A 576716-nucleotide genomic window follows, 5' to 3' on the forward strand; every position below is an offset into this window, starting at 1 on the left:
CTCAAGCAGCTCCCAGAAGCAGAGGCATGTCCACTCTCTGTCTCCTATAAAGAGGCATGTCCAGGCGGCTTTGTGCACAGCCATATCTGCAGATGCTGACCCTGCAGTTCACGTTGGCTGCGGTCCCTGGCCAATGGGAGCTAAGGAGCTGGCAGGAGCAACACAGCCAGAAGGGGGACATGCTGCTGCTTCCAGGAGCCACGCAGAGTGAGGAAAGCCCCTGGCTCCACTCTGCTCTGTGGTGGGAATTTGAAGACTAAAAGTCTGATGGGTCAGACTTGACCCAAGGGCTGTAATTTACACATCTCTGGGCTACACTAAAATGTCACTCATGTTGATGTAATTCTCCTGCTATGCCAATTTAATAACTCCACCGCCCACAAGAGGTGTGAAAATTAGGTTGATGAAGTTAGGTTGTCAGTTTCACTTACATACATTGCTGTTCGTTTTCAGAAGCCATCCCACAAAGCTCCACACTGACAATTCAATTGGTGCCAGTGCTCTTGGTGAGCATACACACTGACAACACAGTAGTAAGGACATGCCAAAGTGATTTATTTACTGTAATGGCTGTACAACAATGTAACTTAGGCCATGTCTAGACCAGTGGCCTTACAGTGCCATAGCTGTACTGATGCAACAGCACCACTGTAAGATCTCCTGTGTAGCTGCTCTATGCTGAGGGGAGAGAGCTCTCCCAGTGAGCGGTGGTAGCAATGTTGATGGGAGAGCCCCTCTTCTTCAAGTAGATAATGTCTTCACTAAAGTGCTACAGCAGTGGTGCAGTAGTTTCTGCTATAGTGTTTTAGGTATAGACAAGCCCTTATAGTGATAAACTTATTCTCCTTCCTATACAGAAATTAGCCATACACATATAAGCACTTTTATTCTGGTGTTTAACTGAAGTCACTGAGGAGTTGCACCATTGTACTTATACTGGTAGAATTAAAGAGATACAATTTTTGTGTGTAAATAAGGCTTTGCCAAACTGAGATCATGACTACACTAGGTGCACTTTGAGTAGGAATGCCAGTATACTGTACTTGTAAAGCACTCCGAGGCTACGTCTACACTGCTCATTGTTGCTCAATAAGATATGCAAATGAGGCACGGGGATGAATATCACCTCATTTGCATACCTAATAAGCTGCCATTTTTGCGGCACGGGCTTTTGCGCAAGAAGAAACTGTTTACGCTGCTCCTTCTTGTGCAAAAAAACCCCTCTTGCGCAGAGCCGTTCTTCCTGAAAATAAGTTACGCCAATTATTTTCAGGAATAACGGCATTGCACAAAAGGGGTTTTCTTGTGCAAGAATGGTCAGTGTAGACAGCTCCCCTGGCGCAAAAGCCTCTTCTGCAAAAATGGCGGTTCATTAGGTATGCAGATGAGGCTCAATGATATTCCACACTTAGCCTCATTTGCATACTTGACACAAGAAGCCGCGAGTGTAGACATAGCTCTGGTGTGCAGGACACAGTTGAACCAGCAAAGCTGCACTCTACAGTACATTAAAATCACCCTCTCATATGTGAAACAAGTTGTACTAGTAAAAGTTCTGTTTTGATGTAACTGCGTCTATTCCCTACTTGTGTAGAACTTGTGTGGGCAAAGCTGTGGTCACTCGTGCTATGTCTACACTGTAGGGAAAAGTTGGAAAAAGATACCCTAGTTGCAAACTGCTATTTGCGTATCTTTTTCCATTTTTCTTCCAAAAGAGGTTTTTCCGGCATTTGGCCTGTCTACAGGGGCGGCCCGTGCATATAGGCCAAGTAGGCCGTTGCTTAGGGTGCTGCATTAAACAGGGTGCCCAATAATGATGTCATGCCATTGAGGGCTGTGGAGGTGGGGGCGCCAATTGCACATTCTGCCTGGGGCGCCAGCTGCCAGCAGCCCACTTCGGGCCACCCCTGCCTGTCTTCACGGGGCCAAATGTCGGAAAAACTCCTCTTTCGGAACATCCCTTCTTCCTCGTAGAATGAGGTTTACAGGGATGCTGAAAAAACGTGTCTGCTTTTCCGATTTTTTTGTTTTTTGGAAAAGTAGACCTGTTCCTTGGATGTAGCAGAGCTTTTCGTATCCCGGAAAAGCTCTGCAGTGTAGACATAGCCTCAGGGATCACCCACCCGGACATGACTATACCGGCAGAAGTCTGTAATGTAGAGGAGGCAGTGGAATCAGCTATAGAGGTAGAAAGTAGGAGACACAAAGCACCATGCAAACTCAGAGAGGAATGTCTCTGGTATCAATGTGACAGGAGCGATGATGTGTTTTCTGCTCTTAAATATAAGGCAAAGGGAGAAAGACTTTCGGGTAATTATTAAAGGATTAAAATACCCCCCTCCCCAAGAGAGAACCAACTCTTGGGATCCGATCATAAGTCATGTAACGATTGGTGTTTTTCCTACAGCCCCAGCTCTTGCAGACATGTGATGAAGTGAACAGCTCAGCTTTTCTCTCTCCCTTCCCCACATTTTCTTTCAAGTAAGTTTCTAGCCCTCAAGGCTGCGGTGGGAAGTCTAGAACCCGGAAGCCAGTGCACTCTTGGCAAATCAAAGCAATCCCAATTATGTATCTCTAGTACAACCTCCTGGATTTTAAACCAGTTTTCATAATCGCAGGCTTGGAGGTTTGCGATTGGCAATAGCGTATGGCGCAGGAAAGGGAAGAAAGAGCCAGCAGGCTGACACTATGGTCATGTTCTCGGCGCCCAGACCCGTTGCCCTACAGCCAGTCGTAGGCAGGCGCTGTTGTTGTAGCAGGGCCCCTGATCAGCGCCGAAAGCAGCAGGGGGCGGGAAGGGGTAGGGCGTTCGAACTCTGCGCGCAGCTGCCGGCTTCCCGCGGGCAGGCCGGGGCTTAGCTGAGGCTGGGCTGGAAAGGGTTAAAGGTGCGAGGCGTCTCCGGGCTGCCCCCAGGGGGTTGGCCGCTGCCGCTGACTCCTCCCGGGCCGAGGAACTGAAAGCAGCCGGGCAAGCGATTAGCCACATCGGCTGAGTCTCGGCGAGGGAGGGAGCTCAGTACCAGCTGCAGCAGGTGAGCGCGCGGCGCCCAGCGCAGGCCGAGCAGGGGGACGAGCTGGAGAAGGGGCTGCGCTCGGGGAGCTTACCGGGAATGGCGGCCTGGGGTGAGGGGTCTGCAGCGGTGTAAGGGAGGCGAGGGGGGCTGCCCCCTCCCGGAGCATGTAGCGCTTCCCAGCGCTCTGGATCCCGAAGGGCCGTGAGGTGGGGTGTCCATGCCCCGTAAGGTAACTGCCGGTGCATGGAGCTGCCGCCTTGGGTCTCCTCTCCCCCCCCCCCCCGGGGCGCTTAGCGACCCGCTCGGCTTGTGCTACTAACAATGCTGCGGGGGCCCCGCAGGCCCAGCTGGCGGAGAGGGCTGCTGATGCTCTCGGCTCTCCGGGGAAGTCTCTGCCCTAAGCACGTTTGCTCCCATCCTGTGAAAAGGGGGGGGGGGGGGCTGAGACCGGCTGTGCGCCCCCCCCCCCCCCCCCGTGGAGGCAGTGAGACGCAGCTGCGCTGGTTCGTCTTTCCTTGATCCAGGACGTTTCGGGGAAAAGACTGGGGGGGGGGGGCTGCCAACCAGCGCGGTAGGATTCCGCTTGGGAGACCCCCTGGCACAATCCCCACGTGTGTGTGCCGTTGCGCCTGCCACTCAGCGTGAGGGGGATTTTCCCAGTGGGCGAGAATATCCGACCGGGACTTTCCCGAGCGTGGCAGGAAACTCCGATATGAACTCCCCGCAGAGAGCTGGGCAGCAGAAACCCCCGTGTACAGTCCGCGGGGCCCTTGTGACTCAGGGGGCTGTAGCGCTTACATCTGGCAGCTGAGGGCAACGCCTCGGGCTAGAACCCAGCCCGTGGGCCAAAACGTGGCTCGCAGTGTCCCGTGGGAACGCAACAAGCGAGCCCAGCCTGGAGGGGTTTGAGCTGTCGGGGGCAACAAGCCAGCAGCGCGGATGGCGCTTTCCTCAGCTACCTGTTGTGGAGGAAAACTTTACAAGATCTGCCTTTACTGGGGTCGTGTTCTTTCGGCGCAAGCGGGTGTCTTTGCGGTGCTAGCTGTACATGGCCTTGGGCTAATGGTTAATAAATGGAGCTAATGTGACTTGCCACAGAGGTCCGTGTCCATTTATTTACTTTAGAAGACTTGTGTCTAACGCTGCGTCTGCGAAGAGCTGCCTGTACTCTGCCAGGTCGCCTTGATTAAAAGCTCTTGTGCGGGGGAGGGGAGAGGCTAGGGTTAAACTCAAGGTAGTAATGTAAAAGGGCTGCCCTGAAAGGAGGGGGCTTGTAGCTGCTCCAGGAGGGTTTCTCCTGCTGGAATGCAGCAGCTGCTGCCAACTTACTAGGACATAGCTGAGTGGAGGCAGGTGCTAGGATCTCATTCAGCCATGCCAGCTTAGCCTGGAAGCCAGAGCCTGCAATGGCCTATTTTACTATTTTACTGTGCCTTGTTCAGTCTGTTGTGGAGATACTAGCTGAGGCTCCTCCCATGAGCCTGTCGCCTTACAGACATAGGTTGGCTATTAAACACACCTAAATCTTCCTGCTTGTGGCACACGAGTCTAATATGTCTCCCTTCTTGGTGTCCCCCCTCCCCCGCTGACATGTGATTGTGGGGTTTCTTGGTTTTTTGCAAGCTATATGGCTATGTCTACACTGGCAGCTTGTTGCACAAGAACTCCTTTGTGGAAGAGTTCTTGTGCAAAAACTCTTCCAGAAGAGAGCATCTACACTGGCATGTGCTTTTGTGCAAGAGCATCCATGCCAGTGTAAACACTCTGGTGCAAGAAAGCTCTGATGGCCATTTAACCATAGAGCTTTCTTGCGCAAGAAATTCATATTGCCTGTCTACACTGGCCTCTTCTGGAAGAGCTCTTACACAAGAGGGCTTATTCCTGAGCAGGAGCGTCAGAGTTCTCACGCAAGAAGCCCTGATTTTATACATTAGAACATCAGTTTACTTGCACAAGAACATGCAGTCAGTGTAGACAGGCAGCAAGTTTTTTGCACAAGAGCGGCTGCTTTTACATGAGATCGTGCCAGTGTAGCCTGAGCTAAACACATAGGTGGTGTCTTAAGTCTACACTGGCACTTCACAGCATTAACTTTCTGGCTAAGGTGTGGGAAATCCCCCTTCCCTGTACTATAAGTTGCAGCATTGAAAAGCATCAGTTGTGAGCCAGGCTACCATGCTGGGAGCCATGCTGTTAGCTGCTCCCCTTATAGAGGTGGCTTAGGTAGAGTGCTGGGGGAGTGCCAGGGCCACACTTCAAGTTTAAAGTACAGCTGTGATAGCACTTCAAAGCCTCAATTGTTCCTCAGAGATCATTCCCTCCAGTCTCCTGACTGCTCTTCACTGACCTTTTCTAAACTCCAACTTGTCAATATCTTGTAACATGGTGCCAAGTATGGAATACTGTCTGCCAAGTGTGGTCTTGCTAGAGCTTATAAAGTGGCATTGTTGCCTTGCTGATCAGTGATTCTGTTGGATACTCTGTGAGGCAGCAGAGCACTATAAGTAGAACTTTAGGAATGGCAATTGTTCTAAGTTAACAACAAAACATTGTGATTCCTTCTAAAGCTTACAACTGAACATTGACTTAAAATAGCTTTGAAACTTTAGCAAGCAGAAGAAAAAGGTTGTTTCACTTTTTTTAGTAGTTCAGGTTTTATGCAGTATCTGAGGAAGTGGGTCTGGCTCACGAAAGCTCATCACCTATTAAACCATCTTGTTAGTCTTTAAAGTGCTACACTCTCCTGGTTTTTTTGTTTTTTTTGTTTTTTGTTTCAGCTGCATCAGACTAACACAGCTACATTTCTACCACTATGTATACTGTGTGTGTCTGATGCTGCCTGACCGTGTTATGGCAGTTCCAGTGAGGGGTGCAGTTGACTGAGTTACAAACACCAGAGTTAGGAACTCAGAGGTACACACCATAGTGGCTTCACTGTAAGTTGCAATGTGGTCCATCTACATGGTGTTTTTTTTTTTTTTCTTTCTCTTTCAAATGTCTTTTAATGCTTCAGAGGAAAGTAACTATAGGATACTAACTAGTCAGGACTTCTCTTGTATGTCCTCTCTAAAACAGCGTTCCAATCACAGCAGTTAAAATCTGCAGAATTGCTCTGCAGCTGTACAGGATGTTCTTTTGAGGAAGCCATCTTATTGAACTTTCTCTTTGATATACTATTTAAACTGCAAGCAGTAGGTTAAGGCAAGGAGGCAAAGGTCACCTGTTAGTTCAGGCTTTTAGTTATCACTAGAACGAGGATGTCTACACTACTACGCTTTTTTTTTTTTTTGCATAACCAATCTGTTTAGCTATTCAGATACCTAGCCATGAAAAGCATGTGAGGACTTTAATAATTGGTACAGTTTTTTTTCTTTAGTGATCAGCATATAGCCTAAGAAGTTGTATGCTATCCTGCTTAGTATTGCTGCATGTGCTGCCTTTAAGTGAATGTTTGATCCATCCTTTTTTGATAGGCAGTATGATGTACTTTTTAAATTTTGCATCTGTCCTGCAGCTGAGAGTTCCACAGGTGGTGGTATTTCTTACCCCAATCAAGCTATTCGTAACCCTTCAAAATATTTGCCTTGCCATCTTCCTGGGGCATGACAATGACACAACAATGGTATTTGGATGGCTTCATTGTTTTGATGTTGGGGCTCTAGATCTGTTAGCTATTATATCTGTCTTTAGAGACTAGTACTGAGCATGACAAATTCCAGATATGGTCCAGCCTGTTGGATATAAAAACGGATGTTGCTAACGGTAATGGCGGAGAGCATCCATTGTAGTTCAACATATATATTTTGGCTGTGATGATCCACTTTGTGGTAAGATTTAGTAACGAATACTCATGAGAGGTTATACTTAAATCCTGTTGCAAGGGCCCTGGCTGCTACAGGATTTTTGGAGATGGGTCAGGAATGTCACTTAAACAAAATGGTAGCTTGAAAATGAATAGTCCATACAGCAGTCCTTATGTATTTTGTTTCATGGTAGTCCGAGACAAGGTAGTGGGATAATCTCTCTCACTGGATCAGCTTCTGCTACTCAAACTTTTGGGATACATGTAGCTCTTCTACAGGCCTTTTTGAAATAAAGACAACTTCTTTAGTTATGTCTCGAAGTCAGGGACAGAATTTTAGTTTTTTGTGTGTTTGTTTGTTTTTGGTTTTTTTGGTAGCTGGGGTGCTCTCTCTTCCCTGCCCACAATACTGGAGGGACTAACAGAATAGAGACTTGGCTCGATTCCAGAAGCACCAGAGCCACTTCTTGCAACACCATGGATTCTCATGGGTATCTCCTATCCAAATACTTAACAGGTCTTACCCTGTCTAGCTTCTGAGAACACTGCCTGATTGGCTGCACATCTATATTCTGCATAAGTGAAAGTCTGGTACTGTAGAAAACTTCCCATTACAGGGTTAAGTGATTCTCCCATTTTTTTTTAACTGTCACTTTGGGATACCACAGTCTCGTCCCCAGACTGCCTCTGTGTGTCTGAGGGGAAATGCTGCTTTGCTTCAGTCTCTGATGCTGGAGTTTGGTGCAGTGAGGCTGAGTTGGCATGCAATACTCATGCTCACATGCCTCCTCTGAAGGTCAGAAATTTGTTGTTAGATTGCTACAGTTTGAACTGTGTAGGGTTTTTTTAAATGCCACAGTATCTGTGGCAGAAGTAGTATTGCAAAGTTCTGTGGAGAGGTGGCAGTGTTTGAGACACCTTTGCAGGCCCATTAATAGGCTGATATTGCACGTATTGGGGTGTGTCAGTTTCTGACAAGATGGCTGCAAAGGTGACAAATTCTTCCTGCTTTATAGGTTACTGAACAATCTCTGCATATGCAGACATTAACAGGACATGGGAAAACTAACAGGCTGTGGGGAAAAGATGCAAGTTGGTTTGGTTATGCTCAGACACTTCAAGGTGGCACTTCTATAAGTGTCTCAAGCACAGGATTCTGGTTTTGGTTGGAACAACTGACCGGTGTATCACTTCATTCCTGCTCTGGCACGATCTGATACCAAGTGTCTCAGTTGGAGCAAAAGTACCAGAGTTTCTGTAAATACATGAGACATTTGTATTCTTGAGGTGTCTTGATGCTTGGTTGCATGGGGATGTTCTGTTTATGGTGTTCTCTTCTTCTTCTCCTCCCCCCCCCCCCCCCCCGCCCCCACGCACTAGTTTGTCCTCCTGCAAGCAAAGATCCAGATTGAGGGACAGTCCTCCCTTTTAATGGAAGCGGATAGCTTTCTCTTGCTTCCTCTTCTGTTCTCAGTAGCACATCTTTTCTTCACTACTTCTCCCCTCCCGCCCAATCCCCTGTATATGAAGTCTTTTGGATTAGAAGAACAGCTCCACTTAACAATGTGGTTTGGTCCAGAACCCAACTTGACTTTGGCTGATCTGACCAGCAGCAGGCCCTGGGAAGTACAATGGAGAGAACCTGTGAATGAGGAGGTCTCTAAGCACTTAATGATTCTGTGTGTGAATGCATGGTGCTGTGAGTCTGAGTTATGAGTGTGAAACTGGGGTTGGAGTAGGGGTCTGGCTCCTTTTAGTGTAGGCAGATGCCCTGGGTGTGCATTCAGTTTCATATCAGCATGTGACAGAGACAAAAGCTTCTTGCTTGGAGAAAGCTTCCACAATTTAGGCTGGCGTTACCCAATTGCCTGCAGTCTCCTCCCTTGTGAAAATTTCACTGATTTAACAATGCAGTTAATCTAGACTGGCCTCATTCCAGTTAGCATGCCACTTAATTTGGTTTCTCTGCATAGGCAGTTGCAACAACCTGGAAATGGAGACTGGCAAAGGAGATATCCTCTTCAAAGCTCTGGGTTCAGTTGCTTGCATCTGCTCCTCTTTTCTCTGGGTGCTACCTAATCATTGTAGTGATACTTGGATTGGGGGCAGAGCTTGAGGCATGTGTCACAGAGCGGTGCTAAAGTTATGTCTTCCTTAGAGGTATTGCAGTGGTTCAGCTGTGTCCTTTATAGACATGGCCTTAGCTCTGGCCTGCTTCAGAATAGTGTCAGGCTTGGCAGGTATTTTCCACCCTGCTTCTTACCTGTGCTTCTATGGTATCCCTCAATGTGTGAAGCTTTTTTTAATAAACAAGGTGAATCTGTAAATAATGCTAAGATTAAAGTGAAGGGGAAGGTTTTCATTCTTTCTTGCCTGGTCTATTCAAATCCTAGCTCAAGCAAATGCAGCCCACAGAAGGCACATTGTTAGGTTTGTAAATGTCTTTGTGGGACAGGCAGAGTGATAGGCTTGTCTCAGTTGCATAGACCCTTCTCAGCTTTCACTCAGCTAACAAGTTCCTCTCTCCCTGTTAAATACTTAAAGATCTGGTTTTGATAGACCTTTGACCTATCTCAACCTTCTAAAGAGTTCTTTTGCCATCTCCTCAGACCCACAGGTTCATATCTAAATGGCATGAACCTCCCCCACCCTGGCAAGCCTCTGCAGCACTTGATCAGTCTTTGTAAGACATGCTGCCTTCATTAATGATGGAAATCTGGGGAATAAACCTGGCCCACTATCTTTATCTAATTCATTGTTTTAATGGGAAGTCTAGCTGGCAAAACTGAGACAGTTGGGATTCTTTCTAAACTGACACCTTTGGTTTAGGGCTTTCAGGAGTGGGAACTCCTTTAGCTAATTAAAGGTAGATGGTTATACAAAATTACTTCCCTTCAGGGACTCTTCTTTAACAGGTCCCATATGAACGTTACAAGCTGCTGGAAGAGCTGGAGGTTTAGAAATATCTCCCACGTGCACACTTGAGAAGAAGCAAAGGGTGGGAGTTGTTGAAGGCAGATCTCAGCAGGGTAGGATGTTAGGCTCCCAGGCACTTGTGCTAGGGATGATGGACAGTACACCAGGGAAGAGGAGCTGGGGCAGCATTGGCAGAACTTAGTAATAGTTGGCAAAGACTATGCAAGACTAGGTTGTCTTAAGACTGTGGCTAACTTAAAACTGGGCAGCATAACTGTAATGCAAGGTACTGGGAAACATGTTTTAAACTGGCTGTGTGCACCACCAGGTTCAGACTTCACTAAACTCCAAGCAGAAAGGTAAGGAATTATTGTGGGCAAGGGGATTTAGAATAACCTAGAAAATGCTATAAACCCAAGGTCAGCCTCACCTTGTGTCCAATCTCAGATCCAGAAGAAATAGAAAAGCCATTAAGGAGGGTAATTCAAGGCATTTCCACCACCACCACCAGAGGCAAACTTAGTGTTCAGTACCTTCTACTTCCAAGGGAAGATATACTCCTCAGGGAATCCTGCACCCAGAAAATCCTGTGCAGTCTTTGAAAATTCTGCGCAATTGTCAAAATATTGCAATGTAATCACACGTTTTATTTAAACTGTAATACAGTGGATGTGGGTGGGGAGGAAATGGGGGTGAGGTGTTTGGGGATTTCCTTCCCTATCTGCTTGCGTAATAGAAATGTTGCTAGGTTTGAGTCTCTATTTTTAGTTATCTGCTCTGTGCTACATCATGGGAAACAGAAGAGCATGTGAGGGCTGAGGAATTGAAGCTCACAATTTTACACTGTCTACTGATCATCACTAGAAAGGTCAATAGCAAACAGTTCTTGAAGCACTTTTTTAATCAAAATTTAGACCCATTCTAATCATTAAAGCGCCATATGCATTTACAAGGCCATACTGTTCTTTACACTGAAATGGAAAGGAGCCTTAAAACCCTTACACATGGCTTATACTTCTGGGGGAATTCATAAAGACAATGGGAACAACTTACTAGGCTGACTTCAGGCAGAGCAGTTATGCTGCTCAGTTTTAAGTGTCAGGTAGGCTCTATCCTCTACCTCAGAAGCACCCAGTGCCCTGCCCTTACACTCATAAGTGTGCAGCAATAGTGAGTGAGAAGAACAGTGTCTTTCTCACATACATGTGACTTCCAAAACCTCTCCCCTTCCAGTGGCCAGTTTGTCTTTACTGGCTACTCTAGGTGCCCAAACAGACCTGCCTGTGCTGCCAGGGAGCATTATGTGACCACTCTTACAGCTCATCTTTGTTTCCCTGTTGGAAATGGTTGGTGGATGATGGGTTTTTTTGGGGGGGAAAGGGGTTGGTAGGGAAGCAAATCTGGTGGGGGGGGCACAAATTCTGTGCACATGCAGTGATATAGAATTCCCTCAGAAGTAAGAAAGAGGAGGCACAGAAAATAACTGAGTATTCCAATTTGTAGAATACCCTGGGGAATTCAGGCAACCACATTAAAACTGAGCAAAAGGAAATACTTTCAATGACATGTGTTCTGAACAGATGAGACTTGCTGCTGCACATTAGCTATTTGCTTCAATCTGGTATCTATAAAGTCTAACAGCTGGAAAGTCAGTTCATTAAGGGTTACAGCACTTGTGATAAAATTTCCAAAGGCCACCTCATCCTCATGTCAGGGCACAGAGGTGACCAGCTGTGTTCAAGGAAAACACTTCCTAACTTCAAGATATCATTGCACAGCCATATGTTGCAGAGGTTTATCTCTGCAGATAAAGGCTGCAGCCACTATTAGGATATGTCTAGACAGTGGGGGTATTTCAGGATACTGGAAGTATCCCAAAATAGCAATTACACGTCTTTCAACGTGCCTGGTATTTTGAAATAACAGGTGCACTATTCTGGCGTCCCTGTAACCCTCGTTCTACAAGGATTAAGGGACTTGTCAGAATAGCGCTGTATTTCAAAATTTGGTGCTGTGTAGACCGTGCTAAATTTTGAAATAAGCTACAGAAATTGCTATAGCATCCCAGCCTCTGCATATAAAGGGATCCAGGCTACTTACAGAAGGAGGTTGTTGACGAGAGAGAGAGGCTTGCTGATTCAGGTGGACGCATGTGTGACTGCTGAATAGCTTGCAGTCTCTTCTGCAGTTGGAATGTACTGTGTGTAGGCAGTCTAGGTGTAGTTAGCTAAGTTCACAAGCTATCAAAGTGTGTGTGTGGGGGGGGGGGGGGCGGGGAGCAGAGGAGGTTAGTTTTATGTAAACCACATACCCAAGCAGTCTCATCTGTTGACTCCATTCCCTCTGTTCCATAGCAGAAGTATTTATACAGATACCCTCTTACCGGTGGGGAGCAACTGATTCCCTGAACTGCACCCTGTCCCTTAGTGCATTCAGCTAGGCACTAGGTATCATGCAGGCTAAAACTGGAGCTCCTGAGGGGGCATTTTAGATCGTAGCAATATGAGTCCCATTGCTGTGTTTCATGGGGATTGTGTATTAGTCAGCTTTTATCAGAAGCTAGTTTCCATTTGACCAAATGTTATGAAGTGAAAGATCCAAAAAACTTCCTTATGCTAGAGCAAGTTGGACACAAACCCTCAGATCCATGGGAATTGTATTAATCTGGGATCAAACGTGAGCTGCTTTTAAGTGACCATGGCTTTGCTGTTCAGGTGGAAATGACCCTATGTTCCTCCCTGTTATATGGGGTTGGGTATAGAAATAAGGCATCAAACATAAATGTGCAAACTTTGTCCAGACCGCTGTTGGCTGCTAACTTATATTAGGAGTTAGATGGTCCTTGGCCACAATACCTGCTTCATTCTCTGATGGAAGACTAGATCTATACTTGTCTGAGATGTCAAAAGTGACCTGCACAGTGTGCACTTGTCTCTACTAATCATGTACGGAAAGGGACTATGGGCTGGATTTGAGACCCTGCTGGCTGGTTGGGCCATGTGATGCAAGTGGAGAATCTTCTGCTTTAGCTCCTATTAGATTCTCGGATAGCTCTTCTCATTGAGACCAGCTCACTAAGTACAAGGTGTGCTAACCAGGAACCAAGAGGCTCTTGCATCAGTAGCGTTGCCATTATAAATTCACCAGCTTCAAAGGAGAAATGTGGCATCTAGTCTTTGTTTTCGGGTTCACTGCCGATTTCTCAGGCTAGCTGCGCCACCGCTCTAGCTGGAGAGGCATTTCAATTGCTTTGCTTATGAAACAACCTCCCTGTTGCTTAATAAATCAGATAAGTAAGGAATTTACTGGGTGTGAACCTGGTGATGGGCCCAGTCACTAGCCTCAGCATTGTAATTGTGAAATAAGGTTTACTTGCTGATGCTAGTGCTATGCCTTGCCCAGCAGCCAATACTGCTCCTTAACCACTGCAGAGCTGGCCATCTGGATGTGAATGTTATGCAAGTTGAGTGGTTTTTAGAGGGCTAAGTGGGCAGTTTAAGCTACTCAGTAGGCTAGGCTGCATTTTTTGGGGGGGGGGTGACCAGACATGATCCTCTTCTCCTACCTACCCAGTCACTAATCCATGTTTTCCCTGTGTCTGCTGCAATGAGGCAGCATGGCTTAGTGAGCTGAGTATTGGACTGGGACTAGGGTGGCTCCTGATCTGCAGGTCCTACCACACTTTTAAATAGAAGAAACAGGCTGTTAAGCTCTTCAGGGCAGAGATTGTCACAAGCACAATGAGAGCAGGATCTCAATGCTACCACAGTACAAAGCAACTTCATCGTTTTTGCTTTCAAAACTCTCTGCTGTGGCTCTGATTTGTCTGACTCCCCAGACAGACTTTCCCATGCTACTCACTTGGTGTATAATGTCCTCCCCATCCATCTATCACGCTGCCACCTTCTTCCTGCTTTCAAGATCATCCTGCTTTCAAGATCATTCTCTGAAAGGCCCACAAAGCCCTATGAATTCCCAGTTTTTCTGCCTTCTGGGCTGTGTGGTTGGTCTTTCTATCTGCCTCTTGTACTGTAAGCTCTTTGAGGCAAGAACTGGTTTCACTGAAGGTCTTGTGTAGCACAGAGCAAATACTAACAATTGTCCATGGACCATAGCTGTGGGGGGACTGATTAACTAACTGCATATAAAATAAGGTAAAGTGTACAGCCTTTTGTCAATTTTCTCTGTAGCAGCAGAGTAGGCCCTGGGTGGCAGAGCTGAATGGGAACAATGGCTGCTGGCTGAGCTATGACACTCATCATGGTGGGGGGGGGGGGGGGCGGGGAGGGGGTAGAAAAGTTGCTGGAGGCCCCTAAAAGTCAGATACAGGTTTCAGTAGGGAGACTGTCAACTCTTGTCTCCACAAAGCAAACTGTCATCCCACCCTCGTCAGGATTGTTAATGACATAGCGCTTAATGGGATGCAGAATCAGATACGGTGGCTGCCTGCTCATATGTGGAACTGGCAAAAGTTAAATGGCTCCAAATATCTCTGGAGATGGGGACAAGGGGATGGACAAGGAGAGTATGTGTTGTGGAAGAGCTTTCTGTAACAGGGCTGAATGAGCTCTGAATGCATTACAGTAAAAATGGAGTAACTGAACATCTTGTCTCTTCTATTTGGAAGACTTTTCAGGCCCCTGAAAAAGCAGGCTGGGATGTTACAGCCATCCTTCTGGATAGAAAAGCAGAAGGGATTGGCAGGTCCTAACCTTTCTTGGTAAGAATGAGGTGTAATGTGGTTCTCTCCCCTCCCCCCCCCCCCCCCCCCCCCCAACCTTCTGGCCCCCGCGGGCTCCCTCCCCCAATCTGTACAGAGACCAATCTCGGTCTGTACAGAGACACAGCCATGTCATAGTTGTGTTTACTAGCATTCCAAGTTCTTCCCGCTTATTCCCCATACTTCTTGCATTTGTATATAATAAATTCAACCTATTTATAAATGATCTGGAGAAAGGAGTAAACAGTGAGGTGGCAAAACTTGCAGATAATGCTAAACTGCTCAAGATAGCTAAGACCAAAGCAGACTGAAGAGTTCAAAAATGTCACACAACTAAGTGTGTGGGCAACAAAACGGCAAATGAAATTTCATGTTTATAAATGTAAAGTAATGAACACTGGAAAAAATGATGGGGATTAACTTTAGCTACAACTGCACGTGAGAGGTCTTGGAATCGTTGTGGATAGTTCTCTGAAAACAGCCACTCAATGTGCATGAGCAGTCAAAGGAAACAATTTTAGGAATCTTTTTAAAAGGGATGGTGAATAAGACTCTTATTGCCTCTATTTAAATCCTTGTTATGCCCACACCTTGAATACTGTGTACAGATGTGGTCGCCTAATCTCAAAGATCCATAGGCACTAGAAAAGGTTCTGAAAAGGGCAACAAAAATGATTAGGGGTCTGGAATGGGTGCCATATGAAGAAAGATTAAAAAGACTTGGACTCTTCATTTTCGAAAAGAAGAGACTAAGGGAGGATATGATAGAGGGCTACAAAATCATGACAGGTATGGAGAAAGTGAATAGGGTAACACTTATTTACTTGTTCCCATAACATAAGAACTAGGGGTCATCAAATGAAATTACTAGGCAGTAGGCTTAAAACAAACAAAAGGAAGTTGTGCACTGCAAGAAGAAAAATCAACCTGGAACTCCTTGCCAGAGGAAATTGTGAAGACCAGGATTTTAACAGGGTTCGACAAAGAACTAGATATATTCATGGAAGTTAGGTCCATCAATGGCCATTAGTCAGGGTGGTTAGGAATGGTGTCCCTAGCCTCTGATAGAGGCTAGAAATGGATGATAGGAGAGGGATCACTTGATTACCTGTTCACAGGGGCATCTGGTATTGGCCATTGTCAGAAGACTGGACACTGGGCTAGATGGACCTTTTGTATGGCTATTCTTATGTCTTTAGTGGAAGGTTGTTAGAGGGGTACAGCTTGCTTAGGGAGGAAGTGTTGCCTTGGCCTCCAGTTGTGATGGATGTAGACAGACTTCCTGGGCAAGGTTAAAAGAGACTTAAAAAAAAAAAACACCCAAGAGTGATGTCATGATAGGGGATCTATTACAAACCACTTAACTAGGAGGTGGATGAGGTTTCTTGTTTTTTTGTTTGTTTTTAAACAACAAAATCCTCCAAAGCACAGGACTTCAACTATCCAGACATCTGTTGGGGAAAATAACACAGCAAGGCACAAGTTCTTGGAATATATTGACAGCAATCTTATTTCAGAAGGTGGAGAAAGCTGCTGGAGGAGGAGAAGCTGTTTAGATTTGATTTGAACATCGAAAGGAACTGGTTGAGAATTTGTAAGCGGAAGGCAGCTTGGATGAAATGATCAAGTTCATCATCCTAAGGAATGATAGGGAGATCTAAAAATCTGATTTTTAAAATCCTGTCTTAATTTTTCTGTAAACTCAGGAGGCTTATAGGTAAGGTCCCATAGGATGCAAGGTAGGAAAAACAATTGAAGACAGCTGGCAGTTTTTCAAAAGGACATTAAGGGAGCAAGAGCACACTTTCTGCTGCATAGAAAAAAGCAGGTCAAGCGACCACCCTGCTGGCTTGACTAGAAGATCTTGGCTGATCTAAAAATCAAAGTCTGATCAAAGTACAAAGGATAAATATAAACAAACACACAAGTAAGTAGTGGTAAAATTAGAAAGGGGAAAGGCACAAAACCAGCTCAGTCTAGCTAGAGACACAAAGGGTAACAAAAAAAACATTCTACAGGTTCAGTTTGACTAGCCAGCATCCTTGGGATCTGGCCAGTTTTGAACCACAGAGGTCAATATTGTGTAACAGTATTGCTAACACTTCTACTGCTTACTGGGCTCTTTAGAAGACATTTAGTGGTAAATGAGCAAAATAACAGCACAGAACACTTAGAGCCAGGACTGGTGGCTGTAAAACTTTGAGATGATAGAAAATTTGGCCTCACCTATGCATGGACATCTGGCTAATTTAAAATTGTGCCAGGCCACAGATGTTGCGGGACTCTAGAGAGGGTTGCTGGACTAGAGAGGTACAATCTGCACAGATATATTAGAAAAGGAAGACAAAGGACAGGATAGGTCAATTTCTCAACGAAGCAGGTGTATGTGGTGGGGAGAATAATAACAATGTGGAAATGGCAGAAGTGCTTAACTTGTGTTGGCTTTCACCAAGTTGGTTGGTGATGAGATGCCTACAATAGTGAATACCAATGGAAATGGGGTTGGTTCAGAAATTAAAATAAGAAAAGAACAAGTTTAAAAAAATACTTAGACAAGTTAGATGTCTTCAAGTTACCAGGGCCTTATGAAATGCATCCTAGAATACTCAGGGAGCTGACTGAGGAGATATCTGAGCCTTTAGCTTTCATTTCTGAAAAGTCATGAAAGATTCCAGAAGGCTGCTTAAAAAGAAATAAGGACAACCCAGTAAACTATAGGCCAGTCATCTTGACTTCTGTGCCAGGAAAGATAATGGAACAAATAATTAAGGAATCCCATCTGTAAAGTGAGTCAGGATGGATTTGTCAAGAAGACATCATGTCAAACCAATCTGATAGTGTTCTTTGATAAGATGGCTAGCCTTATGACTGAGGGGAAGTGGTAGACTTGGTGTGACTAGACTCTGGTAAAGCATTTGATCCCACGTGACCACCTCATTAACAAACTAGGGAAATACAGTGTATTTGGGACTACTACAACGTGGGTGCATAACCACTGAGGCTATGTCTACACTTGCTCCTATCTCAAGATTGGGATGCAAATGTAGTGTACTGAAACTGCTAATGAAGTATGGGATTTAAATGAGGTTTAACAGCTATTTCGAGAGAAGGGTTTTCTCTCGAAATAATGCTGCTACACGGGGGCGTCTTTATTTTGCAATAATGTGATTTCAAAATAGTGGCTGGATGTGATTATGCTAATTAAGTGCAGAATATTAAAATCCTGCACTTCAGTAGCAATTTCAGTACACTACAGTTGCATCCCTATCTCGAGATAGGGAGCAAGTGTAGACATTCCCAGCATTATCAATGGTTCAGTCATGCTGGAATGGTGTGAGTGGGATTCCAAAGCAATCAGTTTTGGGACCAATTATGCCATTAGCTAAATATCTTCTCAATAGCTTCATCTGTGTACACTTATAAAGTTTTCAGATGACACCAAACTGAGGACAGTGGGGTGCAAGTACTTTGGCAGATAGGGTCATAATTAAAAATCATCTGGAGAAATGGTCAGAGATAAATAGGATGAAGTTAGAGAAGGACAAATGCAAAGTACTCCATTTAAGGAACAATCAGTTTCACACATACAAAATGGGAAGTGATTGTCTAGGAAGGAGTACTACAGAAAGGCATCTAAGGGTCATAGTGGTACCACAAGCTAAATGAGTCAACAGTGTGATGGTGTTGTGAAAAAGCAAACATGATTTCTAGGATGTATAAAACTCCTGTTAATAAGCAAGATATGAAGTAATTCTTTCCCTCTACTCTGCACTGATTAGGCCTTAGCTGGAGTATAGTGTCCAGTTCTGAGAATTAGACTTTGGGAAAGTTGTGAAATTGGAAAAGCTCCAGAGAGCAACAAAAATGAAGGTCTAGAAAACATGACCTGTGAGGGAAGACTGAAAACTGGGCTTTCTTAGCTTGGAAAAGAGAAGACTGGGGGGATATAACAGCTCTCAAGTACCAAAAGAGTATTATTTGTCTCCCTCCTCCTTGTGAAAACACAACATCTGATGACTGAACAAGAAGTGATGGGGTTAAATTGTAACAAGGGTCATTTAGGTTGGACACTAGGGAAAACTTCTTAACTGTCAAGATCAAGTACTGGAATAAATTGCCTATGGTGGCTGTGAAGCCTTCGTTGGAGATATTTAAGAGTAGGTTAGACAAACATCTGTCAGTCTAGATGGTGCTTGGTCCTGCCTGAGTGCAGGGGACTGGATTTGATGATCTCTCCAGGTCCCCTCTCCAGGTCCCTTCTAGATCTGTATTCTTAAATTCCCACCACTTCCTGTAGATCATAGCTTATGCTCTACGGTTTGCAATGTCTCCTGTGTCTGAATAGTCTAGGCAAAGATTTATGTGCTCCTTGGCAGTTGTTGTAAATGTATGTATCTCTGGGAGCAGTTTGCTTCCCATAGGTTCTCTTCTCTTCAAGCTGTATAAACTAGCTTCTGTCATATTTCTCTCATGGTATCAGTGGTGGTGTTTGGTACAATCACTTGCCAAAATTTCCCATTGGTCAAATTCCTTTATCTCCTATCTTCATAGGTGTGGGAACTGGCACTGTTGTGGCACCACATGCTGGCAAGCTTTTCTCAGGAGGGTAAAGGGGCTGGAGTTCAGCACCCTACCCCCATTTTTAAAAATGTTCCCTCATGCAAGTGAGTTGCAGTGGCATCTTTACTATTAAGCTTGGGTCATCGAGTTGTTCTTCCCTTTGCCAGCTCCCCATATAGCACATCCCTGGATATATGTCCACTTTCCAACCTTCTCAGATGCCCCAGCCAGAGCAGCCCTCTTTGCTTCGGCAGGGCTGTCACACTTGGTAAACTTGCCCTTTTAAAGAATCTCTTAGTTGGTGACTTTACGCTGCAAACAACACGAAATGGCAAGATAAACAATGTAGGTAGACCTTGTTTAGCCTTTGCTCTGGAGGAAAGAACACAAATTTTCCATGTGAAAGCAAAACAGCATTACACAGTGCATTAGGGAATTCTATCTGGGGTAAAGAAAAGTAGCTCCTTCCTAGCCCATCTGGTAACTTTTGGCCTTTTTAATAGCACTTTTTTTATAACAAGAATATCAGGTGCACAATCATCATCCACTTAAGTTTAGTGTGGCAATTGTTTTTTTACTATATCATTGGAACCGTATTTTGTGCAATAATTGCCCTCTGCTTTGATTGAAGATGGAATAACTTTCATTGAGGCTTTCAATTACAAGATGAAATTACAACACATAGGTGGAACTTGGAGCTGGAAGGATTCCTGGCCAACCAGTTGTCACAAATGACAACCTCAGGAGAGGTCACACATTCCTGCATGTTAGCTGCTCCTTCTGTGCTTGGGAAGGCTCAGTGCAGAGCTGTCTGGTGGGCAATGTATGCCATTTGTTGAGCAGTACACATGCATCTTTGGCACAGCTGACTGTGACCAGCTGAAGATGGTGAGGTGTGTCCCATAGAGGTCAGGAAGGGACTTGGGTATTCATTTTTGGGTTTTTTTTTTCATAGCGTTGCTCCAATGTGCTGTGAGAAGACAGTACAGAAGTGAAAGGTCTTTCATACTTTAGCCCCTTCACAGTCCGTCTGAATCAGCTACTCAACATTTTTGCATCCATTCCCACACCAAAGAGACTAAAAAACAACAATCAGTAAAAACAGGATAACACGCTTCTGTGGGTCCCCTCTGAAGTCCGAAAGTTATCAAGATCCATCTGATAAAGTTTAAAAATCGACCCCTGCCTCCATTCCATCTCCAGAGTCCAAATCTACTCCAAGGATTATCTTGCCTTGGCTAACTCCACTCTAAAATGCAGGTACAGTACTTGCCTAGGTGCTGAGGCATAGTTAATATATGTAAAGCATTTGGAGATCCCTGGCTGAACACGTTAGCCTTAGAGCCCAAACAGCACCCTTCTAGCAGGAGTAACTGCCAAATTCATGGAGAACTTATCCCATATGCCTGACACTAAGAGGAACAGTTCTTTTTACAACCATGGAGAGGTCTGTCGGTGTGATGGTCTGGCTTCCTCTGGGCAGAGTAGAAGTGATGCTAACTGAAGATGGCAGGGCTCAGTGTGGGGATTGGAGGGTCTGTAATTGACTGACTGTTCTAAATCACTCCAGTTCCAAGCAGGATTCTACCAGCTTTTACCACAGGCAGTCTCTGGGAGATCAGTGCCTGGGTGTGTCACACAAATCTTGTCAGCCTGGGACAGCCTCAGGTGTATTGTAACTGAAACGTTGTCTGACATGGCAAGGGCCATAAGATTTGTCTTTCAGGTGGCTTGTGTAGTAAAGGGACTGAATTGTTTGGTGTTGGCCTCATCTAATGAGGCTTCCTGTTGCAATACTTGATTTAAACACATGCTTTGGCTACAAATCAAGTAGATTCATTGCAGCTTCTGTAGCTCCCTTTGTAGTTTTCACTGAATTGCTTCCCTCCTATAGCACTGCTCATTGCTGTCTTTAAACAAACACTTGTGGCTGTAGTTGTGGGGCTGAGAGTGATTCTCCCTGGCTGCCCTGCTCCCCCCTCCCCCATCCAGTGGCAAAAGAAATCTTGCATGGGGTCCTGGTACTTTGAGCAACCTCCAACAGGGCTGGCTTTTTAAATTTAGCATTTTAAGCATGTGGGGCTTGGTACATGAAATTGAGGCACCTAGGAACACGCTGCACGTTGGGTGGGCTGGCTGTCTGGATTCCATTGTATCTTGTGCAGGAGAACTCTCAACAGATCTTTGCCACTCAGTTGTGGAATAGTCACTGGGTACGGAGGAGGTGGGGAACTTCTCCATGCTTGAGCAGGAACAAAGGGAGTGTCTCAGGGATGTAAAAATTGCTGACTACTGGAGAAGCCCAAGCTTATTGGGTAGTTGAGCCAACTACTTGCATTTTTCCACCCCATACTCCACTCCTGTTGCCTCTAGCAAGGGGTGGGAAGCAGGAGCTGCTGCTGGGGTGGGACAGCTTAAAACCTGCTATGTTCATCTCAACTGGAGGGTGGGTGTGGGTGTGTGTGTTATATATACACACACATACAAACACCTCCTTATGCCATCTCAACTGGCAGCTTACCCCTGCTGCTTCCTTTTGAGGGGCAGGGAGCCCTATGCTTCCCTGCTGGATCCACTGGGGAAGGAGGAGCAGAGCTAGAAGCAACTCCATGTGCTGCTGGTCTCTCCTCCTCCCCCCCCCAACCCCCATGATGAGCTGCATGGAAGCTTTCCCTCCTTCTCCCATTGGCTGGAATTTGGCCAATGGGAGCAGGAGGAGGCTGTCTTGGAGACATGATGCCTGGGAGTGGCATGAAAGCAAGTAAGTGTGTTCCCCCAGCCCATCCATGACCATACCCTGCACCCCCCCCCCCACCACCTGCTCCCTCCTTTCTGGCCCCACACTGTACCTTCTCTTGCTCTGGCCCTCTTCCTCCCCCAGCCCCTGGCCAGACACCCTATTCCTTAATCTCACCTCCCGGCCAGACCTCACCCCATCCCACTCACTGGTAGCCCTGTCCTGCACACTGACCCCCTCATTTTTGTTTCCACCCCAGAGCCTGGAGGGGTGGGGGGAGTCTACAAAATCCACAAACCCCAAAAAGTAAATCCAGCCTATGGGAAGTCCTGACACTCAGTCTTCCCTGTCCTTCCACTTGCCGCATGGCGCTGGAGTGCCGGAAGAGTGAGGTGTCTCAATTGCAGGGGCCACATCATTGAGGGTTTTTTGTGGGATTGTGTGTGTGGATTTTTAACACAGATTAATCACTTAAACTTAATTTCCTTTCTCAATGGTTAAATTAAACTGTTCTTTAGCTGCAGCACTAGCAAAATGGCTTTGGCGTAATTATGTAATGGTGAGTTTTCATTAGCAACTGATTTATGGAAAGGTTTCCATTGAGCCAGCTGCGGCATGGGCCAAAAAGTTTGAGAACCACTGATCTAGTACCATCGGGACAAGGACCACAATTTTCTGAAAGAGAGAGGTAGTATGAGCTCTGCCTACCAAGCACATACTTGCCTATCGGACACAATGTTCTAGAAATTCATATGGGTGCAGTGCAAAATGGCTTCTCTTTGCTAAACAATAGCAAGGGTGAGGGATAGAAATGCATTGGCAACAATGCACTTCAGTGGGAGGCCCTGCCCTCAGTCTAAAAGCTTTCACTGAATTATCTTGACAGGGTAGATTTTGTCTTTCACTTAACAAGAACAATGTTGCAACCCATGAGCCACCAGATGGCTGCCACCAAAACCAATCTGTCTGCCATCACTGCTCCCTTTCACCCATGAAACTTTAGTTTTCTGCTGTGATCTCATAATTATCCCATGCTATCCAGTGCAAATGAATTCCTTGCACCCAATGAGACATCACAACACTGTCACCAGCAAAGGAACCTGGCAGCAGTGAACAACAGTATAAGGGCAATGAGTCACAGCAGCAGTGACAAGTGCTGTAGCATGATGTAGTGTCTGGAACTCTTAGGTGCATAGTGTCTGGTGCAGCCAAACACCATGGATTGGAAGGATAAAGTCAGTCCAAGATCAAGTTTGAGGGGGAAGAAAGAGACCCTTCCTACTCTAAAGCACCTACCCTCTATATTTTCCTTCTTTAGAAAAACATGCTTTAGAGTAGATGTCTGAGACTAGGGATATTTGGGGGTGTTTTTTTTTTGATTAACCAAACGAGTAGTTATTCAGGGGGACAGGAAAGGTAGGACCTTACCAGCTGTGAGCTTACTAAAATCTGCCTTCTTGAAATCCTGACTTTTTTTCCATTCTCCCTCCTCATGGTTTTTATGTCCCAGCCATAAAACTGACCTGTTTGAAAACTCAGAGGTGGGACTGGGGTGGGGGAAGTGGTAGGGTGGATCTCCTTTTCCAAGCTATTCTCTTTAACCATACGTCTAGAATCTCAGGGGTGGAGGGCTAACATTTCAAACTCTGTAGCCATTGGCGGCTTAGTCCCCACTCAAATTGCCAAGGAAAAGTTCCTACACCCCTTTGGGGAGTAAAGTTTGCTTCCCCCCCCAGCCATTACAGATCACTGGAAAACGGAAGGCTGTAGCTTAATTTCCGAGAGAGGTACTAGTGCGTGGCTTTGCTTTCTGACATCTGTGAAACTACTTCCCTCTTCTGGGGTGCTAAGCAAACTTAATTGTATTTGTGCACAGGAACCCGACAACGGAAAGTTGTCTTTGACGCTTTCTCCTTCCTGCTGCTGCTCCTCTGTCTATCTCCACAGATAATAGAACACCACCTCCTTTCCACTTCCCCAAAAGAGAATTAAGTCTGTCCCCTCTTATCAGCAAAAGCTCCCTAGGCCTGCACAGACTTGCTTTCTTCTTGTCTTCTTTAAGTGTCAAGCTAAGCTGCAGCAGCTTCTGAATGATGCGGGGGGTGGTGGTTGGCTGGGGAAAGGGCAGAGATGCTTGCAGACTTCAGGACAGAACCCTACAACCCAAGTGGGCCTTAGTTTAAAACTAAGGCACATTTCCTTCATTAAGCAGGCTTGAGGATTGTGCTGGTGCAGTACTGGCCCAGTGGTGAGTCTATTCAGATGGATCAAATCACATATTATCTTGTCCAATACCAATTGGAAGGCAGAGATGACTTACCTGGGCCCAGTGAGTGAGTTATGCTCTGTCCCTGCTAGCTTTAAATCCTGAATTTAGCAACTTTCCTGATGTGGGCCTGCTATTAGGCTGGATTCAATTCTGCGTGTGGGCTCCTGGAGCTTGTCCCCACAGAGGGAAGTGGGGCTTCTTAGAGCATGTTCTATGTTAATTTGTACAGGAAAATGAAAGGATGCTGCCGCCAAAGCAGTGGATTGTACCAGCCTCTTTGCTGCTGCTACTAGAAGGGTGGGGATGGAATGGGAACAGGCACTTGGCTTAACCAATTAAAGCTAGTAACTGCATCCTCATTTTATTTATTTATTAAATAGTCCTTTTTCAAAGCCGTTAGACTGTGTGGTCAAGTGGCATCTCTCCCAAAGGTTGCCAGTAAGGATGTGAGTAGTTGACTACTTGACATACCTAGGCTTATTGGGTAGTTGGCAACTAATTTTCTTCCTGCTCTCTTCCCTCTTCTCCCTCCCCCCCCCCCCCCCCACGCTGCCTTTGTATCAGAGGCTGCAAGGGGTGGGAGAGCAGGAGTCAATGCTGGTGGGAGCCAGCTTAAAAGCCAGTTCCCAACCCCCCAGGCACTGTCCCACAGTGCCACCTTCTCCTCTTCCCCCCCCCCCCCATGCTGCTGCCTCTGTCAGCAGGGGGCAGGGGAGAATGCTGCAAAGCAGTCTCTGCCCATGATGGGCCCAGGTTGCAGTGGACAGAGGCTGCTCTAGCAGCAACCCCTGTCTGCTGGAGGTCCCGACTCCCTGCTGGGATGCCCTGTGGACAGGGACTGCTGGACCCAGTGTGTGCCAGGACTGAGCAAGCCCAGCTCACACCACATCTGGGACCTACCTCCACTGTACCTCTGCAGTTCAAATGTAGTGGGAGCCAGGCTGCCTGCACAGCCTTCCCTTATCCACTACATGGCTAGTGGATTACCCACCACAACATCCTTAGTTTGCTCCCCTCCCCCCCCCCCCAACATTTCTACTTATGTTGCTATTTAATGGACTTTCTCCATATTTGCACCTCTGCCTGAAGTGTTGGGAGCATCACCCTGTTGCATGGGGAACAAAAGCAGCTAGATGGAACATTCGTATACTCCTGTGAACTAGACTTGTGGCTAGTCTTGATTTTCTAGTTTTAGTCAATTTCCTCCTCTCCCTCCCCCCGCCTCTCCCAAAAAAGACTTGAACACCTAACTCAGTCCCCTGACCAATGCTGTATAGTGAGCTAGTTCCCCCTCACTTCTACAAGGGAAATAATGAAAATGACTAGAAAGTGTAGTCAGGGGCACAAACTTGTTATTTTGGGTAACTCTTTAATACTGTTATGCCATTGCTTGTAATCTAAATGACTTTCAGATAGAAGTGTGGTTTGTTGAGTGTGGGGTTGTTTCTTTAAGTTCATTTGCTGTTCTGGGTACTTGAAAGGTTGCAACCTGTTTTTCTCCCCCCCCCCCCCCCCCCCCCCCATGCTGAGCCTACTTCCTGGTTTGTAGCACAACCTTGTCAATAACACCTGATTTCTGTTTTTCACCATTACTTCCCTTTAATAATCTCTGAAAGGCACTTGGTGGGTTTCTCTAGCACTTATTTCTTATTTGAAAACAAACTGAAGTAATGCTGCACTCTTAATTGGATGCCTGTTATACCTAATGCCTGCCATCTCATTGGACTTTCTACTCTGTTCATCTTATTAAGAAGTTTAACATACTAATGACACCTCAGCTACAGGAACCAAACTAGAAAAGCTTTCACTGTTTACTAGAATTGTTCCTACTCCATGTGATGCTAAATTAGCCTGGTTGCCTTATTTGATGTCTGATCAGAAACCATGAGTAGTCCTGTGGCACCTCGGGGGGGGGGGGGGGGGGGTACGTGCGCACGCACACACTCCTGAGTAACACTGACTTGAAGTGGGTTTTACCCACAAGCTCATGATTCTACTTTTTTTTTTTTTTGTTAGTCTTCAAGGTGCCAGAGGCCTACTCATTGTTTCTGATAGACATCAAAGTCTGTAACTTTAAAAACAACATGGCTACTCCTCTCAGAAATGTAGCCTTACTAAAGACTCTGCCCTTCATGGTAAGTGTCTTTACCTTGGATCTTGTCTATAGGGGAGTTCATTGCCTCCTATTAAAGAGATAACAAGAAATGAGGCAATAAAGCAACCTATTTCCTTCCATGTTCCACCCTTACTTCTCCTTTTCAATAACAGTGATATCGCATAAGAGGCTTCATTTTAATATATCAATTGCTTTCTTAATGACTTCAGGCCTGGCCGTACCTGTACCAAATGATGGAGGTAACAGATGGCCATCTGCATTTACTTGATTATTGGTAGGTAACTGAGCCTAGAAGCTGAGTTAACTGTTGCATCTTTAAAAGAAACACTGCAAAGAGGGTTATGTCTCTTCTTCTTTTGGCCAGGGGTGGGGGGGGGGGAGGGTACTGTTGAATTTTAAAGGAGAGGTTAAATTAGTGGCTGTACATCTTCCTTGCCATCCCCAGTGTCCCTCTTGGGGGGGGAAAAAAACTGCTATCATAGTTGAGTTCAGGCCCAGGTGCTGTGAATAGTAAACTGTGTAGTGAAAGTACAGGCAGTCCCCGGGTGACGTACAAGATAGGGACTGTAGGTTTGTTAAGTTGAATCTGTATGTAAGTCGGAACTGGCATCCAGATTCAGCCGCTGAATCTGGACACCAGTTCTGACTTACATACAGATTCAACTTAAGAACCCCAGGCATCCCCAAGTCAGCTGCTGCTGAAACTGATCAGCAGCTGATTCCAGGAAGCCTGGGGCAGAGCAACTCTGCCTCGGGCTTCCTGTAGTCAGCTGCTGCTGAAACTGACCAGCAGCTAACTTGGGGATGCCTGGGGTAGATCAGCTCGGGTGCTGCTGGGTTGGTCCAGTAACGCAGCCGCTCCTCGGCGCTACTGGACCAATCCGGCAGCACCCCAGCTGCTCTGCCCCGGCGTCCTGATTCAGCCACTGCTGAAACTGATCAGCAGCGGCTGAATCAGGACTCCTGGGGCTGAGCAGCTGGGGTGCTGCCGGGTTGGTCCAGTAGCACCAAGGAGCAGTGCTGCGGGACCAACCGGCAGCGCCCCACCTGCTCTACCACAGGCCCCGGGCTTTGCTCCACATCTCCCTGGTCTGCTGGGGGGGGCACTAGATGCGTTCCCTCCCTCCCCCGCCCCCCCCCCTTCCCAGCAGACCAGGGAGACGCTGAGCAAAGCCACGCAGGACCCGGCCCGACCCGCGGCACTTCCAGCTGATCTGGAAGCGGCCGCGGGTCCGGCCCCGGGTCCTCCACCGCTTTGCTCAGCGTCTCCCTGGTCTCCTGGCTCCCGCAGCAGACCAGGGAGACAGGGAGCAGCTTTTCTCGCCCCGGAGGAGGTGGGCGGCGGGACCAGGCATCCCGCCGCTCGAGTCCTCCAGGGCGAGAAAATCCCCTTTCGTAACTGCAGATCCGACGTAAGTCGGATCCGCGTAACTCGGGGACTACCTGTAATGAAATGCCTCTGGTAGGGCGTGTTGCTCAGGCAACTGTACTTCTCACCTGCACTTTAAAGTCCAAGGCCTTTGTTAATGTCAACAGGACACAGCTTGTCACGTGTCTTCTGCTCACTTGTTTACCTGATTGTTCTGTAACTCTACTCCTCACAGGATGCTGGCCTTGGGGAGCGCTGTGCTGTGACTGTGTTTAGTAAAGAAAAGGCTCATTAGTTAGGGTGGGGGGGGGGGGAGGTCGCGTGCTCTCTTTCTCATATATTACAGGAACAAGGTTGAGGTAATGTTTTTCAGACCAACTTCTATTGGTGACAGACACTCTTTTGGAGTTACAAGAGCCCTTCTTTTGGTCTCCCTGATCAATAGTCATTCTGATTCTCCTTCAGAGTCAGCCTCTGGGGATGCTTCCTTGCCTATGCTCTCAATATACACTAAAGCTGAGCCATGACACTGAAGTGAAACTGTTCCAGCAATTAGTGCCCGTTGCTTATGCTTTTGAGGCCATTTTTAGTGTAGTTCTCCCCCCCCCCCCCCCCCCCCGGAAAGGTTTTTCACCCCATTGGAGTTGAAGGCAACTTCAGTTTTGAGTCTTTCACAACAAATGGTTAATGCAGAGTTGTCAACCTTGCAAAGGGAACTGGGCTGGTCTCCTAGGTGAGAACTCCAGATGGCCGCCGGTTCCTCAGATCTTGCTTTGTGTGCCAAGGCACAGCTCCACACTCTTCTCCCCCCCCTCCCCCTTTCAGTTTTAGGGCTTATAGTAAGGAAACAAAATGGAGAGCTGCTTTTTACAGCTTGGGATCACAAAGCAGGGTTCCCAGGGGAGGGCTGTGTCTTTTGGTTCTTAAAGATTGGCCTACCAACATAACTTTTGGGCACCTCAGTCTCACATCTAATCTATCAAGAATTATGCTAAAATGTGGTCAAGAACTGAGCCAGCAATTTACATGTTCCCTTCCTAAACTATCTGTACTACTTTGGCCCATCCACTAATAGACCATGTCCTGTGTCTTGGTAGCAAATCTAGTACCTACATGGCTCCTCTTCCTTCCTCCCTCCCTCCCAGTTTTTTTTAATACTTACTGCATGAGGACAACTGCCAACCTGGAGGCAATTAATGAATCTGATAACTGGGGAGCTCTGTATTGCAAAACAAACATCTTAGTCAAGTGGGTGGTGTGAGAGCCAGGGACAGAGTAGCTACTGCTGCAGGCTGCAAAAAAAGGACTAGTTTCTAGAGAAACCCCACACACATCAGGGCTACGTCTACACTGGCCCTTTTTTCGAAAGGGGCATGCTAATTTTCAACTTCAGAATAGGGAAATCCGCGGGGGATCTAAATATCCCCCACGGGATTTAAAGATGTCTGCCGCTTTTTTCCGGCTAGGGGAAAAGCCGGAAAAAAGCGTCCTGACTGGCCCGATCCTCCGGAATAAAGCCCTTTTCCGGAGGATCTCTTATTCCTCCTTCAAAGTAATAATAAGAGATCTTCCGGAATAGGGCTTTATTCCGGAGGATCGAGCCAATCAGGACGCTTTTTTCCGGCTTTTCCCCAAGCCGGAAAAAAGCGGCAGACATCTTTAAATCCTGTGGGGGATATTTAGATCCCCCGCGGATTTCCCTATTCTGAAGTTGAAAATTAGCATGCCCCTTTCGAAAAAAGGGCCAGTGTAGACGTAGCCCAGGAGAATAGGCAGATGGGTGCAGTAATGCCCAGGGAGTGTGGAAAAGAAATGAGGGGGAAGCTTCTGACTCTGGTACCACAGCTCTATTGGGTAGCCTGACAACAGCTAACTAAACGATGTACTCTGCTTTATGTTCTACATCCTGATCTTGAGCTCCTGCCTTAGTTCTGAAATCTTAGCTTTGGGGGTCCATTGCAGTGTCCATTTTCCCTCCTCGCGCCCTCTCCCCCCCCCCCCCCCGGGATTTTTTAAATTGATGTGCAGAATAAGTGTGCACCAACATATGTGGGTAAGCATGCACCATGAGCACAAACAAAACCTAGCTATGGGCTACTCTGCTACTCGGCTGAGCAACCTCTGAATCTCTTCCTGATTGGCCGCACAAGTGTCCAGCTTACAGTGAACACTGCTCAGTTGTTTGGACTATGACCCATAAACAGCTGGCAGCTCTTCTGGATGGGCGACCCTTGCCTCAAGGAGAGATGATAGCACCATGCAGCTCATACTGAGTCTTGATTTTAAATACATGTGTTTCTTGGTCCTGGGGTGATGCTTTCCCACAGTTCGGTTGGTTCTGTATGCCTTGCTATCTGTTGTCTCAAAGGTGTTATGCACTTTCCTGGTTAGCACCTGTTGCTTTTTGAGAGGGACTAGCTTTTTTAGCCATGAACTGTGGTTTCTTTGGGTTGTGTTAATACTGTTCCTTTGCCTGGAAGAGTCACTCTAGAGGAGTCTGACATAAATCAGCAGGTAAAGGGGTGTGTGTGTGTGCACGCGCGCGCAATAGCCAAGCATGCTGCAGGTCTAGACTGAGGTCTGGTGTCGGAGCTGCATAGCAAGAGCTTCATAGAGTGACTTGAGCCAAATATAATCAGCCTCGCTTCAGCGAGCACCACATGTATTGAGTTTCCATAAGCTGTTTGTGAAGTCAAAGAAAAACATTAGATTTATAGTCCTAGCTTGCAATTTAACCAAAACCAACAGCTCACCAATCTTAAGTAGCCCCCACTGGTCTGTCTCTTCTATATGCAATTCTCTTTGCACTGTAGTCTATGCTTTCATCTTTCCACTTCCTCAGGACTCCTGGTTCCCACTGGGTCACCTTACAGCTCACCTTTTCAGAAGGGACAGGAATCTCCCAAGTTTCCCAATGCCACCTGTGCCTACTTTTCCCGCCACCTTTGTAGATGGGGGAGGTGGCTGGGCTCCTATTACAGATCTGAAGTGCAGCATTGAGGGCGAGGCAACTGACATGACCAGCCCTGAACAAAGAGGGGCTCTGTTCTCTTCTCAGCTCCATGCTTTCTAGATTGTGTGCACCACCTATTAAAGTCACTGCTGACAACCCTGAGCTCTCCCTATGTGCACACTACCCCAAGGGAAGAATCATTTTCCCACTAGGGGAATAAGGGAGGGCAGCAGCCCTTAATCCATACAGGCTGCTGCACTAGTCTGTGCAGGGACAAGAGCCCATTGGCTCCTAAACCTACTTGTTCAGTACTGCTGAACCCTCTGGGATTCAGGTTTTTACAACCTCCCCATCCAGTCTGGTTTTAGGCTGAGCATGGGCCGAACTAGTCAAAGGGACCTGGGCGTCAATGTGGACAGACCAGTTACGCAGAACAGCAGGCTTAAAATATTTAAATACTGAGTCCAATATGGTGGTAGAACATCTCCTCTAAGTCAGTGGTGCAATCTTCTGTAGCTGCATCTTCAAAAGAATCGCTTCCCAAATCTGTTTAGACAAGTACTCTGTCCACCTTGTGGATATTTTATTTTGTTCTTGTGACTCACTGTTAAATGCTTCAATACTTAGAAAGCTATAGGGGATGCACCTCGGTGCCTTCCTTGGTGTTCAGGGACCCTCATGAGCCCCACTGGAGACCATTAAGTGATCATCTGATTGCTTAGTGTCCATGGTAAAACTCTCCTGAACCCTAAAGAATAAGGTGCTGTTTTCTGGAGAGGCTGACTCCTAATGCCAAAGCCCCGTGGTCTTGGGCAGCAGGTTACAGTATTTGGCTTTTATATTTCAGCTAGTAGAGCTGAATGGCAACACACACTCCTCTGTCTGAGGAGCTGGCTTCCCTGAGAGCTCCATTGAGACAGGCTGAGGAATTGGTACATGAGTACAGGATGCTTGCTTGCTTACTGGGTTTGCAGCAGTCACACCTCTAGCTCATTTAATCTCATGAATTAAAAGATCATGTGGAAACTACGAGTACAATCCCTCATGCAAACAGGAGTATTCTTAGTCTTGGCAGATCTCAAGAATAAGACAGTAAAGACTGCCTCACTACTTCGGCTGTAATGAAGTGGGACATTTCTGCAATATTTTTATGAAGCCTGGGTTTTCCTCTGTACACTGTATTGCTACCTACTGACTACAAAAGTGAACCCTGCTCTTGGAGCAGTGCAGGAGAGGGGATGTGAGGGTGGAGGTGGTGATTTTGCTGTCTGGTGGAATGAATACCATCTCTTTTAAAGGACTGCCTCATAGTAACCCAAATCAACAGGAGACCGAGCAAGCCAAAAAGATGCCACAGTGGCTGAACAACAATAGGTAACAGCAGGAAACTCCAGTAAGCAGGACTTGGGGATTGAACTGGAGAACAAGATGTCAGGTGACTGAAAGAAGGGGGCCTTATCAGAGCAACTCTGGGAGTCTGGAGACAAGGAGGGAACCAGGGAAGAGCAAGAAGCTGGGACTCCACTTGGCTGACGCATCAGGGCAGTGGCTTGACCCAGGATGCTGTATGGCTTAACTTCTGCCTCACTTTGCTAATCTAAGGACTTGTGAATTCTTCCTCACTTTGAAAATCTGATTGTGTTGCTTCAAGTACTTGCCCCTCAGTGCATAATACATCAGTAATGTACAAGCCTCCCATGGGAGTCAGGATTTGCTGCAGCACCAGTGATCCCAGCCTCTGTCCATGACTCCTTGAAGGACCAATAGCAACATCATAGAGGCTGCAGTCTGGCCTCTGGAACTGTGTGGGTCCTTGTGGCCTGGCACACTAAAGGGGCCACTCCCCAGGAGGCTTGGGCATTGATCACGCCCTCTAGCTTCATGACAGAGGTCTCTCCAGAGTCTGTGCAAATGCTGCTTGCTTAATGTGATGTCCTTGTCTTATGCATAACTGGAAAATTCTAATGTCTGGAGCTGTGGGTAAACTCTTGGAACAAGCAGCATCTTTGCTGCCCATGCAGAGGCAAACAAAAGCATGGTGTTCCAAACACTGAAAGACAAGCCTACACCAGATATACTGTCCTTTAAAGCATGTGCTACAGTCCACTGCTGGAGATGCAATACTAGATTAGGTTAACTTCATTAGTTAGCTCAAATGAACAGAAACAAGGCATGCATGTATGATTAGCAATGTACCCATGCAAGGCTGTAGTGCTGAATTAATTCATCACATTAGCCTCTGTCTGTGGAGTTTGGCAATTCCAATATTGGAAACCTTCACACTTAATATATTGGGGTGGCTAGCTGCTTCCTAGATTGCCCTGTGCTTTTTTTCCTCCCGCCCCCCCCCCCCCCCATCTCTCCCAAAGAGAAAGTGTGGATGACTTTTGTGGCTAAAGATGCTGTATTAGAACTAGTCTACTGTCATGCGTAACCTTTGGCAAGTCACTTAATCTATCTGTCCCCAGTCTGTAAAATCAGGATATTTGTCACCTTGGGTTATGAGAATAAGCCTAGCAGTGTCTGTGGTGCTTGCACTCTATGGTGAGTGAGGGGCCATTGAGCTACCTACATACAGTATGTTAACCTGCAGCAGGTCCATGGTATCTTGCTCAGGCTACAGAACTGTTCTAATGCTGTATAGACTTCTAGGCTTGGATTGCAGCCTGAGGCTTGAGACCATTCCATCTTGCAGAGTCATGGAGATCATGTTCCTTCCTGAGCCCAGAAGTCTATACTGCATTGGAATAGCCCTGGGACCCTGTCAGGTGACACAAGCCAGCTGTGAGCAACTAATAGTACTGACATGTATGGTGACTATTCCCAAACAGGAATGCACATGCTACATTACGTATGGCACTTGTCTCCTGTCCCAAGCTGTGTATTATGGTAGTGTGACGAGGGCTCGGTCACAAATTCACCACAACACTTTCCCATCAGTTATATGAAAATACCTAGCCATCACTTGCTTTCTAGCTACAGAGTTAGAACACCATCCAGTCTTGGTGTTTGCCTCAACAGTGCAGTAGTACCTGCTTGCATTATAGCTAGAGTTCAGTATGTGTACCCTTCATGCAGTCTGGAAGTGACTGCTGATTGGTGGGGGAACAAACCAATTAGAACGAGACTTACATTCCAGTTTAGCCCAGAATTAACCTAAATATTTAATAGGATTAACCAAAAGCTTTGGACTGAAACAAAATAACACACGGGCTTCCAGTGAACAAACCTGAAGCCAAGAAGCTGTTGAACACCCTGCCCTAAGTGGCTTTTTTGGGAGGGGGAAGGGGCTCGCTGTTTGTGGAGAAGCATCACTCCCACAAATCTCATGCTTCCTGTAGGGTTACTTACGTTCTTTTTAAAGAACCATCAGTTAGTCTTGAGAGACCAACTTAGAAGCTGCAAGCTTTTCATATAGTCATATTGGAAAGGAATCTGAACTCTGAGGCTTTGTCTACACTGCAGGGTTTTTGTGCAAGAAGCTTTTTGCAGAAGAGATCTTTCGCAAAAGCGCATCTACACCTCAAAAGCAATGCGCTTCTGCACAAGTGAGCATCCACACTGCATGGACGCTCTTGTGTAAAAGTTCTGATTGAGGGCCATTCTGTTAATGGGAGAGCACCTGTGCTTTTTCTGATAGGCTCTTTTTGGAAAAGAGACCCCTGCAGAGCGTCCACATGTGCCTTTTTGCTCAGAGCTGTAGCACGAGGAATAACTGTGTGGGGGGGGAGGAATAACTCTACCGGCAAAAGCCCTCTGTCCTATTGATTTAGTGTGTGTGTGTGTGTGTGTGTGTGTGTGTATCGAGTTGTGGATGCTCTGCCAGCTTTTGCACAAAAACCTTGTATAGGCAGTCCCCGAGTTACGCGGATCCGACTTATGTCGGATCCGCAGTTACGAACGGGGCCCTTCCTCTCCCTGGTCTCCAGCAGACCAGGGAGAGGAAGCAAAGTGGCGGAACACGTGGGCAGCGGGCAGGGCTGTCAGCTGACCGCGCGCTCCGTGGCTTGGCTCTGCTTTGCCCCCCCCGTCCCCCTGTTCTGCAGACCAGGGGGACCGGGGGGGGGGGGGTAAAGCAGAGCCAAGCTGCGGAGCCCAAGGGCAGCAGGACAGCCACGGTGCATCTGGGCTGTCCCGCTGCCCCCGTGCTCCGCGGCTTTGCTCCTGACACCTGTGGTACAGCAGCTGGGGCACTGCCAGTTGAACCTGTAGCGCTGCTCTGGGCGCTACTGGACCAGCTGGGCAGCACCCCAGCTGCTCTGCCCCAGGAGTCCTGATTCAGCCACTGCTGGTCAGTTTCAGCAGCGGCTGAATCGGGACGTCTGGGGCAGAGCAGCTTGGGTGCTGCTGGGTTGGTCCAGTAGCGCCGAGGAGCGGCGGCGCTACTGGACCAACCCAGCAGCACCCCAGCTGCTCTGCCCCAGGTGTCCCCAAGTCAGCCGCTGCTGAAACTGACCAGTGGCTGACTACAGGAAGCTCCTGCCCCGGGCTTCCTGGATTCAGCCGCTGATCAGTTTCAGCAGCGGCTGAATCTGGACGCCAGTTCCGACTTACATACAGATTCAACTTAGGGACTGTAGGTTTGTTCTTATCTTGTACGTAACCCGGGGACTGCCTGTAGTGTAGACTTAGTCTAAGTTGTTGATCTTTCTCCTTTAAGTATCTGTGTCTCAACACCATGGGTTTGTCTTTTTAGGATGACATAAAAGAGAATAACGTAATTTCTCCAGCTCCCCTTCGTTTCGTTTCATCTCAGTCTGCGTAGCTGTAATATTCAGTTCTGGGTACTTACTAGAGTCTCCCAAAAGCATTACTGGGATGAATTAGCCTCTCCTTGCAACAGTATGTGATACTCATGCAACCCCAAATTGCACTGGCCTCTTTCCTGTACCCTGCTCCATGTTCTCATTACCTAGATGGCTAGGTCTCCCAAAACTTGTTTTCAGGCATAGTAAATTTGTGGTGTTTTGTGCCAAAAAACTGGCTCTGTAATGCCCTGTGTATTGAGACAGGCAAATAGTGAAAATGTTGCACAGGATTCTCTTACTGGTTTGGGAGACACCAAACAATCTACTTTGGTTCTCTGAAACCCCTGGGCTAGACTGCACGTGGTATGGTCTTTCGGTCTCTCTTGCCCTTACTGTGTCTGTCCAACTCTGGCCTGCATCATCAAACTCCTTCCTGAAGTGTTGGAGTCTTCACTACGAACACCTACATCTAGAGCAGGGCTACTCAACAGCCTACTTGTGTAAGCTCAAACTGCATCGCAGGCCACAAGGCTCAACTCACGGCTCGCAGGTGGGATCCTTTGAATATGGCCTCCACTGAGAACATGCTCCACAACAGCGAGTCAACATAATGGTCTTCTGTGATATACGTTTTAGTAGTTAAATTCCTGGACTGTTTTTGCTCATTAAAAGTACTGTCATATGGGTGGAAATCGGGCAAATATTGCATTTTTATTAATATCAGCAGAACTGACTTAAATGGGGCCTGCGTGTGATGTCGTCTTGCCTTAATCTTTGAAAGAAGCTATTTGCACGTATATACAACCACACTTAAGTTGGGCCCTCGGGGCTTCCAAAATTGAGTAGCCCTGATCTAAGGTTTGTCCTCATGTTGTACTGAATGTAAAGATGCTTTTTGCAGGCACATTCTTGTGAAAGCACATCTTTTAAGGGTCCCTGAACCAAGTAATTTGTATGGTGCTGAATTATAGCTTATGATCTGTATAATCATGCATGGCTAAGGGTTCTCACAGTCATATGGGTGGTGGGCTACTGAGTTGAGTTTTACAAGGCAAGCAGGACCTAGATTCCAAGGCCAAAAGGAATTATTTTGATCCTTTAGTCTGTCTGTTATACAGAGCCAGAACTAAATTACTAGACACTTTCTATAATAAAGGGGGGGAAAAAATAAAACCTTGATCTTTTAAATTAGTCTCTTACCCATTTTTGATGGCCCACAAGGGGAAACAATGAGTTGTTCGGGGAAGCAGGTAAAGGAAATCTTTCTGGATTCCCCAAAGCTCATCTGTACCCTCGAATATGGAGTTGGGAGCCCACGTCTGATTATATCTAAGTGATGGAATTACCAGGCTCCTAGCTGGTTAAATCCCTTCTGTGCCTGACAATTGCATTGTGGGCCCCCTGTCACCATCCAGGAAACCTTCAGAAAGGTAGCATTTGTCACTGGTAGTCAGCCTGGTCCACCACCTTCTGGGAAAACCCTTCATCCAACTGGCTAAAGCATGGTCTCTACAGAACCAGCTCCCATGTAGCTATATCGCTCTGGCAAAATGGCACAGAGCTATCTCTAGTGATGACCAGTACTCCTTTAGCACTGTCTAGAAGCTATGTACTGATGTGGATTGTCTTTTTTTTCCCTTTAGATCCTGGAAGTGAAGGAAAATGGGGTCCGACTGTCTGAAAGTCACCAAGTATTTTCTCTTCCTTTTCAACCTCCTCTTTTTTGTAAGTATTTTTGTGCCCTGTGTGGGAGGGCTTGAGTAGGTGGGTGGCTCTGAATTAGATGATGAGCAGAAGGGACTATATATAGCCTTAGATGTGGAACATTAAGTGACCTTTAGACTTCAGAATAAACTAAAATGTATCAGACCATTCCAAAGCTATCGCTACCTCTCTGGTAGGAGAAATCCACATAGACTTTAAGGTCAGAAGGGACCATTATGATCATCTAGTCTGACCCCCTGCACAGTGCAGGCCACAGAATCTCACCCACCCCTCTTAGAATAATCCTCTCACCTATGTCTCAGATATTGAAGCCTTCCAATACTTTGAAGGCCCCAACATGCAGAGAGTCCTTCAGCTGTGATCTGTGCCCAATGCTACAGAGGAAGGCGAAAAACCTCCAGGGCCTCTGCCAATCTACCCTGGAGGAAAATTCCTTCCTGACCCCAAATATGGCGATCAGCTAAACCCTGAGCATGTGGGCAAGACTCACCAGCCAGACACCCAGAAAGTTCCCTATAGCAACTCCTATCATCCCTCCATTGACCTATTTCCAACTGGAAATGAATGGTCAATTAGTTACCAAGATCATGTTATTTCATCCAACCATCCCCTTATCATAGAATCAGAACTGGAAGAGACCTCAGAAGGTCGTCAAGTCCAGCCCTCTGCTCTAGGCAGGACCAATCCCATCTAAATCAACCCGGCCAGGGCTTTGTCAAGCCCTGACAATCCCTCTTCTGCCTAAAGTAGGATAGATGTATTGAGACAATCCACCTATCTGCTGTGTCTGGGAATGTTAAATTTCAATTAATCAACTAATCAAATAGTTAATGGAATTTCCATCAACTACTCAATTAGTCGATAAGGGAGGAGGGGTCAGGTCTTACTACATTTCAAAGGCAGAGACGATGCCGTTGGGGTTCCCTGCTGCGCCTCTGCCTCTTATCAGTCTCCCTACACCCACACCCTGGACCATGGAGATGGTGCTGGGGAGAACTGGCTTGCAAGTGGGCTCCTGCTCCCCCTTCCTCCCCTTGCTACCTCTGAAATAGAGGCAGCAAAGGGGAGGAGAGAGGAGAAATGAGAGTAGTTGACTTGACTACCTGATAAGCCTAGACTTATCAGGTAATTGACTATTCGACACACTTTTTTATATCCCTAGCTGTGTCTAGTGCCTGCACCCTCCTCTGTCAATGGAGGATTCCTTTGCTTCCCCAGAAATGTGCTGTTGTTGCATTTCTTTCTCTGCCACATCTGGAACAACTGGGTTGCTCCAGAGCAGTGAAGCCACAAAATCTGAAGAATCAACTGCAAACCTCCTCTTTTAAATAAGCCAGACAGGCTTCAAAGAACCATCATAATTTCACGTCAAGTCCCAGCGGCTGGTTTTGATTTTGAACAAGCTGAATCCATCCCAAGTTTTCCATCTGAAGTGGATTTTTTTTTTTTGAGGGCCTTGGTGCAGGCTTGCCTGGTGAGATTAGAAGGATTGGGTTTTGGGAGGATGACCCACTCTGAGCTGCTTCAGAATCCCTGATCAGTGCTGATTCGTTTGGTTTGGGTGACAATGAGAAGGTCTCTGTCTGGTGCATGTATCCAACTGAGTGTTTGGCCCAAACTTCTCCTTCAGTCTCTACTCTCTTCTCACCCCTCCCTCCCCCCCCCACCCCCAAATATCTTGTTTGGCTTAGTGGGTCAGACATTTCTCCACAGGCTGATCTAAATTGTACTAGTCTCGCTGGGATTGTTCTCTCTCTCTCTCTCTCTCTCTCTCTCTGCAGGTAGCCTGAGACAAAGCCTTTTATCAGAACTGACTACTGCTTTTTAGTTCAGGTCTCAGGCTCACTGTCCGCTACACCACTAGGGCAGGGAATACTGAAGTGGTCTTAGCTAGAAATGCTGTGGAGTGGTGCAGATGCTCACTTGATCCCCCTTCTTGAGTAGGGATGTAAAATAGTCATCTACCCGATAAGCCTAGGCTTATCGGGGTAGTTGAGTTGAATACTTGCATTTCTCCCCACCCCTGCTGCCTCTATCAGACTGTATATACAGAGGACTCTATAGCTGAGGCAGCAGGGTGGGGGGAGAGGGGGCAGGAGCCGGTGCTGGGGGGAGTCAGCTTGAAAGCTAGTTCCCTTCATCAGTCTCCACAGTGCGGTGGGGCTGATCAGAGGTGCAGCGGGGAATCCAGCGTGAGCAGGGACTGCTTCATTCCCTGCTCACGCCAGGTCCTAGCTGTTACGTCTCTACCTTTGAACTATAGCAAGAGGCAAGGGTGGCTCTTGCTACAGTTCAAAGCAGAGGGGCAGCGGGGATAGCGAGTGTCCCCTCCTTATTGGCTAATCTGAGTAGTCGATGGAATTTCCATCAACTACTCAAACTTCAATTAATCAGCTAATCAACATCCCTACTTGGGAGCAGGTAGCTAGGTTGATGCAAGGCTTCTTCAGGCTAGCGCTGTCCATGCTGGCATTTAGATTGGCTTAACTGTGATGTCAGGGGTGTAGATCGCACTCACTCCTGAGCAACATAACTGGGCTGATATAACTTTAGTGTAGACCTGGCCTCAGACGAAGGTCGCCAATTCCCAGAATAGCTTCAGTCAGGGATATGTTGAATGGTTTGGGGAGGGGGAGGGTTACACTGGGGAGGGGGTATCTGGCAGAGGAGCCTTGTAAAAGGAGAGCTTTACTTTCCAAGTTCGTCCTCGGTGGGGTGGAAGAGTAAAGCTATGCTCACTACTGTGCCTCAAGCTGTACTAGGCTGCAGCCTCCCAGAGAGCTGGCTTCGATGTTGCAACTGGGACACATCTGGCTCTGGTTTTCCTCAGTTTGCTATGCTAGCTAGCTCCCTGCCACAGGTTTCTGTTACTTCCCTCTGTAGTGGCCAGAATTCCAGTTAAAGACTGTCTGGGATCAAAGGTCATGGATGTTGTTGGCATACAAAGAGAGCCGTTTAAGGGCCACCAGAGCTTTTGAGGGGACTGGTTTTAGTTTAGATTAAATCTAGTATGTGGGAGTTATAGGGGGATTGTACTGGGCCCTTCTGCCAGTGCACGCTTGTTCCCAGGCTTATCTGTAACTTCCCATTAGTTTCAAGGGAAATTAGGATTTTGTTGCATCCTTACCAGCCCATAACAGAAGGTATAACACCATAAACAAAGTGATACTTTATGGTATCCTTTGACCCCTACTTCTCTGTGGGTGGCTGGGGTCCAGAGGGACCTTAAAGTTAAGAGGCTGTGGCTTTCCTTTACTTCAAGGCAGGTTCTGGTTTGCGTTGAGCAAGAATAGTGGGGGCTCTGTCCTGCCCCCTGGATCATGGGGTGAGGTGGGGAGAGGTACCCTGGGACAGTCATCCTGCTTACAGGCACTGGGGCATTTCCTGTCTTCAGTGTAAGAGTATGAAATAGAGGGGGAAGGTTTGGGGGGGGGGGTGAATAGGGATTGATGTGCCTTTCTTTTCTCTCCTCACTTATTGGTTTCAGGGCCTCTTTGCAGGGGATGAGGGAACTGTGGGGTAACCAAGTGGTGAGAGTCTTGTCCGTAAATAGCCTGCTCTCTAGGAATGGAGGTGGTTCTTTCTATGGCATTTAATCCAATAGGTGAGGCTGTGTGCATGTGTGGTTTTTTTTAAATAATAAACCAAATCCAGCAGTGTTGTTTTAAACAAGGTTATTCTAGGGCATCTTGCGGCTGCTGTGCTTTTGAGTGGGGATTGCAAAGCTGCTTTATTCCACACACTACCCATGTATGCTCTGCCTCCTCTTCTCAGCCAGCGTTCCTGGGGAGCCCTAACGGGACAGCTTTGAGTTGGCGAGGGGGAGGGAAGAAAGGGGCAGAGCTAAGCTGCTCCATCAAATTGATCCATGTCTGAACTGTCAAGTATTTTCCCACATTTTGCATGGGAAGAGGTTGAAAGAAGCTGAAGGGGGGAGAGTAGTAGCTAATGCTGGAACTCTGCAGCAGGATTCTCATGGATCTTGGGCCTCTGGCTGGTTGCAGGTGACAGGAAACAGCTGTTCTCTGGGCAGCTTCTGGATGTTTATTCTCATGTGATGTTTGCAGAAACAAACTGCTGTTTTGACTTAGCACCGGGGCCCTCCCCAGTGGAAAGCTGAGCTGCAGTGCTGAACTAGGGGCAACAAGTTACTGACCAATTGTGGTCCACTCATCCTTTCCCTGGCCAGACAACTGCCATTGTGGGCTCCCTGTAAATAATAAAAGGGTTGCCCTACCATCTAGCAGTGCAGTCACTCTGGGGTCTGTTCTGAAGCAGAAGAGCCAAACAGTACCCCTTGTAATTCATCCTGCTCTGCTGTGGATGTGGGGAGGTGGAAACCTATCCCAAAGCTGCTGTGGCATCTAGAAATGGCTTCCATTTGGGGTGGGTAAGTGACTTTCTCCTTAATGGAAGGATTCAGTCCCGGTTTCTGAGTTGCTGCCTTGTGAGAACAGGGGACTTGCATTAACACTCAGTTTCTTCCTGAGGACAGCATGTGGGAGCTGGAGTCTTTCCCCTTACAGTAACATAAGGATGACTGGGTTGAAAATTCCTTATACAAATCATGTATCCCAGCAAAATGGATTCACTCCACTCTAATCTTCATGTCCGAGCAGCCCTGCCCAGGGGTGCTGAGAGCTGCTTCTGAGAGCTGTAGGAGCTCATAGTTCCAGAGACTTTTTTTTCCTGTGTCCAGCTATGCTAGTGAATAACAACTAGTGACTGCCCTCACCTGAAGTGACAGACATGTGCTGGGCTGGGTTGGATTAAGGGTGTAAACCTCAAGTTGGCTGGAGCACTGGCAATAGGAAATGCCTGTCCTGGCAGAACTCGAGTGTTAATGACCTACTTTGTATGGTCCACAGTGACCCCCTCAGTTGCAGCCCTGTGATGGGCACCTTCCTCCTACTAACCTGGGCTGGAGGGAATCCATTCAATGAACATCTCAAAACTCCTCTCAAATCCAGGGCTCTGCAGTATGTTTGGATTTCCCTGTGAAATGTGAGCGTGTGCATGCAATTAAGGTTACAGGCCTGAACCACTGTAGGACTTCAGGTGACCAGGGTCTCCAGGTCCTCAGTCTGAGCTCCCGTTTGCTGTCAGCTGTCTAGGAAGGATGAAAGTGAGAAATATTTCTTAGTCCTGGTTTCGTAGTCAGGGTCTCTAACCTACAGTGTCCTTGCCATGCTGAAATGGGCTTTTCCATCCTATTGGAAGTTGATCACTAATGTTGGAGGGACACTGCCACTTGAGCTGGTGGTTTGGACAGCTGTCCGTAGTAGGTGATGGCTCCTGAGCCAATTGAAGTAACCAAATTGCAGCCCGCAGTGCTGTTTGGGTTTATGGGGCTCAACAAACACCCCGTGGGTGGGAGCCAAACCAAAAAATAGTCCATATAATCTTCTGTTATGTGCTTTAGTAGTCAAATTCTTGGACTGTCATTGCTCATAAAAAGTGCTGTCATGGGTGGAAATAGGTAAATATTGCATTTTATTAAGTCAGCAGAACTGACTTAAATGAGGCCTGCGTGTTGTGTGGTCTTGCCTTAATCTTTGTATTCATGCCTGTTAGTGTGAAACTATTTGCATGAATATGCAACCACACTTAAGTTGTGGCCCTTGGCATGTGCTGTAAATATCATTGTGGTCCACAGAGCTTCCAAAGTTGAGTATCCCTGCCCTAGGGGGACCAGGCAGGATATGTTTGGAGTGGAGACTTGATGATCCAAGGCACATCAGAGAGCTCCCCTGAATGTGGAGGAAATTCACCTATGCTACCTGCTTTCTCTAATTTTCCTTATGGCAGATGTGAGATGCAATCCTGAATGGCCAAGTGGAGAGGTCATTGTGGGGCTGACTAGGAGGAGGCTGAGTGTTTACAGTCAGTGATGTATTGTGCTCTGGGTATGGCTTTCTTTATGCAGTGAATAGTGACAAGCAAACTTGCATTCAAACAATTGCCTACTGCATCAGTAGCTGCTTCTCAATTTGTGTGCTGAACTGTCTAGGGATGTTTCAGGACCATAACGACCACCTTATTGGAAGCCTCTACCATGGGAAGACCTACACTAGATAGACCCTATGATGATCGGGATCTTTTTAGAATTGTCCAAGTAGCAGGACTGAGTGGAGGTTTTCACTGGACTGTGCAGGTCTCTGTGCATCACTCACATGGGCATTGAGAAGAGAATAACCGTCACCTTGAACAAATCCCCAAGGTTAAAAACAACCCTCAGGCTAGCTGGTCTGCTAGGCAGAATGTCATCCCAAGATAGCACGGTGCTGGGCCCTGTAATTATCCCTCCTGAGGGCAGTATGGTTTGAGGCCATAATTGCCACCTTGCAATAGGGTTGGCTTGGCACATCACTCAAGTGCATTTATTTTTGGTGCTGGATAGTGACACTGACACTTTCCCCAGGAAAAGCCCTGGTGGCTGGTATTAGAACAGATCAGAAGTCATGGTCTCAAATCTGCTGTAGGCATCTGTCTCTTCTCCCCTTCTTCCCCATCCCCTCCCCCTGCCCTTTTATTTCTAAGGGTCTGTGCCCTGAAAGCTGCTGGCCAGCCCCTGGTCCTGCACTGTGGGAGACCCAGTTTGCTGGCTTGGGGATTTCACTGATAGAAGTTTTACGCTCTGACAGGAGCCCTGGCTAGACCCCTGTCCCCTTCCTTAGGTATAGAAACACCTTTGCTTAATCTGCTCCTAGTGAATTACTGCATTTCCCACCATGCGCACTGGACACTTCCCACCTGCAGACAGGATGATAAAGATGTTGACCGCAAGGTAGTGGAAGAAGCAACCCTGCTAGCTGTGCTCAGTGACCTGGCAAAATCATGGTTGTGGATATGAGATTCTCTCTGCTAGGGGATAGCAGTGTAGCTACAGGACAGCCTGTATCTCTTCGCTTCCTCCTCCCCCAATCCCTTTTCTTTTTTGCACTCTTGTCTACAGCAGCTTCTGTCAAGCACAATTTACAGATTAGAGCAAAGGGCAGAGTGAACAGAGGCCCTGGATGGTCAGCCACATAATTGCCTCCCTGAAACACAACTCATCAGGTGTGGGTGAGGTGTTTTGGTTTGGGGTTGAGGGCTTTTCTGAAGAAACAAAAGCAGAAGATAGGCAACATTCCAGGGTCACTGCTCTATCAAGTCATGCAGCCAGGATCATGCATTTTTCTTGAATATTTTTGCAGGAAACTATTGGCATGTGCCATGTTAGCTGGGGTTCTCCTACCTCCCTCTATTTTGCCTTTTTCTAGCTGCCTCCCTGGCTTGCTCTGCTGTTCTAACCTTGCCAGGGACACTAGTGTGCTCAGACCCACTGGAAGAGGGCCAAATGGGCATTTTTTTTTCCAGTAATGGACTGTGTTTAGTCCAGTTTGAGATAGGGATGTTGCCGTGTAGCTGACGACACTGTTAACCAATAAGCCTGGGTTTATCAGTTCATCTTGTTGACTATGTGCATTCCCCCCTGCTCCCTCTCCCTGTAGCCTCTGTATCAGATTCAGCAAGTGGGGAAGGCGGAAGCTGCTGCTTCATCTGCTCCCCTCACCGTCTGTGCTGCTGCCCCTCAGGTGGGAACCAATATGTGCAGGGAGCCAGCTTTTAATCCATCTCTGTGCATGCCCCCTCACCTTGTTCCCCCCACCCCCCTGTAAGAGAAGATAAGAACTGGTCTGGGGGGGAGTGGTCTTAAAAGCCAGCTCCCCCCCAAAAAAAACACTGGCTCTGCAGAGTTGCCTGCCCCCGATTCCTTCAGAAGCAATAGTGCCAGGGCGGCGGGGGGGAGGGAGGGAAGGAGAGGCTGTTGCAAAATGGTCCCTGTCTGTTGGGGGGAGGGGGAGAGGCGGGTCTGAGCGCCTTGCGGAGAGGGGCTTCTCTGTGCTGGAGCAGCCTCTCTCCATGGAGAGCTTGGACATCCTTCTTCTCCCTCCCTCCAGACAGAGGCTGCTGCCACCCCACGCTGCTGCCTCTGTATCTGTCTTTCGAACAGTCATGTAATAACTTTTATGTGGTTATACAACTATTCAGTTGCACACAATCTAACATCCCTAGTTTAAGATCAGGATGGGAGCTATTGCACACTGCAGGATCCAGTCCTGTAGCCATTGCGAACTTTCATGCAGTTTCCTTCACTCACCCTCTACCACTTAACTCTGTTTTAATTTGGTCAGTGAGTTTCTTATCCTTTCCAGGAGGCTTCTTGATCACCAGTCCCCTGCCTAGCTACAGGCACCTCTCCCAGCCATGTACTGCTGTCCCCCTAAGCAAGGAAATGGAAAGCTGATTACACTCCTTCAGTTCAATGAACACTTCCTGGTATAAAGAGGTGCAAGTCTGTTTATGGCATTGGCAAGGACTGTCAAGTTAGAGCAGTCTTCAAAACGTGTGGGAACTGTCTGTCCATTTCCCCCACCCTCCCTTGCTGGCTCACTTCGGGAGCTAACTTATTATTTTCCACGTTTCCACAAAGCTCTGTGAACATGCTCCAGCTGGCCCACAATCTGAATCTTCCCATCTTGGCTTGTCTAACCTTCTCCGTCCCATCCTGCAGTCTTGTTACTGTTGGTGCAAGGGCCTTCTTGGCAGCTCCTGCTATCTGGAACAGCCTCTCTGTTTCTGCTGGGACTCCTTCCCTCTCTCATAAGGTCGCAGCAGAAACCTCTGTTCAAAGTGTGCTGGGTTTTGGGGTTTTTTTTTTTTTTCCATTAAAGGGATGAGAGACTGATTGGTGTGCCTTTGAAGACATAAGGGCACGAATCTCCTCTTGTGCAGTGGAGCTGTGATCTCAAATGGGGTATCTGGGCACCACACCATACTGGGTGTTAGCATTAACCCAACAGAAGATGTGGTACAAGGCAGGCCCCTAATAATGAGGGCTTTGCCTCTAGTAGGACCAGAGAAGCTGTGTATGTGTAGCAAAGTGTAACCCACGCTCAGTCCAGTGCCTCCTTCTCTCAACATCCAGCTCCACATGAGTACCCAGAGGAGCTGCTGCTGCTGCTGCTGCTTCACCCCTGGCATGTTGTGTGGTAGCTGGGGATGGGCTGTTGCTTCTCTGTGGAACGAGCAGCTCTTTCTGGTTTGTGCTATCCCCAGAGGTTGCTAGCTGGCTGATACCAGGGCAGTGTTATGGGTTTTGGTTGCGCTGTTGTCTTTTCAGTTTCCTGGTCGTAGCTTGGCCCCATGCCAGAGGCTCAGCTGCCATGCGCATGGCTTGTGGCTTTATTCCTATGCAGGGGGAGGGGTGAACTTTCTGTCTGTGCAAGTTGTTTGTAGGAGCCTGAGTTTCATGGTAGCACTAACGCTTTTTGCATTTGCTTTGCACTTACCGGCCGGAGTCACATATGACAGGCTGGCATGTCCCTTACACCTACCTGATGCATCCTTGGAGGGTCCCTATTGCAAGTCCTCCTCCCCAAAGGACTAGGATGCTGGTTTCCCAACCTGTGTGAAAGCACAGCCCAGGCACCCTGAATCAAGCAGGAAGGTTTTATCTGCCCAAAAGCTCCTACAATGCCTACTTGTGGGGGTGACATACCTGCCTCTTGCTGCTGTTTCTGGAGAGCAGTGCTCCTTACTTGCACAGCTTGTGCCTTGAGTCACTAAGCCTTTCAGAGCACAGAATCTAGACGGTCTGTCGCAGACCACCTCTGCAGCATCATGTATAACTAGAGCATTGCATGAAGAGGGCCTATGTGCTGATAGCTGAGACTACTGTTGGGAGTGATGGTTTAATCTTTCTCACTCTTTGGGGGGGTGGGGTGGGAGGGATGGGGAGAATGGTGGGATCTGACACAAGCTGTTTAGCTCTCAGCCACTATTTCGTGGTGGTGGTGTTCAGCTAGTGACTTTCACTCTTGTTCTTTCAGATCCTGGGTGCTGTGATCCTGGGCTTTGGATTGTGGATCTTACTCGACAAAATCAGTTTCATTTCATTTCTGCGTAAGACTATGAATCATTCTCTTCCTCTCCCCCCCCCCCCCCCCCCCCGATTTTTATGTCCTGTGGGAGATCTGTTCTGCTGTGCCTCGCTCTCACTCTTCAAATACAAAGGCATGAGCAGAGGAGGTGGGGAAGAGGGGCCTACATGCAGCGCTTCCAAGGAATATATAAGAAGCAAAGACTGGCTTTTAGAAGAACATTAGTAGTCAATGATCTTTCTTCATGGGACTGTTGGAGTAGTCGAGGGATGGTGACCTGAAAATGTGCCCCATTAAGAGAAAGTAATTCTAAATAAAAGATCTCTTGAAAAATCCTAGATGTCTTCCCCAGAAAAATACATTACTAGCCACATGGCTAGATCATTGCTACAGGTCCACAGTTCAAATGTGTTCCTAGAGAGGTGCATGGAGGCAGCGTCTGCCTTACTATTGAATCCCATGTCCTATGTGGTCTGCAGAGATGGCAAAAAGAGCAGCTGATTCACAAGCTGTTGTCTGAAAAGCAGTGGATTTACAAATACACTGATTTTGGTGAATAACTGAGGCAATGGATCTTTTCCTCTTGCTGTTAAATTCACTTTTAGCCCGAAGTCTGCACGTGTAGTAATAGGTTATTTCTGGGTAAGGAGACTGTTAGGAAAAATACCTTTGACTCTCCTCAGTGGGGTGAGTCACTACATAGTCAAAAAACTGAACTGACAAACTTAGAGCCTGGACCAGGTCGGGATTTAAAGGGATTTAGGTTAGCTGGGTTGCTAAAATTTGGCCTGTTGAAGGGTGACAGAATCCTGTGCTAAATGTTAGAACAGTCCCACTGATTCTTTACTGAGGCATCTGGGTTGCTACTTCAGCCTCTAAAAGGGGAAGAATCCAAAGGTGACCGACAATGAGATTGCAAAGGGATAGATCTCCCTTCACGTTTGCTGCCATAAGGGTTTGCTCCGGGCCTGACTGCTTGCTTGTGGCATTCCACGAAAAAACACTGGTATCCGTTTCACTGGAGGATGGCCTAGGTCTCTGATTTGAACTCTGACATTGCACCATTGGCTGTATTGGCTGCTCTTCCCTCCTCTAGGGACTGAGTCTTTCCATGTTGTAGCTCTGTCTTCCCTCCTTTGCCCCTCAGCCCCCATTTTACCCATAAGTTCTGCTGACTGCAGCATAGGGTTTATGCATCCTTCCTTAGTTTGGAAATCCAAAGTGCTTTCTCTGTCCCACTACTTTCCTTCCCCCTCTCCCCCCTTTCCTGTGCTGCTTTCCCAGTCTCTGGCAAGGTTACAAAAGCAAAGGGGAGGAGGAAAGAGTTCTGCACAGCAGGGCATTCCAGCATGCTGCCAAAGGGGCCTACGTGTCTGTTTTTCCTTTTGGCTGCCTGCCCAGAACAAGGGGAAGACATGGAGCAAGGGGGAATGGAAAGCAGGAATCTCCTGCCAGCAGAGTCTGGAGAGTCTTCCTTGGAAGAGCCAACATACTGCAAGCAAGGAGCCTGGGATCTTTTTGAAGACTTGGCTCTGGGGTTGGAAATATTTTTTTATTTTTTTTTTTTAAATGTGGAAATGTCCCATCAATTTTCTCCTAGGAATACAGCAATTCAACAAGTGTTCAAAAGCCCCAATCCATGTCTGCATTTCTGTGGGGAACTTGAGCATTGGGCTTGGCTTAGATCCAAACTTACATTTGTGAGGCTTAGAGTTTTAGGGCTGCTACATGCCACCCCTACCGTTAAAAACCATGCAAGACAAACCTGTTTTGTCTAGTCACAGGGTCAAGATGTGATGTCCTGACATTACATCAGTCTCAAAGTTGTCTACTTTCTTTTCTGGAGGGTGGGCGGATGGGTGGGTGTCCCTGTTCTAGATACCACATGGTGTGGGATTCTCTCTCAAACCACTGATCCATGAAGATCCCAGTCTGGACACATGCAAGGTTAAGAGCTGGCTCAGGTTATTCCAATTAATGACTAGCCTTGGTGGCTACCTACCTTCTTCACAGAACATTCTAGTGGAATGGGTTTCCAGTTGGATACATTTTATAGCTGTCACTTCCCTGCATTCTGACAATCCCATGTTACTAAATGTCTCTTTGGCACTGAGGTTCCTCATAAGCTGGCTAAACCGGCTTTTTGCCTTTCCGTTGTCTTCCTCCCTCCTACCTCTTTGTAGGGTGGCAGTCTGCAAGGAATAGTCTTCTCATAATTAGTAAGTCTCTCTCCTCTGTGGCTTCCACAATTGGTATTTAAGGATGATTGAGAAGCAAATAAAGACTGAAATGGCAGCCCTTCTCCTATAAAGTTACACCTTCCAAATTGGGTTTACTGTAATTGGATGCTGTCCCCTCTCCCCAAAGTGCAAGAATTGCCAGTAGGCTGTGCAAGAGGCACGACAATTGAAGCTCGATCTGTTTTAAACCTGAAATAACTTATACACAGCTGGCTGGCCACTGGCATCCGAGCTGACTACACTCAAATTGTCTAGTAACTTAAATACCTGCAACCTTGGCTAGTCAACACATGCAGTTGGTTGGGTGTCAAACTTGTACCATCTCTCTCTCAATGAAAGGAGAACGTAGTCATCTTTTTGTACTATTCCTTTCCTGCACATGGGTGAAAAGAAACTGGACAAAGTAAAGATGGCTTGTTAATGTGCAAAGGCAGATGAGAGGGAGTGCTTAGGTGGGGGAAAGAGTAGAACTTTGTTACTGAATAGTAAGAATTGGGGAAACCGTGATAAGGTAGAAAAGGGTGGAGGGGGCAACTCTCCTGCCCATCTCCAGGAGTACCAGTGTTTGCTCTCTGGTCAGTGCTCTATTGCCAGTTCACAGCCAGCTTCTTCTAATTCCTAAAGGAGTGAATAGTTCTTACTCGTTCAGCCTGCTTGTAAGTCTAACTGCAGGCTCAAGAGTTTGAGGCAACCTTTCTTCCCACAAACATTTCTGTTCAGGTTTCTGCCTAGTGCCTCTGTCAACCTTCCTGCAGCCATGGGTCTGGGCCTTTCATGATGGACTGCACAAGCATTAAAACCCTTAATGTGGCAGTAAGTGCTTGTCTGTTAATGGGCTGACTTCTGCACTCCCTGTCCCCCACAGAGACCTCATCTGAATCGTTAAAGGTTGGTGCATATATTCTCACCGGAGTCGGGGCCATCACAATGCTCATGGGATTCCTGGGCTGTCTTGGAGCAGTCAATGAGATCCGATGCCTGTTGGGTCTGGTGAGTGAATTGCTGCTGCCTTTGCCCCACCTTCCCTTCTGGTTATGCACTTGGCTTGGTGATTGCGTTGGTGAGTGATCCAGTCCTTTGGCTCTCTCCTACATCAGTCAAAGGGCCTGCCATGTACTGATTGGGGCTCTTGTTTGCAATCTTGACTACCATCTCCCTTCTTTGCAATGTACTCTTATCCCAATTGGATGTGGTCTCAGTCCCCTCTCCCTGCCTCCATCCTCCTTGCAGTCCTGAGAAAACAAGGTTATGTGCGAGCAGCAAGGGATCGGAGGGGGGAGGGGGATTGAGGAGAAAAAACTTTCTTCCTGCTGCAGTGCAGGTATTATAGGGTAGGGTTGTCTCTCACTTCTCTGGGTGCCTTATTATGCTTTGCTGCTATAGCTCCCAGCCAAGATGCTCGCAGCCAGCCTACCAACATGCAGGCCCACACCCTTAGTGCATCTGGAACTAGGCCTAGACTGCGGCGTTTTTGTGGAGAAAAAGCTACGTAAAATGTGCTCCACCTTTTGCGTAGCTTTTGCTGCTCTTTTGGGAAGAGGCTTTTCTGCCATTTGGCCTCATCTAGCTGGGGCTAAGTGGCGGAAAAGCCTCCTCTTTCGGCAGAGCCCTTATGCCTCATGAAACAAGGTATACAGGGCTCCCCGGAAGAGCGTATTTGCTCTTCCACAAAAACCCAAAGAGCAAATACGTTCCTTGAACACGGTGGGGGTTTTTGCAGGATACTGAAGGTATCTCGCAAAAACCCCGTAGTCTAGACATAGCCTGGGAGTTACGCAGCCAGCCCTGGGTGAGCGGCCTTGACCCACCAGTCTATCTGCAAACCCATGATGGATTCCACTGGCCTTAGTTACAATAAGAAAGGTGATCCCAATGCACTCCTGGATTCAGATTTTCCTAAACTTGTGCTTTGCACAGCCCAGCCCTCTCCCCTCTTACAAAGCTTCAGGAGGGTTAGCCACAGGCTCACCTAGAGGCAGCAGGTCCGAAACCTCTCTCTGGGAAGGAAATCTACCCTCATTATTTCTCTTAACATTTCCTCTACGTGGGGAAAAAAATCTGGTGTCTAGATGCAGTCTCCAGGACATACTGGAGGATAGTCCTACTTTCAGCTGGAGCTGGTACAAACGTTTCAATGACCCTAATGCTGAAACCATACATTATGTAACCTTTTAAACAAATCCTGTCTCAGGGGTGTGAAGTGTCAGGTCTGGTGAGACTTGCTGACACAGGGCAGTGAACCGAGCTGATGAAAGCTTAAGTGTTCTCACTAGGAATCTGCTTGCTGCCTTACTCTGGCTTTCTCAAATGGCTCACTGTAAAGTCTCCTTCATTCCATTGATTGGCAAAACTGACCCCATAGATCCCTGGGGCTCCTTCCTGTCCTTGCCTATGCCTTCTGAGGAGAACGAGGGGTGGCTGTGGCTCTTGGCACCAGATTGGCCAAGGCTGTGCCACTTCTGCCCTCGTGGCCCAGGGTTGGAATGGGGGGAGGCATGGCCCAAGCCCCAGCATATTCTGTCACGTGGACACTGTAACTGGGGCTCCCCTACCCACCAAACTGGTTCGTCTCCTTGCTGTGGTGTCTGTTCCTGGCAGCTAGCCTAGGGGTAGAGGTAGGGTTGCAGGCCATGGTTGATGTATATGAAGCAGCTGACTCTTGAGCTCCTTATTTTCATAATCCTTCAGGAATCTCCAGCTTGAATGCTGTTTACTCCTGTATGAAAGGCCTGTGCCAGGGTCCTGCAGGCAAAACCTCTGGAGGGAAATAGACCTTGGCCTTGGTAAACTTAGCTTGCGCTGGGAGCTTCTCCCTCATGACTGACTCCAGCAGATCACCATGAGGCCTACAGAGGCTGCTGCCTCCTGTTGTAGACTTGGTTTGGGAGCTAGCTCAGCTAACACCATCTTTTATGTTTGTTTCTAGTACATCACCTTTCTGCTGCTGATCCTCCTAGCTCAGGTGGCTGCTGGGTTGCTCATCTACTTCCAACGAGATACAGTAAGTCTCATTTGTCGTGTCAAGCTCTACAGGGATGGTATTGGCACAGACCTGCAATACCTTCCTATCTGGTTAGGGGCTAGGAGCCTTAACTTTCCCATCCTGGGTTAGTTTATGTGCAGGCAACAAAGTCAGGCTCCCTTCCCATCCAAGCTATCACCATGTGCCCCGATTATCCAGTCTGCCCTAACGTGCCTGCCAGGCCCAGCAGCACCAACGACTATGACCATCCCTATTTCTATTTAGTACTCTGTCTCCTGAGGGAGTCAGAGTACTGTAAAGCATGCTCAGAACTGCACAAGACTCAGTCCCTTAATTCCTAGGATACTTCCCAGAGTTACTTCACTCTCATCCCTGAAGGTTGGATAGAAATAACTAGGCAATGGACAGTCTGACTATTTTCCCATGGTTTGTTTTTTTTTTTCCTCCTTTCCTTTCCCTTCCTATCCCCTTTCTCTCTGCTATTTTATTTAGAACCTGAATCCCTTAAACTCCATTCATCTGAAGAAGTGTGCTGTGTCCACAAAAAGCTCATGATACTATCTGCATTTTTTGTTAGCCTGTAAGGTGCTGTAAGACTATTTGTTGTTTAAGTTTTTTTTTTTTTTTCTTTTCTATAAGGTACGTCTAGACAACAGGGCATTTTGGGATACCATTGGTATCCCAAAATAGCTACCCCATATCTTTTAAATGCATCTGTTTTGAATTTTTTCAAAATAATGGGTGCAAAACTTCAGCATCCCTGTAACCCTCGTTCCATGAGGGTTACAGGATGTCTCGAAGTAGCACTTTATTTCGAAATTTGGCACTGTGTAGATGTCCCAAACTTCAAAATATCAATACAATTGAAATAATATGCAATCTGCGTATATCTTATTTTGAGTTTAGGATGCTGTGTAGACACACCCTTACACACTAACACTGCTACCCCACTGAAACTGTTGAACATTGCAATAGGTTGAAATGATGGTGATAGTAGGACATCTTGGGTTCAAACCTCAGTTTAACCTGAGTGGAAAAGCAAAGCTGGCATCTTTGCACTGCTGTTTTAGCCTAAGTTAAGTATACACCTTTACTTTACAGTGTAGGCCCGATCCTAGATGTAAGGCTATCAGAACAGCCTCTTCTCCACTGCCTTTCGTTTAATGAAATAGGTGAAAGCTCTTCACAGCTGGAAAGAGAGGGAGACTGGAATCATCTACAATAGCAATGTGTGTCTGAAGAGTATGTTCTACTATTCAAGCTGCATGTTGCTGTTTAATTGTAGATCCCTGTTTCAATAACCCACTGTCCCTCCATAAATTGTGTGGTTACTGTAGAAAGCTATACAAACCAATGGAAAAGTTGATTGATCACTTTCCTTTGGTAGTTTGGGTGGCTAGCTGGTGACCTGGACTTCCATGCCACGTGCTGGGAGTTGTAGGGCTTGCATTTGTTCTATTGACTCCACGATACAGGCAGTCCCGGACTTATGAATGGGTTATGTTCCGAACATTTGGTTGTAAGTCGGAAATACCCTTAAACGTGCTGTTCAAAAAACTTGATGTACACGGTTCTCAACTCGAAAATGCATTTAATGGGCGGTTGGTTGTAAGTCGGTGTGTTCATAAGTTGGGGAGTGGCTGTATTTGGACTCCAGAAGTAACTCTGTCAAAGGAGGAACAAAAGACAGGACCACTGTTAAATTAGGAGGTGGGGACTGCAATGCCTCACTCAGCTAACTTTGAACCATGTCCTACAGTAGCTCTGTATAGCACAGGAATGCCTTTTTGGGGATGGGTATTGACAGTAACTGGCAGACAACTGCTCAATGCTTTTTCCAGCTAGTTGCTCTTTCAGCTAGTTGCCCTGGGACACGTGGGGCAAGGTGTTAAGTTTGGATGCCTGCATTCTTTCTTGGCTTGTTCTGCCAGTTAGACTTGAAAACAGGTTGTCCTAGGTTCACTTTCCAGACCTGTATTGTACGTGGTTTATAATTAACACACCTTTTCTCCCCCCTCCCCCCGAATCCTTTCTGAAACACCCAATAATCCTTGGTTATAACTTGCAGCTCCTTGTAATGATGGTACACCCCCCCCCCCCCCCCACCCCTAATCTTAGAGCTAGAGTTGCTTGAGTCTCCTCTCCCTTAACCCCCAAGCACCACATCCTCATGTGACTGGCACAGAACATGCCCAGTAAGAACACAAGCTAGAGCTGTGTATGAGCAGAGTTTTCCCTGAGCTCTGAGGACTCAGATCTGGGACTTGGGTTCAGGCCCATGTCATGTGTCAGCAGTCTTGGCATGTGAAATAATGGGGCTGATCACAATCTGGGACAGAAGCGTTTGAACTGGGCTTGGTCCTCTTGCTGAGCTGGCCTTGCTTTTACTGAATGTGCAGGTTGGCAGCTGACTTCTTGGGTGGGGTTCTGGGTGGAAAAGTAGGTCTCCTTGCCTACTTCCGCATTTAAAGAGCGGCATAAGGAAGGAGGTGTGATGGTTCAGTGACCTTTAGTGCTTATTGAAGCCTCAGAGGCCAACACCATTAGCAGGAATCTGGTCCAAGTGCTGTCATTTCCCCTTGACTTGGGGAAGAAGCTGGTTTCCCAAGGACTAAGAGGAAGAGCCTGAGTCAGCTGAGGGAAGAAGAAAGATCATGAAACTCCCATCTGTGTGGTGAACCCAGCTGTCCCCACAGAAAGCCACGCCTTGGAGTGGCTGGGCCCCTAGAACACTGTCTTGTTCTGGGAGTTATGACCAACTGTGGCTTTGATGAACTTTCCTGCTGCAGCTGCACAGGCTGTTCCGGCAAGAGTGTCTGCCCTGAGCTGGGTCACTTTCTGTACCAAAAACTGGATTGGTGATCTAGGCAGGTTACTGAGCATGGGTTGGCTTGGAAATGCTGATTCCAGCACCTCCTCAGTGGGGGTGACCAAATGGGCACCACTGAACTTGGTGGTGGGTAGAGGGGGTTCTTTCAAATGTTCACAATGGGTATCCACTCTGCTCCTGATTCTTAGTGAAATCTCTAGTTCCCAATGTTCCTTCTGATCCTTCCTCTCTTCCCTGGCAGTGGTGGTGGCTGCTGCTGTAGCCAAAATAGTGACTGAGGCGGACCTGAAACTTCTAGTCCGTGACTGGGGCAAGGAGGAAACGGAGCAAGGACTAACCATGAGGAAGGTGTTGCTGAGTGACTAGCTTGCTCTGCCTGTCAGGCTCGAAGTTGACATGAATGCCAATGCGCACATGAGCTATTGACTGATGGGAAGGGAGATTTGGGTCTGAGTGTTTTGCGATTTACCATTTGCATCCTGAGGCTTCTGGGCTCTCCAGTTAGTAGGATCTGTCAATAAAACTGCTGGCAAGGGGTCTTGGCTGCTGTCTACTCCCCTCGCCCAAGGCTGAGTCGGGAAACACTTGCCAGATCCTGCACAGTGGCGGTGTGAAATGGTGGGTGTGAGGCCAGTATTGTGACTCTTTGTGTGATTCCCACACTACTGGGTACAGATACTACATTCTGTGCAGGTTGGTCTTCAGGGTGGAACCAATTAGTGTCTTGGGAGTTTGGTCGGTTTTCTCCCCATCTCTACACCTTCTCAGGCCCCTTGAAAAGAGGCAAAGGGAGTCAGCAGACCTCCCTGTGTGCCATACTGCCCAGAATCTTCACTTGAACATCGTCAGTCACTGGGGATCTCAATGTACTTTGCAAATACCTTGGGCTGTGACTTCATTAGTAAGTCTGTGTGTTCAGCCCTGCCCTACAGTGAGGGTAAGCCACGTGCTTTAGGCTGCACAGTGAGTTGCATAGCCAGGCTGATAACCTCCCATCTTTAACCCCGAAGAAGCAAGTACAAATTCCTTGCATGGGCAGCAGCCTTCACTGACCTCTGTTTCACTGTCTTGTCCTTCTTTGCCAGGTGAAAAAAGAGATGTCCACCATGATTCATGAACTCATTCAGGATTATGACCCTGGGAGAGAAGACAAAAAGAACATCCAGGATGCATGGGATTATGTGCAGAGAAAGGTGAGTCATCGAGCAAGGGCCAGAAGAGAAGCTATTGCTGTATGCAGGGGAACTGACAGCCTGGCCAGGCCCCTGGGCAAGGTGTGTGTGTGGGGGGGGGGGGGGGGGGTCGGGGGTGGCTCTGGGCTTCTGAAGCAGCCAAACACCCATTGGCACTTCATATAGCCTATAGGGCCGGGGATGATGGAGAGTTGCCTTGTGTTGGTCTCCATTTGGATGCCAAAGAAGAACCTAGGCCACAACCTACTAGCACAGTTGTGCCTCTTTGCTGATGGCTCAATCAGTTCTCTGCTGAGGCTGAAGACACTGGAGTCATCCTCCTTAGAATTCATTTCAGCAGCAGGGAAGCCTGCTCATCTTCAGTGTGGATGAGCAGCATCACTAATCTTATGATGGAGTCCATGTGTGAGCCTGGGAGGGGGTGTGGCACAGAGGGTACTGACCAGAGCAGTCTGGATTAACAGCTCAATGCACAGCTCGCTCGCATTATGCAGACTCCAGATCTCTTTACAGTAGAATTAGCTTGTCCCTGGTGACACTTTTTAAGTGGAAGTAAATATTCTAACAGTCTTAAATATCAGATGCTGGCTCTAAATTGGATCCTTTTCATTATTCAAGCACCAGCTCTGGCGTTTTCAGGAGTGTCCATTTCATTACATTGTAGTCTCGTTTAATACATGCATCCAGTTTAAGCAGAAGGACTTGCTAGTGGGCCAAGCATCTGAATCCCAGGCTTCCACCTGGTGAGTTTCTGGCAACCTTGTGAGTCCGATATTAGGGTGGAAGCGCTTGGCTACTGTGTGGGTGTTGTGTATAAGACAGCCAGCTCAAGCATAAATTTGGATTGTGCTGGTGGGGGTGGGAATTTGTTTCCCACGGAAGCCATCCTGTGAGGATGGAGGAAGATTGTGTGGCCCTTAGAATCTCTTTGCAGATGGGAGAAGTTGTCTGTCCGGTCTTTTCTGTAACACCCTCCAACTCCACACATTCTGCTGACTTGGCTATAATTGACTAGAGGTGGGTCTGAAATTTTGGGTAGACTTGGTAGCAGGTGGGCTCCATCTTGTGGTGGCCAGCTGTTACTGTTGCACTTACAGTTCCAGAGCTGAAGATTTGGGCAGAAGAGGATGAACCTTGCCCTGAAGATTTGTCCGTTTAATTTTAAGGTTGCTACTTTGCATATTCTCCCAAATGTTCCAGTTGCTTTCATCCAAGGCATTGCTATTTCCATAATACTCACATGTAAGAAGATCAAGTAAATACTTGGAGTCTGTACAATCAAGTGAAAACATGTAAAAATACTGTTTATCCCCTATGTGGTCTTCAGATTTGATTCTGGGCAGGGATAATATAGCAGCCACACAGTCTCCCAACTCTCACCCATTATTAGCCAGAAATACCATCTTGCCCTGTCTCATTTAGTGGTAGCACTCTTGCTTTCAGTGTGATGGCCGCCTTATGAGTTAAGAAGGCTTCTTTTTAAAAACTATTCTGGGGAAACTAAGTACCGGAGTTAGACACACTCTGGTGTGAGTAACACCAGTGCTAGAGTTTTGTGGTGTGTGTTAAGGGCAGGATGGGTAACGCAGAATGCACTTCTGATGTCTCTCATACCAGAATGCCTCTGTCTTGTAGTAGCACAACTCTACAAGTCATGTGGCCTATGGAGCTCTAAGCGATGTCTGCCTAAGGCTTTTTCCTAGAGGTGAAGCCTATGAAAGCTAACATCCAGCACACTAGCTGCCCTGCATGCTAGGTCTTGTACTGTCTGCAGCTTACGCCTGTGGATTGAAGATGGAGGCTGCAGTTCCCTCTCTTAAAGCATATTAGATGTGGCCCTCTTAACTCATGGCTAGCTATCAAAATGGTCCTCAGGAAGGTAAAGTTTGAATGGGTGCCTCTGTTCTAAAGATTTACTCCACGCACCCACATCTGATATGACCTAGAATGCCAGAGGCATGTTAATGTTATGGAGGAAATCTCAAAATCCAGCCTTTAGACTTCTCATTAGGTTGCGTAGCTGCAGTAGGTATTGCATGGAGAAGGCCTTTCCCTTCCCACGGTCAGCTTCCTCCTCTGGTTTCCTAGCCCAGAGTCTGAAAGACTAAATGGGAATGCCTTGTTTTTGCTCTTAGCTCTTTTGCTGTGGCTGGACTAGTCCAGAGAACTGGACGGAAAATGTGATCATCAGGAATAAGAGCTTGACTTCCTATCCCTGCTCTTGCTCCAATGGCACGGCTGACAGTGGCTTCTGCGATATCCTAGCTAATGGGACTGTGTCAGTTGCCGACTGGCCTGTTCATTCAAAGGTAAGTGTTTGGGCCATGTGGGACCTGCATGGGAAGTATCCTTTGTGTGATCCCTAGTAGTAACTTATGGGAAGCTAGAGATGGAAAACTGCTAATAAGGTCATCTAGTCTTTAGACTCCTGGGTACATGTTCAAGAGCTTGGCCCGTTGCTTTGGATGTCTTGTATCTCCTCCCCTTCCCCCCCTGGTGAGGCTGCTATACAGCCTGATAAATCTCGCTATTGGTACAGTCTGTTATCCTGTGGTGCAGAAGGAGAAAAAGGGAGCCATTCCTTTTCTGGAAGGACACAAGAATGATCATACAGCATGAGACCTCTAGTCCAGTGTCCAGTCTCCAAAAATGGTCAGTAGCCGAGCTTCAGGGCAAGTGGAGGTTAGAGAACAGGACAATTAGAGGGAAAGACAGACTAGATCACGCCCACCTGTGGCCAAAAATTTATGGTTGTCCCAAGCATGGGCATTATATCCCCGACCATCTTAACTTATCGTCACTGAAAGACCTATTTTTTCCATGAAGGTGTATATAATGTTGGCTGTTTTCACTCTAACACTTTTGGCCTTTGCAGCATCCCATGGCAATGATTTCCAGAGGCTTTGTGCTTTCAGAGGGTGGGGGTGGGGCGGGGCGGCGGGGGGGGGGCGGGGGGACGACGACTACATCTTGTTGGTATTAAACCCTCTGCTTATTTTCATTAGATGATCCCTGTTTCTTGTGTCCTGTGAAGGAATAAATAACACTTCTTTCTAAACTGAACAGACCCACTCTGTCTCCTCAAATAGAAGCTGTCCCACATGGCTAATCACTTTCATTGCCATTGCATATACTTTTTTCCAATGGTGGTAGTCTTTTTTTCAAATGAGGCAACCAGAACTGGACACAGTATTCAAGGCATGGTGCACTTGTGTAATGACACTGATATTTTCTGTCTCCTCTTTCTCTTTCCTAATTCTGTCTAACATTGTTAGCCTATTTGACCACTGCTCTGCAGTGAACTGAAGTTTTCAGAGAACTATCCATGGTAGGGATGAGCAATGATTTTTTTTTTTTTTTTTTTTTTTTTTTTTTTTTTTTGGCACGGGGTGGGTATGCCAAGAATTTGATAAATGGGTGACCACACTCTTCCACTATGTTAATGGAGGAGATGCAGGGTCTGGGATGGAGGTTGGGTGCAGAAGGGAGTTTGGGATAAGGGTTTGGGGTGTGGGATCTAGGAGGGAGTTTAGGTGAAGGAAGGGATTGTGACTTGGGGCAGTGGACTGAGGTACAGGACGGGGTGCCGGGTCTGGGAGGGGTGTGTGACCTGAGGTAGAAGTACAGGGTGTTGGGTTGTGCTGTGGGACAGGGGATTGAGTGCAGAGTCTGAGAGTAGGGGGTGCAAGAGAGGCTTCTGTCCTGGGGCAGGAGTGCAGGATGCGGGGGTACAGGGATTTGGGTTGTGATCAGTGATAGCAGATCAGGGTGCAAAGTCTGGGTAGGGGTTGTGACCTGAGGGGTGTAGAAGAGGGTGCAGTGTCTGGGAAGGTGTATGGGGGCTGGAGCAGGAGTGCAGAAGGTTTGGGTTGCATGGGGTAGGCATGGAGGAGGGGGGCAGAGTAGGGCAGGAAGGGGTTTGGGTGCCAGAGACAGGCTCCAGAAGGCAGATGCTTACCTGGTCATCTCCCAGCCAGAAGCCCAGCAGGTTTCTTAGCCATGGTCTCTGCCTTCCATGCCCCTGTACGTGCTCAGAGAAGCTCTAGGGACCATGTTGACTGCTCTGAATTCAACACTATGAGCCTGGGGGATGAGGAGGGAGGGGCACTTGACATTCTGCCTGTTGTGCAAACAGGCAGCTGCTATTGTCCAGAAATGGGCCAGTGGGAGCTACTGGGGGGCAGGAGCAGTGTGAGAACCCTTCCCCCGGGCTCTCGCCATTCAGAGACTCATGCATGGTCCTGCAGCTAGCTTTTGAATGCTGAGCAGGAGTTGGGCAGGCAGGAAGCTGGCTACTTTCGCAGGCCTGATCCAACCCATGGACTCTATTTTTTCCCCAGCTCTCATCCATGGTGATCTTAAGGTCTTTGCATGGTAACAACTAATTTGTAACCCATAGCTCTGTGTAGCTGGGGTTTATCAGTGTTGAAATTCATCTGTCAGTTTGCTTCCCAGTGTCTCAATTTTGTGAAATTTCCCCCTTGAATTCTTCCCATTCTGCTATGTATTTAACTATCCTGTGCAAACTCACTTCATTGTTCACTCCCTTTTCCAGGCTATTGAATTAATGTTAAACAGCGCAGGTCCCAGTACAGATCTTTAGGGAAACCTGCTGCTTACCTCTCTCTCCATTGTGAAAACCGCCCATTTATTCCTACCACTTGTCTTCTATCTTTTAACCAGTTACTGATCCATGAGAGGACACTCGTTTGCCCCATAACTACATTAGTTTTCCTTTAGAACCTTTGAAAGGACTGCATTATCTAAAGCTTTCTGAAAATCCAAATACGCTGCATCAAGTGGATCACCCATGTACGCATTTGTTGATGCCCTTTAAAAATGCTAGTCGCTTGGTGTAGCTTGTAGTAATATCTGGTTTTCAAATGCGGCAATGAGACTCTTTGCTTTGGCTTCTCCCCAACAAATCCATGTTTATCTGTGACTGATTGAATTCAAACTAATCTTTCAGATGTTTGTAGACTCACTCTTTCCCCATGTAATTTCCTTCCCAGGGCTGCATGAATAATGTGGAGAGCTGGTTACAGGACAACCTTGGCATCATCCTTGGAGTGTGCACAGGTGTTGCTGTCATTGAGGTGAGTCTCTCCAATGCCCTGCACTTGCAAACCTAAATTGTGGGTCACTTCATGCACCAGAGCTCTGGCTGGGGTTGTCACAGCTCTGCTGCCCATTGGGGTTGAGTCACAGCTCCAGCAGCCAACAAGAGCACTCATTGAAATAGAGAATGTTCAGTAGCTGTAGGTTGGATTTGCCTTCCAATCAGTAACCAAGTACTCACTTCTGTTCTGAGTGAGTCTCTTGTCTGTGGTATTGCCAGCGTATCTGGCAGATGGGAATCCCTTCTGTCCATAATAAGAAGAAAGTGGGTAATCTCAGCTAGTGATACCTGTATAAGACTAAAGCAGACTGGTAAAGATTTTAAGATGTTGATTCTGCAGCACTGTGCTTTAGCCTCATGCTGGCTGTTCACAGCCCATTGTGGCAGCGGGAGCAGCTGTCTGCCTGCCTTGCACTTTGATCACCTGAGTTACTATAATATGCGTGTTTTTTTTTCCCTTTTGAGCCTACCTGTTTTCTGACACACTTACCTCTTCCCGTACCTGTTTTCAGCTGCTGGGGATGGTGCTGGCCATTTCGCTCTGCAAGAACATTCACAGAGAAGACTACACCAAAGTGCCCAAGTAACACGTCTTCTAGAGCAACTTCAACACAGAGGCGAAAACTGAACATTTCTGCCTCATCCCCCTCAGACTGTCCCATCACACTGACCATTACTTCAGTGAAATCCCATTTCTCTCAACCCTGAGGAACTGTAGGAACCACCAATATAACATCAATCTTCTGGTGACTGGGGTCCTGGGCAGCCCCTCTACTGTCTCTGGATAGTTCCTACTATGTGAAACGAGCCACTTTTTTTTTTTTTTAATCGGGTGATGCCCTGATCAACCTGACTGGGTGCAAAGTTTCCACTGCTAACTCCATGTTTTTTCATTCCCTTCCAGTCCATCAGGTCTAAGGTGGAATAACCCTCTTCCCTGAGCCACCCCTCTCTTCACTGCATGAGCTGGGAATCCAGTGAACCAGCGAGAAGACTGAGGGCTTGGCCTACTGGTGGTGGTGATGCGTCACCCTTGGGTGTGCATTGTGGGTGAAAGAATATTTCCATTCCAATTTCTCTCCCTTTGTCTTCTCCCTGCCCCTATCCAACTCTGCCTAAACCTTGTATGCCCAGATTCAATCTGGCTCCCCAAAAATCATTCCTCCTATTTTTGAAGTTAACCAAACACTGCCTTCCATGGAGCCCCATTCTCTTCTCATTAGATAGGCAATTAGCTCCTTCCAGGAGGTTTCTAAGCCCATCCATTCCATGAGTGGCCAATCCAGCACCTCAGATGTGGCTGCTGAGCTGCTCTTGGAACAGATGCAGGTGGGCTTTGGGCTTCACTAATTGCATAGCCCATTCTTCCCTCCCTAGTCCTCCCTTTCACTGGCTCTTGTTGGCTCAGTGGCACTTTAGAGACTGAATACTTCAGGTGTCTGTGGGCTGAGCCCAGACCGGCTCTGCTGGGCATGTTCTTGGGTTACCAGCTTTTAGAGAGGTGATGGACGAACTGTTTTTTTGTCTTGTTTTTGTGTTTTCCAGTATGTAATCGGCAATTGTTAATTCTTTGCTCTTTTTTTAATCATAAGACACCGGCATCCATGTCTTAATTGGTGGCCAGGGAAGCACCACTAGCCCTGGAGTCCTGGTCATAGGGCATAAGATGGATATGCTTGTCTGTATTTGGATTACTGACTAGGTGCCTGGAATCACTGTTTTTAGCTTTTGGATTATGGGTTTTGGTAAGGGGAGTCACTACAGTGGATATCCCAATAGGTGGATTTGCACAACAGCTGATGGCTGGATTGCTGGCTCCAGGCTCCATTCTGGCTGAGGAAATGGGATGGTTTGGTGCCTGGACTTCTGGTTGTCTGCAGTGACAAGGTTGCTGCTGACTGAGACCTAGGAAAGAAGGAGTTACTGCTTGCAGTACTTGGGAGTACGAGCTTCCATTCGCTCTCCTGTTTAGGCCTAACTCGAACTCCCTGAAACTGCCAGCTTGTGACTACAGCTCTGGTCTTGCATACTGCCCTCTTGGAAACTCAATTAAGGCTGGGGTGTTCATGCTCCTGATGCTTGTGCTGTCCAATTATGGGGGGTCATAAAGAGACAGGTGTGGCCTACCAAACTCCAACATGTTGGCATCTCTCTAACCCAGGAGAATGGTTGTGCTCCCTATGGCCAGCAACAGCTCCAAAGTACCTTGGGTGAAGAATTCCCGCCTCCCCCTCCTCCTGAAAGGAGCAGTCCTGGAGTCCAGTCTTTCACTGGCATAGGAGGCTTGGGAAAGGGTGGCCCCACAGTGGTGAATGAAAATCATTGCTCTTGTGGAAGATGGGTGCTGTTTTTACTTGCTATTCTAGCTGTGGAATGTGATTTTTAGATCCTTGGCACAGGTGCCTGGTGGGTGAGTTGGCCTTCAGTGTGAATGTGTGCCATGAGTCAGGGAAACAGGAAGTCCTCTGCACTGGCTCTTCAGGCATATATTCTGACTAAAGGGGTAGGTGGCTGACTAGCTGCTTTACTCTCTTCCAAGGGGGCAATAGTGCAAAAGCCTCCAGGGAATTGGTACACACCAGTGAGCAAAAGACTGAATGGTCCATGGAAACTGCACTTCCCTTTCACCCTAGATGTCTTTTCACAAAGAAAAAGACAAATCTATCAGCAGCCAGCACTGGAGAAAATTGCCATTGCATTCTTAGGGAGTCTCTCCTGAACCCCCTCTGCTGTACACACTCTTTCATTCTGAGTCTTATGGGGGAGGCACCATTTTATTCTGAGGTAAAACTATCATTTTCCCTTATCAGTTGTAATAACCGTTTTTTCCCTTGAGGTGTGTTGTTTGTGTGGCTCTCGTTCTCCAGTTCAGATGCCAGTGCTGGGTAGAAAGGAAATGGAGTCCCTGCTGCACTTTTCTATGTCCGTCTTTTTTTTTTAGGTACCTCTTCCTACTGGAAGAAACGCATGTACAGATCTAAAACATAGATGGTATTTCTGTAATAAAGAGATTTGCTTAAAAAAACCCACCGCCCAAGCCTTGTGCATTGTGATGTTTTGCTCTGTCCTCTGTCTTGTTTTAAAAAAAAAAAAAAATAGAACCTCCTTGTGATGGTCCCACCCTAAGGGGACTTGGTGATGTGGTAAGAAGCACCTAGTGCTGACCTCTAATAGGACAAGAGGCCTACCTGTGAGACCTGGTGTAGTATTGTGGAGACCTCTCCTCCCATTGTGTGGGAATTTTGGGTGAGAGGTGCTTTGTGTTCTCTAGAAATGTAGGTAATTTTTACTCCTGCTCCCTGCCTACACATATAGTAGTACATCTTATTTTCAAGGCAGTTACTGTATGGAGGGCTAAATTAAACTTTGGGGCTGGGTGTACTTGAATAAGATCCACTTAGTTTAGCCCAGGGTGCCATTTGTATTTTGATTACTTTTAAAACACATGTTATAATGCCTACCACGAATGTGTGCTTTTGGTTACTGCTCTTAGCCTTAGCACACTATGCCCACAACAAACATGGAGTACTGAATGTTTCCTTCTCACCCAGGCACCCTGTGTAACCCTAGATTTCCCAGGATGTCTTCCTGTGCCCCCTTCCTCATAGGAGCCAACTCTGTGCTCTGGTGCTGGAGCAGCCACCTACAACCTTGCAGATTAGTACCTTCCACCCACCTGCCAGCCAACTGTTTCCCACCTACCATAGATCAGCTGTTTGGTGTTGTGGGGGGTGGAATGGGATTAGGAAGAGGTGGCAGGTTTGAGAGTGGGGGAAGAAGCAAGTGGTGAGCCAGCCCTCAAAGAATTGAGGAAGTTGGCATCTATGCCCCTATTGCTACACTCCATGCTTTGAGTATGATCTTTAACTAATGGAGACCTCAAGAGGAGGGTGAGAAGTGGATGCAGCTATATTTGTTGTGGGCTGTTGAGAGCATTCTTGTGACTATAGAAAATCAGCAGAGCCATCAGTATGATTAACAGTATGAGGGGGGGAGGGGGGTTACCTGTCTGCAGACCACTCTGCCTTGGATAATCTGAGTTCTGGCAAGATGTAATTAAGTATGTGGTTATGAGCTGCAGGTGTGGAACCTGATGATTAGTCTACCAGACCCCACTGTGCTAACCTATCCCTTTCCCCACAGCATAAACTAACCCCAAGTGAAGTGACTCACCCACAATCATTGTGATTCCTGGCTCTGCCACCAGCTGGAAGCCAAGAGTCCTGATTCCCACTCTGCATCTTGTAACATACAGAGGCAATGTGGTTGGAAATCAAACTACTGAATAAGAAAGGTCTACTTTAGTTGGGCAAGGAGCGAGATATGCTGTGTTCCAGCCACTACTCTTGGGTGGGAGGAGACTGAGAAGGTAGCTGGCTGCCCCTGCTACTCTTGGGGTAATCTGCTATTATGCAATGCGCATACAGAAGACACTGCTGGAGGGAGGAAGAGGGGTTAGGGCAGAGGTGGGCAATCATTTTTGAAGAGGCTGCTCTGAGAATTTGGGAAACAATCAAGGGCTGCACTCCTCTGATCCTAATGGAGGAGAGGGTGTGTGTGTGTGGGGGTGGGCGGGGGGGATCTGGGATAGAGTTTGGGTGCTAAAAGGAACTTTGGGTAGCAGATTGGGTGTAGGTGCGGATGTAGGGTCTGGGAGGGAGTTTGGATGAAAGTGGGCTGTGATCTAGGGCAAGGAGTGCAGGGTTTGGGAGCAGTGTTCTTTTTTCTTCTATCCATGTGTGGAACAAATTTTATGATCACAAGGCCTGTGTGGCTGTGCACCACCAGTAGAAACCCATCTTGTGGCTGCTGCCAGCTGTGGGCACTCTGCTAATCAGCTGTGTGGCTGCCCAAGTGCTCATCTTAGAGGAAACAGTCTGGGAGGGGTTTTAAGTGCAGCAGCAGTGGTGCAGAGGGTTTGGGTTGTGACCTGGGGCAGGGGTGCAGGAGGGGTGTGGATAGTTGCGGGGCAGGGGGAGAGAGGAGGAAGGGAGATGCTGACCAGGATGTGCTTACCTTAAGTAGCTATTGGCCAGCACCTCAGCAGTACACCCAGCTCAAAGTGGCTGGCTGCAGGTAAGGTTGCCAGGTGTCCAGTTTTCACCCAGACAGACCAGTAATTACGTCTTCTGTTTAGTTTTTTAAAAAAAAAACTGGACATGTAAAATGTCCGGTATTTTCTGCTTTGCTTAGCTGGAAGGCCGGTGCAGACATTTTTCCCCTACCTCGTCAGGCGGGGGGGGAGGGAGCGGGGAGCATGGGAATTTAAAGGTGCAGCTTTTTTTTTTCTTCTGCCATGTTCGGGATTTTTTTGTGAAGGTATCTGGCAACTCTAGCTGCAGGGACTTCACCCGTCTTTGCATGCTCATTGGAGCATGGGGGCCTCTGCACTGCCTGCACCACAAGTATAGCCCAGGCAGCTCTCCTTGGCCAGTTTGCAAGGAACATTGTGCACAGGATTTCCCCAGGAGTACACTGCTTAGGGCCCATTTCCCCTGTTGGCTATATGCAGAATGAACTGAAAGCTGTTGATGTTACCCTCCATTTGACCACTAGAGGGTGGTGCTTCTCTATAGCAAGTTTAGGACTGCTAGTCCATAGTGCTGCTAATCAGAACAGGTTTGCTGATTGAGTTTCTGTAGCAGTGGAAAGTACCAGCAACCACTGAAGCAGACTAACATGCAAATTAGTACAATAGAAGCAGTCTATTTTGATGCTTCAAAAGCAAAGGCTTGAAGCTGTCAACTTCCTGGACTGGAGGTGTTCCTAGACTTCCCCAGTCTCTGAAGGCAGCACACAAGCCTGTCGCCTGGCTGCATGTATCATCCTCTACCATGTTTTGACCTCCCTTTCCTCTGCAGATAAAGCAATAGAGGGTCTCGTTACTGCTGTCTCTCCTTGAGAGGGCAAAGAATGAATCTCGGAGTCCTAGAACACTAGAACTGGAAGGGACCTCAAGGGGCCATCAAGTCCAGTCCTTGCCCTCTCGGCAGGACCAACTGCCATCTAGATCAGCCCTGACAGATGCCTGTCTAACCTGCTCTTAAATATCTCCAGTGATGGATGTTTCTCAGTGGCTTTCCAGAGCAAGGAGGCAATATTTTTCTCCCCTCCAGTCCTGTATGGTGCTGATACCATTGTAGGAAGAGTTGTGGATGGGTTGCTGCCAATAAATCTTGCTCTCAGCTGCAGCGGAAACTGCTGGTGCAAGTCGAAATTCCTCTGTTCCTGTGTGCCCCGTACTACTTTCTGCAGGTTGCAGGGAGCCTGCTGCTGTTCCAGGGTTCTGTGTACCTGGGCCAAACTCCCAGCTTCTCTCCAGGAGCAAAACTTGGCCATTTTCATCATGGCTGCTGTTGGAATTAGGGACACTTCACCTTCTTGAGAGCTTCTCCTCCTGTCCGCCTCAGTCCTTTCCATCTACAGGGCAAAGGCTTCCCTAGTGTCTGTCCATCCTTAGCAACTAGTAAGTAGCAGGGAGCTGAGGTGGAATGGACCCTGGCTTTCCACCCATGCTCTGAGGCCCAGCCAATGGGCTGCTCCGGCAGGCCTCTAGTTTAAAAAAAAAAAAAAAAAAGCCCTTAAGGCATCTCTGGGCTCGAGGCACATTCCTATATACTGGCTGCCTTGTCGTGGGCACAGTAGCTGGACTCTCGGAGCACCCTCAAGTGTCCCAAAAGTTGTAACTTAATAAAACTGCCAGTGCCCAAGAGTACTACCATGACTCAGGATGGCTCTAAGTAGAAAGGAAGGTCCTAGAGGGCTACGTCTACACTGGCCCCTCTTCCGGAAGGGGCATGTAAATTTCACGAGTCGTCGTAGGGAAATCCGCGGGGGATTTAAATATCCCCCGCGGCATTTAAATAAAAATGTCCGCCGCTTTTTTCCGGCTTTTAAAAAAGCCGGAAAAGAGCGTCTAGACTGGCCCCGATCCTCCGGAAAAAGTGCCCTTTTCCGGAGGCTCTTATTCTTACTTTGAAGTAAGAATAAGAGCCTCCGGAAAAGGGCACTTTTTCCGGAGGATCGGGGCCAGTCTAGACGCTCTTTTCCGGCTTTTTTAAAAGCCGGAAAAAAGCGGCGGACATTTTTATTTAAATGCCGCGGGGGATATTTAAATCCCCCGCGGATTTCCCTACGACGACTCGTGAAATTTACATGCCCCTTCCGGAAGAGGGGCCAGTGTAGACGTAGCCGAGGTGTCCACAACTGTATGAAATAGAAGTGCTGTTGCTGCAGGAGCTGGTAAACCTTAAGAACATACGAACGGCCGTACTGGGCCAGACCAAAGGTCCATCTAGCCCAGTATCCTGTCTGCCGTCAGTGGCCAATGCCAAATGTCCCGGAGGGAGTGAACAGAATAGGGAACCATCAAGTGACCTCTCTTCTGTCACCCATTTCCAGCCTCTGACAGAGCTAGGGACTCCATGCTGGCTAACAGCCATTGATGGACCTAGTCTTTCTTGAATCCCCTGTTAAAGTCTATATGTTACAGTCTGATGAAACCTTCATCTGTACAGGCAGCAGCCTGAAAGCTGATGTATTAGAACCACTGAGACACCTTTTTTTATCTTGCAGGTTAGGTAGAGCTGAGAAATATAAACCTGCAGTGGATTTGAGCAGAGAATTTCATGGGTGATTAACCCTTTCAGAACTGTTTAGGACACCCATCAATGTTACCAAATCCATAGCCAGACCAGTTACGAAGTTGAGTGGTGGTGCTTACAGTAATATTTGAACTCTGTCCCCACTGTTGTAAACTGCCCCATTCCAGTACAAGGTGAACCACGTGGCTTGGCTTGGGATATGGCTAAAGAAGGAACAGCAATTTGGGTCAAGCCTGGGAAATCGAGGGGAGCCAAGAGCTTCCCAAAGATGCATGTTTTTCACTGCCAGTAGCTGTCACTTTAAACCACTGACAGAAAACCCTCAGTTGCCTGTGGTCCGGATACCTGTTAACCCCCAGCAACCCTTGGCTCTGCTACCGGGGTTTTGTTGCAAGAAAAGAACCTCTCCTAGTCAGGATTGTTGATTGGAATCTTTGGTCAGATTAACCTAACCTTTTTACTGGTTGGAAGATGAAGGCAGTTGCCAGGATAGCTTATTTGTCTCAGGAACTGGTATTAGCTATACTCAAGGCTTCTTTAAGTTGGTTCAAGGAGGGCATCAACTAGGGTCACTTGCTGGTGTAGCTGTACCCCCTAAGTCCTTGTTAATGTAGACAAATCTTTGGGCCTTGACTACCCTCCTCCAGGTCTGCACAGAACAGCTGTAGACAGAGCTCCCCCTTCTGTTCCATAAAAGGGGAACTGGTACTTTCACACTCAGGCTTTGTCTACACTACAGGGTTTTTTTCACAAGAAGCTTTTTGTGGAAGAGATCTTGAGCAAAAGCATGTCCTCACCTCAAAAGTGATGTGCTTTTGCACAGGAGAGTGTCCATACTGCATGGACACTCTTGCACAAGAAAGTTCTGATGGCCATTCTGTGAATGGCCATCAGAGCCCCTGTGCTTTTTGTGATGGCTCTTTTTGCACAAGAAACCCCCTGTTGAGCATCCATACACACCTTTTTGCGCAAGAACTCTTCTGGAAAAAGGAGTTATGCCTCGTAGAAGGAGGTATACCTATACCACAAAAAGCCCTCTGTTCTGTTCATTGACTGTAGATTTTTCTTGCGCAAAAATGTTCTTGAGGTGTGGACACTCCGGGTTTTTGTGCAGAAACAGTGGTTTTTGTGTGAAAACCCTGTAGTGTAGACATAGCCTCCGCCTCTCTTATGAGCAAATGATAGTAACTGGCTTCCATATTCCAGGCATATGTACTGCTGGTTCCTTCTCCTACTACTCAGGATTGATGTGAAAGTCTTGGCCAGGATAGAGCTGGAGTGGGGGAGGGCAAGTAATGGCAAATATAAATTTATGCAAAAGTTCTCATGAGCTATAGTTTCTGGCTTGCACAACATAGGAGTAGCAAGTGCTGGCTGTTTAAAGTACCCTTCCTTCTTTTAACTGACTCCTGTAATATGGTAACACTAAAGAGGACATTCAACTTTAGCTACTGTGAGGTAAGTTCTCCACAAGCTTTAGCTTCCATGTAATGCTGGGTTAATGTGACACCTAGATCCTAAGGTAACTGGGCCATCCATAAAAAGACCATCAGCATGATAGGCAGAAGAGCCCCTCCTGAAACATGGGGCTAGGGAGGAAGCTACCTCTCTAGATGAAAACTGGGTGCACTCCACTTCACTTCCCTCTAGCAAATTCCAATAGGGTGGTGAAAGTAATGCTGTTTAAGATCATGCCATTTACCTTCTACGTGCTCTACAGCGATAACCTGCCCATCGCCCTTCTCCACAAGGGCAAGGAAGTGGTGCTCTTTGGCTATCCTAGGCACACCTGAAAGACCCCTAAAGCTATTTTTGCTGTCTTATGGCCTTGCTTTAAATCTCACTCCTTCTTGCCTTGGGCCCAAAACCATCAGACAGCATTATTGCTGCCTTCCTCTAACTGCCCTCTCCCCCTCCCTCCCGCAATGCTGCATATCCTGTCCTGCCCTATGCTGCCTTGCCTTACCCTTCCAGCTCTAGCCCAAGTCCAAGCAACCCTCTCACTGCAAACTCTTTTATTTCAACCTGAGTCAGGATGCCCTGACCTCATAGAATCATTTACCCTGAGTGACAGGCACAGCACTATTTAATTTAACCTCCTTGACACTTCACTACTAATTGTTTTCTTTCCCACGTCCCTCTCACTCGAGCTACAGGAAGCTCAGATGGGACACATGGCAGTTCATCAGTCAGGTTAGCAGGGGCTTGCTATTCTTGATTAACTGGGTGAATGGCTGAGTACTAGGTCAGTGATGCATCTAGAAGGTGATACTGCAGAGCAACTTCAGCCCTCTCAATCAAATTATTTCTATTGCCCTGCTAACAGCTGCTTCTTTCCTCCTCTCTTCAAAAAGCAACTGGGACCTAGGTCCCTTGAGTAAGTTCAAGGCTAAATCCTGAAGCCACATCTACGCTGCAGCACTATTTTGGGATGCTGGAGATGTCCCAAAATAGCTATTCCAAGTCTCTCGAGTGCACCCGTTATTTCAAAATATAACGGGTTTGCTAATCTGACATCTCTGGAAACCTCATTCCATAAGGAGTAAGGGACTTTTCACAATAGTGATTTTATTTAGAGGTGAGTGCTATATAGACAGTGCCAAACTTCAAAATAAGCTATTTTGAAACTGACTCCAAATAAGCCACACAATGTGCGTTGCTCAAATTGTGTAGCTTATTTCGAGTTATGGGTGCATGTAGATGCAACCTAAATGTGTTCCCTATAGGAGCTGGGTCAAGAGGACAGAGTCCAAATTGCATGTATACATGTATGTGCTTGTGGCCAGTACCTAAAGAAGGTGGAAAAACTTCATCTGATGAAACATAGTACTTCACCCATGGGTCTTTACCACTAGCACTCTCTGTAAAAACTACTTCCTGCCCTTCCCACGCGATCAATTTGTACACTGAAGTGTGTGCATTGAGCTATCTTTTCAGCTTTGAACAGACACCTGACAATGTTATCAGTGTGGAATTTCAAAGCATGAGTTCAGAAGCAGAGAGCAAGCACAGTTCTAAAAATAGAGGTGGTGTATTCCCAATGGTGGGGAATTCCCAAGAGATGGACAATACAGGCAACTATATACCTTTAGGAAATATCTAGGAAGAAGCCAGTAGCATGTTCACTAAAATGCCCTTGTGGAATTTGTGAGGTTCTGTCAGGGTTAGTTTAAGGCCTAGAGCAGGCCTGGGCAAAATACAGCCCATGGGCCAGATCTGGCCTGTCATGCTACTGAATCCACCTTGCGGAGGCTATGGGGGAACCCCAGGCAGGCTCCTCTGCTTGCCCCACATGCCACCCAAACACGGCTGTGGAGCACTTTCGCTGAGTCTGGAGGTGAGGGGGGAAGATTCAGATGCTGCTCCCAACCCCAGCACAATTCCATTGGCTGGTACTCAAGCACACAGGCAAACATTTTTAAGCTCTGCAAGCCTATAGCTCAGGCAGCAGGCTGGTCTGGCTGCTGGCTGGTAAGTCCTGGCCAGAACCTGCCTCTGGCACCCCAGCCCCTTCCTTTCCCCAACCCTCTGCCTCCCACTCCTGCCCCTGCTACTCTGCATGCACCCATACCCTCCCCGGATCTGGCACCCCAGTCTCCTGACTGAGATCACAATCCCCTTACACCCTAGGTCACATCCCAAAACCCTGCACCCTAGTTCCCCACCCTAGGTCATACTGCCTCCTTCACCCAAACTCCCTCCCAGACTCCATTCCTCCTGCACTCCAATCCCTTACCCCAAGCTCCCTTCTGAACCCAACCTCCATCCCAGGCCCCGCACCTCCTCCATTAATATCATGGAAGACTGCGGCCCTCTACCACTTCACAAAAGCTTAGAGTAGCCCCCCCATCAAAAATTGTTGCCCAGCCCTGGCCTCGAGGCCCTATTGCTGAATTAATAGCATGACCTCAATCTCTGCTTCCTCCCATCTCCTGGTGTGTTGAAAGGTATAAGGATGGCAGCAGGGCACCTGCAGTAGTAGCTTGAGTTGGGAATTGTCTGTTAACACCTCCATTCCTGTGAATGCTGAGCAGTCTCTTTTTGCGTGATGCTGGGCAACACCACCCTCTCAAGACCTCTGGACATGCCCTTGCTGCTGCCACTGCATCATGGATTTGCCAAAGTGGAGTTGCAAGAGTCCCTTTGAGTGTGTGTGTGTGGGGGGGGGGAGGTGAGGGGGAGGAAGGGAGCTGAATCCTTCTGTTCTGGGATGTACTCTTCCCCCACTGACAGGGCAGTGCTGACCTAGGGCATCAGAAGCCCTAGTAGTGGTCGCAGGCTTTCGCAGGGGTGGCCTGTATGAGTTCATTCCAAACCAGTTTGGTGCCCTGGTACAGGGGGGATCTTTGTCCCCGGATTGCTTAGTCAGCTGTGAGTTCTGTTGGCAAAACAGGAGCAGCACCCCTCATCCTGAATAGGCCTTCATGGGCCAACCCACCCATCAAAGCAGCAGTTCCAGTAATTACTGCCTTCATTGGTGGAAGGGACTATGAACTGGTGCTCCTGAGTGACTTCTGTCATCCTCAATGTCGCTAGCCTTTGTCCAAGTGTCCTTAGTGACCAGCCTCAGTGTTTCTCCTGAGGCAGGTGCAGTGCTTGTGTGGGGAGCAGACTATCATGCTTCTCCCCTTGACTCTTGTGAGCTGTTTGATGTGCCCTAACCATGGCAAATCTTTCATGTAATGTATCTTCAGGGCTGGATTATCCTCTTGCCCTGAACCTTGACCTCCTCCAAGGCAAGGACTCTGTCAATAAATCTCATGAAAACAGGGGCAGCCTCCTGCTCTGAGGAGAAGAGCAAGCTGCTCCTGAGAGCAGTGTAGAAGGACTTGTTAATGCCTTTCTTTTATCTGCGTTAAAAACATTTGCGTTCTAGGGCTTCAGCTTCTTCCCAGGACAAATGAGTCAGTGATTTAAAATTCCTGTAATCTGAGTTCTTCAGGCAGATCCTTTGTAAGGGTAATGTCTCAAGTAGCACCCATGAATGAATATGGTATCCATGCTCTGGCTTGGCAGAGTTCTAGATTTTTTTTTTTAAATACAATTTTGATGGATAATATCAGTGTGTTTATTCAAGCACTTTTTATTTTAATTGATTTACATTTTCATTGCTATGAAAATTGGAGCAGAGGGAGGTCAGACAATTTAATGACAATAGACGTGATTCAAAAAGTTAATGGCCCTACTTGAATTGTGGAATGTTTTTTTTAATTGTAGCTGAGTTGTAGAAAAATTGTGGAAAAATGACTTTATTTGTGGTAATATATTCCAATTATTACTTCTGCAATTTTCTGTTGCCGAAGACTGAACACGGGCTCCTACAATCCACGGGAACGCTGACTGAGGCAGCTTGCGCTCCTGCGCACTCAGCCCCATGTGTGGCAGGGCTCCTACTGTCAAAATTACAATGGAAGCCTAATATTGGGGAAATTTCAGATTCCACAATACTTATAACCACAAAAACCTATTGTAAATGTCCAACATCACAGTGTACAAAGTAAATAACCGTAAATCAATCTTAAATTCTCAGGCACAGTTAAATGTTGCTTATCTCTAAATTCTGATTATTGTTAGAGGTGGGGGGGGGTTACAACTGGCATTTACTGTTTAGACACACGCTGGATTATGAGGCTTTTCCCTTTCTTGTTCAAATATAAAGGTTGAAGATTGGGGGAGGGGGATGATGTGATGAAATCTGCTAACATGTCTTTCACCTCTGAAAAGTCTTATCTACTCTAGAAGCAGAATGAAGTTGGGGCTAAAAAGAACTTGGTCAGGAATGTAGCATGAAGGGTCACCTTTAACTGTAGCTATATGTATCTGTGTACACAGTACTGCTTTTAATACATGTTGGTGGCACACAAGCTTTTGCAGGGCTGAGTCTACATTGCACCCCTTCAAAAGACTGCCATGCTTTTCTCCAATGCTTATACCTATCTGTCAGTAAGTCACAGCAGCTTCTCCGTTTTCAGGGTGTTTACCTTTCTCGCTGCTGTGGCTCCTGGGGCCATGCTCTGTGGCAAGCTTATATATTCAAGTACTTCTAACTTTTCAAAGGCCTTTAAGGCTGAAACTTCTCTTGTTAGGATTCATCCCTGGGATGAATCCTATGGGAAAGGTTGGCTTGCTTATGAATTATGACTAGAACAATAGTATTTCTCCCTGGGTTTAAAATTCAGGTTTTTCCTAGAGGTTAAGTGCTCAGAGAAGACACGCTCAGTCTGGAAATAAAGGGATAATTTAAAAATTGCATATGCATGATACACGATGTTCTGTTCACTGTAAAAATGTACCGTGCTCTAGAGAGATGCTCATGAACATGCATATAGCTGGAAAATCCCCTGATGAAAGAAACCCAGCTGTGTTTGTTTGCATGGGTGACACACTTCATCTGAATGTCAAGTTTTACTTTCAAATGTGCCTACTGCTTGTATCTGTTTGAATGTTCAATCAGTGTTCGTTCTTTTCACTGAGAAATTAAGTGCAGAATCCATGCTAATGCAACATTTTAAATGCATAAAAGGCAGAAGAGTCAAAGTTATTGTTACTTCAGTTGGGTTAATTTTTGTCGTCCTTGCATGTAAAAAAGCTACTGCTATATATAGGACTATGAAGGGCTGCAATGTAGCTACAATGAAAGCCATTGCCATTACCACAGCGGTGCTTTTGGTTTAAACCTGCGCACACATTCCCATACACGCAGGGCTATGTATATTGTGTACAAATAGATGTAAATAGAAGTCTGGTTTCATCCTTTAAGCAGCAAGATCCTGACTCTATTTTTCAGTACACGAGTGCAAAAACAGATCTCCACCTCTGTGACAAGTAGTTCTTTAATGGCCTATGTCCTAAGGAAACATACAGTAATTTCAGATGCCCTGATTTATTTCAGAGCTGACCTGTGCTCATAATCACCTAAAATAAACCAATCCAGGTTGCTGTACCTTCTGTCCCGGTTGGAGACCTCATTGACTATTACAAAGCCTTTGCTGAGGCAGAGGGGTTGAGCAAGCCTAGAACCACTTGAAAACACAACTAGTTTCACAATATTCTGAGGAGTAAAGAGCTGTACACAGAAACAGTTCCCATCCCTCCTGCTGGAGCCCCCTGACCAAATGGAGCACGACCTTGCTCTTTAATACGGATTCTACCAAACGGAGTCTGTGTGGCCCAGCTGAATTTCTGCATAGGAGGTAAGTGCACAGAAAATCTCTTGGATGTTTCAAATGCACTCATCGAATGCCTATGATGATTGTACAAAGGTACTTTGCTTGGTGTCTGCAGTTGCTTTAGTATAAAGGTCAGGCAGACTCCATACAAACATTAATCCATAGCTTCTCAATGGCAAAATCTTCAGTAGCCCAGGGACATGTGCTGATGGGTCTGAGGTTAATTTTGAGCAGAAGAGTGCCAATATTGCACAGTCCACCACTGCAGATGGAGAGTGGGGTTGATTCTGAGGAGATTCTCAGAAGCCTCTCCATGGCTAGAATGACTGGCACTTCCACCACACTAACAATATGGCTTTTCTGTAGCCATTTTGGAAGGTTTTGTTCTAGGCCAGAACCAAAGCTTCCTTCTGCAGCCAGACTGAAGAGCAGCAGCCATTACTGTAAGGCAGTGGTCCCCAACGTGTGCGCCCGCTGACAACCTGGGCCAGCCTCTTCTCCCCCTCCCCTCCCCCGGCGCACAGTGCACTGGAGGCGCCGGCCCCAGGCGCGCGACACGCACTGGCGCCTGGTGCGCTGCGCTCGGGCAGCCCCAGCCCCAGGGCACATCTGGGCGCGCGGCTTGGGCGGCGGCCCCACGGCACGAGGCACTTGGGCGGCCCCGGCCCTGGGACACATGCCAATGCCGGAAGCAAGGGCTTCCCTGCCCCTGGCGTGCCCCAGGACGCATGGCCCCATCCCCCGGGCACCTGGTGCGTGAGTGGCCCCGCCCCCAGGCGCCCGGGAGCCTCTATAGGTTAGAGACCACTGCTGTAAGGACTGGAGTCACATAATCAGTGTCACACCAGGCTGTGTGGAGGGGACTTTGCCTTGATAGCTCTTCCACTGTCACCAGATAAGTTCTTTACCCATCTTGAGATGTTTAAGTAACACCATTCTGTCTGGCAAGAAACTGCTTATCAATAGAGAATGTTGTGGAATCCTGATTCTATGATGATTGTCAGTACAATTTCCTGTTTGTCTGTGTGATCTCTGGCTTGTAACTGTTTCTGTCTGTTGTATAATTAATTTTGCTAGGTGTAAATCAGTTAAGGCAGTGGGGTATGACTGGTTAGGTAATTTTGGTATGATTGGTTAGTAAAATTATACTAAAATAATTGGCTATGGTATAGCTAAGCAAGACTCCGGTTTCATTATATAAACTGGGTTCCTAGAAGGAGGTCAGGAAAAAGATCAGAAGCAGAAAGAAGGAAGCAAAAGGCTGAAAAGACCAAAGGGAGACAAGGAACCCCAAGAAGAACAACTCATCTACAAGACCCAGCCTAAGATAAGAGCTGCCAGGACTCTACTGCATGACCACAGCAGCTAAGATCCAGAGAGACTGATATTGCCTGGCCAATAGGGGAAGTCTGCCTGCCTTTATCAGGATTGGTGAGCATGACACTGTGTGCTTAGCATGTGTATTCCGCTTGTTTGGGAATTGTCAGTAAATAGAGGATAAGGATATTGCGGTGTGAGGCTCTTTAAGTGGCTAAAGATCCTGTAAAACCCACAGGAAGATGTCCTGAGCTCTAGGAATTGGGTAAGGGTGGGTGTGTAAATTAACAGGGTTGCACCTTGAGCCCTAGGAACTGGGTAAAGGTGTGTCCCTACAGTGTGGAAGGGTTAGAAATTTGTGTGGATAACAACACCAAGGAGCAAGTGGGATAGGGTAGCTTATACTGCCACTGCCATTAGAGCACTTGTTCCTGGGCAATAGGGGGCAGCTAGAATTCCAGCGTGCAAGCTCTTCAGGACAGGGACCTGGTCTGGCTGCTTTAGGAAGTTTTTAACCTCCCTTTGGACACTGTAGAAATAACATATCTGTGTGACCTGCCCCTATAAACCCTGCAGTCTGTCCAAACTTTCCTCTGACAATGGCATGCGCTGGTGGATGGACATTCTTCCTGAATGAAAGTGCACCCTTTGCAAAAATTTGATCACTCCATCTGGGTTAGCGATCTCCCTGAAAGAGTATGGGCTTGTCAACGTGCTTTGGCTACGTTTGTCTCTTCCAGAGACACACATGTGAGGTGAACTCTGCCTGGTGTTTTCAGGGGGCCTCCCAGCCTCACTGGCCTATTTGTCCAAACCAGAGATGAGCCACTCACCCCTGCTAACATGAGCACATTTCGGGTAGCATCTTCTCATGCCACCACCACCAGGATGACTGAGAGCAGCAAATGGAGCTGTCTGGTTTCACTGAGGCCATTCTGCTGTACCTTCCACACTCTTCCATGAGCTATTGATGAGGCAAGTCTGATCTTTGTCCCGTTGGGGACACCATGTTAGCGGGTCAGGTTCCCTCAGACAATGAGCTCGTGGTCATGGGTGAAAGGAATGTGCTCTGCTGAGTTGGGCCAGTCAATGTTTTCTATTTTTTTTCCAGGAGGCCTCGTGGGTGGGAAGTGGGATGTATGGGTTTCTTTGAGACACACCCGAGGGGAGACTATGTATTGTAAATAGTGAACTGGGACCAAGGGACAGGCCAAGTGAAGGGATCTAATAGGACATGACTCGTGCAGCTAGTCTGACAGAATTTGATCTCCTCTAGCCCTCTGCTGCAGCTAAAATTATCTCCCAAACTATCCACTATTTTCATCTTTAGTAGTGTGACTACTCCAGCATGTACAAGACACTTCTGCTGACTCTTTGCACATACAAAGAAACACTTCTGTGTTGCCCTTCTCCTCAAACAGATGGGAGTCAGTTGTTTTCAGGCTCCATTCAAGCCTGCACTCTTCTGATTATAAAATCTTCCACTGACTTCTCCAGTGGTCCTCTGACATCTTGTCTCTCTTCTCATCCTTCCCCAAATGTCAGCCTCCTTTCTATTCCTGCATGCAGCTTTACCACTGGTGGTGAGAGCCTTTTCCTCTATAGCTCCAGCCTTCTGCAAAACCCACTTTCTAAATCTCTCCACTTCATTGACTCCATCTCTTTCAAATTTCATCTGAATCTATCTGTTGTTGTTTTTTTTTTTTTTTTTTTTTCTTCTTTGGCTCTGAAAATAGACAAATGTTCAGGAAGTTTGGATCCAGAGTTGAAGTTGGCAGCTTGGGCCACTGTTCCTAATTTTTCAGCCAACGGCTGGCTTTGTCACTAGAAGGGCATTGGGCCATGCCCACCAGCATCATATCTGCAGAGTGGAATATGGATGAGATTTTGGTTTGTATTTGAGCTAGTTCTTACTTTAACTACTTTCCCTTGGCTCCCAGCCTGCCATTCTAACTAGGTCCAAGCATTTGATTTAATCTCAAAGAAGCAAGTTACAGCCTGGCTGGTTCTATGATAACATCTGATGAGTACTATTGCAAATTTGACAGTTTGTGCCACACCCTGCTGTTCTGATCCAGGCAATGCAGAAGCAGGGTAACAGGGTCCTCCCTTAGGCAAAAGCCTCCTCTAACATGACAGGAGATGTCTCTCTAGGTTTTGAGGAGAGGTAACTGCATGAAACAGTGGGGGTTTTTCCTGTTGCTTCTAGTCTACTCCCCTTTTGACAGAAGGCACAATGTGACTGAATTCTTTCTTTTGCCATCATCCGTTTGGCCAGAAGACTGTTTCCTTAGAAGGTTCCTCAGTGGGGACACCTAAATACAGCAGTGATGAGTGCATTAGAAAACCTAATAGCAAAAGGCCAGTTGGAATCCACCTCAGACTTTCCTGGGCCTGAACTCCCTGGTTTGTCAGACAATGCAGAAGCTCCCTGTTGACTCTGCCCATTGGTGTAATCCTCAGTAAGCCCTTTTGCTTGCCCTTGCCCCCCATGAGTCTTTTGGATATTCTGGACTGGAGTTTAGTTTCCATCAACACAATTTGAGGAACAGCTCTGCCACCTCATCATCGATTCTCTCCCACCCCAGTTTTGGGGGTGTCCAGATTTCTAGAGTGCTGGTTTTGAAGATGGGGAGGGGGGAGGATTTATTATCCGTAGTTAAGTTTATGGATGAAGAAGCATTGTGGACATTCTCTGTCCCAGACACCATGAAGTTTTCTTTGTTCTGCTTTCATCTGTCAGGCTTCTGCTATTATTAAAAGTAACACCATGCAATCCTCTAGCAATCTTTCCACAAAGGATCTTTTTTTAAAAAAAAAAAAAAGTGGCTATGGAACTAGCCCTGTGTCCATAAAGCAAGATGTCCCATTGGCTGTAGTAGCATTACCTGTATACAGGAAATGATTAGGGATCAGGACTTGTATACTTGCAGCAATGCAGGGAGAGAGGGCAGCAGTGAGTCAGGAAAACTTTGACAACAGATACTGGGGGAAACTTATTCTGCCACCCCTCCCCAAAAAATCCTTATGAGATACTAAGCCGCCTCTCTGCATGAACACTTACTTGGAAAGGTTTTGCTTAAAAATCCCTCTTGTACTAAATTATATGAATTCAACTCCAAAGCTCCAAAGAGTTAACCTGAACATCCTGAGATCTGTAGTTACTCAAGAGAACACCACATTTTACGTCTCTTTAAGCCATTAAAAAGGTCTGCTGCTATGTAGGTCCCATGAAATACACAGGAGGGAGCTGTCGTATGTAGAGAATTGTGCTGTTGCAATACAGGAGGCCTTTGCTCTGGCATATCTAAATAAGCATGACTGGATGCAGAGAAATGCAGCTGATGAGACTTTTACAAGGTACCCATTTTTCCAATCTCCTGTAAATTTTGCAGGGAATTCAGGGCAGTTCTGCATCTGTGCTACTCCTTCCTCATGTCATCAATATTTAATTATAGAGTGATCATCTTGAAATGCTGTTGAATGTGAGGCTAGAGCTCTTGTCACTGATCGCTAGTAAAAATCCTGGCAGTGGGATAATTTGGCAGCCTGCTCCTTTTCATGTTCCTTGGAAAAGGCCCCCTTATTTTTAATATGAAAGTAACATCCTGAAAAGGGCCTGACTCCTGGGGTGCATGGGATCGTTTTTTAATAATACCCAGTTCCTCAGCCTTGTGGGAGAACCTCTGTCCTGTCATTGTACTGATGTTCCTTTCCAAAGTGCTCCAGACGGGATATTTTGGTGAGAGGAAGAAAGGGAGGAGGTCAGTGCCAAGGAATCAAACCACCTCTAAAGTTCTTGCCAGCCCCCATTACCCTGGAGTGCTTCTTGTCATCACCTGCTATTACTGGCTGGTTTATGAGTTCTTTAATAGCTCTGCTCAAACTAAAACCATTCTCGCTCCCTCTAGAGCCTCTTGCTCAATGGCTCCTACCCAAACACACAAGCAGGTGAAAGATTTTCCACAGCTGCCAACCCTCCCTACTTATAAACATACCACACTAAATCAAATACTGCCACTGGCCATTTGGGCAGAGTATCCCTTGCAGGGAGGAGGAGATAAACATCAGTTTCTGGTGTGGGACACCTACCCTACCCTTCCTAGAACCTGGGAGATAAAGATGAGAGCCTAAGAAGACCATACAGTATGTCTTCCCTGAGTTCAGGGCAGGATTATTCCCTATGGTACATCAGTAGAGGATAAAAACCTAATTTTCTTCTATTAGCATGGATGTTAGGTGAGATGGACCTTTTCTGAATGCTTTCTACTGCTGTGCTGCTGCCACATAGTTTTTTCTCCTGAGACCACTTCTCCCTGTGGGTGCTATTTGCACCACATCCTCTACTAGTCACATTTTGGCACCCTGCGGTGGTTCTACGGGTACTGCACACCTGTCCTTGTGCCTCTTCATGTGCAGTGAGCCAGAGCTTTGCTTCAGTTGCATCACCAAAATGCTCTGTCCTTGCATAGCCTGAGCTGTGTTTCTTACCATCAGCATGCACACATGTTCATTTTCCTTGATCACCTTGATTATGGTGCTAGTGTGCCAACTTGAGACAAATTTAAATAGAAAGTTGTGACCAACAAAAGGTGGAAATGAAACTGTTCCCAGCTCTTCTCTTTACTTTTGAAGGCCTGGAAATCCCCTCAAGATTTTTTTCAGTTTTCCTTTCATTGTAAAACTGAATTTTTCAAAGGAAATTTAATTTTCTCTGCTTTAATTAGACTTTTTCTGTGAAGGCAGTTACGAGCACTGGTCAAAACTGTACTGTGGCTACTCTGGCTCTGCAGAGAATGGAAATTCCATTTCAGAGAGGCATTTTTTCATTCCACTTCGAAACACAATGCTCAAAATTCTCAGAGGCTACGTCCTGCGCTATGACTTTTGCTGCAAGAGCCTATGCAAATGAAGTGCAGATTAGCATTTTCTTGCACTTCATTTGAATACTCTTTCATTCTGTTTTTGCGCTAGGGGCTTTGGGGCAAAAACAGCCACTGTGATGGTTCCTTCTTGCACAAAATCCCCTTTTTGCGCAAGATCCTTATGCCTCAAAAAAGGATGTATACAGATCTTGTGCAAAACCCCTTTTTGTGCAAAAAGGAAACCATCACACTGCCTGTTTTTGCACGAAACCCCCTAGCGCAAAAACAGAACGAAAGTATACAAATGAAGCATGAGAAAATACTAATCTGCACTTCATTTGCATAGGCTCTTGTGGCAAAAGTCTTAATGTAGATGTAGCCTGAGAGAATTCATTTCAGAAAGTGAAAGTATTTCACCATGACTGACATGTCTTCCTTGATTTTTAACTTTTTTAAAATTATATTTTACACATTGAAAACAGAAATGTCATTTCAAAACAATCAGTTTAAGAGTGCCAGGGGTTTTATTTCAGGAAGGGGGATGAAGAAAAAGTTTAACAGCTTGGTTTTACATATTGTTTCACTTTCGAAGGAACTGCATTTTTGATGGAGAGCTGTAAAGTTTTTCTGATATAGCCACAATATTAGACCACTAAGGGGGGGGTCCTGTAATCCAGTATATATGGTCTGTGGCTGTCGGCAATAAGGCCTCTCATTACTTTCCTTCACCTTTCCATCCTGAGCCTTTGTGCAGGAATAATCCACTTTATTTTCCCTTCTGTGACATTAAGGCTCACAAGATAGAATTCCTTTCCTGGTTGCTTACCTCATCTCTTCTGGTGCAAGTTAATAACAGTAAATGTTTCAAACTAAATGGGTAGTTCAGCCTGGGTCCAAACTGATTTCCCCTCCCCTGCCCGAGTGAACAGGAACATAAACACAAAGGCTATGTCTACACTACAAGATTTTTGCCAATAATGGCCATTTTTGCACAAAAACCCACAGAGCATCCACACTTCAAGCGTGTTCTTGTGCAAGTAAATTAGCAGGAGAGAGGGCTTTTGCTGGTAGAGTTATTCCTCTCCCCAAGAGGAATAACTCCTTTTTGCATAAGAGTTCTTGAGCAAAAAAGGCAAGTGTGGATGCTCCACAGGGATTTCTTGCTCAAGAACCCCCTATCAGGAAAAGCACAGGTGCTCTGGTGGCCATTCTGTGGATGCTCTCTTGCACAAAAGCACATCACTTTTGCGATGCGCTTTGAGGTGTGGATGCATTTTTTGTGAGACGTTTTTGAGCAAAAACTTCTGTGCAAAAAGCTTCCTCCGCAAAAACCCTGCAGTGTAGACTAAGCCAAACACAGCCATGCAGAATTCAGCCCATTCCATGTACTATTTAAGTGACCGAGCACATTCTATTTGCAAATGGTTTTGCTAAGCCAAAACATTGGATGGCCAACTACTCTGACCACACAGGATTGAGCACAATGGGGTTCTTGTTCATGGCTAAGTTTCCTAGGCTCTATGATAAACACAAATAATAAGTTGGGGCATTATCTACCAAAGGCTGATCTACTACAGCAGCACGTGTGCTAGGGAAGCTCAGCTGCTTCTCTTCAGCTACTCCCAGTCCCAACTTTGGGGCTGAGAGTGGTAGAGCTACCCTTTAGTGACCTTCTTTATCCTTCCACTCCCTCTTTTTGGACACCAAACATATTCCTAGCCTGTCCTATCTAGACCAGCTATCCAGTAAACCTGGTTCTAAGCGCTTAAAATTTTATACCACTTTGTCTTTCTACAAATTATTCTATTCCCTTTAATGGTGACTTCCAAGTCAATTTGCACCAGTTGTGTAACGTACAGAACAGACATTTCTTTCCCAACCCCATTTTCCTTAATATTTCCATTTTGTTTAAAAAATGTTGGTATATCCTGTCTAAAAACCAAAAGGATCCAACTCCTATAAAATCAATTCTCTCACCCTTCAGCATACACGTTCACTTTGGCATTCATAGGAATTGCCACATCAGCTATACAATGAACAACAGACATGACTGTCATCAGACGTCTAGCTGAGATCGGTTTCTTTCATTAATCACTATTTAGCTCTCTAGGCTAAGATCTAACACATTTTTGTTCCTAGCAAACTTTTAACATTTTTATTTGATTCAACTTACGGAGGAATTTTCTGTTCTCTTTATGGATTCCCGATGGAAGTCAAACTAAAATGGTAGCTCTCCATGCATTGACATTCTCCAGTTTAGTTCCTCCTTAGGCCATTTCTTCTAAAGCTCAAAGACACCCCCCCTTCCCCCCCCCCCCCCCGGCCAGGACTCCTCTTTTAAACAGACCAACCTTTTCAAGGGTTAAACTCCTGCTCCCTGCCACCTTGTAGCTTGGCTGATTCAGAAGTGGATGGAGCAGACTTTCTAGTTTTAATGCCTTTTAACTCTTGCATGGGCTATGGTGCTTCCATTGCACCAGAACCCTGGTAAAAATACACTGGTGTTGGGTGCATGTGTAAGGGGTATGGGGCTCACTTCACCCCACCCTCTGTCGCTGGTCTGTCTCCATAGTTTAATGCTTGTGATTTAAAGAATCTGTTCCCCAGACCCTACTTTTGGCTCAGACTTTGTTTGCAGTTTGCAGCCCCTGCCAAAAGTAACTATTATTAGTCTAAGATGGGGGGAAAATCCCACTGCATTCAGTCAGTGTTCCAATTAAATCCCCATTACAGCCTGCTAAAGTGGTATGGCTCCTGAAGGGGAATTTTCCATGTCTCCTCACCCAGCAGCCACTGGCAGCTCTCACTAATGTTCCCCCTGTCCTTCCCGTGCAGTGAATGTGCTCCCAGGCAGGTATTAAAAACCTGCAGTTCTGTCCTTCAAACAGATTTTTGGGTGTTTCTTTTCCCTTGCACTTTGTTGCTAGCAATGTGATAGTTCCACTGCTTTGGTCCCAGCAGAGCCCAGATTAGCTGTTGGTTTTCTTTGTATTATAGGTTTGGATCTGGACAGCCAAGGTTAGGGCAATGTTGACTGAGCTAGCAGTGGTGCTATCATGATGCCCACCATGGCATGAGGGCACCTGTGAGCCATATACTGTACTAAACATGGAAAGGAACTTGATTGTAGATACAGTCCAGAATGCCTTGCTGAACCATCCCTCTGCCCACCTGTCCTCTGCTTTCTATGTTTATTTTGTAGAAAACTTTGGCTTTACACGTTCTTTCAAAACTAGCATGTGGCCAGGTACTGAGACTGTTCCTATGATACAAAAGCAAATGGGGTACAGTTGAGGTCATGTCTGCATTCTGTACATAAGTGTTTCATGAAATTTTGTATATAGGATTTCCTAACTGCTTTGTTTTATTTTTGTTATAAGCACTTGGGACACATTTGGTTTAGTACCACTGAAATGATCTACGGATCAAATGTGTCTGTCTCCCTAGCTGCTGTAAGTCGTCTGGGACAGGGAACGCCAAAGTTCTGCTTGAGCAAGGCAGGAGCCCAGCAGCCTTTACGTTTCTCAGCAGATGCATTTGTTTTGTCCACCTCAGGTCTTCTGCAGAGAAGCCAGGATTCTATGCTGAGCTACTAAGCAGAAATTCAGCTCCAGATCTTTGACGCTAGCCAGGGGAGTTTTGGGAGTGGAAACATCATCCTTTCAGAGTTCCCCAGGAGCCCAAGTAGGGGAGGCCTCATAGAACAAGAATAAAAAAGAGCATACACCAAACAGGGATAACAATCACCATACAGGCTGCTGGCAGCCATGTGTACAGGGAGCATCCTGGTGGTGCTCCCTAATAGTTTCTATTAGCAGCCCACATGCATCCTGGGGAAGGAAACAGCAGCAGAACAAAGCCCAGAGAACAGACAAAACAGGAAAATGACAAATGCTCAAGTCCCCTTGTAAATGAAGTTAGCTTATTGAAACAAATCCCACCCTCAGTCATCAGCTTCATTATCAAGTGCTCATATGACCCTGTGCTCCTCCACATTGGTGCCTTGACTTCCTGTTTGGGCTATGTACTTCCCAGCTGTGGCCACCAGGTGTCCTCAATAGTGGTATCCAGTTTATCACAGCAATTTGTTTATTGACCAGCAGTATTCTTTTGGGGATGGATTTGCTGTGGGCTCCATTGGGCATTTGTTCTCTTCATTGTGAGACACTACGCAGTCATCCCTGTGCAATGAATAAGCCAATAGCTGAGGGTGTTTGAGTTGCTTTTGCAGTTTGTCTAACTCTTCGTAGGCAGCTAGCATTAATTTTTAACAAAGGTTGTGTAAACTGAACCTGGAGCCGTAACATCTCAAGCTATGATCTCTGCAGAGTCTGTCCTGGTCAATATGCGGATGGTAGATCTCCAAGAAAATTCTGGCATTGACTTAGCAATACATAGAGACCCAGGAATTGCCACGCCACATCTGCCTAGTGGGCCCTCTAGGCTAATATCCTGCTCTGGCCATGGCCACTACCAGGTACCTCAGGAAAGTGTGAGAAGCCCTATAATGGTCATGTTGTTCTGTAGCAGTACATAATTGATAGTTTGATCTTAGATGGGCTTATGCCCTGACTCAAAGGATTTTACATTCCTTTATAAATAATTTGCCCTGAATAATGTGTGAATTTTATTACTCATTAAAATAGTTATATCTTTTTCTGAATACTGCTAAGTTTTTGTCCTTTGTAATATCCTGCTTCAGTGAGTTCCACAGACTAATTATGCTATCAGTAAGAAACCAAAAAGAAAAATGGAGGAAGAAGAGCTGGGCCTCTTTACAATTTTATGTACCTGCATTCTTTGCAAGCCATAATCCAGACAGAATACTAACCTGTATTCTTCCTTGGGTGTGTTATCATGCCAATGAAGCTGCTGCTCTGATGGGAAAGATTAACACCCCCCCCCCCCCCCCCGCCTACCATGTGACTTGCTTATTGAAATAAAAATGCTGCTAGTACTTGCTGGTTTGATGAAAGGCAGTGAGAGTGGCCTCGAAAAACAGGAAGGGTCACAGGTCAGTAACTCTTCAAATCTGTCTAGTGACCTTCCCACTTTAGAGGGATGCACCTGGCCCAGGAGACCTAACTTTCACAGTGTCTGGTGCTCATGAGTGATAACAAGTTATTTTGTTTTTTGTTTTTCTCTCCCCTGTTATTCAATAATATTTTCCCCTCTCCATTGTGTGATTAGCTCAGCAACACTAGTCAGTGAAGGGTTAAAATCCTAACCCTGTCTCCTACCGCTTCAGTCCCTTATCCTATTCATAACTAGTTTTACAATGAACCTGCTGCGTTTTTTTTTTTTTTTTTTTTTTTTTTAAAAGAGGCTGGTTAATGCAGCCCAGGGCCAGTTATTATCTGGACAAGCATCTCTCAAATGCAATTCTGCTGATACACCTCAGTCCTGAGCAGCAGCCCTCCTTCCCATATCCCCTCTGGGCATCCCTTGAGCTGAGTGTCCATCTTACTGAGTAGTGATGGGTTTTTTTTTGAGAGAGAGACACATCCACAAGGGTGACACCCTCACTCTCTCTGTGTCTGTGTCTCGTCTTCAAAACTCATTTTACTTTTGACCTATCCATGATCTGAATCCAGGTCTTCAAAACTCAGCCCAGTTAGGGACCAAATCAACCCCCATTGAAGTCAGCCAAATACCTACTAAATCAGTGGTCTTCAATATATCCTACTGGATGCCAGCCAGCCAGCTATCCTGCCACATGGCTTAGGGTATTCGCTCAGTGCAATGAGCATGGCAGGCAGATGACTGGAATTGGGTGCTGATGCTGATGCTGATGCATGATGCTGAGGTTGGGGCTGCCAGAGGATGATGTGCTTGATATTGGAAACTGAGTGATTGGCTTTCCTATCTGAGGGCTGCATTTAGTTTCCTCCTCAACCAGTGAGCTCCTTTAGTGCAGGCATTCCTTAGTAGGCAGTTGGGGGTGTGTGTTCAGTTTTTAATTTTAGCTGAGTTCTGGGTTCTATTCCTGCTCTCCCCCCCCCCCCCCCCCCCCACCTCAGGCAACATGGCTTTTTTCTTCGGAGACATTTTTATTATGAGTCCCTGTCTTAAAGTCCCATGGCAGCCTTCTCCCATTCCAAGTACATTATGGGATATTTCATGGGTGCTACTGTCAAGTTTAATGACACCATGGCAGTGGGCTGAAATGTAGACCTTGCTGGTGTTCAGCTCTGAAGGGGCTGATGGGGGAAACAGGTGCACATGAATGAGGAGCATAAGGGGTGAGGTAGGTGGAGACTGAGACCAGAGCAGATTGAATCTGGAAAACCCTCTCCAGGAAAAATGAGGGGTATTTACTTTTCCCCTCCTTTGCTGCATAAGCAAAATCCTCTGCCTCACCTCCAGTATACTTAATTGTATGTGTGTGGGTAGGTCCTGGTCAGAGTCTCTACTCATTATTAGTGGCTCCTTCTCCTGGCCATCCTGGGAATTAGGCCTGTCAGATACTGCCCTCCTCTGGCTGTGTCCTTCCCTGTTTGTCCTTTCTTACCCTCTTGCTCCAGAAACTGCAGCTGCCTCCTTGTGACCTGGCCAAATCAGTGTTATCCCCCTCGAAGGGGGACTCGCAAAGAGGTTCTGGAACAAATCATCCATAGTAGCCCACAGTCCTTTGCCTGGTCTGTGCTTGTCCTCAGTGGCTGCTGGGGGAACCCATGCCAGCACTCTTTACCACATTCCAACGTAGAGGCCTTCAGGTCCACAACCCAGGCTGCACTGTCCTACCTTGCTGCTTTCCCCCTGGGTCTTTTCTGCCTTTCCAGTTCTCACTCTGTCATGGGGTTTACTAGCCTAAACTGCCTCCCACCAAGGAGTAACTTCAGGATTTCTACAGGTATCTCTACCCCAGACACAGCTCCCTTCTCCCAGGGAGTGACTGCCAAGCACTTCTCCTGCAGCTCCCTTGTGTTCTCAGCTTCTGGACTTTAGCCAGGCCCTTCCTGTTTCACTCTAGCTCAGCCTAGTGTCTAATCAATTCCCTCTTTCCTGGCTCCTCCTCCATGTGCAGTTAATGGACCCATCTGCTCACCTTAACTCTTTCCAGTCTTGTGTAGGGTAACTTCCCATCACAATGCTCTTCAAGTGACTTATGACAGCTCTTAATTCTGCACGTTTTATTCAGTTTTTCTCCTGGTCCATACAGAAATGTCTGTACAGCACCTTTCTGAAACTCTGGGAAAAGGTCTCCTCCCAGAGCCACCAGATGGTGACCAGTGTAGGAAACTGTTGTAGGGGGAGAATCACTTGACTTGAGCATCAGAGACTCTTGGGGTTCCTCCCTCATTAATATAGAGGAAAGAAAGAGGGAATGCAATGCTAAATATGAACATGATGAAATAAACATAATGGCTGAGGAGGGTGTCAATGAAACATTTGCGTGAGACTGGGACAAACCCATGCTTCGCATATGGCAAAATTGTCAGTGAATGATGCGGGCCAGTCCAAATTCATACTAAGAGAGGCTTTATGCCACGCCATCCCATCACATATTTTCTAGATGTATTTGAATAAACATTTCCAGATCCTTTTGTCTTTAAAGCCAGGATCTCTCTGTACCATAAGCTCAACTGTTCAGACTTCAGAGGGAAAGGAAAATTCTAACTCATGCATTTTAGAAAGCATTGAACAACTGATTGCAGAGGATCAGCTTCTGCCATTCCAAACACTCCAGCAACTATCCAGCCCACTGGGTTAGCTGCATGGTGTTACCGACAGTATAAATATCTCTTGGGGGATATTTTTATCCCTAATGTACTGGGAGCACCAAAGATTCCAGAACCGTTGATGTGGAGAGGGATGCATTGATACATCTGACTAGCTGTAGCCTGTTAGGACTGACTGGTCCAAAAGAGCTTCTCTAATTTAAATTGTTCCAGGCCTGGCACGGGCAAGCAACTGTGTGTGTCTTTGAACCCTCGCTGATGCAGAAACACTCCAGTGCATGAACCTTGCCAGAACAGACTATGGCTGGAGAGATGGGTCTCCCAGGACCATCCTGCCTTTGAGATTGTCCCAGGATACAATCATTTGACTAGATATGGGCAGGATTAATATGATCATTGATACCTCCTTTAAAAATTACTGCCCAGAACTGTGTTGGGATATATCTGATATTTAAAATTCTCCAACTCACAGGCAGCTTGGTTCTCTTTTTCAGTGCTTGTAGCCAAACTACTCATTATTGCTTTGACAAAAGAGCAGATTGATTCCAGAGAGAGAAGCTTGGATCAGCAACTTTTCTCACCTACCGGCTGTAGAACAGGTAACATTTTGGAGCAGAAGAACCTTAGACAAATTTGAAGGTTTAGTTTAACTTTTCTGAAGTCTGATTTCTAGCAGATGGAAACAGAGGTGTTCTCTTTTCTTCCCCCTACCTTCATTCCTTTCCTCTCATTTGTTTACTTTATTTTTGTCTATTTTCCCTGTTCTCTTATTTTTTGGTGGGGAGGAAATTTCAACATTACATTAGTGCTCATGTTTTGAGAGTGACCCTGTATCAAGAATTTCTGGTGTGAGGAGAGTCAAAACACTGGTTAGATATTGAATGCTAAGTTGGAGCTCTCCCACTTAAATTTCATTCTTGGATCTAGTCCTGATACCTGATAATGAGGCAGCATTGTTGCAAAATGCAGCTTCAGTGGTTAAAAATTTGATCCTGCAAAAACAGAAAATTGGATCCCCACCAAATGTTAATGCCAGGCTCAGTGATATGGCTGACCTGTCAAATAACAAATGACTGGCACTCGGTAGAAGGAGAATGGCCCCCCCAAATACAAAGCAATTAAGGTTACTTTTTAGAGGGTTTTGATTAATGTGGATCCTCGAGACAGATATGTTTACTCTCCCCTCCCTTTATCCTAACCCTCAGTACGTACTTGGTGTATTATATAATGGAGCTGTGATTTTTTTTTTTGTATAGCTGTCTCATTTGGAAAAATTAATAAGCTATAAATATCCCCCAAAAAACAAAACTAAAGAGGAGCAGAAATTATTTTCTATATGTAACACCACATAGACAAGGAGGTCCACTGTCTTGCAAGGGCTAGTGGTACCTTAGCCCAGTGAAAATGGCGGGGGGAGCGGGAGGTGCAGATTTCTGGCCTTCTGACTTATAACTCTCCTTTTCTTTCCCTGATCTGTCTTGAAATATCAAACCTTAAAACTGTGAGCAAGATTGAATATTGTCCATTTTAGACTTTGTCCCAGTGTAAGATGTTCCATACTTATTGGCACTAATGAAAAGAAATGGCCACTTTTTAAAGTTGCTTCGGAGTCTGCTACTAACTAACCTTGCAGTCCCAGGAGAAATGGATTAGTAGGCAGAATGAGTGCATGGGGGTGAAAGTGTACAATGAGTCCAGTTTAACCCATGGCTCTGCAGCTTCTCACTTTATAAAGCAGTGCGACCGTGTATATCACATCTCCTGTTTCCATTGTAATAGATTATGATGGTTGAACTTCAAAAGACCCTGTGGTTTAACAGGACGAATCCTTCACCACACTTCGGTAGAGTTTACACTGGTCATTTTGTAGGTATTTTGGGTTGAGTCCTTGGAAAAGTGTTGTTCAGCTATTCCTATGTTCCAGGCTCTGTACTCAATCTCTCTGCCCAGCCAACAAAGAGCTCCTACAGGCCAGTGGAAGGCCTGGGAGAGGCTAGATTGGGAGGGGTTTTTGTGGCTGCAATTCTTCCATGTTCCAAAGCTCTTAGTACATGAAGCCTTTTTCCTTTTCCCTAACAATTCTAGCACCCTTCATGTGCTTTAGAGAGCCAAAAGAGCCCCTTCCTATCAGCACAGGGAGTTGGCTGGTTGCTGTAGATGACTGAGCTTAATGCATGACTGTTTGCCTAGAGGATATAACATTTTGCTGCAAACAGTTCCTCATGTATGAAATCCTATCTCCAGTTCTAAGAGTGAAGACAGTGTCAGCAAGTCAGGAGTGGTACCTCTGTCCAGCTCTCCCCAGACATCCAGCATGTGTGCAAGAATCCAAAGCCAAAGGAATGACCTTTCTGCACTTCCCTAAGACCCTCACAATCCCTTCTTTGTGGCCTCTTCCCAGGCAGGAACTAAATGAGACAGTAATCAGCCTGTATGTTTAATTAGTGCAATTTCCAGGCATTTTGCTTGTAGGCTGTGTATAATATGCATGTCATAGACATTAGAGAAGGACACACTCTATTACGATAGGTTATCTCGTTGATCCCCATCTGGCCAGTGGATGGTTGTCTCCTATAATCAAAACTAGACTGGGAAAAATTCTGACAATGAAAGCAGCCTAAATGGTAGGTCCCAGTGGTTCCACAGGCTAGTAGATCTTTCTGCTTAGAGTCTTTTTTTTTTTTTTTTTTTTTTTTTCCTCATCACTTCTCATTTCTCTCCTGTGGTACCACCCCAACAATTCAATAAAATAGAGAATCAGAGTGAGAGTGGATTACACACTTCCCTCATGTAGCCTTTCCTGCAAACGCCTGCTGAATTGTTACTCTCCTCCTGCAGCCACTCCAATGCACAAGTCCCATATCTCCAAATATTTCAGTAGTTACAGCTCACCAGCTTCTGAGATACAACCAGTAATGGCACTGCAGACTTGGGCTTTTAGCTATACAAGGGGAAAAGGTGCCCTCTGGATGCTATATACTGTATTCCTAAAGACCATCTGATAAAGTGGGGTTTGTGTATGATATGGTATAACTTTTGTTAGTCTCTGAGGCTGGGTCTACACTACAAAGAAAAGTCAGAAAAAGATATGCAAATTGCAGTTCACAATTTGCGTATCTTTTTCTGCTTTTCTTTTGAAAGAGGCTTTTCTGAAATTTGGTGCATCTGTACAGTGCCAAATTTTGGAAAAAACCTTTTTTCGAGCCATCCCTTCTTCCTTGTGAAACGAGGCTTACAGGGATGGCCAAAGAATGTCCACTTTTCCAAAAAAATTTCAAAAAAGCAGATACATTCCTTGGACATGGTATAGCTGTTCCGGGATACCTCTAGTATCCCAGAAAAGAGCTGCAGTCTAGACCTAGCCTAAGGTGCCACAGAACTACTCGTTATAGAAACAATGCAACTTCCAGGATGAGACAATAGAACAAGCTGCCATGGGAGGGAGGTTGAATCCATGTCACTGGAGAGGACTCTTTTTTTAAATCCTGGAAGTCCAGGCATTATATTTCTGCAAAGAGAGTTAGAGACTCATTCACCTAATTTCCCACTGCTACTCTTATGAAGGGGTTAAGAATCAGGGGCCCACCTTGCCCATAGCTGCAACTAACTCCATTTTTCTAGCTACACCATTTAATTTGAAACTATTTCTTTTTATACCAAAATAACCACTGCCTCGTCCCTCAGGTTGGCTGTAATCTGTGCTCTAGCCCTCAGAGGAGCTTCCCTGGGAGGTGATGTCAAACTCTGTGCCAACTGTCCCCGTGAGACTCTGCATCTGCTAAGCAGCACGATTCCATACTTTGCACTCAAACCAGGCTTTGTCCTGTTCTAGTCTGTTGACCAATGTTCACAGAAGCTTGAACATATCCATCTCCTGTCAGTCAGATTCAGATGCACCATAACACACAGTCAATGAAAGCATGTGCCCTGCAATCAATCATGAGCTCATCGGGGGCTGACTGTCCCAGCTGAACTGCACAGGAGGAAGCTGGTGGTGCATAATGGTTTTTGATTTAAAAAAAAAACCCCACTGGCAGGTTGGTGGCAGCCAGACCTGCAGTGCGACAAGCCAATGATAGCATTGCTCAAACTAGAAACTCTAGTATTAGCACAGTGCTCAGGATTTTATCCAGGCCATATTGCTGTCCCTTGGCAGCCAATGCTCATTCCCAGTGCAGGGTTCATCATCCTCTCTGGCACTTCTTTGGTCCACTTCCACCCTTCCTATCTCTGGCTCAGAGAGAACACAACCTCAGTCCTGCTGCTAGCTATCCATCCCAGCTGTTCTAGACTCATTCCACCAGGAAGGTTTTTCCCCGCACACTATACTGAAGTGTTTGGCAAGTCCATATTGGTAAGTGCTTGGTAACTCTCAGTTAAACAATCTAGTCTGCTCACCCATCCTCTTGTCTGAGCCTATGCATGGGCCAATCTCCCAGCCTCGCCTAGTCTCTCTGTCCTCACTCAAGGATCTTCTGATTTGTTGCCACTTACACCGACATGGTGCCCTCTATTTTCTAGACAAACCCCCTAGCCTTCTCAGGGAGCAGCCTGAGAAGTGCTTTTTATTGAGAGGTCAGGGAAGAGGTAAAGGGAGAGGTTGTGTTGGGAAAGGGATGGGGCAGCAAACCACAGGCCCCTTTTGGAGAGGCCCCAGGGAGACTTTCTGGGGTCCTTGAGAGAACCTCTCTCTCAGGGTCTCCCAGATGTGCACCCTGGCCTGATGGGCCTGGCAGATGGCAGCTGTCCGTGGCTGCTCGAAGGCTTGCCTCTCACTGCCAGCATCTGCCCCCCACTCCGGGAGGAAGGCTTCCCCCTTTCTCTCCACAATGTTGTGGAGGACACAACATGCTCCCACCAGGTGGGTCAGCTTCCACCTGAATCATGCCTTGAGGCAGCTGATGGCACACTTGACCTGGATACTGGCCTGGTTCGGGCAGGCATTAAATTGGTCCCTGCTGGGGTTCAGGTGTCATGGCATCAGGGTGTAAACCGCATTCCCCATCATGCACAATGGCATCAGCAGATCCCCAACTGCTAGTTCACGGCGGGTGAAGAATGTGTAGCTTTCGATACAGGCTAGAGTTCCGAAATATGCGGGCAGCGTGTGCCCTGCCTGACCACCCCACAAAAATGTCTGTAAAGTGTCCACAGTGGTCAACCAGGGCCTACAGCACCATGGAGAAGTAGCCCTTCCTATTAATATACTGGTCCACTCGATGCTCCAGTGCATGGATTGGTATGTGGGTCCCATCTATGGCTCCAGTGCAGTTTGGGAACCCCAGGGCAACCAATCCAGCCACAATTGGTTCCAGGTCTCCCAGGCGGATGACCCTCCACAGCAGGATCCAGTTGATGGCCTTCACAACTTGCAGAAGGAGACAAACAAACACACAAAACAGAGAATGAGAGAGGGAGTGCCTGAGCCATTGGGAGGTACCTGCCCCCCTCTCCTCTCCTCCCCTAAACACCCCTGGGGCCACCCCCTATGAGGCGACCTCCCCCCAGCAGCAGGCCTGTGTGAGGGTGGAACAGCACAACCCCAAAGGGGTTCTCCCCCCCACTACCAATCCACTCCTCAACCCCCCTTTCCTGAGGGACCCACTTTTCCAGGACCCCCCTCCCTCCCCACCAGGGACTGCAGCCCCAGAGTGCCTTTACTCCATGAGGAGGGCCCTGATGGTGGACTTCCCCACACAAAACAGGTTGCCCACCGACTGGTACCTGTCTGGGGTGGCGAGCTTCCAGATGGTGAACACGACCTGCTGCTCCAGGGGGATGGTGGGCCGCAAGTGGGTGTTGCGTCTCCAATGGGTGGGGTGAGCTAGGTGCACAGCTCCAAAAAGGTGGCCTTCCACATGCAGAAGTTTTGGAGCCACTGCTGGTCATCCCACCATTCCATGACCAGTTGGTCCCACCAGTCCAAACTGGTGTCCAGCCTCCAAAAATGCCTCTCCACTATACGGTACAGTTGCCAGAGTACAGCTCCCCTACCCAAGAAGAGGGTCCCAAGAATGAGCTTGGAGTTGAGCTCATGCAGGACCAGGATGGCAGCTGGCACAAAGTGCTGCAAAAACTGCAGCATGGCTGTGTAGGGCCATCACATGCCGAGGGCAGCTCTGGCTCCATGGCACCAAGAGAAAAGCTGTGGCATCCAAAAAGCAAGGCAACCACAGCAGGCACTGTGAGAGCTTTGCTGTCCCTCGAAGATGTAGGCAGGCACACAGCAGAAGCAGAGAAACGTCTGTCCGGGGTGTCCCTTTAAGTGCATGTCTTTGCAAGGCTCCGGCACCAGCACTCAGTAGCAACTGGTGACCTAAAGGTCTGGCTGAAGATCTCTTCCGAAAAAAGCTTCTTCTGAAAGAAGCCTGCAGTCTAGACGTAGCCTGAGAGGTGGATTACCTATGCCAATTAATACATTTCTTCCATTGATATAAGATGTGTCTACACCACAGTAGCGCAATAGATGTGCTGCTGTAGCCACTGTAGACATAACCTTACTGTTTCCTTGTTGCCCTGAACCTTTGTAGTGATTTACACAAGTGCAAAATGAGTGTTAAATGTTGGCCTTTTACACTCACTTTTCTCTGGTGTGTAAATGACTACAATGCAGTTCATGGCAACAAAGAGTCATGCCTGTAAATGTTAGCATCTGTACAATGCTTTTGTTTGCTTGTAAAGGTGTAACCTATAGGCAGAAGCTCTACCTAAAAAAAATAATTCTTAGGCAGAGATTTAGATAGACAGCTGATCGAGCCAGATGAAATGCTATTTTAATCCTGTATCTTCAGATAAACCGATCTTAAAACACATGGTAATAGTGCTGTTTTCTAATAAAGTTACACAACTGTTGTGCCTCTCTGTGATTTTAAACAGCTGCTGTCTTGTGCGGTTGCAACACATCACTATTGATTAATCTCTCCTTGTCCCACCTGTTCTGCAAGGTTGCTGAGCAGAGCTGGCTGAAGACTAGGGGAAGTTTTGTGAAAAAATATTTTTTTAAAGAATATTTTTCTATTTTCTTTCAAAACTGTCATGCCATTATTCGACAGCTCGGGTCACACATGTTCAAAACACTACACTTTTTTTGAATATTTCTGTTATTCCTTCCATTCTCTCACGTTAAAAAACTTCCCACTAGAAAAAGAAGGGCACCTAAAAAGTGTGCAAGAATTTTGCTTTGCTATTTTGAACCCAAAATAGAGTTTTTAACCATTCATTTGAAATTTCTTCCACAAAGCACCAACATTTCAATGACAATGAAATTTTCCACAAAAAATTGCCTTTGGAGCCCCCCCACCCTTTTTTCAGTGAAAAAGTTTTGATGAAAATAGTTTGACCCATTTCCATTGTTGAGCTCATAGTCTATGTAAGAGGCTTGAAAGAGGCTAAGGATTATTATTGTTATCATCATCTAGCCTTGCGGTTGCTTACTTTACTAGAAGCATCAGTCTTCTCCTTGTGACATGATTGTTTCCACAGCAACCAAATCATGCCATGGAGGGCAGAGCCGGAGCTAGGCATAAGTATTTGCCTAGTGCCCCAAACAGCTCAGGAGGGCCCCCTTATGTGCTTTTTATTGTAAGAACGTGCCTGTTTTAGTATGGGAGGTGGGCAAAAATACTCCTGATTAAGGCTCCCAATGGGCTAGCAGCACCTCTGTGGAGGTTTCTATGTTTATATGTTCTTAATTTGACTTCTATCAAAATCCATAGGGTTAACAGTTCCCTAGGGCCCCCAGGTCAAAAGGACTCTCATCTGCTTTTCCTGCTGGGGAAGAAACATTCTGGGAAACTGCTTTTTGGCAGCATCTAGGAAGGAGAAAGTGGGCCATGGAGGGGCAAGGCCACTATCCAGGAGCAATCAAGGAACAGCATGTGACTACATCTCACAGGCAACTCACAGATGAGAGGTGAGGGAAGAGACCCAAGTGAGCAGATGCTGCTATAAAAATGATAGTGAATAATTTGCATTGCAATTTTGGATTTTTTTCTCCCCTCTAAATTGTGGGAATGAGCTTGGAGGGGAAAGGATCTCTCAGGCGAGCAGAGCTCTCCAACCTTGGTTGGTCCCGCTCTGCGTTACATGGATTCCATTTCCATTTCGGCTGTGGGAACCTTCCCAGCATTGGAGGCATGTTCCCAGGCACCTTTCTCCAGTGCAATTTCTGCATGGCAGCCACGAACTGTTTGTCTGGCTTGCCCCATATTCTGTGCAGCTGTGATGCAGGTAGATCTTATGGAAAGAATCTTGCCCCTGGACTCATCTTTGAAAGCCCCAAGGGCCACAATGATACTCATAGCACATGCCGCGGGCCATAATTTAAGTGTGGATGCATGTACATGCAAATAGCTTCTTTCACACTGACGGGCATGAATACAAATCTTAAGGCAAGACTACACAACACACAGGCCCCATTTAAGTCAGTTCCACTGATATTAATAAAATGCAATATTTACCCAATTTCCACCTATATGACAGCACTTTTAATGAGGAACGACAGTCCAGGAATTTAACTACTAAAAGGCATATCAACAGACGACCATTATATTGGCTACTTTTTTGTTTTGGCTCCCACCCGTGGGCCACGTGTTGAGCCCTGCATAAACCAAAACCACACCGCGGGCTGCAAAGAAATGGCCCATGGACCGCATGCGGCCCATGGGCCACATATTGAGTAGCCCTGCCCTGGACTGTCCTACTATGAACATGAGCTAGCTATCAGTGTTGCTGCTCTGCATCCTTTTCTTCCTCTACCTTCACTTTGCCTTCTCTCTTCTTTCCCCTGACTCTTCTGGCCATTTTTCCTGTTGTCTTTGCTGTTGCTTTATATACTATGAATAATGCTGGGTAGTACTGAATTGTGACAGGCCAATCATTACCCTGCACCTGATCTTTCCTTCCCAGTGGGATGATGACATCAGTGGTAAATCAATCAATCCTTTCCCTCTCTGTGGATCCCACAGCTCTTGCGTGTACGTAGATGATGCCAGTGTGAGTGGATTTTCTGTTTGTCAGGTGGAGTCTCTTGGTTACTTCTCAGAGTCCTATTACACAGCCGTTCTACGCAGGCTGCATGCGCCTGATGTGCCTTCTCACAGAAGACATTGTCATGTGACTCTGTGGAGTGGATGCTGCAAGATCCTGTACAGTTGCAGAAGAAATGGCCTTAGTGGGAACACGGACTGAAGGGTTAGAACCATGTCTATCTAATTACTGCCCCTGACACCAAAAACTACAAAATCAGCTAAATAGGAAGTCTGTCAGGCTAGGTAACTGTTTTCTGCAAATGCTTTTTATCACAGCCACCCCTGCCTGCATCTCACCACCTTCCTAGTTCATATAGTCTCATAATTTAAATCCATGCTCCTGGGTGCCATTTCATGTTTACATTTTAAAGTAAGCTATGAAAAGAAAGCAGTCACGGGACAGCAGCCAGCACACAGGGAAGTAATGGTCTAGAGCGGGAAATAGACAATTAGAAGATCAAAGTCGGGGAAATTAAATAGTGAAAGGAAAGGGCAGGCTGGGGGTGGGGCTGAGAAAAATGGTAATAATAGTTCCCAGGGGAGACAGAGATTGAGAAACAGGGCTGGAATCAGAGTAGTACAAGGGCATAAAGCAATCACTATTCCTTGCAAATGCTCCCTGTGGGAAAAGAGAGGAAGTGGGGGAAGAAGATGGAGTACAGATATAAAACCATAGGCCGAGGTCCACAGAGCTATCTAGGTTCCTAACTTCTATAGATTTCAAAGGAGTTTAGGAGTCTAAATACCTTTGTGGAATTAGTTCGTATATTCTCATTCCCGTGGCTAATTAGGCCTTAGCTACACACAGTTTGAGCCCTGGCTTACCTGAGTCTGTTTCTTTGTTACTGTGGCATCATTATGTAAATAGTTGCCAGGTGTCTGGTTTTGAACCGGACAGTCCAATATCTGAGCTTTCTGTTCGGGAAACAAATTGAGAAAATATAAATGTCCGATATTTTCTAAATAAGATGTAATGTAGATTGTGATGTAATGTCAAGCATGTCTGGTATTTTTGTTGAAACCATCTGGCAACCCTAAATGTAAACACTCTTATTTTGGATTGAGTGATTTTATATTGATTTTGTTTAAGTCAATAAGGAATGTGACTTAAATAACATTGAAAAAGAGCACTCCTGATGCAAAATAAGAGTGCTCAGGTTAGGGAGTGCATCCATTTTAACTCATTCAGCTACTGAAAGGTTTCAGTTAACTGGGAACTCAAAGTGTGTGTAAACTAGTACTTGCCAAAAGATTTTTCGCCTAAAGACTTTTTAAAATGAAAGCTGAAGTTTTGACTAAAATGAAACTTTGGACTGAAATTTCATTTTTAAAATTAAAGCCAAAAGAAAGCTAAAGAAAATTGTTCTTTTTCTCTTTACAAATGTTTTTGGTTTGTTTTCCCACTTTCTTCAAAAACCGTTTTAAAAAACTTTCCCTCCTATTTCTGCCCCTGGAAAATTAGTTGACAAATAAAATAAGAGAAATGAACCCCCTACCCTGAACCATAAAGTCTGACATTTTTTAAGTAACGTGGCCTTTGAAATGTTCCCCTCTTTGAATCTAGTGGTGGAACCAGAACTGCTCTGATGTGTCTTAGAGGCCTTTTTTGACCAACAGAAATTCTATGTTAGTGCCAGTGTTAAGGGTCGTGTGCTTTTGAAGCAGAATGATTTGCAGCCTCTCCTAGATGCCAGCATAGTTCCAAATGGTTGCAGGGCACATTTAAATGGCAATTGGGAATTAGGACTTGCTGGTCAAAGTATTGTTAGAGCACTTACCTAACTCAGCACATGGGGGTAGTAATTATTTGAGAAGCACTTTGAAATCCTTCAATGCAAAGCACTATTGACGTTATAATTATTGTGTTTTATTTGTTGTACTAAGGAATATTCAGAGAAGCAGAAGGTGCTGTGCTAATGATCGAGGTGAGAAACTAGATTTCAAGTTGACTCCTTGCAAGTCATCTGTAGAGCAGAAGAGTACTTCACTGAGGTGCTGCATACTGTGCTCCTCTCCTGCTTTTTGCTGCTCATAGCACGCCAGGACTATGGGTGAACAAGCCAAACACATTGCCGAACAGATGCTCACTGTAGCTGCTGATACAGAAGGAGAAGAAGAAAAAAAAAAAAGTATTTTGATCAGCCCTGAGGTTATAGCTACCTTTACATCTTACATGTGCACTGGAATATGAGGTAAATTGTCTAAATGAGGCTACAAAGAGCTGCCTTAATGCATAGAGATTCTAAAGGCACTCATGGCTGTTCAACTTACAGAAGCCCATGGATATCTTTCATCGGGCCCTCAGCATTGGTAACCCTTCCCCTTCCCCCCAGCAAAATGGGATCAGACCAGTTATGCCCAAATGTGTCTTGCTTTGTGGTGATCAGCAACTCTATGATAAAACAGCTTGTAAGGTACAGATAATGCTCTTCTCTGGCATGCACAATGCAAAGCAATGAGGCCTTCTCAGGATTGCCCATACAGGAGGTATAACATTACCACCCTTCTATCATTTGACAGGCTAGGCAACCCTCTTAACAGACAACAACACTGCATGTCTTCTGGTTTTGTGTGCTGCCTTTTTTCACAGGATTGCCCTTAACCTCACATCCTGCCCTGTAAGGACAACTTGCAGTTACTAGCTCGCCTCTGGATAGCTCTGTACCTTGAGATGTCAGCCCAGAATGCTGGGCAGTTTTTTAGAAAACACCAACCTGTGTGGGCCCAATAATTCACATGTGCAGTAGCTTAAGTCCGCATAAACAATGGGGTGTAGAGTGGGCACGTTCTTTAGGTATAGTTATAGCAGAAAAACATATACTGAAAAAACTTTCCCACATATACAAAACTATGCTCATGATAGCATCAGAATGCACACTCATTGGCTAGCCATCTCCTGCCTCCTGGTGCTGGTGGAAGCAGTGACCTTGAATGCTGGTCACAAGAGATGAAAATGGGTCATAGAGAAACTTTACTAAACAGGAAAAGACCCACAGAACATCTCTAAGAGTACCATGGATGAAGCCCTGCCATTAAGAAGAACCTGGCCCTTTAGCCCTAGGTAGTTACAATACGTTACCAATGGAGACTGACCTGTTTTGACCCAGGGACTTCTAGGTACCGACTGGCAGAGGGCATGCATAGAGTGTTCCAGAAATCCCCTGGGTTTGATAGCTACATAATAGGTACCCAAAGGGTGTCAAATGAGGTCTCTACAAGAGCTAGTAGACCACTTGTCACACTGTCATTGCAAAGTGGTTGTACAGAAAATAGATTGCATTGCGTAAAATGGAAAAGATTAGAATCCCAAACAGTTAAAGTTAATTTTGTCAACTGAGTTGGGAGAGCCTGTGGGCTAACTCAATCAGCGTATAGAACACTGGACATCTGTAAACCCAGCCTATGTTTACCATTTGACCCAGATACAGGCTTGAGGATTTATCAAGACCCAAGGAACCCGAGGATCAGATTCCAAAAACTGGGGGGAGGAGATCAAATAGCCTCTAATGCCTTTAAAAAAAAAGGGGAGGGGGGAAAGATGGGCATGATTTTATCCTGCACTGAAGAGGCACCCACCACCATCGGCATCTCATGAAAAGGGGTCACAAGCACCTTTGCTGTGAAGTGCTGAAGAGCAATAGGCTACGTCTAGACTGGCATGATTTTCTGCAAATGCTTTTAACGGAAAAGTTTTCCGCTAAAAGCATTTTTGGAACAGAGCGTCTAGATTGGCACGGACGCTTTTCCGCAAAAGTACCAATCTATACATGCTTTTCCGCAAAAAAGCCCCCATTGCCATTTTCGCGATCGGGGCTTTTTTGCTGAAAACAAATCTCAGCTGTCTACACTGGCCCTTTTGTGCAAAAGTCTTGCACAAAAGGGACTTTTGCCCGAACGGGAGCAGCATAGTATTTCTCCAAAAAGCACTGATTCCTTACAGTAGGAAGACAGTGCTTTTGCGGAAATTCAAGCGGCCAGTGTAGACAGTTGGCAAGTTTTTCCGGAAAAGCTGCTGATTTTCCAGAAAAACTGGCCAGTCTAGACACAGCCATAGTGTATTAGACACAAGCATATCTTGTTAATTGAGTCTCAGCTCTAGAGTGTGTGACATGATTTTAGTTCATAGTAACCATTTGGTCCCACTGCTTTTGTTGTCTATTTACTTGACGCTTTAAACTTTGTTAAACAATGTTTAGTGAAGTGCCATGTGTTCAATGGAGCTGTGATTAGCTATGGAACAGGTAAGCTGGGGTGTTCTGTTTCTTAGGAAGCAAGTGTCTAGTGGAACGGGGTCCGGATATTTCAGGAAGAAGCTCAAAGGGCTTGGTGTGCCTATCGCTAACCTGTAGAGAGCCAATGGGGCCTGTGTAGGCTGAGAACAGAGTGTTTGTGGTGCCTGGGTTAGGGAGCTGACCCCTGGCAGCCAGGTACAAAGCTTCCTCACCCTAAGCAGATGTTAGCAAGGTGTTCCACAAGCCTGGGTAACCAAGGGAAGTGTCCCTCCTGCCTATATTGCCTCTCCAACAGAAATATTTTGGGGCTTAGGCTGCTAAAGCTGCAACAAAACCATGTACTGTATTTAGAAAAAATACATATAAGGCTATGATTTAGTCAGGTAATTTTAGTAGAAGTTAGGGACAGATCTCTGGCAATAAACAAAAAGCCATGCCTCTTGGCCTGTCCATGACTAGACTAGAAAGAGTCCTGACTAAATACTGGGAGGCTGCTGCTGAGGGGCACTTAGGGGCTGCAACTGGGGAAGGCACTGCTAAGGGGACCTGGGGCCAGTGGCACCAGCTGCAGGGGGTCACCAAGCAGCAGCTGTTCCAACCACCTTGGGGACAGGCGGTTCTCAGGTCCAGACTGGAGGGCTGCTGCAGAAGTCACAGAAAGTCACCGATTCTGTGACACAGAACACTAATTATACAGTTTAAAACCCATTGAAGAGACATTTCTAATGTTAATAGTCCTTATTAACAAAGCACTTTTTTCCCCTCTCATACTCCTCTAGTGACCAGTTTACCAAATGACTTACTCAGTCTTTTAAGCCAGAGGAAATCAGTTCTGCTCTCATTTCTACTCATGCAATCCTAGTGACATCAGGGGGCTGGAATGAAGTGCACAATTCTAGCCCTAAATTGTTTATTACAGGAAAGATAAATATTTCCATGCAAAGTGGGATCCCATCAGTTCAAGACTAGAGAACTTCATTTCAGTTTCACCCAGCTTCCTACTATGTTTCCATCCCCTTTCCACTAGCAACTAGCAGAAGATGTATGTGGCTGCAAGGCAGAGCAAAGATGGGGTATACCATCTTGGCGTCGCCCCTGGGGTGATGGGAAAGGAAGGAGAATGCCTGTGGCTCAGATACTGAGCTCCTTTTCACTCTTCTGCTACCAAAAAGAGCCATGTAAAATTTTAACTCAAATAAACAAGGCCCTGGTCTGACCACTGCTGACATCAGCTGTTTGTTATGCTAAAGTGTAATGTAATTCAGCCGCTCCTAGGACAGCAGCTCCAGTTAAACATCCATTTTGTGCTGCATTACCGTCCTGGGGGACATGCTGTTTGCACATGAGTGCTATCAAGAGTAGACCACAAGCCTGTGGTCAGGAGAAATGGCCTTGTTTGAAAACAGCGCCACAGAACCAATATAAAAGCCACAAAGAAAGCCTGTGTTGACTGAGAAGCCCAAATAAATATACCATAGGATTGTAGCTGCTGCTCCCCAGATTGGAAATAATGGGGTTGCAAACCCATAGCCTCCATGAGAAAAGGGACCAACGGATTGGGAGGAGGAAAGCAAATAGTACCCGCTGCACTGCTGCTTTGTGAGCAGAACACTTCCTGCATATTCTAGGCCAATGGTGTTCAGAGATGGTACAAAGACATGCCCTAAGTACAGTGACAGTAAACTGAAGCAGGGTTGCCTTTCTGAGCCTGTCAACAGCCTCCATTAAAGGCTCAGAGAGGCATGAACTCCTGGGTCCCATGGTCAATTCATTGGAGTGTCAACTAAAATGATACCAGGATGGCAACAGTCACTACTGCCTTGCTGATCATCACAGAGTGGGGGAGGGATAAGAAAGTAGCCCTGGAATGAGGAAGACTTGTGAATCAATACAGGAAAGGACATGCCGCCGGAAGGACAGAGGAGACACTAAACCAAAGAAGATGATGAGAAGGAAGGATGGGGAAGGAAGAGAAACAAAGGGCAGGAAGAGCGGTAGCATTTGAATAATATGGAATGTGATACTAAAGCAACTAATAAAGAACAGCAATTGGATGTTTAGATACTATAGGAAGGTCAGAGTCTAACCTCCATCTTCATGCCAACTGCCCACTGATCTCAGCAGGCAGTCTGCTGACGAGAGAAGGGGCTATACAGTCCTTAATGTACATGCTGATCCACAGACTATAACTAATCATGGAATGTGGCCCTCTCCACTGAACAAGTCTGACACCTTTGTTTTAGCTCACTTGGCATTCCCATTCCCTCTGTTTTCCTGGCACTTCCCCTGCTGCCACCATAATCTATATACTATGATTTTCCTTCCTTCTGAAGCCCACGGGGTGTGTTGAGTCAGTGTGAAGCAATGACAGCAGCTACAAGTACGTCTGAGAGTTCTTTTTATGCAGACTGGCAGTTGGCTGAAGTATCATGGGGTTTCATAGGCCGGTGCCATCCAGTTTTTAAGTTCTCAACTGTTCTGACCTTACAAATGACACTCATGCAGTGTACAGCTACAGTAAGGCACATGTCTGTGCCATGCCAAGAGTCCTAAATCAGCAAGAGACCAGCGGTAACTCAGTCAATCCTCACTCTCACTTTACAGATCATTTGCATGCAACATTTTAACTGGCTGTATGAGGGAGAGTGCACAGATGGTGGATTACTTGACCCAGCCACCACACCTGAATGCCTAACTACCACCTGCACAAATCAATACTAGTCCCCCCAGCACAACCTTCCTTAAACACAAATCAGCCCATCCTACACACATTGTAACCCCGAGCACACACAGCTTCTTTGCGATAGCAGACAGACTGCTTCAGTCACCATCTGCACAAATCCATGCAACTTCTGGTGTAAAAACAACCTTCCACGCACACAAATTAACACAACCAGATCACACAAGAGTTCCAAATGGCATTCTGATGCCTTGAATGTCTGTGGAATTTGAGAACAGCTAGAAGCATAGTTGAGAGAACTTTTTGTTTAGAATAGCATCACTTACCACAGGGATTTGTGGTCTGTTACCAGCCAAGTCTTAAATTTTCAGCCATTTTCAGCGTTAACCCCTCCCTCTCTCCACACACAACTTTACAATTTACACCTGTACTCCAGCACAGCTTCTGGTATGTGTGAAAATGTCAGCTATTCAGAAGATCAGATACAGTGAAAATAGCTTTGGTTCCCAGATTATTCAATTCCTTTGGAGATGCATCTGTGATGGGGTGAGATTCCAATAAAAGCCCTGCAAGAGCTGAATTAGGCCAAGTGGGCCCCATCAGCTCATTAAGCTGCAAACAACAAAGCTTTTGACCAGAGTAAATAAGTAAGAAGCAGTCCAGGAAATGAGCAGTTAGGGTAGAGAAAGGAAGACCAAAACTGTAGGGCTATGTCTACACTTGTGGCTTCTTGTGCCAGAAATATGCAAATGAGGCTAAGCATGGAATATTGCCAAGCCTCATTTGCATACCTAATGAGCTGACATTTTGACAGAAGAGGCTCTTGTGCCAGAAGGAGTGGTCTACACTGCCCCTTCTTGTGCAACAAAAACCCTCTTGTGCAATGCCATTCTTCCTGAAAAGTAATCAGCGTAATGGCATTGCGCAAGAGCCTCTTCTGCAAAAATGGCAGCTCATTAGGTATGCAAATGAGGCTTGGCAATATTCCACGCTTAGCCTCATTTGCATATTTCTGGCGCAAGAAGCCGTGAGTGTAGACATAGCCCTGATGTGAAGGACCCTGGATTGGAATCCAGTGAAGATGGTGAGCCCTGATTCCCCCTACCATCTGCTGAAGGTGTGATATAACAGTGAAGCAGGGACTGAGAAGGCTGCCTAGTGTTGTTCATGGACTGTATCCTGGAAAGGGGAGGAGAGGTGCTGAATGACCTTGCCAGAGGCCAGAAGTGGATGTTGTGTGCACTGGAGGGAGAGAAGAGGCAGACCAGAGTCAGTGATGTTGTGCGAACTGGATGGGGGGGCGGGCTGTTGGCTTGGGGCTAACTCACAGAGCAAGGGTGCTCACGCTTTATTGCACTATGCCTCCTTGTGACAACAAAAATTGCTACGTGGCCCCAGGAACGGGGAGTGAAGCCTGAGCCTGGCCACCCCAAACAGTGGGGGCCTATAACCCGAGACCCATTGCCTAGGCTTGAAGCATTTGGATTTCAGCTTTGGCTTGAGCTTGGCCCGGTGCCCCACCAAATCTAATGCTAGTGGAGGTGACTTCAATAAAATGGGGTTGTGAGCTGCAGCTTGAGTACTGCTGCCCTAGAGTGAGCAGGAAGTGAATGCAGCACCCCAAGGCGGCGCTGGCAGGAGAAAGGGGGTGGGATGGAGAAGGGAAGGGCAGCTGCTGCACAGTATTTGAAGATTGTTGCGTGTTCATTTTCTGAAGCTGGGACTTTTCAGAAGCTGTGGGGACGCTGGCTTGAAGGCCTGGGAGGGCAGCTCCAGAGCTTCTGCCATTCAAACAAAAGAAGCCCAAAGGACACCATGCAATGCTCTGCTACAGTGAGACAAATGCACCAGACCTCAGAGATCAGCCCCAAGCAATGCAAGGTGCCTGCTGGGATTTGCCAGCAGTATCCGAGCAGTAGGGTCGACAGCCACCATGGGCTCTGAGTTAAGGTGTGGGGGGGGGGGGGGTTGGGGGAGGGGGAGGCAGCTATGTGCCCTTGGGCAGAAGCGGCAGGGCCTTGGGCAGAAGGGGCGGGGCCTTGGGCAGTCAGCCCTTAACAATGCCCAGACCATGGCATGCCCTGTCGCAATCCCTCAGAGCTCAGCAGAGTGGTACACTGGTCAAACACCAATTGTAAGGGGCCCAGGGCTTCAGCCTCTGTTGCTGCAGTAGCTGGAAGCTCCAGGCCCTGGGGCAACTGCCCCTTTTGCCCCCTTTTCCCAGCAGGGGCCTGCATGCACACTGCTGCTTCAATGCTTGGGGTAACGCCAATACAGGGTTGGTAATGGGCAGGTTCTTGTTTCCTGCCTTCTGCTCTCCCTCAGTGGGATCTCCCAGATACCCAGTCAGTTCCATCCCAGACCTCACTTCCTTTAGAGCTAGGTGCTGCATGCTGGTTTCCTGTGCAGAAGGGCTCTGCTTCCGCAACCCTTCCTTCTCTTCTCAGAATTAAGGGGAAAAAAGCCAAATCGTTCAGAGACCGTTTCCTAAAGCAGGAACACGCATGAGAAGTCTCGCTCCGGCCCATGTCCTTGTAGCCTCACGTCTGGCTCAGTGTAGTTCCCTCTTCATGATCCTGAGGCTCAGAACTCCCTGCTCAGTGGGGAGCCTAAAACCTCTGAGCCTGGCTGCCAGTCAGTAGATATTCCTGTAGACATCTGAGGCATCATCTGTGTCTCTACATGCCAAAGGCCTGCTGGAATGTCTGCCTTTCAGTTCTAATGTATTCATCGCTGTAGTATTTAATCTGGTATTTGCTTTACTGTGCACCTGTAGACCCCCACAGAGACCGTAGCCCATTTGAGCTAGTAAATGTACAAATATACTGCCCCAAGAGGGGGAAATACAGGTACAGGGACTTGCCCACGGTTGCACAAGTCATGGCCAACCCAGGAGTAGAACATAGGTCTCTTGAAGCACACTCCATTGCCATTTCCACTGGACCTTTCAGAAAGTTTTGCTTTTCATACAATGCTGATTCCCTGCTCCTGCCAGGAGACTTTCATTACATGTCTCGTAAAAGATCATTAAATTAACCTTTTCTGTGCCTTTCCCCTTCCAACTGGGGGCAGTATGGACCCAAGTCATACAGACATTCCTCACGACTAGCTAACCTCTGGATCTATTGTTCTGGCATCCATGGGACTTGTGGAGATGGCTCCAAAGCCATCCCCTCCCTCAGCATGTACCAGGATTCTCTGATGTTCCTCAGGGAGGAAGTTGGCTCCAGGCTTCACTGTAGCAGTCCTTTGGCAGCCACATCTCTTTTCCATTATTTGCAATGGAACAAGTCATGGCCTTTGCTGGTCCCGAGGGGATTCTTTTCCTCCCCTCCCAAGATGAAATGGCTCGGTCCTGCCAAAGCATCACTTAAAAAAGAAGAAGAAGAAGAACTAGCACTGTCCCTGGCACGTAGTGATTGATCCCAGGAGCCACTGATAATATGTCCCCTCCAGGCAGCTCTCTCAGGAAGAAACCATAAAAGACTGTAACCCAGATTAAGGCTGCTGGATGGCAGGGATTTGCTTTCCCCTCTTAAGGTAGTTGCAAAGGCCAGCAGCACTGTAGATGTGAATGTACCTGCCCCTGGAATGGTGCCTCTGCTTGATCTCTGAGGTTTGAGTTTGAATTTTGCATTCTTTGGGTGGGGAATTCTTGCAAGAGAAAATGATGCCAAATAATTTGCTGCTGCTGCTGTTGCCATAACCCTCAGAAGCTGGAGAGGAAAAGCAAGCAGGAGCCCAGACTGGCCTTGAAGTGCTGAGTAGGGCTTTCGGAAGGAAAAGAAAAGAGAGGATGAGGTGATCGGATTGTTTAAACAGCTGCAATGAATCAGCAACTCCCTTCCCCTCCCCCTGTTGCACAGCAGCCCCCTCCATGCCAAGCAAAACAAAGTAATCCTGAAAAATGTAATTCACCACAATGGTGTCAAATCTCACTGGAGGATGGAACCCACATGCCAGCTGGGTGGAAGCAAAAAGATGTGTTCAGGTGAGGTGGAGAGCTGGGTGGACTCTTGCAACAGACAGGAGCTTGGAGGAGAAGGAACTCACTCTTAACAATGAAAGGACACAGATGCTAAATAGAATGAATAATAGGGGAACTAAGAAAGAAAGGGGATCCAATTCAGCTCTGACATAAGCTGACTGCAATAGAAATTGTTCTACTTACACTGGGGGTTAAATGTCCCGAGTCCCATTGACCATGAGGTTGGTTAAAGCAAGTTTATTTGTGACCAAGGTTCAGTATGTTACAAATCCCTCTGTAGGGATTCATTCATGGAGGGTAACAGCCTACTGCTGCTGTTGACAGATAATGGAGTACTCCTTTGGCTCAAGTGGCAGTGATCCGGGCTTTAGGGTTAACCATCTAGTGGGTGCAAACCTTGGCAATAGCTGGTGCAGGGTGGTAGTTGGATTGTGGAAGGCTTTCAAAATTGCAGGGAAGTTTGGAGCTGGATCCTGAGATAAATGTGGAGCTGAAAGGAATGCCTTGTGGGAGGAGTGAGGTGTATTTGGAAGGGGAGAGGAGCAAAGAACTGGGAATTATTCATTATAGGAGGCAGGCAAACACTACTCGGTACAGTAGCAAGAAAATGGTATTTAGATACTAGTCAGGCCCCCTTCCTGCCCATCCCCCAGTCTTTCAGCAGGGCTGCAGCTCAGTCTGTCAGGCCGAGCTTGGTTAAGTATTGTTATTACAGGGAGCGCAGTTAGAGGCCTTGTAATTGCCCACTGATGGCGTAATGGCCTCTCTGAGGATTCATCCCAGGCACAGTAATGACACAGCTGGCCTGTCTTGCCCGATGGGATCATTTCCACATTATTATAACTGTGATTGCCAGCTCAATAATTTCAGAATATTTTTAGCCCCTTAAGGGGGAAAATGTGAGTTTGCTGAGGTTCCCCCACCCGCTTGCGTCTGGCAATCAGAGGCAAAGAAAACTTCTGAGCAAAGTCAGAGCAGGCTGGGGAGATGGGTAGACTCCTTCAAAAGACATGATGTCCTATGTATACAGCACCTTGCCTGCTCCCCCACCCCACCTGGGAGACAGGAGACCTCTCCGAAAGCTGCTGACAGACCATAGAGGGTGAGCACTAGTTAGGATATTTCTGAGATACAACCAAGAGCAATGAGGCAAAAATGAGCCAAGGGAAATATTGGCTGAATAACCCACTAGGCTTTGTCAGATAATGAAATAGTCTTTCAGGGGAAAGGGTGGGAGCCCCAACAGTTAGGTCATGTCCAGGTAGGCAGAGTATATGCTCTAAATATGCTAATTTATAGGATTGGTTTCTTCCCTCCGCTACTCTTCATTTGTACCCCCACCCCAAAAGATAATGTGAAGGCTAACATGGCTTGTGCTTTGTAGGTCTGCTTACAACTCAGGAAGGACCAGGAGCCTCCCTTCCTCCAGCCAGTGGCAGGCAATGTAGTATAGTGCCTCTCTCTTATCCTCTCTTTGATGTGAAAGATAATGTCCAGGGGCCTGTTACTCTGGGGAGAGTTGGACACAAATGCAGAACCTACCCCTCTCCCTTCTATTCAGAGCCTAGACTGGCTAATCTGGCGCTGTAAATTGTCATTTCTATGCACAGATCTGGATCAACATACTCTGATATCAGAACAGAGCCTTGGGCCTCTATTAGCTTTTGTTTAAATACTTTATTACATTGTATGAGCATCATACAAACCAGACCGGCCTTAAGAATGTGTCCTGGTGGTATCTACAATAATCAATTAAAATCCGAGCCATGCCTTAACTCTATTTTCAATGAACTACAGCCAGGCAATACTCAGCCCCGTAGGATGAATGGAGATCTCATTAACAGAATTTAATTGCAAGCAGCGGCTAGTGAATTGTGTACGTTGGGGAGTATTTCTGTAGACACGGCTTGTTCCCAATGCATATGTTGAGAAATTATAATGAATCCAGCAACCAATATGGAATTGTTTTGAATCATTCCAGTGCTGAGGCTGTGCTTCAGCTGCTGAGGTTGTTTGAATGATTAACCTTCTGCTGAGATAATCGCTTTTGTTCACCTGAAAGATTAGTAGAAAATGGTGAATTTTCTCTCTTGTGTCTTCTCCATTAATTGGCCCCAGAATAACCTAATAATGCCAAGACGCACTTTTTGCTGCATCTTACCTGTGAGGCTTTCTCTGCATTTGACCACAATTAAGCCTCACAATACTCCTATGAAGCTGGTGGAAAATATCCCCATTTTACAGGGGAGAAAACTGAGGCAGAGATGGGCTAGGTATTTCTCACATCCTATATCACATAGAGGCTTAGTGACAAAACCATGACCAGAACCCCAGATTTCAGGCTCTTCCTGCAACTATTCTACACAACTTCCTCCCTTAGTAGAGGGACAGTGAAGGCGAGTGTGGCATTAGCAACAAGAGCCATTGTGAAAGTACCCAGCTTTAAGTATGGTAGCTAGCATCCATAGTACACTGTGTAACAGGGAAATGTGCTGGGAAGCGCAGAGCCTGAATGATGTGTTAAGCACAAACACACCCTTCCCTAGTCATACTATACTTGAGAGACTGAGCAGAGATTTCTTGCTCTTGTTCATTGGCAATCCCATGATTGAAACAGTATGTTATCACGGCCATGTGAGATGGTGACCATTTAGCTTTGAAGAACTATATTGATTCACCTTAGAGACTAACAAAAAATGTAGATGGTATCATGAGCTTTCATGGGCACAACCCACTTCTCCAGATGAATGGAGCCCATTCATCTGATGAAGTGGGTTGTGCACACATTAGCTCATGGTACCATCTACATTTTTTTGTTAGTCTCTAAGAGGCTGCAAGACTATTTTTGTTTCCAGGTACAGACTAACATGGCTACCCTTCTGAAACTTTTGAATATATTGACTCAGTTAATCCTGGGAGTGTCAAAAGACCTTCATTCTAAGCCCTATTTTCATATACTCAGGAGTCTCTCTCAGAAAAAATTCTCCTTTCTGGCTGCAATGCTCCAGGCTTGGTCTTGATTTAGAGTTTAATTGGTTTAGAAAGTTTAAACAGAATCCTTTTTAACATTAGTATTTTTTGAATTAGGGAAAGAGGGATTTCTGCCAGAGAATCTAGTATAATAAGTTCTTTAGCAATGCTAATAAGGAGAGAAGGATTGTTCTATGGTTAGGGGGTTGGCCTGGAACCTGGAAACCTGAAGTCAGTTCTTAACTTGGCCACTGACTTCCTCTGTGACCTTGGTCAAGTCAATCAGTGGGCTGATACTCATCTGTAAAGTACTATTTACCTCTCTATTATGTAAGTGCACTACAAAAAGAGGTATGTACATATGTAGATAAAATATGCTAATATATGGTACTTCTTGACAAATCGGTGCACATCTATTTGGGTCTGTCTTCGGTACAGTACTACTAAATATTTCATTAATGACTTGGACAATGGAGTGGAGAATGTGCTTGTGATTGTGGAATACTTGTCACTTAAGGCTTTTAAGAGCAGATTAGAGACCATCCCTGACTGCTATTTGTCTAGAATTACTTAGGGCAGAGGGCTAAATTAGATGATTTTCGTGGTCCCTTCCAGCCCTACATTTCCGTGATTCCATGAATATGAATTATTAATAGGTTTTGTAAGACCAATACAGTTGCTGTTATGTACTCTGGAAATGGTTGCTGGTGGATAAGGTTTAATACCATCTTCATGGGGTGCTGTGAGGATAAACACAGATTGTGTGGTATTCAGATACTGTAGTGCTGGGGGCCTTACGAGCATCTATCCCTTCAGACAGATGTATTTGAGGCTGTATAGTGGCAGCTCAATGACCATCAGATAGGAGTTTTCTGCCCTGAGGTGATCACCGCTGGACACGCTGCCACAGATGAATTGTGGACCAGCCTCATTAGAGTTTGGGACTCGGCAGAAAAGATGGAGGCAGAAATCTGGTGTATCTATGGGGAGGTTCTGCAGGGACATGGGTTGGAGCGAGACCCAGGACTTAGTTTGCCACATCCGAGTAACTTGCAGGCCATTGAGAGACTTAGAACAATGCTGTTCTATTTGGGCAGCTGACCTACCATGATACTGCATAAGCAAACACAAGTGTGTTCAGAGCCACAATGGTTTTTCTAGAACAGTCTTAACAGACTGAACACTGCAGAGTTTGGGTTGGTTCCTTCAGAGGTGGGTGAATCTCACTGGCAGTAATGGCAGCCTTTGAGCCTGTACTACACACTATTGCATTTCACAAAATGAAATGGAAGATTTCCCCCACACCAACGTATGCGTTTTACTGCTGGAGAAAAGTGACGAACTGACAGCTCTCGGTGACCAAGTCCTTTTTATACCAGAGCAGGTTTAGGCTGGAAAACGGCAGGGCAAGCTTCCCATATACTGCCTCAGATGTCTAGCATTCAAGAGGGAATCTTAGTCTCTGGGCTCTGTGCTGTGATTGCCAGTACTCTGATCCTCTTATTGTCCCCACCATGTAGCCTGACTCATCTGAGCCGTGACATGAGGCCAGGGTGTATGGTTACAGTGATCTGGAGGCAGATCCAGGTCCCTGGCAGGATGGGTCCATAGGGCAAGGCATCTGCCAGGCTCTCACGCTGCTAGCTTAACAGCCAATTGTTTGTACAGCCTCGGGTTTCCCAGCAAGCTTCCCCTCTCTGTCTTGTGTTGTTCATGTGGTTTTCATTAAAGTCAGAGGGGGAGGAGGGAGGCACGTGTGTAATTGCAGCACTCTGCCTCCTCATGCCAGAGAGCGTACTGTATAGCAGCAAGGCTGCAGGCAGAGTTCCTCATGCTCCAATGGCAAAGTTTGGGCATTTCCTGCTGGTTTCCTGGAAAGGAACAATTCCCTCCTCTGCCTACATCCCAAACCAAACTACACACCCTTTTTTCCTGGTGCAGTCTGTGGAATGGGTGTCAAGAGCCAGGACTGGCTGAGAACTGAAGTGCCCAAGCAGCTCAAGAATTGACGAAGGGTCCATGCAACCAGCTTAATCAAAGGAATGGGGCGGAGATGAGGTACCAAGAATGTCAGCTTGTGCTGCTCCTGCATTCATCACACTCAGGCCCCAGAGAAGCTTGCAGGCAAATGGTCTCCCTGTGCCCTCCCATTCTGTGTGACTGGCATGGGGCCGACCAGGTCAGGACACCTTCTCTAACTCCCGTTTCTGTTGGGCAGGCGAGCCCTTCAGATCAGGGAGTACAACCACTTTTGCGGCACCAGATCAGCACAGGGCTCTCCAATCCAGTGATCAATATAAAACTGCTCCCAGCTGCTCCAGCCAGGACTTATGACTTCTCCTCTGCCTTGCTCTTCAGGGAAATATTCTCTGCCTTGCAAATGCCATTGGCCAGGATAAGCAGCAAAGCAAGGAAAGGCCTGTGGCCCAGCATGTCTAGTACACCAAGCTCCTGCCAACCCGACAGCTTGTCGCTAGTTTGCACCCATCCTGGTGCCTGGCTGATGGTAGTTTCCAAATGAGGAAGAGCAATTGGCATGTAGAAGAGAACAGGAGCAGTTTGATATTGATGGACAACATCATATTCAAGAGGACTGCCTGGAAAAGAGCTGATTACAGCCTGGCTCTCAGCTGCACATCTCTGGTCCCGCTCCCCCTTCTCCTGCTGTCTGGCTTCTCCGCTGATGAATGGAAGGACAATGGTGCACATCTCTCCTCGTTTTCTTTCTATTATGTCTCAGAAGCGGGTTGTGCCCACGAAAGCTCGTGATACCATCTACATGTTTTGTTAGTCTCTAAGGGGCTGAAGGGCCATTTGCTGTGTTTTAAGTTCTTTCTGTTATGTGGATGGGGTGGGGCAGGGGTTGGGGGAATGGAATCAGGGTTGCAAGGGACAAGTAGCGGCCAATGGGTGCTGCATCAAGGAGCTGTCACTCGAAGCAGGTAACGTGCAAACCCTTCCTCCAACATATACAAATAGAAACGTAGTCTTGCACTGGTGAGGCAAACGTAGTCTTGCACAGGGGGATGGCTTCTAAAGAGACCCTTTTCTTTCTCCAGACAATCTTATAGACCCAAGTGGGTCTAGAAGAGTAAGACCAAATGCCCGCACAGTGTGTGTGTGTGTGTGTAGGGAGGGCAATTCAACAACCAACCATTGTTCCTAATAACCTGTTTCATTATGTGGCGCACACTGCAGGCAAGATCATGGCTTTTCTTTTTGGGGGATAGATCTTGCTATGTACAATTCTTAAGCAACTTGAGGGCAGACGATCAATGCTTTGAACATGGGGCTGAACATTCAAACCATTCAGCATTGGCCGTAGTCCCCAGCATGCTAGTCTTTTGAGTATACATGGGATTGAGTTACACGGGATTGAGTGTATCAGGATTCAAGCAAGAAAGAGTGATGTGTACCTAGGCACCTGTGCTTGTGAGACGGTGGTGTGCCTATGGGGCTGCCTGTGCAGATGATGGAGCTAGATGGAAAGTTTAAAAGAAATTTTCAGTCCACTTGTTTTCTAAATGGCCTATTTTGGGTTATTCCAAATTCTCTGCAGACTTTTCATTTTTGTTTGTATTCTAGTAACATGCAGAAGCACCACATCAAAGATCAGGTCCCCATTGTGCTAGATACTGTACAATATATAAAGAAGTAATTCACTCTTTCAGAGAGTTCTCACTCTGGGATAACAATAAGCTATGATGAGGGGGGCAGCGGGAAGGAACACCATAAGAGTATGATCTAGTGCTAAGAGGACAGGGGGTTGAGAAGTCTGTGTTCTAATCCCATTTGCGCCTTGTGACTTTGGGAAATCTGCTTCACTGAAATATTGATCATTTCTAAAAGTGAAAATGAATAAGCAGGTCAATGATTAAAAACCCCAAATCATAAAAATCTGTTCAATTTTTGTGAAAATCAAGGTTCTAATTTAAAAAAATCTCCAGTTCTGAAAGAGCCACATTTAATCACACCAATTTCTGAATGAAAAATTCCATTGGTGTTGGTCTCAGATCATAGAGAGACTTTGTGGGTGAGGTCATTTCATTTTATCCGACCAACTTCTGCTGGTGAAAGAGACGAGCTTTTGACAGAGCTTTACACAGAGCTCTTCTTCAGAGGACTCAAAAGCCTGTCTCTTTTGTCAGCAGAAGTTGTTCCAATAAAAGATATGACCTCACTCACCTTTCCTCTGGAAAAATTCCAGTCAGATCCAGTAGATGTGAGAAATCAAACATCTGTTTGACCACAGATCACTGGGAATTAATTGTCAAAACTTGTGTGTAGTCTCTGTAGCCCTAAGGTATTTAGGCTTCTAAACTCCCATGAGTTCAATGGGAGTTAGGCACTACAATACACTGGGCATGCACTGTTATGTTATCCATTTATACACTTTCAGATTAATCAGTGCCAGCATATGCACAGGCCACTAGCTGAAGAACAAGAAGCCAAGGGGTGATTACAAGGAATTCCTGTCACTTGTTGCAGTTTTTATGGATCTGGTCTCCATGGATACACAGAAAGGATCACCTGAGGTTTGTTAGCACATCAGCCAGGTGGGGCAGGTTGCCTCAATGAGCTTGTTAGGCATTTTATAAAAGGATCCCTGGGTCAAGGAGAGTTTATGGAAAGGATTTGTGAGGAGTTACTGTCGGCTTAGCCTGCCCTGTTTGAAATGGCTCTGACCATGACTGCAATAACCCAAAATTCCAGCAGCCAACATTTTCCAGCTCTATCAATGCATCTTCCTCCTCTTGAATCTCTTCTTTGCTATTTATATGTACCCTGGACCCCTTAACTCCATTCACCTGAAGAAGCGGGTTGTGTCCACGAAAGCTCATGATACCATCTACATGTTTTGTTAGTCTCTAAGGGTGCGTCGGCACAGCACCCTAAACTCAAAATAAGATACGCAATTTGCGCTATGCAAGTTGCATATCTTATTTCAAAGTAGCTTATTTTGAAATTTGGCACGTCCACCTGGCACCAAATTTCAAAATAACACACTATTTTGAGCCATCTCTTAACCCTTGTGCAATGAGGTTTACAGGGATGGTGAAATAGTGCGCCCATTATTTTGAAAAATATTTTGAAATAATGAGCAGTTTGTGTAGACGCGGGGTAGTTATTTCAGGATATCTCCGGGATCCTGAAATAGCCGTGCAACACAGATATACCCTAAGGTGCTACAGGACTATTTGTTGTTTTTTTTAATCAAGGTTTGTTAGACATTTTTTTTTCTCAAATAAAGGGTGTTCACATGCAAATCTTAGTCTTCCTATGAAAGAACCTTATGCTAGTCACAGGCAGAAGGGTGATGTCAGCTCCACCTCTCACTTCTAATATTGTGATACCTGGTTCTCTCTATGACCATTCTCAGTCACTCACATGGTAATAGATTCGTACTTGTTACTGAGAGCTTTTGGACTTAACCTTCAACATACCCTTTGTTGTGATCTCAGGGAGCTTACCTTGATCAGCTAGCTCCAATAGGCTAGTGTTTTGCAAGGTTGCAAGTTGCTGCTGGTGAATCGCTGGTTGGTACCGGAGCCAGTTCTGGTGTTTCCTGGAACAGATAGGGCTTGATGTGTTCCTACAAAATCATTTTGCCCAGGTTTCTCCTGCCTCCCATGATACTAGGGTGAGGTGCCAGGCTCAGGGGAGACTACCATTTTCTCAGGAGAATGTTCCACTTGTTCCCCAACATGCTTCTTCATCTTTGTGGGGCTTCTTGGGGTTCTGAGTTTCTACGTGAGTTTTACTCCTGTTAAGAGATGGACTCAACTATTTAACCCTAAAGCAGATATGGCCTTGGCAACAGCTGGGCAAGCCTTCCCCACACTGTCTTTTGCCAGTCAGCATCATGCATACACTGGAAAAACCTGCTCTAGGGATGAGAGAGGAATTCAAACTCAGCTCATCCAGCCTTTGGCCTCCCTGCTGAGCCAACCACAAAGAATGGAGAGGGGCAAAATTGGCATCAAATTGGCTATTCACCGAGACCTGGACTAAAACCACACTTGATCCTTTTTGCAGTTACCCTTCTCATCTGCGCTCAAGCCAGACTCATTATCCCATTCCCAACTCCCAGAGCAATGTAGGCACCATTATAGTGGGCCCAATCGTAGTCCGCCTAAATTGTAACTTGAACCTTTCTGTAGCAGGCCTCTGCCTTGTCAAGATGCTCCCAAAAGAAATATGATGTGGGTGCAGCCTGCCTCTGCGGGCACTCTGGGGTTAAAAGAAAAGAGGGTGGGATTTGGGGAATGGCTCTCTTGGCTCACTCAGTGGAACTGGCGGGAAGAGATTCATTCCCCTGTGCATCTGCAGCAAATTCCTAAGAATGTTTTGGGCCTTAATTCCTTCCAAATTCTACTTGGGTCTGTTGTTACTGGTATGACTGTCTGATGTGATGCTCTGCACGCCTGGCTGGAGTCTCGGTGCAGTCTTGTTCCCCCCCTTCCCCCCGCCCCTTCGGCTGCATATGGGATAATGGTGCCTGGAGCATAATCTGTGTTCACCAGCCATCAGCGACAGAAGGCGCAAGCCTACTGCTGCTGAATCAGAGGCACCTCCAAACGTTCAGTTGGCAGGGAGGGCCCAGTGAGTGAGTGAACTTGCTTTTCATCTCTAGAGCCTTGGGCTTAGCGTTTGAGACGGTCACATCTGCAGAGGAATGATCTGATCCATTACAATTGTCCCGCGTGCTGGTTGTTATCCTCCATAGAGCCTATTAACCCAATGTGGCAAAACTGGCAGTTTCTCCTCTGCAGAAGTTGAAGGTTGGAACAAGCAGGAGACTGCACTGCAGGACTGGATTGAAATGCATTAGCTGAGCATCCCAAGGAGGATGGGGGTAGGAGTGGGACTGAAATAGCAGCGGGACTGTAGAGCCAATCTGAGGTGAGACTGGGAGAGCAGAGAGGCCTGCGGTCAGGACTGAAGAGGATACGGTAGCCATGCACACTAGCATAATCACTCTCATTTTCCTGAGAACCACTCTCAAGCCTCTTCCCTTGAAAAGTTTTAAACAAAATTCAGACAGGCTCCCAGCTCCCAAACTCCCTTGTGGCAGATGCTGGCTCTGCTCTGCAGGCAATTTGCAGGATTCTAGCCCAGCAAAGGAGGTACTTTTTCTGGCTCTTAATCTGATATCATTGCTATTTACGTACTTAATGGGCAGCCTCTTGCAAGCCTCACAATATCCCATCTGTGAGCACAGTCTGTGCAGCCACCACTATAACTTCCCTTGGTTCAGTTCCCCTGCTGCCCTGCCTCCCCCAATAGAGCATAACAGACAGTCTCCCCCTCCCCCAAGCTTGTTTCACTCCAGTTCCCATTAAAACCAGCATTCCTTTGAAAACTTCCCTGAGGGTGCCTCTCCCTCTTCATTTCAGTTGCCCCCTGCCCCAGTCCAGTCCTTGTGAAATTCCCTTGGATTTCCTTTTAACTGTCCTTTCCCTTTATTTTTGGGAACAGCTGGACAATTCCAACCGTCTCCCTCCACGAGCAGCTTTGGAAGTGAGGTTGCAACCTCAGGTTTGCTTGAGCCTTGAGATTCAGGGGGGCGGCAGAGTCAATTAAGAGCCTGCAAAATTGTTGAGGTTAGGCACTAAGAGGTTCAGAGCCAGTGGAATTTTCCATCTTGCTTGTGCTCTCTTCTCTCCCTGTGCTTCTTGTCACGCCTCAAGGGCGCACAGTTTGCCTACATTTTCCAGTTACAATATTTAACTTTTTGGTAGCACTGAAACTGGAAGCATTTCCATGAAGCCCTGATTCTTGTATATTATGTTTCTCCAGAGCCAGCAGAGAGCACTGGAGAGGCACAGTACACTCAGCACCCACCATCTATAGTCCTCCTGCTCCTCCACCCGCTGGAAAGGCACTGGGTACATCAGAGCTGGCTTGAAGATTTGCAAGGTCCTGTGGAATGCAAGATGTGCAGGATGAAAGAGGCAGCATTTCCTACCTGGATCCAAACAAGAAACACCAGAATGCCATTGGTGAGAAGGTCTAGTATATGTCAATAGACAGCAGTTAGAGATGACACTAAGTGGCCATCTGTTCATAACGCTCCATCTTAAAGTTTATCCTTTATTGTTGTGATCATTGGTAGTGGCCAAACTACAATAGACTTATTGCAGAAACATCAGTTGCAGGTTTTTTGACCGAACTTTCACTTCTCACTATTTATTTCTGTGGGGTTTCACACATGCATAGGAAGCCTGAACACAGCCATGTGGGTGAGCAAATGGGGAGGTTAAAATCAACCATGTTTTCCTAGCCCTCCTGCAGATGACTTGCATTGCAATCATTCTGGAGATGCCTTTAGAATTCTGCACATGCTCAGAACACTGCTCCAGAGGGGTGGAAATGGGAACAAGAAGACGAATATCTGAGAAATACCTGGCTTGCCAAGGCTATGTCATGCTGGACCATCTCATAAGTGAGATAAACTTCACTGGCCTGTCAACACCATAGCACTAAACCAGGTGAGCCACAGCTATGTTCAGTGGCTGTCAAGCACCATTTTTTTTGTAAGATTGGTGTAAACAGCAGAGCATTGCTGGGAGATTCCAGGCTGAAGACTGTTCATAACCACATTCGTAGTGCAAGTGTATGCCAACAGGGAGCATGTGTTACAGGTCCCCCTTGCACCTCATTTGGCTGACAGGAATTTGTTACAGGCAACCTCAGTTAAAAAGATATGGCTTCTCGATTCATGCTGTAGCACATCTCACTTTTAACATCCCTAGTTCCGTTCATGAGATGTCCTCTAAGGCGATGGCCGCTACAGAAGTACAGAGTGTGGGAGAAGGAAAACTTGACTGCTGGGCCTCATTCTATCGGTGAAGGGGAAAGATATTTGTCTTGTTGAATGACTGAGAGAATTCCTGCATGGATCAGTGCAAGTTTCTTTCAGGCCAAAGTTAGCATCACATGCATTCATCCTGATTCATGTTTTCACTTCCACTATTTATACGAGTTTATTGAGGAGAGCGTTGGGGAGTGCCAGGGTGATCAAGGCAAGACTGGCAGGCCGTGTGGATATGAAAGCCTTTTATCAGTGGGCTGCCACTTTAAATCCGAGTCAGGTCAGCAGTAATTGGTAGTCTTACTGTAGTACACCCTGTGTAAAATAAACTGGCAGCTCTTCAGGACATAGCTCTTCTTCCCTAGCCTCTGTTTGTCTGGAAATGGGTGACAGGGGAGGGATCACGTGAGGATTACCTGTTGTGTTCCCTCCCTCTGGGGCATCTGGTATTGGCTATGGTTGGCAGACAGGATACTGGGTTAGCTGAACCTTTGGTCTGACCCAGCATGGCCGTTCTTATGACACGTGTCACAAAATTCCAGCCAGGACTGGCACTCATTTGGCATCCTCTCAGTAGAGACCAAAAATTGAGTGTGTAGAAATTACACTCGCATGGGCCCCTACGGTTAGTGCTGTGTCCCACCAGGTCACTATTGGTGTTTACTACCAGGGCACAGTTTGTAGGGAAAACTTGTCCTACAGTAAATTGGAAAGAGAACATGTGCCATGTGGAACCCCCACTCCACAGATCAGCAGACTGGTGTTGCTTTGGGAGCCCTGATTGGTCAGGGAATGGCTAGAGGAGAAGAGGAGCTGACTCTCCTTCCCCTGAAAAACTCCACTTGGCACAAAATCCCACCCCTCTCTTTTGTATGAACAATGTTGCCAGTGGGCATGTGCTGCTGCAGGCACACAGACGGAGAGTCTAACTCTGGGGCATTCAGCAGCTCCCTGTATCTTTCTGTGCGGCTGCTATGAGTTGGCACAGGCTCAGCCAGAGTGCAAAGGGAAAATGACATTCCAATGAGGGCTGGATAGTGAGGGATACTGTTTGTTTTCTGGTGATGCTATTGTTACTGATAAAAGGCGTGGAGTGAATTTTTGCCTCCCCAAAAGTGGCAGAAAGGGCTCTCCCCACCAATGCAACAGATGGGAGATTTGGAAGAAAAAAAAAACCCTACCAGCAAGGGGAGCCCCCACTGGATCAGATTATTCATATTCTATCTTGACACCTCTTCCCTTCTTCTTTAATGAGGCAACTTGCTTGTTTATTTCCTCTGCTGTTTGCCACTTGGAAGGCCTTTCCCAGGGCAACGAGTTGCCAGGGGAGGCTCCCAATGTTACTGTCTGTTCATGCACCTGTGCACTGTAATATATGCCTAATTGAAATCACATTAATGGTATGATTCCATTACAGCTGAGCAAGACGCTGGCTGCAGGAACGCTCCCGGTAGGCTACGAATCAGCTGGGCTAGATAATTTATAAAGTGCTGTGGATCTGCTCAGAGCTCCAGTGTTAAGTAAGGCAGACACAGAACTATTCATTATTAACAAGGCATTATGCGTTTTGCTCAGCAAAAGTGCAAGCCTGGGATGAGCTGAGATCTATCACAGGTGAAGGTTGCAGACGGCCAACTTTATGGTGTGGTTCCCAGATGTGTGTCCTTCCAAGTATCCGTCAGCTTTTGAACTCTCCTTCCCAGATACAGCACACCACTTAGTTCTGACCAGGTTTGCCAAGATTCTTGTAAGTTCTTCACTTCTCCTTTGCTTGCATTTTTAGTCTCATGAAAGAAACTGCTGTTGAAAAGAGACATAATTGGTTGAAGCCTGGCATGTTATAAAGCGGGGTGTGTGGGGGGACCATTTGGATCAGGGGCTGCACAAGTGAGAAGCAAAAGCAACAAACAAAAGCCCTCACTAATGGCCCTGACTGAGGAGAAAGACACTCTCCACATTCGCCTTGCACACCAGAGCCTGGAGGGCCTAGGCTAGCAGATTTTGTGTGCTCCAGGTATGGTGGGGGGACTAAAGCCCCAGCCTGGGCTTCCCAGTGCTGTGGGAGGGAAAGCCCCAAACCTCAGAGGCTAGATCCAGGCAAGCCAGGGGCTACTTCTGGCCCCAGGTCTGAGGTTCCCCACCCCTGTTGTAAAGGGATAACTTCAAACTTTCCTCAATGCTGCTCCCAGGCTCTACTATTCCAGTCCTGGGTTCCTCTCCCCTCTTGTGTCCCTTTCTTCTTCAGCTACACCGCATGCTTAATTTGCAGGACTTCCTAGCTATTCTGGTCCTGCCCCACACCACCTTTGTCAATGCCTCTCAATGCTAACCCACAGCATTTCCTGTCTTTACAGGCCTGGGCCCCCCATCAGAGTGCAGCCAGTGCAACTAAATCCCAATCTGCAAGACCTAGTGCAACAGAGTTTTATTGGTGTGCTAATGTGTGCTAGCAGCTATTATTTGAAACATTTCAAATTTGGTTAAAATGTTGAAGACTAATCAGGAAACATATGGACAATTCCTGGCAAATATCTTGGTTCTATATTTGTCAACTCTAGAGCAGGCTGACATTTTTTGAATTTTTAAAAAGGGGAGCGTTTTTCCACTTTGTTTTTTAACAAGCTCTGTTAGGATCCTAAGTGAAAGTCAGCTGCTATCAGGATTTAAATCCATGCCTCTAACGATGAATTGTACCATGTCCTCCCCACATCCAGGAATACCTGCACATAACATATACATATGGAAATACAACGTGAGCTCCATTGTTGGTCATGCTTTACTCTTAGGCTATGTCTACACTGCACATTTTTTGTGCAAGAACATCTTCTCTTGCGCAAAAACTTGCAGAGCATCTACACTGCATGCATGTTCTTGCGCAAGTAAATTTACAGTAAAGCGATGGAAAACAGGGCTTCTTTTGCAAGAGTTATCCCTCTCCCCATGAGGAATAAGCCCTCTTGTGCAAGAGCTCTTCCACAAGAAGGCAGTGTGGACAGGCAACAAAGGTTTCTTGTGCAAGAAAGCCCAATGGCTATCAGAGCTTTCTTGCGCAAGAGAGGGACCATACTGCCATGGACGCTCTTATGCAAAAGCACATAACAGTGTGGATGCTCTCTTGTGGAAGACCTTTTGCACAAGATCTCTTGCACAAAACAGTTCTTGTGCAAGAAGCCTGCAGTGTAGACGTAGCCTTACGGTGTACTTATGCTTTTTCTTTCTCTGTTAAGAATCCACTGTACAAATCCTCCAGGTTCACAATGGGCTTGGAGTTCCTTTGGCAGGGAGATGTGCACTTTCTAACAGCTGTGCACTGAGAGGGTGATGGAGGAGACAGGAATTAGAACTGAAAGTTTGCTCCCTAGAAGAAGAAACTTTTTTTTAAAGTCTCTTTTGTATTCTCAGTCCTTTAAAAATGGAAGAGAAGGGCAGGCTGCAGAGCTGGAGAACTGAGATCAAACCCAAACTCAGTGTGGCCTTTTGAGTTATTTATTGGTCTGAATTTTTCATTATTAGAAATTGACTTGTATGGGCTGTTCCTGAGCAGCCCCATCAGTATCTCCGAGAGCACAGGTTCCTCTCTTACTGTTGCCTCTTATTTGCTTTACATGCCTCTAGTGCTCATGACAGGAACTGGACTGACAGCCGTTGGTCTGTTTATCCATAGAACTGGCACAATTTTCATGCGTGCCCCTATTTGATTCCTTCCAGAAGGATTGATCTTTAGGAGGAAAAAGGATAGTTCAGTCTCCATGGCCCATTCAGTCCTGGGCTTTTGTGCTCCAGCTACTGCTAGTGTCATTGTGTTTTGTCTCTCAGACACTTTGTCCCATTGGGGACCAATCTGAGACTTTTGCAAGAGGAAAAGTTAACTAATGGGCTACTTATTTTCAAACTTGGGATCATCTCAGTAAATGCGGCTTGAACTCACTGGCTGTCAGCTGGTGAAAGTTTGGCATAGATCTCCTGAGTTCAAAGAATTTACACCAGCTGAGTATCACACCCAGTGTATCTACCTGGGAATCGTGGATAGGAAACAAGCACCAAAGTGGAAACCTATAGCCCAGTGTGATTCTCTGTTAGACTGATCCTTTGATTTGCTGGAAAGTGCAGGAGTGCATCCAAAGAAACCCATCTGCTACCTTTTTGATTTCTTAGGCTGTGTCTAGACTGCAGGGTTTTTTTGGAAAAAGTAGCCTTTTTTCGAAAAAACTTCACCTGCGTCTAGACTACAGCCGCGTTCTTTCAAAATTAAATCGAAAGAATGCGGCTTTTCTTTTGATGGCGGTACTCCTCATTTCACGAGGAAGAACGTCTTTTTTCGAAAGTGCTCTTTCGAAAAAAGGTGTTCTTGAATGCAAACAGGGCTTTTTTGAAAGAGAGCATCCAGACTGCTTGGGTGCTCTCTTTCGAAAAAGCGGCTTGCTTTTTCGCAAGTACTGCTTGCAGTCTAGACGCTCTTTTTCGAAAGAGGCTTGCAGTCTAGATGTAGCCTTAGAGAGGTTGCTGCAGGCTCAGCTGTTGATGCTGGTTATCACATGCACCTCTATTGATTGTGTATCCTGCACAGCTTGACAATTTGCTGATTATCACTTCAGTATTTCTTAATTTCTTAAACTAATCTGTGGCCTTTCACCCCCAGGCTTTAGTGCTTCATCTAATCTATCAACACTGAATGGACTGAACTCAAAAAGCACAATAAGGTCAACTTGGCCCTCCCTTAGCACTTGTCCTCAAAGTGAGCCCAGATGGGCTGTTATCAGCAGAACCATCTTCAAAGGAGTTTTCTGCCTGAGAGCCGGCATCATGCTGGCCTTCTGGTCCTTGTGCCCTCCCCCACCTCAGTGTGAGGTGAGAAGAACTGAGGAAGCAGGCTTCATGGTGTGTCCATTCATGAACAAAATGTGGGGATGTATAGGGGATTGGTCCTATAATTTAAATGCACTAATCTCTTCCAAGGGGAGAACAGAGCGCAGAATAATACATGTACTTAGTGTCTGTGTAGCATGTTTCATCTGAGAACCCCAAGATCTAGTGCAGCTATTAACTCTGATAAGATCCTTATAAGCTAAGGCTCATCTTCTTCATTTACAAGTAGATCCACTAAGGCACAGCGAGGTAGAGTAACTTGATCCTGGACTCCTGCTTCCCAGTCCTCTGCTCTAATTGACTGGGCCACTGCTTTCCACTTTCTTTTAAGCCAGATGAGTCACAGTGAGCACTACCACTCCACACGCAGTATCAGGATCCCTGAAGGTTGCTCTGCTTAGTCTGATCAAGGGTTGCCAGGTGACTGGTTTTGAACCGGACAGTCCGGTATTTGAGCTTTCTGTTCAGGAAACAAATTGAGAAAATAGAAATGTCCGGTATTTTCTAAATAAGATGTAATGTAGATTGTGATGTAATGTCAAGTGTGTCCGGTATTTTTATTGAAACCATCTGGCAACCCTAGTCTGATCAATGGCCCCCTTTTTTCATGAGTTACTTCTAGAAGGCCCCCCCAGGGCTAATTAGGATGCTGTGCGAAGTTGCTTTTCATAAACAAAGTCCAGCCTAGTCTCCATGGTTTAACAGCATAACAGCTCATTTGTCACATGCTTGCCAAGTCACTTGTACCTTAGAGTGCCAGCTCCCCTGGCTGTTCCTCTCAGCTGACCCCTTCTCTGTTCACAGTCAGCTCTCTGTGCTGCTATGTCAGCAAATGTACCTGGCTCGTGCCTGACACTTGTTCTCTCTGGCCGTGTCCCGTTGTTTGAACTGGAAGCGTAAGAGCGGGAGCATGTAGCCCAGGCCGTGACCTCACTCAGCGTGTCTTCTGTTGCTGACTGATTTAAGTGCCTCTTGCCAGCAACTTCTTCTTTCCAGATTATAATTCCTCGGTGAGTGTTCTTAATCCATTCTCTCTCTTCAGACCTGTAACTGAGAAGGATGCTATAGGATGGGAGGGTGAAAAATGGGGGGGAGAGGGGGAATTAATTAATTAAAAGGTCATCAAATAAACGTATTGTATGATGCAACTCTATGCGCCCCCCCCCCTTAGTCTTCTATAAGGCTGTTGATTTCCTGTAACTGTGGTATCTGACTGCTTGCATACATACGAGGCCATCAGTGGGTGAGAACTCAGGGATCTTTAGCATAGAAAGCAAAAGCCCTTACCATCTGAGCCAAAGGAGTAATTGTACTGTGATAAGCAGCAGATCCTGAGCCTTGGCATGGAGACACAGGGTATGTCTACCTGTAATCACAAGATGTGACTGCAGATCCTGCATATACAGAGCTGAGCTCAAGCTAATTGAGTCACAAGGAGCAGCGAAGTTGCATCAATGTGTGAATAATTACCCAGGGTGACTGTGGAGCCTGTGTAATGCTGACAGGTGGAACTGAACCTAGAACCTCTGGAGTTTAGTGCACGGGCTGCTACCACTTGAGCTAAAAGGCAGCTGGCTCCCAGCTTAGGCTGCAGAGCAAACTCATTCTCTCTCTGTAAGTGATCTAAGGGCCACTCCATGGTGAACCACATCCAGCAGGTGTGAAGGTTACACCTGCACAGAAGCCCCTGATGCTGCAGCTTCACTAACCCAGTACCCAAATTAGTGAGATCAAAGTTACCTTTAGCATGTCTGCATGAGCGGCAGTCACACCTGGGTTTGTCACAGACATACCTAACGCTCAGATGGAGCCTGATTCGTTGTTGTGTTGAGTCTTGTAATTTTTATTTGTCAGAGCAAAGTGGCTTCAAAGTGATACCATTCTGATCTGGTAGCACCTCCCATCCACTTTGCCTGGTGCAGGGCAACAGACTCGAATGCCAGCAACCCCATGAAAGACTGATGAGCCCACATGCCCAATATCACATTCTAAAGATTCTCCCATAGGACTGTAACCCTGAGGAGGGTGAGGAGGGCTATAAGGTCTGGAGTTCAGAGAGATGAAGGCGGCCTGTGGTATGTTAAGTATTGTGTGTAGACAAGCTGTTAGAGTGGTAACACTGTCAAGTCACTAATGAGCTAGGCTGGATTGGAGTCCATGACCGAGAGGTAAAAAACTCAGCATTCAATTACCAAACTTTCTGAGCCAGCTAAAAGGTGCCTAGTTCTCTTGTACAGTTGAAATTCCTGATGAACGTTAAATAGTTTTCTACTTTTTTTTCCCACAATCTATGTAACTACAAACCCAGACTATAATATAGGCAGTTTTCATTGTTTGGCATGTCTAAGTTGAGCCAGGAGTAGTCCCCTTGCTTTGAGTCTCCCTAAAAATATAATCTATTTTGTGATGTCACATCTGATTTGTGCCACAAGATAATGGGCTGTTTTTCTCCATCTCTAATGATGATGCTGTGATGCAAGGGTTATGTAGTGGTCAAAATCCTGTGATTTGGACTCCTGGCACTGGACCCTTTCCAGCAGGATGTAAATAATGTGGAGACGAATTCTTTAGGGTGGATTCTGACCTCATTTATGATAGTGTAAATATCAATTAATGTTAGAATATCAATTAAGGTAACTGACAGTCTGACCACTGGGTGCTATCTTGAGTTATGGTGACCAGCACCTAAAGTTGCAAGAGCATTTGAAGATGGATTAGTGACTAAAGGTCTGGTGGAATCTCCATTCAGTCAGGGTATGTATACACAGCAGCATTATTTCGCAATAACTGTTGTTATTCCAAAATAACCTAATGCATGTCTACACTGCAGGCCATTATTTCGAAATAATGTCAAGCTGGAGGACTTCTTACTCCAACTCATAGTAACCCTAATTTCACAAGGAATAAGGGAAGTCAAAGGAAGAGTGTTCTTCCTTCGAATTCCTGCGGTATAGCCAGCGCCACAAGCCGAATTAAGCTATTTCAACTTCAGCTATGGAGTTGACATAGCTGAAGTTGTATTGCTTAATTTGACTTTAGCCCCACTGTGTAGACGTGCCCTCAGAGACTGAAAATGTAGCACAGTTTAGCCTAGAAGTGAGAGAGGTTAGCAGTGTGTGCTGAGGTACCAACCAATAGGGACTTTTTGTAGTTGAGCCCATGATGTGACCCATAAGTACATAGTAAAAAATTGAAAGGTAGAAGCAAACAAATGAAATCAAAATACTCCATTCAGCAGTGTATGATTAATCCATGGAATTAACTGCTGCAGGAAACCAAGTAAATAGTTGGGCACACTTTTTCTTGACAGACTGGTCATTTTATTTTTAAGGGGGCCTAAGTTGTGCATCTGCATTGTGCTAGGGCTCCGCATACAGCCTAATTCTTTTCATCTCATCTGTAGCATTTCCTGATCTTTTCTTCACTTTTCTAATGTTCTGATGCCAGAAATCAGACTAAAATACTTCACATTTCCCCTCCCTCTTCTGTTTTCCCCTCAGACTTCATAATCTCCTAAGAACTTGCTGTATTGACAGTAATAGATTATGATTGGTGGAGAGGCCTTGTTCTCCTGGAGAAGTGGTACCCGTGTAGACTGTCTCCTCCATATGGCAGCATATGTTTCTGTGAGTTTCCTGGTGCATTGGCCATCTCCCCTTGGCATCTGGACATGGTGTAATTAGCTGTGGATAGAAGTAGTGTGTTCATAACAGTTTGCTGGAAGAGTGCCATCAGTGAGACTCTGCTCCTGTTATTCGTTGCTGCAAGTAACACTATTTTATAATACAATCTTTGGAAACCCCACACTTCCCCAGCTTTTTTCTGCTTTTTTTGTTGAGCATGGAGAATGTTCCTCTGGCTTCTTTCACACTTAACACGGAAGGTAGGCGGGTTGTCTCATGCTGCTTTCTGTGATTGTCCCTGACCACAGGTCATCTTGGTAATGATCCAAGCTCAGCTGCAATCTCTCCTTGCCTGCTTGCTCCCCCACCTTTCCCAGCTTCCATCCCCAGTACAGGACGTGTGCCAAGCAAAGGATTCTGAGCAGCATTTTCCCAATCACTTCTCAAAAAATTCAGTCTCATTCAGTCCTTTCCCTCTCCTGTGATTAAACCTTCCTTCCCTTTACTACCCCACCCACGCAGTGTCCAGTTGCCATACTGGAGCAGGCTAGTGGTGTAACATAGGCTTCAGAGAAATAGACCCAATGCTAGAGTAGGAAGTCAGTGGTTAGTTTATGGGATTATATCCCTTATGTTTTATCCTACTTACAGTAACCAGGCATGTTCTCCTTATCCATGTCAATGTCTAAATCATCTTTTGAACACTGCTAAACTCTTGCCTTTGGTGATATCTGTAGCAATGAGTTCCACAGGTTAACTAACAGCTTCTTTTAAAGGGTTTTTTTTCAGCTGTAAATGTCTTACCTTTTGGTTTCCTCATGCTGTTTGTCTTGTCTGGCTTTCGCCTACTTGTAAACTCTCTCTGCCTACACAGAATTCTCATTTTTTATCTAATCTCCTTGTTGTGGAATTTAGGACTTTATGATTATTGGCAATCAAATTCTTAGCTCTATAAACCCCAAGGCCATTCCTTTGAGTTACAGGATAGTCTTTCTGAGCAGTAAAGGTATTAAAACACTTACTCTGAGCTGCAGTCAGTGGAGATGTATGGACATGTACACAGAAGCAGGGCTGACATTCCAGCTGGAAGAGAGGAGAGAGGTGGCCAGACCTACCCCATGGACTTGATTTTGTTTGGCATTGGAACACCAACACCTTTTGAACACTGGTGTTAAACTGGACTGCGTGCAATTAAACTTAAACTTTTCAATTTGGGAAATTAGGGATAGATGCTGGGGGTGGGGGAGAGGCAGTCTAGTGGCTAGGCCATCAGGCTAAGTTGCGAGACGGTGGTACACATCTCTGTTTGGAATTGATCACAGCAGAGTTTTTCATCCTCTGATCTCTCTGCAACAGATCTGTGTCCTAACCACTAAGCAATAAAATGAGTGTCTCCATCCCCCCCCCCAGCTTCCTGACAAAAACTGTGAATCTGAGACATCACCATGAAACGTATTGGCTTTGGAAACAGAATGTTTTAACATGATTTCTTGTCTAAAATATTCCAGCCACTCCAGAGGGGACACATGGTACACTAGTCAAGACCTTACATGTGAAGACGTTGCTGAGAGATTCTATTAGCTTCTGTAGAGGGGCAGATGAGCCAAGAGATTAGCATGAGAAGCCAGGAGAAAAGAGCTTTCTCTTTTTCACTTGCCCTTTGCCCTAGGTTCTATAACTGAGAGGCAGGCCTGAGACTCATAAGGGTAGGTTATACCCTGCATACCTCTTTGAAGTGAAAGGAGGGGCTGATGTGTCTGGTGCATGGTAAGCAGTGGGGTGGGAGGAGTTGTACCTCAGATGTTGGAGAAGGGGAAGACCCTTCCATCTACTAAAAACACTGGGAGGTATGTGCAGTGGGCCGAGATGACTCCCGGAAAGAAGACAACTATGGGTGGAAGTAATTGTATTTTGCATGCTCTTAAGGCTTTGACTGTGTTGCTGGTGTGAGTTAAAATCCTTTGCTATGTTCGCTCTGCTGTTGCAATTTAGTGCCTATTGTGTTTTATACGTACATTTGGTAGGATCATGTGTAAATCCTGGGTTTTCACTTTATGCCCCAGCCCCTCTGCCATTCTAGAAGCAGAGCATAAGAACTATTTGAAGGAAACATGAGTTTGCTTTAAGAAGAAGAGCTAAGGAAAGTTGGAAAGTATGAGACAGCCTATGTTCCCATAGGCTGTCCATTCATAAACAAAAGAGTCCTTTCCAGTCCTGCCTTTTACTTGCAACGTCCCTGTGACTTGCAAAACTAATCTAAAAATGCAACATCTTTGAGCCATCTCTGCTGGATTTGGTTTCATTGGTAATCTCAATGAGTCAATGTAGCTCTAATCATATATATAGTAGCCCAGTGTCTGTAACACCGACGTACACGGCCACGCCCCCTGGCCGTGTATGTCAGCGCCCCGCCCCCCCTTCCCCTCGCTCCATGGCGGCAAGCGGCCGCAGGGCCCCCCGGACACACCTCCCCCCGCCAGCACTGCTTCCCTCCTCCATTCCTCCGGCCCCCCCATTCTCCCCTCCAGCCCCACAGCCCCCAGTCCTCCCCAGCTCTGCTTTCCATCCCCCTTCTGGCAAACCCCGCCCCCTTCCCCTCCCTGCCTGGTGCGCTGTGGCGTGCTGCGCCGCTCCCAACTGAGTGGCACTCAGCTGGGCCCCGGCAGGGGAGCAAGTGGCGACAAGCAGCCTTTTGGGAAGGGGAAGGGGAGCGGGGCAAGAGAGAGGCTGGAAGAGGAGAAGGAGAAGAGAAAGGGAGAGTGAGAGGCAGGAGGGGGAGAAGAGAAAGAAAGAGATGGAGAGAGAGGCAGGAGGCGGAGGAAAGCTGAGAGAGAGGAGGGTAGGCAGTAGGAGAGCGAGAGAGAGAGCGCTCAGGAGAGAAGACCTGAAAATCCCATCTTATGATGGGCTAATTGGCTAGTCATATATATATAGTAGCCCAGTGTCTGAGAGTCTGTAACACCGAAATGCTGGCTGTTCCCTCTGGGCAGCGCTGTTTCTGAAATGCTGGCTGTTCCCTCTGGGCAGTGCTGTTTCTGAAATGCTGACGGCCCATGCTGCATGGGGAGTGTGGGGCCCACACGGCCGCTTGCTCGTCCGTGGCAGCCCACCTGAGCGGCGCAGAAGTCAGCCGAGTGCCACGGCGGGAGAGGAAGGGGGGGCGGGGCGGTGACATGCGCTGTGACAGCAGCTCCAGGCCCTGCCCCCTGGCCATAAATGTCACAGCCCTGCCCCCGTTCGCCTCCCGCCATAGCGCTCGGCTGACTTCTGCGCTGCTCAGCCAGGCTGCTGCATGGGAGCAAGTGGCACAAGCGGCTGTTTGGGCTCCGCCCTCCCCATGCAGCACAGGGAGCATGGAGCCCAAGAGGCCATTTGGACTCTTTGGTCTCCCAAGTGAGAGGCAAGAGGGGGAGGAGAGCTGAGAGACAGGGGTGGGGAGGAGTAGGAGAAGGAGAGAGAGAGAGAGACAGAACGAGAGACCGGAGGCTCAGGAGAGAAGACCGATGTGGAGAAGAGACCTGAAAATCCCGTCTTATGACGGGCTAATTGTCTAGTCATATATATATATATATAGTAGCCCTATGTCTGTGACTGTAATGCTGAAACATTGGCTGTTCCCTCTGGGTGGCGCTATTGCCTCCTGCCGTGGAGCTTGGCTGACTTCTGCGCCACTCAGCCGGGCCACCGCGCGGGAGCAAGGGGAACAAGTGGCCATTTGGGGTCCATGATCCCCATGAAGCATGGGGAGGGGGAGAAAAGAAAGAGAGAGAGAGAGACGGAGAGAGAGGCAGAAGATGGACGAGAGCTGAGAGAGGGGGGGTGGAGGCAGTAGGAGGAGGAGAGAGGGAGACGGAGTGAAACCGGAGGCTCAGGAGAGAAGACCGCCGTGGAGGAGAGACCTGAAAATCCCGACTTATGATGGGCTAGTTAAAAATACTCATACACACACAAACCCTCACACTGTGCATTTTCTCCTCCCCCTCCCTCCCCTCCCCCCCGCACACACTGATACATACTGGAATGCACTGGCTCCCAGCCTCTGAGAGCCCTATTTCTCAGTCAGCGTTTCAGCAATCGCAAAGAAATTTCCGCCTTTTCTGACCTCAAGTCTTGACAGGAAATGCAGTGAAGGGGGAGAGAAAAACAAAATAGGAGCAAAGAAGGGTTTCTTCAGCCAGGACTTCACTGCCTTTAATTTAAACCCCAGAAGAATGGGAGGAAGCAGCCTTCCAGGGTCACTTGACACTTAGATATCTATTAATAACCCTGTTTACACGATTCCAAGGCATTGTTAGAAGGAATTGCTGCAGCTGCCTGGAATCTTTTGTCTTTTCACTTTGGGATTTTCCCGCATCAACTTCTCATTTAATTCCAAGAAAAGAATTCCTACACTCTGATTCTCTGCTGGGAAAATTCCTCTCTCCTTTTCTCCCCCACATTGGTCTCCTCTTCTAGCCAGGAGTGAAAAATACCTCTTCTGTTATAGACTCGGAGCCTCTATTGTCCAGAGTCCTGATCAAAAAGGCGTTGCCCCTCCTGCTGCTCCAAGGCAGGAATGTTTGCTTGGTATTTGTGTTACTGAAGCTCTTGGGGTCCTCAGTTATGGGCCAGAACCCCATTGTGCTAATGTCTAAAATGTTCTATCTTAGCTCCCCTTCTCAGATGCATTATTCAGGGCTATTGTTTCATTTAAATGCCATCTCCCCCAGTTCAGACCCACCCTAGAAGATTGACCGGACTTTTTCTCACATCCTCATGAACTACTATTATTTCTATCTATAGGTCTATATCTACATGTGACAAAAACAAAATAGCGTAATCTATACAACATAATCCTGCAGTACTATTTGTGGGATGGTAAAGGGGACTATAGTTTTAGATCTTTTCTGTCTGTAATTTCCATGGTACCTTGAGATGTTTTCAGTTTAACTGCTGTTTTAGTGATCTAAATAGCCAGTACCTAGGAAAGTAACACAGTGACACTAGACCGCTCCTCCCTGGGAGGCTGTTCATCTTTCTTGAGGCTCCAAAAACATTATGGTCCTTCCTACCCTTGGTTCACTGGCACCGTGGTACATCACCCCCAAATCTGGAGGAGTTTGAGTCCTTTCCAATGAATGGGCCTGATAGAGTGGCAGGTGCTCAGCCCGTATTAGGATTTAGGCACTTCACTTGCAAATAGGGATGTAATACTCAAATAGCTGTTTGAAAAGGCTTGGTTGATGGAGATGCAGAGGCAGGTGGAATGGACAAAAGGCACCTGCCACTGTGTTGCTGCTGCAAGGCAGGAGTTGCTTGAAGTTTGCTCTTAGTTCTTTATCTCCATTTTATACTGTGATGCTTCCTGGATTAAGTTAAATGGACAATGACATGTATGTACTCAGCAGACAGCCTAAAACAGAACAACTCCCAGAGTCACATTGGTCCCTCTCTCTCTACATTAGCAGAGCTATATTTAAGCTAGGCCATCTCATCAACTTATAGCGCAATAAATGCACTGTATAATTTAACAGAACAGCATTGCTACAGAACATAGAACTCCAATGTGCAAGATGAAAAGGAGAAGCAGGTGTAGCAAGAAAAGCTATTAAACGAGTCCCCTCCCCCAAAATAAAAGCCCACAAGCCCTACAATCGGCTTGTAGTCAAACCAGACAACCTGGATGTGATTAGGTGCTGTCTCAAATCCTGATGAGAGCAACCTCCCTTAGCTTTCCAATCTGTAAATGTTGGGGCTACATTGCAATTGGGTACATGAGGCAGGAACACCCTCACAAGGACCGAAATCCCTATATGCCAGCCTTGGTGGCCTATGTGATCATACACTCAGCTGTTTAACCAGATTCCGTGATCCATGTTAGGGGAGATCTTTAGAAATGTAAGTTCGTGTTTTGATGTGGAACCTCTGGACTCAAAGGAGACTGGAGAGCATAACTCAGATCTTTAGCCCATCAAACCTGCTGTCCTGCCTCCTGCAGTAGCCAAGGTCACAATACTCCAATGGAACTCAAACCGCCTGTACCTGTACAATGCTCCTCACCACCTGTTTGGTGCTGCAGATGGGTTGGGTGGACAGGTCAAGAGTTTTCACCCCTTGAGATAATGTTCTTACACACGGGCTGTGGTTTGTTGCCCTTGTTTCAAAATGCATTTTTAAAGTCCTGGGGTCCTGAAAGCCTCGGATGTGTCACCCTCTGTGCCTTTTGGGACTCCACGCCCTGTACTAGTTCACCAATGCACGTTACAGATGACTGGTTTGCAGTGTCTCCAGTCTCTCTTCCCCCTCCCCTGTAACTGCATTGCTGAAGTGATCTTTGGGCCAGCATTCGCTGGAAATCTATAGGAGAATCCTCTTAGAAACAAGAAAGTGCTGGAAGCAACCGAACCCTTTTCTGCATGGAGCAGAGCTGTCTTTTGAAGCTTCAGCACCCAAAGCAGCTGCAGGCTGGATCCTAGTCTTTGATGTGACATGAAGGCTGAGGGTCATTGACTTTGACCTCAATAGATCAAGGTTTGAAATCAAACAAATAAGTCTGTAGCCACAAAAAATGGTGCAAATCTACAATAACTTAATACTGGGGGACAAAAGATTCTCCTGTCCCTGTGGGAGGAAAGGACGAAGGGGGGAATAAAGGCAACACCCTCTCCCCTTAAGATTTCTGAGGCATACATAGTAGTTGTTCTAGTACAGCTCAAACATCCACAAAACCTCTTGCGCCTGACTAGGAACCTCTGTAACTGCTTGGACACAGACTGTCACATATTTTCTGGTTAACTCTGAGGTCTGCATGCATTGCTCCCCATCCCCCAAGGGAAAACCCACCCAATAAGCTGCAGAGCAGTTTGAAACTGTTTTATATGTACAAGCGAAGCACACACATTCTGCAAGACTGAGGTAGCCATCGTTTTGCAAAGCCAAATTTGGTCTCCTGTAGTTATTCTCTCCCAGATGATGCTGTTTCCTGGGCTGTGGCATGGTGCCATCCTGTTTTCCAGAAGCCAGCACAGAGACACAAAGAGTCTGGATTACGGGCCAAGTGTTGAACAAGGAGAAAATCAGCAGGTCTAATGGTGAAATTATTGATATTGTTTTAAAGCAATCTGGTAAATACAGTGGAATCAGCCCTATAATCTTAGAGCAATCAAAACAGTCATTACAGCTTAATAAAGTTGAGTGACTCATCCTTTGCTGTAAATTTTTGCAGATACTGATTCTACTTACAATTCCAGCTCTTCAAAAGTATAATATCTAGGCAGAAGTGGGGAGGTATTGGCTCTAACTCTCATTCTGGTCTCCTCTCTCAGCTTGTTGTCCAAGAGCTGCACCTGTGCACATTTTATTCCAACAAGAACAAAGTCTCTTGAGAGATTGTGAATTTCATGATCCATTCTGTGGATGCACAAGAAAGTGCCAAACCAGATCAAACTCCTGGCCCAGCTAGACTGGTATCTCACTGCCTGCCATAGTGCACTAGACCATTTGACAGTTTATTCTGGTACTTTACCTCTGGCAGTTTTCTAAAACCTGGTGATCCAGAGTGAGAGAAGAACCCCACAGAACACCCGGTTGTGCCAAGAATTATGCTGCATGGAGGCAAATGGATATAGAAATTTGTTCACTGCAATGGAGAGTTGAGGGGAATAGAATCATAAATGGTGTTTCAATTTATTCTGGCTAGCAGGTGTTTCCAAATGTGAAGAATGCTTGCAATGAATTTGAGCCAGTAGGCTAGATGGCTGTACTGTACACCTCTTCTTCCTAGCAAAGCAGATGGTGACAGAGGCTGGTGTGTAGTGTTTGTACCTTGATGCTTCCAGAACCTCAGCTTGCAACTTTGCTTAGCTTGTGCCTCTTCATGAAAATCCACATCTGAAAGATAGTGCTTTTGGGAGAGAAAGAAATGTGAAAAATATGGGACATATAGTGGGGGGAGGGGAAGGGGAAAGGCTACAGAGGTCCCAATTTCTACCACAAACAGATTTCAGATGTTGGCAGCTATCACCATACACAGCCCTGAACCGAACCAGGTCTTTTCAAAATGCCAAGGGAAGGGCCAACCTTGTAGATGAGGAAGGAGTATATTTTATGTAACACCTGTGCAGCCAGAAACCTGGTATGGGCTATTCCTTATTAAACCCTAATGATCCAGTTCAGCTTTGCAACCAAAGCGAAAAATGGTCAAGGAATGGCAAATCGCCAACTGCCCTTGGCCACAGGAGTCCAAATAGACTGCCCAAGTGTGTCCTGCTGTATTTTGTGTGTTCCTTAATGTTGTCTTATTAACCACCCTTGTCCTCCATTGTCCCCATACACACTCTTTCCTAAAATCCCTTTCCACAAAGGGCAAGCACAAAGTGTTCTCTGTTTAGGGAAGAACCACATTGGAGCTGAGGGGAATCTGTAGACCAGATGAGCTTCATAGAGGGAAAATCTGCCCAGATTTCCGACGCAGCAAAGACTGACCTCCCCCGGTAACAGCCAGTGTGTTCATTTGCGCTTCAGAAGCCTGGACTGGACAAGTGGCAGCTGAGTGCCAGAACCCCAGCGTAAGGATCACAACCCTGCTAATGTGTCCAGCTACTTTAATAACCACTGCAGCAAGCAGTGATTGGAGAGCATGTGAAGTGGCCCATTCAGACCCCATCTCAGCCACTCTGATGTCTGTTGTTACTGAGGCACCAGCCTGGCTGGGTATTATTAACCACTTCAAGCTCTTTCTTTGTGCTAATGGGAAGTGGTTCAGAACTAAGCAGCTGAGCTCTCCTATGTGTGAAGGGGAAAAATCAGAGTGGAGGCTGAGAGATGGGAGCATCAGTGAAGAAAACAGGCGCTGGAGAGAGGGGTTTGCACAGGCCCCCTCAAATCTTACTGTTTTCTAGCTCGATGGCTCTACTGAAATGAGTTCCTGTGTGGAAAAATGCTCTGCCGAGAATGTGAAATAATTTTAAACCCCACTGCAACAGAAGCTGTAAATGTAAGTCTCTTCACTAGCTTGATAGAGTGTATCTCAAAGTGCCAAAGGGCAACTGAAGACTTTGGTGTGCAGGGCCTTTTCCATCCTGAGAGCCAGTTTGTTTGTTTGTTTGTTTGGATGGATGAAGTGGGTGTTGTGCTAGTGAGAAGTGCTGGACTGACAGCACAATGAAGTCCACCATTTATCTACAGAGAGGGTACGCTTCAAATTTCCCCTCCTTGCTCCCTAACAAGACTGCTTTGCACCTTGTTGCAAGAGATGCAGTCAGTTTCTGTGGTCTCTTCAGTCCTTGGCCTTTTTGCTAAAGCTCCCAATGAGGACACTGTGTACCAATTGTGATGTGGCAAGTGGGAGCAGGACTACAGCTCCTTAATTTGCTTCACGGGAGCATCAAACTCTACTGGCATGGTTGGACTCACTCTGGCGAGAAGAAAAGCTTTGTATTTCCTTTATTCAGCCAGTCCTCTGAATCCGTACATTTTGGTAAATAAACCGCCCCAAATCTCGCTCTTTCCCTTTCGGACCACACGATGCTAATTATCATCACATGTTCCCTGCAGGAGCATTATGAGGCCCTCCCAGCACTGAATCATCTGGTGTTTGACTTCTGAGTAGAGAGGTGTGAAAAATTGTTTTCAGTTTGACTGGCAAGTTGGGAGGGGAGGGAATTGGTTTGGATCAAACTGACACCATGGAATTGTCAATGAATAAAGTCAGAACAAATTGTTTTCTTTTGACCCAAACTGAAATGTTTTGTTTTGGGTGTTTTTAACAGAAGCCAAGAAAATGAAGGGCTAGATTCACAAAACCCAAGGAGGTGGGGGTGCCAAAACCACTTCCTTTATTCATCTGGGATGAGACAGTTAAAATCCCAGTACTGCAGCAGAGGCTTAAAGACAGGTCTCCCTGCTCCCAGCTGAGAGCCAAGTGGTTAGGGCAAGCCAGGATGGCATTTCTCGGACTCTCTCTTGTTGAAGCTGTTCCACTTGGCATAGAATATGTGAATTGTTGTTGGGACAGAGAATGAGAGAGCAACTCGATAGCCTGGCTTCTGGTCCTTGCTGCAAAGAATATTTAAGTATCACACCAAGTGGAACAGCTTCAACAAGAGGGACTGAGACAAGAGTCCTGCCCAGAATAACCGATATCTCCCTCATGTAGGCATGAGGCCCAGAGAGTTCCATAGACCCCAAGAACATTACACAGACACTTGTGTAAGTGCAGGGGCAAGTGGGCCACTGCCTGCCTGTCTGAGACTTATGTCTGAGGAAGACACAGGATGGGGAGAAGCTCAGCAGTGCTCCCAGTCCCCACTCCTTCATGTGCACTGAGCCTCCTCCTAGGGGTTGCAGTTTATTTTACATGGCTCTGAACATGTAAACAGTTTGTTTAATACTAAAAGGGGAAACCCCAGAGAAGCTCTGCAGTGGGAAGATGTCCGGGAGTTGGGCTAATTCATTGTGTGTTTATTGTAGGGCTGCGGGGCTGTGTTACCAGACGAACAAGATGTCTTGTGTTATGCCAGAAGCATACAATGTGCGTAACACAGTGGTGGTTGACGAGATTTCTACAGTCTACTGCATAGTGGCACCAACGACACCTCCCAGCATGCCGTGCAACCTGGTTGCTGTGATCTAAGTCACCTATTGTAGGTTGAGATGTGTAGTGTCCCATAGAGATGTGGTAATGCCAGGAGAGGGGTGGGACTGGATAATGTCATTCAAGAGCCTGGTAACAAGGGGAACTGAAGGCTTACTGGAGTCTGAATCTGCCAGAACTATAGGTGTCTCCCTTCCTCCCCACCCCAAAAGTTTTAAACTTGCATTCCCAGTGGGTGTGATCCTCTAGTCCTGCCCTACTCAGAGTCCTGTCCAGTCACTATCATGCTTAGACACACAGCATGCCTCAGCAGACAGCAAGTCATGGTGTTTCCTTACTATCTCATCTGTCTATACTGTATCCATCTCTTGCCTGTGTTAGAAATGGGTTTGGTTTATCATTCAGTGGGACATCAAATAGTCAAGCTCAATTGGTTTTATTAATCCAAGTTTAGACATCCAGAACTAATCAGCACGAATACAGGAAGAGCGAGGTCAAGATTGCTCTAATTTACCCTTCCAGGGATCAGATGGCAGCAGTCACCATTCCAAATTGATTTACAATTTTATAGGTTTTTCATAGACTATTTGTTTATTTCTTTCTACACTCTGTGGTAGTTGCATAACTGCATTGTCCAATCAACAGAAAATGTTAAACTTGTGGTCAGTTGTCTAGACACCTAGGTTTCGTTAGGCCCAGATACAGTCCAAGCTGCCAACTCAGAAGAATGCTGTAAATTATGACTATCAGTTAGTCTTTGTTCGGGTTGCCAGATGGTTTCAACAAAAATACCAGACACACTTGACATCACATCACAATCTACATTACATCTTTTTTAGAAAATACTGGACATTTCTATTTTCTAATTTTGTTTCCTGAACAGAAAGCTCAAATACCAGACTATCCGGTTCAAAACCGGACACCTGGCAACCTTAGTCTTTGTAGTACCCTAGCATCTCTTGCTATTGCAAATGCCCTATTACTACTTTTGTGGTTTACCCTATAATACATCTTAACCAGTCATTTCATTTTATTCTTTGTGATAGGGGCACGTTCACAACTTGTTCAAATAGCATAGTGAATAACATTTACCTAATACATGCATATTCTGTTAAAAACAATCCCCCTGTAGCCAGCGGCGGATTTAGGGCAGGGCGAGCGGGGCGGCTGCCCCGGGCCCTGCGCTTCCCAAGGCCCCGCGCATGTGTTTTGGCACCACGGCGCATGCGCTGTGTCAAAGGGGGAGGCCCTGCGAACTTTTGCTGCCCGGGGCCCCGCGGCACTCTCATCCACCCTGCCTGTAGCAGTAAAATTAGATTGTGCTCTAGACACATTTCTGGGCTTTTAGGGCCACCTCTTATGTTAAGCTTGATATGTTCAGAGCCAATATACCTTCTGGTGCCCTTGACACAACCATACGGGATGCTGTGAGCTCTAGCTCCATATGGCAATTGCTCATTCTTTGAATGTAAGCTCTCGAGGAGCATAGACTGTCTTTGTTACCCATTTGTACAGTGCCTAGCACAATGGGATTCTGGTCTGTGACTGAGGCTGATGGGTGTTATAGTAATACAAGGAATAAAAGGGCATAGCAGCATTGTCTGCCACTCTGCCTGACAGTTAGGACTGGCCTCTCTCCTCCCCTACTTTGCCACAATATACTGATCCCAAAGGTCCCATGGTCCCATTTATAAAACTAATGTTCCAATGGGTTTTTCTTATTTGTAGTATCATATATTCTAGGAACCTCAGTCATGGTCCAAGATCCAGTTGCACTGTGGAAACCAAGGGCAAAAAAGACAAATCCTGCCCCAGAAAATGTACAATCCTTGTTAAAACAAGGGACAACAGATGGATACAGACAGGTTGGTGGTATGGAAGGAAACAAAAGACATTATAGTGGCCAATAGGATAGGTGGTGTTCTAGGCAGACCAGTAGCCTGGGCCATTATGTGTTTTGTAGACCTCACAGCAAAGGAGCTTTTTAAGGAAAGGTCTGAAGAAGGAGGAGGAGTTAGTATTGCAGATGTTTATGGGGAGCTCCACCCATAGAGAGGAGTCAGCATCCTTCTGAGTCTTAACATGAGAGAGTGTCCTCATGGTGTACATTGGCAGTAGATGAGAAGGGGATTTAAAATCTGCCCCTTTGGGCTTCTCCAGCCCCCAAATCCTCATGAAGTTAGCTGCAAGGAAGCAATAAATCACTGATCTGCTCTTTCCATCCCACTGTGAGCTATAGGCTACAGCAATCAGAGCCCTGGGAGTTTGGGCTTTTCCTCTTGCTCAGCTGGAAGGATTAATGCAATGGGCCTGAGGGGGTTCCGCTTCAAATCCCAGCTCCCTTACATCCCTAATTATATCCATGTGTGTTTGTGCAAGGCTGCATGTTCTCCTGGGTCTGCAGGTGGCATGGTGACCTCTGGGCTAGAGGTGAAGTTTACACGCTTTGCCACATGTTACAGGAATGAGCTGGGCAGCCGCAGGGAGACTGCAAACTTTCAGGGCCAAGAGCCTCTTTTTCCTCTCCAGCGAGTAAGGATTCATTGCTTCCTTTAGTTCTCCCTCTTCCCTTTCTCCTCTTGTGAGGAGAAGGGAATTTCTGCCCTGTGTTCGTAGTAATTAATGAAGACAAAACCTTTGTTCCCACTGCTTCGATGTTGGTGCTGCTAAAAAATTGATGAGTTGGAGGAGCATTATGGGTAACAGTATGCAAATGAGCAGCACTAAATATCTCTAGAATGCTAGAATCTCATAGTTAGTACAGCAAGAGCCATATCTATTCCTCATGTAACACCACTGAATTTCCTGGGATTACATCTAAAACAATGCTTTCCCAAGCCTTTTCCATGGGTTTTATTTTTTTTAGATTCTTCAGAAAAGCACAGTGAGTTTGACAGAAATCTCACTCTGTTCATATAAGTCTGTCAGTGAGACAGTCACACACACGCATTAAGAAGCTGCATTATGTTTGTAGGGAGACAGTTGCTGCTGCAGGGACAAGTCTTAGCTCTCCCACATTGTGAAGGAGGTTCTACCACTGGAACTGAGCCTAACTCCTGGCAACACAACTTTCTCACAATTCACTCCTCCTTTTATGTTGACTGAAATCTGGCCTATTTCAACTGACAACAAAATTTGTCAGGTATTTTGGGGGTAGGCCTGCAGATGCGGGAGGGGGATAAATGGCCAGCTGCCCCAAGGGCTGGTGATTTGAAGGGGCCACTGCTTTACCCCTAACCCAGGTCCTTTAAATCACCACTGGAGCCCTGGGACCAGTGTTCCCTGTGTGCTTGTGTAACAGCTCAAGAGAGAGTCAAATGCCACCCAGCCGATTAGCAGAGCACCCGCAGCTAGGTTTTTTGTTTCTAGTAGTGGTGCACATCTGCACATGCCTTGGTGCCAATAAAAAATATATTCCCCACACAAAAGAAAAAAAATCTTGCCATGGATTAAAAAGGTTAGAGGGAACATTACCCCAGGAGCATGTGCTAGGCACTGCTGAAGGGCTGGCTGGGAGATGCTAGCCTTACCGCTTCTGCCCAAGGCCCTACCCCTTCCAGGGGCCTGGAGCCACGCACATCCTCACCTTGCCCAGGGGCTGATGAAGTCTGTTGGCTACCTTGTTTGGGGCAGATGGAGCATCTTTCTCTGGGCAATTGAGGCATGTAAAGTGGTTTACAACAGGAGTGTAGAGCTCATGTGGGCAGGGGTGGATGAGAGTGCTGCGGGGCCCCGGACAGCAAAATTTCGTGGGGCCCCTCCTTTGACACGGCGCATGCGCAGGGCCTCGGGAAGCGTGGGGCCCGGGGCAGCTGTCCCGCTCGCACTGCTCTAAATCCGCCGCTGCATGTGGGATATGTGGAATGGCTAGCTTCAGTGGCATCGAGCTGTGGTTGTTTTGTGTGGAGGGACACAGAATGGCTCACCTCAGCTACTCAGGCAGCATGTGTCCCAACTTACATTTGGCAGTTGTGGAGCAGCTGCCTGTGAGTTTCGGGGCTAGCTTTCTCAGCAGCCCTCTCAGGCAGCCCCTGTAAGTGTTTCCTTTGTAGCTTCTGAAGTTTTTTCTAGCATAGCAAAACCCACATGAGAAGTATGAATGAATAATCCAGTGATAACAACCAGGAGCATGTAACAACAATCGCTGACTGCAGTACTCTCACAGGAAGAATGTGGTCACTGCCCCAGTTGCTTGCTGCTAATTCTGTTACTGGCTGAGAAACTCTTGCCACTCAGAAAGCACCCTACACACTCCAAGAGGGAGTGTGTTAGTGAAATCAACTTAGGGGGCACTGCTGGTAGAGGGGCTGTGCTCAGCACCACTGCTCTGTGAAGGATCATGGTGGGGCAGCCTCTCAGTATGGGCTGCATTTGGAAGGACCATGTTTGCAGGCCTACCAGCAGGAGGCAGCAAAGGGGGCAATTGGCTCACAGCAGCAGTGGCCAGAGCCCTGGGCCCCTTTAAATCGCCACTGTAGCTCCATGGAGGGTGCTCTGTGTGGCGTTGAGGGCTGGAGAGGAGGCCCCAGGTTGTGGAGCTTCTGTCCTGGGTGCTCCCCACACAGAGGCTGCTTCAGCTGGGCTGGAGTAGCCCCTGTCTGTAGCAAAGGGGCCTCTCTGGCCCAGTCATGGCAGGTGAGGGGGTTGCCCCAGCCTTGCTGGGCTGGAGCAGCCTCCTGCCTGCCATTTAACCTGTTACATGGATTTTACATCCCTAATATTCGTTTGTGTTTTCTAAAAGTTGAGTAAGTATTTTAGGAACATTTGTCAAAGTAAGAGCAAGAGTTGGTGGCCGCTCTCTGAGGCCACCAACATTTTTGTGATGAGAATCCCTGTCGGTGTTGTGTAAATACCTTGGTCCCTGCTCATTTCCGGTGATTAGTATCTTTGCATGTGTCCTGTATGCCAGCAGCACAAATGTGTTTGGTTTGTTATAAGGGAAATGTTTAACAATAAAGTAATATCCTCCACGGGGACATTGGGATGACCCAGCCATGCCCTGCCAGGAGCACATAGCAGCTCCTTCTCAGTGGCGCGTGACAAATTCCAGAGATGCTCTCCCCAGGGGCACACAGAAGCTCCCCATGGTGACTGGTGATTGATCACTTTTACAGGGTGAGCCACACTCTTCCCAGTGCTTGCAGGCCGGATTTGGATGCTGGCGTTTCTCCAGCTGTAATCAGGGCTGGGCTGAGAGAGAATGTGCAAAGGACAATGACTGAGCAGATTGGACCTGGTTTTAATCCATTTGTTTTCACATCGTAGTGTTCAGTTTGGGCCAGGTGGGGTTTGTTTGATATACAAAGAAGAATTCTAATTGAATTCCCTTGGTTAGCACCAGTTCACTCAGGTGGAAGGGGAGGGAGGCTGCCAGAGTAAAAGGTAAGGGCTGTGGCTGACTGTATGACCAGGAACTGTTGAGGATTTGGGTTCTACCTCCCCACCCCAAAAAACAAAACGTACATAGACCCAGGCACAACCATCCTGTTTTATCCTGCGATGGACTCAACATGAGTGCAGAGATCCACCTCCACAGAGTTCATTGCACGCTTGGGCCTCTATTTTACAAAGCAAGCAGTAAAGTAATCTCACCTGTCATTCTGAGCTGTTCTTTCAAGACTGTCTAGGGAAGCTCCTAATTATTTCAGAACCAGCTTTTCTCAGAGGGGGCCACTCTAGATAGCAGAGTAACAACATTGGCTGCTAACTGACTTTTCAGCTACTCCAGGAATTCTCAGACTGGGATTGTGATCCATCAGGGAGATTGTGAGGTTATTACATGGGGGTGGGGTGTGTCATGAGCTGTCGGCCTCTACCCCACAGGCTCTGATTTGCATCCAGTATTTATAATAGTGTTAAATTAATTAAATAAATAAATTTATATATAAATATATAGGTCACCAGTACAAAAGTTTGAGAACCACAGAACTACTCCATCCCCAGTAAGTCCCCAGAACAAGGCTTGAGTGATATTAACCCTTGCATGGGATGTATGGGACACCTAGCATCGATGAGGAACTGAAAAGGTGACTGTGCTTGCACTGCAAAGTAAAGCTCAGATAACTGGATCTAGAGGTAAAGGACGGAGCAAATTATGATTACAAAAATCAATAAAGACAGAGACTTTTGTTTGTCTGCTGGAAACTGCCCCAGGCGACGGACAAGGGCAAAATTTACTGCAGTGTATGTGTTCTAATGGGGGATATTTCATCTGCCCCAGTTACCTCTCTTAATAATCCATATTGGCTTCAGGGGAAGCAGACATTGCCTGCGTGTACAGTGCTGCGCTAGCTTTGCTCGGCCGCCCTACAAAAGGGAGGCAAGCTGAGGAGCCATGGGGAGTCCCTAATTGCTTCCCCAGAATGCAAATCCATGATTGCTTTGACAGCTTCTGGGGCTCAGAGCAACAGGAATATCCCCTTGCCTGATGCAGCTCTCACTTCAAATAAGAGCTGGCTGCAGGCCCGCCTCCACTAGCAACTCATCCATGCTTTGAAGAGAGGGACACAAACAGGTCCGCATGAGTAATATGCTTTGGATGGAGGTGCCAGTGTAGCCATGTAAGAGCTTGCTTTGTTGGTCACAGTGCTCTGAATGAACCAGGATTTCCTGGTGCCTTGTGGGAGATGAGGCAGACACGGAGAAGGCTTCCCTTTCTCATCAGTTTCACAGGTGGGGCATGATTTCCTGTCAGGATATGTCTACCCTGCAGGGGTTTTCCTTGATACCAGAGGTATCCCAGAAAAACTCCGCCGCATCCAGGGAACACGTCTGCTCTTCCACTTCTTTTTTTGAAGAGCAGATGCACTCTTTTGGAAGCCCTGTCTTCCTCCTCCCATGAGGAAGAAGGGCTCTTCTGAAAGAAGAGGCTCTTCTGAAAGAAGAGGCTTTTCCAAAATTTGGCCAAGAAAAGTCTGTTCTGAAAAAAAATGTCGGAAAAAGGTACGCAAATTGTGGAGCGCAATTTGTGTACCTTTTTCCGATAGATCAGTGTAGGATAGACATAGCCCCAGTTGGGCTCACTTTCAGGATGCCAACAGACATGTGGAACCGGTAGGGCTAGAAGAACATCGTGCTACTGCAGTATCACACCAGGGTGAGAGGCTGTCATCAAGCAGTAACGTAACTTTATGGTGTGCTGAATTTGTCTTGAAGCCAAATGTGGAAGATGGCAAGTCCTGCCTATGGGCTCTTCTTTCTTCCCTTCCTCCCCATAATAGCCCTTTATTGTTACCTTTCTTGGTGACATGAGTGGAAACTGGTGTAGGTGAATATGCATGCTGAAGGAGGAGGACCTATATTTATAGACATACAGATCCTCCTGCCTTTTCCTGCAGCTGTTCTATGCTTCTTGTCTACTCTGAGAGTTTAGCCTCAGGTGGAGCTGCACCCATGCATATCTCTAGTATAGAAATACTTTGCATTGGTGTCATTTATCCTGGTTTCAAGTGAGACTAAAGTAAATGGTGCAATGGTTAATATGTCTGAGCCTTGTCTTTCTAAATGCTTCTACTATTATTACTATGTTGGTATTAGTGCAGCCATAGGAGATTTTTAAAAATAGATAGTGTAGACATAGCCTAGTGTCTGTTACTGAGAGCGGGAAGTGAAAGCTAGCTGATGCCAGCTGTTTAAAGAACACTATTCAAGCATATTATATCAGTCCAAAGCTAACAGAAAAGAGATACAAAGGGATCTCACAAAACTGAGTGACCAAGCAAGAAAATGGCAGTTGAAATTCTGTTCTGATAAATGCAAAGTAATGCACATTGGAAACCATAAGCCCAACTATACTTACAAAATGATGGTGCCTAAATTAGCAGTTACACTTAACAAACAGAGCTATAGGTCATAGTGAATTGTTCACTGAAAATATCCACACAATGTCCAGCAGCAGTCAAAAAGCTAACAATGTTAAAAATCAATAGGAAAGGATGAGAAAATAAAACAGAAAATGATCATCATATTACTATATAAATATATGCTGCACCTATCCCTTGAATACTGTGTGCAGTTTTGGTCATCCCTTCTTGAAAAAGATATATTACCATTGAAAAAATAGAGAGAGGGGCAACAAAATTATTAGGAGGAATGGAAAAGCATCCATATAAGGAGAGATTTAAGAGTGCAACTCTTCATCTTAAAAAGAGATAGTCAAGGGAGGACATGATAGAGATCTGTAAAATCACAAATGGTATGGAGAGAGTGAATTTATCCTGTCACATAACAGAAGTGCAAGGGAGCACACAATGACATTAATATACAGTAGATTTAAAATGAATGTAAGGAAGTATTTCTTCACAGAACACACGGTCAACGTGTGGAACTCATTGCTTTAGGAAGGCTAAAAGTATAACTGGGTTCAAAAAAGAACTAGATGAGTTGATGGAGCATAAGTCCATCAATGACTATTAGCCACAATGATCAGGGATGTGGCTCCATGCTCTGAGTGTTCCTAAACCTCTGACTGCCAGAAGCTAGAACTGAACAAAAGGGGATAGATCACTTGATAAATTGTCCTGTTGGGTCCAGATGACACCAGCCACTATCTGAAAACAAGATACTGGGATAGATGGATCAATGGTCTGAGCCAGTGTGTCTGTTCCTATGTTCTTATGTCAGACTTGCCAGGCCCCTAGGCAAGATGGCGGAGCCTGACTCAGCACTCCTGGAAGAGGTAAGGCCTCAAAAGGTTGGGGCAGCCAGTCCTCGGCACCACTCGGAACATGCCACACCACAGCCCTACCCCTCCCCTCTGCCAGTCCTCAGCCATCAGGAGAGCACTGCATAGTGCTCTAACTGCAATTTAAAGGGCCTGAGGCTCCAGCAACCACAGCTACTGTCCTTTTGAATCACTGAGCTTTGGGACAATTATCCCCTTTGCTCAGTCCCCTGTGGACTCTCAGGTAAATAAAGCAGGCAAACCACATCTGAACCACAGGCTACTTATTGTTTATCCCTGTCCTATGTAGTATTAGCTTTGTGGGTGACATTTTTTTTCATGTGGTGAACTTAACAGATGGCCTGAAAATAAGAGAAGGGAAGCAGAGGTGGAGATTTTCAAATTACAGTAGACTTCCAATAATCCGGAACCTTTGGGACCTAGATGGTGCTGGATTATCAAATAAGCTGGACTATTAGGAGGTACTATAAGATGGTTATATATATACAGTATATACTGTATATAATGTGTTTTTAACCCTTTTTATTGTAGCACAAGCACTGTCCAGCGTGTCACAATGCCAGTGGCAGACTGATTCGGTCCCATCTGATTTTGCTCGGTTCACCTGCTGCCACTGCTGCCTTGTGACTCATTTTTTGCCAAAGCTCACTCACTAGGCTCTTGCCATTTTGATGCCGGACTATCAGGAATGCCGTACAATTGGATGCTGGACTATTGGAGTTTTACTGTACACTAAAAAAAACCCAAAACCCTGCAAATCATTGCTTATTAGAGCCAAAGAGGAATGAAAATAACTTATATGTGTATTTAGGTGTCTTTCATCTACAATGAGTTTGTGAACTTCATTAACAAAGCAGAGAGAGGACCAAACTAAAACTCTAGATTTAAACAGTCTTTTGAATACGGAAAAAGTTTGGATTTGGATCCCGTTTGGGCCTCTGTCTCTCAAATGTATTTAAAGTAGTTCACTAATTACTAGAAGGCAGTCACTTCTGAGGTGGATCATGGTAAGCATGGAAAAGCGATACTTAATGACAGCTTAGCAGGAAATGAAGAAAATAACATCTCCTTGAAAGAACATGACCGGAAGTTAGAAGAATGTCTATTATCATATTTAGAAGTAGGATTACTAGTTAGTGAAGTTAACACCCCTTCACTTGCACAGCCTGCATGGGATCTTTAATGTCTTTGAGTGGTTTTACATCTCATTCAGAAGATGGTGCCTCCAGCTAGAAAACACCACTAAGCATGCTCTGAAGCAGTGGGTTCTTTACTGCTTTAAAAAGAAAGAGGGAAACTGCTTTGTCACCTGTACCACTTCCTGCTGTGGTCTAGCTTTTCCCTGGAGGTCTCCTTCCCAACCAAGAAGTAGGCAGGCCTAGACTCTAGTTTACAGGAGCTAACGAGATCACAGTTAGAATTGATAGCAGAAAGTAGTCAGGCATTTCTGATCACTTCTGTTAGAAACGAGGGCATCTTGATTACTTAACAGCCCCATTGGGGTGTGTATTTGAGTTGTATCTTGGCATTGTAAGACACCACCACTCATACTCAGGGCAGGGTGGAGGGCATTACCAGGCAGATTAACTGTCAGGGCTGCAGATTAATACGGTATTTCCAAATCAATTTGGATCTAAGTAGTTGGTGACTTTAATAGGTTGAGAGATGGAATCCACCAGTGTCTGTGGAGCGCACAGCTTCTCCAAATATCTTCTGGAGCTGGTTTCACTACAAAGACTGTTGTAAACTTTTATAGCAGCTTATTGTGGGCTCCAGAATTCAAAGAGCTGGAGAGTCAGCTGTTTTGCTCTTTTGGCATTTTTTCACACCCCTCTCGTAATTTGCCTCCCTGGAGTCCTGAAATGCTCTCTTTGCATGTTGTGAAAACATTGTGTGCAGCTGGGAGGGATTCCAAATTGCAATTGCAAAAGTGGGTCACTCCTCACAGACATACACCGAGGCTTTTTCTGTTACCCCGGTTCTTAGTGCAACATCAGCAAAACCTAGGAAATGCAATCGCAGCCTGTTGCTTTCAGAGATGCCTGGAATAGCCAGACCACATTAGCTTTAACATTTATTCCGTGTCTCTGTCTGTGTGCATGGAGAAATCTAGCACTGATCACCTTAGCGAAAGACTGATTAATTGGAAATTAATAGTAATTGGAAAATGCCTACAGAGATTTGTGTCAGAGCCCAGCTCCGAACGGGTGACTCGTATGGAGCTTGAAAACATCTCCAGCTCATCTTCCTACCTCATTCCATATTCTGTGCCCATTACTCTCCCTGCCTGGGCCTGGACTGTTTCAGAAAGTTGGAGAGGGAATATTTTTTTATTCATACTGTTACATGAAGTTAATCTCATGTAGCAAAGCAGCTGTGTAATGTTTTGTATTAAATCTTATGACATCCCCTGAGTGTGATTAAATTTCAGGTGATGGTTCTTTAAATTATATTTTATTCCCCACCCTACCTCTTACTCTCAAAGGTCCATTAGGCTTTGTTTGGTCTTAATAGCTCCTCTCCCCTCTGCTGCTGTAGGCCCCACTGCACAGAGCTCAGCTCCTCTGTCTGATGAAGGGTGAAGACTCTTCAGTGACTTGTGCACATTAGGGAAGTCATTGGCTCTGCTGTATGGAGGCTGCTCTTGGCTTAGGGCATGGGACTGGGGGAGTTCCCATCTCTCTCTGGCTGGTTGTTGCCCTGGATCATGATGAAGGCTAGCGAGAAGGGGGCTACCTTTTCTGTCAATGTGGTGGGCTTCTCCGCTCCTGTTGATTTATTTTCATTTCAGTGTCTGACTTGCAGGGATGCCAGAATTCTCATTTCCACCCTCTCCAATGTTTTTCTGCTTGTGCCAGAAGCATTTGCCCTCATTTTGTCAGGTTAAAGAGTGAGGCCTTATCTGTCTGTCCTCACCCCTCCTTGCCGCAGGCAGGTGAGAAACGAGCAGCATGGCCATGTTGATTGGAAATGTGACTCTTCTAGTAGGCCCCAGCTTCTTCAGCTCTTCCTGTCCTGCCATGCCAGGAGATCCCCACAGCTCCTTAGGCCTTGCCCCTACAGCCCGGTTCCCTCCTGCATTCCATCCCACCCACCTTCTTCTTGTTTTAAACATGAAAACGCCCTGAGGGTGGTGTCCCAAATGGGGCTCGGCTCTCCCACATCCCTACAGCCTCAAGTGGAGCTTTGCTTCCCTTCAGGCCATGGTAGGGCTACCAATTCTGACAGAAGTTATTCTGGGAGATTTTTTTTTTCCACAATGTGCCTACATGTAATTTTCTTTAAACAACCTATTAAAATCTCCAGGATTGCTTGCAATAGTCACTGGGAGATTGATGCCAATTATGGGAGGCTCCAGGCCAATCCTGGAGGGTTGGCTACCCTAGCCCATGATAATAGGTACCTTGAGAACACCTGTGGAATAAACCCCTGGGCAGACAAAAAGCATGTGAGAGGGAAAAGAGTGAGACCCATGAGCTCTGACGTCAGTGCACAGTGTAATGATCTGTGCCCTCCGCAGCAGTAGAAAGAGGAGTCCCTAACTTGAGCTCTGATCACTGCATCTGCCGTGAAGTCCTAGTTAGTTCTCAGACCACAGGAGCATTGGATGATGATGTGGTTTCCAGATGAAATTAAAAGGTAACCACGGCAACCAGACAACCGTATGAATGAAAGGGACACCAAAAGGGCAGTGACAGCGTCCCGTGATGCTGCCCATCATAAGGCCTTGGATGTGTGGTTAGTGTCCCTGAGAGGAACACAGCCTGGGGCCCTGAGCAAGCCTGGGCTTAGTGCTTCAGGGCCCAGATGCATGCCAGGAGGAAATACCATTATTAGCCATTGTATGGGAGGGCTCCTACTATTTTCCCCTCCCTTCCCTGCTTCCTGGAACGAAACATCCCCAGCTCTGTTCCCATGCCACTGGTTGTCCCTCAAGGCCGCTATGTTTAGCACATCATGTTCTGACCTGTGGCAATGAATGTGATAGAGAATGAGAGAGTGACTGAAAGAGCATGAGGGACTGAGAGTCACAGAGGGTTGGGGGAGTGAGTCATGAGGAGCAAGAAAGAATCAGAGAGAAAAGGGGGAGTGAGAGAGAGCCACAAAAAGGGAGTGAGAAAACGACAGTGACAGCATGAGGAAGGGAGAGAAGAAAGCAGGCAAGAGAGGTTGCGTGACAGACATGCACACAAAGCAGGAGAAAGGGAGTTAGGGTGAGCCTACAGAGTGATTCAGACACAGAAAAGAGTAAAGGGAGGATGAACTGCTCAGGGAGACTTTTATATTATTTCCCTCTATCCTAAATTATGCAAGAGTGATTGAGGCTGCATTAGGTTGGAAAAGCTGTTTGGATAGAATTTCCACCCCCTTCCAAGTCTTTTGTTTGTTACTTGACTGAACCTTTCTTGATGTTCAAAAAAGTTGATTGGGTATTTCCCTTGGGTATTTCTTCATATGTTCACAGTAATTTTTGCATGTCTTCATTCAGGCCAGGGCCCAAGTACCAAAATATGCCGTGAAAGGCTGGCTGCTCAGGAAGGGGTGAGGCGAAGGTTGTTTCCAGGGAAGGGGGATTTCCTTGCCAGCAGGCCAACCCCATGCTCCCATACACTAAAACCATCATATTTTGGAGAAAGACTGGAGAAGCCAAGAGACTTAGTGGGGCAGTATGAGAATAGAATGTTAGAACCTTTGGGTTCACTCACTATAATCTAAAACTGCTCTGATCCTAAGCTGAGGATATTTTAGAGAAAGTAAGAGGCACAAAGACAGTTTTTCCCCCCTCTTGCTTTGTATCTTGACTGATGTGTGTACTATTATTCAAGATAGGAACTAAGAGCTAAAAGTATCTCTGGAATTACTTCATTGAAACCCATGGAGTCTCCCCCGCCCTCCCCCCTCCTCCCCCCGCCACCGGATGAAGTGTAGTCCTCAATGCATCTATCTCTTCCTGATAGGAAACGGTGCCCAGTAACTTACAATGTAGTTAAATATTCACAGCAAATGTTGATCAGATAAGAGGATCTGCAGGGTTCAAACCTGTACTATGCGCTAGCTTATATGAATCTGTCTCCTGACTAAACAAAATATATGGATATAACAGTTACTAAAACTCAATGTCCATTCAGCAAAGCAGGCCTCATATTTAGGTGAAGGAACCCCATTCTTAAATCTATTAAGAGGGAGATGTATCTTGTAGCCTGACTATATGCCTCAAATGCAGGAGCTCCTGAGTTCCAACCCTGACTCTTTCTATAGCACGGGCCAATCATTTCACATCTCTGGGTTTCAGCTCCCCAACTGAAAAAATGGGCCATTTCCAGGCATGTTGATTAAGTGAAAACAGGTATATAGGATTCACTAGGAATGTTAACTTACTGACGATAGAAATTTAAAAAACACACAAAAAACTTCATAGTCTAATGTAAATTGACTTCAAAGCACAGAACAAGGATGTATCCTCATTCATTTGACTGTGCCAGAACAAAACAGCTTCATTTCCCAAAGTACAGGCAGTCCCCGGGTTATGTACAAGATAGGGACTGTAGGTTTGTTCTTAAGTTGAATTTGTATGTAAGTTGGAACTGGTACATATTGTAGGGGAAACTCTAGCCAAACATTTCTCCAGAGCTCAGTTTTATTCTCCCACACCTCACTTCCCTCAGTCCTTTATTCTCAAGCTGAGGTGTCTGCTGAGAAAAGCCGTTCTGCGTCTCCCTGGTCTGCTGGGGAGGGGGGGGGGGGGCGCTAGCTTTGCGTTTCCCTGGTCTGCTGGGGGGAAGCAGCTAGTGCACGGTTGCCTCACCCTGTTTGTAAGTAGGGATCCGATGTAAGTCGGATCCATGTAACCCGGGGACTGCCTGTATGTGCCCCAAGGATATGCAAGATACCCTTTTGTAACTATAAAACTGACCCTTCCTATGTTCAGAGGGTGGGCAGGTTAAAGACCTTTGGGGTCAAAGAAAAAGAACTGGAGTTTCTGCAGTTTTTCTAAGGTCCAAGAAGTTTGTATGCTGCAAAGTAGTGTTGAATCATGGCAATAGTGATGGGATGTGGCAGTGTTACACATCCACTAGCAGCATTGGCCTTGGAGGTGGACTCAGATCTCAAAAGTTGGATCCAGATCTGGATCATCTTGATTTTGAACATGCAAAACTCTGCAAGGCATTTGAACATAATGTGCTGCTTGATGCCCTGATTGAGCCATCATGTAGTAAGGCTACAACATAACTACACAGAGTTCTAGGGCAGATTTTCCCATGGTGTTCCTTGTGCTATCATTTACGCCTGTGCGAAGGGGATATAAATCACAATTCTCCATTCCCTTACATTGGTTGATGAACTTTATGGCTGCCTTGTTTTCATTTTGCACAGCTGTGAGTGATTACACAAAGTGCAAGGCAGCAGAGTATGCTTAATGGGGCACTTTATGCTGCAGAGATGCTGAAGCCCCTTGCAGCCCATGGAATTCTGTGAACGCTGAGCTTTATTGGCCCTGACCATTGACTCTAGAATGTCCAGAAGAGAATTAGCAGCTCCATTTGGCATAAGAACATAGAGAAATAGGCTTTGTGAAGTTTGAGTGGGTTTGAGCAACCTGCCACTTTCTCTATCCCCCCCCCCAACCATATTCAGTGCATTATTTAGTTGTTGCAGAAGAAAGTGATGGGATGTTTTTCCAACCTGGTTCTTGGCTGTATAGTCAGGGCTTCCCTGGGAACACAGGACTCCTGAGGTCATTTACTTTGACTGGTTCTTTGGAGGGAGTGAGTGAGAAGTGAAATCTGTGGCTAGATGGTGTCAAGTTGCCTCCCACCCCCTAGGATTCCATATGTTCTCAGCAGATGTTTAACAAGTTAGCTCAGCACAGTTGGCTGTGTTGATAAGTTACTGGGTGACACTCTAACTGCTGCTGTCAGAAGTGAAATTTTCAACCATCCCTCCCTCCCCCTAACACTTATTGCTTCCTCTATAGGTAACAGTGCTTTCCATCTGTGTAGTTCCTAGTCAGAAAACAACAAAAAACTCCAATAGTCCAGAAAAGTTCTATTAAATAGGAGTTTCTCAAGGTATAGTAATCCCCAAAGCGATGGTTGTGTGTTTACTTTTAAAAAAAAGGAGGAGGGCAGAAAAGTGCATTAGTAAATGTTATGAGAACAGTCATTTCAGGATTTTAAGTATCCTCTTTAAAATGGTTTTTAAAAACTTTCTGTGTTAGGAAGCCCAGTGCAACTGCAGTGAAGCATCAGAAAGTGAGAGGAAGGATGTTCTGGTGAATAAGTAAAGTCCTACCTGAATCACGGGATAATCTTCAAATAATTGCAGATGAGTTGTGGACAAGACGTGGAAAATAACGGGAAAGTAATAATGGATCTTTATTAATAGTGGTAATTTGAAAAAGCCAGAGTAGATGTATTTAAGGAAAAAAATCCTGGAATTATATAAATACTCGTGTTGTTATGCCTGTTAATTTTTTTGATAGCCAGACAATTGGGTTTAACTATGTTACATTCATTTTTAAAAAGGGGCTGGTACAATATAAAATTCAGAGACAAGAAAGCTTTAATAGAACCACTGTGGAAATTAAGCATAGTCATGTGAGCCATTTACATTTTAAAGGCATTCAATGTGCAGTACACTTCTCTACTTCGGTCTCCTTCATGCCCTCTCCTTGCTTTCTGAATGTTCGTCCATACCGCGATACTGCAGGATTGGCATCCACAGAATTAGACAAGATTGACGTTGATTGCTCTGCTGTCTCTGCCATCTTTGGAAAATGCTGTAGGACTGCAGGTGAATTCCCCAACTGTTCAAGTGTATGTAATGTACTGATGGGACAGAGAAGTGCACATGCAAAATTGTACAGTGTGAAAAGTAAGCTAATTAAAATAAAAATTGCACTGGAAGCCTAATATTGTAGCATCTGCAATTTCCGAATTATAGTGAAGGACGTAGGGCCTTATGAATAAGACATTTGACTGGGACCTAGATCTTACTCTAATTTCTGGATCCACCACAGATTTTCGGTGATCTTGGGCAAATCACTGAAATCATTGGTTTAAATCATTAAAGGTTTAGAGAACATGACCTATGAAGCCAGGCTTCATGAACTGGGCTTGTTTAGTTTGGAAAAGAGAAGATTAAGGGGGGACATGATAGCGGTTTTCAAATATCTAAAAGGGTGTCACAAGGAGGAAGGAGAAAATTTGTTCCTCTTGGTTACTGAGGACAGGACAAGGAGAAATGGGCTTAAAGTACAGCAGGGGAGGTTTAGATTGGACATTAGGAAAAAATTCCTAACTGTCAGGGTGGTCAAATATTGGAATAAATTGCCAAGGGAGGTGGTGGAATCTCCCTCTCTGGAGATATTTAAGAACAGGTTAGATAGACATCTGTCAGGGATGGTGTAGACGGAGCTTGGTCCTGCCTTGAGGGCGGGGGGCTGGACTCGATGACCTCTCGAGGTCCCTTCCAGTCCTATTATTCTATGATTCTATGATTGGGAGTTAGGCACCTAAATACATATATAGATCTGGGCCTTAATATCTTTTTGTCTATTTCCCATCTGTTAAATGAGGATCATAATGCTTTCTTTCTTAAACTGTCAGTTTTATCTGAGGTCAGATAAGATTGTGAACTCTTGTACTATGTATTTGCAGGGTGCTTTTCACAATGGGTTCTCAATACTGACTGTAAATAACAAGAGAAAATGGGAAGAGGAACTGAGCAGTTAAATTATAGTTTCCAAGCCTAGCAAAATGTAACAAGTGTTGATGAGCCTGAGCTGCAAACTACAAATTTGGATCTTGAGAGGAACTTTTTCAAAAGACAATGCTGTTTGAAATCCTGATTTTTAGCTATTTTTTGGAAAAATAAATGGCGAGCAGCAAAAATAGTAAAGAGAAAATTAGTTTTTAATTTTTTCACTTTAATAATATACAGCATGAGACATTATTAATATTGATGTGGCCATAGTTTTTAAAAATATATTTTATTTTGACAGTATCCTTTAAGAATGTTTAAATTATTACACTGCTCTCTTAGGCTATGTCTACACTGCACACTTATTTCAAAATAATTCATGTGTGTATCTATACAGCAAGCCCATTATTTCAAAATAATTTCAAAATAATGGGCTACTTATGTCAACTTCTGTAACCCTCATTTCACAAGAAGTAAGGGAAGTCAAAGGGAGAGTGTTCTTCCTTCAACTTCCTGCTGCGTAGACAGCACCAAAAGTCGAGTTAAGGTACTTTGAGTTCAGCTATGCAATTAATGTAGCTGAAATTGCATATCTTAACTTGACTTTAGCCTGTAGTGTAGACATACCCTTAGAAGAATTGTCTTCCTTTGAGTTGAGTCCAAGGGTTCATTCCGTCATTGCTTCTTGAGTTTTGGTTCTAGGAGTTTCTGAGAATGTTTCCGTTTCATATCACCCAGCTTCAAAAAGAGGGGGAAGGAAAGGAAGGAAGAAACTTGTTTAGCAAAATCGTAATATCTGTTTCTATCTAATTATCTTAGAAAGTGTAACATATTCTTCAGAGTCAGTAGACTTCAGAAGTAAAAATAGGAATTATGCCATAGACAAAAAATAAAGAAAAAGGCTTTTCAACTTCACAGTCTCTTCAATTCATCCTGGGGGAAACAGAACAAGGGATGGAATGCACACTGGCGAAGTTTTAATTACAAATTTAATGATGACATCTGAATCACCCCCCTGCTACCAGTATATCAGCCTTCCCTTGTGTCATATTCCCAGAGCCTGATGGGGGGCCCTGGGAAAGCAGAGCACTGCTACATGATGTATAATACTAATTGATGTTGCTTCTGTCAGAGCTGCAGCAGGGACTCGCTGCCTTTGAAAATCGGGTCACTTATTTAGGTGCCCAACTTTAGAGGCTCAAGTTTGAAAAGTTTGAGAGAAGCTCTTTGAGGTAGGAATTTTGTTTGTATGTTCTCAAAAGTGTCATATAAACTCACAATACAGTTAAGAATAATGTATGATCTCACTGGGCAAGGTAGCTGAAGCAAGTTGCAGGAGCAATCTAGACAAAAGACCAATAGTTAAGTTCCAAGAAGCAGAAGGAAGCAGACAGGCTTCTGCTTATCAGCCTAGAGTTCACATTCAGTAGGAGGAACCACAAGCAAACTGGACTAGAGTTTGGTCTCTTCTTCTTCTTCTTTTAATGTAAGTTAGGGTACATCTAGACTGCAACATTTTTGCAGAAAAGGTATGGAAAATGTGCTCCACATTTTGCGTACCTTTTTCCGCTTTTTTTTTTTTTTTCCAGAAGATGCTTTTCTGAAATTTGGCCCATCTATACTGGGACAAATTTTGGGAAAAAAAACCTTTTCTGAAGATCCCTTCTTCCTCATGGAATGGGGAAGACAGGACTTCCAAAAGAGCACGCCTGCTCTTCCTCAAAAAAAAAAAAAAAAAAAAAAAAGCAGAAGGGCAAACGCATTCCCTGGATGTGGAGGAGTTTTTTAGGATACCTCTGGTATCCCGAAAAACTCCCACAGTAACAGTGGAAATAATGAGGCAATAGGAGGATAGAGAGATGCTGGGAGGCATAGGAAGTGAGGAAGAAAAAGGACAGAAGAAGCAGGGGATGGGGGGGAGTGAGGGGGAATGGTAGGGAAATAGAAATAGGCAAAAGAGACAAGAGTGGGAAATTAAGACATGCAACACACACAGGAAATGGTTTGTGAGTGCTGAATTACACATGGGATCAAATTCATCTCTCGCGTAAAACCACTAAATTCAATGGAGTTACCCAGATGAATCTGCCCATTTTATTTTTTGGAATCTTTGCAATTAGTTTGAAAAATTAAAATTAATCAGCTAGATAATGGAGAGGGAGAGGTTATTCAGAATATATAATCTGCTCCATCTTGAGTGTGGCAGGAGAAGGAGGTCATTCACATTGCTGGAAGCACTGTGGCTCTACACACTTCAAGGGCTTTTGATGAGACTGTAGTAGCCTTGAGAAGGCTGTTTGAGTGGTTTGGACTGGGATGGATTCAAAACCATCTGAGTTTATTTCCTTGTGTGAGATGTTAGACAACTGATACATTACCTACATTTGTACTAACAAAAACAGGCAAGATGTCCCTGATGCATGTTCAATTAACAAAATGGGCTTTAATAAAGACCTGGCTTAAGTTTGCAGAGGATGCATTGTATTCTTAAAGTAAGTTTTCAATCTGTTATGTATTAAGTGCAAAACTCAACTAAGTCCTAACTGGATTCATAACCAGTAACTTTGGAATTTCACACTTTCCAAGTCTCTAAATTCAGGGAGCTTATGTTGCAGTAATTGTCCCTCCTCCCTCACTAATTGTATGGTCAAGAGTAGGTATGTCCATGTGAGTACATATATGATTCTGAAAACTGGGGTCACATTTAATTTACGTTGGTACATTCGAACAATGGGATCCCCAGAATCAGGATACCAATCCAGTTTTTGTTTATTTCCCTACACATTTCTCCAAAATAATTTCCAAATTCTGATGTCCTCAGGATAATAAGAGTTCCGGGGAATCTCCGGCAATGTGTTGGGATCTCAATCAAAAAGAAGGGAAGATTGTATAATGTGGAACTATTTAAAACTAGGAGGTATTGAGGAGAACACAAATGTGATTTTGGACTGAAAGGCCCATGATCTGTAATACAAGCTGTCCTCCTGGAAAATAACACAATGATACCTTGGGTAACAGAAGCAAATGAGGAATGAAGCTGTTATCTTGTGTCTAACAAATACCCAGTTCCTCTAGACCACAAAGAGTAGACAGAAGTAGTGCCATTCTGTGACACAAACAGTAAAATACAAATGAAATGCCATAACCTGAAATATAAGATGATGTGGGATCCTTGAAATAATTTGACTACGTACGCAAGAAAGAGTATGATTCAGACAGAAATATTCTCTACAAAAATGTACTGATGATGCAGTTCTATAATCTTGCTCCATTAGCAAGCAGTGGATTTGGAGGTCATATTTGTTAAATGCCGGGTGTGTGTGTACGCACGCGTGTATTAAAAAAAGACAACCTAAGTCCTTTCCCCAACATGTGAAGCTTCCGTATTCAACACACGTATATATTTGGTGCTCTGTTCCAAACAAATTTCTCTTCCTAATCCTTCTCCATTGTGTTCTTACTTTCCTATTGCATCTTGCCCCTCTGGAAGCTACTCTTCTGTGCTCTTAAGAGTCTGGGATCCCTGCCTGAATCCATCCCTATGCAAGTAAATGTGAACACAGGGGTTTGCCTGTATCAGTGTGCAGGATCAGGACTTCATATTGCAAATTCTTTATCCCAATATCTATCTTATTTTACGTGGGGACAATACCTACGACAATGAGATCCTGGTCCTTGAGAGGGACCTCAGCCAACTACTCTAACTCAAAAGAGTAATGATGGATTGTGGTGTGAAGACCTGTCACCAGAGGTGAAAGTAAGGGGGTGTGTCCTGGTGGGCAGCAGGGAGCTATTTAAAGAGCTGGCAGGGACTGGTGTTGCAATAGGACAGTACAGTACCTGTAAGAAATTTCAAGTTACTTTCACCTCTGTGTCACTGTGCTGAGATGATAAATCCTGCTACCATCCCCTCCCTCCGCCCCCTCCCGTTTTTTATACTGTCCTTGTGTGAAATACTGCAACCATGCCCACTTGCTGACCCATAACTTATAACCCCCTTACCCTGAACTTTGGGATTGATTCCCAAGCTACATGGCATGTTGCTTTATGATAGAACATGGGATTTTTGGACTAGTGGGGACATGAAGCTATTGAGGCCCCTAAGCAGAGTGCAAGCATGTCCTGGGGTAACTTCACTGATTTCAGGAGCAGTTACAGCAGGGTTGAATTCAGCCCTCAGTACGTTTTCTCTTCCCACTTTTGTGGCACTCCATGCCCCATCCCAAGGTGAGTATCCAGAAAAAAGGAAACTGTGGCTTCAATAAGCCTTGGCTTTTGGGTGAACTTGAAGCCCCAGCATGACAAAAATGTGTTCAGGACAATTTCCCTGTTGAGGTAGGCTCTGTCCAGGGGGAGGGTGAGACCCTGCAGACTGTTGGGAGGAAGGAGTCAATACAGTTCTCCCAGAGGCAGGTGGGAGGAGAAGGGGCTTGAGCTCGGAGAAGAAAAGAAACTTCGGAGGTCCCCAGCGGGAAGCAACCGGTTTGCCATGGCGGGAGGCGAACGCCCGCGGAGGAAAGCGGGGGGCTAAGGAATCCAGCAGGCGGTGAGGCGCGGGGAAAGCAGAACGTGTCTGCCCAGTGCGGGGCTGCGGGAACAATGCGCTGAAGGGAAGAAGAAAGCGGGGAGGGAGAGCCGGGGAGGAAGCGGGAGGGGAGGGGGCTCTGGAGGGAGGTGGAGCTGGCTGCAGCTGGCGACTCTCGCTCTCCCAGGTTGCTGGGCACGGGCTCCGCACCGCGACTCAGAGCCGAGCGGCTGCAACTGAACTGAGCCCAGAGGCGCTTCCCGCAGCAGCCCGGGCGGCTGGAGCTCAGCGGCCCCGAGAGCCCCCGGCTGCAACTTGCGAACCGCCGGCCGCCGCCGCTCCCGCCAGCGGAGAGACACCGCCTCCGCCGGCTGCAGCTCTTCGGAAAGTTGCCCCGGCTGCCGGACGGTAAGAGCGGCCCCGGCTCGCACGGTCCTATCCCCTTCACCCCTCCCCGAGCGCAACTCCCCTACCCCATGTTCTGCCCCCCTGCCCCTCTCCTGCCCCCTCCCCGAGCGCAACTCCCCTACCCCATGTCCTGCCCCACTCACCCCCTCCTGCCCCCTCCCCGAGTGCAACTCCCCTACCCCATGTCCTGCCCCACTCACCCCCTCCTGCCCCCTCCCCGAGTGCAACTCCCCTACCCCATGTCCTGCCCCACTCACCCCCTTCTGCCCCCTCCCCGAGTGCAACTCCCCTACCCCATGTCCTGCCCCACTCACCCCCTTCTGCCCCCTCCCCGAGTGCAGCTCCCCTACCCCATGTCCTGCCCCATTCACCCCCTCCTGCCCCCTCCCCGAGTGCAGCTCCCCTACCCCATGTCCTGCCCCACTCACCCCCTCCTGCCCCCTCCCCGAGTGCAGCTCCCCTGCCCCATGTCCTGCCCCATTCACCCCCTCCTGCCCCCTCCCCGAGCGCAACTCCCCTACCCCATGTCCTGCCCCACTCACCCCCTTCTGCCCCCCTCCCCGAGTGCAGCTCCCTTACCCCCATGTCCTGCCCCACTCACCCCCCTCCCGGAATGCAGCTCCCCTACCCTCATGTCCTGCCCTACTCACCCCTCTCCCACCCCCTCACCCCTCCCCGAGTGCAGCTCCCCAACCCCATGTCCTGCCCCACTCATCCCTTCCCTCTCGGAGCGCGACTCTCCCCCCTACCCCACTCACCCCGAGGCTGCTTAGCGTGGCTCTCCTATCCCTCCCATCCTGCCCCATTCACCCCTCTCCGAGTGCGGCTCTCCACTCCCGCCCTGCCCCCCGCGGAGCGCGGCTTTCCTCCCCTCAAGTCCTGCCCCACTCCCCCACCATTCCCGGGCTCCTGCCCCAGCCGATAGCCGCTGGGGCTGCTCCTGTTCCTTGCACATTGAACACTCCCCGCTGGGTGCTCTTGCCCCTCGCTCAGCTCCTTTTCCATCCAGTGAGCCCCTTCCCCTCCCGGCTCGTAGCTGCGACCGCCTCCCCCCCGGCCCCCCCGGTCCCCATTAGTGCTGTCTACCTGTCCCGGGGATGCTGCTGTCTCGGACGTGCCCAGTGTGCTATGTACCTCCCCGCGCCTCGGGACAAGGGAACAGTCCTACCCGAGCTGGGAAGGAGATTGCCCCAGGGCCACTCCGGTGGCTGCATCCTGGGGTGGGTGAGAGGAACCGGGAAGCCCCGGCAGAGGATAGAGAAGGTGCCTGCGTGCTGGATGCTGGGCTTGTAAGTTTCCCGAGGTTGAAGTGCCAACGGTGCCTCCCTTGCAGGTGCCATGCCTGAGAGTAGCAACAGACAGGTGGTGGGAACTCCTTCTTCCAGGCTCAGGTTCTAGCTGAATTGGGCCCTATTGTCTGTTCTTCAAACTGGGTGTGATGGGTTGCTACCTTTAACATCTCTGCGGGTGCTTTTGCTTTGTGAATCATGTTACTTTCAGTGGAACTGCTGAAGGCATTTGTTTCTCCCAAGAGTTACAAAGAAATCGGAAGGTATCAATTGGGTACTTGTACATTTCTGATCATGCTAACATACCTCAATTTTCTGACTGTTCAAGTGTCCATGCCAGATTTCTGACTTCAGTACAGTAATGCACGTTTTGCTAATTCCCAAATCATAATTTAAACACAGCTCCAATCTGTGTCCACTTACAAAAATCTAATATCTAATGGCAGGAAGAAAAAATGCTTTTAGTGAAGTCTGATGTTACAAAAATGCCATTTTTTTACAAAACGCACAGCAGGATATTTGCTACTATAATCTGAAGTTTTAGCAGAAAAAAGTTAACTACAATTGCCGCAATAAATGGACTGATATTTTTGCTTTTTTAAATGTTGCTGCTTGGTAATTAATAATAATCAGTCCTTAACAATGTTTTTTCCAGCCACTAGTGACATGTGACTGTATATTCCATACATTTATAGCACAACAGAACATTCAAACACATAGTATTATTAATGGACTCTCTAGCAACATATTTCACTTAATAGTCAGTGACCATCAAACCAAGGATGGCCAATGGAAGTATATTGTAGAATGTCATGTGGCTTGCTGCTAGATAGTTCTGAGTGATACATCATGCCAGATTCTGAACTCAGTTTCAGCACTATAAATCCAGGGTAAAGTCACCCTGAAGTGAGTGGTGTTACTATAGGCTTATACTGATATACCAGAATGAATTTTATAGTCTTTTCTGGCTAAGGGTTCATTTAACATTTTCAGAAAAAAACAAAGTTTGTTTTCTTTCTTTGCCCTAAAAGCATACAAATTACAAGACTGAAAAAAATCGAGCATTAGAACAAGTAAGTATTATTCTTAGACCTTCTTCTTTCTCTGAAGTACTTTTGCACAGTTGTTAAAATTATTTAACTGTGTGACAGTCCCTTGAAGGCAGTAAACATTTCTGTATTTAGTGCCGCCAATGCGCTTTTTTTTGGTTGGAATACTATAGAATGCAATTGCCAGAAAATTAAGTTTTTTATTTTTAGTAGACATAAAGAGGGTGAGAAAAGGAAAGGAAGATTTGTTTTAACTTCTCAAAGAAATTCCAAACTGCCTGCAAAGTCCAGTTATATTTTCTTTTGACCTCACATTTTCTGCAAAGGGGAGCATAGGCAGTGAATCATCTAGCAGCTGGAGCAGTGCACTAAGAATATGGAGATATTACTGACTTAGCTACTGTTGTCAATTATCAGAGGAAAAATAACCCCTGAAAGTACAGAGCAGAATCTGAGAGTTTGCATTTTTTTTTCTATGCTGAAAGCATCTAATGACTCTTATCCCTAGATGATCTCATTTTTGGCTAGTTGAATTGCATTATCCTTTTTTGGGGTGGAGCTGGAGGAAAAGGAAACAGGAATCGTTTGCTTATGAAAATGCTGAACTATCCTTAATTCCGTTGCCAAGGTGTATGTGTGGTGTTTGATTCAAATAATTATTTCATATATGCAGCATTTTAGATTTGTTTTAAAAAACAAAAATACTTGTAACCAAGAATCACACATTGAATTCACAAGAACAGATGTTGCTCTTGTTTCTGAACTGCAATGTTATTCTTTGGAGTAGCCAGCTTGATAGTTTAGATAGTTAAGTTTCATGTCCTTTGGTCCAGCTTAATGGGGACTGCGAAGAATCAATAACTTTAACTTATGTTCAACTATAGCATGTCAATAGAGGACTGAGAAGGGTTTGAAATTGCCTTATTTCATGGAGCTAATCCCTGTTAACAGATGATGATGGCTGATTTTGTATTTCTGTAACCTAGTTCCATCATTCAGGCTTGCCAACTTGCTGCACTTCACATATCAGAACGGGCTGGCATCTTGGATTTCTATCAGAGATATTGCTGAACAAGCTAAAGGGTCCTTACTGCTGTCAGAATTAGCATTTTTCATCCTAGCACACTTTTATCTTAAGTTAACATATATGAAGTTGAGTACTGTGGGAGTTTGAAGCAGCACCATAACATACTTAGATGAGCATTTATTATCAGTAGCCTTGCCTTCTCTTACACATTCTGAAGTCTCTTGAGGAGGAAAAAGTGGAATGGAAAAGTGAGTGAAATGTCTTCATTTTTTTGAATGAATTTGCTTCCCTTTCACCTTTCTCCCTTCCTCCCCCACCTCACTCTCTTACGTAGGATCCTTCCATAATTAAAATATTATGACTTTCCTTATGGTGGCCTTTCATTTGTGGCTAGGTTCCTAATTTGATGTCATTGAAAAAAAATACTAGCAGATGACATTTCATCGGTTAGTGCATACCCATTTAAAAAAAAAAACCACAGTGCTAAGACCATATGGGCAGATAATGAGTTTAAGATGACAAACAGTTTACAGATTGGCCCAAATAAAGGAGTTTCTTCCTAGAAGACACATTTTACTTCAAAATAAATAATCTGGTTCCTCTGTTTTTATTTAATTACCTCTAGTCCTGTCTTTTCTCAACCTGCTGTAGGAAAACAGACACAACTGCTTTGTGATCAGCAGTTACTGTAGTTATAGGGCCATTGCTCTTACCTCAGAGAAGGTTTGAAAACAGATATTGCAGAGATGAGGCTTATAAGTACATGACTGGTTAGAAGGCAAATGGTCCAAGTATTTCCCATGGAGTTCAATTATGCAGCGAAGTTTCTCATATCTTGCATTTAGCTCATAATCTGTCCCAGAAAGCATACAGGCCTAATGTCCATTTGGACCTCTGCCTCCATATTAAAAAGGAGTGACTGCACCCTGGGCTGCTCCTCGGAGGTTCCCCGTGCAGCTCTTAGTTTGGGGGTCATCTGACAAACCATCTGAAACCTGATCCCTCAGTTGTTAGGGATTCCTCCTAACAAATAGTATCCTTTTATTCTCACCGGTTTCTTTCTTTCTGTAAATACGGCATCCAAATATGGTTTCAGATTGAGGAAAAAATATCTGATATGAAGATATACTGATTGGGAAAAGTTAATTTGTACTAAGCCCAGTGAATCGAGCCAGAGAGAATGTTTCCTAGAACTTCCAGACTTCTGTCTTTTCCCCAGACACCACTCTCGTAGAAGCTTTTGAAATGGGAACACATCCTAGGGCTGATGGTCTGAGACACATACATCACAAGTGAAAGAAATTCCCACCAGAAAATCACTGTGGAAGCTGAGGTTCTCAGGGAGAAGGATTTAAAAGCAAAGCAAAAAACCCAACAATACAACAAATATGGAGCAAGCTGGGAGTATGCAAAAGCACATCACTGCCTTGCATTCACAGTATGACTGAATACAAATGGAATATTTGTACCCATGAGCAGAGCCCTGCAAATTTGTGGATATGCTTTATATCCAAGGGTATCTGCATTCATGGAGGTAGATAATCTGCAGCTCAAATTTTGTATCTAGAACCCTGCAAATTTGTGGATATCCACTTTATAGCCAGCCACAGGGGTCTGCATTTGTGGATGTCAATGGGGATAGCCAAAGCTCATTTTTGTGGATGCAAATTTTGTATCCGTGCGTGATTATACCCATGAGTGAATCTAGTTACCTGCTTTAGATCTTCATTTATAGTAATTTTGTCCAAATGCTCAAACTTAATTTTTATGGCAATCATAGGGATGCAAGGGAGCTTGAGCAGCTACTAGACCAGTGTCCTACATTCCTGGCAGGGAATAAGTATTATCTTCACCAGTGTTTCTCAAAGTGGTCCACGAAACCACTTTGAGAACACTGCTAGCTTGCCACTGCGGTGTGTTTACTTACTGGCGCCGCAGCCCCAGAGTCTGGTGGCTGCTACTAACTCCGTTTAATCATTTGCAGCCACAGGGGAGCCACAGGAAGCAGCGGCCAGGGCCCATGCTACTTCCCACTGCTCTTCATTGGCTGCAAACAGCAAAAATGTATCCAATAGGAACTGCAAGGCTCTGTGGCCATGGCGCTGGTAAGTAAACACACTGGAGCAGCCATTTAGCAACATTATCAAAGTGGTTTCGTGGACCACTTTGAAAAACACTGATCTATGCCATCCTAACGCATTTGTTTAACCTGCTCTTAAAAATCTCCAATGATGGAGATTCCACAACCTCCCTAGGCAATTCATTCCAGCACTTAAATCACTCTGACAGTAAGCTTTTCTTAATGTTCAACCAAACCTCCCTTGCTGCAGTTTAAGCCCATGGCTTCTTGTCCTATCCTCAGAGGCCAAGGAGAACTATTTTTCCCTTCTCTTTCTAACACCATCTTAGATACTTGAAAACTATTATCATATCTCCCAAGTCTCTTTTCCAGATATAACAAACCCAATTTTTTCAATATTCCCTCAGAAATCATGTTTTCTAGATCTTTAATCATTTTTGTTGCTCTTCTCTGGAATTTCTCTAATTTTTCTACATCTTGCTTGAGTTGTGGTGCCCGGAACAGAACATAATACTCCAATTGAGGTCTAATCAGTGCTGACTAGAGTAGAAGAATTATTTCTAGTGTTTTGCTTACAACACTCCTACTAATACATCCCAGATTGATGTGGTTGCTTTGTTTGTTTGTTTTGTAACAGTGTTAGACTGTTGACTCATATTGAAATTGTGATCCATTATGACTCCCAGAATCTCTTTCTGCAGTGTTCCTTTCTAGGCAGTCATTTCCCATTTTGCATGAGTGCAACTGATTGTTCCTGCCTAAGTGCAGTACTTTGCACTTGTCCGTATTGAACTTCATCCTATTTACCTTAAACCATTTCTCCAGTTTGTCCAGATCATTTTGAATGTTAATCCTTAGTGGTTCTCATCCAGCAATATATATCCCTGGGGATAGATCTCCCATAGCATGCATCAACTCATCTATTCCAGATACTTGCCTAATTTCACGACTGACTACATAAGAAGCCCTAACAAAGTCAGTACAAACTAAAATTCCATATAATGACTTGTTTATACTGTTCTATAAACTGTACTCTGAAAATTGCATACAATATTTCTATTCCAATTAACTTATCATTATATGATAAAAATGAGGAAGTAAGCAATATCTCAGTAATAGCATGCTGTGACACTTTTGTATTTTTGTCTGATTTTATAAGCAAGTAATTTTAAGTGAGGTAAAACATGGGCATATGCAAGGCAAATCAGTCTCCTGAAAGGGGTACAGTTGTCTGGAAATGTACAGAAGCATGGCTCCAAAGCACTTGCAACCCCTCCAGTTCGGCATCGTCCTCAGACTTTCTAAGTGTACTGTCTTTTTCATTACCTAAATAATTGATGAAGATATTGAACAGAACCAGACCTAGAACTGATTCCTGGATATGCTTTTGCAGTTTGACTGTGAACCACCGATAACTACTCTCTGGGAATGACTTTCCAACCAGCTACGCACCCGTTTTATAGTTGGATAGGCAATAAGCGGCCCATGGGCTGGATGCCATTTGCCAGGGTTAGTCTCTGGTGGGTGGCCAGAGGCTTTGTGGACCTGGGCGTCCACAGGTATGGCTGCTCTCAGCCCCTGTTGGTTGCAGTTTGCCATTCCCAGATGATAGGAGCTTCAGGAAGCGGTGACCCAGCCTGCACCACTTCCCCTGGCTCCCATTGGCTGGGAATGGTGAACTGCAGCCAACAGCAACTGCAAGTGACCATACTGCAGACACTTAGATAAACAAAGCATCTGATAGCCTGTCTAGGGCTAATGCTGGTGAATCATTATTGCCCATACCTGATCTAGGTTGTTTTTCCCTAGTTTGTTTATCAGATAATCATGGGAATGGTATCAAAAACCTTACAAGAATTATAATATACCATATCCACCATCTCCCGCATATCCACAGGGCTTGGCTTTTTATTGACAAATCTGTGATGTTACTTATCACTCTATTACCTTTTAGGTGGCTGCAAATTGTTTAATTATTTGTTCCATTACCTGCCTGGTTACTGAAGTTAAGATGACTGGTGTGTAGTTCCCTGGGTTGTCCTTATTTCCCTTTTTATAGATGAGTATTATATGTGCCCTTTTCCAGTCATCTGGAATCTCCATGACAAAAGTAATGTTTTCCATGACTTTTCAAAGACTAATGGCTCAGATAATTCCTCAGTCAGCTTCTTGAGCATTCTACAAGGTATTTCATCAGGACCTGGGGATTTGAAAACCTCTAACTTGTCAAAGTAATTTTAACTTGTTCTTCCCTTGTTTTAGCCTCTGTTCCTATCTCATTTTCACTGGCATTCACTATATTCAATGTTCAGTCACTACAGGTTGCACCTCTCAAATCCAGGCTTCTCTTGTCCAGCAACATCTGTGGTCCAGCATGACCACAGATGTTCCTGGATGAGTGAGCCCTGGGACAGGAGGGCCAACAGCTGGGAGCCCAGGGCAACCATGCCAGTCTACTAGAAGCAGGGCTTCAGCAGCCTGGGAGGAGAGCAATTGGGGCTATCTGCCCACTCAGCAGAACGACCCAGACCATAGCAACTCAAGAGGGGAAGTCTGGCCGGGATGCGTCGGCCTGGGAGGTGGCAGGGCCGAGGCATCCCAGGTGGTGGCAGCATGGTTAGGGCTGCCTGCCACCCAGGATTGCCTGTGAGGGAAAGCCAGCCTCAGAAGCCTCGCAGAATCAGCCCGGCTGGGGTTGCGTGACATGCAGCAGCAGGGCTGGGGCTGCAGCAGCCCAATCAGACAACCTGCCATTTGGTAACGGGGCTGGAGCTGCCTGGCTCACAGGCAGTGGAGCTGGGGCTGACCTGCAGACAGCCCATACACACTGAAGGAGCCGGCAGTGGGGAGGGGCAGTGGGCTGAGGGGCTGGTATTAGGGGACCTCCCCTTGTCCAGCAAATTCCCTTATCTGGGACCAGTCAGGTCCCGAGGGTGCCAGACAAGAGAGGTCCAACCTGTACTAAACTTTCTGGCAAATTATTGAAACTAAGTAATTTAGCATGTCTACAATCTCCATATTTCCTGTTATTTCCCCTCTTTCCAGCCCCCACGCACACTGAATAATGAGCATGCCCTGCCCTTGGTCTTACTCTTGCTTCTAATATACAGTATTTATAGAATGGTTTCTTATTATGCAAGTCTTATCTCATTTTTTTTGCCTTAGCCTTTCTAATATTGTTCCCATATACTTATGTATTCATCCTTTGTATTTGACTTTGTTTCCCCTTTTTGTGAGACTCTTTATTTGAGTTTCAGATCACTGGAAATCTCTTAGACATTAAGAATCATTCCCTGAATTTGTTTTTTTACTTTTAAATAGCGAATGTGGAGCTGATAAAGATATTGGGTAGAACATCCAGTTTCTCATTCTCTCCAGTCAGGTTTGTTCTCTACCAAAATTCCCCAAGTATTGTCTTGTCTGACTAACTTCATTTCTGTCTCCATTGAGAAAATGTACTATGGTCTAATTGACCTTAGTGCTAGGAAATTTTCCTGATACCCAGACCTTTGCTTTCCCATTGTCAATTCCATCCTGTTTGTAGCCAATATTGCAACAAAGAAACCAAAGTATTCATCTTTGTCTTTTTTTTATTGTCTGCAGAGCTCAGCATTCCACACACATCATAAACCTGCAAAATATCCTCTCTGCTTTCCTCCTTGTTCACATTCAAGCTTTTGAGGTCCTGAGGATCACTTTCAAATCATCTAACATTTTACACTCTTGTTTAAACTGGGTTTCTCTTCCTGTTTTTAGATGGATGCTAATGCTCTGCCTCTTCCCCACAAGACTCTGCCCCTAGTTCCTCCTCTTTCCCTACCCCAGCCCCCGGATCCCTCTCCCCAGAGACTCACCTGCCACTTGCTGAGGGGCCAGTGGCAATCAGGACATGGTGGGAAGGAGGAAGGTTCAGTCCCCAAATGAGGCAGAAGTGAAGGGTGAAGAACACACCAAGCTAGCGAACCTTGCTCCTGTTCCTTTTTCTGCCCAACAGTTAACACAGTGGTGACTCCTCTTCTTTTGAGACCCAGAGTACTTCCACTCAGTGCCCTGAAGAGTTGAGTCCTTAGGCTCTCAAAGTATTTGTTTCCTCTGACTACCTCACTGTAGAGGCTGTTCCTTGTTGCACATATATTACTAAGTCTTTAAGGAGACGATGTACGTTACATTAGCATAAGGTGCTTTTAAAGTGAAAGAAGCAGCCATACAAGAAAGTTGCACCCATTTAACTAACTTGGTTTCTAAGACCACTTGGAGAAGTCTGTATAACTGTCTTGCACTGACAAGACCTATGGAAAAACTTTGTAAAGCTAAAAATCTCTGACTTTTAAGGGTGGATTTACTGCTTCTTCCCTATCACCTGCTGATTAATTATGGTTGCCTTTGAAAGTAATAGCACTTCTTCTGCAGAGTTTAAAGAGGTATGATGCTTTTACAGGAAATTGGGTGCTGCAAGCACACCACATGGTGCTTTCTCGCATGCTTCCTCCTCAAAGCTGGCGGCTTGAGGTAACCTGAGGATACTTCATTTAAATCAGTGTTTCTTCAACTATGTTCCATGGAACACCGGTGTTCCATGAACAACTCGCAGGTGTGCTGCAACCTCTTCTTTGCTTTTGTTACTTCTTTGTCTTTTTTTGTCTGACAAAAAAAATTTTGTTAAGAACATTTTCATAGGTGTGCCACATAAAAAAAAAATTGTTTGGTGTTCCGTGGTCTCAAAACGTTTAAGAAACACTGAATTAAATTGTGTGTGGGAGAAGATTTCCTGCTTTAGGCTTCAGAGACCTCACTACATTTCAGGCAGAGCCACTGCCACATTTAGGTTCAGTTAGAATGTGGATAATGATGGCGAAGAAAGTGTTCTTAGGGTGAAGTCAATGAGAATTTTGTCTTTGACTTCAGAGGTTATAGAATTCAGCCCGTAAATCTTATGTTAAGATAGAGTTTTAGTGTGAGGCATAAGCAGGACATAAAAGGAGTTTTGGATAGAGATTCCCTCAATTCTGCTGGAGAAACTTCTTTAGAGGGACTATAATGAGTAGGTCATTTCGTGGACTCTAAGCCCTTTTTTATTACCTATCATATAGCTCCAGAAACAGGTAAAATGTCATTATTTACTATATATTACAATTTCACATGCTCTAATATGGACATTGCCAGCAACCTGAGAAATTAATTGAAAGGTCATCCAGTTTTGCTATAATTGATACGAGCTCCTCAACCCAACTGCTGTTTAGTAAATGTTTACAGCAATATATCCACTTAGTGAAACAGGGCTGATGCTCTGAGTGACGTACAATATTGGAAAGTGAATGTTATCAATGTACCAAATATTTGTTAACTTATTTTAAAGTTAGCAAGGTCCAATGGATAAGACACTGGACTCAGAAACTGGGTTCTCTTCCTGGCTCTGCCATTGACCTTCCTTGTGCATGAACTTGATGAGCAAGTCACTTCACCTCTGTTTTTGTTTCCTCCTCCACCTTTTATCTGTCTTGTCTAGTTAGAGTGTAAACCCTTTAGAACTGGTACTGTCTTCCCCTATATGTATGTACAGTGCCTAGAACAATTGGCCTCTCATCTTGGTTGGGGTCCCTAGAAACTTCTGTAACATAAATATTAATATTTTGTAATTAATTTCTTAATATTCTTCCACCTTCTGTGATAATGTGAAGTCCGACTTTTTGTATGAGTTCCTGTTGATTGCAGTCGGAGCTGGATCAGGCCCTTTAATGTAGAAAGCTGTCTCTTTTTATTGTAAAGTTTTCCTTCATCAAGGCTCATACCCAGCTTCAAATAAGCCTCATCGTGTTCCTGCCACATCGGAAAGCCTTTTTAGGATGGATAAGCTGAAGCATGGAGAAGTGAATTGACTTGCTTACTGTGATTCAGTGGCACAGTCTGGCATGAATCTGGCATGTTGCCCAGTCCCCCTGACACAATACAGAGCTGTCTAAACTGGGGCACTGACCATTTCTGCAATGCTTTCACTTTCTACTAAACTGTACATAAGCTGTAGACCTAGCAGCTTTTAAGTGGCATGATGCCGAGTTCTTTAGATGGGTGATTCTGGTCCTCTTGCTAGACATGCATTTTTATGGCCCTGATTCATCTGTTGGATTTAATCCGTTGGTCTTTTTTTAGTTATTATGGAAACAGTTACTATATTTACTTTTTTATTAAAGGCTCAGTGTGTGACAGTTAAATGCAGAGGAGTTTTAAGGAGATAGTTAGGGATTGTACTGAATGAGGGTGCCCGCATTTCTTAAAGAAAACATACTGAATCAAGAGAATGGCAGCTTGCCTGTTCTTGAAATGTAATGTCACATGGATGCCCCTGTGAATGCTGTAACATATGTGCTCTGGGCAAAAACCATAGGATTTTTGTTTTTGCTTGCCTGCTAGATGGCACATCTCATACTCTTGTCTTAGGGAGAAAAAGCACCAAATCTGCTTCTAGCTCTCACCCCACTTACAGTCCGATTTGAAAAATGCTTAGCAGCCACATATCCCATTGCAGTCAATGCGAGCTGTGAGGGCTCCTCATGTCTGAAAATCTGGACCAAAGTGTTCTGAGTTGAGCACTCTAAAAATCAGCTCGCTCTTCTGAAAAATTGAGCCCATGTCAGAGAGCTGGTGCAAAAGTGGTGAAGTATATTCTTGAAATGGCGTAAAGATAACTCTTGAGCCGTGTCAGTGTTTCATCCGTAATCTTCATGTGAAAATGCATTGTTTTCTGGTTTCGGTATTTGGTGGCAGTGAATGGTGAACTTAGAGTAGGGAATGAGATGAATTTGAATCTCTAGTGATGGACACTTGAGAGAGGAAGTTTGAGGACAATTTCTAGGACATGAAGTTTGGGGACAATTTCTAGGGCATGAATCTCAGGACCTCATCCTATTAGAAACTGAATGCCCAAGTAATTCCTGATGAAGTAGGTGGGAATAGAGGGCTCTCGTAACCTCATGAGACATCAGATCCTTGGAAAATGGTGTGTGTGGGGGGGGGGGGGGGGGGGCCTAGATAACCAAACCTTTCCAGAGATGCACTATCTAAATTACTGTTAAATACAAGATAACAATAAAATCGGAAGTTAAATCACTTCCTTGCCCTTGCGTTATGGATGCTCAGGCTTTGATGATGATTTTTTCAGGCAGTGGTGTATCGTATTGAATAGGATCTTGTTCCAGCACCTTTAGTTTTTGATAATTTAACACTGGACTGTAATACGTCAGCCTAGACACTTAGTTCTGAGAAGACTTCCAGACAAATATGGTGTGAACGCACAGTGGTGCCTGACTAATTAAAGATGAGTCTTTCATTTTTAAGTGTGTGAAAGGATGTTTCAGTCAAGGGTGATAGAGTTTGGAGAGATTAAGGAATAATAGGGTTTCCCGGAGTCTGCGGTGCTAAGGGTTTTTTCCAAATGCACAGAAAGGGGCAGAAGCTTTAGTGCTTCACAGTCTGTACATTTGCTACATTGGCTGTCTTGGGATAATGGTGGGGGGAGTTGGATGTGAAAAATCAGAACTTTATTTTTAAAAAATCTCCAAATTGTGGAAAATGTCACTGTTAATGTTTTCTAGGCTTACTCCTTCTCTGTGCATCTTGGGTTGTTCATGGGATCCCCTTATATGATGTAGCACCAATATGTAACTCTGACCATGGGTAGCACAACGGAAGGGGGTTAAGACAAGAGTCCAGTCCTTTCTCATCATTGATTAGTGCTCTTAGGGTATGTCTAGACTACATGGCTCCGTCAACGGAGCCATGTAGATTTGTTTGTTCGGCAAAGGGAAATGAAGCTGTGATTTAAATAATCGCTGCTTCATTTAAATTTAAATGGCTGCCCCGCTCTGCCAATCAGCTGTTTGTCAGCAGATCGGGGCAGTCTGGACGCTCCCCTGTCGACATGAAAGCCTTTTATCGACCTCCCCGGTAAACCTCATCCTACGAGGCATAACAGGGAGGTCGATAAAGAGCTTTCAGGTCGGCGCGGGCGTGTCCAGACTAGCGCGCTGAGCCGACAAACAGCTGATCAGCTGTTTGTTGGCTCAGCGCGGCAACCATTTAAATTTAAATGAAGCCGTGATTATTTAAATCGCGGCTTCATTTCCCTCTGCCGATCAGCCTAATCTACATGGCTCCATCGACGGAGCCATGTAGTTTAGACACACCCTTAGTGTGCAGTGAGAGGCATGAAGCATCTAAATTCAAATCCTAAATCTGACGCAGAATTCTCTCTGTGGTTTGGACAAGTCATGTCACATCTCTGTACTCTTATTTCACCAGCTGCTAAAATTGCCTTAATACCCAACTTCTGTGGCTGCTGGGAACATCCTAGTTAGTTAATCTTTGTAAAGTGGATCCACGATGAAAAGTGCCATGGGCTGTTTTCAAGTGCAGCAGGCTATGATGTCATAAACCACAGAACTGTGTCTTCACAGCAGGAAAAGGCAAAGTTGGACAATTGGGAGGGAGCTGTTACAGAAACATAGTATGTGAAAACTCACCCGTCCGTGGAGAACCTCTTTGTGATTTTATACTCCAGCATAGGGCCTAAATGAGTCTACTTAGTGCTTTGTGGAAGCTGTCTGTACCTCCTTTCCCCTCAAATTATAGGATCTTTCTTAGGGTGTCCTACTGCCTTTTTTTTAATATTCTGCCTATTTGTCTGTCAGCTCCTTGGGTCCATTCATTGTGCCCTATGTGGTGTTCTGTGAGCACTTAACAAAATAAATATTAATAAGAATGTTCTTTGAATCCGTAGACTTTGAGGCTTAAACTCACCTGGTTCTACTGCTTATCCTGTAATGAAAATGATTATAATCCTCTGATTGTGATGCCCTATTAACCTCCCCAGCATGTGATGTAGCAGAGAACATTATAGCTACAGGTGGGGACACAGCAGCAGCAGCAGAAGAGACACTTCTAAAAATGTAAAGATGCCACTTTCCATTCAAACATTCCCTTACAATAAAGAATGAGGAGCAAAAAATACCTGGGAGCAGAATTGTTCACCTGAATAGTGCTTTTCAAACTGTTTTCCATAAGATATTAGTGATCCTTTTATGATAAACCTGTGTTACAAATTGGATGCTTAAAAAAAAAAGTAATCATTTTAAAGAACTGCATTTTTTTGGTGACGCTTAGAGGCCTGGGTATGAGAAGAAAGTGTCTCAAACCAAGATGATGGATTGTTTTCTTGAGAAACGTCTGTGACATTCCTGTACGTTTCTTTTAAATTCCCCCTGTAGAGAGTTACATTGTTTAGTTCTTTTAAGTGGAATGGAAGGGTAAGCTACTGTCCACTCCCAGTAAATAAATACTATCATCCATGGATAGGCCAGGCTCCAAAGCTAACCTTCCCCTGCCTTAGAAGTTGCATGGGGTGAGTTGGGAGTAAAATAAACAGGAATGAAGTGTGTGTTTTCTGACCTTCCCTGTGCCCTCCCATTCCTTTCCTCTCATCTATTTAGTAATTTAAGCTTCTGGCTGAGGAGAAATAAGCCGACAGGATAAGAAGTGTTTGGGCAAACCTCAGGAAGCCAAAAGCATTTGTTCTACATGGTGTCAGTTGGCACTTGTCCAGAGGAGATGGGTGGTTCCTTAACAGAAATTCTGCTGGATGTGTTGTTACTTTCAGGGTCTTAAAGACAAGCCATGCTAGTGACAATTTGGTGTCTTTTCATGGGCTGGCCTCTACCTCTAGATTTTTGACACCCTTTGATTCTATGCATATTGCAAGGTGGAGGGAGGGAGTCGGCTTTGTGGTAGCTATGTGCTGGTGCATATTACCCCTCTACTCTTCCCTTCAACTTCTTTTTTTGAGGAAAAGAGAGAAAAGTTGCCCCTACTTCCCATCCTCAAAAGCCCTGCTGTATGTTGGCTCTCTGGAGAGGAAGAAGCCACTGGAGGTATCCAGCAGAGAGAGGGCCATATTTATACAAGGGGCTTAGTTTTGATGAACTTCTTGACATGAACATTTTGGGATAAATCGTCCCCCCAAATCATGATCTCTTGACTGCTGCCACAGACTCCTTGGCTGGCTCCAGCTAAAACCATTCAGAGGTTTCTCTGCAGTAAATGTGTGTCTGAATCATATGCGTTGGGCACATGCCTGAGCTGTGATTGTATCAAAATTCCACTCTCCCTTTTTTGGGAGGATGAACAAAATATGCTGGTTTGGTTTTGAACTGCACATTACATGGTCTAAAACAGAACACTCCTTTTAGAGACAAAATATTCCAGGCTGTTGCAATGTAATTGAGTTTAAATAAAAGGCCATTCCTGTTTTAAAGTGGCCCAGTGTATCAACAATGGCCTTTTCAGACCTGTTTTAGAAAGGGCTCTCCTCCCCATCCCCCACCCCCACAATCTTTCTTTGGTGGAGGAGGGGAGGATTCTGAGCCTGCCACTTATCCTTCCAGCTAGGAATGCCCATCAAGTCAACCAGGAAACGTAAAGGCTGGGGACCCTGAATCAGATGCTAGGGTGTCTGTACTCAGTTCTGCATTCTATGGTGATAAATCTGCAAAGGCAGATGACCATTAGGAAGTAATCCTACTGTAGAATTCCCTGCGCCCTTCCAGTGCCCCCTCATCTAAAAAAGAACATCTCTCTAATTGAACCAAACAAACCTGAGCCTCTTGAATCTGAGGGCTTTGAATCCCAGGCAGCCAGATGACAGCATATTTCTTCCCCCTTGCTCATCACCAATAGGGAAAACTGCAATGAATAGAGAAAGGACTGATGCAGGGTTCCCTGAATACTTTCAGATAGATGAGGGAAAGATTCTTCTTTCTGTAGAGTAGAGGGCTAGGCTGTGTCCTCTTTTGGGAGGGGGATGGAGTTCTCTGTTGAAGACTGGATAGTTTAGGGCATCCAGAAGAGAAAATGAACAGACACCAAACATTTTGGGGTGTAGTAAACTGTTATATAGTTTGGCAACTTCTGGACCTGCTGGAGGCTCAGGTTGAGCTAAGAAATCTGGATATCCAGAGAAGCCTGTGAACTAAGCCAATGTTAACAGTGAGGGAATTGAGTCTTGTAAGAAGGTCCTATGACATCTTGGATAGGGTCTTGGGGAAAGGAGCTAGGAGTATACTAGTGATAAGGGCCAACAATGGGAGATGGAGTGCAGAAGTTTCAAGAAAGACGTGAGATGTAAGCCATTGTAGTGATAAATGACTTCTCAAGATATCCATGTGTCATGGACATGAATAATCTCACCCTCACACCATCTAGTAAGGTGGGCAGAGTGGTTGCCCTTAAAAGGGCAATGTTTACTATCCATTCCTGCACTGTGCCATTTCAGACATCAGTTTCTCTGTTATATCAAGATTTCACTCTACACTAATTTTTTAATGGCGAAGCTATTCAGTATTATGCCCATTTTACAGATTGGGAAATGAAGGCAGAGAGGTCCAGAGGCATACCTAAGGTTACCCAGACAGTGAGTGTTAGGGTTCCTGATATTCCCATCCACTTTGTCTCCTAGAGCAGGAATGGGAAACCTTAGGCCTGGGGGCCGGATGTGGCCCCTGGCTTGCTTGGATCCGGCCTCCAAGGCTGGGGCCACCTTTCCCCAGCATTAGGGAGCTTGCACTGACACTCAAGCGCCCCCCCCCTTTTGAAGGGCTGGAGCACACAATCTACTAGGCTACCCCCCCCCCCACACACACACTTTAATATGGGAGGGGAATATGGAGAGTGTCTTTCTCCTTCTCAGATGAGGCCACATCTGTGAGGGTTTGGGGTGTGGTTTTTTGTTTTTGTTTTAACTTACCAGAGCATGTCACCCCTGTATGAAGAGCTCTTAGTGTTGGTCTCACCCTCTCCCACATACAGGCTACATCTATACTGCAGCTTTCTTCCTCAAAAGTTTATGCAAATGAAGCACTGAGTAGAATATCGCTGCGCTTCATTTGCATAATTAATTAGGGGCCATTTTTGAGCAAGAGGCTTTTGCACAAAAAAGAGCTGTGGAGATAGCTCCTTTTTGCGCAAAACCCCCCTCCTGCACAGGAGCTGTTCTTCCTCATTTTTTCAGGAAGAACAGCTCTTGCGCAAGAGGGGGGTTTTGTACAAAAAGAAGCCGTCTACACAGCTCCTTTTTGCGCAAAAGCCTCTTGCGCAAAAAAGCCCCTAATTTAATTATGCAAATGAAGCGTGGCGATATTCTACTCCATGCTTCATTTGCATAAGCTTTTGAGGAAAGAGGCTGCAGTATAGACATAGCCAAAGAGTGGGAGAATGGTACAGGGGAAGCTGCCATTTTCTAGACAGGTCTGTGAAAGCTAAGATCCATATATGGAAAAACTATTGGCCTATGGAACAGGGAACTCTGTTTTTTTCAAAGCCAGAAGAATATCCAAACATCAGCTACTTCAAGACAGTCCCAGAAAAGAAAACAACAGGACACCACTTGTCAACACTGAGAGCCCCCAACTTAAACCCCTCCAATGCATTATCAACCATCTACAACCTATCCTGGAAAATGATCCCTCACTGTCACAAGCCTTGGGGGACAGACCAGTCCTCACCTACAGACAACCCCCTAGCCTCAAACAAATTTTTTCCAGTAACCATGCAGCACACCTCCATCATAATCATCCAGGAACCCACCCCTGCAATCAACCCCAGTGCCAATTCCGTCCACACATCTACACAAGAGACATCATCAGAGGACCTAACCACCACATCAGAGGCTCATTTAACTACACATCCTCTAATGTGATCCATGCCAGCAATGCCCCTCTGCCTTGTATATTGGCCAAACTGGACAGTTTCTACAAGAAATAATTAATGGACACAAATCAAAAATCCAAAAAGGCAACACACAGAAACCTGTTGGGACACATTTTAACTTGCCTAGGCACTCATTAATGGATCTCAAAGTCACCATATTGTTTCAGGCCAATTCCACAAGCCAACTCCACAGGGAAGCCTTAAAACTTAACTTCATTTACAAGTTTGATTCCTATAACAGATGTATGACTAAAGACATTGGCTGGATGGCCCGCTGCATTCCACATCCTAATGACATAAAAAATCAAACAATGGGTACTTAAGAAAAATTAGTACCTTTTCTATCAGCTTCACGTAGCATGGACACTCTATTTCTCTCCCTCCCCCCTCCGTTTTTCCCCCCTTCTTTTTCCTTCTCTCCCCTGCCCCCCATCCCCTATTTATTGAGAAACTGGACCTTTAATAACCCCATTCATCTGAAGAAGTGGGTTGTGCCCATGAGAGCTCATGACACTATCTAATGTTTTGTTAGTCTCTAAGGTGCTACAAGACTATTTGTTGTTCTTTTACGTTTTTCCCAGTTATAGGTCCCTCACCAAAGGCTCTTGTGTAAATTACATTGTCATGGGATAAGAGGGAAGGTCCTTTCATGGATTGAGAACTGGTTAAAAGATAGGAAATAAAGAGTAGGAATAAATGGTAAATTTTCAGAATGGAGAGGGGTAACTAGTGGTGTCCCCCAAGGGTCAGTCCTGGGACCAATCCTGTTCAATTTACTCATAAATGATCTGAAGAAAGGGGTAAGCAGTGAGGTGGTAAAGTTTGTGGATGATACTAAACTGTTTAAGATATTCAAGACAGAAGCAGACTGTGAAGAACTTCAAAAAGATCTCACCAAACTGAGTGTTTGGGCAATAAAATGGCAAATGAAATTTAATGTGGATAAGTGTAAAGTAATGCACATTGGAAAAAATAACCTCGACTATACGGGGGGGAGGGGGAGGGCTAATTTGGCTATGACAAATCAGGAAAGAGATCTTGGAGTTATTGTGGATAGTTCTCTGAAAACTTCCACACAGTGTGCAGCGGTGGTCAAAAAGGCAAATAGGATGTTAGGAATTATTAAGAAAGGGATAGAAAATAAGACACAGAATATCTTACTGCCCCTATATAAAACTATGGTATGCCCACATCTTCAATACTGTGTACAGATGTGGTGGTCTCACCTCAAAAAAGATTTTGTGGCCTTAAAAAGGGTTCAGAAAAGGGCAACTAAAATGATTAGGGGTTTGGAACGGGTCCCATATGAAGAGAGGTTAAAGCGACTGGGGCTTTTCAGTTTAGAAAAGAGGAGACTTAGGGGGGATATGATAGAGGTGTATAAAATCATAAGTGGTGTGGAGAGGGCGAATAAAGAAAAGTTATTTATTAGTTCCCATAATAGAAGAACTAGAGGACACCAAATGAAGGTAATGGGTAGCAGGTTTAAAACTAATAAAAGAAAGTTCTTCTTCACACAGCACATAGTCTACCTGTGGAACTCCTTGCCAGAGGAGGCTGTGAAGGCTAGGACTGTAACAGAGTTTAAAGAGAAGCTAGATAATTTCATGGAGGTTAGGTTCCTTAAAAGGTATTAGCCAGGGGATAGAAATTAGCCAGGTATTAGCCAGGGGATAGAAATGGTGTCCCTGGCTAGATGGACCTTTGGTCTGACCCAGTACGGCCATTCTTATGTTAGACTAACTCGGCTACCCCCCGAAGCTTTTAATAAATTATAGGATCACTATCTCCCATTCAGAACTTCACTAAAGAAGAGTTCTGAGTAGAGTCACAGTGGATAAGGCAGATATGGCCAAAGAGGAATCTGAGCAGGGCAAGCCTGTCTCCTATGAAGTTCTTCAATCTAGCTTGCTCCTCGTAATTGTAAAACTGAAGCCATCAGGTCTCAGCATGCAACAGTGACACTCTGATCAAGGTTGACCAGCGTGCACTCAACTTGCCTTCTGGGTGCCATGCCTCCTGATAAAGTAAAAAGAGAACTGCAAACTGCTCAGTTTTATTCCAGTGAGGTTTAGCCGTCCAGCTCCTGCCAAGTTTCCTTAGGCAAACAAGACTTGGTCACTCCTTGATTTTATGGATGACTGTGCTGTTTCTCTGGCGCTTCAGTCTATTTCTCTGTCTCTGAGCCTTTTTATCTTTTTACCATTGGGAATTCTAACTTGTAGTAAAACTAGAGTCCATCTAGACTCTGCATTGCTAAATGAGGAGGTGAATCAAATACAGCTGATAACACAGTAATTTTCTGGCCTTTCCAATAACTCTAAATGCATTCTAAAAAGGATTCTATTTATTAGCAGCATTTGTTACTATGTATAAATTCCTGGAGGTAAATCAAAGACTGACAGGTTGGTAGATAATGAAGTGGTGTTATGAGTACTGATTGGGCAGAGATCTGAAGTAGCCATGTTCTAATTGAGCCTGTAAAGCCAAACCTTATGTGTGGATCCCATAAATGGCAGACGCAGCATCTCAATGTTGGGCTGTAGTGACTGTTTACCTTATGAAATCAGCTCACATGGTCATTTTCCCAGGAACCCAAACTGCTGAGACAAAGCGAGTTTGCATTTACTAGACATTGGATTAGATTGAGTCTCTGATCAATGTTCGATGTAAAGGTTAGTACTACAGGCTATGTCTAGACTGCATCCCTCTGTTGACAGAGGGATGCAAATCAAGCACATCGAAATGGCTAATGAAGCTGGGATTAAAAGATCCTATGCCTCATTAGCATAAACATGGTTGCTGCTTTTTTCGAAATGGAGTTTTTAAAAAAAAAGGCAGTCTAGACACAGATATGTCGAAAATAAACCCTTTTTCGACAGATCCTGTAAACCTCATTTTTTGAGAGATACAGGATCTGTCGAAAAAGGGTTTATTTTTGACAGATCCGGGTCTAGAGGGCTATGCTTTTTTTTTTTTTTTTTTTTGAAAAAGCTCAGTTTCGAAAAAAGCGGTGGCCGTGTTTATGCTAATGAGGCGCAGGATATTTAAATTCCAGCTTCATTAGCAATTTCCACATGCCTAATCTACATCTCTCTGTCGACAGGGAGGTGTAGTCTAGACACACCCTGACTGACTGCTCTCAGGTCTCTTTCATGTGTCTCAAATTGAACACTCAAAATCACTGGCTAGTTTTGAAAATCTTGGGCCAGGAATTTTTATTCCTGGTTCTGCTGCAGACATTCTGTGTGACCTTAGACAAGTTGTCTGTTAGGGTCAGACTCTGGAAGGCATTTGGGCACCTTTTAACTTTGATTTAGGTGCCTCAGTAACTTTGAAAATATGATCCTTAATCTCTCCACCTCAGTTCCTCAGCTGTAAAATAAGGATAATGCTTCTTTCTCCCACTGTTTGTCTGCTTTGTCTATTCTGATAAGTCCTTCTGGACATGAACAGTATTTTGGGGCTTTTCTGTGCAGAGACATTTTACCAGTTTTAAGTGTGTAATTAAACTCTGGTAGTTATACCCATGTGAGCACTCTTATTTCAGAACGAGTGGGTTTTTTGATTTAACTAAACCCTTTTCAAAGCATCATCAGTTACATTGTAAAAAAGGCACTCTAATTCTGAAATCAGTGTGTCCACCTGGGCAGTTAAAACAGTATAGCAGTGGTCACCAACCAGTAGATCGGGATCTACCAGTAGATCTTGGAGCTTCTGACAGGTTATACTGACTGGTGTGGCTGGGAGACTGTCAGGCGCTGCCATTTCAACTGCCCCTTCCTGCACTGCCCAGCTGCTCCTGCCCAGAGCCTCAGAGCTGTCCCTGAGAGCCTCCTGCTTGTTGTGCAGGGTGGGGGAGACAGAGGCAGGGGGGCACTGATGTCTCTCCATCCCCCTCTCCTGTACCTCATCTTCACAGAGTGAGGAGGGCAGGGCCTTAGCAAAGGGGTGGAGCTGGGGTATTTGGGTTTGAGGTAGATCCTGGACTGACACATTCAAAAAAGTGATCTTGTGCTTAAAAAGGTTGGAGACCACTGCAGTATAGTTATGTTAGTTTAAATTCACACCTTAGCTTATGTCCATACAGCTCCCCTGTGCTAGGATATCAGACTGATCTTTCCACTTATTGATTTGATCACTGATTAAACTTAATCAGAAGGAGGAAATCTCTTGGCAACTACATCCAGATACCTGCGTTTTCAAACCTTTCCTAGGACCATTTCTGATAGGGGGAACTTGCAACTGTCTAGTTTCTCATTCAAAAGAGCAGCACTGTTTGGGGTTTTCAATCGTATTTATATCTTGGGTGCTTTGATGCTAAGGTAACAGGTATAAGTGCTTTACAGTTTTCAATACATTTATTTTCACAACCCCTGCAACTCCATTTTACAGATGGGAAACTGAGGCACAGTGTGACTGCCAGTGGCAACACAGAAAAATCTCTGGTAGAGAAAGGAATTCAGCTGGGGACTCTCAAGTCCCACAGTAGCACCTGAAACACTGAACTGAGCCATCCTCTTCACTTTTAACAACAATTGGATCAAGATGGTTCCCATCTTAATAGCCACACACAAAGCCAAAACCTCTCTCCCTCCTCATGAAAGTAGATGTCCCATCCACCCCAGCAAAGTTTTTACGCTGTATCATCCTTTCACGTGAAAATTTTGACAGTGTATTTTCTAACAAACTGCTGATGCCCTAGAGCCAGGTTTCTGCTATTTTCAGTGCATGGCTCTAGGAACGTTCACTCACATGCCCTGAATGGATAGAACCCTAACCAAAGTTACACAGCAGAGGTTTATCCTTCCCAAACTCATACTTCCCTCTCAGCTGGTTGCTTGGGGGCCTACAGAGTCACACTGTGGTTGGTGGTGTATTACATAAACAATTTTAACATGCCCATCGCCACAGCAGGAGTTGCTGGGTTGCTAATGCCAATAAGCCACAGGAACCGAAGCTCTTAAAAAACATTTAAAGAATTAGATTTTGATCCTGTGTGGTGCAGAGCACCCACAGCTCCCTGTGTCTCAGGAGGAGGCCTGAAGGGATTGAACTGAGCAGAACTGCATGCTCAACTTCCTTTGAAGTCAACCAGAGCTATATGTGCCCAGAGCCTCTGCAGATCAGCTCCTGGATTGTGCGGTTTGAGCAGGGATGCACAAATGCCAGAATCTCTCTGAGTGCTTCGTGGTGTCTGTGAAAGAACCACACGAGTTTAATTGGATCTTTCTGAAGTTGTGTATTAATTAAGCCAAAGATGCTGCACATGCTCTTTTGGACAGGAGGTGTTGTGCATCTCTGGAGCCATGGGATTCTGTTTTTCCTGAGTGAGTTTGAGCCTTCCAGCCTGGCAGTTCCTTGGAGCCTTTTATAATAAAGGTATTACAGCGCAGCAAACTTGGTGGTTGCCTCAAGCTGGGGAGGAAATGCTATACTTTAAAATTCATTGCACTGAGATTAATCCTTCAAGACTTCTTGCTATACATGGTGTGGAAAGCTATCAAAATGCTAATAGTTCTGCTGTCTTACCTCCAGCAGACTTTCATTTAAGCCTTTCAATAATATTTGTAAGAGGTAGGGAGGAGGGGAGGAATAGCTTAATGTAATTGTATAAAAACAGTCCAGTGAGTTATCAAAAGTGAAATTTTACAACACTCAAGACATTCTTCACCCCAGTTTTACATCAGTGCAACTGTATAGACTTAAAAGGAGTTACTCCAGATTACATCCATGTAAGGGAGAAAAAAAAATCAGGTGCAAAGTTAGCAATTTGGAGACTTTTATGGCTTAACGATGAGTGAGCTGTGATCTTCTGGAAAAGACAGCTGTCCTGACTTCTTGACAGAACAAGGACTGTATGAACTCTTTATTTTGCAGTGTGGTTTATGAACTGAGCCCTGCTGTTTGGTTCACTGGGTTAGAATTGAATTAATTTCTCTGCAAGTTTGTTTGGAGGTATCAGCTTGAACTTGGACGTCCAAGAGAAATCGCTCAGCTAGTGCTTCCGGATCCTCTTTCCTTATTTTCAGCTGTTGTCCCCTGACTCATTTGGGTGAGAGGCAGGAGGGGGGGATGGGGAGAAGTTTATGCATTTAACTCATACCTGTTGAGTTAATAAGCGTGGGCTGGGGTTTGTGAATGCCTCACACTTTTCACACATTTGTGAGTATCTGAGTTTTTTAGGCAAATATTTTGCTCAGTTCTAGATAGGATGTCTATTGATTCACACGTTAATATAACATAGCATCTTGACATGTTGGAGAGTTTCCTTAAGTCAGGTATGCCCAACCTATGGTCCCTGAATTGAATACAGCCCACCAAGAGTATTTCGTAAGGCCCCCAACCTGCTTCAACACACTATATCAATGGCTGATTCATTAGCATTTTGTTGTACCGTTTACAACATTTTAGTTTACATAGGCATGTAAATAGACAAGACATTGGTTGTTTCTATCTAAATACATATGAAACAAGCTGAACTTAAAAAATAAATCAGTGCAAGTTGCTTTAAATCTTATTTAAAATATACAGATGCTGTATATTTAAGTTGTCGTTAGGTGTATATGGCCTTCCAGTGGAATAAGACTGGGCATCACTATCTTAAATTATAATTTGCAGTTTGAAATAGAGTGGGCAGTCCAGCTTTTGCATATACAGCTGACCTCTGCACATCCTCAAGCCTCCATTTTCTAAAATGGCGACACGCAAGTATGCAATTTCATGATTGACATTTGCAGTCCCAATTTTGTCATAAAACATGCTCACATGAGTTTGGTCCTTAGTGGCTCTGAAGGTGTGAAAGTATGTCTGTTGGGAAGGCAAACCAAGCAACAGTAAATATCTGCTGAAACTGATAACACACCTTCCTACAACATATCCTCTATGGAATGTATGTAAACATGAGTGGATAGACATCAACGAAAATACAGTCAGTTACTATCCCAGGGCACAACATGGGAGAAATCTAGGATCCGTGATTTCTTACAGCAGATGCTTGGAGTTCACAGCATGGACTGTCATTCAAATGGCACGAAAGTAAGCCGGAAGCCCTGGGAGTGCTTGGAATCAAAGAGGTGTCTGCCAGGACTTTTTTCACATTTCCAGAAGGCCTAGTGCTACATTGCGCATTCCCGCTTTGCCTAGTGACTGAAAACAATGCCAGACACTGCGGGAGGCATACCCACATTGTTTTGCTCTTTCTGCCAATGAGGAACGAATAATGTGGCCGTGATATGTCGACAGTGTGTGGCAGCGTGAATACAAGTCAACGACTTTATGAATGTCGACAGTACTTTCGCCGCCAAATATTTTCAGTGTAGACATAGCTTAATAGGACTTTTTTTTTTTTTTTGAGGTTGCTCAGGGTAGTATAACAGTCAGCAATAGGAGGAAACCAAGCAAAGACAGACTGAATATTGGTAAAATCAATAACAATTGAGCAATAACTATTTCCCTCCTATACCCTTATTCCACCAAAAAGAAATGGGATGTTTCAAAATGAAAGTGGACAGGACAGGTTTTAAAGAGTCATCCTGCTTTGTCTGGGATTGGGGGGTGGGAAAGCCCTAAATGATGTAAATATCAGGATGCTTTGAGCACAGGGCTGAGCATCAGGAAAACATGAAATCCAATCACACTATTGATGCTCACTTCCTGTGTTGCCTTGGGCAAATCATTGAATTTAATTATGTTTTCAATGAAAAACAATTAGTCCAAATGGAGAGGAACCAATAGACTTAATGTATCAGTGAAACTGGGCTAGTCAATTTCACTTTTATTTATAGTCAGTTTCCGCCTTTCTGATTCTTGCACTTAGCAGGGTGATAACAATGGTTGGATTTAGATACTGCAGAGGAAGGTTATCCTGTTGATGATAAGCCATTTCCTTCAGAAACTTTCACGGGAACATCTTCCGTTGTTAAGCTTTGTAAAAGCTTGGGGTGTCTTTGGTTTCATTTTTTGTGTCTTTGATTTGCAAATGACACGCATCTACATCTAAATAGCACGTCTATCATGAAAAAGCAACAGTTATGACCACAATATCCCAGATTGCTATACCATTGGGTTTTCAGATACCTAAACCTCAATAACTACCTAGCAATCTACCCTTGTTGTTTTTGTTTTTTATATATGGAGGGTAAGAAGGGAAGAGGTGTTTTATATATATATATATATATATATATATATATATATATATATATATATATAGCGTGTATATGGGGCAGGGAAATAGAGGGCATAGGGAGGAGTGTATGTACATGACACCACACCCTCTATTTCTGTGGTTAACTGACCAGTTGATCTCTTGAAGATTAAATATTAAGCACACAAGGAAAAATCTAAACATTTCTGAGGAAACCTAATCTTGGAGTTGTGCTCTGAGGCGAGCCTAGGAGGCACCATGACCAAGCTGATGAGGGAGTTGGAGATGTGTAACCGTGTTTAATAGCTGGGCTGACTGGCACAGCATTTCCCTGTGAGAGCAGTGTAGGTGTTGGGATAAAGCATAGACCTGCTCCAATAGCTTCATTAGCTGTCTTTGGGAGGTGTGTCTGCAGAGCACAGCAGGAATGATGTCGGCTATTTCATTCTTGTTTTTTATTGTGTGGCTAATGTGAAAATCCAAGCCCCCCCCCCCCCCCTCTTTTTTTTTTTTAATGGATGGAGAATGTTTGAAATGCACCATTGCTGTTTATCAGAAATTACAGATCATGCATTCTGCAGCTATCAGCCTGGTGCATGTTTGTGAATTGGCACCTGGAAGGGATGATAAGGGAACATAAGGTACAGGTTCAACTTACAGGATATGCTAAAACTTCAAGGTATATCCAGTGCCAGCCTACCACAATGCTCCCCTGGATGAACATTGTTGCACCTGATACTGTGCACAACTTGAACAGTGGAAGGGAAGAATGATCTCTCTCTCTCCTCTCCCTTATAGGGGCTTGGGATACCTCTCCTTGGTTGAATGTAACAAGGTGCTTTATGACTAGATGGCTGCTCTCCACCTTTTCAGAGTTACTGGGCTGTGACTGGGAACAAAATAAAAGATTAACCCCCCATAAAAGACTTGGGCAGGGAACCCCTTTTGTTGTGTGTTGCAACTTGCATGCTTTGGGTGAGGTTTGTGTGTCTCAGCCCACCAATTGTTGGGTAGGTGTTCCCTCTTGCACAAACCCAGCCCTGCAGTTTGCACTAATGGCCCTTATTGGCAGTATGAGTGGAGAAACTCAGAACTGAACGGACCAAGCAAACAGACATCTCTTCTCAGGTTAGAGGATGTCCCTCCAGTTCAGGGCTTCAAGTAAATTGCCTGAACAGTCTTGTGGTGGAAGCCTGAATTCCTTCTTCCTTTGACATGTCTTGGAGATGATCAGAGGATTTTAGTCTCCACAGAAGCAGCTCTTGCCTGCAGTGAATGCTGCTACATTAGAAGAGGAAGATCTGTGATTCTATTCCAAGGTTCCCAAGGTGGGTTTTATGTGGATTGCAAAGTACCTCCCATGAATGCAGACCAAAGGTGATCTGTCCCCAGCATCAGTTTCTTGGGCACTTCTCCTTGATTGCAACCTTTCCTAGGCACTCTAGAGTTCACCTAATGGTCCCAGTTCACTTCTGTGTAGTGTCAGTGCCTTTGCTGGAGTTATACTGGGGTTGAATTTTGCCCTTTGTGCCTTTAGCTATCACCTATAGGCAGTGAGGCATGGTCTGGCAGCCTCATTTTACATAAGTCCAGACTGCTGTGGTGGGTTATTGAAATAGAATCCTGGGCAAACTATTCGTTGGAAAGAGCAACAAACAAGGCTGGCCTTTGCTCTATTTCAAAATCCCACCGAGCTCCCATCAGTGTGTTCCGCCTAGTAACTGTTGCCCTCACAGGACTGCGGCAGCTTCATTTGTGTGAGGAGCCGCAGGTGGTATGCAATTCCTCTGGGCAGCAGCGGGAGCTTGCAGTGCTCTGAAGAAGCTCTCAGTGGCAGAGGTTAGGAGAGGAGGGACAATGGAAGCAACATTTCCCCTCAGCACCTACTACCACCCCAAACATTGAGCTGTACACCTGAAAACAACAGTTACTTGGATTTTGGTCCCAGAGAGTCATTGCCAGAGCAGGAATGAAATGTTGGATAAGACACTGGAAGCCCTGCTATTACATTAGGGTATGTCTACACTTGCACCCTCTTTTAAGAGAGGGATGCAAATGAAGTCATTTGAAATTGCAAATGAAGCCAGGATTTAAATATCCTGTGCTTCATTTGCATAATCGCATTATGGCGCTATTTCAAAATACAAAACACGGTGTAGATGCGGTTATTTCGGGAGAATACCCTTCTTCTGAAATAACAGTTAAATCCCTTTTTTATGAGGAATAACGGTTACTTCAGAAGAAGGGTGTTCTCCCAAAATAACCGCATCTACACTGCGTTTTGTATTTCAAAATAGCGCTATTTTGAAGTAGTGCCATAACGTGATTATGCAAATGAAACATGGGATATTTAAATCCCAGCTTCATTTGCAATTTTGAATGTCTTCATTTGCATCCCTCTCTCAAAAGAGGGATGCAAGTGTAGACATACCCTATGTGAGGAATGGGAAAGATGGTTGTGTCCTCTTTGTACTTGTTGGTCAGCCTAATCCTGCTCCTCGCCTTCAAAACAGGGCTGAAATGAACAGGAAAGAACTATGAGAGAGAGTGTGTGGTGTGGTGTGTGTGGTTTTTTTTTTTTGGCCTGGAAACTGACTCATTCCTGTTCCATGGCCATATTGCAGCTGCTACAGCTTGGCCCCAGCCTCCTTGCCATCCCCCTTTCTCCCTTGCTGGGGTTTTCCAGCAACCACGGTCAGGATTTATTTCTTGCATGTATGAGAGGTTTAGCGTCTGGCATTTGTGACATGGCTCACTGCATATGGCAGAATGTTGGTGCAGACCCAGTCATATGCAGCCGGTTTGCCCTGCACAATGAAGATTTGGTTAAATGGGAATTAAGATGGATTTAAGTTTCTCATAGTTGGCTGGTAATAACCTAATCTCCTCTTGAGCTGCAGGCAGGCAGCATTCCACTTACGGCAGTTTCTGTTTGTGAAACCTGAAAGAAATTGAATTTTGATACTGTGAGGGCTTTAACCAGAGCTTTGAAAAATAAAGTATGTTCACTTCCCATTGCTATCGGAAATGCAGCCTTTTCATCTATAAAATGTATGGCATTCACCTAGGTGCCCAGGTCTGATGGACGTTTGACAGTAATATTTTTTTTTCATTCTCTAAGAGCTAAGCGCCTCAGATCAATTTTATAAAGGTATAAATTACATTCTGGAAGTTGATGAATTAAATTCTTTAGACAGATGGAGAGAAATATTTGCACAGGGCAGTGAGTACTCTGCAATTCTAAAGAGAGTTTAGGTTCCTAAAAGCTCTTTAGGTGGCTCAGGAGATCAGTAATGGAATCTGTGGAGAATTGCAGGACCATGTTGTTGGTTCAAGGCCCATCTGGCTTGATTGTTAATGTGTGACTGAGAGAAATGGTTTGGTTGATACACTTTACAAAACCAAACAGCAGAATTGATGCAAAGGCCCAAATTTTGAAGATGAGTATGTACATGATGGTTTTTCATTTGCAATCAACTGTTACACCAATATCAAGGGGGTAGAACTGCAGTATCTGAGTTGCATTTTCTTTCAGATATTTAACCATCTAAATTGTAAGAGTTGCATCTGCAATTCATTGTGCATGGGAAAATGTGGGTATAATTTTGAAGGCTTAAAACTGCATCTGCGTAAAGTGTGGCTGGGTTGGAGACTTGTTGGAAATTCTACTCTAAACTTCTCTTGTTTCAAAGGAACTCCACTGACCTTGCCTGAGCCTAGGAGAGCATCTGGCAAAGGATAACTCCCTGCTCTCCTTACTGCCACCCAAGGGGTAAAAGAGGAGAAGATAAGGACCAATAGCTACTTGCAGATTCCTGATTCTTTTCCCCAGCCCCTGGTTCATGTTAGAACAGTGAGGCTATGTCTACACTGCAGAGCTATTTCAGGATACTAGATATATCCCGAAATAGCTATTTTGCATCTTACCAGCAAGCCCATTATTTCAAAATATAACAGGCTCGCTATTCCACTGACCCTGTAAACCTCATACCACAAGGAGTAAAGAACATTTTGAAATAGCAGCTTATTTCCAAATTGACTCGAAATAAGCTACACAATTTGCATAGCTCAAATTGTGTAGCTTATTTGGAGCTACGGGTGCAGTGTAGACGTACCCTTACTGTTTTAACTCTCACTAGCTAGAAAAGGTACCCTACTTATCACACTCTAGTGGCTCCTCTTCACTGATCAGCCCACGACTACAAGGGTGCGTCTCTACTTCGCTTAGTTTATTTAGAGGTAATTTCGAAATAAAGAACTATTCTGAAACATCCCTTAGCCCTCATGAAATGAGGTTTACAGGGATGTCGGAATAGCGAGCCCATTATATTTCAAAATAACAGGTGTGCTCAAAAGATGCAAAATAGCTATTTGAGGACATATCCGGTATCTTGAAATAGTTCCACAGTGTAGACATAGCCCAAATGAGCCACGGAGCTGGAATAGGGCAAAAGCACATTCCCCACACCATGCCTTGGCAAAGCTTGCCCTGCCTTTGTTCTCTCAGTACTAGCTCTGAGAATAACAGAGGACTTGTTTGCAGACAGGTCAGTGCACCTTTGGCAAAACTAAATCCATCCCATATCTTTTATTTTATTTAAATTCTACCTCTAATATTCGGAATCTCTCCCTCTGTTTTCTTTCAGCATCCGTTCCCTTGTTTGCTCTCCTTGTTAAGGTTGCTTTCCCTCTCCCTTTGCCTGCAAATGCAAAAACCTGTTATCAAATCATCATAATAATCCTCTTAAAACAGATACGCTTCAAAGCATTTGCTGTTGTCGTCTCTTAGGCCCCTATTATCATAAAGTATGAGGCTGCCTTTGAGGTTTGAAGTTCCCCTGCATAACTTAGGTTTCCTCTGCCAGCTCTCTCTGTGGATTTAAAGCATAGAGACAGATTGAAATGCTGACTTCCCAAGGCTCAGGGTTCATATGAAGACTTGATTAAGATTTGAAAAGCAGCCACTTGATTTCCTCCATTATTTCTGTGTCTTCCCCTCTTTTTGGGGAAGTGTCAGATATATTCAACAGAGCTGCAGCTCGTTGAGTCCCACAAACCTGGGAAGTTTGTTAGTAAGAAAACAGGGTAATGGGAAAGATCCTATTTTAGTGCATTGTACAAAGTTTGAAGGCTAATTTAATCCTTTAATTCTCCCCCCCCCCCCTCTTTTATTTATTTTCTTCTCCTTCACAGAGAATAATGGTTAGGAGAACTGGCTGGAGAAGGAACCTAGTGGAACTTGGCACTTGGCAGTGAAGGGAGGGAAACAGAGAGGGGCCTATACAAAATGTACCAGCAGAAGGTGGTTTGTTTGGGATAATGAAAAGGATCTGATCTTATATGGTTGAATCTTTAGGCCCCAGTGGGGGGCATACAGCTAGGATTGCCAGATAGTTTCACAAAAAATACCGAACACGGTGGGGAAAAAAATGGGTTGAGTAACAGAAAAACATGGGGACCAAAGTTGTTGAGCCAAAAAAAAAAAAGCACCAAAAAAAGTCACTGCACCTTTAAATCACCATGCTCCCTCCACCCCCACCAGAAGTGTCAGGGAAAGAATGAAAAATGTCCCAAGTGGCCTTCCGTCTGAGAAAAACAGAAAATACCGGACATTTTACATATCCAATATTTTCTTTTTAAATTTTGTTACCAGACAGAAGCCACAAATACTGGACTGTCCGGGCCAATGCCAGACACCTGGCAACCCTACATGCAGCCTGGTTTATGGGTTTACAACCTCTCTCTGTTACTTGTTGCTTTGCTTGTTATCTCAGTTGACTGCATATTTTTGTCAGGATTAGAAGGCTGTGACCCAGACTCTGATGGAGAGTCTGCCACTTGAGGATGGGGCCTAATGTAGATGGAGTCATAGACACGTTGGTGCGGTTCCATGATTTCTACACATCTGAAACTCCCTGAAGTTCAGCCATCACCAGTATCACTACAGCTGAGACAGGGAACATTGAAAGTCCTTTCAGAAGAATCTGAGGTGTGAGACTTGGTTGGTTTTATAGATAACAATGGAAGGGCCCATGATTCTTAGCAGACGCTGTACAAGTTGCATTAGCGTCCTGCTATAGAAATTCTCTGGGTTCTAACAGTGGGATGTTTCTACCCCAAATGTGACTCAGCCCAGCAAACAGCCATCACCATGAGCCATTAGGGGAAACAGTGGCATACTCAATACACTAATGAAGGGCTGAATCCCACCATCCTCACTGAGACCAAACCTGCAATTAAGTCAGTGGGCAAGGATGGCAGGGTTTGGTCCACCCATTGGCGGTAGAATGTATTTTTCTATAAAGTCTTTCATGCTGAAAGTGTTCTCGTATGGGGAGCACTTTCTGACAGACAATCACATGTTTTGAAACCTGCTATCTCATGCTACACTTTGTGGCTGTGTCTAGACTGGCAAGTTTTTCCGCAAAATCATGTGATTTTGCGGAAAAACTTGCCAGCTGTCTACACTGGCCGCTTGAATTTCCGGAAAAGCACTGACGATCTCCTGTAAAATCATCAGTGCTTTTCCTGAAAAACTATGCTGCTCCCGTTCGGGCAAAAGTCTTTTTCCGAAAGACTTTTGCGCGAAAGGGCCAGTGTAGACAGCACAGTACTGTTTTCCGAAAAAAAGCCCCGATCGCGAAAATGGCGATTGGGGCTTTTTTGCGGAAAACCACATCTAGATTGGCCACGGACACTTTTCTGCAAAAAGTGGCTCTGCGGAAAAGCATCCTGCCAATCTAGACGCGCTTTTCCGAAAATGCTTTTAACAGAAAACTTTTCTGTTAAAAGTATTTTTGGTAATTCATGCCAGTGTAGATGTAGCCTGTGTGTACGCCCAGCAGAAGAGCTAACAGACTTGTCTGGCACCTGGGCAAAGCGGTGGTAGGGCTCTCTCCATGCTCCCGGAAGGAGTGGGGCCTCAGATGGCAGGGGTGGGTTTGGGGGCTGCCAGCCCTCAGAGCTGCCTGGGGCATGCCACAGCAAACCTTTGCCCTTCTTCCACAGCCCTAAAACCTGTCTGCAGTGCACAGCATGGTGCAACTGCAGCGACTTAAAGGGCCTGGGACTCTGGCCACTGCCATTCCTGGAATATTAGCAACCAGGAACCCTGGGCCCTTTTGAATTGCTGGGCCCCAAGACAACTGCACCCTTTGCCCTCCCTGTCAATGGGTCTGGCCCCCGTCTGCATATTGAGAGAAGGACACTGAAAAATTCCCACACTGCTATCCTGATTCATGTCCACCTACCTTCTTATTACTGGAACTCTAAGGTAGACACGCCATCAGTATTTTAAGCAGAATAACATCTGTCTCTGCTCAGAGCATGTCTAACTGACGGTATTTAAAATGCCAGTGATCTTGTCTACAGTAAGGCTCCATTACTAGGCCAGCCATGTCCTGTGTGCACACTTGTGACCATACTGCAGTCAGTCTGCCTCAGTTTCCCCTTTTGGCTATTCAGTAAAGACAAACCAAACATTTGTCGGCTCACCCTCCCTTGTGTTGTGTGTTACTAAATTAAAATGTATTCAAAATAAAACTCTCAAGTCAATCCAAAAGTCCAACACAACAAAGGTTTCTCTTCCTCCTGCTTCCTAGCCCTTCCTGCCTTTGAGCTTTTCTTGCTTTGGCAGGCCAATCCCAGACTCAGGCTGGCTTGAATCTTAGTCCTGACTCCCAAGACTCTCTGCTAGAGCCTGCTCTTTCCTAGCAGCCTAGGATCCCTGAGCATTCCCTCTTTCATTGTTATTTTCTGCTGCTCTTTATTGGCCCATCAGTCTGCTCTCTCCCAGATGTGGCTTTTTTGTAATCAGGGTGGGTAGCCCCAGTGTTCCAGCCCTTCAGGGGCGAGCCACCCAGTTACAGGCTCCCGGCAGAGAGAAAGTTTTGCAAAATTTCCCAAGCGTAGACAGGACTAAGAAGTTGCTGTACTGTGTTCTGCCCAATTTGGTGCTTTATGTAGATTAAAATTGTGGGACGATCCCTAACCAGTAGATCTAGTGGGTGGGTGGGGGTTAGATGTATACAAGTTGCCTGTATTTTTTCAGGCTCAACTGCTTCTTTATCACTCCTGATAAGTGAGTGTGTGAGATCTGAAGTGGGGCCATTGGCCAGAACCCAAGGCAGGCAGGAGTCTTGGATGTATAGTTCGGGGGCAGCTCAGTTTCTTTCCTGCTAATTCTCTGCCTCTTGCAGCAGTACACCATACACTCTGCCTGAGCCATAATCATAATCCTCTTTGCAGCAGGCGCAGCTATCCCCATAGGAAGCATTAGCAATATCACAAAGTGCGGAGACTTCATTGTTCCCCTAATCTGGAAAGGGAGCTGAGACAAGACAGAGGAAACGTTAACCCCTTCAGTGCCTCTGTGTACATCTCCTCTTTTTCTCTAAGTGGGGAAATTTGGAAGCCTCTTTACAGAAGAAATAGCAAAAATACTGCACCCCACAGAGTTATATTGCTCTATGGAATTCATTAGCAGCCGTGTCTTTGAACTTGCCTCCATCTGACATGCCCTATTACCACACTTTGGTGAAATGAACCTTTTCAAGGGAAATTGGAACTTCCCAGTGGCTACCTAAGGTGGAAGGTTAGGAAATGAAGCGCTTCGTGCTGGGGCAGGGGTAACAAGAACATTGTTATTATTTACAGACCAAGCAGGTGCTTGATGTGGTGCAAAGGAAGTTCTGCCGCAGGGGGCTGGGAGCAAATAGAAAGAAAACCTAAACCTAAGAGGAACTGAAGTTGACGGGAATAGAAGATGGCACCTTGGGCACTGATATAAGGAAGAAGGGGCCACAGGGAAGAGAGTGACTGTATTTTTAAATACAAATTGTTCAAATTTATAATGAGAATTTCTGTGACACGAGAACTTTGTCCTTTGCTGAACAGTGATGCCTTTTTTTAGCTCTGGGAATGAGAGCCCAATGTAAAACTGCAAACCATGCTCCATCCTGCTATAACAGGCTGAAAAGCAACTCAGCATGGAGGCCCAGCACAAAGCCTGCCTTGGTGTCACTTAAGCCCCATGGTGGCCATAAGTGGGTTGTAAGTGGCACATAAGCCTTCCCATGCTGTTCCTCTGCCTAGGGGTGAAGTTTACACATAATGAACATGTTTTGTTTTACCATCTACATGTTTTGTTAGTCTATAAAGTGCTACCAGACCATTTTTTGTTTTTTTCTGTAACAGACTAACTCGGCTACCCCCTGAAGCCACATAATGAACAAGTTAGGTTTCTTCTTCACCCTCCATACCAGCTCCTCTTTCAAATCTTCCTCATCCCCAATGTGCTTCTGCAGTGACTCTCACAGTCTTATCTCCGGCTTGTAAAGCCTGGCTCATTTGGAGGAGGTCTGCTGCACCCAGGGAGGAATCCTAGCCCCTAGCACTTAGGTTAACGATCTCGCTAAGTGAACTCTGTGTGAAATTCGTCAGTGAAAGTTTGTGGCAGCTAATTAAAAAAAAATCTCATAACTAGCACAAGAGGGATCTTGAGGGTTTGCTTTTCATTTCTATCAAAACTCCCTGGAGATTTTTTTAGGTAGGAAGTGTAGCGCTCAAACCTGAGATTTCTTTTAGACTTCAAAGGCCATCATTTGAGGGCTTCTTAGAAATGCCACATCTGTTTAAACTAAACTTGCAGAAGAGGCATTTCCCCCCCCCCCTTTAAAAGTGCTTCAGAAAACATCTCTGTTAGACAGTGCCTGAGTTTGCTTAGAGTGTGATAGACAAGAGACAAACTCTCAAATGCACCTCAGTGGAGGAAGCCAGCAGGAGGCAGAAAGATAAGACAGAGGAGTGAAATGCAGGGAGCCGGGATAGTTTTGCCACATCCCTAATTGGTTCAGACATGTTCCTTATTTCACTGGAGAATTAACAGCAAGTCCTGTGATCTCTGGAGTTTTGAACCAAATTGATTCGGGAGTCAGTCGAATGAGCCAACTGAAATTTAAATGTAAAGAGCTTGTCCGCTCTTTGTGAGCTCCGTTTGTCAATGCTATTTCCTACCGATACGCAGAAGGCTTTTTTTATAATTAATGTTACTTGTCACTTTGCTTTTCATTTTCTACATGCAGATGTGAAAGCTGTGCTTTGCTTTAGCTTCCTGATACTGATATTGAATTCTGTTTTTATAGGGTCCGATCCAAAGTCTATTGGATTAGACCATTAAAATGATGCAGGAAAAAAAAGTAACTGCAACATGTTCAGTGCACTGGGGGTGGGTGGGAGGGAGGTGGAATTTCAAAAGTAATTGGCTTTGATCTAACTCTTCTCCTATAGTGGGACTTAACCATGAACTTCAGTGGAGACAGAGGTGGATGATGAGTGCTGTTGAAAGTCCTGTCCATGGTTTGTGTGTAGTGCATGTGAACTGCCATTCTGTACACACTTTCTGTTTTGTACAACTGCCTCTTAAAAACATGAAAGTACTGTACAATTCTTCTTTGATGGTTCCTATATGGATTCCAAATGAGGGTGCACCTGAACACTGCTGCAGCTCCGGTGCAGGGTGTCTTTTGACCAGGCCTGGCTAAAGAGTGTGCGGGTCCCAAGGCAGCATGGTGAACTGCATGGCCCCCACCCAGGTGAGCGGGCCAGGTGAGCGGGGCCAGGAGCTGGGCAGCGCAGGGCCCTGAATATGGCAGGCCCAAGGCGACCACCTTGCTCACCTTGCCCAAAGACCAGGCCTCCTTTTGACCAGCATGTGAGTTGCTCGTCATCCTTGTGTCTATAGCTGAGCCTGTAAGAGGCTGTGCAGGTCAACTTTGCTTCAGTTCCCTTTTTCTGCTGCATAGCTAGAGTCTGAAACCCTGTTCCTCTTGCCTTCTTACCTAACTAAGAGTTGCTTGTCTGTTGTTCCTTCATGTGTATAGTTGTAAATAGGTTTTTTTTCTTGTCATAGTATATTAGTATTGTATTAGTTATGTTTCCTTTCAGACATCTTCTCCCACCCGGGGATTATGCTCTGGCAAGTTGGCTTTGAAACCTGTGCTTCATACTCGTGCGCCATCTCTCTGAGCAATGAGCACCAGTGGTGCCTCTGCTGCCTTGTTGCCTGTTGAACTATTTGCAATTTGTTCCAGCCCTGAATGTGGGAAGCCAGGGAACGTCAGCTCTGTTAGCCTCTTCCATAAGCAACTATGGACAGTTGGATCAAGGACTGGTGAAACTGCTGGAACAGTGTCTGTCCCACTGTCTTCTTTCCAAGCGTTGGATCGGTCATTCCTGCCACAGCCTGGCAAACCCTGCCATGGGCATAAGGCTGGCTCCCGGTTTGGGCCTGCCTCTAAATACAACGTTGCTTCCCTGAGCTGGGCCAGGCAGGGTGAGAAGTCTGACAGATTCAGCTGCTCCAGCTCCCAAGAAATCCTAGATGGAGCACAGCAGGAAGTATTGCCATGATCTGCCTGTTGTCAGTCTGGTGCCGTTACTTGCAGTGCCAATGTAACCACCACCAGGCAGATTTGAACCTGAGACCTCTGGAGCTGAGTAGAGGAGTCTCCACCCTCTGAGCCAAAAGCCAGCTGGCTCCCAGACCCTGCTGTAGAGGTCTCTTGATCTTAACTGTTGCTGTGGCCTAGATACCACTTGCATTACTCAGTAACCACACCAGGTGTGTGGGTTACACCATCAATGATGCTTGGAGCCCCTGGCTTACCATGTGTGGTGGTCCTCATGGTTGGACACCTGAAACTGCTGTCACCTGCTATGGAGCTGCTGCTCCCTTACTTACGTTCTCTATTACTTTCAAATCCCACAGTTACTTCGCTCCTGCTTTCTCCAGTGGATGAACCTCTACTTCATTTCTCAGAAAGGCATGTGCCTTCCTCCTTGGACCATTAGTTCCACCAGCACCAGGCCCCTCCTCTGAATCTGAGGACTTCTCTGAGCTAGAATCCATTTCCTTGCTTGCCCTGTCTTGCAGTCTGGTTCCAGGCATAGACTACCCTATCGAGCAAGATGGCACCAAAGCTCCCTCCTCATGTGTGGCCCTGCAAGTCATGTGCATGATTCGTCAGGGTGGATGACAACCATACTGACAGCCCTCTTTTAACCTTGCCAATATTGGTTCACAGACCACTGCCACCTCTCTGCCCCCTGCTCTGCTTCCATGCACACCTGGATCTCCTCATGCAGGCACAGGGATGACGCCAGCATCCCTCCACCTCGTGGCATGGTATTTGGTTGGAGCTCAGGAATAGACAGGGCATGCTCCACCCCAATGCATAGTTTCCTCATGTGCAGCAGAAGGCCCTCTATAAGGGACTGCTATCAAGTGAAACAGAAAGAGTTCCCCGCCTGGGCTCACTGCCAGCATTACCTGCTAGACTACATAACCATTCCTATTCTCCTCTACTGCCTTCTCCCATTTAAACTGTCAAGCAACACCCGCAACTCTGTATCAGTGCACCTCGAGGGACTCGCTGTCTTCACCTTTCCAGTGGATGGTTCCTCTGTCTTCACTAACCTGAATACTGTTTGTTTTCTCACAAGTCTGCTCAACACCTCCTTGCCAAGGCTCAAAAATAGACCACCTTAATGTTGCTCTCTCTGCCCTCACTAAGCCATCCTTCAAACTCCCTCATGATCCCACTTCTTGGTGAATGTTATCTTCTTGGTGGCTGTTCCGTCAGCACGTTAACAAACGGGTAGCAAGGATGGCTGCCCCCCCCCACCACACACACACATCATCTTCCATAAGGACCATGTCTCCTCACACCTGCACCCCAGATTCATCCCCAACGTGGTGTCTGTATTCCACCTCAGAGTACATCCACCTTCTGGTCTTCTCTCCCAAGCCCTACAGAGTCAGAACTTTGCACTGTCTCAGCATCCACCATGTATTGGTCCTCTACATCTAATACACTCGTGGCTTCTGCCCTTCACCCAACTCTTTGTTGTCATTGCTGAATGCCTCAAGGGGCAATCCCTCTCCCCCCAGCACATCTCCAAATATACCTTCCATTGCCTCTGTGAATGCTACACTTCATCCAAGATAGCTCCACCTCCTATCGTCATGTGAACAGACATTGCCACATCAGTCTGCCTCATGGATGTGCCATGACAACACATTTACTGAACAGCCATGTGGAGCTCTGTCCACAACTTTACCTCTCACTATTCCATCCCCCCCACAGCAGATCCGGCCGTTGGCTCCATCTTCTTATAGACCATAACTTCTCACAAGTCCTCACACCACCTCCACACTGGTCACTGCTTGCTACTCACCCCTGTTTGAAATCCACATAGGGTGCATCACTAATGGTAGAGGAAGTTAATCACTTGTGACTGGAGAGTCTTTGAGTTGCATGGTCCTTATATGGGTTCCAAAAATAGGTGTGGGTGTGTGCCATGCACCGGAACTGGGACAATTCTATAAAGGTATCCATTGACCCGCTCGTGCATTGTCCTTGTGTCTGTAGCTGAATTTGGAAGAGGTACATGAGTTGAAGACCCTCTACTAACCACAGCAGAGGGGATGGAAGGCAGGTACTAGAATCCATATAGGGACTGAGGATATTAAAATGCGGTTAATTGACTAGTTGACTAGTCGCTGGAATTTCCATTGACTAGTTGACTAATCGATAGGCACTTCCGCATTCCTCCTTTGAAATGTACAAGAGCCCCTGCTTGGTTCCACTGGGGCTCTTGTACATTTCAAAGGAGGAATGCAGAACACTATGTACAGCCTGGAGCAAGCGGGAAGTCCCACTGATTCCGAGCTGCACGTGGCGTGCCTGCTTTGAAATGCACAAGAGTCCTGAGCAGGGACTCTTGTGCCTTTCAAAGCCATGGAGCCTGGGGTAAGCTGGGGAGTCCCCAGCTGACCCCGTGTTCCACGTGGCACTTCTCTGGAACCCAGGGTCAGCTTTTGGACTCCCCAGCTGATCCCAGGTTCTAGGGAAATGCTAGGGGGAGCCCAGGATCAACTGGGACTTCCTGGCTGATCCCAGGCTCAAAGGTGCAGCGGCGATGCCACTTTGACGTACCCCTTCCCCCACTTTTGCTGCCACTATCTCATAGAAGCAGCAAATTGGGGGGGGGGGGGGGGATATCGACTAGTCAAAATACTATCCGATAAGCAAATGCTTATCAGATAGTTGACTAGTCAACTAGTCTTTTACATCCTTAATAGGGACCACCCATCTCAAAGAACCTCCAGTTATAGGTAACAACCTCCTCTTTCTTCACCTGCACGTGTTGTCCTCTTTGCATTTCATTGAATTATGTCCCCTTGGTTTGTAGTGGAACATGAGATTGGGATGACCATTTTGTTTATCTCCTGCCTCAGTGCAGTAGAATGATCTAGAAGAACATGACTCTCTAGAAGTTATATTCTCTGTTCCTGTTCTGTAACCCGACTCATTACTTACCCTTCCAGGACTGTGTTTTTGTGACGTTTGGTGTCTCTTGTGAGGGTATACATGCCAAAACACACCAGACATTGTAACTGCCCCTCTCCAGGGTTGAACATAGTATGCTTAATCCTGCCTCAGCATTGGGGGATGGACTAAATGACCTCTTAAGGTCCCTTCCAGCTCTACATTTCTATAATTCTGTCCTTTTCCAAACCAAGCCACCTGCTCCTTAAATGACAGCAAGACTTAAGCTTTCGAATAAATAAGAGAAGCACTCTGGCTTCAGCTCTGCTAATCTGTTTAACCTTCATCAGCATGAATATTTCCTCCTGGCACTGAATGAGCAAGCAAGATAATTCTGGTGCTAACAAATGTTCATTTGGAATGCTGGGAATGATGCTGATTGACTAATCCTGAAGGATTGCAGAAATCCCCTGTCTAAATAAATAAATAAAGCTCCCGAATGAAGGGTTGTAACTAAATAAATAAGCTCTGTAAGTTCAGATGAGCAAAGCTGGGGTATGGCAGTTGGCCCTCCTGTTGTTGTGCCTGGTTAGTTTTAATAAGAATATTGTTCTCAGCACAAGCGGATGTGTAAGGAACATTGTAAATGTTGATGCACAAAGCGGTCACATCACTGTATGGCTATGTTTAGACAGCTCCCTCTTGCACAAAAAAATGCAAACGAGGCAAAGTGTTGAATATCACCATGCCTCATTTGCATAATTAATGAGGCTCCGTTTTTGCACAAGAGTCATTCTTCCTGAAAAAAAGAGGAAGAACGGCTCTTGCACAAGAGGAGATTTTTGCACAAAAAGGAGCCGTGTAGACAGCTCCTTTTTGCACAAAAGCTTCTTGTGCAAAAACAGAGCCTCATTAATTATGCAAATGAGGCATGGCAATATTCCACGCTTTGCCTCATTTGCATATTTTTTTGCACAAGAGGGGGCAGTCTACACACAGCCTGAGTAAAATTTATCTCTGTCTTCTAGCATAACTGCCAGGACTATTTTATAGTATTCAGAGTTACTTATCTAGACGACTCCCATTTTAATAATCTCCAATTTTATTCTTCTTGGGCCTGACTTTTAGGGGAACATATCATTTCGATGTTAAGAGGCTGCATCTTTTACGTCTCTTTAGTGGCTGGACCATATGAAGTTTATGAATCTGCTACTGACTTCAAACAATGGATCTGGCTTTTAAATCCAAAAGTCCTGCATTCAGTTGCCATCGATAATTCAGCCTGGGGGATATACTAATATTGGGTATGCAAAGCTTCCAGAACAGGCAGCTGGCATCGTGGCACTTCTAAAAATAAGGTCCTTTATTTGTGTGTGTGTGTGTGTGTGTGTGTGTCTGTGTGTATATGTGTAAATGTATGCGTGTGTGAATAATTTCCCTGTAATTCCCAACTAAGTATCTGCATCCTTTTGCGGTGGTAATAGTCCGTCGTGTCTGATGATGATGTCTTGAGCTCGCACAGGCTCATTGGTTGTGGACTTGCATGTGGCTGAGGTGTCCAAGCCTTGATCGGCATGGGCGTTCACAGTGGGGGCAAAAGAATTGTCCTGGCTCTGTTGCTGTGGCTGCTACTGTTGCTTTTCTCCTCTCATGAGCATCAATCAGGTGTATGCATCGCTGCTCTTCAAAGTTGTCATACACGTGTCCTTTTGCACTAGGTGCAATACAGACTACTTTCAGAGTAGCTCAGTTTTGGTAATGTATCCCATCATTTTTATACACGTTCATTATTTTAAAATAAATCTGAAGGTACAGATGATCAGCTGTGACAGTCTCTGTAACACTGTAACTTGAATATCCTTTGGCTTTTTCTTGGTCTTATGTTTGACCTTACTGCAAAGGTGCAAATGGTATAAACATCAAGGAGGCAGAGGAATTGGTTAGGAAGACCTATTGGGAAATAACTTTTAACCCATTGTTCCTAGTTAAAGAAAGGAATGTTTAGATGGTGCTTGAAGGGAATTTCTTAACAGTAATGTATCCCCGAGATTGTGGATTAGTCTACCAAGGAAACTAGAGGGAACCCTGTCAATTGAGATTTTTGAGGTTACACTGTAAAAAGCAATGGAAACTGTACAACAGGGAGTGAGTGTACAACAGGGAGTCCTCCATTGGCAGGGAAATAGATCAGAGATCTCATATGCCATTTCTGACTTCTAAGATGCTGTATAGAAACCTAGCAGAAACTAGAAAAAGCAACATTCCTCAGTGCCTAAAGCCTCTGCAAGTACAGGAAACTAGTAGATCTGGCCACCTGGTCCTAACAGATTATTCCCGAAAGGAAGGTAAAAATCTCTTCTCAAAGATTCCTGTCAATATACCCTATGGGGAATTCCTTCTTTCCCCCATACCATGTTAATCCATCCGTTTAACTGGGTGCATGTGAGCTTTTATCAGATATTCACAGCAAAATTGTGTCTGGAAAGTGCCTGCACAGATATGTTGCGTGCTACTGTAAAATGATGAGTTTTGGTCATTGAGGGCTTGAGTGAAAGTTCAGCCATGGGGGTGACGGGTGGGGAGGAACACTAGCCCTGTGACTGGTTTCTCCCCGTGCCACCCCTAGCCCAGGAGAGAGATGGGACAATCACCCTCCCACGACCCGCCTCTTCCCTGCTTTTGCTCTGCCCCCTGCCCACCTATTCCCTCCCTTCCCCCCAAGTGATGTGGCCAAGAGATGACCATAGCCGGGGGTTGGCACCAGCAGGATCTGCCCCTTTTATACTCACTGGCAGTGGCAGGCGGTGGGGTGGGGTGGTGGGAAGCAGTGTGTCATGGCTCTAACCTGCTCTACTCCCATAGCTTCCATCTGTGTCACTGTGCTTCTCTCTGGTGAGTGTGGGGGTGGTTCTGTCCCCTCTCCCATGTGATGCACCAGAATCCAGGAGAGCAGAGTGGTCTGGGACCACACCAGTCCCATTTCCCCTGCTGCTGCTGCTGCTGCTGCTGCTGCTGCAGAGTGCGGGGGCAGGTGCTGAGCCCCACTGCCAGCATGGGGCTACTCTGTTCCCACCAGGTGCTCAAGTGGAAGTTCAAATGGGGTTTTGTCTACACTGCATCATTTTTGTGGATGCGGAAATGCAAATGAAACACTCATTAGCATTTCTTGCACTCTCATTTGCATATTCCCTTCTGATCCCTTTTGAGGGAAAAAACTCAGTGTAGATGGGGCCATTTTGCGCCAAAAAAACCCTTTTGTACAAGAACGCTTATCTCTTATTTATTGAAGAATAAGGGTTCTTGCACAAAAAGGGTTTTTTTTGCACAAAATGGCCCTGTCTACACTACTTTTTTTCTGCAAAAACCTCTTCCACAAAAAGAATCGGAAGACAATATGCAAATGAGTGTGTGAAATGCTAATGAGCGCTTCCTTTGCGTTTCCTCTTCTGCAAGAAAGATGCAGTTTAGATTGAGCCTAAGAGGAGTGAGATGGGTGTCCCATCATACACCTTCATGGGTTGATCCTGTTCACATGTGCAAGTCCATGTAATAAATTGCAGAGGTGTTTTCTGCAGTCAGTGCCATCTGCTGGTGGGGCTAGCTAGAGGCCTTCGGTATGGTAAGGAAAGGTCATATCTATAGAGAATGACTGTCCTAAGGTGCAGATGTTATCCCTTGGATGATAATATCTAGCAAGAAGTGCTTCTTCATTCATGCGGGCAGGTATAATAACCCTCACTTTGCTCATGGGGGAAAAGGTATAGAAGGGACTGCAATTTGCCTTCAGTCCTGTAAGTAGAGTAGGTCTGGGACTAGATGTCAGTTTTTCTCACTGCCCAGCCTACCCCAAGGACCATACTGCCTACAGCATAGCACCTTGTAACCTTAAATAATCCTCAGAGCACTTCTGAGAGGTAGGAATGTTTTCCCTCCATTTTAACAATGGGAAGACTGAGGCACAGAGGCACTACTGAACTGGGCATTGTGTAACGATCTAGGAAGATTGACCGAGGACATGTTCCAAGTCAGTGACAGAGCCAGGAAGGTGGCAGTTCCTGAGTTGCAGATCTGGGCTCAGCCCTCCTAGATTATGCTGTGTGCTCAGGATGACCACAGGAGTGAGGTCATGCATTAGAGTTCTCTTGCTGCATTTTTGTAAGCAGACAGTGTTCTGGCCACACTGAAGCCCAGGATAACTACCATTCTGTACAGTGCCTTCCAAAGCCATCTTAAAAGGTAAGAATAGAGCACTGAAAAGAATGTTCACAGTCCCTGAACCTGCCTACCCAGTACATGATGATCACTGAAACTGTCAGATTTGATCAGACTCCAAAAGTATAGAATAAATGGATGGTTACAGCAGATTCTTCCAGAGTCACTTTTTAGAGACCTTTAGAAGTAGCCATGGCTATCATAATCTAATCTATCACCCATTCATAATCTCTCAGGGTTAGAGTTATAAACATCCTTTTTTTGCAGGTGTTGGTTACTCTCTCTTCAGTGGAACTGATCCTTGTGAATGAGTTTAACTTGGAAAAGCAATATTACTAAATAGTTAATGCTGATAATACACTTTGGGCTGATAAAAGACTTTTTTCATCTGAGGACCCCACCAATTGATTTCACACTTGTCAGATTGATTAGTATCATCCCCATTTTACAGACAAAGAAGCTGAGGCACAGACTGAGGGAAAGTGACTTGCTGCGGGCCGCAAAGAGTAGCAGTGAAGAGGCCAGCAACAGATACAAAAGTCCTATGTGCTTGTTTAATTCCCTATGTGCTTGTTTAATTGCAGTTCTGGCTTTCAACTCCCTGCTCTAGTTAGTTCATACTATAATGCAGGTTCTCACAGGTATTTTATTAGTGTCTGTATGTGGTGTGTTCCTCCCTCTTCCTCTTACCCCCCTCCCCCAAGAAATATATATTTGGCAGCCCTTGGTCCTTGATGGTGTCTCATGCTTTCTGCACACTAAATATACTTTTATTTAGTTTTAAATTGTGGCATTCTGTGAAGCAATTCATACATCAAAGGCATGTCTCAAGCTTATTTTAGTGTGTACTGATGTTGTGTGAATAGTCTTGTAATTTACCTTTATACATCTGTTGTAGAAATTCTGAGCCCTCCTATGTGGCCACGTCAGTTTCCGCTGGGTTGCTAACTACATGCTTGGATTGTACATTCATCTACAAAAACCACATCTTAGGACTTCATGCTTTCTATGGTATATAACCCACAATACAGCTGATTTTAAAGATCAATTAGCATACAATAATTTTCCAGATAAATACAACCCTAACATTTCCAGTAGTCTGTGTTTGAGAGAAGTGTACTGTTTCCTTGCAACTTGGTTCTTGTTCTGCCCTTTGCTGACAATATTGTAGTTATCCATTAACAAATGCCTATCCATTAGTTATCCATTAGCAAATTACCTAATTTGGCACCAGTGGTGATCAATTGTTGTTAAATAGGCATTTGAAAGCTTCAGTGATAGTTTCCCACCTCTCACGTCCACTCCTGTGCCTCCACCTGCTGAAGAGGTACAGTATTCTACCAGCGCGACTCTGAAGAAAGGGAGTGAGCAACTCTTGAGTACCTCAGCTCAAAGTTAATGGGAGAGGAAGCTGTTCAACACCATGCAGGATTGGGCCCATGTTCTGTACACTCCACAGTGAACAGGCCTGCCTTGAAAGTGTGTGGCTCTAAAATTAGTCCATGCTATGGATGTGAATGGTTAACTGGTGGGGGCTGGAGCAGCTCCCCCACTGCTGCGAGCAAGGAACTGTTGCAGCACCATGTGGACAAGGGCTGCTCTGGCAGACCTGGGCACCCAGCCAGGACACCAGAGCAGCACCTGCCTATGATGAGTGTCCTAGCCAGCCACAGGCAGGGAGGAGCTGCTTCAGCCTAGCCAGTCCAGCCCATGCTTGTGGCAGAGGGGGTGGGGGCGCTCCAGCTGGGCTGAAGTGACACCTCCTCCCCTTTAATCAGTTAACTGGTTAAACAATTAAACAGGATTTTATATCCCTAGTCCAGGCTCTGCCAGTGAAACTGATCAGTTTTGCTGCAGAGTGTAATGTCTTTCTGGCTAGGGTTGCTGCCATTGTTTATGCTAGGTACCATAAAAATCTTTTCTACACTTGATTAGTGAGTGACCAGGAGGAATATCAGGGAGCTGTCATGGCCCCGCACTGTCAGGGGCGCTCTCTCTACTCAGAAGACATGACTAAGACAGTCTCGTGTCAGGGTTCATCTAAAGGTTACTCTCTCTGATTCTTTGACCTGTGGTGAGAGCTACAGAGATCATCAGACCCATGTGTCTTCCAGTGAGTGGCCATGTGCTATGGTAGCAGTCTTGTTAGGTAATAACTAGAAGAAACACTGTTGCTGAAACTTATGCATAAGGACGGTGCTTCATCCAGAAGGGAGACACAGCAGTTGTAAAACTGCAAATAAAAGAATGGAAAGAAAGATCCATCTACTTCTCTTGTAACCTTTAAAAGGGGCAGTAAACAGCCTGGCCCCATTTATTTAGTCTCAGACATCTGAGACAATTCTCAGAGGAGTAGCTGTATTAGTCTGTATCTGTAAAAACGAGTGTGCCAATGGTCTCAATTGAGACAATAACATTTATCTCCTGGAATACCTTGTCAAGACTCTTTCTTCACAGACTATGAAAAGTGGGTGATATCTGTCTGTCTGTCTGTCTGTCTGTGTGTGTCTATGTCTATATATATATTCAATTATCAGAGGGGTAGCCGTGTTAGTCTGAATCTGCAAAAGCAACGAGGAGTCCTGTGGCACCTTATAGACTAACTGAAGTTAGTCTATAAGGTGCCACAGGACTCCTCGTCGCTTATATATATTCAATGTTAACTGATAACTGCCACTAAATGTAGATTTCAGCTGGCACTCTGAAACCAAGGGGGGAAAAAATCAATCAGTAACAGTCAGATTTTTTTCTTATTGACAATTCTTATCCACTCTTATTTTTAAGATTTCTTTTCTGCTTTTATCAATTTTTAGGTATATAGTTGTAGGGGATAGAGTTGGGGTTAGGACGGGGCTGCAAGAGGCGCAAGACAGCAAGGGGCAAGATGTGGGGGAGGGAGGGATTGGATGTCACCAGCCATTCAGGGAGCCCTCCGCAGCACAGCTGTCATGGGAGTGAGTGGGCCATGGCAGCAGAGCTGAAGAGGGCTCCTTGCAGTACCTCAGGGCCAATGACAGCCAATTCTAGCAGGTGCAAGGTATAGAAGGAGGCTGTGGCCCTGGTGGGGCAGAGCAGAGACCCCTGCCCAGGACTGGAAAGAGCCTCCCAATGGCAGGGGAGGAGGGGTCACTTTGCTGCTAAACCATTCCTGCCCAGGAACAATGCAGTGGGTTGTTGACCTCCAATCCCTGTTGGCACAAAGTAGCAGGGCCTGGCTCAGCAGAGCAGAGATGCTTGGCCAGGACTGCGAGGAAGAGTCCCTAGCTACAGAGACAGCCACCCTGCTACTGAAAGGCTCTGCCCTCATGTGAGAGCCATTCAGCAGGAGGGTTGGCCTCCCATGTGATTGGGAATGCACCCTCTTCCTGGCAGCTCTGGTGGTGTGTCTCTGCTGTCCCGCACCAGGACCTCAGCCTTCCTCACACCTTGTTCCAGCAGGGGTCCTGTATCACCAACCCTGTGGCCATGCAGGAGCCCTCTGTGGATCTGTTGTCATAGCCTCACTTGGTCGCTCACCAGCGTGCAGGAGCTGTGTCCAAGCAGGAATTGTTCAGCAGCAGATCAGTCTCTCCCACAGCCAGGGGCTCCTCGTTCTCCTTACAGTCCTGGCCGTGGAGGTGGGAGAGAGGTCCATGCTCCACCAGGTTAGGATGATGACAGCCTCCCCCACACCTTGCTCCTTGCCATCTTGCACCTCCTGCAGCCCTCTTCTAACCCCAACTCTAGCCCCCACAACTACAAACCTAAAAATAGTTAAAAACAGAAAAGAAGTCTTAAAAAGAAAAGTGGATAAGAATTGTCAATTAGGGAAACAAAAATCAAAATCTGCCAAGCCTATTTGTACAAAGTGGGTCTGAGAATCTCCCCTCCCCCCCCCCCCATGTGCTCAGATTAAAAATACTTTTTAGCCTTAACAATGCTGTAAAAAGAATGGTTCAAGACCTGAGGTCTTCACTCAGTTCTTACCCAAGTAAAACTCTGTGTGTTCAGTGGGATATTTGCCTGCACAAGATTTAAATATCTATCCCATTCATTAGTACAGGTTGTACCTCCCTTAACCAGGATTCCCTGGTCCGGCAACATCCATGGTCCAGTACCCCACAGAGCCCAGGAACAGGGAGGTCTGGCGGCTGGGCAGGAGAGCTGTAGGGGGTATTGGCAACTCAGCCGGGAGCCCCGTGATGGGGGAGGAGAGAAAGGGGAATGGGTGGCATGGCCCCAACCTCAGCCATGGAGCTCCGGCCCCAGCAACAGCCAAGGAGATCTGGCCCTACCTGTGGGGGCTCTAGCTCTGGTTGCAGAGCTCTGGCTGTGGCTCTCCACCCCCAGCAGCAGGGCCAGCAGCATCTAGAGAGCCCTGGGGCGCTGGGACAGCAGCGGGGGCAGGCTGATGCCCCAACTTGGTAGCAGCATGGGCCAGGAGGCCATCCCCTGGTCTAACAAATCCCCTTGTTCAAGACCAGACAGGTCATGAGGGTGCCAGACTAACGAGATCCAACCTGTAGCAAAAACTCGTAGAGACTCCTTGATCCAAATTCCGTACTGATTCAGTAGTGTTGCACAAGAAAATTGGCACTAACTGAGATCCTGGACTGTACATGCTGTATACCTCTTCATTATTCCTCCACAGGGGAGCAGAGGATATGAATTTTGCCCCCACACTGGCTGTTGCATGTCCCATTGAGAATACCCATAACCCTCAAAGGTGGTGCTAAATTGTAAAGTCTTTGATCAGTGATGCATGAGGCACAGTTAGACAGCGAGGCCTGGAATTGCGTTAATGAAAAGCTCTGGTGAAAGACAAAAACTGTCTGGCAGTGTATCATGAAATGGCATTATTTCCTGCTAGTTGCCCTCAGGAAATTAAAACTCTCCAGCTTTGGTGCGCATTGAGCTTGCCTGGCAACCACCCTGTGTTCTATATCCACACATCCTAGGATTTATCTTCCCACAAATACAAGGTAGGTTCTCCAGTCATTTGAAGTTACCCATATATATTTTCCCCCACTCTTCCCAATTGCTTCATAGATCTCTCTTCCACCATGCACTTAGAATATTTAACCAAGATGTCCCTGCCTGAGCCAGGGGAGATCAGAACAGATCACTGAAAACTGGTAATAGGCATATTTAAGTGGAAATCATTCTTCAGATGTTTGGGATGTTTTTGATGCTTGTATCTATTAAGTTATTTTCTGGGAACCTTTTCATCTGTTTCACATGTGGGGAGGGGGGAGGGAGGGAAAGTTAAAGATACCTCCTCCCCCATCCAGACAAGTTTAAGTTGTATTAAAACATTAGAATATTTTTCAGCCTTCAGTATTCAGTACTCGTCGTCTCTGATGATTATGGAAATCAATTAGAGACAATGCCTTTATTGTAACATAAAGGTGATTGTAGGCAGGGCGGTAATATTGCTAACCCTTCTCATGTGGCTTACTGTAGTAGGTTAGCACTTGCTGTCTACTGAAAGGGCACTCTTGTTTTTTCAAGGCTGCATGAAGATGGTAGATTCATTAGTTATGATCTTGCAATGAACCTGGACAATAAGTGACATTATAGCCATTTATCCCTGTTTTTGCTGAAGGATAGGCTTGTTCTCCTTTTTTCTTTCCACTCCTCAACTCAAAACCAAATCACACCATGTCTACCAAAAAAATTGCAAGGTTTTATTTGAAAATATTGTGGACTATGCCAAGAGGCTGAAATGTATAGGTGGATGACGAATTTGACTTTGACCCTGTAATGAATGGTGTGACCAATTAAGTTTATTATGCTTTCTTCACCTGGAAGCCCCTTCAGAACTACTGGTAGCTTAGTTTAGTAGAAAAATGTTAGAAGTTCTACCAGACTATTGGAACATGAAGCCTAAACCTGGCTGGGCACCTGGATTTGCCTACTATTAACTCAGCACAAAACATTCCATGCTACACACTCCAGTCAGTCTTGGGCCTAAATTCAGATCCAAGCATTTTCTACAGAAGTCTGGTGCAACTTTCTTCACTCTGTTGCTATCTGTGACACTTTGAAACTTCTGTTTGCCATGATATTTAGTATTTGTGTTGAGTGGGAAAAGTCCTGTGTTCTTCTTTTTCCAACATGTCTATTACTCCCATAACAAGTGGAATGAAGGCATATATGCTTGGACCCAGATCTTAGACTGGGATTCACAAGGTTTCACCATGAAGAATCCTGGTTCTTTGAAGCTGGAAACTTTGTGAACATCAGGGCCTGGAAACCAATGCAACATAAAATTCACAAGCCTTTTTCTAACTAAACTTGGAGGATTTCATATAGTTCTGCTAAAATGTACTGCTAAATGTAATTAGCCCTTTCTGTGGGGGTATTGAAAGAAAAGGTCAGATCTGAAGACAAAACTATGTGGAAATGAATAACTAACTAAATCCTGTTTCTATCCTTTAAAAAAACAACATATCCAAAGTGGCAACTTTTTTTTTTTAAAGGTGAATGTTTTGAGTTGGTCAGCTGAGCCATGGGGCGATGATGTTTATAAATTATAGAATCTTGCCAGTAAGCATAGGTGTCTCCTTGTAGCACTTGTAACTTCAGTATAGCCATCTTAAGCCTCCTCATGACGGAAGTATTCTCTGTGATGTAGAAATATTAATTGCTTATCCTTGAAACACCCACCAAGTCCCATTTGCCCAAGGATTATTTGGAATATAGAGTTTCGGGAGATTTGAAGCCTGGGAGTTACACACATTGAAGAGAGCAAGTTAAGTGGTGAAGTCAGACATAAGAGAAGCACTCTGTGACTCTGCTGTTCTGAAGTCTGCTCTTCAGTACAGCCTCATCTTCCCATGTGTAAGGGGACTGTTACCCCTTACTAAAACTCTGTGGGAGTTTTTTGGTTTACCAGCTTCAGAAGGGGAAGGGTTCATGAGACTGACAGACCCCAGAGACAATGGAAAGCAGTCAACACTCCAGCTCAGCCTGACTGACAGGTTGTAAGTGGGGATTGTTCTGGCTCTCTCTGAGCAAACAGGGAGCTGAAAGAGCAGAGCCAGCTGTGTGCAGAAGAGGTCCTGCAAAGACAGAGAGCTGAAAGAGGAGTACAAGAAGAAGTCCTGCAGCGACAGAACCAGACACAGACAGGCCAAGCAGTGCAGACCCTGTGTTGAGCAGCAGACTGGCAGTGCTCAGAAAGCCAAAAGGAACAGAGAAGCAACACAAGGAGCTGGAACTGGCCAAGCAGCACAGCCTGCAGCTGGATGTGGTGAGCTACTGGGACCTGCAAAGTGTGGGGAAAGGCTCTGGACTGGGAGAGGGGTCTGGCCACTTAGAGACTGAGGCTGTGTGGTCACTGCCAGTGCAAGCGTGTCCAGCCTGCAGCCCCTTGCAGCACTTCCAGGGCTTCTAAGGAAGAGACTGTGAACTGTCCTTACGCTCTGCAGACTGCTGTGTTGATGTCCCTGTGCTACAGAGCAGGGCTGTGTGTTCTCATTTAACCATTCTCGTTGTTTCTTATTCTATTCTCTTTAATCAGTTGATGTTTAATAAATTGTATTTGCTTTGAACCTTATGAAGTGATCACTGGGCCAAGAAGGCCTGCAGTGTAAAGAGAGCACCTCGGAGTGGGGACACCCTAACTCCTGCCCCTAGTGACTACAAGGTCAGGGATTAAGCCCCAGGAAACCTGGGCCCAGCCTTGTTGGGGTTTCAAGGGCTCTGCTACTCAGGAGAGTGGAGGGGGAGCCCTCAGGATCAGGGAGCCGTGGGGTAAAGGAAGTGGGAGCGGGGACTCAGATCCTTTCGCTGGTTCATTTCACCGGGGTGTATAGAAGCCAGGAAAGTTCCCCAAAATAGCGGGACCATTCCCCCGCTTACACATGCTTCCTCAAAAGTTTGTATTGGAGAGAACAGCAATTGTTACCTGTTACGTTGATTATAAAGTAATATGTTGTAAGGTTTCATTCTGCAGTGTCTAGCCTTTGGAATGTTGCAAGGCTGCCAGTAATCTTACACAAGGAAACGGAGAAGAATAGCAGATGGCGAAGGAAGTGTAGTGCAAGCAATAAATGAGTTGTCCTTCTATGGACAAAGTAAAGGAACTAAAATAAAGCTGAGAATGGAATATCTGAGTGGGTGACTGAGATTTTGAGTATGAGGTAGCAGTGATGGGTCAATGTAGGAATTGCAGTGAGGGTAGGCAGTAGAAAATCAGGCTCCACAAGCATGTGGTAGTCAATGGTAATGTTTTGTAAACTAAACCCGCAATCTGGGAAGCTAGTGAAGATAGTATAGTCCCATTTCACAAAGTAGTGATTTCAGAGGCGAGTGGTTCATAAACCTTGTCTACTTCATTTTAAAAACAATAGTTTTTAACTCCACTGATTATTATTGCATATTTGCCATCCTTACTAACAAAACTCCCTAATGGCTGAGCTGTGAGGAACTGGTCTAGATAACCAGAAATATAGTAGGTACTAACCATTATTTTCCTCATGTAACTATAGGTAGTAGGTTTGTTTCCCAGTTCCTTAGTGCTAGGGCCATCTCTGTAGTTACAAGTTGACAGGGCTTGGCTGTCCTGATGCAGCTTTTCTATTGTAAGAGCACTTGGGAGAGAGCTCTCCCATCGCCATAACAAAATCAGCTTCCCATGCAGGGATAACTATGTCAGTGAGAAAGCATCTGTGCACATGAGCACTTATGTTGGCCACAAGGATGTGATCTTTTTCACACCCTGAGTGGCAAAAGTTTTGCTGACATTAGGGCGACTGTAGGCATGGCTCTCGGTTTCCCTCATGTTGATTTTAACCAGCAATTCAAAGGCACCTCTATAACACTTTTCATTGGATGCAGCAAGATTCCACCAGTGTGCTGCAGCATTTGGTTACCAAAGGGAGGGAGTGCAAAGGGTTCTCTCCATACATGTTCTCAGGTGCCATTCTCCAAGAATGCCAGACCACACTGAGGAAGAGATCAAAGTATTTTACTTGGCAACTCTAAAACCAGCCTGAGTTCCCTGGCTGACTCTTAGCTATCCCCTCACTGTCTCCAGTTACTATTTGGTTTCCCCCCCTCCACCCTTCAATGCACACAAAAAAAATAGAAGTACTTAGCTGAAGAGTGATGAAGTCTGACTTCGTACAGTGTATAATCTGCCATGAAAAGTTTTATAGAGGTGAGGGAGAGTTCATAAGACAGAGAAATACAGGAATGCTGTCCCAGATGGCAGAGTCGCAGAGTGGAAGATGGGCTCCTCCAGCCGTAGCCAGCTTGTTAGGGACAGAGTGGAGTTTGACACTTGCTGCGATGTTGGAGTAGAGAACAAACCACAGTGGCATTACTCTGGATGTCTGCCAATTTAACTGAACCAAAGTTTAGTCCATACAGGAAGAGGGGTGTAGTCTGGAGTAAATCCCTGAAAGACTTTAAAAACTAGGGCAATTTTGAGCTGGATTCTGAAATGGGGAGTTTGAGTATGAGATGAAGTGACTGTACTTTTTTTATACATATAAGAAACCAATAGCAGCATGTGCTTGAGTTTGCAGAGCTGGAGCTTGGGGAGGCCCAGAGAAAGGAATTACAGCAGTTGAGATGAGAGAAGAGGTCTGCTGTGGAACACTGGCAGCAAAATGCCACAGTTGTTTAGAGACAAAGATTCTCTTCTCTCCTTAATGCGTCAGAGTAACTCCACCCTGCTGGGTGTGTGCAACAAGCAGAGAGTAGGCTCTGCTCCCACAAGTCTCAAAATCCTGTAGCACTGAACGGTATAAGATGTCATAGGTAGAATTTCAATATTCATAGATTCTAAGGCCTGATGGGAGCATTGTGACTAATCTGAGCCGTGTAGCAGGGACCATAGAACTTCCCCAACTGATTTCCTAGAGCAAAGCTTAAAAAACGCCCCCACCCAATCTTGATTTAAAAATGGTCAATGATAGAGAATCCACCATGACCCTGGGTAAAATGTTCCAGTGGTTAAGGACTCTCACAATTAATATTTTTTTCATTTTATTTGCATTCTGAATTTGTGGAGCTCCAACTTCCAGCATCTGGGTTGTGTTTAACAGAGACCGGTATGATTGAAGAGCCCGGTATCACATTTTGTTCCTCATGTTGGTACTTGCAAACTGTAATGAAGTCTCCTTTTAACTGTCTCTTTGTTAAACTAAACAGATTGAACACCTCAAGTCTGTCATTGTGAGCCAGGTTTTCTAATTCTTTAAGCATTCCAGTAGCTCTTCTTTAAACATTTTCCAATTTATCAGCATCATTCTCAAACTGAGGACACCAGAACTGGACACGTTGTTTCAGCAGCTGTTATCCCAGAGATAAAATAACATGTCTCCTCCTCCATTGAGTTTCCAGTATTTGTATATCCCCGGGCATGTCTACACTACCTGCCAGATCAACAGGCAGCATTTGATTCAGCACGGGTCTAAAATGGACACTGAACACGCTCCCATCAACTCTGATACTCTACTAGACCGAAAAGCATAGGTGCAGTTGACTGGAGAGTGTCCACCATCGATTCAACGCAGTAAGTAGATATAATATGCCGACATCAACTACGCTATTCACAGCGCTGAAGTTGTGTAACTTAGATCCATGGCCCGCTGTAGTGTAATTTAGGCCCCATGTTTGCATTAGGTCTTTTGGCCACACAGTCACAGGTGGTGCTCATGTGCAGGTAGTGAGCCGTTACTTCCTGTGGGGATCTGACTGTGACGCTGCCTGACTTTTGAGAACCATGCAGATCCTTTGCTCCCAAAAAGCTCTTCCAAAACAGTTCTTTTCCTCATAAGAGCTATGTTTTTTAGGGTGCTTTTTGGCTGCTGACACAATGATCGTCTGGCAAATGTAGGGTATATTTTGCTCACTTTTCCTTTTGCAACCTTTTGCAGCTGTAATGATTTACTATGAAGTTTTGAGGCTAATTGCCTCATATGTTTAATTAATAACTGACACATTCTGTCCTTCAAAGAGACTGGAGAACTTCCATCTGGACCCCTAGTGATTACAGTCTGGAAGCCATCCCTGTAATTAAGGAGCAGGCTGTAGGAGGCTTGTTCCCATTATGAGTAATTATTGCACTTACTACTTCCCCCCCATCCTTTCCCTGTTTCAGGACTGGAAAACCAGGGCTTGCCTGAAAGATAAGTCTAAGATTAAACCCCAGCTAAGAAGGTGCTTTGCACTCACCCATGCTAGGTGAACTGGGGTATGTTTTGCTGCCAGCCCTCTTAGTTTTATGAATAATTTGAAAGGCCAGTGGCTGTTGAAAAGAAAATGCCCCTGGAGAGACCAAATTGAAGTGCAGATTGGTCAATACCCATCAATAACAGCAGCAGTGGATTTCTGAGGCATCTGAACTGTTATTTTTCCTCCCCCCTCCCCCCCCCCCCCCGGCAACTCTCTCTCTTTTTCTCTGTGACTTTGACAACTGCCCATCTGCAAAGACTCTGGCTGGCTCTGAGGCCCCCAGAGTGGAGGATGCTGTGTCTTTAAGCCTTCCGAGCAGTGCTGAAATGTTATGACAGAGCATCTCGCACGGGGATGCAGTTTCCACGGCAACCCCACACTAAGATAAGCAAGCTATATTTTTTTTGAAAGGTTCAAGAATAGGGGAAGAATGAGGCGATCTGTCAGCGGGCGAGACTTGAAAAGAGGAAGCTATGTCCATTAATTCTGCGGCCCTGGCTGCTTTGTGTTTTAATTAGCAAGCGTCATTGAGGCAGAGAGAGCGGGAGCCTTACCCTGTTGGATTTTTGGTTTCTTTTTTTTATATCTTCAGACCCCCTCTCCTCCCAAAAAAGTCAGTAAAGCTGTGAATACAAATCGGTAATAAAGGGTTCAAAGAGCCTTTTCCAGAGCTTGTGTCCCAAGTCAGGGCTGGGAAATTGCAATTTGTCCCATTTCAGGGGCTGAGGAGCTGAACTTATTATCCTTAACATATATAAAAATATTATATATGTGTTTCTGTAGCATCTGTTGCATCCAAAGTGGTTTCTCACTGCTCAGGTACAGGACAGGTCTGGCCATGGTGCTCTCATTTTGCACAGTTGACTGGGTTACTGGGCAAGCCACGGTTCACTTGTTTTGCCCACATCCATAGAGCCTTTATGTATTATAGAGCCATGATGTCTTCTTCAGATGTTGGAAGAAAGGGGCTGAGAGAATCCTTATTTGTTCCTATATATGTGTATGAGAGCCACTCTATCACTGAAATGTAGCCTCTTCTGGGGTGGAAGATAGCAGATAGACTCACACAGCTGATGATGGCATACCAGTAAAAGGGGATATTTTGGCCACGGGCAGCTAGTTCCTACAGCATATTAGCCATCAGAGACTCTTTTGCTGGCAGTTAATGTACCAGTCAGATATGGAATTATGTTAGTGCCTTGTAAATACTCCATGTGTAGGAGTTTATCATGAAAAATGTTTTGACAAATTTTATTATTTTCAAACACTTCCGTGTGTCAGCAGAAAATTAAAGTGAAAATACAGGCAGTCCCTGGGTTACGTACAAGATAGGGACTGTAGGTTTGTTCTTAAGTTGAATCTGTATGTAAGTCGGAACTGGCGTCCAGATTCAGCCGCTGCTGAAACTGACCGCCAGTTCTGACTTACATACAGGTTCAACTTAAGAACCCCAAGCTCCCCAAGTCAGCTGCTGCTGAAACTGACCAGCGGCTGATTCCAGGAAGCCTGGGGCAGAGCAACTCTGCCTCGGCTTCCTGTAATCAGCGCTGGTCAGTTTCAGCAGCGGCTGACTTGGGGACGCCTGGGGCAGAGCAGCTGGGGTGCTGCTGGGTTGCTCCAGTAGCACCGCTCCTCGGCGCTACTGGACCAACCCAGCAGCACCCCAGCTGCTCTGCCCCAGGCGTCCTGATTCAGCCACTGCTGAAACTGACCAGCAGCGGCTGAATCAGGACCTGGGGAAGAGCAGCTGGAGTGCTGCCGGGTTGGTCCAGTAGTGCCCAGAGCGGCGCTGCAGGACCAATCGGCAGCGCCCCAGCTGCTCTGCCCCAGGGTCCACAACAAAAGCCTGGTCTGCTGGGGGGGGGCACACTAGCTGCGCCCCCCCCCCCCCCCCAGCAGACCAGGGACACGGGGAGCAGAGCCGAAGCGGCAGCGGGGTGCCTCTGGCAAAGTCTCAGAGGTGAGGGACCCGGCCGCTGCTGCGGCTTCAGTCCCGGTGCCTGTGGTCTGCTGGGGACAGTCCCCAGCAGACCACAGGCACCGGGAGCAAAGCCGCAGCAGCGGCGGGTTCCCGCGCTTCTGAGGCTTTGCTCTGGCAAAGCCTCAGAATCCCGGGAACCCGCCGCTGCTGGGGCTTCAGTCCCGGTGCCCCTGGTCTGCTGGAGACGGTCTCCAGCAGACCAGGGGCACCGGGAGCAGCTTACGAACGGGGCTTTCTCGCCCCGGAGCTCGCAGGCAGCAATCCGCCACCTCGACCTCCGGGGCGAGAAAGCCCCGTTCGTAAGTGCAGATCCGACATAAATCGGATCCGCGTAAGTCAGGGACTGCCTGTAGATGTTACTGCAATGGTGATATTGTCTGTGTGGTTTCCCTATTTATCCCTTTCTGGATACAGTTGATACACTAAAGTCCACTGGAATCTTCAACAGAAACAAAAGAAAGATATAATTCCTGGAGAATAGGAATAAAGAGAACATTGTCCTGGTTCATGTCCTGCAGGCTAGACTATAATATCCTATAAAACCTCGATTGTCACAGTTCAGGAGCAAGTGTCAACAGGGAGTCTCGAAGAAGATGTATCAGGCAAGAGAGAGATGATGCATGAACCAGTCTTTCATTCAACGTGTATTTATCAAATTAGAGTACAAAATCCAATACAAATCAGAGATGTATGTGCATGCACATGTGTCCAAGCCCAAGGCAGCTTATTCCTCTTCAGTTTTGTCATTCATTTATGAACCTTGATATTCCACAGTCCTGAGTGGACTCTGTGTGTGGTATAGCAGGAGAAGGAATATAAGGTTGCCTTCTGTCCTCTGGCAGGGTAGCATATTTTCTCCACTACTGCATATGCATTGATTTGATTTATAGCTTGGTCTCTATATGTCTCTCTCTTTCATTATTTTCCATGGATTTCAATACAGTATTTGTAAGCCCAGCAGAGAGTCAGAAAACACAAATTCCATACTTTCTCAGCTCTGTATAAAGTGAAATCTTTTGTTTTCCACCTCCCTTTAACTGCCTCTGTTCAAATTATTAAGTTGTGTTTGACTGCAACATATGTGACCCTCTGCTGGTGCTTTAAGATCTCCCTTATCCTCTAAAGTGACAAAACACTAGAAAGATTATTACAGAGAATGCTAGGCATTTTCAGTCTCTAATTACTAGTATACTAGATAAAACTTTTCTTGTCACCTTTCAAAATTATTCACAGGTAGCTAGAACTCCATATTGGATCAAAGCAAGGATCTATCTTGTCAGGAATACTGTCTATCAGGGAGGCCAATATCAGGCAAGAGAAGAAGGTTCAAGAAACATGATAGTGGACAAGAATGGAATAACATGTCCATAAGGGTGAAACAAAAAACAGTACTGTGTAGCACTTTAAAGACTAACAAGATGGTTTATTAGATGATGAGCTTTCGTGGGCCAGACCCACTTCCTCAGATCAAATGTGGAAGAAAATTTTCACAACCATATTGTCACAACCGTCTTCCACTATTTGATCTGAGGAAATGGGTCTGGCCCACGAAAGTTCATCACCTAATAAACCATCTTGTTAGTCTTTAAAGTGCTACACAGTCCTGTTTTTTGTTTCAAATGCACCAGACTAACACAGCTACATTTCTACCACTATGTCCATAAGGGAAATTTCTTCCTAGTCTCCATTTTGCATGCTTTCATGCAGGGAGTTCACCAGGGCTATAGTTTGTGCTGCACCCTGTATTTTGGAACTCCAGTCTTGACTGGGGTCACTAGGTTCTGCTGCCTATGATAACTACTTATATGGCTCTTATTGCCACATAGTATCTGCACACTTCACAGTCTTTCATGTATTTGTCCTGGCATCTTCCCTGTGAGGTGGGGAAGTGCTGTTCTCTCCAGATGCAGACAGGAGGCACAGAGAGGTTATGTGATTAGCCCACATTCACACAGGAAATATGTGGTAGAACAGGGAATTGAACCATGGTTTCCTGTCCCAGACTAGCATGCTAATCTCTGGGTCATCCCTCCTTTTTGACATCAATATTACATACTACTAGTATGTAAGATTTGAAGATCTTTCCAGCCATAACTCTTCACACAAAGTACAGTCAGCCTTCTAGAACTTGTTGCCAGGTGATGTTGTGAAGGCAAAAACTACAATTGTTTTTTGTATCCATTTAGATATGGAGAATGATTTCATCAATGGCTGTTGGCCTGCTCAGGTGGTCAGAAATTCAACCTCATTATCTGGTTTCCTATGCATCTCATTTTCAGAAGTGGTGACTAGACAACAGGGAATGGATCACTAGATAATTTCCCTGTTCTGCTTATTCCCTCTGGGTATGTCTACACTACCCCGCTAGTGCGAACTAGCGGGGTAATGTATGCATACCGAACGTGCAAATGAAGCCCGGGATTTGAATTTCCCGGGCTTTATTTGCATAAGCCGGCCGGCGCCATTTTTAAATGCCGGCTTGTTCGAACCCCGTGCCGCGCGGCTACACGCGGCACGGGCTAGATAGTTCGGACTAGCAAGCCATTCCGAACTATCTGTACGCCTCTTTCCACGAGGCGTACAGATAGTTCAGAATGGCTTGCTAGTCCGAACTATCTAGCCCGTGCCGCGTGTAGCCGCGCGGCACGGGGTTCGAACAAGCCGGCATTTAAAAATGGCGCCGGCCGGCTTATGCAAATAAAGCCCGGGAAATTCAAATCCCGGGCTTCATTTGCACGTTCGGTATGCATACATTACCCCGCTAGTTCGCACTAGCGGGGTAGTGTAGACATACCCTCTGAAGCATCTGGCATGGTCATTGTCTGAAGACAGGATATTGGACTTGCCGGACCTTTGATCTGACTCAGTAAGGCTGTGCTTATGGTCTAAGAGGAACCATCTGAAATTTAAACAAGAGGATGTGTTGCAAGTTTATTCCCAATTATGCAGCATACCTTCCCTAGCATTTTGAGATTGTTGGGATTAGTAACACTGTCTTATTTCAAGTGAGCCTGTGATCTCAACTGATCAAATAAAAGTTTCAAGAGAGAGAAATCAGAGGCTGGTAGGGACAATGACTGTGGAGTTGTTTGGTGCTGTTTTTAAGTACCACTTGTTCAGAATAAAACAATGGAACAAGTTTATGATACTTGTAGGTTGAGTTGGTGACCAATTCAGCAAAGATTGTGTAAGTGGCAAGAAGTGAGAGCTGGATCTGTCTACATCTATTGGGGCAGTTTGATTTCCTCTGAGATTACTTGTTCTCCTGATAGGGAGGTTAAAATGGTTAACCAGTTAAATCACAGCACTTAACCGATTAACTGTTTTAACCTAGATCCCAAGGCCCAGCCCCACCACAGTTTCTCTGGCTCCATGTGGGCAACTGGCAAGTACCGTTTAACAGGTAAGCATATTGGTAAACCTCATGCCATCCCTGTCTCTTGATGTGTGCACTGAAATTCAGCACATTGCAGGGGCCTAGTCTATTTTAAGAGGTGCTTTTGCTTTGGGCTGGCCTTGTGCACAGAGGTGAATATTGCCCATAGTAATAGTAAATACCTTTGACAGTATTGTTCTACCTTTCCATAACCCAAGCTTCTTAGTGCTAGAGGAGGCCAACCAAATGCTCTCATCAAATCTAGTCTCATACGATACCATCAAATTCTGTGGTACCAGAGTACTGTTTCTGCTGTCCTAATGTGTGAAAGTAAGGTCAGCTGCCTTTCTTGTTCCACAGAGAAGAACCAGTCGTTGTTTGGAATATGTTTGGGGGTTAGTACAGAAGGGAGACCGACCATTTAAAATTTTTCTGACTAATGTAAATTTCCATCTTTATGCCTTTTAATTCTCTCAAGACCATAGAAATGCCCCAAGCTACAACTAATTAAACTCTTGACACATTTCTGGGTTCTCTCTATGCCTTGAGGTAGTGTCAGTTTTGAAATCCTGCCAAGCAAAACTAGCCCACCTGCTTCTTTTCCAGATGTCTGTAGCCACCCAATTCTGGCAAGCTCCATTCTTGGAGTGGAAATGAGCTTGGAGCTGATTGGGCTCCTTCTTGTTTCATGCATTCCCAGCATCTGTCTAAATCCATAATCTGGCCTCCCCAGAATTTTTATCATCATAGGATGAATTATGTCCTGTGGACTGAAATGGGACTTTGGCACCAAAAAGAATTTCACCTTTAATGAGCAGAAAGAGAAACCTCCATGCCTTTCTTTGCCAATCTGGGTTAGTTTAAATCATAGCTCTGGGGCTTGGGATGGGAATCTGCAGCCAGCCTCTGCTCCAATTAGGACTCATGCTATTGCAGAAGGCTAGCATTCCAGAGTTAGGAGCCCAATATTCTTATTGATTACTTGCTGAATCATCATTGTAGCAGGGTTTGTTTGTTTTCTCTCTTCTCCTTCCTCTAGATGTAATGAATTATTTGGGCATTTGAACTGCTTATCCCTGCCTGGATAATTCAAATTACCAGCTTTTAACTACCAATAATACTCCACACACATTTATTCCTGTCTTTCTGTTTATATACCATACTCATCAAACAGCCAGTAGGTGCATTTACGATAAATAACAATAAAGACATCAAGATGAAAAAGTAGCTAATGCAATCCATCCAACCACCCCTTTCTAGACCCAGCCAAACTGCCTTAAACAAGCCCTTTACAAAAAAATGTTGGGTAAACAGTTATGCCTTAATGCATGTTCTGAAGTTTGCCTTGCTCAAGGTGTATAAGTGAATCCTTCCTTATTTGTGTCAGTCTGCAAATATTTATTGCTGGGTGCAGAGCCAACAAGGTCTAGTCCCAGCAAAGCCAGTGGAACTGTCCCTGGTAATATTTAAAGAAACAAGCCCTCCCAAGTCCTTTGGGAAAAGGACTCTATATTTAACTCTATATTTCCAGGGTAACGCATATTGTCAGCATAACAGCATAAAATATCAAAAGTGTAGGACTGGGAAAGACTTCAGTAGGTCATTTAGTCCAGTCCTCTGCACTCAAGGCAGGACCATTCCTGGTAGGTGAATAAACCACCATTAATAACAAACTTGAGTTATATGGACTAAGGTGGTAGGGATGGAGTTGAGACTTGGAACATCCTGTCTAATCCAGAGATCGACAAATCAAGTCTAACTGATGGATAATGTTTTACATCTTCTCAGAGTTGTAGAAACTGCACATTAGATTTGCTAGAGAACAAAGAGAAGAAGCATGTCCCAGTGGTTAGAGCATGTGGGGAGGCGTACCTCCAGGATCCAGTTGTCGGGGTACAACCCCCCCTCAAATCCCGTCTCCAATGGTGAAAGGCTCACCCTCCTGCCCTCTACGTTAGGGTCCTAGATGGCGGATTCGCCGCTTGGGAGCGTAGTGTGCGCTTCTGCCACGGCCACGCCCTCGATGCCTCCCAGTGGTTCTCAGCCGGGGGAGGGAGTAGGGGGGGCCCGGGCCCGCCCTCACTCACGGGCCCCAGCCCAGGGCCCTAAGAGCAGGTCCGGCCGGACCTACTCAGCCGGCAGGGGAATCTAACCCCCGAAACCCTCCGGCTCGCCGGGCCAACTCCAGCCCCTGCCCTGGGCTGCTTCCTACTCCCAACTCGCCGCAGCAACCGCTGCTGTGGCACTTGCGCCTGCCTCTGCCTCTGACCCTGGCTCTGGGCCTCTCTTTCCCCCTCCCCCCCCCCCGCGGCTTCCCACCATCCTTTTAAACTACCCGCCGCCCTCCTACGTCATCCCCCCACACTGCTCCTCCCCCTCGGTGCGTCCCCGGCGCCTCCTCCCTGACGTCATTCTGTCGGACATCAGGGCTACCACCGCGCCCGACGGTGCCCTGCCTGGCGGCAGCCGTGCAAGCCACACAGACCCGCCGCTTCTCCCCGGCAGCGCCGAGCAGCACAAGCGCCACCGCTGGCTCCGTGCGGGGCGGGTTCGCCTCGGCGGGGCAGAGGCGTTCCGCCCCGTCACAGAGCACTATACTGTTAAGAGACTTGGATTCAGTTCCTTATCATGCTGCAAGCTTCCAGAGTGAGTCTGGGCTAGGGATGTAAAATTTTAAAAAAACAACCCTACTACTAACTGTGTAACCAACTGAAATTCAATCGGTTACATAGTTAAATGCTCCATGGGCTGCTAGCCCTATGGGCTCCCAGTATCCTCTGGGAATTTAACTGATAACAGTAATCAATAAGCTAATGTTTTTCAGTTAATGTTTTTCAGCTCTTTCATCTCTCCTAGGGATATGTCACTTAGTTTCTCTCTGCCTCAGTTCCCCCATCTGTAAAATGGGGAAATAGCACTTACCAACCTCCCCAGAAGCACAGAAAGTGTGAGGCTCTCTGCAATTGCTCCAACAGGAGTTGGGTAAGTACCTAAGACCGACTGAAGAGAATTTCACTCCAACCATCATTAGCTGGCTTAGTGCAGGCCATAGAAAAGCATCATGTTTATATTCAAATATATATTCATCTATAAATGTCCAGTATTATCCAAAGAACACTTCAATGGTAATGGTCACAAAAACATTTTCATGCACTCGCTGCTTTCACAAACAACCTTTGACTGCAGAAATTACTAGTTCTGCAGCAATTTAATGTTTGTCATAAATGTAATTTTTGTAAAAAGAAAAAGGTGACTGAAAATACATTTTGTTCTACCATCCTAATAACGTAAAATGAGAGCCCAAAGTGACTTCCTTCCAAAGAAATGTGTGTCTTTGTTCCTTGGTTAAATGGGATTGAAACCTTTTGATGTTGCTATGGTCCAGGTCCAGAAGCTGAATAGGATGAAAGTAGATGGGTTGATGTGATTTATGACACACATGAAGGTTGCTTTTGGAAAGTTGAAGTAATGGAAGAAAGGAGCTGGTATTTCTTCTGGATGGGGCCACAGGATAAAGGGGAGAACAGCAAATGAATTTGTTGTTGAAGTTGCGTGCATCAAAGCTGAGTCGACTGAGAAATGGTCTACCCTAACCTACATTTGTTGTCTATCGTTATTAAATGTTGTATGGCATCATATAGGAAAGACATCAGGCTATTTCTCAAACCTAAAGTTTTATGAATCTGATGAAAACTGAGACTTTTCCATTTCACAATCTTTGGATGAAACTCATATGGCCTAAGTTGGATCTAAGTGATACATAAACTTGTGATAGCCTTCTGCACTGGGGTGAATTTGTCATTCTTACTGAGCAAACCCAGGAAGACACAGAAAGTGGAGAGATGCTGAGCTCACTGGTGGATTTTGCTGGTGTCTGTGCATGCTGGTTAGAGAGAATGGATACGAATAGCATCCTTGTGTGGATGTATGATTAGTATCCTTTTTCAACAATTCCTCCTGACTTACCAGGGGAAGACAGGATTAAATTGAAGAGATGATGCCAAGTTGCTGCCTTTGTACACCTACAGCTCTCATAAGATTGCAAAGGGCTTTAAACAATGTTAATTCCCTGAAATGGCTGAGGATGTGAATGTTCACAGTTGTTCTGTAATAACTTCAGTGAGGGCTGTGCAGCTAACACCGCTGCAGTGTGGTTTGAAAATGTTAGGCTAAGATAAAGGGTTTGAATTGAATAAAGCGAGCTGGACCTCAGTGCCAAAATCTGTGATTCACAGGTTTTATTTTAGAGATTGGCCAAGCTTGAGTTTCCTTAAAACTGAAAGGCTTTTTTCCTCTGAAAAGGGTATTCATTGATTTGCTATGCTATGGTTTAGCTCTTTCCAAACCTCTAAAATCATTGTAACTAATTGGGTTAGTGTCAGCATTTATCATACTTACCTCAGTTAGTCTAGACCTATAGATCTTTCCAGAACTGTTTGCTAAATTGCTTGGCATGTCTTACCTTATCTGGCCCTGTTAAATTATTACCCCACATTTGACAAATCTAATCTCTGCCTTTCCTGCTGCAGAGAGAGACCGGCATCCTCAGAGGCTTTAACTACTTGTTATACTGCAAGCCCGAGGACATCTTACAAACTTTTCAGGAAGACGCTAACAGCTATTGAGGATTTAAAGGATTCAGGTTCAGTGGAGGTGGAAACTGGGTTTTATTATTGGGATGGTTTACTCAATTTAATTAAGTTTTATCAACTAGCAAAACGTCCATCTGCTGCTAACCTCTGCATTCCACCGTGAAAACAAAACAAAATAGAAAACTTTGCTAAAGTTTACAAGTTAAATACCTCATATCTGGCGGGCGGTGTGTGTGTGTGTGTGTGTGTGTGTGTGTGTGTGTGTGTGTGTGTGTGTGTGTGTGTGTGAAATGAACATGGTATCTGTTAAATTTTGTGTATTGAATGCATCATGCTGGGGTGACTTGCTCGTGACCCTTTCCCTTGAGCATATAAAATCTCTGTTGCTTTTCTGGTTATTTCCTGACAGCATGATTGAACGGCACTTTAATGGAAAACATTTATAACATTGTTCCTGAATGACACTTTGGGGAGGGCCTGATTCTCCATTCACTTACACCATGTAAATGAGGAGCAATCTCTCTCTCTCCTCCCCCCCCCCCCGGGTATGTCTACACTAGCCCCCACTTCGATCTAAGGAGGCTAATGAAGGCGACTGAAATTGCAAATGAAGCCCGGAATTTAAATATTCCGCGCTTCATTAGCATGTTCCCTGCCGGTCGCCATTTCAGAAATTGAGTAGCCCAAAGTAACTGCCTGTGTCTATAGGTGGCAGTGAAACAGGATTCCGAATTAAAGCCCTAACTCAAATTAGCTGGTATTCCTCCTGGAATGAGGTTTACCAGCTAATTCGAGTTAGGGCTTTAATTCGGAATCCCGTTTCACTGCTGCGTGTAGACACGGGCAGTTACTTCAGGCTAGTCAATTTCTAAAATGGCGACCAGCCGGGAACATGCTAATGAGGCGCGGGATATTTAAATCCCGGGCTTCATTTGCAATTTCGGTTGCCCTCATTAGCCTTCTTAGATCGAACTATGGGGCTATTTGTAGGAGAAGAGTCAAGCCAGGGAACCCTTGTTTTACGTGTCCTATACCAGCTTAAAAGTCGTCATTTATTAGGAAACCATGTCAGTTTTCCCCTCTCTCATTAAACTATTTTCAGTTTTATTTATTTTCTGGTCTTCCCTCTCCTTTGCTATCAGGATTTCAGTGGATTCACATTCTCACTCTGGAACTCATGTTAGCTACAATCAGGGGAGTTGGATTTTTCCCCCTGTGTGTGCATAATTTTACATTATTTTTGCATAATATAAATTCTGATGCAGAATATCCCCTTTCACCTCCCCTATTTTCAATGTACTGTGTGGCTTAGCTGAGCAGGAGACTTCTCTGCTGCTACAGAAAAAACGGGAGCTTTTCCTCTGCGCACTTTTTTGTTGTGGGAAATGTGACTGGTTCCCCCTGAGTGCTGCTTGGAACTGGGGCACCACTGAGTTCTCTAACCCACCAGCTTGGGGCTCCTTCTCACATTGTACTGCTGTTGCAAGCTGCAAAGCCCTCCAGCCTGCACTTTCAGCAGCTTTCATACAAGGAGGGACACACCCAACTACAGTTACATGCAGGCTCTCTCCCAACTACCAGCTTCCCAGCCTAGGGCCCCAGAGCAGGACAGTCCTTTTAACATCCCTGCCCCCCCTTATGCTAAAGCTATAGAAGGCAGGAAGTGGCATCCTCTGGTATTCCTAGCTTCCCACACAACAAGACTCCTAGAAACAGCTAAGGAACAAAGACTGAACTGGGAGAACTGCTGGACCCAGACTGGAACTTCTAGCCTGAAACACGTGAGCCTTCTAAGACTTTTCTGGGAGTCTGCAGAGGGCGGGGGGAGGAGGGAACAGCTCTGTGGGAGCTGGTTCCCCATGGGCACCAGTTCCCACCCCCTCCCCTTTGCTACCTCTAATACAGAGGTAACAAGGCATGAGGAGGGGTGCTGCATGTAACCGTTAGGATTAACCAATGAGCCCAGGTTTATCAGTTAATCATATAAACGACTACATACTAACATCCCTAGCTTACAAAGAGCTCTTCTTCAGATATGAGACAAGAAGAGCACTATCTAAGTTTGAAAGCTTGTTTCTTTCACCATGAGCAGTACTTCACCTACCTTATCTCTAATATCTTCAGCCTAACATGGCGATAACAAGAGTTTAAAATAACTACCAGACACTGTGCTGTGAAAACAAACGAGACTTTAATGATCAGCTGTTGAAACCTAATCATGAACCCTCTGTGTCTGAATGTGAAGTAGCTGAAATAAATGCAAGTGTATTCTTTTCAATGTACTGCTGTCAGTTTTATGCAGAACCAGGAACAAGACAAAAGCCACTCTGCAGGATGCTGGTGACAAGAACAAGTTGTACGAAGCCAGCTGAAGACGACATTTCACCAGACATCCAACTTGTGTCACTCAGCACTGTCCCCACACTGTTGAAAGAGAAGAAAGGAGTTGGTGTATTTGATTCATTAGGGGGACTAGCTGCTTTGAGGATTCATTGATTGTGAAGAGCCAGATGTACTTGTGTGCACCTTAGGCACTTCATTTTCATGGCTGGAAAGCAACAGAAAGCAGACACCTCTCTAACAGACGTTCCCTTAGGGAAATGGAGTCTTATTTAGACCTTGCTTTCAAGGGAGCGAGAGCAAAAGGCTGGAGGCCTGGAGGAATATGGTATCTTATTGCAGTTTGAACTTATGGAATACCAGATTCTTTAGTTATTTCAGCTGGGAAAAATGCATTAAAAAGCAGGATCTATGCTTAAAACATTGTGTGTGTAATATTTCCTAAGGCAAATGAATGACATACTCTTTGTTCCTCTCAGCCCATCCAAGAATGGGCACTGATGTGCTGTAAAGGGAATTACCTCCACCCCGCTGTACTGGAAGGACAATTTAAACTGAACTAGGCCTCAGGAATTGGAAAGGGGTGAAATGGGGAGACCCCTCTTTTGTCCCCGAGAAGCAAAGCATGTAGGGAAACAGTTAACATTTCTAAGGCCAGGTCCAGTGGCGGAATTGGGGCAAGGTGAGCGGGGCGGCTGCCTCAGGCCCCGCGCTTGCGCCGTGTCAAAGGGGGGGGGGGCGCAAAATTCTGCTGCCCGTGGCCCCGCGGTGCTGCCTGGGGCCCCGCGGCACTCTCATCCGCCCCTGGCCAGGTCTGTACTATACCTGGAGGGTCAGCATAAGGAACACAACCCCAGCTACATAAATAATGTAGCTAGAGTTCATGTATCTTAAAGCTGGGCTTGGCACCATCTCTACAGCTAATTTGCTTATTCCTCACTAATCAAGGAGTACTGGCGCTGATTGCCAGAAGATTGATCTCTGGTGCAGTCAGTATAGGCATGCCCTTATATTAGAAGTAACGTCACACTGGATTAACTAGTCCAGACCCAGGAGGAGGATGAGAGGGCCCATGAAAGAAAGAAGGGCCAAACCAGAATGAGAAGCAGAATCTGCTCATCGTACATTGGGCAGAATCCCTGCTAATCTTTCTCTAGCTGCATATTATAAAGGTTAATAACCTGCAAAAATGCTGCCTGGGGAATTAAATGCCACGCAGAGGGGGTTATCACATTTTGAAAAGTATTTGTGTGACCACGACATGATAAATTCATTAGATGCCTTTTCAGATCTGCACTGAGTTGTACAGAAGGACTGGTCACCTCAGTCAAGGGGCGGTGGAGGAGCTTGGTTTTGATGTTTTAAATACCAAGCAGAAGCTCGGCATTGCTAATGAAAGGAGCACACACATTTTCATTATTCATTTTTCTGTCTGAGACACCAGAAGGGAGTTGGCAAATTGAAGGAGACAGAGGGGTGAGAAATAAATTATTAGCATCTTCAAATACTGACTGCAGATTAATATGGAGAAAAATGCTGGTGGCTGTTAAATCTCCTGTGTATTTCTCAGATGCATTTTTTTAACTCAGTTTGTTCTTTGAACTGACTTCCAACCAGTTAACTTTTTTTGGCATTTTAAAAGGTTTTTGAATTGAGCAGAAATCTAATCCGAGCCAGAGGAGCTGACTGACCAAGCAAATAGCCTTAGCTGACATTCTGGCAAATGCTCCACACAAATGATCTTCTGATTTTTTCCTCCACTAACAGGCCTCCAAAGTCATTGTTTCACACTCATTGGTTTCCCACTACCACTGAGAGAATTCATCATGTGCTTACAGCATGGATAGCCTCTTCTGATCAACACTGCAGTAAAAGTCTTTTCTTGGGGAGAACACAGTGTGCTGTTTCATTCTGCAATGACCAGATTTCTTAGGCAAAATGCAGGACTATGTAGCACTTTAAAGACTAACAAGATGGTTTATTAGATGATGAGCTTTCGTGGGCCAGACCCACTTCCTCAGATCAAATAGTGGAAGAAAATAGTCACAACCATGTATACCAAAGGATACAATTAAAAAAATGAACACATATGAAAAGGACAAATCACATTTTAGAACAGAAGGGGGATGCGGGGGGGGGGGGGGGGAGGAAGGATTTCTTAGAGTTTGCAATGTTCACATTTTATTTCTGTGTTATACAATAAGAGTAAGAGAGAAACATCAAAAAGCACTCAGAACAGAATGCAACAGGCTTTCTGAGTTGACCCACTGCTCGGTTGACGATTAGAGGTGGCGGCAAGTCTGAAAGAGTTGTGTTTGATTTGCTTTGGGATGGGAAATATCCAAGGAGAACTCTGGCTGTGATAGCACAGTACTGTACTAAAGGAGTGTTCTGCTTTGGTTCTAAGGAACACTGTACTGCTGGAGGTATATCTCTTGTAGGATAGGGAGGGGCAACCTAGGCTAGTGCGTAGGCCATATGAGTGGCCCCCCTCCTTTTCAGTGGCTCTCACGATTGTTGAAACCAAGATGGTCTGCTGGGATAGGGTAGTTTTGCATACCTGGAATTTGCAGGGTGTGCTGATTGAACTGTACCAGCACTTTGATTGGATGCAGAGGGAGCACATGGTTCCCCCAGTATTGTGTGCAATCAGCATGCACCCCACTTCATGTACCCTTGCCTTAAGTGCATGTCACTTTTGTAATACCAGTGGGGGGGGGGGGAACCCTACATGGATGAAAGCCAGCAGAATCGGGCAACTCTGTGCATGGGCAACAGTAAACAAAAGGTTGCCCACCACTGTTGTAGGAGATACAAAATCATTTGTGGATACTAGAGATCCCTTGACATGTGTTGCAGCTGTAAGTGCATTAGGTGTGGTATCCTCGGTAATTATATTAAGCCTGCCTACATTCCTCTTGTTTGCATTGTATTGCTGTGTGATGTTAAATAGCTTCCATTTCCACCCCAGTCCTAGAGCAGGTACATTTTGTAGAGTATTTACAGCGTGAGAGCCTGAAATTGAGGAGCACAATCCTTGTTCATGTGCATACTTCTATTTCCTTCCATGGGATTACATGGGTCAGTAAAGGCTACATGAACGGGTTACGTCAGTAAGGGATCAAGCTTCAAATAGGTGGTAAATGTAAACTTTACAGTATTTAGCAAGTAAAATTATTTGTTATATTTCAAGAAAAAAGGTGCATTGTTGCCTTTTTGATTAATCCATTGCTAGGTGGCCTCTTGACATCAGCATCCATAAGTCAGCACCTTCAGGGACCATTTAAAAATGAGAAATAAAGCCAGTTCAGTGAGAAAATATATTGAAACACAGCTAAAGATGGTGTCGGTTTAGACATTGATTTACTGGTAGTATAAAGAGGACTTTTATTTCCTTGGTGATTTTTGCCTCTAAAATAAGCAAAATGTGATGCATTGACTTAATATCCTGGTGGCAATAGGAAGCAGCAAACTATTGGAAAGAAAAGGGTTTTAGATATGTGGCAGATGTATGACTTCGTTGTTGGAACAGAGGTTTAACAGCCAAGACCCCTGAATGCCTAATACCTGACAATGTTTTCCAACTCTGTTATAGGCTACGTTATACCCGCCCCAGGCCTTAGTTTTCCTGATTGTGAAATGGGGATACGGTGGGCCAGTCTCATAGGGCAGGGTTATGTAGGGAAGATTACATTTTGAAGGAAAAAAAGTCTGTGCACGTGCTGAATATTATGATTTGTTTTGTTTTGTGACAAGTGGTAGTTGGGGACATGCCTGAAAGTGCTCTCCTTTTGGGCAAAGCGAGAGCATTCTGGAAGATGCCACACTAGCTGACTTGGGTGCCTTCTTGAAGTGTTCTGGGGGTAGTTTCCATCCAGTTGATGGAGGATGTACAAAGCAGCTAGATTGGAGGTCTAGTGTGAGAGGAGCCAGTAAAGGAACACAAAGGAGTTAAAATAAGAGAACTGGAGAAGTCTGGCTGGTGGTAACAGGCAAACAGAGAAATTTCAAGGCTGTGTATTGGTAAGTCTTTTAATCATGTCTGAAACCTTAGGAAATCACCTAGATGTCACTGCGAGAAGCTCTCATTTCTCTAAAACTATTTGTCTGCTTAAATAAATTCCCAAAGGAGGTGCTTAGTGTCTGGGGTCACCTTTGATCGGTGACCCGAACAGGAGGAGAGAAGGTCACAGGAAAGCATGTTGTAAGGGTATGACTGAGTATGAGATGTAACATGATTGCTCTTAACTAGCGAGGCCATCTGAGCCACTGCCAAACCATTGGGTTCTGCATTCAGCCTGCAATATATTTGAAGCCACTTTCCCGTCCTATTCAATTAACTTCTCTCTGTCTCAATTCCAGAGGCATTAGTCCTATTTGCACGCTTCATTATACCACACTGATGTTTTGGTGTGGGGTGTAATCTACCTCTTCTGCAGCATTTACTGTCAAATGAATCTTGTGCAGGTTAGAAAAGGGTACCCTGCATGAGTGGGGAGGAAAAACGAATAGAGGAAAGAGTCACTAAGTGCTAAGACATCCTGTCTACTAGCATTCTAGTTATCATGTAACATCCAAAAGCAAGTTCCTAGATGGGTCATGTGCCAGGTCTTATGTAGATATCGCTGCTATCAGACTCTGCTTTTAAAATATTTGTGTTATACTGCAAGGAAGTTTTACTTAACTCTTGTGATCTTTCAAATTCCCTAGCAGTGGAGCTCATGGGAAGGTATAGAGATAAGACATTGCAGTGATGGGGTAAAACAAGCATGGGATATATTTTCCAACTGGCAGATTCTCCTATTAATGAAGGCACCTATTATGTTATAAGAACCATTGCTGCTAGCTTAAGTTAGAATGGGAGTGCTGACTTTTCCTGAAGGTCGTCTTATCATAAAACAAGACTGATTAGCAGACTTGACTGGTTCTCACCCAACCACGCAGCATGGAACTGTAATTTCAGTCAGGCTGGGGTTGATAAAAAGACTTATGAATGAAAACAAAATATGGGAATCACTTATCACGTTGCAGCATTATGGAAACAAAGTAATTCATAAAATAAACAAAGCCCGAAGTGGATGATAAAGCAAAGCCATTAAATTATCACAAGTTGCAAAACCACTTCAAGTAGCTTCTGCTCCTGTCACATTCTAACTAGCACAGTGACTCTATGGAAATCTGACACTTTTACAGTGCTTTTTTTTACTTTGGGACTTGTTCCCCAAAGAAGGACCCTTCCCAAAATATGCCACAGACTTTTCCTGCAGTTCCGTAGCAAATCTTGGCACAGTGGTATACAGCTGCCAGTTCTTAGGTCATGTGACCCATTGCTTTTGTGATTGACTAGAAATTGCAGGAAGCATAGAATATTGGCAGAATTTACTATTATGGAACTTGGATAAAACATTCCTGGCTGCTACTTACCCTAAATCCTAAGACTCAGACTCTTTTGTCTCTATCTGCACTTTTATAAGACGTTTGAATAATCTAATTTTACCTCTCTGTATAAAAGAAATGCAAGAATAACAGTGTCACTAATTCATACTCTTTCTTTCCACTTCAAATAATGTCAAGATCTGGGTTCTGATCTAGCAACTCGAATGAGAAGTCCCTGGCCCCAGTGGGACTAGTTGTGTAAGAATCTGGTCTGTGTTTAAAAGCCTGGACAAAGTTAGCTGAACACAGACCCCAAATCAGAGACTTTTAGGGTTGCCAGATGGTTGAAACAAAAATACCGAACACCCTCCCACCCCCACCAAAAAAAACCAGGAAAAAATTCTGTTGAAGGGGAAAAAAAATGGAGGGAGACCAAGGTTGTTGAGCGCCAAAAAAAGGGAGGGGGGACTCCAAGGACTTTTAAGCCAAAAAAATTGTTTTTTAATAAAACAGCATTAAAACAGCATGTCCCCACGCCCCCTTTAAGAGTGACTGCAAGGATAGCAACAGGGGAGAGTTGAGCACTAAGATCCAGGGGAAAGCATTGCTTCCCCTTGGTCTTTTGGCTGGCATCCATTTTGTGCTGGCAGCCTTGGGGAACCAGGTAAGCATGGGTGCTGGGGTTGGATGACTGGGGGTGTTGGGAGCCAGGTGGGAGGCCAGGCGCTGAGTATTTGTAGGGTTGCCAGGTGCCCGGCATTTTCGTCTCCGAGCTGGGGAAAAATTCAGAAAATACCGGACATTTTAGGTGTCCGGTATTCTCTGATTTTTTTTTTTAATTTTTTTTTTTAACTGGACAAGAGTCTGGAGCTGGGCTTTTGCCTCAAGTCTTTTTTTTTCATGAGGTATTTTCTTGTTGGGCAGACACAAGTGGTCATCTGAAAAAAGGCAACCTGCACACCAGTTTGTTTGATTTAGCACATTAACTCGTAAGAGGGGGCAGAGGGGACTGTGGTTTGTCTGTCTGCTGGTAGAGCATAAGAAGTTATTGATCCTCTCTTTTGCAGTGATGAAATCCAGTAGGTGAATCCTCTTTATCCTTTTAACCCATCTCAAACTATTTGTTTTCCTTAAATGATGCCACTTTTCCTGAATTGAAGGAATAGAGTTGGGCTTAAGGATCTCCAGTTCCTGAGGTTCTGGCAACTATATTATAGGGTGTGTTAGATGGTCAATCATGCCCATGCCATTTCCATCTTTTTTCCTTCATGAGACAGATCCAGAGCCGCTTATTTCAAGTTACAGTAGATCTGACTCTTGAGTTAGATAAACTTGAGATGAATAAGTAGTTCTGCCTGAGTAGCTTCTGACTTCAAAATCTCAAAGATTTACACCCTACTGCACCACCTAGGGTGTAAAACATGGATTGGGCTGTATGTTTGTAAGTAAGAATGAGTTTTATGAATCCACAGCCTTCTCCTGATTCCTGAGTTGATGTCCCATGCACCTGAGAACATTTCTCAGCTGGTTGAAAGTATTCCTTTTTATGGATCTTGCCTCAGTTATCTGCAGACCGCTTAATTTTGCCAACTGGTTTCTGGACATGAGGGCTGTCTTAACTCATCATAGATTGTAGGCAGCAGTCTTTCCCAGGTGAGTCAAAAGAAAGAGTTGAGCTCTCCTCAGCTTATGGCATTTGGAAGTCACTTTCTGAAGATCTTTTATAGATCTGGCGTCATCAAGAACGGAACACAGGCCTTTAAGAGAGCTACCTGGATAAGTGGCTGAGACAGAACTGTGCTGATATTATTGGGATCCTGAATGCCATATAACTCTAAAACAAATAATTTAGTTGAGAGTTCAAACAATTGAAAGTTGTTGTTTTTTCCTCTTGCAGTTTGTTTTGAGCTAATTTTGACTAGTCTGTATTCTGCCTGACATGGGCCGTAATTCTTGTGGAATGGTTTAGATGAGAGCTAAGCACTCTTAAAAGCTAATGTTTTCAGGTCAATAGACTCCTTTTTGTTCATACCCTTCCTCAGACAGGACTGCTCTTGCGGGCAGAGCAGTGTCTTCCCACTCTCATGATTTCCAGCATGGCATGAAATGCCGAAGTGCAGAGTGTGACATTTATTGTACTAGGGGTTGGGGGCGGCAGGGGGGGAGAGGAGGAAGGAACTGAAATATATAAATTAGTGAAGTAAGGAGTCAGGCAACAATGAAGCCATGCTCATTTGCAGTAAGAATTCAGAACACCCATATAAAACTAAACCAGAGTGACCAGTTCCACTTGAGAGGTATGATCTGACCACACCAAACCAGTATGCACAGCAGAGTTGGAAGAATTTTTTCAGACTAATAGCTTATTTTCCCCCAAAATGCAGTTTTGGTGGACCCAAAATTATTTGCAAATTTGTGTCAAATTTTCCAAAAAGTTTTGGCCAAAAATAAATGTTTTGAGTTAGACTTGAAAGAATCAGTGGTGATGGTACCTGTGATGCCCTTTTCCCCTGTGTGGTTAGAGTTCTCACTTGGTTTATTGGATATCCAACTTCAGGACCTCACTCTGCCTGATTTGGAGCAGAAATTTGAACACAGGTTTTCCATAGTCTCCCATAGTCATCCCATGGCTGTACTCTAATTAAGGTGTATATTGTATTCTGAGGTAGGCCTCTTTCAGTCTGCCCTATTGAAGCTTTTATTTTTTTTTTATAAATACACGAAGTTCAGTTGGGCTAGAGAAAGAGAGTGAGAATCACTCAGTAGCTTGGTGGTTAAGGCTTTCATAGGACAGAGTGGACACCTGTTCTCTAGTCTCTTTTCCAGCGACTATTTAATTGGTTGGACAAAGTGGAGCAGCTTCAGCAGAAGAGATTGAGACATTAGCCAATAGCCTGATGGTTAGTCTGGAAGTGGGGAAGCCAGGGTTCAAGTCCTTGTCCCAGAGTAAAGATTCAATGTTGGGTCTCCCCTATTGTAGGTGAGAGTCCTAACCACCGATTTACTAGGATGTAAATGCTCGGTTAGCAAACCAAAAATCAATTAGCTTTAGTGCATAGCCTAGTTCTCAGGAGCAGACTCTATAAGAGAAGAAAGTAACATAAAGGAGGGAAAATAAATGTAAATTTTACAATATTTATAAAGTAAAATTCTTTGTGAAGCTTCAAGAAAAAATGGAAAATAAATTGCTGAGAAAATAAGTTTTGGTTTTAGCTTCTATGGATTCTTATGAAAATTAGGTATTAAAATAAGGTATTTGTTTTGATGGGGAGCCTTAAGGAATGGGAACAGGGTTTAAAATATGGATGGCTTAGCAACACAAAAAGAGCCCACATTTTCCAAAGTGATTACTGACTTTGAGAACCTCCAAGTCTGTGTACCCAAGTTGAAACCGCTTACACAGGAATGATCTTCAGAGAGTAGGTGCTTTTTGAAAATCAGACACTCTTTTAAGTGTCTCAGGTTGGGCATCCAGCTCTGGAGGTACTCCAAAGTCACTTTTGAAAGTGTCGTCCAAAAGGTTTTATTGTAAAAGCAATATTCTTTGGGGGCTCACCCTGCTTCCACTGCAGCAAGTGTGATTTTTGGAACTTATTCCAATGAGACAATAACTTATTTTTATTTTTATTTATTTATTTATTTATTTTGCTTCTTTTCTGTTCACCTGCTTCAAACTGCTGGAGTTCCCACTTGCCTCCAAAAGATTTGCATTGCATCACTCCATGCCTCTGCAGCATCTTTGTCTTAGAAAACTACTTCTTTAGATGTAACTCTGTAAGAAAGGAGGCAGAGCACTGGTCAGTGGTGTAAGATAGCAATGTGAAGAGACCAGAGTGACACTCTCTCTGATACTCTGTGACTGGGATCTGTGTCTCCATCTAGAAAATGGGGGTAATTGAAATTGCCCATCTTTGAAAAGTGCTTGGAGATCCTCTATATTTTAGGCACTGGATTCATTTGAAGTTGCTGAAGAATTAGCAGCAGGGGCATCTCACTATGCTATATATGTGTTACCATGTGTTGTGGTGTTAATAGTGTTATATTAACCAAACTAACTTTCTAGTTCCATGCTTGCTGGCTTCTGTTGTGCTCTTGGGCTTTCTAATTGTTAAACAGTTGAACAAAGGACAGATCAGCAAACTCTGGGATGGGGTGGGAAAAAAGTGGAAAACTAATGAAAAACAGTTGAGAATGGGAGACGTGTGCTAGTAATGTTAACCTCAAGAATGCTGCCAATGAGAGAGTAACCAACAAGAAATAAACAGCCTTCCCTCTCTTCCCCCCATAGTTCCCTCTTGCATACTGTAATGTCACTATAGTCCACACAGAACTTCCATAAGGTGCTGTAGAACTGAACTTTAGCTGAGGGAAAAACTTGACCTCATCTTTTCTTTTCACCACATGCTGTGGTTGCTAATAAGTTTCTTGGTAGTTAAACATATATTTTGATCCAGTGAAATGTGTCTCACATTTTCTACCTTGTATTGCATGCACACACACGCGCGTGCACGCACACACACACACACGGGAAGAGTGGTCTATTATAATCTGCTGTCTCCTGAAGGATTTGAGTGTTAGGACGCTATTACACCTTGTTTAGATGCTGTGGGTTTATAAGAGCTGACTCTCTCTTAGAAAGGAGGTTTTCATTCTACTGGCAGTAAAAGGCAGAATGATCTTATCTCCCACCACCTTGTTAACATTGAATTCCTCCATGTACTGTCTGGTTCCTTGTGCACTGTTTATTGTTTATTTCCAGAGGTTCTGAATCTTCCCCCCCTTTCCAGCTACTGATGTTCTAGGGTAGCCATCCATGTTGTATTAGGCTATATATGTGTTTGGAAGCCTCAGAAGTGTGGGCTCCATCCTGGCAGATTTGTGCTATCGGTAATCCATTCTGGCACCACTCTGAAAATGGCTCTCTCTGCTTTTGCTTTGTATTGTTGGTGATGGTGCCCCAAAGCTTGAAAATTCAGAGACTCTTCTTCCTTTAGGACCCTTTCCTCAATAAGCAGATCTGTTGTGTGAGGAGACCCTGATTAGCTAAGGGTGACATCCACTTCGCAGCTGAGAGGTGTAATTTCCAGTTTGGTTAGATGCTGCCTCTGTTCAGACTATTGAGCTAAAAATAGCAATATTGTCATGTAACACCAACAGACCCTGCTCATCTGCAAGCAGAACTGAATCAGGGACCTCTGAAGCTTAGTGCATGAGCCGCTACTGCATGAGCTTGAGAGCCAGCTGGCTATTAGCAGATTCATTATTCTCTCAAGTTGCCTCATTGCCACTGCATGGGACAGCACATCACACCCAGAAGGAATATGGGTTGTTACAGTCACAGTAGCTAGACTCTGAGCCCCGCTCTGAACTCAGATGGGGTTGTACTTGGGATGCTAGCCTAAGTTGTTACCTGTGCCACTTCAGCTATGCTGCCATTTTTTATCTTGTTAGCTTGAGCAGAGCTAGCAGGTGTCTCAAGGGGGAATAGCACACCTCAGCTGCAGCATAGATGTGCCCAAAATATCTCCATCTATTTATATACATTGTAAATTTAATGAAGCTTAAGTCAGCATGCTCTCTGTTCAGTTACTGGCTTATCTGCCACCATGATCAGCCAGAACATGCAAAGTGTAGTTGAATGAATTTTTTCATCAAAAATTTGGTTTACGAAGGAATCCATTTCTTTTAATTTTTGTGTGTGCAAATATCCATTTATGATTAAATAACATTTTTATTTGTTTTTCTAGTTTAGTTTTTGCAAATAAAAATAATCCATTGGGAAAATGGATAACTCAAAATATGTTTGGGTTTTAAAAACCAAAACTTAATAATTTTTTTCTATATGAAATGAAACAAAATAATTGTTTTCTATTGGTTCATCAAAAAACTGAGAAGTTCTGTAAACTGAAACATTGCTTTGATTGAATTTTTTTGAAAAAAATCGTTACCATTTTCAGTCAGTCCTAGTTCAGCACTTTGGGAGCAAGGTTCATGTTATACAGCTGCAGAGTCAACATGGAATCTCTCTCACTCTTCCTGTTTTTTTTTTTCCAGTGGACCAACAAAAATGGAGGCATTCTTCCCATAGCCTTTGCATTTCTTGTCTTGGGAGGGGAGTGTCTTTAAATATTAAGAATGTGAAGTTCCCTAAGAGACTGTAGTAAATTCAAGGTGAACCAAACTTTTCAATGATCTATTTTACAGAATCTTTTAAAGCATTTTGTAAATGTTTCCCCTTTTGCAATAAGACTTCCCTTCACCATAGGATTTGGTGCCTTGAATATAAAACTGCTCTAATCCAGTTAACTCCCATCAGTGTTTGTTTCAGGAGTCGTATTTATGCTCTTCAATGATCTGTCCCTCTAGAACAGCCTTATGCAGAAGGTGATTGATAATTTGAAAGTGAACTGTGGCAAATTGCTTTCTTTTTTTAACTTATGGATTTTTTGTGTGTGTGTGTGTAAACAGAGTACAACTACCTTTTTGCTTTCATGAGGGAATTGGAGGGTGGAGCAGGGATCGTAAGGTTTGTGGGCTAAGGGGTTTTAGGTTTTTTTTTTCTTTTGTGCTCAAAGAAACAATTTTCCTTTTTCCTTTGCAAACTCATTTCATGCATTGACCGCAAAACTCATTGGTCTGAATCAGTGAACCCTTTTTGCTTAAACCTTAGAGCAATGTGCTAGGTATTTGGAAGATGATGAAAATGCCAAGACTCACAATATGTAATAGCTTTGGTTTGTGGTCATAACGATTTAGATTGAGTGGAAGAGTGGGAAGGGAATTTCACAAGCTTTGAGCCTTCATTTCTAGAGGATAATGGAACAGCTCTGTTTACCCTTTTCCATAAATACCTGCCTATGGCTTTCTCTTCAGTCTCTACCATGCAGTTATTGGTTTATTTGAGCTTGTGTCTCTTGAAATATCATTGCTAAGTCCTTTAAAATTGTTGTGGGTTTTTTTTAAAGAAAAATTATTGGAACTTAAGAGGAATGTGGTGTTTGGGGGGGAAGGTTGGAGTTTATTTAGAGAAAGAGGATCTGCAGGAGATATAAACCAGAGATACAAGCTATGAGGTATTAAGCATGCATTCCAAGAGAGAGTTGAAAAGATATACAAGATTATAAAGTGCCTCCTTGCATGCCAATTTCTTTCACTTAGGAATCTTTTAAAGTACACAAATAATAATAATAAATTAGGCTGGAGATGCTCAGAACCTCCAAATGTAATGAGCAACTGACACTAAGTACTGAAAGCGAAAATCAAAATCTGGCCAGAGTAATCTCTCTTCCCCTGGATCCTTGAATTGCCAGCCATGCAGGCTCAAACCCCTGCTGTACATTGTCTGGAGTTTAGTTTTTCCTCCAGCGCTTCAGTCGTCCTTGGAAAATCCTGCCTAAAGGTGTCAAAAGGCATTGTCATTGTGTGCTCGTGCTGATAAATGTGAAGGAGATGCAGGACCAAGAAGAGAACTTGAGAAAATGAGTAGTACAAAACACCCAGATTCTCAGGGCTTATAAAGTGACAAGTTTGAATGTGAAAGCAGTAGTGTAATTCCAAAGAGCATCCAGTGGCTGCCACCAGGGAAAGGAAGGGTAAATCAACAGCAAATCTAAATTAACAAGTTCAAGCCGATAGAAATTGCAACTTCTGAGTCAATAAAGCAGGAATAACGTTGTTCTTCATAGAATCCAGATGTTTCAAACGTAGAAAAACAGAGGAAGTGCTGGTTAAAAAAACAACATGTAAAATGAATGGAAATTGCTGTTAACAATGCAAATGCTTTTATTAGGGAACCTGCTCCCTCAGTGTAGATAATATCCTCTCTCTCAGAAAACACCGTCAGTTTCGTTCTTCAATAGATTGTGGGCAGGAGGGCATTAGGATTAATGAGAGGCAGCAATGGTGGGAAAATATTCCATTATCCATACCCTTTGCCAAGCCTGGATAATTACTGAAACCTTTGCAAGAAATATAATTCATTTCAATGTAATTGCAAAATAATTATCTTTTATGGTAAGGGTTTATTAACTGTGTTGATTGATAAAGCACAGGTAATGTATGAAACATTTACTTCAGGAATACATGCAATGCAACTTTGTTCTAATTGGTCAGGTCAGCAGTGTGCTCCACAATTATATATACATAATATAAAATGGTGATGAATGCTGGAGGTGTGTTGCCGTACACAAGGCATAGGACGTGAAGAAATTGGTCTCCTTGGGAAGGCCAGATGGGAATTTTTTGTTCACAGTATTGTCAGTGGATTAGTGATTGAATTTTTTAGTATGGGCCTTTATATATAACTACAGAACATCATGCACAACTAATAAACACAGAAGGAAAGGCAGAGACTGGGAAGGGATTTTCAGACTAACGCACTGGATGGAGAGTAAGGAGATTTTGGTTCATTTCCCATCTCTGACACAGACTGAGAGATCTTATGGGCAAGTTTCTTCCTTTATCTCTGTCTCTGTTTCCCATCTGTGAAATAGGAATGAATAGTATTTTGTTTCTCCCACTCTTTGCTGTCCTGCCTCATTAGACTGTAAGCTCTTCAGGGCAGGAACTGTCTCTTACTATATGTTCATATAGCATCTGGCAAAGTGGAACTCTGTCTAGAGCTGATCAGAAATTTTCCAATGAAACTGAGTTTCTTTGGAAAACGCTAGTTCATCAAAAGTGAAATTTCTTGTAAAAGTGAATCAGATTTGACAAGCTTTCAATAAATTACAGATAATGTTCTAGGGATAAAACTGTCATGAATGTCAATTTCATTCAACAGCTACTGGTCCCAGGGAGCAAATTTTATTTTAGAGATGCCATGTGTCATGTTTCCTGAACATATTTTTGGTAGATTTCCAGTAAGCAAGAACTTTTCAAAAATGTTTCATTCCGATTTAGAACATCAACATTTCTCACACACCAAAAGTCCTGAGTTTGAAACAGCTTTAGCCCAATTTCAATTGGAGCCCCTAGGTTCCACTATAATACAAATAGCTGAAAATAAGACGACGAAGGTCCTCCGGCAACATCTTTTTGGAGGGTGATCAAGGAGTTGTGGAGAAAAATTCATAGAAACTCCACAGCCCTAGTAATTTGGAAGAGCCAAAATGTTCCCAAAATAGATCTTCAGTGAGTAATTTGAGAATTAGTTCAGTAGGGCTGACTGGTTTCTCGCTGATCATGTTCCATGTCACAAGGGTCACTGTTACTGTCATTAAAAAGTCTTTGTGTGCTGTTGAGTGGCATTTGAGTTACGCAAAATAGGGACTAATTGGATTCTTAGATGACGCTGAGTGATAATGGGGAAATCAGTGTAGTCTTTTCAATGGCAAGCAATGTAGGGAGATGTTATGGGGTAAAAGGTGGAGATGCATTCAGAACCTGACCAGGTAGATTGGGTATACTCCAGGTTGTGGGTCATTTATCTCTCTGCCTTCTCTGCACCTCATTTTCATTTATCTGATACAGGAATGGTCAAAAATAAAATGTCATGGGCTGCAACATTGTTCATGGTTACTTTTCTCTTAATTAAAGTGTGTTACATGGAAACTGGGAGCCTGCTTCTGCTTCTCACACTGGTCTTGTGCCAGAGTACCACTTCTAAGTTGTTCCTGATTTGTGCTGAGAGTAGAATCAGGCCCTGCACAGCAGTACATATAGTTTACTGCAGCCGGACTGCTCAGATTACGGGTACGTCCAGACTACATGCCTCCGTCGACGGAGGCATGTAGATTAGCCAGATAGGCAGAGGGAAATGAAGCCGCGATTAAAATAATCGCGGCTTCATTTAAATTTAAATGGCTGCCCCGCTCTGCCGATCAGCTGTTTGTCGGCAGATCGGGGCAGTCTGGACGTTCCCCTGTCGCCAGAAAACCCTTTTGTCGACCGCCCCGTTATGCCTCGTGGGATGAGGCATAACGGGGCGGTTGACAAAAGGGTTTTCTGGCGACAGGGGAACGTCCAGACTGCCCCGATCTGCCGACAAACAGCTGATCGGCAGAGCGGGGCAGCCATTTAAATTTAAATGAAGCCGCGATTATTTTAATCGCGGCTTCATTTCCCTCTGCCTATCTGGCTAATCTACATGCCTCCGTCGACGGAGGCATGTAGTCTGGACGTACCCTAAGACAGAGGATTGCAACGTAGGGCTTAGGGTCTCTAGTCTCAGTTCTCATGTGGAAGACGTGCTGTTACTTGGTCCATTTTATGCTGGATAGTGGGCATATTACCAGCATCACCTTCAGCTGGGCAGTGTGGGCTGCAAATCAAGCTGCAATGCGCCACTCCTGGGAACTCTGAGTCTTGTACCAGATCAGGAATGCCAATGAGCTTATATCAGGCTGTTAATGTCTGTGTTGCGGCTTTTTTATTACTCGTTACTGACCTGATAGAAAGATAATTCCTCGGCTGCTCCTCCAACCTGTGGGATTTTACCCACTTAATTAACTTCCTATCTTGTTAAAGAAGATCCCCTTTTATGCCCAAGAGCTGTGTACAGCTTGCGTTCCAAGGACTTTTTTCAGGTTCACGTCAAAGGTACTGAGTTCCCTGAGGCTGGTGTAGGAGTTTGGCCATGGGGATGGGGGAGGGGGCGTGCAGCTGAAGAGGCCAAATTTGGAAGTGTTCTCTTCTTATCTGATAGCAAGTTGTTGAAGAGGAGCCAAGCCTGTGATGCGTCATGTTTGACACACAGGTGACATGCCACAGAGCCCGCCACCCAAAGGAAATAAATGGAAACTCCTCACACTGGTCAGATGATCCACTTCATGCAGAGTGCCTGATGACATGCTTTAAAATGCAGGCCTACCTTTCAGGATGTCTGTGGGCTCTATATGTAAATAAATATACACATCAAACAAGGAACAGACCGCTTTTTACCATGTTTCAGGCCAAGACGTTCATTCCTGAGGCAGCTCATCTCAGCATCTGTCAAATTAGTGCCAAGCCCATGGCTGCATCTTAGCTGTATTTGATGTACAGAGATTTACGTCATAGTAGCTGTAAAATGTAATGAGAAATTGGCTGGGTTTACATCTCTTTGCTGTTGCGCATGGTTTACAGAATATTCAACTCAGATGCCTCTCTCTCGCGCTCTCTCTCTCTCTATTCATTGTGCCGGGTTAATTTTTGTGTGTGCGCCCATGCACACGTCATTGTAGAAATACAGAGAGTTCAGAAAAACCCACAGGAAAGGCATCTGCTCTTCAGTGTCACAAATAATGAGCAAGAAAAGGATCTGTGAGCTAGCAATGTGAGTGCATAACCATTAAAGGTGATGCTGCCAGATCCTACAGTGGGTGAGGGGGGAACCACTGGGCTAGAGCGCCCACTCCACCCTCGTTTAAAACCGGTTAACTAATTAAATGGGATTTTACATCCCTTGTATGAGCAGGAATGCATGAAACATATCTCCAGCACTGAACCAAACTGTGCTCTTTAAACCAACACAAGGATGTGAGCCACCAACACAAGGATGTGAGCCACAAACACCAAATTTGAGGAGATCTCAATGTTGCATTGTATAAGGGATGCATATGGGTGGCTGTGCAGAACTCTAGGAACTTATATTGCGCTCAAGCCTGTTCTAGATACAATAGTGGCACAGAGAAAGGGGGAGCATGTAAGAAAATTTCACTGAGGTGTGTACTCAAGGGGGATTCCTTCGTAGTCCCGTAGGGTCAGTGCTGGTAGGCAGGACTTGTAGAGCCTGCACATGGAGTGGGCACCTACAACTGTCATGTAGTTCTTGGATGTTAGGGTGAGCTGGCCATTGAACCGAAAGAGACTAATGGATCTGCTCTGTTTCTACACAAATCTAGTGTCCATGCCCTGAGGGACTGCGAGGTGTAGGAGTTACTTTCGGCCTGGTGGGGAAGAACTTTTCCCGATTGTTGGGCAGCCGGCTAGGACGCAGAAGTTGAGACAAAAGGTGGAGCAGCAAGAAGTTACAGACTAGTGTCTACTATCTAAACTTGGAATGGTGGATTTAGAGTTAGCGGGACCCTGTGCTCAACTTCATTTTTGGAACCCTAACTGGGGACCCAGACAAGAAAAAGAACATTCACTCTTCCTGCCCTCCCATTTTTCATTCTTTTTTCTTCCTCCTTCTCCTCCTCCTATATTATAAGTAATAAGAAGTAAATGAAAATAAAGTAAGGTACCTTGATTGTTTTTCTTGTACAACATTTTTTTTCCACAGACCACTGAGGGTCTCGGTGGATCACTTAATGATCTTTCCAAATATTGTTTGTAGCATTAGCTAACTATTGTAAAGTGCTTTGATAAGAGTGCTTTTAAAAAAAACACATAATAACCTTTCCTCAGTCTACCTGAATGAAGTTCTTGGAGCACAGTTTGAGAACTTTTGGTCTAAATGAAAGCTTGTATTTGCATTAAGATAACATGAAAAATGTGTAAAACTAAAATATATAGATGATGCATGAATGGAAAAATAAAAGTTAGCTTCCTCTGAAGAAACTTATTTGATTTGAAAAATTATTCAGCTAGCTTTCTTTCTACACTTTTTCTTTGCAAAATTTTAATTAAGTCATCGTAAGTAATATTTTGTGAAGAGGCACTTTCAATTGTCAATATTGCTGAACTTGTCAAATGTTCCTGACTCATCGTATTTCACAAATAATTTTTAATTCATTTCAGTACATAAAAAGAACATTCACCAGAAGCATTTGTGACAGGTATTGTTACAAATATTTTCAGAATTGTTTCTACATTTGGAAAAGGTGCCCGCAAACCGTCATGTACAAGTCTATACAAATCAACTGGTTATCTGAAGCACAGACCTCATCATTTTTGATAAAATGAATGAAATGTTTCACTTCATTTTCAAAGAGATTTGTGTCTGTCCTTTCAGTAGAATTCACTTAACTTTTTACTGAAGTGGCTTTTGGTATCTTCATCCATATTTTTGTCAAAAAAAAAAAAAAGCAAAATGAATCAACAGTTTTCTTTAGAGATTCACCTCTACTCTGTAATTGCATTTGTGTCACAAATAACATTGACAATCTCAATGATGATCTCTTTTTCTTTAATCACATTAATTCTTTTGATTACATTGTTTCTAGTTTTATCAAAAAATAACTTCTATTAATGTTAGTGCCTCTGCTTCCACAGACCTAGAATTATTTTGAACTTCAATGACAAAATTTGTAACTGAGGCTAACAATTGTGTAGCATTCAATACATTTGTGTCAACTTTTCTGATGGTGTTAATTCTTTCAAGTAAATGGTCTCACAAAATAGTAAAAAACAGCGATATCAAACTTTTCTGCTAAGGATTTTGCTTCAGTTTTCACATGTGGTTTTTCAGAATTTGATGTGGCTGTGTCTAATAAAGTTCTCCTTATAACATCATAGCTAATTTTCAAAGCCAAAACAGCATCTGCTTGAGCAGGCCACCTGGTGTCACAAATTCTTTTAACTGTCAAATGTTTGCTATTTGCCTGATCCCAGTGTGATTGTAGCATATACCATCAATGCGTGGAAACCAGGGAAAAAAAGCATATGTGTTTTGAACAAAGTTTTTAAAAAAATGTAGCTCCCTCAGAAGATGCCACTGCAGCATTGCAGATTAAATTTAAGGAATGATTGGAACATGATATGAATAAAGCAGAGGGATTTGCATTGTTCAGTCTTGCCTGTAGACTTGAATATTTTCCTGACATATTTGTGGTGTTATCAAAGGTCTGCCCATGACTGTTGTGGTGTTTTAGATGCTGCTTGTAATTATTAGAACTGGGAGCACTGGCTGTTGGGAATCTGGAAGCACTGAAGTTTGTTACTACCTTGCTTACTACCTTGCTTGCATGATACAACAACTGTGTTTGATGGCCAAACCTAAATGTGTAATGATTTGTAATGATAAACCATTGTCTCGAAGTATGGGATTTTAGTGGGACAAAACAAATAAATTGCTCTCTAACTTCACCATTGCCAGTCACATATATTAAAGTTAATATTAATTGGTCTACATTACTCACATGTGGTGCTGAATCAACTATTATGGAATAGTAATTGGCATCCTTTACTTCATCAATTAATTGGTCTGCCATTATAGTAATGATTCATTGAAAGTTTGGTACATTAAAAAGTTGGCCTTCCCTGAGGCATAACACTGATAATTTTTCAAATGTTCATTGAGAATATTGTCAAATTCATGAAGATATTCAAGGCAGGTTAAAAAATTAACTTTTCAATTTGACACTGATGACTCATCATGTAGTCTTGGAGGTAGTCCCAAAAACTACAGCAATTTCACCATGGCAACAACATGTTTCAGCACTTTCCTCCAATAAGAATACTCCTTCTCAAACTGAGCCAATAACACAGAATCAGTTCTTCCAGATAATTTACATCTCTGAACAAACTTATATATAGCATTAATATGAGCTTTGGAAGTTTCATGATCAGCAATATCTCTTGCAACATTTCTCCAACTAGAGTGCCTGTCGACAAAATGTTTGTTTTCCTTTACTATGGTCAGGGAATAATTTGGCCATAATATAATGTCTTTAGGGTAGGTTTCTTCCCTTACTTCGACAAAATTACCAGTATTTTGTAGTTCCATTGAGACTTCAGAGTCCACTTGTTCAACTTTTGCAGTCGTCGTGGTATCCCCACAACTCAGTGCATGATCAGATAATTGAGGTATTTCCTCTCTCATACTTTTTTATGAATGTCCTCTATTCAATACTTCAAGATTTTAAAAAAAAGATGACAAACTGGCTTTTTGCTTAGCTTCCTCTTTTTGCCTCGCCTTCATTTTTTGTGTGTGTTTGACTGCCAGGCTCCTAGTATTGCTTCACTATTGCTAAAAAACTGACCTTGATTTTTAGGCAGATTAAAAATGTCTGAAAGAGCAAGAGTGTAGCTACAGGTGGGTCTGAGTGGGCTGTGGTCTGGACCACCCATTTCCCAATTACGTTTAACACCAGTGGCACTAGAATGTTTTTAACAGTGGGGTGCTGAAAGGCAGACCCTGTCTCTCCTAGGTCAGGTCCAGACCTGAGTGCAGGCCACAGACACAGGAACTAAGGGTTTAGGCAGGGCTGCTCACAGAATAGCCAGCCCCCTGGGCAAGGTATGGGGGGAGATCTGGGCCCCCAGAAAGGCAGGGACTCCGATAGAAGGGCAGAGCTGGGGACACATCACAGGAGCAGAGCCACCATGGTGGGGCTGGAGAAGAAGATTGACAGAAGAGATATGAAGATGTCTAGAGCCATGGACTATAGCTTCAGATGCCCCGGTGGCCCTGCACTGGCTGGCCTGGAGAAGTGGGCAGAGACCCACATGTGCTCCACCTGAAGGTGGGGGGGGCACAGTTCCATTGGCCAACTGAGAGACCTCCCCCCAGGCTCTCCATTCCTGCAGGCGCTTTCCTCTTCACCCATGAGCAGCAGCCACTCACCGGGTGGTAGCCAACAGCAGTGCAACATGACAGGGTCTGGAGAATGCAGGAGGAGGGGGCAGCACAGCCATGCAGCTAGTTGACAGAGAGAAGCAGTGCTTTCTCGCTTCAAAGTGTAGCTTTTTCCAGTTGGCTGTGCAGCTTGTGGGCTCTCCATCTCCCTCCCTCCACCCACCGTGGGCAGCCACTACGTGGTGGCCAGCAGCACAGACATAGGCTGGAAGGCTTCAGAGGAGCACTGGGTAGCTGCACAACCGACAACCTGGAGAGAAGTGGGGGTTTCCCATTTCAAAAGCTGTTTTCTTCTAGCTAGCTGTGCAGCTGCCCTCTGCTCCTCTGAAGCCTTCCAGCCCGTGTTTATGCAGCTCGCCACCTCCTGCCAGCTCTCCTGAGTCTGACGCCTGCATGTGAGCCTCTCTGCTCTCCCGCCCCCCATCCTTCTCTGCAGAGGGACTGCCCTCCCTGCATAGTGTCTGCCCCCTATGTGGGGGCGGGGTGCTGGACCCAGCGCTGGACTGCCTGGCCCCGTGGGCCTTATGTCACTGGGGTTGGGGGCTGTGCCAGGGCACAGTATGTTTTAGTGTAAATCCACCTCTGTTAAACTAGGGTCACAGAGCGAAAGTGAAACTAAACTTTCAGTGCATTTACCAGTCCAGACAGTACAATGACTGGATTGAATTATCAAAGGTGATAATTGGCTAAATGAATTGTAGATGTCAGCAAGATGAAAATGTGGGAGAGGTTGCAAAAGTGTTTGAGCTTCTAACCCATTGGAGAGGCAGACCTACTGTAGATGCTTTTCTGTTATTTTATAGTACTGACCTCACCATGTTGCCAGATTTATTATAGGTGGGCTGAGAGTAAAGGGATGAAATTAATGTGAGGAAGATGCAGATGGTTTACGTTGAAGTTCCTAACATGAAATCTGTTACACTTCGCAATGGTTTGCCAAATGAAACAGAAGTAGTCCCATTTTTTGGAAAAGGAAGGATACAATCTGTCATTGGCTTGGAGGGATGAACTAAGGGACCTAATTAGTCTTTTCTATCTATAATATTCCATGGTTAGGGTAACTGATTTGGTAGGCAGGGGTAAGGCGGTGAACATAATGTACGTGGAATTCAGCAGGGCTTTTAACATGCCATTGTGATAAGCAACCTGGAGAAATGCAGACTTCAGAGAAGTACCATTAAATGGATACGTAATTGGTTAAACCACCACACGGAAAGAGTTACTATTAGTGGAATAATGTCATATTGGAGGGGAGTCTTCAGTGGGGGTCCACAGGGACCTGTTCTGGCTCTGGTGGTGTTTAACATTTTTAGTAATGACCTGAACAACCTAGAAAGCATACTGATCAAGATGACACAAAAGTAAGAGGGGGGTTGCCACTACTTTGGAGGATAGAGCTGAAATTCAGAGGGAGTTTGATAAATTGGAGAACTGGCCTATAGACAACAAAATTAAATTCATGAAAGGCAAGTGTCAGGTGCTACACTTAAGAATGCACAAGAAAGATCTGGGAATTGTGGTGAATCACAACCTCAGCATGAGTCAGCAATGTGATACTGTTGCAAAAAAAAGTAAATGCAGTTTTAGGCTGCATTAACGGAGGCATAGCATACACGTCATGGGTACTGATATACCACTGTACTCTGTGCTGGATAGACCACCAACATGGAGATAGCAAGTAGAGAAACTTGAAAGGATCCGGAAGTGAGTGACAAAAATGATCAAAGGGATGGAATGGAAGTCAACTGAGCAGAGACTGGAGGGACTGGGTATGTTCCATTTGGAAAAGAGGAGATGAGGGCGGGTGAGAAATGATGGCAGTCTTCAGATACTTGAAAGGCTACAATAAAAAGATGAAGAGTTATTCTCTTTCAGCACAAAGGGCAGGACAAGAGGGAATGTATTCAAACAACAGCACAGCACAGCAGGTTTAGATTCAATCTCAAGAAAATCTTACTAACTGTAAGATCAGTAGGACAATGGACCAGGCTGTCTCAGGAGGTTGTGGGAGCTACTTTGCTGGAGGCTTTCAAAAGAAGACTGGATAGCTATCTGTCTTTGGTGGTTTAGATACAACAAATCCTGCATCTTGTTGGCAGGAGGTGAGACTAGATGACACTTGTGATCCCTTCTAGCCCTAAGATTCTATGGCTAGTGATGACTAAATGTACGTGAATAAATGTCTCTCACATTTGCTTGTTTCTAGTGGAATATCACTTCAAATGGCCTCAGACAGTGAACAGTCGTTACCCACAATGGAAAGGGAAAATTGTTACTAAAATGTCACTGAATCAAATTTTTGATGACTCATGGTAATTTGTGCACCTGCTTTGACACCTTCAATTATTAGGTAGTCTCACTTTTACAATCCAGGGATGTTAAAATGCATGTATTTATGTAAATATGTACCTGCTGAAATGTTCAGTGGTTACAGCAGTGGCTCTGCGAGTAAACCTGTATCAGAGGCAGCAGTGGGGGGAGGGAGGAGAGGACGAAGGAGGCAGAAGTTCATGCTCTCGGCAAGCCAGCTTTTAAATCAGTTCTCCGTGAGCACCGGCTCCCATGGAGCTGCCTACCTCTGCAGTGCTCCCTCTGAGGCAGCAGCAGGGCTCTGCGGGAGCCAGTGCTTGTGGGAAGCCAGCTTTTAAGCCAGCTCCCCATGTGCACTGGTTCCTGTTTACCCCAATCCATGCTGCTGCCTCTGTTCTAGAAGCAGCAGTGTGGGAGTGGGGGTGAGGGAAGGGTTTGCATGTCACTGTGAATGAGCCCAGGCTCATTGGTTAACCGTGTACACTATCACATCCTTATTACAAATGAATGAATTAGCTTGCCAAGACACAGGAAATAGCCCCATTGTACTTTTGAAGAAACAGGGTTTAAAATGATTAATGAGTTAGATTTCAATGAGCCATCTACTCATGAGCATGCACTAAATTGCACACACAAGCACCTATGCTTACACTTTATACATGTGAACAGCTGCACTCATTTCAATACTTCTTCTCTCCCTGCACTTGTCTAGCACTTACCAGTGCATCTGTCAGGGATATATAGCAGCTATAGGTGCTTGCACCTATGAAGTCTAGGAGCAAGTATGTATGTGTACATATGTGAAAGCCACAGGGAGGATTCAGCTGAAAATGTATTCCTAATGGACTTGCCTAAGGGCATGTAGCAAGATAGTGTTAGACCTAAAAAGAGAAGCCAGACTTCCCGACGGGTTGGACAGTGGTTAGATCAAGGGACTACATTACCACTGTAGGGAATGCTGAATTAACAACATAGGAGGGGTGTGTGCGAGAGAGACACAGACAGACAAGTGTCAGACCTGGTCTCTCTGTTCAGAGTGCTGGTTTCAGGTTGTCATCCTTTTGTAAAGCTGGGAAGTATGAAATAACACTGTCTGAGGAAGGGAAAGGTGTTGCAGGGTGGAGGGGAGGGTGGGATGCTGATACCAGTGTGCACGATAGGAATCTAATTGAACGCGGCCTGGCGTGACATTAGCACTCACCAGCTTGCTGCACACTAATGACATTTACATTTTGCTGGCTAGAAAAATAAATGCTGTGCTAGCTCATGCTGTTGGCTCATCCAGAGAGCACAACTGGGAATGGAGGCTTGGTATGCTGCGCTGTGCCGTGCCCCACCTCAGTGTGCCTCGCCGGGTTGTCTGAGGAGTGATCTTCTGTCTTTTCTCCTAAACCATGGATGTGTGTTACACACTCTGGCCTCCTGTGCTGTAAGAGGCTAGAACTCCAGACAGGCACGTGACATCTGGCACTAGAAAGGGCACTGGGGATGCCAGAGCCATGCTAGTCAGAAGAGAGGGATAGTCAAGGGAGAATGAGAAGCAAGAGAAAGAATCCCTGTAACCGCTCTGCCGTAGGTTTGTGTTGCACCAGTTCCTGTCAGAATCCCATCCGTCAGGAAGAGTGCAATCCAGACTTGGCGTTGCTCAGTAATGAGGGAGAGAGCTGCAGAGAAATTGCTGCTGCTCTCTGTCTGCCCAGCGTCCTGAGAAGATCGGGTATGTCCATCCGCTACCTGGACTCTTCGTGTTTCCTTTACTCACCATGTACACCCCTCTCCAACTTTTCCTATGGAACCCATCCCCTCCTAGCTAGTAATATATCTGCCAATTCTCATTGCCTCTCTACTCATCCCCCATCAGCTTGCTGTCCTTGTCCTACCATTTTCAACTTGAACCCCTTTAATTCAGCAACCCTGGGGAACAGGGCATGCCAGATTAAAGATTTTGCCAGGCCATGGAGGATGCTGCAGGGTCTGGCCAGGAGTGGATGGGTATTTATCTAGAGCCCCACTCCCAGGGGCACACATGGCTCCAGGGCACACATGGCTCCACGCCACACGCAGGTACTGCCCCCTCCATCTGGGAGCATTGGGAAAAGCCACAGGGGAAGTTCATTGCTGTGCTGCCATTCCCCCAGCTGGGGAGAGGAGGAAAAGCAGTGTGCAGTAGGAATGTTAAATTTAGATTAATTGGCTAATCAAATAGTTAATGCAATTTGCATCAACTATTCGATTAGTCAATAAGGGTGCGTCTGCCTTGGAAATGTAGCAACAGCTCCAGGGCTGTTGCTACACTTCAAAGGCAAAAGTGCTGTGGGGAGCACGGGGCCTGTGCTGACCTTGTGCTCCCTGCAGCGTTTCAAAGCAGCAAGTCCGCATGGAGCCCAGAGTCAGTGGGGAAGTCCCCTGATGGTCCCAGGCTGCAAGCGGTGTTTCAAAGTGGCAGTGCCGCATGGAGCTTGGGGTCTGGCCTCAGGTTCACCATGGCACTGCTGCTTTAAAGCACCTCCTTGCTGCCTCTTTCTAATAGTCGACTAGTTCACATCTCTAGTGCACAGAGCCATTTCCTCTTCCCTCCTATGGGTGTTCCTGGATTAGGGACACCTAGAGTATGGAGGTGCAAATGTACTACTACTCTGAAACACACAGCCAAAAACTTGTCAATCTGCCTTCCCAAATTGCTCTCAAGAAGGTCTTGAATAGTCTCTCCAAATATGTCTAGACTACGTGCCTCTGTCGGCAGAGGCATGTAAACTAGGCTACCCGACATAGTCAATGAAGCAGGGATTTAAATATTCCCGGCTTCATTAAAATAAAAATGGCCTCCGTGCTGTGTCAGCTCAGCTGATTGTTGGCACAGAACACGAGTCAAGACACGGATTGGTCAACAGGGGAAGCCTTTGTCAACTGCTCCCTTATGCTTCGTGAAACGAGATTTACAGGAGTGATCGACAAAGGATTCCCCTGTTGACCGATCTGTGTCTTGACTCGCCCGCTGTGCCGACGATCAGCTGAGCCGGCACAGTGCGGCGGCCATTTTTATTTTAATGAAGCCGGGGATATTTAAATCCCCGCTTCATTGCCTATGTCGGGTAGCCTAGTCTACATGCCTCTGCCAACAGAGGCATGTAGTCTAGACATACCCTCCTTGTGCATTCCTTGTGGCTACTTTCATTGTCCTCCTCTTGAGCTTTCTGCAGTGTTTGATACAGCTGACTATGTCTTTCTCCCTGCTAGCCCCTCCTCCTTCAGCTTTTGCAGTCTTGTTCTCTCTTGGTTCAATTTCTACTTCTAAATGGCTCTTTCAGCATCTCCTTGGCAGCTTCCCTCCTCCTCCGTTCTCTGTGCAAGTGGGCAGAGCCGAACCTGGGACTTCTAGAGCTTAGCGCATGAGCCTCTACAGCTTAAGCTAAAAGCCAGTTGGCTCCCAGCTAAGTCTGTAGAGCAAACTCATTCTCTCTCTATAAGACGTCTATGTGCACAACACCCAGCAGGTGCGTGTTACACATGTCCCACGGTGCTTTGTCGAGGATGCCCTTTCTCCTCTCACTCTATAGCTCAACCCTGAGAGACTTTACCCAGTTGTTCTCAGTTTGTGACCCATAGATCATGTGTGGCACAATTGGCATGCAGCTGCAGTCCAGCTGTGTGTTAATGGGCAACGGGGTCCAGGGTTTGGTCTGCCACAGAGTGTAGTCCTGGGCTGGGGTTGATGCTGAGCCCCACACAACAGGGGTGGGGGTGGAGCTGCCACCTGGCTCCACACAGAAGGAGTTCGCTACAGAGTCAGGTCAGGACTGCGGTCCAGCCCACATAACAGGGTCTGAAGTCCTCCGCTCCTGGCCCTGCTCTTTGGAGGGGTTTCTGGACTGGGGGAGCTGGGCATAATGGTGTGGGAGGGCTAAAGGAGGGTGCTGTGGTTCTCAGCCTGTGACCCAGGTAATGTATTTTTGGCTCACCAGCAGCTCTAATTTAACATGGATAACAATGACCTCCTTATTGTTCTTCCCAAAGACTCTCTCCACTTTTGCACACAGCAGGGCTCCTCCAGGACACACAATTTCACAAAACTGCAGTAATTTTTCACTCCACTCTAACTTCCTACACATCCAGACGGTTACCAAATCTTGTCAATTCCTCACAACATAGTGAAAATCTGACCCCTACTTTTTGTCCCAATGGCAAAAATGGTGAACACAGTAGTCTCTTCCCCTCCAACCTCCTTGTCATTCCTGTCACTCCAGTCCACTGCAACCAAAATACAGCTGCTGACATCATCTTCCTTGCCCAATCATAGCATCCCACTCCCTCCTCTCAGAGCTCTCATTACCACTGATTTTAACTTTCTTGTCTCCATCTTTCCAATATCTGTCCCAGCCTACATCTCATTTATTGTGTCCTCATTTCCTTCACTCCACCAGCTGTGCAGGCCTTGCTGCTGTTTTCTTTCCTTCCTGCCTCTTTCCAGGCTGCCGCTACGCCTGGGGTCAGGAAATCCATGACAATGCGCTAACTGGGAAAACCCATGCAACCTCTGGGGAGGCTGCTCTGCTCCTGAAGAGTCGGTAATAGACGTGGAGCAATTCTGTTGCAGCTCCACAGTATTGGTGGACACATTCCTCCTTCTCCTTAACCATATGGGTCCCACTCCATGCAGACTGTCTGCTTTAGCCTGGCATTAAGGAGTGAGAAGTGACTGTCCCGTCCCTTGATACATTTGCTGCTTTTTTGCCTGGAGGAGATGTGTGCCTGAATGAGCTCAGTGAAAACACAATTTGACTTGTGCCTGCATATGCAGAAGTGACTAAATGAAGGTTGAAATCTTCTCCCAGTTCCTGACATTCTGGTTTTGGTTTTTGTCCCTTACAGGTTAGCCAGCCCAGTGGCACCAGCAGGTGCTGAATTAGGGGGTCCTGGTTGATGCATGCTTACCTCAACCTGACTTCTGGAAAAGAACAAGTATTGTGGTGAAAGCCTGTTACTGGCAGCACTCAGGTAAGGGAAGTGGCTCTGTTAGCACATTTAACTCTGCTGGCACTAGGCTGAGATTCTGGGCAGTGTTTCTTCACTATGCCTCTTTCAGTTGTGGAATTGTTCCTACTTTGTATCTAGAGGGACTGCGCAACCCTGCATTATTCTGCTGATTCATAGAATGTGGAGCTAGAAAAGATGGTGCCTTATAGTCCAACTCTCTAACCCTCAGCTAGGCCATCATGGATACCTTGCAGTGTATTCCCCATCTTGTTTTAAATGATGGGATTTTTTTCCCTCTTTCCCTTGAGACACTATTCCAGAGTCTAATAGTCTAATTAATATGCTTTCTTCCCTCTTAACCCCTGACTACCGCATATGCAATTAGTAGCAGGTGATGGTAGGACTCCATTTTCTGGCCATACACAGGCCCTTGTTAGAAGCATCATAGAGTTGCACTAACCGTGTTTTGTTTAGCATGAGGGTTGTCAGGTGTGTGTTTTGGACCATCAACACTGGTATCCTTTGCTCGGTGTCTTGTATCTGCCTGTACTCACTGGTACCCACTGACATTTTTGCTTAGGAACACAGCAGCATTTTTATCTCCTTGTTTGGGGCCTAGACGGGCAGACAGTTAAGTGAGAGAGATTCTTGTTGGAAAAACAGTACTGATGGAAATTAAAGAAATATATAATTCATGCTATCATGTGCCGAAGTGTCCGTCTGCTATGTACATTGGACAAACGTCTCAGACACGTCGCCAAAGGATCAATGCCCACAAAACAGATATTAGACAGGATCATAAAGAAAAAACAGTTTCTTGCCATTTCAACCAGAAAGGACATTGTCTCGACAACTTGATTACCTGCATCCTGCTTCAAAGACCTTTTAAGACTACACTTGAAAAAGAATCCTCTGAGTTGTCATTCAGGCTTAAATTCGACACTTTACACCTAAGCGTAAACAAAGACATCAATTATCTTACCCATGACAAAGCTAGCCTCCCCAGTTATCACCTCTAATATCATTAGCTCACAGACATTTACTTTCCTCCTCCCCCCCATCCCTCTTCTTTTCTGAAATTTGATTGTCCTTTTCATATGTGTTCATTTTTTTTAATTGTATCCTTTGGTATATATCCGTGGTCCCCAACCCGGTGCTCACGGGTGCCATGGCTATCATTTATGTGCGCCATTTACGTGCGCCCACGGAGCAATCTGGGCTGGCCCAGCCCTGCCCCCAGGTGTGCGGCAGGTGCCAGCCCCGGGTGCATGGCCGGCCCCAGCCCCGGGTGTGCCGCGTGTGCCGGTGCTGACCCTGACCCCCACCCAGGTGTGCTGCCCTGGCCCTGGCCCTGGCCCTGGCCCTGGCCCTGGCCCCGCGGAACCTGGGCAGCCGGTGCCGACCTCGGGCGTGCGGCGCATGCTTGGCCCCGCCCCCAGTCACATGGCCTGTCAGCGGCCCCGCCCCCATACGCGCAGCATGTGAGCGGCCTCGCCCCCAGGCGCCCGGCAGCCCCAAAACGTTGGGGACCACTGGTATATATGGTTGTGACAATTTTCTTCCACTGTTTGATCTGAGGAAGTGGGTCTGGCCCACGAAAGCTCATCACCTAATAAACCATCTTGTTAGTCTTTAAAAGTGCTACATAGTCCTGTTTTTTTAAATGAAACATGGTGGAACTCACCAGAACACTGTCCAATCTAGTTTTAGATACTCCAATGGAGGGAGCTCCTAGTATTACCCTTAGGAAACTATTCAACGTTCAAAGTGATCCTCCTGGAGGGAAGCTTTTCCTGGTAGTCAACCTCTCTTTTTCACACTTTAACCTGATGGTCTTTTCTCTGTGCATGCAGGGAACATAGACCGTCAGAGCTGAGTTAACCCTCTAACAGTAAAAAGCAAAATTCTATACTTGTTACTTCATGTCATTGAGAGGTTTGGGGCCAGTTTCAGTAGCTGGATCAATTACTTTCTTTCTAAAGCATCTGGAGTGGTTTAAACACCAAGTAAACCACTGATACCATGATTTATTGGCCAAGACGATGTAACGTAGCCTATAAATTTTTATTATAATGACTGTACTTATCAGAACAGTATTTTCTAAGCCTTGGGGATAGAGTTACGTGGATTTAGTGTTTGGAGGGGAAGAAGGGTTGCCTGTTGAGTCTGAAGCCAATTACCCATTGATTTTTTTAAAATGCTATAATCAATTTCTTTTTCAGCTGAGTTCTACTTGGAGTTGGCTGTTGCATGTCTATTTGTAGCATGTCTTAGAGGAGGAGAAAGTGGTGACTGAAGCAGTGTGTAATGATCTGTAGAGCTTTACAACATCTGCAGCTTGGATTTTCCTTCCCTAGTATCCCTGCCAGACTTAACTCCTTTGTGAGTTTCAGATATCCTCGAAAGAAGAATTGCACAGACCATGCCACATGTACTCTCCCAGTCTCACACTCATCTTGCAGCTAGCTTTTAAAAGGAATGTATTAGAGTTGGTGGTGTGACATACCTGGTGCCCTTACAATATTAATCATACTGGTGTTCCTTTCAGAAGTTGTGTTTCTCCAGCTGAGAGCCACTGACCCTTTTTAGTACAGCCACCAACTTCCCTGCACCAAAAAAAACAAACAAACAAAAAAAACCCTAAACTCCACACCAGGGGATAAGGAGGGTCTCTTGTTTTTACTCTACCACCTAGTCTCGCCTATTGTTTGAGATTCTATATTGAGCATATGGAAAAACTATTATTTTGCTAAACTAATTGAAAATATAGTCCACTTCTTTCCTTCTCTTCATGAAATTTATTCTGCTTTTATGCTCAGAATACGTAGACAAAGTATCACTACCAATACAGTGCATGCAGTCAGTTTCATCTTTGGTCTCTATTTCCAGTTTAGTTAATTGTGCTAAGAAACAAAGTATTAAGACTTGGCTGCAGTTTTAGGAGCAAAGGCTGCAACTGTGAGTTTTCCTCTAACCTGCTTGTATTTAGTAAGGATCCTCTCTTCCTTTCATTTTACCTGGATTCAGAGATGTGCAGGTGGTGGGACTCTCCGGTAGTTTCTTGTCTTCACTCCCAAACACAATGACCATTTCCAGAATCAGGGGGCTCTCTTACAACTCAGTTCTGTCTATGCAAAGAATTCTCCATCTGTTGGCATAATGTCCCCCACCTTCACTGGGTTAGAACCATCCCTTCCAGTGGAATTGAAGGCTGGGTTTGGAGCCATGATAAGGCTGAGTGACGTGTCACTGAGCCAAGCATTATTTGTTAGTCAGTTCACCTTAGCTGCAATCAGGGGTGAAAAATGAAGTGTGTGAAAGGGGAGAGGGAAAGCTAGCAAAGGAAGCTGTGGTCAGATAAATGTTGAAGACCATGGGTGCCTCCCCAACCATTGCTTTGTTTGTAAAACGGTTTGAGATTGAAGTCTTAGGTGGTGCAATTTGGTGATTTGTGCCCGTTGTGGCTGCCTCTTGTCTACACATCTGATGCTCTCTCCAATCCATTCAGTGACAGAGGCTTGTTCTGCTAGCACTGAATCAACCTTGTTAACCCAGTGACAGCGCCAGGTATGTCTTCACTGCAGAATTAACTCTATTGATGGGTACCCAGGCCAAAGTCTGGGTTTAACGCGTCACTAAATTAAAGTGAGAGGGTATGTTGGAGGAGTGCAGAGTTAAGAGCAATATTCAAGGAAGGACTCAGGCTAACTCTGCAGTGAGGCGGTATCCTAAGGTTATGGCTGCACTGCAGAGTTAACCTGGGTAGTGGCTCATTGGCAGTGGTGGATTTACTATTGGGCCAACTGTTCCCTAGCACCAGGCCCAAGCTCAGAAGGGCCCCATTTCTTTCCTTTCCTCCCTGCTGTTGTGTGCAGGAGGAGCCTGTAGGGCATGTTGGGAAGCCCAAGTTACTCAGGGAGCTGTAGTTCCTTGGCTAGCTCCCTGGCTACGAGCCATGCTGTGAATGGAGAACTGGCTATTAAAAGGGCTGGTTCTATTAATGGGGAACATGTTTGCACAGGAAGTAGGCAGCTTTGGTCCAGATCCCACCCTCAGAAGCCTTCCTCTAGTGGCCTCGCTTCATCACCCCCAAAGAAGGAATTGAGGGGACTCAGTGGACAATTCTCCTCTGTCTGAAGCCTAGCAAGGGAGATTTGTGGACCCCACCAGGATATGGAAGAGAAGGTTCCACTAGAGGCCCTGGGCAGCTTTAAATAAAATACCAGGCACACACAAGGATTTGACAATATTTCCACAGACACGGAAGCAGAAATGGGCTTTTCCTTTCCAGATTTATCTAATACTTGTGCAGTCCCTGAGCCAACAGGGGACACTGCAGGCCTGAAAAGCAGAAGCCCCCAGAATGGCAACTGTGCAGCCCCTGAGCCCAATGGGACAGAATGTATTTGAAGTTTATTTCTATGTAATAAAGTAAAGCCCCAGCAGGGGAATTTTTTTACACCCTTTCAGATGGTGTGGAGGTCTTATGGAGCTCTGAGGAAAAGGGAAACTGAGGCAGGGAATGCCCACAGTGCTACATGAGGTCTGGAGGGAGCATTATAAAATAGGCATATCCTATGAGAGGAGAATTATGGGATGGTCATTGGAAGACTTCTGCTCCGTTGGAGGATTTAGCCTGCATCCCCACTGCTCACTGGGTAGTTCCCAGTCAGCTGGATTGAAGTTGTGTTCTCATCCACCCCTGCTGGGTCAGCTAGTCAGGACTGAAAACACCTCCAAATCTAGAGCAGGTTTTTTTTTTCTGTGTGGCCAGAAGGTGGGATTCGGGAGCAAGAACCAGCTAAAAGTCCAACTGAATTCTTTATAGCTATAGCCATAATGTTTTCATTTCATATCTCTTCCCTTTAAAGGGAGGCAGAGTGTTTGACCAGTCAGCAGAAATCACAGGTAGCTGTGATATTTAGCTGCTGACACTTGTCTAACCTGACTAGAACAATTCTGAAATACCGAGAAGAGCTTGTGGCACCTGCTCAATCACAAGGGGGGATGGGCGAATGAGCAAGCCCAGGAAAACATGTACATTCACAAGGGAGCAGTGGTGGCAGGTGGAGAGAAGATCCCTGTGTTTTCTCGGGCAGGATTAAGCTTGCTGATGAACAAGAATCACTTGCTCTGAAGGAATAAGCCCCAACCCAAACAAACCTATTTAGTGATGCATGTAAAATAACATTCAATGCAATATTAGCATAAATACATGAATTCCCTGATTCCTTAAAAGAGCAGGAGAGCAGGGTGTTGGAAATGTGTAACCAGCTTCAAAAACGTGGAGGGTAGGTAGTTCTTGGAGCTGTTTGTGTATGTGTTTGGTTACTCCTCCACCCCCTTAAAAATAGTCAGATTACAGTTTCCAAGGCTTCAAGTGAGACTTTCTAGTGTGATCAGTCATTCTGGCTTTTCTTGAGACTGTACTGATTTCAATAGTGCAAATCCAACCAGCTGCAAGGATGTGAAAAGCTCTTGAAATGACTTTTGGGGATCCATTCATGACCTTCTTGTTTTATTATTCAATTCTAACCTTATTCTATTATATTGTGATTAGAACATATTGAAAATAGAAAATGTTTCCATGAACATTTTTCAAAGAAACAAATATTTTTCTTGACTTTTAAAAATGTGCACTGATTTTGTGGGGTATTTTATTGTAAAACCGTGAGGGGGATGGTTGCTTTAGTAAACAGTTTTTCTGGTTTTGGTCTTGTATGGAAAAACTAGAAATTGTTGACCACCTCTAGTTACCATGACCACCTCTAGTTACCATGAAGAGTGAATTTCTCTGATGAGTCTAGCATGGTGAGTGTGTGTTCATTTTGATACATACACCTATCCATCAGGGGTCTGAATGTTCACGGTTACACGTAGTTTCCCGGTATGCACAGAAGCCTAGGGAGCCAACTGCCACCCCGCATGGAACCGTGTAGCCGCTGAAATGTTCAGCAGTTACACAGTCACTTAATTTAACACCCGTAGCCTATAGACTGTGAGAAACCTGCTAAAATGCACAACCTGTTTCTGTCTATTGGTTTTATAAAAGGGAGTGGGAGTGGAGAAATTTCTAGTCAAAAGTCTTGACACAGGGTTGAGTGGGGGGGCGGGGAACAGTGGTACTCTTCTACCACTAAAATGAGTTCCACCCATGTGAGTCACCAAAATAAATCACTTGCTTATAGTAGATTGTGCTGCTGTTGCTCTCTGAGCTCTACAGGACTCCTTACACTCAGTTGCCCTTCAATAGGACTTGAATGTACCCATTGGCTCTGCTGAAGAGTGAAGAACTTGGGTTTAGCTCCTTCTTGATGGAGGCTGGTTGGGAGGAATAAGTATCCATGTCTCCCATTTAAGAATCCAAAGGAGACCTCATGATTGCTTACAGTAAAGTGTGTAGAACTGTGGCCCTCTTGGATCTTTCTTCCATGAACAATGAAATGGTCAACAATGTTGACGTTTGAATTATTGTCATTGGGCAACACCCATTGGGATTCATGGCACAGTTCACACCTCTGAGCTATTGTTCCAGTCTGTCTACAGGCTAATGTAGACACTCTGCATTCATACTAAGTTCACATATGTGAGGTTTTCTTCACCACCAGGACAGCTAAAGACTGTTTATGTAAATGAAAGTGGAGAGCAGAGAAGAAGAATCACTTTGGAGAGGTCCCTATATGGAGTACAGCTTGTACCTGCTCAGTCTTCTCTGAAAATTCCCTTCATGGCTAACAAGACTTTCATAGGCTCTTGATTCTCACACTGTTAGCAGCTGCTCGTACTCTAGAGATGCATCATCTTGCCTATGTAACTGGGAGCTCTCTCAGCATTTTTGAATGGGAGTGAAAGAGGAAGTAATTTGCCTTTGGAAACCTATTTATTAACAAAGACAATGTTTCCAGCACCAAGCTGTTGTTAAAATCCTATCATGTCTGATTATATCCTGTGCAAAGTGCTTTGTCAAGAGAAGAGGGGTTCACACAACACAAAGTGACAGCATAGGAAAGCAAAGCTTCTTTTCACATCATGCAGCATGGGGTGGGGGGAAGAGAAGCTGCAGGGCTACTGTCACTCAGAGAACTAATAATGGCTTGGAGTCCTTAGTATGTGATCTGTGCAGGCAGGTTTGCTTTTGATGTGTGAATTTCAAAAATATTGAATGAAACTGGGGACTTGTCTTAATGGCAGTAAAAAATTAGTTACTCTGTTGCCTTAGAGATTTCTCATAGAGCAGACTAGGCTAGGCAGCACTGTGGGGGGCATGCATCAAGGCGTGCCAGAACTAAGTTTGGGTTCGAAACACGGAGCCTTCTCCAGCTTCAGATAAAGCTCATATCAGCAGTCACTAATATTTATTACATGCAGGAATAACAAGGGAGGAAGGATAGTCTTTTGCAAGGCACAGAACTTGGACAAGAGAGATCTGGGCTGAATTCCCAGTTCTGCCACAGACTTCCTGTGCCTTGTTTCCCATCTCTAAAATGGGGACAGCTGGTCAGCCTTTTTTGCATTGAAAAAAATGGCATTTTATGGAAAATAAAATATTTTGCACTAATTTTAACTTTTATATATATCTGATAACACTTGAAAATGAGATTTTTTTTCCTGGGGCGTGGGAGGATGTGTGTCAACATTCCATTTTTTAATTTTTGTCCTGCCAATGACATAATGGAAAAAGAGGAGAGGGAAGAAAAATGGGTGGGTGACAGAATATTCCCCCGCAAAAAAACCCAAAACAAAACAAAAAACAAACAAAAAAAACTTTATAGAAAAAAAATCACATTTTTAAAATGGTTCATTTTTGAAACTTTCAGAATGAAAATTATTTGGTAGTTTTGTGAAACATTGTTATCATTTTCATTTGACCAGGTCTCATACTAAGACTTTCCTTCTCATATTCTGTGTTGTTCCTTTAGATGGTAAATTTTTGGGCAGGGTTCCTTTCACTCTGGAGCTATCCAGCCCCTACCAGGATAGCACCCAAAGTCAGCTGGGCCTCTGGATGCTGTTATATGAATAGTAAGTAGTAGTCTCATGGCTGTTTGCTCTGTGACAAATGAACTGTTGGTCTCAGACCAGCTCCTAATGTACATACCCCAGTGTCCTTGAGACAAATGCCACCTATGTTGGTGATATCAGCAGACAGACCAGGGCGTGAATGGGCCCTGACACCATTTATCCAACTGGCTTTCTGTTTTTTTTGGAAAACTCTGGCTTTTTTCATTGGCTTGGAAAATTCTGGCTTTCTTCAATGATGAAAACTGTAACATGTGGAGAGTGTGCAGGCATTTTGAGCTAAGTGACACAATAAAAAAACTTGCCCCTTATCCTTATTATGGATTCCACCATTTGCTGGAGAATTGCACAGCTAAATTCTTGGTTGTAGAAGCTCCATTAAGGATGGACCCATCAGAACTGAGATGACTTTGACAGGGTGGCAATGGAAGAAGCTTGCACTGTTGCTGGTAGGCATGCATGTGTTCTTCGGGTAACTTGACTTTTCAGCAATACGTTTCTATTTAAAAACCAAAACACAAAACAGTTTTTTTTCTTTAAAATTAAAGGAGTGTACCCCACAGCACTGAATGCAAGTGAACCAGATTGAAATCAGGCAGTTGAAATTGCTGTTAACTGGTGTGCTGTAATTTCCCCCCAAAAAGAAGTTACCAGCTTTCAAACAAGCTGTAGCAGTCTTTGTGAATTCTAATGTAAGCAATACACACCCTCTTGCTTCAGGGCATAAACCAAACATTAAATATTAAAGGTTTGGAGAAAACTTTCCTTGTGAGCAGATTCTTCTACAATAAGTGCCATCTGAAATGATTCTTTCTTCTTCCCTTGAGGCATGTGGTACAGGCCCCTTGTGGTGATGGGATTCTGGATGAGATGGACCCTTGCCTGACCCAGTAAGTCAGTCCTTGTAGTCTGCAATTCCGGTTTCATGACTATATAGTTGGGTAACATGTATTCTGACTAAATCCCCATGCAACACTTGCTGATTTCAAACAGGAAGTGTTGCATAAGTGAGGTATATGTCACACACAGAACTTGTCCTAGTAGTCATACAGTTGCATAGGATATTTAAATGAATCTATTAATGTATAGTGAGTTTAGCCTTTGAGGCAGATGGTTCTAAATTCAAGTGTAAATTTTTAACAGGTCTAAATTTTAAGCTAAAACAAAATCCACTTAAAATAAAACAATAGATAAAGTTTTAAAATGTATTTAGCATGTAAGTATTCAACTAAGAAGCAAGGGAACAAAGTAGATCCTCTAATTTTCATAATTAAGGATTGGACTTTGAGAACAGAACTTAGAAACACTAAGGGTATGTCTAGACTACATGCCTCTGTCGCTAGAGGCATGTAGATTAGGCTACCAGACATATGAAAATGAAGCGGCGATTTAAATAATCGCCGCTTCATTTAAATTTACATGGCTGCCGCACTGAGCCAACAAACAGCTGATCAGCTGTTTGTCGGCTCAGCGTGACAGCCATGTAAATTTAAATGAAGCGGCGATTATTTAAATTGCCGCTTCATTTTCCTATGTCTGGTAGCCTAATCTACATGCCTCTAGCGACAGAGGCATGTAGTCTACACATACCCTGAGTTACAGGCCCACAGGCTGAGTTGGGTCAGTGTATGGATTATGCCGCTGGAAAGTAGTATTACTTGCCAGACCTGCCTTATTTTTCTCTCCTCCCTCCCAATTTCCTACATTATCTGGTAGCTGCACTGAAGGCCAAACTCCCATTACATTGATTAATACCAGACTTTGGCTGTTTCCTGCTGCCAAAATCTAAGGTACAAAATAAGTAATATGCAGAATCAATAGTCAAATTACTTACGTTAATGAAGTTTTATGGTGAATTTAAATGCACTGAAGTCAGGAAATATGGAGCAACCATTCTCATAACAACTTCCTTCGGTTGCATTGTGTGTGGGTAGTATTCCGGGTGTCCTACTTCAAGCCATACTATGGGCCTGTATCTCAGTGTGTTAGTGATGGGTGGTGTTTTTAAAAGGAGGTGTAAAACAAAATGCTCCAGAAATTACTTAGTATATGAAAAACATGCCCATTAAAACTTTCTCAAAGGCATTCGGAAATGGCCTATTTGTGATACTGAAAAATGTCCAGGCATAAGTGTAGTTCAGCATTTTCAAACTTGGCTGCTTAAAGTTAGCCTCCTGAAATCACACTAAGGCTACTTCTACACTTCAGGCTTCTTGCGCAAGAACTTTTTGAGCAAGAGCTCTTCTGCAAAAAGTTCTTGTGCAAGAGCATTCCACACTGCCATGCACAAGAGATGTGCTTTTGCACAAGAGAGTGTCCACGCAAAAACTCTGCAGTGTAGACTTAGCCTCTGTCATGTAAGGGACTGTTTACACTGCTTACATTGCAAAAACCAAAGGACAACTTGGCAGTGCCAAGTGTCAGAGTACAGGTCAATTGACTCAGACTCTTCAGCAGTGGGTAAAAATTGCAGACATTGCTTGCAGCATTTCAGATCACAGAATCCAGCCTAAGCCCAAACCTCTACACTGCAATTATTAACTCTACAGCATGGGCCCGGAGCTGACTTGGGCCAGCTGCAGTCATGCCATGATTCTTTTATTGCCATGCTGAAGTACCCTGAAATGTGGGTATCCATATCTGAAAACTCAGTAACGTTCTCATATGATTTTACCATGAGATGGTCCTGTTTTTTGGCATTACTGTAACTGATTAGAATAGCTCTTGTGATCACAGTCTAAGGCTTACTTTCCTATGAATCAGGGGTCAGCTCTATTGTGTAGCAGATCCCTTTTTTAGATCCCATAATCATTCTTTTCTACTAGGTTGCTTTTACAAAGGGGTCCCTGTGGGACGCAAACTGAGTAACTTATTTACTATCCTTTGCCTAGAAAAAACGTCGATGACCCCACGTTCTTGGTAGAATGGGGAGAATTTTTTTTTTCAGGGATGAGTAAGAGCACCAACTCTGATACCTTCTGTTACTTACCTGCTTTACTCCTGATCCAAAGGTTGCAGATAAATTATTTTCTCGGTGCTGTTCTATTTCCTTCTGTTACAATTGACCTTGTGAGTAAGGAAGCACCCGCCACTCCAACTCACAGGATAGGATCCTAAGTGTGCCTAGTGTTTGTGAAAGTGTCTTTGATAATTGTTCCTTTCCTTTCCTTTCTATGACCCCAGTGGCTTGGGGAGATAAGAGAAAGAGCTCTCTCCAGCCAGCCAGCCATAAAATTACACCCTCACCACCCAGACCTTCTGATGATGTTATTCCTAATTTGCCTACCTACTGCCAGGTGCATTTTATCAAGTGACAAATCCTCCTATCCTCACTCCTCTGCTCACTGATGTGAGCACTGAGGAATGTATGTTGGATAGGTATCATAATACATGTGCCCCACCCCCCGATTTGGGGTCTGAGCTTGATTTATTGTAAAGAAACGAGGGGAAGCATGTACAGGTTGAACCTCTAGTCCAGCACCCTCGGGACCTGACTGGTACCAAAGCAGAGAATTTGCCAAACCACAGGAAGTCAATAGTGTCTAGCAGCATTACCCCAACATTTCCACTGCTTACTGGGCTCTCAGAAGACATTTGGGGGTAAATTAGTGCTAAATAACAGCACAGAACATCGAGAGCCAGGACTTGTGGCTGTACACAAACTTCATGGGACTGTGGGAAACTTGGCCACACCTATGATAAGTGGACATCTGGCTAACTAAAATCATGTTGGACCACAGATGTTGCTGGACCAGAGTGTGCCGGACTAGAGAGGTTCAACTTGTAGTTCGTAATGGGGATCCAGGTCTCTATGCATCAGAAAATTATTTAAAATATGTCTGTCAGCCAGCAAATTGGTAAGGGTATGAGAGAGCTCGATGAGTTCTTCAGGTGCTTCCATGTGCTGTCCCATGCTGATGTTCCAGGCATATGCTACTATATTGTTCTAAGTTCTGTGAAGGGGATGCCAGGCATAATCAATCACTGTTTCTTTGTGCTTCTGTCCTGTCTGAGCTGATCTCTGCCTTGTTCCTTTAGGGCAAAGCCCGGTGAGTTTATACTGCACCTGCCTGAGGCTCTAGGGTTGTTAACCCACTGCAAATAATAAACTAGAAAATGGCCTTAAAAAGGCATGAAACCAACACTTTCAAGTCACTTTTACTATATGGCTAACCCCAAATGTTAAACAAAATCATGAATTAGGTCCACAAAAAATCATGAGATTGGCACTGAAATCATGAGCTTATGTAAAAATGGCAGCTTTGGTATTCTTTTTATTTGCCTTTAGGGAGCCCTGGGATCTCATTTTAAAGCTTTCTCAACAGCTACGAGAGCTACAAACTTCATTTTTGTTTCAGAATGAAGGCTGAAATCATCACATAGCCACTTGACTCCAGGAGCTGAGGCTTTAAGGAAATCTTTACAGTTGGCAACCCTGCTTTCACTTCCTTTGAAAGGCGAGTTACTTCCAGAAAGCTCTCTCACACAACATTACAGTGACTGAGTTTCATTTATCATCGAAGAACATTTAAAACCAAACACCAAGACGATTCCACATTTTAAAGTTGGAAAAAAAAGAGACTTCTGAGAGATCTCAGGGCCACTGCATACAGGAAAGGAATATAAGCAGGAATAGGAGCTCCGGGAAACTCTGTCTTGAAAGAAAGTTGGAGGGTTATAGAATTCTAGGGTTGGAAGAAACCTTGGGATGCCATCGAATCCAATCACCTGCTAAAAGCAGGACTACTCCCAACCAAATCATCCTAGCTAGGACTTTGTCAAGCTGGAATTTAAAAACCTCTAAGGATGGAGATACCACCACCACCACCACCACCTTCCCTCCTACCCCTCCCCCCAGGTAATCTATTCCAGTGCTTCACCACCCTCCTAGTCAAAAATAATATCAAATCTTTTAACTCTTAATCAAATAAAAAAATTGGAACAAATTTATAAATTAAACAGTAAGTCACCAGGACCAGATGGCATTCACCAGAGTTGTGAAGGAATTCAAATGTGCAATAGTGGAACTACAGGCAGTCCCCGGGTTACGTACAAGATAGGGACTGTAGGTTTGTTCTTAAGTTGAATCTGTATGTAAGTTGGAACTGGCGTCAGCCGCTGCTGAAACTGATCAGTTTCAACCGCGGCTGAATCTGGATGCCAGTTCTGACTTACATACAGATTCAACTTAAGAACCACAGGCATCCCCAAGTCAGCTGCTGCTGAAACTGATCAGCGGCTGATTCCAGGAAGCCTTGGGCAGAGCAACTCTGCCTTGGGCTTCCTGTACGCAGCCGCTGGTCAGTTTCAGCAGCGGCTGACTTGGGGACGCCTGGGGCAGAGCAACTGGGGTGCTGCTGGGTTGCTCCAGTAGCGTGGCTCCTCGGCTCTACTGGAGCAACCCAGCAGCACCCCAGCTGCTCTGCCCCAGGCGTCCTGATTCAGCCGCTGCTGAAACTGACCAGCAACGGCTGAATCAGGACGCCTGGGGCAGAGCAGCTGGGGTGCTGCCGGGTTGGTCCGGAGCGGCGCTGCGGGACCAACCCGGCAGCCCCCAGCTGCTCTACCTCAGGGGTAGGCAAGAAAAGCCTGGTCTGTTGGGGGAGGGCACTAGCTGCACCCCCCCCCCCCCCCCAGCAGACCAGGGAGACCGGGAGAAGCTTTTATCACCCCAGAGGACACGGGTGGTGACCCCGTGAGCTCCGGGGCGAGAAAAGCCCCGTTCCCGTAAGTGCGGATCCGACATAAGTCGGATCCGCGTTAAGTCGGGGACTGCCTGTACCAACTGTAGTCTATAACCTATCCTTTCAATCATCTTCTGTACTCAATGACTAGAAGATAACCAATTTTTAAAATGGCTCCAGTGGTGAGCCTAGCAATTATAGGCTCAGAAGCCTGACTTCAGTACTGGGCAAACTGGTTGCAACTACTGTAAAAAAAAAAAAAAAAAAAAAAAAAAGTGTCAGATACATAGATGACCATCATTTGTTGTGGAAGACTCAATAAGGTTTTTGTAAAGGGAAATCATGCCTCAGCAATCTACTAGAATTCTCTGAGGAGGTCGAGCATGTGGATGACAGCGATCCACTAGATACAGCTGGCATGGGGAAACTTTTTGTGGTGTGGGCCACTGACTCACAGAAAAATCAGTCAGGAGCCACACACAAGTGAAACACAAAAACAAATTCTTCACTGACCTGGCTAAGGGGAATGATAGGGGGCAGTGCCTGCAGGAAGTCGTTTTTTTCCCCGCCAGATAAAGCCCACAGGCTCCCCCTGCAGCTGGCCTTGATTGGGCCTGTGAGACTCGGGTCTTCTCCCCACCCCTGCAGCAGGGAGCTGGTACTGTGGTGCTCCAAGTCACCTGGCGTACAAATGCTGGCTCTCTCTGCTGCAGTGAGGGGAAACCCCCAGCCTCATGGGCCAGATCAAGGCAAGCTATGAGCCGGGCCATTGAGTACCCCTCCTTGTGATATAGTGTACTTAGATTTTCAGAAAGCCTTTGACAAGGTCCCTCACCAAGGGCTCTTTAGCAAAGTAAGATGCCATTGGATAAAAGGGACTAGTAACTGGTTAAAAGACAGGAAACAAAGAGTAAGTATAAATGATCAGTTTTCAGAATACAGAAAGGTAAATAGACCTATGGGTCTGTTCTGGGACCAATCCTTTTTAATATATTCATAAACGATCTGGAAAAATGAATAAAGACTGGCAAAATTTGCAGATGGTGCAAAATCACTCAAGATCATTAAGTCCCAGGCAAACGGAAAAGAGTTAGAAATGGCAGATAACATATAATGTGGATAAATGCAAAGTAATGCACATTGGAAAACATAATCCCAACTATACGTAAAAAACAATGGATTCTAAATTAACTGTTATCCCTCAAGACAGAGGTCTTGGAGTCATTGTGGATAGTTCTCTGAAAACATCCACTCAATGTACAGCACCAATTAAAGTGAACAGAATGTTGGGAATCATTAAGAAAGGGTTACATAAGACAGAAAATATCATATTGATTCTGTATAAATCTCTGGTACACCCATGTCTTGAATACTGTGTGCAGATGTGGTTGCCTCATCTCAAAAAAGATATATTGGAATTGAAAAAGGTTTAGAAAAGGGCAACAAAACTGATTGGTCTATGTGAGGAGAGATTAATAATACCAGGACTTTTCATCTTGGAAAAGGGGGGAGGGTAGAATGGAGGTCTATAAAATCATGACTGGTATGGAGAAAGTAGATACAGAAGTGTTATTTACTCCTTTCTCATAACACAAGAACAAGGGGGTTACCAAACTGAATTAGTAGGCAGGAGGTTTAAAACAAACAAAAGGAAGTCTTTCTTCATACAATAAACAGTCAACTCATGGAACTCTACCAGAGGATGTTATGAAGACTATCCCAAGGTTCAAAAAGGAGCTAGATAAATTCATGGAGGATGGATCCATCAATGACTGCTAGCCAGTATGGGAAGGAATAGAATCTTTAGCCTCTGCTTTTCAGAAGCAAGGAATGTGCAACAGAGACTAGATTGCCTGATGATACCTGTTCTGTCCTTTCCCTCTGGGGCATCTGGCATTGGCCACTGTTGGCAAACAGGATACTGAGCTAGATGGACCTTTGGTCTGACTCAGCACAGCCGTTCTTATGTTCTTAAGTAAAACTTCTATTGCTGTCTGCCTCCACTCAGATATTAACATATGCTCAATAACTATCCACTTCAAACTTAAATATTGGAGCTATCTGCATCAGAGGCAGCAGCATGGGGTGGCAGAGGGAGCCGCTCCATGAGGGGAGCCAGTTTAAAAATCAGTTCCCTTCATGGACTTGCTGCCTGCCGCCCGGCGCTACTGCCTCTGATACAGCAGCCCCTGGAAATGTGGAGCTGCCTCCATCCGCAGGGAACTCAAACCTGCTCCTATCCCCGGTTGTCTCCCTTCTTCCCCTGTCACCAGTCACCTCTGTTAAATGTGTTGCTGAGTTGGGGTCAGTGTGCTCAGCACTTGTGCAGGATTAAGCCCAGAGTGTGAGAAAGGGCTGTGCAAGTGGCCTCTTGTAGTTTTGCCAGTTCACCTCAAATCTGATCTGCTGCACTTCTTGCTATCCAAGGCCTGAGCCTCCCCACTTGCCACAGAAGAAGCAATAGCATTTATCTTTCTGTTGCTTCTCGGTGTAATGTTGCAAAACCCTTTACAGAGCTGGGGGAGTGGGGGAGAGAAGGGTTTTAGGAGAGATTGCAAGAGAGGCAGTGATCCAATGGCCGAATGGGTTAGACTCCTGTATGGGGGCCTATTGTGGATAATCAGGGGCAGCACTAATAATAGGTGACCACCCCTCTCCTCCATCCTTGTGAACCAATGGACACATTGGGATTAAAGTCCAGGCATGCCTGATTGCTCATTTTATGCACGTTCTACCAACCTCATACAGGTAGCTGAAGTGTCAGGCAGATTAAATAGGATGGTTTCTTAGGGAGTTCTGAGGTGCTAGGAAGCCACTGAAAGTAACAGAAGGCATGAAATGAATGTGGTCCTGCTTTCTAGCATGAGAAAGCCTTGTCTATTGCAATAATTAGAATTGTAAACCATGAATCAGTCTCCTTGGTGCCACCAATGAAAGATGCACATCTTTGGCCAGAGTCTCTGATGATGCACCATATTATTTCACAAAGGAATAAAAAAGAGCTATGCTGGACCTAATTTCCCAGTACTTCAGCAGGGGGTGATGCTGTATTAAAAGAAATATCCTCATTCTTGCTGCGTTCCCATAATTAGTAACTTTATACAGGACTGTCTCCTACAATAATAACTGCCACTATTAGAGAGGAAACAGGGGGATATTTGACCAGTCTCAGAGGTTCCATAAATTCTTCCAGAAGAAAGGAAGGCAGCCAGCAAGCTAATCTCATGCAAAGGCTGTGAGAATTTCCAGCTCCAAACATTGCTCCCGAGTTTAGCATGTCTGCGTCTGTGTATCTTGTATTTGTAACATTTCCAGTCTGAAAAAATAAATCTTGACTGAGACTATGTAGCAGTGTTAAAATGATTAGAAATGTTCTCAGGTTATACATCTTGTTCACTGGAACTTGTGTGGTATCATGTACCATATCTGTAGCTGGCATTCTCAAGCTTTTTCATAACATGGATCACATCTTAATAGGAGGTATTATTTCATGGTTGGCTTTCATCCCATCCATAGTCACAAATGCCCTCCCTTTCACAGTGATGTCACATACATGTGGCAGATACAGCAGTTCTTTGCGAGGGAGGTAAATATTAGCAAAGTTGCTCAATGCATTTTTAGTTTTGTTTTAATATAATTTGGCACTGAATGTGGACAACAGCAGAGAAGCTGGATTTGGTGGAAGTGGTTGTCAAAACATCCTGTTTTAAAAAGTCCTGTTTCTTCATAGCTTGTTACTTTATGGTAGGTTTTAATGTTTCTTCAAACATCCCTTGGCAACACCAGAATGAGTCATGTGCAAATCTCCTCAAATAGAGAGATTAAGTGGACAAGAAGTTGAAGAATAAGAGTATCCCAAGGAAACTTGTCAAAACTATCATGGGTCATATCCTGGCTCCATTGAAGTCAATGGCAAAACTCCATTTTGTTGTAGGAGATGATCAATGACCATCTGTTTTTAACTATTTTTTCCACATATCTTAGTGCTTAAAGGTCTGTGGTCATGAATGTATGTCTCTGTGCACTTACATCAGAGGTGAGCAATACTTTTTGAGGAGCAAACACTCCAAGAATGTGGTAGATGGCCAAGAACTGCACTCTCCAGGGGTATGTCTACACTACAGTGCTATTTCAAAATAACTTTGATGTGTAGATGTACCCCTGGATATTAATGAAGGCAGTGGAGGGGTCTGGGATGGAGGTTGGATGCAGAAAGGAGCTTATGGTAAGGGACGTGTTAGGCCCTAGAAAATTAGGCTTAGTGCAGTTATGCTAAAGCAGATGTAACAAAGGTTTCTGGGTAGTCCCTGGGCAAAACTGGAGATAGGTTCAAGCAAAGATGCACCCTACACGCTTGCTCAAGTTGCAAAATGAGATAAGTAAGAAGCTGCATTTTTGTACCTGCTGTGATGAGGAACAGTTTGTTTTGAAAACTGATAAGGAGACTCCCTGTTTCTGCTCTCCCCCTATTTGTTCCAAACTCCCTGTTTATGTTCTCCTTTGACCATAACAAACTGTCTCCTTGTTGCCCAGTACCTGTCTTTTGGGATGATAAAAAATTGCTGATGGCCATAATGTATAGTTGGCCAGGTTTGCATGAATACTAAAAGTTTTTAACCAATAAAGGGGGGTTAGTTGCTTGGGCAAATAGTCTATGACGCAACGGAACTGTCTATATAAGCCTACCTGTAAATGAAATCGGGTCTGGTTCACTTTGGGAGATGGGCCGCTCTCTATTGTTATATGCACTATTCAATAAAAAGCTTGTAATTAAATCTTGCTGGTGTTGCCTGTCTCTTTGCGGTCAAACAACAAACAAAGGCCATCCGGGTTCAAGTCCCCAACAGGCGGGAAGAGGGAGGGATTATGACCTGGGATAAGGGTGCAGGAGTTTGGGTTGTGACCTGGGACAAGGGGATTGTGGTGGTCGGGGGTAGGCAGGTATGAGTGCAGGAAAGGATTCTGGCCTGGGTGCGGGGTGTAAGAGGAGGGAGTGCACATTCTGGGAGGAAGTTGAGACCTGGGACAGAAATGCAAGAGGGGGTGCAAACTCTGGGTAGGGTTTGTGTCCTGAGGAGGGGTGTAGATGGGGATGCAGTGTCTGGGGAGGTGTATGGGGGCTGGAGCATGGGTGCAGAAAATTTGGGTTACATGGGGTAGGGGTATAGGAAGTGCGCAGAGGGCTGGGGGAGGAAGGGACTAGGGTGCCAGAGGCAGGCTTTAGCTGGGAGATGCTTACCTGGGCGGCTCTCAGCCAGCAATCCAGCAGGTTCCTTCCATGCCCCTGAACGTGCTCAGAGCTGCTTCAGAGGCTGTGTTTGCTGCTGTGAACCGAGCACTGTGAGGCCAAGAGATGAGGGGTTGGGGTGTCTGTCCTGAAAAAAGGAAGCTGCTATTATCCAAAACTGACCAATAGGAGCTACTGGGTGCAGAGGTAATATGAGAAACCTCTCCCCCTGGGCTCTCAGTGTTCAGACACACACATATGGCCCCACAGCTGGCTTTTCTGAGTGTCAAAAGGGTGCAGGGCAGGTGGACCATATTTTGCCCAGCCCTGATCTACATAGTTTCCATGAGGCAGTGGTGGAATTTTTGGAATGTAGTAGGTCTTGTGTGACAAAATCATAGCTCGGTGAATTGAGAACATGTCCTAGGTAGCAAGTAATTTGTGAAGGATCCCCACTAGAGGGACCAGAATCTAAAGGAGAAAATGTGCTTCACTGGAAAATAAAAGAAAGAATCAAGCACATGATGTTTTTAATGGCACTTAACTGATAGGTGGGCAGCCTTGGTGAATAATAGATGGTGCAGGAAAGGAGCAGGCAGTTTGTCGTCATCTTCAGAAGACAGCTGGAAACCTCAATTTATTCTGGTTTTTTTGAGCTGCAAAACTGAAAATTACCCCCTCTGTCAGGTGTGTGCAGAGACCTGCCCTGACTAGTCCTAATATGAATTGAACAGAACTTGCAAACCATTCAAGGTTGCCTGTTGCCTGGATACAGTGCAGCCTTGCTTCCCAAGTCCCCCAAGTATGTATGCAAGAGCTAAAAGGATGGAGAGAGTTCAGTGGCTGAATTAAGATCAGTGCACCTGCAGGCAGGAGCATTAAACCCACTTGATGCAGCTTGTAAGTTCAAGGCTTAATTTTATTCAGCTGTTATTATTTCTATTTATTGAGCTCTTTATGGTAAAAGTGTGCCCCAGCTGTGCAGGGCCTTATTCTCAAGGCTCCCACTGGGTGAAGCACGTTGTGCCACTTGCAAAGCCAATCCTTGTGCTATCTCCAGAAAAAAGCTTATAATTTTAGACACTTCTTCTGAGCCTCCTCCTTTTGCAAGCCACTAGAAGAAGCCCTGCCTGCAACAGCAGGTAACATGGTACCAGGCCCCTGTGAACCAGCTTCCATCTTGCGGGGATACTGTCAGAACAATGCAAAGAAGAACACAGTTGTTGAATACTTAAAATAAAAGTGTTTAAGAGGAAACACTCTCTTTGCCATACACATGCAACAGCAGATGATATGACTAGGCAATACATAAATTAGTCTGATAACCACATAAGCCTATGCTGACTGTTTTGCAAGAAAAGAAGTAACATTTTCATTTTCTAAATGTGTGCAAGGCTGACCAAGCCACTTCATTGATAAGCTACCCCCTCTTACCCATTCAACAAAGCAAATTCACATGTGCTTAAGGGGGGCTGGAACTAGGGGTACTGGGGATCTGCCATATTCTTGGGCTTGAAGTGATTTCCATCATAAACAGGGTTTACAGTGTTGTTCAATGACTTTCAGCGCCCTCACTATGAAAAATTGTCCCAGTGCCTCTGTGAGTTTAATTGCTTTACTAAAATGGAATTAGAGCTGGTCGAAATGTTTGATTTGAGAATAAAATGTGAGTAAAATTGGCTTTTTGAAATTTATTTAGAAATTTTCCAGTTTTTGATGCACAAACAAAATATGGATTTTAGATGCTCTTGGTTTTCTAAACTTGACTTTTTGTTCTCCATTTAAAAAAAAAAAAACAAAAAAAACAGAAGATTTCCATGGAAAAAAATGCCAACAGAAGAAAGTTTAGTTTGGTGTGTTTTTTCAAAAATGTTCCCACAAAATACTTATCATTTGTTGGTAAGCTCTAATTTGCAGTGCGTGGTCCTTCTCTTTTTGTTAAAATAATGTAAAAGGAAGGTTTTCTTCAGGTACCTTTATGGCTCAATTCTCATTACTCTGCATCTTACATCATTGTTGACTGCAGAGTTTAAAGCAATTTTGTACTGGTATCAATGACAATCCAAGACTGACAGTAGGTTCATAGTCTTTGTATTTGCTTCAGCAAGTTCTGGGTCAGGTCTTAGAATACCTGTACGCTAAGTAGGGAGGTAGAAAGTTTCCATTGAAGCATATCTTCCCTAAATCTTTTAGGTCACCACCTGGCAATCCTCTGTATTTTGCTGGTCTCCATCAAAGCATGAGAAAATTAGCTCTCATCACATTTTGATTATATCCAATGGATGGAGCCAAGTCCCTGAATTGAGAGGTCAGTCCAGAACCGCATAAAGAATGCCCTTTCTTTACTGAGCTAGGAGCGGCAGGTAACTTTGATTAAACTTAATATCCTAGAAATCTGGGGAGACAAAACTGTGGGAAATATGAAAATCATGGAAGATACAATAGAAGCTCAGCACTACTAGTTTTATAAAATGGCTCAGAGGTCTAGGACCTAGTTCTTGATACCTAGTACTTCGTGTAGTCATTTGCACTTGTGAAAAGAGGGTTTAACTGCCACCAGTGATGTGAGTGGAAAATTCTGATATAGTAATGTTTTGCATCCACTTTACATTCCTTTTGCACATGTATGAGTGACTACACATGGTGCAAGATATTGAAGAGTGAGGCCTCCAGTGATTCATTGAGAAGATACTTGAACATAAGATCTCTGTGTTCTGGACATTTCAGAGTATAGTGAACCTCAGGATATCTACATAAGGCACTGAGAATTCTCATCACAAAACAAATTTAAAACAGTGGGATTCTCAGGGCTTGTCTACACATATCCATTGCACAGCTTTCACCTTACCGGCATCGTTAAAGGATTACAGCTGCTCCAGTGTGAGCCTAATTGTTCTAGTGTAAATGTCCTTAGACTGGTATAGTTTATTCCTGTATGGGAAGGGAATAACTATAAAGCCCCTGGTAAAATTATCTCCACTTTAGAGCATTTTGAATATATATATTATAGGTTAAAATTATACCAACTGAAATAACTATAGTGGTGAAACTTCTAAGTGTTGACCAGGCCTTAGTTGTAAACTCTCTCAACCCATGAGATGAGATCTGGCCAGCAGCCCATGCCACACAACATGTCCTATTTGAAAGTAGCATACTTTTTGTTTTTCCTAGATTTTTCTTTGATATAGAGGGTAGGTAAAAAAAAGTCATAATCTCAAGAATGGATGAGAGGAGTGAATCTTCATTCCAGTTGCTAGCAAAATGAAGAGTTATTCACAATGGACAGAACCATGTTTTCAGGGGCTGTGCTAATGTAAAAAAATTCTTAAAAGCAATAGAAGCAGAATGTAGATGACATGCTTATCTACATAGATACATCTGGGTGAGGCGCAGGACTTGGTTGAATGACTGCTTTGAAGGAATAAAAAGTTATCATGAGCTGACTTACCTCTTTACCAAAGCAAGATTTACTTCATAAATATGAGGATAAATAGTACCTGGACTGCACAGCAGCATGCTCTGACTTTAAAACAAAAAACAAAAAAACCACAACCACAGAACACTTTAAAACCAGCATTATCTATTCCAGGATAACCACTGAAACTCTTCCATTATCATCGGGTTCTCATTCATATTTTGAATCAAAGGGGATTACTTTAGGCACACTTGAAATTACTAATGAACGTTAATGTTTTCTGTGGGCTTACTGCTGCAATTGTCTTTTTATTAAATGGTGCTCAGAATGGCATCCAAGACTATATGTACAATCATATATCTGTTGTGTTGGGTATTTGAAATAAAAAGGAGGCCTTTTAATGTACGTAATTTTGAAAAATCTTAATTCCATTTCAAAGAAGAAAAACTTCTGTAGAACTCTTTTGTGAAGGGCTTGAAAAACATCTAGTCTGGGGATTTTTATTTAATCTTTCCAAAGGTGTAATATTCCTTCACACACATGTCAAAATGAAGGAAATAATACGAAGGGGTTTTTTAAAAGATACATCTGAGAAAAAAATTCATCCAGAACCCTTAAATATATGATTGTTTTTGTTAGCATAAAAAAAATCCGTAGCCTCAACTTCAAGGTTCAGCATTTCTGATGCCAGTAATTGATGATAATGAAAGGGACGTGGTATAAATAGGTACGAGAGAGCCAACTTGGATTTAAAATGAAGGCTTTCCCACTAAATGAGGAACAGCAGATGTTCCTAGTGGCTCTATTAGGAATATTCTCCCCCTCCCCTCCCCACTCTCTCCCAAGACACCCCTGTGAGCCTTGTGGCAGAAGAGGAATGTTACAGTTCTACTGAGACATGGCCTCTGGGCCTTTGCTGCTGCTGTTTTGTGACATCACTACAGCATCTTTCAATCTCATCACCAACAATCAATTTTTGTTTCTTTGAGACAATCCTTCTGGAAGCCAGGAAGTCTTGGTTTCCCTAGAAGTGATTTATGTGGTGATAATGGATTAGCTTAGTGGAGACACAGTATAAATTTGAACAGAGCTCAGTGCCCCTTTATTAAGAGATAAGACTATAAGGATGTATGACTGAAAACAAATTTAAGTCTCAAATTAGGGAAAGCAGCTAAGAATTTAGTACCAAGTTGCGTGGGGTTTGCAGTTGAAGGACTAGCTTCATTCAGATTTTTCCACAGCATTAAATGAATGTTTTCTGTGGACAATAAACTCAGGGAGAAGTGTAGAGTTACAAAGGCCTCACTGAGCCTTTGGCAACACGTGTGACTACTCCATACCTGAAGCAATTGGGCTATATTCAGACACAGGGTTGAAAATCAAAAACAGTGGATGGGACTGTTGGATCTGTCATTTGCTGTGTTTGAATCTTCTTCTTGCCACCTAATATGCCAAGGTTTCCCTGTTATATACTCTAATGTTTAATGTAGGCATGAAAGATCTGGCATCATCAGCATCACCAGCATTTTTGGTAAGACCAAGGTTTTGTGCCAATGCCCTTGATGAAGATGTCTGTTCCACTCCCTGGAGGGGTGTGGTTGCATTTCACTGTTGGAGTGAATGTGCATTTAGTGTGGGAGGTGCACTGGGATCTTCTGCAATGAAAGATACTATTTAAAATGCACAAGAAATAAAAACCCTGTTGCCAGGTACTAGCAATTTCTCCTAGGTATAATTTAAATTCCCATAGGGGAATTGCATAGCAGTGAACCCCAGGGATCAGTTGAAAGAAGTACCACAACAGCATGATTGCTTCCTGAAACACTATGAATGCCTGCATGTAGGTGTGACCATCATAGTTAAGAAGATGTGTTTGGGTTTTAATGAATATAAAGAAGGTTCTTTATTGTGGCAGACAGATGCAGACAAATCCTGTGATGCTTATGAGTAGAGCCGTGCAAACTTGCAGGTGTCCACAGACCATGATTGCAGGTCATGCATCAGATGGATAAAGATCTTGTGTCTGCACAGGGTTCTAGTCACTAGTTCTCAAATTAATATAGTGTGTCAACGTGCACATTCCCTACAGCCTGGCTTGGAATAGTATCATAGAATCGTAGAGCTGGAAGAGACTTCAGGAGGTCATCGAGTCCAGCTCCCTGCCCAAAGCAGGACCAATCCCAACTAAAACATCCCAGCCAGGGATTTGTCAAGCCGAGACTTAAAAATCTCTAGGGATAGAGATCCCACCACTTCTTTAGGTAACCCATTCCAGTGTATCACCACCCTCCTAGTGAAATAGTTTTTCCTAATATCCATCCTAGACCTTCCCCACTGTAACTTGAGACCATTGCTCCTTGTTCTGCCATCCGTCACTACTGATAACAGCCTCTCTCCATCCTTTTTGGAGCCTCCCTTCAGGAAGTTTAAGGCTGCTATCAAATCCCCCCTCTCTTCTGCAGATTAAATAAACCCAAATCCCTCAGCCTCTCCTCGCAGGTCATGTGCTCCAGCCCCCTAGTCATTTTGGTTGCCCTCCACTGGGCCCTCTCCAATGCATCCACATCCTTTCTGTAGTGGGGGGCCCAGAACTGGACACAATACTCTAGATGTGGCCTCACCAGAGCCAAATAAAGGGGAATAATCACTTCTCTAGATCTGCTGGCAATGCTCCTCCTAATGCAACCTAATATTCCATTCACCTTCTTAGCTACAAGGGCACACTGTTGACTCATATCCAGCTTCTCATCCACTGTTATTCCCAGGTCCTTTTCTGCGAACTGCTACTTAGCCATTTGGTCCCCAGCCTGTAACAATGCTTGGGATTCCTCCATCCCAAGTGCAGGACTCTACACTTGTTCTTGCTGAACGTCATCAGATTTCTTTTGGCCCAATCCTCTAATCTGTCTAGGTCTCTCTAGACCCTATCCCTGCCCTCCAACTTATCTACCTCTCCTCCTAGCTTAGTGTCATCTGCAAACTTGCTGAGGGTACAATCCATCCTCTCCAGAGTTGTTGACTCGAGTCCCACGACTTGATCTTGAGTCCGCCTTAAGTTGCCCAGGTGACTCGACTTGAGATTTGACTCAGGTTCATTGTTTGTGACTTGAGACTCGACTTGAGACTTGCTAATTTTGTTAAATCGACTTGGTGAAAAAAGTCCCAAAATGCTGATATTGATGGCTTGTACAAAAGTGACTTGACATTTTTTAAATTAAGACTTGAGACTCGACTTGAGACTTGAACTGTAGTGACTTGAGACTCAACTTGGACTTGACAATGACGACTTGAAGACAACACTGATACTCTCATCTGGGTCATTAATAAAGATGTTGAACAAAACCAATCCTTAGGGCACACTGCTAGAAACTGACCGGCCACCTGACATTGAGCCATTGATCACTACCCATTGGGCCTGACAATCTAGCCAGCTTTTTATCCATTTTACAATTCATTTACCCAATCCATACTTCCTTAACTTGCTGACAAGAATATTGTGGGAGTCCGTATCAAAAACTTTGCTAAAGTCAAGGTATATCACATCCACTGACTTTCCCATATCCATAGAGCCCGTTACCTCAATATAGAAGCTAATCAGATTGGTCAGGCATGACTTGACCTTGGTGAATCCATGTTGACTATTCCTGATCACTTTCCCTCAAGTGCTCCTAAATGAATTCCTGGAGAATCCCCTCCATGATTTTTCTGGGGACTGAGGTAAGGCTGACTGGTCTGTAGGTCCCTGGATTGTCCTCCTTCCCTTTTTTAAAGATGGGCACTACATTTGCCTTTTTCCAATCATCCAGGATCTCTCCTGATCTCCATAAGTTTTCAAAGATAATGGCCAAAGGCTCTGCAATGACATTTGCCAACTCCCTCAGTACCCTCGGATGCACTAAATTTGGACCCATGGATTTGTGTATGTGTAGCTTTTCTAAATAGTTCTTAACTTGTTCTTTCTCCACTGAGGGCTGCCCACCTCCTTCTCATACTGCATTGCCTTGTGCAGTAGTCTGGGAGCTAACCTTGTCTGTGAAGACAGAGGTAAAGAAACATCATCTGTCACTAGGTTACCTTCCTCATAGAGTAAGGTATGATCACCCTCTCATTGCTAACATGCCTGTAGAAATCTTTTTTGTTACCCTTCACATCCCTTGCTAGCTGCAATTCCAACTGCACTTTCACCTTCCTGATTACTCCCCTGCATTCTCGAGCAATATATTTATACTCCTCTCTAGTCATCTGTCCAAGTTTCCATTTCTTGTAAGCTTCCTTTTTGTGTTTAAACTCACCAAGGATTTCCCTGGTAAGCCAATCTGGTAGCCTACCTAATTTGCTTTTCTTACTGCACATCGGGACGGTTTCTTCCTGTGCCTTTTAATAAGGCTTCTTTAAAATACTGCCAGCTCTCCTGGACTCCTTTCCCGTTCATGTTAGCATCCCAGGGTATCCTGCCCATGAGTTTTCTGACGGAGTCAAAGGCTGCTTTTCTAAAGTCCAGGGTCTGTATTTTGCAACTCTCCTTTCTTCCTTTTGTCAGGATCCTGAAATCTGCCATCTCCTGATCACTGCTTCCCAGGTTGCCACCCACATCTACTTCCCCCACTAGTTCCTCCCTGTTCGTGAGCAGCAGATCAAGCTGCACATGACCGCTGGTCAGTTTCTTCAGCACTTGTACCAAGAAGTTATCCCCAACAGTCTCCAAAAACTTCCTGGATTGTCTGTGTACTGCTGTATGGTCTCCCAACAGATGTAAGGGTAAATAAAGTCCCCCAGGAGAACCAGAGCCTGTGATCTGGAATCTTCTTTTAGTTGTCTAAAGAAAGCCTCGTCTACCTCACACACCTGATCTGGTCATCTATAGTGGACACTAAGCACAACATCACCCTTGTTGCTTCCACCTCTAAACTTAACCCATAGACTCTCAACAGGGTTTTCTCCCTCTATATACTGGAGCTCTGAGCAATCATACTGCTCTCTTACATACAATGCAACTCCTCCTATTCTCCCGTGCCTGTTCTTCCTGAATAGTTTATACCCTTCTATGACAGTGCTCCAGTCATGTGAGTCATCCCATCAAGTTCCTGTTATTCCAATCAAATTATAGTTCTTTGACTGGGCCAGGGCTTCTAATTCTTCCTGTTTGTTTCCTAGGCTTCTTGCATTCGTGTACAAACACCTTAGAGAACTGGTTGATCACCCTACCTTCTCAATTCAAATCAAGGTCCTTCTTTGTTGCTCCTTCCTTCTTGTGTTTCTTCCCAGTATCCCACTTCCATGCTTACCTCGGGGCTTAGGTTATCATCCCACAACTAACCTAGTTTAAAGCCCTCCTCATTAGGTTTGCAAGCCTGCCTGTAAAGATGTTCTTTCCTCTCTTGGTTAGGGGGGTCCCATTTCTTCCTAACAATCCCTGTGCCCATAACAGAGCCCCATGGTTGAAGAAACCAAACCCCTCTCTCCAACACCCCCTGCGCAACCACACATTTACTTCCACGATTCAACAATCCTACCTGGAACTTTTCCTTCAACAGGGAGGATGGACGAGAACACCACTTGAGCTTCAAATTCCTTGATCCTCCTTCCCAGCACTATATAATCTGCTCAAGGTCATTCTTGGTGGTATCATTAGTTCCTACATGGAGAAGCAGGAAGGGGTAGCGATCCGAAGGTTTGATCAGTTTTGGAAGACTCTTGGTCACATCCTGAATACTAGTAGCAGTAATGCTAGGAAGCTTGCCTACACCAGCCATTGGCTCTATTCTTTCCTGTGGTGTGATGTAGGGAGGTGGGTGGTGCTGGCAGACAGAGTACAAAAGCTCTGGGCAAGGCAAGGAGCTGCCACTGTGTGAATTCCTAAGAGCTGGTCCCACGGTCTCCTTTGCAAATGTGTATTGTTCCTTGTGTGCGTATTAAACCTTTGCTCAGTTCTTGTTACTTCTCTGCTCTGAGCATACAGATTTTCAATGTGTTTTAATTGGGCTATAGTTGATCTTTGTATGGGCATCAGTGGAAAAAAATTGAAAGGGGTGGGGGAGGTAAAAGGGAATTGAAGTAGAAAAACAGGATTTTCCCCCCTGAAGCTCAGAGCAGGGGTGGAATATATGGCGGTGTTAGGGATAGTTTGGCGCTGACTTCTCCAAAGTTTTGGAAATGGTGTTAGCTGTTAGCCAGGTGGTCTTTTAGAATTTTCTGTGCTTCAGAGATACTTTTTGGAAACTTTTTTTGCTTTGCATCTGACTGATTCTCTAAATTGTCACTGTAGTTTAAACTGTACCTACATCGTTCTTATTTTTTTGTGCATTTTAAAAAGTAGCTTTCATTTCAGAAGATCCCAGTGCACTTCCCACACTAAACACAAACTCAATCCAACAGTGAAATGCACACACACATACCTCTCAAGGGACTGGCACAGACATCTTCATCCAGGGCATTGGCACAAAACCTTGGTTTTACTAAAAATGCTAGTGATGCTGATGCCAGGTCTTTCATGCCTATATTAAGCACTATAATACCTAACAGGGAGACCTTGGCTTCTGTATTGTAAATGCTACGAAGCACGGTTGAGTTTCCTGAACTTCTCTACCCCTGGAATTGGTGCCCGTATTATTGTGTCTCAAGATGATGACTGACTCTCACTCTGATAGGACAATGTTATGCTCTCCCTTTAGAAATCAACTGTTGTTTTATTCATATTAAAATAGCACTTAGAAGCCCCAACCAAGAAGGCTCTGGGAACTATCTAAATAGAAAAGAAAGAATGTGATGGGAAACAGAAACACAGAAAGGCAAAGTAACTTGCCCATAGTCATATAACAGTGCTGTGGCTGAGCCAGGACTAGAACTCAGGTCTCCAGTTTCCTATTCCAGTGCCCTATCAAACAAGAAGTTTTTAACTTTTCCTATTCTTTCCATTTCTAATGGGAAGAAAAACCGATAATGAGAGCACATGTCTGCTGAATGGAGGTCATCTCTACATGCCATCTGTGTCACTAGTATGAAGTGATGTTTTTTGCCTGTTACAATCCTAGAGAGAAGAATTGGGCATCATAGTTTATAGCAGGGCTACTCAACTTTGGAAGCACAGTGGTCACAGTGATACTCAGAGTACATGCCAAGGGCCGCAATTTAAGTGTGGTTGCATATACGTGCAAATGTTCATGCAAATATATGCAAAAAGCTTCTTTTGCACTGACGGGCATGTCTGCAAAGATTAAGGCAAGACTACACAACATGCAGGCCCAGTTTAAGTCAGTTCTGCTGATATTAATAAAATGCAATATTTACCCAATCTCCACCCATATCACAGCACTTTTAATAAGCAATAACAGTCCAGGAATTTAACTACTAAAATGCATCTCAACAGAAAACCATTACATTGACTCGCTGTTATGGAGCATGTTCCCAGTAGAGGCCATATACAAAGGATCCCACCTGCATGTTGAGCCCCGCACCACAGGCAAACATTAAGGCCGCTATAAATGTGTTGAGTAGCCCTGATTTATAGCATTGTTGAATACAGGCAGTCCCCGGGTTACGTACAAGATAGGGACTGTAGGTTTGTTCTTAAGTTGAATCTGTATGTAAGTCGCAACTGGCATCCAGATTCAGCCGCTGAATCTGGACACCAGTTCTGACTTACATACAGATTCAACTTAAGAACCCCAGGCATCCCCAAGTCAGCTGCTGCTGAAACTGATCAGCAGCTGATTCCAGGAAGCCTGGGGCAGAGCAACTCTGCCTCGGGCTTCCTGTAGTCAGCCACTGGTCAGTTTCAGCAGCGGCTAACTTGGGGACGCCTGGGGTAGAGCAGCTCGGGTGCTGCTGGGTTGGTCCAGTAGCGCGGCCGCTCCTCGGTGCTACTGGACCAACCCAGCAGCACCCTAGCTGCTCTGCCTCAGGCGTCCTGATTCAGCCACTGCTGAAACTGATCAGCAGCGGCTGAATCAGGACTCCTGGGGCTGAGCAGCTGGGGTGCTGCTGGGTTGGTCCAGTAGCGCCAAGGAGCGGTGCTGCGGGACCAACCGGCAGTGCCCCACCTGCTCTACCACAGGCCCCGGGCTTTGCTCCACATCTCCCTGGTCTGCTGGGCGGGGGGCACTAGCTGCGTCCCCTCCCCCCAGCAGACCAGGGAGACGCAGAGCAAAGCCGCGCAGGACCCGGCCCGACCCGCGGCGCTTCCAGCTGATCTGGAAGCGGCCGCGGGTCCGGCCCCGGGTCCTGCACCGCTTTGCTCCCCGTCTCCCTGGTCTGCTGGCTCCCGCAGCAGACCAGGGAGACGGGGAGCAGCTTTTCTCGCCCCGGAGGAGGCGGGCAGCGGGACCAGGCGTCCCGCCGCTCGAGTCCTCCGGGGCGAGAAAATCCCCATTCGTAACTGCGGATCCGACGTAAGTTAGATCCGCGTAACTCGGGGACTACCTGTAGTATCTATTCAATGTAGGGTAAAGTTCAAGATAAAGTTAATTGCCTTATTTGAATTTGCTTTCTACTAAACTGGGCTTAGTGCTGCTTTTCTCCCTTTTTGGGATCTTGAGATGGAATTGGCAAAAGGCTAAAATTATATTTTGACTGGATGGTTGGTACAAACTTGTTGGAAGTTGAACTCTCAGAATTTCCTGAATACTTAATAGGAGTTCACTCTGATGCTTATCAAAATGTTAAGGCAACTTATTACTTAACCAGCTTCTTAGCTATTTCCTGAAACACTTTTATTTTAAAATGTAAATATTCAAGTATTACCTTTAATAGCTGTATTTTATTTTTAGTCTTTTTTTTTTTTAAACCTAGATTATTATTAACTGGTCAATGCAGGACCATCTCCCTACCCCAGTTATGCATTTTGGTCATTCTGAGTTCTTCTGCAAATCTTCAATACTAACAGTATCTTCAAAACTCTAGATACTTATATATAAGATACATAAAATATACTTCAGGGGGGAATCCCCAATGTTTTTTACTCGCCCAATCAACAAATCTATCCTCAGCCAAAATGTATGTAAATCACCCTCTTTGGCATAAAGGCCATCCTTCTGTATTTGAAACATAGTTTAAAATGTTACTTTTTATATGGGAATAGCTGCCCCCTGTTCAGACTGACTCATTGTAACAGAATGATTTAGTGGCACTCTGTATCTTTCTAGGAAAGAAGAGTCTGACAGACTCTTATGAAACTGCGCAAACACAAATTCTTCACAGGAGTATTCAAAGCTGAGTGACTCCAGGTATGACTCATTTAGAGTCCATATCTGAGCAAGTGAAAATGTGTTTAGAGAGTTTTTCGTTTTGATCTCCAGTCTTGTTCTCTTCAGAAAACTATCACATAGCTTGGCACAGCTGGAAGTATCTGCTCAGGAGAGGCCTAGAATACGAAGAGAAGGCTGCTGCATGGGTATCGGCCATGCAGTTGTGGGGTTCTAAGACTCAGTAACATGGACAACTGTGCCCATTACATCTGTAGAGCAGTGTTGGAGGAGCCAGGGCTTGAATATGTCAGAATTGAGATGCAAACTGTTTGGTACCCTAGAACTGCAGTAGGTCTAGGTATCCCATGTTGGAGTCGGCTGTATGAGGGAAGGACAAGAATTGGAATGGCAAAGGGGTTTTCATTCCAGGAGTGAAGTGGATCAGCAGATCTTTTTCTGTTAAGCTTGAATAGGGTCTGAATGCTCTGTTTCTTTCAGCACATGATTTTTTTTTGCTTTCCTGAGTAGCAAAATCAATTATAAAATTATGAAAAAAATAGAGAAGATGTATTGAAAATTGTACTCTAAGTGGATGTGTAAAGTATATTAATGATAAGCCTACCCTGCATGCCAAATAGAAAACTCAGAAGGATGAAAAATAAATCTTGCTGAACCATCAGTGTCCTGCATGAGTCACTAACTCCCTAGGGCAGAAACCCAAACACAAGAGATGTTTGTTTTCATTTTGTGAAGCCAAAGCATAGCCAATTCGGAATTAGGATGAATCATCCTGGGAGGCATATATATCCCTGCACTCAATTTTTGTTTTGTTGACATTGGTTGTCAGCATAAATTTTGTTAACAAAACTTGGTAGTGTAGACATACCTTAATTCAGATTGAGTAAAGGTGAAATGCTGAGTCTGGGATGTAGCAATCCAGAGGCCTCATTTTAATTTTTGCTAGATCTTTATTCAGGCAAAACACCTATTCATTTCAATGAAGGTTTTGACTGGGTCAGATGAATTTTGTGACTTCAGGATTGCAGTTCCAGAGAGCATTAGGACAGATGATTGTTGGCACAGGGAGAGTTTAACCATGCTGGTCAAATTATTTGCTAGTGTAACTCCTTGGCATCCGTGAAATTATACTAGGAAGGAATTTGTCCCTTTTTCTTTCTGTCTGGATTGGCAATTGTCACTAGTTATCCTTTGGTATTCAAAACCTTCATATTGCCTCTTCAGTACTGATGACCAGAGACTTGAACATCATAAGGTTTCTTGAAATAGTATCTACGATTCTTGAGGGAAACAGTGGTGTATTTGTCCAGTTCCCAGAAGCCTTATAATTACTTTCTCAACTCAAGGCAGTTTATAAGCCTGTTCGGCTACAGAGCTGCATAAGTTTGATGTCAATTCTTGGTTTGTGATGGAATAAGAAAGCAGACAGGACGCTGCACATTTATTTGTGCTAATAAATGACCTCTGGCTAGAAGCTGTCTGTTAATGCTATTAAATGAACTACTGCTGTGGAACTCCAGGCTGGAGCCAGAAGCCCAATAAAAGGTGCATTATTATGACAGCTCAGATAATGCCAGACAATGTTGCTGTTCTAATTTAAAGATTTAATGGTTTGTTAATAATGCCTGATTTGGGAATACAGTATAGACTCTATCAAGGATGGTGGAAGATGTAATGACATTAATAAAGGTAATTGAAATCGTTGCTGTAAATTTGTTTGCTCTGGTTTGTTAATTGAAAAATGACTTGTCTTAATGTGTGGAAGAAAGATTGTTCTTTTTTGTATGGGGGTACATACTGGTTCATGTGTCTGTGTTGTTTTGTATCACTATCTGTATGGTGAGCTTATGGCAGTGTGCATGATGTATGCATATCGGGGTGTTGTGTATAAAGCAATGTGTGTATCTGTGTATCTTCAGCATATGTCATGTGACTGCCTCTGGCTAGCATGTCAATGTATGTGCAATATGCATGTGTGTTTTTACATTTATGATTAATTACAGGACATGTAAGGTGACCAGGGAAAACGAGAAACTTCTAAGTTATTGGATGTTTAACCTTGGAGAAGCAAACTTTGCATCTAATCTTTCATCAGTGCCCACACACAACCGCCACTAATTATAAAGATACTTGTGTGTAACTCCTGTTAATCCTAATTAGAGTTAATGGAAGATATGTGTGGACATTAATGGCACAAGAAACAAAGTAGTCTCCATTTCCCAGGTTAAATATCCAACAGCTTCCCTCATCACTGTTTGACACCCTGTAATTTTATAGTCTCTCCCTCACTCACATGCACACTCACATCGCTTTCCCCCCTGAATTTTTTCAATCATATGTTATCTGGAATTAACAATCTACAGAGCAAACAAAATTGCAACAGTGACTTCAGTTACCCTTATTAGTGCCATCATTGCACTCCCCTTGACTGATAGACTGTAGAGTGTGCCTTGAATCTGACTTGGTTAAACCATTAAATCTGTAAATAACAGTAGAAAAATGATTCATTGTCATTTGAACATTGGTAGTAGTGCGCCCTTGGCTGACTTATCAATCTAATAGAGTCACACACAGGAGCAGGGAGAGTTTCCATGTTGTTCTAAAGGTTGACTTCATTATGATAAACAAGCTCAGTGTCTGTGAGCAAGGAGAGTTTGTATATGTCCAAGACCTCTCTCTGTCTGCCTATGTACAGGGCTACCATCACAGTGGTATTTTTGAAGTTCTGAATCAATATACCTTCTCTAAGTCTGTATTTTTGTCTGACTCTCTTCAGCATTTTTAGGACTGTTGTCATTGTAAAATCAAGGCTTTGGGTTTGTAAATATACTTCTATTATTATCCTTCTGACAAAGGAGAACTTATGACTACATGCCAAGTAGGGATGTAAAAGTGTAACTGTTTAAACAGTTTAAACAGCCGATGCTTATCAGTTTGTGTTATGGCTACATGCTGGCTCCCTGGGAGCAGGGCAGGAAGGGACTGCTGGCCCAGCTTCTAGGGTAGGAGGTTTTGCTGCAGGCTCTGCAGTATAACTTTACCCTGGGACCGTGACCAGCGGCTGCCAGCCCCGCTTCCAGGGAGACTTTGCTGCGGGCTCTGCAGTAGAAAGCATATATATGTGTTTGGAGACTATTTGTGAAGTGAGCATTACGCCATTGGTCATTTACCAATCTCTGGAATCTAAGGTGGTACAGCTGGCCCAAAGTGACTTTCTTTGGTGTCTAATTAGATGTGAGGGTTTCTTATTTTCTCTTTCCATTGTGAGCCAGTCACGCTTCTCTGGTTAAATTACTGCCATAACTCCTTGAAGGCCACTTAGAGTATATCTAGACTACGAGGGATCTATCTGAAAAAGATACGCAAAATGTGCTCTGCAGTTTGTGTGTCTTTTTCTGATATTTTTGTTGGAAGAGGCTTTTCCAAAATGTGGCCCATCTAGACTGGGCCAAATTTCTGAAAAAAACCCTCTTTCGAAAGCCCCCTTCTACCTCGTGGAATGAGGAATACAAGGGTTTCCAAAAGAGCACGTTTGCTCTTCTGTAAAAAAAATGCGGACGCGATGGAGTTTTTCAGGATACCTCCAGTATCCCGAAAACTCCCCCACAGTCTAGCCATACCCTTAGAAGCGTCAGCACTTGCTGTTTGCAACTGCTGATGCTTGGGTGCTCCCTGGATGCTTGGTAGTTGTAGCCACAGGAAGTGTTTTATACTCATTTTTCAAATGCAATAACTTCCTTTTTACCCTAGATGCAATTTGCGGTATAAACACTCAGCTAAGCTTGGCTTGGATGCTGGCTATCAGATAAACTAAACTGCCTGTGTGCCCACAAAGCATCTTAATCATTGCAATCAGCTGAGCTGCTTGTGCTAATAGTCCCTAGATTTTAAAAGTGTGTAATGGGAGGCAGAACCTTCTTGGTGGATGGTTCTCAAATCTGGAATTTGCTTCTCCATCTGGTCTGACACAACTGAGCTTGTTGAACTCTGGAGCACAATGTGAGACCCATCCCACCATTGAGCCTTTGCTTTAGGAGAGATTTGAATTATCCTCTTGACATTTTTTTATTGGTTTCTGTTGGGTCATTAAAAGTGCATATTGTGTCTTTAAATATCGTTCACTGACTCTTTAGACCTTTCCATTTACATTAATGCACTGTTTATTAAGGGCCTGATCTGTGCTGGTACCTTTGGACAGCATAGCAATGTTACTTAGGGGAGTGATTTTGATATTGGTTAAATTCATAGTGTGGGGACTGTTATACAGTCAAAAAGTGTTTTTCTGGGGGACTGTATAAGCTCCACTGGCAAAAGTATTCTTGCTGCATCTCTAATGGAAAGATTAGCCAGCAGGGGAGCCTACATCCTCGCTGGGCCCCTAGATGAGGTTGGGGGGCAGGGCGCGTCTCTGTGCTCCCAGAACGGGCAGAACCAGGGGTGGAGAGAGCAGGAGCAGGGCAGCCAGCTCTCAGCACCATCTGGATGGTGGCATGCCCCCTGACCCAGCCCTCAGTGCTTCAGTGGCAAAAAGGGTCTGGGGTTCTGGGTACTGCCACGGCTGCAGTAATAGTGGCAGTAGATGGGAGCGCGCCAGGTCCTTTCCAATCACTAGGCTCTTGGGCAGTTACCCCCTTCACTTACCCCCCTTTCCTCTTCCTCACCTGTCTGCAGGCCTGTTTGCCGGTATAGTTAAGCTGGCAAATCCTTTCTCACATAGACAAGGCCTGAGTCTCTACTGCTAGCTTTCTGAAAATGGAAGTAATACACCAAGGTAGGGTTGCCAGATGGTTGAAACAAAAATACTGAACCCCTCCCCCCCCCAAAAAAAAACCCCCAAAACACTGTGAGAAAATTCTGTTGAAGGGGGAAAAAATGGTGGGGGGACCAAAGTTGTTGAGAAAAAAAAAGATTCCAAGACTTTATTAAGCCAAAAAAAAAATTTAAATAAAACAGCATGTCCCCTTTAAGAGTGAGTGCAGGGATAAGAACAGGGGAACGGTTGAGCACTAAGATCCAGGGGAAAGCATTGCTTCCCCTAGGTCTTTTGGCTGGCAGCCATTTTGTGCTGGCAGCCTTGCGGAACCAGGTAAGCATGGAGCCAGGGGTCGGGAGGCTGGGGGTTTTGGGGCCGAGGGAGGGAGGTTCGGGGGCGGGAGATGCTGGGCACTGAGTGTTTGCAGGGTTGCCAGGTGCCCGGAATTTTCCTCCTGGCTGGGGAAAAAAATCAGAAAATACCGGACATCTCAGGTGTCCGGTATTCTCTGAATTTTTTTTACCAGATAGGAGGCAAAAATACCAGACTGTCCGGGTGAATATCGGACACCTGGAAACCCTACAGTAAGCTCAGGTCTACAATAGAAGCACTTAACCAATCCACAACTATCCTATACTGGCAAAATGATCTTAGTTTAGTTGTAGCTATACCAACAAAGTTGTACTCTGTGTAGGTATGGGAAAGCCAGTCTCCATGAGCAAAACAAGCTAAACTGGTAAAAGCGGAGCTTTATTGGTATAGCTTCACATACACTAGATACAGTAAAACTCCATTAGTCCGGCATCCAATACTCCAGCACTCCTGATGGTCCAGCACCATCAGGAACACGGAAGTGCTCTGGCTGCCGGACAATTGGAACTGCTCTGCGCCCAGTTTCCTCGATTCATCCGCTGCTGAAACTGACCAGCAGCTGAATCGGGGAAGCCGGGGGCAGAGCAGCTGGGGTGCTGCCAGTTTGGTCCCGTAGTGCCGCCCCTCAGGGCTGCGGGACCAACCTGGCAGCACCCCAGCTGCTCTTGGGGCCGCCTGGGAAAGAGCAGCTGGGGTGCTGCCGGGTTGGTCTCGCAGCGCCATGGGCGGTGCTACAGGGCCAACCCGGCAGCACCCCTGCTGCTCTGCCCCAGCATCCCCAAGTCAGCCGCTGCTGAAACTGACCAGCGGCTGACTCCAGGAAGCCCGGGGCAGAGTAGCTCTGCCCCGGGCTTCCTGGAGTCAGCCGCTGGTCAGTTTCAGCAGTGACTGAATCCAGGACACCTGGGGCAGAGCAGCTGGGGTGCTGCCGGGTTGGTCCCGTAGCGCCGCTCCTCGGCACTGCAGGGCCAACCCGGCAGCACCCCAGCTGCTCTGCCCCAGGCATCCCAGACTGAGTCGCTGCTGAAACTGACAAGCAGAGGCTGAATCAGGGATGCCTGGGGCAAAGCCGGACTATTGGAAGGGGGGGCTATGAGGGGTCTGGAGTGGCATTCCTCCCAACCCCTCATAGCCCCTCCTTCCGAAAGTCTGGCATATCTGGTAATCCGGCACCCCCTGGGTCCTAAAGGTGCCGGATTATCGGAAGTTTACTCTAGTTCTGTTGTTTTAATTACACTGGCATAGTAAGAGTTGCAAAAATCCTACCATGGACACAATTTTACTGGTGATAGTTGATTCTAGTTTGGGAAGTGGAATAAGCTATGTTAGTGTAAGTCACCTTTATACTGATATAACTACTAGGGCTTTTACCAATATAACTATTTCAGAGAAAAATATTATACACAACCTAAACTTAAGTATCATACTGGTAAAACTTTTCAAGTGTACTGTAGACCTAGGCCTGAGATACAAAAGGAGAGAGGCCAGTTCAGTGAAGAGAACACAACTATTACATTTTTCATTTTTAATTGGAACTAGGAAACCAGACTGATGAGGCCTTGCTCTTGCTGTTTGGTTGGGAAAGTGAAATAGAATCTGAGGGTAGATGTTGTCAGAGACACTAAGATTAAGCACTTCTGTCCCCAGGCAAATCCCCTTGTTGTTATAAACCACTACAGCAAATCTGCACTATATTTGAAAATGGGTGACTCAATATTAGTCTCTAACCAGTGCAAAGGTAATAATATGCCATGGGTGGTAACCTGAAACTGGCTTTATAAACTTAAAATCCCACCTTTGTTGTCTTTAAACTGAGTAGGATATTTATAAATTAAATCCAGCCCAAATTTAAAATGCATATAGCCATATAAAACATTTGAGACAGGCATTTAAGCATTCAAACAAAGGTTTGCAGATTGGATAGCTTAGTTACAATGGGTTCATTTAGTAGGGTAAATTGCCGATATAATACTTACTGCTGCCACAGGCATTTCTTTCCTGCTAACCTGCTGAACAAGAGCACAAATATAACAAAACAGTCTCCATCCTGGAGTGGGGAAAATTGTCAGATTTCTTTTTTTTTTTTCCTTTGGGAGTTTGAACCAGTTTGGTGGCAAAATAAAAAATCCCTGGTTCTAATTTGAAGAGGGGTCCAGTTTCAGAATTGTTGAACCCAAAGGAAGGATGTAAGTAATGAGAGAGCAGTTTATTCTGGGTTTTCAGTCTGGGGCGAAGCAGATTTACAGTGATTCCACAGAACTGAGTTCTCCAGCAAGCATAGCACAGGTAAGTTGTTGGTTGCCTATGGCATAGTTGCTGTGCCAGAAGGATGGTGCTCTGAAACACTGTGCAGTCAGTGAGACCACCTACAGCACTAAAGTCCTGGAAAGGTGTGAGAAGTGGCAGAGAAATTTTGGTTCAGAAGCTGATGTCTTGGGCTTCAGTCTGTGGATAAGTAATGTCTCAGATGATGAGATCTTTTCTGTATTACATGATCAGAAAAACAACCTGTATATACCAATTTTTCATGGTAATAGCTGGTATTTTAGGCAGGGTATTCAAAGCTGTGTCCAACGAAAGAGCTAGAATTTAAGCCTCACTTTGGTATCAGCCATTATTCTTCCACTTGTTGTGTTGGATTTGAACAGAGCTAAAGTAATCATCAGGAGACACTTGGCTCCTCGTTCTTGTGGGTATAATTGAGCAAAGGCAGTCATTCCTTGAATACAATACAAAGGTGTCTGGATGAGGCCCAAAAGGTTTTCCCAAGTTTAATAACACAAGGCAATACGCAGTAACTTGCGTGTGGTATGAGATATGACTAATGATGTAAAGGCATTGCATTGCAGAAGAGGGAAATTAAGTAGTACCAGAAAGGGAGAAAACCTTGCTTGTCCACTGAGAGTTGATGAGGGGAAGAGATGCAGGAAAGTTCATGTCTGCTCTCCTTAGAAACGCCACGTCTCTTAATTCTTCAGACCCCTTGGGGCTCATCAGGCTGAGAGCTGGGAAATTAACTCCGTCCCCTACACATGTTCAGTCATAGTGAGTTGAAACACTTAGTGTCAAAGTGGACAAAGCACAATCTGCAAACCAGGTGTGCCTCATATTGTTCTGCAGTGTGGCCCAGAGCCATTGCACTCTTGTGAGCAGATACCAATTAATAAGTGATGGGCACTCTGGAAACTGAGTGGATAGAAATTAGTAGGTGTGTAGCTTACTAAACTGTAGCTCCAATTGTATGTCCCTCAACAGTACAATGTCTATCTGCATAGCTCCAGGATTTATTCTGCTGCCTAGTTGTGGTACACCCATCGCTATTGCTCTTGATTTTGCTGTTTAGAGTATTGGTGATTGAATTAGATGCCTAGTGTAACATAAGGGTGATGCTGATAAGCAGAAGCAGAGCAAAATTATTTTACGGATAATTCATATAAAGCAAATCTGGTGTCCAGAATTAGCAGTACATATGTGTCACCCAAAAGCTAGTGGGGCCTGCTCTCCCCTAGGATGGGAGTGAATGTTGTAACTGCCTCTTAGCTGAAAAGAGTGTTTCTCTCAGTATTTATAATATTCAAAGTGATCTGAGTGAAAGAGTGCACAGTTAAAATCCTCAATGAACTCAATTTTCTTTTAAAGGCTGGTTCGCATTTCTGAGCTACTTGTGAGAGATCAGCTATAAGCAGAAGCCCTGTGTTTTCTAGAAGCAGAAAAAAAGACCCTTGATTTTTATTAGCAGCCAAGAGCCTAAACTTTTTGACCTTTGATGCCCTTGGGACACACACACTTCTGCTGACCCCTTTCAGGACCTAATGCAGTCTGCTGTCAGTGAGGGACAACTGGCCATCTTGTAGCCCCTTGTAGCACCCTCTCTTGTGGCTGGTGTGTAGTCACATGATGAAGGGTAGCAGGTTAGTGACATCTGGCATACACATGGCCCTCTCTCCCCGGTCATTTGCAACAACCAACATCTTTTAGCTCTGACACTGCTGCTGGGCTCTACCTGCAGAAATGCTCTCAGAGGGGGGGAAGGGACACGCACATCATGACTGTGAAAGGAAATCATTGTTTGCTTTCAGACCATTAACATTTCACAGCTATGTTGCTTTTGCCTGTCACCCCTGGAGACCCTACACTGGGCCTTTCCCTGGGCACAAGCTAAATGATTTGGATGGGTTCATCTTGATAGCTTTCAAGAAGGCAATGGCTCCAAAGACGAAGGCAAAATCTCAAATAAGCTGAAAATCAAGCCCAGATCCTCCTTTCAGGTTTGGATAAGGATCCCCTTTCTTTCTCACATACTTCCCAACTCCCAGAAAGGCAGCAGGTCTTTTACTGCACAGATCAGTGGTCCTAATTTTCCTCATTTCTCTTACCACTAGAATTCAATGAGATCCCCATACATTCTGTGCCACTCTAATCCCATGGGCCCACTTGCCTCCTGTGGCTTCCTTTATCCCTTCACACTGGGGATGTTAAAATGCAATTATTTTCCTAATCGATTAGTCGACAGATTTTCTGTTGATTAGTTGATAAGGGTAGGCAGTCCCAGCACTCAGTCTGGCTAGTGCTGGTTTACAGCATGACTTCCCCAGCTGCCGCGCTGCATTGCACAGCCTTGGAAAGGTGCATACAAAGGCACTGAGTTAGTCCCTGCTCTACACGTTTCCTGTCATTCATCACCACACACATGCACAGACACCAGGCTGAATGAAAAGAAAGAAACGCGTGGAGCAGGGATCGACTCAGTGCCTTCGTGCGTGGCTTTCGGAGACTGCGCGTTGCAGAGCGGCAGCGGGGTGTGTGTGTGGGGTGAGGAGGATGAATGAAAAGAAATGCATGAGCAGGGACCAACTCAGCGCCTTCGCATGCCGGCTTCTCTTCACTGTACAATGCAGAGCAGCAGTTAGGGGGATGCAACTAATCGATAGTGCTAATTGATAAGCTCCTGCTTATCGGTTAGTCGATTAATGGCTAACATCCTACTTCAGATCTACAATAACAGCACTCATTAGCCTTCGCAGGCTCTGGTTTGTTATTTGAATAGTGTGAGCATGCAGTGTAAGTGGACTGGGGTGAGGATTGTTTGGCAAAATGTTTCAATGCTTTCCTAGATCGCTGGTGCTCACTGCTACCAACTGAGCATCTGCCCCCAAAGTCATCTGGATATTCTACAGTCTGAGCTCCATCGTGCTCCACTTATGCATAGAACACGCGTGCAATGTGTCACCATTCCTAGCGATGCAATGTAATTCTGGAACCTTACGATGATGGTTTAAAATGCTGTGGTTCCACAAATCTTCTGTGCAAGGAATTCCTGTTGAAATCAAGGAATTCCTGTTGATTTCAGACTGACTTCTGCAAGCTGAGAGCTTTCAGAATCAAATTCTAAATCCGTGGTGTGGCTAGTTGGCTTGAACAATGTGGCTAGTTGGCCAGTTGAGTGTTTGCTATAGCAGTTGGACACCACATCTCTAAATGTTAATGTTAACTATTTCAGTGCTGATCACTTTAGCAGCAACTAAGCTGCTTAGGGATTGTGAGCAGAGCTTAGGTAAAATCCCTCAATTTTTTTCCTGACCTGCAATTTAAAGCCTTTTGTCATTCAGTTTGTATGAAGGAATGAACTTGTATTGTATAGTGACATTCTAAACTATAGTGAAGGTCATTTGAAAAGCTTTTTTTGATCCATATTTTGAATTCTACCCTTCCAGAAGCTCTGTTGCCCTTCCCTAGTGCTTTCCACTAGAATGCTCAAAGCATTTGACAAATATTACTGAATTAAGTGTCACAAACTCCCTGAGATGAAGTTTTTACTAACCCTCATTTTATAGATTGGGAAAAATGCTTTGGCCACCCTGGTCACAGACATATGAATAGAACCCAGAACTCCAACTACCAACCTACTTGACTTATTGCTGCTTTAGACCATTCCCATTTTAGGTGGGTTTGGTATAGTCAAGGAAAAAAGCAAAGCAGGGAATTTAAATCTTAAAATATTTGGCAATTTTCATTTATCTTAAAATTCATTTGTACAGCAAGAAGCTATAGAGATTTGATCTAGGAGTAAGCTTTACATTTGGTGATGGGAGAGCTGAGTGTTCCATGGCCTGAACTAACTCCTCTTGTCCTATGCATCACGGTAACTGTGCAATCTGATTGGGAAAGTTCTCAAAAAGGGCTGTCTTTCTGCTGTCCAAACATTCTGCTGCTCTCCATATGCTTCAGCCTAAACCTAGGCTACTCTGGCCAATCACTGTCCAAATCTGGTTTTGATACTTACAAAAATGAAAAACAGAATTGCTTTCTAATTGCGTGTTGAGCGAGAGAAGAAACATAATTGAACCAGGATTCGAGCTCCGCTCACAATAAAGATTAACTATTTAAAGCTTTCATTATTTCACAGTTCATAGCACATGCCATAGACCTTTCCTGACTGAATGAGGAGGATGAGCCCATATGATCCTAAAGAAACTTTTCAATCAGCTCTTCTATGAATCTTGTAGAATGTCCCATTTCAAAACTGTAGAACTACATAAAAATTGCTATTCCTCATAAAATGTTTCCAGATTTCAAATGATGGAGGTTCTATGTACATGATTCAGTAACACAGGAAGAGTCAGACTAGCTCAGGCCACTAGGGTTGCCAGGTGTCTGGTATTGACCCGGACAGTTCGGTATTTTCACCTCCTGTCCATTAAAAAATTCAGAAAATACTGGACACCTAAAATGTCTGGTATTTTCTGATTTGTTTTTTCCCAGCCAGGAGGCAAAAATCCCGGGTGCTTACCTGGTTCTGCAGAGAAGCTAACTGGCCTGGAGCAGGAAGATAAGATGGTGGACAGCTGCCGGCAGCCTGTTAGGGCCAAAAAGGCTCAAAAGCCTTTTTTTTTAATTTTTTTTTTTTTTGCTTAATAACACTTGTTGAGGGAAAAAAAAGGACCACAACTTTGGTCTCCCCCCTTTTTTTTCTCAACAGAATTTTTTCCTGGGTGGTTTTTTGTTCTTTAATTCCTGGCAATTAGTAATTGGTCTGTGTCCTCCCTTGTGCTGGGTCTAATGAGGGAGGCTCCCCACTTCCATTCGGTGACAGTGTGTTTTTTCCTCTGCTTTATGGATATGTTTGCTGCCTCTTGACTAATGTTTCAAGTCCTGCCCTAAATATTATTAACCTTAACATTGGGGGCAAATAATGTCAGGCTGATTAGGCATACTTTACATTCCCTGCTTCCAGTCCTCTTCTCATAGCAGATGACACAATAATAAGACTGCGCAAATTAAAGTTCATCTGTATCCAGAGCATTCTCCCCGATACTCTCTCTTTCTTACACATACACTCACTGTTTTCTAAAAAGATATTTCATACAACAATGTCAGCCCAGGCCTGTCCTTATGTGTTTTTTATGACTGAAGTTGGTACAGGTTTTGCTCCATGCTTTTTCCCAGCCTGATTTTAGGTGTTTCTAGTGAGGAAGCTTCTGCTGTTCTTATGTATTATTTTAGATTACTGTAGAGCCAAAAATGTGCTTGCTCTTAAGCAGCTTCCAAACACATAAGAAGACACTGTCCTCGTTCTGTAGAGCTTGCAATCTTTAAAACAAAGTCTCCCTTGACTTCTGTAGCGCATAAGCCTCTGTGTTGAGAAATGTTTCACAAGCCTCTGATTGAAAGGCTGTATTGTACTTCCACCCCAGCCACTTGCCTTGGGGAGAAATGGTGTTCATTTTCCTGTTCAGTACTGAGGGATTTTTGTTTGTTTAAAGCCACAGTGTAAGTGTGTGACCATTTGCTGTTTGAGAGGAGACAATACTTGTGTGTGGGTGAAACTGACCCTTTTGCAGAAATCCACAGGAAGACCTATGCACTGTCTGGACCTCACTTAAGCTTCACGTAGACTTTGTTCTGACTCGGTACTTAAGCTTGAATTTATTCAGGGGTCTACCTGCTTGAATCCTATTTAGGAATGCTATGCTTAAGGTATAAGAATGTGTCTGGGAGATGATATGGTTCTCTGTGGCTTGGTCTTCACTAGGAAAATGTGCTCTGCACATCAGTTAATTAACATGAGGTAAAATCCTAGTGATGTCAAAAGGCACGGTCTTGTTTTCACTAGGGTTTAGCCATCATGGGGAAATCTGAGAGAGAGAACACATCTTTTTTTCCCTAGTGAAGCCACATCCTTTGAAGCAGATCCAATGCCCTGCAAAAATACATAGACATCAATGGAATTTGGATCAGGTCTTAAGTGTTTAAGGAGCAAAGTCATTTCTGGGAGGACAAACACACACAGACACCTTTTTGTGCACATTGGACTATAAAAGGATATTTCAAGTGAAATGTTAGCGGTAACAAACAGAGCAAGCTGCCGCTGCCCAGCAGAACCCAGCCTACAGTCCTCATTCAAAAAAAGTGGCTACAGGTATTTCTGCACACACTAGAAAGCAGCAGCAGTCCTCTTACCCCTAAGCAAACTTTCCCAGGGACATGAAATAGAAGCCTGCTGTGTCTGAACAGTAGGGTTGATGCACCACTTTCTTAAGTGGTATCACTTTACTGCAAAAGCGCAAGACACACTGTAACGACGAAATGAAGCAGATGGTGCTTTGAACCCTGAGGATGCAGCATTACAGCAGCACAACAAAGGAAGCCCTATGTTCACTTCAACGTTAGCCATCTGATTTATGGGAGCTGCAGTGTGCAGCTTGTCGTGTCACTTCATAAACATGGTTTAGGCTTTTGTAAGAGCAGCTTAATTAGGCCCCTTTTATTTCTTAATTCCTGGAAGTGTTGGAGTGTGCTTGACTGGCCTTGATGGCTGCAAGAATCCCTATGATTTATGCTCTGAAAAGTGGAGGTAAATTTGTTGCCATGGCGCTCTAAGGTGTCTCCAAAACCCACAGCTCCAGTCCGCTGAATAGGCTCCCATCAGCACATACTAATTGCTGTTGTGCAGCACCAAAACAAATGATCTGAGATTTCCACAAAGGCTATAATCAAAGGAACATCTCTTGCTTTTTAATATGTGCTGAATAGGTCCATTTGTAAGCTTATTACGACTTCAGAGAGAGAAGCTATTAGGACAATAACTAGGTGCCTGTGAAAATTCCACATTCCAGAATAACCTTTGCTGTAACGTTGGCATATTAAAAGTACCCATCATGACGAGCAGCCATGTTCATCTTCCTGTTGCAAGTCCCATACATTAAGGACCTCCCTCCACCCCTCCCCAAGAGGTAAACTGGGCATTTTCAAAATAAGGTCAAGTTAAAAACAAAAAAACCCTAGATTCCTGGAAAGCAGCAGATTGACCAATCCTGATCTTTTCTATCTCAGTTGTATCTGTCATCCTAAGGCAAGGGTGAGCAATCTTTTTTTTGCGGGGGGGGGGGGGGGGGGGAGCATGCCAAGAATTTGGTAAGTGGACAAAGGCCTCACTCTTCTGTGATATTAATGGGGAGGTGAGGGGCCTGGGATGGAGGCTGGGTGCAGAAGGAAGCTTGGGTAAGGGGTTGGAGTGCAGGAGCGGATGAGAGATCTGGGAGGGAGCTTTGCTGAAGGAGGGAGTTGGGACCTGGGGCACAGGACAGGGGTGCAGGAAAGCATTCTGACATGGAGGAGAGGTATTGAAGGGCGTGTGGGATCTGGGAGGGGGGTTAGTTTGTGACCTAGGGCTGGAAGCTGGGGTGCAAGATCTGGGAAGGGATATGAGTGCAGAATCTGGGAGGGGTTTGTGACCTGGGGAAGAAGTGCAGGAATGGGCACAGGGATTTGGGTTATGACCGGGGTAGGGATTGGAGTGCAAGATATGGGCGGGGTGTATGGATATAGGAGTTCATAGAATCATAGAACCATAGAGCTGGAAGAGACCTCAGAAGGTCATCAAGTCCAGCCCCCTGCTCTAGGCAGGACCAATTCCAACTAGATCAACCCAGCCAGGGCTTTGTCAAGCTGAGACTTAAACACCTCTAGGGATGGAGATTCTACTACAGGCAGTCCCCGAGTTACGCAGATCCAACTTACGTCGGATCCGCACTTATGAACGGGGCTTTCTTGCCCTGGAGCTCGCAGGCAGCGGGACCGCCCAGAGCGCAGCAGTCCCGCCACCTCGACCTCCGGGGCGAGAAAAGCTGCTCCAGGTGCCCCTGGTCTGCTGGGGACCGTCTCCAGCAGACCAGGGACACCTGGAGCAAAGCCGGGGAGGTGGAGGGGTCCCGCGCCTCTGAGGCTTTGCTGTGGCAAAGCCGGGGAGGCGCGGGACTCTGCCGCCGCTGCCGCTTTGCTCCCGGTGCCTCTGGTCTGCTGGGGACTGTCTCCAGCAGACCAGGGACACCTGGAGCAAAGCCGGGAGGCGGAGGGGTCCCGCGCCTCTGAGGCTTTGCCAAAGCAAAGCCTCAGAGGTGCGGCACCCCGCCGCCACTGCGGCTTTGCTCCCCGTGTCCCTGGTCTGCTGGGGGGGGGGCGCAGCTAGTGGCCCCCCACTCTCCCCCTCCCCAGCAGACCAGGGAGACATGGAGCAAAGCCCCGGGCCTGTGGTAGAGCAGGTGGGGCGCTGCCGGTTGGTCCCGCAGCACCGCTCCTTGGCGCTACTGGACCAACCGGGCAGCACCCCAGCTGCTCTGCCCCAGGAGTCCTGATTCAGCCGCTGCTGATCAGTTTCAGCAGCGGCTGAATCAGGACACCTGGGGCAGAGCAGCTGGGGTGCTGCTGGGTTGGTCCAGTAGCGCCGAGGAGCGGCAGCGCTACTGGACCAACCCAGCAGCACCCCAGCTGCTCTGCCTCAGGTGTCCCCAAGTCAGCCGCTGCTGAAACTGACCAGTGGCTGACTACAGGAAGCTCCCGGAATCAGCCGCTGATCAGTTTCAGCAGCAGCTGACTTGGGGATGCCTGGGGTTCTTAAGTTGAATCTGTATGTAAGTCAGAACTGGCGTCCAGATTCAGCCGCTGTTGAAACTGATCAGTTTCAGCAGCGGCTGAATCTGGACGCCAGTTCCAACTTACATACAGATTCAACTTAAGAACAAACCTACAGTCCCTATCTTGTACGTAACACGGGGACTGCCTGTACTTCCCTAGGTAACCCATTCCAGAGTTAAGGTGCAGGGGGGTTGGATTATGTGGGGTAGAGATGCAGGAGAGGGGCAGAAGACTGGGGCAGAGGGAAAGGGGCTGGAGTGCCAGAGCAGGCTCCAGCCAGGAGGCACTTACCTGGGTGGCTCCCAGCCAGCAGCCTAACAAGGTCCCACAGGCAGGTTCCCTGCTTTCCATGCCCCTGCATGCTGCTCAGAGCAGCTGGCTGTGGGTGCCATGTGCTTCTCTGAACCCTGCAAACCCAGTGGGATGGGTACTTTGCACTGCCTGTCGTGCAAACAGGCAACTCCCATTGGCTGTGCTGTCAGATTGTGCTAGGGGTGGGGGCAAAATGCAAAGCCTCTCCCACCATTCCCCTGGGCTCAAAGCATTTAGGGACGTCTATACTGCGTAGCTTATTTTGAGTTAAGCTCTGCTGTGTAGACACACCCTCAGATAAGTACTGAGCCCTGCAGCTAGCTACTCTGAGCGGTGTGCTGGTGCAGGGTAGACAGGGAGTCTGCCTGAGGCTCCCGCTGGACTGTAGGCCAGATCTGGCAGCTGGGCAGGCCATATTTTGCCTGATGCCAAAGCATTTAGGGGCTAAATCTTGAAGTTTTATTCCAACAAGAAGTCTTGTTATGTACAAAAGCTTTCTTTGCTGACTGGTACCCTAAATGGCATATTACACCAATCATAGCATTACACATCTCTTTTAAGGTTAGGTGGAGACGGTAACATTCATTAACTCATTTCTAAACATACTGAGATTCAGTGCTTTTTTTTGTGTCAGTACATTGTACCGTCACCCTTTTTTGGGAGCACTCGCTTTTCTCTGGCAAAGCACCTAGCCAGCCCCGGGAGCGCTCACACCGTGCCGAACGGAAGCCCGTTTAGGACACGTGGCAATTAAAGGGGCCACAACTTTTTTTTCTCTGCTTAACAAGTTTTCCTCAGCCTCTTTTTTTTCCCCCCCTCAGCAACCCTAGTACTGGCACCTTTTTTGTTTACAAATAGAGCACTGCCGAGATGAAATATATCAACCCACTTTATTTTCTAAATCTGGGCTGTGGGCTTCAGTCATGGTTAACTCTATTTTTGCTTTCTTTCAGCACAAGCAGTAGAAATACTGTAGTAAACTTTGTTGGGGAGAGGCGTTGTACCATTTCCTAATTCATACCAGGTGGCTGTAATCAATTCCAGTTGTCTTTAAGACCACTGTCTCCTTGGCTTGTCATGGAGTAAGTTACAGGGGCCATTTATAGTGGCACTGAATCTTCTGTGCCTGCATGCAGAATGGACATTATGGGTAGGTCTACACAGCAGGACTAAAGTTGAGTTAAGCTAAGCATCTTCAGTGACGACATTGTGTAGGTGAAGTTGAAATAGCTTAATTCGGCTTTTGGCACTGTCTACACAGCAGGAAGTTGAAGGAAGAACACTCTTCCTTTGATTTCCCTTACTCCTCATGAAATGAGAGTTACAGGAGTCAGAGTAAGCAGTCCTCCAGCTTGACATTATTTCAAAATAATGGCTTGCTTTGTAGATACACTATTTGTTATTTTGGAATAATGTCAATTATTCTGAAATAATGCTGCTGTGTTGACATACCCTTTGGTATATTTGCTGGTTCCTCTCCTACCACTCAAACTCACCTGAATAATTCTTCCAAACTTTGTGACCAAGCCCCACCATCCTTTCCTCATTGTAACTCCCTATAAAATACTCACTTCTGTAGCAAAACCTATGAGAGAGATGTATTAAATAAGTAACATTTGGTCACTAAGCAATGTGTGCCAGCTACCTGAATCACTGCGTTTCCTTGTGTGTGGACCTCTTCCCATCTTATTCCTCACCCCCTCCTCCAGAATATGCTATCGATGTTCTTTCATGGCTTTCATCACTGCCTTGTTGCTTTCACCCTCATTTCTTATGTCATGTCTTAGCTCTAATTCACGGCTACTCAACATTGTTAGTGGCCCACGGTGCGGTTTGGGTTTACGCAGGGCTCAACACGTAGCCCACGGGTAGGATCTTTTGAACATGGCCTCCACTGGGAACATGCTCCACAACAGCGAGGCATCTCCCAGGTGGGATGAGCATTGAAAGACGCAGGCAGATGGGCTGGCTGAAACAGGTGGGTACAGGGTGTTGGTGTTTATAGCCCCCAGGGAGCAGGTGCTGGGAGCAAAGGGTCATTGTGAGAAGTGCTTTGTATTCATGACCGTCAGTGTGAAAGAAGCTATTTGCATATATTTGCATATATATATGCAACCACACTTAAGTTGCCGCTGTCGGCATGTGCTGAGAGTATCATTGTGGCCCTCAGGGCTTCCACAGTTGAGTAGCCCTGCTCTAACTTATTATCTCCTTAGGGAAGGGAGCCTGTCTGTATTTTGTGAGGCTCTTGGAACACCTCTGGAGGGATAAATCTTAGTAATACAGTACTACTATTACTAATAGTAATACTATTAGTAATACCCTTTATAATAAAGGGTATTTAGAACTTCAGAAAAGATAAATACCAAAACATTCTGATGGTGTTATTTTTGTAATGAATTCACTCTTCCTGTATTCAGAATGATAAGTAAGTTTGAGCAGTTTAATCATGAAGGTGTTCTTGTTGTTGTTTTTGTGTTTGATCTGTAGTTGTTTTATTAAGATTTGGGATGGTCACTAACTTTTGCATTTGAGACTTGGTTTCCCTATCAGAAACAGGGCAATGGCATGTGCTTCGCTTTTTATAAACAGTTTATATACTGAGAGTTATGTTTATGTGGTCTTAAAAATTATGAAGACTATTAGTCCTCCAAACAACTAACCAAAGCTCTGCCAAAGCTCTGTCTCCATCATTCTTGGCAATCTCTGGTGCTCTTCAGATCATAATTACAAATACACATCAATCCACGTCATTGTAAGTGTCCCATCATTGCTAATTCACTTGGTGTGCACTGGAGTGGTGCTGATTGCAGTGAACTCAATTGGTTTTCATAAGCAATGAAATGTATTAGTTTCCGTGCAGGCCTGGGTTTGAGGATCCCAGCCAAAATGTCTGTGTGGAACTGAGAATCCTGGCACAATCTGTAGAAATACCAATATATTCCTTCCTTGATGCATGTGTATTATTCCCAGCAACAGTAATAGGAAGTTATACACGCATATCAAGGGGCGAATAGATTCCTTGGTTAGTGTGGCAAGCGCCACTGCCTGTCCTTATTCCAGAGAAGGGAATTGAAATTGCTCATTAAATTCCATGCTATGAATAGGAAATTGGAATCTTACTACGGTGAGATATGTGGTGATATTCATAGCAGTCCAACAAGGTAAAGAGCCAAAGATCTTTCTAAATAAGGGAATGTATGCATTCTGTTTAGTTGGCTTTTTGTCTGATAGTTCTCCAAGGAATAACAAAATCTGCTTTATGACTCCAGATAGCAACTCCCTGGCTCCAAGGCATGTACTGTGTTTTGCATGTAGGACACTACTGCTCAATAATTGGATGTAACTGTTATTGAGGTGAAGGTCTAATTGTGGTCAATTAAATTTGGGAACGAGTTTGGTTCTGCTTGTCCACATCATGGTAATTCAAACAGGCTGGAGTTAGAGAAACTTTGGAGATGTTCCTCTTGTTCTTTTTTGGGACTGGGAAGGGACACTCATCCCCAACCACAGCCTGCCTTCTTGTGAATATGTTTTTGTGTCTATACAGCTTTCCATCATTTGGTTTTTATCACCTCCTGATAGAAACCACTAAAAAACAAATTGTTACCACACTGGCCTGTAACACTGTTCTAAATTAAAGCAGGTAAAAAGAGCATGGGGTTCCAATATCAGTGCAAGAAAAAGAGTATGTTTATTATTTAAAGCTTTTTTTTGGGGGGGGGGAGCGGAAGATCAGAGGGCATTAGCATAGCTGTACTGGGGAGAAGAATCTGTGGCTCATAGTGTACTACTTTTTGGTTGCCTGTTTGCCTTAAAAATCAATTATTGCCCCTCTCTCTGGTCTAAAAAGTAGCAAGGAATTTAAGAGATTAAAATTCATGGTTTGTGGTGTACAAAGTTGCCATGGCAACTGTCCCCCCCCCTTTTGTGTGTGTGTGTGTGTGTATGGATTACTGAGTCTTGCAAACAGTCATCCGCTCAGCAAGATGCTAAGGCATTTACTCCAAATCAAAGAAGACTGAATCACAGGGAACTAGAAGGAAGGGAAGCAGAAGAGTGTCAAGGAGTCAGTCCCTATAAAAGTAAGGTCTGTTTAGACTAACAGAAGAAGTGGAAGAGCGTTTGTGTGTGCTGTCAAGCGCTCTTAAGTTTTGGGTGTCCCTAAGAAAGACTGGGATAATCTCCTTCAGGTGTAGGAGAAAGTTCAGAGAGGAAAGTCACCAAGCAGAGCTGGCACCATGGAAGAACGTGTGCACTGCTTAACTGAAGAGCAAAGAGAGTTCTAGAAAACTCTCCAAGAGTTTAGTGTCAGGAGAGACAGTCCTTGTTGTCCTGGCAAGCAGGACAACAGCAAACCATACAGCAGTTTATTTTAGGACAATGGCAGGTGCAACAACAGGTTTTTTTGGAGAAACTGGGGAGCTCCCAGTTCCCAGTAGGGAACAATAAGAATGATGGGCATGGAGCAGCGCAAAATGAGCCCATCAAATGACATTGTAGCCTTTTTGTTAACATTCAGCCGGTGGCTTCAGCAGTGGTCTGGGAGAAGTGGACATTGGCCTTCTAATTGACTCCCTGCCTCCCAAGAGCAGTGTGAGCTGTTTATATGTCTGATTTCAATACGGGAAAGGCAGCCATTTTAAGTATTTCCAACCTTAAATGTTAAAAAATTATGAGCGAGGCTCACTTAAAAACCATGAGATTGGCTTCAAAATCATGAGATGATGTGATCTGGTGTTTTTTTTATTTGCCGCCTTCTTTTTGAACCTTTAAGGTGCACTGAGGTCACATTTTGAAGCTTTCTCCATAGCTATGAGGGCTAGAAACTGACGGTAAGGCTAGACTGCAAGGCTACTTCAGGATACCGGTGTTATCCCAAAATAGCTACCCCGCGCCCAAGAAATGCATCCGCTTTTTTGAAATAGTGGATGTGCTATTTCAGCATCCATGTAAACCAGTGGTCCCCAACCATTTGGGGTTGCCGGGCGCCAGGTGGCATGGCCGTTCGCCCGCCAGGCGCCCGGGGTGCGGGGCCCCCCCGAGCGGGGCCCCCCCCATAGCCGCATTCCTGGGGCCAGCGCTGGCGCTCTCTCCCCCCCCTCCCCCAAACGCCGCGCGCCCGGGGCCGGCGCTGGTGCTCTCCCCCCCCCCCCAAGCGCCGCGGGGGTTCAATCCATGGCGCCCCCGGGGCCGGCGCTCACCGTGCGCCACGCGCCCGAGGCCGGCTCCAGCACTGAGCATGCGCCACGTGCCCGGGGCCAGGCCAGCCCTGAGCACTTGGCAGGTGCAGACAAATGTCCACGCGGGCGCCATGGCGCCCGCGGGCACCGTGTTGGGGACCACGGATGTAAACCTTGTTCCATGAGGAATAAGGGATGTCTCGAAATAGTGCTTTATTTTGAACTTTGATGCCGTGTAGACACACCAAATTTCAAACTAGCCTATTTTGAAATAAAATTGAAATAAGATACGCAATTTGCGTAGTGCAAATTGTGTATCTTATTTCGATTTTAGAGTGCAGTCTAGACATACCCTTATTTTCTCTTTTAAGAATTAAGGCTGAAATCATCACATAGCCACTTGACTCCAGGAACTGGAGCTTTAAGGAAAGCAATAATTGTCATGAGACTCGTGACGAAACCACAAGAGGAGGCATCACATAGAGTCTGTCTGCAGAACAGTACGTTCAGAAGCTTTAAGCCTTACAAGACCTAGTGTAAATAGAGTGCACTGTTCAGAACCTACATAGGAGTGTGTGCGATGCAAACTTGTGGGAGCATGCTTGTGACAAGCACTTTGTGATTTTTGTGGGAAAAGTACCATAAGAGCTAGGCATTATTGTTCTTTAATAACCTCCATTCCCAGCTTCCCAGCATTGAGCATGAGTGCTGGGATGATTAGCAAATGATTTCCTGGTGCTTTGGATACATAATGCCCAAATTATACATATTATTTTTTATATTCCAGAGCTGCTGCTATTTATTAGCGACCCTTAAGTGTTTCAATCCAGGTCCTTCTTTCCCTTCCCTATCTAGCTTAATGATTGAATCCAAATGATGGTGCCCTTGTGACAAGAATTTCTGGGACATGGCATGACATGGTATCTTCCTCTACAAAAAATATGACTTGATTAATAGTAGTAGAGAGACAGGAACCAGGAGACCAAGGTCTGCTGAGCTGTTGCCCAGACTGCTGTATTTGTGAAGGAAATGACGAGCACAGCATTAGTGGTAGGTCAGTTTCAATTAAAATCACAGGCGGTGTGGGGTGCTGTTTAATATTTAAGAGGAGTCTATCGGGTTAATGGTTTAAGTTAAGGCATCACCGTACTCATAGGACCAAAATCAGCTGTATGGAGCAGTTAAATGCCATGAATCAGGGCAGGGAGCTCACTTGCCTTCAGTGTTGCAAGCTGAGGCCGTTGTCACAGGGAAATGGGCTTGTATTATAGTGACATTAGCATTTTAATGCAACTAAAGAGGAGCTAGATTGACTGTAATTTAGTATCTAGTTCCATGGCCTTGTGCAGTCCTCTCAATGCTACTCCATGGGGGCCAATTGTACTTACATGGTGCACTTTGGAATCTAATTGGATTTACATGCAGTAATGTTTTCATATCACAGTGATGATCCTGCTATGTAAGCGCTATAAAATTTGAGTGCAATTAGTTATTAATACAGTGGCTGCAGTTACAGGATAATGCATGGGGCTGATGACCAGGGTTCCCTCTAATTTTTTCCATCTATGGGCAAAATACATTTTGTTCTGTGCACCAAGGCATGTCAGACATGCACCACCGGTAGAAACACATGCCACTCGCTGTGGGCACTCTGCTAATTTGCTGGGTGGCACCTGAATTTCTCCTGGGTGAGTGCCCAAGTGCTCATCTTACAAGGAAGTACAGCTAATGGCCCATGAAGATGCCAGTGCTATCAAAATACTACTTGGCTCTCCTTTTCCTGAAGCCTTTGTGTCTGGCTGAGTTAGTGAATGTTTTAAGAATAAATTGGGCCCAGATCCACCCAAATCTGTCTTCTGCCTTTTCCACCATAAAGACACTGACCTCTTGCAAACATCCAGAAGGCATATGCCCCCTAGCTGCTGTTAGCCCATTGAATGGGCATGTGGATTTGGTGTGTGTCTCCATTACCCAATATCCTCCACAGACAGCACATGTGGTGGGGAACAGGGACTGGCAAAAGGTGGTTGCACTGATGATCTGCTGCATCAGGCTGCCTTGTGACCGCATGACCCAATTGCCTGGCCTCACCCCTGCTCTGTGAAGTGTCTAAGAGTCTATGGAATTATATATGGCCCAGATCTACTTTCTCCACCCTTGTGATCTTTCTTCATCATAGGTTTTTTGGATTACTTATTGCTGGTTCCCCAAAGCAGCCACTCCCACTTCTTAACCCCTCTCTCTCTCTCTCTTTGCTCTGCTTCTCTTACCATTCCCCAAGGGATGTGGCAATAAACTGGTTTATGAGCTTAGCAGTATGTCCTTAATCAAAGATCCTTCCAGGGAACTGAGCTCAAAGCAAAGGCTTGAGAGTGAGGGGGAAGCAGATCTGGGAAACTTGCTGCATTGGTATGAGGAGTTGTGTAACATGACAGGACACTGTCAAATGCGCTCACTAGGACTAGGCAGAGTGGCCTTGACATAGAGCCTTCCGAACAAGGAGCTTCTCTGGCAACCCCTGTGTTTCTCCCAGAAACGCTAAATAAATCTCTTCCTGCTTGAGTCTGTTAGGCCCTGTGTTCTACGCTTGCTGTAATTTGCCTTTAATGATTAACTTGAAATAGCTATTAACCTGAAAGAATGTGTTGTCAGAGCCTTCCTGCTCTCCCAGATCACAGAGGGAAGGTGGAGCCTGGTTCTTCTCTGTCACCTGTCACTTTCTTTCATCTCTAGTGCTGCAGCATCAGCGGCTATCTACTGAAGCATCCCAAATTTTCCTCTGTGTAGAATTGTGATTCCTTTAAAATATTATGACTTAAGAAAAAATAAAATGTCCCCTCCCACACAGGCCTCTGAAGATTTACAATGGTGTAATTATATGCACGTGCATCTCGTTATTTTCTTAATGATAGGTTTATATAGTACAGTGTCATCTCTAAACTAAAAGTAAGAGCCATCTTCTCTTACATACGGCATGTAACCCTGTACGTCTGGCATCACATGGAGTGAGTGAAGAAAAATGCCACTCAGACACATGCAGCATAAAGGATGGAGCTTCACAAGAAAGGGGGAGAGATTGTGAGCCACTGGGGAACAGAGAGGGAGCGTGTAAAAGCAGAGAGACTAGTGCACAAGAATGGGACTTTTCACATTTTAAAATGAACTTTTGTGCATCATGTTGAGCCTCTGTTGTGTTCACTTTCCACAAGTATTAAGTGATTGTGTTTTATTGGCAGAAACCTTCACAGAGGACAAATCTCAAAGTGGTGTGTACAAGTATTTGTAGAAAGCCAATTTTAAATTTGCACACTTGAGTAACACCGTCATCCAGTTATGGAACGGGAAATAGCCCCATATGATTTATCTGGCTGCTCACAGCTAAGCAGCCCAGTTTGGGTTTAAAAAAATCTGTGACCAGCCCACAGAGGAAAAACAGTTTTGAAAAGATTAATTTGAATTACAATGGCACCTAGAGGGCACAACTCAGGATCAGGGTTTTACTGCAGTAGGCGCTGGCCAAACAATTATAAAAAGCAAACCTTGTCAAAGAGAGCTCAGTCTCAGATTGTGATCAGATTAAACAGGTGAGAGGATGAACAGAAAAACAACAGTAAAACAAGCCTGGTGTTCATAATTGCAGTCTCAGCTCACTCTCTCCCGTGCAAAAGTTGTTTATTTACATTTGAACAATTAAGATATCAGAGGAGGTTGTGATCTGCTTGCAGATACCAGGGAAGCATAAATGAAAAGGTTAAATTCACAGAAGAAACATAAATGTGAATTATTTGCACAGCTCCAGCGTATCATCCTGAGTATCTGCATGTCTGTCTGACTAGGTCTATGTCTGTCTGCATACACTTGATTGTATAAGGTCTTTTGTTCAAGTATTTCAAAGCATTTAATAGTTATTAGTAATATTATTAACCCCCTTACACAGATGGTAAAACTGAGCCACAGAAAAGTGAAGTAATTTGTGCGCATGAAAAGTCATTTTCAGAATCAAGGCTAGACCCCAGGTATTCCAGTCTGTCTCCCTAAAAACTAGACCATCCTTTATTCAGAGACATTCTACTGCTACTCCTTGGTCTCTCTCCTTTTTCCCAGTAAATGAGCTGTAAAGTTACTGAAGATTACAGTTTGCATAAATATCATGTAAAATACTGACAGTACTGCTGCTGTTAAATCTAATAGTGCAGTTTGGTGCATTGTGTATGTTTATATTTGTATTTATTTATGTGCATGTGTGTTGATAGATAGATGTATATGGTCTGTGGATATTTAAACCACCCTAAAGAAATTGGATGCTTTGCAGGGTGCTAAAAGCTTTTCATTATTGCTAATGTGCACCAGATTAAGGATGTAGTTAGATGAAGTGTATTCATCAGGATGGTATGTTTTTATAAATGGTTTATTCAACATGATTGTATTTTATTGACTGTTGTAGTAATTGAATATTTATTTCTTATAGGACAAGCTTGGCCAATAAAAGATACATGGAGTGCACAACCCATTAGAAGACAAAAAAGACATTGTGCTTAAAGCCCCAAGAGCTAAATAGGTGACGTTTTTAAATAACTCTTCTGTAAACCAACAGGCTTTTTGCATGTCTCTTATGTACGTGTTTGCTGGAGGAGCATAATGAGTGGATTTCTGTAGGGATCGGTTCTGGTTCTGGTTCTGGTTCTGTTCAACATCTTTATCAATTATTTAAATATTGTCTTAGAGAGAACACTTACAAAGTGTTGTAGATGAAACCGAGCTGGGAGGATTGCATGTGCTTTGGAGGATAGGGTTATAATTCAAAATGATCTGGGCAAACTGGAGAAATGGTCGGAGAAAAATAGGAAGAAATTCAATAAGGACAAATGCAAAGTGTTCCTTCCTAAGTGGAGTAATCAGAGCACTCTGCTTCCCACCGCCACAGAGAAGCAGGGTGAAGCAGGCTACTGGGCCGCTTTGGCTCTTGCCACTCGCATGGTGCCCCCGCTGCTGCTGTACCAGGCCTCCAAAATTTTTCAGGCCGTATTGCTATGGGGAGGATGTAAGGGGGCGGAGCAGAGCAGGGGCAGGGTTGAGGAAGGGGTGAGGCAAGGAGAAACTTTCACTGAGAGGGTTGCCTCAGACCCCACTCCTGGGGCACTGGAGGGGGTTCCCTGGGCCCCCCTGCTAGTCCTCTGGCCCATTGCCCCTCCCACCTGCAGTGTTGGGGGCCCCTCAGACACCCCTCACACATCACTAGTGAAGGGGTTTGTGTGAGAGAGAGATGTGAAGCTGAAGGAAGGGAGATGGAAAAAATGTCAGTGTTTCAAATGCAGTGTATTTTGTCTGTTTATTATAACACTCGGGGCACATTTCCTGACTATTTTGCTTCTTTGTAAGCTTCACCCCCACATTGCAAGATACAACTCAGAGTGGAAAGGAGAGAAGAAAAAACAGCACACACATAAAAGTAAAACACTTTGAAACCATGAAACTATATTTTGAATAAAGGCAAATGTGTACTTTGTATCGGAAAATTGGAGATTGGATAAATTAAGGAAAGGAGCTGTCTGTTGCTTAATTAGGAGACCATGTAACACGAACCCCCACTATCGCCCCACACCCCACAGAAGATAACTGAACCTGCTGCACATGTAGGGAACTAAGACATTTCTGGGATAATGTGAAGCCAGATCCTGATTGCATTGATGTACATTTGGAGTAATTCAAAAAACATTGTGTGTGATTAAAATTAGTCACTTTCAGTGGGCAAGAACTACACTCAGTAATTTAATATTAGCTATTTTATGTTGGGAACCTATAATTAATTATCATCCACTAAAAAACTCAGCTGCAGTCAATATAGACGTCATTGTTAAAAAATCAGCAGGCACCACGTGGAGTGATTAGGAATCCCTGACTGATATAAGTACAGAGCAGTGCTGCGGATATTACTGTGTTATTATTCTGGGTAAATTCAGAGGCTCAGATTCAGGGGAATGCTCTCTGGTGACCAGTGGCAAGCGTAGTTTACCTGGCTGGATACACCAGGATTATGGTTGATTTACATTTCTGGAACATTCCAAGCAGACAAAGCACCTTAGTGAATGTAGCCTGGGAGTTTTAATGGTGTGATCTTTCAGATTAGTATCCGTATTCAAGATTTGAAAGGGCTCTTTAAGTTAGAATTGGAGGCTCTCTACAAATTGCAGGCATGTAAAACTGCAACCTGAACCCAGCACTGATCCTTTCTCAAATCTATTCAGTGGAGCAATGATGTTTTGAGGATTGCCTTGATCTTAAATGACATTTAGAGGCTCTGATGTATTCTCTTCTTGGCTTCACCCACAGAGACCTTGCACTATTGGTGCTGACTCATACGTGTTTGAACATTATGAGTTGTAGGATTTTTTGAACTTGTGTTCCTCCATCTCACAGCCGTGCCAGTTTGGCCGCCTTGATGGTGGGGGGGGGGGGGTTTGGGTGTGGGTTTTTTTGGCTGTGTCTGTAAAGCCAGGTGGTACTGAGCACTTGCAGAGGTGAGTGCAGAGCTCAGACTTGGCACCAGCTCTGAGGGTGTTGACTGCCTTAGCCAAACTAGAAAATATCCACCTGTCACAGCTCAGTCACTAAACATTTTTGCTGCTGTAGGCAACTGACTGTTCCGACTTTGTGACAGCTGGCCCTGGCAGTCATGTTTTCAAGCCTTGAATACTCATTAGATACAGATATCTGTCTGCCCTACTCAGCAAAAAATGCTATAGTATGCAGAATGTGCGTAAGGAACAAGGTATGGAATTGTCAGCTTAGGTTTAAAAGATGAATACGGCAGATCCTTAGCTGTAGTAAATCAGCAAATCTCTGAAGAATTAACTTGCTGGGCAGTAGGTAAATGAAGAATGGGAAAGGGAGAGAGGGAAGTGAAGTTGCTTATGCAAGTCTATTCAACATGCCAATGTCAGAACTGAAATTTAAACGCAGGCCAGCTCTACCTTACACAAGAAAGTCGACCTAAGATGCACAACCCCAGCTACGAGAATAGGTGGAGTTGGCTTACTTTAAGTTGAATTTCTGTGGTGGCTCCGCTGCTGGAGGACAATAGGAGACATTCTCCTGTCAATTTCCCTTATTCCTCAGGAGTCCATGGAGTACCGGGGTTGATGGAGGTGCCATAAGTGGTCAATATAGCAGGTCCTTACTAGATCCCTGGTCCCTAGATCCTTACTAAATCAAACCCTGAAAAATCAATCTCCAAGCATTGATCTCGGGGTAAGTGTAGACCTTGCCTCATGTTCTAGTCCTGTGCTTAGACCATAAGGCCATGCTTCTGCTGTTTCTGCGCTCTGACAGGAGATGTTTGTAAAGTAGAGTGGCTATGGCTACAATACAGCTAGGTTTAATTCCCTCCTTATCTCTTCGGGAATTAAAAGTGAGGAGTACGTTAGTTCGCACCAAGGGGTTTGATTCGAACTAACGGGTCCCGGAGCGCACTTCCTGGTTCGAATCAACTGGCGAGCGGAATAGCGCGCGGGCGAGATTATGCTAATGAAGCGCGGGATAGTTAAATCCCCACTTCATTAGGAATTTTGGTCGGCTACATTTGCATCCCTAGTTCGAACTAGGGAGCAAGTGTAGACGTACCCTTTTTTTTCCTAGAGTCATGGTAATTTAGAAGGTATGGGTAGACATTGAACTGACAGGTTATTAAAGGGTTCTTGGATAATTTTCAGATCCTGCCTGATGTGGTGATATTTCTTTGTAACTTGTGTTGCAGCGTCATGACTTGAGATTATAATGTGGATGGCAAATCTATCTAATCTATCCCTCATGTGGCCCACAACATCTGAGTACATGGGTCAAGAAAGCTTACCTTTTTTCCTAATGAACCTAAGTCTTCCCCTACTCCCTTCCCTCCTACACTGCACAAGAACACCTTTTCCCGTGATATCCAGAATCTGGGCTCTAACCCTCGGAATCTTAAATCTCACTCCCACAAACTGAAATGGCCCACATGGACAGCCATCTTATTCTCTGCCCCCTCCTATCACGCTTGCTTTAGGTATTAAGCTATTATTGTGCGAGGTGATAAAACTTTTCTGCGGTCTTGAGGGGAGCATTGTTGGACTTAATAACTGGCTAGATGTGCATATCCCCAGCATCTGTACAATCAGGTACAGAACTGCAGTTTGCTTTAAGTAGCCTGCCCAAGTCATAAGATCATGGATGCATTGAAGACTGGACAACTTCCCACCCGTATGGAATTGGATAAATACTGCTCAGTGGATCTGATGAAATACATGCATAAGGATAGCCAACAATGAGATGGAAAAGAGTGTGGGAGGCAGCAAACCACCTTGTTTGGTGCCATTGGTGACTTGGAAAGGGGTCTGATAGCTCCCCACTTTCCACCACCCTGGCCATCATCCCATCATGGAAAGACCGAATGGCACATGTACGTTTTTCAGAGCATCAAAAAATGAACAAGAAAATCTGGAGTCCTTCATAATTCACAAAGCAAAAAGCTTTAGTTAAGACCCATAAAATTTTGCTCCCTAAGAAATATGTTGCCACAGAATGCTACAACTGATGATCTTACCCGGTACCCATCAAAGGCTGGCTCTCTGCATTTAGAATGCAGTCACACCTTGTAGGAATGACCGAGGCATTAAAATAAGCACTAAGCTAAATGTCTATCAAGCAGTCATGCTTATAGCACTTCTGCATGGTTGTGAGATGTGGACAACATGTTGCCACCATATTAGGAAACCTGATCAGTTCCATGTGCACCGTCTTTGGTCTGTTTGCCATGGTCAAATGGTAGAACAAAATTGGCACTATCTAAATCACTTAATTGTTGTGGGATGTCTGGCATTCAAAGCATGCTCCTGAAAGTTTCACTGCATTGGGCTGCGCACCTCATTCCCATGGCCAACTCGATGGTCAGCTAAAAAAAGGCACCCGGTCACATGGCAGCAAGTACAAACAATATAAAGATGCACTGAAGTCAGACTTGAGTGCTTGTCAAGTTGATCCCAGCAATGGGAAGCAACAGAGAAAGGTGGCATCATGGAAGAGCAAGGTGGCATCAGGTCTCCATTAATTGCTTTGAACAAGGCCCATTTACACTTGTGGACAACATGATGAAAGGATACAATAGCCTGCAATGGACCCAAACAATACTGTCTATCTCTCATGTAACTGCACTTGCTGTTCTTGTGTGTGCCTGACCTTGCATATACACGTTCACCTATAGCAGTTGCTGAATCCTTGTACAGCGGCATTGATGTGAAACTCCATCAAATCATTGTTGGGTGGAAGATTCACTTTCCACAGCAGCCAGTAAATCAGCCTTTTAAGAAATATATTGCCCCTGATTCTCAGAGCCACCACAGCTTCTGCATGTTACTCAAGCAGCACAAAGAGGCCAGACAGCTGATTTAACTGGTCTCCTGAAGATTCTCTCAGTATAGGGGAAATCCCAGGGGGGTACAGAGCCGCATGCCACTTCCTACATAGCAGGAATCCAGGGGGAAAGGAATTGTGCATGTGCCATTACACTTGTGCTTTTTCAGGTACACATGTATGTGTGTGCGCACACATACATGTGAATGGACAGTACAGAGAAGGCCCTGTTCTTCCTGTCATTTTGTAGCAGAAGGGCCTAATTTAATTTTTAAACTAGTCAGATGCTGTGCAGCAAACAAAAACACTATGTGAACTCTGTTGTTTACCTGAAACAGCCCCTTGCTGGGAGAGCAGCCTGCCAAGGGCTTCTCTGAGCAGCCTTGCTAAAGCAAATTAGTTACCATGGTCACGGAGGGAAGGACCATGGTGCAGCTAAGCAGCAGCTTAAAGGTCTATGGATTAGTAAAGACAATGAGGGAGCAAAAGGACAGGATTTAGTGCTGGGTCTGTGAAAATTGTTCCTCAAAACCGTGGCTAATGTGTGTTGCGAGGGCTAGGGGTTCCGACAGGCTCAATTCAAACATACTATGTAATTAGAGGCAGGTTTTTTAGGAGCAGCGAAGGGTAAAAATCTATAGGCTCCATTCCAGTTAGGAGTGTACTTCAGAGAGCCAAGCAAAGCTGTGCACCTATGTGTTTGCATACATGTACATGCATCTGCATGAGCTGTACCACCTGCAATGCCTTTGGCCTCAGGAGGAGGTTTATTACTATTTGCCTATGCCACTGGGGTGCTTGGTGGTGTGCCCACCTTGTTACACTGTAAGCCAGAGGTCCGCGAGCTCTCAGGTGTGTCCCTCTAGGGGGTTCAGTGGGGCCTTCCCTCAGGGGAGGGAGCAGGAAGGAAATGCCACCCAGCCCCGCTCTGCCCTTCGCTGCAGCTCAGGCCCCAACCACAGCCTCACTCGCAGCACTGACCATGAGCTACACTCCTGGCCCTGGCTCCTGACCACAGCTACATGCCTCTCCTGACTATGGCCCTTGGAGTTGGGGGGGAGGCAGACAGGTCCCATTACAGGTTTGGGGACCACTACTTCAAGCTCTTTGGGGCAAGGGTTGGCTTCCTCTGTGTTGTAACAGCAACTGTTACACCAGAGCTCCTGATTGGCCTTCTAGGTGCTGCGGTGTAAGTGCTAAATAATAATCACTTCCAGCCAGGGGAGCTTGCTGTCTAGTACACACATGGAGTCAGTCACACCACAGTTCAGCTGATCTGTGAATCCTGTGCCTCTGATCCTCATAATTATGGATCTAAAATCCACACTCCCAACTTCTTTAGCTTCTAAAATTTGCCTTGAACCTTTATTTGTCCCGTCGCTGTTCCTCTGTTGAATGAGGCTATACAGAATAGGACTTCAAGGTAGATAGTCATTGCAAGCCTTCTGAGTGGGCTCTGCACTCCTTATCTTCCACTTCCAGATGACTGAGTTAAAGTCAAAAGACCTATATGCCTGTGTAGGATCTGGACTAGGATTTGCTGGCTAGTGCAGGCATCTTAGGCCATGTCAGAGGTGCACTGGGCCCATGTATTGGTATAGGGAGTTTGGTAGGACAAAAAGCTGCAAGTTCATTTGCAGAAGGATTGTTTTTGTTGCTCTGCCTTACAAGCAAGGGATTGTTTGAACTGTTCCTCCCCTATTCCTATCCCCACACTCTGGGGAGAATATGCCGGATGTTAGCAGTAATGATTACCTCCCATTAGCCTGTATCATAGAACCTTGTTCAGGTAAGAAATGAGCCCTTCTGTGTAATGAACTGCATAGGGCCTTTGGGAAATAGAAGGGGAAAATGGCTTATGTCACTCAGGTAACAGGAGCATGTGCTAAGAAAGCATTGTTTTGCAGGAATAATTGGATCGAGCAGCCTGAAGATCATGGAGGGGGATTGTCTGAGCTGCATGAAGTACCTGATGTTTATTTTCAATTTCTTCATATTTGTAAGTATTCTAGGAGTCTGTACTCCTGTGTGCTTTCCCCCTCCTCCACCCACCCCGATTTTCTGTCCGCCTCTAGCTCCCTTGTGTTCCCGTTGGATGAGCTGATGGGACCTGCTGTGCTTTAACAAAATCGCCATGATGTAGAAGATCCCTTCAGCTTTGTTTTAGCCCTGACTGAAATGTACAGCTCCATGTTCAGCTAGCGGCGCAGAGTCGGCCTCAGCTGGCAGTGAGCCTGCGGAGAGGATACAACTGCTAGTCGCTCACAAGGCCTATGCTCAGAGCGCCTAAAGAATAAGGTTCTAGTCCAGGCTGGTGTAATCACTGGCTGTTGAGGGAAGGATGTAAATCTGGGGACTCGGGCTCTGCACAGAGATGAAGACTTGTCCTTGTGACTTTAGACAGGGACTGTGCAGCTGGTGCAGGTGGCATGGTAAGTCTTAAAGATGCTGCTTGTTGTATGTGTTTCCAGTAATGGAAAAATGTGGGGGGAGAATTGTGGGGACTGCACCGTTCATAAGCAGAGTCTGATGCTTTGCAGAGAATTTTTGCTATGCAGCAAGAGCACAGATGTCGACAGCCTGTGCAGGTCCCTGGGCAAGAGGGATAGGGGGGCAACTCCATGCTCCTGGAAGGAGTGGGGCCTTGGGAACAGTAGCAGCAGCTGTGGCTGGAAGTCCTGGCCACTTCGAATGCCGGGCCCCAGGGCAACTGCTCCTTTGGCCCCTGGTCACCAGGCCTGAGCAAGAGCACTCGAAGGGAACGTCTGTGGATAAACTCTACTGAAGAATCCAGTCAGTTCTCAGATTAACAACTCTCTTGTCTTTTCCTTTCCTCCTTTCTCTCCCATGGTAGCTGGGAGGGGCCTGCCTGCTGGGCGTTGGGATCTGGGTCATTGTGGATCCGACAGGATTTCGAGAGATAGTGGCTGCCAACCCTCTGCTCTTCACGGGAGCGTACATCATGCTGGCCATGGGAGCAATGCTCTTCCTGCTGGGCTTTCTCGGCTGCTGCGGTGCTGTCCGGGAGAACAAATGCCTTCTGCTTTTTGTAAGTGTCCCAGTGTTTCTGCTGTCATTCTAGTGCCCTTGGAGAGTATGGCTATGGTGTTTTGTTGGGAAGACTGATCATGTGATGCTGGGTCCATGTGGCCATGTCTCAGTGCAGCCTTTTTCCTACTACATGGTTAGTCATGTTTAAAGCACTTTAATATACCATCAGAAATGCAGACTACTTGCTTCTCCCCTGCACCCAGTCTCTGTGAGACTCTGTTGCCCAACTCTGGCTTAAGTTAAAGGTGCAGGGGGCAGTTTTAACTTGTCCCACTTATACACACAGTCTCTCGAGAACCTTAGGCTCGTGGCAAATCAGCTGTAGTGGAGTCTCACTCTGCCGCACCAGACACCACTCCCATTCCTTATCCTTCCCTGCAACACCCTCTTCCTTCCCATTCCCTTGCTCCAGAAAGGGGAGTACAGGGAATGGGGAGCTGCCTCTGCCAGCTTTGAACCAGCAGAGATTCTCCCTAACTACAAGGGGAATTCCCCCATGGGACTCTCCTGGGCTATGTCTAGACTGCAGGCTTCTTTCGAAAGATGCTCTTTCGAAAGCATCTTTCGAAAGAGCATCTTTCGAAAGATCGCGTCTAGACTGCAGGCGGATCTTTCGAAAGAAAAATCCGCTTTTTCGAAAGAGAGCACCCAGCGAGTCTGGATGCTCTCTTTCGAAGACAGCCTCTTTACATTGAAGAATGCCTTCCTTCGAAAGAGGAACTTTCGAAGGAAGGCGTTCTTCCTCGTGAAACGAGGTTTACCGCCATCGAAAGAAAAGCCGCGTTCTTTCGAAATAATTTCGAAAGAACGCGGCTTGAATCTGGACGCAGGGGAAGTTTTTTCGGGAAAAGACTACTTTTCCCGAAAAAACCCCTGAGTCTGGACACGGCCCTGCTGTTTAAGTCCCATGTGACAAACTCCCAAATCTTCAGAGTGGAGGAGGAAGTTCTGGCACCACTGTCACAAAAGGAAATAAGCAGAATTAGCTATGTTCTAAATGAATAAAAACTAGCTCTGGGGTTTGGCCACTGACAGACCTGCAAGGGCGCTGAGTTCCAAGGAGCTGGGCCCCCAGCTGAGAAGGCAGGTCTGCCTGGTCCAGTGCCTTCAGCTCCAGGGACCTTCAGCAAGACTATCCCAGCCACTCTTAATTGCAGTGATAGGATGTGAGGTAAAAGGCAGACTCTCCAATAAACAGGTCCTAGACTTTGCAGATTGCCCAGAACACCTTAAATTACCTAGCAGAGAACAGGGAGGTTGAACTAGAGTTTTGGGCTGGTGGCACCAGGCCCAGATGAGAGGGCATGTCATTTTACATGAGGGCTACGTCTAGACTGGCATGATTTTCTGGAAATGCTTTTAACGGAAAAGTTTTCCGTTAAAAGCATTTTCGGAAAAAAGCGTTTAGATTGGCATGGATGCTTTTCCGCAAAAGCACTTTTTGCGGAAAAGCGTCCATGGCCAATCTAGATGCACTTTTGCGCAAAAAAGCCCTGATCGCTATTTTCGCGATCGGTGCTTTCTTGCACAAAACAAATCTCGTTTGCCCGAATGGGAGCAGCATAGTATTTCCGCAAAAAGCACTGATTTCTTACAGTAGGAAGTCAGTGCTTCTGCGGAAATTCAAGCGGCAAGTGTAGACAGCTGGCAAGTTTTTCTGCAAAAGCAGCTGATTTTCCAGAAAAACTGGCCAGTCTAGACCCAGCCATGGGCATTAAGGACACATGCCTATTTTCCAGCAGGTACATTCATATTGTACCAAAGCTGTGGCCACCGAGTACTTTAAACTTCTCTGTGCATTATGGTCTCTCAGAACTTCATGGCAGCCACAACAGAAGAAGACTAATCTTCCCACTTCAAAAGCAATGGCCTCTGTCCCTTGAACTAGAGGAGACTTTCGTTCAGCTTTCAGCAATAATAGGAACCATTGCACAAACCCAACGAGTTCTGATTCCATGTAGGCTGTAGTACGAGCGCACTCACGTATGAGCCAGATTTTTACAACAACACATACTCATGTACATAAAGCCACAAATTGCCTCACTCATTCCCTTCTGATGTAGAACATGAACATTTCCCTTGTTCTGGGCATGGGACTTGTTAAGCAGCCCTTACAAGCATTTTATAAGACAGAAGGGTATACCTTGGACAAGTCATGAACTTATGAGCAAATTTCCTACTGGGCCATTTCAAATGTTGAGTAGAGTATATGTTACAGAGTCCATACAGTTGGTATAAACCTCCCAGTTCAGATTTGGTTGGTGGACTTTCCATTGCATCGCTAGATGGATGCTTGATCCTATATGCATCCTTTTCCTCATCTTACAAGTTCCAGATTTAAAAGCTTCATTGACCAATTTTCCCTTTAATTACAGGGGCAAACCTCAAATTCTGTGTGAGTGTCATGCACTGTTTAGAAACTCTTATCCACTCAAATTACCACTTTTGACTTCTGCCACTAGAACTGATCCTGCAGGGCTTCCTGCTATTATCTCTTACTGGAAAACATTCCCAATTACGTGACTGAATACAGAGCTCTGTCATTTTGTTTCTTTTTTTTATCAAGTACATCCTTCTGTTTCTCTCTTGGAGTTTGTTGGTTGGTTTTAAATCTTGATTTTTCAGTGTGTTTTGCAATCATATCTTAATCAGAGCCTTGCAAAAGGACCAGCAGCTGCTGCCACACATTTTACCAGGACATGAATGTTAAACAGGCTGAAGGAGAAGCTGACACTATCTCTGGAGCTCTTACAGACTCCACTGTGCTGAATTTTCCACTACTACACGACCCTTTTCCAAAGTCCTCTTCTGATGATAGCACATGCTTCCCTTCTGAGAGTCAACTAGTTTGATCCTCCCATCACTCACCATAGGGAAGGCCACGAATAAACCCACTAAAATCAATGCCAGCATGAACTGCATGTAATGGAGCGGAGAATCAGGCCCCCATGTGCATGAGACTAATTGAAATTCAGTCCTTATGATAGTTCACATTTCAGTCATGTGAAGAGAAACCGTGGGGCACTTTTTGGTGTGTGATTGGTGCAATGTCTTTTTAATTTAGGACTGTCCAGGCTGATATTCATGGAGTTGTACCAGGGTTGAATATTGTCCCTAGGGTTTTAGTTATATTGCAGTGCAAGCAATTTCATGGTTATTACTTGTTCTGCTTCTTAAAGATAGTTCTGAGCCCAGCTGCTTTATTTATTTACTTTTATTATTATTTTATTTTACACTGGGAATCTAAGAAATAAGTGGAGTGGAAGTAACATAGCACTATGCAGCAGGGATAGTTAATTGTAACCATGTAGCAAGGAATTCGCATGCTGCCTTGTTCAAGGTAATTCAAGATGTTTTGGTAGCAAAGTCAGCCTGCTGTTTAAGAGAGCGTGGTCACATCCCATATGTCCCCATCCTCTATTATCCCAAGTCCACTGGCAATAGAACACCTGCATAGGTGCGTGTGGTGAGGTCCATATGGTATTAGATGCTTTAATGGCATGTATTTTGTTACAGACCACACCAGAAGAGCTTCAAAAGTTTGAAAGGAGTGAGAAAACCAAGAGACAGGAGAGTAACTCCCTTTAGTTGATGTAAAGGCAAATAATCGGTACATTTATCTCTGTGAGGCTGGATTATTCATGCAGAAGTTGGGGAGGGCTCTGGTTTCCTAGGCAGTAGGATCGGGGGAACATGTTTGATAAAATCAAGTCCATGTACGTACAAAGTTGTTCAAAAATTGATAAGTCAGAGCTGCCTGAGTGAGATTTCACACTGATACATAATGCATGACTGGAGCTTTTAGCTCATATGTGAACACAAGGCAAGAGGGTCACAGAGATAAGGGCACATGAAGGAGACGCTCCTGCAGAGGGATTCTAGATTTTGGCCACGGTGTTTGCAGAACCTTTTGTTTTACTTGATGCTGTTCTATTTTGGCAAGAAACCTCACTGTTGTAGACAACCTGCTGCAGCAAGGTGGGCTTCTAAGAGCTTCCAGACACCTGAGGCTATCCCAGCATTAGACACACAACGCAGCATGCTTAGGCCTTCTGCACATTAGAAACAAACTAACCTATGGAATGTCCTAGAGCTCTCGTAGCTGCAAATACACAAACTGCTCAGAGAGAATGTTTGTCAAGCACAAGCGTGTAGACATATATCATTCTGACCTTCCTTCAAAACTATCCATCATCAGTCCCTCTTTCCCTCTGCTTCCCTCTCCTCTCCAAAATTGTTACATGGAGGTTTTTGTCCCTTGAGAGAAAATCGCGCTCTCTCTCTCAGATGACAGGGGACTGTATTGCTGAAGTTCCAGCGTAGCTAAAATGTCAATTGAGATGCAGTGATAAGTCATTCGAAAAATGTAGAGATGGCAAAAGCAAAAATGAGTATGGAAACATATTACTTTAGTTGGGAAGATTTCTCAGGTGGAATCTCTGGTCAAAATAAAATAGATGCTCAATGCAGAATAATCAATAGCAAGCTGGCTTGAGTGCTCATTGTGGATGTATCATGCAAAACAGGGATTTGACCCTGAGTCTCCCACTAGACTATTGATTGTTTTGGGGTGAGTAGAGTGGTTGTTCTTCTAGTTTTCACACACACACACAAGCCCTATCCTTTTGTTCTGAAGGCAACAAACAAAAAAGAAATCCTCAAAAAAAAATTTCAAAATAGAATTCTTGTTTTCCACTCATTCCCAATAATCACTGCTGACATTTTTACAATGAAAATGGAAAGTCCAGGAAATTTGCATTTTCAAGTAAAAGTCAGTTTGGGGATGATAAATGATGTATTACGATTGCTTAGATAATCGGTGAGCATCTGCATCCATTGATGTGCTGGCCCTGCTTTAGTGTTTGGGTGAAAGTGTTACTGCCAGTAATAAATAAATGAATATGTAATTAATTCAACAACCCTGCTAATCACTGATCGCTTTAGTCTTATCTAAAAAAGCATTGGGAGATCCTTTGATGGATGGTGCTGTCTATTTGCGTAGTATCTTTCACTCTAATCACTGTCACTTTGCCTTTCTCTTGTGAAGTTAAAAATAGAAGTAATTTCTGAATGGGGAAGGGAGCCATTTAGCAGTCTCAGCCAATGAGAACAGATTATGCAGTTAAATGGACCAGTGGGTCAACTAAAAGGCATTATTAGATTAAAAGCCCTGCTCCTCTAATCACTCCTGTTTGAACCCAGGAACTGTTTCTTTTGCTCTCCTTTCAGGAGGAGTAAGGGAGATTGAAAGGCGTAGTGGATATGGTCCTCCAACAGGAGAAATTATCTATAACATTAATAATTGACAGGCACAAATTCTCTTATCTGTTCCAACGAGGGAATTTGAATTCTCCTTCTATTGCTGACAACTGTTGCTAAATCACAGGCAGTGTGTTTCCAGACATCATTCATAAGCGACTGTCTAGGGATCAGAAAAAACCTTCTCACCCATAGACCTTCCTGCTGTTTCAGAAAGTCCCTCAGTTCTCCACTGGCACAGAAAAAAATTTCAGGTGTCGCTTGAGCTCATTTTTATTGCTTATTTCAGCCACCTGCATCAGTAACTTGTTCCATATGTTTATCACCATCTGTATCATGCAGTCTTGCCTGTGTCCCCCATTTAGTCTTCATTTCCTCATATCAGGCCAAATCCTAAATCATTTACTGAGTTCTCACTGCAGTATTGAGACCATCTTGAGGGCCTTAAATCTTGAAGGAATTATATTTATACTACCTTTAAGGATGGAGTCGTGTTGTAATGAGAATCAGGCCTTCAAGTTGTTGAATCCTGATCTCATTCACTGTTGTGTTTGAGAGCTATGACTTTGGGATTTAGCCCACTTAGGACTGGTCTATCTACAATACTTGTACCACTTTATATCACTTTAGAAATCAATGTAGTTAAAGTTAAATCCTTTAGTGTGGAAATAGATCTAGCACTACAAAGATGCCCATGTCAATCCATGTATGTACCCCTACGTATAGAGGAATAAGCTATACTTGTAACACCTTCCTAGTCATTGGTACTAAGACATTGTACTGCTTTACTGACATCAGTTCCTAAGACAATACAGTTTCTGTGGTAAAAATTCTGTGTGTAGATGAGCCCTAGGCTGTTCCCTAGTTTTTGTACGCTTTCACTGGCACGCGCAAGTATGCACACACACATTCATTCTCCATTTTCTCCATTGCTTTGGTGATTCTGAAGACCTGTGTTCTTACCGTGTGTGGCAAATATCTAATGGCCGTCTGCTTCTTTTCTTTTTCTTCCAGTTCTTCATGTTTATTTTGTTAATCTTCCTGGCAGAGCTCTCAGCTGCAATCCTGGCTTTTATCTTCAGAGAAAATGTAAGTACTATGTTGTGGACACGATGGAAACATTCTGTGCTCCTGCAGGGTTGTGCCCAGGTGGAGATCATCTTTAGTTAGTGGTTTGTGTGTTACCTAAGTGAGCGTTTGTTTACAATATCACCCAAACAGACTCATTGTTACCCTCAATCTGAAGAATTTCCAGCTAGCCGGTGAATATAAACTAAACTAACTTGGCATGGGTAGGTAGTTCATATGCACAGGAGATATGCTGTGGGATACAAAGGAGAACTGCTGAATTATTCAGAGTCTAGAATTATGTGCAGGCATATCACTGAATTAAAGTTCATTTTGAGCGTAGGCATCAAAGTTTGAATTTCACTTCAGAGTTGTATGCTTACTACTGAGCTGAGAGGTAACCCTTCCTCAGATGCCACCTAAGGGAACAAGTAGAGCCCTGGATTTGGTGGTTATCTTTTCTCTTCCCTGTTGTCACCATCTTGGACTCCACTCTCAGGGGGGCAAGAACCCAAATAAACACACCAACTAAAAAGTGGGGGGTGAAGCATTGGTTGAGAATTTGGAGTGGGTGGGAGTAGAGTTGAGAGTGGGAGTCCATCAAACTGCACTGTTGTTAGCCATCTTAGAAGAATTAAATTGTTTTAATATTTGTACCATGAAATGTTTTAATTGTGGGTTTCACCTAGCATGGCAGGTGGGCACCATAAAATCCAAGTAAACAAATCCTAAACAGAACTAAGTCTGGCTGTCTAAGAACTGCTGCTGCAGTATGTACTCCAGAAAATGGAGGGGGTGCGATTCTCGCATGTTCAGATATCTAATCCATAATTTGGAAAGAATCGTCTTATCTAGCCCTCTTTATCAGAAAGATAAAGCATCAAGTTGGGCATGGTCTCCAAGGAATGTTGTGAGCATTAATTAGATAATGTCCTTGCATCCCTTTGAAAATGTAAAAGTACTATATAAAAGTTTGGGTGGTGGTTATAAAAGAAAACAGGGAGCCTAGGATGTAAGTAAAGGGTCCCTAGATCTAGAAGGTTTTCAGACCCCATGGTTGGTAATCACAGTGGTATAGTATGTGCATGGAGGATTTTGAATTGATTAATAGAAAACCCAAAATCCTCTCACTAGGCTTTATGTTGTGAATATTCCTTGCAAAAAAGAAAGTCTAGATTATCTAGCAAACCAGGTAGTCGTCATAGAATGAAGAACTTTACAATGAAGTCATGTTAAGGCTGAAAATACCTTTCTTTTCTGGTACATCATGTGCTAATATGTATATTAACCCCACCCTTTCAGATTCTTTATCCACACTGCTAACCTCTTTTACACACCCTCCTCATATCTCATCTTTGAACTTCTTGTGGCCTTTCTGATGCTCACCTTTCCCCCCCTCCCCCAACTCCTCCATAACACTGCTGGTAAGATCATCTTCTTGGCTCATTCTCTTCTGCCCAGGTTGCTCCACTAGCTCCCCTGCTCCACCACATCCCATGTACATTTATGGTCCTTAATGCTAAAGCCTGGTCTACAATACCTAGTTGGACATAAGTTGCCTTACACTGACCTATTTGTGCATGTGTGTCTACACTCAGATTTGTTTGTGGCACCTTTACGGTGATGCAATAACACCATCTCCACAAACTGAGTAGAGCCATGGTTGACCTACTGAGGTTGACGCAGTGAAGGGTAGACGCTGTGTGTAATCTGGACCTGAACAGCTGTCCCACAAAGTCCAAAAGTAACCATTCTGGTCACAGTTGTGACTTCCATTGCTCAGGGACCACAGAAACCACAAGCTGCCTCTCTCCTTTTAAAAAAACCCATTTTGAAATGTCTTTTCCTGATTGCCCAACTTGATGAGCATGCCTAGCAGCTCTCCATCTATGCCTGCTCCAGAGGCTCTCCTGGGCCATGAGTAGAAGAGGCTGTGCAGATACAGCGACAGAAGAAACATGTGGGAAACCTGAACAGCTTCAAAAAGATTGCACAGGAGATGCAGGTGAAAGGGAACAGCCGGCATCAGAAGACAGTGCCCTGTGAAAGTGAAGGAACTGCAGCCGGCACAACCCAAGGCTGTGGAAACCAACAATCAGTCTGGTACTGAGCTGCAGACCTGCTTTTTTTTACAAGAAACTGCTTACCAGACTTGGCGGGTACACCTCCAGCCCCCTGCAGACCACCATGGATATCTCTGTAGAATCTGAGACTCAGGACTGTGCTGTGAACAGTGAGAAAAGAGGGACATGTGACAGGGAAACAAGGGGTCCAACTATGATACGAGCCAGGATCTTTTTGAGACTCCTGAACAGTCCTGCTAGTCCTACCAGTTGAGCACAGAGGAGCCTGATCCAGGGGAAGGAACCTCTGGTAAGTGGGTACATATATTTACCTTACAAGATTTAAATGTTAAGATGACACCTGGTCCAACCCCAAGTTAGCAGGATGTAAAAGTCAACTTTTCATCATCATCCAAAAAGGAACAGCTGTATAGCATAGGGAGAGCTGTGATTGTTCCCCCATAGGTTTATGGGGGAGGGGATGCCATGCAGAGAGTTTTGTTTATTCACAAAGGGATGTCCCTTATATCCCCCTGAGAGATTTTTATGAAACTGTCATGGAGATATTGTACAGTTCTCTTCTGATAGTATCCAGGGATGGCGTCCTTATTGCTTTCTCCATAATAAGAGACTTTACCATGCCATTTTGCAATGAGTTTGGCAGGCACCATTGCAGTACACAGCATACAGGTCTAGACAGCTTCAGGATGCCAGCCTTGCTTTGCTACATTTCAGCCCCGACCTCCAAGGCGTTGTGTTTTTTTGCTTTGTTTTTTTGGCTTGACAAATTTTCCCCGGCATTTTTTGTTTTGGTTTTGTTTTGTGCTTGACAAAACCATCTGACAACCCTTGTACCGGCACCTTTTTTTTTTTTTTTTTAATGTATTTAACCAAAAAAGCACTGCTTGTACCTAATAGGGTTGTATACAGTAATGAGGTGGACTAGGCCCAGAGGCCCCCTGCTGGAGGCCTCTGAGTCTTACCACATCCGATCCCAGAGAAGTCTTCCAGGCTGCCTAGAGTGGCTGCAAGGGAAGTAGATAATTGCAGCATGGTTGCTCCCTGCAGCCTATCAGCAGGGCCATATAAAAGGAGCTGTAGTACTTGAGAGAAACAGACCAACTGGCTGGAGCTCCTGACTGGCTGCTGAGACTGAGTAAAAGACGCAGCCTGACAGTAAGGGTGAAGCATTCATGACAGTGCTGGGGAAGTGGCCCAGAGAACTGTAGCAGCAGAGTGGCTAGTTAAAGGGATGCATCAGCATATGGCTGCTATTCCTAGGATCCTTGAGATAGGAACCAGAGTAGTGATAGGCTCAGGTCCCTGTACCCCACCAGCCAACAGGGAAGTGGCTTAAGCCCCGAGGAAGGGAATAGAGAGGGTCTGGAGAACAGGATGAATAGTGAACCGTGAAACACTCTCAGAAAGGGATCAGATGGTTTAATGGTCCAGCTGCAGAGTTGGGACCAGAAAGGCCCAGAGTGAGTGATGTCAGCGTCTCCAGGTGGGAAGCCTTGTGGGTACAACCCAACCCAAGGGTCAGAACTTATTAAAGACTGAGCCTGGCAAGGCCAACAGAGATATCAACTGGTACTGGGGTAGGCCCCTGTTAGACTGTATACCCTGAAGAGATTTGTTCTGTTTTTTTTGGTTTGTTTTTTAACCTGCAGACTGTATGTGAGACTTGGCTGGAGGTCTGAGTTGTTGAGGTTGCTGCAGACTAAGAGAGTGCAGGCACACACACCTGGCCAGGGACATTCACAAATGGTGGATGTCATCCCTTCACAGCATGTCTAATTTAAAACCCTTATGAGAATAAGGGAAGGGAGCTCTGAACATTCTTTCATTTTCCATTGTGACTGTAAATACGGGTTGAACCTGTCTAGTCCAGCACTCTGGTCTGAAAACATGCGTGGTGAGGCATGTTAATTAGCCAGTTACCTGCTTACTGTGGTGTGGCAAAGTTTCCCGCTGCCCCATAAAGTTTGTTTTTAGCCACCAGTCCTGGCTCTCAGTGTTCTGTGCTGTTATTTAGCTCAAAATTAACTCAAAAGAGACAAACAAGCAGTGGAAGTGTTGGCAATTCAGCTAAGCACAAGCATGATATTTATGCTTTATCTACTTATTTTCTTGTACCACTACACTAAAATTGGGTTACAACACTAACACTTTTTTAGGAAGAGAACTGATAAGCCCTGGCTAGGTGTTCAGTACAGTCATATATTGTTTAGCAGCTATTTTTCCATTGATTTGCCTCGGTGAAATAAAAATAGAGACCTTCTCTCTACAATATTGGCCACCTGTGGTTTGGCAAATTCTCTGCTTTGGTTCAGGTCCCGAGGCAACTGGACTAGAGAGGTTCAACCTGTACAATGATAGATCTGTCTGTGCAGTTGCCTGATCCTGTTGAGTCCGAGAAAGAAGAGGACGAGTGTGGACGTGTTCAGCAAGATCCTGCAAGCCAGTGCTGCACTGGACGATGAAAAGGGTGCCTGGAGGATCAATATTGCAGACAGTATGGAAAAGGAAAGAGCAAACGACAGTGCTCCCACATGAAAAGGAGAGGAAGATGTACTAGGATATAAATTGACTTCTAAGGCAGCAAATGCAAAAGCAGCCGGATCTTGTTGACCCACCAGTCCAGCAATTACTGTCTCCCTTTGCAATCACTGGAGAGCTCTGTTCTAGCACCTCGTTATATTCCCTTCCGTCCCCCTCAACATTCCACATGGCAATAGGGGCTTTATTCCCACCGCTCCAAGCTGGGAGGAAGTAAATCATTGGCCTGTGTGAGCCACAGTTGGTATTTATGTTGCCAAAATGGACTGACATGGCCAGGAACATCATCTACTTTTTTAATTGTAAAGTTCCATTCCATTTGTTTATTTTTTTATTTGTATTGTGCTTGATTGTTATTGTGTTTGGTACACAGCGTATTTCAAGTTTTGAGAAATACATTAATCTTCATTAATTCCCCCCTTTTGCCTACAGCTACTGTGCGGGACACAACCACTGGGATATTTTTCTCATTGAGATTGAATCTTGTGAATAAACAATACCAGTGTCTCTTCAGTCTGCCAAAAGCACATCCGTCTGTCATTCTGCACCCCTGCTGAGGGGGGGTAGTTGAATCTTCCCTCGGAGCTATCAAGGTGGCTAGTGTATGGCTTCATGAGCTGAGCCGGGAGAGCAAGGCTTAGGCTAAGTTCCTTACAATCACAACTGGCATGTCAGCATCATAAAATGACAATTCACCAGTCACTAGCAAATACCCCTGCTTGCAGTTTTCTGAGCACCCGGTGTTCTGACTGGCCCACACCAATATTGGGGTGTGTCTAGACTACATGCCTCCGTCGACGGAGGCATGTAGATTAGACAGATCGGCAGAGGGAAATGAAGCCGCGATTAAAATAATCGCGGCTTCATTTAAATTTAAATGGCTGCCCCGATCTGCCGATCAGCTGTTTGTCGGCAGATCGGGGCAGTCTGGACGTTCCCCTGTCGACAGAAAACCCTTTTGTCGACCGCCCCGTTATGCCTCGTGGGAGGAGGTTTACCGGGGCGGTCGACAAAAGGGTTTTCTGTCGACAGGGGAACGTCCAGACTGCCCCGATCTGCCGACAAACAGCTGATCGGCAGATCGGGGCAGCCATTTAAATTTAAATGAAGCCGCGATTATTTTAATCGTGGCTTCATTTCCCTCTGCCGATCTGTCTAATCTACATGCCTCCGTCGACGGAGGCATGTAGTCTAGACACACCCTTGGTGAAATGTTCCTGGTGATCCTCCAGTGCTTGCATAACCATAGAAAAGTCATCGTTTTTACTGATGTTCTCTGTGGCAAGCTGGGCTAATGCCAAAAATATGGATGAGTCTGCTTTCTGTCACCTTGCTGCATTTCAGGAACCTCATTGCTGCAAATCCATCTGCTATTTCTTACTTATTGGCCAAGAATCCTGCATAGCAGGAGACAATTAGTGTCCCTAAACACTTGAATGGTAACGGTCCCCAGTATGGATTTTCTAACTCCAAAATGTTTTTCCACTAATTGGTAGCAACCTGGCGTTGTAAGTTCCCACAGTCCTTGCTCACTTCTCCACTCTCAGTGCAGCTCTCATTCTTATCTCCATGCATTGGGGTTCTAGGGGCAAGCTTGGCACATGGATCCAGGAATGTGGTCTGTGGCATATGAAAGATCTGCAGCCGCTGCCTGTCATCCAGACCTGCATCACAATGCAATCCCACCAGTCAGTGCTCGTTTCTCAGACCCAGCAGCTGTGCTCCAGCATCTGCAGCTGTTCTGTGAACTCCACCAACATCCCTGAATTGGTTTTTGCTATGTCCGCAGCAGTCTGTCCTGAGAAACATGCCCCTGTTGCTGAGGTTTTTCCTGCAGCTCAGCAAATACTGGACGATTGTCCGTCTAGTGTTTGTGACATTCAGGGCAATACTGCAGACCTATGCAGTCTTCTTGCTTCTGTCAGAGATGATAGTGAGAAGTGTTGGGCAGATTTACGGGAGCATAAAAACATGTGAAAATGATGCAATATGGGTGGCATTATGGGACCGAGAAAGTTGCATGATGGAACTTTGACCCCTTTCCTGCACAAATCGTTTTGGACCCACCATGCATTATCTAAATTGCCAAAAAGGCACTACCCCATAGGACAGGTGGATTGCACACTGGTGCAACACACTGTTGATCAGCACAAGCACTCCTGGTGAGTATATGCAGCGCCAGTGAAAGGAGCTAAGAGTGCATTGACACAAGTGATATACTAACTGTGACAGCCTTACATCAACCACTTTGTAATGTAGGTATGGCCTAGGGCTTGTCACAACTTAGCCCCTCTCTATTTGTCTGCGGTGCTTCAATTACATTTCTCCCTACCTACTATGCTCTATGATTCTAGCCTCCTTTACCCATTTGTCTGTCTCTCCAAGTGCCTTCGCATTTTCTTTCATGTCTCCCTTGTGCACTGAACACTGTCATCAAACTAGCCCTTACGGGCAAAAATCCTGTAATTCTTTAACCTGCTCCTCAAGTACATGAAGCTGCCAACTAATAGGGGACAGCAGACAGCCACTGGTGCCTGTGCAGATTCATGTTGTTACTGATTCCTCATCTTCCTTCCCATTTCCCTTCCAGTTGTTTGTTACATCTATCTGCTGTTTCTTGTCTGAGACTGTAAGCCTGTTGGGGATGGAGACTTTCTTTTACTCTGTCAATACAGCGCCTGTCATAGTGAGGCTGGGGCCCCTAGGCACTACTGCAGTGTAATGTTAATAAAAATGTGTACATGATTGTCACAGCTCATATACTGAGTGTAGCAGAAGCAGATGGGCAAGCAAGTATAGAAGAAACTTGTAATATGATGGGGCAGATTTTGATTTACTCCCGCCAGGCTACATTGTTATTTGTTCAACAGTTTCATAAACCAGAGAGAAAGAGGAAATTGTTAGAAAGCTAATAGCAAAACAATGTTGTATTTGTGCAGTAGGATAATCTGTGGAGAGAGGGGCGGGGGAAGACTCTTTTTGTTATAAGCGGGTGGTCTTTGTCCCTGCTTCACAATTAAGCAATAGGGAAAGAACAGCGCTTCATAAACAGTGGGGTTGCTCCATTCTGAATGACAGTGAGACAGTGCCTTAGTCAGAACAGTTGCAGCTCTGTAAACAGAGGTTACACCATGGGAGGTCTAGGATGCTTGGGTCAGTACATCTCTTGCATTAAGAGTTCATTAGAGAATTCTTTCAGGAAAGCACAAGAAGTGGACCTCACACATAGAAGTGCTGCCCCCCCCCCCCCCGCCCCCCTGCCTCCCACACACTGCTCTGCAGATTCAGGTATTGCTATGCCAGGTTTATCTTTATAGGGACAGATAACTAAATGTGAATGAATAGGCTCTTGGGGCAGGAGGAGACAGCTTGTGGTGACTGACAGCACCCAGTTCCAGAACAGAGGCTAGATAAACATATGGGGCCGATTCTCCTTTCACTTATGCCAGTGGAAGTTTATTCCCAAGTGAGTGGTTTATGAATGAGAAGTTGTGAAGAACCTTAGAAATTCTACCTCTTGCCCGTTCACAGACACCGAGTCACAAGAGACAAATGCCTGTGCATTACACTCAGCTTGCAGGGGTCTCTTGGTTTATTCTCTCCTTGGGATTCCTCTGAATAAAGCCTCATTTTCATTTGTATTTTTTTAAAACAGACCCATCTCATGTATGCTGTGGTTTGGGAGTTATTTGTGACTCATTTTGCTATTGTATATGACAGTGGCTTTCAACTAGGACTACCCAAAGTTCTTCCAGGGGTAGGTTCATCAATTCAACTAGTTATTTGCCTTGTTTTACAACAGGCTATGTAAAAAGCACTAGTGAAGTCAGTACAAACTAAAATTTCAAACAGACAATGACTTATTTATACTGCTCTATACAGTGAAATGTAAGTACGTTTATAGTCTAATCATTTTATCTTAGAACAATACAGTAAAATGAGAAAATAACCAATTTTTCAGTAGTAGCTTGCTGTGGTACATTTTTGTATGTCTGATTTTGTAAGCAAGTAGTTAACTGAGGTGATGCTTATGGGTGTGCAAGACAAATCAGTCTCCTGAAAGGGGTGCATAGTGGAGAGACTGGGGACCAATGTCCATGGGTTAGGCCTAGGCTGGGTGGCTGGACCACCTGCTTGTTAGAGGGACAAGGCTTGATCATTGTTTGAACCTATGTCTGGAGCAAGTATTTGAACCATTTGTATAAAATAGTTCTCTCTTCCTAGTACTGGAACATGTTGCAAATAATGGGACAACCCAGACACAGTAGCCGAGATGTAGGAGTAAAGGTCAACGTTGTTAAAATAACTATTTTCAAAGACAGGTGGTTAAAGTGTTATCCTGAGAAGCAGCAATGTGGTTACTTTCCACATGGCAGTGTAGTTTCTCGGAAACTCCTTACGTTGAGTGATGCTGTCGGCATTCTACTCTATATGAACACAGTCTCTAGATACATCCAGTGACACAAAAGTAATGGATAGACTCCAACTGCTCATTTTCCAGACAGAGTGTGATACAACTTTAACTTGTATAGCAGGTTGCCTGCAAATTAGCTTGCAGAACACTCTAAGTTAATTATTTAACTCTATAACTGTATTATTTAATAGTAGAGGGAGAAACAGAAATGAAGACTCAAAGACAAGGGAGGAAAGAGTTGTTTTCTGCAGAGATTTGAAATGAGATGAAGAGTCTGCAAGTTGGGGAAGACAAGAGGGGGGTTTTCCAGATATCAGGAACCACAGAGGAGAAGACTCACACCGCATCTCATCTTACCTCACCTGCAGCAAGAACTGTGTGAAGTGAACAGAGATTGAACTAGGGTTAACAGAGGGGAGAGGATAGAGAAAGACATGATCTCTCGGACCAGGTGGACACAAGAACGGAGACTTTGAAGTGGATTGAAAGGCATAGCAATCAATAGTCAGATTTGTTTCCCACACCTGTTCCAGGTAGCCTCAGAATTTCCTGGGGGCGGGAGGGTGTGTGAAGATGCAGCACTCTGTTTCATCTGAGTGATGGGTATCTTCTATGAACAACATATTGAGAGAGAAACAAGACCTACCCACCCAGGGTGACTTGCCTTGAGCATAGGCAGCTCACTAGGGCCAGTGTTGGCTAGTGGATAAGGCAGTGGGCTGGGGAGTCAAGATCTCTAAGCTCTGCTCCGAGCTCTGCCACTGTCCTGCTCTTTGACCTTGGGCAACATGCTTCAGGTCTTGGTGCCTCAGTTCCCTTAAATTGAAAAATGTTGCTTACCTTCCTGAGTGTAAAGCACCTTGAGCTTCATGGATGAAAAGCACTAGAGAGAGAAATGTTATTAGGACCTTTGCAGAAGCCTCATTGGCTCCATTATTAGACTCAGGCAAAGGGGAAAATGGATATGGGGTTGAGAATATCTTGCTGAATTTTCTCCTGTTTATTATGTTTTTGTGTATGTATTTAGTTAATGAAAAAAGTAGCTTATACAGCCCAATATTTAACATTTATCTGAACTTCAGATGTGTCAGCCAACGGTCAGGGCAGTGAGTGGTGTGCGTGTGTGCTATACACCCGAGACTTTTAGCTGCTAGAATCCGTGATTCCTTTGCAGCGGGCAGCCTGGGGGAGGCTGAGAAGTGCCCCAACGGATCTGCCACCTGGGAGTGACACAAATCCAAACGCCCAAGCTCTCCCTATATCTGTCCCTTAAGACCGGCTGAAGTTCTTTTAAATTGTGCCTGGTTCTGTTACAGCAACTGAAGGAGTCAGGTTAAAGCTTAAACAGTTACAGGTTTATTGAGGAAGCTTATAAATCATATGGTTGCAATGGCTATTGTTCTATTTCTTAACTGCTAGCAAAATATAGATCTTAAAAGTGGTTACAAAGAAGATAAAGATAGAAACATAGAAATAATGGTACCAAGTAACAGCTTACTCTTTCTATGTGTTCACTTAAGACAGAGGACCACATCCAGGTACAATTTTTACCCCCTTCTGTGCCTCTCGACTCCAGCGTGTCAGGCCAGGGCCGGTCCCTCAATTCCTAGGAAAGACGAAAATACGAGGTGGGCGTCCCCATAGAACCTCGGGAGGTCAAACACCTAACCCGACCAGCAGGTAGAGGGTAGATTGACACTCAAAAGTGAGTGTGCTGCTGTACCCATCTTTATACCCATGGGGTCACGTATTTCTCTTTCTTATCTGTGATGCCAAATAGTGCTGGTCTGTGATGCCAAATAGTGCTGGTCTGCCTGAGACCAGTTCTTACAAGGGAGTTGTGAACTTAATTTACACTTGTAAGAGAGAGTTGAGAGGATTAAATTGGAAGTACTGGAGATTCTTTTCTCAGTGTAGGATTCCTCTCCCAGGGACGGCTGTGTGTTCGTATCAACATGGGTGCCAGCCGGGCACTTTTCGCAGCCTCGAGGCCAGCTTATTGCCTTAATCGTTCTCTCCTCATATCTATGTTTTTAGCTTCTCAGGATCAGATGAGCCAGCATAGACTATGCTGATTTTATTGCTCCTTCTCTGTCCTGTATGCTTCAGGAACCTCAGAGAGGCAAATAAGATGGATGGGATGGGGGGTGGGGTCTGTCTGGCTACAAGATGTTTGGGCCAAACTACAGTTTAACAGCCACCAAGGGGAATTGTTTGTTTTTCTGGAAAACATGCCCCGATTTTAGCTATGGGCTTTGTTTTACACCAAACCTCATAAAAATCACACACAAATTCGGAACAATTTCCTCTGGGATCACTCCTGTCAAAATAAAGGTTTCACTTTATATTCAAATTACTCTTTTGTTTCAGACCTAGCCAAAGGCAGCCAGTTGGGATTATTACCAACTGTAATATTAGTTTCAAAGTCTGCACTTAAGAAACAGACAAGCCTCAATAAAAAGCCTGTGCTGCTGTCTCCATAGGATAAGCGACTGGGTGGGTAAATTATGCAAAAGGAGGGAAGGCAAGCAGAATGCTGAGCATATGTTTTTGCACCTTCTGACCCAGCAATCCCCAGTGTGCTGGTTTCTCAAGGGAAAATCCATATTCTGTCTGATTGGTAGCATTCAGATTTGCAAAAGCACTTAGGGGTCTTAGCCTAAGTCCAGGGATGAGATTCACAAGGGGACTTAGATGCAGCAATGTTAAGACCTCTCTTCTTTTTTTTCCTGTTGAAGCTGATCAAGTATGTACAAACAACTACATATTAATTGCATCAGGGAGACTGGAAGCTGGGCCTCACACCGCTTAGATGAAGCCAGAATGACTGGGCTACAGCGTCATTATCTGATCCAATGAATACTGATTTATTCACAGTGGAACAGCTTCATTGGGAGACACTGAGACTTGTCCCAGACCACCCTGTAGGCCAGTGGGTAGGGGAGCACTCCTAGGTTTGGGGGAGACCTATATTTAAATTCCTGCTCCACATCAGGCAGAGGGAATGGAGACTTGAACCTTAGCTCCCCACATCCTGGAGGCATGTTCTAATCACGTGGCTAAAGTGTAGGAGAGGGCTGAAGTACCAACACTTGCTGCTCCTCCTCCTTATTAGTTTATGAGGGTTTAGGCATGCAGAAAGCATGCCTGCCAGGTCAGTCCCTACAGGTGAATCAGGCAAGGAAACACATAGTTGGCGAATCACAATGACATTTAGGCATAAGTTAGATACCAAGCTCCTGGGTGATATCAGAACGGACTCTCCAGGCACACAAACTGCTGCCATGATTTAGGCACCTTGTAATTTTAATGGCAGAAGCTTAGTGAGATGCTTATAGAATTCGACAACGACAGCAACAGAGGAACAGGGGATTTGTGAATGCCAACAGAACATGAGTATTGAGCTTTGTTACTGAAAGTGACAGTTCAGCAGCAAAGACCCTCTTGGAAGCCCATCTTTTGGTGCCAGCACTTCACAGAAAGTCAACGGGACTTAGCGACACCGGTGGTCACCAACCAGTCACTCACGAGAGTCTCTCAGTTGATTACAATCAGCAGGCTCCCTGCATGTGCTGGCCCCACCTCCCCGGCCCATTCCTGGGAGTGGCCAGCATAGCCCCTCGTGTGAGGAGAAAGGTCAACAGGGCAGGAGTTTCAGCCCATTGCTCCTGCCTGCAAGCCCTGCCCACCGTAGCTCCCATTGGCCAGGAACAGGGAACTGTGGCCATGGGAGCTGACGGGGCAATGCCGGCAGAGAGGGGCAACACACAGAACCCACGTCCCCAGGCCCGCAGGTGCACATTGGCCTCTTTCAGGAGCAGCGTGGAGCCAGGTCAGGCAGGGAGTCTGTCTCAGCCTCACTGCACCTCTGACCTGGAGCTCCCCCTGCTAAGTGCAACCTGGCAGGAGGCCGCACTCCAGCATCCCATACCTCTTCTTGCACCCCAAACCTCTGGTCCAGCCTGATCCACTCCCAGAGCCAGCAGCCCATAGTCCCCTCCTGCACCCAAGCCCTGCTCCAGTCCCGAGCCCCATTCCATAGCCAGCACCCTCTCCTGCCCCAGTCCTGTCCCCCTTCTATAGCTAGCACACCATACCGCCTCCTGCATCCAGAAACCCCTCGTACCCCAAGCACCTCATCTTGACCTCCCTCCCAGAGCCAGCATCTCATACCTCTTCCTATACCTAGAAAACCTCTGCCCTAGATCTGAACTGCCTTTCAGAGCCAGTATCCCATATGCCCTCCTGCACCCTAAGCACCTGCCCCAGCCCTGACCCCCCTCTCAGACCCTGCAACTTTCACCCCCTCCTGCATCCCAACCCTCTGCCTAGTGAACATGAGTGAGGAAGAAGAGGGGAGAATGAAGTGAGCAGGGTGAGGCTTCAGGGAAGGAGCAGGGTATATCTTGGGTTACCCTTAACTTCAAAAAGAGATAGACTCATAGACTCCAGGGTCAGAAGGGACCATTATGATCATCTAGTCTGACCCCCTGCACAGTGCAGGCCACAAAATCTCACTCACCCCTCCTAGAATAATCCTCTCACCTATATCTCAGATATTGAAGCCTTCAAATACTTTGAAGACCCCAAGATGCAGAGATCCTCTAGCTGTGATCTGTACCCCATGCTACAGAGGAAGGCGAAAAACCTCCAGGGCCTCTGCCAATCTACCCTGGAGGAAAATTCCTTCCCGACCCCAAATATGGCGATCAGCTAAACCCTGAGCATGTGGGCAAGACTCATCAGCCAGACACCCAGAAAGTTCCCTATAGCAACTCCTATCATCCCTCCATTGACCTATTTTCATAGATCTTGGGCATAAAAAAGTTGGAGACCACTGGCTTAGACGCTTACATTTTAGATAATGTTACTCAGCGTCAAGTTACATTTTAGTTCATAATTTGGATCTTTAGAACAGGTCTGTACAAAACTTTTCAAGGAACAAAAATAAAAGGGTGAAATCCTAGCCACTTTGAGGACAGTGACAAAACTCCTACTGACGTCAATGGGGTCAGAATTTCACTTGAAGTTTCCTTTTGGTTTTGTAATAAAGTTCCAGTGGAAACAGTTGATATAAAAAAAAAATACACACAGGGCCTACATGATTTGGAACCCACAGGTTACAGCATTTAGAACTGAAAACAAACTTTTGCTATTTTTATTTAGTATATGTATAAGTATTTTGTTTCACATCCCCAATGTGTTTCACACTGTATGGTGCACAAAACAAAGTGGTCCCTTTCCAAAAGGGTTTGCAGTCTTTGATCCTGACCTTCTCTAATCATAACTCCGGTCAGCTGAAGAAGTGGGCTGTGCCCATGAAAGCTCATGATGCCATCTACATGTTTTGTTAGTCTATAAAGTGCTACCAGACCATTTGCTTGCTGTTTTTTTTTTCTGTAACAGACTAACTCGGCCACCCCCTGAAGCTCTTGTAGTATACGAGGTGAGGTTAGACAGCTGTACCTATATGAACCCTATTAATTCCAATGGCGCTCTGGGCTGACAGAGAGGTCTTAACTATGTGGATCACAATGCAAGACTGAGCTCTGAGAGAGAGAAAATAAGACTTACTGGAGCAAAAAAGGATCCCTTACAGTTTTCATTATGAAATGATAGCAACTCTATAAAATTACCTCAGTTTTCAGTTTAACCAGACTATTAAAACTTTATTTTTCCTGTTCATTAGAAAAGTGTTGATAATTAAACATTTGATTGTTTCAAGGACTCAGTTATTTTGTATGGATAGCTTGAAGGAAATTATAATTATAATTTTTCTATTTTGCGATCAAAAATAAACCTGATTTCATTGATTTTCAAGTTCAAAGAAACATACACCAAAAAAACCCATAAATGGTAGAAATGCAAAGTGGCTTTTTAAAAATATTTCTTTTTAGGCCATTGTAAGTATAATAGACAAATAAAATATTTTTAATAGCTAATGGTTAAGTTGATAGTGACCCTTTCCATTTGATTACATAGATTTCTTTGTACACAGAGGTCTCAATATTAGGGTGTAATTCTGATCTCATTCACTGGAACAAATCTGTAGTAGTATCAATGAAATAAATGGAGCATTATACTTATGTAAATGAGAGGAGAATAATGCCTTAGATATGAATTTTCCAAGTGTTGGTAGATTTAACCATGATGTTTATGTGGCTTTCACAGATCTGTCTTTACTATTCCTTTTAGTCCTTTTGTTATATGAAGCACTTTAAATAGCTCTATATATTTAAAAAAATAAGAGAATGTTAACTTAAAATATATAAATCAGTTTCTGACTTTTAATTCTAAACAAGACTAGCTGGTTTTAGCAAACAAGCGCCATTCACCATGGATAATGCTAAGGTGCAGTCAGCATTTTGTAGTTGTCAGTTGTTTCCTCTACATTTTATAAAAACACTCGTTTTAAAACCAAAGCTGCAGAAGAATGCACTATGAAGGATAGGGAGCACGAGGAGCAAAATTCTTACATGCCAATCAGTATTTTCAGACATAAAGCCCCACCCACATGTACAACTGTGCACACAAAATGCACGTAGTGTCATTTAAACCCTGTACATGTAATGGACTTTCCACAAAAAGCATGAACTTTTTTTATGGTCTGATCCAGACACTACTCAAATCAATGGAAAGAATCCAGATTACTTTATGGAGCACTGCATTAGGTTCTTAATTCCCATTGAAGCCAATCAGAATTGTAATTGTTCAGTATTTTTAAGGAAGTGCTAAGCTCTACCACCTCACATTAGGCCCTTAGTTTCTAACTGGGCAGCAGATGCATTATTCACCCTCAAAAGATGCAGAGCTAATGTCCATGCTCCAAAGCTGGGAGCCCTCAGCTTGTAAAATCATTTTAGTTTAATCTGTCAAGTGCTAACTGAACACAGTCTTGTTTCTACATTGGGATTTGTAATGAATAATAGCATTCACCAAAGTGTGCTTTGAATGGCAATGCAAGCAATAATATGTGCTGTGCTGTGTTCTGTGTATTTCAGCTGACCAGAGAATTCTTCACCAAGGAGTTAAAGAAACACTATCATGGGAACAATGAGACTGATGTCTTCTCCTCCACCTGGAACTCAATTATGATCACAGTAAGCTGATTTGGTTCTGGATCTCCTGGATCATTAATATAAAGGGAAGCATTGGTTCAATGCTGGAACCTAAGTTTTCCTACTGTGAAGAACACATTGCTGCATACAAACCAAACTGGATTATATTTTTCAATTAGGAGTTACATTAAAATTCTACCGGAAACATACCATTGTTAAAAATGATGCAGTATTGAGTTGCCTGCAGAAGGGGGAGAGTACAGGTTTGGAGACAGTGTGCTGATGAAGCCACTGATACCCACTTTCCTGCCATCTGGGGTCCCCACCACCCTATCCTGCTGGTCCAGAGGCTCCAGTTTCCCCCAGCCAAGCCACAGAGTTGAGGTAACCACTCCCCATAGAGAGCAACACAGATGCTGAACGAGCTCACTTCTGGGAGGGCTCGGCTATAAGGCTTCAGTAGCCAGGAACACAGCCCCCAAAGAGGACCAAAACTCCCAAATAAATCTATCTTAACCTGTGTAAAAGTTTTACACAAAGAAAGGTCATAAAGATGTTCACCCCCTTTATCAGTGAAAGAGGGATATGCACAGTGGTTGCAAGTGGTTATTTACACTGGGCTTGATAATAAACAAAAGTGTTTTTATTAAATATAAAAGATAGGATTTAAGTGGTTGCAAGTGAAAACAAATAAAAACAAGTTACTAAGTTAAAATAAATAACACCAGCTAATTCTAATACATTAAGAAACTTGTTACATGCAAATTCTTACCCTAAGCAATTATCTTATCTCATGTGGAATGTTTCAGGTCTGAGTTTATCTTTACTCTATTCTAGCCTGGGTCTACAGCTTTTTTTCAGAATTCTTTAAAAGTTCTTTGTTACCAGGTCTCTTCATGTGTAACTTCTTCAGATAGGTGAGGCAGTTTTGAAGACTAGCTGAAGATGAAGACTGGATTGCTTTCCATTCCTTAAACAGACTTTTATCCAGGGTGGGAACCCTTTGTATAGCACCCCCCAACCCCATGAAAAATACCAGGTTCCAGATAGATTCCAGTACCAAGTGGCATGGTCACATGTCTTTCTGGGACCAAACATAGTTTGGGGTTACAGGACAAACAAGACTATTCACAGTTAATTGGTTTGAGTACTGAGCCATTATGTTCCTGAAGTAACCCTAATGGTGCTCATTAGCACATTCAGAATGAAAACCAGATTCACACTTCATATTTCTAACTTTACATACAAGAATGATACATGCACAAAAACAGGATATACAGATTCCACAGATTATAACTTTAAAATTGATATGTTAGATGATGTATACATAAAGCATCTTTGAATTATGCATATTCATAAGCCAATTTTAATAAAGCAAGGGGGGGCTGAAAGAGTACCTATATTCGAAAAATCCCCAAATATAGTGACTCTCTATACAATTGGGACAGCCAGTCACCCTAGTCAACTATGACCAAAAGTTGTTACTAGCTCATGGTTTTTCAATGATCCCTAGAAAATGGCCGATTTGCAATGTTGTTGTAGCCATATTGGTCCCAGGATATTGGAGTGAGAAGATGGGTGAGGTAATATCTTGTATTGGTCTCCACACCTTTTAATTCAGTTTTAAAAGAACTGCTCTTAATGCTGACTTAATAATGTAATGCATTTTACATTTTATGCATGAAACATTTAAACTTTTTGCTGCCTGAAGGGTGATTGAGGCAGTATGCATCACCTGAGTACTTGCACTGGCCCTTCAGTGAATCATCTAGTACATTAAAGTTGGCATGGTCCAAGATGCTGCTGATTCTTACACCAGCCACAGGAAATACTGGGAAATAGGAGCCTGGATTGTATTTCATGTTCCGCTACTGACTCACTCTGAGATCTTGAGCATGTTGCTTTGGACATGCTCTAAAGCCCACTGAACAGCAAGACTCCTAGTGGGCTTTGGATCAATACCTTAATCTCTATCCCCATTTTACACATGTGGGCATAATGAAAATTTTATAAAGTACTTTGATGACTCTGATGACTCAAGAAGTATCAAGATAAAAACAGATACAGCCAGATTGCTCTCAGTCTCCCTTCACTGAACCCCAGCCTCCCTCCCCCAGGCCACACAACAGCATGACTTTGGAAGCATTTGTGGGGCTTCCTTTCAGAAGTGACAACATGGAACCTATGGATTTCTGTCCTTCCTGTGTCCCTCCCTAGTTTAGCTGCTGTGGAGTGAATGGACCGGAAGATTTTGAAACAGCTCTTCATTTCCGGCACCATCATTCAGATGATGTGGTACCTGAAGCTTGTTGCCAACGAGAGCTCCAGACCCGGGATGGGGCATTTGTCAGCAAAGAGGATTGCCTCATGGGGAAGGATATGTACCAGAACCGACAGGTATGTGGAAATAATCCCAGGGCTGACAAGTGCTTCACCATGACCTTCAATAGATGTGAGGTTTATGGGACCCTGTCTTGGTGACCAGGAGTCAAACCCTAAACAGCCCTAATTACCTACACAAACAATGCACTTACACTGCCAGCTCTGGGTATCAGCGTACAACCTGTGTCTTGTTTTCTCAGTCCAGCACATTTAATCAGCCCAAAATTTAACAAGGAAATTTAGTGCTGTATACAACTTTTTTTCTGACTTATACTTTACTGAATCTCCTGGTGAGCGAAATTAGACTCCCTACCCAGTCTCCACCCCTTACAGAAGTATGCACCCTACACTTACCTAAAGTTTTCATGTTCCAAAAAGATTTTGTAAAGTACTATGTCTGGTGTTTGATGGTTTTCACTTAGCCTTCAGGGGATAATGGAACCCTATGAGATACCGCCTCCCCCTCTCCCTCTTCTAAGTAGTACTTGTTCAGTTTCCAGCTCTTGACAACAGATTGTGAAAGGGAGCAGATGAATTTAGAACCAGTCTGAAAGCTGTTCCACAGTATGGTAGCTGGGAAACATTGGCAGGGCAGTCTGGGTGAGAGATCATAGCAGACACTGCAATGCTGTTTCTGCCAGATCTGATTGCCTGAAGCACACAAGGGGGCAGAGAGAAGCAACAAACACTTGAGGGGGAAAAGACACAAATCTTGACAAACAAGGCTAAAGAGGAAACAAAAATCTCTCTCTCTTTGTTGTTGTTTTTCTGTTTGTGGTGTCACTGGAATATATTGAGTAGGGATGTAAAAGCCTGTTAACCAGTTAATGTTCTCTTTAACCAATTAATCACTTAAATGGGGGCAGGTGGGAGACCACTCCAGCCTGGCTGGGCTGCAGCAGCCCCTCCCCTGCAGCGTGGCACGGCAGGTTGGCCGGGCTGGAGCAGCTGCCGCCATGGGTAGGGGTTGCTGCAGCCAGAAGCTGCTCTGGCTGGCATGGAGCACCCCAGCCTATGCGCCACACTGGGCCTGCCATACCACATCACAGGCTTGTCCAGGCTGGAGCAGCCCCCTGCCCACCTGGGCTGCCAGTTAACCATAACTGGTAAGCGTCACCTGGTAAGGGTGATGCTTAATAGTTAATCATTCACCTCCCAAATATCTAGTTCATACGTTCCCATCTCAATCCTTTGGCAAGGGAGATTTTTGTTACTCTGTGTTATTACAATATATTTACTGGATTAAGAGCACCTGACAACTGTCAAAAATAGTTCTAACCAGTGAAGAAGGAAGGAAGTTCTTTAAGTATTGTTTGAGCTCAAACATTCCTGGACCAGAGTCAAGTTCTAGGAAGATGCTGGCCTAGTTTGTGTTGGGGGTCTTTCTTAGCATGCGGAACCTACAGTGCAGCAGGGGCCATTTCAAGGGGTCTTGGGGCATAGATGCGAGATGGTATGTGTCCATGGGTGAGTGCACATACAAATATACATTTGTGTATGTGTCTCAGGGTAACGTTCAATAGGAGGTGTGCATGTTTTGGGGAAACAGACTGTTGTACATATTTCTTTTCACCCATCCCATTTGCAGAAATTTGCCAGTTTGTTGGAAGATTTTGTGGGCTAGCACAACTGGGACAGGGATAAAGCTGGGGCCTCCCAGAAAAGTTCACACAGCTCTTCTCTCTACTGGAGCTTTTACAGATGCGTCCTGTATTATTGATACTTTACTATGAATAACAACAACAACAACAAACCTTGAAGGATGATGAGATTTACTTTGCACTTCACTCTTCCCTTTTGTGCAATGATCTCAAAGCTCTTACAAGCATCAAATCTCTCAAGAGATGGCTAGGTAGGTATGATTTGACACCATGTTACAGATGGTGAATCTAAGAGGCAGGCTCTAGGAGGCCTAGCGAATTATTGCCTAAACTCAGAAGAACCTTGATTCATAGTCCTTTCCTTCCAACCCCAGCTTTAAAATGAAGCCTCAACCAAACCAGCATAAATAGTGGGAGCTGCCTGTCATGTACCATCTGGAAGAGTGAAGGTTTCTCCAGTGTTGGTCTTGTCTGCCTTGCTGAAGAGTATGGCCCATGCTGGGGAGTGATGGGTTATGGCTCTGTTACCCAAGCCCATCTCCCATCAAATACAGCCTCTGCCTCCAGGGGCTGTGCTTGCTAAAGGCCACATGGAGTGGGTCTCTGTAACTCACTGGCTGTTGATTGGAGGCCATGTATTTGGTTTCTGGGTCTGGCAGGCATCAGGTACGCAAACACGGGCTGTAAGCAAATGTCTGTAGAACAAAAAAAATGCTGCTTTGCTGTTTTCACAATGGTTTATTCTTTCCTAGGGCTGTTACACTGTGATTCTGAACTCCTTCGAGACCTACGTGTACCTTGCAGGAGCTCTCGCCATTGGCGTTTTGGCCATTGAGGTACTAGAGCAATTAGTGTGTTAAAAATGCAGTGTCTATGCAAGTGCAGCCAAAAGCAGGAACAGGAGCTGCACATTCGCCTTTCAACAGGACCCTTCCCTGGCAAAATGCAGATTATAGTTCAGAGTAATTAGAAAGGAAGGGCTGGTTTTTCTGTCTGTCTGCATGCAAGGCAGAGAAATCCCTCATCCACTAAGCCTGCACTGCCATCTGGTGTTAGCCTGGTATAAAAGGACAGGCCTGTCAGAAGCAAAGATTGTAAAGGCCCTGCTTTGTTGTGTGTTTGTGCAGCATAGATGTATAAAAGAGAGGTCCTTGCCCCATAGTGCTTAAAACCAGATGGAATGAGGGAATGCCACAGACCATCAGAGGAAAGGATAATAGTAACACAACCACATGGTCCCAGAGGCTACCTAGGAGCACATTTTGATTAATACATTTCAATCTGAGCCTTTTTAAGGGGCAGTTACTTAAGAGTCTGGAAGAATAGTGGCCTGAGATTATGAACATATACAGCAAGGGTCTCAAACTCACAGCCTGAGGGCCATCTATGATCAAAGCATTTTGGTAATCCGAGTGCATTCTGCTTCCCCAGGGCCATGACTGCTGCTGCCTCTGTGCATTAGGCCCCCTCTCCCAGTAATCCCCAAGGCTGCATCCTTTGGGGGATGGGATACACTGAGGGAGAGAGGGTGGGTCAGTGGCAGGAAGGGACAAGGCCTGCGGGACGGATATGGACACACCCCAGCAGGCTGTCTGGACTCCCGAGCTGGATTGCAAAAATATTCCAACTGTAGATGGCTTGAGGGCTGTGAGTTTCAGACCTTTGATATACAACATTAGCCACCCCAGATGAGATTGGTTTTAAAATCATGAGATTCTGTACAAATAATAGATTTGGTCTTCTTTTTGCCTTCTGCTTTTTGAGCCTTTGGAGTACACTGGAGTCACATTTTGAAACTTTCTTCATAGCCACAAAAACTAGACACTTTTTTCATTTAGAATGAAGGCTGAAACCATCCAGGGGCTGGGTCTTTAAGGAAACTAAAGGAAATAATTATCAGAAAGCACCTGTCTTTGAGCTAGACAGAAGCAGAAACAGGGTTCTATCAGAAAATCTCCCCTACTTGAAAGTGGTGCTAATTTGTGACCGTGACGGGGGATCTGGCATGTGGTTGCTTGGCACACTAACACTATAAATGAGGTGGTTGCGCTTCCATCTCTAAAGGGGAATGAGGCAGTTTGCTTTCCTGCTACAGGGAACAACAGCTACTGGGAACAGCAGAGCACTCCAGCGCCTGGCTGGAGAGTGAACTGCACTGCAACAATGGGAGTAGGCGAGGGAGGGGGGGCAGAGTGGGTAGTGAATACTAGAGACAGAACATTTGAAGACACTTTGCAGAGAGCCCAGGTGGCTAGAGTAGCCATTGTTCCCTGGGGTGCATTTGCCAATAGTGGGTGAGAAGAGGCTTTCAAGTACTGGGAAGAGGGCAGAGGTGTGCAGCTCTGCCTCTGCTGGGATAAGCAAAGCCTTAGCTTTTCTTTCTCCCTGGCTTGCGAGAGCTCCCCCTCCTCCTTCAGCCTATATGAAGTCAGGGCAGCGCCATCGCTAGGCCTCAGTAAGCATTTTTCATTGTTCTACAAGATGTGGCTGATAGCTGTGTTTTGTGTGTTCTCCTCTTTCTCATCCCTTTCCAGCTGTTCGCCATGATCTTTGCAATGTGTCTCTTTCGAGGGATCCAGTAGGCCGTGCCCCCTGAGCAACCGACATGCTCCTACGTGCTTGGAGGAAAGACCGAAAAAAAAGAGGGGGAAAACTCTTTATTTTTTGTAACAAAATAGAAACAAAAAAATGGTTGTAATATATGAATGACCAAAAGGATTGTACTTCAGGGGCTGGAACTTTGAGGTGCCGCGCACTACGCCACGCCACACCGACCTTCTCCCAGAGCAACTGGCACAGACATTAATTAGGTGCAATGTGCAACCGATTGCACTAGAGACTGCCTGCAGAGTGGGTGGGAGGAATGGCAGCTGAAATGGTCTCTCTCAGAACAGGAGGTTGCCAGCATATTCTCAATTGTATTGGTTTGGCTGTTGAAGAAAGAGAACTGTATAACACAACACAGGGGCTGGATTCAGTGCTCAGAAGGAAGCAGGTCAACCACAGCAAGGAGGTGTAAGGGTCAGGCAGGTTTCAAACGACCAGACAAAAAGGGCTTTTGATACCTAGAAAACTGTGGCAGCCATTGTTTACTTATTTCCATTTCTGGTCTAAAGTGTTAACTGCTTGCCAGGAAATGGAAACACATATTCAGAAGAGGAGGGTCACCTACCCTCACTTACCCCCTCCAGAAGACTCCCTGGATTACTGGGACTAAGGCATGCCTTTCCCTGGAGTCCCACTAGAGGGTGACCCTGTTGAAAATGAGGAAGATCCTCCTCTAAGAGGGGTTGGTTAGGACAGGGCTGAGATGCAGAGGAAGATCCTCCTCTAAGAGGGGTTGGTTAGGACAGGGCTGAGATGCAGAGGAAGATCCTCCTCTAAGAGGGGTTGGTTAGGACAGGGCTGAGATGCAGAGGAAGATCCTCCTCTAAGAGGGGTTGGTTAGGACAGGGCTGAGATGCAATCAGATGTTTGGTGCATACCTTTCCTTCCTTACTCTGTCCCTTTGGCTTTCTGTACAGTGTTTTATGGTCTGGTCAAAAATAGCTGATGCTGCCAGCCTCAGGGCAAAGGGCATGTTGTTTTGTCTCCCAGATCTTGGATACTCAACTCCTGTGTGCAACATTTTAGTTTGTCATGCTCTGTTAGCTTACTTATCTACATTGGGTTCCAACGTGCCTTCCAGTTGGAAATTCCCAAACACGTACTGGTAGCAAAGGGACCCCCCTTGCAGTTGTCTCTCTTTGTGCATCATGTGGTATCATTTCTGATCTGACCGTTTCCCTTTAGCTTGTCCCAAGGGACAGAAAAGAGCAGAACCAAGTGAAGTAATTTTAATGTAGCCTCCTAGCTTGAAAAGGCCATGACCCTGCTCCAACAGATAGTAATTGTCCACATTGGAGAGAGAACTGAATCCCAAAGGAGAAGAAGAAACTAAAATAACCTTGTTAATTGTGGAGGCAGGGTGCAATAAGTAGTAGCCACAACCACCACACATTACTCAACTTACAATAGCCAGACTGTAGCTGGCAATAGGCCCTGGGTTGCTAACCTCCAAAAGACCATAGACAGTAGAGTGTTTGCTCTTGTCAGTTGGTGTCTGTATCTCTGGTTGGACACCTGACATGTGGCAGCAATTCTTGGTGTCTGGAGGAGCAAACCATCTTCTTTGCTGAGTCCTCCCTTCAATCCCCTTTATGTCTTGCTCTATTGTGAAAGGTTTGCCTTTTCCTCTCAGAGGGGACTCTGCCAGCATGTGCACAGTGCAATGAAGAACAGGGATAATTACAATTGCAAACTCTAACTGCTGCCTTTCCAGGCTTATTCCCCTTTGGTTTTCCTATTTATCACTTTTTTTTATCTACCTTTTTTAATTCCCTTAATTCTTTTTTCTCTGTAATAGCTATTCTCTCTCCTTCCTCTCCTTTTCTCATTTATTCTCTAATCTTTCTCCTGTGTCCCCTTTTCTCACAGAAAACAGCTTTCCTTTTTTCCATAGTCTCCTCTCTTATCTCTTCTCCTTTGTTTCCCTTTTTCAGTCCTCCCTGCCCGTTATACAGTTGTCATCTCCTCCCTTTCTCTACTTGGGGGACAGAGGATGGATCACTTGATACTTATTTTGTTCATTATTTCTGAAGCACCTGGCATTGGCCACTGTCAGATGAGATACTGGGCTAGATGCACCTGTGGTCTGACCCTGTATGGTGGTCTTATAGTCTGAAACCTTCATATTCTCCCTTTAAATGGCTATGAACATAGGAGTGTAGGACTGGAAGGGACCTTGAGATCCTTCCAGGAGTGCAAGGGCCAAGTATTATCTAAACCATCCCTGACAGGTTTGTCTAACCTGTTCTTAAACATCTCCAGTGATGGAGATTCCGCAGCCTCCCTAGATAATTTGTTCCAGCTCTTAACTAGCCTGACAGGATTTTTTTCCCTACTGTCTCACCTAAATCTCCCTCAGTGTATTTTAAGCCCATAGCGGCTTGTCCTATCCTCAGTGGATAAGGAGACTATTTTTCATTATCCTCTTAACACCTTTTTACATACTTGAAGACAGAGCCATCCTGAGAGGGGTGCAGAGCCTGGGGCAACCCCTCCCCGTGTCCCAGGCACAGGACCCAGAGCACCTCTCCTCAAGTTTCTCCTGTGCTCCATCCCCTTGCTATCTCGCCCAAGAAATGCAGGTGACAGAAGCCTGAGTGGCCTGGCAGTCTGCTCCACCCTGCCCCGCTACCCTCTCCTGGTCTGCTGTGACCCACTTCTCTGCAGCAGCAGGAAACAGAGTTTCCTGGGGGCAGGGTGTTCTGGTCCCCAACACCGTGGAGAAGCCGATCACAGTGGTGCAGGACGGCAGAATGGAGCAGGCTGCTGACGATTGGGGCGGCCACCACGGGGCCTGGGGCAGTCATCCTGATCTATCCTATGGATGGGACGGCTCTGCTTGAAGACTATTATTTTTTCTCGTCCCCTGTGCCATACGTCTCTTCTTCTTCAGATTAAACAAGAGCCATTTTCCCATTTTTATTTCTAGGTCTTGTTTTCTAAAGCTCTAATTATTTTTGTGTTGCTCTCCTCTGGACTTTCTCCAGTGTGTCCTCATTTACTGAAGTGTGGTGCCCAAAAATGGACACAGTACTTCAGAAGAGGCCTTAGCAGTGCAGAATAGATCGTAAGGATTACGCCTCATGTTTGGCTTCAACACTCTTGCTAAAACATCCCAGACTGATGTTTGGGGTTTGTTTTACAACAGCATTACATTGTTGGCTTATTTAGTTAGTGGTCCTCTACAACCCTCAGGTCCTTTTCTGCAACACTCCTTCCTTAGACAGTCACTTCCCATTTTGTAATTGTGCAACTGATTAATCCTTCCCAAGTGTAGTGCTTTGCATTTTACCTAATTGAATTTCATTGTATTTAATTCAGACCATTTCTCCAGTTTAAGATCATTTTGAATTCTCATCTTACCCTGAGACACACTCAAGCAACCAGAAAAGCAGCCCCCTCCAATAAGAAATGGAGGTGGCTGTTAACAGATACACAAATCCTTCATGCAGCTTCCAACCATCTTGCATCATCTGAAATGCTGGGAACTGAGTCAAGAGGAGAGGGGAGGAATTTCCTCCATGGAATTTTAAGGAACAGGAGTCTCCAGGATGAGGAAATCCTTTGTTACTGTGAGACATGCAAGTTTTATTTTTTGACCAACATGATGTGTCACTGCCTTTGTCTGTGGTCTCATGCTGTAAAATCAACAATTCTGAGTCTTGTTCTTTCCAGAGCTCCTAAGCAGGAGGACCCAACGTTTTTCTCCCTTTAGTTTCTGCTTAGCTGATGTTGAGGTATAATCTCTCCTCAATTGAGAGCTCTTGTGTAGGAAACTGATCTAAGTGAAGTCACCAGAGTGTTTGTCCCCATGCACCTTTCATGTAATTATCTAGAGCAGTTTGTTTCTGTAAGTCCAATCTGTTATTTAACTCTTAAATTACTGTTGCGAGTGCCTGGGAAGTAGCCTGCGTGTGAAAGAACGTTGAAATCTATTTTGAAAATCGTAAATGTTCCTTTTATTAGATAGTGAAGCTAATTTATCCTGTATTGCCTCTTGTAATGCTTTTTATATTGAAATGATTTTTTGTAATATAAACCAGAACACGCGCCTGAAGCATTCTGCAGTTTGTGCGCATTTCTTAAAAAAAATAAAAATAAAGATATTGTGACAGTGCAGTGGGACAGCTTTAATTTTCACTATTCACATGGTGGTTGTTTTTTTGTAAAGTACAGTCACTTTCTCACCAAAGGAGGAATAAACTCAGCTAAGATGAGGTATAAACTGAATCCAAAACAACCTAAGAGACGGACAAGGCCGGCTGGCTGAGGGTTTGGCGGTAGGACTAGAATCTTTCTCCTCTCCAGTGCCAGTACTAGCCTGCTTGAGATCAGAAGGGGCTAAACTGGGAGTTGAATGGCTGTCTTCTCTCACTATACGTTTAGGGCTGTATTAATCCAATTGTATGAAACCATTGTACATCCGTTGCAGACCCAGGAACCAGGCACAAAATTAATTTGCAGAAAACTACCCAGGTCATGCAAATGCAGGCATCTCTGCTGGGAACTCAGAATACTTCTTAGCTATGCAGAAGGTCACACAAACACCAACTCCCCTCCCGCAGGGCTGCTGCTACATTTCAAAGGCGGAGGCACCCTTATCAATTGGTCAAATAGTCTATGCAAAATGTATCGACTAGTCGATTAGTCCATTAATTGAAATGTAACATCCTAGTCTAACTAGGGATTTATTTCAAAATAACCCCCCTTATTTTGAAATAAGCAGAGTATCCATACTTCAAAATCCATACTCCTGCTTTCCTTAGGGAAGGACGCTGATTTTGAAATAGTTGTTTTGGGAGTTATTTCAAATTTAGTTATTTCAAAATAGTTTCCTAGTGTACATATGCCCCCACAGTGCTCCAGTCCTGAGCTTGAAAATCCCTTTTGCTATGGTGGGGTCAGGCATTTGCCGATTGCTCATCCCAAATGGTAGAGTGTCCTGGCCAGCCAGTAACTAGTGATTGCCAGGGCGGATTGCACACACTCCTTCTTGGACAGGGCATGTCTCGTTCTGCATTAGAGCTGAAAGGTGCAAATTGCACTCTGAGACAGCCCCAGTGTAGCTCAATGAGAGATTTGACTGAGCACGTATTCAGACTGGAGGTGTGGCTACAGCAGCTAGCCCCCTACATACCATTAGTGGCAGCTAGGTTTATACTTAGGGCAGCTAGTCCCACTTGCTGAAATGATGTGTGGCTGTGTATTATCTGCTAGGTCTGATGGAACTGGGTCTTTGAGCTGGCATTTACACCCTTCAGCTCCAGGGTAGCCATACCTACGCTGCCCAAACCAAGATTAAGTGCAATGGCATTGCAGAGCAGCTTGGTTTTAAGCTCCAGTCTCCTGTCCTTTTCTGAATGCAGGGCGTTACACTGATGAGCACTGAATTGCTCCTCATGTGCAGTAGCTGCCACCCCCCAATGCTCTGCTCGCGCCAGATACCTTGGGATAGAGAGGACAACAGACACCAGAAGTGAGTCACTATTTGAGTGGCTGACACCTTTGAAATAATAGCAGCAAAAAAACCTTGATATGTCCATGCAGGGGCCAGGGAGGTGGCTGGAGCTTCCAGAGGAGGTTAGGCACTTTAACATCCCTTTGGAAATACTGGACACCATCTAGATGAGAATGCAATAGCACTGAGCAACGTGTATAGGATGGTTCACTGCCATGATTGATGCAATGGTGCCACCTTCTGACAGTTGTGCCCAGCAGTGAGGCATATTTTGCAACACTAGCATAACTGAATGAGGGCAATCGCACCCCTATGGCCAGTGAGAAGACATAAGAAGTTGAGCCTACTCCTCCTCACCTCCAACACTGTGGTGAGCTTTACTGACCTTTCTTATAGCCCCATAATTTCTTTCCCTGTGTCCATCTGTCAGGCTGCACCTAGAGTACCTTGCCTTTGGGGTTAGATATTGTCCCCCCCATCTTACTCAAAGCCACAACGACTGGATTTCATGTGGCTGCAGCTGTCCTTATTTAGTGCACCAGTGAGAGTCACAAAGAGAGCAGATTATGCTAGGCAATGCTGTGTCTTAGCAGAGCAACATGACTTTGGCTGGTTTGCTGTATACCAGGGGCAGCACTTCTCTACCCCTACCCCAAAGACAGATCTTTTCCCTAAACCTTCCTGCCTCTTCCTAGTGAAATAAAATTAACCAAAAACACCCAGGAGCCACCCAGTTAAAGGTTCCCTTAAAAGAGCAGTCCTGAGGAGCATGATGAATTTTAACTACATCCTGTCATCTTCTGGCCAGGCTAGAGGAGAATGCTCAACAGCAGCCTTAGCAAGTAGCTTGGGGGCCCAAGTTTAATTTCTTGTTGCACTTGGCTTCTACCCTTTTTAAATGATTAGATTTAGCATCAGTTCCAGTAGTTTCAGCAGTTCCACTTGACACAGACATTGCGTGGCCCATCATGGCAATGCACACGGTAGCCCCAGGTCATGCAGCTGTTTGTAAATGCCAGAAGCAGTAAGAGAAACAGGCTTCAGGGGAGAGCTGTAGTGAAGATGCACCAGGTTTTATCTTGAATGCTCCTTGAATGTCCATGTTACCTTTAATCAGAGGTTTGGGTTTTTTTCCCCCTGGCTGATGCTTACGTGGTGCTTAAAGCTAATGTCCTTCAGAAGCCACCTTAGCGCTGTTGTTCAGACAGTCCTGCTTCTCAACAGCCAGGAGCTTGCACATGCTCCATCAGCTCCACTCCTGGGCACACACTGGTTCAACCCAACAGCTCCCCATGTTGGTGAATGAAAAAGTCCATGTCATCTCGCCAAGCCTTCTGGCTTCAATTCAGTGGAAAACAAGCTGCCTGGTACTGAAAGGTGGGTGGGGCAGGGCAACGTTTCTCAGGGTTCTGAGTAGAAGTGTCAATGCTATGGAATAACGGTTAAGTCCTGCTCAGTCTCCTGCACACAGGGAGGCAACAGCCAGAGAGCAATGGCATGTCTGGAGAAGGCAAGAAGGCCCCCGTGCTTTTACCTTCTCAGCCATTCTTTAGCCCAGCTAAATAGGATCCTGAAGACATAAAACCTCAGGCTTTGGTCCTTTTTTCAACTGAATCCAGCAGGTACCAGTGCTGTAGGAGTGGAGAGGACCAGCTGGCTCATCTAGTTCTGTCCTTACTAGAGTATAATTCATGCAGATACTCATTGAACAGTGATTTACCCCCTTGCTGTCCTCACTGAAACCAGCATTTTTTCTCCCTATTGTGACTTGCAATGGAGCTCTACAAGCAGTAGGAAAGATGGGCACTCCAGCACAGACTGGACATAAGGGAAGTATTTTTAACCATGGCCTTATCTAAGCCTAGTTAGGGGACACTAATTAGAGTCATGAGCTGATCTATTCCAGGATGCTCACTATTGTTACCATCCCGAGAGCTACAGCAATGGGAGTTAAGGGGATAAAAATACATGCAGCAGCCCCACCTATCTATGAAACTTCCAAGACAATAAGGCTTCCTCACACTTAAGAGACTATTCAACAGATTCTTACATTTCTCTAATAACACAACTCAAGTGTACTCTTTCTCCCTCAAAGAGAGCCCCCACTTGATTTGGCTGCAGCTTGGCTAAGTTTCACTAGACTGTGATTGTTCTGTGATGGGACAGGGAATAAAGATTCTACCCTCTTTTTTTGCTCTTTGTAGTCCTGTGTTTCCTGCCAGCATTTCTAAAGCATCTCTCAGCAGAATAAATACATTGGGACTGCATCTAGATTGGCATGATTTTCCGGAAATGCTTTTAACAGAAAAGTTTTTCCATTAAAAGCATTTGCGGAAAAGAGCGTCTAGATTGGCACGGATGCTTTTGCGCAAAAGCACTTTTTGCGGAAAAGCGTCCGTGCCAATCTAGACGCGGTTTTGCGCAAGAAAGTCCCGATCGCCATTTTCCCCATCAGGGCTTTTTTGCGCAAAACAGTTTTTAGCTGTCTACACTGGCCCTCTTGCGCAAATACATTTCCCTCACTAAAGAGGGAAAAGCTCTGAGGGTGAGCAATAGGCTAAATGAAAGGCTCCAAGCCTGCAGGGACTGGGTTGAATCTGCCAGCTGCCTTTGCTTCCGTTCTCCGAGTCTGTTTCTATGTGCTGCTATCATTTTGTGCTTTGCTCAAAAGGTTTCTGAGATTGGGATTCCACTGGCCCGTTTCCTCCATTGACCCTGAGCCTGACTGATTCTTACATCTTGTTAGCCTTCTCGCTGCAGTCACTTGCCTTCTCTAGACAGGATGGAGGGGGACCTGCAGGGGTTCTCTCTTCCCCCTGATCCTGATGGCAATGCTGCCAGCGCTAGGTTTATACACTGATTCATGCCGGTAAGTGGAAAAGAAGGGAATTGTTTCAGAACAGAAGGAACCAACAAAAAATAATAATGCATCACCACCACCCTCTCCCCAGGAAGCCTCAGGGATTAGACTTTCTTGGGTCGCCGTCCAACTTGGTAATAATAATAAACGGTGATAAGGATGAAGAGGATCCGGCTGGCGAGGAGGAGCATGGCACCTGTGGATATCCGCCCACTCTCAACAAGGGTAATGGTGGTAACTGAAGGAGAAGAAAGGAGACAAGGCACAGGTAAATAATAGAATCAGAGTATATTTAAATACAGTGTAGCTCTCCATGCCCTTTTGAGAATTGCCACTAAGAGAATTTACCAACCTGAAAATGACAAGACAGGCACACAATTTCTGCCCATCAATCTGTCTTTCTACTTCTAATATTAATACTCCAGTATATGATTCACCAGGGCATTAAGCAACAGTGGCAATAACTCTTAAAAGAACTAGAATACCAAGGCCACATTCAACACTGGGATAAGTTACATAGAGGCTGAGTCTACATTGGCAAGATTTTGCACAAAAGCAAGTGCTTTTGCACAAAAACTTGCCACCTGTCTACATTAGCAGGGAGTTCTTGCGCAAGAACACTGATGTTCTAATGTAAGAAATCAGTGATTCTTGTGCAAGAACAATGATGCTTCCGCTCAGGAAAAAGCCCTCTTGCGCAAGTGTTCTTGCGCAAGAGGCCAGTGTAGACAGGCAACATGAATTTCTTGCTCAAGAAAGCCCAATGGCTAAAATGGCCATCGGAGCTTTCTTACACAAGAGAGCGTCTACACTGGCATGGATGCTTTTGTGCAAAAGCACATCTCTTGCACAAAAGCACATGCCAGTGTAGACACTCCCTTGCGCAAATACTTGCAAATAATCTTGCGTTAAAAGTATTTGCGCAAAATCATGCCAGTGTAGACGTAGCCAGAGGGTATGGACAGGGTCTATGTATCGTGTGATTTCACAGCCACAGAATTTGCCATGACATTTATCCCTTGCCCTAGAGAAATGCTCCATAATTTAAAATTTCATTTAGGAAAAAGAAAGCTCTATCTTCAGGGGAGAAGCCTGAAATATCCTACTCAGTGATAATTCTGAAATCTACAGCTGACAGCTTAAGTAGCAAGTTTGTTAGTTTCATTGCTGATTTTTCTCAAAGCAAAAACATTAATAAAATGTGTTTCTCACACACATAAAGTCCTCCTACAGGCAACAAGCTATCCCTTGCCAAACCCAGCCATTTTCCCCTCCTTCCCCTCCAATGGCAACACTACAAAGCAAGCGAGCTGTCTATGCAAGAAACTGTGGCATATTGGAAACCATGTGTGAATAGTGTAAAATATATTGAATTTAATATCAGAGCATGTTGTCCCACATGGTTTATTCAGTTTTGTATTTCATGTAATACAAATCCTTGGTTTTAATGTAATACCACAGAATTTCCAGAGTGCCACAGAATCTAGGGACCTAAATGCAGCTCTCAGCTCCAGTTTGCTAAGGAGTACACGGAGACTTAGAGGGGTAAGTAGTGGGTTGGAAAGAGGGTGTTAGTGGCAAAATAGATTCAGTGCACCAATCAAGCATTCTACAGGCATGCAAACAACATAATTTCCACCCTATGTAGAAGGAATGGGGGGGGGGGACACAAAATGGGAAAAGAAAGGAGGATGCAAGATTCATGACCTAATTCTCCACTGCCTTGTGCTATCATTTATTTTGTTCCCACTCCAGGCATGTCTGTAACAGCCTTAAGAGTAACCAGGCCTATTCTGATGCAGACCCTGTTGAAGATCAGCTGTCTGAGCATTATCAGACCCAGCTGAGGAGGTATTAGGTGAAGGATAAACAGCTGATGTCTGCTAAGGCTGAGAGAGAGGCTGCTATACGAAGCAGGTTGATTCCCAGGTGCATGGTCTATTGACATCCTGGAGTATGGGGACCCTGGCAAGGGAGTCCCTGGGTCACGGGAAAGGAAGCTATTGGATTTAGATTTAACTCTTTGGCTATGTCTACATTCGCAGCTTCTTACACCTATTATTTTTCAGGAAGAACGGCATTGCACAGGAGGGTTTTTCTTGCGCAAGAAGGGGCAGTGTAGACGCTCCTTCTTGCGCAAGAGCCTCTTCTGAAAAAAATGGTGGCTCATTAGGTTTGCAAATGAGGCTCTGCGATATTCCACACAGCTTCATTTGCATATTACTCGCGCAAGAAGCCACGAGTGTAGACATAGCCTTTGATGGAGGGGAGGGTTTGCTGAAAGTTGTAGGTACAATAAACAGTGGCATGCAGAAAGGGCCTGAATAATGGCCGGTTAGGGCATTTAACCCTTTCCTGGGCTGGTCAGGGACCCCACTAGCTTAGTAGTGCTTTATGCCTTCCTACTGCTTGGTTTGGGGATGATCACTTGAGAAGCACTTGCTGTGCTCAGGAGGGCTGGGTATTACAGAGATGGTCACTTCACATGGGTCAGTCATATTAATGACTTTGCCTCCTCTACTTTATCCTCTCTCAGCAGCCCTCTGACTGGGTAAGTAAGTTTCACTCACATTGAACAGAGGCCCACTTATGGTCTCAGCTGCACTACATTAAGTCTGGATAATGCCATCCAATTCAGTGAGATTTCCACCTGTGTAACCAAGATCAGGATCTCCTTCTCCCCATGCCCGGCACCCAAGAAAGTCAAACAGTGCAAATTATGCTTCTCTGCCATTCCCAGCATTCCCCTCTTCCCAGGTATTTGTGTGAGGAAGGGGTATTCTCTCTCTTAGCCAATTCCCTCTGCTTCCTCCCTCCCCCAGGAGAGCTACTCACCTAGGAACTGCACCCCAAAGTAACAGGCTTCTGTCAGCAGGGTCCAGCGGATGATGACCTTCTCAGATGTGTACAGGGCGTTCCACATGATAAGGGAGAGACCTGAGACAACAGCACATAGCAAAACTGTTCCATGGGTGGAAACATGTTGTAGGGGAAAAAGGCAACTTAGAAACTGCTCTACAGGGAATTTCAGAAGCAGCAACAACTAATCCATGCCCCTAAGACTTATAGGTATGATAGACTTGTGCTGGGGAAACTGAGTAATCAACTGAGGGGGCCAAAAGTTACAGACTGGGCTGCTGCAACTTATTTGGACAATGCTAGACTACTCCAGCCTGAATCCCACAATCCATCTTATCTAGGTGCCGAGGCGAGGCAAGGTAAGCACGCGCTAGAAATGCAGACACACCAAATGTGGGGGTAGGGGAGGGATGTAGAGGGGACCAGAGCACTCATGAATAATTCAGGATCCAGGAGGTATATTCATGACATCCCTGTCTGAAAGAAAGATGTGCTGCTGTGTGCCTTCCTCCCCATGTGACTCACGGAACTCCTTCTTCCCAAATCCAGATCTCAAATAGACCAGCTCCAGTACTAATCCTTTAGCCTTGCACGGCTCTGAATCATGTTTGTGCTTTTCCTAGAAAGCACCACTGTTCAGTAGCTTTGGGACAGAGTGAGTGAGGAGACCTGTCCTGACCCTTGTATTGGAGGAGACAAAGGGAAACCAGAGGCCAAAAATGGGGAGCTGCACACTGAGGCTACGTTTAGACTGGCATGATTTTCCAGAAATGCTTTTAACGGTAAAGTTTTCCGTTAAAAGCATTTTCAGTAAAGAGCGTCTAGACTGCAAAAGCACTTTTTGCGGAAAAGCGTCCATGGCCAATCTAGACGCGCTTTGCGCAAAAAAGCCCCGGTCGCCATTTTCGCGATCGGGGCTTTTTTTGTGCAAAACAAATCTCAGCTGTTTACACTGGCCCTTTTGTGCAAAAGTTTTGCGCAAAGGGACTTTTGCCCGAATGGGAGCAGCGTAGTATTTCCGCAAGAAGCACGGATTTCTTACAGTAGGAAGTCAGTGCTTTTGCGGAAATTCTAGCGGCCAGTGTAGACAGTTGGCAAGTTTTTCCGGAAAAGCGGCTGATTTTCCGGAAAAACTGGCCAGTCTAGACACAGCTGCCGGGTTTCAAGAGCCGGCTGTGTATTCTGTGCTTCCATTCTGCACCACCAGGTGTTGCTACAAACTAGGAAGAGAAGATGGGCAGCCGATAAGCCAAAACCAGGTTTTCATATGCACTGGAACCCCTGATTCTGCTACCCACTAGACATGGCCCCTTGTACGAAAAGATCTTGCATTGGGACCCACGGTCATAAGCAATCCCCTTCCTATAACCATCTGTCCATGACCCTCAGCATCACAGATTCAAAGAGTGATCTGAGCACAGTATGTAAGTGTAGGGCTAGTGAAAGGCAGCAGGGCAGGCCTCTCCACACCCCACTGCACTTGCCACTCTGGGAGTCTGAAATTAAGTAAAACCAATTTACTCATTGTCATTCCCAAGAGAGCTGCCAGCTCTACATTTTCCCCCAAACCTCCCTGCTTCAGTTCCTCCAGCTTCACTGCCAACCACCCCCCTCCCCCCCCCCACACACACACATGTCCTCAGTCTTTCCATGTTTGCTAAGGTTGGAGGTTACAGAGCAAGGAGCCGGGGAGGCAGCCCTGCTTTCCCCAAAGATTCCAGTATCAGAGGGACAAGGGAAGTGTCCCCACTGGAAAAGGCCGGTGCCTTGCCTAGCCCAATATCCCCATTTCCCTGAAGTTCTGCATCAGGCCAATGGGCCCTCCAGCCTAGTATTCCATTTCTGGCAGCTTGGAGATGGACCTCTCGCAAAACTACTTCATGCAGAGCCAGTTACCCTGGCATTGCCTGGCTCTGTCCTGCCCAGGTCTGAGATTATGTCTGGGGCAGAATTCTCCTTCTTCCTCACCATTAGGATTCTTCACTCAGGGTATGTCTACACTACCCTCCTAGTTCGAACTAGGAGGGTAATGTAGGCATACCGCACTTGCAAATGAAGCCCGGGATTTGAATTTCCCGGGCTTCATTTGCATAAGCGGGGAGCCGCCATTTTTAAATCCCCGCTGGTTCGAACCCCGTGCAGCGCGGCTACACGGGGCACGAACTAGGTAGTTCGAACTACCGTTACTCCTCATTTCATGAGGAGTAACGGTAGTTCGAACTAGGAAGCCTAGTTCGAACTGCCTAGTTCGTGCCCCGTGTAGCCGCACTGCACGGGGTTCGAACCAGCGGGGATTTAAAAATGGCGGCTCCCCACTTATGCAAATGAAGCCCGGGAAATTCAAATCCCGGGCTTCATTTGCAAGTGCGGTATGCCTACATTACCCCGCTAGTTCGAACTAGCGGGGTAGTGTAGACATACCCTCAGTTTCTCAGCATCTTCCTTGGTAGATCCACAGACTGTGATTCTCTGAGCTCAGTCTCAACATTACTTACTCAAGAGGGCTCCTCCGTACAGCCTAATGGGAGTCTTGCTGTTGACTGATTCTTCTTCAAAGATGGCATCATAGAGCTGATCCGGGAAAGTGAGAGCCTAAAAGGAGAAAGGAGACTGGAGGAATCCACATAAGATCAAGTCATTTGAAGACAATGAAAGTAGCAGAGCAGCAGCTCCCCTTGGATTGGGAAGAATATGTTGTACAACCGGGTGCTACATGGGTTTTGGGTCACTTATGAGGGGAGGGGCAATGAGAGGAATAGCCTCCAGGATCTCCTCTGTGACTGAGGCCCCTGCTGCCAACTGAGGTTTTATGAAACAGCTACTAGAGGGAGGGTCTCTGGTGTCAGGAACAACCTGTCAAGGAAGCTGCTGTTAAAACTTATTAGAGAGAGACACTCCATGACAGGACAGGAAGAGAAAAGTGGCAGCAGCTGCTGGTGGGTGGTGATGACAGAGTAATGGATAGGGCCAAGCAGACTGAAGTGTCACAACTCCTCTTTGGCAGCCCAGGGTTGGGCTCTTCCTGGGAATGCTTCTCCCACTTACCATAATGGCAACCCCAGAGAATATGATGGCAGAGACGAACTGCCAGACCCTGCATGGGAAGAAACACAGATCAGAGGCACAGAGATTCACCACACCCTTATTCTTCCATCTGCCCAAGTACGCAGCCCCCAAGGGTATCTCAGAAGCAGCCCCCATCCGGGATATCAGAGTGAAGGCAATTCAGTCAGTGATCCTTTCTTTTTGTTGCTGGAGAGACTGTCTTTGATTAGAAGGAGCCAATACACAATATGGAGAACTATAAAGGGATTTCCTGGCTAGCTGTAACACAATCAGTTTGGGACATCTGACCCAGGAAGCCTTTACCCTCTACAGGTCAGCTGGGCATTTGGGACCTGATTATACACCACTGAAATCAATGGAGCAAGTACTGGTTTCCCTTGGGCATCAGCAGGTAGGCTGATGGACTGGGGTATTGTACATTTAGATGCTCTCTTTACAACCACACAAGACTGGATACCCAACAGAGCATTCCCAGGTCAGCTATAGGGCCAGCTCAGAACCCCCGTCACACCCCAACTTACCCCCAAATTCATTAGCTTATGCAGCCCCACTATTTCTCGTTAATCACTTCAGACTCAAACCCTGACACATTTTGCAAACCTTTCCTACAAGACTCTGCACTTCTATCAGTAGCCAAGAGGCTGCATCACCTTCCCAGTCCTTGTAATCCCTTATCTAATGTGTCCTTGAAGAAAAAAAACTTCCTCACAGCTGCCTGAAAGTTTCTACAGCTAAAACCCTTCCCCCTCATAACCAATCCATGTTCAGCAGAGGCCCCAGTGCATCTTGGGACAGATGAATTAGACTTCCTGTTCATCCAGTCCATACCTGGGACTCCCTGGGAGTCTGTAACTCTATCTTGTAGCATTAATTTCCAGGTCCACAGCCAGCCATGCAAGTTTCTCACCCCACGCGAGTCACTCTCCGAGCACTGCCTCAGCAATAGCTCAAAAAGGCAGAGTTTACCCCCTTTTAAATACAAGATACTCTAGCCACATTCTGAGCTCAGAGAGCGCCACTGAAGCTGAGACCTAGCATAAGATCCCAGATGATGTTTCATGTCAAAGGCTCGGTTTCAGAACACAGGGGAGACCCTCCTAGACACTATACAAGAGTATGAGCCCCCACTCAACATCCCTTCTCATTATGTGAGTGATACCTAGGCCCAGACCCTCAAAGGAATGTAGGCATCTAACTTCCTAAGTACCTTGGAGGATCTGGACCCTCCTGCACATCTGAGTGATACCTTTCTACCGCCATATAGTGTACAACTGGGGCAAGCCCATCAAAGAGGTAAAGCTGTCACTGCTCCTCACACGTGGAGAAATCTGTGATGCATACTGCAGGGCTGTGTCTAGACTGGCAAGTTTTTCTGCAAAATCATCTGCTTTTGCGGAAAAACTTGCCAGCTGTCTACACTGGCCGCTTGAATTTCCACAAAAGCACTGACGATCTCATGTAAGATTGTCAGTGCTTTTACAGAAATACTATACTGCTCACGTTTGGGCAAAAGTCTTTTTCCAAAAAACTTTTGCGCAAAAGGGCCAGTGTAGACAGCAGAGATTTGTTTTCCGCAAAAAAGCCCTGATTGCGAAAATGGTGATCGGGGCTTTTTTGCGGAAAAGCACGTCTAGATTGGCCACGGACGCTTTTCCGCAAAAAGTGCTTTTGCGGAAAAGCGTCCTGCCAATCTAGACATGCTTTTCCGAAAATGCTTTTAACGGAAAACTTTTCAGTTAAAAGCATTTCCGGAAAATCATGCTAGTGTAGACATAGCCCAGAAGTGTTATACTCTGCCTGCCCAAACAGGAGACATAAACCTCCCATTGCAAAGGGGATATCAGCCAGAACACCCCTTACTGTGCCCACACACATATATCATGGGTGAAGCACCTGTCCACCTGAGACCCTCACCTTTCAGGGCCATCTTGGCAGTGCCTGTACAGCCCTGGGCTCAGCCCATCAGCACGTGTGGCCTGTTACAAAACGTGGCCACCCCCTGAACATTGTGTTGACAGGAGCCAGGCTAAGGAGGAAGCAAGGAGACAGGAGAAGGAAGCAGCCCATGTAAATATTTAAGCCCAAGATCTCCTTTCATCTCATCAACCTCATCCCAACTAAACAGCCTGAGTGCTCAGATTCTCCATGGAAACTTACCTGAGCCCCAAGGGTTCCCGTACAGCAAACTTTATTTCGTTGCCCAAGACCTGACTGATCTGAAATTCAAACAAAACACATGAGCTTATCTCCAGGCCTCCACACATAATGTCAGAAAGGACACATATCCAATTCCATGTGGCATCTAATCTTAGGGTTGCCAGGTGTCCGGTATTGACCTGGACAGTCCAGTATTTTCGCCTCCTGTCCGGTAAAAAATTCAGAAAATACCGAACACCTAAAATGTCCGGTCTGTTCTGATTTTTTTTCTCAGCCAGGAGGCAAAAATACCAGACACCTGGCAACCCTATGACACACTCAGCCGGATGGAATCCTGGTGGGGGTGAGGGGAGTGGCTGGGAGGCGGGGCCGTGATCAGCGCTGGGAGCCTGTGGTAGCATGCAAAAGCCTGGCGGGAGCAGGGTGAATGGCTGGGACTCCCAGCCACTCCCCTCGCCAGGCTTCTGCTTACAACCAGAGGGAGTCCCAGGGTGGGAGGCAGGGCCACAATCGGCTCTGGGAGCCTCTGGTTGCATGCAGAAGCTAAGCGGGGGCGGGAGGAGTGGCTGGGAGGTGAGGCACAATCGGCACTGGGCACCTTCAGCTGATTGCATCCAAGGAGAAGTGAAGCCTTGGGGAGGAAGAGAAGCCCTGTCCCTGCTCCTGAGCGCTGTTCAAGTGCGTTGTGATGTCGTAGTCCAGGAGAGAAGCGTTTAGGTGCCTTTCATGGGCTCTCAGCCAAAACTGATGGGGGTGGAATTTCTTCCTCTTCCCACTGGGACACCCAAAGACCTGGCTATGGGGGAGTCACCTTCCTACCCATGGTTGCCCCCTCCCACCTGCCCTGCTATCGTGTTGCCCTGGGGTCTGCCTCTCTCTGCTTTACGTAGCAGGAGGCTGCTTTGCAGAGCAGGCTCTGCTGCCTCCCCCTTTGTTCCCAGCTTGGTGGCTCAACACATTTTTAGCCCGTGTTCGTCGGTATTTTTTGGGAGACCGTCTGGCAACCCTGTGCTTACCTGGTTCCACAGGGAAGCTCCTTTCTGGCTCAACCCAGAACACAAGATGGCCACTGGCAATAAACCTAAAGACCTGAGCAAGGGGAAGCAATTCCTTCCCTGGGTCTTAGTGCTCAACTCTTTCTCTTCCTCTTCCTAGTCTGACTCTGCATGCAATTAAAGGGACCATGCTGTTTTAGTTATTTATGCTTAATAACTCTTGGAGTCTTTTTTTTTTCTTGACAACTTTGATCTCACCCCCCCCCCCCCTTTTTTCCTCCTCAACAGAATTTTTTCCTGGTGTTTTCTTTTTTTGGGGGGGGGGGAGGGTTTCAGTATTTTTGTTAAAACCATCTGGCAACCCTATCTTACCTCTGGATGGATGGATGGATGGATATCTATCTATCTATCTTCCTTCCTCTCTCTGCCCCATCTAGATCTGTTGGCCTGCTTTAGTAAATTTCCAAAGGTATTTGATTGCTATTAGGAGCCCCACCCGCAATAAGGAAACTCCCCAGGACCTCCTCCTCTCATTGCAATGAGATGCAGTATTTCCTCCTCCCCCTCTGTAGGTTCTTCTCTTATAGGTGGGAGGGAGTAGTTCTCTGTTTATACAGACAGTGGCTGCTAGCTGTAAAAATAAATGCAGAGGGCCATGATTTCCCAATGTGTCCATTCTCTAGATGGATTCCTTCATTAGAAATAGCCCCCCCACTCCCCGATCCCACTCCCCTCAAAGTGTTTCATTCTGTAGGTCACCAGGAGGTGTGTTCTGCCCACAGTTTAAGAGCTATTGTTCTAGCGGTACTCACAGCCAGATGTAGGGTATGGGGCATGGGACATCTTTAGGAATTACGGATTAATGCAAGCAGACAGGATCCTATAACAGTATCCCTTTTTCCTCTGTAATTTCACAGCTTCATGTTATCAGACTCTGGATAACACCAATAAACTTACATTCTCTCTCCATGACTGTGGTGGGACCATTGCCCCACACTGGCCAGAAGTGGTTAATGCAGGCTGGAGGGAGCTTGTGCAGAGTCCTGGCCAATGAGGGAGAGGTTTTCAATGAGCCAATCAGGGTGTGGATAGCTGGGGTAGCCCTGCATATAAGCAGCTGCCCAGCAGAGAAGTTGGTTAGGTTCTACCCAGGGTAGGTGCAGGTCCAGGGAACAGGGGGCGGGGCGGGGCAGGGCAGGGCGGGGCGGGGCGACGACGACGACGACGACGACGACGACGACGACGACGACGACTAAGGCTGCTGTCGTCAGAGGATTCCTGAGTTAGGTTCCCCCCCCTTCTCCCTTACAAAACAATGGTGGCTGGATGTTGTGTGGCCTGAAAGGACTGTGGCTTGCCCCTTATGTGAGGGTGTAGGCTTGGAGGCCACAATGGTGGCAGAGGCAGCAGAGATACAGGACTGTCAATAAATCCCTGCAAAGGGGACAGGAGACAACTGCAGTGGGCACTGCTAGGGGACAGTGCCCTGGGAGCAACACTGGTATAGAGCTGGAACGTGGAGTGAGAATGGTGGGAGACACCAGTCAGAAGGATGTGTCCTACTGAGAGATGACTAATTCCCTGGAGCAACCAGCAGGAGGCGCCAAGGAGGTGAGTCCCAACCCTGTGATAATGATCTAGGCAGGACAGGAGGTTAGCAGAGTGCAGAATGGCAGCCATATTTGCCCACGCAGTTGCCAAGGTGCTTCCACCTCACACAAGACTCCTCCATGTTTTCCATACCATGTTCCACAAATTCCACCACTCTCACACGTGTCCTCAGATTCAAGGAGTCTATGAACCAGTTCCTATGAACTTCAAACTGGGGTGTTCTGAAAGTGGATATGGCTGGTTATAGGGTACTCCCACACCTGAAAGGCCATTAGGGGTGAATGAGCACCAGCAGGAAACTGGAGGCACAGAATGGGAGCAGAAAAAGAGGCTAGTTACAGGTTGCCTAGTGTATCTCAGTTGTGAAACACTTAGTCTCTTTCACTCTCAAGAGGATAATGACCAGTCTCTGTTCTAGGGGGGATCCTGCTGGCAAGCACTCATTTAAAAACACAGTTAAAATAAACACTTGTCTCTAGAGAGCCAAAGGTTACATCTCCTAAACGGGCTCTGTCAGATTGGTATAATCTAGTCCAACTGGCAGGACTCCAGGGCATGAGGAAGGAGCCAAAGTTCAGTAGTTTTAGGTCAGTAGATGTGGGGGGAGGAGAAAGCAAATCTGAAAGGTTTCCATCTTGTTCCAGAACTGATCAGAAGCCCAGCAAGGGATCCTTTAGGAGATTAAAGGAGAACCACACCAGAAAGGCCTCCCTGTGGGTACACAAGGCAATAGCAACAAAGGGGGCATTAAGGAGAGGAAAGAGAGACCTTTACCAAGCAAATTAGAACAAAGGTGATACAGGCAGCCCTGAGCAGCTTCCTGCCTGTCTCCAGCCAGCATTGTCAGCTGGAGAGGAAAAAACAGCTTTGCGTTCCATTCTGTGTTTGCGTTCCATTCTGTGTCATTTCCTGCATGTAGGGCCTCCCCCATGCCTTTCCCTAAGGGTGACGGAGAGCTACTTACAACTGAGACAAGCTTAGGTAAGCACTCCCTTTCTCAGCCCTCCAGGGTCGGACAAGCGCTAAGTGGGGGCCAGGGACAGTTCTCAGCAGGATAATGTTCCCAGGGAAGACTAGGTTGATTTGGCCTTCCAGAGGACCACAAGACAGTTCCCCGGATCTGCTTTTTGCTAGGTTTTGTTTTGTTTTGTTTTAAAAAAGACTCTGTTCATTTATGTGTGACCCAATGCTCCATGGGCATCAGTATCTTATAAATAATTACACCAATTTCTGAGGTACACAAGCCATGTGAATGGATTGATGGGATGTAATAATTGCACCAATTTCTGAGGTACACAAGCCTAGTTTATGTAAGTGGATTGATGGGATATGCTGTGTGCATAAAGCACCAGCTTCGAGTGCCCTCACAATAAAATTCCAGCGGTGGTTTAATAGTTTAAAGACAGAGTTCATATCCATTAATGTGAAAGCAGTTTGTAGCCAGCCATGACATATCAGAACAGCATAGTGCACTGTGCTTCTGTTGCTGCTTTATTCCTGCCATGATAGCCCATCTCCATGCTTTACAGAAGTCTGAGAAACAGCAGCAGCTGCCTCTGGCTAAAGGGTTCTGGAAATTACAGTAGAAGTGAAAGGAGTTCTGAGTCCGAGTCCTTGCCTTCACTACCGTGGACTGTTCACCTAAATCACTTGGTTTCAGCTACATGAATAACGTAACTGAAGCTGACACACCTCGGTCTGCTTACTGCAACGTGTTGCCACAAGTCAACAGCTGACAAACTCCTGGCATAGCTGCTAGCTCTACGTGTTTTGGTGGAGTACTGAAGTCGATGGGGGAGTGCTCAATTTATGACTATAAATCCGTCACCACTGGATGGATCATTGTCCATCAATCCAGCAGCTAGTGAAGACAAACCCTGAAAAATCAGTGCTCCCTTCCCATTCTAGTCCAGCCAGCTTTCAGATACCAAGTGACCAAAAGGCTACGTCTAGACTGGCATGATTTTCCGGAAATGCTTTTAACAGAAAAGTTTTCCGTTAAAAGCATTTTCGGAAAAGAGCGTCTAGATTGGCACGGAGGCTTTTCCGCAAAAGCACTTTTTGCGGAAAAACGTCTGTGGCCAATCTAGACGCACTTTTGTGCAAAAAAGCCCCGATAGCCCCGATCGCAAAAATGGCATTTTTGCGCAAAACAAATCCTCTGCTGTCTACACTGGCCCTTTTGCGCAAAGTTTTCTTGCGCAAGAGGACCAGTGTAGACAGGCACCTTCATTTTTTGTGCAAGAAAGCCCGATGGCTAAAATAGCCATCGGAGCCTTCTTGCACAAAAGCGCGTCTAGATTGGGCACGGATGCTTTTGCGCAAAAGCACTTAAGCATCCATGCCAATCTAGATGATCTTTGCAGAAATACTGTTCACGGAAAAACATTTCCGTTAAAAGTATTTCCGCAAAATCATGCCAGTCTAGACGCAGCCCAAGACTGTCTTTTCCTTTTACATGCATAGATTTGTTTTAAGCTCCAGACCAACTCAATTACACAGCACTCTGTGCCAGACATACCAAGGCACCAGACTCTTTCTGTAAATACCCAATTCCAAAGGATCTTTTCCTGTACAGCAGGGGTGGGGACAGGGCTGGCCCTACCATGAGGCAAACTGCGGTGGCCGCCCTCAGGTGCCAGACGGGGGGGAAGAGGAGGGGCGCCACTAGGACCCAGAGTGTAGAAAATTGTCTGTTGGTGCATCTGTAGGTAGCAGAGCAGTACCATGAGAGGAGCAGAACAGGAAGAAAGCAGAATTGAGACCTTTCAAAGTTTTGGCCCAAGCGAGGGGGCATGGGGCATTTGAGCTCTCTGCCTCAGGTGCCAAAATATTGAGGGTCAGCCCTGGGTGCGGAACCGCCTAGATCCAGCCCCTGAGTCTTGGGGCTCACTCCCCCCAGCATTGGGGAGCATATGCTGGCACTCCAGTCTCCCCGCTGTTTCACACAAATCTACTAGCGTGGGCCCTGCTAGGCTCTGGTGTGTGAGGGGAATGTGGGGAGTGTCTTTCTCCCTCTGTCAGGGGCCATGTCAGTGAGGGTTTGATTTTTCTTTTTTGCTTTTCACTTGTGCTTGCCCCCCCTCCGCCCCGACTGATTTCTCTGTGGGTCAGCAGCCCCCGACTCAAATAAGGTTCCCCAGTCCTGTACAGGTTGCCACCCAAGCAAGTGCTGCTGTTTTTCCTCAAGCGTTGCCAAATGCCCGTTTCCTTCCTTGCTGTGTCTCATATAAATGATTCCAAAACAGAATTCAACTTCCAAAATTAGAATCAAGAACAAACTTTGATGGAGTGCAGAAGTCTCTCCAGTTCAGCTCAACTCTTCCAAAACGGGGCCATTTGTGAAGTTCAGAGTTGGGGTTGAACTGTGAACGTTCCCTAAAAGTTTGAGAGGATTGATTTGAGCCTGCCTCTCATCTTAATGAGTTTCAACTGAGCAAGTCTGGAGAGAGATGATTTGGGCCTTACCAAATTCATGGCCACAAAAAGAATGTCACAGATCATGAAAATTGGTCTTCCCCTGTGAAATCTGGTCTTGTGTGTGCCCTTTATCTAATAGTTTATAGATTTCATGGGGGAGACCAGCATTTTGCAAACTGAGGGGTGTGACCCAAAAGGGAGTAGTCACAGGAAGTCACAACACTATTTTGCAGGGTGGGGCATGGTATTTGCCATTCTTACTTCTGTGCTGCCTTCAGAGCAGGGAGGCTGGAGAAGAGTGACTGTTGGCTGGGCACCAAGCTCTGAAAGCAATGTTCCAGCAGCAGTGCATAAGTAAGGATAGCAATACCATACAATGCCATCCTTACTTCCGCACTGCTGCTAGTAATGGTGCTGCATTCAGAGCTGGGGTTGCTGGAGAGTGGCAGCTGCTAGCCAGGTGCTCAGCCCTAAAGTCAGACCCGCCACCAGCACAGAAGTAAGGGTAGCAGTATCACAACCCTCCCTACAAATAAGTTTGCAAGACCCTGTATAACTCCATTTTAGATCAGGACACCTATAATTACAAACCTGTGAAATTTCAGATTTAAATAGCTAAAAAAATAAATTACATTATTTCAACCCTATGACAATAGAATTGACCAAAAATGGACCCTGAATTTATGAGGGCCTTAGACATGATCATTTGGGCAGGCCTTCCCAATCCATCCCTACCGTCAACATTTTGAAAGTGATTTAGATAAAGGATTCAGGTAGAATAAGTGAACAATGGTCTACTGACTGGAAGTGAATGTGTACTCAAGTACACGGTTAACTGATGTGCCTGGGCTCAATGGTTAACCTTCACAGTTACACGCAGCCCTCCCCCCTGCTGCTGCCTCTGTATTGGGGAGGGGTGGGAAGGCAGCAGTATGGAGGGGGGCCAGGCATGAGCACCAGCTCCCATAGAGCTGCCTGCCTCCTGCACTGCTGCCTCCAATACAGGTCAGTCAGAACTGGTATGTGCAGGAAGCCAGCTTTCAGGCTGGCTCCCTGCACATACCAGCTCCCACTGAGCCAACTGTGCCCCTCCTCCCTACCCCACCGCGCTGCTGCCTGTTTATTAGAGGGAGTAGGCAGGAGCCGCCTGGCCCCCCCCCCCCCCACCATGCTCCTGCATTGCAGCACAGAGGGAGGGGAGCAGGCAGAAGCCAGTGCCTGTGGAGCTGCCAACCCCCCCCCCCCCCCCATATTGCTGCTTCTGATACAGAGGCAGTAGTGTGTGGGGGTGGGGAACAGGAACTAGTGCTCGCATTTAAATGTGTAACTGCTGAAAATTTCAGTGGTTACGCATTTACACAAATAAATGCATTTTAACATCCCTACTACTAAGAGTGACCTAATACTGTGTGTCTCTCATCTCTTACTCCTAAGATTATGGGCCAGATACTTGACCACAACAACTAACTCCTCTTTATGCAGCTCCAGCAAAATACACGCCTAAAGGGGCAGGTTGGGGGTTCTACTAATGGAGTGAAAGTCGCTGGTGTTATAAAGTTACCCAAAACCCCTTCACTTCCCTTCTGCATACAGTGCATTCCAGAGCAGGCCAAGAAAGGATATACAGGGTGACAGAGGTGAGAAGGAGTGAGGAGGGAGGGGAGTGTACTGTTAAACACTGGAGCAATGTTATGAGCCCTAGAGGGACCATTCTCTGTGGCTGCTCTGACTTATTTCAGGGGCTGAATCAGTCCGTATATGGCTCTGATATTAGGGAGGTATCTTAGAGCCACCTTTGTCTCCCCAGCTCAGCTGTACTAAGCATGAACTCAACTGAGGAACAAGCCCAATGACTAATTCCGTCAAGCAATTGTCAGTCCCTGCTGTTCAGTGTCTTGCAGTCTCTGGCATTAGCAATCCCCTGTCAAAAGCTTTTATGTTATTGCTCTTACACAGACACTGCTGACTATGGAGAACTCTGTTTCTGTATCTCCGTATGAGCAATACAGTGTATGTGCATGTAAAAGAGAGAGATGAAGCTGTGTGTGTCTGTGTGCACTTGCATGCTTGAGTAAGAGGTGGGGGAGATAGATGGATGGATGTGTATGTCTGATTGTGTTCTCAAAAGGAATATAAACCACCCACTGAGGTTTGTATATTTCCAAATGTATGAAGCATCATTGCTAAGGTGAGAACAGCAGCTTGAAGCTACAGGCCCTGCCGCCCCCAGAGGCCTGGCAATTCCACCCACGGCTGTGATTCTACTGTATGCCACACCAGATGTGGCTGCATCTCTGTTGCAAAGCACTTCCTGAAAGGCTTGCTGAACCAAAGGACAGGGAAAGGTTCAAATGGTAAGAACCCTTGACCCCCTAACCCCCCCCCCCACACACACACATTCACTATTCCTGGGTGTGGGTTCCACTGATTATTATGCCATAAAGATAATATGTGGTGGTAATTTGGGCACTGGGCTATTATAAATCATAGAATCATAGAATCATAGAATAATAGGACTGGAAGGGACCTCGAGAGGTCATCGAGTCCAGCCCCCCGCCCTCAAGGCAGGACCAAGCTCCACCTACACCATCCCTGACAGATGTCTATCTAACCTGTTCTTAAATATCTCCAGAGAGGGAGATTCCACCACCTCCCTTGGCAATTTATTCCAATATTTGACCACCCTGACAGTTAGGAATTTTTTCCTAATGTCCAATCTAAACCTCCCCTGCTGCACTTTAAGCCCATTACTCCTTGTCCTGTCCTCAGAAACCAAGAGGAACAAATTTTCGCCTTCCTCCTTGTGACACCCTTTTAGATATTTGAAAACCGCTATCATGTCCCCCCTTAATCTTCTTTTTTCCAAACTAAACAAGCCCAGTTCATGAAGCCTGGCTTCATAGGTCATGTTCTCTAGACCTTTAATCATTCTTGTCGCTCTTCTCTGTACCCTTTCCAATTTCTCCACATCTTTCTTGAAATGTGGCGCCCAGAACTGGACACAGTACTCCAGCTGAGGCCTAACTAGTGCAGAGTAGAGCGGCAGAATGACTTCACGAGTTTTGCTTACAACACACCTGTTGATACAACCTAGAATCATATTTGCTTTTTTTGCAACAGCATCACACTGTTGACTCATATTCAACTTGTGGTCCACTATGACCCCTAGATCCCTTTCCGCCATGCTCCTTCCTAGACAGTCGCTTCCCATCTTGTATGTATGGAACTGATTGTTCCTTCCTAAGTGGAGCACTTTGCATTTCTCTTTATTAAACCTCATCCTGTTTACCTCTGACCATTTCTCTAACTTGCTAAGGTCATTTTGAATTATGTCCCTATCCTCCAAAGAAGTCGCAACCCCACCCAGTTTGGTATCATCTGCAAACTTAATAAGAGTACTCTCTATCCCAATATCTACATCATTGATGAAGATATTGAATAGTACGGGTCCCAAAACAGACCCTTGAGGAACTCCACTTGTTATCCCTTTCCAGCAGGATTTAGAACCGTTAACAACAACTCTCTGACTACGGTTATCCAGCCAATTATGCACCCACCTTATCGTGGCCCTATCTAAGTTATATTTGCCTAGTTTATCAATAAGAATATCATGCGAGACCGTATCAAATGCCTTACTAAAGTCTAGGTATATGACATCCACCGCTTCTCCCTTATCCACAAGGCTCGTTATCTTATCAAAGAAAGCTATCAGATTAGTTTGGCATGACTTGTTCTTCACAAACCCATGCTGGCTATTCCCTATCACTTTATTACTTTCCAAGTGTTTGCATACGATTTCCTTAATTACCTGCTCCATTATCTTCCCTGGGACAGACGTTAAACTGACCGGTCTATAATTTCCTGGGTTGTTCTTATTCCCCTTTTTATAGATGGGCACAATATTTGCCCTTTTCCAGTCTTCTGGAATCTCCCCTGTCTGCCATGATTTTTCAAAGATCATAGCTAAAGGCTCAGATACCTCCTCTATCAGCTCCTTGAGTATCCTGGGATGCATTTCATCAGGACCTGGTGACTTGCTGACATCTAACTTTCCTAAGTGATTTTTAACTTGTTCTTTGTGTATCCTATCTTCTAAACTTACCCTCTCTCTGCTTGTATTCACTACGTTAGGCACACCTCCAGACTTCTCGGTGAAGACCGAAACAAAGAAGTCATTGAGCATCTCCGCCATTTCCAAGTTCCCTGTTACTGCTTCTCCCTCCTCACTAAGCAGTGGGCCTACCCTGTCCTTGGTCTTCCTCTTGCTTTTAATGTATTTATAAAAGGTCTTCTTGTTTCCCTTTATGCCTGTAGCTAGTTTGATCTCATTTTGTGCCTTTGCCTTTCTAATCTTGCCCCTGCATTCCCGTGTTGCTTGCCTATATTCATCCTTTGTTAGTTGTCCTAGTTTCCATTTTTTATATGACTCCTTTTTTATTTTGAGATCATGCAAGATCTCCTTGTTAAGCCAAGCTGGTCTTTTGCCATATTTTCTATCTTTCCTACACAGCGGAATTGTTTGCTTTTGGGCCCTTAACAACGTCCCTTTGAAATACTTCCAACTCTCCTCAGTTGTTTTTCCCTTCAGTCTTGCTTCCCATGGGACCTTACCTACAAGTTCTCTGAGCTTATCAAAATCTGCCTTCCTGAAATCCATAACCTCAATTGTGCTGGTCTCCCTTCTACCTTTCCTTAAGATCATGAACTCTATTATTTCGTGATCACTGTCCCCTATACCGTCTTCCACTTTCAAGTTCTCAACTAGTTCCTCCCTATTTGTTAAAACCAAATCCAGAACAGCTTCTCCTCTGGTAGCTTTTTCAACCTTCTGAAACAGAAAGTTGTCTCCAATGCAGTCCAGAAACTTATTGGATAGCCTGTGCCTCGCTGTGTTAGTTTCCCAACATATGTCTGGATAGTTGAAGTCTCCCATCACCACCAAATCTTGGGCTTTGGATAGTTTTGTTAATTGTTTAAAAAAGGCCTCATCCACCTCTTCCACCTGGCTAGGTGGCCTGTAGTAGACTCCTAGCATGATATCACCTTCGTTTTTTACCCCTTTTAGCTTAACCCAGAGACTCTCTACACAGCTATCTCCTACGTTCATCTCCACTTCAAATCTTCAAATCTTCAAATCTTGCAGCTAAGCAGATGCTAGGATTTCAGAGATCCCAGCCTAGTTTCTAACAAGTCCCTACCTCTCCCTACATCTCTATTTCTTTTCTCTTGCCCTAAGTACAGTTTCCCCATTTCTCCTCCACCAATACGTGCGTCTGTTGTCTCACTCTTTCTTTCCCTCACCCATCACATTTCAGGTTGCTTCGTGGATCAAGCTGTTAATCTACATTCATAAATGTTTTTTTAGAAATAGGCACCTTTTTTGCTTAGTTCCTTTTCCCAGGAGAGGAATCAAGTCCCACCATCCAAACCAATCTTCTCCTCAGTCCAACTTGCATCTTCTAAAGAGGTTTGAGCCTCAGTCTGGGGTGGGGCTGGGGATGAGGGGCTTGGGATGCAAGAGGGGGCTCAGGGCTGAGGCCAACGGGTTTGGAGTGTGAGGGCAGGCTCAGGGCTGGAACAAGGAGTTCAGGGTGCAGGCTCCAGGGGCAGGAAGGGGTCCAGGGCTGGGACAGGAGGTTGGAAGGCTTTGGGAGGGAGCTAGGGTACAGAAAGGTTCCAACTTGAGGTATAGGATTTGGGGTGTGGGGTTTGGCTGGGCTGTGCTTACCTCAGGTGGTTGCTGGTTGGCAGCGCAGCAAAGCTAAGGCAGGCTCCCTGCCTGCCCTGGCTCCATGCTATGCCTGGAAGTGGTCGGCATATCCAGCTCCTAACAGAGGCCCAACCAGGTTGCTATGAGTGATGCAAATAGCCTGTACTCACAGGCACCACCCGCACTGCTCCCATTAGCCACAGCACTTGAGAAGGGGCAGTGCAGGAGATTCTGTGGTCGCCATTGGGCATAGGGGCCACAGGGAGTTGAGAGATACCTGCTGCTTCTGTAAGCAGCATGGAGCCAAGCCAGGCAGGGAGCCTGCCTTAGCACTGCCACTCCAGTGACCGGACCTTTAATAGCTTGGTAAGCAGTACTCACCAAAGCCACCAGGGTTTTCTTCAACCAGCTGTTCCAGTCAAAACTTGGATGCTTAACAAACCTACCACTGGTGCAACAAACATGACCCCTCTGTCTCTCTCTTTAGGGCCATTCCAAGTTCGCCTCATCTCATCCGCCCAGAATAGTATTAGGTTATCACAGGGCACAAAGGTGGTTCTTACCTTAGACCTATGAACTTCCCCGTCGTCATCTTCCCCTCCAACTCCCAAGATCTTTCGTGTCTTGAGTCGGCTCACCAGGTCCGTCTGGCTATGCTTCTTCATTAGAGGTGGGGGCTGCTTGGTTGCCATAGTGACTCACGTGCAGTCGTTGGCTTGGGTAGAAACTGAAAGGACAGAGGAAGTCAAAAGTGCTGACAAAGAGGAGCTCTCATGGGATTTGGCCCCTCATGAGTGGTACGGATCCTCCCATTAAAGGTGCTGGAGACACTTAGCACTTGACAGGATTGGGCCCAAAATTAGTTGCCGTCCTCCATAGACATGAATGGGGCATTGCTGGTCTCATGACAGGCAAAGGCTAGATTTGCCCACAGCTGGACAGAGTGAGGATTCTTCCTAGCATTTCTGCCTATTTGTTACACATTTACCCATTTGAAAGAAAGTACCAGTAGTACATTTACCCATTTGAAAGAAAGTACTTTGGTAGTTTTTGTAATGTGGACGTTTGTCCCCGCAGAAACAGAGACCCATCAACTTATTTCACACTGGTAACCTCCATTAAGGAGTTCCAGCCAGGAGACCAACAGCTGCTACATCCCTAGGCTACGTCTACACTGGCATAATCTTGCGTAAGAACTCCTTTGCGGAAGAGTTCGTGTGCAAAAACTCTTCCAGAAGAGTGTCTACACTGGAATGTGCATTTGTGCAAGAGATGTGCTTTTGCGCAAGAGCATCCATGCCAGTGTAGATGCTCTCTTGCACAAGAAAGCTCTGATGGCCATTTTAACCACAAGGCTTTCTTGCACAAGAAATTCATGCTGCCTGTCTACACTGGCCTCTTGTGCAAGAACAGTTGCGCAAGAGGGCTTATTCCTGAGCGGGATCATCAGAGTTCCTGCACAAGAAGCACTGATTTCATACATTAGAAGTCAGTGTACTTGCGCAAGAACTCCCCGCCAGTGTAGACAGGCAGCAAGTTTGCCCAAAAACAGCCGCTTTTGCACAAGATCGCACCAATGTAGACACAGCTCCAGAGTTCTCTTGTTCTCTCACTGCATGAAAAGACACAAGAAGTTCTGCCCACCGAGAATAAATTCTACATTTAGAGTTTCCTCAGAAGCTACAAAAGTGGCTCAAAACCCATAAAAGAAACCTGCAGCATAAACATTCTTTTCATGGCTGCTCCAATTAAACCTCTGCTCCGTGGGCTTTTATCTTCCTAATTACAGTGGGTGGAAGAGCTTTGTTATCAGCTGGGAGCCTGCCTTCTCTCTAGATGACAGAAGAAGGGGGAGCTCAGCCAATCCAAAGCCTTCTGTAAGGCTAGCTCTGGTACTAAGTGCTCTTAAAGGGAGACTGCTTGCCACTGCACTCATCTGACCCCTTTGGACTGCTTGTGAATAGACCACATTAGCAAGGTCCTGGGTTTATCAGTCTCCTCTGAGATCTCCCCATGAAGTCTGATAGTCCTTCATTTATGCCATTTTTCTGTGATTGCTGAGGGGATGGATCCCAGTGAGAAGATGTGTAAGGAGGATGGTAATGCAGAAGGCAGGAGTGCCTGAGTTTTGTTTAAGTGAAGAATCATGGGGAGATGTGACAGTAGGGAATGCAGTGCAGACAGCTCTGGCAATGTGACAGAGACCCTAGGACTTCACTTAACTTGTATCAAAGAGAACAGACTTCAGTCACCCTCATCTTCATTACAGACATGCAAGAGACAGCCTGTGGGGCTAGAAATCCCACAATACGGTGCTTCATCTTAGTCAGTGTGGCACTGCATGCTGGGATGTGGGAAGAGTGTTTTCTTGCTATTCCTCTCTATTAAAGATGAGAACTGCTATCAATTTTATGGGGGGAAAAAACCCCATGGGGGTGCACTGGGCCTGTGGGCCTTGCTTTGTCCATCCAGGTATAAGGTAACATCTGAGGCAGACTGTAAAATCAGGAGCTTAGCATCTTCCCGTAACATTTCCTAACTCTAGATGGCACTAAGTTACTCTAAAGGAGCAGGTAGAGGGGGAAGGAAGAAAGCTGCATGGCCCTGTTTATTTACTTGCAACCTAGAGGTCAGGGGAAATGGCGGATAGAGCTCCTTGATAGTTGTTCTCCTTCCTTTCCTGCTTCTGCAGCTGTTCCTAATGCAACCCGTCCTTGGGAGCTGCTCCCGTGTAAAGGGCCACTGTCTGCCAAGATTCTCTTTCCTTGCCTCAACTGAATCCCACAGGAGCACAGTCCCATAAAGCTACTAGAGACATGCAGCTTTTAGAAAACGGGCAGCACAGGAAGGGTCAACCCCGGGAAGAGGAACTAAACTAAAACAAAAATCTAAAAAAAAAAAAATCAGAACTGGGAGAGAGAAATGGGGAGGAGGAGAGAAATGGAAGCATCTGTCCCATGGTGGGCGTGATGTGTGTGAGCAGCAGAGAGAGAGACTCTCACCCATACCCATTGCAAAGGCTGCTCTAACTGAAGATTGCTTGTCACTGTCTCAGATCCAAAAGTCCTTCTGTCTTACTGTTACCATTCCTCTTGACCTGATCTAAAACCAAACATTTGCTTTTGAGTAGGAATGGAAATCTACTCAGGCAAATCACTTACTCTAGATTTTCCGGTTGCTGGTTCGTGTGAGCAGAATCTGTGCGAGGGTGTGTTGATAGAGACTTGCTGTCTGTGCTGTGCTCTGGCTGGCATGCTAGAACAGCAGTTTGCCTATGGAAGTGGGGTTGGGGGGGAATTCAGGCTAGCCACCCAAGCATGCACACAGGCAGGGGCAACACATGAGGGGAACTCAAGGGGGCATGTGACCCTCCCCCTCCCCCACACAGACATCATGCGTGGGAGGGGCAAGGGGCCACAGCCTCTTGGCAACCTAAGATTAACAGGGAGGGGGTTGGCACCTTCAGCAGGCATCAGGTTCCTTCCCTTACCAGGAGTGGGGGGGAAGGAGAGTGGAGCAATGTGACTCTGTTCCCACAGCTCCTGCCTGTGTCACTTGAAGGAGGGGCATGACCACCTCCTCCCGCACTCAGCAATGGGAAGAGGCATGGTCTGGGTGCCCTGGACCTCCCCCTGGCTAGGGGTGGCATGGGACGGTGTCCAGTGAGGGGCGGTGCCCCCCGACCCCATGTCCTTCCTCTAGGTGAGTTTGGAATCTAGCAGACAGCCCAAGCCAACCCAGCTGTACTGCTCTTTTTCTCTTTTTAGTGTGTTAACTTAGTCAAAAAAGTGTGTCTGTCTACCCACCTTGGGAAGCACCCTCTCAGCTCTTGTGTAGACATAACCCTGGTGTCAAAAGGGAACAGCTCCTCAGGTGTGCTAGCTGAGGGAAGATATTCTGGCATCAGATGTGGAGAAAGCTCTCCGTTTTCACTGCCCGCTGAGCACAGAGTACATATTCACAGGGTAAGTCAGCATAGTAACATGATCGGGCTATCACAGGCTGTCACACACTACATCTGTGCTGGTGCTGAATCTAGCCATGACAAGCTAGACACCACCACAGCTCACTGTGCTGCTCTAGAGTTAAAGAGAAGGGTTTTGTTCAGTTCAGATTTCTATATTTTTAGTTTCCTCAGCAGTTATAAAAAGTGGCTCAAAGACCACAGAAGAAACCTGCAGCATACACATTCTTTTCATAGCTGCTCAAATTAAAGCTCTGCTCTATGGGCTTTTGTCTTCCTAATTAGAGTGGGTGGAAGAATTTGGTTTTCAGATTCAGGTGCAGACGAATGGCCAGGCACACTGATTTGTTAGTGCCAGTGAGCTGCAGTATACATCTCCCGTCTTTGAATCTAGAGGAACTGATCTGCAAGCAGGATGCTGAGCGAAGACAGATTGATAGCCCCTGGACTGTAAGGGCACTTATGGGGATGAACTGAAGGCCCATCGTGTCTTGATTGTTGCAATGGTCAGTGGCTGCTGTAGCCTCAGAGGAGCAATGCACACTAGCCCACTACCTTGGAATCTGCTCTAGAGCTCAGCCAGTGGTTGCTACCTTGCAATCTAGGTGTGAACACAGAGCAGGCTCAGGGGGACCCCCTGCCTGAGCCAGAGCTAAGTGAGTAGCAGTGTTCTCTAGCAGGGCCTATGCTGCCATCAGAACAAAGAGCTGACACTGGTGCTTGAGTCTCAGAATTCCCTACATGTGCCAATTATTTCCATAACGCAAACCCACGGGATCTTGGGACAAGCGTCATGGCTGGACTCTTGAACTCAAGGGAGTTAATGAAATGGCTCTGACTAGACTATTAGCAGAATTTTTTCCATCTAAACAGCTCTGCTGTTTATTCTCTTGCAAGAGAAGTGTCTACAAAAGTACAATCCAAGGTTTTTCAGTTGTTGACCTGAGCCAGCTCCTTTCAGTCATCCTTGAGAATAGCGGTTGTACAGCCAGCTGCAGCAGCCGGAGAGAGAGACTTAGCTAGTGAGGAGATGGGATATGGGCATTAGAATGCAGCCCTTTTTCTACCTGAGAGCACAAGCCAGCCAGGTTAAAGATAGCAACTAGGGAAGCAGTTGGGAGTAATTAATTCAAATTATGCCCCCATATCCGATGCAAATTTTCTACACACATCTACTAAATCTGTGCCCAGAGCTTGAGCAGAATCCGGACCCCCCAAGTCTGACCTCAAACTAGTCACTCAAAAGCAAGACCACAGTTCAAGGAAAGCTTAGCAAACATTTTGATGGTTCTCGCCCATATTCATCGTTTCTGCTGCCTGTCTACTTCCTGGCTGCACATTGAAGCACAAGTCATAGTTTGTTCCCATGGATTTCCAAGGTGTCCGGAATCAATGGCATCTCTGGTGCGTTCTGGAAGGCTTGTCGTCATGCTATTCTAGTCCCCTTTTCTGATCAAAGACCCTTGGATCAGGCTAAAAGTGTCTGGGCTGTCAGATGCTGCTCTTGCCCAAAGTAAACTGCAGCACTGCTCAATGTTCATTCAGCGATGGATGAAATGAGGCAGGGAGAGAAAGCGAGAGACAGAATGAGAAAGCCAAGACACAGTTGTGGCTAGCTAGTAAAAGGCAACCATACAAGAGCAGACTCCATTTGAAGTATCTCACATTACAAGGGCTAAAGCCTGACCTCTCCCTGAAACCGTCTCTCCTAGTATTTGTCTAAGAAGACTAAACTGCCTCCCAGAAGAAAAAATGAGGCACCGGCTTATTGTGGATGGGCTGGATGCCAGAATCACTGGCACTGACTAATTAATGGCTGTTAACATTAATGTTAAGTGCCTAATTCCAGCTCGGGAAAGCAAAGGGACTCTACAATTGTGGTTTGCCCTTAGGATATGACTGGGAATAGCAGAAAGAAGCGCCATGCGGAGTCCTAATGCCCAGCCTCCCAGAATGATTGTTCCTCTCCTCTGCTGAAACAGAGTTGCACATTGAGCTGCAGGGCTGTATTATTCATCTCCTTCAGTGTGTGCTTGGGCGGGGGGAGAAAAGTCGGAAACTTGTAAGAGACAGAGGGAAAGGAATTGAGCTTAAATGGAAGCCTGGGGATGCTGCTATATCCTTTCGTAGGAGCCTCAGATGTATGGAGTTCATTGGTTTTGGGGGGAGGGGGGAGATACATGGCTTCGGAGAATCACGCCACACAATATCTCACCGCCCCCACGCTGGGGCTATATATTGCAGAGAAATAATGTTGATCCTGCCTCCTGCTCTAGCCATCTTTCAGGCTAGAAGCTTCCAGTTTGTAGTATTTTAATAAAGCGAGGGAAGATAGTCATCACTACATTGTCTCTTGGGGGTAACAGGCAAGACAGAGAAAGGGGTGGGTGGATAGGACTAGAATAGCTCAGGGGACTGAGCACGTGCGAGGGCAGGGCTACTCAACATGTGGCCCGTGGACCATTTGTTTGCAACCCTCAGTGTGGTTTGGGTTTACGCGGGGCTCAACACTCAGCCTGCGGGTGGGATCCTTTGAATATGGCCTCCACTGAGAACACGCTCCACAACAGGGAGTCCATATAATGATCTTCTGTTGAGATGCGTTCTAGTAGTTAAATTCCTGGACTGTCATTGCTCATGAAAAGTGCTGTCATGAGTGGAAATCGGGTAAATATTGCATGTTATTAATATCAGCAGAACTGACTTAAATGGGGCCTGCATGTTGTGTAGTCTTGCCTTAATCTTTATATTCATGCCCGTCAGTGTGAAAGAAGCTATTTGCATATATATGTGCATATATATGCAATCCCACTTCAGTTGCAGCCCTCAGGATGTGCTGTGTGTATCATTGTGGCCCTTGGGGCTTCCAGAGTTGAGTAGCCCTGCACTAGAGAGTTGCCAACTTTCTATTGGAAGAAAACCTAACAGCCTGGTCCAGCCCCATGGCTCCACCACTGACTCACTCTTTTCAATTGTTTGCTGTCCTCTATTCTTGCTCACTCATTTTCACTGAGCTAGGGCCAGGGGTGACTGGTGTGGAGGCACATGTTCAGGGGGCTGGACACATGGCCGGTGCCCCCCAACTCCTAGCCACGGAGAGGGCCAAGACACCCCCTCCATCTCAGGCTTCACCTCTCCTCTCTCCTCCCCTCTGTCCTTCACCACTTATGCTCTGCCCTCAACCTTGCCTCTTATCTGCAAGCAGTGCATCCTGGGGAACTGATGAGGCAAGTGGTCTGGTGCCAGCAGCAGTGATCGGGACCCTCCGCACTCACAGGCAGCAGTGGGGCAAAGCAGAGTGACATGGTCTTAACTCTCACTGCTTCTCCAGCCCAGTTGCTCCACTTCCCACCAGTGAGTGTGGGGGCAGTCCTGTGCTGGGAGCCGGAGAACATAGCGAGCTAGGACCACGTCACTCTGCTTTGCTTTCCCTCCACCACAGTCGGTAAGTGGCCTTCGCGCTAGTCCCCAGAGCCACCCAGAGGATTTTGCCTTGCTGGCCCCTGCTCTCCCCTACACACAGCACTTGGGGGGCAAGCGCACCCTCACACATTGACCCTGGCTAGGGAAGGGTATTGGGATGTGAGAGGAGGGGAGGGCTTCAGCTTGGGGTATGGGAGGGGATAGGGGCTCTGGACTGGGGGTGTGGGCTTCAGAGTGGGGCCAGAAATGAGAGGTGCAGGAAGGAACTCTGGGCTGGGTCAGAGAGCTCTGGCTGGGGGTGCAGGCTCTGGGGTGGGGACATGGATGAGATATTTGGGGTGCAGAAGAAGGCTTTAAGTGAGAGCAGTGGGTTGAAGCATGGCAGTGGGTTTGGGGGCAAGTGGCGCTTACCTCAGGTGGCTCCCAAAAGTGGCAGTGTCCTTCTGGCTCCTCCGCAGAGGTGCATGTCCTGCCTTCACATGCCGCTCCCTCAGCTTTCCTGGGCCACAGTTCCTGACCAATGGGAGTTGCTGAGCTGGTTCTGGGGGCAGAGGCCCTCCCTCCCCCAGGTAACTGATGCGTAGGACACAGAGGGACATCATGGCGGCTTTCCCAGAGCCATGCAGAGCCAGGTAGGGAGCCTACCTGCACCAACAGCTGGATTTTAATGGTCTGGTGCTTACCAGGGCTGCCAGAGTCCCTTTTCGACTGAGCACTCTGGTCAAAAACCAGATGCCTGGCAACCCTAATGTTGTCATCTAGAGCCGTCTGTCTCTGCAGCACAAGTTCCACTTTGACCATAGGCCAGTTGTGACCAAAATTCAATCCCCATCTGATGGCTGGTCAGTGGCCTCTGTGAGATGAGTTGCTAGCTCATATCACAGTTAGCAGTAGTAATTATTTCTAAAGCTGTTCTAAGGTGCCGGGGGCTGGCTAAATGCCAAGACAGCACTAGACTGGGCAGGTGGAATGTAAAAGTTACTTAAGGCCATATGTGTGCCTATACTACTGCAACCCTGCAAAACACAACCTGGGTCCCATGCCTCATGATCTTCACCTGGAAAACGAAAAAAAAATCCACCTCCCCAAAGTGATGGGAGGATTAACTTTTTAGTGTTTTAAAGCACTGCTCAGAAGTTGCTAAAGAAATGTCAAATTTATATTCTACTCCATATTAATCCAAAGAAATCAGAAGAAATGTTGTTAGCCTGTCCTTTTAAAGAAGGAAATCCCACCTCTCCCCTGTCTCTCCATATGTTTCCTCTTTAATCCTTTCCTTGCATTCAAATAGCTGCACAGATCAGTCACCCTGCAAAGGAGATTCCAAGTGAGTGCTCAGTCATCAGCTTTGCCTAAATGCCACTAGCAAGCATGTGTTTATTTTCTTCCCAAATTTCCATTGTTCTTTTTCCATGATCAGCCCTGTACTGCATAGGCTGTGTCTAGACTGGCAAGTTTTTCCGCAAAAGCAATTGCTTTTGCGCAAAAACTTGCCAGCTGTCTACACTGGCCACTTGATTTTGCGCAAACGCACTGACGTTCTACTGTCCGAAATCAGTGCTTCTTGCGCAAATGCTTTGACATTCCTGTTCGGGCAAAAGCCCTTTTCCGGAAATGTTTTTGCACAAGAGGGCCAGTGTAGACAGCTAAAAACTGCTTTGCGCAAAAAAGCCCCGATGGCGAAAATGGCGATCGGGGCTTTCTTGTGCAAAACCGCGTCTAGATTGGCACGGACGCTTTTCCGCAAAAAGTGCTTCTCAGTCGAGGGCCACGTCAGTGAGGAGGTTTTGTTTTGTTTTTGTTTCTCACTTGCAAGCAGCCCCGATTTATTTTTCTGTGGGTCAGCAGCCCTCAATCCAAAAAAAAGTGCCGCCCCCCCCTCCATTTAAGGTCACATAGTGAGTCAGAGCTAGAGCTGAAGTTAAATCTAAGATGATGTTCTGACTCCTAGCCCAATGGTTTAGAGCTCTGCTCAGATAGAAATCTCTAAATATGGGGATCTTAGGCTAGACATCAGGATCTCCAGATCCGTAGGGTTCCACTACCATGAGCCATTGTGGCAAATGGAGAAGAACATGGTCCTGTTGCTAGAAGTTGTCAGATGGCTGTTTGGTGGCCTCTGTGAAACAAAATTAAGTGTGTCAATCTTATTCCGGGGAGGGTGGGGGGAGGCAATTTTCTCTATCCTTGTGGTCACCAACCAATAGATCGGGATCTACTGGTAGATCTTGGAGCCTCTGATAGGTGATCCTGACTGGTTTGGCCCAGAGGCAATCAGGTGTCGGCACTTCAACTGCCCCTCCTGCCCACTGCTGTGCATCTCCTGCCCTTTGCCTTAGAACTTGCCCCCCAGCCCAGGAGCCTCCCGCTTGCTGTGCAGGGCAAGGAAGGGGGGGCACTGATGCTAGGGTGCCCCCTCTCCCAGCCTGTATTCTGTCTCCACAGAACGGCAGGGAGGGGCACAACAGGGCTTGGGATGGAGGGAGTTTGCTGGCTGCTTTTGAGAGTGGGCCACGGCCTGCTTTACCCCCACTGCACCACCACCCAGGAGCCACCTGAGGTCAGCTGGAATCAGCACCGAACTGCAGTCCCAGTCATGAAGCCCCTCCTGCACCCCTAGCCTTGAGCCCTCTGCATCCAAACTCCTTTTCAGAGCCTGTACCCCGAACCCTCTCTGGCACTCCAACTCCCTGTCCCAGGCTCAGCTCAGAGTCCCTAACACTCCAAATCCCTTAGCCCAAGACCAGAGCCTGCACCCCCAACCATCTGCCCCTGCCTGGTGAAAGGGAGGGAGGACGGAGTGAACAGGGGCAGGGCCTCAGAGAAGGGGCACAAAGGAGGTGGGACAAGGGTATTTGGGTTTAGGTAGATCCTGGATTGCACTTAAATTAAAAAAGTGACTTTGTGCTTAAAAAGGTTGGAGACCCCTGCCCTATCCTAAGGAGTGCTTAATGGCAAACCTGTCCAACACATTATCAATAAACTACAGCTTATACTGGAACAGGATACTAAACTCCAAGAGGCTCTGGGAGACAGACCCATAGTCTCCTATAGACAACCACCTAACCTCAAGATGATTCTTACCAACAACCACAGGACATACCACACTAATACCAACCCTGGTACTTTCCCTTGCAACAAACCCCATTGCCAGCTTTGTCCACATATTCACTCTGCTGATACCATTATTGGACCTAACCAAGTGAATTATAAGATCAAGAACACATATTCCTGCGCATCCAGAAATATAATCTATGCTATCATGTGCCGAAAGTGTCCGTCTGCTATGTACATTGGACAAATGTCTCAGACACTTCGCCAAAGGATCAATGCCCACAAAACAGATATTAGACAGAATCACAAAGAAAAAACAGTTTCCTGCCATTTCAACTAGAAATGACATTGTCTCAACGACCTGATTACCTGCATCCTGCTGCAAAGACCTTTTAAGACTGCACTTGAAAGAGAATCCTCTGAACTGTCATTCATGCTTAAATTTGACACTTTACGCTTAGGTTTGAATAAAGAATCTAATTACCTTACCTATTACAAAGATAGCTTCCCCAATTATCACCTCTATTATCATTAGCTCACAGACATTTACCTTCCCCCCCCCCCAACCTCCTTCTGTTCTGAAATTTGATTTGTCCTTTTCATGTGTTCATTTTTTTTTAATTGTATCCTTTGGTATATATGGTTGTGACAATTTTCTTCCACTATTTGATCTGAGGAAGTGGGTCTGGCCCACGAAAGCTCATCACCTAATAAACCATCTTGTTAGTCTTTAAAGTGCTACATAGTCCTGTTTTTTGATGTTCAAATTAGTATTTCAGAGCCACACGCTAATGTGGCCATTTTTTTGTGACTCACTGTCTTAAGAGGAACTACCAGGTCCTTCGTAAGTGTTCAGCCCCGACACACCATAAGTCAACTGCCTCTCACCTCTATATAAAGAAAGCCACTAGGTGGCATTCTCTGTGACTGGCCTATGACATAGCTTGTTTCTGGGACTCATGATTTTTCAGCTGTATACACTGGAAGAGAGAGGCTCTCTTTCCAAGCTGCCTCTACATACGAGCATGTCGCAGAGGTCCAAGGAAATGCAATCAGATCCAGTGTGAACAGGATCAATCTTCAGGGTTGGGAAAATAATTAACTCATGAACATTATAGGATTCTATAGCGTGACCGCAATGGTTGTACAGGATCAGTCTGTGGCTCACATCCTGTAAGAGAACTGGAGACACGGCATTCCTCTCCTGCAACGTAAGTGGGGCATGCGGCATTCCTCTCCCACAGAGACAACAGGCCCACGTGATGCTGTCAAGAAAGTCTCTTGCCAGAGAGACAAGGTGGGGGAAGAGATCTTTTATTGGACTCACTTTGGTTGAGGAGGGAGACAGTTGCAAGCTTACACAGCAATCTTCTTCAAGCCTCGCCAGTGTCATCCCCTACAATGGTGTAGGCAGTACTGTGTGCAATGGGTGACTCACAGGGAGAGAAGTGGAGGGGTTTGTGTCTTATCTAAGAGCACACTAGAAGGAGCTGCTGATTAAATCCCAACAAATAGGGTGCTGGGGCTTCCTTCTGTGACTTGCTTTGTAAGAGGAGCTCCTCTTACCCCTGGGAGAGTTGGACTTGATAAGGTTCATTCGGTGGGGTTCTAGCAACACAAAGTAATGGCTAACAGGGCTCCATGCTAATGCCAGCACTGGAGGGTCGGTGTAAACTAGGCACCGACCTCATCTGTCCAGGAAGCTTTAGAAAAACTAAAATCAAAGGTGCTTCTCATCACTTCTGAAGTGACCTCTGCTCTGCCCTTACACCTTGAGCTGTCTTCACACGCACACTTTCCGTGCAGCCTCTAGGATTTTAAAAGCACTTGACACGAGAGCACTATATTCTTTGCACAGTCTGTACACTCAGTCAACATCCCTTCTCCCCCATGCTCCCACAGACCCTTCCTCTTTCCTTCACTGCCAACATCCTACATCAGGGGTGGGCAATAAAAAACCAGCAGGGTTAGTCCTTGGTGGGCCACCATTGGTATGTTTATCTGCACCTCCGCAGGTATCAGAGGATCACAGCTCTGGTTGGCTGCAAATCACTGTTCATGGCCAAATGTGAGCAGCGGGAAGCATCACGGACTGGGATGCCGCTTCCCACCCCTGTTCACATTGGCTGCAAACCGCGATTTGCGGCCAACCTGAGCTGCGATCCTCTGATACCTGCAGAGGCACAGGTAAATATGGAGGTGGGGGCCTTCCAGGGACTAACCCTGTGGACAGGATCCAGCCTGAGGGCTGGAATATGCCCACCCCTGGGGGGTACATGGTCTTTCCCACACTCATGCTTTGCAGTAGCGCTACATGGTCATTTGCAGATGTAATTGCTTTATAATTTGCTGCAACAATCTCCTCTGGAAGGAAAGCAGCAGAGAAAATGAATGCATCATCATAGTTATAATTAGCAAAATCAGTGCCCACCCCCATCTCCTTACAAAAGCAAGCATGGGGAACTTCGCAGAGAGAGTGCTATGGTGAGGCTGTCATAATTCTCATGCTTGTTGCAGGAGCCCTGAAGGAGCAAAATTACTGAGGCACAGAACCGTGCAATATCTTCCTGGACCAGGGGCCCTATGGGGCCATAACACAGGCGGTATCTCTCTCCAAACAGTGGGAGAGAAGAAAGTGAACAAGACTAGGGGAAAAGGGTAGGGCTGAGCACAAGATGGGGCCAAGAACTTTACAGAAGTGGAAAGAACATAGGGGAATATATGAAGATCATCCTATCTACACATCTCTAGCTGACAACCTATTTCAGCCTGTGACAGGGTTTTGAGAAAGAAAGAGAAATTCAATTTAAAAACAAAATAAAACATGGGATTGAATTTATTTCCCCACAGAATAAAACAAATCCTCAACAGTCTGTCCAGGCGCTTCCTGGAAAAGATTGCCAAAACCCCAGGTTCAGGGAGTCACCTCATTTTTCTCTGGAGGGGAAGCTATTTGATCTCAATATTGCAGGCTTGCAGGTTTGTAATCTTGCTCTCTTAGCTCCAAGCTGGAGTTTGCAACAAGGAATGTGAATTTGCAGCAGCTGGGAGATGTGCCTTGGCTCAGGGCTTTGATCTTCCAAGGGTTTCAGTTTTCTTATGAGGGGACCCAGGAAATATCCTTCTGATTCTTACATTTAGTGAGAAAGAAAGAAACTTAAAAATAAATCATAAGTGGAAAAAAGATATTTAGTTTCCCAATATGAGTTAATAAGCTGTCAATTATTTTATTCGTTTCCTTAAATATGAGCTATAATTAAAACACAGCACCCACACTGCTACATGGTTGATCATTGCTACCTGCAATGATGTGACAAGACTTTCAAATATAGGACACAGATGCCTCTCCCATCTTGAAGGATAAACACTCTGTTGCCTCTTGTAACAGCTTTGCTAAACATGCTGTGTCACACACTGCACATGCTGTATCACAGACTGCATGTGTTCTGCCACAAACACACATGCTGTCAGACATATCACACAGTTTAGTCAGTGTACACATTGTTCATGCTTTATCATGTCCAACAATATACATGCACATGCTTACACATGCAGCTACATATACCTCGCATGCTCTGCCACACTAACTGGCTTTGATACAGCCGAGTGTTTTAACTGTTATATAAAGTATGCAAGATGCAGTCTGCTTGTTCAGCAGCTCCAATTTCTAAGCATTATTTTCACAAAACACTCAGTTCCCTTTCATTTCTTCCTCTGATAATGTGGTCCCTCTTAGCACTGAGCCCACTGCAGCAATCCATCAGCAAGGAACTAGCGTAGCTCTGATGAGTCAAACAACTGCATTGCCAGTCTCAAAGTAGCTCCAGAATCTAGAGCATTACTTTAATAATTGATTGGACTGCGGTGCCAAACAGCGCAGAGATAACTGTCCCTCTTGATCCATCAGGCTTGGACTGGGAACTTGTACATGGACTGTAAATCTCCAGTTGCCAACAAACGATTATATGGAGAGTCAGGTGGGATACAAGCTTCCCTCATGCAAAAATGCATTTAAAATGAACTTCTTTCCAGATACACTGAATGGTAATCAGATGACTCAGGTGTCATTAGAAGAATGCTCTAAGCAACAGAGTTCCCCAGAGCACTAAGGAGGGGAGAAAGAGGGAGGAAAATAGAATGGCACATTTTTTCCATACGCTCTTCTGCTTTAAGAGCACTAAAAGGACATGGGATGTGTTCCTCATTTCTTTCCCATCTAGCCCTGCTGTGTGCTCCTCAAGTGCATTCCTGAAATCTTAACTTGTCATCTGTCCCGTAGGGGATTTCTGTTAAGTAATCTCACCCCCACACAGAGAGCACCACACATTACATACAGGATAAGCAGAATGTTAAGGGCCACAACTGTAATTCCACCAAAATTCACTAAGGGGCCTTTCAACTCTGCAGAAGAATCTATATTGTTCAACATTTTTGTCATTTCTCACTTGAGGGAATAGAGGTCAAATTCAAAGGAATGGCAGGGAAAGGAAGATACCTGTCACAGGTTGACTGGTCCTTTAAGGAGAGTTGGGCTCAGCCCTACTTGTGATAGATCAGCTCCACTACCACCCTCCCCAAACTGATCTGCGTCAGCTGTGGATTAGATAGTGTGGATTAATTATTGGGTGTGGCTGGGAAGGAGTTGGGGTGGTATGCCTAAAAGGCAGGGAGAAGCCTCTAGCTTAGGAAAGAGGAGGTTGGCTCTGGCAAAGTCCTAGATAGAAACAAGAGCTATTGTCTAGTGAGACGATGTAAACAAAGATGTTTTGAGGGTCAGGCTGAGAGGCAGCCCTCTGTAAGAAGTAGGGAAGAGACCTGGTGAGTTCAGGAGATGATGAATCTGCAGACAACTGACTGTAGGAAGGATAGCAGAGAGAAAGAGTGTGTGTGTGTGGACTGTGAGAGAGAAAGACCTAAGAAGAGCTTGGGTATTCTGGAAGACCTTGTTCTTGTTACTTTTAACTTGTAACTTCATTGCTTTTGGATGCCTGGTTTTACCACCTTCTGGCATACCTGCTGAAAAACCTGGCTGACTGGAACACCAAGTCCCACTTCCCAACCACTAAAGCCTGATGATGGAATAGGGTGTAGTTGCTGCGATAGAAGGCCTCTTCATTGAGAGGATGCTTCCAGAATGGTGAGTCCTGGAACACAATTTTTTTTATTTTGCTGTAAAAATCTGGAACTGAGTATTAACAGTATTATAGCTGTTTAGGCATAAAGGTTTCTGGGATATAAATCTAAGGAAGAAAACTGGATTGTTTTCAGGTCACAGAAGGCAAAAGCAAATGAGCTGGAGGCAGCCAATTTTAAAATGAGTTCTCAACTGCTTTCAGTAGTGACCTGATTTCCTAGAGTACTTTTGCAGTGTTTCAATTTTTAAAAACAAAAACACAAACCCCTGATGGAGAGGGCTCAGTTCACGGAGCCACATGTGGTCATAGTCTGCATATACATATTGCTAACTTCACACTTTATAACTGATCTTTGGAAGTTTTAATTTGTATACACCATAATATCACTTAAAAGATTCCTATCCCTCCTCCCCCCAGGTTACTCTTAAAACCTGTTTCTCTCCCTTCTTTTTTAATGGAAAGAACTCTAGTGACATTTACAGAGAATTGCCATTTCATAAATAACAAATTATGATCATCATACTCGTGGCATGCCTAAAATGTGAGTTCTAGTCTCCTTCCTGCCCCAAAGAAAAATTGGGTAGAAGGAGTGAAAGTTTAACCAAAATGTTACTTGGTTAAATGTTATCCCGTTTGGTAGTTTTAATAGGCCTCAGCACAGGGATCCACCAAAAACACAAGTTAACTTCACCCAAGTGTTCAGTGACTTTGCATCAGCCCAGTGTTTAAAAACATTGGCTCTCAACCTTTCCCGTTTACTTTACTCTACCAAAAAGTCTGATTTTTGTCCTGCATACCCCCAAGTTTCACCTCCCTTAATTACTTGCTTACAAAAATTGGACAAAAGACAAGTGTTGCACAGCATGCTGTTACTGAAGATTGCTTCTTTTAATTTTACCATACAATTATAAAACTGATTGGAATGTAAATATTGTACTTTGTGTCGTATATGAAGCAGTATAAACAAGTCCATTATCTGTATGAAATGTTAACTTTTTACTGACTTTTCTAGTGTTGTACAATTAGGCTAATACCCAGATGGAAGAGTTCTATATCCTTACACACACACACACCCCGACTGAGAACCACTGACTTAAAAAGGCCCAGCCAGATGTCTGGCAACCCTGTGCTTTATCCCACGGGTGAGCAGAAAATATCCTCTTCAATGAAATTGTTTTTGTAGCCTTAGCAGATCTTGATCAGAACTTACAAATCATGTCTGTTATCCATAGAAAACTCACTTGCATTACTCATGGGTAGTGAGGGCATGTCCATAAAGTCATAATGGATTTTAGGTGTAGGAGATGGCCTGAGCCCCCTGGTTGCATCCAGATGAATTTTGGCCCATTTCTAGTTATATCTATTAGCATTTAGATACTGTACTATGGTGCATGCACATTAAAGACTGAAACATGAATGTTGATATATAAACACAGATTGATATCTACACCCTGACTGGCCCCTACTGTGGAAGACTGACTGGGATTAATTTCATTCCTGGCCCTTGTAATTCCCATGTATGCCAGTTTTCAGGGGTTTGTCACCCACAGTGTGGTAACATGCTCTCACATCCTCCCTAGACAACTCAAAAGTATTAACCACCAGCCACCACTCTCAACTCCAAGTCTGAGGCTTTATCACTCCTCCCTTGTGGCTTTTTAGGCATAAACATACACAGAGCTACCCTCCGCGAGCTACTTTGCAGAAAGCAGCGTGGAGGCAGCTGCCTGACAACTATCGTCTGGGGACCAGACGGTGCAACTCAGCCTCTCCTGCCCACCAAACACACCCACCCACTTCACTGCACCCGGTTTGTAACCTGTCCCCAGCTGGCAAAATCACCTCTACATTTTTTGACACCATCAGTTTCTATGGCAACAGGCTGATGCAAGAGTTTCAAATCTGACATTTCTAGCCTGAGAACCCAATGAGGGAAGATAGAAGTGTGTATGTGGGGGGGGGGGGGAGGGGTGACTTTTGATAGCACACAGGGGGTGCTTCAATAATTCACAAGATCAAGGAAGCAAAATGAATCAAAACTATTTGAAAGCTGTTTCCAATCTCTTTTTATTAGGAGGGGAAGCAGGGAGGGAGAACAAGACTTAGCACAACATAGTCTTGCAATATCCAAGAGCTCAGCAAAGTGTGACATGAAGGCATGCTCACCACGGCCACTTGGAGGGACCAGTTGTTTAATGACACAAGTACTGTTTAATGGCTGGAGAAGACCTGTTGGGGCCCTGTTGTCTCATTCACTCTGTGCTAACGAATGGTCCTTGCATCATTCATACATTTGTCAATATGGATCCATGTAGCAGGATAAAAGTGGAATAGAACAGAAAGGACTATTAGATGTCAACGTGTAGAACATGGCTGCTTATCAAGCTCTGTGTGCTCAAGTGTGGGAGGAATTAATTGTCTAGATCTAGGGAATAAAACTTTAAACTCCCAAATGGGGAGAGAAATGTGGACATGCTCCCAGGTCTGTCTCTCTTTCCAAACCTCATGGCTAGTAACATCTCACTGGCATCCAAAATGGTGATTTGGGAAATAATCCCCTACACTTGAGCAGAATTGTTGAGCTCGCCCTATCCCCGCTCTAATCCAGTTAAAACATCTGAAAGCTTAGTGTTAGCTGTAAGGAAATGGATACTTTGGATTTGTCCTTATGGCACTAAAATTTCTGTCTCTGAAGGCACCATGCCCAGTGGGATGTCTTTTTCTCACCGGGAATCCACATGCCACCTATTCCATGTGGATGAGAGAATTCTCCTCAGAGCTCTATGGTACTGGAAATGATTCTCCAGTGGCTCTCTACCAGCCCTGGAACTGACAGGTTACCAGAGTTCAGGGTAATGCGGAGGGGGCGAATGGAGGTTGCCAGATGTCTCTTAAACTTCAGAGGTTACTGGAGGCATCTTTTAATGTTTTCATACCTGAAAACTCCACATGCTGAGAACATAAAGGCATGAAGGAAATAGCGGCATACAGAAAACCAAACTTATTGGCAAAAAACTCCTCCATGTAAGAGAGCGTCTCAGGACAGCGCTAAGGTGCATTGCTGGGGTGAAGGGGAGACTTTCACACATTCCAGGATGCCACATAAGTTAGCTCTGTCCACACTGGTGCTGCCGGCATAGCTTCCACTTCTCACTGAGGTGGAGTAGTTATGGTGACAGTGCTCTCCCATCAGCTGTATGCGTCTTCACCAGATATGCTATGGTGCGGCTGCACCAATGTAACTCTGTAGTGTACACTTGCCTGCAGTTGATACTTCCCTTGCTACCTTTTGTGACTTCAGATTAGCATCGGCACGGTGATAATGATGTTAGTTATCACGTAATTGAATAGTCATGGGATTACATGAAGTCTTAGTGGTTACACAACTATTCAATAATCCTCAGCGGTGGGGCCGGCAGCCAGTGCACTCTGAGCCCACTCCCGGGAAGCCCCCTGTTACCCCCCCCACACACTGCTGCCTCTGTATCACAGGCAACAGCATGGGGTGGCAGGCTAAGCTGGTCCATGAGGGGAGCCACTTAAAAAAACAGCTCCCAATGCAGATGGGCTGTCTGCCTCCCTGCACTGCTGCCTCTAATAGAGGCAGCAGTGTGGGGTGGCAGCAACCCCTGTCCATGCAGATGGAGGCTGCTCCATAGGATGTGGTGCAGACTCTGTTTGTGAGGTGTTTAGGCCCCCTGCAGGCAGGGACTGCTTCATAGCAACCTCCTGTTCTTCTCCCCCACCCATGCTGCTGCCTCTGATAGACTCCTGTGGGAAGTCTGATAGAGGCAGCAGAGTGGGGGGGGGGGGGGGGGGCAGGCATCACCATGAAACTGGTACTGAGGGGAGAGCTCCCTCCAGCATTGACTAATGCCTGATGCCCCTGCCTCTGTAGAATGTAGCAAGGGAGGAGCAGGTGGGTCTTCAGAGTCAATAGGGGTAAGGTGTTGGCTTGAAAGCCGGCTCCCTGTGTATATCAGCTCCAGCCTGCCCCCCTCATGCTCCGTACTGCTGCCTCTCCATCAGAAGCAACAAGGTAGGGGTGCAGGGTGGACAGGCAGATCCTGCTTAAAGCTCACGAGTACCCACTCCTACTCCCACCCCCTTGCTGCCTCTGATACAAAGGCTACGGTGGGAGGGGGGGGGGGGGAGAAGGAAGAAATGCATGTAGTCAGCAAGACTAATAAGCCCAGGCTTATTGGTTAACTGTATAGTGGATTACATGTCAACATCCCTACACCATGGGTCAGGTATGTTTGTTGTGGGGTTTTTTCTTTTTTCCTTGTCTAGCCACAAATTCTTTCCAGGCACCAGCAAAAAGGTGGCGATCTAGTGGTGTCTGATTGCTTTGTGCTGTGGATGAAGTGGTAACTCAACTTCCTCAGGACACTTTGGCTCAGCTACTTAATTCGTATTTCTGGGTATGATCAACTTTTAATCCATCCTGAACAATGCATTGGCATCATCTGCCACATATCAAAGGGCTCATCCAATCTGACCCACAGTTTGATGTGCAGCTGGATAATACTCAGGTTCCTTCCAGCACACTAGAACAAGAGTGCATTCAGATTTTGTTACAATTCTCCTGTGCTCAACAGTACATTATACCTGAGCAAATGTGCTCTAAGCCCTGTACTATCCTCACTTCCAGAGTCTCCAAGCGCTAAGGGCCTACACTTTTGCAAAGTCCCACTCCCTCTATCAAAGCTCCATGTTGCAATAGATCTGGTAGTAAGAGAAGTCCCCAACTTACAAGTGGTTATGTGCCAAAAGTTCATCTGTAAGTCTGTAATTTGGAACTCGAATGAATACATTGCCTCCTAAAAACAATGCTATACATCATAGGTTCCCAGGCTTGCCCACAAAAGCCTAACTCATAATATAGCTGAAATACTGTAAATTTGCTATGAAAAATAGAAGTTAGTTTGACCTTGAAAGCTGGTGCTTGAGGAAAAGCAGGGTTAATTAGAGAAGGGTGAGAAGGCAGATGGAGAGTCTGAACAGGACTTCTGGGCATTTTCTGGCTGAGTGTAGGCCAGAGAAATCTGGAGGAGCAGAGGGCAGCTGCACAATTGGTGGCGGGAGAGAATCAGTGGTTTCCCCTTCAAAGTAAAGCTTTTCTCCAGCTGCTGGCAGTGTGATTGCCCCCTGCTCCTCTCAAGTCCTCCAGCCAGCACTTGCACTGCTCACCACCACCTATCCCTCTTGCCTGCTCTTTTCAGGCTGCAGGTGTGCTTTTGTTTGCATGTGTATGTTAGTGAGTCAATATTTATAACTGAGTTCCTGTACATTTTTTTTTCCAATTTTGTCCACCATATTAGACTTGGCCCTTGAGTCCCTGGCAAGCTTCCAATGCAACAGTCAGCATTGTGTGTTGCTTTATTAAGCATTTCCTGTAGTAACTTCTGTTTCAGGGTACAAATATCTTGGACTTATTTCTTTACTCACATGGCAAATCCCCAGACTTTGTTCAGCAAACCTTTTCTGGCTCCTCAGGAATCAGTAACACAAGTTCCTGCACTTTTACTAAGGTGTCTGGGAAGGATAATCAAAGCCTTGTAGTGTGTGCCAGTGAATGGTGTATTGTCCTTCAGCTGCACGGCACAGGACATGCAAGTAAAGTGTGAGTGAAGGATATACAAGCACGCTCTCAGCCCTGGAACTCCAAAATACACTAGCTACATAACACATACCATGTTTCCAGCATGCCTCCGTGACAGATTTGTCTAGATTAGAATGTCTCATCCTTAGGAGGACTCCAGAGCTCTTCAGCCTTTATATACATATTGGAATAGCCAACTCCACAGTGGAATATGGCAACTTTAAACAGCGCCTAGCCATGCTGTTTGAGAGTGCTACCTGGTTTACATGCCTCATTCCCCTTACTGTAGTGGATGAGTGCTTCAGTTTTTAATCCATTCACCCTCAACACCCTTCTGAGGTAGGCTAGTAGATTTCCAAGGCCAGACGAAAGCATTATGATCACCTATTCCTGGGGTTCTCAAACTGGGGGTCATAAGCAGAGAGCCCCATTCCTGGCCATATGCAGAGCCTGAAACCCTTATTAAATCACTTCCCCCATTTTTAGTTTTCTAAGGGGGGATAGGTCACACTCAGATACTTACTATGTGAAAGGGGTCACCAAGATAAAATTGGAGAACCACTGGTCTAGTCTGATCTCCTCTATAAACATTATCCATAGAACTTGCCCAAAACAATTCCTAGAGTGTAGCTTTCAGAAAACCATCCAGTCCTGATTTTAAGAAATCCATGATAGAGAATCCACTACAATCCTTGGTAAATTGCTCCAGCGTCTAAACCACTGTTAAAATATTTTACCTTTCTAATCTGAATTTGTCTAGCTTAAACTTCCAGCCATTAGATCATGTCCTACTTAACCCTGCTAGATTTAAGAGCCTCTTATGTACTTGTTTCCCCGGGGATATTAGAAGGTTAAGAGGTGACTTGATTAGTCTCTCAGTTAGACTCAAGGAGCTCCATCTATTTTGCTCATCACTAAAAGACATGTTTTTCTATCCACTAATCATTCTGATGGTTCTCCTCTGAACCCTCTAATTTATCTATCCTCCTTTAATTGTGGACACTAAACAGAGTATTCCAGCAGCTGTTGCACCAGTGTCAAACACACACAGTAATATCGCCTCCATTTATGCACCCAAGGATTACATCCGCTCTTCTGACCACAACCTCACTGTGTGCTTGTGTTCAACCACCACAGTCACTGTAGAACCCTCCCAAGAAATAGATCCGCTTGATTCCCTGTATATCAAGGCTGTGTCTACATTGGCACCCTTTTCCGGAAAAGGGATGCTAATGAGACACTTCGGAATTGCAAATGCCACGGGGGATTTAAATATCCCCCGCGGCATTTGCATGAACATGGCTGCCGCTTTTTTCCGGCTCGGGGCTTTGGCGGAGAAAAGCGCCAGTCTAGGCGGGATCTAGAATTTCAAGTAGGAATAAGGGATCTTCCGGAAAAGGGTTTATTTTCCGCAAGATCCCGTCTAGACTGGCGCTTTTCTCCGGCAAAGTCCCGAGCCGGAAAAAAGCGGCAGCCATGTTCATGCAAATGCCGCGGGGATATTTAAATCCCCCGCGGCATTTGCAATTCCGAAGTGTCTCATTAGCATCCCTTTTCCGGAAAAGGGATGCTAATGTAGACACAGCCCTAGAGTCTGAACTCCTGGCCCCCAGACCATCTACAGGCTGGAGCATATTTGCAATCTGGCCCAGGAGACCTGTCAGGAGGGGTGCCCATCGCTGTCCCTCAAGCTCTGCCCCTTCCTGCCACTGCCTTGTCCTCTCCTCCTTGCCCATTGCACCCTGTTTCCAGAGGGATGCCGTTTCTGGGATTTGTAGGGGCGGTGGTGGTCGGACCACTGTCACCACCCCATTCCAGGCCTGCCTGGTAACCCGGAGGCTGTGTCCCTAGAGGTTTGGGAGGGACGTGGAAGGGGTGTGGCTTGGACAGGGATGGACAAATCCGTCCTGAGCCAGATTGCAAACATGCTCCAGCTCACAGATAACCCACAGGTCATGAGTTTGAGACCTCTGCTGTGTAGGATTACATTGAACACTACTAATCACTTAGCCATCTTGTAATCCACTCTGTGCGCCAGATTAATTTTGGTAGTATTCTAGCTTTAGTCAAAATGTTGTGTGGTATCAAGTCAAACACCCAACACAAGTCTACCACCACCACTATTGCTTATCAACCATACTTGTAAACTGAGAGTGACTATATGACAAGATCTGTTTTGCATACTACCACTTCGACTGGCATTAATTCCCTTTAATTCTTTATTAAACCAAGTCCCCTATCGGCTGCTTCATTATCTTGCCAAAGCTCCATGTCCACCTGACTAGCCTATAATTACCTATGTCATCCTATTGGGACTTTTAAAATATTCCCACAGAGGAGGAACAGAGGCACAGAGTATATAAGTGGCTGTTCTGAGGTTACACAGGAAATCTGGGGCAGAGCTGAATGTGACCCCAAGTGAAGTGTGTCCCACTGACCCTGCAAAAGGCTTTTGACATGCATGAAGTCCTCAATTAGACACACCATTTCCCATTAGTCAAAGAAAGCACAATGGGACCTTTTTAGTGGCAGTAAATAGTCAGGGGCCATGATTAATCTCCCTTGTACAAGATGGCACCCCTGGCAGCACCATGCCCCTTAGTGCTACAGTGGTTCCTCGACAGAGCTCGGTCAGAGGCAAATGTACCAGCTGCTGAGTCACCAACATAATTTCACAAGATCTGAGGGTTTTCTTTGTAGGCCTCTTACTCAGCTGCTGAGCGAGCCTCATACTGCTCACTCTCTCAGGGCTGACAGGATTACAGTCTGAAATGGCAGGCTGCCCTTGCAGGCACTGAGCCAACTGCTGCCCCTCTCTGGCTTTCCCCCTGCAGCTGTGTGTGTCACAGTTAAACATACCTTGCGTGTGGTTTATATTTAAACAGGAAGAGGGATTTCTCCATGGTATTAAGTAGCAGAAGGAGGCTGCATTCTAATCTTCCTCTGAGATGCATAAGTCCTCAGTCAGGCTGCTGCTGGCAAGTGCAAATGGACACACCTGTGTGGACAGCTGCCTTCACATGGATGTCACTGACCCCATAGCAGGACATAGAACAATTGCTCAATTTAGGGTCAGTTAAATCAGACACACACAGGGGACAGAGAGAGACTGATAGCCTAGATTAAAATCCCAGGGCCATGGTGTGGTGATGTGATTCCCAGTCTCCCCTCTCCTCCTTCCCCATCCCCCAAATCTGGTCTTTGTAATAGAAACTGTTTGTACCTTTCCCAGACCATCTAAGGCTCCCCATGGACATACAATTCACTAAACATCTCTTTGATCTAGCAGCAAGTGACCAGGAACTGCTAACTGGAGTTTTGCAAGGGAGTTTAGAGGAGTTTTAAAGCCAAATAAACCCCCCGATAAGAAACAGAGGAGTGGCTGCCTACACTATCTTTTTACTCATGAATAAACCCAGCAACTGAGTGGGGGCTATCCAGTTTATTGCATCCAAAGCAAGATGTATGATTACCTGACCTATGGGAAGGTGGCATGTGTACATTCAGTGCCAGGAGCTCCTGGCCCTCAGACCATGTATGGGCTTTGAATGCCAGAGTGGCTGAACTGGAGGTGCTAAGAGAAACCGAGGTACATAGATGAGACTGTCTGGAATACAATAAAATGATTCTACCATTGCTCAGACAGCCTCTGTGCTGTTGAAGAGGGTGACAGTCTCTGACAAGGAGAACTTCCTCTACTCCAGTTGGATAAGGACCCACCCCAACATCATTTGGAAGGAATCTTCTGGCACTGGGATACCTCTAGAAGAGCAAACTCCAGTTGTTAGAGTGGTAATAATTATGGGGAATTTGAACATTAGCAACATGGATAGCTGGGTTTGCGATGACTGGGAGAACTGCATGCCTGCCTGGTATAAAGATTGACAGTCTCTTGAGACCTCTAGGTAGACTTGTGTTGTGCAGGAGAGGAGCTGGTGGTTGTAGTGCAGATAGTTATAAGGAAGGCTAGGAGAGAAGTTCTGGGAGCTAAATTTAGGCTTGTAGGTAAGAGACTGAAGTCCAGAAGCTACCTGATATGCTTCTAGTTCCATAAGTAGGGTCAATTAGACAGGCAGAATTGCAGGGTCTTAGTGTGTGGATGAGACTACAGTGTAGGGAGGAAGGGGTTTCAGTTCATTAGGAACTGGGGAAACTTTTGGGAAAAGGGTAGCTTATATAGGAAGGATGGGCTCCACCTAAACCAAAATGGAACCAGCTTGCTGTCACGTAAAAAACTAAGAGCTGGGAGAAAGGTGCCACATGCCAAGGAGTACATGAAGACTTGCTGTGTTCTAGGAAAAGATGGAAAATTATAACACACATGCAGAATCTGACCAAAAACAGTGAAATGCAATAGTCCCTTTCACTTACATCATGTAATGGCAGCTCAAGTTTTTAAAATGCTTGTATCAATGTTAGTCTGAAGATGAGTGAACTAGAGTGCCTAAGTGTCAATATTGATATAACATGCATCACAAAAACTTGGTGGAATGAAGATAATCAATGGAACACAGTAATACCAGGGTACAAAATATCAGAAGTACAGAACAAGTTGTGCTGGTGGGAGAGTGGTATGTGAAAGTATAGAATCAAATAAGACTCTTAAATTGTACCATAGAATCTTATGGATAGTAATTCCATGCTTTAAAAAATAGCAGTACAAATAATACTGACCAGCAGACAAGGATAGTGACAGTGTCTGTGAAATGCTCAAGTAGATGAGAGGATATTAAAATAAACTCCATAATAATGGGGGATTTCAACTATTCCAATATTGACTGGGTACATGTCTCTTTAGGACATGACATGGAGAAAATCTGACACCTTAAATGACTGCTTCTTGAACATGTGCTCCAGGAATCCTCAAGAGTAAAGGCAAATCTTGATTCACTCTTAAGTGGAGTGCAAGATCTGGCCCAAGAGGTGAATATAGCTGGACCAGCTGGTGGTAGTGACCATATAATATAACATCCCTGTGTCAGGAAACCACCACAGCAGACAAACATTGTAACATTTAATTTCAAATGGGGATTACACAAAAATGAGATGTCTAGTTAAATTAATAAGGAACAGTGCAGAAGTGAAATCCCTGTACTCTGTGTGGAAACTTTTTGAAGATGCCATAGTTTCAACTTCAAATGTTGATCTCAAATTAGAAAACATAAAAAGAACCAAAAAAGTACCACTGTAATTAAATTATTAAAATCCTAATGCCTTTTTGCCTCATTGCTTTTTTTACTTAATTTCGCTTTCTAATGAGAAATAGAAAAAACAGCAAACTCTAGCAAGTGAAGTGTAAAAACACAATCCGGAAGACCAAAAAAGATGAACAGCTAACCAGACTCCAAGTAATAGCAAAAACTTAAGTACATCAGAAGTAGGAAGCCTGCTAAACATCCAATAGGGCAGTGGTACCCAACCTTTTGGGGCTGACGGGCGCCCAGAGGTGGGGCCACTCCCACACTGGGCACCTGGGGGTGGGGCCGCGCATGCGCCTGGGGGCTGGGCCACACACGCACTGTGTGCCCGGTGCCGGCGCCACCCATGCGCTGCACTGCCGGGACCAGTGCCGCTCCTGTGTAGCACGCCCAGGGGTGGGGCGGTCCACACGCCTGGGGCTGGTGCTGCTCCTGTGCTGCATGCCCAGGGGCGGGGGACGCCCATACGCTGAACGCCCAGGGTCCAGCACCGCCCATGCACCACAGGCCCAGGGATGGGGCCAGCCCTGATCACTCGGCGGGCACACAGAAATGGCCCGTGGGCATCACATTGGGGACCACTGCAGTAGGGACACTAGACAATTGAGATACTAAAGGACGATAAGGCCATTGCAGAGAAACTAAATGAATTGGGTTTTTTTTTGTTTGGTTTTTTTTTTTTTTTTTTTGTGTTTTTGTTTGTTTGTTTGCATTGGTCTTCATGGCTGAGGATGTAAGGGGGATTCCCAAACCTAAGCCAGCCTTTTTTGGTGACAACTGATGAAGTGGCCCAGATTAAGATTTCATTAGTCTATCAATTTATTCCAAAACATCCTTTAAACAGTAAGAAGTCACCAGGACCAGATGGTATTTCCTTCAGAATTTTTGAGTGAATTGAAGTGTGATACTGCAGGACTAATCATTGTAGTTTATCATTTAAATCCTCTTTGGTGCCAAATAACTGGAAGGTAGTTAATTTGAAGTCAACTTTTAAAAAGGGTTTCAAAGGTGATCCCAGCAATTACAAAGCCATAAACCCGAATTAAATACTGGACAAACTGGCTGAAACTATAGAAGGAATGCAGAAGTGCCTATTGACTAGTTAATGGAATTTCCACCGACTAGTCCAATTAACTACATTTTAACATCCTTAGCTCAAGATAGTTAAGTCCCAGGCAAACTGCGAAGAGCTACAAAGGGATCTCTCTCGAAATTGGCAACAAAATGGCAGATAATATTGAATGTTGAATAATGCAAAATAATACATATTGGAAAACATAAGCCCGAATAGACACACAAAATGATAGTGTCTAAATTAGTAGCTCCCGTTCAACAAGATCTTAGCGTAATTGTGCATAGGTCTCTGAAAACATCCATTCAACGTGTAGGGACAGTCAAAAAAGCAAACCGAATGTTGAAAATCATTAAGGGTGTGTCTACATTGCACCTAAAGCAAATTGCATAGCTTGTTTCAAGTCCATTTCAAAACAGCTTATTTTGAAATTTGGTGCTGTCTGCACAGCCCTTTTTTTCAAACTAAATTGCTATTCTAAAACATTCCTTACTCCTCATGGAATGAGGTTTACATTGTCGGAATAGCGAACCTGTTATATTTTTGAAATAACGGGTGCACTCAAAACACATGGAATAGTTATTTTGGGATACCAGAAGTATCCTGAAATAGCACTGTAGTGTAGATGTAGCCTGGGATAGGGAATATCTTATTGCCTCTATATAACTCCATGGTACACCCACATCTTAAATACGTGGGGAAGTTGTGGTCACTCCATCTCAAAGATGTATTGGAATTGGAAAAGGTTCACAAAGGGCAAGAAACTATTAGGGATAAGGAATGGCTTCCTTATGAGAGAATAATCAGTCTCTTTTCCAGGTTAAGAGTCCCAGTCTAAGGGAGGATATGATTGAAAGTCTAAAAAATGAGGATCTATAAAATCATGGCTAGTGTAGAGAAAACAAGGATGCACTGTTTACTCCTCAAACACAAGGAGGACAGGGGTCACAGTATGAAATTAGTAGACAGCAGGTTTAAAACAAGTAAAGGAATATTTCTTCACACAATGCAGTCAGCCTGTGGACCTCTTTGCCAAAGGTTATGAAGGCCAACACTATCCCAGGGCTTTTAAAAAAAAAAAAAAAAAAAAAAAAAAAAACCTAGATAGTCAAGATATTGCCAGAATCTGGGACTGAGCAACAGGGAATGGATCACTTGACTACGTGTTCTGTTTATTCCCGCTGGGGTACCTGTCACTGAGGCCAGGACTAGACTGCAAGCCGCTTTTGAAAGATACTTTCGAGAGACTCTAGATACTCTTTTGAAAAAAGAGTACAGCCAGTACTTTCGAAAAAGCAAGCCACTTTTTTCAGAAGAGAGCACCCAGGCAGTCTGGATGCTCTTTCAAAAAAGCACAGTTTGCATTATAGTGCCTTTTTTGAAAGAGCACTTTTGAAAAATAGGCGTTATTCCTCGTAAAATGAGGTTTTCCATGGTTGAAAAAACTGCCATGTTCTTTCGATTTGTTTTCAAAAGAACACGGCAGCAGCCTAGAGGTTGGGGAAGCTTTTTTTTTTTTTTAGAAGGCCACATTTTTCAAAAAAAGCCCTGTAGTCTAGACAAACCCTGACTATTGTTGAAAGGCAGTATACTGGACTAGGTAGACCATGGGTCTCACCCAAGATGGCTGCTCTTATGGGATCACCATCTAAGGTTGCCAACCCTCCAGGAATTAATGATTGATCTTTAATTAAAGATGGTTGTCAGTGTTCCTGAAGGTATCCTATGTCTAGCCCTTGCTGTGAAAATTTGCCCTAGTCCCTTTTCTTGACAGCAGATGTCACCAACCTGTCCCATGGTCTCATGAAAAAAGATGGGAGCAAGGCATTGTGTTCTGGCACAATGAGCAGAGGGTTGGGACTTAGGAGGCCTTGAGAAGGTCACTTTGCCTTTCTGCCTCCATTTAGCCCTTTAAAATGGGGAAAACTCTAACCCATATCCTGTAAACTAGGGATAGATTAGTCAGTCCTGTCTATCCAGGAATTTGACTGTCAAGTACTGTAAGGATACTTCTACACAGTGGTGTTATTTTGGAATAACGTAGTGCATATCTACACTACAAGCCTTTATTTTGAAATAACAAGCTGGGGACTTCTTACTCCACATAAAATGAGGGTTATCAGGTCTCTGAGTAAGGGAAGTCAAAGGAAGTACACTCTTCCTTTGACTTCCTGCTGTGTAGTCAGTGTCTAAAGCCACGTTAAGCTATTTTGACTTTAGCTATGCAATTGACATAAATTAAGCGATGAAACTTTAGCCCTGCTACATAGATGTGCCCTAAATGTGTGAAATAGGCAGTCTCGTATATGTATGAATATTTTCCCATGGGGAAAAATAATGAATCATGTACCTGGAGCTACCATGTGTCGTATGAAGAATGGGAAGGAGAAATGAATCTCCATTATGGAGTTCGGTCTACTGATTTGAAGTGGAAATCTGGGAGTCAGGACTATCAAGTTCTTATACTGACCTATTATGGGTGTGCCCTCCAGTAATGGGAAGTGGCTTGCTGTGCCTCACTCTCCTAACTTATAAAATGGGGATGCACAGAGGTACTGAGACACACAATTAGTTTGTCTTTATAAAGCTCCTTGAGATCTCAAAAGTAGGAGGCATTGGAGACACACTTATTACTCATGTAGCTAAATAAAGTCAAAGTCCTGAAGTTCTAGCTTGGTTTTCAATCTTTCAGCACTATTCATTCTGTTAACTCTATGATAGCCTAGGAAACCCTGGGCCTAGGTAGCTGGGCATCTAGGAGCCAAGGGGGGAAAAAAATAATTTACAGACGTTACAAGATTCCATTTCATATCAGCTGGTCTCTCCAGTCCCCTCAGAGGGCTTTTTCTATTTGCTCTAGGGATACAAGCCTTCCACAGATTTTGTTTTTAAGCTACTATGTTTATTTGAAATGTAAACAGAATATTTGCTTTCTATAAATGCTAAGTCCTTTCCTGATGGTTTTAGACAAAACCAAAAAGCCACCACCCTAAGCAAACAATACACAAAAATGATTTGTATCTTTTCTGTGCAAGGCAAAGAAGTAAAACAAATACAACCACAAAGGAGAAACCCAGGCACTAAAGAGGAGGTACAATGCCATATCAGAATCAATCTCACTAATCTGATATCACTCCTGCTATTTCAATTTAGACGTACGATTGGTTCCAGTCATTCCATAACCTATCAATCATTGGTCTGCTCAATGTAGCAGCCTGCATCTAACAGTGGAAAACTTATTTGTGGGCTCCATTCAGAGACTGGCCCCTGATGTGCTAGCTGCTGTACACCCATACTTTGCAAACCATTAGGAAGACAGCCTGTGCCCCATCTAAAGTGTCTGGAAAAAAAAATAAAACTCCTAGAATGCTCCTGACTAGTTGTGCTTCACTTTTTCAAAGGGTCTGGGTGTGGCAGCGAAGAGTCCTTCCTGATCTTCTGATGATCAGAAAGTGAGGTGCTATAAGGGTTGACTTCTTCTCTCTTACCCACTTCAGTGAAGTCCTGGTGCACAAAAGGCATTTTGCCCAGTGAACAAAACACATGCTAAGGGTCTGACCCAATGTCCAATTAAAATCAATTTAAAGATTTTACTCTGGATGAAACCCAAGCCTCAGCGCTATGGATTTCACTTGGGCTGTGTCTAGACTGGCAAGTTTTTCCGCAAAATCATCTGCTTTTGTGGAAAAACTTGCCAGCTGTCTACACTGGCCACTTGAATTTCCGGAAAAGCACTGACTATCTCATGTAAGATCATCAGTGCTTTTCTGGAAATACTATGCTGCTCCCATTCGGGCAAAAGTCTTTTTCTAAAAGACTTTTGCACAAAAGGGCCAGTGTAGACAGCACAGTAGTGTGTTCCGCAAAAAAGCCCTGATCGTGAAAATGGCTTTGGCAGGATGCTTTTCCGCAAATCTAGATGTGCTTTTCCGAAAATGCTTTAACGGAAAAGTTTTCTGTTAAGCATTTTCAGAAAATCATGCCAGTGTAGACGTAGCCTGGGTGTCTTTGCCTGCGCTGCTAGAGGTGTGTTTAGTGGTGTTTCATCTCTCATGTAGCCAAAGCCATGTGCCTCCTTAACATACTCAGAACCAGGCCCATGAAAAGATCCCTGTGCCAAGGCGACTCCTGTCCCCTATAACCAACCTGTTATGTCATGGGCTGCCAGCCCTCCTAGGGTACGTCTAGACTACATGCCTCTGGCGACAGAGGCATGTAGATTAGGCTACCAGACATAGTAAAATGAAGCGACGATTTAAATAATTGCCGCTTCATTTAAATTTACATGGCTGCCGCGCTGAGCCGACAAACAGCTGATCAGCTGTTTGTCGGCTCAGCGCGATAGTCTGGACGCTTCCCTGCCGACATCAAAGGTATTTGTCGACCACCCAGGTATGCCTCCTGGGATGAGGTTTACCTGGGTGGTCGACAAATACCTTTGATGTCGGCAGGGGAGCGTCCACACTATCGCGCTGAGCCGACAAACAGCTGATCAGCTGTTTGTCGGCTCAGCGCGATAGTCTGGACGCTTCCCTGCCGACATCAAAGGTATTTGTCGACCACCCAGGTATGCCTCCTGGGATGAGGTTTACCTGGGTGGTCGACAAATACCTTTGATGTCGGCAGGGGAGCGTCCACACTATCGCGCTGAGCCGACAAACAGCTGATCAGCTGTTTGTCGGCTCAGCGCGGCAGCCATGTAAATTTAAATGAAGTGGCGATTATTTAAATCGTCGCTTCATTTTACTATGTCTGGTAGCCTAATCTACATGCCTCTGTCGCCAGAGGCATGTAGTCTAGACGTATCCTTAGAGAAGAAGCATAATAGCTGCTGTAAGGAAAGAGGAGTCCTGTCCTCCCTCCTTCCCCCCCCCCCCCCCCCCCCCCACTAGCCCTGAAAGAATAAAAACCAGGGGCATGGTTTGGAAGTGACTGCGTTATATGCTCTTTGATTATCCTCTTACTGAGCCCCAGGCTCAGCAGAGGGGAGGAATCCATGGTTAGCATTTGCTTTCTGAGCCTGTTATGGTCTACTTCCCTCACGCCAGACCATAGCTAGTTTAAGGATTTTAATTTCTTTTGACTGCGGGGCTTTCCTGACAAGCTTCCTCTTACTGGGGAAATCCCCTTTTCTAAAGTGTAGTGCTTTTCCTCAAAGAGGAGCTTGAAGTATATTAGGCTATGGCTACACTGTAGCCTTCTTCCGGAAAAGCTTATGCAAATGAAGCAGAGTGGAATATTGCTGTGCTTCATTTGCATAATGAATTAGCAGCTGCTTTTGCGCAAGAGGCTCTTATGCAGAAAGGAGCTGTATAGATGGTTCTCTTGTGCAAAAGCAGCTGCTAATTCATTATGCAAATGAAGCACGGTGATATTCCACTCTGCGCTTCATTTGCATAAGCTTTTCTGGAAGGCTACAGTGTAGCCGTAGCCTTATACTGCAGTCTCTCCCTGTAGCTGAGCTACTTACCCTTGCAACTTGAACCAGTGCCTGTTTGTCTTTAGAACCAAGAATGGTTTCTCCCAGTGCATGCTCTACTGGCGCACAAATTCAGGAATAAGACACCCACCACTGGCCTGAGTCAGCTGATGTGGGGCGCTCTTTTTTTTTTTTTTTGTGATGTAGATATTTGCGCTCGGGCTGCAGCATGAGCGGTTGGTGCAGCTAGGGCTGGGAGAGGCCCCCAGTCCCACCTACAGCCCCAGCCCCTCTCAGGCCCCACCCTCACCATGGGGAAGGAAGGGAAGGGGGAGTGCTCCAAGCACGTTCTCCACCACCACCACGGGGTGGGGGGAGCAAGCATGCAGTTCCAGCCACCCCGGCTCCCAGAGCAATAGGGACGGTGGGCACTGGTAGCAGCAACACTCCACCCCCAGAATGCCTACAGCAGGTTTTCTGAGGGCAGAGTGTGAGCAGGGCCATCCCTGGCAGTTTGGGAAGGCAAAGCCTTTCCCTGCCTACGCTACCAGATACCTAGGAGGGTTCTAGAGCTCACTTCTACCTGACAAGATCCTAGAGCCTGAGTCTCCAACCTAAACACCAACACAACTATTCAACAGCCCAAGTATGCTGGCAGAGTCTGCAGGTTTATTTGCAGTATAGACATGTCCTAACTTTTCATGGGCGGTAGCTTTAGTGTAGATGAAGCAGTTTTACTGCCCTATCCTTGAGGCTTGCCCTGTGCAGTTACAAATGACCCAGTGATATTTTATAAGCAATGACCAGTGGGAGTCATATCTAGCTTACTGGGCTGTTGAAGGGTAAGACTACACTGGTGCTTTCCAGCACTGTAACTTTCTGGCTCAGGTGTGAAAAAAAACCACAAAAACCCATCCCCTGAGCACAGCAAGTTACAGCGGTGGAAAGCACCGGTGTGAACCAAGCTACAGCGCTGGGAGCTGCACTGGAGGTGGTTTCCATCATTCTCTCCCAGCACTCATGCTGTGGCCATGCTTTCAGTTTATAGAGCTGCTGTGGCAGTGCTGCTGCAGCCGCACTTTAAACTTTTAATTGTAGACACAGCTAAATTTGTTGTGTAGATATTCAGGTTGGAGGCCAAAGCTCTAGGATCCTATAGGGTAGGAGGGGTCTAGGGCTCTCCCATAGTTATGAGCAGACATTTTTGCAGAAGAAAATGTGTGGACAGGCCTAGAAACCTGGAGAATGAAACCAAGGCCTTGCTAAGGCTTTCTAAACTAAACCAGCTCCTTCCCTCCCTGCGCGTGTGCACACCGGTCAAACTAGCTCAAACTAGCGGAACTTGATTGTTAATGGTGGATTAGATGGAGTTTCTACTTGAACCCTCTCAATTTGCCCTTCTAAAACGGAGCTAATGTCAAAGAGCTCTTACACTATGGACCCCTATTGCCACAGGAGCACATAGAATGCAGCTAGGATTATAGCTCTCTGCCTCTCACTTCATCCCTCCTCCTCCCTCCATTGTTCCAGATAATCCCGTAATTCTTCCTGCTTCCAGGCACTTAGTCTCAACTCTCCTCTCTTCCTCATCCCTCAAACCCAATGTATTGCTATATTCTGCTGTCTTCACAACAGCTTGGAAATCCATCTCTATCGGCCCTGCCCATCTCCTGCTTGGTGCTCTGTTCTTTTTCCACGGGCTCTCAAACACCCACTTAGCTCCCCTACTGTAACATCCAAGATACCAAAATGAAACTTCTGGCACACCCAATCCCAGACGCATACAAATCCCTCCATTCGTTCTGGGTGGCCAATGGCATTTATTACAAACTTCTAATCTGCACAGCCACAGCTCTACCCTTGCCTGCATTCCCTCTGTGGTGACTTTCCACCACTGCCATGGTGTTGCACATTATACCAGCTGAAGAACTTCTGTGTGCCAAAGAGCTGACAACTCAGGAATTGTCAGGATATAGACTGATCTCCAAGCAATGCTCATACAGTGTAAGGTTGTTTGTTCCTTCCTTCCTCTGACAGGCTCAGATTGGGATAGGCACCATGCCTTGCTTCCTATGTAAAGCACCATGCCTTCCTTCATTGTGCTCCTGTAGATGTCAGATCATCACTGCTACTACTACGGATTTGTCCAAATCCAATTTCTTCTCCCACGGCTGGATGAACTCTGAAAACCAAACGAGCAGACTAATCTCTCTTTTTGTAAACGTTGCCAGTGACTGAGATGCACAAGGAACAAATATGGCGAAAGTGTGGTTTATACAAGAGGAGCTCCACTTTCTAAGCTCTCTCCCCCCCCCCCCCCAAAAAAAAATAACCCTCACACCCCTCACTGCTAGTCAAACCTTCCTTTGTCTACTCCAGAGCTATCCTGTGTTAGCTCTTTGGAGCAGAAGTGTTAGACAGGAATGTGCAAGTGGCAGTATGTCCACAAAGGCTGTAGCCACTCAGCTCTTGCCATGCCACTATTCCCACAAAGAGAGGATACCATCCGTTACCTGCCATAGCAGAGTTTGCATTGGGAAATTTGGAAGTGGCTCTAGGAGAGGAAGAGAAGTTGCTGACTTGGCCCTAAAGACAGAAGGGAGGGGTACATTTTGGATTTTAAAATTGTGCCGCTGGGGTGTCTCAAAGTAACACTGTATAATTCAGTCCTGTTTCTCACGCGGAGACTTCCTTGAGACCACCACACAGGTCATCACTATTGTAAGAAGCAGAGCAATAAAGGACACCCTCCACCCACCCACAGGCTGATTACATGTCTCCTCTCCCACGTAGGGAGATCCCTTTTCCTGCTACATGAAGCATTTTGTTGTGAGACCATGCTAAAACCCCTGCAACCATAACCCACCCCTGCTTACAGGTTAAACAGCTGAGAGCGCTTTTGATACTCTACGATTACAATACAAGCCCCAAAACAATACACTATTCCACACATCCCTACGCAGAGAGCGCACCAAATCATTGCTTGCTCGCGTGAATTTCACGCCAGGACTCCGAACGGAATAACAAGCCTTTGGTGCGGCTTATTCTGTTCCAACCAAGAAAGAAAATGCCTTGAGATTTCTCACGTAACCTGTCACAACGGTTCCCAGAGCTAGTGCTATTCGTTACCTGTGAGCAGGAAGTGGCTCTCAACACCAACCCACCCCAGAAGGGACCTGCGTGGCTGTACAAGTTTCCACCTCCAAAGTCATTGCACATACCGGGACCGGGGAGGGGGATCGGGCAAATCCCTTGGTCCACCGGCACAAACAAGGCAGCCGGAGGTACACAAATACAAGCGGCGCAGCGAAGAGACATCAGTGTTTCCCCCAAGACGCAACCTGCTCGTCTGCAGCATCGTGGTACCTTCTTTCTGGTGCTGACTCCGAGAACCCCCCTACGACTAGTTTCTGCAACAGGGGCCAGCCCGACCGGCTCTCACCAGCCAGCAGCCAAGAAACGTTTCCACCCAGCCAGACCCAGAAATGCGGGGCTAGAATTTGGAAAGAGAGAAAAGTCATGGCACTTGGAACCCAGCGCAAACTTACAGCCTTAGCGCATGTTCTCCCTGGAGTTGAGGGGCAGGGGGCTCGCAGTCGAACGCCACCCCGCGTGAAAAATAGTGTCCACAGCCAGCCGGAGAGAAATTCACATCTTGCTGGTCAGTTGCAGAGACAGAAACTGACTAGACGGCCCGCTCTCCGCCGGGGGCCCTTTGTGCAATCTACACTTAGCATAATAAAAGAGCCAAGCCTAGCACCTCCTCTACATTACCATATTAAACCAGGCACACGTCGCAGCGAAAAGCAAAACTGCTGGGCTGTTGCCACCCCTACGCTGTGGTGATTAGCTTAAAAGACAGCAGCAAGAAACTGAGCGCCTAGAAATCAAGTCTGCAAAATGAATGTTTACCGTAATTAATGGAGCACCCGTCGCATACTTTTCCCATTTATTGAGCGTGGCACCACACTCATCGTAATGCCATAAATATTACAGCCACGTTGTTAGACTGCCTAGTTTTAGAGTGCGTGAGTTTAGCCTATGCTAATTTTATCTCTTACCGTTGCGGCAGGAATAATAACGTACCTTTAAGCTATGCAATATTTAGGGCAGTGGCAGTAAATCCATAGGGCAACTACGATACAGTATATAAAAGTAAGAGTGAAGCTGAAGTCACTAGAAACCCCCAGATCGCCTCTAGTGCAATAAATCACACACTTCTCAAATGTGAATACAGAGTGGGGTTCCTGATAAAAGATCTTACTGCACCAGCAAGTCTCCTCACAGTCCAGTTCTATATTTCAAGCCCCTTTTCCCTCTATCTTTTCAATGTTCTCTCCACCTCTATTAATATTTCTTCATTCTTCAGTTTGCTTTAGAACATGCCCCTGTCCTATTTTGTAATTCCACACTGAGCACTTTCAAAACAAATAACAGCAGACCTATTCTGGCACAAAGCCAAGCTCAAAACACTCAAACTACCAAAAGAATCAAACTTGCATCAGACAAAAGCTTGAGCAAATAGGTAAATCATGCAATATTCTGAGAAGTCTGACAGCCTTTCTCTTTGAAGGGCGTGTCAAAGCCCTTTTGATATTTCAAAAATACATTACTAAATGACTTTAAAGCTAGTATATCTTAGTCTTGAATTTGTAGCACTCCTGACATAGATCTGTTACCTGTTTGAACACTGCTTATTTTAATGTACCACAACCCTGAACAGCAAAACCCTTAATTCCTGTCCTGTTCCCCCTCCTGCCACCCTCCATATACCTCATTCCTGATCTGCAAAGTCCCCTGTTATTCCAGCCTTGGGTCCCCCTTCCTTCCTACAACTCTCCTGATGCACCTTATTTCTGATCAGTAGCAATCCTTGTTATTCCAGTTTTTGCTCAAGACTGGAAAGTCAAGCAGGTTGTATTGACTAATCACTTTTTGTTAATTATGATAGCCCAGTTGAGACCACCAGACTCATTGCATTTGCAATCCAAACAAGAGTCAAACCAAGAGCTCCAGACCAGTTACTAATCCACTGTTCCCATTCCCCTCCCCCCGTTCATTAATGTCCAAACTATTTGTGCGGAATTTCACACATCATGGATTATTTAGAATTCTAGATAAATACAATGAGCAAGAACAAATAAATGCATCAAAGGGAGGGAGGGGTGAACAAAGAACATGGTATCTAATCACATGAATGTCAGTCATTTGTTGAGAATAACATAACTTGCCTCTTTGCTCATCCTTTGGTCCCACTTACAAAATCCACCAATGAGAGAGAGCTTTATTTGTGCCATTTTCTATACAAAGTTTGTCAGCTCCAAATGTGGTCTAATGCAAATGACTTTCAGATGTTCTCAGGAGCACCTTGTATTTAAAATAGAGAGGCAAGGCAGCTTCTCTTCAGGGGTGTGATTCTCTTTCTCATTTTAAACCCAGTTATAAAATCCCCTTTTAAATAAAACATCAGAAAAAAAATCCCACATCTGTTTCAGTAGAATTCATGCAGGTGAAAAGGGCTGAGCCAACCACCCTGGAGACTGCAGTCCACAGAACAAAGGGAGCTTGGGCAGCAGCTGGTCACATTTCTCCATTCTAACCACTACCAGTAATATCAGCCCTGTCCTGCTGGAAGATTCCTGCTATCATATTCAGCGAACTGGATAGCTGGGGAACTAGTCCAGTGCTTAATTCCAAGGCAATACATTAGATTAGAGGAGACTGCGGTGGGGAGCAAAATGGGGAAATGATAAAGTGTTCAAACAGGGACAGTTATATGTTTTCTTGGGGATCAGCAGAAAGCTCTCTTTCTGTAGCAAGCTCTGTCCTTGAGGTCCTTTATGAGTCTTCCAACAAGGTGACTTCATTGTTCCAAGTGAGCTGATAGCTTTTGTGATTTGCACACTTATTCCCTGGGAACAGGACTTAAACTCTCTCAACTCTTTCATTTCAAAAGTTTTTTATTCTTGGATCAGGACTTCTAATACTCCTGTCATCTGAAGAAGTGGGTTGTGTCCACGAAAGCTCATGATATCAACTACATGTTTTGTTAGCGTTTAAGGTGTTACTAGACTATTAGTCTGTAACACAAAAAAAACTTTAAAACAACAAACTCGGCTACCCCTCTTGAGTTTTTCATTTCACTTAGGCCAAAACTAGTTAAACTTGGAGTTTCCATTCTATGGAAACTGACGCTTTGAGGTTTTTTAATTCTAAATTGAAGCAAAAATTTGAAATTTGCCATGGAACAAATGTCAGAAAAGGTCAGAACCATCAACATTCATTCTGATTGTCAAATATCAGAATGAAGTACAAAATTACATATATATAAAATGTTAATTTTAACACAGAGAAGCTAAAACAAAATGAAGCATTTTCACCTTATTGAGATAATACATTTCCTAGATAAAAATCCATACATTCTGGGAAAGTATTTTGATTGAAAATGCAGGGTCTTTAGCTTCCTAAGTACCTAAAGCGCTTTTAAAAATGGGACTTAGGTACTTTGGAAAATATTGTTCCTGTAGTGAACTTGAATCCATAACCTAGAGGCCAGACCTAAATAAAAAATAGGTTAATACTGCTACAGTGTGGGGTGAAACAAATCCACACTCTATGTAACATAGATAATCCAACACTCCATGTAAATAGCACAAAATGAAAGGAAGAATTCTTCCATCAACCTAGCTATCAACTCCTTAAAGAGTGGATTAACTACAGCAGTGTTTCTCAACCAGTGGTCCGAGTGAGATACTCGGAGAAGTCTTGGGGGGTACGTCTGCACAACTGAAATTTGGAGAGAACTGAATTTTTGTGTTAAATTTTACATCGCTTTATTGTTGTTGTACTTTTTACACCGAAAAATTTCATTGCCCACCCAGCTACAATTAAGTTGTTTAAACAAATGTGTTGCAATGGCAGAAAAAGAATGGTGTGTCTGAAAACTGTAGGTCTGGGGGTACTTATAGATTTTTTTTTTTAAAAGGAGGTACTTTATTAAAAAAAGGTTGAAAAACACAACTACAGCACTGGGTGTACTGCTGCTGCTATAGTGAGTATCTATACTGAAGTGCTACAGCAGAGCAGCTGCAATGTACTGCAGAAACATTTCTTGTGAAGACACAGCCAGAGTCAAGTTTCCTACAATTAACACCATGAACAATCCAATCTTCCCTACTTAATCCAGTATATAACCAGACTCAGCACTTAAAAGGGCAAGCGTGGTTTGTCTCAAGATGATTCAATCTTTAAATGTGCCACAACCATGTTTCAAAACCAAGTCCGAGTTATGCTGGTGGCTAGTCTCATATTGTTTTTTCTCTAGTGTAGATAGTCTGTCTCCAGCTACACTTGACAAACTGTTCGTAATTTAAATGTAAATGTATTGACCAGAAAGTGGCTGATAGATTACAAATGTCTCTACCCGCCATTTCATTTTGCATCTGTCTCTAGGTCCACTTTCAGCAGCATAGCAAACTATCTTCTGGAAAACTATCCCATTATTTCTGCCCTGACACAACTGTGATATGCAGTAGCTTGTGAAAGTGACCAAATAAGTGATTAGGCTATGGGTAGTTATGAGAAGATCAATGATGAAACTCTGTAAACTAGTCGGCCTGTCCTTCCCAGCTACATAGCAGTGTTATAAGAGTAGTAGTATTTAGATTTGATCACAGCAAGATTAATTAGTAAATGCACCTTTACAATACTTGTATCAAATTTATGAGACTGGGTTTGACTGTGATTTATTATTACCCTCCAGTACAAAGGAGACCATATACCATTCTGAGTTATTTGCTCACTGTTCCTCTGGGATTGTCCTCAGTTGCACTAAATCCGGGAAGAAATAAAACAACTTCGAGACTGTGGGCTTGAGTCAAGGAGAGGATGAAGATGTTGAAAACAGTGATTGAGAAAAAGGAAAAACGGAGAGCTCGTGAGAGAGAAGATACGGATTTTCAGGATGGCTGATAAGAAGACTTCAGAGTGAAATCATGGACTGTATGGAAAGAGGCTGTTGATGAAAGCTGGAGAGGGAGTTGGCTTGATTCATCATTCTAGAGAAGGTAGCTAAATGGGAGAGATTGCCCAGAGGTATAACATGGTGTGAAGACCAGGAGGCCATTGACAGGTAGCCCTGGTGCATAAGGAGGACCCATTAAAAGAAGTCTAAATGGTAGTAAGAAAGGCAAAGAGGAGAATGTAATTAAAACCCAGAGATAAGATTGAGGGGAGAGAGAATGATTAATAGCATGAAATGCAGCGGAGTGATCTAGACACGTGCCTAGCCCTCCTAGGGTCTACAGTGTGCACTTGCCCACTAATGAATCTTTTAATTACCAACACTGTCTGGGTCTAAGAGGTTACTCCCCCTACACACCATATGTTCTGCTGGGGTAGCTTCAGAACTGCTACAACAAAGAACTGGCTAAGGAGATTTTAGCACAAGAGAGAGGCAGCATTAACCCAGTCAGAGGGAAAAAAAAACATATTTCATTTGTGTTTGTAGAATCTTTGATCAAACATATGGCACATGCAGAACTGGCCTGATTTCAGATCACCAGAAAAAAAAGCTTATTCAACATGATGTTTCTGAAATGTGTCAACGAGACTGTGCTAACAGGATCTGTGATGTATGTTTAAAGATACATTTTTATGTCCCTGGAAGAGATAGCTGAGGAGCTATGCATCTGATATTAAACGCTTTTAGACCACATATAGAATAATATGACAGGCAGAGCATATAGTCCCTCCCGAGGTTCCAAAAGCTTACATTATTAAATTGGATGCACTAGGAATGATAACTGATTGGAAGTAAAACCATATTCCACTAGGCAGCACTTCCTTATGTGTCTGGGGATCTGAGGTTCGCAGGTTGGCTCAACGGCCTGGTGAGATGTCATTTATTCACAAGCAAGCAGATGTGACATCAATTAGTATTATCATTCGATGGTGACTTTAGCTTTCATGATATGTACACAATGAATGTCAGCCGGCCTCCGAGGAAAAAGTTCAATATACCAGATAGCTAAATAGTGTTTTGAGGAATCTGATTATACAGTGTCTACCACAGTGGGACCCCTGTACTTTAGCTGGTCCTTACACTACAGTAATAATTAAGAAACCACTCCAGACACAAACAGTAAGAGCTCCTATTAAAGAGTACCAGGATTTCTGGAAAAGTGGGGTGGGAGGAGAAAAACAAATAAGCATTTTATAAATCTGTCCATTTTCCCCCACATTGTGACCTTAGTGGTCTTGCTAGAACATGTCTATAAAGAGGGAGCAGTTCTGAGAATTCCACATTGGGCCTAGTTGTGCTACCAGAAGAGTCTGCCTGGAAAGTGCAGACAGTAGAGGTTGCCAGGTGTCCGGTTTTCTACTGGACAGTCTGGTTTTTGGGCCCTCTGCCTGGTTAAAAAAAAAAAAAAAAACAGAAAATACCGGACAGATGGGGTGGGGGGAGTGACTGGGAGGGGGGGCGCGATCGGCACTGGGAGCCCTGGTTGCATGTGAGGAGGAGGGGCAGCCTGGTCCATGCTCCTGCGTGCTGGTCAAGCGCATGGTGGAGCCGCAGCCAGACTGACACAGCCCGGGTCAGTCCTGCTCCCGCCAGCTGATTCGCTCCCCCTCCCCCTCCTAGCCGGCCAGTTGGTTGATTCTCCCCAGCTTCTCCTCCTGGTCTTCCCCGGCTAGTCCCTCACCCCCACTGCACCCCTGCCAGCCCTGCTTCCAGAGGCCAGTTCTCCCCTCCTTCTCCTCCTGAGCTCCCCTGGCCAGCTCCACCCCCCGCTGGCTGCCCCCTCCTGATATCCCATGGCCAGCCCCATTCCACCCTTCCCCACCAACCAGCCCTGCTTTCCATCGGCCCCTCCATCTCTCCCGGCCAGCTCTGTTTCCCCCCATTACCTCTGTTTCCTGCCTCCCCTCCCCTCCCAGCCATCACCGCTCCCCTTCCGGCCGATCCCTCCTCCCCCTCCTCCCATGAAGCGTGTCCAGTATTTTTTTTAATGACTACCTGGTAACCCTAGCCGGGAACAGTTTTAACTTTGTAAGAAACCAAACACAATGCTAACAGTACACTGAGCCTTTTATATAAACATGCTGATATTTGTGCAGAAGTGCTGGTGTCTGTCTAGTCAGGCTGGTCTTCCCTTTGGGATTCCCTGATTCTAATTGGTTGACTAGTCAACAAGAAATCTGCTGCAGAGCCACGGCCTCCAATTCAAAAAAATGGCCAGGGTGCAGCTGGATGTCAACTGCGCATCATGAAAAGTGCTCAGCAATCCACAGCAGGCAACTCCCCTCTGCTCCCCACAGCAGTTAAAACAGGTTGTCTCATACTGGCTCCTTCAATTTCAATAGACCAGGGCACCTTCCATGGACTGCAGCAGAGGATCAGATCAAGGTCTAGCAGGAATTTTTTCCATTCTTCCCCATCACTTCCACTGGTCGCCTGACCAAATCATTCCTTCACCATTGCTGGTTGCCTATCTAACTCTAAATCCAAAGCACAGCTTGATTCTTTTCAACACTCCACAATGGATTCCCCTCTCTGATCTGACATCCGCCTCTTCCTTTGGCCACTTTCTTCATGCCTCCGATTGGGACCTCTTCGTAGCCAAGAGTCACTCCTTCACTCCCTGCTGTCTGAGCCTCCCTCTCTTTCTATAACACATTGAATCACTTGCTAGCTAATTCTAGCCCTGTCACACACCAATTCTCCTCTTGGGAAGCATTTCATGATGTTTTCGTTGATCGTTTATTTTGTCTGTAGTGCCTCAGTTCCATATTTGGGGGCACAGATGGGAAATGATATTTTTGCCTGTGAGATCAAGTGAAGACAGTCCCCTCAACAGAGCTGAGCTGACAGTGATGTATTGTAAATTAGCGTATATAACCTGCACTTGTGTATAACCCGCACCTGTGCATAACCTGCAGTTTTTCCTAAATGTGTGTGTATTTAAAAAAAAAAGTCTTAGATAACCCACGCAGGTGTCTAGCCCACGGGTTATATACCCTACTTTAAGGTACCTGGTAATTGCACATACCACCGCAGTCTCCGGGAGGGAGGAACGCAGTGCAGGCGAGCTGGCCGGCCTGCGGGAGAGGAGCCATACTTGCGCCCAGGCAACTAAAAATAAACTTGTATACCCTGCAGGGGGGTTGTGGGGTTTGTAAAACTTTGTATAACCCGCGGATTATATGCGCTAAAACACGGTATACACAACACCCAGCTGAGCCTCTTTGCATGGTCACTGTAATTGGAAGGCTAGACCTGTTCCAGTACACTCTATTACAGTCCTGTGTCTACACTAGACTTCACCTCCCTTGCTTGGCACTGAGATTCTTAGTTCATTAGCTCAGAGGCCCCCAGTTCAGTCCCCACAGATGAACCATAATGGAGCATTGTTATAATAACTGACTCTCAGGAGTCAGTATATGAAATAACACTTCACCTTTTTCTTGGGCCTTCCATTCTGAGAATTTAAAAGTGCTTAATAAATATTATACAATGCTCAAGAATCCCCCAATGATACAGATACATAGTAGGATCTGCATTGTACAAACAGAAAAAACTGAGGCACAGAAGTTGGGTGTCTTGACTGAGGTTGCAGCTTGCATGTGAGTGACACATCTGGGAGCAGAACCCAGGATTGCTGATGATAGGGAGGGTGACTAACAGCTTGGCTCCAATTCCCCTGTCAGTGACAGCTCTGTGGTCAGGAGTTGTTCAATAGGCCAACAAACTCAGATTTTGAGACACCTGCCACTCACCTTCATGCTGTAACTGTTCAGAGGAAGTCCCATGATTGTTCCAAGCTGGCGGGGCCACACCTTCTGCTCATAGCTCTGACTCTTGCCTCCTGTAGCGTTCCCTCCTAAGTGCAGTCAAGCTCTGGTGAATGGTCTTCTCCACATCTTGGAGAAGGGCTTGCAAAGCAGCCTTAAAGCAACTGAATGTACAGTGTTGGGTGTACATCACTGTTCCCAAATGTGTGGGTTTTTTAAGTTTGCACAGGAAGAGGACACGTGATTAAGCACAGATCCTCAGAGGAATCAGGGGCGAGGTCTTTGTCTTGCAAAACAATTATTCTTAAATACATAAAGGAGCAGCAGATATCCTACTATGGCTTTTAGTAACCTGCATCATAGTTGTGTCTGACACAGATACTATACTCACACTTGGTATTAGTTTTATATTATATTGTCATTATTCCTGGACTGTGATTATTTGCCGTACTCTATTTATGCTTCCCTGTGATTAGACTGGCTTCAGGCAGCCTTGCATGGAATTTGTAATGGAATCAGCTCTGGAGACTGTGTAGGGGTCTGCATAATTGCTGAATATCCACCTTTGTTCAAGTCCATTTCGGTGCCAGTCCAGAGCTACACCTGGCCAGATGTTTGCATTTCCACTTTGCTTTGCTGTGTCTCTCAGCATGTGATTTGAGACACACAATAGCCGGAGTCTGGGATTACCTCTGTAGCCACTCCATGAAAGAGGGCAACAGTACCTCCTCCTCCATTGCAGAGAGGGAAGGGAGAAACTGGCAGTGGAGTGGGGGCACTTTCAGGGAGCACCCTTCCACTGCGCTCTCTTTAGGGGTTTCTGTTGGAGCCTAAGGCATTTAATAATGATATTTCAGGCAATGCCATGTTGCAAGTGATTCAAGAAATAAGCTGTCTGATTGATTGTTTTGGTTTTCATTTGCTGACAGACAGGGGGGACACACACAGATTCCCTTCCCTGATTGCTGTTTGGGTTTCTGCTCACAGCCCAGCGATTCACAGGAGGGTGGATTCCAGCTGAGAGAGAATTGCTGCATGGGGAAGGGGAGGAGGCGTGGAACCTGGCAGAGCTGCTGCCTGCATTTCTGAAGTCTTTTTTTTCTAGCCTCATACCATGAAGGCCCTGCAGCCTCCTCCCCCTTTTTACTGCGCCTTCCCACACCCAGAGGGGAATAGTGATAGAAATGTAGCCGTGTTAGTCTGGTGTAGCTGAAACAAAAAACAGGACTGTGTAGCACTTTAAAGACTAACAAGATGGTTTATTAGGTGATGAGCTTTTGTGGGCCAGACCCACTTCCTCAGATCAAATAGTGGAAGAAAATTGTCACAACCATATATACCAAAGGATATAATTTAAAAAAATGAACACATATGAAAAGGACAAATCAAATTTCAGAACAGAAGAGGGATGGGGGGAAGGTAAATGTCTGTGAGCTAATGATATTCGAGGTGATAATTGGGGAAGCTATCTTTGTAATGGGTAAGGTAATTAGAGTCTTTGTTCAAACCTAAGCGTAAAGTGTCGAATTTGAGCATGATTGACAGTTCAGAGGATTCTCTTTCAAGTGCAGTCTTAAAAGGCTTTTGAAGCAGGATGCAGGTAATCAAGTCGTTAAGACAACGTCCTTTCTGGTTGAAATGGCAAGAAACTGTTTTTTCTTTGTGATCCTGTCTGATATCTGTTTTGTGGGCATTGATCCTTTGGCGAAGTGTCTGAGACGTTTGTCCAATGTACATAGCAGACGACACTTTTGGCACATGATAGCATAAATTATATTTCTGGATGCACAGGAATATGTGTTCTTGATCTTATAATTCACTTGGTTAGGTCCAATGATGGTATCAGCAGAGTGAATATGTGGACAAAGCTGGCAACGGGGTTTGTTGCAAGCGAAGGTACCAGGGTTGGTATTAGTGTGGTATGTCTTGTGGTTGTTGGTAAGAATCATCTTGAGGTTAGGTGGCTGTCTATAGGAGACTATGGGTCTGTCTCCCAGAGCCTCTCGGAGTTTAGTATCCTGTTCCAGTATAGGCTGTAGTTTATTGATAATGTGTTGGACAGGTTTAAGTTGGAGGCTGTAGGTGATGACAGTCCCTGTGATGGAAGGCTCTCCAGAAGGAAGACTGAGGTTGTAACAAGGGAGGAAAAATGGGGGAATCCCCAGATAGAACCTTCATCAGAGACAGACCACAAGCAGGGCTGGAGGCAGTAATTCCCACACACCAAGGGTACTGTGGGGTTTAAGATGAGAATGCTGGGTAATCCCGTTACCTCGCTGGAAGGGTGTGCATAATGCTGAGAAGTTCAGGCAATCGGTATAACAAAGCAACAACACGAACAAACAGGGACAGGCCTTGCCTCCAACCCACTCCTTTCTGACCTGAGCTTGGGGAAAAGACACAGGGAAACCTTGCTCCCAAATCCCTTTCCCAATGTCCACTGTGCTACCTGTGTGAGCCCAAGTCTGCAATGCTTTCCGTCCCCAGCTGCAGACCAGTCCGCTAGCACCTCAGTAGAATTATTAATGATTTGGTGTTTGCCTCCTTGCCTCCAAGCCCCTGTGTCACACATGCATGTTGCCTGCTAGCATTCAACTCCGGGATTGTTTTTTAACATCACTGTGTGGGTTCAGTGCAGCTGTTTTCACATTGTACACTTAAGAAGCTCCTGCCAAGATATGATTATAAATTTGCTGCTGCTGAACTCTTTGACCTCCTTTACTCCTCCCCCATCCTTAGCCAGTGGCAGTGTGTCTGATCCAATGTCTCCCATCCCTCAGTGCCTTTCTTTCCTGTGGGATAAGGAATACCCAGTGTCTGTAAATCACTTTGAAGAGGAAAGGTGTTCTGTTAATCCCATGCAGGAAAGCAGGAGCCAAAGTGGCCTCTCTACTGGCAGGTACAAAAATCATCAACTCCTTTCCATTCTAAGACCCTATTTTCAGTTGCTTCTATGTTCCTCATCTTTCAGACTAGAGTGACATTCATACGTCATGACCTGCATGACTTGGATTGTTTCAGAGGGGTAATTGTGTTAGTCTGTAACTGGAAAAACTTAAAACCATGAATACTCTTGAAGCACTTTAAAGATTAACCAAAAATGTAGATGGTATCATGAGCTTTTGTGGGCACAACCCACTTGGATTGATTTGGTTTGGGGAAGGTTCAGTTAAAAGGGTCCAGCCATACCTGGGGGAGAGGGAGGGAGAGAAACAGTTGCCCCTTTTCTGGAAAAGATTCTTTCAGCCTCTTTTTGAACAGCTCTAATTTCTAAGTGGCTGGGCAGAGAAGGTGGAAATTTGGCAGGAAAATGGCCTTCACCAAGAGGAGCCTTAGGTTATGTCTACACTGGCAGCTTCTTGCACAAGAACAGCTGTTTTTGAGCAAAAACTTGCCTGCTGGCTACACTGCACGTGCATTCTTGCGCAAGTAAATTTACAGTATAGCGTTGTAAAACAGGGCTTCTTCTGGAAGAGTTATTCGTCTCCCCACGAGGAATAAGCCCTTTTGCACAAGAGCTCTTCCACAAGAGGGCAGTGTAGACAGGCAACATGAATTTCTTGCGCAAGAAGCCCCTATGGTTAAAATGGCCATCAGAGCTTTCTTGCACAAGAGAGCATCCACACTGCCATGGGTGCTTTTGTGCAAGAGATGTGCTTTTGCACAAGAGCATCAATCTTTTGCAAAAAAGCACATGGCAGTGTGGACACACTCTTGTGGAAGAGCTTTTGCACAAGAACTCTTCCTCAAGAGTTTTTTGCGCAAGAAGCCGCCAGTGTAGACATAGCCTTAGTGTTTCAGCGTAAATTGTGTTTATTTTGAAAGAGTTGTGTGTGTATATTGATGAGCACAGTACAGTTCACACATGCGCTTGCTAAATTTTTGACTACTCCTCTATGCGAGAATAATGTTTGTTGGAGGGCTTTTAGGTGGCTGAGCAGCCTAATTCACGCCTTACAGATTTTCCTATAAAAGTGACGGATGTAATCTTAGAAGGCACCTACTTGGCTGGACTTTTGTGCGCTTTCTTTCTTCTTTTGGCAATTCTCTGTCTTCTGGGCATGTCTGCTCTCCTCAAAATGAGCTGTGGCTTGGGGTGTGGTGCCCATGTGCTCTGTTCCATAAAGAATCCTTCCAGTTTGCTCAATTGATGCCTCCCTTTTTAAGCTGTACTTTCGGCGTGTCTTTGAAGCACTTCTGCTGTCCTCCATACGCCCTTCTTCCCTGACTTAACTGAGGCTAAGTTTAGGCTGCAGGCTTCTTTCGGAAGAACCTTTTTTCAGAAGAGATCTTCAGAAAAAACTTCTGAAAGAAAGCGTCCACACACAAGCGCATCGAAAAAGCGAGTTGCTTTTTTTAAAAGATAGTGTCCATTCAGTGTGGACACTCTCCCTGTAATCTCTGATTACTATGGGCAGAGTGGCCACCAGGGCACCTGTGCTTTTTTCGCTTTCCTCTTTTTTTTCGAAAGAACTCCCTCTACCCTATCCACACATGCCTTTTTGTGAAAGAGCTCTTTCAGAAAAAGGATTCTTCCTCATAGAAGGAGGATTACCAATGCCGGAAAAACCCCTCTGTGCTTTCGATTTTTCTTTCAGAAGAACATGATTGCAGTGTGGACGTAACTCAGGTTTTGTCAGGAAAACGGTCGTTTTTCTGACAAAACTCTGTAGTGTAGACATACCCTGAGAGATGAGTACTAGCTTCAGGAGCAGTGTGTCAAGCCTACATATGCAGTAGCCAGCCCAGTGGAGTTGGTGTTTCATGACCTGTGTTTCTGTACTGCCGATGTTGGCTGCAGAGGGAATGCTGCTGTTAGTGCCTTGAACTTTCCAGCTGATCCTGAGAATCCTCCTGAGGTAGTGCTGCTGGAACCATTCCAGCTGTTGGAGATGTCTCTGTAGGTTACACAGGTCTCATGTCCATAGAGAAAGGTGAAAGTTGTCATCCCCTTATAACCGAAGATCTTGGTGCCTGTTTGCAGATTGCTATCACTGAAGAGGTTTGAATAGTCTTCCAAAAGTTGTGCTGGCATAGTAGATCCTGTATTTGATTTCTATGTCAAGCTGATTGTCTGGGAGAGATGGCTGTCAAGGTATGGGAAATGGCCTACATTTTCCAGAGGTTCTTTTTTTTCTAAGTGTGGAGCTAAGGAAGGCCACTTTGTGCATAGGAAGGTTCCCAAGCTCTATAGACTAGAATACATAAGGGCCAGGAGCCAAATGTGGCCCTCAGCATGCCTGGATTCAACTCCCAAGGCGTGGGGCTTCCCCTCCCTCCACCCGACCAGCTGGGGAGTCCATACTGGCGTACCAGTCCCTCCACCACTTCTTACTTGTGTGTGGCCCCCGACTGATATTTCTGCAAGTCAGTGGCCCTCGACCCAAAAAAGGTTCCCTGCTCCTGCGATAGAGGTTTTTATGCCATGTTCTTCCCAGTCATATCTGAGCACCTTACAGCAGTCCATTAAGACACATGACTAAGATTTGTCATATGTGGTTCATTCTTCCTCTCTCTCTCTTACAACATACCCACATGTGTATCTCTAGCTAACAGTTGCATGCTAAAAACCTTAGAGTAGTTGCCCAGGGAATGAAGCAAGCAAAATTCTTGCCTCACTGTTTGTCTTGTGAGGTGCACAGTGACTGAGGGAAGGTCCCTATGAACCTTTTAAAGAGTGAAATGGAACAATGGAGGATTCTGTTACATTTTGTAATGTACATAGGAGGGAAATCTGCTCTGATGCACCTTAACATCAGCTTCTAAGGTTCACAGGAATAGGGTTTCCTGTTGCAGACTTTCTAGGGAGAATAAGATGGGGCATTTCAGTGGTCTCTGTGAATAATTCCACACTTTGGTATTTTGCACTCACTATTACCAGCTTTTGCATAGCAGGTCTCCAAAGTTTTCTAGAATGAGTTCTTTTTATGTTTCTTCTTTTCCTTTTGGAAAAACAACTGGAAATTCCATTATAAATATGGAATAAACTCAGTTAAATGATCAGACATCAAGAGATGCAAATGCTAAATGTAACCCAGAGCCCTGTTCCCTTGTGTGAACACGGCGTGACAACCCAGACGTACTATTTCTGAAATGCATTATATTATTTATTAATCCTCTTTATTGCCATAGTGACTAGGGCCCACCAAGAATGGAGCCTCACTGTGCTAGACGTTATATTTAATTTTTTTCTGCAACCTAAAATACACTGTACTACAAATGCTCAATTGTATTATTCTCCATATGCCTGAGAAGATCCACATACATAGTTTATATGAGAAGTACAGTCAACCATACTTATACAGCGTATTACAGATTAAGCATAATTTTAAAGAGTAATAGTTAAAATTGCTTGGCATATATAGGCCATCTAATTTTGCATCTCAATTATCTTTATTGTTAACTGTTTCATCTCCTAAATCTCACCTAGAGACAGCTGTGCTGCTATGCAAAAAGGAAATGTGTAGCATAGGTTGAACCTCTGAAATTTGGGATTCTCTGGTCCAACAACATCCATGGTCCAGCAGAACCATGGATGTTGCTGGATTCGAGAGCCCCAGTGCTGGGAGTGCAAACCTCACCCCTGGGGAACCCCAGTTGGGTGGGGGAGAAGCGAGATTGGTGAGCAGCAAAAACGGGGCAGCCAGCAAACTTCTCCAGGTAGCTCCAGCTGGTGGGGCAGCAGTGGGACAGGTGAGCCCTGTCCCAGGCAGGGAGCCCCGGTGAGGTGGGGGAGATGCAGGACCATAGAAGCTGGGGAGCTCTCTCTTAGGGCGCTCCAACAGGCTAGAGCCCAAGTCCAAGACCTGCAGGCTGGAGCTCAGTGGGAGTGGGGCCAGAGTGGCCCCAGCCACAGGGAGGGGGAGCGTCCTGGTAGGCTAGTGGCAGGGGACCTCCCCATATCTGGCAAATTCCCTCATTCGGGGTGGGTCAGGTCCCGAGGGTGCTGGACAAGGGATGTCCAACCTGCACATAGTGGCTGCTGAAGAATGACCCCTTTCTACAATAAAAGCAGTTATCAGCCCAGTGAGCTCATGTGACAATTGTTGGGGTCAACTAACATACACATAAGAGAGAAGAGAATTTCTCTTCCTGTTTTTGCTGCTCATCATGTAAACATTTTGTTCTTCAGAGATACGAGATAAAATCTGTTTAAAATATATGAAGCAGAAGGTAGGCATAAATGGTCAGTTTTCACAGTAGAGACAGTTAAATAGTGTGGTCCTCCAAGGATCTGTGTTGAGACCAGTGGCGTTCAACACATTCACAAATGATCTGGAAAAAGGGACAAATTGTGGGCTGGCAAAGTTTGCTGGGAATATAAAACTACTCAAGATAGTGGAGTCCGAAGCAGATAGCAAAGAGTTACAATGAGATTTCACAAAATTAAGTGAGTGGGCAAGAAAATGGCAGAAGAAATTCAGTGTTGATAAATGCAAAGTAGTGCACATTAGAAAACATAACCCTGCCTAGATAGGCAAAATATGGGGACTAAATTAGCTGCTAACACTCCAAAAACAAATTGTGGTGACATCATGGATAGTTATCCGAAAACATCCACTCAATGTGCAGATGCAGTCAAAAATGCTAACAGCATGTTAGGAAGCATTAGGAAAGGGCTAGATTAAAAAGAGAAACAAATCAGAATACCACTATATAAATCCACCCCATGAATCCTGCGTGCAATTATAGTCACCTCCTCTCCCAAATAATATAATAGAATTGGGGAAAGTTCAAATAAAACTGACTAGGGCATGGAACAGCTTCCACATGAGAAGTTAAAAAAGCTGGGATGGCTCAACTTTAGAGAAGAAATGAGTAAAGGGGGCCAGGATAGAAGTCTATAAATTAATGACTGGTGTGGAGAAAGTGACTGAGGAAACGTTATTTATAGAGCCCTATGTGGATACAAAATTTGTATCTGCTTCCATATCTGTATCCACAAAAATGATCCAGAGATATCTACATGAACATATGTGGATAGTGGCAGATATCCGCGGATTTGCAGGGCTCTAGTTATTTTTTATTTCACATAGGTGGCAGATTTAAAACACATATTAGGAACACTACTTCACACTATGCAAGTCAAGCTAGCAAATTTGTTGCCAGGGATGTTGTGAAAGCCAAAACCATAAGTGGGGGTTCAAAAAAGAATTAGATAAGCTCATGGAGGATGGGTGTCTCAATAGCTATTAGCCAAAATGGTCTGCATATCCTATAACATCTGGCTCTTAGAGGCTGGAAATGGATAGCAAGAGATGATCTCTTGATGACAGTTATTCCCTCTTAAGCACCTGGCAGCAGGCACTGTTGGAAGGCAGGGTACTGGGCACAGAGGGCCCTTGGTCTGACTTGGTATGACCATTCTTGTGTTCATTTGGCTGGAGTTGGGGAAATAATGGAGTTTTCAGTTAACGGGGAATTCTGGAAAAAATTGTTTAGGGTTCAAACTGAATTTTTTTTTCAAAGATTTTGGTGAATCAAAGTTTTTTTTAAAAAAAGTCTTGAGTCAAACATGTTTTGTTCAGTATCTGAGCTTTTTTTTTAATGTTTTGGAGGGGTTAAATAAAATGAAGGAAATTTTGAAGCAAATGTAGTTTTCACCCATCATGTTTCTATTATTTAGGAATTAATCTGGTAAAATGGTCTCCAATTTTGAAAATTTAACAATGTTGCTGTATCCGTATTTTTCACTGGAAAAAATGTTTTGACCAGAAACCATCTTCCTTCTCCCCCGCACTCTACCCCCCCTGCAAATCCACTCAGGGCCTGTTGACTAGGAGACTGTGGAGCAAAGAAGCTTCTGGCCCTCAGCCACAGTTCTAGGTGGCTTTCCTCCCCAAGGCCTCCCACCCTCTTCAAACATTCATACTCCCACAGGCAATCAGGACATGCATGCACTATCCACAGATTGCATCAAGATAATAACATTTTATTTAATAGAAACACAGAAATAAATAATAAACAGTGAACAAAATTAGAAGCATTTCAGCTGCTGCAAAATGGAAAAAGACCAGAATTACTCATTAGGATTGAAATTTTTTACATCTGAATAAATAAAAGTGCTACTTAGTGCCCTTCAGCCGGCTGGGATCCAGCAGGGTCTCCTCCCCTGCTCCTGTCTGAAAATAATACTCTGTTGGTTAGGGACAGGCTGCAAAGGATTTCTGTGCAGTTATTAAAAACATTAACACAGTGTGAAGAAAAGATGTCAGATTACCAAGAGGTGCTGTATCATCACCCAATTCTTCCCCTTGCTGCCTCTGCAGCACCTCTGTGTCCTGCTAGGCATATCAGACACACTAGTGACTGTCTGAGGAGATATTGCCACCACCTCACTTGTGGGACCTAGGGTGAGCTTTGATACTGCTCTGCTGGAGCAACAGAATTCTCTGGAAAGAAATCAGTAAACTGAGGATTAGAGGGCAAATTCTGAGGCAGAGTCCCTTTTTGCACTGCCAGAGTGGTAAAAAGGGGTCAGAATTTGGCAGCTGACTGGCTAAGAATTCCCTTGGCAGGGTGGGTGGAATATCTCAGCTGTTACACAGCCAACAGCTGGTTTCTACACAAACTCCAATTTCCACAAAGTAGACCGGGCACATATGGAGTGGGGAAGAGTGTAACTATGCTCTGTCAGATGCCACCACGTACTAAAAGGACTTAGCCTGCTGTTGGCCATAGCCAGATATCCTAAGTTAGAGCAGCTCCATGACTCTAATGTACATCAAACTGAGGTTAGGAAGGCTTAGGAATGAGAGAGCTGTAGTTGGCTTCCTGCTGGCACCCCCTCTTTCTGCCAAGCAGATCTAAACACAGGACAGCATCTGCCCCACAGCACATAATAATAATCCATAGCATTAACAAAGTATGCCTCATCCATGGATTTCAAAGGTGGATAAATATCATTACCCCAAGTTAACAGATGGAGAAAATGCTTGCTTTCTTTGTTCCTTACAGAACCTGTGATGTATTCTCTTCATAGCATTTGCAGCATTAACCCTGCCAAAAATTCACTCAAGGGCTTTACAGCACCCACCTGCCACCAGTGTTCTCTGTAACCTGTGAGACTGTGCGGTCATTCAGGAGAGATTCCAATGCCACCCCAGGCTATGTCTTCACTGCAGAGTTTTTGCACAAAAACGGCCATTTTTGTGCAAAAACCCATGGAGCATCCACACCTCCAGTACGTTTTTGTGCAAGAAAATTTACAGTGAATCAACAGAACAGAGGGGTTTTTGCAGTAGGTATTCCTCTTTCTACGAGGAATAACTCCTTTTTGTACAAGCGCTCTTGCGCAAAAAGATGTGTGGACAGGAAACAGGGGTTTTTTGCACAAAAACAGTCTATCGAAAGAAACGCAGGTGCCCTGGTGGCCATTTTGTTAATGGCCATCAGCTTTCTTGCACAAGAGTATCCATGTAGTATGCACGCTCTCTTGTGCAAAAGCACATCGCTTTTGCGATGCGCTTTTGCAGTGTGGACGCGCTTTTGTGCAAGAAGTTTTTGCGGAACATCTCTTCCGCAAAAAGCTTCTTGCGCAAAAAGCCTGCAGTGTAGACGTAGCCCCACTGATTAACAGAGCATCCACAATTACCAGCATGCATTTCTACTGGTGGTGCATATTCATGCATGCCTTGCTGCACATAACAAAATTTATTCCACACATGGATAGAAAATATTAGAGGGAATGCTGCCTGGGACTGCCACAGCCTTCATCATCTTCAGCTCACTAATTAATCACAAATGTTGCATATGCACTTATATATAGAGCACTCTGTCCTTGTGACACTACTAGTACTAATTGGTACTAGCTCATGGAGATAATTCTTGGTGCAAGTGGTAGAGGGTCTGTACTTCAGTACAAAAGTTCCTGCATTCAAATCCTGCTAAGGATGCATCTTGGGGATCATTACACATAGCACTATGGAAATTGAGGGCATTCAGCAACTTCAAGGTCTGGGCCATAAAGGCATCTCAACTTGGAATGACAGTTTGTTGACAATAATCTCAGAAGGGTGCAAATGCTCCTCCTGCCTTTTAGCTCTAGAAATACAAAGTTTTTGGTACATTTTTATATGTATATTTTTAAATGACACAAAATGACTTTGCCAACTCCCATATTTTCCAGCATGTTGAGCTCTGTTCTTGGTATATTTTGCCAATCTACTAAACATGTTTTCATTCCCACTAGGGTAAATAAAAGGCTTTCTGCATCTGGCCTCTTCATGTCTCTGGGTACTCTGACAGCCGCTCTTAGATGAAGTGTATTGCTTATTCCAAGTGAAACTATTCCAATATTCTAATTTCCTTACTAGGAGGCAAAAAACACAATAGTATTTCTGGCAACAAATGGGAATTAGATACTTAAAGGGAGAACGGTCCTTTAATTAAGACTGCAAATTTAGGTTTAATTTAGGGAAAAGGGGGCTCCAAAAGGAGAATACAAAAGTTGATATAAATAGAAATTGGTTTTTCCATTTTTCCCTTAAGTTGTCAGCAAAACCAGTTTTTTCCTCTCCTTCATTTAAACACCACTTTGCACTAGTGTTGGCAAATCAAGGCAAGTTGCATCAGGGCTAGAAAGTGAAATGGCCTGCCTACAGAAAATTAATCATTTTAGCTCCAAACCCAGGGTAAAATAAATCCCATGTTATTGCAAGGGCCATTTTAAGGCCTCTGCATGATTGTCAGGTAGAACTCAAGTTTATAAGGGTCTTTGGGGATTTGTCATTGCTAAACTTGGATTATCCTTTAGGATCAGGACAGTTTACCTTTTTATGATCAGTTTCCTGAAATCACAAGGCCCATTGGGAACACAGGGGGCCTTGTTTCTTCCTAAAAAAAAAACCCCAACAAATGATCTGGTAGCACTTTATAGACTAACAAAACATGTAGGTGGTGGTATGAGCTTTCGTGGGCACAGCATCTCAAGAAGTGGGCTGTGCCCACGAAAGCTCATGATACCATCTACATGTTTTGTTAGTCTACAAAGTGCTACCAGACCATTTTTATTTTCTGTAACAGACTAACCCCTGTTGTTTCTTCCTGTTTTCTTTTGCTGTCTCCTTTAGAAAGAGTCTAGGGAAGAGCAACAGGAAATCTTGGGATGAGTTATTGTAAGAAGGAAATGACATCAACTGAGGAAGAGACATCAGTGAAGGTGAGGTGTGGACATGATTCCTCCCATGAGTTTACATGGCACTAAACAAGGGATCTAGAGTCAGATTATTATTTCTTCTTCCCTGAGCTCTCAAAAGATTGCTAGGCTCCATCCAGTCCTGTCTATACAAAAATATAAGGTCCATGCGCCAGGGACCTGATAATCAAACAAAGGCAACTTACCGGCAAAGAGCTTACTGCAAAATGGGGAAGAAGCATACAATATCCTCTTTTTTCCCCAGTACACATCCAAGATTGTCTACACTATGAGGTTTTTGCATAAAAACCAGCAGAGCATCCATACCTCAAGCATGTTTTTGCACAAAAAAATACAGTAAATTGACAGGATAGAGGGCTTTTGCCGGTAGAGTTATTCCTCTCCCCATGAGAAATAACTCCTTTTTGCGCTACAGCTCTTGCGCAAAAAGGCATGTGTGGATGCCCCGCAGGGGTTTCTTGCTCAAAAAGAGCCTATCAGAAAAAGCACAGGTGCTCTGATTGCCATTAACAGAATGGCCATCAGTTTTCTTGTGCAAGAGTGTCCATGCAGTGTGCACGCTCTCTTGTGCAAAAGCACATTGCTTTTGCGATGCGCTTTTGAGGTGTGGACGTGCTTTTGCTCACAAAGTTCTTGCGAAAGATCTCTTTCACGAAAAATTCTTGCGTAAAAACCCTGCAGTGTACACAAAGCCTGACAGACCCATCCTTTATTCTCCTCTTTTTGCTATTTGATCCTATACTTAGCTGCCAGTGCCTCCAGTTGAAAAACTTTGTGCAATAACAGGAGAATCAATGCACTCTGTGTGCCACCTTCTAGCAAGTGAGATAATCTTGGTCATTACCTTCCAGTTCATGACTGAGCCAGACCACTTTATTTTCCCCCTGATTACCAAATAGCATTACGGTGGTAACAATAGCAGTTGTTTTTCTTTCTTACTGTCATGTGAAATGTTTACTTCAGAGAATCTTTTAATATGACTTATCAGCAGGGGGAAAAAAGTATCCAGCACCATGTGACCACCAGGAAGTGTTCTGTAGACCACTGATTGTTAACAAGTTGCGCTATCTTAGCCTGTTGACTCTTGGCTATCTGTTTAAACTTTGAATTTATTTAAATCTATTTGAGCATTTGCTTATTAACCCACATCTAATTTTATTCCTCATTATGGACTCGAAGTTCCTGATGTTTTGGGCAAGTTTGGGCTATGTTGGTAGCAAACACAAGCCAAGGAAGATTCTATTAAATGGTAGAAAAAAATCTGAATACAGGCAGTCCCCGGGTTATGTACAAGATAGGGACTGTAGGTTTGTTCTTAAGTTGAATCTGTATGTAAGTCGGAACTGGCGTCAGCCACTGCTGAAACTGATCAGTTTCAACCGCGGCTGAATCTGGATGCCAGTTCTGACTTACATACAGATTCAATTTAAGAAACCCAGGCATCCCCAAGTCAGCTGCTGCTGAAACTGATCAGCGGCTGATTCCAGGAAGCCTGGGGCAGAGCAACTCTGCCTCGGGCTTCCTGTAGTCAGCCCCTGGTCAGTTTCAGCAGCGGCTGACTTGGGGACGCCTGGGGCAGAGCAGCTGGGGTGCTGCTGGGTTGTTCCAGTAGCGCGTCTCTTCGGCGCTACTGGAGCAACCCAGCAGCACCCCAGATGCTCTGCCCCAGGCATCCTGATTCAGCCACTGCTGAAACTGACCAGCAGCGGCTGAATCAGGAAGCCTGGGGCAGAGCAGCTGGGGTGCTGATGGGTTGGTCCGGAGCGGCGCTGCAGGACCAACCCGGCAGCCTCCAGCTACTCTACCCCAGGGGTAGGCAAGAAAAGCCTGGTCTGCTGGGGGGGGGGGGCACTAGCTGTACCCCCCCAGCAGACCAGGGAGACGGGGGTGGCGGGACGCCCAAGTCCTCCATGGCTTTGCTCCGTCTCCCTGGTCTGCTGACCTGGGAGATGCGGAGCAAAGCCGCAGAGCACGCGGGCAGTGGGACAGTCCAGGCGCGCCGCAGCTGTCCCACTGCTGGCATGCTCCGAGGCTTTGCTCCCTATCTCCCTGCAGACAAGGGAGACGGGGAGCAAAGCCGCGGAGCACTCCCTCAGCGGGACAGCCCGGGCGCGCTTGGGCTGTCCCGCCACGGGTGTGCTCCAAGGCTTTGCTCCCCGTCTCCCTGCAGACCAGGGAGATGGAGAGCAAAGCCACGGAGCATGCCCGCAGCGGGACAGCCCAAGCGCGCTTGAGCTGTGTGCAGGGAGACGGGGAGCAAAGCCTTGGAGCGCGCCCGGGCTGTCCCGCTGCGGGCGTGCTCTGCGGCTTTGCTCTCCGTCTCCCTGGTCTGCAGGGAGACGGGGAGCAAAGCCTTGGAGCACACCCGTGGTGGGACAGCCCAAGCGCGCCCGGGCTGTCCCGCTGCAGGCATGCTCTGCGGCTTTGCTCCTGTCCCCCTGGTCTGCTGGGGGGGGGGGTACGGCAAAGCCGCAGGACCCCCCCAGCAGACCAGGGACACCAGAGCAAAGCCGTTGCCTGGGCGGCTTTGCTCGTTTGCCCGGGAGCAAAGCCGCCTGGGCGGCTTTGCTCCTGTCCCCCTGGTCTGCTGGGGGGGGGGGGGGTCCAGTGGCTTTGCTGGACCCCCCCCCAGCAGACCAGGGAGACCAGGAGAAACTTTTCTCGCCCCGGAGGACACGGGTGGCGACCCGCCGCCCGTGAGCTCCGGGGCGAGAAAAGCCCCATTCGTAAGTGCGGATCCGACATAAGTCGGATCCGCGTAAGTCGGGGACTGCCTGTAGTATGTTACAAGAGACAGGCCTGAAATGGAATGTCCAGGCCAAGGTTCCCCACCAACCTTTTTCTGACAGCTGGATCCAAAACCAGAAATAGCCTGTTGTCATGATGAGGCCAAAGACTGCAGAAATCCTATGACAAGAAGATGAATGCTTGGAGCTTTCACCACTCTAAATGAACTCCATATCTCACCAACACAGCCTACATTTAATCAGGACCTAACTCTGACTTTGAATGCCACCTTTTCATTCTATCTGTAGTGGCAAGGAAAAAATAGTTCCCAGGTTTACCGGCTGTAGGACCAGGGAAAATTGCCTACTCTTCATATTTGTGCGTCTGGCTTTAGGCCAATTATAGCACTGTAGTAAACTGGGCTCACAAAGTTGCGTAGCATATTGGGACAAGTCAGGCAAACATTCATATACGTGACTTGCACAAAGCTAGTACTTGGTGACCATCTTGGCCTAATTTCCTCAAATTTGTGCTTTACCATCTTATTGTGTTGCATGTCTGTCTGGGTGGGGGTAGCTAGACCTATTTTGAGGTACCCATATGAGTTTAGAGAGTCTGCCAGACCATTTGTTGGTTTTTTAGTTTATCCTGTACAGACTAACTCGGCTACCCCCTGAAGCTTCTAATTTAGATGTCATACCATTTGGGAAGCAGATTTGAATTCGCCTTCCATACACACACTTTCTAGTGATATCAAGGTACATCTATACAGCAGACATTATTCTGAAATAACATAGTGCACCTCTACAAGCCGTTATTTCAAAATAATGTCAAGCTGATGGACTTCTTACTCCAACTCATGGTAACCCTCATTTCGTGAGGAGTACAGGAAGTTGAAGGAAGACTGTTCTTCCTTCAACTTCCTGCTGTGTAGACAGCTTAATTTAGCTTTTGGCGCTATTTCAACTTCAGCTACTCAATTGACGTAGCTGAAGTTGCGTAGCTTATTCCGACTTTAGCACTGGTGTGTAGATGTGCCCTCAGAGTTGTTTTTTCAAATAGCTTTAAGGGATATTTCTCTGGGGCCCAGAGAGGAGAGTGAAAGCAGGTGGTCAAGGAGACAACAGGCATAACATTAAAAGAGGCATCAGTGAGATAAAAAGAATGTCTTGCAGGAAACACTGTCTGTATTTTAGAGAAATCCAATTAATATTCTTCAGCTCTAGTTCTGTGGAAATGAATGCAACAAGCCAAGAGCCTGCTAATTGGGGGGTGACTAACATCTGTGGCTGGGGATAGAATTACCCACTTTATCACAGACCTGCTGTGATGTCCATTTCAGAAACAAGATCAGGCTTTTATGGGTCTCTAAGGGAGATCTTTCTCTGTTGATACAAGCCCTGTAGGCCAAGGTATCTTCTATTCCCAAGGATAGTAATTGACCTGGAATTCTCTTCCACAGTCAGGACTCAGTCTTTCTCCATCTTTGTCACACAAAGCATGCTGCAGAGAATGAATGCTGCTTTAGATCCACTGTAGTCTTGGGGGTTGTATGGGACCATGTACAAGAACACGGTTAATGTTCACTCTGTGCATATATGAAATTTTCAAAAACATGATCTCAGCGCTCCCCAGCCATTCTTGAGTAGGATTAGGTATAACTGTACAAACTATTAATCGGCTTAGTAAATTAATTCAAGACTGTATAGATTCAGCAGCAGGAATCCAGCCACAAACAGTGCTGCTTTAACATAGAGGTCACTGTTAAGGGCAACTCATGCAAAGCATTTCTTCTGGAATAGAAAGTCCATTTTGATCCGCTGCAAACAAAAGACATCCTCTCTGTTCTAAGCTTATTGGGTCATTTTTGAAAGTCTGTTTCTCTCCTGCTGTGTGTTATCTAATGTTTGTATCAACCAGCACCACGTCTGTGGGTGAATTTACAGTAGGGGTTCTCAAACTTCCTTGTACCACGGCCCTCTTCTGACCCAACATTTACTACATGACCTCAGGAGAGGGGACTGAACTCTGACCTTACCCAAGCTCTGATGCCCCAGGACAGGGACTGAAATCTTAGCCTTGCCACCAGGACAGTGGGGCTCAGTCTTAGGCTTTGACCCTGGCTCCCAGCAAGTTTCTCACCAGGCCTGGTGACCCCATTAATATGGGGTCATGACCCAATTTGGGATTCTTACCAACAGTTTAAAAACAATTGATTTACTAGGGATGTGAACATGATTAACATCCTAACAGTTACAGCCCTTCTGCTGCCTCTGTATTGGATGGGGGAGGGGGCAGGAGCCAGTGTATGTGGGGAACCAGCTTAAAAACTGGCTCCCCACAAGCACTAGTTCTTGAAGAGTTGCCTGACCCTCTCCCCTGCACTCCTGCCCCCCCACAGAGCACTGGCTCCCGCCTGCTCCCTGCATGTAAACATCTGTCTGCTGTAAAATTCCAGGGGTTACACATGTGCAAAAATAATTGCTTTTATCATCGTTATGATTTACACCATGAAACAACCAATGAATATTATAGTGAGATGCTTAATTTAGTTAGTTTAATTGGACAAAAAAGTCTCTAGAAATGCTAAGCGTTCTTGGCTGGGCTCCAACTGGCAGCAACCATCTCTGCCTGAAGACACAGGGTAGTATTATTAAATGTGCCAAAGTATGTTTACAATAGGGTAAAAGGTGTGTCTTTAATATCTGTTAGCTACCCTGTGGTGAAGCCCCAGTCCAGACAAGAAAAACTGCGCTTTTAGTACATGTTAACTGCTTGAAGTAAATCAGGTTGTGCCAACTTCATGTACATAAGGGGAAGGGGAGAGAGGGCACCTGAGATGGAGGCTGGAAAGTCAGGGAAGCAGACACACTCAGCACACTTCCCCACAGACACACTGGGGTGGTAAGATATTAAGGCTGAATGGATCTAGCAGCTGAACAATGGAGCAACTACCACACTCTGGCTATGTCTACAATGTGGGGGTTTTTGTGGAAAAGGATATGCAAATGGAGCGCTCATTTGCATATCTTCTGATTCTTTTTGCGGAAGAGGTTTTGCCACTAAAAAGCCTCATGTAGACAGGACCATTTGTTGGAAAACCCTTTTTTGCAAGATCCATTATTCCTCAAAAATCGGGGTTTACGGGATTTTAGTGAATTAATCTCTCTTTTCTAGACTGCAGGATTCAAATCTTGTCTTGCAGAAAACAAGTGAAAAAGTGTTTGATTTTATTCCCCTCTTTTGGTCTTACCACAAAAGAGCCACACAAATGACCACAACTGGCAGTCTCCAGTCAAGGGAGGCCCAAGAGTAGTAGGATCACATTTGTATAGGGTTACGAGATGGCTTACAAAAAAATACCGGACACACTTGATCTCAGATTGGGCGGAGGCGGGGCGGGGGGGGGGGGGAGAGATCCTGCTGGCGAGAAGCAGGGCTGACCGGGAAGGGGTTGGGGGCTGGCTGGGGGAGATTTGGGGGGGGAACTGGCTGGCAGGAAGCAAAGCTGGCCAGGAGGGGATCAGGGGGAGTGGGGCTGGCTGGGGGCAAACTGGCTGGCAGGAAGCAGGGCTGGCCTGGAGAGGGGGGATGCATCAGGAGGAGCAGGGGCAGGGAATCGGCCGGCGGGGGCCGGGGCTGGCCCGGGCGCATGCAGATCCTGGGGTGCTACCTATCCTGTGCACGACCCCAGCGGAGCAAGAGCGAGTCCAGCCCTGGGGATTCCATCCTGTCCCCGCCCCTCTCCTCTGTACTGCGTAGCTGCGTACTGATACTCGTGATAATAAAACTAACTTAATTAGAAAATACTGGACACTTATATGATTCAATTTGTTTCCTGGACAGAAAGCTCAAATACCGGACTGTCCGGTTCAAAACCAGACACCTGGCAACCCTACATTTGTATGTTTATGTTGTCATACAAAGACTGCAGTGTGGCAGCAATTCTGTGTGGGATTTACACCTGCATTGTTCCTGCCAGTATTAAGTTGGCTCAAACCAGTGATTTTAGTCCCACTGTTCATGAAATTCACACACATATTTAAAAATAATGCTGCAAAGAAAATTCTTATGCACAAACCACCCATCCTGATAAAAGAAAACACTTATTCATTTATGCTGTCACATGTTCATTTTAATAAAGTGCAATGACTCCAACACCTTTTCTACTAGTTAATGCAGCCCCGTAGGCAGGGGAGGTGTGAAGGTGTGAACTCATCTCCCCCTGCCTCCCATGGCCCTCTAACGGGAAAGTAGGAGCAACCAGGCTGCCCGAGCCTCCCTTCCCCATGCTTTAGCTGCCTGGGAGAGGGCTCAGGCTGATTTCCCCCATCTGCCTCAGGAGTGAGGCTGGGAACGGACTGGGTCTTGCTCCTAGGGGTTGGGGGGAATCATTCCCAGCCTTCCCCTAGCCTGCTGGAGCAGGGGAGAGGGAGACTGACAGAGCATCTCTCCTGCCTTTCCCCAGCCAGCCCAAGCACATTTACTGAGGGGAGCAAGCGGGGTGTGTTTGCAACTTTGAGGTCCACATTTACAAAAAAGCACGCACACCCAGAAATTCCTGCATGTGGGTCTGTCATAGACACACTGGAATTATTGCTTGGCTGTTGATCCATGTGAAAACCAGTACTATTTCAGTCAAGCAAAAGACATTTATTTAGGGGAGGAACTGAAGAAAAGTAGGGGCAGTCAACCACCCATGCATATATGTTAGCAGTCATCATTAGTACTTTGCTTCTCAAAGAACATAGGAGCCAGACACCAGCCAACCAGACCCCAGAGAGAGGAACCAAAGAGGTAAGCAGAGCCAGCAAATCCATCCATCAAAGAGAAAGGAGCCAGAGAGGTAGGAAGGCAAGCAGAAGCTTGCTCTGCTTTTGTGAGGAATGTTGACCTGGGCCTTTGAATATTAGCTAAGCGCAACAACACAACCAATCCCTCTACAGATGTGTGTTTATCACATGGCACATCCTCAAAGAAAACCTGTTGGGCAACACAGTTCAGATACGAGATACCTGGTGCAACTTTTGAAGCCCAAGTCAAATATTAAGTATTGTTGTTATCGGGACTGTAAAAACTGATTGGAATGAAAGGAACAGTTCTGCTTGCTGGCTAGTGCAGGCAGGGTGGGGGTGCGGTGAGGGTTCAAAAGCACTTAGGCTGTGTCTAGACTGCATCCCTTTTCCGTAAAAGGGATGCAAATTAGACACATCGCAATTGCAAATGAAGCGGGGATTTAAATCCGCTCCGCTTCATTTGCATAAACATGGCTGCCACTTTTTTCCGGCTCGGCGCTTTGCTGGAAAAAAGCGCCAGTCTAGACGCGGATCTTTCGGAAAATAAAGCCTTTTCCGAAAGATCCCTTATTCCTTATTTTAAAATAAAGCCTTTTCTGAAAGATCCCTTATTTCTTATTTTAAGAGGAATAAGGGATCTTTCGGAAAAGGCTTTATTTTCTGAAAGATCCGCGTCTAGACTGGTGCTTTTTTCCGGCAAAGCTCCGACCTGGAAAAAAGCAGCAGCCATGTTTATGCAAATGAAGCGGGGGGGGAGATTTAAATCCCCGCTTCATTTGCAATTGCGATGTGTCTAATTTGCATCCCTTTTACGGAAAAGGGATGCAGTCTAGACACAGCCTTAGTGATCAACAACCCCTGCTCCCCCCAATGAGTGCAGAGTTAGGCCATCCCTGAATCTGAAGTGCCATGGTCGATGTGCTATTTGGCATTATTCACTTCACAGCTACAAATTTTGCAGTACACAAAGTGGGCTTTCTTATTTTCCAGTAGAAGAGTAAGATAATGCTTATTATTGGAAAAGGAATATAGGAGCTCTCCTGTGATTTCTCCTAGTTTTTTCCACCAGTAGTCTCATCTACTGCTGTGTTCAGAATTCATTCGATGGCAGGCTCACCTGCTGTGCATAGGTCTGCCAGGATTATATTGGTTAGGCTTTAAGATTCACTTATTAGTTTGCTTCTCTCATACAAAACTTTGTTATCGATGTGGATATTTGCCCAGGCACTGCAAACCGCCTTTCTACACAAACCACTGGCCATAGTCTAGTGCTCCGCAACAAGCCAGAGCTGGTGCAAGGCATAAGTAAACTAGCAACTGTTTAGAGCCCCAAGCAGCTCAAGGCCTCCTCCACATTTCAGTATGGATTGGGGTAGGGTGGGGCTAGTCCTGCTTAGGGCTCCCAATGGGCTAGTACAGGGGTAGGAGATAATTTTCGGGGGGGGGGGCACTTCTCAAATTTTGGTACGTGATCATGGGCTGGCTCAAGGCCCCCCTGAAGGTGTGGAGCCTTGGTGGAAAGGGTGGAGCTGAGCGCTACAGAGTCAGAATGCGTGTGAAAGAGAAACACTGTGTGTAAGTCTTTGTGACACAGACTTAGTGTACGTGGCTGTGTGTGATAGTGATTGTGGGGGGTGGGGCACAGACAATGTAGCACAGACAGGGAGCGTGTAACAGACACAGAGAATGTGAGTGGCTGCTGCTGGGTATGCTTCTGAGAGAAGTCACCCTCTGTCTCTTTAAAGGAAATCTGTCCTGCTCTGTTGTCTCCCCCACCTCTGCCCTCCATTCCTCTGTGTCACTTGCCATCCACACTTCAGATTGGACCACCTTTACTGTGTCTCTCCCTCTGCCCAGCCTTTGTTCTGCAGAGAAAGGATGTTCCCCTTCCCCTGTACCACAACTTCAGAGCTTCTCTTTCCCCTGCACTCTCCCCCGTTCCCTGCACAGCTAGCAGGAGTGTCCTGGGAGCCATTCGGGTGCAGGGTGAACAAGGTTGGAGGGGCAGCAGAATACATATTGCCAGCTGTAAGTATGCACTCTCTGCTAATCAGCTTGGCAGGCCAGATCTGGCCCCTGGGTCTGATTGTGCCCACCCGTGGGCTAGTATCACCTCTGATTAACCCTCAGTAGTAAACTAGCCTATGTAGCCCTGGACTTGATCACAGCCTTACAATAACAAATCCCCATTCAGCACCTCAGTGCTAAAGAGGAACCTTGTACTAATGCATGACCGTGCTGCCCAGCACTCAAGGGCAACTTGAAAACAGCAAAGCAGCAGACCAGTTTACAGCCCTGGAATGAAGAGCAGCCCCACAGTAACAAATCCATATGCCCCACCTATCATAGGCTAGACCTTTGAAATAAATTGGGGTGGTGGTTGAGAGAGTGAGTGTGTGCGTGCACATGTTGGAGGGATTAAAATACTTGACTTGAACCAGAATCTTGCTTTCAAGCTTCTGAGCGGTAAAGATACCTGGCCTCATCCTTTTCATGATAAACACCCCTTGGGAAAACTGATGTATTTGAGGAAGTCCAAAGCATAGTTAGTTGAACATGTGAGTAATGGACATAGTACTGTAAGGAGACTGAGACCCCATCAGTCAATATGACTAAAACATGCAGAGCTCAGGCCCTCAGGGAATGGGGTCGTTAGATGCTGCTCCAGCTGCTACCATACAAGGAGACCAACTTTTTTGTTTATTTTTTAGTTAAACTGCCAGGAACAGGCAGTTGAAAGAACTAGCTCTCAACTTTTCCAGACTACACCGTACCCTTTTCAGGAGTCTGGTTTGTCTTGCGTACCCCACAGTTTCACCTCACTTAAAAAACTACTTGCTTGCAAAATCAGACCTAAAAATACAAAAGTGTCACTGCACGCTATTACTGAAAAGCTGCTTACCTTCTCAGTTTTGCCATACGATTATAAATCAATTTGAATATAAATAATGCGCTTATCTTTTCAGTATAAATAAGTCACTGCCTGTATGGAATTTTAGATCATACTGACTTCACTAATGCTTTTTATGTAGCCTGTTGCAGAATTAGGCAAATATCTAGATGAGGTGATGTATCCCCTGGAAGACCTTTGTACCCCTAGAGATACACGTCTGTGATTGAGAATCACTGTTTTAAGAAATGAAAGGGATTTTTCTCTTCTGAGCGGAATTGCTAGAGGGACTAAACTACAGGCAGCATTCGAAATTAGAAATCCGTGCCAAATTGTATTAAACAAAATCCTTATTTTCCTGAACAGTAATAGCATGGCCAATGGTGTGAGCAGGATCTGGGTATCGTCATGACTTACCACCAGGACGGTCCCCTACTCCACTCCAGGACTCACCCCCTCCTTCCTATGTTCAGGCTGTCCCTTATCTTGCCTTCCTAATGCAGGAGCCAGCTCCATACTGTGGCAACCTCTGTTGGCAATCCTGTTGCTCTCAGGGTGGGCGGGGAAGAGGGAAGTGGACTCCAGAGCCCTGCCTTCCCCAGGGACTGTGCAAGTCAGCTCGTTTGAACTGCTGGGAAGGGGACATGCCAGGGATTCAGCCATCTTATGCCACGGGAAACTGAAGCAACTATTTTCTCCATTAGATCAAACAGGCGGGGCATGAAGGGGGGGCCAGATGACTAAAAGGATCAGTCCAGCCTCTGCTCTCTGCACTAAAAATTTATGTGGCAGTGTATACAGGAGAAAAATGAGCTGCAAAGGGATGGGGGAAGATAAGGATGGGGAATTATTCTCTTGTCGCAGGAGCCACCCAGTGGCCCTCCCCTGTTCCCCTTACATGCTTGGGGCAAAAGAGGATGTGCTGAGAACTTTATTGCTGAGCTTTGCTTTTAATTTATGCCTGGAGTCATTTAGCTGGGGGATTCTGCACTTGGTAGCATAACCATGAGCGTTCGGTGATCCCCCACTGTGGGGAGACAAGCTTGCCTGTCCCAGTCTTTCTGCTCAAGGCCCCATCCCTGTGTTAAGGGGACTGTTAGCCCCTTACTAAAACTCAGTGGGAGTTTTTGGTTGGCCAGCTCCCAGTACCAAAAGAGGAAGGGTCCATGAAACATCAGGGCCCTGAGACTGACAGACCTCAGGGACAATGGGAAGAGGCCAACACTCCCGCTCAGCCTGATTGACAGGTTGGACAGTTCAATGAGAGAATTAGAAGTCCAGGTCCTGTTCTCCCTGTGAGCTGGGATTTTCTGGGTCTCTGTGAGAAAAGGAGAGAGAGCTGAGAAGAGCAGCGGGAAGAGAAAGCTCTGTGGAGAGACAGACCTGCAGTGTCAGAGCCAGACACACACAGCCCAAAGAGTGCAAGCTGTGCTGAGGGGCAGACCTGCAGTGACCAGAGAGCCAAAGGGGTCAGAGAAGCAACACAAGAAGCTGGAGTCTGGCAAAGCAACACAGTCTGCAGCTGGGTGTGGTGAGCAGCTGGGACCAGCAAAGAGGGGGAAAGAGGCTCTGGGTAGGGACACGCCACCAGCCAAGAGGCCCTGCCAGCCAGACTTGGAGAGGGATTGTAACTCCAACTGGGAGAGGGGTCCTGCCACCTAGAGCCTGAGGCCATGTGGTCACTGCCAGAGCAAGCATGTCCAACCTGAAGCCCCCCTGCAGCACAGGCAGGGTCTGAGCAAGAGCCCTTGGACCTATAAGGAACAAACTGTCAACTGTCCTTACACTCTGCACACTGCTGTTTGTGATGTCCTCATGCTACAGAGCAGGACTGTGTGTTCTCCTTTTACATTTCTCGTTTTTCCTTATTCTTTTCTTTTTAATCAGTTGTTTAATAAATTGTATTTGCTTTGAACTGTATGTAATGATCAGTGGGTCAAGAAAACATGCAGTGTAAAGAGAACACCTTGGAGTGGGGACACCCTACCCCCTGCCTCAAGTGACTACAAGGTCGGGGATTAAACCCCAGGAAACCTGGGCCCAGCCTTGTTGGGATTTCGAGGACTCTGCTACTCAGAAGAATGGAGGGGAAGCCCTCAGGGTCAGGGAGGCCTTTGGGTAAAAGAAGTGGGAGCGGGGACTCAGATCCTTTCTCTGGTCCATTTCACCGGGGTGGTATAGAAGCTAGGAAAGTTCCCCACAATAGCAGGACCATTCCCCTGCTTACACCTGCATGCTGGAGCCCCAAAGGCCCCTTCCAAAAGACTGAAGGAGCCCCACCCTGCCTGCCCCAGACGTAGCAGGTAAACTGCCCCCCTCTAGCATCACTGAGCCTCCGCTCCCCTGGTCCCTGAGCACAAGGCCTGCCCCAAGGCCTGACTGAGCTGGCTGCCTCGCCATTCACTGTGCTGGCTCCAGTGCCACCAGAATTGGGCTGGCCCCAGCTCCAGCCAAGCTGCTGGGCCCCACAAGTGCTGGTGGGCCCAGCCAGCAGACTTCTTGAGCACAAGGCCCTCCCCTTCAAAGGCCCCACTCCACCCCGCTGTGGCACCAGTCTCAGCAGTGCCCAGCTGAGCCTCTTCTGCCCACTCTCCACATCACTCTTTACACCTCTGTCCTCTGGAGAAGGGACGTGGTAAGCACCAGGAGCCTTTGGGGTGGTGGAGTGGAGGAGCAGTGAGGTTCTTGGGGAAGGGGGGGGCACTATAGCCCAGCTGTCCAGCAGCAGGTTGGTGATATCCCCAGGGAAGGTGTTTCCTTCCCTGGCCTATTAAACCCAGCATCCATGAATGTAACAGGTTTTGTTTCTTGGGTTTAATATTAAACAAACTCCATTCACTTCATGGGAGTTAATGTTCCCTTATTCGTTGCATGGTGTCTTAGCTCGCTAGTCATGGTGTGGGGTATATGAAGCTGAGACCTGGCCTAGCCCACTGCTGGCCATCGGTCTGAGTTACGCAACTTCAGCTGCGTGAATAGTGTTTCTGAAGGGAACATGCTTAGATCTAGTCGCCACGACATCTTTGCTGTGGTGCGTGGATGAGAGATGCTCTCCCTGTGACTCACATTGCCCTTCTCCTTCTGCTGGGGTACCGGATTCGACAGGAGAGTGATCAGCAGTCGACTGATCACGTCGATAGTAGATGCGATAAAGCAACCTCACTGGACCAATGGCTGTCCCACAAGCCAGCTAGTAGTGCAGACATACTACATGTCTGGTCAGTAACACTGGGTACGCGGCGGGGGGATTACTGCAAGGGAAAGTGAGAGATCCTGGAAGGAACACCAGATGCCATGTGGGAGGCTGATACAGGGAGACTGGGGTGCTAGGCAGCCAGATGAGACTGGGAGCCAGGGGGGAATGGGTTACCAGCAGGAAGACTGGGCAGTGAATGGAAGTTTCCTTCTGAATGGGGGACTGTGAGGAGTCTGAGCCATGGCACTACTTGTAGGTGGTAAGTCAGCAGACAGTGGGATGGGGATGGGGATAAAGGCAGGTGAGCAGCCAGCACTGTACCATTCGGATATAATTATTTCACTGTATTCCGTCTGATTCTCACTGAAGTCTATGGGAGTCTTGCTATTTATTGAAATGGGAACTGGTCAGGTCTTAGAGTCCTCGCTGCATATTGTTAATTTAGTGTGCGCTGGAAGGGGTTATTCTCTAACAATGTTTCCAATTACTGCTGGTGAGAAACAGATTTAAGGCACTTAACTGGAGTCTATTGAGCTGACATGAATCAGATTCATTAAATGAATTTAAATAAATTGTCCCTGAAAGAAGGAAAGGAGACAGGTAGAGGCCAACCTGTCCCCAGAGAAGAGAGATTTGGGCAAGAGTCTATGAAAAACCTGGCTAATGAGCTTAAGTGTTGTCTCCAGAAGGTGTGTTGGATGTGTGTGTGGTGGTTGTGAAGGGCAGAGGGTGTTTTTGCTGCATACAAAGGCTTTGTGGTATCTCACTCTGCACAGAACAATTTTTCTGTCTCCATTCTGAGATGGATGTGCAAGCAACTAGTATTTTATCCCACAACCCCAAATGAATATTGCAGCTGTTGAGCACCACCCAGCCCCTTCTGTCTGGAATAAAAGGCTCGATTAAATGAAGGGAGGCTCCAAGAAGCAGACAAATTATATTACAGAGAAAGAGAGATTCAAGCTTCTCATGTTTGGTGCCAGTTCTTTTATGGACTGTTCATTTATTTAATCCTGCAATCTCTGAGGCTGGTTCACTGACTCAGCTGGTGTTAACCCTAAAATCTCTGGCTGGCTCACTGAATGAGTCAGTGTTGACTCTTAACCTAATCTCTGGTGTGTCTGCTTTGGATAGGTCAGGATTAACCCTACAATTTCCGGTGCTAGTTCACTAATAAATCAGCGTTAACCCTATAATCTCCAGTGCTCGGAAAGACTGTTTTGCCCAGATAGCATACCAATCCCAGCTTTGAATATAAAAAGGCATCAGACTGTGTGAAATAAAAAATGAAAACTATTACCATGAATTGGTAAACTCCATCTCTCCTGCAGGACTCTGGGTTTGACATGGCAGTCAAATTGTGTATCCTTCATTTATAGCTACTTGAATCTTTCCTGGAGAAATTAAAAGCCAGATGGAATAGAGCAGGAGAATCAGTCCCAGGCAGAGTGATCCAGTATTAGAGAATGGGGAGACGACCTCTTTCCTCCCCACTGAGTCATAAATGGGTTCTTTCGGATCCGTTTTAAAGACTCTGCATTCTGAGCTTCTTTTGCTGGGAACTGAAAGCAGATCATTTGTCGTCTAGCACTTTCAATTATGTCATCACTGCACAGTGGAGTCTGAGACAATGTTCAAAGATTCATTAGATCATTCACCGGGCATTGTATTTCTGTAGTGGAAAGTTGGAAATGGGCTGAAAGTATAAAGGATCAATGTCTGAATGATATATGATGTCCCAGATTTCAGAGTGGGGAATGTATGGGGATATTATCCTGAAGAGGGATTAGCTAATATGCATGTTCAAAAAAGAAACCCCCCCCAAACCCAGAAATGACACAAATAGTCAGTGATTAAAAGGCAGATAAACTAAAAACTATGCAAGAGTCAAAATGACAATGAATATGCACTGTGATTTTTTCAAAAGTGCATATTGGCAAGTTTTATAAAAATAAATAGAATGCGGCAAGGCTTAAATATTTAACATTTAAAATGTATAAAACATTTACTACTTCAAGACCACAAGCAAGGATTAAAAACTAGGCAACAATGAAAGTAGAGAACAGAACAATAATCTCGATAAAATTAATAGCAATTAACAGGCAGGGGATGGCACAACGGGAGAGAGTGAAAGTTCATAATTATGTAGTTGAAATTAACAAGATGTATGTCTCGCGTTCTTTTGGACTAGACTGTGAAAGCACTGCTCTCTACTTTACTCTCTTTGGTGAGCAGCTGCTCAAACCAAGTCCTACTGAAATCGGTGTATGAATAACTGCTCACCAGTGTGAGTAAGGGCTTTTCAGTTTGTCCCTTTGCTTGTATGTTGTATCTGTTTACTTGCATCCTACACTGGTGGTGTTTTTGTTTTTGTACTGTGAGCTCTTCAGGGCGGAGTCTGTCTCTTACTAGTCTGTGAAACATCTAATACAACAGTGCCCAAAATGTACCATACATTGATGATGATTGATTAATGTTGGCCTCTTAATTTGCTCTTTGCTGGAATTTATATTAACGTGCGTGCTATTAATATGTGTTCGTGTTATGTATTTATGTACCTGTATTCCACAGGGCCAGATTAAAGTTTTACTGCAACTGGTGCAAATCTATAGTAACAAGATTGAAATCAAAGAAATTACTCTCCTTTATAACCTGTGTACATGACAGAGCACAATTCTTAACCTACAGCATCACCAGTGTTCTTAAGGCCTTGGATCTCATGCAGCGGACCACTGAGATGGACTCTGCACCATCCTCTGGCTTTTTCTGCAGACTGGTCAGATGGTCTGACACATTAAAGATTACCATGTGCCTATCGAAAAATATTGCAGAAAACAAAAATAAAATCCAGACTCCCCTCTACCACACAAACAAATTAAAGGATGTAAACAGGACAGGCTGTTTATGATCTGCATGAATCAATGATGCCTGGGAGTCTGTGACTAACTGGATTACCATTGGGTCGTGCATCACCAGGCAGGAAGATGTACTAGCTGTGATGCATCAGCCTGTTTCCTTGTTTTTGTCCCCCCACAGACAGAGAAAACAAAAGTGATTTTGCTTTTAGTTTTCCACCAGTAGCATGTTCATCTTCTACCAGGGATGGAGCAAAGCTTAACACAACCGGCCTAAATCTATCCCTAAACTTCTATTGGCTGGCAGTGGAATGGGGCAGCTAAAACTACATCTAGACTGCAGGCTTCTTTCAGAAGAAGCTTTTTTCAGAAGAGATCTTCCGAAAAAACTTCTTCCGAAAGAGAGCATCCACACTGCAAAAGTGCATCAAAAAAGCAATCTGCTTTTTCGAAAGAGAGCGTCCAGACTGAATGGATGCTCTATCGCATTTAAGCTGTGATTGCTATGGATGGAATGGCCACCAGGGCACTTGTGCTTTTTCCTTTTTCCTCTTCTTCTGAAAGAACTCTCTCTTCCCTGTCCACACATGCCTTTTTGCAAAAGAGCTCTTTCTTTCAATTTTCTTGTGGAAGAGCCCAATTGCAGTGTAGGCGTTCCTCAAGGTTTGTTGGAAAAACGGCCATATTTCTGAGAAAACTCTGAGAACAGTTAGAAAAGAAGTCAGTTCTAGAAGCCACCTCTTCAGAGTATAGGGCTCAGATGGCAGAGACCATGGTTTGATTTGGTGGTGGTGGTTGTTTTGTTTTTGTTTTTGTGGGTTTTTTTCCCAACAGCAGGCATGGGTTATGTATAGGTTTGAACTAGAGTAAATGGTGGGTTCCCTGTAACTTGAAATCTTTAAACCATGATTTGAGGACTTCACTAACTCAGCCAGAGATTATGAGTCTATTACAGGAGTGGGTGAGTGAGGTTCTGTGGCCTGCAATGAGCAGGAGGTCAGACTAGTTGATTATGGTGGCCACTTCTGGCCGAAGAGTCTATGAACGGATATGTGTGATCACATTGTAATATGTGGCTACTTCAGCTCACATAAACACATTGTATGTGAGATGGAATATTTACAGGGTTACACCATAGATCAGTGGTCCCCAATCTTTTGGGGCTGCTGGGCACCTGGGGGTGGAGCCGCTCACGCGCCCGGCACCGCACATGCGCCGCGCGCCTGGGGCAGGGGCCATCCACGTGCCCTGCGCCCAGGGCCAGTATCGCACATGTGCTGTGCACCCGGGGCAGGGGCCACCCATGCGCCACACACCCAGGGCTGGCACCACACATGTGCCAACGGGCCTGGGGCAGGGGATGCCCACACACCGCACGCCCAGGGCAGGGCCTGGCACTGCACATGTGCTGCGCGCCAGGGTCGGGGCCGGCCCAGATGATTTGGCGGGCACACATAAATGCCCCGGCGGGCGCCATGGCGCTCGCAAGTACCACGTTGGGGACCACTGCCATAGATGGTATTTGAAATCCTGGTTTTGAATACATATAAATGTTGGAAATATTTAGATTTTGAGCCAAATTTTGTTTTGGATCACTCTGCAGTCATTATGGAAATAATGCAATGAACTGGCCCTCCTGGAAGTCTAAGGTCACATACTAGGTACACCAGGGACTAGCAGATCGGGTAGGAAGTATCAGAGAATTACCTAATGGGTACCCAAATTACAATTATGCTCCTAACTGGGCCATACAGTAGCATTTGTATATATGCTGACACAACAGATGAGCCTATAATCAATAAACTATTTCACATCCTGAATGCAAGAGTAGGAATAACTGGGGGGGGAAGGGAAGGTGCAATCCAGTGTTGGAAGTTTTACCAAATTCTAATTCCACCTCTCAAATTGCTTCTCTCTGTAACCTTCGTTGCAAGTTTCTTCACCTCCATTTTTAAAATGGACATAATAATACTAGCCTGATGGGAATTTGATAACATTTCTAAAATATGTAGAAGGTAGTAACTGAGAACTATTAGATACTAAGTAATTATCTCTTTAAGTTTACAAATAGTCAATATAACTAAGCAAAAAGGATAACTTTATTTTAATGAGTATCTTTGTGTGTATAATAATCATAAATTAATAACTATGCTTTGCACTTGGAATGTTTCAGCTAAGGATTTGAAAGTGTTTTACTAATCCCTTCACAAAACCCCCGTGTATAATTGTCTCCACTTTACAGATGGGGAAACTGAGGCAAGAGCTGTCACAGGGCTTTCTTAGGGTTATTCAGAAATCTTTGGCTGAGATGAGCTTCTGATTTCTTTTAAGCCTAAAAACAAGAGACAACGTTCCAGTGAGAATTCCGTCCTTACTGAGCACTGGTAAGAGACATGACATGGTCCTATCCAGCCAAGGTGGCCAGAAGGTTGTGGCTAATATGCTCTTAGAGCTCAGTAATATCCATTCACATAAATCTTGGCAACTCCATTTGCAATGTAGGGTTATTGTTGGTGGGTTGGTTTTTACATATCTAGGTCCATACCCTGCTTCCATTGAGCCAGTGTAAGTTTTGCCCAGATCAGGGTCTCTGTCTTAGGATGCTAAAGGAACCCAAGAGGGACAAGCACTCTCTTCTGATAGGTGGTCATTACCACCTCTGTCAATGATTTAATCTACTACATATTGACTTAAAAAGAAGTGTAATGTCTATGGGGTGAACTTTCTGAGCACACTGAAGAAATTGCACAGAAAAAAAGCAGAGCTGTCCCTCCCAGCTCTCATGCCTAGCAAACCAATCATCTCTCAGAGTGCTCCGGGACCTTGCCTCCCATTGTCTTCAGCCGGAACCTGTGATAATCAGCACTCTGAAAGGTGTCCAGCATATCACAGAATCAGGGCAAAGACTGCTGACAGAGTGCAGCTGTCACGTACAGATGGCATTGCACTGTGTAACCCTGAACACAGGCATGTCTGGAGCATTGGTTCCTCTTATTTCTATCTCTCCATCTGTCTTACATTAGATTTTCTGTAGCTCCCCAGCACTGCAATAGCTAAGTGGTAAAATATGTCCCTGAGGTCCCTATTGAACTTCATGGAATCCTTCGTCGTTCTTCTGCTCTAGAAAAAGGAGGTTCCATTTTGGATATTTTTCCCCCCTATTTTTCTGGTCATGACATGACACCTTTCTTAGAGGAACACCTTGCAAGATGCCCTAGGATTCTGTGCTATGAGACTTATTGTTAGGGGACCCCAAATAGTTTCCAAATGTAAAGGATCTCAGGAATTTAATAGAGATTGATATTGGATTTTTCTGAGCTGCACTCTGGGAATGTCCATGTTCAGCTGTTGTAAGCACACACCATCAAACTATTTTCAGGATGTAGAACTCCTGGATCCTAGCACAGGGCAGGTGGAAAGAAAAACACTTTGGTTTGCTTGCTCTGTCTGGAGTTCAGCAACTGAACATTGCTTTGAACTGTGAAGACTGTAAGTCCCACTCACTATAATAATTGCCCCCCAAATCACACTGAATGTGTTTCCACACACAGCAGCTGTGGCACCTCAGGGTTCAAGAGGGTCTTCTAAAGCACTTTCCACAATGAGATGAAAGTGTGGCAGAGTTGCCAGTAGACTCTGAAAAACATCTAATGCTATTTGAAAACCATTTTGTTTGTGTAGCACGCAGCTGGTGCAATTCTCTTCGTGCCTCCTTTAATACTAAGGAAGTTTACTTGACAAATTGGGATTTGCACTTCTGAGGTGCTAATCCACTCCTCCAGCGTATTCCACCTACCTGATGTCATAACCCTCTATTTGAAACATCGTAATTGGTTGCCATGGAATTGTTATGTCAATTATTATGTCACAGGCAGAGGAGTAAAGGGTTCAGGATAGGGAATAACTAGCAAGAGCAGATAACTAAGTGAGGAAATGTGGATCCTGTTTTTATAAACATGCCCCAGTAATAAAAAGCACAGGGAGAGGCATATAGGAAACATACTGAACTGTGATTAAATTGGGTCCAGGTTAAAGAAGAGTATAGCCCATCACATCAATTAAGAATCTATTTTATCATTCACATTCACTCTTCTCCTCTCCCCCTTTGTAGGATTCTGTGCTCTGTGAGCTCTTCAGGGGATCCTTCAGGGAAGACTTTGTCGACAGCTCCTGTAAACCTCGTTTCATGAGGCATAAGGGAACGGTCGACAAAAGCTTCCCCTGTCGACCAATCCGCGCCTGACTACTGCGCTGTGCCGACAATCAGCTGAGCCGGCACAGCGTGGCGGCCATTTTTATTTGAATGAAGCCAGGGATATTTAAATCCCTGCTTCATTGACTATGTCGGGTAGCCTATATTACATGCCTCTGTCGGCAGAGGCATGTAGTCTAGACATACCCATAGACTGGGGAGACTTATGAAAGCTGGAACTGGGTAACTGACTTGGCATAAGTTCAGCTCTGCTCTGCTTCTGCGAGGGAGCCAAGCCCTGTGAAACTAAAGAAGTCATCCAGCAGGGCTTCCTTGTCTGCTATGAGTCATGGGACAGGGGAGTGTTGGGAAGGAAGGATGTTGTTTAATTGCTCTCATGGAGATGCAACCCAGTGATCTGAAGATTCTACTCCAGCTTCTTTTGACTTGGCTTCATCAGCACTGTGGGGCAGCCATGCCTAGTGCTGGTCTCCCAAGTCAGACACGCAATTCACTAATCCAACCCTTGACTGCACTGGGGTCTGGTGAACATACTGAAGAGAACAATCCTGAACAGGGAAGGGAGGTATAATTAGATGGGGCCCAACAGATGTGTCCTAGCCCTGCCATCATCCTATGAATAACTGATCAGTGTCATTTGCGGTGGTGGTGGTGGGGAGTGAATGCTTTCCCAGGAGGTCTTTACACAACGCATAACATTGTGTACAGCTGGACTTGTGGCTCAGGCATGGGGCTGGGACTCAGGAAACCGGATTAAATTACCAGCTGTATCGCAGGCTTCCTGTGACACTTAGGGCAAGTCTCTTAGTGTGGCTTGGCCTCGGTTTTCCATATGTAGAAGCAGGATACTAGCATTCACCATCCTTCTAGAATGATTGAGAGGTAGAGCTGGTAAAAAATATCACAGAATTTTTTTTAAAAAAGTCTATCCTGTATTTTAAAAAGTGGGGTTTTCAGGAGCAATCAGAAAATAAGGATGAACCCACTCATGTTTGTGTGGTACTCAGACACTACTGTGATGAGGGACATAGAAGTGACTAGAACTCAAAGTGCTGAGCAGTGAGCCTGATCCAGGAAACACGCGTGCTCTCAACATTAAGCACTGACTTCAATGGGGTTGCAACGGGACTGACATTAAAAGGGTTTGAGTGCTCAGGGAGGGCTACAATGCTCCACATGTTCTAGGATTGAACTCCAAGAGAATGACAGAGGCTTGCTGTGGTCTCCAGCATTTCCAATGGCCAACTGAAGCGTTAGAGAGGAGCCAGTGTGGTCTTTTTCAGCGCTTACCTCCATGTGTTTTGGGTACAGAGTGAAGCTTTCTGTACTATAGGCGCCAATCAATCTAATTCAGTTGTCTGTAGGAGCAATTAAGTGTGACCTATGGTGCACAGTTAGCACTCAGTGCCTCAGTCCTGATCAGTTTCACTGGGTCTCCGATGGGAAATTATTAGTACAGTATATCATTTTTTGCCATTAAAGTTGTGGCAACGATGCTGTTTTCTGCTCTGCAGTTGATTTCCTGTCATCTTAAAAGGCTTTAGCCTAGCAATTAATGAAATAACAAACAACAGGGGCCTTCACAGCACTCAGCACCCAGCCCATCACCACAGGACATCCATGTTCTGGAGTATAAGCAGCTGCCAGCTTCCCCTCCCCTGGCAGCAGGAGACCCTGGAGGGCTTGTGGGGGAGAGTCTATATTTTGCGCTGGTGTATGCTAGAGTGTTTCAGAAGCTTTTAATTACCCAGCCAGCAGATGATATAATGAAAGAATTTTCAGATGCAGTGCCTGATGCTGTGAAATATGCAATATAATGGAATCTGTATAATTATATCCAGGGATTCAAACAATCTCATCTATTTATTTTCTAAAGGCTGAGCATGTTCTTGGAAGGCAAGAGAGGAAAAAGAGGTTCCTTAGGATTTTGGACAAGTCCACCCACAGTACTCAGAGTGGCCAAAAGGACATTAAGTTTCTACTATTTACAGGTTAAAGAAAGAATGTGACTTAGGGCTTGCAGGGGTAGGGGACCTTTCGGTTGGGGGCCACTAACATACAAAAAAAACAGTTGGGGACCACCTACAAGTGAGAAGCAAAAAACAAAACAAAACGAAACACCAGTCCTGGCTTACCAATGCTGGGGGGATCCCTAAATCTCAGGGCCAGATCCAGGCAAGCCAGGGGCTGCATGTGGCCCCTCAGCCTGAGGTTCCCCACCCCTGGCTTAGAGAAATTGTCCAGGAAGAAGTCAAGATTCTTGAATATTATTCCACTTACTTTCTATAGAACCTTGGGCGAATCATGTCACCTCTGTGCCCCTTTGTGTATCCAGCTATCCAGTTGGTGTAATAACTCCTTCTCAGGGATGTTATAAGGTTCAAACTATAAATGGAAAGTGAAGCATACTTACAAAGTTTTCATTTGTGCCAGGTGTACTTATGACATTATCTAGATGATGATAACTCTCATATTATGTATTATTGTTACAAAATGAGTTCAAGCTGCTCATAATTACTGTGGTTAAAGATAAACAAACAGCATCACTTGGGAGCTTGAGGGGGAAATGATGTAGGGAGATGTAGTCTGTTTGCTATGTGATTTCTGACTTTGACTTCTCAGGAGATCTGGGTGCAATATGAGGCATATCTGTAACATGAGGAGAGCTGAGCTCAGAAGCAGTGTTACATCTATAGTGAGGTTCCTGTATTAGATGGGGTGAGGTAACTGAAGCAAAAAAAGAGCGTCCTGTGCCCTGATCTGATAACTCAGGGTATGTCTACACTACAAAGTTAGTTCGAACTAACAGACGTTAGTTCGAGCTAACTTTGATAGGCGCTACACTAGCGCTCCGTTAGTTCGAACTTAATTCAAACTAACGGAGCGCTTAGTTCGAACTAGGTAAACCTCATTTTACGAGGATTAAGCCTAGTTCGAACTAGCTAGTTCGAATTAAGGGCTGTGTAGACCCTTAATTCGAACTAGTGGGAGGCTAAGGCTTCCCAGGTTTCCCTGGTGGCCACTCTGGCCAACACCAGGGAAACTCTATTGCACCCCTCCCGGCCCCTGAGCCCTTAAAGGGCCACGGGCTGGCTACACAGTTGTGTGCCAGTTGCAAGGCTGCCAGCACCCGTGCCAGCAGACCCTGCACCTGCCACACCATGAGCCAGCCACCCGATGACACCCAGCCCTCCACTGCTCCCCAGGACCAGCCTGGCGGCTCCCAGGAGCCTGCCCGGGGGCGCAAAAGGTGGGCGCCCGCTTGGTCAAGTGCGGAGATCGTGGACCTCATGGAGGTTTGGGGGGAAGCCTCCAATGTCCATGATCTCCGCACTAGCCACAGGAACACGGCCGTCTACGGCCGCATGGCTGCCAGCCTGGCCGCCAGGGGCCACCAGCGCAGCCGGGAGCAGGTCCGGTGCAAATTTAAGGGGGGTAGGGTGGAAGAAGGCCCCAGTGGGGCATGCAAGGGAGAGGTCAGTCCTCCTCCTCCACCAGGAAGCTCTCCCGCAGGGCTTCCCGGATCCGGACGGCCCCCCGCTGGGCTTCCCGGATGGCGGCGGTGCGGGGCTGACTGTAGTGTCCAGCCATGCGGTCAGCCTCAGCCATCCAGGCTGGCAGGAAAGCCTCCCCCTTCCGCTCACACAAATTGTGGAGCACACAACATGCTGCCACCACGGGAGGGATGTTGTGCTCGGCCAGGTCCAGACGGGTGAGGAGGCATCGAAAGCGGGCTTTCAGTCGCCCGAAGGCCACCTCCACCACGATGCGGGCCCTGGTCAGCCTGGCATTGAAGGCCTGGCGGGAGGGATTGTGGTGCCCCGTGTAGGGCTTCATGAGCCAGGGCTGCAGTGAGTAGGCGGCATCCCCCACCAGGCACACGGGCATGTCCACGTCCCCGACCCTGATGTGGCGGTCGGGGAAGAAGGTCCCGGCCTGCAGCCGCTGGCACACGGAAGAGTTGCAGTACACCCGGGCGTCATGTGTTTTGCTGGACCAGCCCACATTAATGTCCGTGAACTGTCCCCGGTGGTCACACACAGCCTGCAGAATCACGGAGAAGTACCCCTTGCGGTTGACGTACCGGGACACCTGGTGTTCCGGGGCACGGATGGGGATCTGCGTCCCGTCGATGGCCGCCCCGCAGTTGGGGAAGCCAAGGGCGCCGAAGCCCCGGATGATGGCATCCGGGTCGGCGAGGCGGACCATCCTGCGGAGCAGCACCCGGTTGATGGCCTTGACCACCTGCGGAGAGAGACACAGCAAAGCGCCAATCAGTGGGGCGCCCGGGTGGCTGGGAGCGTTCGTGCCCTGGCAGTGCCCCGCGCCCCACTCCCGGTAGCAACCCCCCTGGCGGCGTGTAGTACGGCCGGGACAGCCCGACCCCTCCGGTGCGGGGCGCTTTCGCCTCCTCCCGCCCCCCCTTTGTCCCTGGGGCAGCCCATCCCCTCCTTGCAGCCCTCCTCCCCCCCGGCTCGGTGGCCGACGAGTGCAATACCTGCATGAGCACCGCTCCGACGGTGGATCTCCCCACGCCGAACTGGTTCCCGACGGATCGGTAACTGTCCGGCGTGAAGAGCTTCCATAGGGCGATGGCCACCCGCTTCTGGAGGGGGATGGCGGGCCTCATGCGAGTGTCCCTTCTGCACAGGGCAGGGGCGAGCCACTCGCAGAGCTCCAGGAAGGTGTCCCTCCACATCCTGAAGTTCTGGGTCCACTGTCGGTCCTCCCAGCGCTCCAGGACGATGTGGTCCCACCAGTCGGTGCTGGTGTCCAGACGCCAGACGCGGCGGGGCACGCCGGTGCCGGGGCGCCGCTGCGGCTCCTCCACGGCCCTCAGGGCGGCCAGGCGGAGAGGCAGGGGGCTGACGTTCACCAGGTGGTGCCAGGCAGCCTCGAGCCATTGCTGGCAGGCTTGCAGCAGCAAGTCCAGAAAGTGCACCAGAAGGTGCAGGGCGAGCTGTGGCTCCATGTTGCCACCTGCGGCGGCCCCCCCGAAGGGAAGCACCGACACAGACGGGCACAGAGACCAACGCTTTGCTGTCCCTGGGTGAGGTTGGCAAGCAAGCAGGAAAAGCGGAGAACCGGCTGTCCAGGGGGGTCCCTTGAAGCTCGAGCCTCAGATAGCCTCAGACAGCAGCCACACAAAGCAACTACTGACCTGATGCCCTGCCAGAACCAGTTTCAGCTGCCCTTAAATGCCCCCCTGCGTCCAATCAGTGTGGACGCGCTAGTTCGAATTAGCAAAACGCTAATTCGAACTAGTTTTTAGTTCTAGACGCGTTAGTTCGAATTAGCTTAGTTTGAATTAACTAATTCGAACTAAGTTAGTTCGAATTAGCGCTGTAGTGTAGACGTACCCTCAGTGAATTAGATCTCAGGTTCCTTTTGATTCTCAGTTCTGTGCTGTAATTGCTATCCCACATGGTCTCAGCGCCATAATCCACCAAAGGTGCAGGATTCTCTGCTACAGTGAACTTCTCTTCGTGTTTTCACTAGTCAGCTTATTAACTTCTCTGGTAACTGAGCTTGTACTGAGCTTGTACTGGTTCTATCATCAGTATGACCATCGCCTCATATGGGGGAATGTTTTCCTGACCGAGCAGCCTGAAGGGTCAGTTTGTGTTGGACTACCAGACATGAGGGATGTAAACATCCATTTACAAAGATAACTGGTTAAATGATACAATTGTAATCATTGAACTGATTAACTGTGCAGCTGAAGTCTAGCCAGCCTGCTGCAGGTGGGGGGCCTGCTCTGGTTGTGGTCCCACCATGGCTGGGGGATTGTGCAGACTGGCCGGGGTTCTACTGTGTCATGCCACACCACACCGTGGGCAGGGGGCTGCGCTGGCTGGCCGGGCGCCTGTGGTGCCACGTCGTGGGCAGGAGACTGCTCCAGCCAGTCAAGGTCCTGCTGGCTGGGCTGCAGCGGGCAGGGAGCTACTCCTTCCCCCCACCCACACCCACACCCATACCCATACCCACACCCACACCCACACACGCTCTTCTGGTTACCAAGTAAGCATGCCAAGTAAGCATGCCATTGCTTACTGGGTAATGAGTTAACCGGTTAACCTTTTAAATCCCTACTAGATATCAAATGTGTTTTCACTGGGGACACACACTGAATCTTGGATCCATGTCTCCACATATACTGCCATTAGCCCTCCTGCTTTGATTAATGGCTTCCCACACTGTCCTCTTCTTGAGCTGACTAAAGCTACCCAGTTGCTGCCAAAGCACCATTTTTGGTGCCTCCTTTGCCATGGGCCGGTACACATGACCCTACAAACCTCACCCCAGCCATTCCATCCTGTCATTGAGGTCATGTCTACACTAGAAAACTAGTTCAAAATAATTAAATGTCACTTAGCTCCCAATTTTACAAAATTGAAATAGTGTGTCCCCATTATGGGGAAGCCTCAAAATTAGTCCAAGGCAGGCTCCCTTAATGTGGATGTGCTACCGCGACTCTGGGGAGTAGTTATTTCGAAATAGCAGCACTGGAGCATCCACACTACTGTTATTTCGAAATAACTATTTCAAAATTAGCATTATTCCCTGAGAAAAGCCAGAGTATAGATTTCGAAATGCCCGCTATTTCAGAATAACAGGTGTGGTAGCGTGGATGCTCTGCTAATAAATTTGACATGAGGGGGGTTATTTTGAAATTATGTCCTAGTGTAGACTAGGGCATACAGACCCTGTTTATGTTCATCAGAGAGTGGCTTGAACCAAACCCTCAGATGTGCCTGAATCAATAGCTTTATATCTCTACAGTGGATTGGATCAAAATTCCGGATGTGAATGCTCTTAACATTCAGAAACTGAGAGGGGGTTCTATGGATACAAAATCTGGGTGCAGATTTTCCACAATATCTAGAGTGGATAGAATCAATGTTTGGATAATCTTATTAAAGAGATATATTTGAGCTGTGAACCCAGATATTTGCAAGGTATTAATTCAACCTTTCTGGTGTTAACAATGCCATCAGAGACTGCAGAGTGCTTTCAGTGGGTGTTATTATTTTTTAAAGAAATGTGAAGTTATAACCTTTCCCTTTCAGTGATGCTCAGGCTTATGAGGCCCATTTTGTGTGGTTAACGACACACTAAACAACACTGATTCAGCTTAGAGGTTATCCTAGGTCTCTAAATAACAAGTCCATCCCATTCTCTTATTTTGTGACATGTCTAAATCATTGGAATTGATGCAAAATAGAAAGCACAAGTTGATGACTGTAAATAAAATGGGGAAGTTGACTCAGAGGCCAGTGGAAGCAAACCAGATAAATCCCTAATTATGGCAGTGGATCTTGACAGGCTTTGGCTGCTTCAGTGTTGGTGAGAAGGCCAATGGAGCAGAAGATTGATTAAAAGTGTCACACTGGGTATCCTCACCAACTTGCACAGAGGCCAAGTGGAGGAAACTCTCAGCCAAATCCTCCAGTATGATGAATGGACAAAGTTGAGCTGAGAATGGGTTGGTGTGTAGCCAGACAGGAACCCCCCTGTAACATCCATCTTTGCTTGCCTGAAGCATACAGGGCACACAGAGCAGTGAGATCCTGGATATGCAGGCTGCTGTGGCCCTGGATGGCTGTAAACAGAGATACGCCAATTGCTGACCAAGAGACTGCCGAGGAGTTCCCTTGACTGAAACCCATATTGATATGAACACACACTGTACGGGGGGAGGAATTTCCCACCCAGTAAAAAAATGTCCAGTACTCACAATTTAGTTCTCTCTCTTGCAAATGTAAATTAAGTTGAAACTCCCTTGTAAGAACTGGCGTCACAAAGACGGACCCACACAGTTTGGCATCTTAGATAAGAAAGAGGATACGGGCCCCTATGGGTATAAAGATGGGTCCAGCAGCACACTTACTCTGAGTGTCAATCTACCACCTATCTGCTGGTCGGGTTAGGTGTTTGCCCTCCCGAGGTACCACAGGGACGCCCCCCTCGTATTCGTCTTTCCTAGGGATTGAGGGACTGGCCCTGGCTTGACTTGCTGGAGTCGAGAGGCACAGAAGGGGGTAAAAATTGTACCTGTATGTGTCCTTTGTCTTAAGTGTATGCATAGGCTTAGAGCTCTTTAAAGATTAAGCTGTCACTTGGTACCATTATTTCTATTTTCTATCTTTATTTTCTTTGTAACCATTTTTAAGATCTATATTTGCTAGCAGTTAAGAAACAGAGCAATAGCCATTGTAACCATATGATTTATAAGCGTCTTTAATAAACCTGTAACTGTTTAAGCTTTAACCTGACTCCTTCAGTTGCTGCAACAGAACCAAGCACAATTTAAAAGAACTTCAGCCAGTCATAAGGGACAGATATAGGAAGAGCTGGGACATTTGGATCATGTCACTTCCAGAGGACAGATCCATATGGGCATCTCTCAGTCTTCCCTAGGCTGCCCGCTGCGAAGGGATCCTGTATTCTAGCAGTTAAAATCTGAGATGTAATAAGCTCTTCCTATAAACTCTGGGGCGTCTGTCAGCCTGTTGGCTGCCCTCTGAGAAGGGATTCCGATCCTAGTGGACAAAGACACAGACGTAAAACTCCTCGGGGCGCCCGTCAGTCTCTCCTAGACTGCCTACTGCGACGGGGCTTTGTGTCCCAGCAGTTGAAGACTCGGGTGTAACACACACACACACACACACTGCCTTGACCATCGGCTGACAGGGGGATGGAAGGACCAGAATTGTGGTGAAATGACCTTCACCCTGTGTAGAGCTGAAAACAATCCCTTCCTCCCCAGCTAAATGACTGGCATATAACAAGCAAGGACAAATTAAGTGGTTTGTTTCTAGGACAATGATTTCCTCTGGCAGGGGCTTGTAACAGTATCTAAACAAATGGCTCGATAAATATTTTGTAAGTTTATAGATGTGCAACTGAGTAGCATGGGCACATCCCTTTTCCTGATTTTTCTGGGGGTGGGGAGGTGTTGCTGGGAGTAGTAGCCACAGTGTTTTTCTCGCTCTCCCATTTAACCTGGAGATTGTTTAGAAATTTTAGGGCATTAAGAGGGTATTTCGTCTTAATGGGAAACAACATGATGGGACATTTTAATTAAGGGCAGACAATAGCCCACTTGGAATTGAAGCAAGATCTCATAATTATTTTAACCCAAAGAAAGCACCAGAGGCCAATCTGGTACAATCTATATAAACTTTCATGTGTGCAAGAAGGAGATACTGATATTGCCTTGTTGCCTGGAAACTGGCCAAATCCTATACCGCTTGCTCCGAATGGTGTGAAAATCTCTGGCAATTTACAGTCGTATTTCTTTACTAAAACTCTCAACTCTTTTTTTCACGCTCAAAATAAATGAATTTCTCCACTCTTCTGCTATTTCCCCCCTTCTTTTTAACAATCTTGTTTTAAGAGGGAAAAGTCTCCTGACAGCAGCTGCTGTGACGAGAGTTAACATGTAACAACTGTGTAACCAGTGAATTGATCCAGGCTGGCTAATTGTTGCTATTTCTGTAGGTCTTCAAACAAAATGCTTACCATGCTTTCCCCTTTTGAATGAATACCGCTAGAGCCATGTGGGTTTCAGATGAACTGCACATTGATTCGAATCTAATGTACAGGCAGTCCTCGGGTTACATGGATCCGACTTACATCGGATCCCTACTTACAAACGGGGTGAGGCAACCCCGCACTAGCTGCTTCCCCCCAGCAGACCAGGGAGACGTGAAGCTAGCGCCCCCCTCAGCAGATCAGGGAGATGAGGAGCGGCTTTTCTCAGCAGACACCTCAGCTTGAGAATAAAGGACTGAGGGAAGTGAGGTGTGGGAGAATAAAACTGAGCTCTGGAGAAATGTTTGGCTAGAGTTTCCCCTACAATACGTACCAGTTCCGACTTACATACAAATTCAACTTAAGAACAAACCTACAGTCCCTATCTTGTACGTAACCCGGGGACTGCCTGTATATCAAACAGAATTCAAATGTAGTTGCATTTTCCCATCTTATGCGGCTATTGGTGTCAAGCCTGGTGCTCCAGCATCAACTCGTCAAGGGGCATTATCTTAGGGATCAGTTTTATTCTTGTTATCCTCTCTTACTTTTTTCATCCTTGATTATCTCATGCTAAAGGCCACTGTTGGACATAAAGCTCCAGGCTACATGGGTCAATTGTTTGAGTCTGAAGAATAAGCACAGAAAAAACTATTTTAAATGTAAGGAAATCTGAAAATAAGCCAGAGCATCCAATTCTTTCCTGTCTTGCACCTTGTTGAGTCATTTTACAGTTGTGCAATAAGAACATACCATGGGTGTAAAATACTACTGTTGATTTCATACCATTTTACCCTCACTCTGGATTGGTATGAAGCCTCTCGCTCTCTAGTCCAATGGTTCAGATACTTTCCTGGGTTGTAGGTACTTCTGGTTCAAATCCCCCAGCTGTCTCTTCAGCGGGGGTTTGCACAGGGATTTCCTGCCCCCTAAGGCTGTGTCTAGATTGCAGGGGGGGGGGTTTCGAAAAAAGTAGCCTTTTTTCAAAAAAACTTCACCTGCGTCTAGACTACAGCCATGTTCTTTCGAAATTAAATCGAAAGAACGTGGCTTTTCTTTTGATGGTGGTAATCCTCATTTCACGAGGAATAACGCCTTTTTTCGAAAGTGTTCTTTTGAAAAAAGGCATTCTTGAATGCAAACAGGGCTTTTTCAAAACAGAGCATCCAGCCTGCCTGGGTGCTCTCTTTCGAAAAAGGGGCTCACTTTTTCAAAAGAAGAGGTTGCAGTCTAGACACTCTCTTTCAAAAGAGGCTTTCACGAAAGATTATTTCGAAAAAGTCTCTTTCAAAAGAGGCTTGTAGTCTAGACGTACCCTATGTGACTGTCCTTTGAGGCGAGCCATCTTTGTCCAAACCCCTTCTCTTTCTCAAGAGGCTGTTGTCTTCTTGTGACAGGGACAGGATTCAGATAGAGATTTCTCCCCAAGAGGTGGGAGCCCCGCAATTCACACCCCTCAAAAGAGCAAGAGTCTGCCGCAGCCTGGGCCTGTATCCTGAACATGGTGGACAAGAAAGAGTGGTGGTTTTACTTCCCAAAAGCAATTTCTCTGTATTTAAAAAAAGAGCGAGAGGGGCTACAAATGGCCTCTTGATCAGCTACCAGGGCTCTGCTCTCGCTCACCGAGGTCCTCCTTCCTGACAGAGCTACACAAGGTTGTTTGTCATGACTTTATCCCGCTGAATATGAACTGAAAGTGGAGCAGCTTCAGCAGAAAAGAGCAAAGGAGGCCCCAGCTCAGAATAGTTCATAGAACAGCACTTAGGACAGTTGCTTGAGAGGTAAGAGATGAAGGTTCAAATCCCTTCTCAGCAAACACAAAGCAAGATTTGAACCCCAAGCTTAAGCACACACCCAAACTGCTAGGTAGCCTTCTATCCCCACCCTCCATGAATATAATTAAAGTGGAACAACTGCAGCAGAACAAGATGAGGCAGCAAACACAAGGTGCATCCCAGGGAGACCCACCTCTTAGTCCAGCAGCACTTTCTCAGGAAGCTAAGGAAGGAGTTGAACTTGTATCATCCACACAGCTGGAAAAAGCACCCAGACCAATGCATTACAAGGGATTCAGCAATTAGGCCTTAACTTATTGCTACTTAACAATGACACATCCTCACCTTAACCTGTCCATTATGTCTCTGAGACTCCCACAGGAGAGAATGCAGGGCCCAATTCAAATCTCTTCTCCTCAGGCAGGGAGAAGGAAACTGAACCAGCATCTACCCCTCCCAGGTACCTACCTCTGCTTGCAATACCTGGCCAGGAGCCACTTAGATGCTAAAATAATTTCTCATGAGGTACCTTTGAATGCCCCGCAAAACAGGTGAGGTGAGAAGGGGAAGGAGGCTAAGGCCTACAATGTAACCTTTAGCTGAGTGATTGGGGACCTCACCTGTGACTGTGGGGAAGGAAGGGGCCATTCAGCATGGGAAAGCCATTACAAAGGCAGGATCTGCTAGAACTCTGTAAACCATGTGGAGAAGTGACTAAGGACATGTTATTCACCCCTTCACATAACACAAGAGTCAGGGTGACCCAAGGACATGCAAAGGCAGTAGATTTAAACCAAACCAAAGGTGATAAGTCTTCCTGCAAGGCACAGTCAGCATGCGGCTCTCCTTGCTAGTTGACATCATGAAGGCCAAGTGGGCTTGATTTAAAAAAGTGAGTAAGTGCATGTAGAACGGCTCCACCAAGGGCTATTAGCCAAGATGTGATACAATCCCATACTCCTGGCATCCCTAAACCTCAGACTGCCAGCTGCTGGGAGTGGCCAACAGAAGACAGACAAGTTGCTAATTGCCCTCTTCTGTCCATTGCCTTTGAAGCATCTGGCATCAGCTACTGTTGGAAGATGGGCGACTGGGCTAGCATGATCATTGGTCTGGCCATTTGTACCATCTTAATCTTGCCTGTGGCGTATGAGGATCTCTCTCTGTGCCAGTGGTGGGGCTGCTTTGGTGTGTATGGGGAGCTGTTGGGTCAACTTCCCTTTCTGAGCCCTGAAAAGTGTGTGTGTGGGAAGAGGGATGTGCTGCAGCCCATGAACATACCTGGATTATACAGCTAGCCATGGTGATGGAGGCTGGGGACCCTGGAGTTAGCCTGCTGAAGCTGATACACTTTAGTTAAATATTATATGGGCTGCAACAGCCCTGCACTTTGCAGTCCAGTGGTTAGACTGCCGACCTTGCTTTGTGGTGCTCCTCCCTCTAAGTCCTGCCTTAAGAAGAGTTTTGGAGGGGGTTTCAAACACAGTTGTGCTGCATGTGCCCTCTGTAACGTTGAGCTTGCTTCCCTCTTGCCTATGGAAGCTGAATGTTGGTTAGGCCAGGCGCTGCTTCTCATTTCCTCTGTAGCCCAGAGGTTTGGCTGGGTGCTTGGACTGTGGCAGGTGCGGGTTTGAGGTTGCCCTTGTGCCTGTGCCTGCCCCTGTTCTGTAATAGCCCTGGACTTGCTGCTTCCTTGTCTGTTGCAGCTGTTTTGCTTGAGTTAAATGTGCTTTGGGCCAGGCTCACAGCTACCCTTGCTCCCTAGTCCTGCTGACTTATTTAAGTGACTGGACACTGGAGGCATTTCATACGCATTGTGAACAGTGACTTATGGGCATTTTCAATTATTTGATTTTTATCAGTAATAGGGATGTATTATTGAGAACTGACCTCGAGGGGGTTGACGTCCTCATTGGTCACTGCCAGCTGGAACCTGTTGGTCATATAGCCTGTGCCTGCCTAAGAGATAAGGTCCCTGCACGCTGAACCCTGAAGATTGGACTAAGGTCAGGAGGAAATATTGCCCAGCCATGATTAATTTGGATGTACCAGCTCAGTAATAACTTTATGAAGCTTTTAAATGCCTAGAATAAAGCCATATATTCAGCACTGTGGACCCACACTGAACTTTCAAGCAAGCCTGAGTTGTTTTAGGGCTTTCCATGAGAAGGAAGTGAAATCACAGTTTCAAACTTTCATCTCTTTTGGTTTGATACTGTGGATTCATTCTAACATGAAACGTAAGGTAAAGTAAGTGTGTATGTGTGTGTGCGTGTGTGCGCTTTCTATACTGAACAAGTATTGGTTGTAGTTCTGGTTTTGTTTTGAAGATTCTTATACAACTAGCCAATTAACCCATCATAAGATGGGATTTTCGGGTCTCTCCTCCACGTCGGTCTTCTCTTCTGAGCCTCCGGTCTCTCATTCCATCTCCATCTCCCCCCCCTTCTCTCCTTCTCCTACTATCTCCCCCGCCCCCCCCCCCCTCTCTCTCTCTCTCTCATTCTCCTACTGTCTCTCCCCTCCCCCTCTCAGCTCTCCTCCCCTTCTTGCCTCTCACTCGGGGGACCCCAGAGTCCAAATGGCCTTTTGGGCTCCACACTCCCCGTGCTGAATGGGGAGTGCGGAGCCCAAACAGCCACTTGCTCCCACGTGGTGGCCTGGCTGAGTGGTGCAGAAGTCAGCCGAACGGCATGGCGGGAGGCAAAGGAGGGTGGGGTGGTGACATTCATGGCCAGGGAGCAGGGCCTGGAGCTGCTGTCACACCGCACATCACCGCCCTGCCCCCTTCCCCTCCTGTCGTGGCACTCGGCTGACTTCTGCGCCGCTCAGCCAGGCCGTCATGTGGGAGCAAGCAGCCGTTTGGGCCCCGCACTCCCCATGCAGCACAGGCCGCCCAGAGGGAACATCTAGCATTTCAGGCAACAGTGCCGCCCAGAGGGAACAGCCAGCATTTCGGCGTTACGGACTCTCAGACACTGGGCTACTGTGTATATGATGAGATCATAGAGGAGCACTATAAACGTATGTTTATGCAATATTTTATCTTATTTATTTAAGCTGAATATCTCTCCTTAAGTAGATGCTGTGATGTTGGCAAACTAGTCACAGCTCATGCCAAGGTCTCCATATCTCAGCACGACACTGACAGACACCTACGTGGAATCTGTCTGGCTCATTTATGGGTTAATAGAGTATTGATCAACTAGCATGGACGGGGGGTATTGTAGGCAGGGGGAGGCTGAGCATACCCAAACAGCCTGTTGTGGCCCCGCTCCTAAGCTAGTGTGCTTCCCACAAAGAGTCAGGGCTGGAGGTATTGCCCTGGGGCTGAGGACTCAGCATCTGTGCCACTCTGGAGCTGAGGGTGCTGAAGTGCAGCACCCCAGGGCTGGGGCCTTGCCTTCCTGCCCCTAGCTAAGCAGAGCTGGGGTCATGAGCTGTGATGGGCATGCTTTGGGCTCCTTCAGAGATGAAGGGGCTAGAAGATGGGAGCAGAAGGAGAGGAGCCAAGGGCTACTAGCCTCCCTGGGCAGCCAAGTCACTGGCTGCCCATGCGTGAACGACAATACAAAGTGCAAGGAAATGTGGGCTCAGGACCAAAGACTTCAACTAAGTACCACACAGTTCCCCACAGACTCCTCTGATACCTCATGATTAGACCGACTTACTGCTTATTTGTGTCAACAGTTCCCTTGGAACAACAGGGCTACTTGACTGAGTAAGATGAGTAGGGTTTCCCTCTAAATCTCCAGCCAGGGGAGCTCTGGTCCTTTTGTGTCTGTTTTAAACTGCTCAGCTGGATTTTCATACTCTGCTGGAGCTCCTGATTGCTAAGACCTGTATGGAATATGGGATGCTGCATGGGATCTTTCCTTTCATAGAAAAGTGGAGGTACTGTGATTGTGAACAAGCTATGTGCCCTGTGGCACCAGGAGCCAGAGGCAAAATTGGATATTATATATCATTATGTCTGCCTTTGTGTTATGTTGTAGTCTAAAGAAGCCCATTTTGATGGGCACGTTGAGCTGTTTTGGCCATCATTCCCTATCTGCGGGTTTTGTTGTTGTTTGCCTTTTTGTAGAAGTGACTGAGTGATTGAATTTTAGTATATTATCCCTTTTCAACTGAATAAGGATGGCAGTCTGGTTTTTGCACTGGCTGATAGCTATTTCAGCTTCTGCAGGTAACAGTCCTGCTTTGACAAAAAGCAGAAGTGGATGACCTCATGGCTTGGGAAGGGGGTGGGGGATTCCCTCATCCCTAACTGTTTGATTCTTGTGTGTTGACATTCTACTGATTCTTCTTTAATTGCTTCTTCAGACAGTATTTGTCTGCACTGGAAGTCATGTTTGGTGTGCTTCTCAGCCACAATTAGATATTTTAAGACAGATTTTAATTATCTAGTTTGTTTGTGGGGGGTTTTTTTTTTTCATTTTTAAGCTGCTGCTTCTGTATTTGTCTTCCATTAATTACATAGAGTAAAATGCAAAAAACAAACAAACAAAACAAAACAAAAAATAGTTTATGGGTCATTTATCAAGACATCCCATATCCTGAAGTAAAGAGCTGGATACTAGAGTAATAAATCCAGGGGCTTTAGACAAGTGTCAAAATACTGGGTTGTGGACCAACATGACCCTAGGATGCCAAAACTAGATCCATGATTTTTCAGCTTTGAAAACATAGACCTCACCTACTTGAGCTAACTGCTGTCTGCACCAGGGAGAGGCATCTCCTTTATAGGACTCATAGGTCATGTCTACACTAGGAAATTATTTTGAAATGACATAATAATAACTCCCCAGTCCACAACCCAGTATTTTGACACTTGTCTAAAGCCCCTGGATTTATTACTCTAGTATCCAGCTCTTTGCTTCAGGATATGGGATGTCTTGATATAGAACAGGGGTTCCCAAACTTTTTGATATGGGGACCAGTAAATCCATTCACAAATTTTTGGAGGACCGGTAACATTCATTTGCATATTTGCATATTCATTAATCAAATGATGAATATTCAAATAAGTTGTTTCTGGTCTTCCCAAACCCTCCAGTGCCAGCTTTAGAAAAGCTTGATATGGTCACCCACAATATTCTTGCCAGCAAGTTAAGGAATATGGATTGGATAAATGGAGTGTAAGACAGACAGAAAGCTGGTTAGACCAGGGTTTCCCAAACTTTTTATTTTAGTTGGAACTCTTTTTTTTAGTACTGTTTTTTGCAGCCCCAAAATATAAACACATAAAAACCAAACTGAGAAAATACCAGACATATACTTACTCATTAGGTAAGTTTTATTATTACTAGATGTATCAGTTTGTAGTTTCGAACTGCCTGGCTGGTAAATGTGCTCAGGCTGCACGAGTGTGTCTACCAGCCAGACAGTTTGCAACTACTCGAGGGTGTGTGTGTGTGCGGGTGGGGGGGGGGAACAATAGAATCTCCGGGCCGGACTAACTCGTGCTTTGTGCTTTGGGGGAAAGGGAGAAAGAGGGCAAGCGCCCCGAGATCTACATATGGCCGGGTCAGTCCCACTCCCCGGTACCAGGCCGTGGCCCATAGGTTGGGAAACGCTGGCCTAGTGAGATTGCGGAATTTCCATCACTGGAGATATTTAAGACCAGGTTAGATAGACACCTGTCAAGGACGAGCTAGGGTAACTCAACTTCGGAAGCCCCAGGGGCCACATTGAGGCTGAGGGCCTCAACTTAAGTGTGGTTGCATATGCAAGCAAATATATACAAATAGCTTCTCTCACACTGGCCCCGCAATGTGGAAGGCAGAAGGCAGGGAATGGGCTTGTGTAGCAGCAGCAGCGTGGAGGTGAGGCGGCGGTGGGGGAGGGGAAGGGAAGGGGCTTGGGTAGGGGTGGAAGGGGCTTGGGTGGAGAGGGAGGGATGGAAGGAGAAGGGGCTTGGGAATACAAAGATTAAGGCAAGACTACACAACACACAGGCCCCATTTAAGTCAGTTCTCCTGATATTAATAAAATTCAATATTTACCCGATTTCTACCCATGTGACAGCACTTTTCATTAGCAACGACAGTCCAAGAATTTACCTACTAAAACACATATCAACAGAAGATTATTACACTGACTACTTTTTTGTTTTGGCTCCCACTTGCCGGCCACGTGTTGATACCCACATAAACCCAAACTGCACCGCGGGGCACAAAAAAATTGGCCGTGGACAGCATACCAAGTTATTAATAAATATTTTATAAACCTTTACCTTTTCTCTCTGCTGCCATGTCTCCTCTCCTTGCTCCCCTGATGCCTGCTGCCCCCCAACTCCTCACCCTCCACAGCTGTCCTGACTTCTGCTCTTCTCACTGCCCTCTGCCCTCCTCCACCAGCCCTTCTCTCACCCCTATACCCACTCCTCCAGTGGCCCCACTCTGATCAGGTGAGCTACCCCTCTTCTAACACCTCCCTCTACACACGTGCCCTGCCTCTCTCCTCTGGTGCTGGTCCCTCCCCTGCAGGTGTCTGCCCTTCTGCTTCACCCCAGAATCCCCTGGCACCTGCACCTTCCCTTAGCCCTGCACCCTCCTGGTGCCTCCCCCTTCCCGTACTGCTCCTTTCTCCTTTTTTCCTGATACCCACCCCCTCACCACTCTCTGCCCCATTCCCCACCTGCCCTTGTGTCCTCACACATGCTTTGCTCCATCCCCACCTTTCTCATGCTCACCCCTTCTTTCAAGCCTTCTCCCAGCACCTCCCCCTCCAGCCCCCAATGCCCTTCCCCTCTCCTCTCCTCTCCCAGCATCACCCTGTCCCCTCTCCCATTGACACCTCCCCTCCTGCCCTTTCCCTCATTGTCTGCACTTGACCCCCTGGCATTTGTCTCTCTCTCCTGCATCCTGTCCCTTGGTATCTTCCCCTCCCAAGCCCCTTCTCCTTCCCTCCCTCCCTCTCCACCCAAGCCCCTTCCACCCCCGCCCAAGCCCCTTCCCTTCCCCTCCCCCGCCGCCACCTCGCCTCCACGCTGCCGCCGCTGCACAAGCCCATTCCCTGCCTTCTGCCTTCCACATTGCGGGGCCAGAGACCGTGCTCAGGCCCCAGAGGCCGAACCCAGAGGCAGCCCCGCAATGTGTCTCTAAAGAGTTTTAAAATCCTGGGTCGTGACGTCACATCACGCCCGGGTGTCCTCCCTGCCCACGTGCAACGCCGCACATGGGCAGCTGCAGCCGGTGAGGAGGAGCCATGCACGGCAGGGACGAGCCAGGGCCCACTCCAGGCAGAGCCAGGGGAGAGACACAGCTCCACATAGTGGTGGAGCAGGGCCTATGGCTCTGTAACTCGCTGGCACTTCCGGATTCAGGGGCACACGGCCCGATTTGACCAAATCGGTCGAATCAGCCTAAGGCCAGCCCTGCCGGCAGCCACCAGGCACGCTGAGGCTCAGTATTTTTTTCCCCACGGCCCGGTACCGGGCTGTGGCCCATAGTTTGGGAAATGCTGAACTAGACAATTCCATTGAACTCACACTGGGAGTGGATGGGTAGCAAGTTCTAGGGTGGAGCAGGCTACTCCAGTGCCTCTGGAGCCTTACACCTGTTCTGGGTTTCCATAGGCGGAGTACCCCAGGGGGCACCTTCTGACCTCCAGGATGCTGTCCTGGGGCCTCATTGCAGTCCGCTATTATGGAAGGGCATGCCAGACTTCCCCATGCCTTCTTACTGGTACCAGGCTCTACAGTCCCACTGCTATATATATCCCATTCTTTCCTTGTCGGCATGACAGAGCCCTGCTTACCTGCTTGTCAGAAATGGTAAGTGGGGGCACAGCATAAATCAATGCACCTCTGGGCAGCTCCCTTCACATTTAATGATTCTGGCAACTTGTGTTCCCTAGTCATTCGCATGGATTAATTAGAAGCACAAGAAACAATCCAGTCATTAATTGAATTCTGCATGGAAAGGGAAGCTGTCTTCCCTTGAATAAACCCAAGTGTTGCTGTCCATGTAACCCCTTGACATTCCACTTAGAAAAGGCCAATCTGTCCATCAATTGCCTGTAGCATCGCTTAGGGCCATTATCATGGGGTGACAGGAAACAGAAGTCGCAAAAAATTCATTGGCATTGTGAGCGTGCTCTGTCTCTCTTGCTCCCTCCCTTTGACAAATGAATGTGCCTCAACATCTAGTACATGACTAACCTCAATCCTCTCTCTCCCTAATTACCATTATGTGGAAGATTGCACAGTATTTGCAGCTGCAAAACTGCCATTCAGAGCCAGTCTCCTTCATTTCAATAGGAAGATGATCCTTCCCAACTGGACAGTTTAAGCCAAATTATGATGATTATTTATATAATAGCCTTCCTCACCTTACTCACATCCAACTTCTGATGGAGCTGGCCCTATTAATATCAACAATAGTCACCGGCATAAACGCCACATGCCACTAAAAACACTCTCCCCTCTGTTTTAATAAGCCAAGTGGCCCAATAGTTACCTGGTTTATATTTTTACTCTGTCTCATATTGGCTCCTGCTGATCCCTGAGCAGTTACACTAAGTACATACAAAAGTGCCCTTCTTAAAGGACCAACATTAGCACATGTTACTTCCAAAATGAAACAAGTGGCATTGCAATGCATCCCTTCCTCTCCTCTTAGGTCCTGATCTACAGCCCACAGAAGCTGTTGGAAGAGAATCCATTGATTTCTATGGACTCTAATCAGGTCCATAGTATATTGCAGAAGTTTTCCTCTTATGGAAACTAACTTGACCCGTCAGCTGTCAATCATCTTCAATACTAAATAGGGGAAATATTCTCAGCTGTGTATCAGTCAGACCACATTATTAATAGACCTCTTCACAGTTTGAGACGTTTCCTGGTGAAGTCTGGCGGCACACCAAGCAGACCATCTATTTGTGCTCTGCTCTCTTAACACCGTGGCTATGTCTAGACTACAGAGGTTTTTTTCAAAAAAAGTAGCCTTTTTTTGAAAAAAGTTCACATGCATCTAGACTGCCGTCACATTCTTTCTAAATTAAATCGAAAGAATGCAGCGGTTTTTTGACAGCGGTAAACCTCATTTTACAAGGAAGAACTCCTTTTTTCGAAAAAGCTCTTTCGAAAAAAGGCGTACTTGAATGCAAACAGGGCTTTTTCAAAAGGGAGCATCCACATTGCCAGGGTGCTCTCTTTTGAGAAAGCGGATCGCTTTTTTAAAAGTCTTGTGGATGTCGACGGTCTCTATTCACAGACACTTACCTTCCTTCCTCCCCCTCCCCCCCCCCCCCCGTATCCCCCTTCTGTTCTGCAATGTGATTTGTCCTTTTCATATTTGTTCATTTTTTTAATTGTATCCTTTGGTATATATGGTTGTGACTACTTTCTTCCACTATTTGATCTGAGGAAGTGGGTCTGGCCCACGAAAGCTCATCATCTAATAAACCATCTTGTTAGTCTTTAAAGTGCTACATTGTCCTGCATTTTTCTTTCGAAAGAGGCTTTTTCGAAAAAGGCTTGTAGTCTAGACGTACCCTGTGGCTGCATCAACCACTTTCACTTTTATACATCTCCTGATCCCTGAAAAAATAACCCTGGAACATGAGTTAGGGGAGTACAAAAATAAAAGCCATCCCCACAGTAAGCCTAGAGAAGCCAAATTGAAAACCCCACAAAGTCTTATCTGGAGAATCTGCCCATACAATGGATGCAAAATGAAGTACCTGGAGCTGAATGTGTATATGCAAGTGCTCAGTTTAAACACTGGGGCTAATTCTGTGCTTGAATCACTATCACCAAGTTTTCCACTCCAGCTCATCTGAAGATGTAGGTTGTGCCCATGAAAGCTCATGATACTATATATGATATATAATATATATATACTTTGTTAGTCTCTAAATTACCACAGGATTACTCATTTTTAAAGTTACAGATTAACATGGATACACTTCTGAGACAAGTTTTTGGGTTTCATTTTGTTTCGGTGGGGGGGAAATCACACCTTCTCTCACTTTGGGGCTTTGTTTTTAATTAGGCTCATTTTAGGATGTCTAAATATGGCCTCCAAAGTGACTACTAATTTTTGAAAATGTAGGCCAATGTCTCGAAATCTGTGTCCATCAGCATTTTAAACTCTTCCTCACATGTAATCCCTATGGGGCTACTTCTGCCCTCATTTCTCCCCACTGAGCCTGATCCCATTCCTTTTGAAATCTGTTGGTGTCTTTTCACCGACTTTAATGGCAGTTGGATCGGGGCCATCAACCTCAGTGGGGAATAAGTGGTGGAAGTGAGAGCAGGTTTGGGCTCAGATGGTTTTAACAAACTTGTCAATGACAATGCTGCTGTACGCCTGTAAATGTGAATTTACACAACTTTAAAGTCAGAATTGACATTTCTGGATAAATCTCCTGTGGCTTTAAGCAGAGGTTTGTTGACACTGAAACACCTGACAATTACATTCTATTACCACCAATGCACACGCATCAGGAAATGACACCTTTCACATAGTGTTTTGCTCACCATTGCTGAGTGGAGAATGTGTGCTGAAGCTATGCTTAATGAGCATGATCTTTGAGTCATCTCGCTTGGGAAGAAAGTTTTCCTATTCTGAGGTGAGGGAGATAATGAACTGTTTACAGAACTACTATTAAAAGATGTATAGATTTCCCCTAGACAGCCCCAGTCACACTCTTGATCATGTGTGTTTTGTTCTCCTTAGAATGAAGTCTGGCCTACAGCCACATCACACTAAGCAATGCAAACTATTCCATGAATAGATAGCTACTATTTCTCTTTTGGCGAACATTGCCACAAGATAATAGGAAATAGTGAGACAGCAAATTATGCAAAATCCTTGGGCAAAAATTATTATACCTGTCCTCAAAATGATACTGTCACAGTGGGACTGAATCTTTAAGAACGGTCCAACTCTACCTGTGGAACACTTCACTTATTTTCTTCAGCTGGGGGGTGAGCGAAGTTACATGTCAGGCAGATCAAGTGTCTAGAATCAGGCCTCCTGGGGTGAAGATGAGGCAGAAGCCTCTGAAGAGCCAAGAGAAGAGAGGTACTGTGAAGCAGGGTTGGGACCTGACTACAGGTTTAACCATCACACAGTGCCAGGAAGAAGGGCTGCAGAGTCCCTTAATAAGGAGGAAGGTTTGAGCCTGAGGAGGCAAAGGAAACTTTATATTTATAAATACTTAATAAATGGGACTCCCAGGCTGTGGGAGTATTATGTTAAGTAATTTAGGCTGTGAACAAGTTATTGTGGTCAAAAGGGGAATCCATGCTGTGCCAAGGATTGTGCCTTGCTGGAGATACACTGTTTGCAGCTGTGCTTTGATACAAAGTAATAACATGAAACTTCTCTAGCACCTTCTATTCTAGGATTCCAAAACGCTTTCCAAATATTAGTGAATTAAGCCTTCCAGCACTCCTATGAAATGGGTTGGTACTATTGTCCTCATTACCCAGGTGGGGCATAGAGAGTTTCGTTACTTGTCTGCAATCACAGAGTAAGTCAGGAAAGAACCTATGAGTTTTCTACCCTCATCAAAGACAATACTTTAATATAGTATTGTCATTATGATTTATGAGTTATGTGTTAGGTGCTTTAGCTCTGGGTATGAAGAAAAGATATCTTCTCCAAATTGCTTCCAATCTAACCAGACTTTCTTGCCAATCTAGTCTCATGAAACCCCTGCAAGGTATTAACCCCATTTTATAGAGGAGGTCTGAGCCATGGTGGGAAGGGACTTATCCAAGGTCACATGCATCAGTTTATGGCCAACCTGGGAATGGAACTTAGATCTCCTAAGTCCCAGTCTAGTGCCTTAACCATAAAGCCAGCATTATTTCTTCAGCCTGAACATATGGCATAAGATCTAGCTGAGCACAAAGTGATGTGCTCTGCCTTTATTTGTCTCTGTGGCTACGTCTAGTCTGCAGCACTTTTCTGGGACACTGGAGGTATCCCGGAAAAGCAATACCGCGTCCAAGGAATGCATCTGCTTTTCTGAATAAATGTTCGGAAAAGCGGACACGCTCATTCGCCATCTCTGTAAACCTTGTTCTATGAGGAAGAAGGGATATGTTGAAAGAGCAGGTTTTTCTGAAATTTGGTTCTGTGTAGACGCACCAAATTTCAGAAAAGCCTCTTTCCACAGAAAAGTGGGAAAGGATATGCAAATTGCAGTTTTCAATTCATGTATCTTTTTCTGACTTACTTTTGTAATCCAGAACGTAGTCTGTGTGCTTAGAGCTACAGAACAGCTTCGGAGTTGTTCATCTCCCCTTCAAGGCCTGATCCTGATCATGTCCTTGAAGTTCAGGAGAGTGATAAAAGAGCCGTGATACATCAGGCTGGGCTACAGAGATCATTCCTTAATGCTGAAGAATTCTTCCATGAGTGAATCACTAGGCACATGGGTAGTGGGTGAAGGTAGGGTTAGGGATGGCAAGGCTCCAACCCTGCTCCTTCTGCCCAGGCCCCGCCCCCAGCATCACAGAGAGGGTAGAGGGCATACACTCCCAGCCTCCCCTGCCCCGGAGAATGGGAAGGGCAGAGGGCACGCAGCTCCAGCTTATCCGGCCCCAGTAGGTGTTCTGGGGCAGAGTATGGGTGGGACTAGGCTGGCAGTTTAGGAAGGCACTGCCTTCCCCCACGTAGCATACCCACTGCCGGCGACCTCTTCTCCTCAGCTGCTCCATGAAGCCCCAGGGTCAACACTCCAAGTTAAGAGCATTATCATGTGAAAAAGAAAACCGAGTGGCATAAAACAAGGGCACCTATTGTTAATAACATTTTCATGCTGCACAACTCTCTTTGAAGGTGACATTCACCCCTGTGCTCCTGGCCAGCCTGGGCTTACAAGTCTGATGTATCACTTTCGTTCTGTGTGCTCACCCTCTATTTCACGTTGAATTTCCACTCTGAGAGAATAATCGTTCCCGTTGCCTCCTTGCTAACAATGTTGGCATGTTCATTCTGACCGGAGGCTGCAGCTTGGATGCGTCAAAGCACACACAATGTGCGTCAGAATTATTAATAGTGGGTTTATGGTTTATTTTATTCAGATCAACTTCCTTTTCTCCCAAGCGTTAACTTAATGCTGCTGGCTCTTCCTCTTCTGGGTGTTATTCCTGTGTAGACTAGGCTTTTTGATTTATGGCTCTGTCTCAAAAGAAAGATTTTTTCCCCTTTGCTCTGAGACCAGATTTTCAGTGAGTCAGTTGTGCATTCCCTCAAGGTCTTGGTTAGGAAGTCCCACCAGTAATTCACTATGCCAGTGATACATGCAGGGGAAGCTAAAAAGGTTCCAAGGAGCAGCTCAGCAGACATCTATTGTCATCTGCCTTTCATTTAACTCTTAATACTGAACAATATTTCCTGAAGATGTGTTTGTGATATAGACCCTGGGCAGCTGATCTCTGGTTCAACATTTGTCTTTGCAAGTGATGAGAGAAGGGAACACATATGATTAATGCCACAGGGGAATGTCCATCATATATTCTATGTGAACGGGGTATTCACAGCTTTGTGTTCCTCCCACTGTTCAGACTATTCTGAGCAGCAGTTAAGGAGAATGGAAAGTGCTTGGCTGATTTGTAGAGGACTAGAATGCACTTGGCATGTGCTGTTACACTTATGGTGACTTGGGGCTTGTAACGACTGTGTTAAATAACGTGTTAAGGCAATAGGGGAAACTATCACAGTTTATACAGCAATAAACCATGTTTTCCAGCTTACTAGAGTTCTCTGAAAGTGTTTATCTAAGAGACGATACAGGGGAATTTGTGGGTGTAGTTTTCTTCAGTTGGAACATAGGGACATGGGATGCACTGGAAGGGATCTCCTGGGTCAAGTCCAGTCCCTTGCTATCGCATGCAAACCTATTGTGTAATCCTGTTTGTAAATTAATCACACTTCATCTTAGAACTAATTAGGGTGTTTGCCCCCACTACTTCCACTAAAAGGCTGTTCCAAACGTCATTACTCTGATGGTCAGAAGCATTCTTCCGATTTCCAGCCTAAATTTATTCATGACCAGTTTATGTCCATTGGTCCTTGTGCCAACATTGTCTGTTAGATTAAATAGCTCTTTTTCCACTGTGGTGTTTACCCCTTGATGTACTGTATACTGGATTTGTATTATTACCCCGGTTCTCCAGATCACAGTTTTCCCTGTATAATTTCTGTATTAATGACACAAAATTGGGAGGTATCAAATTTTACTAGGCCACACCTATTTTTTTGTGTTAATGCCATTATCGAAAATAAGCAAGGTAGTTCCCAAGACCAATTCTTGAGGACTTCCTCTAGAAACTATCATACTCCTTGACTTTTCTCCTTTCATCACGACATGTTGTTGTCTCCACTGTAGTCAGTTTCTTACCAATGTTAAGGTATGGTTTCCTTTCCTAAGAAATCAGATATTTTATCAAAGAAAGAGATCAGGTTAGTCTGAAATGATCTACCTTTGATTAACCCATGTTGTGTTTTAATCCAGTCATATGAATTCCCCCCTCTTCACCCCAATCTGATGGATTTGTTTTTGTTGCTATTCTACTTGCAATATTATGAGTCAATTCTTTCCGTATTCTGGGATGGAGATTATCTGGTCCCCAAATTCAAACACATGATGCTCTTTGAGATGTGCTTGCATCTCAGTTATGATAATTGCCATATATATACACTCATTCCCAGAGCCGTCTTGCCTTTGCCCCAATTTCTACATTATATCTTTACTGAAAGCTGAGGCATAGTATTCATTGTTTTAGGGCCATATTTAGATAATTCATAATATATTATTTACCCCCATCCTTGCTGCACAGCCCCACTTCTTCTCTTCTCGTTTATATAGCTAAAGAACCATATAGTGGTGATCAGAGTATAAACACCTAGGATACATCTCCACTTCAAGGTTTGCTGGAAGAGGCAATGCAAATGAAGCACAGATTAGCATTTTCTCCTGTTTCAGTCGGATATTCTCTTCCAATCCATTTTTGCGCAAGGGAGGTTTTGCGCAAAAACAAGCAGTGTGGATATTTCCTTTTTGTACAAAACCCCCCTTTTGTACAAGAGCCTTATGCCTCAAAAAAGGAGGTATAAGGCTCTTGCGCAAAAGGGAGTTTTTGTGCAAAAAGGAAACATCCACACTGCTTGTTTTTGCACAAAAACCCCCTGTGCAAAAATGGATCGGAAGAGAATATGCAAATGCAGTGTGAGAAAATGCAAATCCACACTTCATTTACATTGCCTCTTCCAGCAAAACTTGTAAGGCTACGTCTACACTGGCCCCTCTTCCGGAAGGGGCATGTAAATTTCAGCAGTCGTCGTAGGGAAATCCGCGGGGGATTTAAATATCCCCCGCGGCATTTAAATAAAAATGTCCGCCGCTTTTTTCCGGCTTTTAAAAAAGCCGGAAAAGAGCGTCTAGACTGGCCCCGATCCTCCGGAAAAAGTGCCCTTTTCCGGAGGCTCTTATTCTTACTTCAAAGTAAGAATAAGAGCCTCCAGAAAAGGGCACTTTTTCCGGAGGATCGGGGCCAGTCTAGACGCTCTTTTCCGGCTTTTTTAAAAGCCGGAAAAAAGCGGCGGACATTTTTATTTAAATGCCGCGGGGGATATTTAAATCCCCCGCGGATTTCCCTACGACGACTAGTGAAATTTACATGCCCCTTCCGGAAAAGGGGCCAGTGTAGACGTAGCCGTAGTGTAGACGTAGCCCTAGAAAGAGGAGGGGAGCAGAGGTTGACCACTTTAGGCCATAAGATTACAAGGTTCCCTAACCCCACTCTATCGATCTCCCTTGGCACTCTCCTGGATACACCACTTCTTGGAATGAGATGGCATGTCTGACACAATTATCCATTCAGACCTGGGACTTTCTTCTGAGACTGCCAACAAGGAGGCCAATATGTGGACACTAAAAACTGAACTGAAACAACCTAATTCCTATCACTCAGGCTACTGATCACCTAAAACTTTTGGTAACTTTTTATCTATTCTACTCTTCTCAAGTTCTTATATCATACTTACTGCTGTGAAATTTGTGAGACACACAAATTAGAATTATAGAATACTAGAACTGGAAGGAACCTAGAGAGATCGAGTCCACTCTCCTGCCCTCATGGTAGGACCAAGCACTGTCTAGAAGATCATCCCTGACAGGTGTCTGTCTAACTTGCTCTTAAATATCTCCAGTGATGGAGATTCCGCAACCCCCCTACACAATTTATTCCAGTGTTTAACCACCCTGACAGGCAGGAAGTTTTTCCTGATATCCAACCTAAACCTCCCTTGCTGCAGTTTAAGCCCATTGCTTCTTGTCCTATCCTCAGAGGCCAAGTAGAACAATTTTTCACCCTCCTCCTTTTAACATCCTTTTAGAAACTTGAAAACTGCTATCATGTCCCCTCTTAGGGTGTGTCTAGACTACTGAGTTTTGTCGACAAAAGTGGACTTTTGTCGACAAAACTATACCAGCGTCTACACTACCGCTGAGTTCTGTCGACATAACGTCGACAGAACTCAGCAGTTTTGTTGACGCTGGTATACCTCATTTTACGAGGCATAACACCTTCTGTCAACAGAGTTCTGTCGACAGAAGGTGTTATTGCCTGTAGGGTTGCGTCTAGACTACAGGGTTTTGTCGACAAAGCAGCTTGCTTTGTCGACAGAACTCAATGTGTCTGGACGCTCTTTGTCGACAGAAGTTTTGTCGACAGATACTGTCGACAAAACTTCTGTCGACAAAATGCGGTAGTCTAGACGTACCCTTAGTCTTCTCTTTTCTAAACTAAACAAGCCCAGTTATTTCAGTCTTCCCTCATAGGTCATGTTTTCTAGACCTTTAATCTTTTTTGTTGCTTTTCTCTGGACTGTCTCCAATTTCTCTACATCTTTCTTGAAATGTGGTGCCCAGAACTGGACACAATACTCCAAATGAGGTCTAATAAGGGCAGAGTAGAGCAGATGAATGATTCTTTGTGTCTTGCTCATAACACTCCTACTAATGCATCCCAGAATCATGTTTGCTTCTTTTGCAATAGTGTCACACTGTTGACTCTTGTTTAACTTGTCGTCCACTATGACCTCTAAATCCCTTTCAGCAGTACTCCTTCCTAGACAGTCACTTCCCATTCTGTATGTGAAACTGATTGTTCCTTGCTAAGTGGAGTACTTTGCGTTTGTCCTTATTAAACTTTATCCTATTTACCTCAGACCATTTCTCCAGTTTGTCCAGGTGTCCCAGTGTGGGGCTACTCCCTCCAGTCAATACTCGCTCAGGCAACAGTGTACCTCATTATCGTGAGCAGATATATGCCATTTTTGGCAGCCGCCATCCCTCCTTTCCCGTCGCCAATGTCCCTATGTGCCCCCCACAAGTCCCACACCCCACACAATTCAGTCTCAAGTCTCTTGGACAAAGTCAATAATCTAAATGTTTACTTGGTCCACTCGTAGAGGGTAGGGGGGACTGGTCCCACCCCCACCCAGTCCCCAACCCAGGACCCTAAGAGCAGGGATACTGGTCCATTGCTCGGTTGGTGGGGACTCGTCCCATAATGCACCAACCCGCGGGCTCCAACGAGGCCTTACTGTGGCCCAACATCCATTTTTCGCCCATCCTGGGTTACTTCCTAACTCCTTCGTCATGTTGGTCTGTGGTTATGCCGCCGGCTGTGTCTCACCCCATGATCCCATCCGGCGCCGTCAATTCTCCTGTCTCTGGGCCCACCCTGGGAGTCGAGAAGCCTTTGCCTGTCGTAAGGGAGTCGCCGGTCTTCTGCCTGTCTCTCCACCCTGTACAGCCCGCGTCCTGCCAAGGCCGATGGTCCGCAGTCCTTGCCTCCAATCCGCCACCCCTGGCTGCAGGGGCCGACACCTTTTCAAAGCCAGCGCCATCCCTTTGGGACACTGATGCAATGTCATCCCACTGGCTGGAAGCCAGCCCCAAGTGCTTCTGCGCATGTGCCAGCGGCAGCCATGGAACAGCCCTGGCACCACCATGAGAGAGCAGCTCTGCGAGCCCAGAGCACCTCTGCTCCCTGCTTACTAGGGCGAGGTTCAGGGAGCTCCACCATGCAGGGACCCCACATCTTGTCACACCAGATCATTTTAAATTATGACTCTTTCCTCCAAAGTACTTGCAAACCCTCCCAGCTTGATATCATCCGCAATAGGATGGACTTGATTCTCTTTTTCCCAGATCTTGATCATGGAATTGAAGTCAACCACCACACTTCATACATTGTCATTATTTTTGTTAATAATACATCAGTATATTTAATCCCTTGGTCTTCAGTAAGGAAATTAAATGTGCTTGTGTGAGAGAGAGAGACAAACTATGTATCTGGGAAACTTTGTCTTAGTATGATGTGCCCATTATCCAAAACTAAATTGATAAGTGTATTAAATCTGGTTTCTTACAAGTCAACAGAAACTAGAAGAGCAGAGTCCTGGAACTGCAAAATTATTTATCATTTTTGTTTGGGATTGCGTTGTGCCAGCCTTTCCTCCATTCTGTGACTCATTATTTCATGAAGTGCTAAGACATGAAGAGAGAGTGTAAACTGACTCATTTTGGGGATCATATAACTGTAAATATGGGCACCAGAAGAAGTGAAATGTTCTGTCCTGCAGCAATTCCATCATAATAGGACTAGACCTGCTACCTGCAGAAGATGCCTAAATGCTGATTGGCTATGTCATTTCATATGCTCATGGGGGCTATTACTTACATCATATAACACCAGTGGTCAATAATTGGTTATGTTTGCCATCTGTGATACCGAACAACAGGCCTGCAAAATACCACTGAACTCACTTAATTGAAATGCATGTCCTGCTTATATCTTATATTAACCTCTAAAGCTCTTAAACACAAAAATGAAATTATATTGGCATCTATGTCAGTATTAATTACGTTAACATTAGTTAATGCTAGTTGCAGCCCTTTGAAGAAGCAAAATGCTAGAGAAGTGCTAAGTATTACTATTAACTCATGGCAAAATCTGTGCATCAAGCAATATGTGCATCTGTTCTTTGAATTACAATACAGACACTGAACCTAATTCATTCCTGACATAAGGAGACTGTAATGAGAGCTGTGCTTGCTTTTTGCAGAGATGAATTTGGCTCCCAGAAACATACACACAAAGCATATACAATTAGGGTGACTATTAACCTTTGGAACAAACTATTAAGAGAAGCGATGGATTCTCCATCTCCTGAATTATTCAGATCTAGACTCAATGCTTTTTTGGAGGATACAGTTTAGTTAAGCACAAATTATTGGGCCCATTACAAGACCAAATGGGATGAAATTATATGGTCTGTTTTATTCAGGAAGACAAGCTAGATGATCTAATGGTCTCTTCTGGTCTTAATGCCAAATTAAATTCAATAATACCATTTGACATGACAAGCTTCCCTGCTTTTGACTTCATGGTATCTTTCACCATGGCTGTGTCTAGACTGGCCAGTTTTTCCAGAAAATCAGCTGCTTTTCCGGAAAAACTTGCCAGCTGTCTACACTGGCTGCTTGAATTTCTGCAAAAGCACTGACTTCCTACTGTAAGAAATCAGTGCTTCTTGCGGAAATACTATGCTGCTCCCATTTGGGCAAAAGTCCCTTTTTTGCAAAACCTTTGCGTAAAAGAGCCAGTGTAGACAGCTGAGATTTGTTTTCCGCAAAAAAGCCCCAGTCGTGAAAATGGCGATCAGGGCTTTTTTGCGCAAAAGCTTGTCTAGATTGGTCACGGACGCTTTTCCGCAAAAAGTGCTTTTGCGGAAAAGCGTCCATGCCAATCTAGACGTGCTTTTCCAAAAATGCTTTTAGCAGAAAACTTTTCCGTTAAAAGCATTTCCGGAAACTCATGCCAGTCTAGACGTAGCCCATGTGTATTAAGCCTAATGGATTTGGTAAGAGACTGCCTATGCTTTGCACATTCCTCCTGTCACTAGTATGCAAAATGTGACCTCTCTGTCCTTGCAGAGATCTGTGGATGTCCAATTGGTTGTTTCTTCACTTTTGGATAAGGTTGTTAGCCTTTCCAATCTGGAAGCTAGTTTTGGTGAGACCTAATGTGATGTTACATGAGAATGAATTATGTTTTCTGTGTATTCATTTTTTGATCCTCTCCTGCTTTTACATGGCATCATGTTTTAGTGTTCTTCTCTGTTTGCTGATTCTGGGGAAAGGGGGAGGCTGCAAAAGGGAGAATTGACCCATTTCTGGCAGACTTCCATCCTCCTTTTGCTAGTGTTTGGTTTATACCATGAAGCATGGGTTCAATATCCCTGCCAAAATCTGGGATTTTTCAAATTCTGTTTTTAATCCTTATTATTATCTCTGGATGTTCTCATGCCATATATTACATATCTACTCTTCTTTGGTCTTCTGTTAAGCTCTTGTCCTCAATATCCTGTGGCAGTGAATTCCACAGACTAATTGTGCGTTGCATGAAGAAAATTATTGCCTTTTATCCACTTTACATTTTCTACCTTTGTTTCACTGAATGTCCCCTTGTTCTTGTATTATGAGGTATGCAAAAAGAATCATTTCCTTTCTCCAGTCCATTCAGTATTTCATATAATGCTACCATGCCTTCTTTTATTAATCTTCTCTATAAAGTAGACAAATTATAGTATTTTCAATCTGTTTTCTATTCACGTTTATCCATATTTCTAATCAAGTTTTTCCATACTTCTAATCATTCTCATTGGGCAGCCCTAAACTCACTGTATTTCTGCTATGTTATTTTCAATTACCAGAACTGAAGCTAGTATTCCAGGTGGGGGTATACAGTTGATTTATATTGTCATATTATGTTTTCAGTATTATTCTCCATCCCATTCTTTACACATTTTGTTAGTATGAATCAGTAGTCAAACAAACAGAGTTAAGATCCTTATTGAACTGTTGCCCACAATGTTGGTCAGTATTTTTTCTTGAGCTATTGAAATTGATTTAGAACCCAGTAGTGAACCTGAGTAGAAAATAATTCTCTCCTGAGTGCATTGCTTTTCATTTGTTTGTCCCAGTTGATACAGGTGCTTGACAAAGGTAGGCCCCAGACTTCACTCCCATGCAATATCAAGGGTTAAATTAACTAATTTCCTACTGAATAGTTTTGACGGTAATTTTCCGAGCTGGCTGTATCAATACTGTAATTTCTTATAATACTTTTGTGGCCAATCTGAAATTCCCTGATGCATTTAATCTGAGGCCTAGCTATGTATAATTAAGCATGCATTCAATATTTATGACTGTAATAAAATGTTTTTGTTGTTTTCCAAGTTGGCATATAGGATTTCTGTGTTGCAGTGCATTTTTAGTAGATAAAAGCCCTCACAGAAAACATGATCAGGCCATCAGATACTTTGGTGATAGGCAAATTTTAAAGTCCTAGACAGATATAGCATAGTGTAGGCATTTTTCTCTGCATGTACATGTACACACACACACACACACACACACACACAAATCCCCTCTGGCTTTCATCGTGACCCCTATTTTGAGGCACTGAAAACTGTTTTGTAGTACCTTTGTGACCATTTCTGTAGTGTAGCAGTAAAGGTGAGCTCTTGAGCATTTGCTGCTCTGGATAAACTGGGAAATCTTTGCTCTTCCCAAGTACAGTGACTTTTGCAGCCCTAAGTGACTGCCTGCGTGCAGCCAGTTCTTCTCACACCAAAGGCAAAGCCTGGAGGATTGACACTGTTTGCTGTTCCAATCTGTCTAGGGAACAGAGAGCATCTGCAGGGGAACCATTCCTACATGGGCAAGAGGGTACAGATCTGCGTGATTCACAGCTGATTCCTAGGATTTGGAGCCATCTTGTTGCCTTAGACAGGTGGAAAGATTCTTTGTTCTCTACTACAGCTTAAAGTACGGCCTGCATTAAGTGGGAGGAACACTCAAGCCAGTGACACAGCTTGTGCAAAAGAATCAGATTGTGCTTCTGGCTACTTTAGCCAGTGAAGAATCTGACAGACTTTAGTTCCCTTCAGCTATACTTCAAAGCTGCTGGGAGGCAGGTGGTTTATTAACAAAGGGGTCTGTTAATTAGGTCTAACTAGATTGACGAATTAGCCTAATTATTCTAGCCTGATTAGCCTAGAGCACTGAGGGCTAGAATTGTTCATGCTTATAGTTGCCCATGACAATGAGATTATGGGAGAGGGCTGCAGGTGTACTAATTGGTAGCAAATGTATATTAAGAGGAGAAGGGTAGTTCAGGTGCTTTGAAAATAGGGAAGGAAAGAGAACTGGGGTGGGTTGGAAGCTGTAAGTCAGGGGGGAACAGGCAGAAAGGATGGCTGTAGGTGGGGACTGCAGGATATAAGGGCTTGTATGGGGGGAGTGGCTGGACTATCTGTGCTGGGGTCCCTGAGGAGCAGTCTGGACTATGGGACTTCTGAATCCTTCAAACCCACCAACCTGGGCTGCCTCTCACGCTGTGATGCTGCTGTCCAGTTACAAAGCTGTGATACACAGCCATATACAGGCAGCAGCACACCCATCTGAGTGACACCAGTGATCTACCATCCACTCAGGAACCATCAATAGGGAGACTCCAGCCAATTCCTTTCAGTCTTGCATCCCAGATCTCTCCTGTCTGGAGCTGGTCAGAAGCTGGGCCAGTGCAAGTTCATGAAGTGGTTTCTTACTCCCTCAGTGTGGGTGTGACACACTAGCCTTTGTAAACAGCACTGAGATTTCCCAAGCACTTCAACCCAACCCCATTGTTTTAGGTAAAATATAAAAAAGGCTTATTAACTACAGACACATTTTAGGTGATTTGTAAGGAGCAGGCATAGAGATCGGAGCTGGTTACTTAGACTGCAAATTCATGTTTAAGTTCTACAAACTAAGCAGGATTTGAATCACGTAGCACTTTGCCCTGATAGATGGTACAAACAGGTCAGGGATCTTCAATATACAGTGTGGATTCCATTTTAAAGTCTTTGTTCTCCAGTTGTTCGTCCAGGTATTGAGTTGGGGGTGGTGGAAGCCCAAATGATATCACTTTCCCTCTTTTTTATATTTTCTTCTTTGTTGGGTCATGGGGATGGGGCAGGCCCCTTTCGTCAAGCAACCTCCATGGTGTATGTCAGGAGCGGGGAACCTTTTTTTGGACAGGGGCCGCTGACCCACAAAACAATCAGTCGGGGGCCGTACACAAGCGAGAAGCAAAAAACCAACAACAAACTCCTCACCGATGTGGCCCTTGACTGAGAAGCAGAAAGACACTCCCCACATTCCATTCACACACCAGAGCCAGGGGGAGGGGGACAGGCTAGTAGATTTTGTGTGCTCCTGTCCCGCAGGCTCCCCAATGCTGGAGGGGAGCCACAAGCCTCAGGGACCAGATTCAGGGAAGCCGGATGCGGCCCCTGACCTTAGGTTCCCCATTCCTGACATATGTGCGCTCTCTGGGATGGCTTTTAGGAGAGTGGATTCCCATCAGCATGTCTGGCTGCTCCTTTGTTGCAGTTGAAAGGTTGGCTATAGACATCTCCCAACTTTACAACATATTTCAGTAATACATATAGCAGTGGCTCATAACTTCACATGCAGTGATGATATGAACAACCAAACAGGATATTAATTTTCCACAGACTTTCAAAATGATCCCTGACAAGGCATACATTTGTTGCACAACATACATCACAATTATATGGCAATGGTGACTATGGCAGTTCTAGCTTACTACTTTGAGATATAGAGTGTTACAGTATCTATCTGTTTTCCCTTTTAAGGTGAAATGCTTTCTTGTTGCCCAGGAAGAAGGCAGTGCTGGGGGTGTATTGCCAAGAGGCAGTGGTTCTTCCCTGAAGGGATTCAGAGGCAATAAGCACACAAATTGGGTAAAGGCTTAAAGATTTTACTAAGCAAATATTAAGATAAAGTTCACTGCTTAATATTAGAGTAAAGTACAATGAAGCAAATCTTAGAATAAAATACAGTACTTATTAAGCCTAAGCAAACCTCAGAATAAAATGCAATGCCTACGTCCCTTCTGCTGCCGAGAACTCCCTAAAGCAGTGTTTCCCAATTTTATTTAGCCATGGAACCCTTTTCAGCTTTTCAAAAAACCCCTAGGTTTGTCAAGCAAAAAAAAAAAAAAAAAAATTGAAACCCACCAATGCATGCAAATCACATTCCTTCCCCAAGACACCCACCCCTTTGAGGCTCCATCCTCTCTGTTCCCCTCCTCTCCATTACTTGCTATCCCCAGACCTTATACACTCTCACTGGGTTGAGACAGGAGGTGCAGGCTCTGGGGTGGGAATGAGAGATTTGGGGGTGGGAAAGGGTGAGAAGTGCAAGCTCTGGGAGGGAATTTGGATGCAGAAGGAGATGTTGGCTTGGGGAGGGGACTCCGGGCTGGGGAGTGTTGGGCTCAGGTGGAAGGTTGGGGGGCCGAGCAAGTCACAGGCTTGTGGATGTGAGGGTGCAGGAGTTTGGGTTGGATATGTGAGGGGCTCAGGGCAAGGAGGATGTGAGTATGATGGGCTCAGGATGCAGATTTGCTATGTGTGGATGGTGCAGGAGTGTTGTGGCAGAAGACTGAGGAGGATGTGGGGATGCAGGAGTTTGGGGATGTAAGAGGCTCAGGACAGGGGGTTCCAGTGTATGATAGGCTCAGATTTGTGGTTATGGTGTGTTATGATGCTCAGGAGTGGCCCGAGGCTGGCTGCAGCAGTTGTCACCCTAGGAGGGGTGGCGCAATTGGCACCCCTGCCTGCACGGCCGTCAATGGCGGTGATGTCATCACGGGGAACCCCGGCGCCCCGTGACGTCATCATCGGGCTCCTGGGCCAGTGCCACCCTAGGCAGCTGCCTAGCTCGCCTAAGCTCCTGATGATGCTGTAGTGAGATAGGGATTTGGCCCCAACTGAGGGCATGTTGGCCAGGCTTCATTTTTAAATAAAATATGTCAAACGCAAAGGCTACATCTACACTGCAGGCTTTTTGAACAAGAACAGATCTTCTTGCGCAAAAACTTGTGGGGTATCTACACTGCATGCACATTCTTGTGCAAGTAATTTTACAGTACAGCATCGGAAAACAGGGCTTCTTCTGGAAGAGTTATTCCACTCCCCACGAGGAATAAGCCCTCTTGCGCAAGAGCTCTTCCAGAAGAAGGCAGTGTAGACAGGCAACATGATTTTCTTGCATAAGCAACCTCTATCATTAAAATGGCCATCAGAGCTTTCTTGCACATGAGAGCATCCACACCACCATGGACACTCTTGTGCAAAAGCACACCTCTTTTGGTAGTGTGGATGCGCTCTTGTGGAAGACCTTTTGCACAAGAACTCTTGCACAAAACAGTTCTTCCGCAAGAAGCCTGCAGTGTAGACATAGCCAAAAGGTTTTAGCTATTTTAGCATTATTTATGAGGGGGGCGAGGAACCTTTTTTGAGTCAAGGGTCACTGATCCACAGAAAAGTCAGTTGGGGCTACACAAGTGAGATGCAAATCCCCCCCCCCCCTCCGCCCAAGCCTCACTAATGTGCTACCAACTATGCTGGTGCAGGCAGGGGACTGGGTGCTAGTGGGTGCTGGGGCCGGGAGAAGGTGTTGCTGGGTGGCAGGTTGCTGGCACAGGTGGTGGGATGCTGGGGCAGGATGCTGGGGTCAGGGACATGGTCCTGCTGGGCACTGGGGTGGATGGCAGGGTGCTGGGACAAGGAACTGGGTGCTGGTGGGTGCTAGGATGGGTGACTGGGTGCTGGGGCCAGGGTGCTGCTGGGTGCTAAGGTAAATGGCAGGGTTCTGGGACAAGGAACATGGTGCTGCTGGGTGCTAGAATGGGGGGCTGGGGACAGGGTGGTTCTGGGTGCTGAGGTGCGTGGCAGGGTGCTGGGGCCAGCGCCAGGGTGGTGCTGGGTGCTGCAGTGTGTGGCAGGGTGCTGGGAAGGAACAGGGTGGTGCTGGGTGCCAGGATGGGTGGCAAGGTGCTGGGGACAGGGTGCTGCTGGGTGCTGTGGTGTGTGGCAGTGTGCTGGGGCCTGGGACAGGGTGGTGCTGGGTGCCAGGGTGGATGGAAGGATGCTGGGGCTGGGGACACGGTGCTGCTGGGTGCTGGGGACAGTGCTGGTGGGGGCAGGGGACCAGGGTACTTATGGGGGGGTCTGGGCAGGGGACAAGGGCAGCTAGGACCAGTACCTGGAAATCCTGCAGCACCTCTAGGTTCTAGGAAACGTGTGACTGCATTTCCCCTCCTCAAACAGCTGGCGTGCACGCTGCTTGAGCAGCAGGGGCTCTTGCACTCCAGCAACTTACTTCCGCGACGCTGTCCTGCGGTGGGGAGGGCGCGGTGAGTCCCAGGGCAGAGCACGCTGCCTGCACAGTGGGAGCTGCACAGATCCGGGTCTCCTGACCTCCCCCGCGCCCACGCACCACACAGAAAGGTGGTGGAACTAAGTTGCTGGGTGCCACAGCCCCAGCTGTTCAGGCAGTGCACGCCAGCTTCTTTGGGGAGGGGAAGTGCTTCCCTCCCTACTATGGGTCACATGGGGTCACTCCTGCCTGGCACCCCCCTAGTGTGCCAGCCAGTAGCAACTGTTCCCTCTGCCCCCGCCTTGCTATACCTCCGCGTCGCCAGGGAGGAATGGGAAACAAGTGTGCTGCTTCTTTAAGAAGCTGGCTAGCCAGCTCCCTCTTTCAGAGGGGACGAGGAAATGCCAGCTCCTCGCAGAACCCCCTACTTCCAGGGTTCCATGGAGCACCAATTGGGAAACACCGCCCTAAAGAAAGACAGTGGACTGACCCCAGCAGCCAGTGCGTAGCACTGTCTGTGGCTTCGGTCTACGCCAAGGTTCCAATATTAGGAATATTTCCGGCCTTTATATACTGTTGGATCTACAGCAATCACACCTGTTGTTTTGAGAACCTAACAAGATCGTTGATACATTGCATATTTTCCCAGATCCAATAATTTGCTTGTTGATACTTTGCATATTTTCCCAGGCCAACTAATTAACATTATCAGGTGGGAAACCTTCAGCACAGATAGCTATGTGATCTTCCCAAGCACTCCTATACTCCCATACCAGATGCATTGCCTTGGGACCTGTCCCAGAACTTGTTGAAAGTCAATAGTGCATTCCTACACTGTGCCATCTTGAGCAAACTGCTCACTCTTTGAGAATAACAAAAGAATAACAAGAAGCAAAAAGCACAAATGGCTGCCTCGAGCATCCAGGCCTGTAAGAAAATGCAGGCACAAAAGGAACAATTGTGGTACACCATCTAATTTCCTCGGCCTCACAATTGTCCTCCGCATTTCCGCTACAGGGTGCACTGGGCCAAGTGAATCCTTCAAAGCTGCACTTTGCTGGAAAAGTTCGTGCTTTAGTTCCTGAGCAATCCTCTGACGGTGTTGATAGCATAGGCACTGTATCCAGCTTGAGATCTGAAGCAGGGCGAGGGAGTGGAAATATGCAGACCTTGGAGGGGAACCAAAGAAATCCTGCAGGGAGATACATTTTTTTAAATGTACTACTTGTCATTTGATACCTTTCTGGAGACCAAAAAATGGCTCTTTGAGAGCATTTGAATGAGGCCCTGCAATGGCTCTTCTCAAGGGTGTCTTTGTGCACCCTGAAATGGAAAACCACGCTCTAGTGGATAAAGCTGGGCAATCAGTGGACCTTGGTTCTGAACCCAGCTCTGTCATTTGGTACTGGCACACACATGTATGTGGGGGGAGGGGGCAGAGGAGAGCCCAGGAGGGCACATACCCGTCCCAACCATGAGCAGGAGGGGCAAGGGGCTGGCCAGCAGCCTGTGGGCTCTCCTCCTCTGACTTGCCATTCGGGGAGGGAGTAAGATCGCAAGAGCAGACTGAGCTGTGGCTGTTTTGCTTCACTTTTCCCACTAATGCCAGTGAGTGCTGGGGCCTGGACCCCAGCTGTTGGTGCTGGATCCCTGGCCCCACTAGTCACCCTGGGCCGCATCACTCGGGGAGGAGGTTGAAGGAAGAGGTGAGGGTTGGGTGGGGCAAGGACAGTGAGAGGCAGAGTCTGAGGTGCAGGGGGGTTGCCCTGGCTCTTCCTTGTGTTGGAGGTTGATGTGGCCATGTACCTCCTCAACAGTCACCCCCTACTGCCATTGACTAGAGTTGCCAGGTGTCCAGTTTTTGCCCAGACAGTCTGGTGTTTGTGGCCCCTGCCCGGTAAAAAAACAAAACAAAAAAACAACAACAATAGAAAATACTGGACCTGTAAAATGTCTGGTATTTTGTTTTTCTCAGACAGAAGGCCAGTGGGGACATTCTTCCCCTGCTGCATCTGGTGTGGGTGGGGGGAGCATGGGGATTTAATGGCTCAGTAACTTTTTTTTTTTTTGCTCAACAAATTTGGTCCCCCGTGTGGTGTGTGGTTATTTTTTTATTTTTATTTTTTTTGCTCAACCAATTTTTTTCTTTGCCATGTTCAGGATTTTTTGTGAAAGTATCTGGCAGCTCTGTCTTCTCTTTTTAGAGTACAAGTTTTTCAGGGTGGAGTTGTTTCACATGATATGTGTGTGTATAGTGCCTAGCACAATGGGGCCCTACTCTCGGCTTATTATAATGCAAATAGTAAAGAGGAGTGGACTCTATTGAAGACAGAGCAGCCATCCTAACCCATTCTTCCTTTTGGTGTCAGAATTTTTACAAATGCCCCCTCCTGCCTATCATCCATTTGTATAGCAGTGCTCAGTCAGCTCCACTTTAATGTTGCTGCCTTTAATTTCTAGAATTTAGAAATTCTTTTCCCGATGGGCAAACACTATTTAACCGCCCCCTCACTCCTCCTTCACAAAATTATAACTCCAAAGTTATGCAGGAGTCTTTTCTTACCCCTATGGTATAATTAGAATTTTAATTAAATTTCTCCAGATGTATGTACACACAGTAGGCTCCTCCCCTCCCTCCTTTCCCGCCCCCCCCCTCCACTTTTGATTCTAATGGCAATGAAAGCCTCTCCTTCTCCTTTTCCTGTATTTGCTGCTTCTTTTGACTGGGCTGCCTCTTCCTTTTCCTCTGATTGTGTTGGAGACAGTAAATGAGACTATCTGGAGAACAGTTCCTTGGAAAGACAAAAATCTGCTTCTCAATCAACTCTGTGGATTTCTATACCCTGCACAAGCTGAGAGAAGATCCCTTACTGCTCAGAGGGCAGAGACACTGAGAAAGGCAAGTAATAAGAACTGCAGCAGTCACCGTGTCCTTCACACATGTCAGACCAGATAGGAGCCATAATTTTCAGATTCTCCACAGTCAACAGAAAACTCATGCCTGTTATGATGACTGTGGAGCTTACATTGCAATGGTGTCCTTTTTCCCCTTGTCCCTGGAATCATAAAGCAGTATGAGGAAGTACTAATGGCTCCTGTTTTTGTTTGTTTTTTCCTGCCACTATCCCAGTGTCATAAGGTTGTTAGTGTAGGACCGGATGGCTCAAAGGACTTGAGATGACATACGGAGTTTTTCACCATTAGGGTCATTGGGATAGTGACTGAAGGCTGACATCCTTTCCTGGCCTCTGTGAAATAGTTTGGGTGAGCTCACTTCAGTTCCTAATAATGAGGAAAACACACCACAGAGCTCGCATCAGAAGGGGCACTAAATGTCACTTTCTGGGCAATTTTAGCAGAGAGGCCAAGCCATAATGAGTGTGGAACTACATTACATATCTCCTTTAGCTCTGCTGCCAGCAGGGCAAGGTTTACTCCGGGAGGAGTTCTGTGCCAAAACAATAACAGTTCCGTACACAATATTTTAAAACTTTTCAAATTCTCTGTTTTATTTTTCAAAATAAAACAATATAATCATGTCAGTTTCAATTATTTTCCTAATTCATTTCAAACTGCTTCTCAGCAGCTGGGTCTATAACAATACAGACAACAACAAAATTCAGAAAATGCTTTTTGACAAATCGATCCCTCACTAGGCATATAAATACAGAACTTTAAGGAACAGTTCATTTAAACTGCAATAAAGAAACATTTCCCACACCCTTCAGAAACAGCACAAAGGCATGGGGAAGTCAAGGTAATTGAGGAGCTGAGGGAGAGGAAAGTAATTGCTGGGAACCTGGAAGAGAAGCAAGGAGATTGTGTGCACATCTGCCTCTGCACTTCCCATTCAGCCCCTGCATTTGGTCTATTCCCACCCACTGGCTCTTCAGAACCCTGCTCTGTGACACACTACTCCCCACAGCAGCCCTGTGTCCCTCACACTGTCTGTCCCCCCCCCCCATATCTCATGCCTGCTGAACTGGCCTATCTATGGGGCAAGGTGCTGTGAGGAATGTAGCCTCTTCTCCCTATCCACAACCGGCACTGTTCCCACCAAGGAGCAGCTGCTCTCTGTTCTGGTGCCGCAACAGCTCTTGGTGGGTGAAAGGCATAACTTCTGCACCTCTCCAGCAGCTGTATTTTCTGTGGAGAAAATACAAATTCTGGGCAGGATATGAATTCTCTGTGAAATTCTGGGCAGGATATGAATTCTCTGTGTGCGCTGTGACACAGATTTCCCCCAGGAGTAAGAGTTGAGACATATTATTAGGGCAGTGGCAGAGGAATGTTTGCATTCATGGTGGCTGCTCTGTAATTTGCTTGTACATAAACAGGGGACATCAGCCTCCAGCTCTATGAGTACAGCACCTGGCTAACATGCAGGGCTAGAAGTCATATTAGCAGGGCCCTCCCTAGAAGTTTTGGTGCCCTAGGCAGCTCACATGGGGTGGAGGGAAGACCCCTCCATGGGCAGGAGCTGTGGGGGGACAGAAGGAGGGCGGAGAGGCAGCAGGGGTTGGGCCCAGCCTGGCACTCATCAGCAGTGGTGGGAAGTGGAGTGACCTTCCTCTCCTCTGGCTCTCCGCTGCGTCGCTCGGGGGGAGGGGAGAAGGGAGCTCAGGGGAAGGAGTGGGATTTACCCCCGCACTCACCAGCAGGAAGCTCAGTGACATGGCTGGGAGCTTGGGGCTGGCCACCAGAGCCAGCACCACCCAATACACAGCACGCAATTGCCTAGAACATCACAGAACTTGAGGCAATCTGGTTACCTCAAATTTCGTGGTACCCTATGCAGCTGTGTACTCTGTACATTGGTAGGAATGGCCCTGCAACTAGAGCCTTATTTCCAGTTCTGCCACAGGCCCTCTGTCTGACCTTGGACCATTGTTTGAGTTCTCTGGGGCAGTGTAAATTTGCATTAATCTCTTGGATTGTGTAAATTTTCAGAGCTCTGTTGACGTCTGCGTTCATTTTCTAATCTGCAGTGAGGGGCTTGGGAGGATCCATTAGTGCTTGTAAGGTGCTTTAAGAACCCTGAAGGGACATTTTCAGGGATGATCAAAACTAGTAATATGTCTGGTCATTATGAATCTCCTGGAAACATCCCATCTGCTACAGCTAGTACTCCTGGGGATGGCATCAGAACAGCAGCTTCTGGTGTGGTGATCTCATTTGAGAGGAGTATTTCTGGCAATGGTGGAAAGCAAGAGAGCAGTTTGAGTGAGGTCAGCTGGTAGATTGGGGGAAGGTGATGGTACCTCTCCTGACCTCCTTCCTTCTGAGTGCCTTTGGATCGGGGGAGGGAGGGTCACTCTGCTGCCTTGGTTACTCCCCAGGGTCATTTTGGTCGCACTCCATCCATGTAACATGAGGGACAAGTGCAGTAATACCTGTCAGATGATGAGCTCTGAGATGAAATCAGTGTTCCATGAAAACAGAATGAGGAATGTGACAAAGCCCATTGAAATGGAAACCAGCTGATGAAAACAAACCAGGAGGAAAGAATAACCTGCCAGCGAACCCAACTGAATGGAAAAGCACCAGAGGCCACCTACTAGGGAGAACAACACATCACTGGCACAGCCAGGTTCACATGGTGACCTTCTAAACTTTGGACTGTTCCAAATGCACTGAGCATGCCCAGCAAACATTGCTCCAGCCCACTGCGATGGGCACACACACTGCTCAGGCCACTAGCAGTGAACGCAGACCGAAGACCGGAATGGAATATGCAGTGAATGGAACACCCAGCAGGAATGCAAGCAACAGCAATGAGGGGAAGAGGGTGAAAATCTGGTGTGGCTAAAGGAACAGCTGCATTAAGTCTAAAGCTGGAAGAGGCACTCACCTCATCACAGGTTGTCAGTTGCAGGTGAAAAATCTGAATTTAGCCGCACCAGTTACAAACATGAGAATGTGCCAGAGTGTGTTTGGTAGGTATTGCATCAGAGGACAAACACCATCCCATTGCATTTGGACTAGAAGCATGGAGAGGAGCGATTGTTAGGAGAGCCACACATGTTGTCGTTAGAACCCAAGCCCAAACTTTTGAGAGATTATCCAACACAGATGCAACCTCCAGGAGTTAACACTCATGCTGTGTAAAATGGATGAATTGGAATCATTTCCTGAGGGAAAGGGAACCTTTCTGTGCAACCTCAGGAACTGGGCAGGAGGGAAGCAGAAGGCTGAGGCTCTTTCTAAGCTCACTTCCCCCTCTAGCTCTCCACCCACCCTCTGGGAATGCTCGCCTCAAGGCCATTATTTAACATTCTCTGTTTAATGCAATCTTTGGATGAAGTTCTACCTTTGGATGAACATGGACTCTGATGTCATGTACTAAGTTGCTTGCTATTATAGCTAACTTCCCAGGAGGTTTGTGAGGATTTCCTGTTGGCTTGGATCCTGTTTCACTGGCTTTCTTTTTCTACATGTATTTCTTTTACAGTCTGGGCCCATTTTGGGTAGAAGAGCCTGTTTCTCCATCTGTAGGAAAGGAATGTTGTGAGGAGTTATTAGGGTTTGTAAAGCACTTTAAAGACATAAAGCACTAAATAACAATGGCCAAGTCTACACTGGCACTTGACAGCGCTGTAACTTTCTGGTGAAAAAACATACCTGGAGCACAGCGCTGTAATGTGCCAGTGTCAGTTACTCCTCTCATGGAGGTGGTTTACATAGAGCACTGAGAAAGTTCTCTCTCAGCACTGGTGCTGTGGCCACACTTTCAGTTTAAAGCGCTGGCGTGGTTGCACTTTAAAACTTTTAAGTGTAGACAAAGCCAGTATATCATGTTTACAATGGCTTCCTCCTCAGTGACTAATCTCTACCTTAAACAAAAGACAGAACTATGTAGCACTTTAAAGACTGTAACTCCTCCCTTTTACTTGGCATAATGAGCATTTTTCATATTACGGGGCCCAGTTACAGAATTTCTCTCTCATATTCTGCATCCTCCACATGTGTTTCTATTGTTTGTGGCATTTTCCTTCACTGATGGCACTTAAATACTGGATCATGACAGCTCCCAGAAGGGGACATAACATTTTAAAAGACTTACCTGCCATACTGGTATGGGTTCCAGGAAGTTAGGTTTTGTAGCAAATCCTGTAATCCTGTGAAAATTCCAGACGCAGGACTTTGGAACAATGAGAGAAGCTCCAAGAGAATCCAATTTCGATGTAATCTAGAGCTGGCAGGAAAACAGACATACATTTCTTGTGCAAATTTCATTTTTTTTCCTGGTCAATACTTGAAAATTTCAGTTCAACCATTTTTAACTATCTCTAGTTGAAACTGAGCTTGGTGCCTGCTGGATCAGGCCTTTGGGAGTTGAACCAGTAAGCTCTGTCGGATACCTGTGTGGTCCTTGTCTGTCACTAAGGCCAGGTCCATACTATAAACATGCATTGGTAGAACTACATTGCTCAGGGGTGTGAAAATCCACACCCCTAAGTGATGTAGCTCTACTGTCCTCAAGCCCTGTGTAAACAGTGCTATGTTAATGGGCCGGCTACCACAGCTCAGGAAGGTGGGGGAAACCTATGCTGACAAGAGAAGTTCTCCCATTGCCATAGGTAGTGTCTTCACTGCAGTAGCACAGCTGCATCACTGCAGTGTTTTCGTGTAGACCTGCCCTCAGAGCAAGGAACCCACAAGATGCTGTAGTTCCATTGCTGCTTGTTGCCATGGGCCCCCTCCAAAGTAAAGGCCAGCCCTGGCAGCTTCTTGGGAGAGCTACTTATTTTTTCGGCCCTACTTCCCATGGAGATCTATAGCTCGATTTATAAGAGACTAGCCACGTCATCCAAGGATTAGTGGGCATGATACAGTTTCTAAAATAACACCTCACAGCCTTTCCCACCTGCCCAAACCGAATGGTGTTAGGCTTTGCAGTCACAGTGTTAAAGAGGTGCTGGGATTTAAGGGGACGGCACGGTTGTGGCAGAAGCTCTCCCAGTGCTTTCAGAAAACCAACTCTATGAGAGGTGCTGCTTCCAGTGCTGGAAGCTTGTCTCCTCTTGGCAAAGTGCTGCACTGAAACTTGCTGCGCTGAAGGGGGTGATTTTTCACACCCCTGAGTGAGAGTTTCAGAACTGTAACGCGCCAGTGTAGACAGGTCCCGTAGAGAGACATGCTGCCTGGTGACCAGCTATGCTCCTCTCCAGCCTCATTCAGAAAGACTGCTCTCTGTTTATGCAAAGGATCGCTCCTCCCCTCCCCTGCTTTCCATTATTGCTAGTCTAAACACTGCCAGTTGTCTGATCACTAGTCATTCGTTGATTTGTGATGAGTAAGCGGATCTATAGCTAAACAGTGATGTGGTTTTCCTGGCCTGCAGGTTTTATTGCGTAAATCCAATCAATGCCTGCCAGCCTTAGCAAGGCTGTGTGTGATGCTGGGAGTGTGCGGAACAGCTTTGCAAGATGTTAATCACTTTTGTTTATTTAAATGTTTGATGTAGAGTGGATTTGATGGCTGATGAAATGTACCAGATTTTCAGTCCAGGAAACGGACATCCTCTTTTTTCAGCGAACAGGCACAGCACAGGCCAGAGCAGGAGAAACCACTTCCCCCTGCTCTCTTGGTGCATCTGTCCCCACCTGGAAGCATCCCTGCATGAATGAGGCACTGTGTACTTTTTCTTTCATTCATTAGCCTTGGGCTCAGCATGCCAGTAAGTCAGGCATGTCCAAAGTCCGGCCCGCGGGCCAATTGCGGCCCGTGTTCCGGTTTAATACGGCCCCCCAGGTAATTTGGCAATATCTATCTTTTATGGCCCCCAACGAATCCATATGTATTGAGATGAATACATTGTAAAATCTCAGTTAATGTCAGTTGGTCTAAATCAGTTATAAATATATTTGGACACAACATGTATACTTGGTGTTATGTTCCTGTTCATATTTTTTGAACTTAAAAGTTGACAGACAACCTTTATTACCAATAATATGTAATGTACTTTACAATGTTCCTGACATATATTTCAGCTTCCTGGATTTTTTTTTTTCATCTGGCCTTCAGATATGAAAGGCAGAGTGATTTAACACCTGTTTAGATTTGTCATCCATGTGACGAAATGAAAAGTATGCCGTTTGCAATAAACTTTGCATAAAATAGTTAATTTGCATTTAATTGTAATGGTTCAAAGAATGTCAGGCAAAATGGTTGGCCCTCACGCATGTACACTTCATCAAATCTGGCCCTCTTTGAAAAAAGTTTGGACACCCCTGCAGTAAGTGGTCTGTGAAATGATAAATGTGATGGTGAGATGGGGATTTATAGAGTGGACACTTGCCCATATAAATTGGATGCAGGTCTACAGACTCATCACAAATCAGCCAGCGAGCAGTGATCAGACAGCCTGATACTGTACTCTTTTGACACTAGTCCTTTTTACTTAAAAATGCCCCTTTATTCCACTAAGGCTATGTCTAGGCTGCAGGCTTCTTTCAGAAGAAGCTTTTCTGGAAGAGATTTTCCAGAAAAACTTCTTCGAAAGAGAGCATCCACACAACAAAAGTGCATCAAAAAAGTGATCTTCTTTTTCAAAATATAGCATCCACATTGATTGGACGCTATCTCACATTTGAGTTGTGATTACTATGGACAGAGTGGCCACTAGGGCAGCTATGCTTTTTCTTGGAGGCGGCTTCTTTCGAAAAAAAAACAAAAAACAAACCCCTCTTCCCTGTCTACACATGCGTTTTTCCACAAGAACTCTTTCGGAAAAAGGCTTCTTCCTCATAGAAAGAGGTTTACTGCTGTTGGAAAAACCCCTGCATTCTTTTGACTTTCTGTTGAAAGAACACAATTGCAGTGTGGATGTAAGTGTAGTTTTTCTGGAAAAATAGCAGTTTTTCCAGTAAAACTCTGCAACATAGACATACCCAAACACTGGTGCAGCTGCACTGGCAGTATCAATGGCAGAAATGCTAGTGCTGCCAGAATAATGGCCTTTTAATTGCAGTGGCATTATCCAACCAGGCCCAGACGATTTGGTGGCAAAACCCTCAGCAGCCATGAACATGGACTCAGACCTGGGATCTGAGAGCTGTATACTCAGTTGGCACCCAGGATTCTATTGCAAGCACAGAATATGAAAGTATATGCCCACAGTGATGGCATGGGCTACACTTAGGAACTTGGCATGGCTGCACAGAGGTCTTTGCGAATCTCCATTTGGCCAGCTCTAATCCACATCTGTGTCTTTCCAGCCTAAGCTCTAATGCTGTCAGCTTACTTCAAGCTCAAAGCCATCTCTGTAGTTTTCCTTCCATTAAAAAGCTGTGTCTGCTACGGTTCTGAAAGAGACATTAATAATACAAGCTATGGAAGATAGCTTGGGGTAGGGGAAGGAAGTACACAAAAGAGGGGGAAATGGGACAGCACTGGAGGGGGTCTGTGATTTATGGACAGTTTCTTCTCCAGGTGAACAGCTGGAGAGAGATCAAAGCCCAAAAGAAGGTGATTAGAGCCTACCTCAATCCCCCACAACTACTGGGAAAACCACACACAAATGGACTTTACCATCAATTAGATCAGAACATCAGCCTCGAGATGAGAAAAACTAGGGAAAATCATAGACACGTGTTTCCCATGCACTGAGACACAATAAAAGCCCATTGCCTGTCAGTACAGACCTCATTGAGCATGCTCTGAAAAACTACAAATGTTATCATATTAAGACGGCGTTGATTTTGGATGGCTTTTTATTTTTATTTTCCTGATTTCATTCGTTGTTCGTTTGGATGATGGACGCTTGATCCGAATGTGCCCAAGAGGTTGCTGAAGGGGGCTATTTAGTCAGAGACACAGAGAAGAATTTGTTGAGGATGAAACAAATTCATATATATTTTAGTACAAATGGGACCGGCGTGGTTAAAGCTTGCTATGCAGTTGCCCATGCATGAGGCAGGAAGAGGCCACAAAACACGTAATATATCAGAAGAAAAGTCAGGTGATGAGCTGATGTATAGTTACTCAATGACACAAGATTGTTCAAGATGGTGCCCTAGCCCCACTTTACTGCCCTGTTTTCGCCAAATGAACAAGTCAGTGTCAAGACATTGTCCATCACGGTATTATAGCAGTGTGTTCTCAGCATTCCAGCCAGATTCACCCTGAGGTAAAAGCTATCCCAGTGGTTTGCTGCTCTCAGGAGAATTTTTGAATCAGATACCGTGGCTCATCTTTCTCTTACAGTTTTCTGTTCCAGTCTCTTGAGTAGTTGATGCTGTCTGAGATCTTCTAGCTTTTTTCTTCTTTGTCCAGGTCTCCAGAGAAAGGCAATCTTAACTATGCCTCAGCCAGGTGAAGTGTCACTGTGTGGAAAAGAGTGATAGAGATGTAGCCGTGTTAGTCTGGGGTAGTTGAAGCAAAATGCAGGACAATGTAGCACTTTAAAGACTAACAAGATGATTTATTAGATGATGAGCTTTCGTGGGCCAGACCCACTTCCTCAGATCAAATAGTGGAAGAAAATAGTCACAACCATATATACCAAAGGATACAATTTAAAAAAATGAACAAATATGAAAAGGACAAATCACATTGCAGAACAGGAGGGGGATGCGGGGGGGAGGGAGGAAGGAAGGTAAGTGTCTGTGAATTGATGATATTAGAGGTAGGAAAAGAGTAACTCTTGCCTCTCTTCAGGGAACCAAGCAGTGCTTTTTTTGTGACAGTACTGCCCGGCACCTCCAGTCAGAGCTCAATGACTTTTCCCCTATTTTTGCACAAAACCTTGTAGTGTAGACGTAGCCTTAGGCTTTGTCTACACTGCTGGCTTTTGCTGGCAGACAGTATACAAATGAAGCATTGATTAGCATTTTATCATGCTTCATTTGCATAATCTATTCAAGCCGGTTTTGCGAAAGTGGCTTTTGTGCGAAAGCAAGCAATGTGGACATTTCCTTTTTGTGCAAACCTCCTTTTTCTGCACAAGATCCTTATCCCTCTCTGGGACAGTCTACATCTGAGGCTATGTCTACACTACAAGGTTTTTGCGCAAAAACGGCTGTTTTTCCACAAAACCCACGGAGCGTCCACACCTTCTATGAGGCATAACTCCTTTTTGCACTACAGCTCTTGTGCAAAAAGGCATGTGTGGATGCTCCACAGGGGTTTCTTGTGCAAAAAGAGCTTCTCTGAAAAAGCACGGGTGCTCTGATGGCCATTCTGTGAATAGCTATCAAAGCTTTCTTGCGCAAGAGCGTCCATGCAATATGGACACGTTTTTACACAAGACGTTTTTGCGCAAGAACTCTTCTGCAAAAGACTTCTTGTGCAAAAACCCTGCAGTGTATATGTAGCCTAAGTAACAACTTTTACAGAATGTGCTGATCTAGCTCCTCCTCATGCAGCTGCTGAGATGGGTAAATGTAGATCCAGAAAGCATACTAGATAGGTGCCAGAAAAGGGTGCATGCTGTGCTAGGTTGATGGGGTGTGGATTCTAACTATGGGGTTCCTATTATCAGATTACCCATATGAACCCACCCATGCAAATTAGTCAGCCTATGAAGCCCTTTGTGTTTGAGGACTAGGGTAACTTCCCTGGCAGGACAGGTGAAAAGTAGGGGAGTCACAAGCCTAGAGGTTATTAATGTGGTGCTTGAAGTCCCACTTGAACCGCAAATTGCTGGAAATCCCAAAAGACCCCATTTTGACATGGGATTTCCTAAGAAGTCTTTCAAACCCAAGAGAGACAGAGAAAACACTAGAAAATGTGTCATGAGGAGAAATCCAGTACTGTCAAGGAGAAAAAAAAATAATGGAACCCGACAGAGATTTTTTCATATCTAACTTCCATGATGCTATGATTCTCTGAACTACATCTCCAAAACTTTTGAGGCTTTACCTATCACTAGTATTGCAAATTGGGAAGAAATATTGTCATATACTATCTCACAAATCATAATTGGATAGATTAATTATAAGCAAGTTTCTTCTGGCTATGAAGTATTAGATATTAGGAAATGCTAGATGTGAGATACCAGAAATGACAATGTAATGTGTTAGGAGACTAAATTAAGAAGCGGCAGAACAGAGAACTAGATGCACCAGTGGACTGATTCAGTATATCATATGCCTGGGTTATGTAACTGAACGGACCAGTAATGTGATCCTGTAGGCAGCAGCTCTTCTCTTTCAATCTGTTTAGAGATATAATTAATCCTTGCTTTTAAGGAACTGTATTTACCATGCAGATGGGGGAAAAACATGCAATGGAGCTGTGCAAAGAGTGCTGTATATGTAGCTAAACGCCTTATTTTTTGCCTTTTCTGCTCAGTTTGATGATAGCCCACAAATGCCCTTTCCTTCGCTGCAGTTCCCCAGTTTCTACTGTAATGTAATAGATACTGTTGCAGTGAATTAACTAAAACTGTATGTCCCACATATATGATTTCTTCCACTGTAGTGAATGACAGTGACAAGTTGTTTAAGATCCATCAGCCACACTATATTTAGCAGTTTTCTGATTAAAGTTTGTCACAGAAGAACAAATTGTGTCATTCACCAGAATACTCCCTCCCACAAAAGAGACATTTCAAACAATGGAGCTATAACTAGTGCCATAATTATATAAACTGCAAACAATCAAATCACATCACACCATTAGCAAAAACAAATGACAAAAGGCTTTGTACGCTGCATCACCTACTCAGCCAGTCACTGCATGTCTTCCCATGCTCCCACAAATGGCTGCTCTTGGAGCACTGTCTGTACTCTTTAGAGTATCGTTTAAGGCCTTGTCTGTGTAAGAGAAACCGGTGATTGTAAGAGCTTCTCTAGACTTGCATGGTACTTTGTATTGCAACTTTCTCACTCGGGTGTGAAAAAACACCCTCCCCGAGCGCAGCAAGTGTAAACAAGCTGTAAAGCGCCAGTGAAAACAAGCTCCCACTGCTGGGAGCTACACTCACAGCACTCAGGCCATGTCTACAGTACATGGAAAATCGACACTGCCCCAGTCGATCTTCCAGGGTTCCAGTTAGCTGGTCCAGTGAAGACCTGGTAATTCAAACTGAGAGGGTGCCTGCCCCTCCACCCCCACCCCAGTCTAGTGTAGTCCTGACCTAAGAAGTGGTTTAACCACCTAGAAGACTTGTTGTAAAATGCTTTGTGTGTTGTTTTAAAAGCACTCTGCTTTGGGCTCTCTGTTTGGATTGATGTCCGTGAGGGTAATCCCAACCTTCCTGCTCCAGGTGATATACAATCTAAACAGCAGTGCTTCTGAACTGGCTCAGTGTGGATTCATGGAATTGTTTTGTGCTTAAGTCAGTTCTAGCCAATTGGCTCAATTAGAAACAGTTCAATTGTCTTGTGTAGACCCAGATCCAGTAGGGATGTATGTGAGTAGTCGAGTACTTGACTATCCGATAAACCTAAACTTGCAAATTGTATTGACCACTATACAATTAGTCAATTACCCACCTCTTAATATCCTTTAAACCCAGCCTCCGAGTCTCCGCCATCCTGCATGCAGGGGATCTCTCTGGTTATAACCCTATTGACTACAATCAAAGTAGGGAGTTCTTCACCTGACAAGTCTGATCTTTATTATTATTTTGTACACAAGAAGTATGATCCATTGATTACAGCTCTAGCTGGAGATATATGGGTGTGTCAGTCTGTGTCCTTACATTCACCCTTTTTACAAGATTATGATACATTTCATCTATAGTGTGCCTTGTGAGGTATTATTTGGAATCTCCTAATTTGCTGGCCATTATTGTCCTCATAAGAACATAAGAACGGCCGTATTGGGTCAGACCAAAGGTCCATCTAGCCCAGTAGCCTGTCTGCCGGCAGTGGCCAGCACCAGGTGACCCAGAGAGGGTGGACCGAAGACAATGATCAGTGATTTGTCTTCTGCCATCCTTCTCCAGACTCTGACAAACAGAGGCCAGGGACACCGATTCTATCCCCTGGCTAATAGCCTTTTATGGACCTAACCTCCATGAAATTATCTAGTTTCTCTTTAAACTCTGTTATAGTCCTAGCCTTCACAGTCTCCTCTGGCAAGGAGTTCCACAGGTTGCCTACACGCTGTGTGAAGAAGAACTTTCTTGTATTAGTTCTAAACCTGCTACCCATTAATTTCATTTGGTGTCCTCTAGTTCTTCTGTTATGGGAACTAATAAATAACTTTTCTTTATCTGCGCTCTCCACACCACTCATGATTTTATATACCTCTATCATATCCCCCCTCAGTCTCCTCTTTTCTAAACTGAAAAGTCCCAGTTGCTTTAACCTCTCTTCATATGGGACCTGTTCCAAACCCCTAATCATTTTAGTTGCCCTTTTCTGAACCCTTTCCAAAGCCAAAATATCTTTTTTGAATTGAGGAGACCACGTCTGTACACAGTATTCAAGATGTGGGCGTACCATAGTTTTATACAGGGGCAGTAAGATATTCTGTGTCTTATTTTCTATCCCTTTCTTAATAATTCCTAACATCCTTTTACCAGTAGTCCTGGTAAAATATGCATGGTGACATTGTCTGTAAAGTTACAAACTTCTATTCTAGAACATTTTTGAGACCTATTAGAAAAGCAGGCAGAACGCAGTTCCTCAGAGACAAAAGGCAAACTGACACCTCAGCTGGGTGTCAAGAAAATCAAATGGACAATCACCTGGTTTAAGCAGCCATTCTTTGGTAAGAGAATGGGTGTGAGCAAGACATTTACATCTTGGTAAAGACACAGCTGGAAGTTCCTCTTTTCCAGACTCTCTGCTCCAGGTGATACACAATCAGCTACAAGACATTCTCAAAGAAGAGGAAAAGGATAGCAATGAGGCACAGAGGTCCCAAATCATCTCTCACCTCATCTCAATTCAAGACATCAACACCACTTGAAAAACAAAAGAAGGGGCACTGAAGTGGGGGAGGGAGTCTGGGGCTGAGAAGGATTCAGCCAGACTTCTGTAAGCATGTGGCCAGAGCAACCTTTTTGCTTCAAGTTCACTTAGCTTGTTAAGATGGGTATTAATTCAAGTTTTTTCTTTGATTTCTTTGTAACCAATTCAGATTGTAATCCCTTAAAAATTTATATTGCTGTAGTTAGTACATTTGTTTTGTTTTTTATCCAAGCCAGTGTGTTTGTACTGAAGTGTTAGGGGAGCTCCCTTTGTTTGAACAAGTTTTAGGCATAACATTCCTGTTAATGAAATGATGGACTCTATATAAGCTTATGTTGCCCAAGAGGGTCCTGGGCATTACAAGACATACATTTCTGGGGACAAGTCTGGGCTGGGGAATTTGTGGGTGTTACTCTGCAATATAATTCAGGCATGTCTGGCTAAGAGCATCTGTATAACTCATCTGGGAGTGATTTACATGTTGGAGGCTGTGTGAGAGCAGCCTGTAGTGCTCGCACTCACCGCAATGCAGAGAAAAAGGCACACCGGGTTGGAGAATTGAAGGGACACAGTTGCAAACAGTCCAGAGACTGCACTCTGGGTCATGTGACAGTGGGTGCAAAACTCCTTTCTCTGCCACCAGACTTCCTGTGTGACCGAAGTCCCTAGCTTCTCTGTGCCTCGGTTTCCCATTTGTAAAATAGCACTTTGCTACTTCACAGGCATGCTGTGAGGAGAAATACATGAAAGATTGTGAGACTCCCGGATACTGTTCTAATGGAGGTCATTACAGTACCACAGAGTGCATGGTTCTGTACAGAAAACAAAATATGGACATTCCTAACCATGAATAGCTTACAATCTAAGCAGGAGAGACAAAGAGTGGACAGGATATACGTGTGAGCCAGACCTCACTTGCCATCTCCCACTTTCTTTTCTCCATCCTCTGGTTATCCATATGCTGCTCCGGGTACCCTTAGATTATTTGGGAAACCAGGCATTTCTTCTGTTTACCAATATGCTGCTAATGTTTACATGATTTACAATCCCTCGCACATTTAAAATGTTAACCTTCTTCCATCAACTGCTCAGTGTTTATTTTGCTCTTGAAAGGCAATCCAACAATAATTCAATGTTTGTCTTCTGCTTCCCTGGTTGTTTATAACATTCTTAGGAGCTGGGAAATAGCAATTGGACAGGAAGGAAGTGTTATCTCACTCCATTTGTTCAGCTTTGTATTCTGATCACAACAGAAATTAACTTGGCTGCGGTTTGTTTTACTCATCTCTTGGTAAAGTAATATCAGGATGGCACCATGTGGGACCGTGAGGTGGGTTCCCTGCTCCCCCTGCAGAAAAAGGTTAGCAATCAGATGTTCAGGGGACTTATTCCCTCCTTGAGAGCCCATGTTCTGAAAGACTCCCATTGTTAGTAATTAAACACACTTTAAAAAAATCCTAGTGATTTCTTTCTGAGGAGGGTGAAGGTTGGAGAAAGGGGGTACAATGATGGAGTCAGAAGCTGGGATCAAAGGGCTGCCTAGCAACTCTCAACTCTAGTTGCTGCTCTGAATACTTATACCTAAAGCTCTGCTGCTGGATCTCCCCAAAGTGCTTTGTGATTTTTATGAAGCCAGTTCTCAACATGTGGGATAATTATGTTTTATTTCACACTTGTTCTTACCTGGTGCTCTCTGCACTTGCTGCCTCTTTAGAGCCCCTCTGAAGACTGCATGCAAACTTTATTATGTATGAAGATGGAAAGGACTAGATAAGTGCTCCCAGCATATTCCCCCGCCCCTTTGTCTGCAAGAATCGTGTCTCTTCCTGCACAACTGCAATGAAGATTTAGGCAATTTCCATTTTTAACCCTAATACAAAATTAAATTCATTCTAAGTGCCTATGTCTCTTTCTCATTCATCCCATAGATGTATTATTTGCCTTCTGTCTCCCCCCTTGGGAAGGAGTCACTAGATATGGGAATATGGCAATTACATCAGTGTGGGCAGGAGACAGCACAAGACAAAGTTTATCTCCCTTCTTCAGTTCTCTTTGTCCTTCATGCTGGAGGATGTTATCATTTGCAGCACAAGCTGGGGTCACTGTGGTGTTAGTGTCACTCAAAGACAACATGCAGAAGTCAGAGAAGAGCCCACTAAATCACAAGTTTCAAGACAAACAGGCAGATGACATTGAATTCTGTGTATGTAATAAGAACCTGCCAGGCATATACTGGCACAGTGAACAAGATTGCCACACATTCTACTTTTTCCTGGGGCTCTTGTTGATTTTGATGGGGGCTTTGCCATAAGCTGCGGTCAGAGCATGCCTGACAAGGAGGAGGTCTGTCCTGAGTGACTCAAAATATCATCCCATTGTGACAAAGCCTGATGACATGGTTCTGCTACAGTGCAGTGATGTGGTGGAGTGTGCTAATGGGAAGACATTACGTCATGAATAGGGGACTCTTTAATCTAGCAGACAAAGGTGTAAGAAGATTTAATGGCTGGAAGTTTACCGTAGACCAATTCAGTCTAGAAATAAGGCACAAATGTTACCAGTGAGGGTAGCTTGCCAGGGGTTGTAACAGATTCTCCATCACCAGCAGGTACAAAACCAAGACTGGATGTTGATCTAAAAGATTTTTTCTGATTCAAGTGGGAATTAACGTGGGGAAGTCCTACAGCCTGGGTCATGCAGGAGGTCAGACAAGATGATCACAATGCTCCCTTCTGGCCTGAGAACGCATGCAAGATGATGAAAGCCCCTAGAAACTTAAATCTCCTCTCTCTCTGCAACATGAGCTTAGAGTAACTAGTGATCCACACATGCACTGCAACTATTCCAACCACTGTTTCGCTTCTGACCTGACAAAAGCACCATGGGGAATGAGAAGGTGTTAAAATTCTGTCTCTAAGACATTCAGCCTTTGACTGCTCTGGCAAAATGGCTCAGGAGGGTGCCACATAGTGCCAGGCTATTGGGTGTTGAAGTGAAAATCAGGGGAGGAATCATGCTGGGTGCTGGGAAAAGAGGTGGAGGACTGCCTGGAATGAGCTGTGCAGCACCCGCAATTCTCCAAGCAACCCTAAGAACTGCCTGGAGCAGGCCATACGGCTCTCGGGCAAGAAATTTAAAGGGCTCGAGGCTCTGGGCACCACCACTGAACAGCAGCCAGAGGCATGGGCCCTTTTGAATCAATGGGCCCTGGGGCAGTGGCCCCCTTTGCTCCTCCCACAAACCTATGGGCTGTGGCCCTGCTGACATTGCCCAGCTTATTTTGACGTAGGTCACCAAACAGTTGTCAAATGCAATAGTTTTCATCACGCTCATGAGCCCTCTTATCCAGCATTTCAGTGGAGCACCAGGGAACTTTATTGAACTAAGGTTGGAGTGAACGTATGTTAGCACTGCAGAAAGTAAAAGCTGACCAAGAGACACAGGGCTGTCCAGCTGGACCAGCAAGTTTCCTGAAAATCTGGGTCTATTTTGCCTACCAAAACCATCTGGAAGACTTTTTCAATCACTATGGCTACATCTACACTGCCCAGTTTTGTGCAAGAACATAAGCAAATGAGGTGCAGCAATGAATATTGCTGTGCTTCATTTGAATACTTGATGAGCCGCCAATTTTGCACAAGAAGGAGCAGTCTACGCTACCTTACCCTGCCTACTTCCAGATGGTGCCAGGTCCTGCTCCAGGCAAGCTGGTGGCAAGTGCCCTGCTGCTTTCATCGTATGCAGTGGAACCCACCAGCACAGGGAGCAGAGGCTGATGCCTTGCCTATTAGGCCACTGGATAACCTACCCCACCAATCTACCTTCAGCGGCTGCCTTATCCTCCCTAACTTCAGCTGGCGTCAGGTCCAGCCCTTTGATAAAAGACCTTATTGGCTTTGTCTTTTAGGCCACACTGCCTTGTCGGGAAGGGCGACTGTACTGACTGGCTGTGATCATTGAAGCTGGTGATACTTTTAGCCATCCCTTGACTCAGTAGACATTTCAGGCTTCAGAATGATACAGAGACAATGACAAAAAGTCTAGGAATAAACTTTCCCAGGACACACACAGCAACGCTACTGTTACTGTGCCCATGCAGATGGACTTTTATTGTTCCCTTCTCATACAGATCAAGTTGAAGCAGACAAGTGCTGCATGTATATGGGATCTAAAATAGCTTCATCTAGGCCAGTAGGAGGGAAAGGAGTTTTGTATCTACATGGGAGGGAATCTGGATTCGCCTTTTCTTTTAACTCGGTTTTCCTTTTGTGGTAGAAATGTCTTTCATTGCACAATTCTCACTTCTCTCTGCAGAATGTTCTTTCACTGAATAAATAGCCTCTCTTCCTTCAGTGAAGAGAGCACTATGCTATACTTAGTTGACATAATACTTTGAAAAGGGGGAATTAAGTGAATCTGAGTATATCAAACGTCCCATAGAATATGCTTAATGAAAAGAGATGTGGAGAAATGCTCATTTTAAGGCTCCCAATACCACACAAATTGTCTGCAAAGTCTAGTTAGCCATTTGCCTAGCCGCCTGAGCAGCCTCCGAGTGGGGTGGGAGTGCTGAAGGAGGGCACACCAGCGCATTGACAAGGGTAATGCATTGTGCGGGCAATCTTGATCAGAGGCTGCTGAAACCAAAACACTGAGAAACATTGTATAACGTTATCACAGGAAATTATAGGGCCAAGTGGCTTATTCATAGTTTTACCAGTTTAGACATTTTATGACCAAGATGAGCATTTGTAGTGAAACTACCTTGGTATCATTATTAGAGATCGCCGGCTTTGTTCTTCAGGACATAGACTGGGCTCCATTTGGCATCAGGAAGGAACTTCCACCTTCCCTCTTAAAATAGTATTCCCCAGTCATGTTCGTTGGGGGTGGGGGTTACTTCCCCCTCAAGCAGCATGGCTGACAGACTAGCTGGGCCCCTGGGCAAGGGGAAACGCTGCATCCCTAGAAAAGGCAGGGTCTCAGGTAGCAGTGAAGGGGCTGACCCCTCTCCCCCATCCCTTCAGTGCTGCCAGACTCCAGTCACTGCCACAGTGGCAATTGGGAGCCCCAGGCCCTTTTGAATCACTGGGCCCTGGGGCAGTTGTTCCTTTTGCCCTCCTTCCACCTACCCTCAAGCTTCTGGCATTGGCCACGGTCAGATGAGATATTTGACAAGCAAGGCTATTGGAGCATCCTTGATTGGAAAGGAGGTAGAATAGGGGCTAGGGAGATGGTATGCTGTGTGAGTGGGATCATTCATTTGATCTGGAATGAGAGGTCGTTGGTGGAATACCAGACAGCGGTGCCAGAAGGAAGCAGGCCAAGATATCACAACCTTCTGACTTTTGAAGTAGGAGACAGTTTGGGAGTAATAGCTATGTGGGAAGCCGTGGGAAAATGGGCTCCATCTGCCGTGGGCTCTGGCTTCCAGCTTGTTTGAGAGGTGGGCTGGGACTCTGACGAGGAAGAGGAGGCAGTGGTGAGGCCATGGAGAGGGGTGGGGCCTCATAACCCCCCTCCCTCCCCCCCACACATACACTCTTTCTCTCTTAAGACGAATTCATCACCCCTGACTAGACAAAATGGAGTATTGGTCTATACCACTAAGGCAGAAGACAGAATAAAGGACTAGGAAGACCACTGATCTGGCTTGGTATATAGCTGGAGGCAGGACAACTGCCTAAGGGTACGTCTACACTACAGCGCTAGTTCGAACTAACTTAGTTCGAATTAGTTAATTCGAACTAAGCTAATTCGAACTAACGCGTCTAGAACTAAAAACTAGTTCGAATTAGCGTTTTGCTAATTCGAACTAGCAAGTCCACATTGAGTGGACTCTGAACAGGGCTTAAGGATGGCCGGAAGCAGTGCCAGCAGGGCATCAGAGGAGGACTTAGAGCGTGGAGATGTTGTCTCAGGCTAGCCGAGGGCTGCGCTTAAAGGGTCCCGACCCCCACCCCGGACAGACAGTTCTCAGGGGTGCCCCGCTTGCAAAGCAGTCCTGGCTTGGATTGCCCGGAGTACCCACACTGGGCACATCACAGCACTCGGCCATCAGCCCGGCTGCACTTGCCGCAGGCTGCCATATGGGGAGAGGGGGCAATCGGGGGGCTGCAGGAGAGCTTCCACCCCTAGAAGCCCGCAGAGCCAGCCCAGTCCTCCCCATCCGGGGCTCGTACCCCATTCCTCCCTCACCTCCTTCCACTTATCCTTCCCTAGCCCCCCTTCTTATTGATGTACAAAAAAAAGATAACGTTTCTTCCAACATTGACTCTGTCTTTATTGAACAAAACTGGGGGAGACTGGGAAAAGGAGGTGGGAGAGGGGAAGAGAAAGGCTGGGAGAGGGGAGGGCAACTAACATGATCAGGGGTTGGGAACAGGTCCCAGATGAAGAGAGGCTACAGAGACTGGGACTGTTCAGCTTAGAAAAGAGGAGACAGAGGGGGGGCAGGATAGAGGTCTCTAAAAGCAGGGGTTGGGTGGAGAGGGTGCATTCATAAAAGTTCTTCATGAGTTCCCCTAAAGAAGGACTAGAGGACACCAAAGGAAAGGAATGGGTAGCAGGCTTGAAACTAGTAAGAGAAAGTTGTTCTTCTTGACAAAGCAAATAGTTAACCTGCGGAACTCCTTGCTGCAGGAGGCTGTGAAGGCTACAACTAGAACAGAGTTGAAAGGGAAGTGAGATCAAGTCATGGAGGTTGGGTCCATGGAGTGCTATTAGCCAGGGGGTAGGAGTGGTGTCCCTGCCCAAGGTTTGTGGAAGGCTGGAGAGGGATGGCACGAGACAAATGGCTTGGTCACTGTCTTCGGTCCATCCCCTCCAGGGTCCCTAGGGTTGGCCGCTGTCGGCAGACAGGCTACTGGGCTAGATGGACCTGTGGTCTGACCCAGGACAGCCATTGTAAGCTCAGGGCTCAGGGTCGGGGGTCTCAGTGGACCCCCTTGATTTTCATGCACACCTGCTCCTGGGTGGCCAGGCTGGCAGCTCTCCTACCCTAGACGGCCACTTTCCTGTGCCTAGTGCGGAGATCGTGGACGAGGTCCACGATGTCCGCACTAGCCCAGGAATGTGCCCGCCTCTTGCGGTCCAGGGCAAGCTCCCGGGAGCCGCCAGCCTGGTCCCGGGAAGAGGGGGTGGGCTGGGGGACATCGGGTGGGTGGCTCTGTGCCGTGCCAGGTGCAGGGTCTGCTGGCTGGGTGCTGGCAGGCTTGCACCTGGCATGGGCACCGTAGCCAGCCCGTGCCCCTTTAAGGGGTCCGGGGCCGGGAGGGGGCATAGAGTTTCCCTGGTGTTGGCCAGAGTGGCCACCAGGGAAACCTGGGGAGGGCTAGCCTCCCACTAGTTCGAATTAAGGGGCTACACACCCCTTAATTCGAACTAGCTAGTTCGAACTAGGCTTAATCCTCGTAAAATGAGGTTTACCTAGTTCGAACTAAGCGCTCCGCTAGTTCGATTCAAATTCGAACTAGCGGAGCGCTAGTGTAGCGCCTAGGAAAGTTAGTTCGAACTAACGGACGTTAGTTCGAACTAACTTTTCAGTGTAGACATACCCTAAATGAGTTATTGGTCTGTTCCAATATGGCATATGCGTAGATAAGGGAGTGACTAGCTTAGCTTGCCCACTGTTCTGCTCTGGTATGGCAGGTGGCAGGATACCGGACTGGATGAACCATTGATTTGTTTCAGTTTGGCTTATTGTTTGTAACTATGAAATTCTAACCACAAGTTACATGCCTACGAAGGGTTGCTCATTCACTCATCGTTACAAGTATCTATGTCCAAAATAGAACACAGGAGAAGACATCCCATGGTTGACCTCAAGGAAGGACATGTAAATGTGGAAATATTCCCTGGGTCTTCTGAGGAGGGTAAAAAGCATGGAAGGAGGGTATGGTAGGTTGGCTGGAAGCAATTAGATTAGTGAGGGCCACGCTTTAATTCCAAAGGAATAGAGCTGGTTGAACTGTTCACAGTGACCAGTCGGTTCCACAAAAGCAACCCCTTTTTTTCCATTCACAAGTTAGCCTGCAACAGATTTTGGTTAATATCCATTTGATCCTTCTTGGAAGTTACTCACGGAATGGCTTGTATGCAAATTGTCAGCCCATAGGTTGCACAAGAGCAGTGCACATCTATTGCTCCCATTATTTGCAGTTCAGTGTCTCCATTTTGATTAATCATGCTTCCTGATTGGATGTCTCCCCAGGACATTCATAGCCAGAGCTGCCCCTCTCTCCTTCACTGACCCCTGTGTTTCTGGGCAAGTATTGCAGCAGGTCTCAGAAGAGTAGGTGAAAATGCTTTACCCCAAACTGCATGTGCTGTAAACAACTAGGCTTAATGGAAGAGGTGATGATCAGCTTAACTGGAGGATCATTCAGAGGACACAAATAGGCTGTGTCTAGACTGGCCAATTTTTCCAGAAAATCAGTCACTTTTCTGGAAAAACTTGCCAGCTGTCTACACTGTCCACTTGAATTTCCACAAAAGCACTGACTCCCTACTGTAAGAAATCCGTGCTTCTTGCGGAAATACTATGCTGCTCCCATTCGGGCAAAAGTCCTTTTGCGCAAAACTTTTGCACAAAAGGGCCACTGCAGACAGCTGAGATTTGTTTTCCGCAAAAAAGTCTCGATCACGAAAATGGTAATTGGGGCTTTTTTGTGCAAAAGTGCGTCTAGATTGGCCATGGACGCTTTTCCTCAAAAAGTGCTTTTGCGGAAATGCGTCCGTGCCAATCTAGATGCTCTGTTCCAAAAATGCTTTTAACGGAAAACTTTTCCATTAAAAGCATTTCTGGAAAATCATGCCAGTCTAGATGTAGCCATGAGGCTTTTCCTCACCCCATGTTCAAGAGACAAGCAGGTGGAACAGTTTAAAAATCCTCTGAGAGTGAGCATTGCTTCCTAATTTGTCTCCAGCCCAGAGAATTAGTCTGCTGGACTATACTGAAAACTGCATTCCCTGGATATTTAAAATGTGGTGCCATTTAGCATTCTTCAGGGCTTGTCTATGCTTGAAACATTTCAGTTGTGCTGCTGCAGTGGTACAATTGTACCATTGCAGTGTTTCAGAGTAGACAGCAGTGCTGAAGGGAGGGGCTTTCCAGCACAACATAAGTAATCTACATCCCTGAGAGGCAGTAGCGAGGTTCGCAGAATTTTTTCTGTGGCTTTTTCAAACCCCTGAGTGATGTAGCTGGGTTGACCTGACTTTTTAGTATAGATCTGGCCTCAGTGTGAACTTCTTCTTCCTTTTCTCCTACACCTGCAGCAGATCCTAGAGCCCCTCCTCTCGATTTCAGCTGCCTCCCACACCCTTTTCTCTACCTCTCCGGTGTCACTAACCCAGCTTGCTGAGAATCCTTCGCCCAGGCTCCCTTCCTCCATCTACAGAGTCACCAGGTGCTCTGATTTTTCTTGGCTAAACCGCCTCCCTTCTAATGTCTCACTAAATGTGACAAATCCCACAGTAATTGCTATTTGTGTCACTCTCATTCAGGTTCAGCCAGGCCAGGAAAAGTGTGAGAATAATGATCAGGCTCAGTCATTTCAAGGATGGCTTGTGGATACAGCCAGGAGGTCAATCTTAGTCACGCAGTCTATAGTACAAAACTGGGGCTGTCAGAACAAAGTAATACACCTTCTACCCCATCTCCAGACACGGAATCTTCCTTTTGATTGAATAGGGGTGCTGTTTTGTTCCTATGGTGCAGCACTATTGGACGTTCAGTTCCTAACAGAGATGAGAAGGGGAAAAAGTGGTGAGCCCCTTTGCAAGCCCAGTGCATAACCCCAGTGTCATTTGATTTACAGACCTGTAATGCAGTTGTTAATAATACTGCAAATTTAAGACGTTGTCATTAGGCTTCAGAGTTAACTACTCATTGAAATAGTTTGGGGCCTCCTTCACCTCTCAAAGCAACTAGACCACATTAATCCTTGATGTAGTTCTTTGAAATCACTAGGCTAACACACCACAGCTGAATTTGACCAGTTGTTTCTGCCTGTCTTTCTGTAGACTTGGAATCTCAATACATCATCACTTCCACATTCAGACTCTTCTTTTGCAACCGTAAAATCTAGAACGGTGAGTTTGGTTTCTTTTTTCCCTTATAATGAAAGTTTAAGTTCTTCAGAAATTGAAGGGATTATTACAGAAATGCTGTAATGGTGCCTTAGCACCTACCACTGCTTTTCAGTTTTTATTTTCATGCACTTTTTTACTTCCAAATAGGCTTCAGAATGCTTATAACAACTATCTAACAGTGCCTCCCTTATCCCCCTCCCCACCCCCACCCAGAGGAATCTGTCCCCAGGTGTTTAAAGTAGGTACCTTGTTGGTGGATCTCATTTCCTCTTGAATAGTCAGATTGTCATTGCCAGCTGCTGTCAGGCTGCTAGCAGAGACCTTGAGCAGTGTTCCCTATCTAGCAGAGTGAGGTAAATGTGAGAATGCACACATATACAAACATCCTGAACATTAGTACGGCTGATTGTCAAAGCAGGATCTTTGCAGTCTGTAGACAGAACAGAAGTACTCCTCGGTAAGACTGACAGCAGCCTCTCCCTGGCTCAACAATAGAATTAGTGCTAAGTTCATCGGATCTCAAAAGCCATCTAACCCAAAAGCCATACCTAGCAGAGCGACAAAAAGCAATTCCATGGAGAGGGGAGGGGAAAACATGGCCACCACAGAATTAGCCATGTTCCAATAACAGGTGCTCAGCTTGTCTAGGGGATCAGAGTAACTGATGGCAATTCTGGTAATGGCCTGGTTTTGTGGGGAGGCAGCAATGTTGTGTACAACAGCGGAATACAGGAACCCTAGTGAGCAGAGGAAGGGCTGATGTGGGTTCATTCTATGCCAGCCCCTGCCTCTCTGCAAAAACAAACAACCCGTTTCATTCCAAACTCAGCAATCACTAACACTACCCACTTTTCAAAGGTAACAACTTCCTGGGGCATGTGGCCTTGGCTGCTGAAGTTAAGTAACTCCAGAGGTCATTATTGATCCTCTGTGTGATGTCGTTTTTGGTAAGAATGGGCCACTCAATTCTGCTTCAGATTCACAGCAGCCTGAAGGTTTTTTATGTTGTGTTTTGAGCATCTCCTTTAGCCAAAAAGAGCTGCAAACCCTCCCCTTCAGAAATAGTTTTCTTAATTGCTGGTTAGGGAGTGCTAGGGGGGTTGGAAGAGCAGGGCTTGCTCTTGAGGGACTTTAGTCCATCCCATTTTCAAAATCCAAATTGTTCTGGGATCATCGGGAAACACTGAGACTTTGAGTGGAGCTTCTGTACTTCCAGCTTCGCTGACCGTGTCTGCACAGCGTAGGAAGGTAGACATGGACAGCACAGGCAAAAGAGGCAAAGGAAATTAGCATGTGGATTCAGAATTCCTTCCATACTGAGGGGAGAAGTGGTTAGAAATGTCTCATCAAAGAAGAAGGCATTACTATGTCCCAGATAATGGGAGATGCTTGAATAGAGCAGAGAGGGATGGATTTTGGGGTCCAATAAGTGCATTCACATGGTGCAAAGTGAATTTAAACCTGCTGGAGAGGTCTGTGGAGAATTCCCCTGTATATAGGAAATGGCCATTGCTCTAAAACTGGCAGAGGTAGCTTTGCCACCTCTAATGGCATCATTGTACCCTCCCACCCAGTGAAAAGGTAGGAGAGAGACTGTCTAAGGCAGTGAGGTAATAATAGGTAGTGTGGTAGAATAAGGCTCTACCACTCCTGAGTCCTTATTGGCATAATGTCACTAAGGGATCTTATGTGACTGCCTTAAATTAAAGCTGGAGGGTGGAGACTTTTAGCTTATGTTAGGGTCAGGCAACTGAAAATCCAGGAGCTCTGATTGGATCCCTATCAGCCTCCATTCCCCCACTGCACCTGAGTCCTGCTCAGGCAGAGTGGAAAACTGAGACCTGAGGCGTTATATTGAGATAAAGGGCTCAGTGGAGGGAGGTGCAAATATGGCAGTTTCCTGCGCTCTCTAGACAAACAATATTGATTTAAGTGTAAGTATCTTAGAAGTTCATTGTATGAACAATGCAAATATCTGTGTTATTGTTGGAGTGTCGGACTTCTCTAGGAGACATGACTGATGACGTGATGGAAGCGCTATGAGATTCAAGAGACTCTTTGAAACAGTGTGCTGGACTGTGGGATTCCTAGGAAATATTTGGGAGGTAGGAATGCCTTTTAAAGCTGAACTCTCAGGAGAAATCCATTATCTGCTGATCACCTGTTACACGAGGGCCAGACCAGAGTCCCAAATTGGATTAGAAGAGTGATTTAAGCATGGGGATGCTTCTTCTGAGCCAAGGCAGTTACTTTAACCAGAGAAGAACCCATGGATGAGGTTTGAACATCTGTTCCTCAGTCAGAGCCCTCGGCAGAGTTGGTCTGATCTCTGGGAAGCTTATTGGCCGGGGAGCTGACAGCCTCTGTGGACCCCTGGGCAAGGTGATGGGGGGCAGCTCTGCACTCCCAGAAGGATCAGTGCCTCCAATGAAAGGGGCAGGACTAGGACACACAGCCCTCTACGCCGCACAGACCGTGCCCCACCCCCAGCCTTGTGTAATTTATTTACTTTAAGAATAAAAGTTCTGGCTTAGGAGAAGCTGTGTGGTAACTTACCTGTGGCTAATTATATTGTGCATAGTTGCTAAAGCAAAGCATAAATACCAACCTGCACAGGCAGTCTGCCTTGCTGGGGAATAACACAATATACAGGGGAATCATGTAGCCTGGAAAAAGCCTGTTAACAAGAGAGAGAGAGATGTGGGTTTCCATCCAAGAGCCAGGATAGCTGGGACACTGGACGCCTGAGAGTGGATACCCATAGTGGCACACAGAGAGGGGAACACAGAACTATGCCCTGAGCCAGGAGTGGATGAGAGTTTTGCGGGGCCCAGGGCAGCACAATTTTGCAGGGCCCCCCTTTGGAGAAAAAATAGAAAAAAGGCATCCCCCCTGTGCTCACTCCTCCAGTAGCCCCACTCGGATCATATGAGCTACCCTTCCTCATCCCCTCTCCTAACACCTCCTTCTACATACCTGCCCTGCCTCTGTCTTCTGGTGCTGGTCCCTCCTCTGCAGGTGTCTGCCCTTCTGCTTCACCCCCAGAATCCTCTGGCACTTGCACTTTCCCTTAGCCCTGCACCCTCCTGGTGCCTCTCCCTTTCCTCACTGCCCCTGTGCCTTTTGCCCTCTTTTTCCCTGATGCCCACCCCCTCACCACTCTCTGCCCCATTTTCCTCATGCCCCTGTGCCCTCACACATGCCTTGTTCCATCCCCACCTTCCTCATGCCCACCCCTTCTTTCAAGCCTTCTCCCAGCAACTCCCCGTACCCCCTCTATCCTGCAGTACCCTAACTCTCTCCTCTCCCAGCATCACTCTGTCCCCCCTGCCACTGACACCACCCCTCCTGCCCTTTACCTCATTGTCTCCACTTGGCCCCCTGGCATTTGTCTCTCCTCCACGTTGTCCCTTGGTGCCTTCCCCTTTCTTCTCCTGACCTGCCCCTCTCCCCTCAGCACAAGCCCCTTCCTCTGCCAGCCATCTTCTGCCTTCCAGTTTGCAGGGTGGTCGCAACCCCAGCCCTGGCTCCAGACCACGTGCTGAACTGAGTGGTGCAATGCTGGGCCATGCGGTCTTAAAGTCCTGAGCTGTGACATCACGCCACGCTTGGGCATCTCCCCTCTGCCGCGCATGCGCTCCCTCAGCCCCACATGGCCCGTACTGGCCGGCGCCAGGGAATTTAAAGTGCGGGACTGCGGCGCCCCGTCACAATCCCCCTCCTCCTCCAGCAGCCACCCGCCGGCCCTTCGGTGGATGGCCCACCGGGAAATTCCCAGTATCCCGCCAGGCCAGTCCGCCCCCGGCACTGGCACGGGGTCTATTGAAGCGTGGGGCCCGGGACAGCTGCCCCACTCACCCTGCCCTATATCTGCCGCTGCCCTGAGCCAGGACAGAGGAATCAGTTTCACAGATGAAACAGCAGAAGCATTCACATAGGACTGACTCTTCTCATAAAGACCTCTCCAATATGCTAAAGACTCAGTATGATGCCTGAGATGGATTCTGTAGGCAGGAGGGGAAGTGATCATTTCTTTAGTTGTTCCAAAGTCCTTGTCAGATATTCTCCTCAGGACATCACAGAGCTACGTCTGACTACAGTTTGGGGCCCTTTTTGATTACTTCTGACAACAAGCCGAGCTATTATGACCTGTGTAATGGAGAACGTCAGGCTAGATGAGCATGGTGATACCTTTTTGCTTTTGAGTCTCAGTTGTACTAGTAACTACGTTTCAGACAGGAATGACACCGCATTCCAGCTGAAACAGACTTTTTTGGCAAGCCTGGTGCATGTATTTCAATGCCTGTTGGCTGGAGACACTACTCCACAGTGACAGAATAATTCTGATTTGGTTTTGACCCTGCAAAGGTATCTGGCCTCCCTCCTCTGTGCATTTTACCATCCTGTGGTTCTCAGATACCAGCATAGGTGCTTTAAAAAAAATCTTGTCATTTCTTATTTGCCATTTCTGAAAATTACTATGTAGTCTGGGTCAGTGTTCTGATACGGAACCTGTCATAAAGTAGCCCTGCCCTGAGTGGCATACCTGCCTCAGTTTCCCTCACTTTAGTCCTGAGAAATGGTCCAAGCAGTCGTAGTGCAAACAATCCTTGAGAGGATTGCAGACGTCTCACATACAACTCATAATTTAACTGTACCCATAGTCCACAATTCCCTAGTGTAGTCCAATGCCACACACAGTCCCAGAGTCCGTCACTATACCCCAGATCTCCAGGACAGCCCTCTCCAGTCCTTAAACCAGGACAGCCAAGTCAGCCCTTGCAACCCCACTCGTTCCAGCACACCACAGTCCCTCTGCTGGGAGCATCCTTGTTGGGGAAGCATCCCTCACCGTTCCTCTGGGTCCAGCTCTCTGGCCTGACCTGGAGATGTTAGCTGATAAGCTGCTTCCCTGCTTTCAGCTTCCTACAGCCCTTCACTCCAGCTCTCTAGCTTTGAGACAGTAGGAAATTCACTCTAGTGCTATTCCTGCCTTCAGCCCTCTGACCAAGGCTCTGATATGGGAAGATCAGCCAGCCCACACCAACTGCTATCCTTCCCCTCAGCCTTCTCCCATGAAGCACCTCCTGCTTCCTTCTAGGATTTTCCACAGTTCTCTGGTGCCTGGCAGTGTTCGCCTGCTTCTCCTGCCTGAACCTATCTACTCTGACTTACTGGGTCTGTCTCTGATTGTTTTTTAGACCCTAAGTGCTTCTAACCCTGCACTGGCCCAACTGGCTTGGGCACAGGGGAGCTAGGCCTGCTGAAATCACAGGGGCCATGTGACAAATCCGTCTACTCGTTACATGATTTTGAAGCCAAGATTTGAGGAATGTGAGAAGGGAGATGCATGGTATTTGTTTCAGCACAGTCAGTCTGTGGGATGGAGGTAGAAGGAAGGAAGAAAAGGGGAGCATTGCTTTAAATGAACAAGAGCATAGGGTACCTGTAAACTGCTAACTTGCAATAGCTTAAGCCTAGCCAGTGTGTTTCTAACAAAAATCTACAGGCTATTCTCCCTCATATAAGGTATAGTTCAAACATCTCTAAAAGGAGAATTCATTAAATGTGCACTGCGTTCCCTTAGACAGCCCTTTAAAATTTTAGCATGCACATCAACTCATTTCATCTTCAGATTTCCAAGCACTTTACAAAGGAGTTGTAGTATCATTAGCCTCACTTTGTAAGATGGGTAAACTGAGGCAGAGGGAGGTTAAAGTGACTTTCCCATGGTCACTTGTGAATCCGTATTGAATCCATAAGTAGAACCCAGATTTGCCTTATTCCTACTCCATGCCCTGCCATAGTGCCTTCCTTATATCACCTTATTTCAGTCTTTCTCACAACGAGAGTCTTCCAGAAAGGCCTGATTGGAATGTACCTTGTTAAATAATTCTTTCATTACCAAGCAGCCAAAAAATAACCTTTATCTCACCACTCACACAGGGCAAAGACAAAAGGAGAGAGAAAATGAATCTGTTAGTGTTGTGAAAACACTGAGGATGGATGTATTTACGAGCCTGTACGGAAACTTCTTTCCCAAGGAGGGCTATTGAGACATTATGAAACATACTGATAAAAAGTAATTGAGTAATACAACTTAGTTTGTATACTGGATTCCTGGTTTAGGAGAGCTCTGCGAAGAAAAGAAGAGAAATGTATGCCTCCCAGCCTCTGTATAACAAGGGCTGTTGTAAACCAGAGAAAATAGCTCTAATCTGGTTTGTTACTTGCAGAACTAGACAATTCACAGCTTTTTCCTAAAATTAATCACAAGTCCTTTGAAATTAAATGAAAATCTGCACCAGATTCATGAGTTTCTGCAAATGCAGAGGCAGCAACAGAAACACACGCACAGAGGCAGATACACAGGTATCATGTATCAACTCATGGATACATGTATCAACTCATACATATACCCACTGTAGCTAAATACATATTTGTACTGCAAATAGGTACATAGCTCCAAATCCTTGTCCACTGGGCATTCCCCTGGCAGAGGGGAATGTTCGGATTGTATAAAGCTCTTGTAGCTGGATCTACCGCCACTTGTAGCTGGATTTTAGTTTCTCATATCCTGATTTAAGGAGAGGGATGCAACATGACCGGAGCATATCTCATGTCAGCAATCCCCACTGGGGAAACAACTCTAAGGGGCCATTATTGGCTGGTGTCATTTGCAGCAGTCCTCTTGCTGATTTAACTCCCGCCTGAGGTCAGGTCATAGGATCGGGGTCAGGAGGAGGAGATAGTGGAAAGCTATTTTTGGTCCTTCATGTCCCCTTCCCCCCGCCCCTGAGGTCCTGTGCCAAGCATGGTTTGGATGGGCCCAAAGATTAGTTTATCCCCTTGAAATAAATGTGCAGGAATTCGGACTCACAATATTCTTCTTGTAGAGAGAATTTTATCTTTCGACAGTTGCCCAAGTCTATGTTGATCAATCGTTTTTAGAAGATATTTAAAGGAAGAGCAGTAAATGATTACATTTGAAAGATGCTGGGTTAGATATTTGCCCACACTCCTCCTCTTCAATGTTTTCTGACTGCTCTGTGCAGCTCAGTACCAGGATTCCCAGGTTCTATTCCTGGCTCTGGGTGGGGAGAGTGGGCTAGTGCTTAGAGAAATTCTTATTTAGGTAGGATATCCAAGTATGGAGTTTGGGCAGATTCGTTGCAAACAACACTGTTGCTGAGATTCATGTTTGCATTGTAGAGATCTGGTTCCTATTCTCAGCTTCTCCAGCAGTGACTTCATCAAACCTCTCATTTACTAGGGGAATGAGGCTTACCTGCTTTTGTGAGCGCCTTTGTCTAGGGCTCTAGGCTAAAGCCTTTCCACAATTTGTGGTCTGCAAGGTCTGGTGACAGAAGGCAAGGAGCCTGATTTGACTGCAACCTGAAACCTACAGCAAAACAAGATTCCCTTGAGAATTTGAAGAAACCCTGTTCCCAATAGCAGTGCTGACATCTTCCATGATGCTGGCACAGACAGAAGAGAAGTACCATAAAAGCGTCCCAAAGTCAAAGAGAGGAATTGGCAGAGGAAGAAAGGTTCTTTGCAGGCTGTGGTGCTAGAACACTTTTAATAGTGGGGATACGGAAAGCCAGCCCCTGTATTCCTGTCTGCCCCCACCTGCAGAACTGGGCTTGGGAGCAGGACCATGTCTCCGGGAGAGGGGAAAATTGAACAAGGTAAAGGGAGCTGAGGGTAAGGCCACACCTGGGAGTGGGGGTGGGGCCCGGAGTGGTGCCCTGGGTATGGGGCTAGCTGTCAGGATACCACATAAAACCTGGGGGTGCTGCAGCACCACCTGAACCCCTAACTACCTTTCTTATGTTGCCAGGCTTCTCAGAGGGTATTACAAATAAGGGAGAGCAGGCAGAAAAATTAGAAAGTATTAAAACAAGGGCTTGAGAGTCCCTTTAAAGTCATAAATCTATTTTTAATAAACATATTTCCTCATTCTGGCAACTCAGGTTCAGCCCATGAATGCAATTTCATATGCAAGATGGGACCACAAAGATGCACTTGAAATGCCTAGGGAGTTTCCTGATGATTTGATAGTGCACAGAAGAGTCTCCCATTAGGATGAATTTGCTATGAACTCTCAATCAAACAGTGAGAGACTGGAGCAACTCGCCTTCCCTCCCGTCTCTCAAAGGCATTAGAACCATACTTCAGCAAGCAATAGAGACAACTGGAACAGCCTTTGAGCAAAGGCAAAACAACTACAAATCAGATGTATTTCTTCCATGCCCTGCTATTAGGGATGTTAAATTTGGTTTAATCAACTAATTGACTAGTCGGTGGATTTTTCCATCGACTAGTCAATTAGTCGGTAAGTGGGGGAACTGCATCGAGGTTAGCTCCTAGCCCCGGGAGCTAACCCTGCTGTGGCTCTGCCTTTTAAATGCATTAAGAGCTGAAAGGCTTTTAATACATTTAAAAGGCTGAAGCACAGCAGGGGAGACGCAGCGCAAGCTGGGACAGCTGATTCCTGGCTCGCTCTGGGTCCCCCCCACCCACTATGCTTTAGCCTTTTAAATGTATTAAGAGCCTACTCGTGCCCAGTCACAGATGTTGTGCCTCTGCTTTTTAAAATGTACTAAGAGCCTACTGGCTCTTAATACATTTAAAAGTCTGGAGCGCAGCAGGGTGACCTGGAGCAAGCTGGGCCAGCTGATTCCCGGATCCCACCGAGTCCCCTCTTGTTGTGCACCAGACTTAAATGTAAAAAGGCTGGAGTGCAGTGGGGGGGGGGAACCCAGCATGAGCTGGGAATCAGCTGTCCTGCCTCTCATGCCCCCTCCCCTCCCAGCTATGCTTCTGATTTTTAAATGTATTAAGAGCCAGCAGGCTTTTAATACATTGTAAAAAGCAGAGGCACAGCATCTGGGACTGGGTGCGAGCCAGAAATCAGATGATGCCTGGCTTGTGCCCGGTCCCTGCTACCCCCTGCCTCCTTTGCCTCTCCCCCTCCCCCAGAGACAGTGCTGGTGGGAACCATCTTTTAACCCAGTTCCCCCCATCACTGGTTCCTGATCCTCCCACCTTGCTGCCTCTGGTAGAAGCAGCAAGTGGTGGAAGCGACTAATTGAGGGACTAGTTGGCTATCCGATAAGATTTGCTTATTGGATAGTCAACTAGTTGCTTACATCCCTACCTACTGTAAGGCCTCACATTCTGAATGATGAGCAGGAATGTGTGTTTACTCCCTGGGACAGCAGAAGGGGGAACACAGGCAGTTCCATACCAGCATAGATCAATGGCCCATCTGGCTTGCTATCCTGTCTCAGTCAATGGTCAATTTCAAATGTTTCCAAAAATTCTGTGATTAGTGTAACAGCACACTGCTATAGTGCAGGAGGAGGGGGAGGAGAGAGGCCCCTAACTTCTCAACCCTGGATAATGATAAGCTTATGTTCCCATGATTTTTGCTGTTCAGTAAATATGATTAATAAGCTACTGGGCATAAATCCAATCTATCACACTTCACACATCAGAATAATTCTGCCTGAAATAGCAAGTGGCCAACCCTTATTAGAGACATTTCCCTACCAAAAGAGGCTTATTTTTATATGTAACTTACTTCACCTCAATTTATGTACTAAAATCAGAAACAGCTTTGTGTCAAGCAGTGATCTGCTTCTTTCTCAGAGACCTCATAGCTGTCTCTCTTCCGCTCGGCGTCTGCAGCTGCCTGGCTTCAAACCGGAGACATCATCTTGGCCATAACTACCCAGGATTGTTCCCTTCAGGCGGGTAAAGCTCTGTTCTCAGAGTCAGATCATCTCATGCAAAGAGTTGCTAATTTTGTCCGCCCTTGCTGGATTAATCTTAATGCTTTTAAAGCATGTTTTGAGTGAAAACTGACGGCCCTGGAGACTGAAGTCTCCTAATGAGCAGACATGGCCTAGAAAGCAGCCGAGCAGCCTTCTATAGCCCTTCTCCCTTGCCTGAGCTGCCTAGAGTTCACTATTCACAGGCCATTCTCACCTGAGACAGCCAAAGAGTGAAATGAGTAGTGCCATTGGAGTGTGGACATCCATACGCAAAAGTATCTGGATTGAGACCACCAGCCCCTGCCCCACAGATCAACAGTCCTCAAGCGGTAAGGACTTTTAGGCTACATCTAGACTGCAGGCTTCTTTTGGAAGAAGCTTTTCCGGAAGAGATCTTTTTTCGAAAGAGAACGTCCACACAGCAAAAGCTCATTGAAAAAGCGATCTGCTTTTTTGAAAGATAGCGTCCACATGGATTGGACACTATCTTGCATTTAAATTGTGATTACTATGGACGGAGTGGCCACCCTGTGCTTTTTTCTTGGAGGCCTCTTCTTTCGAAAAAGACCCCCAACCCTTCCCCATCCACACATGCCTTTTTCTGAAATAACTTTCAGAAAAAGGTTTCCTCCTCATAGAAAGAGGGTTACCGCTGTTGAGGGGGAAACCCTGTGTTCTTTAGACTTTCTCTCAAAAGAACACAATTGCAGTGTGGTCATAAGTGTCGTTTTTCCGGAAAAATGGCTGTTTTTCCAGGAAAAACTCTGAAATGTAGACATGCCCTCATTTGGGAGCAGCCTGTGCTGGGTCTGAACCTGTGAATTATAAAACAGAAGGATGGTTTCTTCGTCCCAATGCCTTGAACAAGGGATTTAAAGCATGTATTCACAATAATAGTATGCAAGCCCTTGTGTTAGATGGGGCTGGAATTTCTCTGCATTGGGTAACTAAGTGCTTCTCATACTAATAGAGTTGCTCCACACCCAGAGGCACTAACAATCTTTGCGGTGTTCTGCTGTGATGATATGTCTACTTCAGATGAAAAACTGCCCATTTTTCAACTGCTGAATAAAGTCCCCAGGCCTGATTCTACCCTGCTTTGCTCCCTATGTTGTCGTTTGCCCCCGTGCAAAGGATATGTAAAATGCTACTGTGGCGGGTTTACGGGTGCGAGCGTCTCGCGCCCCCCCCCCCTTTTTGGCTTCGCACCGAGCCGGGGGGGGGGCGGGGCTCCGCGGACCCACCGCCTTCGTTTGCCCTCCTCATCCCTGACCCCAGGGTTCGTTGGCCGGGCCTGTTGAGGGTGTGATCACCTCCCGACCAGGGATGGCAGAGAGGGTTCGGCGAACCCCGAGTCCGGGCCCCCTCCTCCGGCCGGAGGGAGGTGGCGGGTTATGGCGTGGTTGGGGAAAAGGCAGTGGGGTCCTGGTCCTTGGATGGTTCCTCTGCTGGTCCAGTCCACCCAGTTCCTAGCTCTCGAGGGTTGTGGGGAGGATGGGGGAGTGGGGGACCCGGGCCCTCCCTCACCACCGGGTCCCAGCCCGAGGCCCTAAGTGGAGTTTGGCGCCTAAACGTCGCCCTCCACGACGGACGGGGCGGCAGCCCTCAACTCATCCGCCCACGGGCGCCAAAAGGGCCCTGCCTCGGGCTCCTTCCACTCCCTGCTGGCCCGCCCCGGAGATGGGGCAGGTCGGGTTCACTCACCGCGCCGGAGTCGCCGGGTCCGTCCCAGTGCGAGCCGCCAGCTGCCGACGCCGTCCTTCCTAGTCGCCCGGGGGGCCGGGAACTTGGTGCCCCTGGAAGCCAGGGCCGCCACCTCCTCGTTCCTACCCCCCCCTCCTGCTGCCCGGCTGCCACCTTTATGGGCTCCGGGGGGTGACATCCGGGCGCTCCGCCCCGCCCGCATGACGCCGTCGCCCCCGCCCTCGCCCCAGCGTGGGCCCATGCCTTGTTCGGGGCTGCAAGCCGGGGCGGGCGGGCTGGCCGCTTCGGCTCGGTCCGCTCCCTCCCCCGCTTCCGGCGGGATGCCCCGGTTTGGGCTTGCTGCTGCCCTGACTCCGGGGCTGCGGCGCCAGTCTGCGCGCCGCTTGTGGCGCGCGGTTTTTCTGGTGGAAGGGGGAGTCCCGTCTGCTCCTCTAGTGCGGACCCCGCCGGGTCCGTCACAGCTACTGTTCAGACTGGATAGCATTTTGCACCCATTTTGAATAGATATAAATGATACTGCAAAGTGCAAAGCAATGAAGAATCGGATTCCTTCACTTCTCCCTTTGCAAAGAATTGTATGCTGCGCTTAGCATACTACAATGAAACTGTGCCTTCTGGCTACAGGAGTTCTGACATCTCTGTTTTTAAATGTTAGTTGATGATTTATCTCTTGCTTAGACAATGTTTTAGCTCAATGTTTTTGTAAAGCACAGCAAGAGACACCATGACCAGCACTATAGAAATCATTATTGTATTGAAATGCATTGTCTTGCATTGCACAGTATTATTTTATGTGGTGTTACTTTGTGCACTACAATCTTGACTTGCACTGTGGATTTCCTGTATCCAAGTGCACATGAAGTAGGAATGGAATCCTTTGATGGGGAAAGTGTGCATTTGCATCCATTTAAAATCTTTCTGAACTGGATATTATTGTGGTTCAGGTTTTTTCCACCATTAACTGATAAGTCACTTCTGCAAATATAAAAAGCCAGTCAAATAGGTTTTCTTTCCAGCTTCTGATGTTTCTTTTGTTTGTTCCGTTTTTCAACCTGGCTCCAGGTGATTGTGGACATCACTGTTCCACTCTTAGCTCTGACATTCTGTGTGATATGCAAGCTGTGGACAATACCAATCTGCTGGTGAAATGTCTGGGTCTCTTTATGTTCCTCTAACATGCTCTTGCAGCCTTAAAAGACAAACACATAACTGACAAAACAAAAAAAGCTGTTATGGAGCACTTTAAAGTGCTACACGACTGCTTTTTTTTGTTTTACCAAGATCAGACTGACATGGCTATCTCTCTCTATAACTGACAGTGAAGCAAATAAAGGCCATGCCTGCTTGCGGTACCCAGGCTTCTGATTCTGGAGAAGATACAGACTGGGAAATGTTAATTGATTCAGCATCAAGCCAGCCAATACTCCTTTCATAAAAGGGACTGACAGGTGCTGAGTCATTCTCATCTCAGTTGGACCCCTCCCTTCCCTCCCCCATGTGCACGCGTGCGCGCACACACACACACACACACACACTCAGTCAGGAAGCACTAGATGCCAATTCATTAAGGCACTGCATGGACAATGCAAACACGTGTAGCATCAGCTTGCAGATGGGGGGGACACAAAAGGGAGCCTTCTCTAGGATAATTGCCTCAGTCTCTCCTAGTGCAGTGTTCGCCTATGTCATTTATTCAATGAAGGCACAGTTCACATGCAGATTCCCCAGCTCTTTGATTTCATCTTTAATGGAAACCAAAGTTATCCTATTACCTACCTGACGTGAAGGGCACACCGGTTAGTAGGGGGAGACCAGGGAGGAATTGAGCACCGTGTTAGAAGGATGCCTTTGTCTTAACTGAACTAATAAAAGAACCAGGTCATGCTCCAGCAGTTCATTATGCCATAGTGATTTGTGTTCTGAATCATTGCAGTTTTCCCCTCATTCAGTCTAGTTCTAAACTATTTCAGTTGCATCTGATATGATTCCCAGAAGCAGTGCATTCTGGGGAGAGTCTGATGAGGCCCTAGAGCACTATGGGACAATAGCAGGACAATTATTAGTACTGTTTGTTCTGTTATGCCAACAGATTTCAGAGGGTATGTCTACACTACCCCCCTAGTTCGAACTAGGGGGGGTAATGTAGTCATACAGAGTTGCAAATGAAGCCTGGGATTTGAATTTCCCGGGCTTCATTTGCATAAAGCCGGCCGGCGCCATTTTTAAATGCCGGCTAGGTCGGACCCCGTGCCATGCGGCTACACGCGGCACAGACTAGCTAGTTCGGATTAGGCTTCCTAATGCGAACTAGCTGTACACCTCATGGAAGCCTAATCCGAACTAGCTAGTCCGTGCCGCGTGTAGCCGCATGGCATGGGGTCTGACCTAGCCGGCATTTAAAAATGGCGCCGGCCGGCTTTATGCAAATGAAGCCCGGGAAATTCAAATCCCGGGCTTCATTTGCAACTCCGTATGACTACATTACCCCCCCCTAGTTCGAACTAGGGGGGTAGCGTAGACATACCCAGACACATTAGCACCGAGTGTTGCAAGCTCAAGTACCAGTTAGGCCGGCTGAAAGTGAGTCTAATTCAAACAGTGTTTAGTGCTCATGTAAACCATGTGGAATTTGAACACTTTTGTGCATGGGCATGAGACGTTCTACAAGCATATTAAGAGGAACAAATGATTCATAGAGTGAAAAAGTACTTTAGTATATACAAGGCCTTAAAGCAGTTGAATCCTGTCATGTAACCTGGCACAAGATAATTACCCACAATAAATGGTGGGTGGGAAAGAAAAGCAATTTAACCCGCTAGTGGAAAGAACATCAAACTCTGCTGCCTTTTGCTGTAAAGCACAGTGAGAGGCAGGGTGAGGTATCTATGAGCTTAGGGTTAAAAAAAATAGCTAGATAAATCATGGAGGTTGGGTCCATCAATAGCTATTAGCCAGGGATGTGTCCCTAGTTTTTGTTTGCCAGAAATTGGGAATGGGTGACAGGGAAAGGATCACTTGGATACCTCTTCTGTTCACTCCCTCTGGGATACCTGATATTGACCACTTCTGGAAGACAGGACCCTGGGGTAGATGGACCTTTGGTCTCACCCAGTATGGCTGTTCCTGTGAGTGTCCATAAGATTGTTCTTTATTAGTAATCAGGGAACCTCACAAGGTTGAAGCCTGGTTCAGAGAGTCACTCAAAAGTTTGGATGCTTTTCTAAAGGAAAGATGAGTCTCAACTATCTGAACATCTACAGCTCCCATTCATGCTAAAGAAGAGAGTCAACACTCTGAAATTTGGGTCATTTTTATGTAGCTGCCTAAAGATTAAGCATCCTAACCCAAGTTCAAACATTTTGTCCATGGTGCCTATCTATTCATTGTTGTTTTAAAAGTCACATCTTGGTAATTAGACTTCCTGGAATAACATCAACTCGGGGGAGTGGCTTCCTGTGCTTTGTCATTCCTAAAATGACCATGCACTCCACTATACTATGCCCACAAGAAGCAATATTTTCAGGAATCACCAAATCCCAAGAATATAATAGAGACTCGACTTCCAGACAGCTCGTCTTTTGACAGCATCAGTGAAGCGATAAGGAACCCAGGACAAGTGCAGAGGGGAATGCCTGTCCTCTCAGTACTCGTAAACCAACATTCATAGTTGTTTTGGAGCTATCCGCTGCATCTCTTATTCAATTTGTCTTCTCTAACAAGAGGATGGTACGTTAAAGGTAGACGGGGCGGGGGAGGGGGAAGGGGTTTGCTTACTGCATTGCTAATGGCATTTCTCATCCTTTGGTAACCCCCACTCAGAGGTTGCTTGCTGCTGATGCAGGAAGAGGGATTAGAGTTCCATGCTGATAGCATGGTCCAATGTTCAGCAGGAGCAATGTGACATTTGGATGCGAAAGGTTCTGTTAACCTATTTCTAATTGTTTTCAAGTCTCTGTGACATTTCTTGCATCTAGGTCAATCTTCCCTCACTTCAGTGATTGCACAGCAGCTAATTGGCGCAAGTACAGATTAGCCAGTGGGTAGGCAAGGTGCTGCTGAGGGCTCAGTGGAAGCCCAACTTGATTGTGCCTACCACCACCCCTTCTATCTTCTGAAAAAAGAATGCATCATTATTTAATAATAACATTGACTGAGTGCCCATCACCTTGAGCTGGGTATCTTGCATAGCTAATATACAACTGTTATTAATTTTGTTAGATGAACCCTGTCCTTGGCCACACTCGCCTGCGGCCAAGACCGAACTTGCCCAGCTAAACAACCACGTAAATGAAAAATGAATTGTCTCTTTCATAATTACCGTCTAAATGTGGCTAAAAATGAGGTCTGATGAAGGAACTTCTCCTGAGAACCTGAGCATCAGCTGCTATGAGTTTCACTCAGGAAAACTAACAGGAGAAGTCAGCAGCTGTTTGCACCGCTAGCCTAAGGACATAAGAAAGATGATCTCAGAGACAAGACGGATCTGAAGATCATGGGCAGTGGTCCTTCCACTCAAGGCCCAGGGGGTGGCCTAGAGCCCCCGTGGGAGCCAAACATCCCTTCCCCCATAGGTGCAGGCCATCCCCTCCAGCAGACAGCACATGGCCCCAGCCTTTCCCGGCTCCAGGTGCACAGGGAGGGATCTAGCATTTCTTGGAGCATGGGGAGGGTGAGCAGCACGCAGCACCTCCCCTCCTTCCCCAGCTCTGGAGCACAGGGAGCAGCTGGTCTCAGCCTCTGTAGCCCTAGTAAAGCTGGCAACATGGCCCCAACCCTGGCAGGGCCGAAGTCCAAGCAGAGACTGGGGGAGCCATGTTGAAGGGGGGATCTATGAGTGGGGTTAGTTGGGCCGTTTGGGAAGGCATTGCCTTCCTCTGCCTCTTATACTCATTTCCGATGTTCAAGATCATCCAGGTCTTTAATAGATACTCAACACCTGGACCTGGACCTGGACCTGAACCTAGAAAAAAATTAGTAGCCAATACAGTTCAAAACACATTGAGGCAATGCACTTATATACCATTGGCCAACTCCCCCTAAAAAGCAGACAGTCACGTTGTGCATTAGTTGAAACTTCTGAGTGGTGGCATCACAAGTACAGCTCAGTTCTGTACATCCTTTCTCACAACTGCCCCTATTTGCTTGGCACATCTCTCTCCACCTGTTAAATCCTCTCCTGGACTGCAATTTTGCTACATATCATCCAGATTTGAGATGGGTTTGTGTTTAATCCTTCATTTTCCAGGAGAGCTCTGCCTCTTCATTCTCCTGCAGCACACACTGCGGGGTGAAATAAAAGTTTCTAAATATATCCGCATAGAAAATGCACATCAAATGAAGTTCAGTTCCAAATGTGGGCCCAGGCCATTCTCTGATCTCTTTGAGGGCATGTCTACACTAGGAAATTATTTCAAAATAACGTATTTTGAAATAATAACTCCCAAAATAACTATTTCAAAATAGCGTGTCCACAGTACAAGGAAGCCTTGAAATTAGTCAGAGACAGGCTCCCTTAATGTGGACACGCCATCTCGACTTACAGTCCGAGGAAGCACTGGGGAGTAATTACTTTGAATGACTCTGGGGAGTAGTTATTTTGAAATAGCAGCAGTGGAGCATCCACACTACCGCTATTTCAAAATAACTATTTTGAAATAAGTGTTATTCCTCGTGGAAAGGAGGAGTTATATTTTTGGAATAACCAGCCCCTTTGACAAAATAACGGGCTTGGTAGTGTGGATGCTCCGGTTGTTATTTAGAAATAAGAAGACTTATTTTGAAATAGCCCTGGCCTGTACGAGGGAGTTGAGTCAGATACATATCTCAGGGTTTGATATGGCTGGGCTTGGACTTCTCAACTGAGTCTTTTGCACAATAGTTTCATATTTTGGCTCTGCACCATCAGTCTCAGGAGACTGAGATAATCGACTCCACCAGCCTCGCAGCTCCACACAGCACAATGATCCCAGTTGATTTTACCTTCCACTGCAGCACAAGAGCTACCCAAAAGACCACAGAGATAGAACTAGTTTGGCAGTGAGAAGGAAGCCACCTTTTCCCTTTACGCCCACTAGTCCCAACCATTTTTCAGAACTCGAGTGACATGACATATCATGGACTTACATCACTCCTGCTGAGTGTGCGGTACCAGATGCGAAAAACCTCTGCCACATCCACAGTCACCACTGAAATCTTTTCCTGTTATTCTCATGCTGAGTGCGCCTCTGTCTAGGACTCTTCCCACTCACTTTGTGCTCCTGGAGCATTTCCCTATACTGTTGACTTTGCACACACCAAAAAAATCCCATAGCAGTCTAGTTATACAAGTTAACTTAATACAGCTGCTATAATAGTTACATACCATGGCTTTGATCCCTACCTGAAAATTATATACACCATGGGCCGGGTCAAGCCATTAGACTAACTACCCTCATAAAAAAAAAGGGGGAGCTAAAGAAAGGCAAGCCCCAGCGGTTGGTGATTGAGAGCAGCTGGAGCCTGGTATAAAACAGCAGCATTAATAATTAGCATGCCAGCTAGCTCCATCGAGAAATGGTTTCTGACACTGCCGACAAATAATATTAGTAATATATTACATTTCAAACAAAGCTGTGAAGTCTGCTAGCAACTGAGATGCAGACACTACTGAAGTCTAGCCTCAGCTAATCCATCATTTTCTAGCTGGAGGACTTTGTTCCTCATTAGATGGACAGGGAATCTAGTCCATCCCATTTATCCCTGCAAGATCCCCAAGAGCCAAACGGGGTTTAGGATTTCAACCCATGCCTCAGCTTTTTCTGTATGCATAAGCTTTTCTATGGGCATCTCTCTCTAGCAGCCAAGCCTTTCACAAACATTATTGTGTTAATTCTCACAGCCCTGCTGTGAGGCATCATCCTTATTGGAAACTGAAACCCAGAACTTGGAAATGAAGTGGCTAACCCAAAGTCACACAGGAAGTTTTGTGGCAGAGTAGGGAACAGATCTCCTGACTCCAGCCAATCCTGCACTTGCATGCAACAGCTTCCTCTCCACTCCTGTCATCCTTCCCTTGCAGGGGTGCCTATTAAAAGTTCCACAGTGGGGATGGTGAACTTGTCAGTAGTTTGTTGACAAGTTTTGAAGTGAAATAAACATTTTAATTAAGACTAAAAAAACAAGCAAGTCGTATGTTAATTACAAATACGTCTGTCATAACCATGAAGGATGGCCAGCAGCCTGGGGATAAGGAGTGAACTATGTCCCCTGTACCTAGCCAGGTAGCAGTCAGCCAATACAAATACAGTAGGGATTTCAAACTGAAGCACAGGAATTTTGGGGTTTTCCCTCCTTTGTCTCTGAGCCAATTGTTTGCTCTCCAGATACTGAGGGAGACAGAAGACATGTCTCTCGCCAAGAAAAAGACTCTTCATAATGTGCAAGTAGGGTAAAGTCTAGATAAATCCATCAGGTTTTATTGTTTTCTGGTTTGGGAATTTGTATCTGATGTCTGTGCTGTTAGAAATGGTTTTTCCTCTCTTTTATAAATAAGTTTTGTCCCATGGGGGAATCCTCCATGAGTATATTAATTGGTGGCTCTCACCATCTAGCCATTCCAACTATGCTTGTAACTGGGGTATTGTTTTGATAATAAAAGTTCTTTCTTTTTTATTTAACCTAGTATTGGTTATTTTTTGTGTCCTGGTTTTACTTTAGGGCTGAGGTTTCCCAAGTGACCTCTTCCCTGGTTTTTTCTTGTAATACTTGGGTAGTGGCAACGGTTTTTATTTCCCAAATTCCAAGTATTAGGATTTGGGGGGAAGTTTATGTACCAAAGCCTGTAGATATCAGGTTTTGGGGTGCTTTTGCAGGCCCCCACTTCTGCATTCATCATGCCAGAGTGGGGAACAGCCTTGACAACATCCATAGATTATTTTCCTAGACTGGGATTAACATGCTCTGATCTGTTCTTAGCGCTTGGTTCAGTTCACCCAAGGGACTATGAAGAACAAAAAGCATTTAGGTATGCTATCTAATTCAAACAGAAGTTATAGAGCTGGTGCAGAGTTTCCTGGAGGGAAGATCTGCGGCTTGTGTTAAACAGGAGAATATACTAAGCTCTGGCCTACACTAACAAGGTAAGTCAACCTGACTTAAGTCGACATACCTTACATTGACTTACAGCAGTGTCTGTACCTCTTGGGAGGTGGAGTACTGAAGTCAACAGGAAAGCACTCTCCCAACTTAACGCGTCTTCACCAGATCCACTAAATCAATGTCTTTGCATCGATTGGCAGTGAAGACTAGCCCTATATAAGCACAATGATCCCTTCTGTTCTTAAAATGTGTGTATCTATAAATAGAGATGACAGAACCCCGTATGAATTAATAAAATGTAGAAGCATATGAGAAGGTATTCTTTTAGATCGATTATTTGTAAGTCTCATCTATAAGAGTCAGATTGTTTCAATAAGAGATGGGACTTGGGGAAACAAACAAATAACACCAAGAAATAGTGGGCAACACTATAGGGACCTGTACAAGTGCAGACCCCGGTTAGCCCACTTGTGCCTTTGTTTACCTCTCACCCGCTCCCTCCAAGCAGGTACAAGAGTCTAACCCGTGCCAAGTCTCCTCATATTAGTCCTATCTATTGCATTCCACTCTGTGGGTCCGCCTGACCCAAATGTGCCCAGGGTTTCTCGCACCACCTCTGAGAGTGGGGAGAGGGGGGTCCGGGCCTGCCCTCACTCATGGACCCCAGTCCAGGGCCCTAAGGATGCAGACCTGGCTGGCTGGCGAGGCTTCCCTCCATAATGCGGCAGCCCGCGGGCCATAGTGCCCTGCCCTGGGCTGCTTCCTCTCCCCTTACCTGGTCCATTGACCAGACAGTGCCAGGACATCTGTCTCGCCCCTGTCCCCTCCATGTCTCGCCTGTGGTGTCCCGGGGGCCTCTCGGGAGGTGTGACCCCACAGTGCCTCTACCCCTTCACCGGTCTGGCTCCCCCTGATGCCGCGAATGCCGGTTCCGTTTGAATCCTGGCACCCTGGCATTGTATCACGCCAGGACGCCTCCCCTCCCAGTTGTCCCATGTCACGAGAGCACACTGTGCATGCTCCAGCTGCGCTCCACCCCCACCCCCGCTTGCCTGGGGCCGGGGGGTTTAAAATGTGACATGGCTGCGTTCCGCATGGCCCGCGGTGCGCTGCACCTACTCTCCCCATGTCCTGCCATGCCCTGTACATGGCAGGTGCCGGGGGACTTGGGACGCCGCAGCCTCGCACTTCATCACAGGACCCAGTTACAGATAAGCAGTCAAAGAATCAAAGGGCCAAGGCCCAGTGTCATCACTCTGTTGTTACTTTGGCAACACTTTGATTGAGTTCTGTGAGACTTATGCCTGAGGAGGTCCAGGATAATGACCTCAGAACATGTTCCCACAGAAATCAGAGAGAGAGAAAAATTGTCTTTAAGTCCCAGGTTGTCCATCTCTTGCAGCCATTGCAAAGTTCTTTGGGACAGCTGCTGCTCTAGGACTCTGTTCATTCCAGGTCCATCCAGTCTGATACAGCTAATGGGAAGTGTTTGTTTCCTACCCCACCTCCTAAATTTGACTTGGTTTAATCTCATCCTGTTGCTCCAATCCTACCCTCCCTGGACCACTCTGAACAACATCCTCTCCCTCCTGGATGTTCATGCCCTTCGGATACTTGTCATGGTAGCTCTCCCTTAACTACCATAATAGCCAAGGTATGCTTACTTAGCTCTCTTCATCTTTTCTCATAAGTCATCCCCACTAGCCCTTTATCATTTTGTAACTCTGCTCTAGGCTGTGGAGAGCCTCTGTTTATAATGTTTTCAAGATCGGATGTGAAATGTAATAACAGGTTTAAAAGCAAACAATATATTTGTATTAAAACATCCTTTATTTGAGAGTCTTCCCCACCCTTTCTCTCCAAGTTTCAGTGGTGTATGAGTTTCATTGGCTCCCCAAGGAAACGCTGGCTGAGCACCTCCTGAGCCGTGTTTTACAACAATGAGTAAATTCCCTTTCTTTATGTCTTTTAATAACAACTAGACTGGCTTTCCCCTCTGAATTTATGGCACCAGGCCCTGGTCTCTGTCCATGAGGAGGCACATGGCCCTGCTCTGCTGTCTCATGGAACTGAGGCATAGTAAATCCGTGTCTAGAACAATGGCACTACGGAAATGTTGAAGTGACCTGCCGTTCTGCGGATGCACCAACTCCAAGCCCGTGGGTATTAGTCCACATGGTGAAATGTATTTCTGCTAGAGAGACCCCATTGCTCTTTTTTTCTAGATCAGAGATCAGGAGCAAGGGGAGAGGGAGCGAATCTTGCCTTCCTTCAGCCCCAAATGGGAGTGACCTGTTAGATGATGTGTCAAAGGTTGCTCTCCCTGCCCAAACGACATGCAAAATAGGGGTCTATGGGGAGAGGCAGAGAGAGCCAGCATGCTGGTCTTGCAACATTATTAAATGGACTCTGGAATTTCTTACCACAATGTAGAGGTATACCAACAGACACTGCAGATCAGGACTGAAGATCTGTGTAGGAAAGATGGGAAACAGGATGAGAAACTGCAGGGGTCCTGAACATCAACACTGAAGGACATCACATCACCAGTTAATTGTCCTCCTTGTCCTCTGTGTAAATAGGGAACACCTATCTCTGAGGGCTACAGAAGGACAGTGACCCGCAACTGTGCAAAGACCATAGAGGAAAAAAACAAATCCAGTCCTGACAAAACCACCTAGACTCTACCGGGGCCTAATCTCCTTCCATCTCCCTCACCTCCATGCATTTCGTTCTGCCTAGCAAAATGCTGAAGTGAAGCCCCACTTGCTGTCTCTGTCAAGGCTTTTTAATTAACAGTTTGGCTGCTGCATCCATTCTGGAGCTAATGCGCTTCTTCCACACAAACCCCAGCTATCCAGACGTGTAAATTATACAAAAGCCTTGGTTAACTGTCCCACTTATTTCTGATCATTCATTTTCAGATTAATTGTCACTGCAGCCATTATTAGGGTTTGTGAAACTCTTCTCTCATGCTGCTGGGCCTCTAAGAAGGGGAGAGCAAATTTGGGCCTCCCCAAATCTCACTAATTTGGGTGCAGTTTTACAAATGCTTCTGTCGTTATTACTTGCTGTCAGAGAACCTCTGTAAAAAGGACTGTAACAGCACCAGCATCCACAGCTGATTAGAACATACTTATGGAAACACCCTAGGAAACACAGTGAATAGGAAGCAGAAAATTGCATGTGCATGCAGTGCTGTTGTTTATAGATATTGCAATTCCATGTAATATCTTTGGAAACCATGTTGTATTAAGCTTATGAATGACTGTGGGCCAGGGATTGTATGCAGCTCTGCCAGGAATCAAAAACAGCGTGAGGTGATAAAAAGTGAATTACCTGGGATGCTAATAGTGATAGAAATGTAGCCATGTTAGTCTGGTGTAGCTGAAACAAAAAACAGGACTATGTAGCACTTTAAAGACTAACAAGATGGTTTATTAGGTGATGAGCTTTCGTGGGCCAGACCCACTTCCTCAGATCAAATAGTGGAAGAAAATTGTCACAACCATATATACCAAAGGATACAATTAAAAAAATGAACACATATGAAAAGGACAAATTAAATGTGTTCATTTTTTTAATTGTATCCTTTGGTATATATGGTTGTGACAATTTTCTTCCACTATTTGATCTTATGGTTGTGACAATTTTCTTCCACTAGTTGATCTGAGGAAGTGGGTCTGGCCCACGAAAGTTCATCACCTAATAAACCATCTTGTTAGTCTTTAAAGTGCTACATAGTCCTGTTTTTTGTTTCTGGGATGCTAAGACCTCCAGAAAGGTATTACCTCCAGAGGAGGCTTGCATATACTGGGCTCTCCAAAGACTAACAGACATAGGGCTTTTGATTGAACTGACTCGTGACCTTTATGAGGAAACATATGGAGAGGACTTCCCTCCAAGAGGTCCCCAAGCCTTGCAGAAGGGTTTGAAAGAATTTGGACTGCTTAGGGTCCCATATAACTTGGGTGACTCCTGGTATGGTTAGTGTGTGTTTAAATGGGTTTGTGGCTTTTATAATGTTTTCTATGTAATGCTTTAAGAGTCAGAATAAATAGGCTTGCTTTGATAGCCTGGGGGAAAAGTGCATGGAGCCTCTTTCCTATAGTGTAGGTAACACCTATTATTATAATATTATTATTAATGATAGAATTTACATGGTATTGTAAATGTACATAGGTAAAAATAGCAGAGATTACGATTCAAAGACCATGTGGTGTAATAATTGGATACACAGGATTAAAACTGAAACATGAATAATTTTAGGCAATTCATGTGGGGAACTTTTATGGCCTTTGATATAAATGTTGACAATGGTCCCTTCTGGTCATGGAATACTAGTCTAAATGTCATAGCAACCTCATACAGATGGCACAGATGGGGTTGGCCAGAGGCTGTTTTAGGCAGAGTGAGTGGCAGGCAGAACACAAAGCTAAGAGTGAGAGAAGGAGACAAAAGGAGCCGTTAGGGATGAAAGGTAATGCAAGATAAAATGAGAGGAGTTTTAGTAAGGGGTAGAGTTATGCAATACCTTGAACAGGAACACAAGGAGTTTGATGGTATGTCTAGACCACTGAGGCCAGGTCTACTCTAGATCCAGCAGCTTGGCTTAAGGAACCCAACTCCAACTACACAGAATACCTTAAGCTGAGCTTGGCAGCATCCCCACAGTGGGAGACTGACTGGAGCAAACACTCCCATGAGCTTTCCTTACTCCTTGCAAAAGGAGGAGTATCAGATGCCAGCGGGGGCACCCTCTGAGTTTGATTTAGTGAGTCTTAACTAGACTCACTAAATCAAACTCCAGAAGATTGATTGCAGCAGTGGCAATCCTCCATGTTATGAAGACAAGCACTTAGTGAAGATGCTATGTATGCTGGTGGGACACCTTTTCCCATTGGATATAGGTACTCCACCTCCAAGGGCTTGTCTTCACTACTGGCCAGATTGACAGGGAAGCAATTAATCCTGGAGGAATCAACTCTCTACATTTACATCCAATCGTTCTTGCAATGATTTTATTATTCTGTGCCGAGATGCACAAACTGTGTAAGTTAGATCATTTCTCCCCTCACCCCCCAACACACACACTGCAGACCAGGCCCAAGAGAGGTAGTACCTAAGTCAATGAGAGAAGCTCTCCTGTTGACATTGCACTGTCTTCACTGGGGTAGACCAGGGCTAACTTTACAGTTAAGGGAGAGAGGAAGACAGCACAGGGATTCGTGCCTGGAGAGGGGGAAAGGAAGATAATACAGCCTGCATTAGAAAGCAAATAGCCACCTCCACAGCTGAGAGAGAGAGAAAGAGAAACTAGATTAGAATCATTACTAATAGAGCAAATTGCTTCATTATCTTTCAGATCTTCAACCCTTTGCTCCCCAAACAAAGAGCAAATGAGCTTGGAGGGTTCCCAAGATGTTTTCCTTTTGTGTTGTTGGCAGAGAGAGAAGTTTCAGAGGGAAGAATTAAGGAAACGAACAAAATGTTAATAGACTCTTTGATGTGAGAGCAGCTTTTGTCTGCCAGGATAATGAATGTATTTGTCCGGCATGGTGCTGCCCTTTGATGGCAAATTACCACAGTGGTTGGATAGCACTTGAAATATTCAGATGCTCCCAAACTGGAATGAAAGATCTTTTCTTTTACGCTTTTTGAGCCCAGATCACTATCTTGTTCATGCTTAGAATTTGAAACTGACAGAAAGAAATCACAAGGCTCTTTGCATTCAGGGCATAGACACACTGAAAATGCATGGCATGGAGGCAGAACTGGACTGGAAGGTGCTGCAGTTCAGGACTGAAGTGCATCAATAGGGCTCAGGGATGGGGACAGATTTATAGATCAGGCCTGAGGTGCATTGACAGGTGTTATAGAAATGTGAGATGCTCGTTCTGGGGGAAGAGAGCTGCACAGGCCACTTGTGCTGCCATCACCAGTAAATCAGTCAATGTTTGCTGTGTTGATTGTGTGCCCACTGGGGCTATGTCTACACTCACGGCTTCTTGCGTGAGTAATATGCAAATGAGGCTAAGCGTGGAATATCACCGAGCCTCATTTGCATACCTAATGAGCCACCATTTTTTTGAGAAGAGGCTCTTGCGCAAGAAGGAGCGTCTACACTGCCCCATCTTGCACAAGAAAAACCCTCTTGCGCAATGCCTTTACACCTATTACTTTTCAGGAAGAACGGCGTTGCGCAAGAGGGTTTTTCTTGATAACCAGGGTACAAGCCCTACAACTGCTGTGAAAAGGCTCCCCAGGCATCTTCTTCGTCTTTCCATTGATGAATTATTACTCCTTATTCACTTAGGCCCAGGAAAACTTGCTACCACCACATTAGCTTTCTATATTGTTGGGTTTTTTTAGTAATATGTTTTCTAGGTGATTTGGAAATGTATGATAATTAACAATTAGTAGAGCTGGCTAGAGCCTCAGGTGGAACATTGTGTCTGGGGCCAACAGTAGAGAGTTTACACAAGGCTGTCCCTGATTTCTGCTCTGCTGTTAAATATATGCCCAGCTGAATCCTTGTTCTGCAAGGCTGCTATGCTTAAGCTAAGTCAATACCAAACTGCCAGACTGTTACATCCAGCTGGGCCCGTATGACATGCTGCCCGGCTGCTAACTTCACATCAAGTCAATATTACACTCTGCTTGGGTTGCTAAACTCACACCAATCTGATGCCACAGTGCCAAATTGCCAGGGCTATATAGAATCATTGCCATGAGGCACCAGCGTTTCTATGATTATCTAGCACCAATGCCATGTTGTGGTGATGAACTACCAGGTTTACACAGAGCTAATACTATGCTCCACCAGGTTAAGAGGCTTCCTCAGAGCCAAAACCACTCTGAGCCAGGATCCTGGGCAAATTCTGAGATGGAGGCATTACTAGATTGATGAGTTTATCCAAAGAAGTATGTTTTGCCAAGTTGCTGGGGTTATGTAGAACCAATACCACACAGCCCCAAGTTGCTATTATTACAGCATCAGGACTGTGCACCAGAGGGCCACTCAGCTTCTTCCAAGCTGAGATTTCAGGCTTCCTAGAGAACAATTCTTTTGCACTCAATACACAGCGGAGAATGCATTGCTGAGGCACAAGACAAACATTCTAAATGGTTTCAAGTCAAACTGCTGGAGGATTTGCATCAGGAGTTTCTGTTAGAGTTTATGCTTCACTTCCCTGATCTCTTGAACTCTGGTTGTCACAGCAGCATCTCATCTCTACCTAGAGATCCGAGTCAACGATAGCAGGGATTGGTAGCACGCAGCCTACATACAAATGAGAGGTTCGGGCAGTTCTCCTGGGGATATAACCCAACAAGCCACATGCATGTCAGAAACGGGATAAACTAAATGTTATTTCCTGCTAAGCAAAGGCACAGACCTCCCTTTTTCATTTCCAGCTGCTGCAGCCATTCATATTTTCTGAAACTGTATGTGGGTGGAATGTGTCCCGATGGAAGGTCAAAGATTCCTTTATCAAGGGAGATGGATTATCATATTCCACAGCTGCCAGGGTCTCTAGTGCTGCCCACCCACTCACAGCTTGTACTGCTGTGTGTAGGTGGAGAAATTCCTTCACTTAATCTTAACTCTCTTGTGGCCAAAACAGAGTCTGTCGGAGGGAATCTTGCCAATGAATGGGTAATTCACTAAACAAACCCCCATGGGTGACAGGTTGGGAGGGGCTTTTTTACCGTGTATCATCCATGTCTATAAAATAAGTCCTCACAGTTCTTAACTAGGTCATCTTAAAGCCTTGTCTGGTTAACTTTGGGCTTCCCTCGGGTTCATATGAGCACAGATATTAACACAGACAAGTCCATTTAGTCCATCTCCCAGCTAGGGAAGGATTTGTTTCCCCTATAGTACATTTTTTAACATTTGATTCCGTATTATTTTACTATCCAATGTAGAGAGACTACAATTGATTCGAGTCTATTCTAGCCTTATAGCTTCCAGTTCTGGAGAGTGTCTAGGTTTCCTTTATCAACCAGGGCTCTTTTTGCATGTTCCATTGGTATTAAGTCCTTCTGATACACTGGTAATAATATTAAGTTTACATTGTATATCCAGTTATGATTAGAGGATAAGGAAACTCGAAATAAATAGGAGAAGGGAAGGACATCTTTCTTTCCCCCTCCCCCTCCCTTTTCCTATTTATTTCGAGTTTCCTTATCCTCTAATCATAACTCCAGTCATCTGAAGAAGTGGGCTGTGCCCATGAAAGCTCATGATCCCATCTACATGTTTTGTTAGTCTATACAATGCTACCAGACCATTTGCTTGCTGTTTTTTTTCTGTAACAGACTAACTTGGCTACCCCCTGAAGCTCTCATAGAGCTAGAAATAGCACTGTAGCTGTAGTGGCAAGGGCTAGCTGCCCTGAGTACATGTCCACGGAATTTAAGCCGGTTTGTACTCAGGACAGCTGGACCATGATCTCATCCTCTACTGCCACATCTACTTTTTTTAGCAAGCTAGCCTGATGAAAGTATGTCTACATAGGCTGGAGATGACATTTACCGCAGTGAAGTCAAGACTTCACCCTGAAATTCCAGTGTTGGACTATTCTGTAATGCACTTTGAGCCATTCTTAAGGTGAGATGGTTACACGTTAAACAGGTCACATGTGGTTACACATTAAAGCAGCATTAATTTGGAATAACAGCCATTATTCCAAAATAACAATGTGAGCATCTACACAGCAATTTTGTTATTTTGAAATCAATTTGAAATAACGGAAGGCTTATTCCGACATCTGTAAACCTCATTCCATGAGGAATAATGCCTATGCCGAAATAGCTGTAGTGTGGATGCTCCACTGCTGCTATTTTGAAATAGCTCCTCCCCATGGCCATTCAAAATAATTAGTCCCCAATGTTTCCTGGGGCTCTAAATTGAGGTAGCACATTCACATTAAGGGAGTCTGCCTCAGGCTAATTTCAAAGCTTCCATGTAGTATAGATGTGCTATTTCAAAATAAGCTATTTCTGAGTATTTCTTCCAGAATAGCTTATTCCAAAATAAGTGTGCAATGTAGACGTACCCTTAGTCGGTATGTTGAATGGTAGAAAAATTGAAACGCCTTGTTCAGATCCATCTAACCCATACCACAGCTAATGCAGGATTGTTTTCTACAGTTTACTTTTCCAGCCAGAGATATTCAAAAGTGACTCATGATTTTAGACACCTCAGTTTTTAGATGGCCAACTTGAGAAACATTAGAGGTGCTGAGAGCCAGGATCTGCAAATCAGGTCCCTTGAAGATGTTGTTTATGCATCCAAAATCACTGTTCACTTTTGAAAAGCTTCGCTCAAGTGCTTTGCTCAGCCCAGTTTCAAATGTCTCGACCAGAGATGGGGTGATCCTGTACTTTTGCAGAACACAGTCTGCATAACCTCATGACAACTTTGTATTTGCAGAAGCTTGTTAAAATCATGTCTTGGTGGTTCAGAAGGTTGCCACCCTAGTATCTCATCTTAGGAATTATTCCTTCATATCTGATTAACTTCATGAGTAAGGGATTTGGTGATCTCAGCCCAGTTTCAGTGAACATCTGTCCCCATTACCTATCTTAGCCAGTTCAAGAAAGTTGGAAGTTTCCACTTACATCATTGCTTATATGAAACTGCACGGAATGAGGAGCATGATTAGGAACCATGGAACTGTCTTTGGTGACCAATACCCTTCCCACAATTGCAGGAATGATTTCCTTTCCCAAGGGAAGGGTTATTTAAATAATTAAATAGCTTTTGCTGATCTTCCAAAGCCATGTGCAGCAGAAAAACAGGAAGGCTGTGTCTAAACTGGCCAGTTTTTCCGGAAAATCAGCCGCTTTTCTGGAAAAACTTGCCAGCTGTCTACACTGGCCGTTTGAATTTCCGCAAAAGCACTGACTTTCTACTGTAAGAAATCTGTGCTTCTTGTGGAAATACTATTCTGCTCCCGTTAGGGCAAAAGTGCCTTTGGTGCAAAGCTTTTGCACAAAAGGGCCAGTGTAGACAGCTCAGATTTGTTTTCCGCAAAAAAGCCCCAATCGCGAAAATGGCAATCGGGGCTTTTTTGCGGAAAAGCGCGTCTAGAGTGGCACAGACGCTTTTCCGCAAAAAATGCTTTTGCGGAAAAGCGTCCGTGCCAATCTAGACGCTCTGTTCCAAAAATGCTTTTAACGGAAAACTTTTCCATTAAAAGAATTTCCAGAAAATCATGCCAATCTAGACGCAGCCGGAATGTTTTAGCTGAGGAATAAATACCTTGAGAAGGAAAACACCACAGAATTCAAACTGGGATGTTATATGAGACATAAGGTACACCTAGACTACATGCCTCTGTCGCCAGAGGCATGTAGATTAGGCTACCAGGCATAGGAAAATGAAGCGGCGATTTAAATAATCGCTGCTTCATTTAAATTTACATGGCTGCCGCGTTGAACCGATCAGCTGTTTGTCGGCTCAGTGCGGTAGTCTGGACGTGCGGGTGTCGACATCAAAGGCATTTGTCTACCACCTAGGTATGCCTCATCCCAGGAGGCATACCTGGGTGGTCGACAAATGCCTTTGATGTCAACACCCGCACGTCCAGATGTGACGGACCGGGCCTTGTCTGGGCACAGCTGAGTGCGTCCGCTCAGGGCGAATTGCTCAAATCCGGGGTTCCTTACAGCCCCCGACTGGCGACCTCTCCACACAGGCCACAAACCAGTCTCACAGAGCGCTTCAGCAGCCTACCTGAAGCCTCCCGAGCAAAACCCCTCCGACACCCCAGCAATATCCGTGCCCCAGATGGCCCCGGGCCTATACACAGGTGGGGGGTCCTAGCAACCAATCCCACCTACCCCGAACAAGTTCTGTCCGGTTCCAAGAAACCAGCCACAGATCCCTGGTCAATTTACCCTCTGGACCTTACCCACAAATCACGCTGGGCCAATCCTTTAGAATCTATATCTAAAGGTTTATTATTACAGGAAAGAAAAGCATGAGAGTAAGGTTATTAAAGTACAGTACGTTACATGCACCGAATCTCCCAGTACTCGATGCAGGCTCTAGCAGAGATGTTGCAGCTGCTGGTTTAAAAGTTCTTATTGCACATCCTACGATCAGGATGGGTTCACAGGTCTTCCGGGCTCTTCAGTCCCTGCAGTGCTGCCTCTGGGATGAAGTGCTGAGCTGAGAACAAAATGGCATCGACCACATGGCCTCTTTATACTCCTTCCTGGCCTCTTCTAGTATGTAGCAGGTCACCTGGTCCTCAGCCTCTCTGTGTTCCCTGCTGGCTGCTCTCAGGACAGCCCCCATTCTTTGGGTGTGTCTTTGGCCCATTGAGAACCATTGTTCCACAGGTAATTAGCATGTCCACAGGCTCCACAGGCTCGGCCCTGCCCAATGCTTAACCACATGCAGGGAAATCTTCAGTTTCCACACAGATTACAGATCTACACACACAGACATTATATACTCACATAAACAGTGTACACAGGATCAGAAAACAACAAGCTCCCATTCAATACCCCACATGGCTCCCTTTCATACAGATTTCTGGGGCCAACACCCCCACCTAGGGGTGCAGCAGCGATCTGGCTGCTTCCCTCCAATTCGGTAATGTGACACCAGACTACCGCGCTGAGCCGACAAACAGCTGATCGGCTCAGCGTGGCAGCCATGTAAATTTAAATGAAGCGGCGATTATTTAAATCGCCGCTTCATTTTCCTATGCCTGGTAGCCTAATCTACATGCCTCTGGCGACAGAGGCATGTAGTCTAAACGTACCCATAGATACTTTCATTTACTGGACCGAGTCCCTCAAACCCATTTCACATACAACCCTGAAACAAGCATCTGATTAGAGCAACTTACAGAAACGTCTCACCTGGAACAAGCTTTGAACCAGAAGCCTTGAGGTGAAAGTGTCTATGGCTCATGTTTGGAGCTCATGTTTTATTCATTATAGCAAGTGAGGCCTGTCGTTGACCAAGCAAAGTCATTTTGTGCAGATTACCCTTATAGGAAAGTTCAAGAAATTAAATCTGTGTAATATAATTTTTTATTAATGTATTTGCAAAAGGGAAGTAAAAGAGCAGTTTTAAATGTGTAGGATTTCAACTTCAAACATCATTCAGATTATTGAATAACTACCATACGTAGCAATTTTGAATCAGAAACTCATAACGCTTCCTTTACTCTTTCCGCAACTAATTTGAATTATTTTGTGATTTGTAACAGTAAAATTTTTCTTTGCACTAAAATGACAGTTGAATACAGGACTCAATTTTAATTTTGTTAGCAAATATTTTTATGAACGCTAATCATAATAGTCATTACTTTTTTCCAATGAAAAACAAAAATAAGTATTTAAACCTTTTACCCAGCATATTCCACCATAAAAAGTAGTGTATTCAGCTAATTTAAGTGACAAGATTGTTTATGCAAAATTTGGTATCTGTAGGTAATCACAAAGTATGACTTTATTTTTCACAAACAAAGAAACTCTTCAAAATGTAAGAGGTGTGTATTGAAGTACTGACCAAATATGCTGGAAGCTATCCATCTATGCAGCAGATCCTAAAGAGCATATACGCTAAGAAAAAGTACTTTAAAAGTCTATTTATTCTACTTAAGCCAAAAAAAAAATGCTCTTCAGCAGTACCTCTGACTCCTTTTCTTCACTTCCCACAAATATTTGTATAAATATATTTAGGCTCACAAAAGTTTATATGGATAAAGAAAATGTTGCATGACTCTTTGTGCTGGAGATATTTATATCATCAACCTGAAATCTTGTGTGTGGGAAGAAAAGCAATAGCAAGTGGCATAGGTAAGCAATCACACAGCACAAATAAAAATATACTTGAAACAAAAATTGCAGTGAATAGATGAAGCACGTCACTTAGGCGGAAATATGGGCATGTAAACCATTCATCAAATAATTTTTACTGTCATAGAAATCTCAGTCATGGGTAATTCACAAATTGAAAAAGAAACTGAATCCATCCAATCTGTGGGCGAGGACTGGCCTGCCTCCCAAGGCCTGTGAAAGTGAGGGATTGTTGTCCAGGATGTATTGTAGATCACTGATGATGCGTTGGAGAGGTTTTAGCTTAGGACCGTAGGTGATGGCCAGTGGTGTTCTGTTGGTTTCTTTTTTGGGCTTGTCCCGCAGCAGGAGGCTTCTGGAGATAGGAGGAGCTATCAGACAACCCGCCAACCTGAAGCATATTCTCACCAGCAACTATACACTGCACCACAGTAACGCTAACTCAGGAACCAATTCCTGCAACAAATCTCAGTGTCAACTCTGCCCACATATCTTCACCAGCGACATCATCACAGAACCTAACCAGATCAGCCATACCATCACCGGCTCACTCACCTGCACATCTACCAATGTAATATACGCCATTATGTGCCAGCAAGGCCCCTCTGCTATATACATTGGCCAGACTGGACAGTCCCTACGCAAAAGAATAAATGGATACAAATCAGATATTAGGAATGGCAGTATACAAAACCCTGTAGGAGAACACTTCTATCTCACTGGATACACAATAGCAGATTTAAAGGTAGCCATCCTGCAGCAAAAAAAAATTTCAAAGGACCAGACTTCAGAGAGAAACTGCTGAGCTGCAGTTCATCTGCAAATTTGACGCCATCAGCTCAGGATTAAACAAAGACTGTGAGTGGCTAGCCAATTGCAAAAGCAGTTTCTCCTCTGTTGGTGTTCACACCTCCAGATCAGCTGCTAGAAGTGGGCTTCATCCTCCCTGATTGAGTTTACCTCGTTATCTGCAGCCTGATTCTTGCCTGCATATTTATATCTGCCTCTGGAAATTTCCACTACATGCCTCTGATGAAGTGGGTCTTTGCCCATGAAAGCTTGTGCTCCAATACATCTGTTAGTCTGTACTCTATAAGGTGCTACAGGACTCCTTGTCACACTATTTGTGGATGTCTCTGTTAGGATCATAGAACCATAGGGTTGGAAGAGACCTCTGGAGGTCATTGAGTATAACCCCTTGCCCAAAGCAGAACCAATCCCAACTAAATCATCCCAAGTGGAACCTTAAAGACAAGTTGTTAGTCTTTAAGGTGCTACTTGACTATTTGTTGTTTTTAAAGTTTTTTCTGTTGCAGACTAACTCGGCCAACCCTCCGAAGCTTTTAAATCATCTCAGCCAGGGCTTTGTCAAGATGAGATTTAATAACCTGTAGGGATGGAGATTCCACCACCACCCTAGGTAACCCATTCCAGTGCTTCACTACCCTCTCAGTGAAACAGGTTTTCCTACTATCCTCCTTCACTGCAACTTGAGACCATTGCTCCTCATTCTGCCATCTGTCACTACTGAGAACAGCCTCTCTCCATCCTCTTTGAAACCTCCCTTCAAGAAGTTGAAGGCTGCTATCAGATCCCTCCTCACTCTTCTCTTCTGCAGAATAAATGAGCCCAAATCCCTCAGCCTTTCCTTTTGAGTCATGTGGGACAGCCATCTAATCATTTTGTTGCCCTTCACTGGACTTTCTCTAATGCATCCACATTGTTTCTGTAATGGGGGAGCCCAGAATACTCCCAATGGGGCCTCACCAGTGCCAAGTAAAGGGGAATAATCACTTCTCTAGATCTGCTGGTAGTGCTCTTCCTAATACACCCTAATATGCCATTAGTCTTCTTGGCTACAAGGGCACAATGTTGCATCCACTGTAATCCCCTGGTACTTCTCTGCCGATCATGGAATCATAGAACTGTAAGGAACTTCGAGAGGTCATCAAATCCAGTCCCTCCATTAACAACTCTTCTCTCTGGACTCTTTACCCCATATTGGTGTTGGTCACTGTTTTCATGTCAGTTGCTAGTGGCTTTTCGGAAATGCTGCCAACCTCGACTCAGAAGCAAATCTTGAAACAAATGAAGCTGAGAGTTGTGTACACTTGTGTGTCTATATATATGCAGATTCTGTGACTCCATGTGAAAGACAGCTAATTAAGTGGCTAACTAGCCATTGGCATATACAATCACAGTAAATGATTCCTTTAAAAAAAAATGGTCTTTGAGAGCTTTCTGAAGAGGGTTGGACCCTTTGCACCTGGGAGTTACAGCTATCTCTTCAAGACTGGAATGAGCTATGTGATAATTACTAATAGTGAAAAGAATGGGACAGAAATTCTTTTCTGTTGTAGGTAATTATTATCCAGTTCATTTCAGGGACATGTGCTCCTTCCCATTAACTTTGCCACTCTAATCTGCTGCTCACGTGGGAATGGAAAGCTTCATATGTAACAACATTTACCTTTAGCTCTGAAGCCTCCCTTTAAAACTAATGCATTTCAGCTGCCTGTAGACATATGTTTATTAAATATTTAAATTCTGAAAGGACTTTGCACTCCAAGCACTTAGACTTTTAAAATCATGTTGCCATCCGGGTGCTCCCCACATGAATAGCTGATGGCAAAATGCCTTGTCTCCTTCACAAGCTTCTCTGACTCCCAGCTGTATTCTCCCTTGGTTTTCATGTAGCTTTTCAAAGAGAAATGCAAAAACAACCAGCTGCTAGATATTTATGTAACATTAGCTTTGCAATTAAAGCAAAAAAAGAAGCTCTGCATTTGAATCCTTTGGAATGAAGTTACTGCCTGCTCTGCCCCATTTCTGCATTTCTTAGGCAGGTGAAAAACATTAGGTGTTCCACTAAGACCTATTGGTTTCCTATTAGCTTATTCTTTACCGTTATTAAGCTAAGTAAACTTAGAACCAGCTGTAGCTTTAGAACTCTGCTCTAAGTAGGAGTGAGTCTTTATCCCTGCTTCCTTACTGAATAAAGAACGGAGTGAAAAGTGACAAGGGATGATGAATAGATAGAGCTGAGGAGACATGCAAAGGCCTCGTTCTCATCATGTTAACAAGGTGCTTAGCTACACATGCTTGATCCTAGGCAGGAGTATCTGGGTGGCCACACTGCTGTGACTTAGTAATGCAAGGTCACATTTCCCTTCATTCTCCATTCTGTTCAACATATGTTAGCTTGAGCTTATTCCGGACCTGAGCTTTGCTCTTTATGCTCAAAGCACCTTACAAGGATTAACTGCTCAGTCATAACCATGCCACTGTGGTTCAAGCAAGCAGAGCTGGAAGGAACAGGATGAAGTTCAGAAATGGGAAATTTGGCTAGAACATCAAGGACAACTTGTTGCTGATGAAATCTCTGAGGCCCGGAGAAGACATGAAAGCCCCACGGCTCTATAAATTTAAAACAGGATTAGAAAAAACACTAGTAAAAGTACTGTCAGGAATCAGCAAGGGTGTTGGGAGCTAAACCAATGTAAGAAGGATTTTCTGTCAATATGTACAGGCAGTCCCCGGGTTACGTACAAGATAGGGACTGTAGGTTTGTTCTTAAGTTGAATTTGTATGTAAGTCGGAACTGGTACATATTGTAGGGGAAACTCTAGCCAAACATTTCTCCAGAGCTCAGTTTTATTCTCCCACACCTCACTTCCCTCAGTCCTTTATTCTCAAGCTGAGGTGTCTGCTGAGAAAAGACGCGGAGCATCTCCCTGGTCTGCTGGAGGGGGGCGCTAGCTTCGCGTCTCCCTGGTCTGCTGGGGGGAAGCAGCTAGTGCAGGGTTGCCTCTCCCCGTTTGTAAGTAGGGATCTGATGTAAGTCGGATCCATGTAACCCGGGGACTGCCTGTAATGTGTTTTTGTGACTATTTCTAGCGGCTCAGGAGAGCACAGATTTCTCTGTCAAGGATAGCAGGGATTCTGGGTTTTTTGACAGTGGCATATGGTTTCTTGAGTCCTGATGGAAGAAGAGGGCACCGCTGACCTGCTTTGCACTCCATCCCCCTTTGCTGAGGGAAGGGGAGCTAAACGGGAGGAGAACTGATCAACAATTAGGAGAAGTGTTCAGGTGAACGTGGTCTATCCTAGATCCAAAGGAAAGTCACATTTCCCTTTCACAGGGGTGTAGCTTGTGCTAAGGAAGAATTCAGAGGGCTCATTTAGACCAAGAAGCAAATATCTTAGATTCTCAATGGAACAAGGGACTGAGAATAGGCCCCCCATAAAATATTCTGCAGTGCTGCTGGCTGAGGGAAGCTGGTGTGAAGCAGAGCATGGGTGAAATAGCAAATTGTTGTTTTGTTTTGATTATGCATTTTTACAGCTCCCTTCATCTGAACATCGCAGAGCACTTTGGAATAATGTGTTAATGAATCCTTTCTACATCCCTGTGAGTTTCTGTTATGATCCTTATTTCACAGATGGGGAAACTGCAGCACAGAAAGGCAAGTCAAAAGTTGTCAGAGACAAAGGCTGAAATTTTGGGTTCAGTTCTACCACTCACTTTCTGTATGACCTGTGGGCAAGTCACTGATCCTGACTGACACGACCTCATGTTAGCCCTCTATAAGACATGAATAAGATTTACGCATCTCTATGGAGAGTGAGTTTTCCTTAACTGAGGCTTCTAAAATATTTTAGGCATCTTATGAAAAGTGCTGTATACATGAAAATAGGTATTTATGAGTTGCATGACTTGCTGGGGCTTACATGGTGGCTCAATTTGGAGTCAGCAACAGAATCCAGATCCCCATGCTCTAACTCAGTGTTTCTTAAACTTTTTAAGACCGAGGAACACCAAACAATAATTTTTTTTTTAATGAGAAACACCAAGGATTTTTTTGTTGAGGGGGGAAAAAAAAAAAGCGTTGCCTGCCCCTTTAGGGGCAGCCATTGTAAACTTTGTTGTTCTCCGCAGCACACCTGCGAATGCCCTGTAGTACACCGGTGTGCCTCGGAACACAGTTTAGGAAACACTGCTCTAACTCCTGTGCCCTGGAGATTATGAAATGATTGATGCTCAATTCTAAAAGCGCTGCCTGCAGATGTGACTTGAGCCCAGACCCTTCTTTCAGATTTCATCATGTGCATGTCTCCTTTGTACCTGTGGGTATGTCTGCATGGCAGTGAGACACCCATGACTGACTAGCCCATCCCAGCAGACTCAAGCTAATGGGGCTCAGGTTGGCAGAGCTCTTCAGTTGTGCTGTAGAGGTTTGGGCTCAGGCTGGACCCTGGGCTCTAGCACCCCATGGAAGGGTTCCAGAGCACAGACTGCAGCCCAAGCTGACCCCTCTGCACCTCAATTACGCAGCCCTTTAGTCTGAGCCCCACACGATCAAGTCAGCTGGCAGGGGCCAGCCACAGGTGTCTAGCTGCAGTGTAGACCTACCCAGAGAGGCCAGATGCTGAATGGACACCTGCCTCTTTATGGGCATGTCTGGGTCACGCCCTTGACACAGCAGCCTCCATCTTTTCCAGGCTCTAGAAATTCTTACAGCCCTTTGTGGCCAACATATCTCTCAAAGCCAAGAACAATAACTGAAAAGATCCCCAGATTAAAACATGGGCACTAGGGCTAAAGTCAAATACTGCTTTCAGCTACAGCTGGTCAAACAGCATTTTGTGTGCAGTGTTGTCCTAGCCATGTTGGTTCCAGGATATTAGAGTATGGCTACACAGCAAAGACAAAGCCTAAGTCCAGAAGTCTGCACAGCAATGAAAGTGCCCTGCCTACCAAGCCCTGTGAGCCTGAGTTGGCTGGCATGGGTCAGCTGCAGGTATTTCTTTGCTGTGTAGAAATACGGTCCTATAGAGAGACAAGGTGGGTGAGGAATGTCTTTTATGGGACCAGCTTCTGCTGGTGAGAGAGACAGACTTTCACACTTACAGAGAGCTCTTCTTCAGGCCTAGGAAAAGGACTCAAAGTGTCGCCGCTAAATACAAGATGAAACAGATTGTTCCACAAATGCAGCTAACACATATTTCAAGGGACCATTCAGAGAGTCTAATTCGGAAATCAGGTTCCCTAATCCCCACAGGTTTTGTTTCCAGTTATCCTGGATGCACTCTATTTAAAAATCTGTCTGGAAACTGCCAGCGTTCATATTCAGAGACCCTGTTTACTGCTCATTCCGCTGGTAGCCTAGAACATGCACATGCTCAGAATGGCACCTGAACGAGAACTTTTAGAAAGTGTGTCTCAGGGTAGAAACTGTTTGTTCCATTTGGATTCTGTTGGTTTTCTTTCAGAGCCATTCTTGCTGATATTATGTGTGATACACAAGGCTCCCTAATTATATACTTTAATGAATGCATTTTTATAAATAGCATCAATTGTTCTACTGGGACACACTATTCTGAATTGGCTCTTGCTCAGTGTTTTGAATTTACTGTCCCCTTCCTCCGTATTCCATATGCACCGAGAAAATTTCCCCAAAATACAATTCCAGTTGGATGCTTTTTGGCCTACAGAAGAGGACCCTGGTCTCAGCTCCTGGTTCTGCCTCTAACACACTACATGACTTTAGACAAGTTACTTCACATTTATTTCCCTGCCTTCTCCATCCCTTCCCCTCCCCTAATTACTCTTTGTCTATCTTGCCTGTTTAATTCATAAGCTTTTTGGGTCTGTGAGTGTCTTGCATATATACAATGCCCAGCACACTGGGATCCAGTCTTAGATGGAACCAGTACACATTGCTGTAATAAAAACAAAGATGATAGGATGATTTAAAATAGTCCATGATTTCAAAGACAAACGTACAGACCCAGCTTGTAGACTCCTGAGGCATACGTGCAAACTGGGGTTTGTGACTGCAGACTTAGTTTGCTTGATAAGTTCAAGAGTTAGCCTGAGGTAGGAGCTGGGCAGGTAGTGGAGGTCACACCCTCAGCCAAAGGAGGAGAGGGAAACTCCTTGCACTACTCAGTAGCAGTCCTGGCCAATTACTAAATGGAGCTGGCTGACAGAAAGGCAATTCTAACCAGTTGGGCAGGTAGAAGGTGGGAGAGCTGGAAAGCAAAGCTTTAGGGTTGGAAGTGGGGACAGGTGAGGAAGGGGAATCTGGATGGGGTAGTGAGCAGAGGCCAGCACAGGGGAACAATTGAAGACAGAAGGCAGCCAAGGTGCCCACATAACATGCTGCCTTCCCATCTCATCTGTCTTTCGGTGGCTTCTACTTGCATGCTCAAGTACCCTTGACATCCTGTCTGCTTTGTACCTCAGTGTGTGGAAGCAGGATCCAAATTGCAGAGCTCTGTGCAGGGAATAGAAAGCACACCGTCAGGACCAGGCTTCCAACAGCTCATTAGCAAAGAGTAACAACCCCAGCAGATCCCCATGAGCAGCTGGCTATATTGAGAGGCCCAGGCTGTATCCTGCTATGACATGGAGAGCAAACAGTGCAATGATGTGGAGATAAAGAGCTTCTCAGCACTGACAGAAGGAGACACGGATGGTTGGGTTTCAGAGCTGAGCTGTTTCATCCAGCCAGCGAGCTGTTCTCACCGAGGGACCCAGTGACATGGGAGACAGCAAGGGAAGCAATAGGTCTTCCGAGTGTATAATTGCTTTGGCTCAGAAACAGCCACTCAGGCTGCATAGTAGGCCTGCGGGCTCCAGTGGTAGGAATATTAACTACAATCTTCTCACAGTTCCCAGAGCTACCCACACTGAGCTCTGGGGCTCATACCTTAGAATCATAGAATACTAGAACTGGAAGGGACCTTAAGAGGTCATCAAGTCCAGTCCCCTGCCCTCATGGCAGGACCAAGCACTGTCTAGACCATCCCTGAACCCTTGTTCTGCAGTATATGTTCTCTCTGTCCTCTGAGTGTACCCGCTGTGTAGACTGAAGTTATGTCCTACCCTGCATTCCCTCGGAAGGGGATAGTATGAACAAAGGCCAAAGCTGCCTCCACAGAAGGCAGTGTGGGCACCTTATAGAAAAATATGTACCTGTCTGGGTGCTTACACGGTCTCATCCAGATAGCATGGGGATGCCTGGTCTCTTACTGTTCATATAGGCAAGAGTTGCCCATGTGTGGGACACTATGGGTACATCTAGACTACAGGCTTTTGTCGACAGAAGTTTTGTTGACAGATGCTGTCGACAAAGTTTCTGTCAACAAAGAGCGTCTAGACTACATTCAGTTCTGTCGACAAAGGAAGCTGCTTTGTCGACATGGCAGTGTAGATGCAAAGGACAGTCTAGATGCAATAATGCCTTCTGTCAACAGAACTCTGTCGACAAAGGGCGTTATTCCTCGTAAAATGAGGTTTACCAGCGTCGACAAATCTGCTGAGTTATGTTGACAGAACTCAGTGGTAGTGTAGACGCAGGTTTAGTTTTGTCGACAAAAGCGGACTTTTGTCGACAAAACCCTGTAGTCTAGACACACCCTATATGGGCAGTTGGCAGGACACTGCTCATGCAGGCCAGGGCTATGTCCTCAAAACTGTGTGCAGGTGGAAGCCATTTGGCTCAAAGACATAGCGCAGGCCCCTGGCAGGAAGAACATTCCTCCAGAACTGTTTGCAGAGTGACTAACCTGGCATGAAAGCCAGGCAGCTCTCGGTGCAGCAGAAGATGCATGCACATTGGTGGTCATGTTTATATAGCAGCAAGGAAGTTGCAGAGGTGAAATCTCAGGCTTGCTCCATCTCTCAGTTAGCATTTTCAAGCATGACTGATTCATAAGCTGCTCGGTTTGTGCATAGAGCTCCGCTGCAGTGTGTATTTAATTGCTCAATGTACCGTAACTCTTACTGGTTCCTGCGTTATCCACTCATCCCAGTACTGAAGCTGCCCCTCCCAGAACAGTCATTTCATTAAATGAATTTCCTTTCTCTGATTATCTCTTTATACAATTAGTATTTTCACTGCAATCACAGATCATTATGCCACCACAAGATTCAAAGCAATTAATAAGCCTCATCTGGCAGCGATGGTAGACTGAGTCAGAAGAAAGGGATATTGTTGCTTCACACATGTCTCTGCCATCAATGATCCTTCAGGCTGCAGGTACCTTTTTCTCTGCTCCCATCACTGTACTACATCAGCAGCCGTTACCCTCCTTCGCACAAGGTTTGGCGCACTCTGTACACCAGATGTGTTTGGTTCCTACTAGCCTCACCTCTTCCTGGGAAGGACAAAGATTTAAATCCTACCATAAAGACAGAGATGGAAAGATCTGTTGCATCACTAAGTCCATTCTGCAGAGTGCATGGGGATGGATGACATTTGGATGACATTTTCTCCTGCCTCTTTTCTCCCCTCCCAACCCCCACTATGGAGGAAAAAAGAGAATGAAACTCAGACTGCATGGGAGCCCTGTTCCTGGCCTAGAAATGGCCAATGTGAGAGCTCTGTGCATGGGAAAGACCACCCACAACACTTTGAAGAAAAAAAAAAGAACATTTTTGGTTGACTCTAAAAGAGCCAAACATTTTCATTTCAATTCATTTAAATGGAAAAAAAATCCATGTAACCCTTTATTTCTGGCCCGGCACAACTTAGCTCTCAGATCTCCTCATCTTCACACACATAGCCCGTGCCCCAACATTGAGATCAGTAGCACCACCCCATTTTTTCTCACCATCTGCCACACCTCATGCTTTCTTCCAGGCTTCCCTAGGGGCACAGAATTGAGGTTTCTGCCTCAGTGTACCAGATCCCCACAGTCTCATTCAGACTCAATAACCGATGTCAGCCAACTGGCCTCCACACCCCAACACCAGGGTAACTCAATATAGAATGTTGGGTCAGTGTGAGCTAGACTGCCACTCTAGTAAGTGTGAAACGCACGCCTCCAATGTAAGCCCAGGACTTTCTTGAAGCCAGAGGGCTTGCAGACAGACAGAAGCTCTGTTGCTCACATTGATTATATGGCTTGGCAGCTCTCAGAGAATGTCAGTTGCACGTGTTCCTGGCTGGCAGGGGCCCCTTCTGCAAGTTTTATCCCAACACCAAAATGTTTGCTTTAAAAGTGGTATTTTCAAGTGCTGTCAAATCCACAAAGACAGATCTGAGATTAGAAGTGTTGTCAAGGAAATTAGCATTAATTAAATAGAGAGAAGATTAAAGACATTAGTAAGTAGTGAGACTAATACTGTCATGCTCCTCTGCCGTTTCCTGAACAGGAGGACTGAATGAGCAATGCAAGGGCTTCAGCTGTCTCTCCCCAAACTTCCCTATAGCCACACCCTTCCTTTCTGTCCCTTCATCTAAAAATGCCTTCATTGTGCTGAGGCCGGACTGGGGAACTAGGAAGAATATGCCCAGTGAATGGCACAGGCACAGAGAAAGGGTGGGGAGCTGAAAATAAACATCGCACTCCCAGCCACAGGAATACCATGCAAAGGCCAGGGTGAGGAGCCAGAAAGGGGCATGTTTGTTGCATGGGATCGAAACCTTGGGGTGGGGTGGGGATTATTAGAAGAGCCACTGAGGTGAATAGAGTTCACTCATCAGAGATGTTGTTTCAGGCTGTATTCATCTCCAGGAGTTCTTATTCTCCAGAGATGTTCTTATTCTCCAGATGAACAGGCAACTTCATGCTTCCCTGAACCGCCTTTGCTGCAGGTAGATGTTTAGAGCATCTTCCCCACACACTAACATGGTCTACACCTAAAACGTAGGTCAACCTATTTGCATTCCTCAGGATTGTGAAATTTGCACACCCTGGGCACAATAGGTAGGTCAACCTAACCTCTGGTGTAGATGTGGCTAGGTCGAATGGGAACATTCCACCATCAACTTAGCTACCATCTCTTGGAGAGGTGGAATACTACATCAATGGGAAAACTAAACCTATCAGTGTCGGAAGCCTCTACACTAGACACTCCAGGGGCATAGTTGCAGTGCAGTAATTGTGCCATTGTAGGGGCTGTAATATAGACATACTCCAAGCCCACACACTCTCCTGTCCTTTCCTGACTCCTGCTTGTACATGAATGCCTCACAGCACTGCCACCTTTCCCTGGTCTCTCCAAGCTTACCAGGGTCATGGAGTGGCCAAGAGATGGAAGTCAAGGGTGAGGGGACTTAAAGCAGCATTGCTATGGGTGATGGGGCTCTGAGACAGCTAGGGCTGTGAGTGTGTCCACAGTAATGGATGTGATTGGAAGAATGTTGGGCATGTCACGGCAGTGGTGGGAAATCTATGCAGTGAGGAGGAACAGAGAGGTGTTGGAGCAGCACAAGGAACAGTGGGATGAAGACGGGAGGGGGTCAGAGCTGTATAATGATGGGGGGGCTTCATCCAGATTAGCCCCCATACCCATGCCACCCATGTCTGTCCTCTTTTTAAAGAAGTCCCCACTGAATGCATGCTAGCTGCTGCATTCTTCCTGCTTCCTCTCCCCAGCCTGCAAATCCCTTGCTGACACTTGCCTCTCTGTGGGGATGTGGGCAGCGGAGAGAGAACCAGGCTGTTCTGGACGAGAAAGAGAGACACGAGATGAAATGCTAATCCAGGGACAGTGAGGGGACTAATATGCAACCAGTGCGTCCTGTGGCTGGGACAGTCACTGCTAAGGACCCAGAGACAGTGGCAGGGGGAGCGTGGCTGTGATACATGGGATACTTAAACATTGTTTTTTGAACCAAGAAAAGTAAATGTGCAAAAGCTTGGTTAACCCAGACTTAAGCTTGCCTGGTGCTCCTGTGTGCCCCTCCACAATGTGCAGAGTGGCTAAACTTCAACCTAGAAAACCTGGAAATATTAAGCAAAGGCTCATGCCTCCTCTGCAATACAACCTTAATGCTGGGCCTCAGTGAGTGATGCTCTCACACACCAGTAACAAATACACTACGGCTGCGTCTAGACTGGCATGATTTTCCGGAAATACTTTTAACGGAAAAGTTTTTCCATTAAAAGTATTTGTGCAAAAGCACGTCTAGATTGGTCCTGGAGTTATCGTTATAACGATGCGCTTTTGCGCAAAAGCGCGTCTACATTGGCGGGACACTTTTGCACAAAAGCGGAAGCCTGGAACCATTTTGAAGAGTGTAAAAGGGCACCAGCCCTTTCCGGGGGCAGGAGCTGGAGCTCCTTTGAGACATGTGCTTAAAGGGATCTCCCCGGACAGCCGTTTCTCTCCTGCTGTGTGCTATAGGATCTCTTGCAGGGACTGTCAGACGTATCAGTTTTGGTGGTTGCCCTCTGCCTTTTGTCACCTAGTGCCTTTGCTTGATTTTTTTTTATCTCTGTTTTTTTTTTTTTCTGCCATGGGACCAGGGGTGGCCATGTGCCTGCTCTGGCCCCTGCTGGCCATTTTGGAGTGCCTGCAGCTGGTGCTCCAGGCTGCTGCCCTCCTGTTCCAGGACATGGAGGCACAGATCGCTCTGGACTCCCTCACCAGGGAGGCCATGGCGTCCCTGTGGCATCCCCACCCCAGCGTGGAAAGGCCACTGTGGAGACTGGATGCCAGTACGGACTGGTGGGACCAGCTGGTCCTGGGGCAATGGGACGACCAGCAATGGCTCCAGAACTTTCGCATGCGAAAGCAGATGTTCCTGGAACTGTGGGCCTGGCTTGCCCCTGCACTCCAGAGAACCACCACCCGGCTGTGGGCACCCATACCCGTCAACAAGAGGGTCACCATCACAGTCTGGAAGCTGGTCACCCCGGACAGCTACTGATCGGTGGCACACCAGTTCGGGGTGGGAAGATCCACCGTCAGTGTCATCGTGATGGAAGTAAGTCCCAGGGGGAGTGGGGAGTGGGGTGGGGGGAGGGTGCTGCACTCCATGCCCAGGAGCAGCCAAGACTCCAGGCTGGGTCATCCAGGGGTTTGGGTCGTCTCTCCCTTGTACAGGCCTGCTGGTGGGGGGGGGCATGGGGCGAGGGGGCCCTGGTGTGTGTGTGTGTGTGTGTGTGTGTGTGTGTGTGTGTGTGTGTGTGTGTGTGAGCACAGAGGGCATCACGGGGGGGTGCCCAAAGGAGCACAAACTCACCCTGCCTTATGTGATGTGTTCCCTTGTGTTTCTCTGCACCCTCCTGCAGGTTGTCCACGCCATTAACAACATCCTGCTGCCAAGAGTCATCCGCCAGTGAGATGTGGACGCTACCATGGCAGGCTTCGCTGCCCTCGGGTTCTCCAACTGCAGGGGAGCCCTGGATGCAACCCACATCCCTGTCCAGTCCCCGGAGCATCGAGCGGCTCATTTTATGAACAGGAAGGGGTACTGCTCGATTGTCCTCCAGGCCCTCATGGACCACCGTGGCCGCTTCTTAGATGTTTATGCAGGCTGGTCCGGCAGGGCACACGACTCCTGCATCCTCCGGAACTCCAGCCTGTTTCGCAGGCTGGAGGTGGGCACCTACTTCCCCCGGTAGGAGTTGACTGTCGGGGATGTGCCTATGCCCATATGTGTCCTCGGGGATGCGGCCTACCCCCTGCTGCCCTGGCTAATGCGGCCCTACACGGGGCGGCCAGACCAGAACCGGGCCCGGTTCAACAACCACCTCAACCGGGCCCACAATCATGTGGAGTGCGCCTTCGGCCACTTGAAAGCCTGCTTCCAGTGTTTGCTCACCCGTCTCGAGATGGGTGAGCGGAATGCCACGGAGGTAGTGGCCACGTGCTGTATGCTCCACAATCTTGTGGAGTGGAGTAGGGAGGCCTTCCTCCCCACATGGATGGCAGCCGAGGGCCAGGGCTATGAACAGCCCCACATAGCTGCCATCCGCCAGGCGCACCAGGATGGGGTGCGCATCCGGGAGGCCCTAACGGACATGTTTGCCCAGGCCCCATAGTAGGGTTACCTCGGTCTCCCTTGACAACTCCCTCCCATCTGCACCCTTTCCCCTTCCCCTACCCCTCCCCTCCCCTTACCTCCCAATAAACACCAAACACAAGTTTTGTTTTGAACAGAAAAAAATTGTATGTTTTTATTTACAAGGGGGAGAGGCGGAGGAGATCTTGAACTGGGAGGGGGAGGAGCTACTCGTCGGAGGGGTGGCTCCTGCGAGCGTTCCTGCGGGGGCGGACCTGCACATGGGGGACAGGCCGCATTGGGGCAGGCTGCACGGGGAGGTGGGCAGGAGGGGCCATTGCAGGAGGGGGCATGGGCAGTGCTAGGGGAGGGATGGCGGGTGCATGGGGCAAGGCCATGCCATAATGGATGACATGGCCAATGTGGGCGGTGAGGGTGGCGATCGAATCCACCATTCAGACGCACTGGGCCTGGAAGGCGCCCCAGGCCTCCTGGCGCCACTGCAGGTCCGCCTCCATGCGTCGAGTGATGGCTGCCTCAACGTGCTCGATGGCCTGCACGTGGCACTGAAGGAGCTGGTCCCGGTGGCGGAGCCGCTGCCTCGGTGGTTGGGCGGCTGGGGGTGCTGCTGCTGCTGCTGCCGCTGCTGCTGCAGGACTTGAGGGTCCCCAGCTTGTACTTGGTCCCGTTGCAGGGAAGAGAAGAAAGGATGGGTCAGTCAGGCAGCCGGGCCACTGTCCCCACACCTCATGCCCTCCACCCCTGAACCCAGGTGACACCACAGTAGGGTGGCTTAGGCCCACTCAGTTACCCCCCTGCTCTCCGTGTTGTATGTTTGCATACAGGAGCGCCCCTGGAGTAGGGTCCTCCTCCATGTATTGTAACCACCGGTCTGTGTTCTGGCCCCGTGGAGGGCGCGTGTGTTGTGTTCACCTGTGGAATTCCCTGCCGGTGGAGGCTGTGAGGCTTTGGGCTAATCAATGGTGTTTGACAGGGAGTGAGATGAATCCTCACACAGTGCCTGGGATGACATCTGGCAGATGTGGTCTGGGCTCTCAGATCCCCATCGCGTGGGATGTCTCCTGGATGGAACCAGGGGTGACTGGGGAGTGGACCATCCTTGCAGCAAAACTCAGGCGGCCCTAGGGCTAGCCCGAGCGCTTCCCCCCCTTCCCCTCCCGCTAGCCCTCACACACGTAGCCCAGGGCCATGTGTGGCCGCAGTGGGGACTTCCCTCGGGGAGCCAGCCAAGGCACTGGGAGCAGGCGAGGGGCTCAGTGGGGGCCACGCTCACAGGGCTGTGACACTGCGGTTTTCCCAGGAGCAGCTGGCTGTGCTTCATAGCCAGGCATGGGACAGCATGCCATTCTGTGTGCTGCACCCTTGCGGAGGTGCGGGTTCCAGCCAGCATCCACCCTTCCCCCCTGGTCCTGCCAGATGTGTGTGAACAGCATGGTCCCAGGCGTGCCCTGCAGCTGCCTGCTGTGGCCACATCCCGCTCGGTCACCAGGCGGCACGTGCTGCTTCTTGCCTAATGCTACACAGCATGCAGCTCACGCAGCCTGAGTGACGGGCTCTCTCCCTCTCCCCTCTGGGTGCCTGGCTCCCCCCCCACCACCCTTGTGAGTGCAAAGTGCAACACTCACCGATGGATCCTTCCCCAGCCTCTGAGGATGCACAGAAGACATCAGGACTGCTGGAGGGGGCCTGCAGGGTGGTAGTGCTGGCCTCGTCCTCCGACGCACTGCTGTCTCCTTCCCCCGCCTCGGTGGTCCTGGTGATGGGGGGGAGGGCGAATGCTGCTGTCCACAGGAACATCCAGTGCTTCTGGTGCTGGCTGGCCCAGGATAGTGTGGAGCCGTTAGTAATGGGGGCAGGTGTCAGCTCCTGGCCCTCGCTGGCCCGGACGTAGCCCAGGCGCAGCTCTTTTACCTTAGCCCGAACTTGCTCCAGGGTCCGGGCTGGATGGCCCTGCTGGGCGAGCGCCTGGGCCATGCGGGAAAAAATGTCGGCGTTCCGGCGCCCAGAGCGTGTCTCGTGCAGGGCCTCCTCCTCCTGCCAGAGGTCCAGGAGGGCTTCCAGCTCCCCCGCGGACCAGGATGAGACCCTTCTTTTTCTGGCCCTGGGGGCCTCCTGTGATGGGGGTGCGGGTGGCTGATCCCCACCTGGAGCTGCCATTGTGCTTGGGGGGTGTCTGCTGGATGGCAGGGGCCACATGGCAGAGCTGTGGCCAGAGGGCTCCTGCCTTGTGACCTCAGCAGCCTGCCTCTGCTTTAAGGAGGCTCGGGTTACCAGGCAGTCCGAGAGCTGATTGTGGCTACGGAGCCTCCGAGCATCCACTAGGGCTTTTTCCGTTTAGCCTGCTTTTGCGCAAAACGTCTTAGCTGCCTGTCTACACTGGCCCTTTTGTGCAAAAACATTTCCACAAGAGGGCTTTTTCCCAAACGGGAATGTCAAAGCATTTGCGCAAGGAGCACTGATTTCGGACAGTAGAACGTCAGTGCTTTTGCGCAAAATCAAGCGGCCAGTGTAGACAGCTGGCAAGTTTTTGAGCAAAAGCAGCCACTTTTGCGCAAAATCTTGTCAGTCTAGACGCACCCTAGAAGCCTGCCCTTGAAGATGCCACTGAATACTCTGAGAAGAGAGTACAGGAGCAGTGGAGGACCAAGGCATTTTGCTCACTAGAGTCTCTCGGGGCTGGTGCCTGCTCATGAACACTTCAGGGAAGAGACATCTTCTTGCACTTAGTATGCTTTGCCTGCTGTAAAGTGTCCGGGAGAGCTATATAAATAAAGTCATCACCCTAAGAGCTCAGCCATCCCATTGTCTTTGCACCAGCAGCCAGCTCTTTGGCTCTGTGTGTGGTGGCAATCAGCAATGTGTTTCCATCCAGATTTCAGGCCGTATCACAACACTCAGCAACTGGGATATCAGGGAATGAGTAGGGAGCCTTCACCTCCTGTAATTGTCAGTCTCCAGGTTTTCTGTTCAATATTTCTTGCTGTGGTCAGCAATAGTTCATTGATTTAAAGCCCTGCTGAAATCTCAATCAATAAACTGTTTGCTACATGTGCTTCAATGTGTTACAGGTGATGTGGAGGGGAAAAAATCCATCCTCTGGCAGGCTGCTTGAGTTTTTATATTGATCACAGAGACCCCAGACTATGTTAAGGGATTATCTGCATCACCCAGCATGAGCTGCTGATAAAGAGGTAACAGAAGCTGATGATACGATCTGTTCTTCCTGTGGATGCATGCAAGGGGAATACTACCACAGGGCGATCTTATGGCTTTAAACAGGTGGTCACATCGGAGGGGCTTAAATGAGCCATACAACATGCACAGGCCAAGCAGGAATTTTAGGGAGTTCCTCTAGGGAAAACACACTTTGTAGCTCTGATAAGCTTTTTTACAAGGGTAGCCATGTGGTTCTCGCCTATATAATCTGACCCCTACCAAGTATATAAGGAGTAGATTCTTTGCACACTCTTCCTACTCAACTCATGCACCCAACGGGTCATCCACCTTCTGGCACTGAGTCTCAGTGATGGCATAAGAACATAAGAACGGCCGTACTGGGTCAGACCAAAGGTCCATCTAGCCCAGTATCCTGTCTGCCGACAGTGGCCAGCACCAGGTGCCCCAGAGAGGGTGGATCGAAGACAATGATCAAGCAATTTGTCTCCTGCCATCCCTCTCCAGCCTCTGACAAACAGAGGCCAAGGACACCATTTTATCCCCTGGCTAATAGCCTTTTATGGACCTAACCTCCATGAATTTATCCAGCTTCTCTTTAAACTCTATTATAGTCCTAGCCTTCACAGCCTCCTCTGAAAGGAGTTCCACAGGTTGACTGCACGCTGTGTGAAGAAGAACTTTCTTTTATTAGTTTTAAACCTGCTACCCATTAATTTCATTTGGTGTCCTCTAGTTCTTCTATTATGGCATGAGATGTCAGGGGATAAGCTGTCCTTGCAGTATTTATCACACAATAGAAAGTACCAGAAGAGCCTCTTCTTGGAGAGACTTCTTTGTTCACTGAAGGAACTGAGATGTCTCTCTGTACAAGAGTCTGAGCTATTCAGTGTTCAGCTCTTACTAGTCATAGGGTTGATTTTCTTCCCCTTGTAACATCACCCCCCACGCTTCCTGACTGAAAATCAGCTGTGTCAGTCTGGTGAGGTTGCCTTGTGTGACTGTCATGACCCCAGGCCAGAGCCAGTCAGGGAATACACTATGGAAATGACAGCCAGGAGTCAGCCAATCTGCACTCTCAGTACTTAGCTGTCATTCTCACACTCACATTTGGCAAGCATTTGTAGGAGCACTAGATAGCAATATGGCCTGCTATGAGCTGTCTCCATGGATGGCTGACAAAGTGGCACACACAAACCTCTCTAGTTCCCAGGCTTGAGGCTGTGGTGTCTCCTCCAAACTCCCAGAAGTGGATCTAAGAAGAGATATTCCCTCACCCATCTTGTGAAAAGGAGCACTCTTACATTCCTTATCTTTACCTAGCCTCACCCCCATTGCCACCTCCATCCATCTGTCAGCTTCTCACATAGCCTTCCTTTGCCTCATCTTTCACACTGAGCCTTATACTCAGAGCCCCTCAGCCGATCCACAATGCCACAACCAACACTGCCATCCAAACCCTTCACCCAGGGGTGGCCCATGTATAGGTCGACTAGGCTGTCTCGTAGGGCGCCGCCTTAAACGGGGTGCCCAATGATGACATCGCGCCATTGAGGGTTGTGGAGGCGGGGGCACCGATCGCGCATTCCGCCTGGGGCGCCAGCTGCCGGCAGCTCGCCTCGGGCCACCCCTGCCTTCACTAAACCAGTCTCTGCCATGATATCTGGTAGGTAAGATAAATGTCTATCAGGAATGGCCTAGACAGTATTTGGTCCTGCCATGAGGACAGAGGCCTGGACTCGATGACCCCTCGAGGTCCCTTCCAGTCCTAGTATTCTATGATTCTATGATCTATAAGAAATAACTGAATGAATCAATGCTCCTTTGATGAGTAGATTGGACAGCTGTCTCTTATGTTATTGGTTTATAATAATACATTGGAAATATAGCCATGTATACAAATACTGTCAATACCTTCCTGTCTAGCAGACCTTTCTTCTTCTTGGATCCATCTTCTCTCCAGCCCCCTTCATATCTCACTTGTCACCTTAGCTAGTAACCTCTTTAGGGCAGAGATTGTGTCTTTCTCTGTTTGGACAGCCAGCACAACAGGTTCTCCTCCTGATCGGGAAATCAGGATACTGCTGTCACTGGTTAATTGCTTACACCCAATTGGATAGCTCACTGCACTGCTTGTAATGTCATTTTTCTCCAGAAGATTTTGCACCCCAAATCCCCTCTTACCTACATATGCAAAAGAAAATGCCAACGCACCCAGAAGAAGTCTAGGGGGTGACGAATAGAGTTATTCTTTCGAGTAAGTTATCATGCAAAAAAATGTATGCTTGGTGTCCATGGGAAGACAGAGATGGGTTAACTGCTCTCTGGTGTGCATCCTTCAGCTCTGATGTCTGAACTGCATGCAAATCTTCAGCAGCTCACTGCAGACATATTTCATGTCTGTATAACCTGCACACACATACCCCCAGCCCTCTGAAATACCCAAAGCATTGAGTTGCTGTACTTACCACTTCCAAGAAGAGGTCTTGAGCAGCCAAGCGAGACTGCTGTATTTTGACTGATCACTTACAGCTCAGCGAAAAGCCTTTCCTGCTTTAGAAAGTTACACAAATGTTGAAGGAGATCTTATTACGTAGCAACGCCCCACCAGTGACTTCTGCAGTAGTACTTTGTGTACACAAACCTAGATTCCTCCTGCAGGCCACACCCCAGGAAAGTGGGTTGCCAAAGTACAGTGTCTTTTTGGTCACTTGTGTAATGAAGTACCAAGATTTCTCTCTGTTCATGCTGCAAAAATGGGATCCTAACCATATGGGGGTCTGCTTTTATTGTGTAGATGTTCCATTCCTGACACACATGTGGCAGCAAGGGTTTGATCCTTAACACAATGAATCACAACTTCTTGGTCTTGTGATGCAAGGTTAAGTTCATAAATTTACCCAAACTCTTCCCTCAAACACTCACTCCCATACTGTTGCAATTAAATGGTTATTAGTGATGCCACCTAATGGCTAGTTTTTGAAGAGGGAACATATCCGATGACACAGATATTGATCAGAAGTGCACACTGTTGCTATGTACTTGAAGATAATTCTTGCACCTCTTACAAGACTGTTTTTGTAGATGGATTATCTGCCCAGATAAGAAATCACATGGAAGAAAAGTTCACTGCTGCCTGCACCCAATAGCTTTGCATGTGCAAGGTTTCTGCCTGTTCCTCAGTCTCCTCTGGTAAATTAAAGAAGATTCACAAGCTAATTGTAAGCAATAAAGGACCTTGTTTGCTGAGAATAAAACATATACAATGGACATTGTTGAAAGGAGGTCTCTCATTGCTGATAACATTTCCAATCTAACCTCACAGATCTGAACTTATTACACAATTATTACAAAAAGGTAATGAGGCATTTTATAGCAGTGAGCACATGGTGGGCCTGGTACACTGGATATGAAATCTCCACAGAGCATTCAGGAACAGATCTCATTTCCGGGAATGTTACTGCTTTTCATAAGTATCTTGCTGAACAATTCTCACCCATCATTTCTTTGCCACTATTTGCTTTAGCCCTTCACTGTGATTGTTAGAGTACGACAGGCCAGCAAATCCAAAGGTGGTGTTTCATCTCCCTGAATGGATGCCTGAACCTTCTAGAACTACATAATAATGACTAACAGAGAGGTGAATATTTAATCTCACAGTTGATATACATTTTCAGACCTGTAACAATCTGTGCTGAATAGTGTGAGACTGAAGGAGTTTCTGAACATTTTTGCCAAATTGAGCTCAAAGGTAAAGCCACTTGCAATAAGCTTCCAAATGCCAATGAATTTCTTTTATGAAAAATGAACAAATTCAGCAGTTTTCAACCAGCCACACTCCAAAGCCAGACATCACTACGTGAAAGTATTTTCAAATTTAACTGTAGCAGAAGCTTTCCACAACCTTGTTCCTTCTGTATGTTTGTGTGTTTAGATATAATGTGGGGGAAGGAAGGCATGAGTGGGGACACCAAATAGCCAGTCAGGATTTTGAAGGATGTGCAGAGACCCAGTATAACCACAGGTGAGGACACATTCTGGACTCAGAGAAATATCTGCTTTCCTTTAAAGTCACATGTTCTGACATTAGCCTCACAACACCGGTGCAAGTTGAGCTCTGTAGAGACTGGGCGATGCAAACATATGCACAAAGGATCAGAGGCCCTTTAGAGGAGACCCCCATAGAAACAGGTCCCTGGAACAAAAGGCAGTTTCCTGTTACATGGAGCTAGTTGTTCCCAAATATGCCTCAGCAGCTTTGCCTGAGGGAAAAAGGCCACCTGAGTTTC

At 45.7% G+C, this 576716-nt stretch overlaps 4 protein-coding genes across 17 annotated transcripts; 2 read left to right on the top strand and 2 right to left on the bottom strand.

The window, feature by feature from the left end:
* The first annotated feature begins 2793 nt into the window (after nucleotides 1-2793).
* CD82 (CD82 molecule) lies at nucleotides 2794-64245 on the top strand. Its single transcript, XM_014574254.2, has 9 exons — nucleotides 2794-3032; nucleotides 36848-36929; nucleotides 46805-46877; nucleotides 49961-50085; nucleotides 52022-52096; nucleotides 55994-56101; nucleotides 58237-58410; nucleotides 61114-61197; nucleotides 61733-64245. Exons 2-9 carry the CDS (start codon nucleotides 36867-36869, stop codon nucleotides 61805-61807), a joined length of 777 nt encoding a protein of 258 aa, XP_014429740.2. The 5' UTR covers nucleotides 2794-3032; nucleotides 36848-36866; the 3' UTR covers nucleotides 61808-64245.
* A 36398-nt stretch (nucleotides 64246-100643) lies between these two features.
* On the bottom strand, nucleotides 100644-146492 carry LOC142829163 (uncharacterized). Of its 4 annotated transcripts, none has more exons than XM_075927533.1 (5): nucleotides 146226-146492; nucleotides 130024-130120; nucleotides 127185-127499; nucleotides 118228-118322; nucleotides 100644-100982 (listed from the first exon to the last, which is right to left on the bottom strand). In XM_075927533.1, exons 1-5 carry the CDS (start codon nucleotides 146230-146232, stop codon nucleotides 100777-100779), a joined length of 720 nt encoding a protein of 239 aa, XP_075783648.1. In that variant the 5' UTR covers nucleotides 146233-146492; the 3' UTR covers nucleotides 100644-100776. The 4 variants fall into 4 exon arrangements, 1 of the variants encoding a protein (XP_075783648.1); XR_012903532.1 differs by lacking the exons at nucleotides 100644-100982; nucleotides 118228-118322; nucleotides 146226-146492 and adding exons at nucleotides 120618-123371; nucleotides 131083-131143; nucleotides 134077-134410; XR_012903533.1 differs by lacking the exons at nucleotides 100644-100982; nucleotides 118228-118322; nucleotides 130024-130120 and adding an exon at nucleotides 120618-123371 and having other exon boundaries at nucleotides 146226-146476.
* Nucleotides 146493-162415: 15923 nt separating this feature from the next.
* On the top strand, nucleotides 162416-358034 carry TSPAN18 (tetraspanin 18). Of its 11 annotated transcripts, XM_075927539.1 has the most exons (13): nucleotides 162417-162565; nucleotides 162732-162952; nucleotides 259291-259416; nucleotides 267315-267417; nucleotides 268242-268304; nucleotides 316943-317032; nucleotides 323763-323854; nucleotides 324710-324904; nucleotides 331180-331254; nucleotides 347271-347369; nucleotides 349545-349724; nucleotides 352063-352146; nucleotides 353845-358034. In XM_075927539.1, exons 7-13 carry the CDS (start codon nucleotides 323792-323794, stop codon nucleotides 353890-353892), a joined length of 744 nt encoding a protein of 247 aa, XP_075783654.1. In that variant the 5' UTR covers nucleotides 162417-162565; nucleotides 162732-162952; nucleotides 259291-259416; nucleotides 267315-267417; nucleotides 268242-268304; nucleotides 316943-317032; nucleotides 323763-323791; the 3' UTR covers nucleotides 353893-358034. The 11 variants fall into 11 exon arrangements, with proteins under 11 accessions (XP_075783656.1, XP_075783654.1, XP_075783652.1 ...); XM_075927537.1 differs by lacking the exons at nucleotides 267315-267417; nucleotides 268242-268304 and adding an exon at nucleotides 165273-165314; XM_075927536.1 differs by lacking the exons at nucleotides 267315-267417; nucleotides 268242-268304 and adding an exon at nucleotides 224323-224391.
* Nucleotides 358024-418743, bottom strand: TP53I11 (tumor protein p53 inducible protein 11). Its single transcript, XM_025185334.2, has 7 exons — nucleotides 418472-418743; nucleotides 382617-382780; nucleotides 370318-370376; nucleotides 368140-368188; nucleotides 367590-367686; nucleotides 365071-365172; nucleotides 358024-362473 (listed from the first exon to the last, which is right to left on the bottom strand). The coding sequence occupies exons 2-7, from the start codon at nucleotides 382743-382745 to the stop codon at nucleotides 362340-362342; spliced, it is 570 nt and encodes a 189-aa protein (XP_025041119.1). The 5' UTR covers nucleotides 382746-382780; nucleotides 418472-418743; the 3' UTR covers nucleotides 358024-362339.
* Nucleotides 418744-576716: the final 157973 nt, after the last annotated feature.

The sequence above is a fragment of the Pelodiscus sinensis genome, chromosome 4, assembly GCF_049634645.1.
Source record: "Pelodiscus sinensis isolate JC-2024 chromosome 4, ASM4963464v1, whole genome shotgun sequence".
Classification (NCBI taxonomy): Eukaryota; Metazoa; Chordata; order Testudines; family Trionychidae; genus Pelodiscus; species Pelodiscus sinensis.

Coding starts and splice junctions, on each gene's coding strand:
- CD82 (XM_014574254.2), top strand. CDS start 36,867: ATGGGGTCCGACTGTCTGAAAGTCACCAAGTATTTTCTCTTCCTTTTC. Junction 52,097..55,993: donor TCTACTTCCAACGAGATACA/GTAAGTCTCATT, acceptor CTTCTTTGCCAG/GTGAAAAAAGAGATGTCCAC. Junction 56,102..58,236: donor GGGATTATGTGCAGAGAAAG/GTGAGTCATCGA, acceptor TTTTGCTCTTAG/CTCTTTTGCTGTGGCTGGAC.
- LOC142829163 (XM_075927533.1), bottom strand. Junction 127,500..130,023: donor GGAGGAGACAGTCTACACGG/GTACCACTTCTC, acceptor CCCATCCTATAG/CATCCTTCTCAGTTACAGGT. Junction 100,983..118,227: donor ATTGGAGCTAGCTGATCAAG/GTAAGCTCCCTG, acceptor CTTCTGTATCAG/CAGCTACAGTGAGCATCTGT.
- TSPAN18 (XM_075927541.1), top strand. CDS start 323,792: ATGGAGGGGGATTGTCTGAGCTGCATGAAGTACCTGATGTTTATTTTC. Junction 323,855..324,709: donor TTTTCAATTTCTTCATATTT/GTAAGTATTCTA, acceptor CTCCCATGGTAG/CTGGGAGGGGCCTGCCTGCT. Junction 349,725..352,062: donor ATATGTACCAGAACCGACAG/GTATGTGGAAAT, acceptor ATTCTTTCCTAG/GGCTGTTACACTGTGATTCT.
- TP53I11 (XM_025185334.2), bottom strand. CDS start 382,745: ATGGCAACCAAGCAGCCCCCACCTCTAATGAAGAAGCATAGCCAGACG. Junction 370,377..382,616: donor GGGAAGTTCATAGGTCTAAG/GTAAGAACCACC, acceptor TTTGAATTTCAG/ATCAGTCAGGTCTTGGGCAA. Junction 368,189..370,317: donor CGGGAACCCTTGGGGCTCAG/GTAAGTTTCCAT, acceptor CTTCCCATGCAG/GGTCTGGCAGTTCGTCTCTG.